The sequence below is a fragment of the Salmo salar genome, chromosome ssa07 (assembly GCF_905237065.1).
Source record: "Salmo salar chromosome ssa07, Ssal_v3.1, whole genome shotgun sequence".
Classification (NCBI taxonomy): domain Eukaryota; kingdom Metazoa; phylum Chordata; class Actinopteri; order Salmoniformes; family Salmonidae; genus Salmo; species Salmo salar.
The window spans coordinates 19,625,504-20,059,473 of record NC_059448.1 but is presented as its reverse complement, the minus strand read 5'-3'; the positions used below and the strand labels follow the sequence as shown (position 1 = coordinate 20,059,473).

Here is a 433,970-nt window from a genome sequence, read left to right as displayed (position 1 = left end):
AACTCATTTGAATATATTTCTTAGGGTTGATGACTAGGTGTGGAAATAAAGTTCAATGATGTGTCAGGTTTGTCATTACAGAATGGTCCTGGTCTTGAATTTTTAGAATCAGGACTGTCACGTTGGCATGAAAGATCGGGAGACAGACGCAGGAATGCGTAATATTTTTTTTTAATTAAGCCCCAAATGACGGTGTACCGTGTAACAGCACGGGGACAAAGACCAAACAAACACGTAACAAAAACACAGGGTTGAATCCCAAACAAAGGAGTACCTCGAATAAATAACACCCGCGCACAATGATTATCACATGGGACGAGACCCGTAATCATCTGCGCAATCCACAAGGGCACGAAAGCCCAAAACACACAGCACAGGTACTCACACACACCAACAAACATTGGAACAATAATCGACCCCCCAATGGAAACCAAAGCGCACATATATACAAATACTAATCAGTCGGAATAGGGGACAGGTGTGCGTGATGATAAGGACCTCCCTGTCCATAATCTGATTCATTAAACTGATCCGGTATCAGCATTCCTACTTTGAGACGTTTAATACATTTGGCCCCTGGACTTCAAAAGTATTCTCTTACAAGACTAGCAGCATACTGAATGACATCCTGTGGTCACCAGTTGACAGATCTTCAATAAATCATGAGAACGTTCAACCTAAAAATATGTCTATTTTATTTATTATTCAAATACTATGTATTAGAAAATGAAGGGAACAGGTGGGAAGCCTAAAGCATATTTTGTAACAGCCAAGTTGTTGATATTGATGATGTTGTTGATTATCAACTTGTGGCTGCATCACAGGAGGGCCGGTTAAGTGCATTCTCTGTTGAGTTTTATGGCAACTATATAATTTGGTAACAACGGAACTAAGGGTTTACTGCGTTCAGCGATATATTATAATACCAGTGGTGCATTGGAGGAACATAATTATGTATATCAGCGGGATGTTTACTGAGCAGCCAGGAAACAAACAGGAATCGCATCATTGCAGCCATATGAGAATGTTTAGTATTCGGTAAGCATGGCCTAAAACTGTGTTGGAGCACAGTATGAAACATATGTATTCCCACCTATACCACCTAGGTGAGGCCTCTGCTGCCCAAAAAATTGCTTCAATCAATTAAGTGTTGGGGCTCAAAGACAATGAGCCAATCCCAAGCCAGTAACCCAGTGCTAGACTTGGCACGAGTCCCAAAAGGCACTCTGTTCCCTTTTTAGTGCACTACTTTTGACCAGGAACCATAGGGCTCTGGTGAAAATTAGCGCACTATAAAGCAAATAGGGTGATATTTGAAAAAAGCCTGGATATTAGTGCAAATGCTAATGAATCTAGTTCACATTGGACCCCGACCAGTTGCACTGTTTATACAGCTGTAGGATCTTAATTTGTTCATATTCACTGCACTTTGACCTTGTAAGTTACCCAGTGAAAATTTTTGCATGTGAATCTTGGTGGGGCAAACAAAAACAAAAAATGTGGATGCATGCCTGCAAAGCCACGCCACAACACCACACTAACAATACATGAATTGCACTATAACGGTGACAAACGGTGCCCACAAACTGTTAGGGCTTACATAAAGTCCCAACAGCAGTCCCAACACCTTACCACTGCTACACCTGGCTATAAGCGTAGCCTTGTCTGGCAGCGAAACAGTTAATTTAGCCTCATTTACTGCCTTTAAAAAAACATAGATGATATGGCTGACTTGCTTAAACAAATGTGGTTTCTACTAACAATTGAGATGTACAAACTATGGCATAAGGGGACGACAATATAAGACGCTATCCGTGATTTTGATTAAGACATTAATGAGCAAGCTAGGATGGATATAGTCAATATAACTATTTGTTCAGCAAATGTACAGCGACATAATTCAGAACATGGGCCACCCTTACAGTGTTCTCCCTGTACCCAAAGTCAGAACCGTAGGATAAATAAAAGGGGCATATAAGCAGACAATGAAAGTTCTTACAATATCATTGATTACATTTCTCTAAAACAGGTTATAGGCTACATGTGCACCACCAAGTCAGAACAGTAAGTGAAATTAAGAGCGGAAAAGGGACCAAATTATTAGGGTGAGGCACATGGGCTACTAGCAGCTTACTACACAACATACACTTAGTATTACTTTCTTACCTACAGTATACAGTTGAAGTTGGAAGTTTACATACACTTAGGTTGGAGTCACTAAAACTCGTTTTTCAACCACTCCACAAATTTCTTGTTAACGAACTATAGTTTTGGGAAGTCGGTTAGGACATCTACTGTGTGCATAATACAAGTCATTTTTCCAACAATTGTTTACAGGCAGATTATTTCACTTATAACTGTAGTGCAATGCGTACTGGCGGCAGAGAAGTCAGGCACAGGAGAGCGAAAACTAATTTACAACGGTGTCGTTTAATATCCATAAACCACCGTCAACAGAACAATACAATAAATGGGTCAAACATAACCCGGTAAATACCAGCATACCATGCATAAGCACTACAAGAAACAATTAACGACAAGGACATGAGGGGGAACAGAGGGTTAAATACACAACATGTAATTGATGTAATTGGAAACAGGTGTGATGGAAGACAAGACAAAACCAATGGAAAATGAAAAGTGGATCAATGATGGCTAGAAAGTCGGTGACTTCGACTGCCGATCGCCGCCCTAACAGGAGAGGGACTGACTTCGGCAGAAGTCGTGACAATAACTCACTGTTTCACAATTCCAGTGGGTCTGAAGTTTAAATACACTAAGTTGACTGTGCCTTTAAATAGCTTGGACAATTCCAGAAAATTATGTGATACTTTAGAAGCTTCTGATAGGCTAATTGACATAATTTGAGTCAATTGGAGGTGTACCTGTGGATGTATTTCAAGGCCTACCTTCAAACTCAGTGCATCTTTGTTTGACATCATGGGAAAACCAAAAGAAATCAGCCAAGACCTCAGAAAAAAAATTGTAGACCTCCACAAGTCTGGTTCATCCTTAGGAGCAATTTGCAAATGCCTGAAGGTACCACATTCATCTGTACAAACAACAGTACGCAAGTATAAACACCAAGGGACCACACAGCCATCATACTGCTCAGGAAGGAGACACGGTCTGTCTCCTAGAGATGAACGTACTTTGGTGCAAAAAGTGCAAATCGATCTCAGAACAACAGCAAAGGACCTTGTGAAGATGCTGGAGGAAACAGGTACAAAAGTATCTATATCCACAGTAAAACGAGTCCTATATTGACATAACCTGAAAGGCCTCTCAGCAAGAAGAAAGCCACTGCTCCAAAACCGCTATAAAAATGCCAGACTACGGTTTGCAACTGCACATGGGGACAAAGTTCGTGCTTTTTGGAGAAATGTCCTCTTGTCTGATGAAACAAAAATAGAACTGTTTGGCCATAATGTCCATTGTTATGTTTGGAGGAAAAAGGGGAAGGCTTGCAAGCCGAAGAACACCATCCCAACCGTGAAGCACGGGGGTGGCAGCATCATGCTGTGGGGGTGCTTTGCTGCAGGAGGGACTGGTGCACTTCACAAAATAGATGGCATCATGAGGGAGGAAAATGATGTGGATATATTGAAGCAACATCTCAAGACATAAGTCTGGAAGTTAAAGCTTGGTCACAAATGGGTCTTCCAAATGAACAATGACCCCAAGCATACTTCCAAAGTTGTGGCAAAATGGCTTAAGGACAACCAAGTCAAGTTATTGGGGTGGCCATCACAAAGCCCTGACCTCAATCCTATAGAAAATGTGTGGGCAGAACTGAAAAAGCGTGTGCGAGCTAGGAGGCCTACAATCCTGACTCAGTTACACCAGTTCTGTCAGGAGGAATGGGCCAAAATTCACCCAACTTTTTGTGGGAAGGTTGTGGAAGGCTTCCCAAAACGTTTGACCCAAGTTAACCTGTTGGGTCTAGGGGGCAGCATTTGCACGTCTGGATAAAAAAAATGTACCCGATTTAATCTGGTTACTAATCCTACCCAGTAACTAGAATATGCATATACTTATTATATATGGATAGAAAACACTCTAAAGTTTCTAAAACTGTTTGAATGGTGTCTGTGAGTATAACAGAACTCATTTGGCAGGCAAAACCCTGAGACATTTTCTGACAGGAAGTGGATACCTGATGTGTTGTATTGACTTTAAACCTATCCCATTGAAAAACACAGGGGCTTAGGAATATTTTGGCACTTCCTATTGCTTCCACTAGATGTCACCAGCCTTTACAAAGTGTTTTGAGTCTTCTGGAGGGAGATCTGACCGAACAAGAGCCATGGAACGATGATGTCCCATTAGACACCTGGCGCGCGAGTTCATGTTGGGTACCCTCGTTCCAATACGTTATAAAAGAGTATGCATTCGTCCACCTTGAATATTATTCATGTTCTGGTTAAAAAAGGCCCTAATGATTTATGCTATACAACGTTTGACATGTTTGAACGAACGGAAATATATTTTTTCCCCTCGTTCATGACGAGAAGTCCGGCTGGCTTACATCATGTGCTAACGAGACGGAGATTTTTGGACATAAATGATGAGCTTTTTTGAACAAAACTACATTCGTTATGGACCTGTGATACCTGGAAGTGACATCTGATGAAGAGAATCAAAGGTAATGGATTATTTACATAGTATTTTCGATTTTAGATCTCCCCAACATGACGTCTAGTCTGTATCGCAACGCGTATTTTTCTGGGCGCAGTGCTCAGATTATTGCAAAGTGTGATTTCCCATTAAGGTTATTTTTAAATCTGGCAAGTTGATTGCGTTCAAGAGATGTAAATCTATAATTCTTTAAATGACAATATAATATTTTACCAATGTTTTCTAATTTTAATTATTTAATTTCTGACGCTGACTTGACTGCCGGTTATTGGAGGGAAACGATTTCCTCAACATCAATGCCATAGTAAAACGCTGTTTTTGGATATAAATATGAACTTGATAGAACTAAAAATGCATGCATTGTCTAACATAATGTCCTAGGAGTGTCATCTGATGGAGATTGTAAAAGGTTAGTGCATCATTTTAGCTGGTTTTATGGTTTTGGTGACCCTGTCTTTGACTTGACAAAACATTACACACAACTCTTGTAAATGTACTGTCCTAACATAATCTAAATTTATGCTTTCGCCGTAAAACCTTTTTGAAATCGTAAAACGTGGTTAGATTAAGGAGATGTTTATCTTTCAAATGGTGTAAAATAGTTGTATTTTTGAAAAATGTGAATTTTGACATTTATTTGGATTCAAATTTGCCGCTCTTGAAATGCACCTGCTGTTGATGGAGTGCACCACGGGTGGCACGCTAGCGTCCCACCTAGCCCCAAGAGGTTAAACAATTTAAAGGCAATGCTAACAAATACTAATTGAGTGTATATGTAAACCTCTGACCCACTGGGAATGTGATGAAAGAAATAAAAGATGAAATAAATCATTCTCTCTACTATTATTCTGACATTTCCCATTCATATTATAAAGTGGTGCTCCTAACTGACCTAAGACAGAGCATTTTTACTAGGATTAAATGTCAGGAATTGTGAAAAACAGAGTTTAAATGTATTTGGCTAAGGTGTATGTAAACTTCTGACTTCAACTGTATCTCCCTGGCATATTAATAATTTATGCAGCAGCATACAATACATTTTTGGACCTTGTTGTGCTGTGCTCACTTGAACAGGAAGGTGGCGCGGTGGGCCTTCGTGGGCAAATTTTGTCATCAAACTTTGTCATCAAAGTCGGGCATTCTCTAGATTTATGGTGCTTTCAAGACATCTGAACAAAACAAGGTCGAATCATGATAACGTCAGTGATCTTCAGGTCGTAGCTCAAGAAAGAGGCCCAAGTTCCCGGCCTACATTTCCGAGTTGGATGACCTTTCAAAACGTATTTCCCAGTCGAAGCTCATTTTTCCTGAGATCCCAGTTGTCTTGAACTCACTGAAGTCAGATTTCCCAGTTCCAAGTTAAGTTGTTTTGAGCACGGCAGAAATCATGCTGGTGTAAGGGCTGTCTGAGGAAGTGGACCAAAATGCAGCGGAGTTAGTGTTCAACATATTTAATTATTGCCGTAACACTATTAAAAAAAAACAAGGAACTGACAGCCAACACAGTCCTGTCAGGTGAAACACACTAAACAGAAACAATTACCCACAACCACAAGGACAAACACACACTACTATATAGGACTCCCAATCAAAGGCAACTCAACACACCTGCCTTCAATTGGGAGTCCAACGACCAACTCACACGTAACAGAAAACTCTGCCACGTCCTAACCAAAACTGATACAATTGCTCCCTCTGCTGGCCAGGACGTGACAGTACCCCCCCCCTAAAGGTGCAGACCCCAGAATGCACCTTAAAAAAAAAGAAAACACAAAAATCCCCAATACCCCAACAAAACCAATAAACAATACCCCCTAAACAATAAGGGAGGGAATGGAGGGTGGCTGCCGTAAACGACGGCACTGTGCTACACCCTCCCTCCCCAACCCACCTATCCTGGAGGTGGCTCAGGTGCGGGACGTGGACCTCGCTCCACCTTCGGCGTCGCCCACTTCGGTGGCGCCGATGGCTGCACCAGGCAGACGGGCCACTCGGGCTGACCCGGGGAGACAGACCACTCTGGCTGGGCCGGAAGACAGGCGGGCCACTCGGCCTGGGCCGGAGGACAAGGGCCACTCGGGCTGGGCCGGAGGACAGGCGGGCCACTCGGGCTGGGCCGGAGGACAGGCGGGCCACTCGGGCTGGGCCGGAGGACAGGCGGGCCACTCGGGCTGGGCCGGAGGACAGGCGGCCATTCGGGCTGGGCCGGAGGACAGGCGGGCCACTCGGGCTGGGCCGGAGGACAGGCGGGCCACTCTGGCAGACCCGGGCAGATGGGCCACTCTGGCAGCTCCGGGCAGTCGGGCCACTCTGGCAGCTCCGGGCAGTCGGGCCACTCTGGCAGCTCCGGGCAGTCGGGCCATTCTGGCAGCTCCGAGCAGACGGGCCACTCTGGCAGACCTGGGCAGATGGGCCACTCTGGCAGCTCCGGGCAGTCGGGCCACTCTGGCGACTCCTGACTGGCGGGCAGCTCTGGCGACTCCTGACTGGCGGGCAGCTCTGGCGACTCCTGACTGGCGGACAGCTCTGGCGACTCTTGACTGGTGGACAGCTCTGGCGACTCTTGACTGGCGGACAGCTCTGGCGACTCTTGACTGGCGGGCAGCTCCTGACTGGCGAGGCTGGGCTGACGCACTAGACGCCTGATGCGTGGGGCTGGTACTGGACGTGCCAGCCTGGAGACATGCACCTCCGTGCTAGTGCGTATAGTGGGAAACACCAGACCGTAGAGGCGCACTGGCGGTCTTGAGCGCAGGGTTGGCATCACCCCTTCAGGCTCGATGCTCACTTTGCCCTGGCACATGCGGGGCGCTGGTACTGTGCCTACCGGCCTGAAAATCCCAGGCCTCACCACAGCCCCAACCCCAAAGCACGGGACTTGTCCAGTCTGTTTCAGCCTAAACAGGGTACGGGGAGCTGGCCTGGGGCTCCATCCTCGCCCCGTCAAACAGCCCTTGTGCCCCCCCCAAAAAAATTATTGGGGCTGCCTCTCGGGTTCCCTTACCCACTGTGTTCCCCAGTCCTCGCCAGAATTCCTCCGCTGCTTGGTCCTGTTGTGGTGGGTAATTCTGTAAGGGGTGTCTGAGGAAGTGGACCAAAATGCAGCGGAGTTAGTGTTCAACATATTTAATTATTGCCGTAACACTATTCAAACAAAACAAGGAACTGACAGCCAACACAGTCCTGTCAGGTGAAACACACTAAACAGAAACAATTACCCACAACCACAAGGACAAACACACACTACTATATAGGACTCCCAATCAAAGGCAACTCAACACACCTGCCTTCAATTGGGAGTCCAACGACCAACTCACACGTAACACAAAACTCTGCCACGTCCTGACCAAAACTGATACAATTGCTCCCTCTGCTGGTCAGGATGTGACAGCTGTATTGACATTGTTGAATGTTTATAATTTTAAGCTTGGAAAAGTAACACTTAAACACAGACTTGGGACCACACAGCCACTCCACTGAATAGCAGACTAGTGATTGCTTGCAATATTTGCAGTTAGCCACTGATTCCTTCCAAACCACTCATTGTTGAATTTGTGTAATGTTTATGTCCAATTGCCGATGAGAACCACTACGTTTTATCTATAATTTCTCTTTATTATTTATCTTCATATGACCAGGATTAAAAAGGATTTGCCAGTAGATTGTCGACTTGATTCATGATGATGACTGCAAGATAAGATTTTGAAAGTATGATGTTGACATCAGTCCAATCAAAGCTACAGTCGATATAATGTGATTTGACTTAATTTTATCTGTGGCCAATGACCTTGAGCCTTCTCGGACAAGCACTTCTAATGTAACTCTATGGCAGCACCCAAGGGACTTGAATTTTCAAGCTCTACCCTTAGATTTGGCGGTGGTGTAGTGTCTCAATGAGTGTCAGAACACTGAGCCAATCACGGCGCAACTAGAGAACATTACCAACCCCTACGCTTCGTATTTTCCGCTGGCTGCCCCACCACCACAGAAAGCACTGAGCTAGGTTGAAACACCTGCATTTTAGAGCTGGCTTACTCAACCATGTTTGTATACGGCTTAATTATTCAATTATTATTACATTTTTTTACATTGTTTGCAAACTGATATGTGATACGTATTAATGCCAACATAACAAACATAGCAAAACAAGCAACCCCCCCCAAAAAAGAGCAGTGCTGGATGAAACTGATGTGGCATCAAGAATTAGCTAAGATGCCTGAGGACTGAGTTGCTTATTAATGAGCAAGAAGCATTCAAAAGTCAAGAAAAAATTCCAAGTGCATAATTTATGACCACTCTCTTTACCCAGTTGATTAGTTCTAACAAATAAATGATTTACTTTCCTCAGGATACTGGTACAGGACAACAGGCACTTGTTCTCTCATCCTTAAGAGACTATGAGAGTGAATAAGAATTGCTTAACACACTAGCAGAGTCCAATAAACCACCTGACTAACAAGGTAATGAAGTCTCCCCTGCCGCGCTACACCAATAGAACACACAATTAACTGGAGATCCAGACAGCAAGTTTGGTTCTCTCTCTACGCCAATCACAGAAAATTATTCTGAATTAGTCAAAAGGTTGAAAATTTGGGACAGAATTGGTAATGTAACATCTAATATTCTTTCTCTTGTTTAACAAAACAGTTTGTTAGAATTCATCCTCACACCTTCCATGCGACTGCCATTACACTAATAACACTACAGTGGTGAAACAGTGCAGTCTAATGCCTAATTTATACCTTCTGCTTCATTCGAGCATCTACTCTCATCTGCACAAGGTTTCCGGTCCCCACTCATGCACCTCCCTTGACACAGAGATGTTGGTGTACGTGCAGACATGTGCGGAGGGGAGCAGACATTCAATATTGCCAAATTTCTTGGGCGGACCTCACAGATGGTGTGGAAGCGGACGGTGTAAATTAAGCTTTATTATAAGAATATATTACAGTGGGGGAAAAAAGTATTTGATCCCCTGTTGATTTTGTACGTTTGCCCACTGACAAAGAAATGATCAGTCTATAATTTTTATGTTAGGTTTATTTGAAAAGTGAGAGACAGAATAACAACAAAAATATCCAGAAAAACGTATGTCAAAAATGTTATAAATTGATTTGCATTTTAATGAGGGAAATAAGTATTTCACCCCCTCTCAATCAGAAAGATATCTGTCTCCCAGGTGTCTTTTATACAGGTAACGAGCTGAGATTAGGAGCACACTCTTAAAGTGAGTGCTCCTAATCACAGCTTGTTACCTGTATAAAAGACACCTATCCACAGAAGCAATCAATCAATCAGATTCCAAACTTTCCACCATGGCCAAGACCTAAAAGCTCTCCAAGGATGTCAGGGACAAGATTGTAGACCTACACAAGGCTGGAATGGGCTACAAGACCATCGCCAAGCAGCTTGGTGAGAAGGTGACAACATTTGGTGCGATTATTCGCAAATGGAAGAAACACAAAAGAACAGTCAATATCCCTCGGCCTGGGGCTCCATGCAAGATCTCACCTCGTGGAGTTGCAATGATCATGAGAACGGTGAGGAATCAGCCCAGAACTACATGGGAGGATCTTTTCAATGATCTCAAGGAAGCTGGGACCATAGTCACCAAGAAAACAATTATTAACCCACTACGCTGTGAAGGACTGAAATCCTGCAGCGCCCGCAAGGTCCCCCTGCTCAAAAATACATATACATGCCCGTCTGAAGTTTGCCAATGAACATCTGAATGATTCAGAGGACAACTGGTGAAAGTGTTGTGGTCAGATGAGACCAAAATGGTGCTCTTTGGCATCAACTCAACTCGCCGTGTTTGGAGGAAGAGGAATGCTGCCTATGACCCCAAGAACACCATCTCCACCGTCTAACATGGAGGTGGAAACATTATGTTTTGGGGGTGTTTTTCTGGTAAGGGGACAGGGCAACTTGACCACATCAAAGGGACTATAGACGGGGCCATGTACCGTCAAATCTTGGGTGAGAACCTCCTTCCCTCAGCCAGGGCATTGAAAATGGGTCGTGGATGGGTGACAATGATCCAAAACACACGGCCAAGGCAACAAAGGAGTGGCTCAAGAAGAAACACATTAAGGTCCTGGAGTGGCCTAGCCAGTCTCCAGACCTTAATCCCTTAGAAAATCTGTGGAGGGAGCTGAAGGTTCGAGTTGCCTAAGGTCTGCCTCGAAACCATAATGACTTGGAGAAGATTTGCAAAGAGGAGTGGGACAAAATCCCTCCTGAGATGTGTGCAAACCTGGTGGCCAACTACAAGAAACGTCTGACCTCTGTGATTGCCAACAAGGGTTTTGCCACCAAGTACTAAGTCATGTTTTGCAGAGGGGTCAAATATTTGTTTCCCTCATTAAAATGCAAATCATTTTATAACATTTTTGACATGTGTTTTTCTGGATTTTTTTGTTGTTATTCTGTCTCTCACTGTTCAAATAAACCTACCATTAAAATGATAGACTGATCATTTCTTTGTAAGTGGGCAAACGTACAAAATCAGCAGGGGATCAAATTCTTTTTCCCCCCACTGTACATTTCTATAGTGATTTTCATTGAATCTCAAAGCGCATCAAGTGCAAAAAAAACTAAGAAGCAATATTTCATGACAGGTCAACCCTGCATTATGGGCTGCCGAGTGGGGCAGCGGTCTAAGGCACTGCATCTCAGTACAAGAGGTGACACTACAGTCCCTGGTTTGAATCCAGGCTGAATCACATCTGGTTGTGATTGGGAGTCCAACGGGTGGTGCACAATTGGCCCAGTGTCATCCGGGTTTGCCCGGGGGAGCCCTTCATTGTAAATACAAATACAAAAATACAAACACCTGTGCAGCATCAGCCTCAGGCAAACAGGCATTAAATGTAACAACGTTGCCTGTCAGTGTCATTAAAACTTCCTTTTTTTCCCCCTCTTTTTTAAAACTTTTCATCTTTGACCATCATTCTATCCCCCGCCCACTAACTTCACTCCCACTTTTCTCCAATTCTGCATTCCAACCCTCAGCTATTCGCACCTATCTCTGCTGGCCACCCTCTTCGGATTTCTGCGCGCCATATATCTTTCAACTATGCTGTGATGTTAACCTGTTGGGGCTAGGGGGCAGTATTTTCACGGCTGGATAAAAAACGTACCCGATTTAATCTGGTTACTAATCCTACCCAGTAACTAGAATATGCATATACTTATTATATATGGATAGAAAACACCCTAAAGTTTCTAAAACTGTTTGAATGGTGTCTGTGAGTATAACAGAACTCATTTGGCAGGCAAAACCCTGAGACATTTTCTGACAGGAAGTGGATACCTGATGTGTTGAATTACCTTTAAGCCTATGCCATTGAAACACACAGGGGTTGATTAATGTTTTGGCACTTCCTATTGCTTCCACTAGATGTCACCAGCCTTTACAAAGTGTTTTGAGTCTTTTACTGTGAGATCTGACCGAACAAGAGCCATGGAACGGTGATGGCCGATTAGACTCTGGCGCGAGTTCATGTTGGGTACCCTCGTTCCAATACGTTATAAAAGAGAATGCATTCGTCCACCTTGAATATTATTCATGTTCTGGTTAAAAAAGGCACTAATGATTTATGCTATACAACGTTTGACATGTTTGAACGAACGTAAATATATTTTTCCCCTCGTTCATGACGAGAAGTCCGGCTGGCTTAGATCATGAGCTAACAACACGGAGCTTTTTGGATATAAATGATGAGCTTTTTTGAACAAAACTACATTCGTTATGGACCTGGGATTCCTGGAAGTGACATCTGATGAAGAGAATCAAAGGTAATGGATTATTTACATAGTATTTTCGATTTTAGATCTCTCCAACATGGCCGTTTGTCTGTATAGCAAAGCATATTTTTCTGGGCGCAGTGCTCAGATTATTGCAAAGTGTGATTTCCCAGTAAGGTTATTTTTAAATCTGGCAAGTTGATTGCGTTCAAGAGATGTAAATCTATAATTCTTTAAATGACAATATAATATTTTACCAATGTTTTCTAATTTTAATTATTTAATTTGTGGTGCTGACTTGACTGCCGGTTATTGGAGGGAAACGATTTCCTCAACATCAATGCCATAGTAAAACGCTGTTTTTGGATATAAATATGAACTTGATAGAACTAAAAATGCATGCATTGTCTAACATAATGTCCTAGGAGTGTCATCTGATGGAGATTGTAAAAGGTTAGTGCATCATTTTAGCTGGTTTTATGGTTTTGGTGACCCTGTCTTTGAATTGACAAAACATTACACACAGCTATTGTCAATGTACTCTCCTAACATAATCTAACTTTATGCTTTCGCCGTAAAACCTTTTTGAAATCGGACAACGTGGTTAGATTAACCTCTTGGGGCTAGGTGGGACGCTAGCGTGCCACCTGTGGTGCACTCCATCAACAGCAGGTGCATTTCAAGAGCGGCAAATTTGAATCCAAATAAATGTCAAAATTCAAATTTTTCAAAAATACAACTATGTTACACCATTTGAAAGATAAACATCTCCTTAATCTAACCACGTTTTACGATTTCAAAAAGGTTTTACGGCGAAAGCATAAATTTAGAGTATGTTAGGACAGTACATTTACAAGAGTTGTGTGTAATGTTTTGTCAAGTCAAAGACAGGGTCACCAAAACCATAAAACCAGCTAAAATGATACACTAACCTTTTACAATCTCCATCAGATGACACTCCTAGGACATTATGTTAGACAATGCATGCATTTTTAGTTCTATCAAGTTCATATTTATATACAAAAACAGCGTTTTACTATGGCATTGATGTTGAGGAAATCGTTTCCCTCCAATAACCGGCAGTCAAGTCAGCGTCACAAATTAAATAATTAAAATGAGAAAACATTGGTAAAATATTATATTGTCATTTAAAGAATTATAGATTTACATCTTTTGAACGCAATCAACTTGCCAGATTTAAAAATAACCTTACTGGGAAATCACACTTTGCAATAATCTGAGCACTGTGCCCAGAAAAATACGCGTTGCGATACAGACTAGACGTCATGTTGGGGAGATCTAAAATCGAAAATACTATGTAAATAATCCATTACCTTTGATTCTCTTCATCAGATGTCACTTCCAGGTATCACAGGTCCATAACGAATGTAGTTTTGTTCAAAAAAGCTCATCATTTATGTCCAAAAATCTCCGTCTCGTTAGCACATGATGTAAGCCAGCCGGACTTCTCGTCATGAACGAGGGGAAAAAATATATTTCCGTTCGTTCAAACATGTCAAACGTTGTATAGCATAAATCATTAGGGCCTTTTTTAACCAGAACATGAATAATATTCAAGGTGGACGAATGCATAGCCTTTTATAACGTATTGGAACGAGGGTACCCAACATGAAGTAGCGCGCCAGGTGTCTAATGGGACATCACCGTTCCATGGCTCTTGTTCGGTCAGATCTCCCTCCAGAAGACTCAAAACACTTTGTAAAGGCTGGTGACATCTAGTGGAAGCAATAGGAAGTGCCAAAATATTCCTAAACCCCTGTGTTTTTCAATGGGATAGGTTTAAAGTCAATACAACACATCAGGTATCCACTTCCTGTCAGAAAATGTCTCAGGGTTTTGCCTGCCAAATGAGTTCTGTTATACTCACAGACACCATTCAAACAGTTTTGGAAACTTTAGAGTGTTTTCTATCCATATATAATAAGTATATGCATATTCTAGTTACTGGGTAGGATTAGTAACCAGATTAAATCGGGTACATTTTTTTTATCCAGACGTGCAAATGCTGCCCCCTAGACCCAACAGGTTAAGGAGATGTTTATCTTTCAAAGGGTGTAAGATAGTTGTATGTTTGAAAAATTTGAATTTTGACATGTATTTGGTTTCAAATTTGCCGCTCTTGAAATGCACCTGCTGTTGATAGGGTGCACCACGGGTGGCACGCTAGCGTCCCACATAGCCCCAAGAAGTTAAACATACAATTTAAATCTATCTAGTCGAATAGAATCCACAGATTGTGAGTTGAAGATAAATACTTTTACCAAGAATATTAGTATATTAGTAATTGACTGACCAGGTCTCTCCTGATCTCCCAACATTGCATTTTGGAGGGTCAATGTTAGATGAATGGTATGCTTTTTCAGCCATTCCTGAACCTGAGACCAGAAACAGGCAATACCAAAACAAATGGTCTATTGATTCTGTCTCCTCACAACAAAATCTTCAGAGCTGTAATGATTGTATGCCCCAAATATTCAACATTTTGTTGGTGGCAAGAATTCTGTACAATAATTCTTTCTGAAAAGCACGAAGTCTTGAATCTTGCTTCGTTTTATATATTAACTCATACATCCTACAACAAAGCTTTGTGTCCAACAAAGCTTAGTGTCCAACAAGCTTTCTCTGCTCTGTCATGACGTTGCCCTCTTTGGGTTTTCTATGTACCATCCCCCTATCTCCCCCTACCCAGGCCCTGTTTGAGCGGTCGTAAATTCCTAAGAAAATGCCATTGGCTGTTGGCTAGGGGTTCCGCAGGCGGAATGTCTGTCCTCAACAGGTTAATAAACACAATGACAAAGTTGGATGACAAATCAGCAGAACTCATTGAAGTCGCTGACCAAATGAATGATGAGAGAACATCAGGTGATGGAGATGGAAATATTGATTTCTAAGCAAGCGGAGGAAATCTCATCACTGAATCTCTCGCTCCGTACTCAAGACCGCTATCTGCAAACCATGACAGATAAGTTTGAGACCGAAAGGAGCAGGTGTGACACTCACGTGTCAGAAATCGGTACTCTAAGCGCTCAAGTGGTCTCTGCAATGCAGCAGAATACCGCCCTTAGGTACTATCTGGAGGAAATCCAGAATGGTCACGCTCTACAGCACGACTACCCATCCAAGCAACCGGAGCCCTGTACTCACAGGAGTAAAGACGATAGGTTTCAGACCTTGCCTCCCTCAGGTGTCCCTCAGTCTTCTCCTCTTGGCCATTTGGCACTGAGTTATATGGCGCCTCTTGGCCAACAACAACAAGACTTGGCTTCTCCTCTTGGCCTTTCGGCCCCAATCTCTCCACAGGATGAAGTCAACCCTCTCCGCCCGCTTGGCGCGGAATACCTTGACAAACTCGTCAAGAATTTCCTCACCTTTGACCCCGTTCCAGGTCAGCCAAATGATACTGAGACATTCCTAGTTGACATAGAGGACGCGTTGGATGGCTACCCGAACGCTACGGGTTCTGACAGGGTTTACCTGTTGAAGCGAACGTCGAATAGACACGTGACAAGGTTCATTAGTCTACAACAGCAACACGTGCTAAATGACTATGCTAAACTTGCCACAGCTTTGAAATTAGAATTCAGTGGTTCTGCGACTCGCAAACACGATAGCTCACCGGCTAACACGGTCAAACAAGCTCGGAACGAACACCCACAAGCTTACTATCATAGGCTTTGTTTAGCTTACTTTGGCCTACTCACTGAAACAGGAATGGAAGAGCTGTTACCATTCAAACAAATGTTTCTGTCGAACATGTATCCCACCTTCATTACCTACTTGGGCCCTGCCGCCCACGTTGGCTTGCCTATCTTACAACTCAGAGAGCTTGCAAGCACAGCTTTTGAGGCATCAAAAGTTCACAACGCTAAGAGCCCTGACCACTCGGTTTTGAAGTTTGACCAGGAGCACTCACTCCAGTTAGAGGCTGCATTATCAGGTATTGGAGCTTGGAGGGATGACGCACAACAACAGTTTCTACCACGAAACCATGATTCCAATAACCTCCGCGGTCGAAATAACTGTAAAGTACGTCGCAATCAACATGACTACCGCTACAATCGACCTGTTCGCTACATTCCTGCACCTAACCCACAAAAAGTGTCAGAGCACAAGGGTAACAAAGGGTTGAAGGACGATCAAAACGTAGACCAATGTTTTCCAGAAGATCCACAACGGGAACAACTAAAGCGAGAACAATTTGAGAAAAGGGTAAAAGATAAGTCACAAGGACTAGACGGGGAATTATCGGACACCAGGTCTGCAGGAATTAACACCCACAGCAAGGACGTTAAAGTTCTCCCACTCTCATTCAAGACCCTATCCAGGGCCTGCTTGATCAAGAAACAAGCCCCCGGGCTTTGTCCATAGACTCGGATACAAAAGATGCGAAGAAAAAGGTCAAACGCTTCGTTAAAGCCAAGCCCACTCAAAATCGGAAAAGTCAATCTGCTTCCACCTTGAACAGAAATTGCACATCAGGTCGTTGCGAACGACCACTCCACTTTGTGGGGAATATGTCCACTAACCACGAATCTAAACGGCCATACCTGGAAACAGTCCTGGAGGACTGCTTAACTTGTCATGCGCTAATTGATTCGGTGCGACAATATCACTCATCTCTCAAACATTGTTCGATGATCTCAAAAGGGCTTTGAAGCCAACTAAACGTTGGTTAAAAGTGGAACGATGCGACACTAAACTTCGAGGGGTCAATCAGACTACCTCGCCTCTCACATTGAGAGTCATGCTGAAACTACACTTCCAGGATGTATCGCTCGTTTACCATGTGTACATTACCAGTCTCGAAACTGTACCCCTGCTACTTGGAGCAGACGTGATGGATCGGTTACTCCCATTGATGGATTGGAAAACCAACCAGGTATGGTCACACGCCACAGTGCCTTCTCCACTGACCACACTGTCTTCCCCTAATGATAGCTGCAACGCAGTCATTCACGAGGGGTATCTGTCGAATGCACCTCTTGGGAAAAAAACGTTTAGAAACCTCTTGGTACAGAATCCGATCCAAGGAGATATTACGATATCTCGACACATTCCATCAGCCAACCTGATTGACCATTCTTTTCATGATTTCGAGCCAGCTGTATCTGTGAATGAGCAACTTCCCTCCTCCTTGCAGTCGTGCAATACGATAGTTGAGATGAACTTCTCTTGCCCTTCGGACACTTCCGCAAGCACTGCGGCCGTCTCAGCAAGAAAAACATCGATGCGCAGAGTATACTCTGCTTTCGATGATACACCTTCCGCTTTGTTGGGGACTGTCACCCCTTACAATGACACTAATGGCGTCAGTCCAGCAACTGACCCGATGACTCCCACTGGTGAAACACTTTGCGATATCACACACCGATATCCTCATCTCAGGTCGCAGGTACTGAAGAGGTTGCCACACGTGGACGCGGTGGTGACTGACATGCCTCGACAGCCACTGAGCGTTTTGAAGCACAAACACCAGGAGATTTGGTTGAAAGGTTACAGCCATTCTGATAACAACGCAGCCGCTGACAACTCGTACATAGGGTCCGACCTTTTTGTTTAGGCCTCGGACACCAACACCACCCGCTGGTGGGGGGGTCCCGAGACACAAAGGGGGGGAATAGTAGCCCAGACCCATGATGAGCCTCATAGAGGCCGGTGGGGGGGTCGAGACTACGGACAACACCGTACGAGGCCGCCTATGAGAACAGTGAGGAGCAGACAGGCCCCTAGACGGGGATTATCTTAGAACACATCTAAGATAGTACTGAGGTGTACCACACTGGTCGTAAAGGAAGTCCAGTGGACTTGTCCACCTCCAAATCAAATGGCAACAATAATCATTCCTTGCCATGTGTAGGTTCAACTACAATACAACTAGTAAAATGCTCCAATCATGTGTTCCAGTAGATAATATTTCAGAATAAATCGGTAGGATAACTGGTCCCCTTGAGTACCAGTACCAATACCAGCAACAGTCAGTCCAGCTACAATCAGTAAGAAGGTTAGAGACCTAACCAATCAAATTATCCTTGACAACAAATTACCCTATCCGAGATGGCGTAGCAGTTCAGACGTCCTTTACCCTCCTCTTGTCGTGTCCCGTGTATATATATATTTACATATTTTTCTTCGCATTATCTTTTTACATTTTTTCTTCTAAAACTCAACCTCAAAGCACTCTCCTGCAACCCGCCTCACCAATTTAAAAAAGAAAGTATTATTTATCTCAAATCCGAAATCCACAACAGAAGCTAGCCAGAGGTTAGCCATTTTCACTGGCTAACGTTGGAGTTCAGCTAGCCACGGTTAGCTGTCCTCAGCTATCCATTAGCTCGAAAAGCTATCGCCAGTTTTTGTACAGCACGACTCAGACCAGAGCACACCGGACCTATTCTCTCTCCTTTCCCCGATTTCTACCGCAGGCTCTGGACATTTACACCTGGATCTTGCAGCTAACTAGCTGCTACCTGAGTGACTATTGGCAACGTCGGTCCCGGAATTAACACACATTATCCCGGAGCTAGCCAGCTGAAGAGTTCCGTCAGCCACTCGTGGGCTTTTCCTGAGCTAGCCAGCTCAAGTGTCCCCTGGGCTACAATCACCTATCCTGACCCGCTTTACTGCCAATGCGGAGCCCCATCGGGCCCTCACGACTGGACCACCGATGTTATCTGCCCGAGGGAGTTATCCAACTGGCCCCTCCGTCGCGACGTAACCTGATCGCCCATCTGCGGCCCACTAATCGTTAATCGTTAGCCGTCTTATCGGCTGCGATCTGAATAGGTCTATCGGACACTTTTCTTGGGCCACTATAACTAACTATTTTGCCAACTTGGACTGGTCCCCCCTTCCACACGGAACCCCACTAACCCACAGACGGAAACGCACGAGGTGGCTAAAAACAGACCTCCCTCCATCTTCCACCAGCTTGCTACCTATGGCCCAGCTAGCTGTCTGAATCTCACTGGACCCTTTGATCACTCGGCTAAGCATGCCTCTCCTCAATGTCAATATGCAATGTCCATTGCTGTTCTGGTTAGTGTTTATTGGCTTATTTCACTCTAGAGCCTCTAGCCCTGCTCATTATACCTTATCCAACCTCTCAGTTCCTCCACCCACACATGCTATGACATCTGGTTTCAATGATGTTTCTAGAGACAATATCTCTCTCATCATCACTAAATGCCTAGGTTTACCTCCTCTGTATTCACATCCCACCATACCTTTGTCTGTACATTATACCTTGAAGCTATTTTATCGCCCCCAGAAACCTGCTCCTTTTTCTCTCTATTCTGGACGTCACAGACGACCAATTCTTATAGCTTTTAGCCGTACCCTTATACTCATTCTTCTCTGCTCCTCTGGGGATGTAGAGGTGAATCCAGGCCCTGCAGTGCCTGGCTCCACTCTACTCCCCAGGCGCTCTCTTTTGATGACTTCTGTAACCGTAATAGCCTTGGTTTCATGCATGTTAACATTAGAAGCCTCCTCCCTAAGTTTGTTTTATTCACTGCTTTAGCACACTCTGCCAACCCGGATGTCCTAGCTGTGTCTGAATCTTGGCTTAGGAAGTCCACCAAAAACTCTGAAATCTTCATCCCTAACTACAACGTTTTCAGACAAGATAGAACGACCAAAGGGGGCGGTGTTGCAATCTACTGCAGAGATAGATCAGATCCTCCTCTCCACCCTCTCCGAGTTGGGCATCTCCGGCGCGGCCCACGCTTGGATTGCGTCCTACCTGACAGGTCGCTCCTACCAGGTGGCGTGGCGAGAATCTGTCTCCGCACCACGCGCTCTCACCACTGGTGTCTCCCAGGGCTCTGTTCTAGGCCCTCTCCTATTCTCGCTATACACCAAGTCACTTGGCTCTGTCATATCCTCACATGGTCTCTCCTATCATTGCTATGCAGACGACACACAATTCATCTTCTCCTTTCCCCCTTCTGATAACCAGGCGGTGAATCGCATCTCTGCATGTCTGTCAGACATATCAGTGTGGATGACGGATCACCACCTCAAGCTGAACCTCGGCAAGACGGAGCTGCTCTTCCTCCCGGGGAAGGACTGCCCGTTCCATGATCTCGCCATCACGGTTGACAACTCCCTTGTGTCCTCCTCCCAGAGTGCTAAGAACCTTGGCGTGATCCTGGACAACACCCTGTCGTTCTCCACTATCATCAAGGCGGTAACCAGATCCTGTAGGTTCATGCTCTACAACATTCGCAGAGTACGACCCTGCCTCACACAGGAAGCGGCGCAGGTCGTAATCCAGGCACTTGTCATCTCCCCTCTGGATTACTGCAACTCGCTGTTGGCTGGGCTCCCTGCATGTGCCATTAAACCCCTACAACTCATCCAGAACGCCGCAGCCTGTCTGGTGTTCAACCTTCCCAAGTTCTCTCACGTCACCCCGCTCCTCTGCTCTCTCCACTGGCTTCCAGTTGAAGCTCGCATCCGCTATAAGACCATGGTGCTTGCCTACGGAGCTGTGAGGGGAACAGCACCTCCATACCTTCAGGCTCTGATCAGGCCCTACACCCAAACAAGGGCACTGCGTTCATCCACCTCTGGCCTGCTGGCCCCCCTACCTCTGAGGAAGCACAGTTCCCGCTCAGCCCAGTCAAAACTGTTTGCTGCTCTGGCACCCCAATGGTGGAACAAGCTCCCTCACGACGCCAGGACAGCGGAGTCAATCACCACCTTCCGGAGACACCTGAAACCCCACCTCTTTAACTTCTTGGGGCTATGTGGGACGCTAGCGTGCCACCCGTGGTGCACCCTATCAACAGCAGGTGCATTTCAAGAGCGGCAAATTTGAAACCAAATAAATGTCAAAATTCAAATTTTTCAAACATACAACTATCTTACACCCTTTGAAAGATAAACATCTCCTTAATCTAACCACGTTGTCCGATTTCAAAAAGGTTTTACGGCGAAAGCATAAAGTTAGATTATGTTAGGAGAGTACATTGACAATAGCTGTGTGTAATGTTTTGTCAATTCAAAGACGGGCGTCACCAAAACCATAAAACCAGCTAAAATGATGCACTAACCTTTTACAATCTCCATCAGATGACACTCCTAGGACATTATGTTAGACAATGCATGCATTTTTAGTTCTATCAAGTTCATATTTATATCCAAAAACAGCGTTTTACTATGGCATTGATGTTGAGGAAATCGTTTCCCTCCAATAACCGGCAGTCAAGTCAGCACCACAAATTAAATAATTAAAATTAGAAAACATTGGTAAAATATTATATTGTCATTTAAAGAATTATAGATTTACATCTCTTGAACGCAATCAACTTGCCAGATTTAAAAATAACCTTAATGGGAAATCACACTTTGCAATAATCTGAGCACTGCGCCCAGAAAAATATGCTTTGCTATACAGACAAACGGCCATGTTGGAGAGATCTAAAATCGAAAATACTATGTAAATAATCCATTACCTTTGATTCTCTTCATCAGATGTCACTTCCAGGAATCCCAGGTCCATAACGAATGTAGTTTTGTTCAAAAAAGCTCATCATTTATATCCAAAAAGCTCCGTGTTGTTAGCACATGATCTAAGCCAGCCGGACTTCTCGTCATGAACGAGGGGAAAAAATATATTTCCGTTCGTTCAAACATGTCAAACGTTGTATAGAATAAATCATTAGTGCCTTTTTTAACCAGAACATGAATAATATTCAAGGTGGACGAATGCATTCTCTTTTATAACGTATTGGAACGAGGGTACCCAACATGAACTCGCGCGCCAGAGTCTAATCGGCCATCACCGTTCCATGGCTCTTGTTCGGTCAGATCTCACAGTAAAGACTCAAAACACTTTGTAAAGGCTGGTGACATCTAGTGGAAGCAATAGGAAGTGCCAAAACATTAATCAACCCCTGTGTGTTTCAATGGCATAGGCTTAAAGGTAATACAACACATCAGGTATCCACTTCCTGTCAGAAAATGTCTCAGGGTTTTGCCTGCCAAATGAGTTCTGTTATACTCACAGACACCATTCAAACAGTTTTAGAAACTTTAGGGTGTTTTCTATCCATATATAATAAGTATATGCATATTCTAGTTACTGGGTAGGATTAGTAACCAGATGAAATCGGGTACGTTTTTTTATCCAGCCGTGAAAATACTGCCCCCTAGCCCCAACAGGTTAACCTGTTGGGTCTAGGGGGCAGCATTTGCACGTCTGGATAAAAAAAATGTACCCGATTTAATCTGGTTACTAATCCTACCCAGTAACTAGAATATGCATATACTTATTATATATGGATAGAAAACACTCTAAAGTTTCTAAAACTGTTTGAATGGTGTCTGTGAGTATAACAGAACTCATTTGGCAGGCAAAACCCTGAGACATTTTCTGACAGGAAGTGGATACCTGATGTGTTGTATTGACTTTAAACCTATCCCATTGAAAAACACAGGGGCTTAGGAATATTTTGGCACTTCCTATTGCTTCCACTAGATGTCACCAGCCTTTACAAAGTGTTTTGAGTCTTCTGGAGGGAGATCTGACCGAACAAGAGCCATGGAACGATGATGTCCCATTAGACACCTGGCGCGCGAGTTCATGTTGGGTACCCTCGTTCCAATACGTTATAAAAGAGTATGCATTCGTCCACCTTGAATATTATTCATGTTCTGGTAAAAAGGCCCTAATGATTTATGCTATACAACGTTTGACATGTTTGAACGAACGGAAATATATTTTTTCCCCTCGTTCATGACGAGAAGTCCGGCTGGCTTACATCATGTGCTAACGAGACGGAGATTTTTGGACATAAATGATGAGCTTTTTTGAACAAAACTACATTCGTTATGGACCTGTGATACCTGGAAGTGACATCTGATGAAGAGAATCAAAGGTAATGGATTATTTACATAGTATTTTCGATTTTAGATCTCCCCAACATGACGTCTAGTCTGTATCGCAACGCCGTATTTTTCTGGGCGCAGTGCTCAGATTATTGCAAAGTGTGATTTCCCAGTAAGGTTATTTTTAAATCTGGCAAGTTGATTGAGTTCAAGAGATGTAAATCTATAATTCTTTAAATGACAATATAATATTTTACCAATGTTTTCTAATTTTAATTATTTAATTTCTGACGCTGACTTGACTGCCGGTTATTGGAGGGAAACGATTTCCTCAACATCAATGCCATAGTAAAACGCTGTTTTTGGATATAAATATGAACTTGATAGAACTAAAAATGCATGCATTGTCTAACATAATGTCCTAGGAGTGTCATCTGATGGAGATTGTAAAAGGTTAGTGCATCATTTTAGCTGGTTTTATGGTTTTGGTGACCCTGTCTTTGACTTGACAAAACATTACACACAACTCTTGTAAATGTACTGTCCTAACATAATCTAAATTTATGCTTTCGCCGTAAAACCTTTTTGAAATCGTAAAACGTGGTTAGATTAAGGAGATGTTTATCTTTCAAATGGTGTAAAATAGTTGTATTTTTGAGAAATGTGAATTTTGACATTTATTTGGATTCAAATTTGCCGCTCTTGAAATGCACCTGCTGTTGATGGAGTGCACCACGGGTGGCACGCTAGCGTCCCACCTAGCCCCAAGAGGTTAAGGAATACCTGGGATAGGATAAAGTAATCCTTCTAACCCCCCCCCTTAAAAGATTTAGATGCATTATTGTAAAGTGGTTGTTCCACTGGATATCATAAGGTGAATGCACCAATTTGTAAGTCGCTCTGGATAAGAGCGTCTGCTAAATGACTTAAATGTAAATGTAAATGTAATAGCCTGCAGAGCTCTGTCCTGCTATCCAGGTCTGTACCCAATCAATTTGAACTTCTACTTTTAAAAATCCACCTCTCCAAAAACAAGTCTCTCACCGTCGCCGCCTGCTATAGACCCGCCTCGGCCCCTAGCTGTGCTCTGGACACCATATGTGAACTGATTGCCCCCCATCTATCTTCAGAGCTCGTGCTACTAGGTGACCTAAACTGGGACATGCTTAACACCCCAGCCATCCTACAATCCAAGCTTGATGCCCTCAATCTCACACAAATTATTAATGAACCCACCAGGTACAACCCCAAAGCCGCAAACACTGGCACCCTCATAGATATCCTCCTAACCAACGTGCCCTCTAAATACACCTCTGCTGTTTTCAACCAAGATCTCAGTGATCACTGCCTCATTGCCTGCACCCGTAATGGTTCAGAGGTCAAACGCCCTCCACTCATCACTGTCAAACGCTCCCTGAAACATTTCAACGAGCAAGCCTTTCTAATCGACCTGGCCCTGGTATCTTGGAAAGATATTGACCTCATCCCGTCAGTAGAGGATGCCTGGTTATTTTTTTTAAATGCCTTCCTCACCATCTTAACCTGTTAGGGCTAGGGGGCAGTATTGACACGGCTGGATAAAAAACGTACCCGATTTAATCTGGTTACTACTCCTGCCCAGTAACTAGAATATGCATATAATTATTGGCTTTGGATAGAAAACACCCTAAAGTTTGTAAAACTGTTTGAATGGTGTCTGTGAGTATAACAGAACTCATATGGCAGGCCAAAACCTGAGAAGATTCTGTACAGGAAGTGGCCTGTCTGACAAGTTGTTGTTCATCTTGGCTCTTTTTTTTGAAGACTGAGGATTTTTGATGTAACGTGACACTTCCTACGGCTCCCATAGGCTCTCAGAGCCCGGGAAAAAGCTGAATGATATCGAGGCAGCCCCAGGCTGAAACACATTTACGCTTTTGGCAAGTGGCCGATCAGAGGACAATGGGCTTAGGCGCGTGCCCGAGTCGACCCCGTGCTTTATTTTCTTTCGTCTGTTTACCTAAATGCAGATTCCCGGTCGGAATATTATCGCTTTTTTTTTAGAAAAATGGCATAAAAGTTGATTTTAAACAGCGGTTGACATGCTTCGAAGTACGGTAATGGAATATTTAGAATTTTTTTGTCACGAAATGTGCCATGCTCGTCACCCTTCTTTACCCTTTCGGATAGTGTCTTGAACGCACGAACAAAACGCCGCTGTTTGGATATAACTATGGATTATTTGGGACCAAACCAACATTTGTTATTGAAGTAGAAGTCCTGGGAGTGCATTCTGACGAAGAACACCAAAGGTAATAACATTTTTCTTATAGTAAATCTGACTTTGGTGAGTGCTAAACTTGCTGGGTGTCTAAATAGCTAGCCCTGTGATGCCGGGCTATCTACTGAGAATATTGCAAAATGTGCTTTCACCGAAAAGCTATTTTAAAATCGGACATATCGAGTGGATAGAGGAGTTCTGTATCTATAATTCTTAAAATAATTGTTATGCTTTTTGTGAACGTTTATTGTGAGTAATTTAGTACATTTTTTGTAAATTCACCGGAGGTTTGCGGGGGGTATGCTAGTTCTGAACGTCACATGCTAATGTAAAAAGCTGTTTTTTGAACAAAACATGCATGTATTGTATAACATAATGTCCTAGGTGTGTCATCTGATGAAGATCATCAGAGGTTAGTGCTGCATTTAGCTGTGGTTTTGTTTTTTGTGACATTATATGCTAGCTTGAAAAATGGGTGTCTGATTATTTCTGGCTGGGTACTCTGCTGACATAATCTAATGTTTTGCTTTCGTTGTAAAGCCTTTTTGAAATCGGACAGTGTGGTTAAATTAACGAGAGTCTTGTCTTTAAAATTGTGTAAAAAAGTCATATGTTTGAGAAATTGAAGTAATAGCATTTCTAACGCGCCACAGGATTCCACTGGCTGTTACGTAGGTGGGACGATTTCGTCCCGCCGGCCCTAGAGAAGTTAACAACCCTCCAGACGAGCTTCAATGCCATACAACTCTCCTTCCGTGGTCTCCAACTGCTCCTAAATACAAGTAAAACTAAATGCATGCTCTTCAACCGATCGCTGCCTGCACCTGCCCGCCTGTCCAGCATCACTTCTCTGGACGGTTCTGACTTAGAATTTGTGGATAACTACAAATACCTAGGTGTCTGGTTAGACTGTAAACTCTCCTTCCAGACTCACATCAATCATCTCCAATCCAAAGTTAAATCTAGAATTGGCTTCCTATTTCGCAACAAAGCATCCTTCACTCATGCTGCCAAACATACCCTCGTAAAACTGACCATCCTACCAATCCTCGACTTCGGCGATGTCATTTACAAAATAGCCTCCAATACCCTACTCAACAAGCTGGATGCAGTCTATCACAGTGCCATCCGTTTTGTCACCAAAGCCCCATATACTACCCACTACTGCGACCTGTACGCTCTCGTTGGCTGGCCTTCGCTTCATAATCGTCGCCAAACACATTGGCTCCAGGTCATCTACAAGACCCTGCTAGGTAAAGTCCCCCCTTATCTCCGCTCACTGGTCACCATAGCAGCACCCACCTGTAGTACGCGCTCCAGCAGGTATATCTCTCTGGTCACCCCTAAAGCCAACTCCTCCTTTGGTCATCTCTCCTTCCAGTTCTCTGCTGCCAATGACTGGAACGAACTACAAAAATCTCTGAAACTGGAAACACTTATCTCCCTCACTAGCTTTAAGCACCAGCTATTAGAGCAGCTCCCAGATCACTGCACCTGTACATAGCCCATCTATAATTTAGCCCAAACTACTACCTCTTCCCCTACTGTATTTATTTATTTTATTTATTATTTTGCTCCTTTGCACCATATTATTTATATTTTAACTTTGAACTTTCTTCAAATTATAATTCTACCATTCCAGTGTTTTACTTGCTATACTTTATTTACTTTGCCACCATGGCCTTTTTTTGCCTTTACCTCCCTTATCTCACATCATTTGCTCACATTGTATATAGTCTTATTTTTGTCTACTGTATCATTGATTGTATGTTGTTTTACTCCATGTGTAACTCTGTGTTTTTGTATGTTGTCGAACTGCTTTGCTTTATCTTGGCCAGGTCGCAATTGTAAATGAGAACTTGTTCTCAACTTGCCTACCTGGTTAAATAAAGGTGAAATAAAAAATAAATAAATAAAATAAAACAGCGACATAGGAGTCACTCAGAGTGCAACACGTGGAGGGGAATCTCCAGTGCACTCTTCCAATGGTTAACACACATGTCACTAATAAATAGGACCCACCATTCAGGAGGAAAATTATTAGAAGTCATGAACCATGATCACACCACGTACGACTGGTCCAATACTTAAAGAGTACTTCCGTCGTGAGGTTAGCTCCTCCGTGGATAACATAGCTATGAAATAGACTTCATACCTATCGCCACTACAATAGTGGAAGACACAGTGACTTGTAGAAAACCTACTACAGACTCCCTTGACACCAATTCTGACTGATCTCCAGGCATTGACCTGAAAATGACCTGACTACGTCAGACTCATTCTGAACAAGTTGTAATCTGCCAGGATACTTGGTTTTCTTCCCTTGACATGTGCGCTTGTGTAAGCATAAACGCACATGCACAACGAAACATCCAATTAGGATTTATGCTAGGACCACTTAAAGGCCCAAGCAAAATACCAGCCTTAGTAAAGTTGAACATTTACTTCTAGGCCTTTGACTCTACAGCACTCCAGTTTTCTTCCCAGAAGTCCATAGGTCATCCCTGTAGACTGCCCAAAACTAGTGCATTACAGCTGTAGACTTATCATACAGTTATCAACTTAGGATAGTGCCTAAGCAACACACCAAGTAGGAAAACCCTAGATATGGCATTAGAGACAATGCCATGATAATCATTTTGCCAGAACATGGGAAGTATATAGAATACAGTCCAATTAGATGATTTTTGTGTGAGAACTATATTTTGTATATCTTTTGTTTAAGCTTTCATTCCTTTTCGGTTCAGTTCCTTTGACACTTAGGAAGTGATAGAGCCATAAACAAAGTCCCCATACAACCATCACTTAGTGCCACAACACCGCTCATTGGGGAATTAATGTAATTATATATATTTCATGAGTGTGTGTACATTGTTAACATCTGCCTAAGTTACTGCCCAGATCTTCCAGTCTGGACGACGGGTCCGGAACGGCGACCCCAAATCCGGACACCCACGGCCTATCCTTGTGGTGGCATGCCCGCTGTCAGAGAGCCTACCAAGGTAAACCATCAGAGGGGGGGACCGCAATGGCAATCACCAACCAGGACATCCCCTGGCCTTTCCTGTGGTACTTTGCAGCTTCCAGGGAACCTACCAAGGTACACCACTAGAGGGGACCGCAACAGCGACCACCAACCGGACATCACTGCCCATCTTTGTGGTGGACTGCTCCGCTTTCAGAGAGCCTACCAAGTTCAACCACCAGAGGGGACTGCAATGATGATCTACAAATGGGACATCACGTGGACATGATTTTATGTTGATTTGTAACTTGCAGGACAAACAAGATCCAAACCACCATGACGTTGCCCTCTTTGGGTTTTCTATGTACCATCCCCCTACCTCCCCCTACCCAGGCCCTGTTTGAGCGGTCGTAAATTCCTAAGAAAATGTCCCGCCTCATGGCCACAGTATAAAGACAGGGTGTTTTCATAGAGAGACAAAGGAATTCTTCCACCTCACAGGACTGGAGAACCGAACAACATTTATGTTCTGGAGAAGGTATAAAAGATCGGTGAAGAATCCAGCTACAAACTGGTCCGTTTGGTACAATTTTGTGAAACTCATGAGAGACAATACGGCCACATTGCCATGGCTCTGTTTATATAATAGCCTCAGTTGTGAGACTTATATCTAATGGTTGTATGAAATGAATGAATAAGGATGGAACTGTTTAATGAAGGAAACTCAAATTCCCTTTAGAGTCTTAACTAAGTCCTTGGCATGCCCCCAGGGACACAGACAGGACCTGGCGTTATGAGACAGCCTTTTCTGTGTTCCGAATATAACCCCCACCCAGGGTTTCTATCACCAGACCAGCTTACCTCGAGAATGAGAGGGCCACGGTTTGACCATGCATTCCTCGTTCTGAACTTTAACCCTACCATGTGGTTAAACTCTTAGACTATTGATACCGACAGAATAATAACAAGTCTTTGATGTTTATTACTAGTCTGCAGCTAGGAATTCGGTATCATTGAACGTGAAGACCGACAACCGCCGAAAACATTTATTCTATAAGAGAGAGAGAGAGAGGGCGCACAGACTCCAACAGAACCAAACTTTTCAACAAAGATCCCGACGACACACTGAGCGTAAATATATATATATTGATTGCAATTGTACCCGAATGAGTGAGCGTTCATGTGCAAAGGATTAGCATTTCAATTGTTAATATTTATCAACTCTGTAGTGTCTTCTCTGCTGATCCCACTTCCCTTTTGTCTAACAAGCCGCCATGCCGGTTTAGCCCACTAGGGCACATTCCTTTATCATTTCTTTGTAACGATACCTACTGTTTGTTATGCCTTTCTGTGAATTACTTAGATTAGTAAATAAATGATTTGAAGACAATTGATGTATGGATGACTCATAGTGAAGACTGGGTTCGTGCAGATAACCAACAATTTACGACGTTTGGAATGAGACTGACGAGGTAACTAGTATGTCATTAATCAGGAGACTAATCGATCAGATATTATAATATCTGAAAGTTATATTAGGAAAATTATAACTTTAATCTGAATATTTTCCTTGGTGCCCCGATCTCCTAGTTAATTACAGTTACACGATTAATCAGTTTAATTGCGTAATAATAATTACAGAGTTATTTGATAAGCATGTCTTCAGTTTAATGATGCCAAAGACACGACAGCTCTTAACCTTGTTCTGAACACTGTCATAACAATGGTCATGTGGTTTGGTAGGAAGAATGCCCCTCACCCCAACGGTGTGATTACTACCTCTGAGGGTTTAGAGCTTGAGGTAGTCACCTCATACAAAAACTTCAGAGTATGGCTAGATGGTACACTGTCCTTCTTTCAGTTGTCGTGACCTTACTTTCATTAATCGGATGCTGGTAATTTATTTAATCCACTAACTATGTTTAATTGTTACCCAATTAAATGAATCATCCAAAAATTAACTCATTAGGATTTGGGGCACCATGAAGAAGTTGTTTAGAGAGTTACCATCTCCCGAATTAAACTCTATAAGGTCTTTACCTATTTCATTGATAAACAGTAATCTTATTAATCATTACCGCTTATCAAATCATCATTCTGACCAGTTGTAACCTTCTTGGATCTGCAAAAAACCCAGCCTAGCTCGTTATTCAGTACTACACAAATTGGTTTAATTATACATTTATTAGCAAACTAAATAATAACACAAAACATACACCCTTTACATGAGACAAGGGTCCATACTGGACTGACAAAATATGATGGCTTATTACACAGAGCTGGAGAGAGAGAAGAAGAGAGAGAAAAAGGGACAAATTCTATAACTATTTTCACCTGAAAAAACTCTTAAGAATCTGACAATTTTTTTCAATTTTCACCTAAAATGACATACCCAAATCTAACTGCCTGTAGCTCAGGACCTGAAACAAGGATATGCATATTCTTGATACCATTTGAAAGGAATACTTTGAAGTTTGTGGAAATGTGAAATTCATGTAGGAGAATATAACACATTAGATCTGGTAAAAGATAATACAAAGTTGTTTTTGTTTGTACCATCATCTTTGAAATGCAAGAAAAAGGCCATAATGTATTATTCCAGCCCAGGCGCAATTTAGATTTTAGTAACTAGATGGCATCAGTGGATATGCAACGTTTTAGACTGATCCAATGAACCATTTCATATCTGTTCAAAATGTTGTATCAAGACTGCCCAAATGTGCCTAATTGGTTTATTAATACATGTTCAAGTTCATAATTGTGCACTCTCCTCAAACAATGGTATTATTTCACTGTAATAGCTACTGTAAATTGGACAGTGCAGTTAGATTAAATCAAATCAAATGTATTTATATAGCCCTTCGTACATCAGCTGATATCTCAAAGTGCTGTACAGAAACCCAGCCTAAAACCCCAAACAGCAAGCAATGCATGTGAAAGAAGCACGGTGGCTAGGAAAAACTCCCTAGGAAAAACTCCCTAGAAAGGCCAAAAACCTAGGAAGAAACCTAGAGAGGAACCAGGCTATGAGGGGTGGCCAGTCCTCTTCTGGCTGTGCCGGGTGGATATTATAACAGAACATGGTCAAGATGTTAAAATGTTCATAAATGACCAGCATGGTCAAATAATCATAGTAGTTGTCGAGGGTGCAACAAGCACGTCCGGTGAACAGGTCAGGGTTCCATAGCCGCAGGCAGAACAGTTGAAACTGGAGCAGCAGCACGGCCAGGTGGACTGGGGACAGCAATGAGTCATCATGCCAGGTAGTCCTGAGGCATGGTCCTAGGGCTCAGGTCCTCCGAGAGAAAGAAAGAAAGAGAGAAAGAAAGAGAGAATTAGAGAGAGCATATTTAAATTCACACAGGACACCGGATAAGACAAGAGAAATACTCCAGATGTAACAGACTGACCCTAGCCCCCCGACACATAAACTACTGCAGCATAAATACTGGAGGCTGAGACAGGAGGGATCAGGAGACACTGTGGCCCCATCCGATGAAACCCCCGGACAGGGCCAAACAGGCAGGATATAACCCCACCCACTTTGCCAAAGCACAGCCCCCACACCACTAGAGGGATGTCTCCAACCACCAACATACCGTCCTAAGACAAGGCCGAGTATAGCCCACAAAGATCTCCGCCACGGCACAACCCAAGGGGGGGGCGCCAACCCAGACAGGAAGACCACGTCAGTGACTCAGCCCACTCAAGTGACGCACCCCTCCCATGGACGGCATGGAAGAACACCAGTACGCCAGTGACTCAGCCCCTGTAAAAGGGTTAGAGGCAGAGAATCCCAGTGGAGAGAGGGGAACCGGCAAGGCAGAGACAGCAAGGGCGGTTCGTTGCTCCAGCCTTTCCGTTCACCTTCACACTCCTGGGCCAGACTATACTTAATCATAGGACCTACTGAAGAGATAAGTCTTCAGTAAAGACTTAAAGGTTAAGACTGAGTCTGCGTCTCTCACATAGGTAGGCAGACCATTCCATAAAAATGGAGCTCTATAGGAGAAAGCCCTACCTCCAGCCGTTTGCTTAGAAATTCTAGGGACAATTAGGAGGCCTGCGTCTTGTGACCGTAGCGTACGTGTAGGTATGTACGGCAGGACCAAATCGGAAAGATAGGTAGGAGCAAGCCCATGTAATGCTTTGTAGGTTAGCAGTAAAACCTTGAAATCAGCCCTTGCCTTAACAGGAAGCCAGTGTAGGGAGGCTAGCACTGGAGTAATATGATCAAATTTTGGGGTTCTAGTCAGGATTCTAGCAGCCGTATTTAGCACTAACTGAAGTTTATTTAGTGCTTTATCCGGGTAGCCGGAAAGTAGAGCATTGCAGTAGTCCAGCCTAGAAGTAACAAAAGCATGGATACATTTTTCTGTGTCATTTTTGGACAGAAAGTTTCTGATTTTTGCAATGTTACGTAGATGGAAAAAAGCTGTCCTTGAAACAGTCTTGATATGTTCTTCAAAAGAGAGATCAGGGTCCAGAGTAACGCCGAGGTCCTTCACAGTTTCATTTGAGACGACTGTACAACCATCCAGATTAATTGTCAGATTCAACAGAAGATCTCTTTGTTTCTTGGGACCTAGAACAAGCATCTCTGTTTTGTCCGAGTTTAAAAGTAGAAAGTTTGCAGCCATCCACTTCTTTATGTCTGAAACACAGGCTTCTAGCGAGGGAAATTTTGGGGCTTCACCATGTTTCATTGAAATGTACAGCTGTGTGTCGTCCGCATAGCAGTGAAATTTAACATTGTTTTCGAATGACATCCCCAAGAGGTAAAATATATAGTGAAAACAATAGTGGTCCTAAAACGGAACCTTGAGGAACACCGAAATTTACAATTGATTTGTCAGAGGACAAACCATTCACAGAGACAAACTGATATCTTTCCGACAGATAAGATCTAAACCAGGCCAGAACTTGCCCATGTAGACCAATTTGGGTTTCCAATCTCTCCAAAAGAATGTGGTGATCGATGGTATCAAAAGCGGCACTAAGATCTAGGAGCACGAGGACAGATGCAGAGCCTCGGTCTGACGTCATTAAAAGGTAATTTACCACCTTCACAAGTGCAGTCTCAGTGCTATGATGGGGTCTAAAACCAGACTGAAGCGTTTCGTATACATTGTTTGTCTTCAGGAAGGCAGTGAGTCGCAGTGCAACAGCTTTTTCTAAAATTTTTGAGAGGAATGGAAGATTCAAGAATATAAGCTTTCTGTCCATATCAGATATCCTCCTCATGTTGGTATTCAGGATTCAGACCACGATGGACATGAGCTGCAGCACTTCGTCTCTCTGGTCTAAACGAAAGTGAGCTTATTTCTTCACCTCGTGTTGAGGTTCAACGTTTCAACCATTTCCAACATGAAGCTACCTCTCCATGCTTTTCTAGTCTAAAGGTGGATTCCTCTTCCAAGCCTTTATGCACTCTTGGTCAAAAGGGGGGTTCCATCATGCTGACAAGCTCTCTGACCCCACACAGGGCGGGGCTATTTAACCTCTAGGGTCGTCGGGACGAAATCGTCCCACCTACTCAACAGCCAGTTGAATCCCGTGGCGCGTTATTCAAATACCTTAGAAATGCTATTACTTCAATTTCTCAAACATATGACTATTTTACAGCATTTTAAAGACAAGACTCTCGTTAATCTAACCACACTGTCCGATTTCAAAAAGGCTTTACAACGAAAGCAAAACATTAGATTATGTCAGACACCCATTTTTCAAGCTAGCATATAATGTCACATAAACCCAAACCACAGCTAAATGCAGCACTAACCTTTGATGATCTTCATCAGATGACAACCCTAGGACATTATGTTATACAATACATGCATGTTATGTTCAATCAAGTTCATATTTATATCAAAAACCAGCTTTTTACATTAGCATGTGACGTTCAGAACTAGCATACCCCCCGCAAACTTCCGGTGAATTTACTAACGTTCACAAAAAACGTAACAATTATTTTAAGAATTATAGATACAGAACTCCTCTATGCACTCGCTATGTCCGATTTTAAAATAGCTTTTCGGTGAAAGCACATTTTGCAATATTCTAAGTAGATAGCCCGGCATCACAGGGCTAGCTATTTAGACACCCACCAAGTTTAGCCCTCACCAAACTCAGATTTACTATAAGAAAAATGTTATTACCTTTGCTGTTCTTCGTTAGAATGCACTCCCAGGACTTCTACTTCAATAACAAATGTTGGTTTGGTCCCAAATAATCCATAGTTATATCCAAACAGCGGCGTTTTGTTCGTGCGTTCAAGACACTATCCGAAAGGGTAAAGAAGGGTGACGAGCATGGCACATTTCGTGACAAAAAAATTCTAAATATTCCATTACCGTACTTCGAAGCATGTCAACCGCTGTTTATAATCATTTTTTATGCAATTTTTCTCGTAAAAAAGCGATAATATTCCGACCGGGAAAGCGTGTTTAGGTTCAAAGAGAGAGAAAATAAAAACATGGGGTCGACTCGTGCACGCGCCTCAGTCCCATTGTCCTCTGATAGAGCACTTACCAAAAGCGCTAATGTTTTTCAGCCAGCGGCTGGAATTACATCATTCAGCTTTTTCCCGCCTTCTGAGAGCCTATGGGAGCCGTAGGAAGTGTCACGTTACAGCAAAGATCCTCAGTTTTCATTAAAGAGAGCCAAGAAGAACAAGAACTTGTCAGACAGGTCTCTTCCTATAAGGAATCTTCTCAGGTTTTTGCCTGCCATATGAGTTCTGTTATACTCACAGACACCATTCAAACAGTTTTAGAAACTTTAGGGTGTTTTCTATCCAAAGCCAATAATTATATGCATATTCTAGTTTCTGGGCAGTAGTAATAACCAGATTAAATCGGGTACGTTTTTTATCCGGCCGTGCAAATACTGCCCCCTACCCCCAACAGGTTAATGTGCAAAGGATATCAACAACTATTATCTCATTAGAAAACAAAATCAAATGCCTATCTTAACATAAATACCTTCATCCCTTTTCATATTGTATTCACAACATGTTGGATAAAAACTTGACAGATAAAGGGGGTATCCTTTCAAAGATACAGTATTTGGTCCGTACAGCTTTTAATAACATCACAATATGACATTAGTTTTCCATAGTTCCCCACTGACCACTTCCCACATTTTTATGTTAGAAATATTGTTCCATTATCACTTGTTGAACTTGGGCGGGCAAAAGTGTCTGTGAACAAAGACATTCCTTTGGTTGATACTAAAGAGCAGGAGAGAGAGTCTCCCACTCTTGTAATTTACGACCAAGTGTGAACGGTCGACCATCCAGCAGCTCCCCCTCTCCCCTCTGTGGGAGAGAGAGAGGCCTGGTTACTGTCACAATCTCGCCAGTCTGACCTGACCCATTCTGATCCTCACAGGACAGTCATTACACAGCAAATATCAAAGCTACAGGCTGAGTTAAATCTAGACTTGGTTTCCTCTATCGTAATCACTCCTCTTTCACCACAGCTGCCAAACTAACCCTGATTCAGATGACCATCCTACCAATGCTAGATTATGGAGACGTAATTTATAGATCGGCAGGTAAGGATGCTCTCAAGCAGCTAGATGTTCTTTACCATTCGGCCATCAGATTTGCCACCAATGCTCCTTATAGGACACATTACTGCACTCTATTCTACTCTGTAAACTGGTCATCTCTGTATACCCATCGCAAGATCCACCGGTTGATGCTTATTTAGGCCTCAGTCCCCCCTACGTGAGATACCTACTGCAGCCATCATCCTCCATATACAACATTCGTTCTGCCAGTCACATTCTGTTAAAGGTCCCCAAAGCACACATAACCCTGGTTCGCTCCTCTTTTCAGTTCGCTGCAGCTAGCGACTGGAACGAGCAGCAAAAAACACTCAAACTGGACCATTTTATCTCCATGTCTTCATTCAAAGACTCAATCATGGACACTCTTACTGACAGTTGTGGCTGCTTTGCATGATGTATTGTTGTCTCTACCCTCTTGCCCTTTGTGCTGTTGTCTGTGCACAATAATGTTTGTACCATGTTTTGTGCTACTACCATGTTGTGCTGCTACCATGTGTTGCTACCATGTTGTTGTCATGTTGTGTTGCTACCATGCTGTGTTGTCATGTGTTGCTATGATGCTATGTTGTTGTCTTAGGTCTCTCTTATGTAGTGTTCTGGTGTCTCTATTATCGTGATGTGTGTTTTGGTTCTATATACACATATATTTTGTGAAGTGCACCAGTCCCTCCTGCAGCAAAGCATCCCCACAACTTCGCGGATGGGATGTTGTTCTTCGGCTTGCAAGCCTCCCCCTTTTTCCTCCAAACATAATGATGGTCATTACGGCCAAACAGGTCTATTTTTGTTTCATCAGACCAGAGGACATTTCTCCAAAAAGTACGATCTTTGTCCCCATGTGCAGTTGCAAACCGTAGTCTGGCTTTTTTATGGCGGTTTTGGAGCAGTGGCTTCTTCCTTGCTGAGCGGCCTTTCAGGTTATGTCGATATAGGACTCATTTTACTGTGGATATAGATACTTTTGTACCTGTTTCCTCCAGCATCTTCACAAGGTCCTTTGCTGTTGTTCTGGGATTGATTTGCACTTTTTGCACCAAAGTACGTTCATCTCTAGGAGACAGAACGCGTCTTCTTCCTGAGCGGTATGACGGCTGCGTGGTCCCATGGTGTTTATACTTGCGTACTGTTGTTTGTACAGATGAATGTGGTACCTTCAGGCATTTGGACATTTCTCCCAAGGATGAACCAGACTTGTGGAGGTCTACAATTTGTTTTCCTGAGGTCTTGGCTGATTTCTTTTGATTTTCCCATAATGTCAAGCAAAGAGGCACTGAGTTTGAAGGTAGGCCTTGAAATACATCCACAGGTACATGCCCAATTGACTCAAATTATGTCAATTAGCTTATTAGAAGCTTCTAAAGCCATGACATCATTTTCTGGAATTTTCCAAGCTGTTTAAAGGCACAGTCAACTTAGTGTATGTAAACTTCTGACCCACTGGAATTGTGATACAGTGAATTATAAGTGAAATAATATGTCTGTAAACAATTGTTGGAAAAATTGCTTGTGTCATGCACACAGTAGATGTCCTAACCGACTTGTCAAAACTATAGTCTGTTAACAAGACATTTGTGGAGTGGTTGAAAAACAAGTTTTAATTTTACATTTACATTTAAGTCATTTAGCAGATGCTCTTATCCAGAGCGACTTACAAATTGGTGCATTCACCTTATGATATCCAGTGGAACAACCACTTTACAATAGTAATGACTCCAACCTAGGTCAATGTAAACTTCCGACTTCAAATGTATATATATATTTTTTTTTCAGGCCCTGTCCCCGCAGGAGGCCTTTTGCCTTCTGTTAGGCCGTCATTGTAAATAACAATTTTATCTTAACTGAGTTGCTTAGTTAAATAAAGGTTAAATAAAAAATGTAATTAAAAAAACCCCGTACCATGGAATCGGTACATCAAAAGTCTCTTCCCAGCATTTTGCAATCTGTATGGCACAGCTGTCAACATCCTGGTCCTCAAATTAAACTGGTATACTTTCCTATTCATACAGTATGTACAAATGTACAGAAGCTCTATGCTTAATCTGCTTCTAGATTAACACCAGGCTGAGTGTCTTTATAATCCACCTGCAAAACCCAATGGTCGGGAGTCCAAGCCTATCGGTGAGGACAGACACTACACACCCAGGTTAGTCAAGGTCATAGCATACTCAACTCATGAAAACACCCCACTCACTAAGGTCACAGTATACAAACAGCAGTTAATTTACTGTTGTTCGACCTCCCTGTTCCATGCTCTTACAGTTGCGTTGTGACAACATCACCTTGGCAGCAACACACTGTCCAACTGGGCCATAATGGTGTCCAGCAGTGTCCACACTATTCGGCCATGCACACTGCATTCCCCCTCACCCTCAAAGGTCAAACTGTCAAGAGTCCACACCCAGCAAAACTCAAGTCCCAATTTGATTTCTACCTTTATTTAACTGGGCAAGTTGGTTAAGAACAAATTCTAGCACTAGGCAGGACCTCCTACAGTATATGTGAGGAGAGAGAGGAGCCTGGAATTAGCTAAAATGCAGGAGTGAAGAGTGAGTATTGTCAAAATGTCAGAAGACATAGCCGCCAATCAGGATATGGAGAGCTAGGATGGAAAGCCTGAAGGACCTGACCTTGAGATTTAAAGCAATGCTGTTGCCCCCCTCCTCTCTCCATATATATATCCATGTTTCCTTCTCTTTCTGTGGTGATTAAGTAAGGTGCTTGCACACAGGTGCTTGTTAGCAGCACTCATCCACGAGAGGAGTGTGGACAGTTGACGGACACTCTGAAGGACATAAATTGGGAGTGCAGTTGGCTTCGGTTTACGCCTTTCAGTTTCTCTTCTGTCTTTCTCTCTGGATGGAAAAAAAAGAAAGACAGGACAGAAGTTGAAGAAAACAAACAAAAGCTTGCCAATAGTTGCAGTGCTATTCTTGACTGCTGAACGGTGATACAACATCATTGGTCTGACTCTGGAAGATGTACTCTGCCACAGCAGTGGTGAACCTGATACTGTGTGGGGGAGAGAGCAGACTTTTTTCTTATTTGATATTGTATTGTATTTCTCTTCAGCACGGCTGTACACTATGGGAGAAAAGGGTATTGTATTCATAACAAAAGGTAAGAAAGGTAAGAAAGCCAGTGAGGCTTTCCGGGGAATAGTCAGGCAGTGGTCTATAAATTATATCAATGTCTGTAGATATTCTACACTCTAAAAAGATAAGGTTCTTGGAGTATCCTTCAGGGGTTCTTCAACTTGAAACTGTGGGGGAACCCCTATAAGTTCTTAGAGGAAGGGTTTCTCAAAGAACCCCTTTTAAGAACCCCTTTTAATGGTTCCTCGAATAACCTTTTGGGGTTGATTTTTGAACTACCCCCCCCCCATTATTATTTAATAATAATACGCATTAACAATAACATAATATTTTTGTAGCAAAGCAGAATAAAAAAATCTAAATATGAGGTAAACTCCCAGCAGAGCCCCCAGTATAATGGGTATATCCTCTGGCGTGTTGATGTTAGTGTTGATGTTCTCCGTATCCACAGCCAGAATGATTTCGCAGTGCATGGTCATTGAACAGGTTTCCTGTTATATTCATCAGAGGGTGAAGTCTGTGAATCCACTTTTTTTTATTATACAGATGATTTACAAAACATGCACACGACAGTATTCATACCTTGGTTTTTGTGGTAAATGTGAATGAAAAAAGCTGTTTCTATAATGGTTTTCATACACATACCTTCTCCATAACGTAGAGCCCTATGGGACATTCTTTGAAGAGGTAAGGGAGGAGGATGCTAAATGTGCTCTGTATAACATAACAATACCAATTGACATACCTTTGTACGCCTCCTCGTCTGTATACCTGCAGACATACACACAAGTGAGCAGTTCAGTCATCTGCATCCAATACAGCTTGCCTTCAACATATTCTTATAGCCTACATATTCTTACGTCTTTGTTGATTGATATCCATTCAATTGTGTCCATTTTCTGTTTCAGAATGATTTGCACAAATATGAAAAGATAGATGGTATCATCATAAAACAATATCAATTTAGATCATACAAGGGACAAATCTTACCTTAAATTGAGGAGATCTTAAAATGTTCCAGTTAAGTGCCTGCACCTGCTGTCCTTTCAAATTAAAATCTAAATGTTTCAGTTGGGCAGTTAGGTTCCTGCAAGAACCCCCAACTAAGGAGGTTCCTCAATGAACCCCACCTCCTATGGGGTTCTTGGAAGAATCTTTTGGGGGCAATTGTTAGTGCCAAGAACCCTACGGTTCTCAGAAGAACCCCTAAATATTAGAGTGTATAGAAAGAACTTATAACAATACCAGAAATGCACACAGTCCCTTCAACAAACCAACAAGTATGAGTATACTCTGAAACACACATACTGTACACACACACACAAGCACACACGCAACTACACACACTTGATGTATTGTCCAGGTGGATAACTGTACACAAGGGAGTGACAGCTGCTGATAGGCTGGTAGTGGGCAGCACCCGGAACATGGAAGCCAAGTGCAGCATTGTCCAGGATACCGACAGGGCCAATGTTAGCATTGCTTCCATCTGTAGTGTGTGGAGCAGCTCCAAGAGCTTGGCTGGATAGAAAATACCCTCTTTGATATGAGAGGGCCCATGTTTGAAAGAGATGGTGTTAACAAGTCTTCTGGGATAGACACATGCTATAGTGTGAGTACATCTGGATGAATTATTGAGAGCAGTATTGGTTTTTCACCATATGTGCCATACAGACCTTATTCCGTGCTATGTCTTTATTCAACCCCCTATTCCGTACTGAGGACCTGAAATGAGTTTAGATAGGTCTATCAATTATTTAATGAGAGTCTATTTTTCTCATATATTTTGTCTTGGTCAATAGCTAAAACAAGGTTGACATAACTACATATTCCAATTTGACAATATTTGATGACAAAAACTGTTTTAAAAACAGTGGAAAGACTTGTTTAAGAAGTCTGTTTAAAATGTCTGTTTGAACAGTGTACAGACTTGACTTCCCACAAAGAAACATGCTTTTTATTCTAAAAGCTTTAACAAGAGCAAAGTGAAATGGGGGGATGCATATACCGTACCAGTCAAAAGTTTGGACACACTCCCGCATTCAAGGCTTTTTCTTTATTTTTACTATTTTCTACATTGTAGAATAATAGTGAAGACATCAACACTATAAAATAACACATATGGAATAATGTACTAACAAAAAAAGTGTTAACCTGTTGGGGCAAGGGGGCAGTATTGAGAATTTTGAAAAAAAGATGTGCCCATTTTTAACTGCCTCCTACACCAACTCAGAAGCTAGAATATGCATATTATTGTTCAGGTTTGGATAGAAAACACTCTGAATTTTCTAAAACTGTTTGAATGGTGTCTGTAAGTATAACAGAACTCATATGGCAGTCAAAACCCTGAGACAAATTCTGACAGGAAGTGGATACCTGATGTGTTGAATTACCTTTAAGCCTATGCCATTGAAACACACAGGGGCTTATTAATCTTTGAGCACTTCCTATGGCTTCCACTAGATGTCACCAGTCTTTACAAAGTGTTTTGAGTCTTATACTGTGAGATCTGACCGAACAAGAGCCTTGGAACGGTGGTGGCCGATTAGACTCTGGCACGCGAGTTCATGTTGGGTACTCTCGTTCCAATACGTTTTAAAAGAGAATGCAATCGTCCGCCTTGAATATTATTCATGTTCTGGTTAAAAAAGGCACTAATGATTTATGCTATACAACGTTTGACATGTTTGAACGAACGTAAATATTTTTTTCCCCCTCGTTTATGAAGACAAGTCCGGCGGGCATAGATCATGTGCTAACAACACGGAGCTTTTTGGACATAAATTATGAGCTTTTTCGAACAAAACTACATTTGTTATGGACCTGGGATTCCTGGAAGTGATATCTGATGAAGAGAATCAAAGGTAATGGATTATTTACATAGTATTTTCGATTTTAGATCTCTCCAACATGGCGGTTAGTCTGTATCGCAAAGCGTATTTTTCAGGACGCAGTGCTCAGATTATTGCAAAGTGTGATTTTCCAGTAAGGTTATTTTTAAATCTGGCAATCCGGTTGCGTTCAAGAGATGTAAATCTATAATTCTTTGAATGACAATATAATATTTTACCAATGTTTTCGAATAGTAATTATTTCATTTGTTGTGCTGATTGACTGGCGGTTATTGGAGGGAAACGATTTCCTCAACATCAACGCCATAGTAAAACGCTGTTTTTGGATATAAATATGAACTTGATAGAACACAAAATGCATGTATTGTCTAACATAATGTCCTAGGAGTGTCATCTGATGGAGATTGTCAAAGGTTAGTGCATAATTTTAGCTGGTTTTCTGCTTTTGGTGACGCCTGTCTTTGAATTGACAAAACATTACACACAGCTATTGTCAATGTACTCTCCTAACATAATCTAACTTTATGCTTTCGCCGTAAAGCCTTTTTGAAATCGGACAACGTGTTTAGATTAAGGAGATGTTTATCTTTCAAATGGTGTAAGATAGTTGTATGTTTGAGAAATTTTAATTATGACATTTAATTGTTTTCAAATTTGGTGCTCTTGATATTTCACCTGTTGTTGATAGGGTGTACCAGGGGTGGGACGCTTGCATCCCACATAGCCCATAGAGGTTAAATCCTTTTTCACACACAGTCTATGCCTGTATTTAGTTTCATGCCGAAAATCCACTCTCCCATAGGTACGTGGTAGCAAAGGGCATCAGTGTCTTAACAGCGTGATTTGCCAAGGCAAGAAACTCTGAGCGCAGACCTATCCAGAAGTCTGGCAGTGGCTTCTGATTAAATTCAATTTTCACAGAACCGCTTGTTGCAATTTTGATGAGGCTCTCTTGTTCAGATATCGGTAAGTGGACTGGAGGCAAGTGTCACGTCTGCTCCTGCCACGCCCTCTAGTGCTCATCCTGTGTCTCCATGACCTGCAGCCACTCCCCCAGTACTCTCTCCCTCTCCCTCTCTCTCTCTCTGTGTGTGTGATTGTGTGGGCGGAGACAGGTGTGCTGGAGTAAGAGCAGATCCCCACCAGCTGCAACCTGTTCCATAATCAAGGCCTCGACAAAAACTCAGTCCTGCCACTTCCACACCGACAGATCGTAATCTCTGCTCAGTCAGTCCATGTTTCTAGCCATTTGTTCCTGTTGTCCCTGTTTTCCCTTGCTTGACACTGTTTTCCTCTCCGCTACAGTTCTGCCCGCTCTGACTCTGGTCGCTGTCTCCAGTCCGACTTCTCGTCAGTCCTGCGACTCCATCCTGGATTCCCCACTCTACGCTCCCTTGGACCTGCTTACCCTCTCACCTCCACTCTGTTCCACTGGACCCCTGAGGCAGAGGCAGCGTTCCGGGAACTCAAGCGTCACTTCACTTCCACTCCGATCCTCACCCAACCAGGCCCAGAACTCCAGTTCGTTGTCGAGGTGGACGGCTCCGACACCGGGGTAAGTACTGTCTCAATGTTCCCCCTCTGATCAGAAGCTCCACCCATGTGCCTTCTTGTCCCGCAAGCTCTCAGCTGCAGAAATACATTTTGACATAGGTAACCGGGAACTTCTGGCTGTGAAGCTGGCTCTTGAGGAGTGGCGTCACTGGTTGGAGGGCTCGGTTCTTCCCTTCATTGTGTGGACGGACCACAAAAACCTGTCCTACATCCAGACCGCCAAACATCTGAACTCCCGGCAGACCAGCTGGGCATTGTTCTTTGGAAGATTCAACTTCACACTCACTTATTGCCCCGGATCTAAGAATATCAAGCCTGACGCCCTCTCCCGTCAGTTCACCGCGACAACACAGGTTCCAAGCCAGAGACCATTATGCAATCCACCTTCATCGTTGCCACTGTCTCCTGGGAGATCGAGTCCCGTGTTTGCCAGGCTCAGCAGAACCAGCCTGATCCAGGTAATGGTCCTAGAAAGGCTCTGTTTGTTCAAGATTCCATTCGCTCTGAAGTTCTTCAGTGGGTCCATTCTTCTCACCTGTCACCCTGGCATGAACCAGGCTGTCGCCTTCCTGTGTCAGCGCTTTTGGTGGCCCACCATGGAGAGAGACGTCCACCAAACCCACTTCCGGTCTGCTTCGCCCTCTTCCCATACCCAGTCGCCCCTGGTCACACATAGTTCTGGACTTCGTCACTGGCCTTCCCCCATCTAACAGTAACTCAGTCATCCTCACCATTATCGTCAGATTTTCCAAAGCAGCTCACTTCATTCCCCTCTCCAAGCTTCCATCCTCCAGGGAGACTGCGGACCTGTTGGTATCCTATGTGTTGCATGGCATTCCCACTGACATCGTTTCTGACAGTTGACCCCAGATTACATCCCAGGTATGGAGATCCTTCTGTTCGGCACTTGGTATTAATGTGTCTTTCATCTGGATATCACCCCCAGACCAACGGCCAGACCGAACGGGCCAACCAGGAAATGGAGACTGCCCAACGCTGTGTGACTTCGGCTAACCCTTCCTCCTGGAGTGTTCAGTTACCCTGGGTGGAATATGCCAACAACACCCTCATCAACGCCTTGTCAGGTATGTCACCCTTTGAGTGTGCTCTGGGCTATCAAGCCCACTTGTTCCCTGCCCAAGAGGTCGAAGTAGCGGTGGCCTCAGTCCATGACCACATGTGCCGTTGTCATCACACCTGGAGGAGGGCCCGAGCTGCCCTTCCCGTGCCTCCGCCAGGACCCAATCCCAAGCTAACCATTGCCGTGCCTCAGTTCCAGTCTACACTCCAGGTCAAAAGGTGTGGCTCTCGTCGAAGGACTTGCTGTTGAAAGTAGATTCCAGGAAACTTTCCCCCAATTCATTGGTCCCTTTGAGATTGATCATGTCATGAACCCCTCTGCTGTGCACCTGAAACTCCCAGAACCTCTTACATCTAGACGTTCCGCTAGCGGAACACCTGCTCCAATATCCAATGATAGGCGTGGCGCGAATTACAAATTCCTCAAAAATACAAAAACTTCAATTTTTGAAACATATGACTATTTCACAGCATTTTAAAGATAAGACTCTCCTTTATCTAACCACACTGTCCGATTTCAAAAAGGCTTTACAGCGAAAGCAAAACATTAGATTATGTCAGCAGAGTACCAAGCCAGAAATAGTCAGACACCCATTTTTCAAGCTAGCATATAATGTCACAAAAACCCAGAAGACAGCTAAATGCAGCACTAACCTTTGATGATCTTCATCAGATGACACACCTAGGACATTATGTTATACAATACATGCATGTTTTGTTCAATCAAGTTCATATTTATATCAAAAAACAGCTTTTTACATTAGCATGTGACGTTCAGAACTAGCATACCCCCGCAAACTTCCGGGGAATTTGCTAACAATTTACTAAATTACTCACGATAAACGTTCACAAAAAGCATAACAATTATTTTAAGAATTATAGATACAGAACTCCTCTATGCACTCGATATGTCCGATTTTAAAATAGCTTTTTGGTGAAAGCACATTTTGCAATATTCTAAGTACATAGCCCAGGCATCACGGGCTAGCTATTTAGACACTCGGCAAGTTTAGCACTCACCAATATCAGATTTACTATTATAAAAGTTTGATTACCTTTTGTTGTCTTCGTCAGAATGCACTCCCAGGACTGCTACTTCAATAACAAATGTTGGTTTGGTCCAAAATAATCCATCGTTATATCCGAATAGCGGCGTTTTGTTCGTGCGTCCCAGACACTATCCGAATGGTAAAGAAGGGTCGTGCGCATGGCGCAATTCGTGACAAAAAAAATCTAAATATTCCATTACCGTACTTCGAAGCATGTCAACCGCTGTTTAAAATCCATTTTTATGCCATTTTTCTCGTAAAAAAGCGATAATATTCCGACCGGGAATGTCCATTTAGCTAAACAGAGGAATGAAAACAAAGCTTTCGGTCGACGCGGACACGAGCCTGAGTCTCACAGTACTGTAACCAGCCACTACCCAAGCGCACTACTTTGTTTCAGCCAGAGCCTGCAAAGCCACGATTCCGCTTTTTGCCGCCTTCTGAGAACCTATGGCAGCCTTAGGAAGTGTCACGGGACAGCTAAGATCCTCACTCTTCAATAAACAGAGACAAGAAGAACGACACCTTGTCAGACAGGCCACTTCCTGCATGAAATGTTCTCAGGTTTTTGCCTGCCATATGAGTTCTGTTATACTCACAGACACCATTCAAACAGTTTTAGAAACTTTAGGGTGTTTTCTATCCAAAGCCAATAATTATATGCATATTCTAGTTACTGGGCAGGAGTAGTAACCAGATTAAATCGGGTATGTTTTTTATCCAGCCGTGAAAATACTGCCCCCTAGCCATAACAGGTTAACCTGTTAGGGCAAGGGAGCAGCATTGACACGGCTGGATAAAAAACATACCCGATTTAATCTGGTTACCACTCCTACCCAGTAACTAGAATATGCATATACTTATTACATATGGATAGAAAACACCCTAAATTTTCTAAAACTGTTTGAATGGTGTCTGTGAGTATTTAATCTGGTTACCACTCCTACCCAGTAACTAGAATATGCATATACTTATTACATATGGATAGAAAACACCCTAAATTTTCTAAAACTGTTTGAATGGTGTCTGTGAGTATAACAGAACTCAAATGGCAGGTCAAAACCTGAGAGATTCCTTTACAGGAAGTGGCCTGTCTGACCATTTGTTGAACTTCTTTTCCATCTCTATCATTTACTAAGGATCTCTGCTCTAACGTGACACTTCCCACGTCGTCCATAGGCTCTCAGAGCCCGGGAAAAAACAGAATGTCGTCATTCCAGCCCCAGGCTGAAACACATTATCGCCTTTCTCAAGTGGCCGATCAAGAGACACTGGCTTATGCGCGTGACCCCGACCGCCCCCGCCTTTGGGATTTTTTCCTCTGTTTGCCGAAAAGGAGATTCCCTGTCGGAATATTATCGCTTTTCTACGAGAAAAGTGTCGTAAAAATTGATTTTAAACAGCGGTTGACATGCTTCGAAGTACGGTAATGGAATACTTAGAATTTTATTGTCACGAATTGCGCCAAGCGCGTGACACTTCTTTACTATTTCGGATAGTGTCTGGAACGCACGAACAAAACGCCGCTATTCGGATATAACGATGGATTATTTTGGACCAAACCAACATTTGTTATTGAAGTAGCAGTCCTGGGTGTGTATTCTGACGAAGACAACAAAAGGTAATGAAACTTTTATAATAGTAAATATGATTATGGTGAGTGCTAAACTTGCCGGGTGTCTAAATAGCGAGCCCGTGATGCCTGGGCTATGTACTTAGAATATTGCAAAATGTGCTTTCACCAAAAAGCTATTTTAAAATCGGACATATCGAGTGCATAGAGGAGGTCTGTATCTATAATTCTTAAAATAATTGTTATGCTTTTTGTGAACGTTTATCGTGAGTAATTTAGTAAAATGTTAGCGAATTCCCCGGAAGTTTGCTAGTTCTGAACGTCACATGCTAATGTAAAAAGCTGGTTTTTGATATAAATATGAACTTGATTGAACAAAACATGCATGTATTGTATAACATAATGTCCTAGGATTGTCATCTGATGAAGATCGTCAAAGGTGAGTGCTGCATTTAGCTGTCTTCTGGGTTTTGGTGACATTATATGCTGGCTTGAAAAATGGGTGTCTGATTATTTCTGGCTTGGTACTCTGCTGACATAATCTAATGTTTTGCTTTCGTTGTAAAGCCTTTTTGAAATCGGACAGTGTGGTTAGATTAACGAGAGTCTTGTCTTTAAATGGCTGTAAAATAGTCATATGTTTGAGAAATTGAAGTAATAGGATTTTTAAGGTTTTGAAAATCGCGCCACAGGATAGCAGTGGCTGTTACGTAGGTGGGACGAATTCGTCCCGCCTAGCCTAGAGAGGTTAAGATCCACCCAACCTTCCATGTGTCCCTGATTAAACCTGTCTGCTCCAGTCCCGTCTCCTCCTGCAGCAGCTCCTCTCTACCCCCTCGGCTCATCAATAACCATCCTGCCTATACCGTCCGGCGGCTTTTGGATGTGCAGCGTCGGGGTCGCGGCTGGCAGTACCTGGTGGACTGGGAGGGATATGGGCCTGAAGAGCGCTGCTGGGTGACCCGCTGTCACATTCTGGACCCCTCCCTCTTACGGGATTGATATCCTTCACACCCAGATTAGGCTGGTCAGGCGCCAGGTGGAGCCCGTAGAGGGGGGTTACTGTCACATCTGCTCCTGCCACGCCCTCTAGTGCTCATCCTGTATCTCCGAGACCTGCCACCGCTCTGTCTCTGTGTGTGTGTACACAGACGTGCTGGAATCAGAGAAGATCCCCACCAGCTACAACTTGTTCCATAATCAAGGCCTCTACAAATACTCCATCTTGCCACTTGCACACTGCCAAATCGTAATCTCTGCTCAGTCAGTTCATGTTTCTAGACGTATAGTTCTGTTGTCCTGTTGTGCCTGTTTTCCCTTGCCTGACGCAGTTCTGCCCGCTCTGACTCTGGTCCCTGTCTCCAGTCTGACTTCTCGTCAGTCCTGCGACTCCATCCTGGATTCCCCACTCTACGCTCCCTTGGATGCTCCCTGCTTACCCTGCCCCAACACGTCTCGCTCCAGCCTCAGCCCCTGCACCTGGTTTCCGGCAACCCGCCCGAGCTTCCCCTGGCCTGCACTCAATCTTCCTCCTGTGTTTCAATAAATACCTTGGTTACCTCATCCCAGTCTCCTCGTCTGAGTCTCCTCTTGGGTTCACCTGTTCCGCTCGCGTGACAGCAGGGAATGAAAGGGATAACGAATCCAGTTGTTTGTGTCGTCTGTTTCGGGAAAGTACATGCGTAATTGTGCACCCAGCTCACTCTGGTGCTTCGCTATATCACATTTGACATTGTCCGTAATCTTGAGTTCATTTGCACACAAAGAATCATACAATGATGGGAATACCTGTGTGTTGTCCTTGTTAATGCAGACAGAAAAAAGCTCCAACTTCTTAATCATTTGTTTCCCGCACATTGAAAATAGTTGCGGAGATTCCCTGTAATCCTAGATTCAGATCATTCAGTTTGAGAAAAACATCATAAGCCAGTTGTGTGAGAAACTCGTCATCATGCAAGCGATCAGACAAGTGAAGAGAGAACTTTAAGCTCGTCTCTCAATAAAAAAAAAAATGTATCAATACTTTGCCACTTGATAACCAGCGCACTTCTGTATGTTGTAAAAGCGCTACATGGTCGCTGCCCATATCATTGCATAATGCAGAAAATACACAAGAGTTCAACAAAGTAAACCATTTTCACTAGTGTCCAAAACGTCTTTCAAGCTGTCAGGCATTCCCTTGGCAGCAAGAGCCTCTCGATGGCTGCTGCAGTGTAACCAAGTGACCATCTTTATTCTCACTCGAAACTCCCATGGCTTATTTTTGAAATGGTCATGTTTCGTTTATAAATGTCTGCGCAAGAGTGAAGGTTTCCCACGAGAGAGTAATGGTTAATGTGATTGGATGTTCACTATTTGACTAGGCTACCTGAATTTGACATTGTGTTATTTCGCTGAACACTAGATGGTTTAGTTTTATTTTTGGCAGTGAAACGAGGCTACTCAGGCGAGAAAAAAACCTCACCCAAATGTACAGTTGAAGTCGGAAGTTTACATACACTTAAGTTGGAGTCATTAAAACTCGTTTTTCAATCACTCCACAAATTTCTTGTTAACAAACTATAGTTTTGGCAAGTCAGTTAGTTTGTGCATGACACAAGTAATTTTTCCAACAATTGTTTACAGACAGATTACTTCACTTACTTCACTGTATCACAATTTCGGTGGGTCAGAAGTTTACATACACTAAGTTGACTGTGCCTTTAAACAGCTTGGAAAATTCCAGAAAATGATGTCATGGCTTTAGAAGCTTCTGATAGGCTAATTGACATCATTTGAGTCAGTTGGAGATGTACCTGTGGATGTATTTCAAGGCCTACCTTCAAACTCAGTGCCTCTTTCCTTGACATCATGGGAAAATCAAAAGAAATCAGTCAAGACCTCAGAATAAAAATTGTAGACCTCCACAAGTCTGGTTCATCTATCAATTTCCAAATACCTGAAGGTACAACGTTCGTCTGTCCAAAAAAATTGTACGCAAGTATAATCACCATGGGTGTCACGATTGTCGTAAGGAGTGGACCAAAACGCAGCGGGAAAATCTATACTCATCTTCTTTTTTATTTGAAGAAGGAAAAACAAAATAAACACGTATACAAAACAAATGACTCCAAACAGTCCCGTATGGTGCAACAAACACTAAACCAGGAAATAACTACCCACAAACCACCATAGAACAAACACCCCTATAAATAGGACCTTCAATCAGAGGCAAAGAGAAGCAGCTGCCTCCAATTGAAGGTCAACCCAATAAACACCACATAGAAATAGACCAACTAAAAATAACATAGAAATACACTAACATAGAACATAACCCAAACAACCCCGAAACACCCTAAACAAACACCACCTGCCACGCCCTGACCAAACTACAATAACAAACAGCCCCTTAACTGGTCAGGACGTGACAATGGGACCACGCCACCGTCATACCGCTCAAGAAGGAGATGCATTCTGTCTCCTAGAGATGAACGTGCATTGGTGTGAAAAGTGCAAATCAATCCCAGATCAACAGCAAATGACCTTGTGATGATGCTGGAGGAAACAGGCACAAAACCATCTATATCCACAGTCAAACGAGTCCTATATCGACATAACCTGAAAGGCCGCTCAGCAAGGAAGAAGCCACTGCTCCAAAACCGCCATAACTCCACATGGGGACAAAGTTCGTACTTTTTGGAGAAATGTCCTCTGGTCTGATGAAACAAAAATAGAACTGTTTGGTCATAATGACCACCGCTATGTTTGGAGGAAAAAGGGGGATGCTTCCAAGCCGAAGAACATCATCCCAACCGTGAAGCACAGGGGTGGCAGCATCATGTTGTGGGGGTGCTTTGCTGCAGGTGGGACTGGTGGACTTCACAAAATAGATGGCATCATGAGGGAGGAAAATGATGGGGATATATTGAAGCAACCTCTCAAGACATCAGTCAGGAAGTTAAAGCTTGGTCGCAAATGGGTCTTCCAAATGGACAATGACCCTAAGCATACATCCAAAGTTGTGGCAAAATGGCTGAAGGACAACAAAGTCAATGTTTTGGAGTGGCCATCACAAAGCCATGACCTCAATCCTATAGAAGATTTGTGGGCAGAATTGATAAGCGTGTGTGAGCAAGGAGGCCTGCAATCCTGACTCAGTTACACCATCTCTGTCAGGAGGAATGGGCCAAAATTCATCCAACTTACCTGAAACGTTTGACCCAAGTTAAACAATTTAAAGGCAATGCTACCAAATACTAATTGGGTGTATGTAAACTTCTGACCCACTGGGAATGTGATGAAAGAAATAAAAGCTGAAATAAATAATTCTCTCTTCTATTGTTCTGACATTTCACATTCTTAAAATAAAGTGGTGATCCTAACTGACCTAAGACAGGGAATTTTTACTAGGATTAAATGCCAAGAATTGTGAAAAACTGAGTTTAAATGTATTTGGCTGAGGTGTATGTAAACTTCCGACTTCAACTGCATAGCCCCGTTGGAAAATAAAAATGTACTGTTTGAAATGTACTGGGTTTTTTTCAAATGTGAAACACATTTTTATTTGGCATACCCCCAAAATAGCTTAAAATGTTTGTATTGATTTGGGGAACACAGTCAATCAACAACCAAAACCACATGGCCTTTTTTTCCTTTATGATCGCAACAATGGTGAAAACCCATCAGAAATCACAGTAACATTTTCATATTTTCAAAGTGGTGTATTAAATGGAAAGTTACATTTAACATTCTAAAAAAGGGATATAAGTGATTACAATGATTATATGCTGTGTCACTTTTAAGGAATGTGACAGGAAACCTGCCCTGTACATACCACTCTAGGTAAAATCCCATAGGAATGCGTCTAACAGGGAGAGAGGTAACCCATTTGAACAAAGTGCATTCATGGTGTTGGTTGGTTGTGTTCCCCCAAACCAATACAAACGTTAAGCTATTTTAGGACAATCAAGAACCAACACAGAGGAAGCAGCTAAATACAATTTCATCATTGTTCTATAGGGGGCGCTAGGGGGACGCTACAGGCCGACCCAAGGTTTTTGTCAGGTTTTGTTCAGCGTGAATAATTACACAACTGTGCCAATTTTCATGTTTCTATACCAAATCAAACAATATGGTATTTTGGGGGAGTTTATTTACTGGACGAAAAACACCAGCTCAATGTAATTTCTTTAAAAGCACTAAAATAAATCACTGTTTCTGGGAGGCGCTGTCCAAGGTTCTGATTTCTCTTGGCTAATCATAGCCAGTCTCTCCCCCTGTGGGATGTCTACACACAGCAGGTGAAATCTAATAGGCCCCTACAAGACAACTAAAAGAAAAGGTGCCAAACATATCTGGGTATGCTTAAAATAGTTTTAAATATTTCATTTAACAACCACCTGCTTGTCATGCAACCTAGCTCACTTGAACTGAGTTGCCTAATTAGTTTCAAGTCTATTGTGTTCCGTCAAGTGATGACCACACTTTGATGGCCACCAATTGGAAAACAAGCAGCAGGGTTGTGATTTTATGTTGAAATTGATTCATTTATCATGTTACAAGTATATAATATGTTTATGTATTAATCACTGAGTGCTTTTGCTGTCAAATTCTCATCCTATTGGAAGCTGTGTGTGTGCGTGCGTGCGTGCGTGCGTGTGTTTATTGTGTGTCGTGCATGTTTATCAGAATAGAATTGTATAGGATTGTAACATGTTTTTGAAAAACAACCAAAATCATTAAAACTATCATTCTGATCTGCAATCAGTTTGTAAAATCATGGATGTAATCCCATGTATTATAAACACATAGGTATTATGAACCTCAAAGGGGGCAAGCTATCAAATGGCTAACATTGGCAACACTGCTTGGCCACAAAACTGCACCTGGGGCAGGGAACAATAATTTGTTACTAATAGCCCTGTATATTTGAGCCTCGCTGAAAGAAAGCCTTGAGTGATAAGCAGACCATGTGTCTCACTCTGATCAACGGGCATATCTCCCAAATAAATCCCATCATGAGGAAACTGGCCAAACACATCGTCATGGGTCACCCAAGGTAAGTTTGCGGAGATGGGTGCTGGCTAAAGGAGCAAAATGTCACCCTCGAAATTGAAAATCCATATCTAGTGTTCACATTAGGAGACGGAATCAGATAATGGAATCTCACTCTTCTGTTGGTGAGGGACACGCCACGAATCCAGTCATTTAGTTTTTTTCTCTTTCAATTCTTTATCTTATTTTCGCCCTTCTATTTTGGTGTGAGTGCCATGGCTCAATATCTAATTATGGTACCTAAACTGATAAAAGAGGGAAGTGAACTTTGCATTGAAGAATTGAAAGAGAGGAACAAGAGGTATGATTGTCATTATTGAAGTTTTGAAACAAAAGCATTGCACTTTCTTTTCCCATATCATATACAATAGTTAAGGAATTGTTGTATTTGAGAAAAATCTCTAGACCCTTTACAAATGATTCAAAATGATTCCGTTTGCAATCGCAGACCTTCTAGAAGGGAACCTTGAAATGGATTGCCCCCCCCAAAAAAAATTCTACATTAAACATGTGGTACATCTAGCAATGTTCCTTGCAAATGCTACTTTGATGTCGTTATATTTGAGTGCATTAGATTAGAAAATCCATCAAGTGGCTTAACTTCATTTTCTGTATGTATTCCCTCGATATACATCTGGCTTTATATTAGAGTAAAGCTTTCAGGTTGAGTTAGTGATTTAATTTGGTGAGTACTGTACTGTGTCCTTTGTTTGTGGTACACATCAAAGGAAATAGCAGTGTGTTAATGAAGGGGCCTGTTCTCAACGTAAGCGCTCGGCGAACTCAGACACAAATGGACGTATATTAATGTCAATTAGAATAATTGTTTAATCAATTGTTTGCCCACGTCTTCACACTTTTCCAAGGTGAGTGGTTTGATGGTGATTAGATGGTGCCTTTGATCAATTAAATTGTTTGACCTTCTAAGTTTTGTTTTATTTAAAGGAGAACTGTTAATGTTTCAGAGAAATATCATGAACAGTGAATTTGACTAGCTATATTCTATATTCATTAAACATTATGATCAGGCAGTATCATTTCTTATGAAGCAAAGTGTTATAATGCGTTATGCACCATGAAGAGAGTATTCATAGTTAGTGTTACTGGCGCAACTCTGCCAGCAGGTGTTTTGAGGCCTAAGAGGGCACACAGAGGCAATGGAGAGGTGAAAACACACGGACATCCTGCCGTTTCATTTTTGGCTGACAGTTGTTTGTTTTTAACAACAAAGGTTAATAGGTGAATAAACAGTTAAAGGTATGCAATGACTAATCCACGTACAGATTGCTCTGCACATGACCGAAAACAACCTTTGCGGCAAACAATAAATCAGCTTGTGGACCGGATTTGGCCCGCATTCCTCCAGTTGAAGACCCCTGACCTTGACTGTCTACACTCAACACACACCCAACCTCTGAATATAGCACTACATTTCAATATAGAAGTATAGTGAGTTTAGACCACTGAGGATTGTCACACTGTCACACTCATGTTACAAGGGGCCCAAAAGAACACTTCTGTATGTGATGGGGTCCTTTAAAAAGAGAAATGTGTGTCAGTTTGATACATGTCTCAGTGACAGCATGGCAATTGGATCTACTGTCAGCTACAATAGTTTTTCTCCTCTTTCAAGGCAACACACATACATGCAGAAATGTGTGTGGGCACACACACACATACACACACAGGGATGCTTACAATTGTTTGCCCACGTCTTCACACTTTTCCAAGGCCAGTGCATAGATGGTGATTAGATGGTGCCTTTGATTAATTAAATCGTTTGACCTTCTCAATTTTGTTTTATTAAAGAAGAACTTTTAATGTTTTAGAGAAATGGTCAAATATCATTAATAAGAGTGAATGTGTCTGAAAAGTTGATGAAAGATCAACGTAGGTGTGTTGCATGTAATGAGTCTTATGAAAGAAATGTGATGAGAATATGTTATTAACTTTCCAACTCCTATTTTTAAGACAAAATAGGAAAGTAAAATAAAATAGTTTATGTTAAAATAAGGATTAATGAAGTAAAGTAGGCTACTCATGTAACAAAATGTTTTACCTATGATACATCTTCAAAACAATAGAAAATAAATCAAACAAAGGCTGAACAAACACTCAGAGAACATGCTACACATTTTGTCCAATCAGTTTTCCTCAGGCAAAATCAAAAGCAAACCTCGACCTGGAATGAAATATATAGGGTGCACTGTAACACTTCCCATGAATACCTCTTATTAATGCATTATAATGTAATATAAGTACATTCTGAAAGCCTAATGAGATATGCATAAGTAAGTGATAATCAACGAGGGGCTATGTATTCTATGGAAAATAATGAACAACGTTGAAGGTGTGTTCCACGACACGCTAGTGGAGTTGATTATCTATTTTATACCATGGCTATAATTTAACACATTTGCAGGTAGCAATTTGTTCAACATCCACGGAAGTAACTAGACATGACTTGCTAGTTTAGCTAATCAAACCATCAGTCCTAGGTTGCCATTATGAAAATCGAATTCAACAATGCCAATAATGTTTTCAATTTGACTTTCGCTTTAAAAAGCAGCTCAAACGCTCTAGAATGCCCCTTCAAGTCAATCAGAAACAAGTATTCAACAATGCCATGTTAAAAAGTAGTCCTGAATGAATCGTGAATAATGATGAGTGAGAACGTTACATACACAGAAATATCATACCCCCAAGACCTGCCCCAACCAAAACAAACAGCAAATGCATCCAACAAGTGTGTAGAGTCACAAGCTTGTTGTAGTCATTACATGCAAGGAATATGGAACCAATTACTTAACTTTTTACCACTTTAATACAGATACAGTATAAGGGAATTTGTCCCTATACTTTTGGTCCCCTAAAATGTGGGGGACTATGTACAAAAAGTGTTGTTTTCTAAACAGTTCACCACATATGGAGGAAAATACCCTCAAATTAAAGCTGGCAGTCTGCCAAAAAACACACACACAAGGATGCTTCCAGAGAAAGGGGGGATATTGCAGTGTATGTAGTATATGTGAGAGTACTACTGCCTCTGCCCAAGGGCCCAGGCTTTTGTGTTGCAAGTAGTACTACTCTCACCTCTGCACTGCAGGAACCATGAATTAAGCCCCCGTTCTCACTCTCTCCACATTGGCCTGTAATGGAAAAGTATTGGACAGAGCTCACTTGCCTCTTCCATATATGAACGATAGCCATATCCGACAGAGCTTCACAGAAATCAGCTATAACAGTGGCGTGGTGTAGAGTTTGTAAATCCCAATGGGGGATTTTATTGAATAATATAATGCTATTGATTCACCAGTAAGGTATAAGGAAGGACCCATAAGAAGCAGATGTACTATACGGCAGTGGAGTAAAATACTTAAGTAGAAATACTTGAAAGTACTATTTATGTCGTTTTCTGGGGTATCTGTACTTTACTATTGATATTTTTGAAAACTTTTACTTTTACTTCACTATATTGCTAAAAAAAAAGAATGTACTTTTTACTCCATACGTTTTCCATACGTTTACTCATTACATTTTGAATGCTTAGCAGAACAGGAAAATGGTGTAATTTACACACTTATCAAGAGAACATCCCTGGTCATTCCTACAGCCTCTGATCTGGCAGACTCACTAAAACACATGGATAGTTTGTAAATGATGTATGCGTGTTGGACTGTGCACCTGGCTATCCGTAAATAAATAAATAAAACAAGGAAATGGTGCCATCTGGTTTGCTTAATATAAGGAATTTGAAATTAGTTATACTTTTACTTTTTATTTTGATACTTAAGTATATTTTAGCAATTATATTTACTTTTGATATTTAAGTATATTTAAAACCAAATATTTTATGACTTTAACTCCAAGTAGGATTTTACTGGGTGACTTTCACTTATACTTGAGTCGTTTTCTATTAAGGTATCTTTACTTCTACTTAAGTATGACATTTGATTACTTTTCCCACCACTGATCGATACCAGACTGACAAGCACTTTGATTTCCACCGGTAGCCTTCCATCAAAGCCCATTCCTTGTTCACTTGACAAGAGAGCTCCAGCATCTACCTGCCTCTCTCAGGTTAATATGGCTGCAGGCTAATATTACATCACTTAGCACCGCAATGTTGAAATAATCAATGCTTTGTTCTACTGTTGCGCACTTACTAAATGTTTTCGTAACACCACACACACGAGTTGCATTTGGATACCTATAAATTCATGCAGGTTTGTAGCAGCAAATTACCATATTTATGTCAAAGAGGTAGTTATCACTAGGAACAAGAAAAGACAACAACCATACGTTTTAAGATTTTTTTACGGTCAGTGTCTTGTACACTTCTTAGACCAACACACAGCTAGAATGACACCTTTCTCCTTCTTAGAACACTCAATAACAAGTGGTGTAAATTACTTAAGTAAAAATACTTTAAAGTACTACTTAAGTTTTTTTTTTTAGTATCTGTACTTTACTATTTATATTTTTGACAACTTTTATTTTTACTTCCCCACATTCCTAATGAAAATAATGAGCTTTTTACTCCATACATTTTCCCTGACACCCAAAAGTACATGTTACATTTTGAATACTTAGCAGGACAGGAAAATTGTCTAATTCAAATCGAATCAAACATTATTTGTCACATGCGCCGAATACAACAAGTGTAGACCTTATCATGAAATGCTTACTTACAAGCCCTTAACCAACAGTGCAGTTCAAGAAGAGTTAAGAAAATATTTACCAAATAGACTGAAGTAAAAAATTATAATAAAAAGTAACACAATAAGAATAACAAGGCTATATACAGGGGGTACTGGTACCGAGTCAATGTGCGGGGGTACAGGTTAGTTGAGGTAATTTGTACATATAGGTAGGGGTGAAGTGACTATGCATAGATAATAAACAGCGAGTAGCAGCAGTGTACAAAAGGGATAGAAGCAGTCTTATGACTTGGGGGTAGAAGCTGTTGAGGAGCCTTTTGGTCCTAGACTGAGTGCTACGGGGTGGTAATCATTTAGGTAGGTTACCTTCGCTTTCTTGGGCACAGGGACTATGGTGGTTTGCTTGAAACATGTAGGTATTACAGACTCGGTCAGGGAGAGGTTGAAAATGTTGGTGAAGTCACTTGACAGTTGGTCCGCGCATGCTTTGAGTACACGTCCTGGAAATCCATCTGGCCCAGAGGCTTTGTGAATGTTGACCTGTTTAAAGGTTTTGTTCACATCAGCTACTGAGAGCGTTATCACACAGTCATCCAGAACAGCTGGTGCTCTCGTGCATGCTTCAGTGTTGCTTGCCCCGAAGTGAGCATAAAAAGCATTTAGCTCAACTGGTAGGCGCGGGTCACTGGGCAGCTCGTGTCTGGGTTTCCCTTTGTAGTCCGTAATAGTTTTCAAGACCTGCCACATCCAAGCGTCAGAGCCGGTGTAGTAGGATTCAATCTTAATCCTGTATTGATTCTTTGCTTGTTTGATGATTCGTCTGAGGGCATAGCAGGATTTCTTATAAGTGTCCGGATTAGTCTCCCGCTCCTTGAAAGCGACAGCTCTAGCTTTTAGCTCGATGCGGATGTTGCCTGTAATCCATGGCTTCTGGTTGGGATATGTACGTATGGTCACGGTGGGGACAATATTGTCGATGCATTTATTGATGAAGCCGATCACTGAGGTGGTATACTACTCAATGCTATTGGATGAATCCCGGAACATATTCCAGTCTGTGCTAGCAAGACAGTCTTTTAGTGTGGCATCCGCGTCATCTGACCACTTCCGTACTGAGCGAGTCACTGGTACTTCCTGCTTTAGTTTTTGCTTGTAATCAGGAATCAGGAGGTTAGAATTATGGTCAGATTTGCCAAATGGAGGGCAGGGGAGAGCTTTGTATGCATCTCTGTGTGTGGAGTAAAGGTGGTCCAGGATTATTTTTCCTCTGGTTGCACATGTGACGACATGCTGGTAAAAAATAGGTAAAACTGATTTAAGTTTGCCTGCATTAAAGTCCCCGGCCACTAGGAACACCGCTTCTGGGTGAGCATTTTCTTCTTTGCTTATGGCCTTATAGAGTTGGTTGAGAGCAGTCTTAGTGTCAGCTTCATTCTGTGGTGGTAAATAGATGGGTATGAATAATATAGATGAGAACTCTCTTGGTAGATAGTGTGGTCTACAGCGTATCATAAGGTACTCTACCTCAGGCGAGCAATACCTCGAGACTTCTTTAATATTAGACATCGCGCACCAGCTGTTATTGACAAATAGAAACACATCCCCCACCCCTCGTCTTACCAGATGTAGCTTCTCTGTTCTGCCGGTGCATGGAAAATCCCGCCAGCTCTATATTATCCGTATCATTGTTTAGCCACATCTCGGTGAAACATAATGTCCCTTTGGTAGGATAATCTTAATCGTAGGTCATCAATTTTATTTTCCAATGATTGCAAGTTAGCAAGAAGAACGGATGGCAGTGGGAGTTTACTCGCTCTGCTACGGATTCTCAGAAGGCAGCCCGATCTGCGGCCCCTTTTCCTCCGTCTTTTCTTCAAGCAAATTACGGGGATCTGGGCCTGTCCAGTGAAAGCAGGATATCCTTCTCGTCAGACTCATTAAAGGAAAAAGTTTATTCCAGCCCGCGGTGAGTAATCGCTGTTCTGATGTCCAGAAGTTTTTTTTCGGTCATAAGAGACGGTAGCAGCAACATTATATACAAAATAAGTTCAAAAATAAGTTACACAAAAAAACTAACAAAATAGCACAATTGGTTGGGAGAATGTAAAACGTCAGCCATGTTCTTCGGCGCCATCTTATCAAGAGAACATCCCTGGTCATCCCTACTGCCTCTGATCTGGCAGGCTCACTAAACACTTGCTTCATTTGTAAGATGTCTGAGTGTTGGGGCGTGCCACTGGCTATCTGTAAATAAAAGAACTAGAAAATGGGGCCGTATGGCTTGATTAATATAAGGAATTTGAAATTATTTATACTTTTACTTCTACTTTTGATACTTAAGTATATTTTAGCAATTACATTTACTTTTTATTTAAAACCAAATGCTTTTGAACTTTTACTCAAGTAGGATTGTACTGGGCAACTTTCACTTTTTTTGTGTAGTTCACACACTTATCAAGAGAACATCCCTGGTCGTCCCTACTTCCTCTGATCTGGCGGACTCACTAAACACACATGCTTCATTTGTATATTATGTCTGAGTGTTGGAGTGTGCCTCTAGCTATCTGTACTTTTTTTTAAAAACAAGAAGATAATGCTTTCTGGTTTGCTTGATATAAGGAATTTGAAATGTTTTATACATTTACTTTGATACTTAAGTATATTTAAACCAAATACTTTAGACTTGTACTCAAGTAATATTTCACTGGGTGACTTTCACTTTTACTTGAGTCATTTACTATTAAGGTATCTTTACTTTTACTCAAGTATGACATTTGGGGACTTTTTCCACCACTGTCAATAGCATAGTCCAACACCCAGAGTCTTGCAGTCCAAATTCAAACCAAATCAGAGTACTTTGAGAGTACGGTGTCCATATTAACACAGCCTCAGTGGCACAAGGGGTTAGTGAGTGACTATGCCAACAGGACAAGGGTAGTCGAACAACTCTGAGTATAAAATCTCTTTGTCTCTCTCCGGGGGGACTTGTTTATCGGCCTGGAGCTGGCTTCAAGTCCTGGTCCCTGTTACTTCCCAAGCGTGACATTGTGGGGACGCTGGACTGGGCTGCTCAAGCTCATTACCATCACCCGGACGACGTCGGAGCCACAAGCCATGGAGATCGTCACCCCGGAGACCATCACTGTCTTTCTTCAGCCACAGAGAAAACAAAAACTCAAAACTGAATGAGATTCAGCACTTTTGTGAGGGACGAAGACATCCGTTTGCATCTATTAAATACACAGATAGTTTTTGTTGTTTAATTTCAAGCTATTTTTTATTTCAATACATACTTGGTTAACTCCCCAGGGCATAAGAAAGTTATACAGCATGTGCTTATTACACAATTATTATTTGTTTATTGATATGTAAATAACCTGCATTAGTATATTGCTAGCATTAGTCAATGTGATTTGTATTCTAAACTAAAGTTTTGGGATAATCTTTTGCTACAATGTCTCAACAATGTCTCAAGTGTTTTACTTTCAGGCCCTTGTCAATGTATTTTGAAAAGTTTACGCTTGCATTCATATATCTCTTTAGAGACGACACAGGCTGATCCAAATTGCTCTAGATTTAAAGTGTGATTGACATTTCAAAAACAGTCTATCGATTTGCCCAGGCTATTTCCTCTGGCATGACACACTGTCGGCCCTGTTTGTCCCAGCAGGTAGTTGACCCGTGCTACAGCATAATTGCTGATAGCCTTGATCAAAGAATAACAAACACACTGCACATCTGAAAGTCTCATAACATTTTGCTAACACCAACAGAACATAGGAGATACAGAGTGAATAGGATGTAAGTATTGACTTGTTGTTCATACTGAAAAGGCCAGTACTTGTATACCTTGTGTCCTGGGATATGCATACATCCATTTACAACGACAACTCACACCATTGTCTCTCCCTCCATGCACGGAACCTTGGCGTCATCCTGGACTCCACCCTCTCATTTTCCACCACATAAGACAAGACTGTCAAATCCTCATTCTTCCACCTCCGCAACATTAGCAAAGTCAGGTCCTCCCTCTCCCATCCTGCCGCTGAAACCCTCAGACATGCAATAGTCTAGACTGGAGGAGATTAATGCAACTCGCTACTCTCTGGCATCAACTTACGCTCCCTCCACAAGCTCCAAATGGTTCAAATCTCTGTAGCCCAACTTCTCACCCACACTGTCCTGGCAGCACATCACCCCTGTCCTCTGTCAACTCCACTGGCTCCCTGACACCCAACGTATTGCTTACAAGATCCTCCTTCTGACCTACAAAGCCCTTCACCACCTTGCCCCCCATACCTCAGACATTCTTCTCCCCCACCAACCCTCACGCCCACTCTGTTCCGCCACAGCGGGCTACCTTGTCATCCTCCAGAGCTTCAGCGACAGGGCCTTCCCCAGTGTTGCTCCTAGGCTCTGGAACTCCCTCCAGCCCCACGTCTTTGACAAGGCCTACCCTTAAGCCCCCCCCCCCCACACACACACACACACACATTCACACCATACTGAGCAGCACTCAACCCTTACCCTACCCTTAACCGAGTTCATATCTAAATCCCAACCCTCCCCTCCCTATACACATCACAGTTATTCCCTTCATTGAGCATACGCCTCTCTTTATTCATGTCTTGTTTGGTCTGATGTTTTGTTTTGACTACTGTTTTGTTGTTTTTGTTTTTAATTTCTATAACTGTAAAGCAACTTTGGGTCCTTGAAAAGTTCCATGCATTATTATTATTATTTGATTATTAACTCTTAAAGGGATAGTTCGGGATTTTGACAATGAAGCCCTTTATCTACTTAACCCAGTCAGATGAACTCATGGATACCATTTTTTTCTATCTGCGTCCAGTATGAAGGAAGTTAGAGGAAGTTTTGTGAGCCAATGCTAACTAGCGTTAGCACAATAATTGCTAGCCGCTCCCGTAGACTTCCAGTCATTGCACTAACACTAGTTAGCAGTTGCGCTTGCACTAGTTAGCAACTTCCTTCAAACAGCAAGTAGAGACATAAAAATGGTATCCACGAGTTAATCTGACTCTGGGGAAGTAGATAAAGGGCTTCATTGTCAAAACCTAAACAATTCCTTTAACACCAAAAGATCAAGGATAAAAAACGTACACTAAAGCTGTATTATATCCGTCATTTAAATAACTGATTAGCATGAATGTCTTACAATACATTTCTGAGTGCCTAGGATTCTCACGTCTACCACCTTCACAATAGTACTACCTGAGCCAAGCTGGCTGTCTGTTGTCTAGTTTTTTTGTCTTATAGGAGGTTAAATAGAATCATTGATTGATAGTGTCTCTGTTTGTTCCGTATTATACACAGGAGGATCCCACAGTGAGTAATGACAGTGCGATATCTTCCCATACCAGAGAATTCCAGCTCTGCTTTAGCCAAAACGGCTGAGTTCTGTAGTCTGAGCAGTCCCGGTACCCTGTCACGATCAAACAGAGAGATGTAGAAAAGGTTAGGTATGCATGAAGCAGCCTCATGAACACAGTGGTGGAATATGCTTTCAGGCCTACTTGGCTTTTGTTAGAATGCGTCGCATCCCTATATCCAGGCTGTATCACAACTGGCTGTGATTGGGAGTCCCATAGGGCGGCGCACAATTGGCCCAGCGTCGTCCGGGTTTGGCCGTCATTGTAAATAAGAATTTGTTCTTAACTGACTTGCCTAGCTAAATAAAGGTTACATTTTAAAAATAAACATCAAAGGTCCTCACAAGCTACAATTGGTCAAGTATTAGGGCGACACCTTGCCAATTGCAAGGTCTTCTGCATACATTTTTTTGGGACATATTTTATATGATACATTTTTGGACATTTAACTCTTCAGGTTTATATTAAATGGAATGTGTTATCAAACAATTGTCACGTCCTGACCAAAGTAAGATGTTATTTTCTATGGTAGAGTAGGTCAGGGCGTGACAGGGGGTGTTTTGTGTTTTTCTATGTTTTGTATATCTATGTTTATGTTCTAGTTTTCTATTTCTATGTTTAGTTTTTTTGGGGATGATCTCCAATTAGAGGCAGCTGGTCCTCGTTGTCTCTAATTGGAGATCATACTTAAGTAGAGTTTTTTCTCCACCTGTGTTTGTGGGTAGTTATCTTCTGTTTAGTTTTCTGTACATGACAGAACTGTGCGCTTTCGTTTTCGCTTTATTTTTTTCTTTAGTGTTCTGAGTAAAAATAAATATTCATCATGAGCAATCAGCACGCTGCGCTTTGGTCCCCTCTCTATGACAGCCGTTACAACAATGCTATACAGGTGAACGTCAGGATGGATTTCCATACACTAGCCCAGGGGTACTCAACTCATACCCTACGAGGTCCAGAGCCTGATGGTTTTCTGTTGTACCTGATAATGAATTGCACACACCTGATGTCCCAGGTCTAAATCAGTCCCTGATTAGGAGGGAACAATGAAAAAAGACAGTGGAGCTGGCTTTGAGGTCCAGAGTTGAGTTTGAGGGCAGTAGCCTAAGCCATTTTAAAATGCTTCAAAATACAGTCCATTGGTGTTTATCTTCTATTGTTCAATGACTTTTTTATTTAACCAGGCAAGTCAGTAAAGAACAAATTCTTATTTTCAATGATGGCCTACCCCGGGCCAAAGCCAGATGCCGCCCTATGGGACTCCCAATCACAGCCAGATGTGATGCAGCCTGGATTCAAACCAGGTACTGCATTGACGCCTCTTGCACTGAGATGCAGTGTCTTAGACCACTGCGCTACTCAAGGTCTCTTAGTTTGTCCTTCACCTCTAAGATGTACCGCTATATTTAATTCCACAAGAGGGAATGACCCCCCCACCCCTCTTCCTCAATTTTACCTGTATTCGGGTTTCAAAATTAGCTGTGTTCAAATCCTGCCTCAAATGAACCCTTTATCCACCTCACTTCACAGTAAAGCCGCTGGCCTGACAAAAAAATGTAGCACTGCCACTCTCCAGATATTGGATATGTCACCCTCCATTGCCTGTGCCATGGACCAATGTCAAACTCATTTTGCCCATGGTTATTTTCAGTACAGCGAGCCACACAATGGCTTTGCAATGGATGATGCTTTTCATGAGAGGAATACTGAGAGGAGTCCATATACGGTGGCCTCAAAGGCCTGTGTTTCAAATGAAGAAAAGTCCATCTGGGCCACCGAGAATGAGAGTCACTATGTTCCTCTTCTCTAAAGCAGGCTAGCATTTTTCATCATGAATCTTGTTCTGGAGGCAGCTCTGCAGAGTGGTCACTACCTGGCACAGCTACAAAGTTATAACATCGAATTTTAAATCTAAACCTAACCATGCTGCTAACCCTAACCTTAAATTTAGACCAAAAAATGTTTTATGTTGACTATCCTACTTCTTGCACATTGTGTCTCATGTCCTTGTTTCATTCTTGTCTCTTTGACTGTTTGTTATATGTCTGAAGCACGTACATAACTTTATTACGATTTCCCAAAGAGGACAATGTTGTTTGAATGTAATTTAATACATTTTTTTTAACTTCTTTTTTTTCTTTATGGCATTTCGAATTTCTTATAACATACAGTTTACCAAACTGACTCTGCAATGTTTATTCATCTTTGGAGACGGGACATAGTAGAGTAGACCAATAGTAAAGTAGAAACAATGCAATTCATTTTTTGTGACTTTCACAGTGCACTATATTTTGAGTGCTTGGGACTATATGGTTCTATCTGCAAAAATAGCTTCAGAATCTTGTATTCTTTTGAATTTAACAACATCACGGGTATTTAGAGTACTTTATACAACGGGTGGGTCTTATCCTGAATGCTGATTGGTTTAAACCACATTCCAGCCGGTATCTATTCCACAAGTTACTATGACGTTAAAATGGCTATTTACTCTGTTCCGCCTGACTGCATAATCCACTCATCAGCCCAGCCAGGCAATTTATAAACTTTATCTCACCTATAAAAACGATCTAGACATTATCTCACATTTCTTTTAGACTAACATTTAGTTTTCAAAAGCGGAGATTTGTATAAACCTTGCTGTCTGTCTCTCTGACATTTGCAACATTGTTTCAATATTCAAATTTGATCCCCAGCTGTCCCATAGTAATGAAAGTGTCTGGAGTCAGGATGAGGCAGACAGCGTTTCTCATCCAGTCTAAATCATGAATCACACTAAGACTTTCCCCTGCAAATTTACAACATTATCCTGGCACCAGAGTTGCCTGATTAATACTGTAAGTTTGCTTTATAGTACTATTTTCCTTACTGTGAAGACATATTACAGCATCCTTTCTGGAGATTTACAGGGATGCTGTAATGTTTTACAGTAAGGAAAATTGTACTGTAAAGCAAAATTACAAGTATTAAGCAGGCAACTCTGGTGCCAGGATAATGCTGTAAATGTACAGTGAAATTCTACCTGAAATCAAAATGTAAGAAAAACAATAAATGTGTACATGAAATACATTTATTCAAATTGGTAACATTAAAAAACGAATTAACAACAGAATTGACAACAGAAGTAACAAGAAGTTAACACATATGTAACCAAATAAGATAATCATTACAACATTAATGCAAAAACTATATTGTATGCCTGTGCGTGTGGGTTGTGGGGGAGAGAGAGACAAAGAGAGAGAGGGATACGGAGTTTAAATTGGGATTGGGTACAATCCTAAATCTTCCGATTCAGAGCTCCAACATGCAAGAAGACTAAGTGAAATAAAACAATGAAAATGGTAATAAGAAAAATAGAAATAGTACTATATACATCATTGTAGCAGTGATGAATAAATAAATATCCATTGGGGTGGACATTGACCATAGGGGGAGCAGCAATCAGACTAAATTACCATTGAGGGGTGTGGAGACAAAGGGAAATAAAACAATACAAATAATAATACAAAAATAAATAATAATGTATACATTATTAACAACTGTAGCAGTGATGAATGTCATTAGGGTGGGGGCAAAGTAAAAGTCCGTTGCGGGGGGGGAGGGGGACTATTCAGCAACCCGATCTATGATCAGGGGCAACTCTGTTTGGGGTAAGGTGGTCCAGAGGAGGTGAAACACACAACAGGCCAGTTTGGGCCGGAGAGCATCCAGGAGAGTGAAGTCAGCGCAGCATCAGGTGTTCCTCATGGGGCTCCGTAACAAACCTCCTCAATTCTGACTTGTCAGCTCTTCTCACTCCTAGGATAAGCATAGAAAGAGAAATAATAGAATGAGAGACAGAGAGGACCAGGGCTGTTACAGGTGACAAGGAATATATCAAATTGGTGTCGTGTGTATGTTTACATACATCACTAGAGGTCAAACTCAGTGAGCTCTTGGAAGAATGGGGCAAAGTTGGGATTGAGAACAAACAGCTGGCTTCCTCTGGGTCACCTTGTCATGCACTTTGTACCATCTTCAGGATTCATCATCTTGGGTTGATTTGAACCTACAGCATATATCCAATATAGTTTATGAAATCAATTGAGGCATTGAACAAATACAAATAAGACAGCTAGATACACCTACTTCAAACCCTAGCAAACAAATACAACATTGCTATGGTCTACACAATATCACAGATTATTTTACCAGACTCACATTTTCCTTTCTAGCTATGCCACCAAATGTTTGCAAACTACAGGTAAAGTGAACAGGTTAAGCTAATACTGTAACATTATGGAACAATGTTTTTAAAATTAAACAAATGGTTAGCGGGAGAGGCTACAGGAAAAGGAGGACCGAGCACTGCCCCATTCTCATCGACGAGGCTGTAGTGGAGCAGGTTGAGAGCTTCAAGTTCCTTGGCGTCCACATCACCAACAAACTAACATGGTCCAAGCACACCAAGACGGTCGTGAAGAGGGCACGACAAAACCTATTCCCCTTCAGGAGACTGAAAATATTTGGCATGGGTCCTCAGATCCTCAAAAGGTTTTACAGCTGCACCATCAAGAGCATCCTGATGGGTTGCATCACTGCCTGGTATGGCAACTGCTCGGCCTCTGACCGCAAGGCACTACAGAGGGTAGTGCGTACGGCCCAGTACATCAGCGGGGCCAAGCTTCCTGCCATCCAGGACCTCTATACCAGGCAGCGTCTGAGGAAGGCCTTACAAATTGTCAAAGACTCCAGCCACCCTATTCAAAGACTGTTCTCTCTGCTACCACACAGCAAGCGGTACCGGAGCGCCAAGTCTAGGTCTAAGAGGCTCCTGAACAGCTAATCAAATGGCTACCCAGACTATTTGCATTGAGTAGAATATATTACGGTGACATCTAGATGGCTAACAATATTAGTTATTTATTGTGTAGGCTGCTATCTGTTGATGATCAGTTACTTGAGAAGGAGACCAAGTCAAGACGCTGGACCAGGTGGATTCAGTTTATAGTAAGGCAGTTTATTATGAGACAAAGATATTTGGCAAAGCGTGCACGGACTCGTTCGTTTAGCTCATAGGGAACTAGCAGAAGAGAGCCCCGAAACATGGTGTGCATTTAATTTATACAATGAAATAACAGTGTGTTGACGTAGGTTGAGTCTAGTGGGTCCGCTCTCCTGACTGGTCGATGAGTGGAGGGACGGTCCATTCTCCGGGTGATGGCGACTTCCCATTGGCCCTTTGGCAATGTCCTTTGTCCTCGGAGTCCAGTACCCCTAAGTGTGTGTGTGTGTGTGTGTGTGTGTGTGTGTGTGTGTTTCTGCTAAGTCGTGTCTGGGTGATTGCGATAGTCATGGGATGATGTTTTCGACACCAGTGGTCAGTGCGTGTGTCTAGGGCGCTTCCCTTTTTGACATGTTGTGTGAGCGCTTAAGTCAACCATCTGTTTCTGGGTGTACTCTTGATTAGTATCAGTTGGTTGCTCAATGTGTCTCTGGAGTTTTGTTGTGTACAGTTGTGAAGCATGTTGTGCAAATGCCCTCCTTAGATATCATTAGGATATCATTAGGTAAAACGTTAGATTATCTTTATTACAAATCCCCCTCTTCACGTCTGCAAGACGTGACAAAGAAAATGGGAACAAGCTGCAGCAAAACGGTAGTGAAAACAAACAAACGGAAGTACACAAATTTGTCAGAGACAAATTTTGTGAGTCCCCCTCTTCACCCTTCATCTCAGCAGATAGCTAGTCAAGTCTCAATAGGGATTAAAATCATATCATTCCCATTACAATCCACCCGTTTTGCTAGATATTTCACATACATTATAACACATCTATTTTTATTGGATTCAGAAATTTCACACAAATTCAAACTAACTCATGGATCCCAATAGATGGCCTCATCTAACATGTGCTCCTCATATTTGAATGAATCCTCCACCTTGCTCGGCGGTAGGTACTTGTCGTCTCATTGATCTGAACTTTGACTCGGTCCGTAGCTCACCATCTGCTCCGTTATCCATCTCTCTAGAGTTCTGGTGATTAAACCTCTTGCACACGGGACCAAACAACAACCACACAACCCAAACACACTCATACAGGTGAAAGCAGCCCATAATACAGTTCTTGCAACACTTTTCCATTTCCCAAACATGAGCTGTGTTATCAGAAATGTACGTACAGCAATGAACCTAATCATTCTACCTACACCATCCTCTTTGCCCGTAACCTATCGAGAGTCAGTCTATTTTACCAGGTCATGAGGGAGGTGGCGGATAATTGGTCAGAGAACCTCTTTACTGCATCCCCTGTTTCATTCATGAATCTCTGTTGATTAAAAGATGTCATTAATTCAATCCACATTATTATTTATTGTCAACTACCAACATAATGTAGTGTTAAAGCCTTCACATATTTGATTCATAACTTTGTATTCATCTGGAACCTCCCTGAGGATGCCAATAGCATCCATCTAGACAAAGCTAATCCCATCCTGATCAAAACTCCTCCTGTACCTTCTTTAACCTCCTACAACTGGTCTCTGATAGTTAATTCGAACTGGTTGGACCAATAACCCCAGGGCGCAAGTTCCTAACCACCCTTTTTGGTAATTTCTGTCGTATGCGTCCTTTGCTGGTACTAGCCCACCCTTCATCAGTTGTAGGTGCTATGAGGTTAAACATTTTCTCCTGTGCTTTCAAACCTAAGTCAGTCATATTAACAATTACCTTTCCAGCCATTAAAATCATCTTAATTCTCGGTGCCATTCTTGTATCTATAACACTGGTGCTCATCAGGAATTTAGGTGAACCAAGGTGGGTTGGCTGAGTACTTCAATCTGGCCAACCCATATTCCTGTACAGTTGTCTGCTTCCCCAGAAAATTGTTTAATGTTTACCTTAAATTCTACATCTTGCTCTTCTTTGATTCCTTATTCTGTAAGTCACTCATCAGTGTATTATATAGTTTATCTTTTACTTCTTCTCAATGACAACGGTAACCTATGTTTAGTACCAGTAGGTGTTGGATCTAAATGTATCAGAAAGATTAGACTATGATGCAGCTCAGAGTCTCTACTCTTCCCAAAAACCGTCAACCCTCTCCTGCCCTTAGTCTCTCTGCTTGGTACCACCCCATACTCACACCTCTAGGAGCACACACAGTGATGAACGGTCGGGATAGGAAATCTTCGTTAAGGAGGTAACCCCCGGACCTTATTGGTTCTCGGTTCTTCTCCTAACTCTGTGTGTGATCATCAGTGCTCATATGTGTACATACCTTTTTGCAGTGGGTAACGTGGACCCAAGTGACTCTCTCAGCTTTCCTAATGGCAAAGGCAATGGTTTAACAGCACCTGGTATGGGCCTTCCTAACGGGAGTGCTTCCAGTTTTCTCTCCTCAGGGACTGGATCCACACCCAGTCTCCTAGTTGGATTGAGTGAATCACCTTCTCCTGTAATTCACCTGTTGGACACAAAATCTTGGACATACGGGTTTGGTTAACAAACAGTCATGTGCTCTGCTAGTATATCTTTAACTTCTATGTCTAACTGTTCTGGTATCTCTAACTCTGGCATTCTGTAGGCTCTACCTGATTAGCTAAACTGTCATCCATCATTTAAAGAGATGGCTCCTAGTAAACCAACATTAGGGATATTATCTTGACCTCATATTCTAGCTACCATAATCATGTCCACCAAGTAAGTTGGGAACACTTCTACCCATTTGCTATACTTATCTGTTATTGTTAAACACCCCTTCTTCCCCTCAATTCGGAATAGTTCAATAAGTCCATTTCCAAATGTTGGAATGGACATTCTACAAAAATGTTTTTGTTCTAGTGGCATCCTATCCTGTTCTATCGCCTGCTCTACCATACTCCCCCTATTTATACATGGCTCAAGCCATGTATCAATTTTGCTGCATTTCTTAACAATGTCTTTTGTAAGGTTAGTAAATTATCCTTATGTCAGCCCTTCTCTTGTAGGATTGCCCCCTTTCATATACCACATGTCCAATTCTCCCTGGGGCATTCATCCTTAGCTACCCTGTGCATTTCTCTATCAAGTGTCCTATCTTCTTTAAGATTGAACAACTTCTTTCAACTAAATTATCATATCTTTTCGTAGCGAATTTTACCAAACATAACTTAAAATCAAAACTATAATACATGCCTATGGAGCCGATAGTCTCTCCATGTATTAATATCCTAACTAAATGAACCTAACTAAATGATCCTGCTATCTTCTATTCTTATGTCTTTTCTGTCTCTCCAGTGTTATTTCTGTCCTCACCTGTTTATAATTTAACTATGCTGGTCTCCACTCACTAACCGTTATCTAATTCTTCTATGTTACTTTTATCTTCTCTTCCTTGTTTATGCTCTCCTCCTTCTACTTCCAATCCATCAATCTCGATACCCTCAATAATCCTGGATTCCCTACAGATGTCATATATTCCTGTCCTGTTGGCTTAGAATATATCCTAATGCTTGACATAAGTCTACCATTTAAAACTTATTTAACAACAAAATATAATATTACTATTATATTAATTCCAGTCTTGTTGTGTTAAATCTCTTCCACTAAATGCAACCACAGCTGACTTCCTAAGGGAAAATAAACTTATCTAGATAATGTAAAAAGTACCCCTACTTATTAAACGATATTCACGTAACATAATCAGATCAAAATGACTAATCTGAACTACTCCCCAAAGAAAAATTATTGTACCCTTTTCGTCATTTTGTCTTCTCATTGGTTCAAATTATCAATTGTGTCTAAGAACTTTAACTCCATCATAATTATCAGTTCTCCAAATTTCCTTAAAGTTAGTATCCCAAATGACCTTAAATTCACCATCCAATGGCTTTTCATTGCGGCTGATCAGACCACAAAAGGAAAAGTCACCAGTGGGGTCAAAAAGTCATAACCCCTTTTCAGAACCGTTTTTTCTTTCTTACTACATTAGACAAATGAAAGCTAATTACCTTATCTACATTTTGTATCTCAAGTTCCCAGAACATTCCCTATCAAAAGAATTTCACGTGTTTAATTAAGAACTCAGAAAATAAAACTTTAAAATGCCATGTGTGTCTATCCCTTTAAGATATCCTGTCCCTAGGAATTTTTCCCCAAAGAGCTAAGCGCTCCACATTCCATAAAATAACCACTTGGTCAGCATTTCCTCATACTACACCGATTCAGAAACCCAAAAGTTAACTACAAACAAAACCTAAAAATGCTTATACTTCCATTGTACTCCCCCCAATCATTAGTGTTAAACTTAATTGAACATGCGCTACCCTTGGATACAATACTGTACTTCAATCTATGAAACCCCATATTTTAACGTACTATTTAACCAATTTGACCCAAGATTGCTTAAAACCCTAAAACCCTTTCAGTTTGTCTGCAAACCGGCCCATTCTGTTTGCTAGGAATACCCTGCCATTATACACAACTGTGTTTAATGTGCACCTTCCCTGTTAATATAAAATTAACTCCACCTGTAATTCACTTTAATGACTTGACATTTATCCACGTAATGGAAACAGTGTATAATGTTTAAATACATAAACTTCCTTTTCTAATTCACTGGTGTTACCTAAACATTCAAACCAAGAATCAATAACCAGCTTCACATTACCAAATGTTTCCTTCCAGCCAAACATAGCTCAGCGCACATAACCAATTTTCTTCTCATCTTTTGTTTTACCCGTAAGCAAAAATATAACCCACTACTCAACCAACATTCTGCCTTACCTCTATAGTAAGATTAAAACCCAACTTCACAACTTCCTCTTCTCTTCACATTTATGAAATATCCAAGACTTTAAAAGTAACATGTAAATCGCCATACTTATAAAAAATAACATCATTCAACTCTTTCTCTGTATGCTATTTCCAGCAACAGACAACGTATTATATCAAAATTCCCTTGCTATTATTTTCTAATTAGTTAGCCTTTCAATTTAAACTAATCAAGCTATCAAAACGTTACATTTATATCTTAAACAAACGCTAGCAACCGTATCTTTCCAGGCAAAACATATCTTCTTACATTTTAGTCCCATGGTGCATGGGCTGGGATCCGAACCCGGGCCTCCCGCGTGGCAGGCGTGAAAACTAAACTATTCGAATGCATACTCGGGTTCAGTGTCTTCCACCTGAAGCAAAGGAAACATTAGGCCCCTATCAGCCTGACCAGGGTCAATAGCGGTGGTGATCAGCCTAGTAGTGTACACTCACAAAAATAACAAACAGGGGAGCTGATATCCCCAGCCTCTCCCAGGGAGGGAGGTACCCCGACCCTGGGCGTGGTGCCTTAGGTCGTGGAAACGGAAGCCATTGTCCCATTTTCCCCAACTAAGGTTTCAGTGGTTGGAATCGAATTTATGTAGGGCGCACAAATCGGCCCTGGTTTCAGTCAAAGTTCTGGAAGGGGTTGGGGCTGGAGTGCAATGTGTAAGGTGGTGCCAAGGTGCTCCTGATTTACCTTTGACCTGGACAGAGTGTGAAGTAACTTCCTTCACTTCGTACGGCCCAGTCCACCTGGGTTCCAGCCACTTTCTCTTGTGGACCTTGACCCTCACCCAGTCCCCAACTTTTACCTTCAGTGGTGGCGAGTCTCCCAACAGCTCCCCCTCTTGGACCTTGCGGATCTGTGTGGAGAGAGCTGCAGAAAGTTCCGTTAGTTTTCTCACATACAGACATTACAATTTGTTGTACATCAAGGGCGGGCATATGACCTCCCTCCCTTGGTGGACCAGGCATGAAGGGTTTGATTGGCGCGTTCCACGAGGCCCTGAGATTGGGGCCTGCACACCTACCCAAATTTGTGTACAATCCCGAATCTCTCCTCCACCTGTTTCAGGTGCTTGTTACTGATTTGCAGCCACTTTATGACTGACTTGGCCTCCTCTCGTGCCGTTGGTATTGCTCTGGTATTACTGTTACCCACCCAACAAACCTGTCTTTCACTCCCACCAGGTACCCCCTTTCCACTCGCCACGTTATCTGGGCCCCTGACGGTGTCTTCCTTTTCTCTGTTTTTGGTCCCTTCCTTCTTAAACATGTGGTTCCTATTTCTGTCCTTCTCACTTTCTATTCCCTTCTCAACTGCTTCCTTCAAACCTTCCTCCATCACTACCAATTGTCCCTTTGTCGGGGCCCCTCCGCTAAAATAACCTGCCTGTGTCCATCTCAACTTTACTTCCTCCCACACTTTCCTTATTGCTTTATAATGTTCCTTTCCCCCCGCTCTATCCTGTATCTTCTGATCTAAATATTCGCTAAATTTAAGTTTGGTTGGTGGAATGGTTGCCATTTTATTACCCACACTAATGTCCCTCTATCTTTGTATACTTAGCCCGTCGTTGGTCAAAACCAGCGATGTATTCACGGTGCTGACACAGACTTATCTCTGGTGCCCCACCCTCGTAGACAAAGTGTCGGAAATTATAATTTAATTTAATGAACTGCCTATAACATAGAAGCAGAATAATAACCACTTCAACCCTTATTAAGACAGTTGTTAATTGTATTGTTGAAATTTCCCAGGACAATACCAACAGCACGGCGGCTGACCACAATTCACTCAATAATTCTTAACAATCACACAAATAAAATTACATTGAATGAAAGGAGACCTGTGAAACGCTCAATCAGTTCTATAATATTTCCAAATTATCCGACTGTATATTGGCGCTCCTAACTGATGACTACTTCAGTTGTCCCAATCTCACGGATATTTCCAGGTTAATTTACATGCACCCGACTGTATATTGGCGCTCCAGACTGAGAGTCACTTCAGTCCGTCCCAATTTCACGGAATGCACTATCCCAATGTATCTGACTGTATATTAATGTCTTCGACTAAACGCCACTTCAGCCGGACAAAAACTCACAGATACATGTTGCCAATCCCAGTTTGCTGACGCTACTTGAGTAGTTATACCGATCCCAATACAATTGACGCTACTCGGTTGCCGATCCCAGTTATACTGACGCGACTCGACTATTTCTACCCAATCCCAGACATACTGACGCTACTTAGTTAGTTATACCGATCCCAATACAATTGACGCTACTCGGTTGCCGATCCCAGTTATACTGACGCGACTCAACTATTTCTAACTAATCCCAGTTTCTCACTGACGCTACTTGGCCCTAACGAGATCAATCCCAGTATTACTGACGCGACTTGATCTGATTATCAATCCCAATGTGATCAATCCCAGTTCTGACGCTACCTAGTCAACCTTTACTTGACAAGTCCCAGGTACACTGACGCGACTTAATCACAATTCAGGCATAAAACACCAAATATCCTTGTACTCAGCCTTGACATTTGATTATACACTTTCATGCAATATTAACAGTAATTCATACTCACGCCCAGTACTACTGATCAAAATTTGGATATAGACTATAATACAATATGCAGATTTTGTTTTAACAGGCTCTGCTTACCTTTTTTTGTCGAGCTCGTTGATCAGTTTCCCGGGGCAAGCAGAATCGCCGATGACTCCTGCGGACAGGTCACCCGTCCTTACGAGATTGTCCCGGACTTGTCTCCTCTCACATCAACCATTAATGGACCGAATTCAGGAGTTTGAAACCATCCTCTGCTACCAAGTTTTGTTGATGATCAGTTACTTGAGAAGGAGACCAAGTCAAGACGCTGGACCAGGTGGATTCAGTTTATAGTAAGGCAGTTTATTATGAGACAAAGATATTTGGCAAAGCGTGCACGGACTCGTTCGTTTAGCTCATAGGGAACTAGCAGAAGAGAGCCCCGAAACATGGTGTGCATTTAATTTATACAATGAAATAACAGTGTGTTGACGTAGGTTGAGTCTAGTCGGTCCGCTCTCCTGACTGGTCGATGAGTGGAGGGACGGTCCATTCTCCGGGTGATGGCGACTTCCCATTGGCCCTTTGGCAATGTCCTTTGTTCTCGGAGTCCAGCACCCCTAAGTGAGTGTGTGTGTGTGTGTGTGTGTGTGTGTGTGTGTGTGTGTGTGTGTGTGTGTGTGTGTGTGTGTGTATGTTTCTGCTAAGTCGTGTCTGGGTGATTGCGATAGTCATGGGATGATGTTTTCGACACCAGTGGTCAGTGCGTGTGTCTAGGGCGCTTCCCTTTTTGACATGTTGTGTGAGCGCTTAAGTCAGCCATCTGTTTCTGGGTGTACTCTTGATTAGTATCAGTTGGTTGCTCAATGTGTCTCTGGAGTTTTGTTGTGTACAGTTGTGAAGCATGTTGTGCAAATGCCCTCCTTAGATATCATTAGGATATCATTAGGTAAAACGTTAGATTATCTTTATTACATATCCTACTTGAAATACGGTATAATCCTGGGAGGGGAAAATTCGCCAAATAGTTTCCACCGCTAGTTTCCACCGCCAACACTGTGTTAGGCTACAGGTGACCAGTGGCACTGCACCTTAGGTCCGCAAGCACCGCGATACAATATGGTGCACTGGTCATTCGCAGTAGCGGCTCGCGAGTACAGCCCACAATGTGATTTATGTGTTAAATGCGGCCCGTCAATCCGAAAAAAATATGCGTCATAACGGTAACGAACGGGCGCTCAGTGTATTCTCTATGGCAGTCAGAGGCTGCGATACAACCTATAATCACAATTGTCTCTCAGTGATGTTTTTCTAGGTCGCACAGCTAGATATCTACGAGCAATTTAGACCAGACCGAAATGGCTTTTGTAAACTTGAGCTAGCTAGCTAGCAAACGTTAGTCAGGTATCTAGCTAGGTTAACTAAGGAAACATGCAGTAATTCAACTTTGGCTAGCAATAAATATACCTATAAACAAGGCAATGTACCTACCCAGGCTTCTGAATTGCAGTTAATAACAGTATTTTTCAGCATTATACCCATAATGCAGTGCAATCTACAGAGTGAATGCTGTGAAACACATGTATGGTATTACACTGGGCATCCTACAGTGTTTAAATGTTGAAATTAAAGAAAGGTCTTACAGTTCAGCTGGCATCATTTTAATGGATATATACACCATAGAAATCTCAATTGAAAAAAGGTACAACGAAACGAAGTGCAGCTAGTTTGCAGTCTTTCCAGCTTACGTTTGAAGTGATTGTGTTAGCTGTATTGTTGGCTAGCTCCTCTGAACAACATTGTCCTGACGAGAGAGCACATTTTTTTATGCCAGGCGAAATCGCGCCTAATTAGCTCATTGTTATGGATGTATCGACTTCATCTCAGGTTTAACAACACCTGTGCCAATATATTCTACAAACACCGGTTTAGAGGGCATTAACATTTAAATACAGGTAGAGAACATTGAACAGAACAAGGCTATGTCAATAACTCAATTTTGACAAAGAAATGCAGATAGAAACTTAGTCCCAGGCACTCGATGTGTTGCCAGTTACTGTATTGTAAGGATCTGACAATATGTGAATATTCTGTGTATCTGGAAACCACTCATTTAAAATAAAACATTTTTTTTACTTCTGAACCCCAGAAAAGTATTTATGCCGATTCTCAGTGTTGGGTTTTTAATCATTCAGATAATTCCAGGAGCACATGACCCTCAGCATTATATTTGAGATATGTCAAACCCTAAATATAACCCTAACCACACTGCTAACCACAATGTCTTACCCTAACCTTAAATTAAGACCAAGACGTCATGTTTTCATAAACTTTTCCAATATAGCCAATTTTGACTTTTCAGCTGGCCTATCTAAGGTGGGAACAGATTTCCTCTAGCCCAGCATTAACACCTGATTCAACTGATAAATAGATATCCAATCCCCTAATGGGTGGAATCGGGTGTTTTTAGTGCTGGGCCAGTAGAAACACGTGCACCCCTTTGGGGTCTCCCGTGAATTCATTGAGAAATACTACCCTATATACAGTGAAAACTAGTGCCGGAAAAGGATCTAGCGCCTCTCAGTTTTGGACTTTTTCGTTCCGGAACCTAGTTGGCCAGATCCGGTACATCTCGTGGCATGAAAAATAATTGTCACTTTTTCCAATGTAAAAATTCGAATCAAACGTGATCAAAGTTCATTCGAGTTGCCTCTTTCTTACCCCCCTCCTTCTCTCTGCACTGATAGACATGAGCCTGCAACTCTCATCTCTCCAGCATTGCACTTCATAATTTATTTCCTTATAGAGCCGCGCGAAGGGTTCTGGAGGAACCGTGGCACGACTGATAAATTGAAATAAATTTGCCAAAGTTATAGAGTTACTGCTGTCTGTTCAGAAAGAACTGCAATAATTCAGAATACCTTACTATTCCACGAGAAAGCCTAAAATGTAGACAAAGAGGATAAATAGCTTATTTTAAAAATAGCCTAGCTTTGGAGTGTAGCCCAATAACAAGGCATAGCATACAGTCGTGAACGCGCTGAAAATCTGTCGGTGAACAAACAGCATGCAGACAAAACCGGCCTTTTGCAGTATTTCAAATAGTCTACAATCACAGGGAAACACAGGATGGAACGCAAATGGCTCCTGCTGAAAAGAGAAGACTAATCTGTCAGCTGTAGGCTACCAAAATATTTCATCAACTTCCAAATGTTGTTCTACAAAGTAAAACAAGAGAGAGAGGCTTTTGCCACGAGCATATGCCATCACCAGCAAGTGAGTTGCGCATCATTGGGTGAGTAAGTGAAACTGGAAAACATTTTTAGGACTATCATTTCCTCCTCATAGTGTAGCATACAATGTGTCTCCACACACCTAGACTATTGATAGATTTAAGACAAGGTCGTTTTCATTGATCTCAGATTCTCAGTTTGTTAGTGTCAAAGTAGCCTGTCATTGTCACAGTTGTCAAAGGAAGGAATGGACCAAAGTGCAGCGTGAATATCGTTCCACATTTTTATTGAACTGTGAAACTATGCAATACATATAAATAAACTGAATAACAAAAAACCGTGACGCAGAGGTGAAACAAACACTAACTCAAAGACAATCTCCCACAAACCCAGGTGGAAAAAACACCTACTTAAGTATGATCTCCAATTAGAGACAACGATGACCAGCTGCCTCTAATTGGAGATCATCCCAAACAAAACCCAACATAGAAATACAAAACTAGAACATGACAACAAGAAAAACTAAACTAAAACACCCCCCGTCACACCCTGACCTACTCTACCATAGAAAATAACAGCTTTCTATGGTCAGGACGTGACAGTCATTTTGATAATTTGTGAGGTATTATGGTGCTTTCAAGACAACTGGGAAGTAAGGAAAAAAAGGAGGTCAAATCATGACGTCAGTGATCTTCAGATAGGAAAATCTGAGCTCTAGAAAGAGGCCAGAGTTCCCCACTTGAAATTCCGAGATGGATGACAGTCCAAAGCTAATTTTCCCAATCGGAGCTAGTTTTTTCCCGATTTCCCAGTTGTCTTGAAAGCACTGAAGTCAAAGATTTCCCAGCTCCAAGTTCCCAGTTGTTTTGAATGCAACATTTAAAAAAATTATGCCAAAATGTAAAATGACGAATAATTGCATGAAATGCATTTATAAAGGCTAAAATAATTATTGGAGGGGCCTCCCGAGTGGCGCAGTGGTCTAAGGCACTGCACCGCAGTGCTAGTTGTGCCACTAGAGATCCTGGTTTGAGTCCAGGCTCTGTTGCAGCCGGCCTCGACCAGGAGACCCATGGGGTGACGTACAATTGGCCCAGCGTCGTCCAGTTTAGGGCAGGGTTTGGCGGCAGGGATGTTCTTGTCCCACCATGCTCTTGTCCCATCACGCTCAACCCCTGTGGCGGGCCGGGCGCAGTGCACATTGACACGGTGTACGGTGTTTCCTCTGACACGTTGGTGCGGCTGGCTTCCGGGTTAAGCGGGCATTATGTCAAGAAGCAGTGTGGCTTGGCTGGGTTGTGTTTTGTAGGACACACGGCTCTCAACCTTCACCTCTCCTGAGTCCATACAGGAGTTGGAGCGATGGGACAAGACTGTAACTACCAATTGGGGAGAAAAAGGGGGTAAAAAAATAAATCATTTTAATTAATAACTATTAAAAAATTTAATTAAATAATTGCACATTTTTTGTTTCCCATGTGTGCAACTTCTGTAAGTGTCTCTAATCTACTGCTCTTTGCCACTACACAAATGTGATTATATGCATGCGATGCTTTATTATGAAGGTGATTTTTTTTTTTTTTTACGCAGAGCTCCCAAGGTCATCTCCCTCTAGCGCTCACTTTTTGTTTTGGCACCTATTGATTTACAAATTAAGCACTGGTGAAAACCCCCTATTGCGATGAACCAATATATTAATACATTTATATGTCTTTAAGGTAGAAGTTCCAATCCGAGGTCCCTGTCATCTAGTATCTAACTATAATTAATTCACTGTTGCTGTGTTCTAGATAATTTGTCGGTAAGTTCGTCAGGGAGTTCTGACGAAAGAGAGGGACTGAAATGCAAGCATCCAGCCATTAAAAGCGAAGCCGTATTGAACCCTAATTTGTCATTTCTCCGCTAATGTGACCATTAGAAGAAATGGATAGCTATTTAATTGTCTGGCCGTGGCTATTCTTCACTGAGCCAGCTGACAGGAGTGTCAGTATCAACTGAAGCCTTGTTGGATTGTCTCCTCTCTAGGTTATTTTGGTTTGACACCAAATGTAATTCCTCAGGTTTTTCAAGCTGTGTCTCACTTTGGATTATATTTAGAAAGCTATGAATCATGTGAGTAGCATAATAGTGTAGCCTGACACCTGTCTCTCTGGCCATCTAAAAGGTACAGTACTTTAACCAGTTTGTTTTTCTTCTCTTTCATGGACATGTTTAAAGGCCCCTATTTCTTTATTAAGGACTCCAACTGCCAGTCAAATATTCAAATGGCGAACGCAGAGAAGAACGTCATGTATAATCATGTATCGATGATGCTACGTCATCGACGGTTTTAACCCGCCCAGGGACCACAGATGTAAATAGCTACCTCGCAATTGTGTTGTGTAAATTGGCATGTTGGATAATGTGCACTTTATCTATCTATTTACATTTTTATTCATGTAAATTGCATGAATAAGAACAGAATGAATGAGTGAATGGCTATCGCATAGAATATCAAGTCTCGTGTGTGATGTTATAAGAACAAAACTATAAGGATAGTGAAGTATCCTAATGTCAGAATTTTGCATCAAACTGCTTGAGACATAATTTTTTGTTGTTATTTCTGTATTCATTTGAAGTTTGTAAAGGTAATGATCTTCAGGCGAGGCCTGTCAAACATGTAATCTATGCATCACTTTGCCTTTGAGCAAATATTGTAATATTCTATCCATTAAACATTGTATTGAATATACAGTAATATCTCATTTATATGCTCTACCATGTAGATATCATGTCTTTGTGGAGCTGTGAATGCAATCATGACAAACCAGCATGCTCTTAATTATTAAAAGGCACATATTCTTTATTAGCCCCAATTATTCTCGCCGCTATACACCCTCACAGGGTGGTTCTCTCCCCAACACATGGAACCAATGAGCAGTTCATCATGCGGCCCAATCTGGACAAGAAAATGGCATTTACTGGCTTGATTAATGGGGTCGATATGGTGCTAACGGGGGGTGCTAAAACATGTCATTTTAATCATGGCAACCGCTTGTGGGAGAGATGGTGGAAATGATTTCATTACCATTCGAACAATCTAGCCAGACTGCGTAAAACCCCTCGAGCCCTACAGCTATGCTACGCAGACAGACCTCCCAATGCATAGATGCCACAGACAAAGGAGAGAACGTGTTGAGGGAGAGCACACTGGGAACGTCTACTTTTGATTTACATTTGGTTGAGTTGTCAGCTAACATTAATTATACGTGAAATCAACAAAAGAATTCACCATGTCATTGGATTTAGGTAAAAAATGGTGTGAAAAAATATATAAAATCCCTTACGTTGATTACTTTTTTCAAATCCAATCAGTTTTCCACATTGATTCAATGTCATCACAAACATTTTTGGGGTTGAAATGACGTGGAAACAATGTTGATTCAACCCATTTTTGCCCAGTGGGAGAGAGAGAGAGAAAGAGGAAGGGAATAAAAAGGAGAGAGAGAGAGACAAAAACCCAGAGAGAAAGAGAGAGAGCTCGAATAACATAATATCCGTCATCACAGAGGTGTGTTCAGGAGAGATTAGAGGAGAAATGGACAGAATGATTTTATGTTATACTGTAGATTCAACACAGAGTTGGGGTCAAGGCCTATGCATGTTTTTGTGTGTGTGTGTGTGTGTGTGCATGTGTTTATTCCATTTGTGTGGTGTGTGTACATCTAGAGTGTTGATCAGGTGAGGTCATGGGTAACACACCCACATTAGAAAAATGTTTTTGTTCATAGGCCATACAAAAGAAATGGCTTCCCGTCCAAGCGCCATTGTATTTGTCACAAGTAATTAATTTTTATACATAAAAAACATTATCCGGCGTGATGGAATAGGTAGGTTCATTAACCCTCTAGCCCAGGCTTTCAGGGCACTTTACAGTGTAATGGTAGATGGCCCCTCAACCGCAGAATATGCACAGGAATGAAATGGTTTCCTTTGAGATGATTGCTTCGCCAGGGGGAATAGTTTAAACCCCCCCCCCCCAAAAAAAAAAAAAATTACAAAAGAAGTGGAATGACTGCTAAAGTCTTGGAATCTCTAAATACTTTAGCTTACCCACCCTGCCTTTGCCTCTGCCCCTGCCCAGGCTGCCCAACGAGCACATCTGCAGACATGTGTGAACACCCTCTTCTTTCTCTCCTCCCCCCATCCCCTCATCCTCTCATACCTATCCCCTCTCCTCTCTTTTATACAACACCTCAATGCAACTATTTCCTATAGCCTGAACCTGTTACTTTATTCACAGTTTATTTCAAATTGACATTTCATAGACTTTAATCTCATAGGGGACAATGGCGCATTCCATCACATGGCTAGGTACTGTATGAAAAGCTCAGCCCTTTTGGATGGAAGTGAGAATTAAATAAATAAATGAATATCTAGGAGTGACAATGAAGACAGTGGATAGGAGCTACAGCAGTGGGCAACTCTACATCTCTCTCTCTCTCTCACACACACACACACACACACACACACACACACACACACACTACGCTCTATTTCTTTCCCACCTATCTCTCTCTCTCTCTCTCTCTCTCTCTCTCTCTCACTCACCACCCCCCCTCTCTCTGTGGGGTAATTGTCAGTCACGGTGCCTCCAGCCCTTTTGCTCTAGACCGCCCCAGCATTCTGGGACATTATTCACAAAGTGGATGGAGCTCTTAAAAGGAAAAGGCCTCTGGATGTCTGGCTCTGATTGACGTGTGTATTGACATGCGTGTGTATGTGTGTCTGTGTAAGTGGGAAACAGCCCGGGTACCATTCCCCTTTCCCCCCACTGTGTGCCGTGTGTGGCTCGCTCAGCTTTGAAGTACATCCACACTCCGGCTCGCTCCGTAAGGGAGACATCAAGGCCCTTTTCTCATGAGCAATTGGTTAAACAAAAGGACTTGAACTCCAGTCCCTTCACCTGTCATGGCGCGGCCCTACTGTAGGCACCTCCAGAGAGTGCTTCGAGCACAACTCCCCGTTTCCTAAATTCTCCTGAAGGCCAGCACTGCCAACCCCTGCAATCTATGGTTGCCTATGACAACTTTTATTGTTATCATCGCCAGATGGAGACCATTAGCACCTCAGTGACTAAGAAGAGATATTCATAAGTTGTTACTTGTCTGGAAGATAACTGGTTGTTGTTAAGTAACACTGTTGTCTTTCAGTTGCCTGAGGCACAGGACGTCTGGCGGTTTGCTTACAGCTAATCAGCAATTATGTATTTTGTTTTGCCGCAAACAGACCTCAAACGGGTATTCTTGATGTTGACAGCACATGATGTGCTCATTCTACTAGAATTCATACAATTTTAATTATCATCTATATCAAATGAGGAGTTGACTTCACTTGGCCTCGGAGCAAAATAGCATATTATCTTTCTGCTCGGAAAACACACAAAAAGACGCAGAAAACCAGTAGAAATAAAATCAGTTCAATGTGATCCCTGAAATGTATTTTTAATCCAAAAAGTGAATTAAAATTAACTAACTCAAATGGATACCAAAAAATGTTTTTAATTGTAAGGCAATGACTCACTAATTTGACTAACTGAGGGTCGCATTTGGATAGTTTCCTGATGAAATGTGTTACTATCATGATACTTAGTTTGTTTTTAACACCCTGATCCCACAGCTTTGCTGAGGGCAAACTATATTTCAGAGGTGGAATCCAAGCAGATGCTACAACAACCTACGATTTGACCACACTGTTGCACTTGCAATGTCATGCAGTCAGTGTTTCAAGTATCAATTTGAATGTACTGCATGTCTTATTCTTTTGTTTCTAGTTGGGAGTTACCCACGTATTACTACACTTAAACTTCAAACCTTTTCCCAGATTCATACCCTGGTTTACAGTACACACTACAGAGTAAAAACGTAGCATTTCCACCTCTGCTTTTACTGCCAGAAGCTTGGCCAATCTTGGTGAAAATATAACAATTTTGCCTGCTACTTTAGATAAAACCTTCAGCCCCAGATAAATCATTGTTGCCGGTATATCCCTCCCCGTTGCTAATGGAGATACCTGTGGGTATAATTGTCATTATACTCTACGAGTGGCATCTCGACCATAAATTGTACACCGTGGTCTCTTGACCTTTCAGAATCCTTCGCTGTTTCACCGCAGTGATTGTCTCTGCCTGACATATGGTCGTCTGTGTTTCTGCACTGTGGGTTGGTGGGCTTTTGAATGAATGAGGGAAATTTGGGGATTTTTCATCCTATGAAAGGCATGGAATCATGGAGGTTTTACCAATTGGCTCTTGAATAAATTCCAAGGAGAATGCATTTTAAGTTCTTCATTGTGATAGGACTGCTCAGGTTTTTCAAGTTTGCCTTTCTTTGACGCTATAATATACAAAGCCATACATGGTTTGAACACTTAACTTGCTAGCTTTCATTTTCAATGCAATGGATCCTTTCCTTATCCTGAAACATGGCTACGCTGAAACATATGAATGCCCACCCTTATGATATAGAATTTGTTGTCAACATTGTTTTCAGCAAGAGGCTATGCAGACATCTTCCATCTTTCAGTGACATCCTCAACTGTCAGTATGTACAGCACTTTGCTAGTGTTGAAGGCAGTTGGACTCCCAACCCATACACACAGCGGGGTCCGAAATTATTGACGCCCTTGATAAAGAGCAATGACTGTATAAAATAAAGACTTCAAACACTGAGCTATATTGTATGCAAAAAAAAGGGAAATTCTGTTATTTTATACTAAAGAGATTTTGTTTAACTAGTAATATATCGTAATTTCCGGACTATAAGCCGCAACTTTTTTCCCACGCTTTGAACCTCGCGGCTTAAACAATGACGTGGCTAATATATGGGTTTTTCCCTCTTTAAAATGTTTTTTTTTTCTCCAAAAAAACACATTCTGTGACGTGCTCAGTTTTTTGCCGGCATGAAGCTTTCATTAGAACAATGAAATTGCCGAACGGGTTAAGGTCAAACAACTTTTTTGTTTACTGTTTAGATTAAATCGAGCGCTCTCAAACTTCCCATCATTCTGATTACGGTAGTCATTTTGTCAACCTCATCATGGCAAAGACACGGAGAAATGCATATGATGCAGCTTTCAAGTTGAAGGCGATTGATCTGGCTGTTGGAAAAGGAAATAGAGCTGCTGCACGGGAGCTTGGTCTTAATGAGTCGATGATAAGACGTTGGAAACAGCAGCGTGAGGAATTGACTCAGTGCAAAAAGACAACTAAAGCTTACTGCTAATTTTTTATTTTTTGTTACAAGCCGTGTTTCGTTAAAGCTTATTTATTTTTGTTACAAGCCGTGTTTCGTTAAAGCCTGTGTAAAATTCATTTGTTTCAATGTACCGGTAGGCACCTGCGGCTTATAGACATGTGCGGCTTATTTATGTTCAAAATAATATATATTTTTTAATTCAGTGGGTGCGGCTTATATTCAGGTGCGCTCAATAGTCCGGAAATTACGGTATATATTTTTTTTTAAGGTAGGGGTCAAAATTATTGACACCCCTCATTTTCTTTTAAATAAAGTAGGCAAAAGTGTAGTATTTGGTCCCATATTCATAGCACGCAATAACTACATCAAGCTTCTGACTCTACAAACTTGTTGGATGCATTTGCAGATTGTTTTGTTTTAGATTATTTTGTGCCCAATAGTAATGAATGGTAAATAATGTATTGTGTCATTTTGGAGTCACTTCTGTTGTAAATAAGAATATAATATGTTTTGAAACAATTCTACATTCATGTGGATGTTACCATGATTACGGATAATCCTGAATGAATCGCGAATAATGATGAGTGAAAAAGTTAGAGGGTCATACCCCCAAGACATGCTAACCTGCCCTGTTATCGGTAATGGTGAAAGGGTATAATTAATTATTTATTTTATACAGTCATTATTGCTCATCTTTATCAAGGGCGTGAAACATTTTGGGACCCCACTGTATTTTACACATGTCCACGTTGGTCATCCACTCAAATCAATGACGACAGGTGAGGCTGGGAAAGTGAGCATGTACAGTAGCTTGCTTCCAGTGAGATGTCAGCCATATCAATACTGTCTGGATGGATCAAGTTCTTTCTATTTTCAATTCTGAAATTTGAGGATTTTTAAGTGAAATGCAGTATGAGGTTACTATCTAAGTGGGGCTGGTGGAAGTTTTAACCCATACTCCTCTTCACATTGCATCTTACTGGTTCTTCATACCATTCATTATTCACTGTGTATTTTATGCTCATGTCACTATTTATTGTCATACCCTGGTCTGTTTCACCTGTCTTTGTGCTCGTCTCCACCCCCCTCCAGGTGTCACCCATCTTCCCCATTATCCCCTGTGTATTTAAACCGGTGTTCTCTGTTTGTTGCTAGATCGTTTTGTTTCGTGAAACCTGCCAGCGTTTGTTGCCCTGCTCCTGTCTGTTTTTGCTCCTACTTTTTGCTCCTACTTTCTAGTCCTTCCCGGTTTTTACCGTTCTGCCTTCCCTGACCCTGAACCTGCCTGCCGTTCTATTCCTTGCCCCACCTGTCACGTCCTGGCCAGTATATAAGGTTAATTGTTTTGTAGTTTGGTCAGGGCGTGGCAGGGGGTATTTGTTTTATGTGGTTCGGGGTGGTGTGTTTGTGTAAAGGGTGTTTGATTTAGTATTTCCGGGTTTTGGTTTATGTTTAGTTAATTCTATGGTTAGTCTAGTGTGTGTGTTTCTATGTTTGGTTGATTGGGGTTGGGACTCTCAGTTGAAGGCAGGTGTTGTCTATCTGCCTTTGATTGAGAGTCCCATATATTAGGGTGTGTTTGTATGTGTGATTTTTGGGTGATTGTTCTGTGTGTAAGCCGTATGCTTTACCAGACTGTTTGTAGTTGTTCGTTCGTTTCGTTTTGTTATTTTGTATGTTCATTTTTGTAGTTAATAAAAATCAAGATGAGCATACACGTACCTGCTGCGTATTGGTCCTCCTTCACCGACGACAACCGTGACACCACCTCACTGGTTTATTGACCCCTTCCTGCCCTGACCCTGAGACTGCCTGCCGTTCTGGACCTATTGCACCCTCTCTGGATTACTGACCTGCCTGCTTTTGACCTGTCGTTTGCCTGCCCCTGTACTAGAAATAAATGTTTGTTTCTTCGCCACTGTCTACATCTGGGTCATACCTGAAACCTGATCATTTATATTTCATTTACAATTTTTTTTTATCTTCATCTTTAACTCTGCATTGTTGAAAAATGACCCATGAGTAAGCATTTTACTGTTAGTCTGCACCTGTTGTTTACGAAGCATGTGAATTATATTTGATTGATTTGATACCACAATGATTACACATGTACAACACAGTAATATGCCCATCACAGATTTCGGCTTCAAGGGTTTGCAATAATACTGAGCCTTCTTGGCATACTAGTGGATGTACATGAGAGGGGTAGGTGCGAGACATATTTGAACATTCAGTATTAGTCTCTGAGCAAGGCAGCTGCAACGGCTGAGACTTGGCTAGACTACCAGCCATTCATCTTCCCTTATCACTCTGAGTCTTCCCAGGGGTTTCAGAAATGGACAGAGAGCAATGTCTCAGGAAGGAAAGCCCAATATGGGACCATGATCTGAATCAGTAGTGGATCACCTCAACAACCTGTCACGGTCAATGTTTGGTTCTGACATTTCATGTAAAGTTGTCCTCCCTTGTGAAATATCGTATTGCGACGGGCACAGTGGCTGTTGTTTTGCCAAATTGGTTGTCAGTGTTTTTTGTTTTGCGCAACAGCGATGCTATTTTAGCTCTATTTCTATTTTGGACACAGTTTTCTAATCTTATTTACTAATTATATAATATATATGTAGAGATTGAAACTATATGTGGTAATGTTAGACAAAATTGTATTATTAGTTCGTTTTTTTTATACTGGGATGTTATTGACATAGATTTGTATTTTCTCTACCCCAAGGACACAGACACACGCACGCACACAAACACACAGACAGAGGTTGGAGCACCTGACCTCGATAGGCTACCTGCCACCTTTAATCGGTGCAGACCTGCACCCTTACTCTGAAGCTGGCTGGACAAACGACTGTACTGTCGGGATGGTAAGGGATCACTTGGATAGATGCTATCTGGCAATTCAGGAAAGGGATTAGATTAATCTGCTTGGAAAATGATCACAACATGTATTGTCACGTTGTATGAAAAACCAACTATTATGTCCATAGTAGTCACGTGTATGGGTATACCATTGCATAATTATGTTGCCAGAAGCTTTAAGGAGAGAAAATCATATCCAAGATTTAAATCATTGCTAATCCCCATCCTATCTCTCACATCATTCCCCATGATGGTTCCGCAATCTTCTCTCAACCAGCATTTCAGAAATAGAATCTCTGTAATGAATCTATGAGTGACTTGAACTGGGTCGTCTTCATTAGGACACAAAACAAAAACAAGTTGTAAAATATTTTGAAACAGAACATGAGAGTTTCTTGTTGGACAAGTCCAGGTAGTCACTCCTTAATTCAATCACTTTTCTTCCATTTGGTGCCTAATGAACATCACTCTGATGTCTGGCTCAGCCCAGTGTCACAGAGAGAGTTTGTAATAGTTCTTGTTACAGCATCTAAACTAGACAGCTGTAAGATGTAAGTATTCCTCCCTAATGTGTTTCCTGTTTCTAATGTGTGTTTCAATGGAGTGTGAAACGGAAATTGATATAAATGAGACCCTGTTAAATTACATAAGTAAGAAAGGATTAGCGTTTTTGCCAACGTCCCAAAAAAAGGGAGAGCAAAAACACATCACATGTGATACTGTCTAAATAACAATGGGTCATGGAGGTGTGGAAAGCTACCTTTGAGCATGATCACCAGCTACTAATGAAGGACAAGTATCCCTGCCTTTAATTCAGTGTTAGCCTATTTGCATAAAACCACTATTAGCATAGATCCATTATGGCAGAACAAGTATGTGGACAATTATATATCAATTTCAAAACATTACAGTTTAAGTATACATATTGCTATCATAGCACTCACTTCAAGCTGCCCACGAGCAAAAAAATATATAAAAAAAGGAATGATTTCCATCTAATGCCCGAAGGAGTCATTATTTTTCGATCACCTCAGCTCTGTATTAACCAGCTTTGATATATATATAGAGTACCAGTCAAAAGTTTGGACACACCTACTCATTATAGGGTTTTTCTTTATTTTTACTATTTTCTACATTGTAGAATAATAGTGAAGACATCAAAACTATGAATTAACATACATGGAATCATGTAGTAACCAAAGAAGTGTTAAACAAATGAAAATAGATTTTAAATTTTAGATTCTTCAAAGTAGCCACCCTTTGCCTTGATGACAGCTTTGCACACGTTTGGCATTCTCTCAACCAGCTTCACCTGGAATGCTTTTCCGACAGTCTTGAAGGAGTTGCCACATATGCTGAGCACTTGTTTGCTGCTTTTCCTTCACTCTGCGGTCAACTCATTCCAAACCATCTCAATTGGGTTGAGGTCGGGTGATTGTGGAGGCTAGGTCATCTGATGCTGCTCTCCATCACTCTCCATCTTGGTCAAATAGCCCTTACACAGGCTGGAGGTGTATTGGGTAATTTTCCTTTTGAAAACAAATGAAAGTCCCACTAAGCGCAAGCCAGATGGGATGGCGTATCACTGCAGCCATGCTGGTTAACAGTGTCACCAGCAAAGCACCACTACACCATCTCACCATCTCCTCCGTGCTTCACGGTGGGAACCACACATGCGGAGATCATCCGATCACCTACTCTGCATCTCACAAAGACACGGCGGTTGAAAGTAAAAAAAACATACATTTGGATTCATCAGACCAAAGAACAGATTTCCACAGGTCTAATGCCCATTGCTCGTGTTTCTTGGCCCAAGCAAGTCTCTTCTTATTGGTGTCCTTTAGTAGTGGTTTCTTTGCAGCAATTCTACCATGAAGGCATGATTCACGTAGTCTCCTCTGAACAACTGATTTTGAGATGTGTCTGTTTCTTGCATGAAATAGCCTTCATTTCTCAGAACAAGAATATACTCAGGTTTCAGAAGAAAGTGCTTTGGTTCTGGCCATTTTGAGTCTGTGATCGAACCCACAAATGGTGATGCTCCAGATACTCAACTAGTCTAAAGAAGGCCAGTTTTCTTGCTTCTTTAATCAGGACAACAGTTTTCAGCTGTGCTAACATAATTGCAAAAAAGTTTTCTAATGATCAATTGGCCTTTTAAAATGATAAACTTGGTTAAGCAAATATAACGTGCCATTGGAACGCAGGAGTTATGGTTGCTGATAAGGAGCCTATGTAGATATTCCATAAAACATCTGACGTTTCCAGCTACAATAGTCATTTACAACATTAACAATGTCTACACTGTACTTCTGATCAATTTGATGTTCTTTTAATCGACCAAAAATGTGCTTTTCTTTAAAAAACAAGAACATTTCTAAGTGACCCCAAACTATTGAACGGTAGTGTGAATCTTTTTTGTGTATTTTTTTTATTTTTATTTACTGTATAGAAAACATTAAGAACACCTGCTCTTTCCATGACACAAACTGTCCAGGTGAATCAAGGTGAAAGCTACACTAAATTCACAAAAGTATGTGTATACCCCTTCAAAGTCGTGGATTCGGCTATTTCAGCCACACCCTTTGCTGACAGGTGTATAAAATCAAGCACACAACCATGCAATCTCCATAGACAAACATTGACAGTAGACTGGCCTTACTGAAGAGCTCAGTGACTTTCAACGTGGCATTCTCATAGGATGCCACCTTTCCAACAAGTCAGTTCGTAAAATTGCTGCCCTGCTAGAGCATCCCTGGTCAACTCTAAGTGCTGTTATTGTAACGTGGAAATGTCTACAATGACTCAGCCGCGAAGTGTTAGGCCACACAAACGCACAGAACAGGACCGCTGAGTGCTGAAGCGCATGCAAGCAAAAATCATCTGTCCTCTGTTGCAACACTCACTACCGAGTTCCAAACTGCCTCTGGAAGAAACGTCAGCACAAGAACTCTTCCTTGGGAGGTTCATGAAATGGGTTTCCATGGCCGAGCAGCCACACACAAGCCTAAGATCACCAAGCGCAATGCCAAGCGTCAGCTGTATTGGTCTAAAGCTTGCCGCCATTAGACTCTGGAGCAGTGGAAATGCGTTCCCTGGAGTGATGGACCATACTCCACCATCTGTCAGTCTGACGGACGAATCTGGGTTTGGCGCATGCCAAGAGAACGCTACCTGTCCCAATGCATAGTGCCAACTGTAAAGTTTGGTGCAGGAGGAATAATCGTCTGGGGCTGTTTTTCATGGTTCGGGCTAGGCCCCTTAGTTCCAGTGAATGTAAATCTTAACACTACAGCATACATTGTAGACTATTCTGTGCTTCCAACTTGTCAAGATCGATGTGGAAGAACTTGACAGGCCTGCACAGAGCTCTGACCTCAACCCCATTGAACATCTTTTGGATGAATTAGAATGCCAACTGCGAGCCAGGCCTTATCGCCCAACAATAGTGTCCGACTTCACTAATATTCTTGTGGCTAAATGGAAGCAAGTCCCCGCAGCAATGTTCCAGCATCTAGTGGAAAGCCTTCCCAAAAGAGTGGAGGCTTTTATAGCAGCAAAGGGGGGACCAACTCCATATTAATGCCTAGGATTTTGGAATGAGATGTTAGACGAGCAGGTGTCCACATACTTTCGGTCATTTAGTTTATTTTGCCGTTATTTGTCTAGTGAAGCGGAAGCAGTGATGCACCAACATTTTTTTCCAATAGGCACTAAAGGCGAAGTATATTATTTTGGATCCCCTAAATGGACAAAATTACTAATTTCAATTTGAAATCATGGTGGTAGTGGGTCTCTGTCCCTGCAAAGCCAATTAAGTGGATTTTCATAATTCTGACCACTAAGTACATATGTTGGATCTTAATTTGAGCCAGTTTGCGACAACAGGAAAATAGTCCTGCAGCAACAGGAAATGTGAATTAGTATATGGAGTTGATACATTTTTCATTAGTGCATGTCAAGTCTGAAATTTCAAAGTGGAAATTCAAAACTTTAGAAACCTTTCTAAAACTCAAGTACACAGCAAGTTTGCATTCCCTGCTATGCAGGACAATTCTCAGCAACAAAAGAGTGACTAAATTAAGATCCTAAATTATCACAATATTGATAACCTCGCTCCACAGCATTTGAAATTCTAAATTAATAAGTAAACAAACCAATATTCTGGAGTTGTACTTTTCTCAGCTTCCTCAGTCTGCATCCAGACTGCACTGATATGCAACAGAGCTGGATGCCAAAGCACAAAACTAGGTTATATTTTTAGTTGGCAGTTTATGAAAGAAATCCCACATTAAAGCATGTCCACAATGATTTAATTACCTTCTAGTTGGCCTATGGGGAGCGCCATTTAATTGAAGATATTAGAGTATGAATACTAAATAAGTAGTGGCATAAATTGCCATTAAAACAAAATTAGACAGATGCTGTAGATGATATGATGGCAGCAGAGGACTCAGTTGATTTAGCACAGTCACAGATCGTCCCTCCTCTGGGGTTTGTACAGTACATGTAGGGTTTATGGAGACTAATTTCTGCCATCAGACAGATTAAAGGCCCTGCATCACAGAATCTGACTGCGGAAGTGGTTCAAAAGGTTGCTTTAGGTCGAAAACATCAGATTCAATTTCCTTCAAAATGGATGGAGGGCATAAGTAATGTTCTTGATGTGAAGATATTTTCTAAATGAGTCTCCTAAACTCAAAGGTCATCGGATTAAGTCTAACGTTTCCTCTGATGTCTGTGCTCTGTCTATGTTTTGCAAGGTTACCTCTCCGAGACACATTGACTTCCCGCCTGTTGGACAATTCGTTGCATTGAATTAGTACCATGACAGGCCATTTTGGTTAAGCCATGTATGAACTCACAGAAGTGGGATGTTGTCAAAGGCTCAAAAACTTGTCTCGGTTAGTATCGTCTAGAAAGAGAAGAGCATGTCCGTCCAGGAAATCAATTATAAATGAATACAAGGCATTTTGAATTGAAGAAATGGCTCCCTGTGAGCTTCTCTGCCATTACTTCAGGTTAGAGAGGAGAAAGACTTTTGACTGGGAACCATACCTCATGTGAACACTTTCAGACAACACTGACGGAAATACGACACCAATAATGTTGAGAAGAGCAAAAGGTATTGCACTCAATGACGGAGGGTCAGTGTGGTTTTGATAGCCTGTGTACTGAGAATTAATACACCATAGATCCCTATAAAATCAAATTCAGAAACACAGTTTCAATGATAAACCAAAACATCTATCTTCCTGCACTGCACAAATGCATGTTTGGATCCACATACTCAACAAGACACGTTTATAGTTTGAAACAAACTTAACAGGTTCACTGAAAACCTCGTAGATAACTTGGTACTAGAAAAATATAACTAAAATGAAAGCAAAAAAGATGTTATCCACCCTTACTCATCAAGTCTGCTTAATTTTAAAGGTCTGAATTGGTTACTCATTTTGTTATCCTTTATTATTATTTATTTCTTTCTTTTTATTAGTACCTTAAAACCTGTTACGGCTAGACGTTCCGCTAGACGTCTGGTGAAATTGCAGAGCGCGGAATTCAAATTAAATTAATAGAAATATTTAACTTTCATAAAATCACAAGTGCAATACACCAAAATAAAGCTTAACTTCTTGTTAATCCAGCCACCGTGTCAGATTTCAAAAAGGCTTTACGGCGAAAGCAAACCATGCGATTATCTGAGGACAGCACCCCATCATACAAAACACATGAAAATCATATTTCAACCAAGCAGGTGCGACACGAAAGTCAAAAATAACGATATAATTCATGCCTTACCTTTGAAGATCTTCTTCTGTTGGCACTCCAATATGTCCCAGAAACATCACAAATGGTCCTTTTGTTCGATAAACTCCTTCTTTATATCCCCAAAATGTCCATTTATTTGGCGCGTTTGATTCAGAAAAACACCGGTTCCAACTCGTCCAACATGACTACAAATGATCTAATAAGTTACCTGTAAACTTGGTCCAAACAATTCAAACAACTTTCCTAATCCAACTTTAGGTATCCTAAAACGTAAATAATCGATACAATTTAAGACGGAATATACTGTGTTCAATAGTGTATAAAATCAAAGTGGAGCAAGCTACAGGCCGCGCGCACCAAACAAAAGAGTCCACTTAGCTTGACACTCATTCTGAATAGCCGTACTTCTTCATTTCTCAAAGGAAAAACATCAACCAATTTCTAAAGACTGTTGACATCTAGTGGAAGCCATAGGAACTGCAACCAAGTGCCTCATAAATCTAGTTTCCCATAGAAAAACAATAAAAAACACAGTGAACTCCAAAAAAACAATTCCTGGATGGTTTGTCCTCGCGGTTTCGCCTGCCAAATAAGCTATGTTATACTCACAGACATTATTTTAACAGTTTTAGAAACGTTAGAGTGGTGGCTATCCAAATCAAATTATATGCATATCCTAGCTTCTGGGCCTGAGTAGCAGGCAGTTTACTTTCGGCACACTTTTCATCAGGACGTGAAAATACTTCCCCAATCCCAAAGAGGTTTGAAGACCAAAAATATGCTGCTTAAGAGATTTCATATGTAAGGCTGCCACTGGCCTTCATGCTACAACCCTGTAATTATAGTGCAGGGTAGGGGGAACCGGGAGGGAGGGCTGGGGGCTAGGGAAGTGGGTGGCTTGAGAAGGGGGGGGGGCAGGGAGAAAGAGGGTCCTCTGGGTGGAGAGCGACCAACGGGTGGGTTTCCCTGTGGGTTCTACTTTTTATTTTTCATCCATGGGCTTACAACATTAAAGATAACAATTACATTTTAGAAAAACAATGGAAACACCAGAAATGCTCTCATGGAATTTGAAAGGCCTTAATATTTCTATCAAGAGTTCCAGCTGTCTTGATGTTCTAGCAAGAAACCATATTGATATAGCAAATTTCCAAGAAACACACCAGCTCCAAAAGGATGCACATAGAATAGAGAATCATTTGTCCAAACTGGTGGCTTTTTCATCAGCCCGAAACAAAACTAAGAAACTCAAAATCACCATCCTTGGTAAAGGCGAAGTCCAGGAAGGCAGAATCACTATCCTTAAAACCTGTTGGGGCTAGGGGGCAGTATTTTCACGGCCGGATGAAAAACATACCCAATTTAAACAGGTTACTACTCTGGCCCAGAAAATAGAATATGCATATTATTAGTAGATTTTGATAGAAAACACTCTGAAGTTTCTAAAACTGTTTCAATGGTGTCTGTGAGTATAACAGAACTCATATGGCAGGGAAAAACCTGAGAAAAATTGAATCAGGAAGTGGGAGAAATTAGAAATGTAGTTTTTCTTTTGAATCCCTTGAAAAACTACAGTGACATGGGATTTACGTTGCACCTGCTAACTCTTCCATTGGCTGTCAACAATCTTTAGGAACTGGTTTCATCCGTCACCTGTTACCGGGCAGAAAATTGTGGCTCAGTCAATCACTGGCCAGTCTGAGGACAGGTGTCTTATGACGCGCGTGCACGTGACTTCGTTGTTTTTTATTTTTCTTCTGGGATGAATACCTATTGCCCGGTTGTAAAATTATCACAATTTTACGTAAAAAAATACCCTAAAGGATTGATTGTAAACATCGTTTGACGTGTTTCTACAAACGGTAATGGAACTTTTGACCATTTCGTCTATGGATTTACGTCCACGCCACATGGCATTGTAAAGTGTTCTGGATGGGTCAACAAAACGGACGTATTTGTACATAAATGATGGACTTTGCAGAACAAATGAACATTTCTTGTGGAAGTGGGTGCCCTTCCGAGTGCATTCTGCCGAAGATCAGCAAAGGTAAGAAAATATTTCGAACATATTTTTAGAGATTTGACGACGCCGTGGTTGTAGGCTAACTGTATAGCTTAGCATTGAAGGCTAAGTTCTGTACTCAGAATATTGAACAATGTGCTTTTTCCGTAAAGTTCTTTTGAAATCTGACAAAGTGGTTGCATAAAGGAGTAGATTATCTCTAATTCTTTAAATAATTGTTATACATTTTGTCAACGTTTATGAGTTCTTCTGTAAATGTATGTGCCTATTCACTGGAGGTTATGGGGAGAAAACATTTTCTGAACGTCACGCACCAAGTTAAAAATTGGGTTTTTGGATATAAATATGAACTTGATCGAACAAAAAATGCATGTATTGTCTAACATGATGTCCTAGGAGTGTCATCTGATGAAGATTGTCAAAGGTTAGTGCTTAATTTTAGCTGTATATCTGGTTTTGTGACGGCTATCCATGCTTGGAAAATAGCTTTTTTTTTGCTAATGTGCTATGCTAAAATAATGTAATGTTTTGCTTTCACCGTAAAGCCTTTTTGAAATCGGACAATGTGATTGGATTAACGAGTAGAGTATCTTTAAAATGCCGTATAATACTTGAATTTAAATTTTTGAGATAATTTTTTTTGAATTTTGCGCCGTGCTATCTCACTGGTTGTTGTCCAACCAATCCCGTTAATGGGATTTTATGTCGAAGGGGTCCTCTAGAGGTTCATGGAAAGAAAATTGCCTTTATAAATGTGTGCTCCGAATTTATATAATCCTTATTTTTTGATTCTCTGAATGGTATATTGTTAGAATTAACTGAATTCTAACTGGTTATTGGGACAGTCATGAATGTCATTCTGGACATGCGATACAAATCTAATAAGACCAACTACAATCCACAAGCTACCAAGGCTCCTCAACATACTTGATGTCTGGTGAGCTCATAACCCTAATGCAAAAGAGTACACTTTCTATTCAAACTATCAGGTGTGAAGGTAAGACCCAGATTCAGACAACGTCGAATTAACAATGGTTAAATAATCCAACAGGGGCAGGCAATAGACAGGTCAAGGTAGGCAGGGGTCAGTGAACCAGAGGAGGGCAACGGTACCGGACGGCAGGCAGGCTCAGGGTAGGCAGAGGTCAATAATCCAGAGGTGGGGCAAAGGTTCAGGTCGGCAGGTTCAGATACGAGCAGGGTGGTCAGGGAGGTGGGCTCAGAGTCAGGACAGGTAAGGGTCAAAACCAAGAAGGTGAGAAATAGAGAGACTGGGGAAAGCAGGAGCTGAGATACAAAAACGCTGGTTGACTTGACAAGCAAGACGAGCTGGCAACAGACAAACAGAGAACACAGGTATAAATACCCCGGGGATAATGGGGAAGACGGGCGACACCTGGAGGGGGGTGGAGACAACCACAAAGACATGTGAAACAGATCAGGGTGTGAAGTCCTACCTGGGCGCATACCTGGTTGACCGGGGTGCTGGCAGTGGAAGTCGGCGATGAGGGTTGGGTCCAGGATGTGTCTAGCGGGGACCCAGCACTTCTCCTCCGGGCCATAACCCTCCCAGTCAACAAGGTACTGGAAAACCCTGTCCCGTGGTCGAACTCTCAGGTGGTGTCTCACCGTGTACGCCGGATGGCCATCGATGACATGGGGAGGAGGGGTGGGCCTAGAATCAGAAGACAAAGGGCTGTGAGACACAGGCTTAATCCTAGACACATGGAAAGTAGGGTGAATACCGAGGGTACGGGGTAACAAAAGACGAACAGCGGTGGGGTAAATGACTCTAGAGATGGGGAATGGGCGGATGAAATGGGGGGATAGTTTACGGGACTCCACCCGGAGGGGCAGGACGCAGGTGGAGAGCCATACCCTTTGCCAAAGCCAATAGCGTGGAGCAGGGGTCTGGTGGCGATCCGCTTGTCGTCTATAACTGGAAGTGGTCTTCAACAGAGCGGCCCGGGCTCTCTTCCAGGTACGGCGACAGCGGCAGATGAACATCTAGGCAGAGGGAGTGCTGACTTCCTCCTCTTGCTCGGGGAAGAGCGGAGACTGATACCCCAAGTAACACTCGGAGGGCGAGAGACCCGTGGCAGAGCAAAGAAGGGTGTTGCGAGCGAACTCAACCCATACCAGTTGCTGACTCCAGGTGGTAGAGTTGGCAGAGACTAGGCAGTGAAGAGTCGTCTCTAAGTCCTGGTTGACTTGCTCCAACTGGCCGTTGGACTGGGGATGGAATCCGGAGGACAGGCTGGTCGACGACCCAATGAGTGGAGCAGACATTGTCATGCACAAACATCAAGTTATCTGGGCACCCCCCAGGGTTCGGCTGGGACCGCTGTGCCTCCCGGACCTGTTTCCCTATACCCCAGCTGACTGCCGTCACCAGACACGAAGTGGAAAGGATAGTCTCGGGCTCCGAGGTGGTAAACGTGGGGTTATAGCGGCAAGACAGGGCATCTGGCTTGACGTTCTTGGACCGCAGCCAGTAGGAGGGAAAAGTTGAAACAGCAGGGCTCATCTCACTTGCCTGGAGTTGAGGCACTTGGCGGTGTGGAGATACTCCAGGTTTTTGTGGTCGGATCCAATGCCATGCTCACCACGAGAAGCTCCCAATTCCACACATTGTAGTTCCTCTCCATGGCATTGAGGCGGTGGAAGAAGAAGGCGCAGGCATGCAGCTTAAGGTCCAGGGCAGAACGTTGTGACAGAACAGCCCCCACTCCGACATCCGAAGCATCGACCTGACGGGAAGAGTCAGGGTGAACCAGGATCGGAGCAGTGGTGAAGCGGTGTTTAAGGTCCCGGGAACGCCCGGTCAGTGGCAGAGGACCACGCGAACGGCACCTTGGTAGAGGTGAGTGCAGACGGGGAGGCCGGAGTGCTGTAACCCCAGATGAAGCGGCGATAAAAGTTGCCGAACCCCAGGAAGCATTGCAGCTGCAACCTGGACTAGGCTGAGGCCAATCCACCACCGCTCTCAATTGACAGGTCAGGGCAGGCAGGGGTCAGTGAAGCAGAGGTGGGGCAAAGGTACAGGTCGGCAGGCAGGCTCAGGGTCAGGGTCAGGGACAGGCGGGGGTGGTCAGGCAGGCGGGCTCAGAGTCAGAACAGGCAAGGGTCAAAAACCAAGAAGACGAGAAATAGAGAGACTGGGAAAAGCAGGAGCTGAGACACAAAAACGCTGGTTGACTTGACAAACAAGATGAACTGGCAACAGACAAAACGAACTAGCAACAAACAAACAGAGAACAAAGGTATAAATACACCTGGGATAATGGGGAAGATGGGCGACACCTGGAGGGAGGTGGAGAAAATCACAAAGACAGGTGAAACAGGTCATGGTGTGACATAAAAAGACACAAAACATTCTCCCGAATTGATTTCATACTATTATCTACTCCTCCATTTAAAAAAATGCCTATCTGATCATAATGTTTATGCCAGACTCACATTTCGGAATTTCTTTAAAGAACCACAAGATGGTGCTTTAATGTTTCCTTACTACAAAACCTTACTTTTTGTAAACAATTTGAAATTTTATTGAATTACTTCTTAATGATAAAGAAAAATTCAGTCGATGATCCTCAGATTTTATGGGTCACCATCAAAGGTTTTATTAAAAACAATGCAACTGCATTTGCATCTCAGCTGAATAAATCACATTTAAAGAAGATATTAGAATTTGAAAAGTTCTCAACAAACTATTTTTTCAAACCAGGTAACGACTACTCTCTTCAAAGTCAAGACAGAACTAAATCTATTGATAAGACAGAGAGCAGAATTTGCCATCCATCGAGTTAGACTCAACCATTAATTCCATGTTAATCAACCCAGTCATCTACTGGCTAACAAGCTTCACAGTAATGATCAAGTAGAGGATATTGAAACTATTGAATCTGAATCAGGTGAATTACTATCAGAACACAAATTAATCAGCCAACGAGTCTCCCGTCTCTATAAAGAATTGTACACCTCTGATTGTAAATCCACACCAAGCCAGATCGAGTCCTTTTTAAAATATATAAGAACTCCTCTTCTCTCAACTGAGGAAGCCGGCATGCTAGGAGCCCAAATCTCTCTCCATGAACTCAAAATGGCATTGGATAACATGAATAAAGGCAAATCACCTGGTTGTGACATTCCTCCTGAGGTGTATTTAAAATGTTGGAACAAAGCAGGTTTGTTAAAAAACAATTTTCCACAGATAACCTCTGTCACCTATTACATATCTTACATGCTTCATCAGAAACCAAAGCTCCTTGGGCAGTTCTGTCTCTCAACTATTTGCCAATCCCTCAGCCATAGTAATAACAGGCAATACCTGCTACGTTCCATTCAGAATAACTAGAAGTAGCAGGCAAGGTGATCCCATCTCATCACTGCTATGTTTATTGTCTATGGGGCCCCTGGACCAGGCAATTTGACAATCGAAAGAAATTACACCATTATCTCTCAATTCTATGGATTACGTAATCTCATTATACGCCGACGATGTCTTGCTTTATCTTGACAATGTATCTCAATACCTCCCAAAAGCTTTGAAGATCATACACAAATTCAGCTCCATCTCAAGTTATAAAATAACACGTAATCTCAATCGTTTCCCACAAAAACTATTTTGTAATAGATATATTTCCTTCCATAGATAAAACCATTGCCAGAAACTTCAATTCAGATCAATTCAATCCGACCTCAGTAGATGGACTAATATCCCAGTTGCTTTAACCGGCAGAAAAACTATTGTCTAAATTAATATTTTTCCACTGCTGAATTTCTGTACTTCAATACTTCCCTTGTCTCCCCCTTCTAGTTATTGGGATAAAATCCATAGTGCGGTTTCAAAATGTATATGGCAAGGTAAGCAAGCCCAGATAAAATTAACAAACTTGCAAAAAGGGAAAGATGTAGGAGGACTATCTGTACCAAACTTTAAATTGTATTTCCAGTCACTAGCATCTCGTCCCATGATTCTTCTACTCCCTAACTGAGTATATAGAAAAATATGGTGTCTCCTATTGCCCTGAAAAAGCTGGTCTTTACTGATATATCTCTTAAACAATGGGAACTATGCTTTGGTCCTATTCTTGCTCACAATTTCTATTAGGCATAAAATTGAAAAACAAAGTAACTGGTAATCAAAATGGCATGCCCACACTCCAATATTTCACAGTAATGCCTTGCGATCTGGAGGGTCCTTTTGCGTTCCCCCGATGGTCCAAATCTGGAAGCCCTACCCTTGACGATATCATGGACAGTAATGGTTCGAGAACATTCCAAGATTTGAAAGACACATACACATTACCAGGCAATGTCACGTCGGTATGAATGATTTGGGAGACAGGCGCAGGAATGCGTAATAGGGTTTTTTATTACCCCAAATTACAGCGTGCCATGTAAAGGCACGGGTATGAAGACCAAACAAACACGTATACAGCACACAGGGTAGAAACCCAAACAAAAGAATGAGGAGTACCTCAAATAAATACACACGCGCACAATGATTAACACACAGGACGAGACCCGTAATCATCTGCGCAAATCCACAAGGGCACGGAAGCCCAAAACACACAGCACAGGTACTCACACAGACCAAAGGACATAGTAACAATAATCGACAAGACCGTGGTGAAGAAAGGGCACATATATACAAATACAATCAGTGGGAATAGGGGCCAGGTGTGCGCAGGGAATGTTCCAGAGGGATCCGTGACAGGCAATTCCGTTTTTCTATATTTACAACTTTTATGGAGTCCCTTGGTAAACCCAACAACCAAACCATCCAATGATGGGATTTGTAAATACATTATATGGGCTCCTGAAAGGCCTGATCTCTATAATATATAAACAACTTCTGGAAAGCTCATATTCTGAGCTAGCAATTGAAAAGTATGGTCCACAGATCTAAGTGAATCTGAACAACCCTTTAACTGGAACAGAATATGGAAAAATCTGACCTTGGCATCCAGTAGTCCGAATCATCAATTTATTAATTTTAAGTTTGTTCACAGACTGTATTTAACCTCTCTGGGCTAGGCGGGACGAATTCGTCCCACCTACGTAACAGCCACTGGCAGCCTGTGGCGCGTTTTTCAAAACGTTAAAAATCCTATTACTTCAATTTCTCAAACATATGACTATTTTACAGCCATTTAAAGACAAGACTCTCGTTAATCTAACCACACTGTCCGATTTCAAAAAGGCTTTACAACGAAAGCAAAACATTAGATTATGTCAGCAGAGTACCAAGCCAGAAATAATCAGACACCCATTTTTCAAGCCAGCATATAATGTCACCAAAACCCAGAAGACAGCTAAATGCATCACTCACCTTTGATGATCTTCATCAGATGACAACCCTAGGACATTATGTTATACAATACATGCATGTTTTGTTCAATCAAGTTCATATTTATATCAAAAAACAGCTTTTTACATTAGCATGTGACGTTCAGAACTAGCATACCCCCCGCAAACTTCCGGGGAATTCGCTAACATTTTACTAAATTACTCACGATAAACGTTCACAAAAAGCATAACAATTATTTTAAGAATTATAGATACAGACCTCCTCTATGCACTCGATATGTCCGATTTTAAAATAGCTTTTTGGTGAAAGCACATTTTGCAATATTCTAAGTACATAGCCCAGGCATCACGGGCTCGCTATTTAGACACCCTGCAAGTTTAGCACTCACCATAATCATATTTACTATTATAAAAGTTTGATTACCTTTTGTTGTCTTCGTCAGAATGCACACCCAGGACTGCTACTTCAATAACAAATGTTGGTTTGGTCCAAAATAATCCATCGTTATATCCGAATAGCGGCGTTTTGTTCGTGCGTTCCAGACACTATCCGAAATAGTAAAGAAGTGTCGCGCGCATGGCGCAATTCGTGACAATAAAATTCTAAATATTCCATTACCGTACTTCGAAGCATGTCAACCGCTGTTTAAAATCAATTTTCACGACATTTTTCTCGTAGAAAAGCGATAATATTCTGACAGGGAATCTCCTTTTCGGCAAACAGAGGAAAAAATCCCAAAGGCGGGGGCGGTCGGGTCACGAGCATAAGCCCAGTGTCCCTTGATCGGCCACTTGAGAAAGGCGATAATGTGTTTCAGCCTGGGGCTGGAATGACGACATTCTGTTTTTTCCCGGGCTCTGAGCGCCTATGGACGACGTGGGAAGTGTCACGTTAGAGCAGAGATCCTTAGTAAATGATAGAGATGGAAAAGAAGTTCAAGAAATGGTCAGACAGGCCACTTCCTGTAAAGGAATCTCTCAGGTTTTGACCTGCCATTTGAGTTCTGTTATACTCACAGACACCATTCAAACAGTTGTAGAAAATTTAGGGTGTTTTCTATCCATATGTAATAAGTATATGCATATTCTAGTTACTGGGTAGGAGTGGTAACCAGATTAAATCGGGTATGTTTTTTATCCAGCCGTGTCAATACTGCCCCCTATCCTAAACAGGTTAACACCAAGGAAAAGTTTTATGAGGAAATTGGCCCCAACTCTCAACTGTTCACTGTGTCCCCTAAATCAGGTTGGCACATTCCTTCATATGATGTGGGAGTGCCCTGCAGTTAAATGCTTCTGAGACAAAGTTACAACATTCTTCTCGAAGTGCGTTAATGTAAATATTCAATGCCTTGCATCTAATATGTTACTTAATGATGATAGCTCCGTAAATCTCTCAATCAATCAGAGACGATTATTGCTGGCAGGCAGTACTGCCACAAAAAAATATGTTGGCTCTTAGATGGCAATCACCCCACTCTCATCCAATTCACCATGGATGCAGTTACTATTAGAAGTTAACATTAAAATTATTGACAGCGAGAAGGAACAGTGCTATTGAAGGAACAATTGAGGCCTGGACAAATATACCTGACTAAATAAAGAATGATCTCAGCTAAAGCCCAACACATGCAAATAATTAATATATAAAGCCCAACACATACAGTGCCTTCACAAAACGTATTCACACCCCTTGATTTAAATGTTGATTTTTTTTGCCACTGGCCTACACACAATAATTAATTTGTAAAAATAAAAAAAAACATAATTCCACTTTGACATTTCAGGGTATAGTGTGTAGGCCAGTTACACACAATCTCAATTTAATCCATTTTAGATAACATTACAAAATGTGGAAAAAGGGGTGTGAATAAGGCACTGTACATCCCCCAAAACAGAGGCTTATACTCTGTGATGATGAGGTATTTTCTTTGGTCAAAACATGAATTATTTGGTGAATAATGTGTCTCACAGTACTGTGCAGTATACTGAGCCATGTGAACGGTACATCCATAGATATAGAACTGCTGTCTATGTATGGGTACACCACTGTTACAATTGATACAGTTTTACTGGTCACTTATACACTATTGAGAATTGTTAATCAGTACAAAACAGGGGTAAACTTGATATTACATTTATATTACTTGTGTAATATACAGTGCATTCAGAAAGTATTCAGACATCTTGATTTTTCCAAATTGTGTTACGTTGCAGCCTTATTCTAAAATGTATTAAATTGTTTTTTCCTCATCAATCTACACACAATACCTCATAATGAGGTTTTTACATATTTTTTTCAAATGTAAAAATAAATAAATAATAATATTACATTTACATAAAGTATTCAGACCCTTTAATCAGTACCTTGTTGAAACACCTTTGGCAACGATTTCAGCCTTAAGTCTTCTTGGGTATGACGCTACAAGCTTGGCACACCTGTATTTGGGGAGTTTCTACCATTGTTCTCTGCTGATCCTGTAGAACTCTGTCAGGTTAGATGGGGAGCGTCGTTGCACAGCTATTTTCAAGTCTTTCCAGAGATGTTCGATCAGGTTCAAGTCCGTGCTCTGACTGGGTCACTCAAGTACATTCAGAGACTTGTCCTGAAGCCACTCCTGCATTTTCTTGGCTGTGTGCTTAGGGTTGTTGTCCTGTTGGAAGGTGAACCTTCGCCCCAGTCTGAGTTCCTGAGCGCTCTGGAGCAGGTTTTCATCAAGGACCTCTCTGTACTCTGCTCTGCTCATCTTTCCCTCGATCCTGACTAGTCTCTCAGTCCCTGCTGCTGAAAAACATCCCCACAGCATGATGCTGCCACCATCATGCTTCACTGTAGGAATGGTGCCAGGTTTCCTCCAGACCTGACACTTGGCATTCAGGCCAAGAGTTCAATCTCGGTTTCCTCAGACCAGATAATCTTGTTTCTCATGGTCTGAGAGTCCTTTAGGGGCATTTTTTATTTGATCAATTTTAGAATAAGTCTGTAACGTAACAAAATGGGGTCCGAATACTTTCCAGGTATAAGTGCACAGGGCGAGACCCAGATGCAGACATGGGAGGCAGATGGTTCTAGTGTCTGATATTTATTATAATCCAAGGGGCAAGCAAGAGAATGGTCGTGGACAGGCAAATTATCATAACAAGGTCAGAGTCCAGGAGGTACAGGGTGGCAGGCAGGCTCGAGGTCAGGACAGGCAGTATGGTCAGGCAGGTGGGTTCAGAGGAGAGGCAGGCAGGGGTCAAAACCGGGAGGACTACCAAAAACAGAGAAAGGGGAAAGACATGCTGGTTGACTTGACTTGACAAGACGAACTGGCAACAGACGAACAGGGAACACAGGAATAAATACCCAGGGACTAATGAGGAAAACAGGTGACACCTGGAGGTGGATGGAGACAAAAACAGAAAAAGGTGAAACAGATCAGGGCGTGACACCGGGGATCTGAATGCACAGTACATCTTCTTCATGCTGTATTGCTGCCAGGTTTAATTTCTGGGGGAACTCGTTGAGGGATTTCCTGTTTGAAATTCATAATAGTGAATCATTAGGCCAATCACTGTTTAGGCCTACGTCAGAGCGTATTGTAGTTTGTCTTTGACAAACCAATGGATATATTGTAATCAATCAGTTCTAAAGCCTGATGTGGAGAGTTGATCACAACAATGATTTAAACCACCAAAGATTAAAGTCACTAAAGGTTATAGTCAACACTCACATATTCCGCACAGTATAATTGCTGTTATGATTGACACGTCGTGAATAAAATCAACTATATTACAAACTGGCCTCCCCTCTTCTCCAGTCATTGGACCATTCAATTTCCTCAACCAATCTGTAATTTGGACCTTTCTCTATATTTAGCATTTAGATCTTGCAGTCACTGGCGGTGCATGGAAGAAAGGGCCATCCTGCTAGATATTAATCTGCAATGTAAATCTCATTTGATCCTTTTACCTCCGCAGACCTGTTACGAGGCACTAGACCAACGCACGTTAGCAGTCTTACTATTGTCTGTATTTTTTTAAAGAGCCCATTGAGCAGCTGGTATTGACTGCATGCCTGGAGAGTAGCACAGGTAAACAAACACAAAGACTGTGTACACTACAAGTATTTCACTGAAGCAGTCAAGGCCGAAGCCTGCTTGCTACACCCCTTTAACAGCAGTATTGTTTTTTAAACTGCTATAACTGGTATTTTGTTGACAGCAGAGAAGACATTGACAATAGGGGAGGACTATTACAGGGTGCTTTTCGGAATTGTTATGTTGTGTTGCTATGATAAAGCTCTTTGTCAGTGTTCAGATGCCTAGCCATCTTGGTCAGTGGTGTGTTCCCAAAAAAAGCCTCTCACAGACATTGTTTGTGGAGTGTTATATAAAAGGTGAAAAATATCGACATCAAAAGGAAAATGGATGCTTAGCAATTGGGAGACTAAATTACCACAATGTTGTGCATTGATCAAATAGTCAGCAATGATCAAGTGATCATAAATGCCAGAGGGCAGTTCATCTTCCTGAATAAACTGTTTTTGTTGCTGTTGAAGTAGAGATTGACTGCTTTCTGAGTCATTCGGCTTGAATGAATGACTCCCAGATGACATTTTGATGCACAAGGAGGAGAACTAGGGCAGTTACAGATAAACATTATCTATCTGGTGTCCTTTTCCATAACAAATGTCTAGCTTCAAGACAATCTGTTGTCTGATGTTTTCTTTTCAAATCTCTCTCTCTGGTGGTTCAACATTCATAATTTTTTTGGGGGGGAGGATAGACACCAATACAGCACTGTGTACATTCAGAGGGTAGCTGGTTTCTGTATTACAGTTCTACCAAGTATTCATACCACTGACATACTTTTATGACTGCAACTAAGCATCTATTTAAAATAATTTAGATTTTGTACAGTCATACCGTGGTCAGTTATACCCATATGCGAATACATAAGGCAGGGGTTGGCCAACTATGGTTAAATTCGGCCCGGGAGAGACTATTATTATTTTTATTATAAATTATAAAAACGTCCAGGCCATACTTGAATGTCTAAAACTAGATAGAACGTATGTAGAAATGATCATGGACTTATATTTTCAAACTGCCCTTTTTCTGGCCCGCAAATATATTTTTACAAACAAATCAGTCCAGAAAAAAACTGTGCTGGTCTCCGCTGATTTTTTTTTATCCTGATGTGGTCCTTGAGCCTAAACGTTTGACCACCCCTGACATAAGTGGTCCATCTCTGCAGGTAATCTGTTTATCAGGCCAAGATCACTGCAACAGGTACCCTTCGGCCCTCTGATGATACTCTATGTATAACGTAATATGTCTGCAGAAAAACATGGATTCAAATATACTTTTTTATATTTGCCCTAGAATGACTACTTTTGGATAATACACACCAATACAGTGTTTTGTGTTGATTCTGAGTATATCTGAGTTTTGTTTTGCAGTTCTATCAAGTATTTCTACCTCTTGTATACCATTGGCAGATTTTTATATGCACAAAAATAAGGTCATTTTGGTTTTGTACACAGTCATACAATACGTGGTGTAGAAAAGCACAATGTTAGGCGAGTACATGGGGAGCTATATCTATGCAGATCTGTCTGTCTGGTCAAAATCACTGATACAGATTCCCTTCCACCCTCTGGTGGTATGGATAACTTGTTATTATGTCTCCGAAGAAACCTGGAGTCAAATAAAGGTCCTATTTATCAAATTACTATAGGCAGAATTAGTTGTTTTTGATTGGGGTCAAAATGCATAGCCTTTTGCATAGCCTTTCATTTTAGACTACCCACAATGCATTACCTCAAGGTGCAATACCACCACACAGAAATGTGTGGCAGTGGCAGCACACAAGCATGAGGAGCATCAGTTCATTTCTCTGTCTGTGTGTTTTAGCTTTAGTTCTACTTTCTCCAGAGTTGAGGAGAGAATAATGGCTTCTTACTTATTGGCGACATGGCCTGCCTCTTTCACACAGAGAGCTCTTGTTATTGAACAGATCCCGGTTGTCAGGGAGGGCCAAAGCCCTCTTCTGTGCACCAGCTCACTGACTCTGTGAGGTGACTACTGATTAGGTGCAGGAAGTGTGTCCCCTTTGTGTCGGGATGTGTGGCGCTTCAACTGGTCGTTGAGTACAAACCCAGAGGCTTTTCAGTCGACAAGAATGCAAAAGAAACCGCTTGCTTTTCCAGCCTATGCCATTATGTTAAATTCCCCTTTTATTTTCAGTATGCAAGGGGCAAGACTGTGTCACAGTAAGCCTAGCTTTTAGATAAATGGAAAAATGCTACAAAGTATGGTTTCCAGACAATCCATGAATGTTGCAGTGTTCCCTTAAGAATTCCTTTGAAGTTCAAACAGGTGGCTGGTGTGTGTGTGTGTGCGCGCATTTGTTAATTAGGCATATGCACGTTGACATGTTGCATAATGCATGCATATAAATCAGAGAATGGACAAGCTGTCTTGTTACACCAGTTCTTGCCTCAGTTTATGGTTAACCTGTAAGGTTAAATATGATGGATTTCACCACATTATCACATCTAGTCACAGATGCCAAGCATAAGCAGTTGCATAATAAAAAAATTATCAAATTAATAAAGAGCTACTGAATGGGAATCCTTTAATAACTGGATATCCCATTAACACTATATACTCTATACACAGCTTTTTATACAGTTTTGACCTCATGAATTTGTTCTGCTCCAAAAAAACACAAAAATACAAACTACCTACATTGTTAACATCTGAATATCTTCAAGGACGCACTCAGATCTTTGACTCCTCCCTGTTGGCTTGAAGGACAGCTCCATATTGAGTTAAATGTGTGATAACTTAATGTATCATGTAAAGTAACAGAGCTTTGTCTTGCTTTGTCACGTTGGCACGCTGCATGATTTTCATTTTGTATTCCAAGATAGGTGAGGCAAGAATTTGATGAAATTAACGAGACAGAAAGAGATTTTTTTGTAATGATGAAGTGTCTTCAATATGTCGTGGGTCCAAATAACACAACCTGCCTAAAACAATTGAAATAGTACGAGGCAGTATAACCTTACAGAAAAGTAATTAACCTAAACCTAACCTACAGTGTAAGGTAGAGAGGATAAGAACGACTAGAAAGAGTAGGCTTTCCCTTGCTTTCTCACTCTCTCGCTTTCTTTCTTTGCAAACCTACTGTCTCATATTTTACACAATCTAATATAATTTACACATTCATTAATTAATAATTCACACTAGTCCAATATAGGTCTGTCTATTCATGGCTACATTTGCAACAGTTTCTACCACACTCCGAAAGGATTTCCAATTGAAATTAACACAATCAAAGTGAAAATTACACGAGGACATGCAACCAATTAATAATTGAACTGCATTGTTCAAACATTGATATTCAGCCTACGTGCAGATGAATCATTCCACAAAGCTCTGATCTGAAAGATATGGTACAATTCATATTCTAACACGCACATCTCATTTGAATGCCCTTCGTTGAACTTTGAATGAATGGCATTGAACCTTTGATCAAAATGCCACATTGTTTGCCAGGCATTGTGGATTCAGAAACAAATCCCCCACTGACTTATTGATGATTAGATGAATATGAAAAATACTAAATGGCAGACAAATCAATATCATACGATCTCATATCATGTTTTCTTTTTTTTTTACTCCATATACAACCTTGTAAATATGAACAGCAGCTTGCAGACACACAGAAGCAATGACATCCCAGACCAGCATGCTCACACCCCCATTCATAGTGCCTGCATTGTTGTTTGCCACTTGGTCTTAAATTGTATCAAATGTAATCGCCCACGCTATTTCAATATTTAAATTAATAATTGGTTTATTCCATTGTGTTAACGATGGCAGATTGATTGTTTTGCGGGGTTTTAGTATATATTTTTTCAAGATGAGTGATGAGAAGACAATCGTCCAGCCTATTGGGTATCTCACTACACCCCCATATGCCATGTCTTGAAATATGCAGACGGATGGATTAAAAGTTAGTTTACATTGTAATACTTCTGCCAGTCAACTTTCTAGCTCTGTCCACAACAGTCTGCCCTGTTTATTAAAGGAAATTATCAAACATTAATGAGGAGGCATTGAGACGTCAAATATTTTGACAGGAGGAAATGAGAGGTTGCGGTCCTGGGTGATATTATGCAACTTCCTCCTCAGATTTCCCAGTGCAACTCTCCGAGAAGAAAATCAAATCCAGATTTAAGCAGGCTGCCGAGTGATCCAATTACAAACATGGCACAGTATGACTTCATCCTCTGCAATAGACTCTGCAGCATGCTAACATTGGCATCCGTACATCTCCAGCCCCTGTCACAAAACCAGATGTACACGCATTAGCGATAGCAATGATGATCCCTTCGCAGTGGTAACCAATCAACAGTGCTCCTTGGAGAGTTCCATGAGATGTACCAATTTTGTTATCGGTCTGTTTGTGTGTGCTGTTTGGGTGCAATATATTTCTTTATAGATTGAGATAGTCTGCTTGGAGTGAATATTCACATTAGTTGAAATGTGTGGTGAAACATGCATGGCATCCATTTTGTTTATGACAGGGGTAATTGTTTGCTGTTGGGGTAGGTGGTAGCTTACTTGGCAAGCTTAGCACAGTTGATTCAAGAATTACTTACCAGATACCTTGATTGGACTGGAAGAGGCAAGAGATCTTGAGGGTTAAAAGCAACTCTATGGCGTGTCAAAGACAAAATGTTGGATTTGTAAGCACGTAAAAAATAGGGACTGTCTCTCTGGTTCTTCCTAGTTCACAACCTGTTGTTTGAGTGGACAGAGAAAGAGATTTTTTGACGGAAGTGGTGTTCAACACAATTCAGCTGGAGTGGAATAAAGTTCAGTTCAACAGTTTTAAAATGCTGGCTACCATGCAATTTGTGGTTAACTCAGTCAGCTAATCCTAACCCTAAACTTTACCTTAATTGACAGGAACACTGATCATAATCAAGCAAGGTCAGCAGATTACTTGATCAGTTAACATTGTCTTTTTTTACAATGTTCTTATTAAACTGTGTGCACTTCCATTGCATAGGCTATTGTTTGTGCTTTCTTAAAGAACACAGAAAGAACACAACCTTTTCCAAATATCTGGCAGATCATCAAGAAAATGTGGCCAATGTCTGCAGGCTGGACATTAGGAAGACTTAGAGGACACAGATGAGAGACTGCTGCTCCAGGTTTCAAGGTTTTAGAGTGCTGGCGGGGTGTCTGGACCCATCGCACCTAGCCCGCTGTGACACTATCTACCGATTCAATCTACAATATGCTGAAGAAAATTGTCTAAATCCTTGGGGGGAGGGGGGGGGGGGTGGCCTTAACAGAAAATAATTCTGCCCTTGAAACACTCAGGGCCGTCTTTTGATTAGATGATGCTATCTTTGTTTAGACTTCAGCATCTAGGGCAGGGCCTTGTGTTCATATATTTAATAAAAATACAATTGCCCGGCCCCAGCCCCAATAAAGGCTAGTTATCTCGTCATCTTTCATTCAAAGATTATCAGTGTTGATTGGCACTTGAAACAGAGGTGGAACCCCCCCCCCCAAAAAAATGGGCCAGTGACAATGTCAAGAATCCATCCACTTGTCAAAGCTCAGGTGTTTCGGGTCAGATTTCTTCCTATTACTTTGACTTAAGGCCAGACACCGGGTGAATACCATTAGGCTTCCAGCTAAAAATGTCTGGCCATATCCCTCTATTCTTCTTTTCATTTAACTGGACTAGACAAAATAACAAATGGGTAAGGTTCCCTTATTGTAAAGTGGTGCTCATTATATACACTCTATTCCAGTCCTCCAGTACCCCCAACCACACACAGTTTTGTTGTAGCCCCGGACAAGCACACCTGATTCAACTTGTCAACTAATCATCAAGTCCTTAATGAGTTGAACCAGGTGAGTTTGTCTGGGGCTACAACAAAAATGTGTGCTGTTGGGGGTAATGGAGGACTGGCATTGGGAAACACTGCTTATTGAAACCATAAAGGTATTGATATTGCCAAAAGATATGACGTCTGCAATGAACACAATCACCACCATTAATATCTTTGATGATTCATTCATGCTATATTTTCTCTGGAAGTTAACCAGTCACTTTCTACCAAATGAGCTAATACACACTGCTACAAACAAGATATTACCAAATAGCACAGATTTTCAAGTGCCTCGAATCAATGTCTGAACTGATTTCGTATACAGGGCAGCGGGTTTGTCATTGCACAAGTGGGATCCTGTTATATGCTGTTCACCCCCATGTTGTAAACTACAGTACATTCTGCAGGTCCCTGAACAGTCATTACCGGGCTGCTGGCCTGCATCTATTGTGGCCTGTACACAGTAAGAATGATCTTCCAAATGAACTGGTTGTGAGCTTCAAGGGAATGTCAGACGACCTGTTTGCCCATGGCATCGGGAGCAAGCCAACTCCCAGATGACGTAGTTCTTCAACACGGCAAACATTTAAGGGTCGCACAGGACTGTGTTCGCCACCCTCAACAGTCATAAACAGGGGTGACGCAATGGTATCCTAAGGCATATTTATGGTTGAAATACGTGATAGAGGTGCCTTGGTGTACAGTTAAAAACATATATTTTTTATTTAACCTTTATTTACCTAGGCAAGATCAGTTAAAGCTACAGGATGATGCATGCCAGGAGTAGAGAGACTTGCGAATGAAATCCACAAGATATATTCTGGATGATTGATGTAAAACTGCATAGTAGGTGTTTGAATGACTTTCATAATTCAAAAACAGTTTAGTGTAACATAACTCATTGCACTGAACGGAAGACATTTCCAAGTAAGCCATCGGCCTCTAAAACAGAAATGAACTTTCAGTTAGAGTACCACTAGACCAACTAGTAGAACACACCAGGTGTAGCCAAATGAAGAGATGTTTCATCGTGAATTTAGAAATGTGTTCTCCTAAATCACCCTCACAACATTGTTTACATGCAGTTGTTTACCCCGACTTTTTAAAAGCTCTCCAAGATAAACTGTAGCCTTGGTCATGTCTCCTTTTACAAGATGGACCAGAGGGTAGCAAACACTGACAAAATCCCCTTAAATCAATGTTATCTCAACAGAAAAGGGTAGGGAGGCAGTTTCTTTTATTTGCAAGGACTGTCAGGTCGTACCAATACACAAAACCAAGAGATGACATTGATTCACCTTTCATTTGGAATTCTGCAGGGCATTCGCCCATTGATTTTACAGGGAGGGTCAGATACGAAAATGTGCCATTTGATATATATGTCATATCTGACCTACTCCTTCACTGGTATTCATACATGACATACAAGTCTTCCCGAACACACACCCACAATGGTTTCCCAAAACAATCTCTTCAACTGAACAGCCCGCAATCCCTGCAAGTTGAACACTTCACCTTATCAACACATCTACGTTGAAGCCGCCCTTCCCAATAGGCCAGGGATCATCAACTAGATTGGCCAAGTTTTTCTTGAATGGATGGTCAGGAAAATAATTATGCGTGGGAATACTTTGAAACAGATTTCCAAAATTAAAATCCCTTGGAACTGATTTGCTGGTGTTTTTACAATTTTGCTCAAATAAAATCACCTGCGGTGTCACGCCCTGGCCATAGAGAGGGTTTTATTCTCTATTTTGGTTAGGCCAGGGTGTGACTAGGGTGGGCATTCTATGTCCTTTTTTCTATGTTTTTGTATTTCTTTGTTTTGGCCGGGTATGGTTCTCAATCAGGGACAGCTGTATATCGTTGTCTCTGATTGGGAGCCATACTTAGGCAGCCTGTTTTCCTTTGGGTTTTGTGGGTGGTTAATTTCTGTTTAGAGTTGATGTTCCTGACAGAACTGTTTGGCTGTCGTTCGTTTTCTTGTTTTGTTTAAAATGTTCCATTAAAATTAAATGATGAGCACTCTCCACGCTGTGCCTTGGTCTACTCCTTTTGACGGCCATTACACGCGGGCTGAACTTGGCCCACGGGCCGCCAGTTATAGTCCTTCTCCTTAAGTACTTAACCAATGTCTTCATATGTGTTTCTCACTATTCACTATAAATAACTTTATATCATATCAGCCATATATTAACGACAAGACCAACCAGAAAGTTCAAATGGTATTTTGCAAAACATAGTTATGTGACCATCATCACCAATGTCTTACTTTACTTAGAAGATAATGCTAATAAAATTAGGTTCCAAACAGTGATACTCTTAAGTGCCTTTTTCTTGATTTGCTGTATATGTTCCCTCAAACCAACAAAGGACAGCGGACATCCTTTCAAGCTGCAAATTGCAATAACATGCACAATAACAAAGAGTGGTCCCACTCCCTATAGAATGTGTCTCAATTACTGACAGATATGTAATTTAGCTGTCAGACCAAGCGTTGATAACTTTCTTTTTTTTTTTTCTACAGACAACCTTGTTGTTCATTTTGTCACGAAATGCTTTGTGAACATTCACAACCAAACATGCAATATGACATTACAAAATTAGAAAATCAAATCTTGTTTGTTTCGATATGGGAGGATTTTAAGTTCTTGTTGTTAAGTTTAAAGGAGAGCAAGGTTATTTTTTCTAATGGCCGACAGGATGGGTGGCATGGACAGGCGATGGAGAGAAAGGAGGGATGAGGGGATAGACAACGTCCTTCCTTGTCAGGACCAAGGATATCTACGGTTACATGGACTGTCTGGGGGATGTGTTGTCTGAAAGGATTTTCAAGGGGGATTTTAAAGTTTGAAATGAATAATTGTGTATGTATGCCCTCTACCAGTGGGGGACAAAAAAAGTTTCATTCAATACATAAGGAGAGTTGTGTTGCCTGTATGAAGTTGTTTTTAGACTAGGAAACCATTTAAAACAAGTGAATGTATAATTTATTGATTGCATAATAAGTGAAGCAGTTCCACGAAATGAGTCCCTTTTGCGTTTCTTTAATATTTTAATTAGAAATTGTGCACCAATATTGAATTTTAAAATCATGTTATATTAAATGAAGTGCCCTTTAATATAGACCACATGGAACATTCAATACATATGATGTTTAATATGAATAAAGACTCACTATTGAAGTGCCAAAATTCAGCATTTTGACACATCCCTCTGTGCACCCTGTAAATTCTAGGAAGATTTTACCCACTTAACCCCAAGTTGTACCATCATTGTAAAGCCCTAGTTATTTTGTTGCTTTGACAAAGTCATTTCTGAAGATGATTATTTATTTCATGTGATTAGTGATTCATTTTAGGGAAGAAAAAAAAAACTGTCCCTCATTTTAAGGTCCACGATGTTACGTGAACTGAACTCTCGTCTAAATATGGTGAGACTACTCGAGTTTAAGTTGTAAAAAAAAAATAAACTGAACATCTAATAATCAGATCATAGTGTGAAAGCAGGTTCTATACTTTTGCGCCATTTTCTGATGTTTTGAGGTGGAAAACCGAGTGGGTTGAGCATAACACGTCAACCCTGTTACCCATAGATAGAGAGGCTAGAAATGGTTTAACAATCTAAATGTTTAGTGAAACTTGCATTCAATTGCCCCCACCCTTCCCAATTGCACACTTGCTTCCATTCCCCGTCACAAAGGGATTTATGGCTGATTTAAGATGTAATTGTCAACACTGTTACAGTCAACCCTGTTACTTTATTTGGCACTTAATAGCATTACTCTAGTCATTTTATTTAAACTCTTGACATGGGAAAACATGTCTTTTATTATGTTGAACTTGCTCTTCATGACAGAATGTAAAAATTCTCCACCAAGTCACACTACCTAAAAGGGACTATTCATTCCAATGCTCTTTCTTGAAATGGATAAAAGGAAAGTTATTTTGTCTTTTCCCCTGGGACCTACAGTATGAATACTGATTCAATTATTTAAGGCCCTTAGTGAGATGCCACACACTGCAGTCTCAAAATATTTAGAGCCTTCCCCCTCACAGAACTAACGCTACAGATGAAGACTAATTTGACATTTTCTCACATTCCCAGTGAACGTGATTGATCTGCCGACCCCAAAAAGTTAATTAAAGCATCCTCCACACGAGCTAACATGCATCAGCATTAGATCATAGCCATCAACACCCAAGCGCGCGCACACACACACACACGGCTCAGCGGTTGAGTAGTTGTGTCGATTCCAGACCTGTTTACTCATGACGGGGTCGTTTTGTGCAGCACGGCAGAGGCGGCGAGGGCCCGGGGCCCACTTATGAGCCAGTGTAATGACTCATTAATAAAGTGAATGGAGGCCAGAGTCCCTTTTTCAGCACGTTTCATTAACTCACCCACTTTGTAAACGCCAGTCAAACTGACACGCGGCGAGGGCCATAGCTCTTCACTGCTACCCGAGAGAGATCTAAGAGGGGATCCAGCCTCATGCATATCCATGGGGAGGAAGGAAGTGTCCCTTTAGTGGCGGCGAGCCGCGAGCGTTTATGAGACGAGCCTCACATCCCCTTGTAATTTTTCTCTAGGACTCGGCCATCAATCACATCTGCGACTTCATGAATACAGGATTGGAGGCGGACATTTTCTTTTTTGTCCTACTACTTTGAATGCATAACATGCGGAAACCAATAAAGCAAAGTAATAAGGAGAGAAGTCCCGAGTTTCAGAAACAATATATTTGATTGGGGGAAATGTTACTGCTTCATATGAATTGTCAAATGCAACAGCCTACACAGCATGGACCATATTTTATGTACAGTACAACACTGGCATGACATTCATTGTCCGATCCAATGGCTCTTCACTATAAGCATCTTGACATACAGTACATGTAGCTACAGCTTGCACAACATTATATGACGCATGTCATGTCATATTGGGTCATTACCACCATCACATAGCTGACCATGGTCCTGCAATCAAGCATTGGAAAAGTTAAAACATCTGGAAAGGGCAAAATGTTCAAGGGACATTTCACCCAAATTTCAAAATGACATTGGTTTCCTTAGCCTATAAGAAGCCTATGGACAAGGTAAGACATCTATGCTGTGGTGTTATTTTGTTTTCTTTTTTTACATGGCCACTATAACTGCAGCAGTCTCCATAGCCACTCAGTTGAGAAAGTCAATCATTTGAAAAAAACATGGTCATGACAGATATCCAAGTAATAATCGAGGCAAATATTAATACAAAGAAATGAATGATTGCTTACCCACCTTACTTCATAGCTCATGTCAGGGTAAATTGATGGATGTTCACTCTCTTGTTCACCCACTTGTTATCCTCCATGTTCAGAGTAAATATTATACCAGCAGTGACACATATCCATGTATTGTGTTCATGAAATAGCTATTTAAACAGAGCTCATACAACACATTTTGGAGTAATAGCAATGTAAAACCCACAGAAAAACACAACCTTTGTGATAACTATGTGGTAAATCTTAATCAGTCATTTATTTGTTGGCAAACAAGTTTCACTGTTACAACAAATATTAGTTATGAGGTCATTCAACTTGGAAACCAATACAAAAATGAATAAATAAAAAGCCATAACCATACTCACAATAAAAATGAATCTGTGCTGCTAAATTCTTTACCTCCATTTTTCACTTTTATTTTGTAGTTTGAACTAATAAATAAATATTATTTTCCCTTGAGGAAGAAAAAAATTACATTTCCAGTTTTTTTTCTCACTAGAAACGTTCACTCTTCAAAAAGTAAAATACGGCCTCTCTTTCTGTTTGCCTAGTGCCTATTGATATTCAATGTGTTCTTTCTCTCTAAGAATGCACCAGTCTCTTATAACTGATGCAGGCCAACTCTTGGCTAACTTTTCAGACACTTGTGATTGTGTTCCTTCTATGGTGTGTGAACCATCATTCTCTTTCTATCTACACAGTGAAGAAATAATCAAACTGTGAAATAAAAATGGCTTGGAAAACATTGGTGGTTACATTGCTAGAGAGAGTAAAATCATGTATGGTAAGTGTTTTGTTTTGTGATTTTTTGGGTGTTATTTCGTTTTGTTGCTTTGTTTGTCGTTTCTTGAAAAAAAATGCTCATACTGATGTCAAGACCAGCACAACAGAAAGGAAATGCTCCTAACCAACTACATTTACAGAGAAAAAGGTTTGGGTGGAACAAAAATCATACTATTATGTGCAACGCTAGTATCTGTACATTTACATAGAAATATCTCATAATTCTGTTATTTGTTTTTTCTCTCCCTCTTTTTCGACAATTGTTATTGTTACAGCAAAAGAAAAAAAACAACAAAACAAAAAATATGCTGTAAAGCACATGGGATTTAAAGAGGTCCTTCATGATATTGTTCAAAATCAGTTTAGTCGAACTTGCAGGAACAATTCAGCAAAAAATGTGCTGCAATATCACTAGAGAGGAAGAAAACCCCTTAAAAAGCCATTATGGATACAGAAGTATAATAAAATAGTCTTTCTTGATTTGTTCTGATTTGAACTCTACACATCTACTAGTAGCAGAACGTTTTTTGTGGCTGTTTGTAGTTCCTTTGGACTGTCAAAACGCATTTCAGAGCACGAGATCCCACCGTCCCGCGTGCTCATCTCCCCTCACACTAAGGGAAAAACATCAATCCACACAGGGTTCGGGCAGCTCAAAAAAAAAAAGAAAAGTGAAATGCACATCAATAGACTTCTCCAACATCCAACCCAGACTAGATGTATTATCCACAAAACATAAAAGTTTCAATATTCTGTCTGCGGTCAGTACTGGGACTGGCATCAGTTTCGATTACAGTCTTCGGGACACAGTAAAAAAAAAAGGCTACCATTGCCGACGATTGATCAGCACAAAGGGAACGCGTAGGGCAAAGTAGGGGGTCAGAAAAGAAGGGGAACCACGGCGAGAAGGGATTGGGGTGGATGGGTCAGGGGAGTTGGTTTTGTAGGCCTATAGGCTGGTGACGAGGTGCGAGGGCTCCTGGGGGGACTCTTCAGGGGACAGATCCTCCTTATTGGGGGGCACGATGAACCCATCACTGCTGCCCCTCCCTAGTTGGTAGTAGGAGTGCAGCTGGTTACGTGAGCCCAGGTTAGGCATGCTCTTGTAGTAGACATCGTCCTGGCTGGCCTCGGGGCTCTTGCCCCCTGCCGGGTGGGCCTCTCCGGCATCTTTATCGGCGAGGATGGTGGTAGTGGTGGTGGTGGTGCCGGTGTCTGTGGTATCCGGTAGGCCTGCCAGCACGGGCATGCTGGTGTAGAGGGAGTCCCTGGGATGGTGCAGGTGGTGGGGGTGGTGGCTAGGGGAAGTGGGCTCCACATCCAGGGTATGCTCGTTGGTGAGCAGGGGGAAGAAGCTCTCGCTGTTCTCCTGCGGGATCCGCCGGCGGGACGCGGACGAGGTGGTGGTGGCCGAGGAGAAGGCTGGGTGGTGGTGGGGGAGCGGAGGCTGATGCGGTGGGCCCTGGTTGTGGAGGTGGTTGTGGTGGAGGTTGTCCACAGGTGGCAGCAAAGGGGGTCTCTGGGGCAGAAGGGGGGCGTTGGACTCTTCCCGAATCAACTCCAGGCCCAGACCTTCATCATGGAGGTGCGGAGGGAAGGAAGAATGCTCATCCAAGTCCAACGCCACGTTCATCCCCCCCATTCCCATCCCCCCCAGGCCAACATCCTTGCCTCCGTTGCTCATGTTGTTCACCAGCTTGTTCATGAGGTTGCGGTTTTGCTCGGCAGAGCGGTCGTGGTTGTTCAGGTAGGAGGGGATGTAGTTAGACGTCAGCTCTTTCAGGATCTTCTTCTCCAGCGTAGTCTCCTTGTGGTTGTAGCCCCGGTCGATGATCTGGACGCAGTCGCTCATGTAGTCGGCGCTGGCGATGCTGTAGCCGTGGTTACCATTCAGTGGTAGAGTATCCATGACACTTGTATCCCGGGCATTGTTCAGGATTCCCTCTGGAGAGAATAGAGGGATAGAGGAGAGAAGCTCATATGAGAGGGATGGAAGTAGCGGTCGCTCATTAGAATGGCTAAATGTCATCCGCTTGGAGGTGTTCACACACACACATTAAGCCCGGCAAAACTCTGCTTTCTTTTAATGTGAGGTGCAACCTTCAGGGTGGCACACGGATTGTGCCATTTAGTTGAACCTTTTCACTTTCATTTTGTGTTGGGTATATAGGGTATGTCTACAAATGGCAGGATTGTCTAAATTCATTTAACATAGTCTAATTCGATTTAATATAGTCAGTCGATTCTAGATATACTTACCTTTTTACACACACACAAAACACAAATTCAGAGTAAAATGATATATTGAAATCGTTCTTGTAATGCAATTACATTTCTGTCATAATTCTATATGTTTGGTTTGTGTTGTAGTTGGGAATAACTTTGTCCAAAGATGAGAACACTTATACATGTGTGACAATCGACAACATGTAAAGCTTTATGCACATACACTCAATGACAAAAAACCACAGCCATGCATACACAACCTACATCTCTGGACCCCAGTCATATAGGCCCCGATTTAAAGGTTCACTCAGCAATATGCCATAATCATCTAGTACGGGGCAACTTCCTGCCTACAGCAAATCAACAAAAACAGCATTTAAATCTGCCACAATGTGGGCAATGGGGATGGTGCAAATTGGGAGGAGCCAATAGTAGCAGTCTTGATAGATTTTAATGTTGTTGTTGATATCTGTAAGCACGATGCCATACTGCTGAGTCTACCTTTCAGAAATGCTTAATCTTAAATTGAGTTGGCTATGGAATAACATAGAAAGAAAGTTCATGGTAAACTTACTGACTTTGCAATGATAAATATACTGTAGACCATAGACTAGGGTTTCCCAAACGTGGTCCTGGGGACCCAAATGGGTGCACATTTGAGCTTTTTGCCCTAGCACTACACAGCAAATAATCAACTCATCACCAAGCTTTGATTATTTAAATCAGCTGTGTAGTGCTAGGGCAAAAACCAAAACATGCACCCATTGGGGTCCCCAGGACAGAATTTGGGAAACGCTGCCATAGAGGGTATGGCGATGAGGGTAAATTTGACAATTATACGTTAGGAAAGGACTTTCTGTTCTCTCATGCAGAGAAAGTATGGATTCCCAATTGTAAAATGTTCACGGAGATGTCAACATTCAGCCTCACACAAGGTCAACAGGCTAGTTAAAATGTGTCTAAAGTTAAGTCTCTTCCCCTACTTTTTTTGCAGTTAAAATATTCATGTACAACATAAAGCTATGCTGGTGATGACCGAGTTCCAAGATTGGCCGACATCTGAGATGAATCCGATATCTGAGGACCATGAGCATGTCGGCTACTTTGGCCAATTTAATCTTAAATTATGGATTACAATTATGTCAACTATAAGTGACAATGACATCTTATGATATCAAATGGATGCACCTTGGGCTGGTCATTTTGAAGAACATATTAAGATCTTTCAAAGCATCTCCTTTGTGAATATAGTTGACGGATATTCTCCAGAAGAGGGTTAATCATTTCGGAGGAACGTCTGACATTTTGAACAGTTCATTGAACATTGTTCAATGAACAATAGTATTCACACATGAATTTAGATTGACTCTCACATTTCTATTTGTCAGAGGAAGACCTGTGTTTTTGAAATTGGATTTCTACTTCCAAATAAGATGACTGTATTCTCATTCCCCTTCGTCAGCATAGAGTGAAAAGAAAGTAAAGCTAAGGTCAATTACATTTGGTAAGCAATGTTTAGTTTGACTCCCATACTTGTCTCTCTGTAGGGCACTTTTAGGGACAGCATGAGGAAAAGGAAAGACAAAGAAAAAACACAAGTAAGCATAACAGTGACAGGTAGAAGAGACGTGCACACAGGGTTGATGATGCTTCCAGAAATGACCTCCCGTGCGTCATGTCACCATGGATACTTGGTAAACCTTTCTAAGAAACTATGATCACAGTATATTCAAAGGGGGGAAATGAGTTAACATATATGACGTATTAATCTTGTTATAACATGTTAGTGATCTCCATTGCCAACAAACACTTGAGCACATGCCCCTAACACTCATAGATTTATTTAGCATAGACGTTTGTTGAAGTTTGTAGTGGCTGTTTAGATCACACCAAACCACGGATTACAGTTTCTGTTCTCGTGGCCCATAGACTACTGCCCGGGTGAGCAACCACCTGACAACAAGTTGTAAAATCCTAAACGTCCCCTTTAACTTTACAGCTCAGGTGTTAAAAATCACACTCACAGCAACCTACATGTATTTCCTATGGTAACATTTGGGCAAAACCGTTATATTCAACTGACATGCACCAAGTCACGATAGACTTGTAGAATGTGTACGATATGAGCAAGATTTTAAATTATGGATTGGTTCACATGCATCACTTTATTGATATTGTCATAATGATCCAGTGAGTACTATGTGAGTACTACCGTATGTAGTACTATTGAGTACTATTTTGGATTGGTTAAACTCATTCATACAGTATAGTCTCTGCTGGAGTTATTGATCTGATTAAATAAAATTGAGTCCCATTTTCAGATGTGACACATTTTGCCTGACACAAGTACTTTTAATATAATGGGCAGCTTTGGTAGAAGAATGTATTGTTTTGTCGTAGCGCCTTGATGTTTTTTGTTGGTTGTACAGACTTCTTTACAGAGTTTGAGGCACATAAGTACCAATGCAATACTGGCCATTTACATCATTGGGAATGTTCAGTCGGTTTAAATGTATAGAGTCAAACATTTCATGTTGTCTTATTGGAAAGGGGCCCAGAGGCAGAATAGTTATGTTGTTTATACTAGTTCATCAGTTGCTCAACTTTGTATTTTTCATATTAGAATCATAGATTGGGAGGACTAACAGAACAAAGATGTTCATTTAACCAACTACCAGCAACACTTAGAAGATAACAGACATAAGAATGTAGACGCACAGGACAACAATGCAGCAAAACCTTAACAAGTGGCTGGTGGTCTGTTCGGCTCCCAATAGGACGCACCAACGTCCCTTCCCAATTGTTTTGTGTTTGTCGCACCATTTCCCCACACTGAATTATGCATGCAGGCACATGAATAAGTTTGGAGTGTGACAAAATGATTCCCAATGGGAAGCCACCATACACCCCCTCCCACCAAAAGCATCCAGCGGGAAAAAAACAAGAAAAGGTGATAAAGCATTTTTTGTTGTTGTAGCAAACAAGTAAGCTCTAGCGACATTCTAGCGACATTTTTGAAGGAATGAAAAGAAGGCTAGCACACCTTGCGTGTTGTACATGCCCACTGATGGGTTGTTATAGACGGCCGAATCCCCGAGCAATGTGTTATAGGGATTGTTAGTGCCATGGGGACGGAGGAGAGCGTTAGTTATAAGATGGTTAGCCATAGCCCCTGGAGCAGCCAGATAGAGACAGAGGGAGGGAGAGAGAGATAAGACATAGAGGGAGAAAGAAAAAGAGAGAGAGACATGTCAGTCAGGCAGATGCAGCCGAGACAATGGCAGCAAAAAACATTCACACGATCATTAGGGCGAGTTGTTAAACAGTTGGGCTACAGATGTAGCAAAGCTTGAAACAGACTGACATGACCATGGATTATCAAGACGGCAGCAGTGAGGTAGGTCAATAATGTTTTGTTTTTTTTCTTAATGGGATAAATGGACATTTAGCATTGTTAGCTTTGGTGTGCTCACATTCAAGACAGGATCAGCTGAGTGTGCAACAGTACAATACGTTTAAAGCATAGACAGATTCAAAGCAAAGACATAACACTTCAGTAACGGACCTGAACACAACATTATCAAATCACCACTGTTGACAGATTAAGACATGTTAATACCAAAGTATACCAGGTTTTTCTGCTTTACTCAAATTTGATTTGAATACGCTATGAAAGCTTTTGGCGGGTACCATTTCAAGTTTACTGTATTACGTTGTGTAAATGTTCTAGATCTCCCATGCGTTTTGTCCAGTGAAATTCTTTGCATTCATCTTTCCCGCAAAGAAACACCCTTATATGAAACATCCTCATGGATGGAAGGCCCAGTTACAGCGCTCATTGTAGTTCCTTCGCACTATACCGGCTCTTAATGCTTGACTGCCTTAGAACATAAGCAGAGGTTTCTGATTCTATTTGTCCAAATGTCACCCCTGGACTATGTGGCAGTGACTGATGTCTTGGTCTGTGTGACTAATCTGCTCCCAGATCAGTTCTAAATAAACTTTTTGACTTTGAGCAATGTGACTAACTGTAGCTAGACAATAAGAATATTTATATGAATGAGCAGGACGTACTGTAGTTTGGATGTGGGTTGGATTCTGCACAGCCGTTAGTTAGGAATAACTGACTGACTTTTTGGGGGGGAAATTGCTTCATTTTGTGAAATATTGAGAGTTACGGTATCCAGTTGTGAACATATCTGCAATAAGCTTCTGTTTATGCTATGTTCGCAAACACCTAAGAGTTTTCTCTCTTCAGATTCAGAGCACATATCAAGATCTAACATGTGCTCTGTGACATGCCTGATTCAACTGTGCAGTGTACCAATACCAGAGTGCGTAAATATCTTCGGAAAACATCTTTCATCTGAGGTGGAAATGCACGCCAATTAGTTCTGCCGACGCAGTATCCTACACTGTTCTCTTGCAGTGCTCTGAATCTGTCAGAGTGAGGAAGAGAGAGAGAGGGAAAGAAAGAAAGCAAGGGAGATAAACCACTTCTCTAACGACATATGACTCTCGTCTTTGACAAACAGTTTCGAGGAATGACTGTCTCAATTACACATCTGAAAACGAACCGCAACCGACTCTGAATGGAGAGGTATACGTAGGACTTAAGGAAATGGCAGGAGTTGGATGATGTATGACTAATTATGATAGCTAACGTTGAGCATGGAGCACAGCTCTGTTACGCATCCTGTACTAAGTGCATCACGCACTGCGCTAATAATGACATGTTGGGAATGGGCTAACACTTACAGTATGTGTTATGTGTTGTATGCTAATTGGCCAGCAAGGGCATGATGGGAATGATACAGAGGCGATATATCGGTGCTATTGTCTTACCACATTTATTAATGACTAGAACTATAATCTACATCAGGTTCCTGCTGGGTTTTCTACTCCTCTGAGCGTACAGGGAACAAAAGGGCCGACATCATAATTGCCTGAAAGACAACCTTAAGCTTAAAACACATCTTTAAGTCCATTTGAATATCAGTTATCCAGTTGAATAACTTCACCAAGATAGTTTCAACAGGCAATCTTTCTATGAATGCATCATTGCCGGAGTATCTTCAACTCCAACACTATCTATCACAGTGGTCATCTCCAAAGCTTTCCTAGTCAATCGCCAAACACTCCTGTAAAAAGCCCAAAGAGAAACCCTTGCTTTCCAATATTTCGGATTAGTTTTGCGCTGTTTCCCATTTTGAATCATTTTGTGCGTCTAAAGGTAGGAGTACGAGTAACAACATGAATTGGTACATGAGTGAGAAATAATGAAGTGCGACTCAAGTTTCGCCATCAGCTGGAAGACGGTGACCCCTTTTTGGTCAGTCTCCGCTGACTGACCAAAAAGGGTCACCGTCTTCCAGCCTCTCTTCTGCTCTCGCTCTCTCTCACTCACTCACACACACTCTCTCTCTCTCTCGCTCTCTCTCTCTCACAAGTAATACAACAAATTACATATTACTAGTGTGATCATATACCTTGTGTTTTGAAATATAATTTTAAGATGGTCTGAGAAGAACATCATTAGCAGGTCAATTCAAGAATCCACAATATGCAGTGATAATGTATTGAAATAATGTATTGCGCCTATAGCCTACTGCACAAACCTCAATGTTACAGAACTGTTTTTAAAGGTCCAATGCAGCCATTTTTATCTCAACATCAAATCATTTATGGGTAAAAATGAAGTACTTTCCAGGGATTTTTTTCAATTGAAATGGTAAAAACGAAACAAACAAAAAACTTCTTAGCAAAGAGCAATTTCTCAAGCAAGAATGTTTCCTGGCCTGTCTGGAAGTGGTCTGAGTAGGGAGGGGAACACTAAAAATGAGCTATTATTGGCAGAGAGGTTTGGAACTGTCTTTCTTATTGATCTTTAACTAATTCACCACCTGGTGCATCCCACCAAATCAGGCTGAAATTTCAGACGGTCTTAAACCAAAAGGGCATGACCATCATTTTCACAATTTCCTTTTTATTCTGAGCGGTAGAGCTTGGCCTGCATTTTGACTCGGAAAGTGGTCTCGGCACAGAAAAGGTTGGTGACCATGTTGATGCATCGAAGCAAAATCATGATTTAACTCAAGCAAATTCCTTTTTTAGACATCATTTACATACGTTGTTTGATGTGTCAATTAACATGGATGTATCCATTAGGTTATTGCTTCTGTTTGATATAATGACTACGTGCTCCTTTCTTGTTGCTGTTGGTTCTCTAATTACGAAGCCTTCCAAAAATACCAGCCTCTTTTGATATGATAAACAGCTCCTCCCCACCCCCGGCTGCTCGCCCACTTGTGTCTGTGTTTGATAAATTGGACCATTTCCAAACCGTACCGATTGTGTAGCAATAATCGTGAATGTGGGGATAAATTAAACATGTGAGGCTATCAAGATGATTGCAAGCTTCCCTCTCGAGAGGAGAGAAGTATGGAGTCAGCTGCAGTTATGTAGAGACTATGAGGCGGGGTACTGAATACCGATTCAAAAAGGACTAGCAGGGAGAGATGTATGCTCATACACATAATTCCATAATAACATTGCTGAGAAGAGCAAGGGGGAGGTGGGATTCTATTCCCATCTGTTTGTGATGCTTTTGACGCTTCAGAACATGATGCGTTATCCTGTGCCAGACGGAAAATGCATCTGGGCAGACTTCGTGTTTATTCGAACACTTCATACATCAGACCCGACGCATTTCAACGACTCGAGCGAAAACGAGTTAATTAATTTACTCCTCTCTTCCTGGTCTCCATGATAGATCTATGGCAGTGTCTTCTGGGTCTGTCCACCGCACCGCGCCCCACCCCTTTCTTTCTCTCGCTCTCTCCCCCTCCCTCCCTCCGCTAAAAGCCAACGTCTTGGGATGGCGCTCGTCGTGGAGTGCCTAATTATTGAGATGGCCACACTTCCTTTCGCCGTCTAACATCAATCCGTCATCATAACTGGGCATTAGTGTCTGAGGGCAAGGGAGCGACGAGCAGATTTAGAGAGTGAGGTAGCGACAGGGACTCAACCCCTTCATCAAGGGGCCCCATGACTGGAGAGGAGTCATCCCTGAGAAATGTCAGGGTGGTGGCATCATCATCTAGTGCAGATAGGATCTAGGAACCTATGATAGATGCTTCTCACACTGAGACCTCAGAGACCGCCATCCAATACACTATGATGTATTTCTTTAATCATTAAAGGAGATAATTTTCACAATATAATGAAATTGGTAGATAAGCCTTTGTTGATGGTGATATATATTTTTAGGTGACAATTATGTAAAATAAAGCAATTACTATTACTTTCCTGGTTTCAAACTAGTTTTGTTGACAGCTGTCATGAAGATGTGTAGAACATTAACAAACATACTCTTGTCTAACTGTTTTTTTGGTTAGGCAAATTAAATTATGCTTTTAGCATTTCATATTGACATTTACTTTGGTTGTTGGTTCCATCAGGTGCAAAATTTACCCTTTTCAAATGAATTAATAATGTTGTGTCTTAATTTAATAAATTAACAAAAACTTTGACTGCATTGTCACATTTAAAAGCTTAGCTATTTTACAAAAGTCAAGGTAATTTAGGAAGGTGTTGAGTGTCTTGAGTCCCTTTGGTAGTTTAAGTAGAAATTGAGCACACATATTGGATTTGAAAAGCCTGTTATATTAAATGAAGTATCCTTTAATATACAGTGGCTTGCGAAAGTATTCACCCCCCTAATTTTGTTGCCTTACAACCTGGAATTAAAATTGATTTTTGGGGGGGGTTGTATCTTTTGATTTACACAACATGACTACCACTTTGAAGATGGAAAATGTGTTTTATTGTGAAACAAACAAGATATAAGACAAAAAAACTGGTGAACCTCCGTTCCAGGCTCAAATCTCTAGAAGACAAACAGGTTTCCCTCAAGAATTTCCCTGTATTTAGCACCATCCATCATCCTTTCAATTCTGACCAGTTTCCCAGTCCCTGCCGATGAAAAACATTCCCACAGCTTGATGCTGCCACCACCATGCTTCACTGTGGGGATAGGGTGCTCGGGGTGATGAGTGGTGTTGGGTTTGCGCCAGACATAGCGTTTTCCTTGATGGCAAAAAAGCTCAATTTTAGTCTCATCTGACCAGAGTACCTTCTTCCATATGTTTGGGGAATCTCCCACATGCCTTTTGGCGAACACCAAACGTGTTTGCTTATTTGTTCTTTAAGCACTGGCTTTTTTTCTGGCCACTCTTCCATAAAGCCCAGCTCTGTGGAATGTACGGCTTAAAGTGGTCATATGGACAGATACTCCAATCTCCACTGTGGAGCTTTGCAGCTCTTTCAGGTTATCTTTGGTCTCTTTGTTGCCTCTCTGATTAATGCCCTCCTTGCCTGGTCCGTGAGTTTTGGTGGGCAGCCCTCTCTTGGCAGGTGACATATTCTTTAAATGTTTTAATAATGGATTTAATGGTGCTCTGTGGGATGTTCAAAATTTCAGATATTTTTTTATGACCCAACCCTGATCTGTACTTCTCCAAACCTTTGTCCCTGACCTGTTTGGAGAGTTCCTTGGTCTTCATTGTGCCGCTTGCTTGGTGGTGCCCTTGCTTAGTGGTGTGGCAGACTCTGGGGCCTTTCAGAACAGGTGTATATATACCGAGATCATGTGACAGATCATGTGACAGATCATGTGACACTTCGATTGCAAACAGGAGGACTTTATTTAACAAATTATTTGACTTCTGAAGGTAATTGGTGGCACCAGATTTTATTTAGGGGCTTCATAGCAAAGGGGGAATACATATACCACTTTCAGTTTTTATAATTTTTTTAAACAAGTTAACTTTTTCATTTCACTTCACCAATTTGGAATATTTTGTGTATGTCCATAACATGAAATCCAAATATAAATACATTTCAATTACAGGATGTAATGAAACAAAATAGAAAAAACGCCAAGGAGGGCGAATACTTTTGCAAGGCACTGTAGACCACATGGACTATTCTATAAATCAGATAAATAAAACATTTTAATGAATGAAAACATACTAAAGTGCCAAAATGCAGCATCCTCTGTGACTTCTAGAAAGATTTTAACCCACTTAACCCCAAAATGTCTCCAAGTTTTCACCATCATTGTAAAGTCATTTCTGAAGGGTATTATTTATTTCATGTTATTATTGATTCATTTTAAGGTAAAAAAACAACAACCTGTCCCTCATTTGAAGGTTACGTGAACTGAACTTATTTTAATATGGTGAGACTATTCTTAAAAAAAAAGTCAAATCATAGTGTAAAACTAGGTGAGTTGGTTTTACTCTTTTCTGACATTTTCTGGTGTTTTGTGGAGGAAAACTGAGCTGGTCGAGCATAACAAGTTAACCCTGTTAACCATAGATAGACAGGCTAGAAATGTTTTAGTAAATATTTTTTGGGGGGTGAAGCTTGCATACAATTGTCCCTACCTGTTGCACACAAGCAGCGTCCATTGCCCATGTCACAAGAGGGTTTATGACTGATGTAAAATCTAATCGTCAACGCGGTCAGTCCTGTTACGGTCAATCCTGTTACGGTCAATCCTGTTACTTTATTTGTAACTTAATAGGCACGTACTATAGTCCTTTTTTTATTTAACTTCTTGAGATGGTGTATTTTATTAAGTTGAACATGTCTATGACATAATGTAAAAATTGTGTGTAGTTACACTACTCAAAAAGGCACCTAATTGGTGGAATGACCCAGTTACTAATTTAATAAAGGGATTCATAATTATTTTAGAAACAACAGGACCCCTTTATATATATATATATATATATATATATATATATATAGTACAGGTCAAAAGTTTGGACACACCAACTGGTTAGTGCTTAGTGGGACTATCCAGGTGACTACCTCATAAAGCTGGTTGAGAGAACACCAAGAGTGCACAAAGCTGTCATCAAGGCAGAGGGTGGCTATTTGAAGAATCTAAAATCTAAAATATATTTTGATTTGTGTAACACTTCCTTGGTTACTACATGCTTCCATATGTTACTTCAAAGTTTTGATGTCTTCAGTATTATTTTACAATGTAGAAAATAGTAAAAATAAAGAAAAACCCTGGAATGAGTAGGTGTGTCCAAACTTTTGACTGGTACTGTATATATAAATATAAGAAGGTGAGTTGGAGACATATACAGTGGGGGTAAAAGTATTTAGTCAGCCACCAATTGTGCAAGTTCTCCCACTTAAAAATATGAGAGAGGCCTGTCATTTGCATCATAGGTACACGTCAACTATGACAGACAAAATGAGAAAGAAAAAAATCCAGAAAATCACATTGTAGGATTTTTAATGAATTTATTTGCAAATTATGGTGGAAAATAAGTATTTGGTCACCTACAAACAAGCAAGATTTCTGGCTCTCACAGACCTGTAACTTCTTCTTTAAGAGGCTCCTCTGTCCTCCACTCGTTACCTGTATTAATGGCACCTGTTTGAACTTGTTATCAATATAAAAGACACCTGTCCACAACCTCAAACAGTCACACTCCAAACTCCACTATGGTCAAGACCAAAGAGCTGTCAAAGGACACCAGAAATAAAATTGTAGACCTGCACCAGGCTGGGAAGACTGAATCTGCAATAGGTAAGCAGCTTGGTTTGAAGAAATCAACTGTGGGAGCAATTATTAGGAAATGGAAGACATACAAGACCACTGATAATCTCCCTCGATCTGGGGCTCCACGCAAGATCTAATCCCGTGGGGTCAAAATGATCACAAGAACGGTGAGCAAAAATCCCAGAACCACACGGGGGGACCTAGTGAATGACCTGCAGAGAGCTGGGACTAAAGTAACAAAGCCTACCATCAGTAACACACTACGCCGCCAGGGACTCAAATCCTGCAGTGCCAGACGTGTCCCCCTGCTTAAGCCAGTACATGTCCAGGCCCGTCTGAAGTTTGCTAGAGAGCATTTGGATGATCCAGAAGAGGATTTGGAGAATGTCATATGGTCAGATGAAACCAAAATATAACTTTTTGGTAAAAACTCAACTCGTCATGTTTGGAGGACAAAGAATGCTGAGTTGCATCCAAAGAACACCATACCTACTGTGAAGCATGGGGGTGGAAACATCATGCTTTGGGGCTGTTTTTCTGCAAAGGGACCAGGACGACTGATCCGTGTAAAGGAAAGAATGAATGGGGCCATGTATCGTGACATTTTGAGTGAAAACCTCCTTCCATCAGCAAGGGCATTGAAGATGAAACGTGGCTGGGTCTTTCAGCATGACAATGATCCCAAACACACCGCCCGGGCAACGAAGGAGTGGCTTCGTAAGAAGCATTTCAAGGTCCTGGAGTGGCCTAGCCAGTCTCCAGATCTCAACCCCATAGAAAATCTTTGGAGGGAGTTGAAAGTCCGTGTTGCCCAGCGACAGCCCTAAAACATCACTGCTCTAGAGGAGATCTGCATGGAGGAATGGGCCAAAATACCAGCAACAGTGTGTGAAAACCTTGTGAAGACTTACAGAAAAGGTTTGACCTGTGTCATTGCCAACAAAGGGTATATAACAAAGTATTGAGATAAACTTTTGTTATTGACCAAATACTTATTTTCCACCATAATTTGCAAATAAATTCATTACAAATCCTACAATGTGATTTTCTGGATTTTTTGTCTTCATTTCGTCTGTCATAGATGACATGTACCTATGATGAAAATTACAGGCCTCTCTCATCTTTTTAAGTGGAAGAACTTGCACTATTGGTGGCTGACTAAATACTTTTTTCCCCCACTGTACTTTTGTTCTGTGCACAAAACACAAAGTGGACCACCTTCATCAAGCAACCATGCCACGATCAAGTGTGAAAACCACCCACACTATGCTGACTTGATGGATAGCATATTTCACTGTCAGGACACTGGATGAGTATTTTGTCCCAGCACTAACACACCTGATTCAAACAATCACGGTCCAGACAGAAGAACATTATTCGTCAATCCAGACAAAAGAAAACGGTGTCTTTGTGCTGTGCCGGAACAAAAGCCTGCATATGCAATTCCTCCCTTCTTCCTTGACATCACACAACCCTGAAAACCTAAAAGTGAGGCTGGTGGGTTGCAGGGCCTTCAAGCATGCGTGGTGTTAACTGACTAATTATTATTACCTCGGTTCAACGACGCTGAGCTGTTGATGTCGCCGGTTATGAAAGATGACTCCGACTGTTTCCTGACTGTGTCGTTCCACATCCGACGGATCCGGCTCTGCAGAGGGAGAACAACACAACTAACACGTCAGTGGAGTTTTGTGACGGTAATGTAAATCAGCGCTCAAAGACTAGATGGCCTCCAGTTAGAAAGTACAGCGCCTTTAGAAAGTCACATTTTGTGTTAAAGTGGGATTAAAATGGATTTCATTGTCATTTTTTGTCAACGATCTACATAACATACTCAAAGTAATGTCAAAGTGGAAGAAAAATTCTCTCTTTTTTTTGAAAGATTCATGAAAAATAAAACACAAATATACCTTGATTAGATAAGTATTAATTTGTATTCTTCATTTCAATGTGTCATTTAGGTCATTACTGTAGAGTCACTACAATGTTGTCCATCCTCAGTTTTCTCCCATCACAGCCATTGAACTCTATAGCTGTTTTAAAATACCCAATGGTCTCATGGTAAAATCCCTAAGCAGTTTCCTTCCTGTCCTGCAGCTCAGTTCAGAAGGATGACTCCATGTTTGATGTGTCTGGGTGCTTTAATACGTCATCCATAGCATAATTATTAACTAGACCATGCTTAAAGATATAGTCAATGTCAGATGTGTTATTGTTACCCATCTACCAATCACTGCCCTTCTTTATGAGGCTTACGAAAAGCTCCCTGGTCTTTGTAGTTGAATCTGTGCTTGAAATTCAATACTTGACTGAGGTACCTTACAGATGTTGTATGTATGGGGGACAGAGGGGGAAAAAAAATATGTCAACCCCTATTATTTCAGTGAGTCCATGTAACCTATTATGTGATTTGCTAAGCCAAATGTTACTTCTGAACTAATGTAGGCTTCCCTAAACCAAGGGAGTGAATACTTATGCAACAACTAAATTGTACTTATTCAATTATTATTAATTTGTACAACAACAACAAAAAATACTGACATTATGGAGTATTTTGTGTAGATCAATGATAAAAAAAGCTACAACGATATCTATTTCAACTTTATAACGCAACAAAATATGAAAGGAGTTCAAGGTGTATACTTTCTGTAGTACTGTATGCGTTTTGGGTGGGCGAAGCATGGTTCACTGGCCATATAAACACACACCTCAACCCTGCGATGATGCATTCATTCAGACCTCTCAACATAGAATTCCCTGCAGTTAAATTCCTGTATTCTTTGTTACGGTGTCTTTCTGTAAGTCTTTGTAAAGGTTTGACTTCAACACCTCACAATAGTGTTATCACAATTAAGTCATTGCTACTGGCATCGCTACCTCTCGCTGCTGTTGTTGCTAACCCGTTGCTCTACACTACTGTAAGAGTCAAGGCCATGTTCAACTGTACGTGGCTGTGATTGCTTGTGGGAGCAGGCCTGTCTGGAGTAACAGCATGGGCAAGGTTTGCACTTTTTGGACTATTCCATTGGTTCCACTGCGCTACACAAGCTCAATCAAGCACAGCTTAAGTCTTTGAGAGAAAAATAATAAATGCAATATCCAACAATTTCCAAGATTTTACGGAGTTACAGTTCATATGGAAATCAGTCAATTTAAATAAATTCATTCGGCTCTAATCTATGGATTTCACATTACTAGGAATACAGATATGCATCAGTTACCAGATACCTTTAAAAAAAAAAAAGAGGTCAGCATCTGGTGTGACCACCATTTGTCTCATGCAGCGCAAATGTTTCCTTTTCATAGAGCTGATCAGGCTGTTGACTGTGGTCTGTGGAATGTTGTCCAACTCCTCCTCAATGGCTCTGCGAAGTTGCTGGACATTGGCGGGAACTGGAACACGTTGTCGTACACGTCGATCCAGAACATCCCAAACATGCTCAATGGATGACATGACTGGTGATTATATAGGCCATGGAAGAACTGGGACATTTTCAGAGTTCAGGAATTGTGTAGACATCCCTGCGACATTGGGCTGTGAATTATCATGCTGAAACATGACGTGATGGCGACGGATGAATGGCACGACAGTGGGCCTCAGGATCTCGTCACGGTATCTCTGTGCATTCAAATTGCAATCGGTAAAATGCAATTGTGTTCGTTGTCCGTAGCTTATGCCTGCCCATACCATAACCCCACTGCCACCATTGGGCACTCTGTTCACAACGTTGACATCAGCAAACAGCTCGCCCACACAACCCAATACACGTGGTCAGCGTTTGTGATGCCGGTTGGACATACTGACAAATTCTCTAAAACAACGTTGGAGGTGGCTTATGGTAGAGAAATTAACATTAAATTCCCTGGCAACAGATCTGACGGACATTACGCAGTCAGCATGCCAATTGCACGCTACCTCAAAACTTGAGACATCTGTGGCATTGCGTTGTGTGACAAATTTGCACATTTTAGAGTGGCCTTTTATTGTCCCCAGCACAAGGTGCACCTATGGAATTATCATGCTGTTTAATCAGCTTCTTGATATGCCACACCTGTCAGGTGGATGGATTATCTTGGCAAAGGAGAAATGCTAACTAACTGGGAAGTAAATAAATGTGTGCACCCCACAAATTCAGCTCATGAAACATTGGACCAACACTTTACATGTTGCGTTTATATTTTTGTTCAGTGTATTTCAACCCAGGTCTGTGTGGGAGTGGGGTTGTTCAGTGTTCATACTTCAAGTTCAAAGGTCTCTTTCTCTGTCCAAATCTCACTTTCACGCCTTCCAACTTTTATTTAGAGAGAGAGAACCCTACCATCGTAACCACCCAAAGCACACCTGTTTACGATGTACTTTTCTAATTACACGTTAATTTAAAAGTCTCAGAGTTGCCGATAAATTACAGCGTGTTTACGAGCGCTTCCATTCACATGCGGTCCATGGGGAAACTATGGGTAGTGGTAGGTTGTCAATGTGCTGCAGTATGTAATTCAAGGGTTATGGATGCTGAAATCAGTTTTCATCGTGACAGGGGCTGATGGTGTACTGTTGACTATTTGTACTGTGTACTGTTAACTATTCATTAACAATGTACTATTTGATCAAGTAAATACAGTAAACGTAATAAAATAAACTCTCTGGTCTACACCAGCAGGTAGAATCAAGAAACAAATAAATATCAGATATGCTTGGAATCAACAGAATACACTGACAGCTGAAAGAGTTGGGAGGAGAGGCGCCGCCTACCTGTGACCCTGTGGAATAGCGCCCTGGTGGGCGGGAGGCTGAGCTCTTCCCAGAGCCAATGGAACTCTCTACACTCTTGCCACTGCAGCAGTGAGTACGCAGACACTTTCCGTACTCCTTACGCACCTGTGAACCACACACACGCACGCACACAAACATTCCCATTCAGACGTAGTTAATAACTACAATACTTTTGATTGTGAGATTGTGAGTTAACAACTTCACTTTTTGATGGTATGGGCAGTGAGATTAGCCTGCTCCCCATCTGAAAGTACTTTAACCAACTCTTCTTAGTAAGAGGAGCTAACTTGTATCAAGCCTGTCAGATTTAGGATTGGTTTTGCCTTTAGATCCCAATTAATACGATTCCCAGATCAGCACTCCTTCTCTGAGATACTTTCTGAATACGGCACTGGACCACAAGGTTAGAGGGAAACACGTACCTTCTTCTGGAGGACACAATGGAAGATGAAGATGAACATGCCCTGCAGGGAGTTAAAGATGGTGAAGAGGTAGGCCATGATGACTGTGCTCTCGTTGATGTACATCAGGCCGAAGGCCCAGGTCAAGCCCAGCAGACAGAGCAAAGCAATGGCCCCAATCACCCACGATCTGGAAACACAACGTCGAGACAATGTCAACATTCTGGACATCCTCAGAACTGATACAGGAGTACCAAATGAACTCAATAACTTTTAAGTTGCGTGCCCTCACTTTTTGTTGGCTGTAATTTCCCAAAGAAATGAATGTGAATTATGCTCATCACCATACATGCAGCTGGTTAAACTATGAATTGACAGTACAGTCTGTAACTATGTAAATATGTCATTGTCCCATGAAGCTAAAAGTGGAAATGCACAAAGTGTAAATGTTTTGTTGAAGCTAAATAATAAAGGTCTTCGTCTGGTTCTACATTTCAAGACCAGATGCAGGAAGTGGTGACTGTTCTTAGACTTCCCACTTAGCATTCTGTCAGTAGTTCACAACTCAGAAGGAACATCGTGACTAGGTGTTCACTGAAGCACAACGCAAAGAAAGATTTCAAAACAAACTTTCAGGTTGAAAAAGTACATATTGCAAGAATTAGTTTTCAGACTCCCCCTATTCTATTTGCAACCTTGGTCTGTGAACATACTGATGAATAATAAAGAGAAACACAGGTGAAAATAAAATGTCCACCAGACAGACAAAAGTTCTGGACGAAGGGAAGGCGGGAGGGAGGAGAGAAATGAAGTGGAAAATCGACAGAGGAGACAAATCGACTTGAGATAAAATAAAAAGGAGTGAAATTGAATTTAATCTTGTTTTTGTCTTTTGTTATCGTCTGCTCCTAGGGGACACCTAGGATTTTTCTCTCTCTCGCCTTCTTTCAAGTGTTGCATCCATTACGTGTTTGAAAAGTAACAGACCAATAGACCATAGAAATAGTCTTTAAAAAAACTTGAAAATGAGAGACACACTATTATTATCATCTCAGGAGTAGTAGCAGTAAAAAACTCTAGTGAAAAGTCAAGGTAACTCTCCAATATTAAATGAGTACTTGGTGTATAATGAATATGTAAATAATAGGCGATACAGCCTGTATGACCTCAGGGCTAGCATATAAGGCATAATCACTGGAAGGCAATTTGCATATGAACACATGTGAACACAGTATTTTGAATGTGGTGCCCGAGGGTTGTGCCAAAGGCCTTGACAGATAATTAAGCTCTGAATACTTATGCTTGTATAATCAGAAACACCTGTGCATTCAAAATCAAGGAATTTATGAAAACATAATTACTTTCTTCAAAGCTTAAATTGCACAGTACATGACTGCATCTCTCGTGACAAACCGGGAGATTTGGTTCTGGGTTCGGAGATGACTTCAAGAGAAGCGCACCTACTGTAGCGAATATTGATGTGTGTTACTATGTCTGTATGCATTCCCTACGACTTGACTGAGAGCTTCACTTAACACTTAGCAAAGGCAGGAGGTGGTATCAACATTACTAATTACTTTGTTATGAGAAAATGAATGGCTAATGAACAGTGTGTCATAAATATGATGGCCCATTTTACTTACTTGATCTCAGGTTCGTAATCCTCATAGCTGACAGGAATAATCAAAATAAATGAAAAGCATAAAATGAATTCAATAATCAAACAAAACACCAAAGCAAATATTAAAAGAAAATGATTTTGAAAGCTACATGCATACATTTACACACGTTGCCAAAAGTATGTGGACACCTTGTTGTCGAACATCTTATTCAAAATTATGGGCATTAATATGGAGTTGTTCCCCCTTTGTAGCTTTAACAGCCTCCACTCTTCTGGGAAGGCTTTCCACTAGATGTTGGAACATTACTGCGGGGACTTGCTTCCACAAGAGCATTAGTGAGGTCAGGCACTGATGTTGGGCGATTAGGCCTGGCTCGCAGTCGGTGTTCCAATTCATCCCAAAGGTGTTAGATGGGGTTGAGGTCAAGGCTCTGCGCAGGCCAGTCAAGTTCTTCCACACCGATCTCAACAAACCAATTCTGTATTGACCTAGCTTTGTGCACGGGGGCATTGTCATCCTGAAACAGGAAAGGGCTATCCCCAAACTGTTGCCACAAAGTTGGAAGCACATAATCGTCTAGAATTTAGTTGTATGCTGTAGCGTTAAGATTTGCCTTCACTGAAACTAAGGGGTCTAGCCCGAACCATGAAAAACAAACCCAGCCCATTATTCCCCCTCCATCAAAATTTACAGTTGGCACTATGCATTCAGGCAGGTAGCGTTCCTCCTGGCATCCGCCAAACCCAGATAGGTCCGTCGGACTGCCAGATAGTGAAGCGTGATTCATCACTCCAGAGAACACATTTCCACTGCTGCAGAGTACAATGGCAGCGAGCTTTACACCACTTCAGCCGACGCTTGGCATTGCGCATGGTGATATTGTGTGCGGCTGCTTGGCCATGGCAACTCATTTCATGAAATTCCCAACGAACACTTATAGCGCTGACGTTGCTTCCAGAGGCAGTTTGGAACTCGGTAGTGAGTGTTGCAACCGAGGACAGTCGATTTTAACGCGCAACGAGCTTCAGCGGTCCCATTCTGTGAGCTTGTGTTGCCTACCACTTTGCGGCTGAGCCGTTGTTGCTCCTAGACATTTCCACTTAACAGCACTTACAATTTATGGGGCAGCTCTAGCACTTGTCTATGGAGAATGCGTGGCTGTGTGCTCAATTTTATACACCTGTCAGCAACAGGTGTGGCTGAAATAGCCAAATCCACTAATTTGAAGGTTTGTCCACATACTTTTGAATATATAGTGTAGTTAAAGGAGAGGGCTCAGGGGGACTACCACAGACACAAACAAAGACAAACAGGAAATATAAAAAAATGGCTGATCAAATAAAACACTATACTGATTACATCCAACATATCTCCAGCCAGAATCCTCTTGCTCTCACTCGTATTTTGTGAGTGAGTTGCAGGTGCTAAACCTAATTATCTCGGGCGTTTCCACTCCTCGATAAATACAGGTGGGTGTCCGCCTCAATCGTAAATAATGGTCCAGGTGCGATGGCAAAAATAAATGTATGAAATTACTGGGGCCAACCATTAAACATAATTTTCCCAGGTCTATCTCAATGACCTGTTGGGGGAGGCACTTCATCAAGCTGGTTTCCCCCCGGACAGTCAGGGAGACGAGGGTGCAATTTTTTAAAATTAAAAACGGGGAAATATTGACCTGGAACTATGGACATTTTGCAAAGGGATGGACGACTCGAACAGTGGAAATTGGATAGAGATGCCAGAGGACATAATAAAAGTAGTAGGGAGGACATGAACTGGATATAAATAGGATATTTATCATATCTTTCCTGGTTTGTATATTTCAACATAATGAGTACTGGATCTGGACGCCGTTGCTTTTCACATCTGCAACTAAGAATTGATGATGATTGTCATTTCCCCGTGAGGGCCATCTTGAAAGAACATGGTTCAAGGTAGTAGATATCCCCAACAACCAGTATGGCCTCCTGCTTTCACTCCGGAAATGTTCAAAATATGTACTTTATATGAAGCATTCCTGCACTGTTATTTAAAAACGCCTTTCAAAAGTGCATCATTTAATTCCTGCATTTTATTATTTATTTATTTTTAAGTTGAGAAACTCTCCTAATTCATCCCGTACCACTTTCAGTCCTACAGACATGGGCCCATTGCCAAAAAAAGCTTAAGTAGCTCCCGCTGAGCCAGTGAATACCCTCGCAATGATGCCACTCGAGTGACACGCTCAATGGTTCCACCGCCGCAAAAAGAGCACTTGTGCGCATTCACCGGAAAACGAGGGAAAAGCGTTCATTGTGTTAATAGTCGGGTATAAATATCAAAAATGAAAAGAATACAACAACCACATTAAATTGGCACCAATTTCCTTTTTTTGAATAGAAACAAAAAGAGCCAATTCTGAGAGGTGATATGCATTTCAAAGCTGATCGCAATTGGTCAATTGAGTCGCCTTTCACCTCCACAAAAAGGAGTCTCATTGGCGAGTTGAAAGGAAAGAAGAAATGCTGTGATCTACTCAGCGGGATGCTAATTGTTTAACTAAAGCTATGCATCTGAGAAATGTTAATTACCTGAAATTGTTTACTTCAGATATACATTTGGAGCGTTTGATGCAGGAACAGGATAATTTTTAAAGCAACGATACCATCTTAATTTGCATATTCTTTCAGGGTCTATTGTAGGGGGATTCCTCAACATGTAACGAACTCCTCAATGTATTTGCCATGAGGCATATACAGTACATCTACTCACTGTTCTTTAAACAGTCATGAAAGAGTCGTGTCATGAAAAAGTGCACATTTCTCAGCATCTTGTGGACTGCAGTCATGAACGCTCAGCCATTTCCCAGACATTGGGTTCGACAAAGTTTAGTAAAAGTTTGAGTAAGAGAGGGGAACCTCATCCAATTTGTGCCAAAGGAACAACAAAGCTAAATCTTACAGTACCAATACCAGTGGGGCGAAAATACAATGGGTTACGCCAACACAGCACACCACAAACAGATGAGGAATTGCTAAACTACTGCCACATGGGAAAGAGTACTATGTTTAAAGGGAAGGGTAATGGGGTCCACACGCAATACACTATATGTGAAGACATAATAGTGCAGTCCTCTATAGAAATATGTTACATCTTACCAGTGCCATTCCACAATAATAATTCCATCATAATAACGATAGCTACCACGAGGAAGAAAATATGAATGAAAAAGAATAAGGGGTTAAAAACAAAACAAAAAATGATTCAATAAGACAGAAAGGGTACCATGCAGTAGTAATCAAAAGAAAATAAGTCAGGAGAGAGAGAGAGAAACAGAGAGAGAGACAGAGAGACTGTCAGAGAGAGAGAGAGGAGAGAGAGGAGAGAGAGAGAGAGAGAGAGAGAGAATAGAACATTCATTACAAAACAAAGCAATGTGATGAAATTAATGAAGTTTGACATCAAAATATAAAAGAAAGATAAAAGATCCTACTTAATTACCAACTAGCAGGAGTCGAGACTTAAAAAAACTAAAATATCTCCATCAATTTTACAACCCAGTAACCCCTCTCACTGTCGGACTTGAAAACAAACCATTATTTGTATAATCAAACGTTGTTAGTAGCAGCCCACATTGTTAGTAGCAGCCCACGTTGTTAGTAGCAGGCCACGTTGTTAGTAGCAGCCCACGTTGTTAGTAGCAGGCCACGTTGTTAGTAGCAGCCCACGTTGTTAGTAGCAGCCCACGTTGTTAGTAGCAGCCCACATTGTTAGTAGCAGCCCACGTTGTTAGTAGCAGCCCACGTTGTTAGTAGCAGCCCACGTTGTTAGTAGCAGCCCACATTGTTAGTAGCAGCCCATATTGTCCACATTGTTAGTAGCAGCCCACATTGTTAGTAGCAGCCCACGTTGTTAGTAGCAGCCCACGTTGTTAGTAGCAGCCCACGTTGTTAGTAGCAGCCCACGTTGTTAGTAGCAGCCCATGTTGTTAGTAGCAACCCACGTTGTTAGTAGCAGCCCACGTTGTTAGTAGCAGCCCACGTTGTTAGTAGCAGCCCACGTTGTTAGTAGCAGCCCACGTTGTTAGTAGCAGCCCACGTTGTTAGTAGCAGCCCACGTTGATAGTAGCAGCCCACGTTGTTAGTAGCAGCCCACGTTGTTAGTAGCAGCCCACATTGTTAGTAGCAGCCCACATTGTTAGTAGCAGCCTAAATCGTATAGAACCTGATGATTTGGAACTGATGTGCTACAGTCCATTCAAAAGTATCCAAGAGTGTGGTTCTCAGAGTAGCAGAATCCTAGGCCTGTTATGTGGTACCATATTTGTAAACCACATTTGTTTTCATAGTCATATTTTGACAAACTGTCAGGGTAGAGGGGAGGCATTGGACACACTGACAATGTCTGCATCCCAAATTGCCTTTATAGTGCACTACTTTTGCCCAGGGCTCAGAAGGCTCTGCACAATAATAGGGTGCTATTTGGGACGTAGTCCTGGTGAATGAGATACATAAATCTAGAGGTAGGTCTATCAGACGTCAGAGCTGGGAGAGAAGGGGTCGTGACATTTATGGTGTGGTCTGAGAGACAGTCCGCAGGTGAGGTTTCTGATTGGCCAAGGTAGACTAGCGTGATAAATCCTATGATGCAGAGAACGAACGCTAGTCAATATTCTCTCCACAGACAAACAAGGCAATGCATCTAAAAGGAACCATCTATAACTCATTCACAGTATTCTTAGACGAAATCGTAACACTTGCTTGATAAACGGCTAGGGGGAGTTCAAAAATACTGTCTTTACCTAACTTTAAGATGTAAACACTGTTTGTGTTACTTAGAACTGATCAAATTATCCCATTATAAAACTGGTAAACATTAAAATAAAAACGGCGTGCTTAAATGTTTCCAGTCGCCTTTAAAAATACTCAGTTGGTGATGATTATCTACTAAATAACCCGTTAGGTTCAAAATCAGGTCACAGTATGAACAGCTGTTGTCAAACGTGTTAGCACTAAGATGGTTGACCTACTGTACAGGTCTACAGTGCATTCGGAAAGTATTCAAACCTCTTCCCTTTTTCCACAATTTGTTACGTTACAGCCTTATTCTATAATTTATTAAATATTTACATTTTTGTATCAATCTACACACAATACGCCTTAATGACAAAGCGAAAACAGGTTTTTTGAATTTTTGCAAATATTTTAATTAATTTTCTTACATAAGTATTCAGACCCTTTGCTATGAGACTGAAAATTGAGCTCCGGTGCATCCTGTTTCCATCGATCATCCTTGAGATGTTTCTACAACTTGATTGGAGTCAACCAGTGGTAAATTTAATTGATTGGACATGATTTGGAAAGACACACACCTGTCTATATAAGTTCCCACAGTTGACAGTGCATGTCAGAGAAAAAAACCAAGCCATGAGGTCGAAGGAATTGTCCGTAGAGCTCTGAGACAGGATTGTGTCGAGTAAAGGGTCTGAATACTTATGCAAATGTAATATTTCAGTTTTTCTAGAAACCTGTTTTTGCTTTGTCATTATGGGGTATTGTGTGTAGATTGATGAGGTAAAAAAACGATGCAATTCATTTTAGAATCAGGCTGTAACTTAGGCTCTCGATAATCCTGCAGCAAGAGGAAATGTGAATTATTATGTGGATTATAATAACGGACATTTTTGTAGGGGTTGATACATTTTTTCGTATGGAAAAATCAGTGGAAGTGGAAATTACAAACTTCCAAAGCCTACAAGTGTAAAAAGGAAAGTTCTCCTGCAACAGGGTGCTCACATTAAGATCCCAGAATGAAACAAAAGCAAGCTAAACTGATGGTCATTCTTGCTGTAATAAGAGTCCACAGTCGCAGAGGCACGACAGTATTCACGGCCCATTATTAGATATAATCATATTTACAAACCGGATTTTAACTGGTTGTTATTGAGTCGCGGATGTATGCACAGCTCTGGGCTTTAAACTCTGTCACACCAACATGTCTCAGACTGCTATCAATGGTATCCAACAGATTACTATTGATTCTGATACAGACGGTCCTGTCCAGTTGAGTGTTTACTCAGCTCTCCCATCAGCTCGGGATTACAATTTAGACAGGGATGTCACTCGGAGTTCACAGAGCAGGCATCCTCTAGAAAACTGGCCTCAACACCCGCTACAATGCGAACTATAATGTGTGTGTGTGTGTGTGTGTGTGCGCGCTCATAGGAATAAAGCGAGAAAGAGTTGTTTGGCGTGGGTGTATGTGCACACTTGCTGAGAGTACAAGGCCAGCTCACTCCACTCTGACAAAAGCAGTGACAAGACGCTCGAGATGGTGCCACTAGTATCACTGCCTTAAAACACACTGATGCCACCAGTGTCTTCAAACAGGACAGGTAAAACCTAGAAAATAACTTTATCCATCAGCAGGATATAATACTGGTAGAGGTAGAGAAATGACTTTAGCCTAGCCACAAAATAAGTCTACCCTGACGCCTGGTTGTAATTACACCCCAAATCAACACCACAAAAATGCTGTGTCATTGTATTGACAAGGCTCCTAGAGGCCCCACTGTGTCATTATGCACTAATGTAATGTTAAAAGACACGACCAACACCACCTTCTTCCAAATGACCTTGAATTACATCACATAATGAACACATAACACCAGCAAAGACGGGCATGAAACACAGATATGATTCAAATGAACTAGGTCTAGGAATGACCAAACCTTCAACATTCTATCCAATTGTTATTGTGGTGATATCACAATAGATGCTTATTTTGTTTCCCAAAGCGCAGTGAGTCACAAGTCATAGGCTGCTCTCTCTGCTACTGCACGGTAAGCGTTAGGCTCCCTAACAGCTTCTACCCCCAAGCCATAAGACTGCTCAACAATTAATCAAATGGCCACCTGGACTATTTACATTGACATCCCCCTTGTTTTTACACTGCTGCTACTCGCTGTTTATTATCTAGACATAGTCACTTTAGCCCTACCTACATGTACAAATTACCTTGATTAACCTGTGACCCCGCACATAGACTCTGTATCGGTACCCACTGTATATAGCCTCGTTATAGTTTATTGTGTTACTTTAGTTAATTTAGTAAATATTTTCTTAACTCTATTTCTTGAACTGCATTGTTGTTTAAGGGCTTGTAAGTAAGCATTTCACTGTACGGTGTACCAGTTATGTTACAAATAACATTTGATTTGATATTAAAACAATTTATTTATACTTATTAATTATCACTCATAAATTGCAACGCCAGTTAATCTTTTACTGCAGTGCGCTCAATCAGGGTCACACAGAGTGTTTCTTGGTATTCTTAAACAAATCTACTTTGAAACAAAAGTATACACCTCACACACATGGTTATGGGCTTTAAAAGGAGACACCTGTATCATGTCAGATATAGAGATGAAATCTATTACATTGAGTTTGCATCCCAATATTACACTTTTTATGCATCACAGACTGAAATATAACAAAACCATTTGACATAGAAACACCACATTTTCAGGGTTTGAAAAAACCCCGATTAATTATGAAAAATATGAAAAACATTCCACCCTTGAGGCCAAGAGAGGGCGATTTGGTCAATTGACTGCAGGGAAGGGCTACCAGTGGGATTTATAATGTCATTCATATTTTCATATCCTGAGTGGCAGGGTGCGAGCATTCACGTGAGCGCACATGTACAGCACGCATGCAGGCGTGCACACAAACAAACACTTCCTTTTATGAATATTCATCTGTGTGTTAACGGATGACGACAGATCAGGTTAATTCCACCAGATTGTCTCTTGGCCTTTTCTGCCGCCGACAAGCGTGCACTTCAGATAATGAAGGACGCCTGCCGGAAGACCTGTCTCATTTTAACCCTTGCCTGCCCTCCATGACACAGCCTTTAGTGAAACTGAGAGTTATGAACCTGGAGGGCGGCGCTTCCTGCATGGCCATTCTCACCCTTCAGATGTGTTTTGAGGGGTTCACAAATAACACAGATGTTTTTCTAACCAGCGACACATCTCATAACTATACAGCTTCCATCTCAATGTATAGACTTATTATGATGTACATGAGATCAATCGTTCCTTATAATATCTTTGTGTTTGGCAACTTATATGCAAAAGTGACTTACAGTTAACATATGTTCAGTATATGTGGCCCAGGTGGGAATTGAACCCACAAGCACCATGCTCTAACCCACTGAGCCATCGGAACCTGGTTTGCCGTATTAGGTTACCACTGGCATGTACAGTCCAAGCGTCATGTCTGGAAGGTCCCAATGCCTGGAAGGACGCGTGACTTACTTGATGTTGTCGAGGCAACCCGAGTCGGGTTTGAGGATGGCGGTGTGGTGGAACATCTTGTACAGCGCGATGCCTAGGAATATCACGTTGAGCTGGGAGAATGGAGTGAAAGAAAGCAGAGAGCATAGCTGAGATGGAGTTTGTGTGTCGTAGATGATGTTTTCATTTATTTTTAAGTCGGGGAGACATCGTTAGAGCTAGCTGAGTATGTAGTGTAGGAACAAGATGCGGTTTCCCACTTTGCCAAATAGAGCACAACATTATATGAACATTGCATACAGTATCACTACCACGTATGCACTGAGTGGTTCACGGAGCTCTTTCCATGAGACACTGACCAGGTAAATCCAGGTGAAATATATGATCCTTTACTGATGTCACTTGTAAAATCCACTTAAATCAGTTTAGATGAAATAGTAATGGACAAGCGGTAGCGCCATCTCAAAATAGTATGGCCCCCTCGAAATGTCAACAATTGAATTGTAACTCATAATACATTGTGCTGGGGAAGTGACTAGCCCTTTTCTACGTCTCTTCTACTTATTCCCCCCCGGCCCCCCAAGTCCAAGAGGGACTACGATTCCAGAAGGAGTCAGCCTTTCTTAGTGGAAGTATTCTGGTTGTTACAGAGAAAAAGCATGAGTCATGAAGTGGAAATAATAGTGTTTTGTGATTTCAGAAAATTGGAGCGTGTAGAAAGAGCATTAGACATGCATTTCGGGTTTTGGAAATATCTAAGTTAGGAATTAACCCGTGTGTGTGTGTGTGTGTGTGTGTGTGTGTGTGTGTGTGTGTGTGTGTGTGTGTGTGTATTTTACCTCAGCCTATGTGGCTTCGGAGTGCCTGCTTGTGTGCCTGTGTCGGATTGTGTGTCCTCTCTCTGTGCCTCAAGGTACAAAGTAATAGTAAACCTAGTGTACGATTCTAGGTGGAAGTTCTGGGTGAAAATCAATCATAAATCGTAGAGAGGCATCACTTGGCGACTGAATTCTAAGTGAAGTTCCTCTCTCCCTCAGCAAAGACATCTCTGTCAGTTGTGCGGCAAAGCGACTAACCGCAATACTTCACAATTCACATCCTCATCCATTTCCCACCATGACACATGACCAGCAGTGGCTTATACCCAACGGTGTTACAGAGGAAAGTGGATGTTAAGTTCTCTCTGGACCATTGAAGCAGTGACCTGGGGGGCTAAATAGGGTTAATGAGATAGTACGGGAGTGGGGAAGTAGGGACGCTTACCATAATTATCAAGGTTGCAGGTCCTATGAAACTCCAAATGAAGTAAGTGTCCAGACGAAGCCAGCACCTGGAGGGGAGAAGAAAGAGAGAGTACATCATTTATGGAATATTATCATCATCATCATCATCATCTCCTTGTCTTGTTTGACCATCTCTGCTACATGAATAGAGAGAATGTGTGAGAGGAGAGTACAGTGAAGAAAGAGAGGGGGAGGGAGGGAGGGAGAAATTGAGAGAGAGAAGGATGTGGGGAAGAGGGAGGGAGGGAGAGCGAGAAGGGGGTGGGGCGGGGTACGGAGAGGGCGAGAGAGAGAGCGGTAAGGTGAGGCCGGCACACAGGACATACATCAACATGGAGGCTGGAATGACAAAGAGAAATGAGCACTTCAAAAACACAGTGCCGCAAGGGGGTAGGAGAGTTATGACCATTGCATGAGGGTTTGGAGGGTGGGATTTTAGAGTTTCAGTGCCATAACTGCTTATAGGGTGTGATGGTCACAACAGAGTTATCAAAGGACAGAGTAACAAAACTGTAAAGTGGCTCGGGGGTGAAGTTTCCCCTAGGTACAGGTCCCCTCCCCAATCCTAAAATTAAAGCTAGAATCCTTAAATGCTACCTCCATTTTTGGCCTAATAAATTAATGATATATCCCCATTGATTCTTACAACATACAAACGCCTCAAACCAAAACATACACTTTTTACTCCCATGTTTGTAAACAGCGTAAATGTAAACAAACACTGTACAGCCTCAAAACCTGGTTAAAACTATACATTTCATATCATGGATGGTCAGTCCTTCACTCCACGTCTCTGATATGATCCTGTCTGCAGCACCTCCAGGCTGGTATGTTAACATGTTTATTAGGCTTGAGGTCCATTCCATATCAGGAGTTGAATAGGAACACAGAAATACAGTTCATGCCCTCAACTGAATTCCATGCCCTCAACTGAATTCCATTCCCTTAATTGAATTCCATTTCCCACTCATTCCCTCATTAAGTAAAATTAAATTGAACTCTCAAAACCATTAGCCATATGCACACTTTTTCCTTTTTCACACTATTGTGCCGACCCAAACCATACTATGCTGGCTTTCGGATGCATTTCCTTTCACATGGTCCTTTCCAGCAACTACGGGGGATGTGTAAGCAGGCCAGTGCAGTATGGCTCAGCTCAACTAGTGTGAAAAGGCCTATAGAGACCTAGAAGAACTGTTCAACCTCATCAAGCTAAGCAGCACTGGAGACATTGAGATGAGCGAGATGCAACACTTCCCCCACAAACAGTCACACACAGTATCCGCGCATGTGCAGGTGTTCGCGTTATGCTGTTCAGAGCAGGGCCAGGGCCCCAAGACAGCAGAGAAGTTGAGCCTCGTGCTTCAACGCTCTTAGTTGTTGAGGATATTTACCCACTATGCGGTTTACTTCTGGATCTACGTCATATCGCGGAGTCGACCTTTAACCAATGAACCCCTCTTACAGTCCATTACCATATCAACACATGCACTTGCTTGACTTCTCCGGCAGGTAGTCTAGGGGTTAAGCGCGTTGGGCCAGTAACCGAAAGGTTGCTGGTTCAAATCCCTGAGCCTGCAAGGTGAAGAAAATCTGACATTCTGCCCTTGAGCAAGACAGTTAAACCACAACAGCAATTTCTCCCTGAAGACTTGGACGTCGATTAAGGCAGCCCCCCCGCACCTCTCTGATTCAGAGGTATTGGGTTAAATGGTGAAGGCACATTTTGGTTGAATGCATTCATTTGTGCAACTGACTATGTATCCCCTTTCCCATCACACCAATACAAGACATGGCAGTTACAGTACGCTACTTGGCTGATTGAACTCGAATGGGCCCAGATATGATCACACAGGGCCGGATGAAGGCAATACTGGGACGACAAAAATGAAGTTGATACATGACCTGCCAGCTAAATTACTAATCGTTTCATCTCCGCCGCTGCTAGGTAGACCTCCATTTTTGGCCATCTGAAATGACAGTTTCTTACTCTGTAGTCACTCAGACTGACAAATAGGCAAAATGGAAGGGGCAACAAATGTTCTGTAAATCAACAGCATTTTAAGGCAGATTGAGAGGATAGCACTTGGCTTCGGACAGTGCGGGCCATACTCGAACACTGGAAGGAAACGCAACAAGGCAACTGGAGATGTAATAATACCGTAACGTGTCACCAGTGTTCCCTCTAAGCTGCTCAATAACTACCAGCCGACACGAGATTGAACTTCACTAAAATGTAAACCATCTTTCCTGGCTTTAAACAGATACATTTGTACATCTACTGTGGAAACTGGGATTGAATCAACATAATAACACTCCCTTTTAATGCAACAAACCAAATCTAACTTCAAGACTAAGTTGGTGGTTTTGATGTAGGCTGAGCCTGCTGAGGAGCACGTTGGCGTACCCTTGATCTATTTCATGGGCATAAGCGGTTTTTCCATCACCCTCTGTCAGAGTAGCTAGCCTAGATGCACATTTGAGATCACAGAGCAGAGCCATGTGTAGCTGCGTGTGCACATTAGTTAGTGAGTTTCTAGCCCGGTTATAGCTCATTTGGGTCAGCAATGAGGGAGTGATTGCTTCCTACAAGAGCACGGAACTTGTAGATATCTAACAGTCTTTAAAAAGCGTGTCAGAGAAAGAGCTTTTTTTTTTGTCTTAAAGTGGCAGTGTCCTGTTTTGAGACAGGCTCGAATATGCAAATAAGCCAATAGGAAAAGAGTATGAATTTAATTTGGTAAAGTGGTTTCTTGCATCATATAACACAATACAATGTAATTTTCAGTCACCTACCTTGCCAATTGTGTTACAGATCATTTCTTAAATGTTATGAGGTGATTTGAGCTTTCAGACAACTAAAACATCAGCCCTAAAATGGTTAATGTCAACCCATGCCTAATGTTTTTAGAAAGTCTCATGGACTGTAGGCCTACATTGAACACCACATATTGGCTATTGTAGGCGATATCATAGACAACAGCTATAGCTATATCCATGTGGAAATGGTTTGTTGATAGGCCACTATGATAGCACTATATTATTCTCAAATAGCCGCAATAGCCTATGGCCGCTGTCTGAAACTGTAACTGTAACACTAGACCCACCTGGCCCTACAGCCTATAAGTACCTTATAGAGAAGGTTGAGAAAGTCCTACTGAAAAAGTCTATAGCCTATTTTCGACACCACTTCCAGACTATGACACATCAACATCAATATATTTGATATATGCTATTGGAACAATAATCATTAGGTCGTGTTTAAGAATGTCTTGTGTAACATTAGAATACTAAAAAACGATTATTTAAAAGAACATAATAGCATTTTCCTTAGTTTAGGTTACTCTAGGCCCCTCAAACTCAACTCTGGACATTGAAGTCAGTCTCACTGTATTTTTTCCCCCTTGTACCCTTCTAATCAAGGATGATTTAAACCTGGGATACCAGGTGGGTGAAACTAATGATCAGGTAGAACACCAGCAGGCTCCGGACTGCTGGTAAGAGCTGAATACGCCTGCTCTAGTCTATAAGTAAAAAACGAAAATCAAATCACAAAGAAATCATTATAATTTTGTTTTGGAAGGTCTAAAGAAACATTGTGGAAATAAGAAAATGTATTTGAAAAATCAGGATAGCATATTATGTTACTAATCTTTTCTTAGTAGCCAGAGCAATACTGTCGCGCAAGTGCTGAATGGTAAGCGCAGATATTCTTCTTTTGAATTCTGAGTTATTTGACCAAGTGTCATAGAATGCAGAATATGCTCTTTCTGATACTATATAGAACATTTTACCTGCATGTGACTCTAAAGGAGGATTTGATCAAGTGATGCTCCTTTCCCTGCATATGTCAATTCCAAGCTGAGGCCATTTCTTCATGTAAAATTTGACAACTTATAATATTTTCACTCATCAGACTATTGTAAAATCGAATTGAGTCTTTAGGCTAACTGTTATTATGTGTGAAATTAGCTTTGGTGTTGTTTAGTTTGTGTTGTTTAGGAGTAGTTTCGATGGGCCTGCTGTGCAGGCTGAGAGGCATCGTTTTCTTCCCCTAGCTCATCAACATGGAGAATCAAAGACATGTTTTGCATTTTTCGTTTCCCTTACAATAAATATGATAAGTAATAGAGTTATAGTAAATAAAACAGTCCCTTAACAGCTTCTATTTACAAAGTAAAACGTAAAAGAAAATATCAACCCACAAGGTGCACGGTCAAAGGATTTGCGATAAATATGGGTGCCAACGCTGATAAATAGGCATAACACACACTCATCATTACACTATTGTTGTTCTAAATTAAAATCAACCTCTTCACTCTCCTTACCATTCAGTAAGGCCTCATTTAATTTCAATTGTGAAGTTAAGTGCACAATTATTTCCTATTCAACTATTTATCATTCATTCAGTGAGGAGATAGAGACGCATTAGCGCCTGGCTGGGTACCAACGTCCTACAGCCCATTGTCTTGGCGGGTTAAGTTGGGAATAGGTGTGAGAAAATAAAACTGGTAAAAACTTTTCTGTTTGTGATTTTACAATTCTGACAAATTAGCAATGTAAAATACAAACATTTAGGAAAAGTCAGGGAAGAGACAGGAAGTTGCTTTTCCTGGGGGGGGTGGGCGATTTTCTTATTTACAAAATCACTATGTCAGTGGCCGTTGGCCAATTGCGGTTCTCATATTAAAGTGGGTACAGCCTCAGCATTCACAGTTAACGCACGCCGGATGTTGCACAGAATGCTTGCAAAATGAATGTTTCCACTCACAAGACCTGAAATTTGCTCAGTGCCGAACATTCTGTGTCACCTCGAACACGGACTACGATAGTGAGTGTTCATAAATACATACTGAGTCCTGAAAAATATATTTATTTTTCTTACATGAAATGGCCCTAGTGCAATATTCGCTCGTGTTTCAACCATATTAGGTGTCAGTAGCGTTATTAGACTACAGTCGCAGCTACAAGCTCAAATGCCTTGGCCGAGTATGTGCAATTACATCACACACCAACACGCTCTAGCACAGTTATGGTGCCAAAAGAGGCTTTGAAAGAAAATAAATACAGATGGGTTTTCTGACGTTGTCACGGAAACGATGCCCACGCTGCAATGGGGCAGAAGTCCATGAGTTGTTTTGATTCTGGATAGCCAGATAGCTAACAACACTATACACGTTTCCATTCACAGTTTTTATGCGAGTAAAGTCATACTGTATATTTGAAGAAAATCATGACTGTTGTGATGGAAACAGGATGTTTTGGTCCAATTTTGCATTTTAGCTAACCCTAACCCTTTCCCTAACATTAACGTAATTCTCCTAACCTGCTACGTTAATTATCCTAACCTGATGCATAGGTTCTCCTAACCTGCTACGAAACGTAAAATCTGACGTTAATTTGACAAAAGCTTGTTCCCTTCTAGCTATGAATGGGTACAGATGATAAGTTATGAACTTCACAGGGTGGTGAAAGTGCACGGTATGAGCTTGATGCTCCTTTCCAAAAGAAATTGAGGGTGTAATTCTGGTGACACGATGATCGATGCTTGACTGACGTTTGACAAATAAAATCAACATACATGTTTTTTTTCTGACCTCAAAACTGGTCTCCTGGTTTAAGCATTGTTGTGGAGTTAAACCATCCAATTGTGTTATTTTTCTATTTAAAACGTGTGATTTTTAAGACTGAACAACAAAAAACCAAACAAACCAAAAATATTGCAGGAAAAAACGTAAACCTCACAGAAATTACAGAATTTGGGGGAAAAAAAGATACTGAATAAGTTAACAACAAAAAAATCCCGATTTTATAGAGCCCTACAAATGCCATCGCTCTATGGGCCATGGTCAAAAGTAGTGCACTATATAGGGGATAGAGTACCATCTGGGAAACAACCAGTGAGTGTTACTTTGGTGTTACTGGGATTTGACAATTCTCCCCGTGGCTCTTATCAAGGGATAAGAGGAGAAGATGTAAACGCATGCGCATATCAAAGGCTTCCTAAGTAGTCATTATAAAATATGCTGAAAGCTGATTTTTTTTTTAAAGGGAAAGGGCTGTCATTCATGGAGAATACTCGAGCCAGCAATCCTCCGACTATCTGCATGTTCTCCTCTCCAGTCATGTCAGGGTTCTGTTTTTCTTTTTGAGCGTATCTATTTTTCCCATGTGCCGGCCTGACACTGCGTTGGCGGCAGCCTCCTCTGATCTTCTTGGTTACGATGAAAAGAGAATAGAAACCCAGGTAGCGTTTTGTCTCCCAACGTCTAGTGTTGCGTACCAGTGTCAGTTACACTGATACACAGCAACTTGACACATTAGTTTAGCTCAGAGGCACTTTGGAGAGAGGGGGAGAGACGTTTCTCTCGAGATGAGAGAATCTAAAGAGACTTAAAGTCACGCGTGAGAACATGAGGGGCTCCACGTATGCCAAGGTGTCTAAACGCAGTTTATCTGTTGCAAAATGGACAGAGATGCTCTCAAAGTTATAACAAACTGTCATTATGTAAATGTCAGTTAAATGATCAAGTAAATTATTTAGGTTGAAATGTGAGCTATGTGGCTTTTTGGTAAGGCATTATTGTCATTTGTAAATATGAACTGAGTTCACCTCATGGTATATAATTTACAGTAGAAAAGTATATACCCCAAACCTAGGGCTTTTTTTTATTAATAAATTCACTGTTCATACAGAGATATTGTCCCCAACAACTAACACAATCTAACAATAGTCTAAGAATACTCTGGCAACGTAGACTAGACTAATGTAGCATTTTCGGTAAACAGTTGAAAATAACAGATTGTTTAATCAATTGGAACATGCTGCTATTCAAGGAACAGAAACACTTATAACACACTTACTGTTTAACTCCTGTGCGAATTATCCCCATAACAGCCTAAATGGAACTATGCGAGGGCATGTAACACAAAACAATGCTTTTCATTATGTTCTCTGTCACTGGACTCACTTAGAGATGTGACTAAGCAAAATCTTAGTGGCCATTTTGAATTTGTAAAGGGTGACACTTTCTCCTCAGTTAACAGGACAACCCATGGTCATGTTTTTATTGCTCAAATGATTCTATTCCGATTCTAGGTGGAATATTGAGCTATGTGATGCCCAAACTCCTCCATCTCTAGCTGAGCATGTCACGCCCTGTCCCATCCCCCCATCTCTCACGGCTGCGTATAATTGTTCCACCGGTGGCTAGAATTTAATTATTCACATGGTGCTGTGGCGGCAGGCAGTGGCAGCTATCATCTCAATCCATCACCAAGAAATGTGGCTCCTGCTACACACAAATGTCGGTGTGTGTGTGTGTGTGTGTGTGTGTGTGTGTGTGTGTGTGTGTGTGTGTGTACACTACCATTTAAAAGTTTGGGGTCACTTACAAATTTCATTGTTTTCTATGAAAACATACATGAAATGAGTTGCAAAATGAATAGGAAATATAGTCAAGACGTTGACAAAGTAATAAATAATGATTCTTAATTGAAATAATAATTGTGTCTGCAAATCCTCCATTTCTAGAAATTACAGCCTTGCAGAACTTTGGCATTCTAGTTGTAAATTTGTTGAGGTAATTTGTTGAGATTTCACCCCATGCTTCCTGAAGCACCTCCCACAAGTTGGATTGGCTTTATTTTTTTTTATTTTACCTTTATTTAACTAGGCAAGTCAGTTAAGAACAAATTCTTCTTTTCAATGATGGCCTAGGAACAGTGGGTTAACTGCCTTGTTCAGGTGCAGAACGACAGATATTTTTACCTTGTCAGCTTAGGGATTCGATCTTGCAACCTTTCGGTTACTAGTCCAATGCTCTAGCATCCCGGAGTCGCCTCTTCACTGTTGACATTGAGACTGGTGTTTTGCGGGTACTATTTAATGAAGCTGCCAGTTGAGGACTTGTAAGGCGTCTGTTTCTCAAACTAGACACACTAATGTACTTGTCCTCTTGCTCAGTTGTTCACCAGGGCCTCCCACTCCTCTTTCTATTCTGGTTAGAGCCAGTTTGCGCTGTTCTGTGAAGGGAGTAGTACACAGCGTTGTACGAGTGATAGAATAATTTGTATGTTTTAGAATAATGGATAAAGTGTTCCACTCTGAAATTGTATGATAGTGTGAAATGTTTGAGAAGCATGAGAAGATAAAACGAGGATGTGTGTAGATCTGTTCGAATTTTAATACTAGGGTATTATATTCTTTAGCAGAGATGTAAGCAGAGTGAAGTTGTAGAGTAGATAATAGAAAATCATTAGAGGTTTTCAAACCAAGAGGGCCCCAACGGGGGAGGGGATGTGAAAGCCTTAAAGGATGGGACAAAATGTATGGTTCTTTGTGGTTAGTGGAAAAGTACTGGTTGTTTGAGCAGGGAGTGGTCTAAAGATAGGAATGTGTGTGTATTATAAAAGGTCTGGGTCCTCATTTTTGACTTTAGAACTCTCATGAATAAAAATCGACTAACCTTTTTTAAAATCTGAGACTTTGCCCAATTATTATTGATCCCAGGGTCTTACAAACCTCAGGAAATTGGTCAAAGATTAAATGATTGTTTAATTATCATTATTGGGATTGAAAATTCTCGTGACAACGAGATTTTCAGTTTCTTAGCAATTTCTCACATGCAATAGCCTTCATTTCTCAGAACAAGAATAGACTGACGAGTTTCAGAAGAAAGTCCTTTGTTTCTGGCCATTTTGAGCCTGTAATCGAAACCCACAAATGCTGATGCTCCAGATACTCAACTAGTCTAAAGGCCACTTTTATTGCTTCTTTAATCAGAACAGTTTTCAGCCTGGCTAACATAATTGCAAAAGGGTTTTCTAATCATCAATTAGCCTTTTAAAATGATAATCTTGCATTAGCTAACACAACGTGCCATTGGAACACAGGAGTGATGGTTGCTGATAATGGGCCTCTGAACACCTATGTAGATATTCCATATTTCCACCTACAATAGTCATTTACAACATTAACAATGTCTACACTGTATTTCTGATCAATTTTAGGTTATTTTAATTGGACCAAAAAAAGTGCTTTTCTTTCAAAAACAAATACATTTCCAAGTGGCCCCAAACTTTTGAATGGTAGTGTATATATTGTTCCTCTAGGGGGTCACAGGATCACATTCCCATGGCGTGACTCTCCATGTTCACCCCCACAGACTATCTTTGCCCAACAGGCCTTCATATATCGCGAGTCATAAGCCTTTCAGGAACTGACTTACAGTATTTCTTCCTGCTCTTAGGAGATAGCTGACCAGTCACACCAGCTCGAAGGAAAAGTTTGAACTCTGACCTCTCAGGAGACACAACCAAGGTCATGTGGTGTGTCTATCAAAAGTTTCCCCATGATGTTGGGCGGGAAAATGCCCAACTCTTCCAGAGGCAAACGATAAAGTATAGACTTTTATCCATAAACTTAAATACATTTGAAATGATGACGTATTACGTGAAGGTATTGTTAAAAAAATCTGTACTTTTGTATATCTACTCTGTAATTGCAGTATTTAGTATCTTCTAAATACACGTTAGTATATATTACATATCTGGTACCATTGTGTTCTAGAATGTAAGACAAACACTTCGAAAACAATTTCATATGTACAATAAGGGCCTAATAGTCTTTTTTGTAATGATGTCTTATTTACAAGTCACTCTGACTCAAAGCGGGATGGGGAACTCCCCATCACCCTTGATGTCTGAGGCCATCGGATAAAGTGTCACACCCACCCTAATAAAAACTGCTCTCTGGCAGTTGGAAATTCAGTTGAAAACTCAGCCAAAAGACAGACGAATGGAGAATTGAATCGATTTGGAGGAGAAAGAGACTTGTCTTGCAGGAGGGAGAGAGGAAAGTAGGCATGACAAAGAATTGTCAGTCTTGGACTGATACAGAACTCTAGGAAACGGCTTCTGAACTCAGAGGCACATCTACCTCAAGAAGAATCGGAGATGGAACACTTACCAGGAATTAAGAACAATGGACAGACTTTGCTGAAGAACGAATGGCCCACAAGAGTGGGTTCTTGGACATCTTCATAGCTTGTGTGCAACACAAAGCTGGCGGCGCCAATAGACGGTACCGACGCAGGTCGATGAGAAAGACAGAGAGAGGAATCTGACCATTGACTCAGTAAATGACATTCTCTGTGTTTCCTTCTTGAATATTCGGCATTGCAAAATTATAATCTTAATAGATCATAGTCTTTGTTTCTTTTCATTGTGTGTTTCTCTGGCGTAACAATAAATCCTATCTTTATTAAATGTGGTTCTCTCTTGCTTTGACAAATGCTGTCTCTAATACAATTAAAGACCTTGTGTCCTTTAAGATTGTTGATATGAGACTTGATGAACGAAGGCTAAACTACTAATCAGAGTTTCAAGTTAATTGTTCTCTTTGAATTAAAACGATTAATGGTGCCCTTATAACAACATTATTAATTTGAAACAGTAGGCAAATGAAGTTACCAATTATCACCAATTATTAGACCACTAAAGTTCTTACAGTGACACGTACGATAAACATCTTGTGGAAACTGCTGATGCTGTTTTTTGGTATTTTTTTCCCCCAGATTGGCTACAAATTTAGTGAGAGAGGAACAGTTTCTCTCTACTTCTGCTCTGTGTCATTGTTAGGAACGCTGGTTTATATTTCAGAGAGAAGTGCGAGAGCAAATCGAATCATTTCTCGAGTATCTTCAGCGGGGAAACATAAGAACGTATGACAATTACTTTCCCGATGTCTCCCTTTCTCGCTCCGGCTCTGTCTAGTGCTTCATCTCTCCATCTATTGCTCTCATGCTCAGTTATACAGGAGTTATGTAAATGCTGAAAACACTAACCACAATGGCTTGACATTCACACAGCTATGGCTTGCATTTGCCACTGTTAGACATTTTGTCACGTCAGCAGAAGTTCTGCGTTAGAATAACCGTTCAGGAGTGATGAGGAGAATTAGTTATTGCAGCAGTTATTGCAATTATAATGACCACCGCAAACTGTTTTTAATCAATGAAATTAGTCAGCTGAATCAGTGCGGTTGTGTGAATTAACCTGACTAAATACATTTGGAAATAAACCAAATTTAGTGTCAAGATAGTTGTTCCTGGTCAAAAGAAAAACTCCTACGAAAAACTCCTACGAAAAACTCCTACTCCTACCAGATGTTTCTCGTTCAGGTCAGGTGTTCAGGAAACCCCTCTATCATGAGGTCATCTGGGCCAGAGTGCTGATCTAGGATCAGTTTTGCTTGGAGAGGGGGGGGGGGCACCTGATCCTAGATCAGAACTCCTAATCTGAGACGCTTATGAATATAGACCCTGATTTAGAACTGCAGAAGAACTTCCACCATGCTCTCAAAAACCAAACAGAACGGCACAGCAGAACGTCACTATGTCTAGACAGCCGGTAAACAAATAAACACTAACAGCAGTGGACCACCCTGCCTACACAACAGCCACAGTGAACATATCACAAACATATTGGAATAGTTCAGATATGGCCGTCAGCCTGGTATTGTGTGCCATCAGAAGGTGCTGGTCGTATGGACGACGACATGTTTGAACGAGCCATTATTTCAATACGTTGACTACAGTAAGTTAACACGTTATTGTTTCCCTAGATACAAATTCTTGAGAAGTGCTTCACAAACTCGTCCTTAGGACCACCCTGACGTTTCACACATTTGTTCAATTGCAACCCCATTTGAATCCGGTGTGCCAGTACTGGAAGAGATCAAATAAAGGAACACGCAGTGCTTGAGGAGAGGTTTCAGCAACATTGCTTTAGAATGTACCCTTTAGCAAGGAATGGGTTATTGGTGGGCATGGTTTAAATAACGGGGTTCTTACGGTCAACGTTCTAATGGTATGGTTCTAAAGCCGTGGTTCCATTTCCGGTAAATACTCACACTCGGTCCGTGCCGTAGCTCCGGTAGTCCACGGCGGCCGACACGGCCACGATGAGCGCTGGCACGCCGTAACCCACCAGGTAAAAGTAGCGTTTGCGCGAGTGCTCGCTCTCAAACACCTCCACCAGCATAATGTAGAGCTGCACGCCCTCCAGGAACATCCAGGTGAAGGCCGCCAGGAAGAAGAAGTGGAGCAGGGCAGCGAACACAGCACAGGCAATCTGAGAGGAAAGATGACACGGTACAGGTCAAAGGTCAAGTTCAAAACTTGAATGAGTTTGGCTCAGACACAGCAGAGCAAAAACAATATGCAGAATGCACACATGCAAACGCGCATGCGCACACATGCACACACACACGGGCACACACACACTACTTGTAACGACTGTAAATGATCAGATTATTGAAGCAATTGGTCATACCTGGGGTACTTTGTTCAGCGGTCATTGAAATTGGTTCAATTAAATGACTGTCAGGACCAGTGGCCATCAATGCAATTCAGGAGAGAGTGATCTTTAAAACTGCCCACTGAATCAAAACCATCACATCTTATGAGTAGAGGGCAAAAGCACAGTCTGAAAACTCTAAGATAATATTATACATGTTGCTTTGTCATCCATACTCTAGGGTTCACATTTATGACAGCAAGTGTGTGTGTGTCTGCCACTGTTCTAATTGTGCAACATTCCTTACCATGGAAACTACAGCTCTCGCACACACACACACACACACACACACACACACACACACACACACACACACACACACACACACACACACACACACACACACACACACACACACACACACACACACACACACACACACACACACACACACACACACACACACATTCATTAACACAAAGTGAGAACCTCAAACAACTTCTCTCACACACACCCCACCCCCCACCCCCTGCGCCCTGTTGATAATGACGGTGTCCTTAGTGCAGAGCTCTAGCAGGTCAGCTCAGCTCTCTAAGTGACAATCCAGCGGCGGCCATTAAAAACAGGGGGGGGGGGGCTGACATATTGATCGCCTAATCCAGATTACCCACAGCATTTAGAGATCAGTCTACTGCTCCACGACGGGAGGGCTATTGCAGTGGGGGGTGGTGAGGGGTGGAAAGGGGAGGCTGGGGTGAGGGTGTGTGTGGTTCTTTGATAGAAACATTGGAGCTTGAGCTGTGTCAGGTGAAGTAACAGGGTGGAACTGGAGAGAACCAGGGGGAGAACCAGGGGAACTGGGGAGAATCGAGAGAACCAGGGGGAGAACTGAGAGAACCAGGGGGAGAACCAGGGGGAGAACTGAGAGAACCAGGGGGAGAACAGGGGGAGAACCAGGGGGACTGAGAGAGGAGGCCTAGAAAGGTCTAGATGAGGGCAAAGGTCAGGGTTGCCTAGCAAAGGTATCCCATGGTGTTGATTATCATTGCTAGTTGAAAAGATATATTAAAGATGTTTATTCGCTGGGCACATTTTATATTTCTCTCCTTTATACACGTGATTGAGCTATACCATCAATACATTCTATACATTACATTCCAATAAATTGATGAACAACATTGTTATGAGTGGCACACACACATAACCATGGATACTTAAAGCTTCAAAGCACTCATGTTCTCATGTTCAGTTGAGGCATTCGAATCAGAACAGACTAAGGGGTAATTATATTTGTTTTAAACTCTAGAGGAAACAGATACATTCAACTATCTGCAACCTTCACTTCTTTAAATTATGATAGCAGACAATTTCCCATGAACCGGGAATCCTTGCTAATGTTGACTAGCACAAATACGATATAGCATCTACAGATCCATTGTACTTGAGCGGTTCCCCCTTCAAATACACAGATGCCCTAGGAAGTGCATCGAGGTACACTCAAACCTTAATGTTCTGCTCAGACTACTGAATTGCTTTCTCGAGTGGAACTGGCCCTCAAGAGATGAGAGAGCCACGGTGAAGCGCACGCTGAATGCTTAAGTATCCGACATGCTTTTGAAATATTTAACTGCAATAGGAAGATGTGAGCGAAACAGTTCATAAGGGTTAAGGTCAAAAGCTGATGGATTTCCTAAATTCCTGTCTCAGCTTATGCTGGTTTTCTACGATCATTTCTAGAGTCTTACCAGGGTTGTTGTGTGAACAGAATAACTTGGAAGCAAAAGTTAAACATAAGGAATGAAACTGGTTATACGGTTAACAATCTAGCCGTTACCAGTGGAGCAACTCTTTTGAAGCCCTGGTTACCGTTGTGGGACTTACTAGTTGTATAATAGGCAATTGCACTAATATACAGAGCACAGAACCATGTCTAATTTAGACCTGAGGAACCAGGTGTGAAACCTCTCTAGCCAATCAGTAACACTAATGAATCAAACGCCAGGTTGAAATGAAAACACGTGGGCACTTTGGCCCTTCAAGCACTAGAGAGCTGACACCCTGGATGCATTTCAATAGTCGAACGTGGCTTCCTCTCCTCGCCTCCTTTCCCTGATCAGATCTGATTCGGGAGACTGGTGACAGATCCCAAATAGACTTTGTTGCCTTCACCTATCCTGCATGTTCAGACTAGAGCATATAAAGACGACAAGACAAGGGAGCAACTTTAGACTGCTGGGATGAAGCCCCCTGACACGCACGCCTCCCTCTGTCAACCACTGGGAATCTTCGGGGGCTTAAATACCAAAACGCATGAGACATGCTTGATGCAGGTGTGTGGTGGAGTGTATCAAAAGTAGAAACCTCCCCGAATGATCAGACAAACAGAGCAACACCACCCTAGACCCTCCACTAACACACTGCTGCCATTGAAAATAGATTGAGTCGGCTGTGTTTTTTGAGCATCACATGGCCGGCTTAGGAGTGTTCTTACCGGTTGGTCAGCTCGGTTGATCCCCACCAGGAAGAGGGACTCGGCAATGAAGAGGCTGATGCAGAGGTTCTTGTGGATGGTGTTGCGGTCGCTCTGGAGGCCCCGGAAGAAGCAGAAGGTGAACAGGCTGATGAGCAGGCAGACCAGGGAGAGCAGAATGCCAACCCATGTGATCACATCCAACAGCAGGTCATGGACCGGGTCAGTATTCTAGGAAAGGGTGTAAAAAAAAAAAAAAAAAAGAAGGAATATAAGTATTTTATTAGACATATTTAAAATACATATAGAGTTGCCTCAACCACTACAACAATAGATGCATTAAAATGGCCAAGGCACAATAAAGTCCACTGACTTATTTCCATTGTGGTACTCGTTATTATCAAGGAAATGCATTAGATGAGATTACTGTAATTTGTTATCATTCTTTAGGGTATTTGTGTTGCAAAATTATAACGACACTATATTGAATCAAGAAATCACTGGCCAAAATGACAGTTCAGATGACAATATGATTCCAATCTTTTTTAGTTAGTACTGGCAGATAACTAAAATCACTCATAACCTGAATATAGCCTCGTTATTGTTATTTTATTGTGTAACTTTTTATTTAATTCTTTACTTTAGTTTATTTAGAAAACATTGTATTAACTATTTCTTGAACTGTATTGTTGGTTAAGGGCTTGTAAGTAAGCATTTCACAGTAAGATATACACTTGTTGTATTCAGTGCATGTGACAAATACATTTTTATTTGATATGTTATATTCACTAATACACTCAAAACTAGATGAAATTGCCATTTGGTAGGGCCACCCCTCAACCTCTTCAGGAAATTACCTAGCTTTCACAGACAGGACCACAGGTGGTGATGTGGAAATGGCATGAAAATGTGTCACCGAGGTTTTTTGGCAAGGTAACAAAATGAGCCACGTCAAAGGGTCACAGGTGGCTGTGAAAGGCACTATGGGTAATTTATTCAACCGCACTACAGTCAATCAATGTCATCACTGCTTTTAGTCAATGCTTTTTTTAAAGGATAAATTCCCCAGCAATAAAAAAAAAGCACCCTTCTGATGGCAGATACCTGTACTAACAGGAAATAAGCAGGCACTATGCCGCAACAGCAACAATCAAAGGGAATTTACAGTAAACCAAAAGTCAGTGCACTAAAGGACTACTTAAATGAACCACAAAAAAAGTAACACATTCTGAAATGGCAATTCTTTCAATGTGTTAGCGTTGGGTAGACATGGAGCAAAGGCGCAACATGTTCCATTTTCCATTTATCATGCTCCCTCAAATACATTAATATTGGTACAGGATCACAACTGTATACCTGCCTAGACCATATGTGATATGACTATGTATATTGTACTAAATATAGTGCATTCGGAAAGTATTCAGACCCCTTGACATTTTCCACATTTTGTTCCGTTACAGATTGCATTGTCTTTCGCATCAATCGACACACAATACCCCAAAATTGCAAAGTGAAAACAGGTTTAGACATTTTTGCAAATATATTACAAATAAAAAAACAGAAATACCTTACTTACATAAGTATTCATACTTTACTATGAGACTTGAAATTGAGCTCAGGTGCATCCTGTTTCCATTGATCATCCTGGAGATGTTTCTACAACTTGACTGGAGTCCACCTATGGTAAAGTCAATTGATTGGACATGATTTGGAAAGGCACACATCTGTCTATATAAGGTCCCGCAGTACATGACAGAGCAAAAACCAAGCCATGAGGTCGAAGGAATTGTCCGTAGAGCTCAGAGACAGGATTGTGTCGAGGCACAGATCTGGGGAAGGGTACCAAAACACTTCTGCAGCATTGAAGGTCCCCAAGAACACAGTGGCCTCCATCATTCTTAAATGGAAGAAGTTTGATACCACAAAAACTCTTCCTAGAGCTGGCCGTCCGGCCAAACTGAGCAATCGGGTGAGAAGGATCTTGGTCAGCGAGGTGACCAAGAACCCGATGGTCACTCTGACAGAGCTCCAGAGTTCCTCTGTGGAGATGGTTGTCCTTCTGGAAGGTTCTCCCATCTCTGCAGCACTCCACCAATCAGGCCTTTATGGTAGAGTGGCCAGACGGAAGCCACTCCTCAGTAAAAGGCACATAACAGCCCACTTGGAGTTTGCTAAAAGGCACCTAAAGGACTCTCAGACCATGAGAAACAACATTCTCTGGTTTGACGAAACCAAGATTGAACTCTTTGGCCTGAATGCCAAGTGTCAGATCTGGAGGAAAACTTGCACCATCCCAACAGTGAAGCATAATGGTGGCAGCATCATGCTGTGGGGATGTTTTTCAGTGGCAGGGACTGGGAGACTAGTCAGGATCGAGGGAAAGATGAACGGAGCAAAGTACAGAGAGATCCTTGATGGAAACTTGCTCCAGAGCACTCAGGACCTCAGCCTGTGGCGAAGGTTCACCTTCCAACAGGACAACAATCCTAAGCACATAGCCAACACAAGGCAGGAGTGGCTTCGGGAAAAGTCTCTGAAGAGCCCAGACTTGAACCCGATCGAACATCTGAAGATAGCTGTGCAGTGATACTCCCCATCCAACCTGACAGAGCTTGAGAGGATCTGCAGAGAAGAATGGGGGAAACTCCCCAAATACAGGTGTGCCAAGCTTGTAGCGTCACTCAAGATGACTCGAGGATGTATTTCCTGCCAAAGGTGCTTCAACAAAGTACTGAGTAAAAGGTCTGAATACCTATGTAAATGTCATATTTCCGTTTTTTTTTTTATATATACATTTGAAAAAAAAATGTAAAACATATTTTTTCTTTGTCATTATGGGGAATTGTGTGTAGATTAGTGAGGGATTTTTTTTATTTTAGACATTTTAGAATAAGGCTGTAACGTAAAACAAAATGGGGAAAAAGTCAAGGGGTCTTAATACCTTCAGAATGCACTGTATTTAGTGATGCTGTGCTATTTGAGATGAGATGCAAGACACATTTCCAGAAAGGGACCAACAACAAAAAAACGTGTGTAGAGATTTGTGCTTACAACCTCATAAGGATAACATCCACACACAGAAGACACACCAATTGATATAAAAACACTGTCCAAAAGCACGCAGTACTTCGAGATTACCATAAAATTCCCTTACGGCACCGTTTTTGCCCTCATCAATCAATTGTGGCCTAATCAATACCACGCAGACCCTTGTTTCATTAAGATGCAATGCCCATGTTCTGCTTAATCAGCACATTTAGATGAGGAAATCGTTCAAATTATATTGGTTATTACCGTTGTTAGTATTTAAGGAATGCTGTGGATAGTTGGCAACTCAAGTACCAACCAAATACATACATGGATCTTGAAAACCACCTGCTCCTAACCATTAGTTGAGGGAAATGCCAAACTCACCCAAGATCAGAATCTAGGGGAAACTTCACCCTACACCATATAGCTCTAACATCATAATTTGTCACTAAAGTCACCATAACTCTCCACGACACACACCTGAAATATATTCAAGATAAAGGTGAAAACGTGACGCGTTCCCAAGAAACTAAGTCTCTTATATCTAGAAAACTAGGCAATTAAGCATCCGAGACATCATGATTTATTAACATAACATATTTACTGCCAACCAAACACTAGTCAGCTTCAGACAGTCCTCATTTCCCCACAGAATTCTCTTCATTCTCCCACCAGTAAGCATTAACTTTAAGGCTTTGTTCAAAAATACTTAAAAGAAAACTGGTATCCGCGGTATCCGCCATCAAACTGACTGCTGTCTCGGCTGGGCTCGACGTTTCCGGACTCGACTACGCATGAGTAGTAATGAGGATCACAGCGGTAACACAATAGGAATAGAAACAGACCGCTTTTCTTCTCCATAGCCTCTAGCTGTGATGAACATGATTGCACATTTTATTTACTTGCAGTGTTTCCTGAGGATGTACGTTTTGCAGAGCAGGTATTCAATCACTAGAAACGTGTGTGTTTGTGTGTGTATGTGCAATTCCAAAGGCTTACACAATATTCCTCAAGGACAATATCAGTGAGTCGCAAATAGAGGATGCGCTCCTCAATGTTTTCTTATAGAAAACACACAGTATATCTTTTCAGACAAACGAGCACTGCCTTTAAATCAAACTTCCACCCGAGTCAGCAGTATGATTTTCCACAGGGGGGCGGGGTGAAAGGCTAGAGCAACCAGGGGGGATTTTTTGCAGCAAGGGGATCTTGGTAGGAAACGACACACAAAAGGCCTGCTTAACGGGTGCGCGGAGCGCGGGCTAATGCTAGCGGGCAGAGAGAAGAGAACAGATGCTGATCATTAAGGGGCTGCTGTACAATAACAGTCGACCCGCTACCCTGAGCCTCTTGATTCTCATGCCTGATGAGCCGTAGTGTATACATCAGGGGGGGTGGAGCTGTGTGTGTGTGTGTGTGTGTGTGTGTGTGTGTGTGTGTGTGTGTGTGTGTGTGTGTGTGTGTGTGTGTGTGTCTCTGTCTGTCTCTGGTCCCCCTTTGCTACAAAGGCATCTCATGCGCTGGGTGGTGGCAGATGCAGATTGTTTGGAAAAGGGGACCTAGGGTGGGTTGAGCTAGCAAGCTGTGCCATGGCTTCAGTCTCTATCCATCACAATCTCTGCTTCGATATAGAGAGGGGGTGCTGGGTCAAAAGGAGAGGGAGGGCTAGGATGCATCCACACCTGTGTGATGGATCTACTGCAGTGACATCTCTTTGTTCTGGGAGGGTGGATGATCGCTAAGCCGCCGCCGGCCACGACTTTATCCCTACGATGAAGGCCCATTTCTGGGGTCTCGCCCGGGATGGCAGCTGGCTGTCGCACACTACCGCCACAGAGCCACGGTGGCTCAACTTCAACGCTCCTCTCCTTTAACAGGCGTCCGCGGCGGGAAGGGGCACGGGGTCCCCAAAGCAGCAGACTAACTCGCTCCAAAATTCACTCTGTGTCGTGGGTGGCCACCGAGTCATACCAGTGGATATGTTACTTACTAGGGCGGTACGCGCCTTGTGCACATTCGATTTCTCTTCCAATCTCTCCCGTCACACTTTTTTATTTCTTGAACACACATATTTTTCATTCCAGACAGATGCCTGGGGAGATTGGGTTTGCCCCTGATCTGTTACCGCGAGGCACAACATATGGCCTGCTGTTACCAGGAAATCAGACAGTGGACAAAACACTAAGAACACCTTCCTTATTATTGAGTTGTACCCCCTTTTTGCCCTCAGACAACCTCAATTCGGCGGGGCGTGGACTCTACAAGGTGTCGAAAGCGTTCCACAGGGATGCTGGCTCATGTTGACTCCAATGCTTCCCACAGTTGTTGTCAAGTTAGCTGGATGTCCTTTGGGTGGTGGACCATTCTTGATACACACGGGATTCTGTTGAGCGTGGAAAAACCCAGCAGCGTTGCAGTTCTTGACACACTCAAACCAGGAATGGCACACATACCCAATCGATGTCGCAATTTCTCAAGGATTAAAAATCCTTCTTTAACCCGTCTCCTCCCCTTCATCTACACTGATTTGAAGTGGATTTAACAAGTGACATCAATAAGGCATCTCAGTCTGTCATGGAATGAGCAGGTGTTCCTAATGTTTTGTTCACTCAGTGTACATGTCAACTGCATTCCCCGTCGCACTATGCCCTGACACCTCCAATCAAGTCCATCCAATCAGATATCACACGATTACAAATGAATCGCCGTTGAGACCCTTCATCCTAACAGGGGTGCCTACACTGGGCTCTGGACGTGTCAAGATCATGTGGGCCAATGGGAGAGGGGAGGTAAGCTTCCTGCCTTGATATTCGTCAAAGAACCGCTCGCAGCATGACGCCAATCCAATTAAAATTCATAAATCTGCCTGGATATGTGTGTGTGTGTGTGTGTGTGTGTGTGTGTGTGTGTGTGTGTGTGTGTGTGTGAGTGGTGAGTGAGTGAGTGAGTGAGTGAGTGAGTGAGTGAGTGAGTGAGTGAGTGAGTGAGTGAGTGAGTGAGTGAGTGAGAGAGAGAGATAGAAAATGCTTCAGTCATAAAATATGGTGGGGCAGGGCAAATGTTGTAGTAAGGGTATCAGTAGCCCTACTGAGGGGTGTCGCGCGGCGCTTTCACGTCTGGGCAAGGATTTACGCTCTGTGTGGGACGAAGAGAGGGGTAGCAAAGAGGGCACATGAATCAGGGATCTCGGACCATTCATCAGGTTTAAAGGGCCAGGAGGAGACCTTGACGTTTCCATTCAGTGCATGTGCCTAACAGAAACGTACAATGTCCTCAGCGACAATAACCGTGATATATAATGCCGGCGGTAGAACATGTATGAGGCCTCCTAAAGTGGAATGCGTCCAGATAGCAGTCGGGACGTGGATCTATCCAACGTCATTTTCTCCTTATCGGATGAGATGGCGTTTGACCCCAAATCTGTCGGTGACCATGTGCCTGTCCACAATACCAACATAGCACAGGTTAGTTGGTATAATTACCTGGGTGTAAATATGGACAATGTGGTGAGCTGGAAGATCGAAGTGGAGCGTGTCTGCTGCAGACTACAACGCCTCCATTTCCTACGTAGACTCAGGGTATTTGGAGATGACCAGAAAAGAACGCTCCCGTTCTACTATGCGGTCATAGATAGTATCCTGAGATATGGCATCATAGTCTGGTTTGGCAATTTATCAGTCCAACTGAAATCCCAATTTGCCCGCCTGATAAAAACTGCCATGAAGGTCATGGGTGTGAGGCAACATCCCTCCCTACAGACTATTTTTTAACAGATCGTTATCAGATTATTATTTCAGACCCCTCCCATGTCCCTCCTCCGACTCAGGCAGACGCTATAGGGTCCCTCCTCCGACTCAGGCAGACGCTCTATAGGGTCCCTCCTCCGACTCAGGCAGACGCTCTATAGGGTCCCTCCTCCGACTCAGGCAGACGCTCTATAGGGTCCCTCCTCCGACTCAGGCAGACGCTCTATAGGGTCCCTCCTCCGACTCAGGCAGACGCTCTATAGGGTCCCTCCTCCGACTCAGGCAGACGCTCTATAGGGTCCCTCCTCCGACTCAGGCAGACGCTCTATAGGGTCCCTCCTCCGACTCAGGCAGACGCTCTATAGGGTCCCTCCTCCGACTCAGGCAGACGCTCTATAGGGTCCCTCCTCCGACTCAGGCAGACGCTCTATAGGGTCCCTCCTCCGACTCAGGCAGACGCTATAGGGTCCCCACATGTAAGCTGAACAGGTATAAGCACTCCTTCACTCCCATGGCCATCAAATACCTGAACAGCAACAAGTAAAGCTGAGCTGTGTTAGTACGCCACTGACAAAATAAGGGTAATTTGAGTGTGTAATGTACAGCCTCAACTTTGTATACAGCAGTATTTAACCTTTAGTTAACTAGGGAAGTCAGTTAAGAACACATTCTTATTTACAATGTAGGCCTACCCCAGCCAAACCCTAAACCGGACGACGCAGGGCCAATTGTGCGCCGCCCTATGGGACTCCCAATCATGGCCGGTTGGGATACAGCCCAGGATCGAACCAGGGTACGTGTCTGAGACAATTTCAGCCTTGGGACATTAAAGTTCATCCTATCCTAAATAAACAGGCAGAAAAGCACATGGATGACCTCTTTTAATGAACACCAAGACACTGAGACCAAAACAGGTTATCATGCCACATCAAGATTTAGATGGATCGAAAGCTACTCTACATAGGTGGATGGATGGAAGTTACAAGTTATAATAGGTTCTAAGTTAACGTTGTGGGAACTGTGCACACATTGACTGTGCCATCTATACTGTCCAAAGCCTAGAACGTATCACGGTATCGTCATCATTTCCAATTCAGACACCCCACCAGGACACTGATGTATGGGTTTACCCCCCCATCATCCTATTGAGAGGCACCATTGATTTATATCCCGGTGGTCCCTAGGGAATGGTGCTACTTACAGGTGGCTCGATATTACCTCCAGCCCAATCCCGGCATACACGCTCACTACCTAAGTAATGGCCTGTATGTGGAGGGACAACAGGTCTATCTTTCTAAGTCTCGGCTGGGGGGTTGTAGCTGCTATTTATACAGTGCCTCCACAGCCCCGGGGCTGTCTTGGAAATAGAAGCTTCAATTCAAAGGAGGGTGGTTCGATGAAGAATAGACTGTTGATGCCTTGAGTAGCTGGCTGGGTGGTGGGTCTGGACTATTAAGGTACTGAACAAGAAAGTCTAAAGCAGGCTTTTCCAAATGTTGGTCCTTTAGTAACACTGGTGTTATGTTTGATCAACCGCTTAAATGGCATTACTGGAATGAATATGACATCACTCTGCAGAAATCAAAGGGGCCTTTGAATCTGGGGTAGGCGCTAAAATAGATCTTGGTTCTATTTGTGACGCTTGATGCGCTGCGAGTCACACCTCTCCCATCTCCTCATTGGTTTTTAGGAGCACATACCCACGTGGGTGATTGAAAGATGAATGAGGTCCACACTTGGTTGCTAACCGCCATGTAGTAGAAGGAAAAAGAAAAAAGGAGGAGGAGACGAAGAAGAAGAAGGAGAAGAGGAGGAAGAAGGAGGAAGAAGAAGAACGCGGAGAGATTACAAGAAACTAATTAGGTTTCCCCTTTTATCTGAGGAGTGTCACAATTTTGTGGGTCAAAATTCTACAAAGATCCAGCATAAAAAAAGGACCTTGTGCACTTCAGGTAAAATAAGAACCCAATGTTTATATCCCAGGACAAATTAGTTAGCAACAGCAAGCTAGTTAGCTAAATGTCCATGAATGTTTCGACCTTTCCCCAAATTAATATAATTGGTTCAGAGTTCGTTTTGCTATTTCAACCTGCGTGTCCGTCTGGTGAGGATAGACAAACTCAACATGTGCACGATGGCGTGAGAGGCCGGTTTGGTCGTTATGTTTGCTGCACACCACTAGTATACAAAAGAGATCATTTTTTATTCTTCCATATAAACACAAAAAACATGGTCAATTGTGGGGGTTTATGTCAGTAAGTAGTTGCTTGAAAAAGTCCAACATTTCAGGATCAAAAACAGGATATCGAAATAACGACATGTGCCGTATCACCTCTTGAGGCCAAAATTGACCCGGTGGCACTTTTACGGTTAAAAGAGATCATGTTGGATATTGACAGGAATGACAACCTGCTGGGACAAGTTGAAGCAATTCCCAACAGCCGTTGGAAACCTTCATTCAAACAACAACCAAATGTTCTCTTTGTGTAACTTCCAGCTGGATAGAGGAGCTTATCAATAGACTTAAACAACCCTTTAAAATATTCGTTATTATTAACATTCAATTTCTATGTTTGATGAGAGAGCAATTGGAGTTCACTGATTAGAGGAGACATCATAGTGTACTTTGACAGACCGCTTAAGCAATCCCTCTCATCCTCACTCGAAACTCCCTCGCAATCACTTCCCTTCCTGGAGACACAAAAGCGACATCATCTCTGACTAACACACAGCTGGTGACGAGCTATTTAGTTTCATTTGTTTACGCGGCCGACGGGTGTACTTCAGTGCGTCGGCAGGAACAGCTCATGTTGGTGCACAAAAGGCCTGAGAGGTGAGACAGACGAAAGTGACAGCACTTAATCCCTTCCCGATTGTTTGGATGGCAGCTACCTCATTCCCTGTCGCTGACAGACACGGTGTGAGTATATGTGCCTTTGTCTATTGGGATATGATAGTGAGTCACACTGTTGATGGCCTTCAGGACTGTGTTGACTTTTTAAAGTTGACAATGCTTCAGTCAGTGCAACACTTCAATAAGTGCAAGTCCACAGATAATCAACAAGTCCATAACCCTTTTCAATAGACAAAGATGGATATTTTTTCCCCTGCTTTGGCAGAGTTCAAAGTTACAGTCGTGGCCAAAAGTTTGGAATGACACAAATATTAATTTACACAAAGTTTGCTGCTTCAGTGTCTTTAGATATTTTTGTCCGATGTTACTATGGAACACTGAAGTAAAATTACAAGCATTTCATAAGTGTCAAAGGCTTTTATTGACAATTACATGAAGTTGATGCAAAGAGTCAATATTTGCAGTGTTGACCCTTCTTTTTCAAAACCTCTGCAATCCACCCTGGCATGCTGTCAATTAACTTCTGGGCCACATCCTGACTGATGGCAGCCCATTCTTGCATAATCAATGCTTGGAGTTTGTGGGTTTTGTTTGTCCACCCGCCTCTTGAGGATTGACCACAAATTCTCAATGGGATTAAGGTCTGGGGAGTTTCCTGGACATGGACCGAAAATATCAATGTTTTGTTCCCCAAGCCACTTAGTTATCACTTTTGCCTTATGGCAAGGTGCTCCATCATGCTGGAAAAGGCATTGTTCGTCACCAAACTGTTCCTGGATGGTTGGGAGAAGTTGCTCTCAGAGGATGTGTTGGTATCATTCTATATTCATGGCTGTGTTCTTAGGCGAAATTGTGAGTGAGCCCACTCCATTGGCTGAGAAGCAACCCCACACATGAATGCTCTCAGGATGCTTTACTGTTGGCATGACACAAGACTGATGGCAGCGCTCACCTTGTCTTCTCCGGACAAGCTTTTTTCCGGATGCCCCAAACAATCGGAAAGGGGATTCATCAGAGAAAATGACTTTACCCCAGTCCTCAGCAGTCCAATCCCTGTACCTCTTGCAGAATATCAGTCTGTCCCTGATGTTTTTCCTGGAGAGAAGTGGCTTCTTTGCTGCCCTTCTTGACACCAGGCCATCCTCCAAAAGTCTTCACCTCACTGTGCGTGCAGATGCACTCACACCTGCCTGCTGCCATTCCTGAGCAAGCTCTGTACTGGTGGTGCCCCGATCCCGCAGCTGAATCAACTTTAGGAGATGGTCCTGGTGCTTGCTGGATTTTCTTGGGCGCTCTCCTTGAAGTTCTTAATGATCCGATAAATGGTTGATTTAGGTGCAATCTTACTGGCAGCAATATCCTTGCCTATGAAGCCCTTTTTGTGCAAAGCAATGATGACGGCACGTGTTTCCTTGCAGGTAACCATGGCTGACAGAGGAAGAACAATGATTCCAAGCACCACCCTCCTTTTGAAGCTTCCAGTCTGTTATTCGAACTCAATCAGCATGACAGAGTGATCTCCAGCCTTGTCCTCGTCACTCACACCTGTGTTAACGAGAGAATCCCTGACATGATGTCAGCTGGTCCTTTTGTGGCAGGGCTGAAATGCAGTGGAAATGTTTTTTGGAGATTCAGTTCATTTGCATGGCAAAGAGGGACTTTGCAATTAATTGCAATTCATCTGATCACTCGTCATAACATTCTGGAATATATGCAAATTGCCATCATGCAAACTGAGGCAGTAGACTTTGTGAAAATGTATATTTGTGTCATTCTCAAAACTTCTGGCCACGACTGTACATAATTAATTCCTCAGAGAGTCAGAGTCCGTGGATTCTGGATACATATACCTACAATACTGAGCTAGCATGATAAATCACCCATATGCTTTAAGTTCAAAGGTAAAGTACAAACATGAAAGTTAGACTGGGCAGCGTGGTGCAATCAAGAAGGAGATGAGGGCAGTTATTGTTGAAAGGCACCACATTAGCTGTTCTATGTCATCTTAATTGAGTTAAGAAAAAGCTCACATCATTAAATAACCAAGTTCATGCTTCTAACACAGGTTATTTACTCGCATTTGGTCAGCTTTCAAAATGTCCAGCAGGTACAGTTCTGGTTGAAAACGGGTTATAGAGACATCACTTCAACCAACTACTACAGCCTTTTAACTATACCTCAACTTAGTAATATCTCTATCTAGGACTAAGTAATATCGACAACGCTTACAGTAATAAGCTGTTTATGAACAACTGAACGTATCGAACAGCGTCTTATCAGAAAAGCCCAAACACGTCCCGAACTTAAAAGTAGAGTAGTATTATTGTCATTTCTAACGGGAACACCATGTCTATCTGCCGGAATACAGTGAAATGAAAGATGAGGCGGGCCTCTGCCCGCTCAAAGTGAAGATGGTAATTGCGGCATGCCAATCTATAATCTCTCACTCAGAGGGTAATGTGTAATAACAATGCCTAGACAGAACAGCGCGAAATGTTTAGTTACCATGGAGACAAAGTATGGTCACTCCAATTTATGGCATTTTTGTGCTCTTTCTTCACCATTCATTAGTGCTTCCGGATTGGAATGCCTTGGCAGTGTGTCAATGGACGCCTGCGTTTCCTCAGAACCAAAATGTCTTTCGAGTAGAAAAATGCAGCAATTTTGGAATTGGGGTGTAACGACTTTCCACTTTCCCCCTGAATGAACACCAGCATCCTGGGGTTTCCAAAAGGTGAGTGAATAATATGACATAGTGCTTCTTTCACTCACATTTTGCCCTATTTTTCAACGTTTTTTTTCTTCTGTTAAGGCCCCTAGATTATTCACAGCTTCCCTCTGCATTCATGGCCCGGTTTGACACCAAGGCTTGAGCACACTGGCTCCCCCAAGCCAAGCGGCTTAGTGACAAACAGTAACTCCTCCTCACTGGGGGTGACCCCCTTTGGACCAGAGGGGCTGGTTGACTGGAGCAGGGTGGGAGCTGGGGTGGAGGGGAGGTCTGTGGTTACATGGCCTTGGGCAAACTGGGAGAGACATTATAGAGTCATCCTTCCCTGCTGACTAAGGTTCACTGCCTTGGGGGAGAGAGAGAAAGAGAAAGTGCAAAGAAGATGGGAGAGAGAGAGTGAGACAGAGGTGAGAGAGCGAGAGGGAGGAAGAGAGAGAGAGAAAGAGGGGGGAGAGAGCGCTAGATAGGGGGAAGGGAGGGAGAGAGCGAGAGAGAGGGGAGGGAGAAAGAGGGAGGAAAAAAAAGAGATCTCTCCTATTATATGTTTCCTCTCTTTATCCCTCTCACCCTCCTCGCTTTTCCTGTGTCTGTCAAACACCTCTGTATTTCTCATCACTTTCTGTTGTTTTCCCAGAAGACTAAAGCGGACAATGAAGCGTCCAACAGTGCAAAGAAAGAACACATAGATCTTTTCTCCCAGGTAAAAGAGCACTAAGGCACAACATATTAATTCATGCTTTTAAAATAAATAAAATGCACCCTTTCGCTAAATCTTTCTTTCATACGAGTCTTTGTTCCCCCTCAGAAACTGCAGGGGTAGAAGTTCAGGAACGAGAAGACCTCTCAGGGAAATGAGACAGCAACAAATAAACGTCAAAGTAAAAAATAATGAGTTGCAATATATTTGCTTCAATGTAACGAAAGAACATCAATTGAAAAGTAATCTTGGATTTAAGCATCACAGTGAGATACTTAAACGCACAACAAACACCAGCAACCCCAAATATTTTAGGAGGCGCATAAATACAATCTTTATCGTTATTGGTCCATTGTACACAGAAAATGTAAATGTGTTAATTTATGCTTTCCCAGTACCCAGCTCCAACACAACAAACAGATGCTGATTCTCCTTCAATTCATCAACCTGCGAATATCGGAATGTTCGAAACATTGAATCATGCGTTCAGGTATTCTAAATGCTTTCAAGCATAGTATGTATCCAGACGACTAAATGGCAGCCTCTTAGCTAGAACTCTTGAAGGTCCAAATGCATTTTCCTTTTACAACGGCCACTCTCTCCAACTACTCACACAAGGCAAGGGGACAATTAATACACACAACACCAAGGATGCTTTCGGCACAAAGAAATGCTCTTAGATTTTGATCTTAACTCTGTGCCATTGTGTAGAATGTGCTATGAAGGTTGCAAAACAGAGCTCTCCATCATCTACTACTTGTGGAATTTGTATTGCTTCTACGGGATCTGAGCTGAAAGCAAACAGAATGAGGAGCCGGTGGAACAGGCCTTACCTTGACCTCCACGTGAGCCATGAGGACTGCAAAGTTAGTCAGGTGGGTACAAGAGCACGTGGTGTGAGTCCTGTTGGTGCCTAGCAACCGGCAATCCTGCGTCGACCAGTACCCCGTCATGGTCCTCTTGGAATAACTCCAGAAAGAACAGTTGGGGTTAAAGCTTTCCTTGGATTGCTGTGGGGGACAAACCACATAACAATTAGCCTATGGGCCCCTGCACAATGGAGCTAATGGGAGGAAAAACACACACATTGATTGCAGGTTGAGTCATGTTTCTTTTCTAAATGGCTCTGGCTGGGTTAAATGGAAACGCATGGGGCTAATTCCAGGTAAGCTCCCATAACCTCGACACGCCACAATGCCATAACACCAGATCCGGACTAAATATTTCAGAAAAAGACCCTTAATTCCCTTTTCCGGTGGCAGTTCAGGTTTAGTTCAATGGTGGCGGCGGCAGCCTTTCATTGTGTTTTTCAACCTCACTTTAACCTTCACTGTGCGACAATAGACTGCCCCGCCGCTCTCTGCAAGGTGGCGGCCTTAACGGCTAGCGTTGCCTGCCATCTCGCTGGCCCGTTTCAAAACAGCCACTTAAGAGCTTAATGCAGATAAAGTGCGAGAGGAAAGGCATGCCGATGCATAGGAATGCCTCAAATAGTTTTCAACAGGTAAAGTTTCCTTGACGTGGGAAACCACCATCTCTTGCAGCTAGGTATTGCCGGGCCACTTCAATTGCACCTTAAATCCTGGGTGCATTTAAGGGAATTGTCCACAGCAGAAGACAATCTGGCTGCTACTGACAATGCAATCAAAACTGTGACTGTGGAACATGGGCAGAGTCCCAAATGGCACCATATACGGCTCTGGTCAAAAGTAGTGCACTGTATAGGGAATAGGATTCCATTTGTGACACATCCATAATCAGCAGATCCTCTCAGAGATAAACGTCCCACCTTATTGAGTTATCCTCCACGCAGCCAACCAATGGCTAGTTGGATACAGTGCAGCACGGTCGTGGAATAACCAGACCAGGTGACCTTCTGTCCCATTCACAACTTTAAGTAGTCCATTAAGTGCTGAGGCAAGGAAGCGAAACAATAACTAGAGGACGACCACAGTCCCCTGGGACCAGTGGTCCAACACCATCTGATCTAAAGGTTTTTCATTGTAGAGCGATGGAACAAAAGACTAGAGTGAAGAGCAGTACAGCCTGATCCTAGATCTGTTTATGGTGTATAGCCAAGTACTATGGTGGTGTATAGCCAAGTACTATGGTTGTGTTTGGTATGACAGTCGGTGGTGTAGTGGAGGGTAAACACAAGAAAACGCAGTTTACCCACCTTTTGCGGAAGAACGCATTGAAAGTATAAGGAGCGTTACTTTATTCACTGCGACCAAGTTTAACCACTTATTTTCTTTACCACTACATCACTGATGACAATTAACATAGTAGTTGCCAAGATGACACAAATAGATCTGAACCCAGGCTATCCTTATCCTAGGATAAGTCCGTTTTTGTCACGATTGGCATGACAATGACCATAGTAGTTGGCAAGACAGCAGAAACAGATCTGGAACCAGGCTATGAGAAGTACGTCCTCCTATCCATTCATACTCTAGTGTACCTGCAGTTATATAACCATCCATATAGATTCAGTTCATCTTTTTGAATACTCTCTTGACGAACCTTAGAATACTCTTTAAATAATCAACTTTTTAGAAGACAGAGCAAACAGCCGTTCAGAAAAAAAGACATGTCCTCACTGACAGAGGTGCAGTGGAGGGAAGCACAAACTTACTGTATATAAGAGCACTGTTTTATTGAGATTAGACCAGTGGGGCAAGAAAAACGTAGGAAAGCGGCGGCGGGCTCCAGTTGGTCCCCAGTAATAACTGCATTGGCCCCAAGTGTTACACCCCCCCCTCCCTGCCTAATAACAGCTTTGGGCGCCGTTGGGAGACAAACCGGGGCTGTTTCAATGGAGTCGTGCGAGGGGAAGATAATGCAGTCGGGGAGGAAGTTAATGCTCCGCCTATGACTAACCAGCCTTCAGGGAAGAACAATAGAACCCTCATATTAGCTCAGCCTTCCAGGTTAGACTGTTCTGTTCTAAAACTAATAGGGAGAAAACGAATGAAAACAAAGTTTTGCATCGTCAATATGTTATGAAAGATCGAGGTAAAACTTTAAGATGGGGGGGCTATGGGGTGACTCCATTAATTTAAAAGTCCAAAATGGATGTACCAGTCCCAAATTGCCCCTTTAAGAAACTCAGTGAATTTTATGATAATCCCAAAGGTGTGTGTGTGTGTGTGTGTGTGTGTGTGTGTGTGTGTGTGTGTGTGTTTGTGTGTGTGCGTACACGTTCTACCTGCAGGTGTTTCAAGGTAAATATGACCGGTTCAGACAGGTAGACTTTGTTGTTCTCTTTGTTGATAGCTGCGGTGATGACGGGAGAGTTGACAATGACAGAGTAATTGGTGGCCATGGCTTCCCTGCCGAGCTTCATGCTGGCATTCTCTGTAGACAGGTAGGCTCCGATGTGTTTGTACAGGACGAAGGCCATTCGGATCTCTCCTAGGAAAAATAACACATCATGGGTCAGTCTCAATTTCTTGAAAATCCATCCTCTGCTCATCTCCTCCCCTTTGTCTGTAGTGACAGGTGAAAACAATATGGCGTAAGCTCATCATTAGGCTGGCTTTCACCAGCTCAGTTCTTTCAGATCAGAGGGATGAAGGAAAGTAGAATTTAAGGCAATTGAGACTTGAGACGGAGCCACCACTGACGAACTGAAAGTGTGTGGTTAAAATGTTTGCCATACAGTATAATGTTATTGTACATGTGACTTAACAGCGCAAATCAATGTTAAAGTAGCAGAGACATTAACGCCAGAAAACCAAACAAAATCCAAAAAACAAAATCCAATTCTGTCCATAAATTAAAAAAGTGTGTAAACCTAGGCTAGATGTGCCAAGGTGTTATATGCCTACGAGAGACCCACACACATTGAAGAGCACAGAGTCAGCCGGAATGCAGCCGGCCTTTGGAACCATTTTGGGGTTAAGTGCCTGCTCCAGGACATAACGGCGTTGGGCCACCACAGTTCATCCTACAGATGTCAAAGGTTACAGTTCCACAAAGTCTTGGAGCACCCAATAACTTAACATATTCAAATTCATAAGACTTCAAAATAAGGATGCATTTTGGGGGTACGGTAAAAACTGCATTCATTCTTTTTCGATTTTTGATTCCACAGGATTATAGAGTTGAAACTATTTTGGACAAAATATAGGGAAAATTGGTCAAACACATTCGCTGCTCCGAGCATGTTATCAAGAGCAACAAAGGTGTCGAGGCTGAAAAAAAGACCTCCGTAGGTATGATAGGTCGATTTAATTAAACTTCAATGAAATGTCATTATTGCTTTATTGCACTGACAAAGGCAACAGATACTCTTCCTAATTTCTTTCCCCGCTCCCATCGCACTACCTTATCCCTCTCCTGGCGTCTTTCTTTAGACGGTGGATATGAAAGCACACCCCTCCCACAGCGACTTGGATCACTCACTCGAGATGAAAATAAAACAATTTGTGTGTTACCTCTCAATGAACGGGAAATAAAAGCAAATGAAGATATAATGAAGCATCAGGCACCACTGGACATTCATCGAGAGCCAAGAGCGGTGAGCACGCGCTAACAGCCTAACTCATTTGCACGAACAAGTAATCAAGTCCAAAAACGGGCCGTGGAGCTCCCGTAGGTAGCCCCGCATTGTGTATAATAGCCTCATTAAAGTTTGAAGCAGCTCTTGAACACAACTAATTCCGCAACCAGGGACCCTCTTTTGTCCATTTGAAGTCGAGTAAAAAAGGCGCTTTGCTTTATCAGAGGTTGTATCAGGGGTGGCCAACCCTCCTCCTGGAGGACTTCCCTTCTGCTAGGCTTTCTCTCCAGCTCTTATTTAGCACACCTCATTCTACTAATTAGCTGCTTTCCATGACCTTGATACTATGCAGAATCAACTGTGTTATAACAAGGTTGCAACAAAACCCAGGTAGATCCAGTATCTCTTTCCGGAAGAGGGTTGGTCACCTCTGCCTGAAACCAAGTGTAAGTCCTCCACCTGCTTCTAACATTTTGGCACACAATTATATTGATGTTATTCCAGGGAAACTATTCAATTACCGTGTAACGGGTCTGTAAGTACAAGTGGTTACACTGGTACTTACCACTTCTACAGGCGCAAAACAGTAGCAACAACGTATCTGTCAACCAATTGAAAATGTAGCTTTTTTATGGAATCATTTGCCGCGTCGAACGTGCGTTTTGGTTTGAAGGCACCCTAACTCCGCACACACAAAAAACATGTTACTGGAAAGCAACCCATGCTTTTAACAGCCTGTTAGAAGCAGGTGGTATGCAAGTATAATTAGCTGCAGGGAAGTTATATTTCTCATTCACACCAGGCCCTGCAAAGGGGCGCGTTTTAAACTCCCAAGCCCCTTTCAAAGCAGCTTACACTTCTGTTCCTATTGAATTGACCTACTTTTTCAATATATTAGCTAACGGTGAGCAAAAACAGGGTGCCAGCTTTGTTGTTGTTTGAGACACGGTTTACCCTTTTAAGATATTTGAGCATATCTCTCCTTTACTGGTTACAAAGAAAAAACATTTCCTATACTCTTATGGCATCAGAAAAAGAAGCAAACTATGCATGGAATTATCAATGGCAGACTTATCTCAGACAGGGATGTTCAGACCAGAAGAGCTACTGGGTATGCAGGCACTAACTGATGGAATGGAACAAAACCCTGCACAACCAATAGCTGTTCAGGACTGGAGTTGGAGAGCCCTGATATATACATTTTTTTATTAAAAGGCAAAGCCATTTACCGTTTCTCCCATGTTGTTTCAAGGTGCTTGATGACAGGGAGATGGAGTTACCATGGCCTCCACTTTGTGGGAATTTCAGGTCGGGCAGATTTCCTTCCGTACTCATCCGGGCCACCTCCAGCTCTGGACAGAAGCAAATGAGAAGAAACCATTTAAAGAACATTATTATGAGGGGTGAAAGTGTAGACAGTGATGCAAGAGAATTCCATCTGGGATAACATTTGCAGTATATGAATGTTAACCCATGCACCCACCAGCGCTCGCTGTCAACCTACCGAAACGTGTTAGCATTGAACAATAGCTTTACATTGTAATATGAAACTCAGTTCTGCTCTGACTGTATGCATCACAGCACTGGAGTTTGTTTCAGATCAGAGACAAAGCAGACAAAGGGGTAACAACAAAGTTTAAGAAACACTTGATCAAAAGATGCTCCCTTCCCCAACATCAGCTATTATGCATTACTTTATGCATTTCACAAACTTCAAATGGATTTTCAAGGGGATACCTTGTCAGATTTTTCTCAGAAGCCTTTTACTCTGATATAATTGATTCCATTCATCAGTGGTTTCAGGGTGTGTTGAATGAAGTACATCATCCTCTGAATTCGGTAGGCTTTGAAGAGTAGCGTCCCACTGAAGCCTTCTGATCAACACTGGGCTATACACGTCTCGCAACACTTTCTTCATCGAGTTAGGAGTAACTGAGGGAGCCTGGTTGCGTACCTCCTTGCTTCGTGTTGAAGTCCACTAACTTTTGCCAACTGAGAAAATTGGCGCTCACTTCAAGGAAGCTATCAATGTTGGGGGTGAGCTGAGAGGAAAGCGATGGGTAGACGAGATAGAGACAAATGGTGAAGACAGCCAGGTTTTGGAGAACCGGCACAACAGCTGTTGTGTCTGAGGGGAGATCATCATTTGTGGTTTAAAGGCTGCTGCATCGTACAGCAGAGGAAAATGAGGAGTCGATAGGAGATTGGCAGAAATAATCAGTTTATAAGAGATACTGTACTTTTCATGTGCTTGAATATAGTTTGAGAATACAGAACAAGACCCATCTTAAAATAGTACATTGTCTTTTAAATTCTTCACTTGGGCTTGTCTGGTGCAATGGAACTAATGGAATAGTCCCCAAAGTGCAAACCCTGCCACCTGTCCCTCCAGGCAGGCCCAATCAAACGTTATAAGTATTTTAAGGAAAACCAATACTATTTGAACACAGGCCTGGACAGTACTATGTTAATTGGGAGAGATGGCATCAAAAATGTCTAACTTCTTTCAACTTCTGGCTTCAAGGCCACCTCTCGAATGCTCGCACAAAACACCCACAGAGGGAAGGCATAACCTTCTTATTGTGGCTGTCCTTGAAAAAAGAAGTTGTTTTCATGCTCTCACTTTAAGAGAACCTTTGTATTAACATTCCGTGGCACCCTCGCAACTGCTACACAATGGTGCAAGGGATTCTTTTGGAGATGGCGAGATGTATTCTTATTCAACTGGAAAGCAACAATGGCCGATATACCGAACAATCCCAGATCAGGGCTAACTGAGTCAGTTGCAATGTTTTTCATCCCGCTGGATGAGCCATGAAAAGAAGGCTTAAGACTGGCTTTAGGCATCGCACACACACACACACACAATAGGTGTTGATGTGTATGCCGGTTGAAATAAGACGGCAGAAATCTGTTCATAAGATCAGCGATGAGAGGGAGTGATACACAGACATGCATGCAAACAAACAAAAGGTGGAGAGAAGATTAACACATACAGTGCATTCGAAAAGTATTTCGACCCCTTCCGCATTTTCCTCATCAATATACACACACAATACCCCATAATGACAAAACGAACTGATTTTCTTTTACATTTTTGCACATTTCTAGAAAACAACAACAATACCATATTTACATAAGTATTCAGACACTTTGCTATGAGACTCGAAATTGAGCTTCGGTGCATCCTGTTTCCATTGATCATCCCTGTGGTGTTTCTACAACTTGATTGGAGTCCACCTGTGGTAAATTCAATTTATTGGGCATGATTTGGAAAGGCACACACCTGTTGAGACACAGATCTGGGGAAGGGATCCAAAAAATGTCTGCAGCATTGAAGGTAACCAAGAACACAGTGGCCTCCATCATTCTTATATGGAAGGAGTTCGGAACCACCAAGACACTTCCTAGAGCTGGCCACATGGCTAAACTGAGCCATCGTGGGAAGGAGGCTTTGGTCAGGGAGGTGACCAAGAAACAGATGGTCACTCTGACAGAGCTCCAGAGTTCCTCTGTGGAGATGGGAGAACCTTCCAGAAGGACAACCATCACTTCAGCACTCCACCAATCAGGCCTTTATGGTGGAGTGGCCAGATGGAAGCCACACCTCAGTAAATGGCACATGACAGCCCGCTTGGAGTTGCCAAAAGGCACTTAAAGGTCTCTCAGACCATGAGAAACAAGATTCTCTGGTCTAATGAAACCAAGATTGAACTCTTTTCAGCGGCAGGGACTGGAAGACTAGTCAGGATCGAGGGAAAGATACAGATTCTTGATGAAAAGCTCTCGGGAGCAGGTTAGGACCTCAGACAGGCGAAGGTTTGGACCTCCAACAGGACAACGACCCTAAGCACATAGCCAAGACAACGCAGGACGGGCTTCGGGATAAGTCTCAATATATTTGAGTGGCCCAGCAAGAGACCGGACTTGAACCCGTTCGAACATCTCTGGAGAGACCTGAAAATACCTGTGCAGCGATGCTCCCCATCCATCCTGACAGAGCTTGAGAGGATCTGCAGAGAAGAACGGGAGATATTCCCCAAATACAGGTGTGCCATACCCAAGAAGACGTGAGGCTGTAATCGCTGCCAAAGGTGCTTCAACAAAGTACTGCATAAAAGGTCTGAATACCTATGTAAATGTCATATTTCAGTCTTTTATTTTTTTACAATTGTATTTTTTTTGCTTTGTCATTATGGGTTATTGTGTGTAGATTGATGAGGAAAAAAATTATTTAATCACTTTTAGAATAAGGCTGTAACGTCATAAAATGTGGAAAAAGTCAAGGGGTCTGAATACTTTCCAAAAGTACTGTATACACACACGCACGCGCATATGCTGGCACTACAACTTGTATATTTTGTGCATTGCAGGAACATTTTCCTGCAACAGAGTGATCAAATTAAGATCCTACATCTGAACCTTATGAAATTATCTTCTTTCAACGCCTCATTTTCCGATGCAGCAGTCTTTGAACCACAAATTATGATCTCCCCTCAGACACAACAGCTGTTGTGCCGGCACTCCAAAATGTGGCTGTGTTTACCATTCATCTTGATCTCGTCTACCCATCGCTTTCCTCTCAGCTCACACCCAAAAATGATCACTTCCTTAAAGCGAGGGCCAATCTCAGAGGGCAAAATTGTTCGTCAGCTTCAACCATTCTTTAACCTGTTGGGGGTAGGGGGCAGTATTTACACGGCCGGATAAAAAACGTACCCGATTTAAACTGGTTACTACTCTTACCCAGAAATGAGAATATGCATATAATTATTGGCTTTGGATAGAAAACCCCCTAAAGTTTCTAAAACTGTTTGAATGGTGTCTGTGAGTATAACAGAACTCATATGGCAGGCAAAAACCTGAGAAGATTCCTTACAGGAAGTGGCCTGTCTGACCATTCCTTGAGCATCTTGCCTCTGTTTATTGAAGACTGAGGATCTTTGCTGTAACGTGACACTTCCTACGGCTCCCATAGGCTCTCAGAAGGCGGGAAAAAGCTGAATGATATCGAGGCAGCCCCAGGCTGAAACACATTTGCGCTTTTGGCAAGTGGCCGATCAGAGGACAATGGGCTTAGGCGCGTGCACAAGTCGACCCCATGCTTTATTTTCTTTCGTCTTTTTACCTAAACGCAGATTCCCGGTCGGAATATTATCACTTTTTTACGAGAAAAATGGCATAAAAATTGATTTTAAACAGCGGTTGACATGCTTCGAAGTACGGTAATGGAATATTTAGAATTTTTTTGTCACGAAATGCGTCGTGCTCGTCACCCTTCTTTACCCTTTCGGATAGTGTCTTGAATGCACGAACAAAACGCTGCTGTTTGGATATAACAATGGATTATTTTGGACCAAACCAACATTTGTTATTGAAGTAGAAGTCCTGGGAGTGCATTCTGATGAAGAACACCAAAGGTAATAACATTCTTCTTATAGTAAATCTGACTTTGGTGAGTGCTAAACTTGCTGGGTGTCTAAATAGCTAGCCCTGTGATGCCATCTACTTAGAATATTGCAAAATGTGCTTTCACCGAAAAGCTATTTTAAAATCGGACATATCGAGTGCATAGAGGAGTTCTGTATCTATAATTCTTAAAATAATTGTTATGCTTTTTGTGAACGTTTATCGTGAGTAATTTAGTAAATTTTTTGTAAATTCACCGGAAGTATGCTAGTTCTGAACGTCACATGCTAATGTAAAAAGCTGGTTTTTGATATAAATATGAACTTGATTGAACAAAACATGCATGTATTGTATAACATAATGTCCTAGGTGTGTCATCTGATGAAGATCATCAAAGGTTAGTGCTGCATTTAGCTGTCTTCTGGGTTTTTGTGACATTATATGCTAGCTTGAAAAATGGGTGTCTGATTATTTCTGGCTGGGTACTCTGCTGACATAATCTAATGTTTTGTTTTCGTTGTAAAGCCTTTTTGAAATCGGACAGTGTGGTTAGATTAACGAGAGTCTCGTCTTTAAAATGGTGTAAAATAGTCATATGTTTGAGAAATTGAAGTAATAGCATTTCTAAGGTATTTGAATAACGCGCCACAGGATTCCACTGGCTGTTACGTAGGTCGGACGATTTCGTCCCGCCGACCCTAGAGAGGTTAACCGCACAAAGCGAGAAAGTGTACAACAAGGCTCCCTCTGTTACACCTGAACTCCTCCTCACTCAATAAAGAAAGTTATCCTGCAACAGGGTGATCAAATGAAGATAATACATCTGTAGGTACACACACACACACACACACACACACACAGACTAACTAACGTTATTAGGATCTTGTTTAGTGAGGAGTACATACACTCAGTCAGTTTATTAGGTACACCACCCCTTTCAAGAAAACGGTTCACTCCTACAGACAGTGAGTCACGTGGCCATGGCTTGCTATATAAAGCATGCAGACAGGCATCAAGACCTTCAGTTACTGTTTGACTGAACGTTAGAATGGACAACATGAGTGACCTAAGCTACTTTAAGCGTGGTATCATCTGTGCTAGGAGCGCCAGTTCCAGTATCTCAGAAACGTCCGGCATCCTGGGATTTCCACGCACGACAGTGTCTAGGGTTTACTGGGAACGGTGCAACAAACACAAAACATTTAGTCAGCGGCAGTCTTGTGGGCAAAAACGGTTCGTTGAGAAAAGGTTGTAGGAGAATGTCAAGAATCGTGAAAGCTAACAGGCAGACCACAAACAGAAAAATAATGGTGCAGTACAACAGAGGTGTGCAGAACGACATCTCGGAATGCACAACTTTTCGGTCCTTGTCTGGATGGGCTACTGCAGCAGACGACGACACCGGGTTCCACTCCTATCAGCTAAAAACAAGAAAAAGAGTCTCCAGTGGGCACATGATCACCACACTGGACAATTGAGGTGCAAAAAAACATTGCCTGGTCCGACGAATCCGAGTTCCTGTTGCATCATGCTGATGGCAGAGTCAGGATTTGGCGTAAGCAGCATGAGTCCATGGTTCCATCCTGCTGGTTGTCAACGGTACAAGCTGGTGGCAGTGGTGTAATGGTGTGGGGAATGTTTTCCTGGCACACGTTAGGGCCCTTGAAACCAATTGAGCAACGTGTCCATGCCCAGAATAATTCAGGCAGTTCTGGAGGGTCTTACCCGGTACCTAATAAACTGGCCATGTATTTCTGGCAACAAGAGCATGAAAACAGGAATAATATATCCTAGGTAAGCTTTTGTATTGCTTGTGAGTACTGCACATAAAAATGTAAATGTTTCACGCACAAACAAAGACTACAGGTACATACATTATTCAGCCATTGCCTAGGAGAGAGCAATCATCGGAACAGTGGACAAGAGAGCACCAGCTGTTCTGGACGACTATATGATCCCGCTCTTTGTAGCCAAATGTAAGTAAGTCCTTTAAACAGGTTAACATTAACAAGGCCGCAGGGACGGACAGATTACCAGGATGCGTACACGGAGCATGTGCTGACCAACTGGCAAGTGTCTTCAATGACATTTTCAACCTCTGCCTGACCCAGTCTGTAATACCTACATGTTTCAAGCAGACCACCATAGTCCCTGTGAACGCCAAGGTAACCTGTCTAAATGACTATCGCCCTGTAGAACTCACATCTGTAGCCAAAAAATGCTTTGAAAGGCTGGTCATGGGTCACATCAACACCATCATCTCAGACACCGTGGACCCACTCCAATTTGCATACCGCCCCAACAGATCCACAGATGATGCAATCTCTATTGCACTCCAGACTGCCCTTTCCTACCTGGACAAAATAAATGTCTACTGTATGTGAGAATGCTGTTCATTGACTACAGCTGGGGGTACAATACCAGAGTGCCCTCAAAGCTCATCACTAAGCTAAGGATCCTGCGACTGAACACCTCCCTCTGCAACTAGATAATGGACTTCCAGACATGGCGACATGGGTAGGCAACAAATCTGCCAAGGTGACCCTCAACATGGGAGCCCCTCAGGGTTGCATGCTTAGTCCCCTCCTTTTCTCCCTGTTCTCCCTTGACTGTGCATGACTCCAACATCATCATTAAGTTTGCTGACGACACAATGGTGGTAGACCTGATCACCAACAACGATGAGAGGGAGGTTGTCAGAAACTTGGCAGCGTAGTTCCAGGACAACAACCTCTCCCTTAACATCAGCAAGACAAAGGAGCTGATTGTGGACTACAGGAAAGGGAGGGCCGAGCACATCCAGAGCTTAAAAGCTCCTCAGATCCTTAGTGATGTGGACACCAGCATGGTCCAAACACACCAAGACAGTCGTGAAAAGGGCACGACAATGCCTCTTCCCCTTCAGGAGGCAGGAAAGATTAGGCATGGGACCTCAGATCCTTAAAAAGTTATACAGGTACACCATTGAGAGCATCTTGACTGGCTGCATCACCGCTTGGTTTGGCAACTGCTTGGCATCTGACCATAAGGCGCTACAGAGGGTAGTGCATATGGCCCAGTACATCACTGGGGCCGAGCTCTCTTCCACCCAGGACGTCTATACGAGGTGGTGTCAGAGGAAGGCCATAAAAACTGTCAAAGACTCCAGACACACAAGTCATAGACTGGCAAGTGGTACAGCACGGCAAAGGCTCCTGAACAGCTAGTACACACAAGCCATAAGACTGCTGAACAGTTAACCAAATGGCTACCTGGACTACATGCATTGACCCTCTTTTTTTTGTTGCACTGGCTCTATGCACACTCACTGGACTCTACCCACACGTACTACAGGGGCGGCAGGTAGCCTAGTGGTTATAGTGTTGGACTTGTAACCGAAAGGTTGCAAGATCGAATCCCCAAGCTGACAAGGTAAAAATCTGTTGTTCTGCCCCTGAACAAGGCAGTTAACCCACTGTTCTTAGGCCGTCATTGAAAATAAGAATTTGTTCTTAACTGACTTGCCTAGTTAAATAAAGGTAAAATAAACACTACAACACAGACACTTTCTTCTGAAACTTGTCAGTATATTCTTGTTCTGAGAAATGAAGGCCATTCCACGCGAGAAATTGCCAAGAAACTGAAGATCTCATACAATGCTGTGTACTACTCCCTTCACAGAACAGCGCAAACTGTCCCTAACCAGAATAGAAAGAGGAGTGGGAGGCACCGGTGCACTACTGAGAAAGAGGACAAGTACATTAGTGTGTCTAGTTTGAGAAACAGATGTCTCACAAGTCCTCAACTGGCAGCTTCATTAAATAGTACCTGCAAAACAACAGTCTCAACGTCAACAGTGAAGAGGGGACTCTGGGATGCTGGCCTTCTAGGCAGAGTTGCAACAAAAAAAGCCATCTCTCAGACTGGCCAATAAAAAGAAAAGATTAAGATGGGTAAAAGAACACAGACACTGGACAGAGGAAGATTGGAAAAAAGTGATATGGACAGACAAATCTAAGTTTGAGGTGTTCGGATCACAAAAGAACATTCCTGAGACACAGAAAATACGAAAAGAAGCTGGAGGAGTGCTTGACGCCATCTGTCAAGCATGATGAAGGCAATGTGATGGTCTGGGGGTGCTTTGCTGATGGTAAAGTGGGAGATTAGTACAGGGTGAAAGAGATTTTTAAGAAAGAAGGCTATCACTCCATTTTGCAACGCTATGCAATACCCTGTGGACGGCACTTAATTGGAGCCAATTTCCTCCTACAACAGGACAATGACCCAAAGCACTGCTCTAAACTATGCAAGAACTATTTAGGGAAGAAGCAGTCAGCTGGTCTTCTGTCTATAATGGAGTGGCCAGCACTCTCACCGGATCTCAATCCTATTGAGCTGTTGTGGGAGCAGCTTGACCGTATGGTATGTAAGAAGTGCCCATCAAGCCAATCCAACTTGTGGGAGGTGCTTCAGGAAGCGTGGGGTGAAATCTCTTCAGATAACATCAACAAATTGACAACTAGAATGCCAAAGGTCTGCAAGGCTGTGATTGCTGCAAATTGAGGATTCTTTGACGAAAGCAAAGTTTGAAGGACACAATTATTATTTCAATTAAAAAGCATTATTTAAAACCTTGTCAACATCTTGACTATATTTCCAATTAATTTTGCAACTCCTTTCATGTATGTTTTCATGGAAAACAAGGACATTTCTAAGTGACCCCAAACTTTTGAACCGTAGTGTGTGTGTGTATACAGTTGAAGTCGGAAGTTTACATACAATTAGGTTGGAGTCATTAAAACTCATTTTTCAACCACTCCACAAATTTCTTGTTAACAAACTATAGTTTTGGCAAGTCGGTTAGGACATCTACTTTGTGCATGACACAAGTAATTTTTTCAACAATTGTTTACAGACAGATTATTTCACTAATAATTCACTGTTTCACAATTCCAGTGGGTCAGAAGTTTACATACACTAAGTTGACTGTGCCTTTAAACAGCTTGGAAAATTCCAGAAAATGATGTCATGGCTTTAGAAGCTTCTGATAGGCTAATTGACATAATTTTAGTCAATTGGAGGTGTACATGTGGATGTATTTCAAGGCCTACCTTCAAACTCAGTGCCTCTTTGCTTGACATCATGGGAAAAATATGCCAAGACCTCAGAAATAAAATTGTAGACCTCCACAAGTCTGGTTCATCCTTGGGAACACTTTTCAAATGCCTGAAGGTACCACGTTCATCTGTACAAACAATAGTACGCAAGTATAAACACCATGGGGCCACACAGCCGTCATACCACTCAGGAAGGAGATGCGTTCTGTCTCCTAGAGATAAACGTACTTTGGTGCGGAAAGTGCAAATCAATCCCAGAACAACAGCAAAGGACCTTGTGAAGATGCTGGAGGAAACAGGTACAAAAGTATCTATATCCACAGTAAAACGAGTCCTATATCGACATAACCTGAAAGGCCGCTCAGCAAGGAAGAAGCCACTTCTCCAGAACCGCCATAAAAAAGCCAGACTACGGTTTGCAACTGCACATGGTGACAAAGACTGTACTTTTTGAAGAAATGTCCTATGGTCTGATGAAACAAAAATATAACTGTTTGGCCATAATGACCATCGTTATGTTTGGAGGAAAAAGGGGAGGCTTGCAAGCCGAAGAACACCATCCCAACCGTGAAGCACGGGGGTGGCAACATCATGTTGTGCGGGTGGTTTGCTGCAGGATGGACTGGTGCACTTCCGAAAATAGATGGCATCATGACGGAGGAAAATTATGTGGATATTTTGAAGCAACATCTCAAGACATCAGTCAGGACGTTAAAGCTTGGTTTCAAATGGCTCTAACAAATGGACAATGACCCCAAGCATACTTCCAAAGTTGTGGCAAAATGGCTTAAGTAAAACAAAGTCAAGGTATTGGAGTGGCCATTACAAAGCCCTGACCAAAATCCCATAGAAAATGTGTGGGCAGAACTGAAAAAGCGTGTGAGAGCAAGGAGACCTACAAACCTGACTCAGTTACACCAGCTCTGTCAGGAGGAATGGGCCAAAATTCACCCAACTTATTGTAGGAAGCTTGTGGAAGGCTCCTCAAAATGTTTGACCCAAGTCAAACAATTTAAAGGCAATGCTACCAAATTCTAATTGAGTGTATCTAAACTTCTGACCCACTGGGAATGTGATGAAAGAAATAAAAGCTGAAATAAATCATTCTCTCTACTATTATTCTGACATTTCACATTCTTAAAATAAAGTGGTGATCCTAACTGACCTAAGACAGGGAATTATTACTAGGATTAAATGTCAGGAATGGTGAAAAACGGAGTTTATATGTATTTGGCTAAGGTGTATGTAAACTTCTGACATCAACTATATATATATACACACATGCATATTGATGCCAGACACACTCACACTGCTACTGCTCTTGTTTTTTATCAAACCCGATTGCCTAGTCACTTTTACACCTACCTACATGTACATATTACCTCAACTACCATGTACCTCTGCACATTGCCTCGGTAACGGTACTCCTTGCATATAGCATCATTATTGTTAATTTATTGTTACTATTTCCTTTTTTTATTTAGCAAATTTAACTATGCATTGTTGAGAAAGGGCTTGTAAGTAAGCATTTTAAATGTAAAGTCTACACCTGCTGTATTCGGCGCATGTAACAAATACAATTTGATTTGACATGGTTATTTTGTGGTGTCTAAATACTTATGTATGTACATGACGGGGTGGGCACTTGGGACCGTGAAGGACAAACAAACCTCATTGGCTGGCAAACTCAACAGAGCAAACCGAAAGTGAAGGCCTAGTAAACATGTCACTGTGCACAATTAACCAGACTACCTCCATGAAGGATATAAAACACCGGTAGTTCGCCATGAGGGGATTGTTTAGTTTCCTTCCAAACAGGGCTAGGATCCCTTAATACCCGGATAAATTGAGTACCATAGACAATAAATTCCCATTTTATTAATTCCCCGAACGTAGGCTGCTTCATTCGACTTGTCAGACCTATATGTTAAGGTTGCCATGGCAGCAGGAGCCTAAAGAAATCCCCTTTATGCTAAGGGTGCTATATAATAACATTATCTTTCCCTAATGCTCGATACACGCTGGTCGTTTCTTCAGCTCACAAACATGTTTTATTCACTCGCCTCCTTCCCCTCGTCTTTCCCTCTTCCTTACAACTGTGTTCAACAACCGTTTGAAATGTAAACTGTTGATTTGTTAAGTCCACAATTCAACAAAAGTTGTTCCAAGCCTCACTGTATCTTCCCGTTTCATCCCCCATGGGCATAGGGCAGAACATTGAGATGTTTTAAGCATTTCATTTCTGTGTACATGGACGTTTTCTGCAAAAACTGACAGCTCAGGGCAATCAGGGGAGAGCGTAAACAAATCCACTATCACCCAACTGCTTTTAATATATATATATATATCAATACATTTCCCCAGAAGACCCTCAGGCCTTGACCATTGATTCATTATGCACAGAACTGGGGCTTAAATCAAGTTACGGTATTCATATGGATATAAAGACAGTGATTTAAGATAATTAAGTCAATTTATAGGTGACCACCGACGGAGAGGTCACCCATTCCTAACCGGGCTGAACTTGACCTCCATGTTTACTGGTTGACCTTTGATCTCATTTGGAATCTTCAAGAGCCGATTGGTGAATATTCGAGCAAACAGGATCAATAGCCAGAAGGTTCTCTATGTAATCTGAACTATGGATGTGTCACAAATGGCATCCTATTCCAAATATAGTGCAATAAAAATGACCAGGGCCCACAGGGTTCTCGTCAAAACATGATGCATCATACCATTTTGGTAATCTAAATAGCTATGCAATAGCTATGTATACTGAACAAAAATATAAATGCAACATGTAAAGTGTTGGTCCCATGTTTCAGGAGCTGAAATAAAATATCATAGAAATGTTCCACACGCACATAAAGCTTATTTCTCTCAAATTTTGTGCACAAATTTGTTTACATCCCTTAGTGAGTATTTCTCCTCTGCCAAGATAATCCATCCACTTTACAGGTGTGGCATATAAATAAGATGATTAAACAGCACGATTATTACACAGGTGCACCTTGTGCTGGGCCACTTAAAAGTGCAGTTTTGTCACAACACAATGCCACAGATGTCTCAAGTTTTGTGGGAGCATGCAGTTGGTATCCTGACTGCAGACATGCCTACCAGAACTGTTGCCAGGAAATGTAATGTTCATTTCTCTACAATAAGCCGCCTCCTTAAGTTTTTTTTGAGAATTTGGCAGAACGTCCAACTGGCCTCACAGCCACAGACCACGTGTAACCAAGCCAGCCCAAGACCTCCACATCCGGCTTCTTTACCTGTGGGATCCTCTGAGACCAGCCACCTGGACAGCTGATGAAACTGAGGATTCTTTCTTTGGAATAAAGCCCTTTTGTGGGGAAAAACTCATTCTGATTGGCTGGACCTGGCTCCCAAGTGAGTGGGCCTATGCCCTCCCAGGCCCAATCATTACTGTGCTCTTGCCCAGTCATGTGGAATCTATAGATTAGGGCCTAATTCATTTATTTCAATTGACTGATTTCCTTATATGAACAGTAACAGTAAAATTGTTGAAATTGCTACATGTTGCGTTTATATTTTTGTTCAGTATAAAATAGCTATACAATACTACATCAAAAACGATCTTGCCTCCATGGAACAATCATTGGATAACTCGTTTTACAATATATCCCAATATCTAAAAGATCACATTCAGGTTCTGAAAAAACTTGAATAGACTAGCTTAGAATTGGCCTAAACTCAAACACCACACACACACCCCAGCCACGAGCTGTTCTCTCCCTTACTGTCGGGCAGACGGTATTAGAGCATGAGGTCTGATACTAACAGGCTCAGAGACAGATTCTATCTACAAGCCATCAGAATGCTGAACACTGGAACTGGACTGACCACCTGCTCTGATTCTCCACACCTTAGCACACATGCACCCAACCACACAGACATACACACACATATATACATTAATGCTACACACACACACACACACACACACACACACACACACACACACACACACACACCACAACTGCTGCTACCAGACTCTTATCATACTGCCCAGTTTAAAACTGCCCCTCATCCCCAATACATTAATAAATACTGGACTATAAATTGTGCCTTCCTGTATTATACTTATGCTAAAATGTTTATTCTATTCTACTGAGCCATTTACTTTATGTTGGTATTCATAATATTTATTATGCAAGTTTCATTTGATGGTGTCCATGCGACTAATAAAATGTGAAACTTGAAACTAAACTCAAACAATGACTAAGACTCTGGGTGCGTCTCAAATGGCACCCTATTCCTTATGTAGTGCCCATAGTCCTCGGGTCAAAAGTAGAGCACTATATCGGTAATAAGGTGCCATTTGGGACGCAGAGGCTGCATGACTGTACAGGAACTTAGTTTGTCCAAATTGATTTCCTTAGACGACCAAAACAAATCACATTAGGATGGCTTAATGCTCATATTACTGGCAAACGCAGTAATCTGTTTAATCAGACGTGATTGGACAACAGCCACTGCTCTTTCAGACTAGACACTTTTCCTGCTTGTTTCGCTAGGTAAAATGTTCTAATCTTTGTATGTACAGTATATCGTAATACAATAATATAACATATCCCATTCAGCAGACACTTTTATCTGAAGCAACTTAGAGTGGTGCGTGCATACATTTTGATATGGGTGGCCCCAGCGGGAATCAAACCCACAATCCTGGCAGTGCAAGGGGTCATGCTCTACTTAACTGAGCCACACAGGACCAAGCTTGTATATTCAAGAAGTACAAATATACAGTACATCAAGAGATGACAGTGTTTGCGATCACACTGTCCTATGACGACTATGAAAAGGTTTGTAAAACATTCAGTCAATCGTGTCTCTTACACATTCCAGAAATCATGTTCTGGCAGGTTGACAGCTCCTCTTGTGTTCACCAGTGTACAAAACAGTGTCTGAAGAGTTATTTTTGCCACATCAATAAGTTCTAACACTGTGTGTGTGTGTGTGTGTGGGTGTGTGTACACGACCACCTGCCTTCATGCATGTGTGTGTGTGTGTGATAAGATCTCATTTAACGTTTGTGCTGTGTGAGTGGGTATTATGCCTCTGTGTGTGTACATGGGTCTCGGTCTGTACTCACGAATGTTGTCAGTGTTCTCCTGCACGATGTCCGTCTTGAGCAGGTTGTCGGCCAGGACGAAGGCTCCTTGCTCCACCGTGTCCAGTAGCATGGTGGCTGCTCTCAGCTGCTCCCCGGTGCTCAGGTCCCTCCACGCCGACTGGGCCTGGGGCTGAAGCAGGTTGTTTACAGTCTCCACCATGGCCTGCACCAGACAACAAGGAGAGTTAGCGACATGACGATAGTGGAGGGGGATAACCAACCAGAGCATCAGTAGGGAGCTAGCAAAGGGAAGATAACAATGGCATCAGTATGGGTTATGGAAGGACTTTAGAATCACCAATTGACTTGAATAATGTGTCATTTAAAAGGGTTCGTTAACAAAGTTATGCCAGGACTTTTCAGAAGGACAAATATCAAGTAAGGGTAGTCAAATGTCTTGCCATCGGCTAGACACAATTTCTCCTTTTGTCTGGAGATTGCTCTCTTTTCTTTCTCCCTGGTTTGTTGGTTTCGGATTGTTCATTTGTGGGATTAGGGGAAACATAATTGACGTTAAACTATATTAACATACAGTGTTCCTCAACGAGTGGTTGTCCTGAGTAGCCGACAACAAAAATTGTGTTCCTCCATTGGCTTCTGAACTAAATAATATTATATTATGATTAATTAATGGTATTCTGTTTCAGTGTGTTAATGTAGCAGCCTGGCCTACACCTGTTCTGTGATGTATATATCGGTACGATTTACCACTGACTGTCTCCACACATTCACCACAGCTCAATGTTGTTATGAATTATGCCAGATTTCTTGAAGGCCTCGCCCACGATCCTGCATACATCTGTGACTACCGTTACCTGATGTTTCTCCCTCTGAAAAGTCCTGGCATAACATTATTAACTACCCCTTTTAAATGACCCATTATTCATGTCAAACAGTCAATGGTAAATCGTACCAAGAGAAACAATGACATTATATACATTGCATTCGGAAAGTATTCAGACCCCTTTACTTTTTCCACATTTTGGTTCATCACAGCCTTATTCTAAAATTGATTAAACAGTTTTTTTCCCCCTCAATCTACAGACAATACCCCATAATGACAAAGCAAAAACAGAAATATCACATTTACATAAGTATTCAGACCCTATACTCAGTAGTTTGTTGAAGCACCTTTGGCAGTGATTGCAGCCTCGAGTTTTCTTGGGTATGACGCTTGAACCTATTTGGGGAGCTTCTCCCATTATTTTCTGCACATCGTCTCAAGCTCAGTCAGGTTGGATGGGGAGAGACGCTGCACAGCTATTTTCAGGTCTCTCCAGAAATGTTCGATAGGTTTAAAGTCTGGGTTCTGGCTGGGCCACTCAAGGACATCAAATCAAATTGTATTGGTCACATACAACATGTGACCAATAGCACATGTGACCAATAGCAGATGTTATTGCGAGTGAAGCAAAATGACATTGAGACTTGACCGAAGCCACTCCTGCGTTGTCTTGGCTGTGTGCTTAGGGTCGTTGTCCTGGTTATCATCAAGGATCTCTGTACTTTGCTACGTTCATCTTTCCCTCGATGCTGACTAGTCTCCCAGTCCCTGCCGCAGAAAAACATCCCCACAGCATGATGCTGCCACCACACTTCACCGTAGGGATTGTGGCAGGTTTCCTCCAGACGTGACACTTGGTATTCAGACCAAAGAGTTCAATCTTGGCTTCAACAGACCAGAGAATCTTATTTCTCATGGTCAGAGTCCCTTAGGTGCCTTTTGGCAAACTCCAAGTAGGCTGTCATATGCATTTTACTGAGGAGTGGCTTCCGCCTGGCCTCTACATAAATGCCTGATTTGTGGACTGCAGCAGAGATGGTTGTCCTTCTGGAAGGTTCTCCCATCTCCACAGAGGAACTCTGGAGCTCTGTCAGAGTGACCATTGGGTTCTTGGTCACCTCCCTGACCAAGGCCCTTCTCCCCTGATTGCTCAGATTGGCCGGGCGGCCAGCTCTAGGAAGAGTCTTGGTGGTTCCAAACTTCTTCCATTTAAGAATGATGGAGTCCACTGTGTTCTTGGGGACCTTCAATGCTGCAGACATTTTTTGGTACCCTTCTCCAGATCTGTGCCTCGACACAATCCTGTCTCGGAGCTCTACGGACAATTCCTTTAGCTCTGACATGCACTGTCAACTGTGGGAACTTATATAGACAGGTGTGTGCCTTTCCAAATCATGTCCAATCAATTGAATTTACCACAGGTGGACACCAATCAAGTAGTAGAAACATCTCAAGGATGATCAATGGTCTCATTGCAAAGGGTCTGAATACTTACGTAAATAAGGGTATTTCTGTTTTATTTTTTATAAATTAGCAAAAAAAAAAAAAAAAAAAAAATTAGCTTTGTCATTATGGGGTATTGTGTGTCGATTGATGAGGAAAAAAATGTTATATATTTTAGAATAAGACTATAACGTAACAAAATGTGGAGAAAGACAAGGGGTCTGAATACTCTCCAAATGCACTGTACATCACAGAACAGGTGTAGGCCAAGCTGATGCATGTAGGCCAGGCGGATGCATGTAAACCAGGCTGATGCACCCCCAAAAATCCCCATCCTCCATGCTACATTAACACATGCATGTAAACACACAAACAGAATACCATTAATTAATCATAATATAATATTATTTAGTACAGAAGCCAATGGTGGTACACCATTTTTGTTGTCGGCTACTCAGGACGACCACTCGTTGAGGAACACTGTCTATTAATATTGTTTAACCTCAATTATATTTTCCCTAATCCCACAATAACTGAACACAATAATCTGAAACCAATAAACCAGGGAAATAGAAAAGGGAGCAATCTCAAGACAAGAGGAGAAGTTGTGAGCAACTGATGACAAGACATTTGAATAGAAAACGAATTGATCAGGCTAAACTATTCCATCCCTCTGGTGCAACAGAAGAAAATGCATTATCAAAACTGAAACTTCTGTCCATGAATAGGTGTTCGCACAGAATTCACAGGTGCTTTTTAGTTTTAAAATCTAATAATCAAACATTGATGAGTACTATTGAACAAAGGGTTTTACAGAATAGACTGAGAAAAATAATAATTCATAATTTGAAAGAAATCATCACAGCCTCTCTGATATCCCACAGCTTCAAAGGCCAATTTACGCCTCTGCGTTTGCAAAGACGGACACCGCGCTTGATCGTAAATGCTCGTTGGCGAGAATCTAAGGGAGAAACATCAAGCTTTTTAAGAGGGGGGAAGAAAGCTCCTCCAACATTGCATACGGCAATACCTTGGTGTTATCCCGGTGGCTACAGTAGGTTCCGTTTTGATCAATGGACTATGAAAGAGAATAGGAGTTTCAGAGTTGATTCCAGATCAGCGGGTTCCAAAACAGCGGGGGTACGAAACCTCAGGCAATGCAATGAGAAAACAGCCCATTGGAGCTGCCCTGCAGAATCAAACTGATTGAGATATATAAAAAAAGCCTGACACTATAAACATTATAAACGACATAACCCATACACACAAGAGTTATCAGCTTCCAATTAATTATGTAGATCCTTAAGACGAGTGTCTTTGTTGTGGACACAGTGGCAGCTAATCTAGACTATATCTGGTACAGAATAGACAAGAGCATGAGGAAGAGAGGTGGTTGTATTCAACTCACTAGTGCGCTGAGATGAAGGGAACATTAAATAGCACCAGCTGGCTATTCCACACTCCCCGGCGCACAAACACTGTCTTTAAGCCAGGCAAGCACCCAACTTTGATGCAATTATTCATTATCTTCAGCCAAACTCAAATCGTACCTTTTGACATTAACAGAGACGCCGAGGTTGATTGGCTCTCAATTAAGGAGCTTTTCTCAGCAGCACTGGAATATTTTCCCCTTCGCCAATTTAAATATGATGAAGTCTGAAACTGCAATCTACTAAGCAATCTGTCCTTCCAGAGTGCACATGCTGGAGCCATCAAAAACGTGATAAACTACATTTTGAGTAAAGTGCCATCTTTGGGTATGGTACCTAATAGGGTCGCATTTGCAAATCAATGCGACACAAAGCCGTATTTTGGATAGGGGTACTCAGAAATTATAGGGCATTGATTAGTGTGCGGATTCAAGTATAAAGCCCCTCATTTTGAATCAGAAAGTCAAATTATGATGGGTTTAGCTGCTTAATATGGGGTTATGATGCTTATCTGTGGACCTAACAGAGAACAAATCAATTATGAATATAAATCTGGATGTATTTTGGCTTCAGAATGCCGGTTTTGAGGATATGGATAATCTCTGTTACATGTGCTTTGACCTAGCTACAAAAGATGGAAATAAAACAGAGCCATTACCGGATGCATTATTGAGTGACATGGACTTACAGCAAATGTATAAAGGGCGTAATGAAGGATATAAACGGACATAAAATGTGTATACAGGAAAGAGCTATTTTGTTCTATGGTTTGTTTAATGTCAATTGCCAGCATAATCAAGCAAATGGGAAAACAATATGAGAAAGAGGAAGCTGTATCAACCCATCTCTTCTGCCATGTATACATTTATTATGCAATGTGTTTCTATGGGGTAACAGCAGTAAGGCCAAATTCAATTAATCATATATATATATATACACACACAGTTGAAGTCAGAAGTTTACATACACCTTAGCCAAATACATTTAAACTCAGTTTTTCACAATTCTTGACATTTAATTCTAGTAAAAATTCAATTAGGATCCCCACTTTATTTTAAGAATGTGAAATATCAGAATAATAGTAGAGAGAATGATTTATTTCAGCTTCTATTTATTTCATCACATTCCCAGTGGGTCAGAGGTTTACATACACTCAATTAGTATTTGGTAGCATTGCCTTTAAATTGTTTAACTTGGGTCAAATGTTTCAGGTAGCCCTCCACAAGCTTCCCACAATAAGTTGGGTGAATTTTGGCCCATTCCTCCTGACAGAGCTGGTGTAACTGAGTCAGGTTTGTAGGCCTCCTTGCTCGCACATGCTTTTTCAGTTCTACCCACAAATGTTCTATGGGATTGAAGTCAAGGCCACTCCAATACCTTGACTTTGTTTTACTTAAGCCATTTTGCCACAACTTTGGAAGTATGCTTGGGGTTATTGTCCATTTGGAAGACCCATTTGAAACCAAGCTTTAACTTCCTGACTGATGTCTTGAGATGTTGCTTCAATATTTCCACATAATTTTCCTCCCTCATGATGCCATCTATATTGTGAAGTGCACCAGTCCCTCCTGCAGCAAAGTACCCCCACAACATGATGCTGCTTCACGGTTGAGATGGTGTTCTTCGGCTTGCAAGCCTCCCCCTTTTTCCTCCAAACATAAAGATGGTCATTATGGCCAAACAGTTCTATTTTTGTTTCATCAGACCAGAGGACATTTCTCCAAAAAGTACGATCTTTGTCCCCATGTACAGTTGCAAACCGTAGTCTGGCTTTTTTATGGCAGTTTTGGAGCAGTGACTTCCTCCTTGCTGAGTGGCCTTTCAGGTTATGTCAATATAGGACACGTTTTACTGTGGATATAGATACTTTTGTACCTGTTTCCTCTAGCATTTTCACAAGGTCCTTTGCTGTTGTTCTGGGATTGATTTGCACTTTTCGCACCAAAGTACGTTCATCTCTAAGAGACAGAACGCGTCTCCTTCCTGAGCGGTATGACAGCTGTGTGGTCCCATGGTGTTTATACTTGCGTACTATTGTTTGTACAGATGAATGTGGTACCTTCAGGAGTTTGGAAATTGCTCCCAATGATGAACCAGACCTGTAGAAGACTATAATTATTTTCTGAGGTCTTGACTGATTTATTTTGATTTCCCCATGATGTCAAGCAAAGAGGCACTGAGTTTGAAGGTAGGCCCTGAAATACATCCACAGGTAAGGCCAGAAGCAAACAAGAAAATGCTCATCCAGAGGCGGCGCTCCTAGTGGCCGGGGACTTTAATGCAGGGAAACGTTAATCTCTTTTACCTCATTTCTACCAGCATGTTACATGTGCAACCAGAGAGAAAATATTTGTTTTTATATAAAACTGTAGACCACCTTTACTCCACACACAGAGATGCGTACAAAGCTCTCCCTCAGCCTCCATTTGGCAAATCTGGCCATAGCTCTGTCCTCCTGATTCCTGCTTCCAATCAAAAACTAAAGCAGGAAGTACCAGTGACTCGCTCAATAAGGAAGTGGTCAGATGACGTAGATGCTAAGCTAAAGGACCGTTTTGCTAGCATAGACTGGAATATGTTCTGGGATTCTTCCGATGGCATTGAAAAGTACATCACATCAGTCACAGGCTTCATCATTAAGTACATTGATGACGTCATCCCCAGAGTGACCGTACGTACATACTCTAATCAGAAGTCATGGATTACAGGCAACATCCACACTGAGATAAAGGGTAGAGCTGCAACTTTCAAGGAGTGGGACTCTAACAGGACACTTATAAGAAATCCCGCTATGCCCTCCGATGAACCATCAAACTGGCAAAGCGTCAATACATCGTACAAAACCGTCTGAGGCTTGTCGGATGTGGCAGGGCTTGCAAACTATTACAGACAACAAAGGGAAGCACAGCTACCAGCTGCCCAGTGACACGAGCCCACCAGATGAGCTAAATAACTTTATGCTCACTTTGAGTCAAACACTGAAGCAGGCCTTGTGAATGTTGACCTTCCAATTTGCATACCACCCCAACAGATCCACAGATGATGCAATCTCTATTGCACTCCACACTGCCCTTTCCCACCTGGACAAAAGGAACACCTATGTGAGGTGCAATCAGCGTTCAACACCATAGTACCATCAACGCTCATCACTAAGCTAACAAACCTGGGACTAAACAACTCCATTTGCAACTGGATCCTGGACTTACTGACGGGCCGCTCCGAGGTGGTAAGGGTAGGTAACACCACACCTGCCAAGCTGATCCTCAACACGGGGGCCCCTCAAGGGTGCGTGCTCAGTCCCCTCCTGTACTCCCTGTTCACCCATGACTGCATGGCCAAGCATGACTCCGACACCATCATTAAGTTTGCCGACGACAACGAAGACTGACCTCCTCCCTGTAGGCTGAGACCTGGCAGTATGGTGCCAGGATGACAACTTCTCCCTCAATGTGATCAAGACATAGGAGATGATTACAGACTACAGGTAAAGGACAATCGAGCACGCCCCCATTCTCATCGACAGGGTTGTAGTGGAGCAGGTTGAGAGCTTTAAGTTCCTTGATGTTCACATCATCAACAAACTATCATGGTCCAAACACACCAAGACAGTCGTGAAGAGGGCACGACAACACCTATTCCCACTCAGGAGACTGAAAAGATTTGGAATGGGTCCTCAGATCCTCAAAATTTCTACAGCTGCACCATTGAGAGCATCCTGACTGGTTGCATCACCGCCTGGTATGGCAACTGCTCGGCCTCCGACTACAAGGCACTACAGAGGGTAGTGCGTACAACCCAGTACATCACTGGGGCCAAGCTTCCTGCCATCCAAGACCTTTAAACCAGGCGGTGACAGAGGAAGGCCCAAAGAATTGCCAAGGACTCTAGTCATCCAAGTCATAGACTGTTCTCTCTGCTACCGCAAGGCAAGCGGTACTGGAGGCTTCTTAACAGCTTCTACCCCCAAGCCATAAGACTCCTGAACAGCTAATCAAATGGCTACCCAGACTATTTGCATTCCCCCCACCCCCATTTTTATGCTACTCTCTGTTTATTAACCATGCATAGTCACTTTACCTCTACCTACATGTACATATTACCTCAATTACCTCGACTAACCGGTGCCCCCACACATTGACTCTATACCGGTACCCCTGCTGTATATAGCTCGCTACTGTTATTTCTTTGTTGCTCCTTAATTAGTTAACCTCCACAAGATCGGTGGGTCCCCGGTGGGACGGTTGAGCTAACGTAGGCTAATGCGATTAGCATGAGGTTTAAGTAACAAGAACATTTCCCAGGAGATAGACATTTCTTATTTTGGCAGAAAGCTTAAATTCTTGTTAATCTAACTGCACTCTCCAATTTACAGTAGCTATTACAGTGAATTAATACCATGCCATATTCTCCTACATTAATTTAACAATTCCACAAACTTCGAAGTGTTTCCTTTCAAATGGTATCAAGAATATGCATATCATTGCTTCAGGTCCGGAGCTACAGGGAGTTAGATTGGGTATGTCATTTTAGGCAAAGATTTTTTAAAAGTGGCAGATCCTTAAGAGGTTTTAAGGGCTTGTAAGTAAGCATTTCACTGTAAGCATGTGACAAATAACATTTTATTTTTTTTGGATCAGATGACCTGGCCTCCACAATCACCCCACCTCAACCCAAATGAGATGGTTTGGGATGAGTTAGACCGCAGAGTGAAGGAAAGCAGCCAAGAAGTGCTCAGCATATGTGCGAACTCCTTCAAGACTGTTGGAAAAGCAATCCAGGTGAAGCTGGTTGAGATAATGCCAAGAGTGTGCAAAGCTGTCATCAAGGCAAAGGGTGGCTACTTTGAAGAATCTGAAATATAAAATATACCTTAACCCTTTTTTGGTTACTACATGATTCCATATGTGTTATTTCATAGTTTTGATGTCTTCACTATTATTCTACAATGTATAAAATAGTAAAAATAAAGAAAAACCCTAGAATGAGTAGGTGTGTCCAAACTTTTGACTGGTACTGTATACCTGCAGGGGTTCTAAACATTCAAAATCAAATGGCTAAATGACCATCTTTAAAAAATGCCATATGTTAGCTTAGTAGACCCAACAGCCCAAAATTGACTTCTTGAATGGTCTCTAACAACAGTGCACTGTATACTACTTTCTGAAGACTGTGGCAAGCAAGTTTAAGGATTCTGGGCAAGAAATATATAAGTCGGAGTAATTAAGCTTAGCACTGAGTCTACAAGTCTAGCAGGCAACCTTCACAGACAAATGAGATCTACGGTTTACCCCTGGGGACAACAAACTCTTTTCACAAGAGCCTCTTATTTCCAAAGGGGGAGAGAGAGAGAGGGAGAGAGGGATAGAGAGAGCCGAGAGGGATGTACTCAAGCAGCACAACACACTCAGTGTAGCGGAGTAGAGGAGTGTGGATGCCTTACTGCAGACAGACTGCTTCTCCATCTGTCAAAAGCAGTGGTTCGGCTCAGAGAGCTCCAAACTTTCAACCACTGTTATGTTTCTGTACCCCCCCCCCACCCCCCCACCCCCCCCCCACCCCCCCACCCCCAGTTTCCTCTGCTCTCTTGAAAGATCCAAGCCACCCAGGGAAACCAACACTTCCTGGTTCTTGGCTGGTCTGGAAATGTTAATCATCAACTAGCTAGCCTACACCCCCGAATGCTATGGTTGTAACAAGCTGATGACTGGGCAAGAAAAATACCCTGTTCTAATATTTGTGAATTGCATCCTTCTGTACTCTCTCCCTTCTTTGAGTACTTACTGATTTGATTTTTACTAGGTTAAAGCACAGGTTCCAATACTTCGCTTTAACCAATCCAGATCGATATCAGATCAGTGATCATTCCAAATAAGGGGTAAAGAAAGGATGCAATCTAGAAGAATTCGAACAGGGCCAACTTATCTTGCTGCAGTCATTTCAAATCAAATCAAGCTTTATTTATACAGCACATTTCAGACATGGAATGCAACACAATGTGATTCACAGGGGGAAAAAACTAATAAAACTATGAAAATAACAACTGAAACATTTATTACACAACAAGAGGATAAAAAACCAAAAGAATAACAATACAAACTGAACGACTAAAAAGCACCCTAAGGAAAAGCAAATCTAAAAAGGTGTGTTTTACGATCTCTTTTAAAAATGTCCACAGTTTCGGTTCCCCTCAGGTTCTCTGGCAGGCTATTCGAGAGGCTGGGGGCACAGTAACTAATGGTTGCCTCTCCATGCCTCTTGGTCCTAGGCTTTAGGATAGTTAAAAGGCCAGTGCCAGAGGACCTGAGGGACCAACTTGGTACATAACTTAAAAGCATGTCTGATATGTATTGGGGTGCACAATCATGGATTGATTTAAAAACCAATAGAATAATCTTAAAATGTATTCTAAAACTCACAGGCAGCCAGTGCAGAGACCTTAAAACCGGCGTAATGTGTGCTCTCCGTCTGGTCTTGGTCAGTACCCGTGCTGCAGCATTCTGAATGTTTTGCAGTTGATCAATGGCTTTCTTGGGTAGATCAGACAGGAGAGCATTACAGTACTCAAGCCTGCTTGTAATAAAAGCATGGATGAGTCTCTCTGTATCAGCCTTAGAGCAAAACGGCTGCACCTTGGCAACGTTCATCAGGTGGTAAAAAGCTATTTTGGTCACAATCCTAATGTGTGATTCGAAATTGAGTTTAGAATCTAAAATAACACCTAGGTTTTTTTACCTTCTGTTTTATCTTTATTGCCTGTAAATTAAAATGTGTGGCCATATTCTCTATCTGTGCTTTGGCTCCAACAATAAGTACCTCTGTCTTTCTTGATTTAGCTGGAGGAAGTTGTGAGCCATCCAAGTATTTAAATCACTAATAAAGTATAATAATTTATCCGTGGCTCTAAAATCCTATGGTGACACAGAAATGTTAAGTTGTGTATCGTCTGTGTCGCAGTGAAAATGAATGCTGTGCTTTCTGATAACGCTGCCAAGGGGTAACATACAGTATATAAACTGAACAGTACCAGGCCCAAAAATCGAACCTTCTGGAACACCACATGAGATATGAGTATTGTTCACAAAGGATGACAAAAACACTCGAGCGGTTAAATAGGTCCTAAACCAAATTGAACTGGACCATAGAGGCCAACCCACATCTCCAGTCTGTCCAGAAGGACATCATGGTCAACAGTGTTGAACGCAGCACTTAAATCCAAGAGTACAAGGACAGAGAGCTGTTTGGCATCTGTGTTGGCTCTAAGATAATTTACCACTTTAACTAAGGCTGGGCACGAAAACCAGATTGTAATTTTTCTAAAATACAGTTGGCATATATTTTCTTTTGTTGCTGTTTGAACACCAATTTCTCCAGAATTTTGTTGAAGAATGGCAGGTTGGAGATTGGCCGAAAATTGACAAGAGTTGAAGAATCTAGATTACTTTTCTTCAGAAGGGGTTTCACCATAGCAGTTTTTAGTGCAGTGGGGAAAGTGTCTGTGAACAGAGAGTGATTAACAATAGCTTGCACTTCTTCAGAAAATAAAAAAATGTTTTGAAGAAGGTGGTGGGCACATGATCGAGAAGGCAGGTAGAAGGCTTAAGTTGTGATATCACTTATCTGAGCATGTGTGTCAACCAGGGAAAATAAATCCATAGTGCCTTTGCGTGGTAGGCTAGGGCAGTGGTTCCCAACGTAGGCTAGGGCAGTGGTTCCCAACGTAGGCTAGGGCAGTGGTTCCCAAAGTAGGCTAGGGCAGTGGTTCCCAACGTAGGCTAGGGCAGTGGTTCCCAACGTAGGCTAGGGCAGTGGTTCCCAACGTAGGCTAGGGCAGTGCTTCCCAACGTAGGCTAGGGCAGTGCTTCCCAACGTAGGCTAGGGCAGTGGTTCCCAACGTAGGCTAGGGCAGTGGTTCCCAACGTAGGCTAGGGCAGTGGTTCCCAACGTAGGCTAGGGCAGTGGTTCCCAACGTAGGCTAGGGCAGTGGTTCCCAACGTAGGCTAGGGCAGTGGTTCCCAACGTAGGCTAGGGCAGTGCTTCCCAACGTAGGCTAGGGCAGTGGTTCCCAACCATTTTCGGTTACTGTACCGCCAAGTACATTTTGCTCTGCCCAGATTACCCTTGAAGTACCCCTTCATATGCATTTTACCAGTAAGCCTATGGTCTCATGAGTCTTCTGAAGTACCCCCTGTGGATAGGCCAAGTGCCCCCATCCTAGCACCCCTAGTTGGGAAACACTGGGCTAGCGTACATACAGAATCAAACTTCTCATCAGGTCTTGCTTGACTGATACCCAGCCTAATGTTTGTTATCTTATCTCTGAAATACGCCATCAACGCATCACTTTTAGATGTGGGGGAAAGTTCACATAGGTTTGCGGAGGTAGGATTTACCACACCATCAATGGTCGAGAAGAGCACTCTCGAATTATTCTGATTATTAGTGATCAAGTTAGGAAAATGTGCCCGTCTGCCATTTCTAATTGCCTTGTTATATATGCCAAGTTGCTTTCTCGGAAAATCATAATGGACCTGCAATTTCCCTTTCATTTATTAGTTTCCTCACTCATCCAAGGGGCTCTCGGTTTGGATGTGGCCTTTTTCAACTTTACTGGAGCTACGGCATCAATGGTTTCCCTTAATTTGCTATTTAAGTTATCAACTAAATCATCACAAGAGGAAGGCAGAATAGGTGATGTAGTATTGTTCATACACTCAATAAAATCTGTAGCAACTTCAGAGGTAAGAAAGCATTTCTTAATAATGCCTTCAGTATTACCCTGTGCTATGGGCAACAAGGTAGTAAAAAATACACAGTGGTGATCAGATAAAGCAACATCAACAATAGAGGATATGTCAATAGAAAGCCCCTTGGTAATAACCAGGTCCAGAGTATGGCCGCAGGTAAGGGTGGGCCCAATAACATGTTGTATAAAGTCCATAGAACTCAAAAGATTAAAATCCCCTGGAGCACTACCAGACCCTGTCTGTCAGTCTCTAAAACAGTTTGCGATGTTGCTGGAAATAATCCTTGAACCCCTGCGGTTAGGGTGAATCCAGTCTCTTTTAAAAAGTGTTGGTTGCTCCCACAGCAAATCAAAATTGTCACAAAAAGAGACATTCCTGTTGTTGCAAAGTTTCTATAGGTACTCATTTAGGGCAAAAAGTCAGCTGAAATGTTCCGAACCCCTTCTGTAGCATGGGAGATAATTCATTATTCTTCCCTGTGCTAGTGAGGGTCTTTAAAAAATATATTTTAGTCCTCCCTCAAATCGCCTAAAACCAAGGTTGTTATAACCTACATGAGTGATGATGGTGTCAATATTGTGGTCACCACAGACTCCTGGGTGACAGTGGACCTTGGTCAGTCCACAGACCGTAGGCAGGCCAAAATCTCTCACCATCGAGCTGCCCACAATGATAGTGATGGAATCCTATGGGAAACGACTTGCAGAACTGTGGTGGCTGTGGGGGAGGGTGCCACTGGGCGGCCGCCAGCTGTTGGTATACACCAAGGATCCGTGCTGACTCCCGGGGATGGTAGGTCCGTCTCATGCGGGGCAAAGCTGTTTGATAGCTGGATCTGATTTTCTTGGATAGATGGGTGGCCAGACTGCCTCATGATCTCCTACTGCCTCATGATCTCCTACGCCGTGCGAGTGCCTAGTCTCCCACAGGTCGCGGAGTTGAGCTTAACATCTCTCCGTTGGATTGGGACAGATCAGACCGCCAGAGTCATCGATAGCATTGCTATAGGAGGCATTTAAAACAGATTTGGTTTGCCTGGGTTACAGCAAGGTCGGTGTACTTAGAAAACAGATTTTCCTTTTCTCGCAGCCGAGCTAACAGCCGGAGGATCTGTTCCCTTAAATGCTTGATGGTGGTGCATTTAGGGCAGACAAACCCTTGTCCATTTTGCAGTTACACCTTATCTTCATCTTGTGATTGTGTGAAAATAATCCCACACCTGAAGCATTTGTGCCCAGCTGTGGATAGAAACACTGGTGGGCTAGCACTGCTAGCGTTAGCTTTCTCCATTTTCATGATGGCTAGCAGCTAACTGCTACTTAACAGGAATCCGGGACAAACTTACAGTCCCAGCCGTAAAGGCTGACCGCATCGCGGAATCCGTAGCAAAACAAACTTTAGCTATGATTAAAAACAATTTAATAAAAACATCAAACAGAGTGTAGACAGTACACGGTTCTGTTGCACGCTCTGATTGCTCTACACCAATGAAGGGGATGGAAGGGGTGGGATATTAGACTGGGGCCTGGAATTGGTCCAAGTCAGCCTGTGTGGTGTGTGTGTGTGTGTGTGTGTGTGTGTGTGTGTGTGTGTGTGTGTGTGTGTGTGTGTGTGTGTGTGTGTGTGTGTGTGTGTGTGCGTGCGTGCGCTGATTGATGAAATGAACTCCAGGTCGGAGAAATTGATTCTGGCTGAGCCTGAACTCCCGTCAACGGCTTAGCGGAACGGAAGAGGGATGGAGCGCCAGTCCGACTCGCACTTCCTCACTTTCCACTTCCCTTTTCCACTCATCCCCTATCTTTTTCTGTAACATGTTCGGTTGGAAAATATCATCTGCTCCTTCACTTCAATTCTGCCTCACACTGCTGGTGTCCATGGGTCTTTTCCCATCTTCCTTTCTATTCCCCCTCTTTTGCTCTCGCTCTCTACAATATACTCTGCAATATAATGTGGTAATGCCACAATATCAGTAGAGTATTCTCAGTGTGCTTGACCCTTCAACCCTGCTCACTCAATGGTCCTCAATACGCGACTGCTAGCATGCATGACCAATCTCAACAAGACACTTCAATGCTTCCTGGTTATCAATAAAGTGGACTGTGACATTAAAAGCTCCATGTATTTCCACAGTTGCGTTACATGATCCAATTGTAAATTGGTGACCAATTCAATCTATGGCTGCGCACTACCAATAAACGCAATTACTACTAATATATCCGCTATCGATAGTTCTGTTGAGGAATGTGTGGGGCATTCAAACACAGTAAGCGCATACAAGACAAAAAGAAGCAGATACACTCAAGAAAGCTAATCCAAAGGCGAGTGTCAATATGAACATTGCTCATTATTTAACAAGGGAGAGTAGAACAAACAGCACCTCATCGTCGCAAAGTCAACTACGACCCCAAATCAAGTCTATTCACCATGCAAATTCCTAGAAATGAACTCAATAGAAAGACACTTCATGAGAAGTTCCATGGTGTCTATTAGTAAATTACTAAGAAATGCACGGTTCTGAGGCGAGGGTACTTTTTCATTGAATGACCTTATTTTACTGCTGTGGAACTCTGACAGTGAACAGACACGGTCCATATAACATAGCGAGGGTGGAGTCTGTAGACAGTAAACCGCAGGACAGAATGGTTGTCGGGGGTAGCTAGACGGGGAAGTCTTTATGAGTATGTGGTCATTTTAACAAACCTCATCTTTAACAAATTGGCCGCCGATAAAATGTTATAATCTCATTACGCTCTCGGACAAGGCGTCCCCCTTCCATTCCGGCCTTTCGGAGGTCGCCTTCTACTGTGACACAATCACTAGTTACCCCATATGCAAGGAAGAAGGGGAGAGGGAGTTGCGTTGAACAAGGGATCAGTACCCAATATCCTCTCTATATCCCGGAATTTATTGGTTTACGACCTTCACTCGCGCCAGGAGATACAATTCCCATTTTTAATACTCGACTCGGAGTTACTGGAGCTAGGAAAGTCATACCATGTGATAAATCCCTTAACTCCACATACACTTTGCTGAAAATCGTATCCCTTTGGAAATATTGTGTGTCGCAGCCATTTTAAATGAGGGCGTTTGACCTTAGTTTGACGCAAAGGGGATGTAATCACTGTAATTGGCCAACCATGGTGTCAAAGCACCTAAACAAGATAGTAGTTAATACACCAAAGAGGATAGAAAGCGGGATGCCATTTGATTATGTTTGTTCGAAATCAAAGACCAGAGGCCTTTTATGTATCTGATAGGGACATAATCCTTTAGGGTGAAAATAGAGAGGCTGGTTTGTACTGAATGTTTGTAGTAAATGAAGGTTGGATATTATTTTCAAAAAGGGAGCAAAGAGAACCTACTGACAATTCCCATGATGCTCTAGGCCATTTACAGTATATATAGTCACTGAATACTTGAATTCCTCACGCATCCACACAGACCTTATGAAGGGTTTATGTAGGCTTCATTAAGCATTCAAAGACATGTTTATGCTTAATGTGGGACCCAATATTCTCAACACTTTCAACTAAGGTTCCTCTAGAACATGACACGTTGAATTGTCTATAAATGTTGGCCTACTACTGACAACCTCAAATCTCTTTCTAAGATGTTATTCCATAATGGTCTCGGGTAGATCCGGTGGCACGCAAATGGCTTTGTCAAGCACCCCACATAAAACAAGATGGATTCCCTAAATCAAGATGGTGAACCGGGCTCCTCTCATCTCCATTAGAGAGCAAACACCTGCTCCATCCTCCTAACCAGCAATTAGGGGGCTAACGAGCGGTTGGGACTGCATACCTGATCACCAATCTTAATAACATCCACGCCCTCTGACGTGCACTGGCAGTCAATCCACCCTAGCCCATCCTCACACTGCTATAATCTGTTTGATTTTTCAAGTTATGTTTGACCCTGAGAAGACTGTGTTTAACATAATGCCTGTACCTCATTGCCAGCAATGATTGTGCATGGTGTGCTCAGCCTGGTACCAAAACAGAGGATGTGTGTGTGTGTCTGCCTATTTGTGTGCATGCATTCAAGTGCGTGCGTCTAGGTCTGTGCAAGCAGGTGCAGCAGAGAGGCATCTGCCTTGGTTTGTTTTGTATGCTTCCACTAATCTCACTTACGTGAACCGCCAGGGGCCTAGTTGGAGAAAACACTGCTCAATTTCCCTAATCGATGAAAGTCCCTCAAAGCCATGACACAGCGCAATCGATGTCTGCGTTTACAGAAGACCAGCAGATGTTGTTCCATTATTCTGGTTCGTCGAATGAGATTCCATCCCCTTTTGTTTGACACTGTCAGGCTCAGGGAAGGTATCGAGTCGACGCCAGTGCACGGTTCAACAGTTGCCCATGGACATTACCAGTCAAAAGTTTGGACACACCTACTCATTCCAGGGTGTTTCTTTATTTTTTTACAATTTTCTACATTATAGAATAATAGTGAAGACATGATTCCATGTGTTATTTCATAGTTTTGATGTATTCACCATTATTGTACAATGTAGAAAATAGTAAAAATAAAGACCCTTGTAGGTGTGTCCAAACTTTTGACTGGTACTGTATAAACACACACACACACACACACACACACACACACACACACACACACACACACACACACACACACACACACACACACACACACACACACACACACACAATCATGTAGACACTTGTGTGCATATAAACATGTGTGCACAGCGTGCATACACACACAAACCCACAGGCATCTATAATTAATGTATTTCTTAGTCAGTGCATATAAAACAATAAATGGCCCATGTGGCTCAATAGGTAGAGCATGGCACTTGCAACGCCAGGGTTGTGGGTTTGATTCCCACGGGGGGACCAGTACAAAAATGTATGCACTCACTACTGTAAGTCGCTCTGGATAAGAGCATCTGCTAAATGACTAAAATGTCAAATTTGCAAAACGCCAACTGATATTCAAATGCTGTGCACACTTATACATACTCCATACTCTGTGTCGTGCACACACACACACCCTTTATCCACTGGAAAATGCTCAATCAAACAACCCATACGCATTGAAGTGAGTTCAGACATGCCGCAAAATATTTGAAACAATCAAATTCATGTCGCCTGACAGATGTGATACTACCACAGACAATGTAGGACAACATCTGTAAGCTATAGGAACCTTCTGCGGTGGGAAGCACGCATGTCAACTCATCCGGTAGCTCTTCTCAAAGTAGAACCGATTTTGATGACATTTTACTGACAAGCCGGGACATCAAATCCACACTGGAGCTCAAGAAATAGCTGTGGAGGCCCTACAAATTAGGACACACATGCTTTATGCATCATGAAGAGTCATAACACCCCCCCCTGTGAGTCTTGCCTGTCAGGGGAGTGCTGGTGGACGGTGGGTTTTGACTTGCTTTGGTTAAAATGAGGTCACTTTTGGCTCTTAACTGTATCTACTTATTACACAAAAAATGTGGAAGTCGGATTTAAATCTCTGGGAGAAAAAAATCTTTGGGGCATTGAAATGAAATGATGGTAGCTTTGAGCGAGTGCATAACCACTGACGGTTATAACAATGTGAAAGCTGTGAGTATATGCTAGAATTACATAATCAGGTTATTGTGAACAAGTATGTTGCCATAGATGACTATAGATGATTATATATGTCTCTCTTTATTTCATCTAAGAAAACAACTTAAATGTATTGAATAGTCGTCTTGTTGGCGTCTCCAGCAGGGAAAACATACGTGACATTTCCTTCAAGCATAAAACCTGATATCTTGTTTGACATTTATATCTAGACCATAACCCATTCAACCATGACCGACCGAGGTTCAAACGATATCCATGAACAACCAATGTTCTTATTATATAGGATGCATTACATACAGTATTTATACAGTTTCTTCTTTGGAGTGTTGTTTTACCATCAAAAACCATCACAACACAAACACAGAGGCATGAAGACAGCATTAACAAGAAAAACATGTTGGGAAACGGTGGCTATGTGAATTTGTTGCAGGGGTGGGGGTTGGCGGGAGAATTAGGACATTGGGATGTGGTTAAGACAAAGTGAGATGAGCAACAACTTGGATAAAGAAATGGCAACTAGCAATAGTTGCATCCACACTGATACATTTTTTTCTTTTTTATTATTTATCCTTTATTTAACTAGGCAAGTCAGTTAAGAACTAATTCTGATTTACAATGACGGCCTAGGAACAGTCGGTTAACTGCGTTGTTCAGGGGCAGAACGACAGATTTTTACCTTGTCAGCTCGGGGATTCCATCTCACAACCTTTCGGTTAAATGGCCCAACGCTCTAACCACTAGGATACCTGCTGCCCCAAGTGGTATGTTTAGATCCAAGTTTTCAGATACAATTTTACAAGGTCAAAGTTTACTTGGCAGGCCCAACATTGAGCAACAAATGCCTTCACAGCCAGGACTATCATTAGCACAAAGCATGACATTATGGTGGGTTAACAAGTCACAAATCATGGTTACACCAAAACACAGCACCATGGTGGATGGGAAGGGTAGGAAGCCGGGTGAAAGATAAGAGTCAAAATACCTGCACGTAAAACCGGCAAGAGCGCTCTCTTTTCTGCAGCTGCAAACCACCGGAAAAAAATAACAGTTAGCAAAGGATTGACACGACATACAAGTTCCATTAGTATGAAATAAAGTGTGAAAAGAGAGAAAATAAATATATAACAAAATGTCACCTCTTGACTTTGGCTAATTAAGACTTTCTCATTTTACATAAACTGTGTGAAAAACGGCATGCACATTAATTATTCCCTCTCATAGAAAACATCACAAAGAATCTTAGTCAATTAGAGCAGAAACAAGCCACACAGCCCAAGTGGGGATTGGGGCTGAGACATTGTTCAGCTTTCAAGTTGGAGTTTCAAGGTTACCGCTTGTACCTGTGGGTAAGTGGAGAAAAAAGGAACTAAAGAACTATTTAACTTGGAAACCTTGTCACAGCATGAGTAAAGCTGAACCTGAAGGAGTTTAGCATACCTGGGACTGATGTTAGCAGGTCAATACAGTATGTAGAGATTTTGAATTAGCACTGGAGTACTGACAGCTAGCTAGACTAGCACGTAGCATTGGGCTGGGAACAGACTAAATAAACAGAAGCCTACTTTGTTAGCCTAACCTAGCTGTAGCGCGTAGCATAGAGGGAATGCTGATGCGCTCCTGATTTTCTGTGATGGGTGGCGTCTTCCTCATAAAGGAAGGCTCTCGCTCCTTCACATCAGTCAGCCCATTTTCCTGGAAATGGTTCCGTTAGCGCCTTTCGCATGACACTTTGATCATAAAAGTGCCACAGATCTTGGTGTTTGCCAACTCAATCGGCTCTTTGTCTGCCGGCGGAGATGCATTGTGCTTACTATCAAAGGGATCTTTAATTCTGTTAACTCTTAGCAGATTGTGTCAAAATGATTGAAGTCAGAGGTAAACACACGTGCAAGAGGGAGAGAGAGGTGGAGCACCAGCGCCAGGGGCTGCGATGCCAGCCGGGATTAAAGGGGAAACGATGGAGGACAGAGCGGAGAGGATAACCTTGAATAGTATAGAGAGAGCGCTAGGGGAGATTTGTCATAAGTCCTTGGTGTACTAGGTAGTTAGTGTATTTATCTAAGAGATAATGATCAAATGGGAAAAATAATATTCTCCCAGTAGGAGCTTTCCTTGCTCTAGACATGATCTTTTTTGGCATCATCATAATAGAAGTAAAAAAATTAAATAAAATTACATTAAAATGTTTCGTCATTTAGCAGACACTCTTATCCAGAGCAATTTACAGAAGCAATTAAGGTTAAGTGCCATGCTCAAAGGCACATCGGCATTTTGATTTTACCTAGTCGGCTCGGGGGATTTAAACCAACAACCTTTCGGTTACCTGCCCAACAATCTTAACCATTAGGCTACCTGCAGCCCCTCTAGTCTAGGCTAATGTTTATTTTTACATACTGTATATTCATAGAACATTGGCTTCAGTTTTATGACAAGATTATAACAATAAAAATCAAGGATCCTCTCCCATAAAACATAGTTTGAATTGTAACTGTTCTTAACTTTTTATTTTCAAGATGGCTACCTCGTAAAAGCCATAGATAAAGAGATCAGAAGTGCAAGCCGTCAGATTTCTCCTCAGCCCGTTGGCTATCACCATCGCCTCGCTCTCCAAGGAGGGAATGACACTTAAATCTCAATGGAGGCATCTGGCTGCATGCGGCAATTAAATAAAGTCTGTGAAAAAAAGCTATTGGGAAACAGGTGTTATTGTTCCACTACAAGTGAAGCCGCTAAAACAAATTAACGGCTGACATTTTGAATTTCACTGATGTTTGCTTTTCCATTGGTTGCGTCACATTGCCTGAGTGCCCCTATGTGTACCCAACTGTGAATTTGGGAATAATTGCATTAGGTTGGGGCTACAAAAAAACTCAGGCACTCTTGGGTTTAGAAAACAGCTATGTTTAATACATTTCCTCTGTCATTAGAAAGAAACGAGCATGGCATGAGAACCGCTCCAGACGTGCCTGGAATATCCGTATGACCCCTTTAAAAAGTCTACCTACTTTGGAATAATCCTACCCACGCGTTTGCTGTTATAATTAGTTATAACCCCAACTGACTTTTGGTAATATAAAGCAGAACAGCCTATGCGGCGAGGCTTTGAGATATCCCCCTGCGTTTGGCTGCTTGTAGATTTTATTTTTTTTGAGGGCCGGGCAGATCGCTAGATGCGAGAAATAATGCAGGAGATAATTTGGTATGACAGTGCTATGGCCGGAGTACAGATCATTAAAACAATGCCCACTGTTCAGGTTTGACTGGCTTGAAATCCTTGTCTGGCCTCCACCGTTGAAAAAGAAAGTTTCAGAGATTGAAGGAAACAAAGGTGAATAAAGTCAGTTCTTTCTTCGGCTATGAATCAATTCTCATATATATCCTCCTTTCTTCATCCTGTGTCCTTGGTGGACCATTGAGCTGAACAATCTGGATAGGCGAAGCGAAAGGTTGGAAACCCTACTGGTTATGTTGCTCTCGCCTGTCACAATCTGTCAAATCAACTAGTCCCGAAGGGAAGGAGACGAGGAAAGGAAATGACACAGCCATTGCTTTTCCCAGACTGGAGGTAGAAACCTACCTTGTTGAGGCTGCGGGCTGCACTATCTTTGCCTCCAGGGGTAAGGTTCCTCAGCTGCACGTCAAGTAGGTCCACAAGCTGACCCATGGCCTTGACTGTGTAGGTGATGTCCCCTGCCTGAAGGTTACTCTTTGTTTGCTCCGACAGCTCCCTGGCAATGACGGCTGCAGTCTCTCCTGCTTTGAGCTGGAAAAACAACATACACATATTTAACCAAGCATGATGGCAGACACATATTCACATTGACACATACACAGTATGCAATTAACCACTGACTATCATGCTATGTAGCTATAGTACCAACAGACTGGCCATAGGGCAGTTCGGGCAAATGCAGATGGGCTGGCCAAACATGAACCCATTTGGCCCGGTCAAAATTGGAGGTTTTGCGCAGAATTATCACTATTTGGCTAATAACGGTGTCCTCGAGGGGAAGAAAATAGGCCGGTGTGTAATATGATTGGTTCAAATCAATAATATGAGGATTCAATATTTCATTCAATGTTGCTGAATGACCAGTGTATAAGTATAAACTATTTTATGCTATTTGATTGGATTTAAAGTGGCTAGAACCAAATCCATTCCAGTCTCAAATTTGTGACAAAGTCAAACTATTACATCATAAATAAATAAAATCCTACAGTCATCCGTCTCCCTGTATCTAAACACATACGCTGCATTGAACTTATTATTTTCAATATACACATTTCAAACATGACAAAATGGCATTATACAAAATGTTTGAAGTTAGAAAATAATGTTTAGCATGTACAGATTTCCTGATTTATATCACTATCGCCTGCAATTGAATAGGTGAGGAACTGTTTCATTGAATGCACACTGGGGCTAATAGACTATCAGGAAACAATTATGAAGTCAACTATCGAGACAAGTCTCCCCTTAAAAGTCTATAGGCAGAGTGAAACTAATAGCTGCTAGCTTTAGGGGGAAGACATGTCACACACGGAGGATGACGCCTGTTTGAAATGAATTTTGTCTGACGCATAGTGAACTTCTGTGATTGTCGTGACTGTGCTTTGGCGAGATCTTTTGGCAAAAAAAAACATTGATCATTCCAGTCTTTCACTTTGGCGGTCTTTTGGTATGAAATAAGGTTTTTTTCTGCTTTCCATCTATCCTCAATAATCCCCCCTCTCAAGCGCCAATTGTCTGGGCCAATCCCAAATCATCCCCTAAACCCTACACCCTTATGCACCTGTGGAGATCTGTGATGATTTGACATTTGTAATCAATCTGATAATAGCTCGACCTTGCCTCACTAGGTGGAAGTTACACCATATTGCTTATACCAAGCAACTTATTCTTCCCCTCCTTTCTCCCCCCCTTCTCTTTCTCTCTCAGTCTATTGTTGTATTGCATGTAGCAGCTCTTTATTTAGACTCCGGAGGAAGAAAAACAAATGTTTTCAAAGCACAACCACGAATCATTCCCTATGTATGCCACTTGGTTGGAGAGAGTACCTATTTAAATTTTCTGAGGGAAACAATTTAATAAAAACATCTCCTCAAGCCATGGATGAGACTGCCTCCGAAGAGTCTCCATTTGCCCACAAACTAGCAACCGCTTTGTAGTCGTTGTGTCTCTTGGTTTTTAAATTACAACACATAAATCTGCCAAGCAGAGAGGCCTAATGATGTCTAGAGGAGTCTCATTTCATAGTGCAATGTGTTTCTGTGCTTTTAATTTATCTTGAATTGGATTACGAAAAAAATAACTTTGTGTTTAGCTTTCTTTTGTTTTTACTACCCAGACATTTAATTGAATAACACCTGTTCCATTCAAATGGGAAATGTTTTCATATGCAGAAGATTTGACTACCGTTCAGAAAGAACATTTCATTTGGTCAAAATTAGAGTGCTAAACACAGCTTTAAGACATTTAAAATCTGGATATACAGTAAATTCAACAGGGACATTGAAGAGGTGAGGGTGGATCTGATTTGGAGCACGGTTCCGAAGGTCTATTCTTCCTAAGGTCCCTCTATTTTTGGAACGCTTATAGCTTCCTTCATTCGATTAGCCTTGGGTTTAGTGAAAGACCAAGAGACAGCATTTGGGCTACATATAATTTGGGCCATGTTTAGGAGTCTAACCAAGTCAGACATCTGTGTTTAGTCGGCTGTGTTCGCGGATGATGCACTTCTTTCCTCTGATATTTCATACATACAGTACAGTGCATTCGGGAAAGTATTCATACCAATTGGCTTTTTTGCCATTTTGTTGTGTTACAGCCTTATTCTAAAATGGATTAAATTTTTAAAAAATCATTGATCTACAAACAATACCCCATAATGACAAAGCAATATTTATTTTTTTTGCAAATGTATACAAAAATGAATAAATAATGAAATACCTTATTTACATAAGTATTCACACACATTGCTATGAGACTAAATTGAGCTCAGGTGCATCCTGTTTCCATTGATCATCCTTGAGCTGTTTCTACAACTTGATTGGAGTCCACCTGTTGTAAACTCAATTGATTGGACATGATTTTGAAAAAGGCACACACCTTTCTATATAACTTCCCACAGTTGACAGTGCATGTCAGAGCAAAAACCAAGCCATGAGGTTGAAGGAATTGTCCGTAGAGTTCCGAGACAGGATTGTGTAGAGGCACGGATCTGGGTAAGGGTACAACAAAAATGTCTGCAGCATTGAAAGTCCACAAGAACACAGTGGCTTCCATCATTCTTAAATGGAAGAAGTTTGGAACCAATAACACTCTTCCTAGAGCTGGCCGCCCGAAAAACTGAGAAATTGGGGGAGAGGGGCCTTGGTCAGGGAGGTGAACAAGAACCCGAGTCACACTTACAGATCTCCAGAGTTCCTCTGTGGAGATGGGAGAACCTTCCAGAAGGACAACCATCTCTGCAACACTCCACCAATCAGGCATTTATGGTAGAGTGGCCAGACGGAAGCCACTCCTCAGTAAAAGGCACATGACAGTCCTTTTGGAGTCTCAGACCATGAGAAACAACAATCTCTGTTCTGATGAAACCAAGATTGAACTCTTTGGCCTGAATGCCAAGTGTCACGTATGGAGGAAACTTAGCACCATCCCTATGGTGAAGCACAGTGGTGGCTGCATCATGCTGTGGGGATGTTTTTCAGCGGCAGGGACTGGGAGACTAGTCAGGATCGAGGGAAATATGAATGTAGCAAAGTACAGAGAGATCCTTGATAAAAACCTGCTCCAGAGCACTCAGGACCTCAGAGTGCGGCGAAGGTTCACCTTCTAACAAGGCAACGGCCCTAAGCACACAGCCAAGACAATGCAGGGGTGGCTTCGGGACAAGTCTCTGAATGTCCTTGAGTGGACCAGCCAGAGCCCGGACTTGAACCCAATCAAACATCTCTGGAGAGACCTGAAAATAACTGTGCAGCGACGCTCCCCATCCAACCTGACAGAGCTTGAGAGGATCTGCAGAGAACAATGGGAGAAACTCCCCAAATACAGATGTGCCAAGCTTATAGAATCATACCCAAGAAGACTCAAGACCGTAATCACTGCCAAAGGTGATTCAACAAAGTACTGAGTAAAGGGTCTGAATATTTATGTAAATGTGATATTTCAGGGGATTTTTTCTATACATTTACTAACATTACTTAAACCTGTTTTTGCTTTCTCATTATGGGGTATTGTGTGTATATTGATGGCAGACAAATACATTTAATCAATTTCAGATTAAGGCTGAGTGTCTGAATACTTTCCAAATGCACTGTAGGAGTCAAAGTCTGGGACTATGTCCCAAATGACACCCTATTCCCTATGTAGTGCACAACTTCTGAACAGATTTCGTATAGCTCTGGTTAAAAGTAGTGTACCATAAAAGGAATGAATAGAAGCATTAGGGGGAGACTGCGGTGTCCACGGCAAAGGGTCTCACATGATTTATTTGGCCATCCCTTGCAATCATTGCCTCTGTTTTTATTAGCAGATCCAATTACACCGGCTTAATTTGCCTTTCTTCGAGAACCCCGAGCCTGTGTGGACAGTGTGTGGAGGGTAGACAGCTCTTCTTCTTCTCTCCCCCTTCTCTTCCTCTCTCCATCTTAATAAGAAGAGCTATGGCCAAAGTAAGAAAAAATGAGGACTGTCACCGCTCTCTCAGCCTCCCCATCTCTCTCCCAATCACTCCTTCTCTCTCAGCCTCTCTCCCTCAATCCCAGTCTCTTTCTCTCCGAGTTCATCTCTCTGCGTCTTTCTGTTAATGAGAAGAACCAGGGACAGTGGTGTGAAAATAAGCGCCAGACGGAATTCTGGGACGCCTGACAGGTTGATCTTCATTTAAATTCCCTGTCGCCACAGCGACAACGAGGGATGACAGGCACATCGCTCATGCCTAATTTGCGTAATAAAGATTAATAACACTTTTGTTAAAAATGTATCCATATTCCGATAGTCACTCCCACCAAGTATGTGTATAGGGGAAAGGTGTATAGGTGTCAAGTTTTGTGCTGCTTTGAGTGTGAGATGCATTCTATAATAGACTAAGAATTTGAGTCAGGAAACAGAGCGACACTATGGTAAAGGATAGAACAGAAGAGTGGAATCATCTCCATATCAACTACAGCACTGAGCTGAAGTTGACACCCAAAACATCAGCCCATTCTCTCTCTACCTCCCTCGCTTTCTCTTTCCCTCCCAATCTCTCTCGCTCTCTCTTTCCCTCCCTTTCTCTCTCGCTCTCTCTTTACCTCCCTCTCTCTCGCTCTCTTTCTTTACCTCCCTCTCTCTCTCTTTACCTCCCTCTCTCTCTTTACCTCCCTCCCTCTCTCTCGCTCACTCACTTTACCTCCTCTCTCAATCACTCTTTACCTCCCTCTCTCTCTCTTTACCTCCCTCTCTTTACCTCCCTCCCTCTCTTTACCTCCCTCCCTCTCTCTCTTTACATCCCTCCCTCTCTCTCTTTACCTCCCTCCCTCTCTCTCTTTACCTACCTCCCTCCCTCTTTACATACCTCCCCCCTCTCTCTTTAACTCCCTCCCTCTCTCTCTTTACCTCCCCCCCTCTCTCCCTCTCACACGTTACCTCTCCCTTTACCATTCCCTCTCTCTTTACCTCCCTCTCTCTTTACCTCCCTACCCTTACCTCCCTCTCTCCCTCTCTCTCTTTACCTCCTCTCCCTCTTTACCTCCCTCCATCTCTTTACCTCCCTCCATCTCTTTACCTATCTCCCTCTCTCTTTCTTTATCTGGATCTCTCTCTTTTTACCTCCCTCCCTCTCTTTTTACCTCCCTCCCTCTCTTTACCTTTCCCTCTCTCTTTACCTCTCCCTCTCTCTTTACCTCCCTCTCTCTCTTTAACTCCCCCTCTCTCTCTAGCTCCCTCTCTCTTTTTACCTCCCTCCCTCTCTTTACCTCCCTCCCTCTCTCTCTCTTTACCTCCCTCCCTCTCTCTCTCTTTACCTCCCTCCCTCTCTCTCTCCCTCCCTCCCTCTCTTTACCTCCCTCCCTCTCTCTCTCTTTACCTCCCTCCCTCTCTCTCTCTACGGTTCTCCCTCTCTCTTTACAGCCCTCCCTCGCTCTCTCTCTCTTTACCTCCTTCACTATCTCTTTACCTCCCTCTCCCTCTCTTTACCTCCCTCTCTCTCTCTTTACCTCCCTCTCTCTCTTTACCTCCCTCCCTCTCTCTCTCCTTACCTCCCTCCCTTTCTCTCTCTTTACCTCCCTCCCTCTCTCTCTCTTGAGCTCCCTCCCCTCTCTCTCTCGTTACCTACCTCTCTCTCCCTCTCTTTACCTCCCTCTCTCTCCCTCCCTCCCTCTCTCTTTACCTCCCTCTCTCTCTTTACCGCCCTCCCTCTCTCTCTTTACCTCCCTCCCTCTCGCTCCCCCCTCTCTCTCTCTCCCTCTCTCTCTCTTTACCTCCCCTCTCTCTCTTTACCTCCCTCTCTCTCTTTACCTCCCTCTCTCTCTTTACCTCCCTCTCTCTCTACCTCCCTCCCTCTCTCTCTACCTCCCTCCCTCTCTCTCTACCTCCCTCTCTCTCTTTACCTCCCTCTCTCTCTTTACCTCCCCTCTCTCTCTTTACCTCCCTCTCTCTCTCTTTACCTCCCTCTCTCTCCCCCTCTCTCTCTTTACCTCCCTCCCTCTCGCTCCCTCCCCCTCTCTCTCTCTTTACCTCCCCCTCTCTCTCTTTACCTCCCCCTCTCTCTCTTTACCTCCCTCTCTCTCTCTTTACCTCCCTCTCTCTCTCTTTACCTCCCTCTCTCTCTCTTTACCTCCCTCTCTCTCTCTTTAGCTCCCTCTCTCTTTACCTCTCCCCCTCTCTTTACCTCCCCCCTCTCTTTACCTCCCCCCTCTCACTCTTTACCCCACTCTTTACCTACCTCTCTCTTTAACTCCCCCTCTCTCTCTACCTCCCTCTCTCTTTTTATCTCCCTCCCTCTCTTTACCTCCCTCCCTCTCTCTCTCTTTACCTCCCTCCCTCCCTCTCTCTCTTTACCTCCCTCCCTCTCTCTCTCTTTACCTCCCTCCCTCTCTCTCTCTCTCTCTCTCTGGCCCTCCCTCTCTTTACAGCCCTCCCTCTCTCTCTCTTTACCTCCTTCTCTCTCTCTTTACCTCCCTCCCTCTCCCTCTCTTTATCTCCCTCCCTCTCTCTCCCTCTCTCTCTCTTTACCTCCCTCACTCTATTTACCTCCCTCTCTCTCTCTCTTTACCTCCCTCTCTCTCTCTTTACCCTCTCTTTACCTCCCTCTCTAACTCTTTACCTCCCTCCCTCTCTCTCTTTACCTCCCTCCCTCTCTACCTCCCTCCCTCTCTCTCTCTTTACCTCCCTCCCTCTCTCTCTCTTTACCTCCCTCCCTCTCTCTCTTTACCTCCCTCTCTCTCTCTTTACCTCCCTCCCTCTCTCTCTTTACCTCCCTCCCTCTCTCTCTTTACCTCCCTCTTTCACTATTTACCTCCCTCCGTCTCTCTCTTTACCTCCCTCTCTTTACCTCCCTCTCTTTACCTCCCTCTCTTTACCTCCCTCTCTCTCTCTCTTTACCTCACTCTCTCTTTACCTCCCTCTCTCTCTCTTTACCTCCCTCTCTCTCTCTTTACCTCCCTCTCTCTCTTTACCGCCCACCCTCTCTCTCTCTTTACCGCCCACCCTCTCTCTCTCTTTTCCTCCCTCTCTCTCTTTACCTCCCTCCCTCTCTTTACCTCCATCCATCCCTCTCTTTCTCTTTACCTCTCTCTCTTAACCTCCCTCTCTCTTTACCTCCCTCTCTCTTTACCTCCCTCTCTCTCTCTTTACTCCCTCTCCCTCTCTCTCTCCCTCTCTCCCTCTCTCTTTACCTCCCTCCCTCTCTCTTTACCTCCCTCCCTCTCTCTTTACCTGCCTCCCTCTCTCTTTACCTCCCTCTCTCTCTTTACCTCCCTCTCTCTCGCTCACTCTCTTTACCTCTCCCTCTCTCTTTACCTCTGCCCCTCTCTCTTTACCTCCCTTCCTCCCTCTCTTTACCTCTCCCTCTCTCTTTACCTCTCCCTCTCTCTTTACCTCTCCTCCTCTCTTTACCTCTCCTCCTCTCTTTACCTCTCCCTCTCTCTTTACCTCTCCCTCTCTCTTTACCTCTCCCCCTCTCTCTCTCTTTACCTCCCTCCCTCTCTTTACCTCCCTCCCTCTCTTTACCTCCCTCCCTCTCTCTCTCTTTACCTCCCTACCTCTCTCTCTTTACCATCCTGCCTCTCTCTACCTCTCTCTCTACCTCCCTCTCTCTCTCTCTCTCTTTACCTCCCTCTCTCTCTCACTTTACCCCCTCTCTTTACCTCCCTCTCTCTTTACCTCCCCCCTCTCACTCTTTACCCCCCTCTTTACCTCCCTCTCGCTCTTTAACTCCCCCTCTCTCTCTACCTCCCTCTCTCTTTTCACCTCCCTCCCTCTCTTTACCTCCCTCCCTCTCTCTCTCTTTACCTCCCTCCTCTCTCTCTTTACCTCCCTCCCTCTCTCTCTTTAACTCCCTCCCTCTCTCTCTTTTCTCCCTCCCTCTCTCTCTCTCTTTACCTCCCTCCCTCCTCTCTTTACCTCCCTCCCTCTCTCTCTTTACCTCCCTCCCTCTCTCTTTACAGCCCTCCCTCTCTCTCTCTTTACCTCCTCTCTCTCTTTACCTCCTCTCTCTCTTTACCCCCTTCTCTCTCTTTACCTCCCTCCCTCTCCCTCTCTTTACCTCCCTCCCTCTCTCTACCTCTCTCTCTCTTTACCTCCCTCACTCTCTTTACCTCCCTCTCTCTCTCTTTATCTCCCTCCCTCTCTCTCTTTACCTCCCTCCCTCTCTCTCTCTTTACCTCCCTCTCTCTCTCTCTCTCTCTTTACCTCCCTCTCTCTCTCTCTCTCTCTTTACCTCCCTCTTTACCTCCCTCTTTACCTCCCTCCCTCTCTTTACCGCCCTCCCTCTCTCTCTCTTTACCTCCCTGCCTCTCGCTCCCTCCCCTCTCTCTCTCTCTTTACCTACCCCTCTTTACCTCCCCCCTCTCTCTCTTTACCTCCCCCTCTCTCTCTTTACCTCCCCTCTCTCTCTCTCTAACTCCCTCTCTCTCTCTCTACCTCCCTCTCTCTTTACCTCCCTCTCTTTACCTCCTCTCTCTCTCTCTCTCTCTCTCTCTCTCTTTACCTCCCTCTCTCTCTCTCTCTTTACCTCCCTCTCTCTCTCTTTACCTCCCTCCCTCCCTCTCCCTCTCTCTCTCTACCTCCCTCCCCCTCTCTACCTCCCTCTCTCTCTCTCTCCCTCCCTCCCTCCCCCTCTCTCTCTTTACCTCCCTCCCTCTCTCTCTCTCTTTACCTCCCTCCCTCTCTCTCTCTCTTTACCCCTCTCTTTACCTCTCTCTCCTTTACCTCTCTCTCTCTCTCTTTACCTCCTCTCTCTCTCTCTTTACCTCCTTCTCCCTCTCTCTATTTACCTCATTCTCTCTCTATTTACCTCCTTCTCTCTCTATTTACCTCCCTCTCTCTCTATTTACCTCCCTCTCTCTCTATTTACCTCCCTCTCTCGCTCACTTTGTTTTGCCACCTGTGAATCCATATCCACAAAGCGCTGTTTGGTTAAGGGGCTGCGATTTGCTGCTCTGGAGTGGATTATAAGTGTTATTGCCCGCATGCCTCGGGCTCCTGCAAATTTTGTGAGATCCGATGCATTTCATAAACAGGGATAGTGATGCTACTACTACTACTAGCGCTACTGCTGTAGCCCCAATAACCACATCTTCTGTGAGCGCCACTCCATTATAGATTTAAACACAGAATGTGTGGAGCTCTTCGAGTAACTCTCATCCGGGGAATGAGATAGACCCCTCTGGGCCTAAAGAAAATGGCAGAATGAGGAGGGGGGGGGCACAATTGGGTAGTGGGTGTATTGGCCAACATTGTGAACTCAATGCAGTAGGGAGGAAAGTGTTCTAAGACAGCTGCTTTCAACTGTTGTCCTTGGGTCTATAGTGAGTGGACATTAATTGACTAAGTTCTTCTCAGCACGGACAAAGAAAACCAGTGGAACACAGTGGCCCTGTCCTAGAGGATGGGCGTAGTATCCCCTTGGTCGAAGAAGTTTCCATTGTTGCCAAGTGAACAAGTGTGAATTGCCAAGCGCGGAGTGTGTGTCCATGCGCGAGTGTGCGTGCATCTGTGAGTTGGGCCTCTTGGGGCCCCATTACCTTCTGGGTGATGACATTGACCCACGGGGACGTACAGTTGCTGAGGTCGGGCCCTTGGGGGTCCCAGTATCCTTCGGGCCCCATACACAGATACATGGCCACGCCTGTGGAAGAAAACAACACTCAGAGTTAGAGACAATAGAGCATATATCAAAGCTATCCCTGGAGATTAACGCTATGCTACCAACGACAATTACCATGTTGGTTTGAAAACAAAGGTTGGTCCCCTGAACATATGTCTGGAGGGGGAGAGTTGAGGGCAGAATTAGGGTTCACTACTCTGAAGACCATGCTTCAGTTACCCAACAATCCCCCAGGGTAAAAAAAACTATTCCACTGCGAGATGCATGCTTCGAAACGACTGTTTTCTCGCAACTGCTTTGTCTTTATTTTCATTGTTCATCCTCATACAATCTGTTGGTGTTTGTCCGTATGAATGTGCATGTCACGACTTTGCCCCCGAAATATCAATTTCCCAATCAAACTACCATGTTCTTAAAACTAATTAAACTTAATGTTAAAATAAATATATTTGGGCATATGAAAAATGAATGTAATTACTGGTTTCATCATCTACACATGTTAAATTAAGTCATTTATTTTTGTGGTAGCACTTCAGGGCCTACAGAGGTATATTGGATAGTGTGTGAATCTAGTAATTAAGAGTCGGCGCACCTCTGCATGTGTTAAACGGGTGCGACAGTTGAACCCCTGGCAAAAATACTGCAAACTGTGTTCCAATTAAGTCAGAAAACCTGGAGTTCGTTACGAAAGGTCAATTAATGCTGCCTGAGGGAGACGACTGGTACTGACGGGGATGTGGAGCGACGTGTGTGTGTGTGGCCTCTGGGTCACACAGGGCTTCTGAAAAAGGGTCAGTTAGAAATGGGACTACGCCCCTATTAGTGCTTTTACTAACTCTGCGTATAAACGGTGATTGCGTCTATTTAAACTCACACTCCCCTGTGGGCCCTAGTCAAAAGTAGTGCACTATGAAGGGAATAGGGTGTCATTTGGCCTGCATCGCATTTTAAAGGGATACAGATAGAGGAAAACAGGACAAGTTCATAATGTGGGCTGTGCCATTGATAGTGTTTATATTCACTCTGTGTATAAACTGCAATTGTGTATTTTTTTTTAAACTATCAACTCCATGACTGGGGAAGAAAAACACTAGTCTCCGATTGGTTCATGTCCATGGGATATAGAGAGGAGGGGGAGACAGACTGCTAACATTAACTGATATCAACTTGACTGACACACAATTTCCTTCCCGTTCCTCCTTGGACTTCCTAACGTTTGATGGGTTTATCAGATAGGCCTCAACCTGCCAGAGTGAGAGATAAAGATGAAGAGAGAACGATAGAGTGAGAGAGACAGAGAAAGATGGACAGAGAATGATAGAGAGAGAGAAAGACAGAGGGAGAGAAAGACAGAAAAGATAGAAAGAGGGAGAGAATGTTGGAGAGAGAGATATGGTAGGGATTCAAGGAACTTTCAAAGACAGCCTGTGAGGAAACTCAAAGCCGTCCTCTACTTCGGTGGTTTTGTGTCCCTCTTGTTGTGCCATACGCCAGAGGCGTTCGAGGGGCCACGTCGCGGGGACTGGTGTCGCCAGGTAATGATGAAAAGAAGGCGAGAGACAAGACCGTCCCCAAACCTGGTTGCAATACTTCTGGGCTTGTGATGAAAACGTATCTTAAAAATAGTAGCGCTGATCTAGGATCAGGACCCACTCCTTTCCATATAATCTTATTCATTATGATCTCAACAGCAAAACTGGCCCTATTTCAGCACTTCAAGTTTGCTACTTTGTGAATAGGGGCCCTGAGCAGCACTGGGACACAACCACTGACACCCTTGCCAACGTGGGCACCATGTTACAACACAAATCTTCTAATGCATTGATACTGATTCTAATGGCAACATTCACATGCATTTCTTCCATCTCTCTTTGATATCACTCTCTCCATGTAGATCTATGCTTACTATTGACTCCAAAACTATTTCCCTTAATATCAGAGGCTCTTGACCTTTTTGGATCTTAATATGTTGGTATCCATTCCTTTTGACCTGATACCAGTTGGCACAGGAGGAGACGAAGAAACCAGTGACGTGGCGCCTTACGATCTACAGTAAGCGCCTGGTCCTCGTTAAAGAGCACACACACACACACAACAACATTTTAGTGTTAATTAATTTGGCTAATTGTTTCCTTGGATTGAAGAAGCATAGGGGAGGATTCCACGTCTTGGTTCCATACGTCCTGTACCGTTGCCATCTTTAGCTTCTCTACTCTCAGCGAGTCAAACATAAGGCATGGGAGGATACATACAAACAGAACATTCCTGTAAATAACTTTCAGGAAAACATTCAGGCGAGCCAAACGTCACACTTCAATATGCTTTCATAATGAGTTGAATATTGGTAGCCGTACAGAGTTGAGAAAATCAACGGCAGAATGTGTTTGACGACAAATTGAAGGGGGGGGGGGTTCACTATTAATTGAGTTAACTGCATGACTACATTTGGAAATTCACCCCCAGTGAGAAAGAGCAGATTTAAGGGGAAAGCTCTGTCTTTTATGATCAGCACCATTCCTGAGGGGCCAATTCAGGAGCTCGCAGAGGATTCTAGTTTGTCTCTGAGGGCCAGACTCATGGCTCATGACCATTGGCATCCTTATGCACAATGTTCAATATTCCATACAGTGGGGTCAGTTGGTAAAAGCATGGCGATAGAAAGGTCGTGGGTTTGAGTCCCGCAGGGATCACTAATCTATTTTGGTGATACTTCAGACATGGCCCTACATTGCCTGTACTACACAGTGCTTTAAGCAGTTGTTTGATGCCATAATTAACATAAACATCAACACATATAACAATTAAACTCACGTTTGTTACACTGTCAGATAATTCAACCCCGGATAGTGAGTTGCTATATTTGACAACTACCAACTGTACATGACCATAGTGTAGGCCTATAGTGGTCTATGTACTTTTACCAGGGCCCAGTGAATATGCCATTTCAGACGCAGGCTAGCAGGTTGACGTTTATTGTCATGAATCTTGTCCTGGAGGCAGAACTGAGCGATTTCCGTTAGATGGGCAAGCTGCAAAGTCAAAACTGGCTATATCATAAAAATTCATGAAAACAAAAAATGACATTTTGGTCTTAACTTAAGGTTGGAGTTAAGCATTAGGGCTAGCAGTCTGGTTAAGGTTAGGTTCAAAATCAGATTTTACAACTTTGTGGGTATGCAAGCTAGTCACCCCTCTGCAGAGACGCCTCCAGGTCAAGATTCATGACAATAAATGCCATCCTGCTGCAGGCTAACCACAGTATTAAGTAGAACAAACCCATTACCTATCGTTCCAGTTGGGCATGGTTGCCTGGTCACCAGTCCCTGTCTGGTCTTGGGCCAGGACACGTCTGACATGATCATGGGGTTACAGTACTCAATGCCGACGTTGGGGAGCTTGGAGGACGGGGACGATCTTGTGTTGCCCTCTGGGACATTGCCCTCTGCTGGCGGCAATGGCGGCGGCAGGGTAGTCGAGGTGGTGCGCGGTCGCTGGGCAACGGAGGTCGTCGCAGAGGCCCTGGTGGTTGTGGTGGAGCTGGTTGTTGGCGTGGTTGTCATGGAAACCGTCGCAGGTCGAGTTGTAGTCCGCGTTGTCGTGGTATCCATAAAAACGATCACAGATGATGACGATTCTGTAGCAGGAGAGATGAAAGAAAGAGAATCAGTAAACCGAGAAAAAAAAAAGAGTTGAGGGAGAAATAACAGCCTTCAAAATGGAGTAGGGATAGAGAAAGAGAAAAAAAGAGATTCTGAGCAATGTATTTTCTTTATTTATTCAGTCACACTACATTTAGGTCTGAGAGGCTAATTTATTTCAGGGTCAGCGCAAAAACACTCAGAGGGGTTCAATCGTTCCTATCTCCAGTGTCAGTTTAGGAGGAGATAGTTCAAACTGGATCAATTGGATCTGGCAGGTGTTGCTTGGTTGTGCAGGCTCAGTTTCTACTGAGGAGCTGGTAGACTCCCACAGCTAGGAACAAGCACACAGGCATCCATTTCCACCTGTGTGTGTGAGTGTATGTGCGCGTTTGTGTGTGACTGCCTCTGATGCAGTTGTTGCAGACCCCTGTGTTGTTGTGGAGGCTTCTGTCACCCATGATGGACCATCTCATCCTAAATCGAGGACTACACTCCTCGGTATCAGACGGATGTAGCTACGGCAGCACTGGACTGGCCTGAGGCTGCAGGGGAAACTTGGTGCTCTGCACTGTGCTGACCATTTTGTCTCCCATTCCATGTACCAGAATGCTGCCATTGGTGAGGACATGCTCACCTTTACTGTTAAGGTGAGGCTGGAAGTTCTACCAACAAAATACAACCTAACAATCTGGTACCCTGCAAACCGTGATCCCTTCTGTATTTTACACCCTGAGTTAAATGTAATGGAGTCTGTTGCACATGTTGTTAATGGTTGCAGTTCATACAAAGACTTAGCGTACGTGGCCTTCAGATTGCAAGCCTGCCTAAGAGTAGTGCATAACAACTGACTAGGTACCCTTATGCGGGAGCCTAGCTGTGTGGAGGAGAAGGTACTGCTGTGTTTCAGCCGTTATGGGGGAGCCTAGCTGTGTGGAGGAGAAGGTACTGCTGTGTTTCAGCCGTTATGGGGGAGCCTAGCTGTGTGGAGGAGAAGGTACTGCTGTGTTTCAGCCGTTATGGGGGAGCCTAGCTGTGTGGAGGAGAAGGTACTGCTGTGTTTCAGCCGTTATGGGGGAGCCTAGCTGTGTGGAGGAGAAGGTACTGCTGTGTTTCAGCCGTTATGGGGGAGCCTAGCTGTGTGGAGGAGAAGGTACTGCTGTGTTTCAGCCGTTATGGGGAGCCTAGCTGTGTGGAGGAGAAGGTACTGCTGTGTTTCAGCCGTTATGGGGAGCCTAGCTGTGTGGAGGAGAAGGTACTGCTGTGTTTCAGCCGTTATGGGGGAGCCTAGCTGTGTGGAGGAGAAGGTACTGCTGTGTTTCAGCCGTTATGGGGAGCCTAGCTGTGTGGAGGAGAAGGTACTGCTGTGTTTCAGCCGTTATGGGGAGCCGAGCTGTGTGGAGGAGAAGGTACTGCTGTGTTTCAGCCGTTATGGGGAGCCTAGCTGTGTGGAGGAGAAGGTACTGCTGTGTTTCTGCCGTTATGGGGGAGCCTAGCTGTGTGGAGGAGAAGGTACTGCTGTGTTTCAGCCGTTATGGGGAGCCTAGCTGTGTGGAGGAGAAGGTACTGCTGTGTTTCAGCCGTTATGGGGAGCCTAGCTGTGTGGAGGAGAAGGTACTGCTGTGTTTCAGCCGTTATGGGGTAGCCTAGCTGTGTGGAGGAGAAGTTACTGCTGTGTTTCAGCCGTTATGGGGTAGCCTAGCTGTGTGGAGGAGAAGTTACTGCTGTGTTTCAGCCGTTATGGGGGAGCCTAGCTGTGTGGAGGAGAAGGTACTAAGGTATTTCAGCCGTTATGGGGGAGCCTAGCTGTGTGGAGGAGAAGGTAGTGCTGTGTTTCAGCCGTTATGGGGGAGCCTAGCTGTGTGGAGGAGAAGGTACTGCTGTGTTTCAGCCGTTATGGGGGAGCCTAGCTGTGTGGAGAAGGTACTGCTGTGTTTCAGCCGTTATGGGGAGCCTAGCTGTGTGGAGGAGAAGGTACTGCTGTGTTTCAGCCGTTATGGGGAGCCTAGCTGTGTGGAGGAGAAGGTACTGCTGTGTTTCAGCCGTTATGGGGGAGCCTAGCTGTGTGGAGGAGAAGGTACTGCTGTGTTTCAGCCGTTATGGGGGAGCCTAGCTGTGTGGAGGAGAAGGTACTGCTGTGTTTCAGCCGTTATGGGGGAGCCTAGCTGTGTGGTGGAGAAGGTACTGCTGTGTTTCAGCCGTTATGGGGGAGCCTAGCTGTGTGGTGGAGAAGGTGCTTTTTGTTTCATTAAGTGTCCTTGCATCAAAAACCTTTAAAAATGTTTGAATCCTTTATGATGTACTGTTATTTATGGATTCAAAAAAGTATTTAAAATGTGTGTTTGTGTACATACCAAGCCTTTCTGCATAACAGTATTGTAGCTGTGTGATTCTAGGGGGGGGGGGAGGAAGACAATGGTGTCGTAAATATGACATTGTTTTTCTTTGTCTCCCCGCGACGCGGATTAGTGATGTGTGGGTTCAACCCGCAGTCCCCGTGGTTATATCTGCGGAGCGGGCGGGTTTAGAGTCATGAAATATTTTGTGGATGAAGGTCGGGTGGGTGCCAGGTGGGTTGAATAAAGAGAAAACAACTCATAAAAAATTCATAAATGTATCGTTCGTGTACAACTTATTTATTTATAGGGTACATTGATGTTTTTTTCATTATTTTTAGGCTATCTGGCATTAGTGTGTAAGCCTATAAGCTTTAGGGCCTAAGTGTACGCGTGCCAAACAGCCTACACGCTAATCGCCAAATGCTTTTGGGAACGGGCAGAAAAAGTACATGTCAATCTACAGAGGCAAAAAGGACAATGTCGTTGTTTAATTCAATAAGAGAAAAGCTGCGAAATGGAGAGTTTAAAATAAAGATAAGGGAGGGCCAGTAATGTTTGCTCCATGAAAGAAGCAGAGATGACAGAAAACTTTACTGATGTCAACTATACTGAACAAAAATATAAAAACAGTTCCTATGACGAAATCTGTCAATAAAAAAAAGCCCTAATCTATGGTTTCAAATGACTGGGAAAGCAGATATACATTTGTTGGTCACAGATACTTTAAAAAGAAAATAAAAATTGGCCTCACGATGGACCTCAGGATCTCCTCACGCTATTTCTGTGCATTCAAATCGCCATCGATAAAATGCAATTGTGTTCGTTGTCCGTAGCTTATGCATGCCGATAGATACCATAACCACACCGCCACCATGGGGCACTCTGTTCACAATGTTGACATCAGCAAACCCCTTGCCAACACGACTCAATACACATGGTTTGCATTTGAGACCGGTTGGTTGTCCTGTCAGATTTTCTAAAACAATGCTGGAGTTGGCTTATGGTAGAAAAATGAACATTCTGGCAACAGCTCTGGTGGACATTCCCGGCAGTCAGCATGCCAATTGTGCACTCCGTCAAAACTTGAGACATCTGTGGCAATATGTTGAGTGACAAAACTGCACATTTTAGAGTGGCCTTTTATTGTCCCCAGCACAAGGTGCACCTGTGTAATTATCATGCTGTTTAATTATCTTCTTGATATGCCTCACCTGTCAGGTGGATGGATTATCTTAGCAAAGAAGAAATGTTCACCAACAGGGATATAAAGAAATTTGTACACAAAATTTGAGAGAAATAATATTTTTGTGGGTATGGAACATTTCTGTGATCTTTTATTTCAGTTCATGAAACATGGGACCAACACTTTACATGTTGCGTTTATATTTTTGTTCTGTGTAGATTGAAGCATTCATTTCATTCTATCGATTTATGAAAGAACAGACAAACCCACACAGCTCTTGCCAGTTTTACTGTTCTTAATTAAGCTTTACGTATTGTCCTCAAGGCCTTTGTCAAAGCTTTTGTCGATTTTGTTGAATATTGTCGATTTATGACATTCTGGTGAGCGAGGGTTTATTTAATCTTCTAAGGCAACATAATCACAGAAGATATGCTGCATGTATTTAATTATAGACAAGTTGACTAACAAATAGCCTACCAAAATGGCGGAAATTATAAGTAGAAAAATTTAGGCAAAAGTAAATCCTGCACCCCAACAACAAATCATTCCGCCCTCTCAGAGCATTTTCTATATTAGCGGTCTAGGGTCAGGTGCGGGCCTCACTTTATCACAGAGTCGGGCAGTTATGGATGGGTTATTAGCAATTGCAGGGGTGGGTGACCAAACAGCTGACCCGTACACCACAAGCGCAGATAGACATTAAAGATTCTCTTATGATCTTGTTTCCCTGTGGTCTTGGGTTAAGGGTTTGATTCCACAAACACAACACCCCCCCCCCCACACGTACACCTCAGCTATCACAAAGGCAAACACACCGTAGGCAGATCTACAAACACACACCCCCAGCTCCACCACACACACACAAACAAACACACACCCCTACCCCCACCACACACACACACACACAAACAAACACACACCCCTACCCCCACCACACACACACAAACAACCCCCCCCCCACCACCCCCCACGTACACCTCAGCAATCACAAAGGCAAACACACCGTAGGCAGATCTACAAACACACACCCCTACCCCCACCACACACACACAAACAAACACACCCCCCTACCCCCACCACATCATTACAATCCCCCATGATATGCTCATCAATCATTTCAGCTAAAGCCCACCTCAACTCTCCTCCCTCCCCTCCCTGATTGTATTCAGAAACAAGCATCTTATGACTGTGTGGTCTAAGCTTAGCTGTAAATGGTTAGGGCCAGGATGGAAAGGTCAGGCCTCATAACACTCCAGCAAACAGTGGGAGAGGGCAGGCAAATCAATGACAACACACACACACACACACACACACACACACACACACACACACACACACACACACACACACACACACACACACACACACACACACACACACACACACACACACACCGAGAGAGGAAGACAATAACACACACCCTTCCTGTTATAAGGGAGCTGTCCCTCTAACTCTCACCTCTGTGGCCATTATCTTGTGTCTTAGTGGGCCCCAGGATATAGGAGGTAGAACCCTAGGGAAACCTAGCTCTCTGGAGAATAGAGGTTAGTTCCCATAGCCACTCTGATGCGGCAATATATTCCAAATGCAATCATGAAGCAGGCGTTTGCTCTTCTACAAATAGTTAAGTGCAGCAAAAGTGACAAGCATGATCGATGATGCTGATACCATCCTACAATAAAGGGGGATAATACAGGACGAAAACAGGGTCCTTTGTGTGGCCTGGCTGGTCTAGCGGTAATGCTGCAGCCTCTGGCACAACCATCTACAGTGACAACCTACTACCCTTTGACACAACCTCTCTCCATCTTTTCCCACTGTCATCCTCTCTCTCTCTCTCTAGCTGTTCCATAAAGGTAGAAAATAGCTTAAAAAGTAAATAAAGTCGTACAGGGGCCTTTGTGTAAGTGTGAAGCATGTTACATTGACAATGTGTAAGCCTATGGTAGGGGTATTTATATTCAGCCTGGAGGTCCAGAGGTCTGGACTACTGCTGCTTTCTGTTCTACCTGATAATTAACTCCCACCTGGTGTCCCAGGTCTAAATAAGTCCTTGATTAAAGGGTAAGAATTACAAATCAGCAGTGAAACACATTCAGTGACATTCAACAACAAACAAAAGTATCCCGCTATTTGATTAAATGTGTATTTTTTTCTTTCTAGTGGTAAAAAACAGTTTCAAGGCTTTATTCTCTCCAACAAACAGTGTGTTGAAGTGTTTTTAAGATCCCTAGGTATCCGTCGACTGCTGTGGGGCTACTCCATCAATAAAGACTATCTTGACAAGCATCCTATTTAATCAAACTAACAGGAGGCACAGAGGCACCGTTTTCCCTAATCGTAATGAACATTTAATGACATCCTATAGCACTTTTGCCTGCTCACAAAACATACGTGCACATCATACTTAAACGTATACAGCCACTGTTAATAACACACATTGTGTACATGTGCACCCACCCACACACCCACCCACCCTAATGTGTCATATAACTCTTCTTCTACCCGCCAATCAAAAGAGAACGAACGCAGAAATAGGTCTAACATGTCTCCCTTCGTCAAAGACTTTAGCATCGCCATCAACAATGACAGTAACGCATTAACGTTAATCTGTGCTACAATGCACAACGGCTCCTTCCGCAGAAATGATCATATGGAGTGATGGAGGGGAACATATCCCAGAGCACAACGTTACATCTACCTCACTTGTTAATGACGCTTTCTATTTATTCAGCCATTTTTAAGGGATAGCGATGCGCATCTCTCGTATCACACGCGAACACTTGGGTGGCTAGGCTGCTTTCAATTTCGCTTGAAACGCATTGTGAAGGACCTCTCTTGGCCTGAGGGCTATGGGTATGTCCCAAATGGCATTCTATTCCTTATATAGTGCACAACTTTTGACCAGAGCCCTATCGGCCTACATTGCCTTCAGAAAGCATCCATACCCCTTGACTTATTCTACATTTTCAAAATGTAATAAAACAATTAAAATCACTCATCTACACACAATAGCCCAATTTGAAAATATTTTAGAAAGTGAAATTCTGAAATCTCATTTACATAAGTATTCACACACCTTTGCTGTGACACTCCAAATTGAGATGTCACTACAACTTGATTGGAGTGCACTTGTGGCCAATTCAATTGTTTAGACATGTCTATACAAGGTCCCACAGTTGACAGTGCATTTCAGAGCAGAAACTATACCATGAAGTCTAAGGAACTGTTCGTGGATCTCAGAGACAGAATTGTGATGAGGCATATATCTGGGGAAAGGTATAAAATAATTGCTAGCGTGTTGAATGTTTCCTTGAGCAAAGTGGTCTCCATCATTGGGATATTTAAAAAAAATATGGAACAAGCCAGACTCCTAGAGCTGACCGTCCGACCAAATTGAGAAACCGGGTAAGAAAGACCTTCCCAGCTCTGCAGATTTTGCTGCGAAGAGACAGAGTCATTAGATCATTTATTTTGGTACTGTCCATATGTAGCTTGTTTTGGTCGCAGGGCCAGGAATGGCTGAAGAATTGCAACATTTATCTGGAGCTAACGCTTCAGATAGCAATACTTGGTGATTTGAAAAGTCATAGTCAAATCGATCAATAATATAATCGTTTTAGCAACAAAAAAATGAATAATTTACAATCTGTAGAAACTATGAGAATAGAAAGGTTCAGAACTTTTATGAAGCATCACAGCACAGTTGAAAAAAATATGGCAAACAGAAATCCAATACAGATGGTGTTAAGAGAGATGGGAGGGGTTGAATGGAACTGAAGGTTGGGACTAATAACAACAAGATAACAAAAGTAAAATATACTGTGTCTGTAAAATGTATATAGGTTCAGAACATTTGTGAAACAGCACAGTTAAAAAATATATGGCAAATAGAACTGGATGGACATCAGAAATAGATGGGAGAGGTTGAGGGAAGGACAGCACTAAAAACACTAAAAAATTGTAAATTATATTGTGTCCGTGAAATGTATATAGTATGTAACAGCTGGAAGTAGAAGCCTAAGTGTTGTTGTTCATTAGTTTAGTCCAATTAGGGGAGGGGTGGAAGGGTTAGTGGAAAATAATAAAGGAAAATATATTTAAAAATATATGTACAGTACCAGTTAAAGGTTTGGACACACCTACTCATTCAAGGGCTTTTCTTTATTTTTACTATTTTCTACATTATAGATTAATAGTGGATTCATTAAAACAATGAAATGACACATATGGAATCATGTAGTAACCAAAAATGTGTTAAAAAACAACAATGTTTTATATTTGAGATTCTTCAAAGCAGCCACGCTTGGCATTCTCTCAACCAGCTTCATGAGGAATGCTTTTCCAACAGTTTTGAAGGAGTTCCCACATATACTGAGCGCCTGTTGGCTGCTTTTCCTTCACTCTGCGGTCCAACTCATCCCACACCATCTCAATTGGGTTGAGATCGGGTGATTGTGGAGGCCAAGTCATCTGATGCAGCACTCCATCACTCTCCTTCTTGATCAAATAGCCCATACACAGCCTGGATGTGTTTGGGTCATTGTCGTGTTGAAAAACAAATGATAGTCCTACTAAGCGCAAACCAGATGGGATGGCGTATCACTGCAGAATGCTGTGGTAGCTTTCTGGTTAAGTGTGCCTTGAATTCTAAATAAATCACAGACAGTGTCACCAGCAAAGCATCCCAACACCATCACACCTCCTCCTCCATGACTCACAGAGGGAATCACACATGCAGAGATCATCCATTCACCTATTCTGCGTCTCACAAAGACACGGCGGTTGGAACCAAAAATCTCGGACTCATCAGACCAAAGGACAGATTTCCATCGTTCTAATGTCCATTGCTCATGTTTCTTGGCCCAAGCAAGTCTCGTCTTCAATTCGACCATGAAGACCTGATTCACACAGTCTCCTCTGAACAGTTGATGTTGAGATGGGTCTGTTAGTTGAACTCTGTGAAGCATTTTTTTGGCGGTCCTTATGAGAGCCAGTTTCATCATAGCGCTTGATGGTTTTTGCGACTTCACTTGAAGAAACGTTCAAAGTTCTTGAAATGTTCTGTATTGACTGACCTTCATGTCTTAAAGAAACAGACTGTAATTTCTTTTTACTTATTTCAGCTGTTCTTGCCATAATATGGACTTGGTCTTTTACCAAATAGGGCTATCTTCTGTATACCAACCCTACCTTGTCACAACACAACTGATTGGCTCAAACGCATTAAGAAGGAAATAAATTCCACAAATGTACTTTTAAGAAGGCACACCAGTGAATTGAAATGCATTCCAGGAACTACCTCATGAAGCTGGTTGAGAGAAGGCCAAGAGTGTGCAAAGCTGTCATCAAGGCAAAGGGTGGCTACTTTGAAGAATGTCAAATATAAAATATATTTTGATTTGTTTAACCCTTTTTTGGTAACTTCATGATTCCATATGTGTCATTTCATAGTTTTGACGTCTTCACTATTATTCTACAATGTAGAAAATAGTAAAAAATAAAGAAGAACCCTTGAATGAGAAGGTGTGTCCAAACGTTGGACTGGTACTGTGTGTGTGTGTATATATAAATAAACTCAGCAAAAAAAGAAATGTCCTCTCACTGTCAACTGCATATATTTTCAGCAAACTTAACATGTGTTAATATTTGTATGACCATAACAAGATTCAACAATTGACATGTGACGAACAGAAATTGAATAATGTGTCCCTGAACAAAGGGGGGGGGTCAAAATCAAAAGTAACCGTCAGTATCTGGTGTGGCCACCAGCTGCATTAAGTACTGCAGTGCATCTCCTCCTCATAGACTGCACAAGATTTGCCAGTTCTTGCTGTGAGATGTTACCCCACTCTTCCACCAAGGCACCTGCAAGTTCCTGGACATTTCTGGGGGGAATGGCCTTAGCCCTCACGCTCTGATCCAACAGGTCCCAGACGTGCTCAATAGGATTTAGGTCCGGGCTCTTCGCTGGCCATGGTAGAACACTAACATTCCTGTCTTGCAGGAAATCACGCACAGAAAGAGCAGCATGGCTGGTGGCATTGCCATGCTGGAGGGTCATGTCAGGATGAGCCTGCAGGAAGGGTACCACATGAGGGAGGAGGATGCAATGACAACAAGCTCAGTCCGATGATGCTGTGACACACCGCCCCAGACCATGACGGACCCTCCACCTCCAAATCTATCCCGCTCCAGAGTACAGGCCTCAGTGTAACGCTCATTCCTTAGACAATAAACATGAATCTGACCATCACCCCTGGTGAGACAAAACCGCGACTGGTCAGCGAAGAGCACTTTTTGCCAGTCCTGTCTGGTCCAGCGACGGGAGGTTTGTGCCCATAGACGACATTGTTGCCAGTGATGTCTGGTGAGGACCTGCCTTACAACAGGCCTACAAGCCCTCAGTCCAGCCTCTCTCAGCCTATTGTGGACAGTCTGAGCACTGATGGAGGGATTGTGCTTTCCTGGTGTAACTCGGGCAGTTGTTGTTGCCATCCTGTACCTGTCCCGCAGGTGTGATGTTCGGATGTACCAATCCTGTGCAGGTGTTACACGTGGTCTGCCACTGCGAGGACGATCAGCTGTCCGTCCTGCCTCCCTGTAGCGCTGTCTTCGGCGTCTCACAGTACGGACTTTGCAATTTATTGCCCTGGCCACATCTGCTGTCCTCATGCCTCCTTGCAGCATGCCAAAGGCACGTTCACACAGATGAGCAGGGACCCTGGGCATCTTTCTTTTGGTGTTTTTCAGAGTCAGTAGAAAGGCCTCTTTAGTGTCCTAAATTTTCATAACTGTGACCTTAATTGCCTACCGTCTGTAAGCTGTTAGTGTCTTAACAACCGTTCCACGGGTGCATGTTCATTAATTGTTTATGGTTCATTGAACAAACATGGGAAACAGTGTTGAAACCCTTTACAATTTAGATCTGTGAAGTTATTTAGATTTTTATGAATTATCTTTGAAAGACAGGGTCCTGAAAAAGGGCTGTTTCTTTTTTTGCTGAGTTTATATATATATATATATATGGGGGATTGGAAATTATGCAGGCAATTATATTGATGGAAGCTACAGTACAATCTATCTGCAATATTAAATCTGATCTACCCCCTAATAAACAAAAGAAATGACATTGGTCAGGGATGTGGCCAAGAACCCAATGACCACTTTGACAGAACTACAGAGTTCCTTGGCTGAGATGGGAGAACCTGCCAGAAGGATAACAGTCTCAGCACTTCACCAGTCTTGGCTTTATGGGGTAGTGGACAGATGGACGCCACTCCTGAGAAAAAAGCACATGACAGCACGCCTGGAGCTTGCAAAAAGGCACGTGAAAGACTCGAGAGCATTTGGCAATAGATTCTGTGGTTTGATGAGACAAAAAAGTAACTCTTTGGCCTGAATGCAAAGCACTATGTCTGGAGAAAAATAGGCAAACTAATCTGTCGATGTGCCTTTGAGCAGGGCACTTATCCAGAGCGACATACAAGAGCAACTAGGGTTAAGAGTGTCTTATAAATGACTAAAATGTAAACATTTAAATGATTGTCAGCATTCAGGATGGCCATTTTAAATTCCCTGGGACCTTGTTAAGTCAGTATTTGTGATACCGTATTACGCTATCACTTTCCCATTTTTTATTTACAGGCCAGATACTTAAAGGGCCAATCTGCAGTGGAAACAAAGTAGACACCCCATCTTGGTTTTGGTAAAAAAGCAGAGGGACGGGCCTGGAGAAATGTATCACCTCAATTTCATAGACAGAGCTATGGATGCAATGACTGACCATCCATGGTATCAAAATGATCATTTTAACCATGTTTAGAGGTTATACAGTGTTTCTTTATATGTACAATGTTTACAAACAATGGAGTAAAACAAGCTTTTCTTCTGGGTTCTGACAGGGTGTCACAGTTAGCTCATGAATCAAGAATCGATGGGTATATCATTCTTTTATAAGTCCAAAAATGGATGTAGCAACTACAGATTGCCCCTTTAATATTGCAGAGATATTTTCAAAGAGGAAGCAGGCAACACATACCAACCATGACCTCAAACCATGACCCCAAACCCAGGTCAATGTTGACCAATGAACAGACCCTCAAATAATAGCTTTTTCAAATTTCTCAATGAGACTATTGCTACCATGACCATACAAAGATGAGTTCACCACATAGCAAACTAACAATGCTCCAATAGCAGATCTACATCTGCATTTCGAATAAGAAGTAGGCCTAATGCTCTTGCAATGTCACGCAATGCTCCAAGTTGCCGATTCTTGTATAAGAGCGTTGAGTTATAAAACCCCTTTACGGGAAAAGGATGAAATTAAGTGGTTGAAAATCTATCAACGATTCACAAAATTCTGAAAGATTTAGTTGTGCTCTTTCCCCTAGTTATAGGGCAATACTGACATCACAGGCGGCAGGTAGCCTAGTAGTTAGAGCGTTGGGCCAGTAACCAAAAGGTTGCTAGATCAAATCCCTGAGCTGACATGGTAAAAATCTGTCGTTCTGCCCCTGAACAAGGCAGTTAACCCACTGTTCCTAGGCCGTCATTGTAAATAAGAATTTGTTCTTAACTGACTTGCCTAGTTAAATAAAGGTAAAAAAATAAATAAAAATCAGTCACTACAGTAGGTTGTCTGAGAGCCAGGAATTATGGTTAGAAAATTATTGGGCGCCTGGAATTATTACACGGCAGGTAGACTAGCGGTGAGAGTGTTGGGCCAGTAACTGAAATGTTGCTGGTTTGAATACCCGAGCCGACAAGGTGAAAAATATGCCGATGTGTCCTTGAGCAAGGCACTTAAGCCTACATTTGCTCAAGGGGCACCGTACTACTATGGCTGAACCCGTAAAACAACACATTTCACTGTGACAATAAAACTTATTTTATATATATATATATATATATATATATATATATATATATATATATATATATATATATATATAGATATAGAATATAGATATATATATATATATAGATATATATATATATATATAATTATTATTTTCTATAAAAACCAGCACATCACCTAGTGAGTCATGAAATAAAATAATGGTTACATGATGTCCAGCAAACTGCTTGGCTATTGGCTAATAAACTGCTTGGCTATTCTAAGTCATGTTGTTAGGGATACGCTTATTCAAAAACCTGTTCCCACAGTCCGCTATAAGAGGCAGAGGAGGGCAGAGAAATAAAGAAAGCTCGACTATGTCCTTGAGCAAAGTTGTGTATTTCGCATGAAGCAATTACAGAAGGACAAACGGGTCAGTAGAGACTCATGTTTTGGGAGAAGTCTCATCTCACCACCTTTACAAGGACATTTTGTTGTGCTCTGTCGGTTCCTCATTTTATCTAGGAGCAAAAAAATTAAGATCAGGGTTCAAGTTCAGCGGCTATGTGAATAGAAATGTTGTCTTCACTTTTTATTCTTAGAGGGAGTCATCCTTAACCATATACATGGTTGCCTTGAATGCCTAAAAGGTTCTGCTCAGAACAAAGAAACCACAAACGGCCTTGGAGATATGAGTGTGGTGCAGGGCTTGAGTGACCTATTTACTTTTGCTATGTCGGTTTAGTGTTCCTATTTCAAGCTTCACTAGGTCAGTAAAACCTCCGAATGTTATGATTCAATTGGCCAAAAGACAAGTACACTTGGAGAGGAGCAAAATATTTGGAGAGATTTTTGTTTCAAAAGTAGTGTAGGATAAAAAGTAGGTTTGATCCTCTCCACGTCACCAAGTGGAAAGGATCTGTGTCTGCACTATATACTCTCACTACTGGTGTCCCCCAGGGCTCAGTTCTAGGCCCTTTCCTCTTCTCTCTATACACCAAGTCACTTAGCGCTGTCATATCCTCACATGGTCTCTCCTATAATTGCTATGAGGACAAAACTCCAATACTTTTCTCCTTCCCCCCATATGACACCCAGGTATTTCTACATGCCAGGCTGATATCTCAACTTGGATGTCGACCCACCACCTCAAGCTCAACAAGACGGAGCCTGCCCACTCAAAGAAATCTCAATCATGGTTGATAACTCCAGTGTTTCCTTCCCAGAGTGCAAAGAACCTTGGCCTGACCCTGGACAACACCCTGTCGTTCTCTGCAAACATGAAAGCAGTGACTCTCTCCTGCAGCTTTAAGCTCTACAACATCCATAGGGTACGACCCTACCTAACACAAGAAGTGGAGAAGGTCCTAATCCAGGCACTTGTCATATCCCGTCTGGACTAATACAACTCGCTGTTGGCTGGGCTCCCCGCTTGTGCCATCAATCCCCTGCAACTTATCTAGAATGCTGCAGCCCGCCTGGTTTTCAACCCTCCCAAGATCTCCCATGTCACCCCACTCCTCTGCACACTCTACTGGCTTCGTCAAAGCTTGCATCCACTACAAGACCATGGACCTATGGAGCAGCAAGAGGCACTGCCCCTGTCTACCTTCAGGTTATGCTCATCCCTACATCCCAACCCGTGCACTCCATTTCGCCACCTCCGGGCTCTTGACCCTCCCACCACTACGGGAGGGCAGCTCCAGCTCAGCCCTCTCCAAGATCTTCTCTGTCCTGGCACTCCAATGGTGGAACCAGCTTCCCCCTAATGCTAGGACAGCAGAGTCCCTGCCCATGTACTGAAACCCTAAATTAAATAGGATACTTCAAATATTATCTGAAATAATCACACTTGTCAAACTTTCATGAATCAACTCTTGCACTTGACTCCCCCTCACCCCCTTCTGAACTCAGCAAAAAAGAAACATCCTCACACTGTCAAATGAGTATATTTTCAGCAAACTTAACATGTGTAAATATTTGTATGAACATAAGATTCAACAACTGAGACATAAACTGAACAAGTTCCACAGACATGTGACTAACAGAAATGGAATAATGTGTTACAGTCAGTATCTGGTGTGGCCACCAGCTGCATTAAGTACTGCAGTGCATCTCCTCCTCATGGACTGCACCAGATTTGCCAGTTCTTGCTGTGAGATGTTACCCCACTCTTCCACCAAGGCATCTTGGAAGTTCACAGACATTTCTGGGGGGAATGGCCCTAGCCCCCACCCTCCTATCCAACAGGTCCCAGACGTGCTGAATGGGATTGAGATCCGGGCTCTTCGCTGGACATGGCAAAACACTGACATTCCTGTCTTGTAGGAAAACACGAACAAAACGAGCAGTATGGCTGGTGGCATTGTCATGCTGGAGGGTCATGTCAGGATGAGCCTGCAGGAAGGGTACCACGAGGGTGGAGGATGTCTTCCCTGTAACGCACAGCGTTGAGATTGCCTGCAATGACAACAAGCTCAGTCCGATGATGCTGTGACACACCGCCCCAGACCATGACGGACCCTCCACCTCCAAATTGATCCCGCTCCAGAGTACAGGCAGCGGTGTAGCGATCATTCCTTCGACGATAAACGCGAATCCGACCATCACCCCTGGTGAGACAAAGCCGCGACTCGTCAGTGAAGAGCACTTTTTGCCAGTCCTGTCTGGTCCAGCGATGGTGGGTTTGTGCCCATAGATGACGTTGCCAGTGATGTCTGGTGAGGACCTGCCTTACAACAGGCCTACAAGCCCTCAGTCCAGCCTCTCTCAGCCTATTGCGGACAGTCTGAGCACTGATGGAGGGATTGTGCTTTTCTGGTGTAACTCGGGCAGTTGTTGTTGCCATCTTGTACCTGTCCCGCAGGTTTGATGTTCGGATGTACCGATCCTGTGCAGGTGTTGTTACACGTGGTCTGCCAATGCAAGGACAATTAGCTGTCCGTCCTGTCTCCCTGTAGCGCTGTCTTAGGCATCTCACAGTACGGACATTGCAATTTATTGCCCTGGCCACATCTGCAGTCCTCATGCCTCCTTGCAGCATGCCTAAGGCACGCTCACGCAGATGAGCAGGGACCCTGGGCATCTTTCTTTGGGTGTTTTCAGAGTCAGTAGAAAGGCCTCTTTAATGTCCTAAGTTTTCATAACTGTGACCTTAATTGCATACCGTCTGCAAGCTGTTAATATCTTAACAACCGTTCCACAGGTGCATGTTCATTAATTGTTTATGGTTGATTGAACAAGCATGGGAAACAGTGTTTATTAAACCATTTACAATGAAGATCTGTGAAGTTACTTGGATTTTTACGAATTATCTTTGAAAGACAGGGTCCTGAAAAAGGGACATTTATTTTTTTGCTGAGTTTAGCTCTCACTTTGCTGATAATCATTTTGAGGAAAAGTCTACGTACTATACCTGTGATATGTGGTTGTCCCATCTTGCCCCTGAGTGGCGCTGCGGTCTAAGGCACTGCATCTCAGTGCTAGAGGCGTCACTACAGACACTGGTTCGATTCCAGGCAGTATCACAACCGGCCGTGATTGGGAGTCCCATAGGGCAGAGCACAATTGGCCCAGCGTCGTCCGTATTGGAGTTTGGCCAGGGTAGGCCGTCATTGTAAATAAGAATTTGTTCTTAACTGACTTGCCTAGTTAAATAAAAAAATAAAAAAGATGAATGTAAGTCGCACTGGATAAGAGCCTCTGCTAAATGACTAAATTGTAAAATATGGTACAAAGAACATCCAGCAAACTTCCAAAGGTGCAGAGTACAAATGATGTCAGAGGAATGAGAAAACACGAAAATAAGAACAATTCCAAATACTTTCTGACATGTTGATGTTTAATGGCAACATTTTTGCCAATATTCTTCAGCAGTAATCAAATAGAGTGCAGCTGTTCTTCCTTTTCTTATTAGAGATGCACCTATGACCATCGTTAAACCACCATCTTTAGTCCAATTTAAGAAATGCAGTTCAAAATTGAAACCCTCTATCCAGACCAAGAAAAAGTGATTGTTTCAAATGTCAGAGGCCAATTGTTAACTTCAGCCAAACACGCTCAAATCTTTTAGACCCTCCAAATTCTTTCATTCATATAAAAACTAACCCCAATACCTTCCTCATCCTGTAGACTTCTTTACATGCTACAGATTTCTTAGAAAACACCACTCCTTTGCAACACGCCATGACGCCTGCATATGTTTCCACCTCAGACAGAGTTATGTGCTTCATTTCAAACCAGTCCTTCCTGGCTAATTAGTCTTTTCCTTTGTTTCTCAGGGCTTTAAGGCAGTTACAATTAGATAAGATAGACACTCGGTTTCAGGAATGGGCCCATTATATTGAAATGAATCCACTTTTTATGACCGATCATTTCCATTTCAATAACGGCGGTCTAGCCGCCTAGAAGACTTCACATATCGGTGAGATCAAAAGAAGAGATGTAGGCTTTGGGGTTGGAAGGAGAGCGAGCATAACAAGATATGGACTTGGTCAGTGAACGGCTAAACTCAATAATCCTTCATTGTTAATATTTGAACTGTGTTCACACCTTTCTGCTTGGCTACGTGTTCTAGAGGTACATCTTGAAGCTCAAACTTCCCCTGGGATTCACTTCAATCAATAGACAAGGTACTGTAAATCAGAATCAAGAAATCCTAAAGATTTTTTTATATAAGTATATACACTATTCATACAAAAGTATGTGGACACACCTTCAAAATAGTGGATTTGGCTATTTCAGCCACACCCATTGCTGACAGGTGTATAAAATCGAGCACACAGTCATGTAATCTCCAAAGACAAACATTGGCAGTAGAATGGCCTTATTGAAGAGCTCAGTGACTTTCAGCATGGCACCTTCATAGGATGCCACCTTTCCATGTCAATTCATCAAATTTCTGCCCTGCCCCGGTCAACTGCAAGTGCTGTTATTGTGAAGTAGAAACGTCTGAGAGGAACAACGGCTCAGCCGCAAAGTGGTAGGCCACACAAGCTCACAAAACAGGACAGCCGAGTGCTGAAGCAAATAGAAATTGTCTGTCCTCAGTTGCAACACTCACTATCGAGTTCCAAACTGCCTCTGGAAGCAACGTCAGCACAAGAACTGTTCATCGGGAGCTTCATGAAATAGGTTTCCATGGCCAAACAGCCACAGACAAGCGTGAGATCACCATGCGCAATACCAAGTGTCGGCTGGAGTGATGTAAAGCTCGCCGCCATTGGACTCTGGAGCAGTGGAAACGTGTCCTCGAGTGATCAAACCAGTCATATCCGCCGAATACAACAGGTGTAGACCTCACAGTGAAATGCATAGTTAGAAGCCCCTAACCAACAATGCAGTTTAAAAAAAATACGGATAAGAAGAGATAAAAGTAACAAGTAATTAAAGAGCAGCAGTGAAATACCAATAGCGAGACTATATACAGGGGGGTACCGATACAGAGTCAATGTGCGGGGGCACAGGTTAGTTGAGGTAGTATGTACATGTAGGTAGAGTTATTAAAGTGACTATGCATAGATGACAAAAGAATCACGCTTCACCATCTGACAATGCAGCGTACAAATCTGGGTTTGGCTGGTGCCAGGAGAACACTACCTGGCATAGTGCCAACTGTAAAGTTTGGTGGAGGAGGAGCTTAGTTCCAGTAAAGAGAAATCTTAATGCTACAGCACACAATGACATTCCAGACAATTATGTGCTTCTAACTTTGTGGCAACAGTGGGGAAAGCCCTTCATGTTCCAGCATGGCAACACCCCTGTGCACAAAGCGAGGTCCATACAAAACTGGTTTGTCGAGATCGGTGTGGAATAACTTGATTGGCCTGCCAACATCTAGTGGAAAGCCTTCCCAGAAGAGTGGAGGCTGTTATAGAAGCAAACAACCAGTCAAGTTTGGACACACCCTCTCATTCAAGGGTTTTTCTTTATATTTACTATTGTCTACAATAATAGTGAAGACATCAAAACTATGAAATAACATATATGGAATCATGTTGCAACTAAAAAAAGTGTTAAACAAATCTAAATATATTTTATATTTGAGATTCTTCAAAGCAGCCACCCAGCTTTGCACACTCTTGGCATTCTCTCAACCAGCTTCATGAGGTAGTCACCTGGAATGCATTTCAATTAACAGGTGTGCCTTGTTAAAAGTTAATTTGTGGAATTTCTTTCCTTCTTAATGCGTTTCAGCCAATCAGTTGTGAGGTAGGGGTGGTATACGGAAAATGGCTCTATTTAGTAAAAGACCAAGTCCATATTATGGCAAGAACAGCTCAAATAAGCAAAGAGAAATGACAGTCCATCATTACTTTAAGGCATGAAGGTCAGTCAATACGGACATTTTCAAGAACTTTGAACATTTCTTCAAGTGCAGTCAGAAAAACCATCAAGCACTATGATGGAACTGGCTCTCATGAGGACCACCACATGAGAGTCCTTCAAGACTGTTGTAATATCATTCCTCATCAAGCTGGTTGAGAGAATGACAGCTTTACACGATCTTGAAATCGAGACAAAGGGTGGCTACTTTGAAGAATCTAAAATATATTTTAATTTGTTTAACAATTTTTTGCTTACTACATGATTCCATATGTCTTATTTCATAGTTTTGATGTCTTCACTATTATTGTACAATGTATAAAATAGTAAAAATTAAGAAAAACACTTGAATGAGTAGGTAGGTTCAAACTTTTGACTGGTACTGTAGGTGTATAAATTGGACCATATTGCTGTCCTGCCTGCGCAATCGAAATAACGAGTACTTTTGGGTATCACGGAAAATGTATGGGAGTAAAAAGTACATTATTTTCTTCAGGAATGTAAAGGAGTAAAAGTAAATGTTGGAAAAAATATAAATAGTAAAGTACAGATGCCCTTTAAAGTACTTTTACACCACTGATGCTACCACTTACATAACAGGGACTTTGAAAGAGAAAGGCTCCACGTGGTGATTCATTGATTGACGTACAGTATGTTGAAGCGTTTATCATTATATGATTCTTTGAATTAGTTCATTAACTGCATATTACATATCGTTATACATGAATATCACAGTACCTAAGTGAACGTTAGATCCTCAAAACATCAGGTCAAAAGCAAAGCCTACGACATACTTATAAGCAAACTAACCCAGTTATATCCATCACAACACCCATTCATACCAATCAAACGGCGCTCAACAGATACACTATTTTTGCTGTCTCAATCCATCCTTTCTCTATAATGACACAATTCATGCAGCGGTAAGCCATACACACCCTCCGATGTGTTTTGGTCACACGATCCCCCCCAGAATGCTGTGCATGTAGTGGAGCGGGAAGGTAAATGATGATGTTGTTTAATGAGCCTTTTGTGGCAGGCCCACAAATCGGTCAGTGGGTCTCCGTGGTATATTTTGCATGGACACATTCGGTAAAACCCTGATATCATCTGACGTGATGAGGTCATAATGGATAGAGGCTGGGTATTGTTGGGTAATTAATTCCTCATCCCGGCTCCCCGAGACTAGAGAGGTCAGTTGTAGAGGTCACATGTCACTGGCAGAAGGCCATATGCACTGGTACGTGGTCGCACACGCTTGCACACACACACACACACACACACACACACACACACACACACACACACACCCCCCGCTCGCCCACTCAGCTTCTTCCATACATACAAATTAAGCTACAAGGATATACTCAAGCACACCTGGGTGCACACACCTAGTGTGCATGTGCAAACGCACACAGTGGTACAACAAACAACAGTTCCCTGTCAAGCCTGAAATGAGGGGCGCCAAGAGCTCACCAACTCCTTCTCAGGGCCAGAGACAGTCAGGCTTCTGTTGCACTGCACTGTCAAAATGACCGTTGAGCGGCTGAAAGGAGAGAGAGAAGGAGGGGAGTGAAGGAGGAAGAAGAGATTCACAAGGAGGACACATTGTCTCGCTCCCGGGCAAAAAGCCTAGGGTTTGGATTTGAACATTGTCAACCGACAGAGCTGGGGCCGATTGGATAATAAAAAGCCTCTCAGCTAGAACTCCAACACTGCTGATAACAGGCTGATTCAGACTCTTCAAAGGAAACCAGTGGCCCTGATCAACTCTACTGATAACTCAGTTTCGGTCGGGACTGTTATAGTTCCGGTGCCAGACGAAGAGTTAGCTTAAGTTGCAAGCACGACATTGGAAGAAAAAAAAGATGCTTAAACAACAAAGGCAGAGCTGAGACGATCGGTCTCCGTTTCTCTTCTAGGCAGAATATTTTATGTTTTTTTGGTGCGTGTATCAGGGGAGATGGATGGGGTGGTGTTAGGCTTAAGTGAAGAATCACCTGTCATTCTCTGGAACCACACAGGTGAGCTGTGTATGATTTCTGGATCATGATACAGACCGATGTAGATGATTAATGGCTCCTCTGGTTGAGAACAGAAAACATACACCACGTGATGCATAAATGCCACCACATGAATTGAATGTCTATATGCCACGTTTTGAACGGCTGATATATCAAGTCAGCCCGCTGGCCGCTGTGAGAACTAAGCAGGTTTGCCCTTCGAATAGATGTAAACATCATGTTTACTAAGCGAGAGGGAAAGCTCAGGCTAAATTTGAAAGTTGTGCAGGACACAAAATGGATACCGAACAACAAGGAACTACCAGATCATCTAAAGTTGGTTGTACACTGTATTTGAATGTGACAAAGACAACAGTGCAGCATGCACAATACACCATTCAAAGCCCAGCAAAGAACTTGAAAACGAGCGATACTGGCATGCGGCAAATCTCAAGCTATATTCCTTACAGGCTTCCATTGTTTCCCCTCCCTTGGTTCAGAGCAAGCCTTTGTCCATAGGAAAAATACATTACTATTGTAATCCTAAACCCTAGACACAGTCTTGTCTGTGCCTCACCATGGAAATGATTGCCCTTTGTAGGGAGTCCATCAGACGTGTAATAGGCATCTGGGCTGTAATAAGCATGTAGGCTGTAATAAGCATGTAGGCTGACATATGCATGTAGGCTGTAATATGCATGTAGGCTGCAATATGCATGTAGGCTGTAATATGCATGTAGGCTGCAATATGCATGTAGGCTGCAATATGCATGTAGGCTGTAATAAGCATGTAGGCTGTAATAAGCAGGTAAGACATTTCGCCAAGCCGCCAACATCAGAGGGGCATTATACAGCATGCAAATGGCCGTTTCCAATAAAATGCTTCTGAAACAGCAGCTGAGCATTGGAAGTAGATAAGGCAATGCATCCATGAATGCATTCCAATAATTCAGGCATAGGGAAAACATTAGCATACTTCATCAGGAGTGCTATAGTCCAGTAACAGCAGCTTCCAAACCCCAGTAACAGCAGCTCTGTCAGTCTGCATCTACCAGTTAGCCATTCTTATTCAATTAAGAAGCTCTCTGTTACTATTGACAAGGCCAAGACTGGCAGGCCTTGCCCAAATCATGCCAGCCTCAGTATGAAGGTCGATGCCCATGTCTTAGGCACCCTCTGGCACGCGCTGCTACTCTGCCCTGGCCAGATGGCAACAGGTGGCAAGATTACAGCAGGCACGCCAGACAGTGGAGGGACAACGCCTCCTGTGCCGCCTCCCGTGCCCGTCCTCCGCAGATGGCCTGAGTTGACAGAAGAATGACTGAGGTTGGCAACCCGGTCATATCCAGAGATCAAATGTTGTTGAAGTGTACCAACAAACCAGTCACATGCGGCTGATTGTCACCGACTATAGAGATGCATATTAATTTAGAGATATAATTCCAGCCAACCATCAACTAAAAGCATCTGCTAAATGACCAAAATGTAAATGTCCTAACTAAACATGTCCTTCTTTTAAAAACACCTTGATAAATGTCTGATCTAAAAATCATTTGAAATGGGCATTTTATAAATTCAGAACTAATGTGTCTTACTGTAGCTAATGTCATTATTTTGTAGAATCCAGTAGGTTAGTGGTCTGTGTTAATGTATACCTGTTATAACCCTATAACATGCTATAGCATAATGTGGATCCCCCTGGGAATACATGCTGGCATATTTTCATCTCTGCACCAATTTCCATCTATGCTGCAAATGGGTCACAGGGATAATAAATGTGATGATGGGCTGTCAAAATCTTCAGGAGGCTCAAGGACAATTATTATGCGTTGTTGCATTACGCTACCCATATCTGCACATGCAGAAAAGGGAAACGAAAGCACACAGCTACAGTGTATTCAGAAAGTATTCATACCCCCTTGACTTATTCCACATTTTGTTGTGTTACAGCCTTTTTTCTCACCCATACACACACACACACACACACACACACACACACACACACACACACACACACACACAATACCCCATAATGACAACGTGAAAACATGTTTTTATAAATGTTTGTAAATTTATTAAAAATTAAATATAGAAATATCTAATTCACATAAGTATTCACAGCCCTTAGTCAATACATGTTATAATCACCTTTGGCAGCTATTACAGCTATGAGTCTTTCTGGGTAAGTCTCTAGGAGCATTGCACACCTGGATTTTACAATATTTGCACATTACATTATTCTTCAAAAAATTCTTCAAGCCCTGTCATGTTGGTTGTTGATCATTGCTAGACAGCCATTTTCAAGCCAATTTAAGTTGAAAAAAAAACAGTTACTAGACCACACATGAACATTCAATGTCATCATGGTAAGCAACTCCAGGGTATATTTGGCCTTGTGTTTTAGGTTATTGTCCTGCTGAAAGGTAAATTAATCTCCCAGTGTCTGGTGGAAAGCAGACAACCATGTTTTCTCTAGGATTTTGCCTGTGCTTAGCTCCATTCTGTTTAGTTTTTTATCCTGAAAAACTCCCTAGTCCTTAATGACTACAAGCATAACCATAACATGATGCAGCCACCACTATGCTTGAAAATATGGAGTGTGGTACTCGGTAATGTGTTGTATTGGGTTTGCCCCAAACATAACACTTTGTATTCAGGACAAAAAGTCAATTGCTTTGCCACATTTTTTGCAGTATTACAGTGGTTACGCCACAAAAAAAAATGGTGATTATGCTGCTGGACTTAGAGGTAATTTGTGGTTTAGTACAGTACCTTGCGTCACTACTTCATTGCTCCAGACCAGCACAAGGGGGAGTTAGAGCACTGATTATGCTTTTGGGTCCAACTGTGTCTCTGATTGACAATGAATGGGCGACATAAACCTAAATAGAAACTGATAATTGTGCACGAATTCAGTATTACTTACTAAAACTGTCGTTACACTAAGGTTTTTATTATTTTATTAGAATTCTTTTGCTCTTACTGTAGTACTGTAGCCCACTCCCAACCGGTCACATAGTACAGTGCCTGAGTGGCGCAACGGTCTGAAACACTGCATAGCAGTGCAAGCTGTGTTGCTACGGATGCTGGTTCAATGACAGCTTCGACTGGGAGACCCATGAGATGACTGTAGGGTTTTGGTTTTTCTCCATCTAAAAACAGAAATAAATAATTCTAAATAACAAACTGGCTTTATTTACAAATTAGTAACAATGTCTCACCCCATGTTCAAGAATGGCCTTTTTCCTTGCTCATTTTACGTCATTTGAAAACAAAATCTCCAAAATATTGTTATTTTTTAAATAAAGCGATGATTATAATTATTATTACTTTTATTATTAATTTAGAATTATATAAAAGCCCCTTGGATATTCTCAGATATATTATTAACCCTGTTATTAGCAGGACAATATATATTCTCCAGCTGAATCCACTGAAAACGCCCTGGGCGCGCGAGGTTCAATGCACGAGGGCAGGGGGCACGGGATGGGCCACAGAGCCGCGCACAGAAGACGGACCTAACCCATGGGGGAGGGAGGAGGAGGAAGGTGGGTGGATCCCCACCCCGCCCCACTGGGTAGCACAGAACAACACTAAGGGGCATTGCACTAATAATGGAGCTGACCAGGAAAAATTTCCCGCTGCTCTTAGTGCCAGTCTGCATGTTCAAACTGAAACAATGTAACTATTAATGGCATGAAAAATGCCCCTTAGATATGAATTCGGAGGGCAGATATTATGAAATATTAAAGCATGAGCCCTCTCACCAAAGGCGTCACTCAAAAGTTGGACTTAAATCTGAACTGGCTTTAACGAAAAATTACATGAAAAGCACACATTTCTAAATCCCAAATTTTAAAAGTAATTGGAAAGGTAGAAACAAATTATTTGTGACATTGTGGTTACAATAAAGAATGTAAACAAGATGCTGTGTTTTTATTTACAGTAGTGATGGACAGCTGGTGGCATTTTGAAAACAGGTTTTCAAACACTTGTAGTCCGATTAGCAGGACAATACACTCTAGAGAACAGGTAGGACCAAAGAGAACAGACAAAATGGACATTGTTTTCATCAAGCCAGCTTCTTTCTATGGTACTACCCATTCCAGGGTTAGGATCGTAACCATGAGAGGACTTGAAAATGAGCCGGAGCTGAGAGGATCACCAAACCTAAAGGTATTTTGGTTTCAGTGCATTTATTTTTATTTATTTTATTTCACCTTTATTTAACCAGGTAGGCTAGTTGACAACAAGTTCTCATTTACAACTGCGACCTGGCCAAGATAAAGCAAAGCAGTGCGACACAAACAACAACACAGAGTTATAGATGGAATAAACAAACATACAGTCAATAACACAATAGAAAAAAGTCTATAAACAGTGTATGCAAATGAGGTAAGATAAGGGAGGTAAAGCAATAAATAGGCCATAGTGGTGAAATAATTACAATTTAGCAATTAAACACTGGAGTGATAGATGTGCAGAAGATGAATGTGCAAGTTGAGATACTGGGGAGCAAAGGAGAAAACAAATAACAGTATGGGGATAAGGTAGTTGGATGGGCTATTTACAGATGGGCTATGTACAGGTGCAATGATCTGTGAGCTGCTCTGACAGCTGGTGTTTAAAGTTAGTGAGGGAGATATGAGTCTCCAGCTTCAGTGATTTTTGCAATTCGTTCCAGTCATTGGCAGCAAAGAACTGGAAGGAAAGGCGGCCAAAGAGGAATTGGCTTTGGGGGTGACCAGTGAAATATACCTGCTGGAGCACGTGCTACGGGTGGGTGCTGCTATGGTGACCAGTGAGCTGAGATAAGGCGGGGCTTTACCTAGCAAGGACTTACAGATGACCTGGAGCCAGTGGGTTTGGTGACGAATATGAAGCGAAGGCCAGCCAACGAGAGCATACAGGTCGCAGTGGTGGGTAGTATATTGGGCGTTGTTGACAAAACGAATGGCACTGTGATAGACTGCATCCAATTTGCTGAATAGAGAGTTGGAGGCTATTTTGTAAATGACATCGCCGAAGTCAAGGATCGGTAGGATAGTCAGTTTTACGAGGGTATTTTTGGCAGCATGAGTGAAGAATGCTTTGTTGCGAAATAGGAAGTCGATTCTAGAATTCATTTTGGATTGGAGATGCTTAATGTGAGTCAGGAAGGAGAGTTTACAGTCTAGCCAGACACCTAGGTATTTGTAGATGTCCACATATTCTAAGTCAGAACCGTCCAGAGTAGTGATGCTGGACGGGCGGGCAGGTGCTGGTAACGATCGGTTGAAGAGCATGCATTTGGTTTTACTTGCATTTAAAAGCAGTTGGAGGCCACAGAAGGAGAGTTGTATGGCATTGAAGCTCGTCTGGAGGTTATTTAACAGTGTCTCAAGAAGGGCCAGAAGTATACAGAATGGTATCGTCTGCGTAGAGGTGGATCAGAGAATCACCAGCAGCAAGAGCGACATCATTGATGTGTACAGAGAAAAGAGTCAGCCCAAGAATTGAACCCTGTGGCACCCCCATAGAGACTGCCAGAGGTCCGGACAACAGGCCCTCCGATTTGACACACCGAACTCTGTCTGAGAAGTCGTTGGTGAACCAGGCGAGGCAGTTATTTGAGAAACCAAGGCTGTTGAGTCTGCCGATAAGAATGTGGTGATTGACAGAGTCGAAAGCCTTGGCCAGGTCTATGAATACAGCTACACAGTATTGTCTCTTATCGATGGAGGTTATGGTATTGTTTAGCACCTTGAGTGTGGCTGAGGTGCACCCATGACCAGCTTGGAAACCAGATTGCATAGCGGAGAAGGTGTGGTGGGATTCGAGATGGTCGGTGATCTGTTTGTTAACTTGGCTTTCGAAGACCTTGAAAAGGCAGGGTAGGATAAATATATGTCTGTAGCAGTTTGGGTCTAGAGTGTCTCCCCCTTTGAAGAGGGGGATGACTGCGGCAGCTTTCTAATCTTTGGGGATCTCAGACGATACAAAGATGTTGAACAGGCTAATAAGAGGGGTTGCAACAATTTCAGCTGATAATTTTATAAAGAGAGGGTCACAATTGTCTAGCCCAGCTGATTTGTAGGGGTCCAGCTTTTGCAGCTCTTTCAGTACATCAGCTATCTGGATTTGGGTGAAGGAGAAATGGGGGAGGCTTCGGAAAGTTGCTGTGGGGGGTGCAGGGCTGTTGACCAGGTGGAAAGGGTCCAAGTGTAGTAAAAGGGTCCTAGCCAATTGGCAAAATAGGTATAGTAGCCCAAGAAATTGGCTGATGGACGTCTTCAGATATCAGTCCGGTATGCTCTAGACAGCTAGCGGGCCGCGGCTAGCAGATGGGCATTCAGGGGACATCGTGACGGAGGAGCCTGTAGAAAAAAAACCTCGGGCGGATTACATCGGCAGTCCAATCATGATGGATCGGCGGGGCTCCGTATCGGCAATAAAAGGGGTCCAGGCCAATTGGCAAAATAGGTATTGTAGCTTAAGGAGTGGCTGATGGACCTCTTCAGCTAGCCGGGAGATGGGCCTAGCATAGGCTAGCTCCAGGCTAATTGGTGCTTGTTTTGGGACAGAGATGTTAGCCAGGAGAAGCCAATCGGATAGCAGCAAGCTAGCTGCGATGATCCAGGTGAAGAGGTTCAGAGCTTGAGGTAGGAATCCGGAGATATGGAGAAAAAGAAGTCCGATAAGCTCTGGGTTGAATCGCGCTGAGCAGACTGGCAGGAGTTGTCCGGGCTAAAGGTTAGCTGATGACCGCTAGCAGTGACTAGCTGACTATTAGCTAGTTGCTTGTTAGCTGGCTAGCCTCTGTTGGGGGTTCCGGTTCTAAAGTAAAGAAAATAGCAGATCCATACCACATTGGGTGAGGCGGGTTGCAGGAGAGTTGGGGTTAAGAAAAATATTTAAAAAATGTGTGAAGAAAAAATATATAAAAAGATATATACACGGGACACGACAAGACAAAGACAAAAGACACCTGACTGCTACGCCATCTTGGATTTTTAGATTTAATTTAAATTAAAGAAAAAATTATATAGCCTATTAATGTGTAGGCATACTGTGTAATAACATCGATAATTAAATAAAGATTAAATAAAAATAAATAAAATAAAAATGATAGTGTACTAAAAAAAGTGTACGTGTTTTTTCAGAGCATAACAATGCCGACAACCATCCGTGGAGATCAGTGGACAAAGGGCTGGACAACGGGCCGCACCTTAAAAACACATGGTTGCCAAGAAAGCGGTTAGTTTTGCTAGATTCTTAAAATGTGTACGCAGCATGTGTGTGTTGGAGTCACTTTTAAGTCTCAATTGATCTACCGTTTCCATCATAGGCCACTGTAATCGATGGGGGCTCAGGGCGGTACCTTTCTGCTCATCTGATGAAGGTGCACATGGATCAGATTCAAACTTTGAAGACCGAGGTTGAGTCATTGAAAGCAGACCAGCAGAAAGAGAAACATTATCGGAGGGCAGCGATACGGGCAACAACTGACGCATTGGTCCAAAGACAGGCGGCATTGGCGGAGAGACAGGCGGAGAATGACGAATTGAATAGGGTGAGGAACGAGATGGAGTCACAATCCATGCCAGGCACACCTGTGAGCTCTGGAACTCCACCTCCGACAGGCAGCGTCAACATACTTGGCGGGTTCATCAGGTTGTCGGTTCACCCCAACATTTCCATTCCTCTTCTGACAACAGAACTTGACCAACTGCTCACCAGGCACAGCAAGGGCCATCCGGACCGTTATGCTGTTCTGCTATAGCCTAATAAACAGATGCAGGTGGCTTATCTCTTCAAAATGCTTTAAATTCTTTATTATCCAAATGTAAAAGCATATACTGTACAGTACTGTATTTCTTCATCAGCCTCTTTATGCTTTCGTTAATAGAATAATGATAAAAATACTCTTTCAAATGCCGATGTTTATTTACTTATGGCTCCATAACGAATTACTATGAGAATAAATATCACTGAATTACAAAAATATTGGAACAAAGTTGTCTAATGAAGGTAAACAAATTGTTGCTTACTAGAAAACACTCTTTCAAAAACACACACGGTCACGTTGTACAGCGCCATTATGGCTATTAGCAGGGCTATATTTTGGCCCAGCGTTTCTCTCCCTCTAAAAACAAAAATGAATGTTTTGGCCGTTACAAATATTATTTTGGCCTATATTCAGATTACAGTCGCTCACTTTCATCGTTATATATTATCAAGTTGATGGCACAGTCATTTAGCCCGGCACCTACAGTTGAAGTCGGAAGTTTACAAACACTTGGGTTGGAGTCATTAAAACTCGTTATTCAACCACTCCACAAATATCTTGTTAACGAACTATAGTTTTGGTAAATTAGTAAGGAAATCTACTTTGCGCATTACACAAGTAATTTTGTGACAGATTATTTCACTTATAATTCACTGTATTACAATTCCAGTGGGTAAGAAGTTTACATACACTAAGTTGACTGTGCCTTTAAACAGATTGGAAAATTCCAGAAAATTATGTCATGGCTTTAGAAGCTTCTGATAGGCTAATTGACATAATTTGAGTCAATTGGAGGTGTACCTGTGGATGTATTTCAAGGCCTACCTTCAAACTCAGTGCCTCTTTGCTTGACATCATGGGAAAATCAAAAGAAATCAGCCGAGACCTCCACAAGTCTGGTTCATCCTTGGGAGCATTTTCCAAACGCCTGAAGGTACCACGGTCATCTGTACAAACAATAGTATGCAAGTATAAACACCATGGGGCCACACAGCCGTCATACCGCTCAGGATGGAGACGCGTTCTGTCTCTTAGAGATGAACGTACCTTGGTGCAAAAAGTGCAAGTCAATCCCAGAACAACAGCAAAGGACCTTGAGAAGATGCTGGAGGAAACAAGTACAAAAGTATCTATATCCACAGTAAAACGAGTCCTATATCGACATAACCTGAAAGGCCACTCAGGAAGAAAGAAGCCACTGCTCCAAATCCACCATAAAAAATCCAGACTACACTTTGCAGCTGCACATGGGGACAAAGACAGTACTTTTGGAGAAATGTCCTCTGGTCTGGAACTGTTCATCCATAATGGCCATCGTTATGTTGAGAGGAAAAAGGGGGATGCTTGCAAGACGAAGAACACCATCCCAACCGTGAAGCACAGGGGTGACAGCATCATGTTGTGGAGGTGCTTTGCTGCAGGAGGAACTGGTGCACTTCACAAAATAGATCACATCATGAGGAAGGAAAATGATGTGGAAATATTGAAGCAACATCTCAAGACATCAGTCAGGAAGCTAAAGCTTGGTCGCAAATGGGTCTTCCAAATGGACAGTGACCCCAAGCACACTTCCAAAGTTGTGGCAAAATGGCTTAAGTAAAACAAAGTCAAGGTATTCGAGTGGCCATCACAAAGCCCTTATCTCAATCCTATAGAAAATTTGAGGGCACAATTGAAAAAGCATCTGCTAGCAAGGAGGCCAACAAACCTGACACCATGTCTGTCAGGAGGAATGGGCCAAAACTTATTGTGGGAAGCTTGTGAAAGGCTACCTGAAACTTTTGACCGAAGTTAAACAATTTAAAGGCAATGCTACCAAATACTAATTGAGTGTATATAAACTTCTGACCCACTGGGAATGTGATGAAAGAAATAAAATATGAAATAAATCATTCTGACATTTCACATTCTTAAAATAAAGTGGTGATCCTAACTGACCTAAGACAGGGAATTTTTACTAGGATTAAATGTCAGGAATTGTGAAAAACTGAGTTTAAATATATTTGGCTAAGGTGTATGTAAACTTCTGACTTCAACTGTACATAAAGCTGAGTGACTCATTCATGGCTTTGAATCAAAATATATAAGTACCAACATTCGTTCTGATAGTCTTTAATAAAGAAATGTTTTGGTTATCCTGACCTGGACACTATGGGCTATTAGCAGGACAATATACTTTTACCAACACCTCTCTGTGTTTTGATACTTTGTGGATGGGGGCTCCGGAGTGGATGGGGGCTCCCGCAGTGCAAAATGCGTTGATACAGATTCAGGTTCGATACCCGTGCCGGCCGCCACAGGGAGACCGAAAAGGCGGTTTTCGGTTTTCACTTAGAATCCTCCAATCCTCTACAGTCGTGGAAAAAAGTTTGGAGAATTACACAAATATTAATGTTCACAAAGTCTGCTACCTCAGTTTGTATGATGGCAATTTGCATATACTCCAGAATGTTATGAAGAGTGATCAGATGAATTGCAATTAATTGCAAAGTCCCTCTTTGCCATGCAAATGAACTGAATCTCCAGAAAACATTTCCACTGCATTTCAGCCCTGCCACAAAAGGACCAGCTGACATCATGTCAGTGATTCTCTCGTTAACACAGGTGTGAGTGTTGACGAGGACAAGGCTGGAGATCACGCTGTCATGCTGATTGAGTTCGAATAACAGACTGGAAGTTTCAAAAGGAGGGTGGTGCTTGGAATCATTGTTCTTCCTCTGTCAAACATGGTTACCTGCAAGGAAACACGTGCTGTCATCATTGCTTTGCACAAAAAGGGCTTCATAGGCAAGGATATTGCTGCCAGTAAGATTGCACCTAAATCAACCATTTATTGGATCATCAAGAACTTCAAGGAGAGCGGTTCAATTGTTGTGAAGAAGGCTTCAGGGCGCCCAAGAACGTCCAGCAAGCGCCAGGACCGTCTCCTAAAGTTGATTCAGCTGCGGGATCGGGGCACCACCAGTACAGAGCTTGCTCAGGAATGGCAGCAGGCAGGTGTGAGTCCATCTGCATGCACAGTTAGGCAAAGACTTTTGGAGGATGGCCTGGTGTCAAGAAGGGCAGCAAAGAAGCCACTTCTCTCCAGGGAAAAACATCAGGTACAGACTGATATTCTGTAAAAGGTACAGGGATTGGACTGCTGAGGACTGGGTTAAAGTCATTTTCTCTGATGAATCCCCTTTCAGATTGTTTGGGGCATCCGGAAAAAAGCTTGTCCGGAGAAGACAAGGTGAGCGTTACCATTTGTCCTGTGTCATGCCAACAGTAAAGCATCATGAGAACATTCATGTGTGGGGTTGCTTCTCAGCCAAGGGAGTGGGCTCACTCACAATTTTGCCTAAGAACACAGCCATGAATATAGAATGATACCAACACATCCTCCGAGAGCAATTTCTCCCAACCATCCAGGAACAGTTTGGTGACGAACAATGCCTTTTCCAGCATGATGGAGCACCTTGCCATAAGGCAAAAGTGATAACTAAGTGGCTCGCGGAACAAAACATCGATATTTTGGGTCCATGGCCAAGAAACTCCCCAGACCTTAATCCCATTGAGAATTTGTGGTCAATCCTCAAGAGGCGGGTGGACAAACAAAAACCCACTCCAAGCATTGATTATGCAAGAATGGGCTGCCATCAGTCAGGATGTGGCCCAGAAGTTAATTGACAGCATGCCAGGGCGGATTGCAGAGGTCTTGAAAAAGAAGGGTCAACACTGCAAATATTGACTCTTTGCATCAACTTCATGTAATTGTCAATAAAAGCCTTTGACACTTATGAAATGCTTGTAATTATACTTCAGTATTCCATAGTAACATCTGACAAAAATATCTAAAGACACTGAGGCGGCAGACTTTGTGAAAATGTATATTTGTGTCATTCTCCAGTAATTGCTGGCGGAGAGTCACGTCATATTTTTCGATATACTGTAGTCCTACCATAGGCGACATGAGTCTCACTAGTGTTGAGTAATGTGCTGATAAAAGTGGTGTAGGTCTTATTTATTTAAAGAGCATATTGAAGTTAGAAGCAATAGGATTTGAAGCAATAGCCTACAACTATTTTAGCACCGTTCCGCGCTGCTCTGAGACAAGCATGGGGACTGGCCTTGATAAATCAATTCAATTTTTATTTTCACTGAATCTCCTTTTGGGTATCGGTTATACTACAATTATACAATTAGGGTGCAGAAATGTTACGCTGTTAGTGTAACCTTTATTTAACTTGGCAAGTCAGTTAAGTCAGTTAAGAACAAATTCGTATTTACAAGGACAACCTACTCCTTCCTCCCCGCTGGGGAATTGAACCGCGGTCTCTTGCGTGCCCGCACGACACGGAGATTCTTTAGCTAAATAGCCCAGTACTGTAGCCAGCCTACTCCCGACCGTCACATTGTACAGTGCCATATTTTCCGTTCCATCTTAACGGAAATCTAGAGGGTTTTTCATTTTTCTTGGAATAGAAACACCACGATATTAATCAAATTAATTAAGCAACCTTTCTTGAAATCAGTCCCATATACTATGAACTTACAAAAAAAGGTTTAACATTTCTCTAGTTCAGCCACTATTGAAGGCTATCAAATGCTTCTCAAAGATGCCCTCTGGTGGTCAAACTAGCACTAACGGTACCAGTGGTTGACACTTAAATGACGTGCCATAGAATTCTGCGGCACCATGCAAGCTGTGCCACAGTAACTGTTTTAAAGTTACCATTGGCCTCATGGTGAAATCCCTGAGCGCTTTCCTTCCTCTCCGGCAACTGAGTTAAGAAGGACAACTGTATCGTTGTAGTGACTGGGTGTATTGATACACCATCCAAAGTGTAATTAATAACTTCACCATGCTTAAAGGGATATTATTCAATGTCTGCTTTTTATATTTACCCATCTACCAATAGGTGCCATTCTTTGCGAGGCATTGAAAAACCTGCCTGGACTGTGGGACCTTACAGATAATAAGCAACTTCTTATGTGACCTGTTAAGCACATTTTTACACATAAACATATTTAGGCTTGCCATTACAAAGGGGTTGAATACTTATTGACTCAAGACATTTCAGCTTTTCATGCTTTATTAACCTCTATGGGCTAGGTGGGACGCTTGCGTCCCACCTACTCAACAGCCAGTGGAATCCCGTGGCGCGATATTCAAATACCTTAGACATGCTATTACTTCAATTTCTCAAACATATGACTATTTTACACCATTTTAAAGACAAGACTCTCGTTAATCTAACCACACTGTCCGATTTCAAAAAGGCTTTACAACGAAAGCAAAACATTAGATTATGTCAGCAGAGTACCCAGCCAGAAATAATCAGACACCCATTTTTCAAGCTAGCATATAATGTCACAAAAACCAAAACCACAGCTAAATGCAGCACTAACCTTTGATGATCTTCATCAGATGACACTCCTAGGACATTATGTTATACAATACATGCATGTTTTGTTCAATCAAGTTAATATTTATTTCAAAAACCAGCTTTTTACATTAGCATGTGACTAGCATGTGACTAGCATTCCCACCGAACACTTCCGGTGAATTTACTAAATTACTCACGATAAACGTTCACAAAAAACATAACAATTATTTTAAGGATTATAGATACAGAACTCCTTTATGCAATCGCGGTGTCCGATTTTAAAATAACTTTTCGGTGAAAGCACATTTTGCAATATTCTGAGTAGATAGCCCGGCCATCACAGGCTAGCTATTTTGACACCCATCACAGGCTAGCTATTTTGACACCCACCAAGTGTGGTACTCACCAAACTCAGATTTACTATAAGAAAAATTGCATTACCTTTGCTGTTCTTCGTCAGAATGCACTCGCAGGACTTCTATCAATAACAAATGTTGGTTTGGTTCCAAATAATCCATAGTTATATCCAAATAGCGGCGTTTTGTTCGTGCGTTCAAGACACTATCCGAAGGGTAAAGAAGGGTGACGCGCCCGGCGCGTTTCGTGACAAGAAAATTCGAAATATTCCATTACCGTACTTCGAAGCATGTCAAACGCTGTTTAAAATCAATTTTTATGCGATTTTTCTCGTAAAAAAGCGATAATATTCCGACCGGGAAACCCTGTTTTCGTTCAAAGACGAAAAAATAAAAACATGGAGTCGTCTCGTGCACGCGCCCCCAGTCTCATTGTTCTCAGATCGACCACTATCCAAATGCGCTACTGTTTTTCAGCCATGGCCTGCAAAGTCATCATTCAACGTTCTGGCGCCTTCTGAGAGCCTATGGGAGCGTTAGAAAATGTCACGTTATGCCAGAGATCCCCTGTTTTGGATAGAGATGATCAAGAAGGCCAAGAAATAGTCAGAGAGAGCGCTTCCTGTTTGGAATCTTCCAAATGAGTTCTGTTATACTCACAGACACCATTCAAACAGTTTTAGAAACTTTAGGGTGTTTTCTATCCAAATCAAACAATTATATGCATATTCTAGTTACTGGGCAGGAGTAGTAACCAGATTAAATCGGGTACGTTTTTTATCCGGCCGTGCAAATACTGCCCCCTATCCCCAACAGGTTAATTACTAAACATTTCTAAAAACATAGACCAGTGACACAAAATCTAAATTTAATCTATTTTAAATTCAGGCTGTAAAACAACAAAATGAGGAAAAGGTCGTGGGGTGTGAGTACTTTCTGAAGGCACTGTATGTGCTCTCGCTCACACACACACACACACACACACACACACACACACACACACACACACACACACACACACACACACACACACACACACACACACACACACACACACACACACACACACACACACACACACACACCTCCCCCTGCCACCCACCCACACACACCCACACACACACACACCAAGCAGGCACCAGTAGCAGGTGTCTGAGCCTAAGGCAGGGTAAATTCTCTCAAGTGACTGCCTGCACTAAGTAGGCTTGTGGACTTTCTCCTCCTCTGCTCACTGTGGCAGATTAGTGTTAGCGAGACAGCCTGAATGTCCAGCTGAATTCATACGGACTCTTGTTTTCCTCTTTCATTATCTTTAGATCGTTCAATCTGTATGTTTACTATTAATGGCAAGTCTGCTATTTCAAACCTACACGTATCCATGAGAAATAGAGTCACATGAACATTTAAGTGTTCCCATATTACAGTATATTGTTCATTCTTGTCTGCTTTCCCCCCCAACTATTCTCCCTCAGATGTGTATTTTGCTTGGTGGAGTGGGCTTATAAAATAAAACTGTCAGAGACATAAAAACAGGCCTCCCTTTCTTCCACTTTTATATTTCCTTATTTATTGGCAATTTTCCCCCCAAAAAATTGCATGCCTCTTTGTAAAGAAGACTGTTTTGATTCATTTTATTTGCGCTCGCTCATTCTCAAATTTTATTGAAAGAATATGCCAGGTGAGGGCAAGGAGATGTGGGCTTTTAATGTTGGGAAGGTTTGTATTTCATTTTTCAATCAAATTCAGTAAAACACATGGTTTGAATGGAGTAGTTTTGGATGTGTCATCTATCCTCGATCTGTTCTCTGGAGAGATTGAGGTATCGGTTCTCCAAGAGCAATTATAAACTGGGTGGTTCGAACCCTGAATGCTGATTGGCTGAAAGCCATGGTATATCAGACCATATACCATGGGTATGACAAAACATTTTTACTGTTCTAATTACGTTGGTAACCAGTTTATAATAGCAATATGGCACCTCAGGGGTTTGTGGTATATGGCCAATATACCACCCCTAAAGGCTGTATCCAGGCACTCCACGTTGCGCATAAGAACAACTCATAGCCGTTGTATATTGGCCGTATACCACACCCCCTCGTGCCTTATTGCTAAATGATGCTCTTATAACTAATTGTTGATAATCGTACCACTGCCTTGCTTACAGACATACAAATGATGTCCCCTAAGCATTTGGATTATTTTCAATTTGTACAGCTTCATTCTCTTTTTTTAACCCCTTTTTCTCCCGTTTTGTGGTATCCAAATGGTAGTTGCAGCGATGGGACAAGTCTGTAACTCCCGTACGGACTCGGAAGAGGCGAAGGTCGAGAGCGGTGTGTCCCCCGAAACACAACCCAACCAAGCCGCACTGCTTCTTGACACAATGCCCACTTAACCCGGAAGCCAGCAGCACCAATGTTTCGGAGGAAACACTGTACACCTGGCGACCACATCAGCGTGCGCGGCCCACCACAGGAGTCGCTAGTGCGCGATGGGGCATGGACATTCCTGCGCCGCACCATGGGTCTCCCGGTCACGGCCAGCTGCGACACAGCCTGGACTCAAACCAGAATCTCTAGTGGCACACTTAGACCACTGCGCCACTCGGGAGGCCCACAGTTTCATTCTTAAGTATGTAACATGGAATACGATGAGATGTATAGCGGCAACATTTCTGCAATATATTTGTACTATTTCCACAACATTTGATGGAATAAACATCAGTCATACAGCATATATACATGTTCTCGTCATCTTTTTTTTTTTTACCTTTATTTAACTAGGCAAGTCAGTTAAGAACAAATTCTTATTTTCAATGACGGCCTAGGAACAGTGGGTTAACTGCCTTGTTCAGGGGCAGAACAACAGATTTTCACCTTGTCAGCTCGGGGATTTGATCTTGCAACCTTTCGGTTACTAGTCCAATGCTCTAACCACTAGGCTACCTGCTGCCCCATTTTATTTAGTTTCATCCACCAACCAATCAGAAACAATGCACACCTACTGTATGCATCACAATTCATCATATAAGACTATGCACCCAACCATCTCTGCAAATCAAACCCACTACAAAAGGGAAAACCAAACAGCATTCCAAAACTGCATTCCCAGAATACCATGCAAAACGCCTGTGCCGCGTGGCATGGCGTGCTGAGCTAAGACCCAGCTGTGGGCATTGACATGACTCCCCTGCTCCATTTCCCATGCTCCATCGCCATAGCAGCTCATGCGTTGCGTGCCTATGGGGGATTGGGACGCGGGGTAGAGGTGGTATTGAGCCTGTGTGGCGGGAACCTTACGCAACATCACCTCGCCTGTGGTGTTAGCTCCCTGTGATTACATCATCAGTGGTCTGGTCAGGGAGAGAGCATATCCTGTGCGTATGTATGTCACCCTCATGCGTATGTATTCGCTGCAGTAAGTTACAGGTGAGGTTGACATGGTTGACTGGTCAATTGTGTTGCGCAATAGCTGTAGCAAGGCATTTCATTGAAAGTCCCAGTCCTGTAGTTTTTACAGCAAATTAACTGAATCCATTTGAGATACCGTACCTGAAGTGTGATAATGGCTAACCCATAATATCAACTCATAACATGAATCCATACTGATCACTTTGATGATGACCACACTCCTTGCACCAAATACATCAAAAATCCCATCCCGGAACCAAATAGTGCACGTCAATTGACATATTGACCCATCTATCGTGCGTCACTCGACTCAATCATTCACTCCAGATCAGTCTGTTTATCTGGCGCTGTTTGTCTCGGACAATTCATCTATCTACTTTATCAGTTAACTGGATTTATCAACTGTGTCCGTCGCTCTCTTTTTCCCCTCTACCTTCCTATCCCCTGTCAGCAGCCTCCTTGCTCGCCCGTTTGGAGGTCAGCCCATTCCGCACCATGGGATACTGAACTGATACTCCCTGGAGACTGAAAGGTCTATTACTCTATGCGAGGGGGGGTTTGTGTGTGTGGAGGAGTGAAAACAAAGTTGGCAGAGCGTCACTAGGTAATGTTCTGCAGCTTGCCTCCCAAATGCATGTAAAAGCATTGCTTGATACACCGTCATTTAATAAGGCAAGCGGCTAACAAGTGTTGTTTTTGCTTAAAGGAAAGGTTCATCCATTTTGAATTGTATTTTATTTTTGTGCAACTCTGAGTGATGTTCTATCGATTCCCTGGGTCATTTTATGTTTTCATGTGTATCGGAGTTATTGAGGTTCAAGCAGGCAGAAATCCGGCCAGTATGACATAGCACAGTGATAAAGTCGCTCTCACTACACTGGAAGTTAATTGAAATACGTCTTTTAGATCGCAAAAACGTTTTATCATACATATCAGATTTCAATACTGGCTGATGTCATAACTCCGGAGGATGTCTTCTCTCGAATGAGCCATTGATCATATTTTTGCAATATTCCTACCTCGAGAAATGTGTAATTTAACGGCGGGTCTAGCACATTTTTCGTATTTGTCTGCCTCTTTAGTCCAGGGTGCATCGCATGGTGCCGTTGCTAGATATATTATAGAAAGGAGATAGCAATCCAATGAATGAAGGAACATATAATGCCCCACCCAGCAGACTGTAGACCAATCGCGTTCACGTTGTCATGCTGCGTCACACGGTTGCTAAGCTAATCGTCACGCAATCCCTTCTCAAAGTCAAATCATTCAAATCAAATTGTATTTGTCACATGCGCCGAATACACCACCTTACCGTGAAATACTTACTTACAAGCCCTTAACCAACAATGCAGTTCAGTGTATATGTTAAGAAACGTGCCCATGTCACGATTCCAAAGCTATACGATATTACAGATAGCAAGTTAATTATCTCACATCTTGGAAAGGTTTTGTAAAAGAAAATATATGTATATTTTTTTGATGAAATTCGTGCTAATGTTGCGTGTTTGAGTTAGCGCTCAATAGACTCCCATTCACTCCTTGAAGGAGAGCGCTCCTTGTTCCAGAATCACCCAGAATGCACAGTGCGGACCATTGATGTAGCATGGGCAACGTTTCCCATTGCCTCAAAAGTATATCTGCCGTTGCAAATGTCAAACTCCACTCTGTGAAGCACATTGATCTGCAGGTTGAACATGGTGAGATTGTAGACTCCTAAATTGATAGCTGTAAAATTGGATATAGGCAATTCCACAGTAACAGAGTGATGCTAAGACAAATATTTTCCCTTTGAAACGTATGCCAAACAAAAACAAAATGTTTGCAAAGTTAAACCATACAACAACGTGGACAAAGACTATTTTTAACAATTTCCACAGAACAAAAAACATTTACTTGAAGAAAATTTGCTAACAGAATGACGGTTTCTGTAGCCCCTATGGGTTGTGGGAAGTAAAACCTCTAGGTTCAGGCATACTGAAGTCACATAACAGAACTCCGCTGCCTTTCCCCGCAGATCATGAAGGAGTTGGACGTCTACGTCGAGATCGATGTCCGACTTGCCGCCCCAGCGGTACGGAGAGGTGTCGTGGTAGTTGGCGATGATGGCCTCGTCCACTCTTGACGCGCGTACGCAGGTCGAACTTGACGATGTTGCGCGCGCGCTCCTTGTTGAAGAACAGTGTGCTATCGTATACTACAACGCGGTGAGGTAGTTAGTACGTGGTCTCGCCACTCTTGACATGCAGGTCAAACTTGACAATGTTGTGCATGCAACAACGTCAATCATTGGTTTTTCTTTGACATACATTTTAAAGTGAAAACTCTGAGTCTCAGCAACAGACTGTGGAATTGCCGATATGCATTTCAGCTGAGATTCTGGGAAAAAAGTAATTTCATTTAAAAACTGCAAGTGACCTACATGTACATATTACCTCAATTACCTCAACTAACCTGTGCCCCCGCACACTGACTCTGTACCGGTACCCCCTGTATATAGCCTCGCTACTGTTATTTTACTGCTGCTCTTTAATTATTATATATATTTTTTTTTATACCTGAAACACTTATTTTTCTTAAAACTGTATTGTTGGTTAAGGGCTTGTAAGTAAGCATTTCACTGTAAGGTCTACACCTGTTGTATTCGACACATGTGGCAAATAAAATGTTATTTGATTTGATTTCCACCGGTGAGGATGGTAAAGACTTCACAGCCAAATAACATGACACACTTCAGACCAGGCTGTTAATGAGCCAGCGCAAAGAGTTACCTTGGCATGTCAAAACAATTTTGGGTAGGCTTGATGACTACTTTTAAAGAAGGAGCATCGGAGGGAAGAATTTTTACTTTCTTAAAAAGAGTTATGGCAAGTTTAATGAGAGCAGTCATCTGTCTTTACAAAGGTGACAGGTACCGTAAGAGAGAGAGACAAACTTTGAGAACAGACTAAAAAGGTAAACAAACAACTCTTGTAGTTCTATTAACCTTCTGTCAGAATTATATAGAAAATAATGTAGTATCTAATAAAGAGCAGAAACTAGGGATAACAACTACCCTGAAATACAATCACCGTGAGAAAAAATAACTAACCAATCACGTGACTGCAAACAAATTATTTATTTGTTGAATGCAAATCCTTTTTTTCTCTGACAGTTAAAATGTCTTGTAAAACAACAATGTGACTGCAGTTATTACATTTCCCCACAGCTGTTGTGTGGTTTGCTTGTTTTTTTTCTCTCGTTCGAGGGGTTTAATTAAATGGCAAAAGGAGGATGACACATTGAGGTGTCATATTCCATAGCTAATTATCACCAACTCATACACTCGCAATAGTGCTAACGTGTAACAATACACATACTTCCTCTACATTTACTCTGTTCTTTACTCTCCAATTAAAAAAGCCCACCAATCATAATGTCAAACAAGCTAGGAACATGACAACTGACACTCATAGGCCATGAGTATGAAAGTGAAACCATTTGTATTCAATTACACTTATCGCAACACTGAAATGTGCTAAAATGTATACATTTTGAAAAGTGTTTCACTGACTTAGAGTAAAGACCTTTGAGGAAATGTTAACAAACAGTATGTCTTCTATCCACACACTGTAGCCTCAACAACCTCCTTTTCTCTTCTCCTGCCATCAAAACGACTGCAAGCACTAATAACGTCTACCAAAGATACCAACATTTCTCTGAATTACCAACAAGTTAGTGAAAGACATGAAACATAAGAGCAAAAAAATAAGAATGTGGGCCTACCTGGTCTACCGTCCAAGGCACCAAAGTCCAGCGAGTACTTGACCACGTGGTAATTGTTCCACACATACAGCAGGTTGTCCCGCGGGTTGTAATCCACGGCGGCGATGTACTGGTACGAGTTGGGGAAGGGGATGTCCAGGAAGCCATCTTTACTCAGCTCCGTGTTGTAGATATAGTCAATCTTGTTCCCCGTTGCCTCGTTGTCATCGTCTTCATATACCGACTTCACCACGTAGAGAATCCCGCAGATCATGAAGGAGTTGGAGGCCGAGCGCTTGTCATAGGCGGTGTCCCAGGTTCCTTCCACGCGGAGGGTGTAGGGGTTGAGCTGGCTGATGACGATGCGCCCGTTGTTTTGCTCCGTGGCGTAGATGACCCACAGGCCGTTCTCGTCTACGGCGAGATCGATGTCCGACTTGCCGCCCCAGCGGTACGGCGAGGTGTCGTGGTAGTTGGCGTTGGCGATGATGGCCTCGCCGCTCTTGATGCGCGTGCGCAGGTCAAACTTGACGATGTTGCGCGTGCGCTCCTTGTTGAAGAACAGTGCGCCGTCGTATACTACAAAGCCTGTGCCGTCGACACGGTGCGGTAGTTTGTACGTGGTCGTGGGTCGCCCAGCGATGAAGTCCTCTTTGGAGGAGTACTCGGTCAGCGTGTCCGTGCGGTATGGCGTCCAGGGCATGTAGTAGATCTTGTCGGAGGCCTGGAGGGGGTCCTTACACCAGGCACCGGATTGGTGGTCCGACTCAAAGAGGTGTTCGCTCTGGTACACCCCTCGCAGCAAGCCGGGGCACAGGAATACTGAGGAGCCAAAATGGAGGAAAGACAATGCAGAGAGTTACTTTGGCATGAATGGGACATCAGTATTGGACTACTGCAACTAGAAGGACAAAGAGAGAAATCATTGCTTTCACCTCGACTTAAATTATCAAGACATTAACGAAGTTTACAATGCGTTGGCTTTAATACCTTGTATTGCTTTATGAATGTTCAATAACAAATAGAACAGGGAAAATACAGTGAGCTCCAAAAGTATTGGGGCAGTGACACATTTGTTGATGGTTTTGGCTATGTACTCCAGCACTTTGGATTTGAAATGATACAATGACTATTAAGTTAAGGTGCGGACTGTCAGCAGCAGGTAGCATAGTGGTTAGGGCTTTGGGCCAGTAATCGAAAGTTTGCTAGATCGAATCCCTGAGCTAACAAGGTAAAAATCTGTCCTTCAGCGCCTAAATAAGGCAGTTACCCCACTGTTCCTAGGCCGTCATTGTAAATAAGAATTTGTTCTTAACTGACTTGCCTAGTTAAATTAAGGTTAAATATATATATTTTTTTAATAAAATAAAATTTGAGGGTATGTTCATCCATATCGGGTGAACCATTACAGCAATTCTTGTACATAGTCCCTTCATTTTAGGGGACCAAAAGTCTTGGGACAAATGTACTTGTTTATTAGTCAAAGGTTTAGTATTTGGTTCCATATTCCTAGTACGCAATAATTACATCAAGCTTGTGACTCTACAAACTTGTTGGATGCATTTGCTGTTTGTTTTGGTTGCGTTTCAGATCATTTTGTGCCCATTAGAAACAAATGCTAAAAAATGTATTGTGTCATTTTGGAGTCACTTGTATTGTAAATAAGACTATGTTTTCTAAACACTACTACATTAATGTGGATACTACCATGGTTAAGGATATGAATGAATCGTGAATGATATTTATGCCACTGATTAAAATTCACGATTCATTCAGGATTATCCTCACTCATGGTAGCATCCACATTAATGTAGACGTGTGTAGAAACATATTCTATTCTTATTTACAATAAAAGTGACAACAAAATGACACTACTTTATTTACCATTCATTTCTACTGGGCACAAAATGATCTGAAACACAACCAAAACAGAAAATGCATCCAACAAGCTTGATGTAGTCGTGTGTGCTATGAATATGGAACCAATTACTTAAGTTTTACAACTTTAATACACAAGTGAATTTTTCCCAATGCCTTCAGTCCCCTAAAATGGGGTGATTATGTAAAAAAAGTGCTGTAAAATCCTCAAGTTAAAGCTGCACTTTAACCTCATAGTCATTTTATAATTTAAAATCAGAGCCAAAGTGCAGAGTCAAAACAACCAAATATTGTCACTATTCCAATACTTGGAGCTCACTGTAGCTGTCAATGTTGATTAAATACATAAAAAACTAAGTTTGAGGCTAATATAATTTCGCAACATACACATGTACATACAGTGAGGGAAAAAAAGTATTTGATCTCCAGCTGATTTTGTACATTTGCCCACTGACAAAGAAATGATCAGTCTATAATTTTAATGGTAGGTTTATTTGAACAGTGAGAGACAGAATAACAACAAAAAAATCCAGAAAAACGCATGTCAAAATGGTATAAATTGATTTGCATTTTAATGAGGGAAAAAAGTATTTGACCCAACCTCAATCAGAAAGATTTCTGGCTCCCAGGTGTCTTTTAGACAGGTAACGAGCTGAGATTAGGAGCACACTCTTAAAGGGAGTGCTCCTAATCTCAGTTTGTTACCTGTATAAAAGACACCTGTCCACAGAAGCAATCAATCAATCAGATTCCAAACTCTCCACCATGGCCAAGACCAAAGAGCTCTCCAAGGATGTCAGGGACAAGATTGTAGACCTACACAAGGCTGGAATGGGCTACAAGACCATCGCCAAGCAGCTTGGTGAGGAGGTGACAACAGTTGGTGCAATTATTCGCAAATGGAAGAAACACAAAAGAACTGTCAATCTCCCTCGGCCTAGGGCTCCATGCAAGATCTCACCTCGTGGAGTTGCAATGATCTTGAGAACGGTGAGGAATCAGCCCAGAACTACATGGGAGGATCTTGTCAATGATCTCAAGGCAGCTGGAACCATAGTCACCAAGAAAACAATTGGTAACACACTACGCCGTGAAGGACTGAAATCCTGCAGCGCCCGCAAGGTCCCCCTGCTCAAGAACGCACACATACATGCCTGTCTGAAGTTTGCCAATGAACATCTTAATGATTCAGAGGACAACTGGGTCAAATTGGTGTGGTCAGATGAGACCAAAATGGAGCTCTTTGGCATCAACTCAACTCGCCTTGTTTGGAGGAGGACGAATGCTGCCTATGACCCCAAGAACACCATCCCCACCGTCAAACATAGAGGTGGAAACATTATGCTTTGGCGGTGTTTTTCTGCTAAGGGGACAGGACAACTTCACCGCATCAAAGGGACGATGGACGGGGCCATGTACCGTCAAATCTTGGGTGAGAACCTCCTTCCCTCAGCCAGGGCATTGAAAATGGGCTGTGGATGGGTATTCCAGCATGACAATGACCCAAAACACACGGCCAAGGCAACAAAGGAGTGGCTCAAGAAGAAGCACATGAATGTCCTGGAGTGGCCTAGCCAGTCTCCAGACCTTAATCCCATAGAAAATCTGTGGAGGGAGCTGAAGGTTCGAGTTGCCAAACGTCAGCCTCGAAACCTTAATGACTGAAGATCTGCAAAGAGGACTGGGACAAGATCCCTCCTGAGATGTGGGCAAACCTGGTGGCCAACTACAAGAAACGTCTGACCTTTGATTGCCAACAAGGGTTTTGCCACCAGGTACTAAGTCATGTTTTGCAGAGGGGTCAAATACTTATTTCCCTCATTAAAATGCAAATCATTTTATAACATTTTTGACATGCGCTTTTTTGTTGTTGTTATTCTGTCTCTCACTGTTCAAATAAACCTACCATTAAAATTATAGACTGATCATTTCTTTGTCAGTGGGAAAACTTACAAAATCAGCAGGGGATCAAATACTTTTTTCCCTCACTGTACACACACACATGATTTCTCATTACACCAGCTATCCACATAATTACAAAAGGCATGTAATCAGTGCCAAAATCAATGTAATACAAAAAGCAATACATTCCATCCACTTATTGCATCCATCCCATCTCCTCCGTGCTATCAGTGGTTAAGGAATAACATTAATATGGATGTCTAATACAGAAAAACAAAACATTAAAAGATTTTGATAAATAGTGCAAGCATAATTATTGGCAGCTGGGGCCCGGGAACACAACAATGACTATCAATATTAATACATGAGAATCTTTTTTTCATTACTTCGGACGCTGGAGATATCTTCGGTCTGTGACATTATGATTTAAAATGCATCTGCGTTCTAAACTAATCAGACCCTAACTGGTTTGTACTCAAATCTTATGAAGCGATGCATCATATGAGTCGATAGTGTGCATCCCTTGCCGAAGGTGATTCTGTTTCAAGATCGAGTACTCCTGGACATCCGACTGAGTAAATTTCAAGTTGGCCGTCTTGATAAAAAAATTACATTTGAATTTAAATCCTACTCATACGAATGTAATACACGGAACACGACATTTATTGGAACTACAACAAAACACAGCTTTATCTAAAGGGGAGCAATGACAGTGCCTCTTGAATTTATATTTTTTCAAGTGTTGTAGATTTACTTATGCTCGCTAAAACACTCTAATACCATTTATATGATAACATATATAATCTTATACCATTTAAAATGCAACAATAACACAGATACTGTTAAAAATAGAGATAAGGTTTGAAATAGGTCTATACTTTTAAAAATAATGATTTGACCATAGCATGTGATACTGATTCTAAGAGCAGCACTGGTGTCAAGCGCTAGATGAAAGCAACAAAGAATTAAGATAACTAACTTGGGTGGAAGTGGTAGGCTAAGATTCAGGGTGCAGTACACGAACAATAACAAAAACGGAACGTATGCGAAAGCTTCTATGATTCTGACGGGCGAGGAAGCGGACACAGTCGGTTCTTCCCGGGGATTTGGGCGGAGGTGAAACCAGTGTGCTCGGAGAAGAAAAACAAGCCTTACTCCTCTGTAACCTCTTAAGATTAAACATGTTATCTACTTGCATGTGAATAATATATGGTGATTCCAGCCGTCGACAGCACACCTCTCTTGGCACGCATCTAGACAAGCACAAAAATGCTAAGAGGGTCTCTACGGTTTAAGAAGGCTTTCGAAATCTAATGTGCCCGGTCGGGATTCCTCTACTGACAGGACAGAAACCGGGCTGGTTGTGTCCCAAATAACACACTGATCCAAATTTAAGCTCTGGTTGAAAGTAATGCACTATATAGGGAGGAGGATGTCATTTGGGACGAACATGGAGCTTTGAAGAGGCCGTTAGAAATGGATCCCAACACCCCAGACAAGGAGGTAAGTGACAGTGAAGGTTATTAGAAAGGAAACAAGGAATTAACAAGTGGCGGTGAGAGAAAACATGTCTTAACAATAATAATTGGTGATAATTACAAGCGTTCATTGGTCAGATATGCTCCTCTTTGCTTCAATTACTTACATTTGCATCATCTAGCTATTTAGAGGGAACTCTACTGTGAACAACTGCAAATGACTGATTCAGTGGTTAAACTAGGGGAGTACATAGCATAGCTGGTAGACAGCAGTTGAAACCACAGAGAGCTTATGAAGCCTATATGATCCTATATGTATACTGAACAAAAATATAAACACAACATGCAACAATTTCAAAGATTTTACTGAGTTACAGTTCATATAAGGAAATCAGTCAATTGAAATTAATTCATTAGGGCCTAGTATATGGATTTCACATGATTGGGCAGGGGTGCAGACATGGGTGGGCTTGGGAGGGCATAGGCCCAACCACTTGAGAGCCAGATGTGGAGGTCCTGGGCTGGCGTGGTTACATGTGGTGTGTGTTTGTGAGTCCGGTTGGACGTACTGCCAAATTCTCTAAAACAATGTTGGAGGCAGCTTATGGTAGAGAAATGAACCTTACATTTTCTGGCAACAGCTCTGGTGGACATTCCTCCAGTCAGCATGCCAATTGCACACTCCCTCAAAACTTGAGACATCTGTGGCGTTGTGTGACAAAACGGCACATTTTAGAGTGGCTGTTTAATTGTCCCCAGCGAAAGGTGCACCTGTGTAATGACCATGCTGTTTAATCAGCTTCTTGGTATGCCACACTTGTTAGGTGGATGGAATATCTTGGCAAAGGAGAAATGCTCACAAACAGGAATGTAAACACATTTGTGAGAAATAAGCTTTTTGTGCATATGGAACACTTCTGGGATATTTTATTTCAGCTCATGAAACATGGCACCAACACTACACAAGTTGTGTTTATATTTATGTTCAGTATAATTCTATGGTTAAAACATAACCTGGTCTCAGAGCATTTCATATTATTCTGTATGGAAATCCGAGGCACTCGATTTAGTATGATATGTTACGTATGGTATGTATTAACTTGTGGATGTCCATCACCCATTTCATATGATATGTTATGAATTACAATTCGTATTAAATGTTTTTGTAAAACGTACAATATGTTACGAATTTGCTAAACGTGTGATATATTACGAAATCTAGCTAGCTCACTAACGTTAGCTAAGCTAGGGGTTAGGGTTACGTTTAGGAGTTCGGTTAAAGGGTTAAGTTTAGGGTTAGGGGAAGAGTTAGTTAAAAGGGTTATGGTTAGGGGAAGGGTTAGCTAACATGCTAAGTTGTTGCAAAACAGATATAAAGTAGTAAGTAGTTGAACGGTTGCTAATTAGCTAAAATGCTAAAGTTGTCCGTGATGAGATTTGAACTCGCAACCACCCTACTTTCATTTTTGACAATAGTTTTTGCCTTAAGTAACCATCGGTCTTATGTAACCATAACAAATATAACATATCATACTAAATTGAGTGTCTCGGATTTACATACTCTACCGGTCAAAAGTTTTAAAATACCTACTCATTCTAATGTTTTTCTTTATTTTTACTATTTTCTACATTGTAGAATAATAGTGAAGACATCAAAACTATGAAATAACACATATGGAATCATGTAGTAACAAGAAAAAGTGTTAAACAAATCAAAATATATTTTACATTTGAGATTCTTCAAAGTAGCCACCCTTTGCCTTGATGACAGCTTTGCACACTTTTGGCATTCTGTCAACCAGCTTCACCTGGAATGCTTTTCCAACAGTCTTGAAGGAGTTTCCACACATGCTGAGCACTTGTTGGCTGCTTTTCCTTCACTCTGCGGTCCGACTCATCCCAAACCATCTCAATTTGGTTGAGGTCGGGGGATTGTGGAGGCCAGGTCATCTGATGCAGCACTCCATCACTCTCCTTCTTGGTAAAATAGCCCTTACACAGTCTGGGGTGTGTTGGGTCATTGTCCTGTTGAAAAACAAAAATGATATGCCACTAAGCCCAAACCAGATGGGATGGTGTATTGCTGCTGAATGCTGTGGTAGCCCGCTGGTTGAGTGTGCCTTGAATTCTAAATCACAGACAGTGTCACCAGCAAAGCACCCCCACACCATAACACCTACTCCTCCATGCTTTTCGGTGGGAAATACACATGCGGAGTTCATCCATTCATGCACACTGCGCCTCACAAATACATAGCGGTTGGAACCAAAAACCACCAATTTGGACTCCAGACCAAAGCACATAACTTCCACCGTTCTAATTTCCATTGATTGTGTTTCTTGGCCAAAGCATGTCTCTTCTTATTGGTGTCCTTTAGTACTGGTTTCTTTGCAGCAATTTGACCATGAAGGACTCCTCTGAACAGTTGGGGTCTTCCATTCCTGTGGCGGTCCTCATGAGAGCCAGTTTCATCATAGTGCTTGATGGTTTTTGCAACTGCACTTGAAGAAACTTTCAAAGTTCATGAAATTTTCTGGATTGACTGACCTTCATGTCTTATAGTAATGATGGACTGTAATTTCTCTTTGCTTATTTCAGCTGTTCTTGCCATAAGATGAACTTGGTCTTTTACCAAATAGGGCTATCTTCTGTATACCCCCCACCTACCTTGTCACAACACAACTGATTGCTCAAACACATTAAAATAAATTCCACAAATTAACTTATTACAAGGCACACCTGTTAATTGAAATGCATTCCAGGTGACTTCCTCAGGAAGCTGGTTGAGAGAATTCCAAGAGTGTGCAAAGCTGTCATCAAGGCAAAGGGTGGCAATTTGAAGAATTTCAAATATAACATTTTGATTTGTTTAAACACTTTTTTGTTTACTACATGATTCCATTTGTGTTATTTCATAGTTTTCAGGTCTTCACTATTATTCTACAATGTAGAAAATAGTAAAAATAAAGAAAAACCCTTGAATGAGTATGTGTTCTAAAACGTTTGTTTTAGTATACATACTAATATGAAATGCTCTGAGACCAGGTTGTGAAAAGGTTATAGCTCAACATAACATTTTAGCCAAAGACATTTTATGTTAGTGTCAAAATGTTGATGTGGATATTTGTTCTATGGGTGCGCCCTGAACTTAAACATGACTTGATTTCTCAAGGGCCAGGGCCAAAACATAAAAACAACAACTACTTCCACAAAACTGGATCTCGGGCTCAGGTGCAGTAGTAGACTATCCTATCATGTAGCATGTCAAATCCATAATATATTAACATATGGGTGTCTTAGTACATTCTGCCATATTGACTGGGAGTCACTGAAGGTTACAACATCATCATGTTAGGCCTATAATCTGAAATTCTGACAGTTTATTGAGCGAGGCTATTGATTGGCTTCCACACATCTGGTTTTTAATATGCTGCTGCTGAGTAACATGAACAGAATAACTTTCAATTACCTCGGAAATAGAATGTTCTGGATATATAAAGATGGTGAATGAAAGATATGGAGTGGGGTGCATGTGAAGTGTATTACGGTAGAAAGAAAGTCATCCATTTTACTATGTTAAGGGACATTTTGACCATGTTAATGCAGTGCTATTGTCAAAACACTATCCGAAAAATTCTAAACATTAAAATGTGACTTTTATCTGTACAATTGAAATAATATTTGCCTTGCATGAACCTCATAGAATTTCATCATAGGTTCTGTATTCTACAAGTTTCCTTACAAGTGTTGGCAGTGTTTTAGTCTAGATTGATTGACACTAGCGCCTTTTACATAAAAAATAAATAAAAATGGAGACCACTTTTACCATTACCAATGATATTACTTGATGTTGGACCCCACCTTTTTTATGAGAAAGAACATTACAGACATGGTTATCACTACCAGTAGACACATTAAATTAGCAGACATGAGAAGGTCATTAAAAAGCAGATGGATGACACAAGAGAAAAGCTGCTATGGCAACCCCCATCACCAAGCAAAGCATGAATCCCAGTGAACTCTAGGTGAAATAAAGGAGTGGGCATTTAGTTACCTTTTTGTTCCACTTCTATTTTAGGCATGAGGAGAGAAAAGAAGAGAGAGAGAGAGATACAGAATAGATTAATGATGCGATAATTGGCAAAAGAGTCAAGTTTACCTCAGCAGGTCAAACACATTGGAACAATAGCACAGTGGATCATGATGTTGGTTAGTAGCAGAGTAGTTGTGACCAAACATTCAATAATAAAGCTCTGGGAAGGAAATGTGTCGCTTGTCACACACAGCCTGTGGGGGAAAAGAGAGATTAAGTAATATCTTTAGACGCGTGAACACGGCTTTGAAGTGATGAGAACTCCAAGTTGGAGGGAGGGAGAGAGAGAAAAAACAAAAAACGCTAAATGACTTGTCCAGAAGTCAACTCCAGAGGCGTTCATTAAAAACTGCAGAACATACGGTTGCATTCCATATAGACTCCTTCAGTCTGGCTGAACGCTCGTTCAGGAGTCACACGAGAGGGAACACGAGAGCATCACGTGCAGATTGGAAGAACAAAAACACATTTTATTTAAATTGATAACTGGTGATTTATCACCAGTGGGTTGATAAGGCTATAACAATTAATAGCATATGGCCACCTCCATTATAGAGCGAGCAGGAGAGAAGGGACGCAAATGTAATCGTTTGTTCATATGGCAAATTCCCTTTGCAGATGCGAAACTGTCGACAACCATCACAAGTAATTGTTGAATCAATCATAACGACAGCAAACAAGCAAACCTGTGCCTATCTATGCTAGGGAAGCCGGACAGACAGACCAACAATGTCTATGTTTTTGTATGATTCACTTGTGTTACGTATGGATTCACGCTGCTATTCAACCTCCTCATTGTATACACTGATTGTATGGTCTTCTGGTGAGGAGTGGCGGGACTTTAACGTACAGTGGCATGTAGCCCTGTTCGCCAGCCATGTGTGTCAAAGACTGTCCAGTGAGACTAAGTGCAATATTACTGTACGGTTTCAATTTGAACTTTATTCAGTAATCATTGTTGTAGATACCTCTAGTCGGTGTATGCTGGTATAGAAGGGCTTGCTTGCTGGTCTAAGACTTGCAAGCAAGTCTAAATGTAATATCAATACTGTATGTAGCAAAATGATTGCAGCAATTGTTGCACTTAAAAACTAGATGATTATCTAGACATGTATTTGCTGTAGGTCTCTGTGGTCTGTGCTTCGAAGTTTCCACTAGGTAAAGATCTTGGATCAGCTTCCCCTCCCCAAATTCTAACCTTAACCATTAGTGAGTGTAATAACCTGTCCAGGTACTGCGGTCGATAATTAGCCGACTGGCTAAAATCGACATTTTCCAAAATGTTGATTAACGTGCACCGTTCCTGTAAAAATAAAAGTAATAAAGTAAAGTTTAGGGGCAACTTCACCCTTAGGCCTCACTCTCCCTTATCTGAGATATCTACTGCAGCCCTCATCCTCCACATACAACACCCGTTCTGCCAGTCACAATCTGCTAAAGGTCCCCAAAGCACACACATCCCTGGGTCGCTCCTCTTTTCAGTTCGCTGCAGCTAGCGACTGGAACGAGCTGCAACAAAACACTCAAACTGGACAGTTTTATCTCAATCTCTTCATTCAAAGACTCAATCATGAATACTATTACTGACAGTTGTGGCTGCTTTGCGTGATGTATTGTTGTCTCTGCCTTCTTGCCCTTTGTGCTGTTGTCTGTGCCCAACAATTTTTGTACCCTGTTTTGTGCTTCTACCATGTTGTGCTGCTGCCATGTTGTGTTGCTACCATGCTGTGTTTTCATGCGTTGCTGCCATGCTATGTTGCTGCCATGCTAAGTCTTTCTTTATGTAGTGTTGTGGTGTCTCTCTTGTCGTGATGTGTGTTTTGTCCTATATTTTTATTTAATTCATTTTTAATCCCAGCCCCCATCCCCGCAGGAGGCCTTTTGCCTTTTGGTAGGCCATCACTGTAAATAAGAATTTGTTCTTAACTGACTAGCCTAGCTAAATAAAGGTTAAATAAATAAACTAAAAGAAATACTCCATAAGGTTCTAGTCTATAAGGGGCTGGTTCCCTGGTGGGGTTAACGGCAGGACAGGCATCTGCCCCCATGGGACTGCTCCCCTCCCCTAATGCTAGATCTAATAAAACCAAATTAACCCCAGTTAGCAGGGCAGTTCCTCCTCAAAACTGAGGGGGAAGAGAGAGGGGGCGGGGCACAGAGAGAGTCAGAAAGACATTTTAAAAAACAGAGAGAGGGTAGGAGAGGAAGAGAGTGAAGCACAGAAAGAGAAAGAAAGTGAGTCAAAACTGGATATTGAGGAAGAGAGAAAGGCACAGAGATACATTGAAGAACAAGAACAAAAGGGGAAGAGAGAGGGGGAGAGATTGAGAGAGAAGATTTAATTATGTTTTCAAAAAGACTCATACTGTGCCTGACCACGCACCGTTGATATGGCAACTCAATATATTCTGATCCCTTGTTGTTCGGGCTTGATCTTCACAAAGCGTTAGGAATGATCAATTCAGCCATATTTCAGCTACAGTGTATCAATGATGACCACAGCTTGAAACTGGGAATGGATGAGCACACAGAACACAAACACAGCGTGTTTGAGGGAATCAGTCGGAGCAAAGGCGAGAACTCATCTTGATTATTGAGGGCTTGTTTCCCAGATGTTCCAGCATGCTCAACGGAGAATCTCCATCGAAAATGAGTAGTTTGGGGTGCAAGGTGATTTCCAAATCAGTGATTCTGTGCAGTCTGACAGCAATGTAGTTGATCTCAAACAAGCATTATTTAACAACACACATTACGAAATGAATCTAGGTAAACAGACAATGTCAACCTCTCACATTAAACTCTAATCTTCCACCAGACCATTAGCTACCACACAATATAAAGGCAGGGTGTTACTGTATTTGTTTGAGTGATCGCTAGCGATTGCGAGGTAGGGTAACGGTCTATAACAAAACCCATTAGCGCTTTAAGAGATGGCGGGATGGCGAAGCGACGGACGACCAAGTAGCAGCGGGACACGCCGGGGATCTTCGTCGCAATACGCAGCCGCGTCCGTGGTTACACGTTACCCATGTTTCCTGTCATCGCTCGTCAGAACGGAATATTCGGTGTACGTCCCCAAGGTCAAACATGAAATCTCTTGGGCTGTTTTAGATTATTTATCTAGCGGTGGCGTGGTTGGGATAGTAGCGACATAGCCGGAATATCTAAGTTCAGTGGCACTAAGATAAAAGAATGGAATGAAGGAGGGAATATGGAGAGACGGGAGAATTGATTCATATGAAAAGGCGCTTACCCCATTGTGACCTTAATACAATTTTGGTCATGGTTGTCATCGAGTCATTAAAATGCACTCTACTCACTCTCTCTTCCTCCCGCTCTCCCTTCCCCTCCCCAAGATAAGTGCAGAGGGAAAGAAACAGAAGACAATGTAAAACAGAGTGTACTAAGTGGACTGGCACAGCCAAGCGATCTTCTCAAAGCAGAATGGTTTATGGATATATCCTCTCCAAATCAGACTGATATGCCATGGATAGCAATGCATTTAGACAGTTTAGAGAGAGTATCATACAGAAATGCCACTTCAACAACTTTTAGCAGTACATTTATCTTGGTCAAGAAGAGGACCCTTATGAACCCTACTAGCGTTGGATCGACAACAGCTTCGACGTAGAACAGGAGCAGAAGTCTTCAGGGATACAACGTATGACCTTCCGGCACAGTGGAGTGAATGTAAAATGGCTTCCAGGCCAAACACAGCCTCTGCTGCACTAGAGTAGATATATTCATTGTCTATTTTCATATTTGGCCAAGGGCACAAACAGCAAGGTCTTTCCTGCTATCTGCTGAAGCAGAGGTCGTATACAATTATCCCAGAAATAGATTCCTAGTTGTTATTCCTGTAAATATACATGGTAGACATAGTGTCATGTGTTGATGGCTGTGATGGAGAAGATGGTGACCAAGGTGACGATACCTTTCGTTTCATTCTAATGTGTAAGATCGTCATCTACCACCGACTACGATGTCTAATATTCAACACAGCTGTAACTGCAGCATTTCAACACCAAGTAATTCACCATGCAAAACGCAGACCCGTCAAAAGGGCATATGGTCTCAAGTGAATCTAATTGGTCAAGCTGCCCTATCAAATCAAATAAGCCGCTTGGACACCCTATGCATTCTTATTAGGAAAATGACGTTGATATCTTAAGAGAATGTCGCTTTTTATGTAGAGGCATTTAGTGATTTCCATCAATATGGACAACCTTAACGCTATATGACACTGCAAATGAACACCGCATATTCATTTAATGTTGAGTCATGCCCCCCTCCGTCCTAAATAATAATACCATTTATTTGTAACACGCTTTTCAAAATCCCCCCAAAAATGTGACGAAAAAATACATGAAAATAATAATAATCAAAGTATTTAATACATGTACGCTACCGGTCAAAAGTTTTAGAGCACCAACTCATTCAAGGGTTTTTCTTTATTTTTACTATTTTCTACATTGTAGAATAATAGTGAAGACAATAAAACTATGAAATAACAAAAAGTGTAAAAAAATAAATAAAATAAAAATATTATATATATATATATATATACTGCTCAAAAAAATAAAGGGAACACTAAAATAACACATCCTAGATCTGAATGAATGAAATAATCTTATTAAATACTTTTTTCTTTACATAGTTGAATGTGCTGACAACGAAATCACACAAAAATAATCAATGGAAATCCAATTTATCAACCCATGGAGGTCTGGATTTGGAGTCACACTCAAAATTAAAGTGGAAAACCACACTACAGGCTGATCCAACTTTGATGTAATGTCCTTAAAACAAGTCAAAATGAGGCTCAGTAGTGTGTGTGGCCTCCACGTGCCTGTATGACCTCCCTACAACGCCTGGGCATGCTCCTGATGAGGTGGCGGATGGTCTCCTGAGGGATCTCCTCCCAGACCTGGACTAAAGCATCCGCCAACTCCTGGACAGTCTGTGGTGCAACGTGGCGTTGGTGGATGGAGCGAGACATGATGTCCCAGATGTGCTCAATTGGATTCAGGTCTGGGGAACGGGTGGGCCAGTCCATAGCATCAATGCCTTCCTCTTGCAGAAACTGCTGACACACTCCAGCCACATGAGGTCTAGCATTGTCTTGCATTAGGAGGAACCCAGGGCCAACCGCACCAGCATATGGTCTCACAAGGGGTCTGAGGATCTCATCTCGGTACCTAATGGCAGTCAGGCTACCTCTGGTGAGCACATGGAGGGCTGTGCGGCCCCCCAAAGAAATGCCACCCCACACCATGACTGACCCACCGCCAAACCGGTCATGCTAGAGAATGTTGCAGGCAGCAGAACGTTCTCCACGGCGTCTCCAGACTCTGTCACATGTGCTCAGTGTGAACCTGCTTCATCTGTGAAGAGCACAGGGCGCCAGTGGCGAATTTGCCAATCTTGGTGTTCTCTGGCAAATGCCAAACGTCCTGCACGGTGTTGTGCAGTAAGCACAACCCCCACCTGTGGACGTCGGGCCCTCATACCACCCTCATGGAGTCTGTTTCTGACCATTTGAGCAGACATATGCACGTTTGTGGCCTGCTGGAGGTCATTTTGCAGGGCTCTGGCAGTGCTCCTCCTGCTCCTCCTTGCACAAAGGCAGAGGTAGCGGTCCTGCTGCTGGGTTGTTGCCCTCCTACGGCCTCCTCCACATCTCCTGATGTACTGGCCTGTCTCCTGGTAGCGCCTCCATGCTCTGGACACTACGCTGACAGACACAGCAAACCTTCTTGCCACAGCTCGCATTGATGTGCCATCCTGGATGAGCTGCACTACCTGAGCCACTTGTGTGGGTTGTAGACTCCGTCTCATGCTACCACTAGAGTGAAAGCACCGCCAGCATTCAAAAGTGACCAAAACATCAGCCAGGAAGCATAAGAACTGAGAAGTGGTCTGTGGTCACCACCTGCCGAACCACTCCTTTATTGGGGGTGTCTTGCTAATTGCCTATAATTTCCACCTGTTGTCTATTCCATTTGCACAACAGCATTTGAAATGTATTGTCAATCAGTGTTGCTTCCTAAGTGGACAGTTTGATTTCACAGAAGTGTGATTGACTTGGAGTTACATTGTGTTGTTTAAGTGTTCCCTTTATTTTTTTGAGCAGTGTATATATATATATATATATATTCTTCAAATAGCCACCCTTTGCCATGATGACAGCTTTGCACACTCTTGGCATTTTCTCAACCAGCTTCACCAAGAATGCTTTTACAACAGTCTTGAAGTAGTTCTCACATATGCTGAGCACTTGTTGGCTGCTTTTCCTTCAATCTGCGGTCCGACTCATCCCAAACCATCTCAATTTGGTTGAGGTCGGGGATTGTGGAGGCCAGGTCATCTGATGCAGCACTCCATCACTCTCCTTCTTGGTAAAATAGCCCTTACACAGCTTGGAGGTGTGTTGGGTCACTGTCCTGTTGAAAAACAAATGATAGTCCCACTAAGCCCAAACCAGATGGGATGGCGTATCACTGCAGAATGCTGTGGTAGCCACGCTGGTTAAGTGTTCTAAATAAATCACAGACAGTGTCACCAGCAAAGCACCCCCACACCATAACACCTCCTCCTCCATGCTTTACGGTGGGAAATACACATGCAGATATCATCCGTTCACCCACACCACGTCTCACAAGGACACGGTTGTTGGAACCAAAGATCTTCAATTTGTACTCCAGACCAAAGGACAGATTTCCACTGGTCTAATGTCCATTGCTCGTGTTTCTTGGCCCAAGCAAGTCTCTTCTTATTATTGCAGTCCATGGTAATGTTTTCTTTGCAGCAATTCTACCATGAATGCCTGATTCACACAGTGTCCTCTGAACAGTTGATGTTGAGATGTGTCGGTTACTTGAACTCTGTGAAGCATTTCTTTGGGCTGCAATTTCTGAGGCTGGTAACTCTAATAAACTTATCCTCTGCAGAAGGCGTAACTCTGGGTCTTCCATTTCTGTGGCGGTCCTCATGAGAGCCAGTTTCATCATTGCGCTTGAAGGTCTTTGCGACCGCACTTGAAGAAACTTTCAAAGTTCTTGAAATGTTCCATATTGACTGACCTTCATGTCTTAAAGTAAAGATGGTCTGTCATCTCTCTTTGCTTATTTGACCTGTTCTTGCCATAATATGGACTTGGTCTTTTACCAAATAGGGCAATCTTCTGTATACCTCCCATTACCTTGTCACAACACAACTGATTGGCTGAAATGCATTCAAATGGAAATAAATTCCTCAAATTAACTTAAGGTGGCACACCTGCTAATTGAAATGCATTCCTGGTGACTTCCTCATGAAGCTGGTTGAGAGAATGCCATGAGTGTGCAAAGCTGTCATCAAGGTAAAGGGTGACTATTTGAAGAATCTCAAATATAAAATATATTTTGATTTGTTTAACCTGTTGGGGCCTAGGGGGCAGTATTTTCACGGCTGGATAAAAAAACGTACCCGATTTAATCTGGTTACTAATCCTACCCAGTAACTAGAATATGCATATACTTATTATATATGGATAGAAAACACCCTAAAGTTTCTAAAACTGTTTGAATGGTGTCTGTGAGTATAACAGAACTTATTTGGCAGGCAAAACCCTGAGACATTTTCTGACAGGAAGTGGATACATGATGTGTTGAATTACCTTTAAGCCTATGCCATTGAAACACACAGGGGTTGATTAATGTTTTGGCACTTCCTATTGCTTCCACTAGATGTCACCAGCCTTTACAAAGTGTTTTGAGTCTTTTACTGTGAGATCTGACCGAACAAGAGCCATGGAATGGTGATGGCCGATTAGACTCTGGCGCGCGAGTTCATGTTGGGTACCCTCGTTCCAATACGTTATAAAAGAGAATGCATTCGTCCACCTTGAATATTATTCATGTTCTGGTTAAAAAAGGCCCTAATGATTTATGCTATACAACGTTTGACATGTTTGAACGAACGTAAATATATTTTTTCCCCTCGTTCATGAAGTGAAGTCCGGCGGGCTTAGATCATGTGCTAACAAGACGGAGATTTTTGGACATAAATGATGAGCTTTTTTGAACAAAACTACATTCGTTATGGACCTGTGATACCTGGAAGTGACATCTGATGAAGAGAATCAAAGGTAATGGATTATTTACATAGTATTTTCGATTTTAGATCTCCCCAACATGACGTCTAGTCTGTATCGCAACGCGTATTTTTCTGGGCGCAGTGCTCAGATTATTGCAAAGTGTGATTTCTCAGTAAGGTTATTTTTAAATCTGGCAAGTTGATTGCGTTCAAGAGATGTAAATCTATAATTCTTTAAATGACAATATAATATTTTACCAATGTTTTCTAATTTTAATTATTTAATTTGTGGTGCTGACTTGACTGCCGGTTATTGGAGGGAAACGATTTCCTCAACATCAATGCCATAGTAAAACGCTGTTTTTGGATATAAATATGAACTTGATAGAACTAAAAATGCATGCATTGTCTAACAATGTCCTAGGAGTGTCATCTGATGGAGATTGTAAAAGGTTAGTGCATCATTTTAGCTGGTTTTATGGTTTTGGTGACCCTGTCTTTGAATTGACAAAACATTACACACAGCTATTGTCAATGTACTCTCCTAACATAATCTAACTTTATGCTTTCGCCGTAAAACCTTTTTGAAATCGGACAACGTGGTTAGATTAAGGAGATGTTTATCTTTCAAAGGGTGTAAGATAGTTGTATGTTTGAAAAATTTGAATTTTGACATTTATTTGGTTTCAAATTTGCCGCTCTTGAAATGCACCTGCTGTTGATGGAGTGCACCACGGGGGGGACGCTAGCGTCCCACCTAGCCCATAGAGGTTAACACTTTTTTGGTTACAACATGATTCCATATGTGTTATTTCATAGTTTTGATGTCTTCACTATTATTCTACAATGTAAAAATAAAGAAAAACCCTTGAATGAGTAGCTGTTATAAAAGTTTTGACCGGTAGTGTACAGTGAGGGGAAAAAGTATTTGATCCCCTACTGATTTTGTACGCTTGCCCACTGACAAAGAAATGATAATTTTTTAACATTTTTGACATGAGCTTTTCTGGATTTTTGTTGTTGTTATTCTGTCTCTCACTGTTCAAATAAACCTACCATTAAAATTATAGACTGATCATTTCTTTGTCAGTGGGCAAACGTACAAAATCAGCAGGGGATCAAATACTTTTTTCCCCTCACTGTATGTTAGAATTTCGGGATCACAAAAATAATAATGGCTTCTGCAGAATGCTAAAGGCCTGAGTGACCTTGTAACCCTCTTAAGCCCTCGCTAGCCCTGCCCACGTGAACGACAGCTGTATGGATCTGCATTTAAATAATTAACATTTCACAATTCCATCATTATAGCGGCGAGGTGGCAGAATGGTATCATTAGGCGCTAATAGAGATTCATGGCTGAGCGGAGGCCATTTTGGTCATATTTCACCCTCTTTCCTCCCCTCCTTTCTTCCTGTTCTCTGAACCTAGGAGGGCACAGTGACTAGACTCCCACTTCTTAATTAATGACACAAATTAGAGGGCTTTGAATAGCATGTGCCTGGGGGGGGGCAGGATACAATTTCTATTATTTTTCCCTGAGGGGCGGGGGGGTGGGTTGGGTCCCGGGTACAATTGCTCGGTCTAAGACTCTGCCTCCTGTGCCTCCCTCTGCCTCCTTCCGCCCCTGTCCCTCTGCCTCACTCCGCCCCTGTCCCTCTGCCTCACTCCGCCCCTGTCCCTCTGCCTCACTCCGCCCCTGTCCCTCTGCCTCACTCCGCCCCTGTCCCTCTGCCTCACTCCGCCCCTGTCCCTCTGCCTCACTCCGCCCCTGTCCCTCTTGTATTCTCCTCTGTCTCGCTTCTCCTCTGTCCCCCATTTCTCCATCTCCCTCCCTCCCTCCTCTCTCTCCCTCTCCTTTTCTCCTCTATTGCTCTCCCTCCCTGGGAGCAGTAGCTGTGCTCTCTCATAACCTTGACAATGCAGGAAGCCGCCGTGTGTGTGTGTGTGTGTGTGTGTGTGTGTGTGTGTGTGAGAGAGAGAGTGTGAGCATTAGTGTGCGTGTGTTTTCAAGTGCGTGTGTGTGTGAACATTAGTGTGCGTGCGTGCGTGCGTGAGAGAGAGAGAGACAGGTGCAAAGACTTGGCGCACAGCCAACCAGTCATACACCAGGGAGAGGCAGCAGACAGACCGATAGAGGGGAAAATAACACAAGCAAAATAAATAAAGATTAAATACATTTTCAGGAACATGGACCGGAATTCGAGCAGAAATAACTTAATTTCACTTCCTGAACATGCCTTGATTCCAGAAACCTTGAAATTACAGAAGGGAAGCAGGAAAGTGAAAGCAGGCAGAGGGGAAATAAGAAAGCTTTTAGCCTGGCGATAAAGAGTGTTTGGTGAGAGAACACAGAAGAAAGAGGGAGCTTCATTACACCAGTCACACTGTAGGAACTCGGATTAGCAGGGAGATATCGCAGAGAGAGACCCCAATGAGGCCAATCTCCAATCAGAGTGATAGCCCTGGCACTAAGCATCCCTTGTGTGCGGGTGTCTCTTTTCTTTGAACTTAGCACCCCTTTCAAAAATGTGTGTGTTCGTGTGTGTGTGTGTGTGTGTGTGTGTGTGTGTGTGTGTGTGTGTGTGTGTGTGTGTGTGTGTGTATACGCGTGTGCCTGTGTTTGTGCGCATGAAGGACCAAAAGATAGAGGCCAGAACGAGGACCTGATAAATGACATGGCTATTAGTGGGGGAAAAGCATTTTTCCACATGCCCAGATTCACCTCTAACACCCCCATTTATCCACATTGGTAATCACACCCTTCCTGGGCAATTACTGACCCACTACTGGAACAATGCAGGAAAATATATGCATTAATGTCTACTAATTTCCCTTGCCTTTTCATGTATCCTCTATGGTAATCAAGTTACACTCTGTATCCTTGTTGAAGTGAGAAGTCTGTGCATTTAACACTGTATTAGTATTTATTCCTCTTAGTAAGTAGCCTTCGCCTGCTCACAGTTGGTTAAAATCACACGATGCACACCAGATGACATCCTCAGTCTCTCCGGATGATGTCATCGGAAAAACGCATCTATCTATTTGACTAGAAAACATAGAAACGCGCCATTTTCACATGGTTCTAGAGATGATCAATTTGATGTTGAACATTTTGGAATGTTCCCTTTAATCAATTAGCAACAATGTGATGAATTCATTACAAAACACAATGACTGTGGATCTGGGAGCCTACCAGTCAAAACCATGGACATCATCAGTTTCAGGTCAGTGTTCAAACCAATGACTGTGACATTCAAGATACAAGTCAGTGATTTTATTTCCCCCCTTATATTTGCATGCACACACACACACACACACACACACACACACACACACACACACACTGTGTAAGAACATAAGCCATCATCATAAGCTTTCCCCAGTTGCAGGGTGGTCAGCTGTCACTAAACGATATGATAGCACTGCAATCCCCCTTTCACACATTAGGAGAGGTAGATGTAGTCATTCAGGTGACAAGACTCCCTGTCAGTCTGTAGGCTAATGCTGGTGCCTGCTGTGTGAATGCCTTATATACAACTGACGACTAGATGACTGACTGAGTTAGTTATATAGTGTTTATCTGATAAAGATGAATACATATGCAATTACACATCATAGGCTAGATATTGATGTCATTACTTGCAGTGTGAATGACAGAAGGTTACACTGACACAGACACTTTGTCTTTACCTCTTAAGCATTTAGCCAAGACTTTACGTTTTCGTGTCATCATTTTCATATCAAATCAGATTTGAAATCAATCTCGCTACAGGCCTCAGGGAGCCCGGCTGACTATGACAAAATGTCTGGTCAGCCAAACAGTCCGTTCACACAGGTGCTGTTTACTCAAGGTGTGACCGTGGCGTAATGGCTCCCGTAATGACACCACATTTTGCGGGGGCGGCATTGTAAACGATACCCACGCGCCGCATTGATTTCACATTTTTATCTGCCGTCTCCGCACCAGGCAGGTGCTGAGTGTTGTGCCAAAAAATAATCAGTTGCTTGATTCGGTTAGGCCGCCGAACCGGTTTCTGCTTATTAACGATTGATTGCTCGTCCATGCGGAAATAATTAGAAGCAAAAAGAAATAAATAAATGTCGGGAAAAAGTATGTGGCTGTGCGCCATGGCGTATAGCCGAGGACTGACTACCTTAGTTCAGCCAACTCAAAAAGGTCTTGATTTCATGATTACACATCTTGGCTTAGCTCGTGCACACAAGCCGTGTTCGGAGCTGGCGGGATCCCGCTGTGCATTGTGCCTTTTTTTTTTTTACAATGTATTTATTAGTGTGCAAGAACAGGAAAGCTCTGGTTCTACCTCGTATCGGGATTTCTCAGCAGAAATCAAGGTCAGTACATTCGCCATCTAATTAGTCATAGAGAGGTAGGGAGTTGGGAAAGGCCGATGCCAGGTTGCAACCCCCTCTTTTTCCTCCAAAGGGAGTTTGGTGTTCGGCCAAACATTCCACAAGGGACACTGTCGCCTTTTCAACAGGGGATGTGTTTTCTTTCATGACCCTGCGGGGAACTAAGGAGCACTCTGAGGTGTTATGACTATATGGATTCATTAAAGTTGTGAAAGAGTGGGGTCAGAGGGCTACAGAGAAACAGTGTTGACCTCTAAAAGATTGGGTTGGGACCTGCTCGTTAATAAAGAACGAAAGATTTGATAAGCGAGGGACGGGACTGACGGCAGCGGCGTCTTTCTGGAGACTTGAGAGAATTCGAATCAAGGGCCCGGTTTGAATACTCTTAAAGTGTATGCTTCCTTCCTCCGTCCTTGAGCAAACCACTGATTTGACACAATGTTTGATTGGTGAAAGCAATGCGGTGACACGCTTGCACTGATCAACCCATTCACGTTGTATAAGTGATTATTTCAAGGAAGGGTTGAAGGAGCGAGGCGTTTTAAGAGTATTCAAACAGGGCCTGAGAGTCAAGGTTATAGGTCATCATCACAACAGGACGACGGGCGCATCACTCATTCCAAAAGTTTAGCCGTAGTAATCCACAAACTGCATGGCAGAGCACGTCTAAACAAGGGAAGCACAGGGGAGGTAAGTGAGTGTTCTCGCGTTGGAGAAACACAAGTTCATGCTGACGCGAACATAAAGATGGCTTATATCATTGGCAATGTGGCAATATCAGAAAGTAGTTGTTTACCGACGAGAAGCGGTATAGAAGTAGAGTTGCTTTCTCCAAATTACTCTATTATCATGACACGCATGGGCTCTGCGCCAGCATGATTGCCTTCGACTCAGCACTGTCTTGTCGTCTTGGACCGACTAGAAAAAGGAAGCGCTTTTATCTCTAATGATTATTCCGACTATTGGTCTGCATCTCCCCAGATCACAGGCAAACACAGGTGTGGCTAGCTCCCAGAATAACCGCCATTACAATTCATGGTGTGAATTGAAATCACCAACTAATAAAAACAATATCATATGGCGTCAGATTGAAGCTCTCTGCAGCGTCTCATTCACTACTATTGCAGGTGTGGGTCTGATGGAGCCCTTCTCCTCTGCTGATGGAAGACGGAGAGAGGAGCTGTAACTTATTCTGACAGCGCCTGCTTTCAGCACCGGAATACTGATGAAAACGTCTTCCACAGGAAGAGAGAGATATAGGCAGAGAGGGCGCGAAAGAACACGAGAGGGAAAGAACGAGAGAGAAAGAACGAGAGAGAGAGAGAGAACAAGAGAGAGAGAACTTGTCAATCAGATATACTGTGGAGATTTTTCATCTGGAGGAAAATTCACACCATGGGTGGCTGGTCCCCTTATTAGTCTCTCAGTCAGTCTGTCTGGTGATAGGCTGGAGATGGGGTTGGGTGAGGGGGTATGGTTCTGGAGAAGGGTTGGGTGTGGGGGGCTGGTTTACCACCCATTCCTCCTTATACCATCTATCTGCCCATAATTGCCTCATCTCAAATCCACTCCTTTTCCCAACATGTTACTCATTTAACTGGCAATATGTAAAATCAGAAACAAGTCAGTGCTTTTGGCCATCCTAAATATTAGCCCTCTATGTCTTCTCAGTGTCTTGAGAAGCACTCACGTCAGTATTGCAGTATTGCAGCTAGTGATAGGAATGTATTGATGGATTCTGAAATGGAGTTGCAATTGTGATGCTGGGGAGGTAGTTGTAATCACTAGTGTTCGATACAAAACAAAACACTGATTCTGAGAAAAGAGAGCGGTGCTTACTGTAGGAGGGGTTGAGTCCAATGCTACCACTGAACAAATGGGTTGTGGCTCAAATATATCCAAGTACTGTATGGTGGATAATCTTACGATAAGAACCACCACCCCATGGAAATTAGAGCTTTTCTTTAAATCCAATATATAGTTTCTGACGGCTGCCTTTTCATTGCATAATCACCTCAGATTTTTGTATCTAGAAAACGTAGATAAAAGCACCGCAAAATGAAATAAATGAAATATCTGATATGTGACATTTGTTTAATTTCAAACACAGCATGATACTATCCATTTTCCAAAGGCACAAAGCCGGATGGCAGCAAATAGAATTCTCTTTAACTGACACATCCAGTTCATTCCAAATTACAATAGCTTCTAAATCCTATGTGGTTAGCTTTTGACACCTTCGGTACCACAGGCTTTCACAGTAAACAATGTTCTCTTTTCGAGGTCAGCGAAACAATGTGGGAGGTCGTATGATAATGGCCGTGCACTTCCAGTGACCACATCCTCTCTCTTCCTGTTCGTCTGTTTAGCCCGGTCTACACGCTGGGTATTCCATTCACACCCCAAACCTTTTTCCATTTCCGGTTCACCCATGGATACCTTTGGGGTGCTTCGGTCATGCTATGATGCCACTGTGGCTGGAAGGCATGCTGTTTTGAAGGTTTTAAAAGGTTCAGGCCTAGGTCTCTCATCCCATATACGAAGTGTGTTTGTGAAAAAAATGGCCTAGCTAGAAGCTAAGCTAAGACAATTGAGTTCTGTTGGAATTGAATTGAACACAGCAGCTAAAAACTTGACTGGATTTCGAATAAAGCTAAACTTCCTTTGATGCTAAAGGACTAACTTGATGGACACAGTTGGTAATAGCTCCGACAGCTCCGTTAGCTCCCTTCTCAATGCTTAGAACCGAGGCTGAATACTCAGAAAAGTATCAGTCGATGACCGATACAATATTTTCTTTTATGTGTGTGAGCAAATCAATTGACCAATTGCAAAACATCTGGGTATGTTTCAACATCAAATAGGGCTATTTATGTGGTTTATCATTAAAAATGACCTCCACTAACAGAGAAGTCTGTCTTGTCAGCTGTCTAAAAACACTGTTAAAGGAAGAACAGGTGGAGTAAGAATGACATTAACATCGAAATGTCAATGTTGATTCATGTATGGATGATAGCCCTTTGAAGTATAATACTACATTCAATCTTAATCTAGCTTGAATCCAATGCCTCACCAGATCCCCATAGCAATCAATACAGTGCACATCAGAAATCTAAAAACATGTATTTCTTATAAGCCCAATATGGCATGTGCTGGAATATCATTGACAATGTGTTATTCATACATGAAGATACAAAATGATGAGTTGGATAAAGGAGAAAAATATCTCAGACATTCACACAGATATTGTCGGAGATAAAATCGACCAGGGTTTGGAATAAAGGTAATCATTTTGACACGCTAAAGTGAATTTGAACTTTCATTTTTCACATTGCATTGAGGGCGCAATCGATAGTCCTGCACAATAGAGGTTACCGGAATCAGATCCTGACATTTCCCAGCACCCATGCTACCGCACTTCAGACCCCTTCTTATTGTCGCATCCTTAAAAAGGGACCACATTCACTTAAATGACATAATCATACATTTTAGGATATGACAGAGTGAAGTGGCTTAGCTGTTACATGGAAATTAAGCGTGATAAAGAAGAAAGTTACAATGCAGTAATCATGTACTATGTCACAGGCTTTGTCCCAAATGGTACACTATGCTCTATATAGTGCACTACTGACCAAAGTCCTATAAGTAGTGCACTATATAGGGAATAGGGTGCAATGTGGGTCATAGCGATGAACTGCTTCGAGAAACACAAGAGAATGAAGAAATACGTACTGTAGGGTACACATTCGTACTGGACTTCTAGGTACTTATAGGTTCCGGGGCAAGGGTCAGGAAATACATCTGGTCCAGCCACTACAGCACACTGGGTCCGATTATTACATCTGAAAGGGGAGAGAAAAATCAGGTTAACGGGGCAAACTAGGATTCAAACAACAAAGCAGACAGCTGAGGGACAGAGCAAGAGAAATGTTAGCACTCAAATTCATAGACAGACCTATGGATGCAAGGACTGACCATCCAGGATGATCCAAATTAAGGTTTTACAGCATGTGTAAAACCTTACAGTGTGTGTTTGTGGATTCAGATATACTGACAATAGAATCATAAAGTCAATATCCAGAGGTGTCTAATCAAACGCTGATGTTGCTACATTGGCAAATATGATAAATATTTAGCATGTGGTTAATGAACTAGAATTAATTCCCATTTCATTTTGCTGCTCAGATTAAGAGGTCGATGCATTTGCGGGTTCTGTCGACATTGATTGCCATGCTGTCAATGGTAGAATCATCCATTTGACGAGAAGAATAAGGCTAAAACAATGTTAACATCCCAAATGACACCCTATGCCCTTTATAGTGCACTACTTTGACCAGAGGCATATGGTCCCTGGTTGAAAGTAGTGCACTATGTAGGAAATAGAGTGCAATTTGGGTCGTAGTCGATTTCTCTGCCGTGATATGAATTTGCACTGTGTGCAGACTGATACTCAGGGTATGACGGATGGGGACAGGAAACAGTCGGCCGAGTGCAAAATCGGCTCAGACGCGAAAGAGCTTTCACCTTGGCTTTCATTATCAACACAATTACTTGGCTGGCAGTGTCTTATGTCTGCCATTTTACTTTTGGCATTCATCAATCAAAGCTCGATCCCACCACATGCACCCGATGATGTCGCCAGGCGTAATGACACCACTTACTGCACAAAATTTCCCATCACATGCTTAACCCCATCAGTCCACAGATCCCAGCAAAAATCGGCTTTTCATTTACAGTATCTGACCATTTATCTGCTTGTAGAATCTACCTTATATTTAGCCTCACATTGAATGGCTTTACCATTTTCTTTTCAGGACAACCAGGGATACAAGCAGAACGCTAAACAATTTGACATAAACAGATCCATCCATTAAGGTCCACCGCTCGTCGAATATCTCATTCCAAAATCTTGGGCATTAATATGGAGTTGGTCACCCCTTTGCTGCTATAACAGCCTCCACTCTTCTGGAAAGGCATTCCACTGATGTTGGAACATTGCTGCGGGGACTTGCTTCCATTGAGCCACAAGAGCATTAGTGAGATTGGGCACTGATGTTGGGCGATTAGGCCTGGCTCGCAGTCGGAGTTCCAATTAATCCCAAAGGTGTTAAATGGGGTTGAGGTCAGGGCTCTGTGCAAGCCAGTCAAGTTGGTCCACACTGATCTTACAAACCATTTCTGTATGGACCTCACTTTGTGCACTGGGGGGATTGTCATGCTGAAACAGGAAAGGCTTTCCCCAAAATGTTGCCACAAAGTTGGAAGCACAGAATCGTATAGAATGTCAATGTATACTGTAGCATTAAGATTTCCCTTCCCTGGAACTAAGGGGCCTAGCCCGAACCTTGAAAAACAGCCCCAGACCATTATTCCTTCTCCACCAAACTTTAGTTGGCACTATGCATTTATGCAGGTAGCGTTCTCCTGGCATCAGCCAAACCCAGATTTGTCCATCGGACTGCCAGATGGTTAAGCGTGATTCATCACTCGAGAGAACGCGTTTCCACTTCTCCAGTGTCCAATGGCGGTAAGCTATACACCACTCCAGCCCACGCTTGGCATTGCGCATTTTGATCTTAGGCTTGCGTGCGGCTACTTGGCCATGGAAATCAATGCCCTGAAGCTCCCGACGAACAGTTCTTGTGCTGACGTTGCTTCCGGAGGCAATTTGTAACTTGGTGAGTGTTGAAACCGAGGCACCTGGCGGTCCCGTTCTGTGAGATTGGGTGGCCTACCACTTCGCGGCTGAGCCGTTGTCGCTGCTAGACATTTCCCACTTCGCAATAACAGCACTTGTAGTTGACCGGGGCAGCTTTACCAGGGCAGAAATTTGATGAACTGACTTGTTGGAAAGGTGGCATCCTATGACGGTGCCACATTGAAAGTCACTAAGACCATTCTACTGCCAATGTTTGTCTATGGAGATTGCATGGCTGTGTGCTCGATTCTATACACCTGTCAGCAAAGGGAGTGGCTGAAATAGCTGAATCCACTAACTTGAAGGAGTGTCCACATCCTTTCGTATATTTAGTGTATAAATGCTGTAAGCACAGAAATTGTTTTCTCACCGGAAAAATGAATATCCAACTAGTCAGTGTGGAGTTTGGTGTTTGTGACAGCGACTATGTGAGCATATTACAGTATTATAGACGCTGTCCTGGGATTTCCTATGATCTTCTATGGATAAGAACACCTTACGTTCTAACGACTCTTGTGTAGCTTGTGAGCATCATAGAGTCTCAGCTTAGTGCTCAAACCATTCAGACTCTATAGACGTTTTCGTAAAAATACCTGTTACCGGGCCCTTTTGGGATCTGCTCTTGTCTCACAAACACTGCTCTAGCTCAGCCCCCGTAGATTACACAGACTAATGGTATCTACGGACAAAATCCAACGAATCCAAATGGTACAACCCTGAAGTCGGTAGCTCAAACAGTGTTTAAAAAAGGGTTAGAAGTCCAAAACGCACCAGCGTTACGGAGGGACTCATTGGATTAAAGTGTATTGATTGATATGAACGAATCATCTGTGCACATCAGTAGACAAAAGGTCAATGCCACCGCTAGAGGAGTTAGAAGTCACATACCCTACGCACGTGAACCTCTGCTTATCATCCCTTGACAAGCTATGCAAAAATCTCTAAAACCATACAATCAAACAAAATCTACTAGCCTTACCTGGCTATATCTGTAACATATTGACTACCAAATCTACTAGCCTTACCTGGCTATATCTAAAACATACTGACTACCAAATCTACACGCCTTACCTGGCTATATCTAAAACATATTGACTACCAAATCTACACGCCTTACCTGGCTATATCTAAAACGTATTGACTACCAAATCTACACGCCTTACCTGGCTATATCTAAAACGTATTGACTACCAAATCTACACGCCTTACCTGGCTATATCTAAAACGTATTGACTACCAAATCTACTAGCCTTACCTGGCTATATCTAAAACATACTGACTACCAAATCTCCACTTCAATCTACTAGGTTCATCTGGCAGTATCTAAAATTCAATAACTTGTCACCGAGAGCCATTCACAATATACTATATGCCCTATGCATGCGAGTCAATCCTCTTCATCATCCTTGACAAGCTATGCATAAATCTAAAACTCATATCAAAATCTTCTGATATCTACTAGGTTCATCTGGCAATATCTAGAATGTATTTACTTCTCAACGAGGAGCCATTAATTCACAATGTAAATCAAAGAAGGTCAAGGCGCAAGCTGACACAATGATTCATGCAGTACAATTAAAAGGTTCCATCACACCTTAATTAACATTGATTGTCCCTGGACTAATCAATCGCTCCAGTAAGGGGAGAGAGTGAAGGCAAGTCTCGTTTACAACCTCGCCCCTTAATGAGATATGGTCCAGAGCTTCAGCACCCATCCGGGCTTTATGGGGTCGTGACCCCCTCCGCCGTCACTCACTCACCCCGGATTACGGGGTGAGAGCCTCCGTTAGAAATGTCTGGAGGGTCGTTTGTTCATAGGAAGAGTTCATTCCAGAGGCTATAAACGCCACTCAAATAAATAAGGTACAGGCCAATGAAAGAAGACAATTATAGAAGCCTTCCTTATCGCCAGGCAGGTTTCTCTCTCGGTTTACTATCAAGGAATAGGGGGGCTCTAGTAATTGTCAAAGGTGATGGGGTGAGTAGATGTTGGGATTGGATGTCAGCTGGAGTTAGAAAGGCAAGGTCAATTGGGACAGGTATTACGGGTAAGCTCTTCAAACACAAAAGCGTACACACACACACATATACTTGTGAACATACATGTATACACACACACACACACACACACACACAGTACATTATCTTAAATACATTTTACTTGAAGAAGCAATCATGTTATTTCTCCTGTTTATCATGATTAATAGATTTAAATATACCCCCTGAATATTTAAAGAGGAGAGCTCTCTTTGCAGAAGGGCTATTATACAAAGCCAATACCATACTCCACATACGAGTTTATTTTTGATTAAAACATGTTGACTGAATGCCATGTCATTTCCAAAACTTTCATCATGGTTTGTAATACATTTCCTCTGGGGTGGATTAAACTATACAATACTCCACGATGTGGGTTGCACATTTAATCCCTGCCTTTACATCTGTCTTGACCAATATTCCAGTTCCCACAAGGCATTGTGGCACATATCATGCAATGCACAGCCTACAACTTAACCTCTATCAAGTTGCAACCGGAATGGCACCCCCCCATTCCCTATTTACAACACTATGTTTGACCATAGCCCTATTAAGTGCACTACTTTAGACCAGGGCCAATAGAGCTCTGATCAAAAGTAGTGCACTATGTAGGGAATAGGATGCCATTTGGAACACATCACTCGGTCTCATGTGAACTGGCTTTCTCAAAGCACATAGTACTCCAGATGAATAACCCCCAAAAAGAAATACAAAATAATTTGTTAAAATTAAACACATTAAGTCCCACTTGGCGCTACGACTTCACAATGACCAATTAGGAGGATAAATCAGGGTTTCATCAGACTCTTGGCTCAGACGCAGACCCTTTGAACTTACAGGGTGAACCAACGGATTCGCATGGTGTTGATTGATTTAAAGATGTAATTGGGGGAGGGGAAGCTGAACCGAGATCTGTACCTTGGGGAAACTTCACCCTGGAAAAATGTGAGTCCTTCTAGGGAAAGGTTAAGAATAACATCACTCGCGGTGTGTTTAGTAAGTGTAAGACTCAAACAGAAATACATATTTGAGTGAACTCTTTTTTTTTCTTCATTAAATTGGTGAGATACTTTCTTTCCCAAAATGACAAATGAAGACAAAATCCTTATTGTAGGGGTATGCTTTGAAAAGTTTGTGGTCATACGCACATCTTTCAAACCGTAGGTGCTGGGTTAATAAAGAACAGCTATGAATTCGGAGGGCAGAAATGATTAAATATTAAAGCATTAGACCTCTCACTAAAGGCATCAGTCATACAAAAGTTATACTTAAATCCAAAATGGTTCTCTAGTAAATGATTAAGAATGTCTCACCCCATGTTCAAGAATGGCCTTTTTTCCCTTTATTCAGATTACAAGTGCTCACTTTTGGTTATTTGAAACGAAATCTCCAAAATATTGTTATTTTTTAAACAAGCCTTAGAAAGTTGGTTGCAATTTCAGTTTAATCCACCTTAAAAGACAACAAATAGTGGTTAAACTCAAATATACTAATTGATAAAAAAAAAAACATTTTTAGATTAAAGAAAAAGATGTAAAAAGGTATATTTTTTGTAAATTACATCATAAATAGGACTGGTGAAATAGGACTGGTAACACAGACATATGGAAATGTCTGCTCTACCCAAAATTACAACCAACTAATTGCTTCATTACCACAAAAATGGAAGAGGCAAGTGGAAGGGGGAAAAAGTCTGTCGGCCCTGCATTAAAGACCAAAAATGGTTAAAGAAAATTGTGATAAATAAGGAGATATACCAATTTCATCTCAGGACCAAAGAATTGACAGCTGTGCCATATAAATTGCAAAATAGTTGGGAAGAGATTTTCGATGTACCGTTTCCATGGCACATGGTTTATGAATTGACACGCAAAACGACACCGGATTCAAAAGTTCAAATTTTTCAATTTAAATTGTTATACAAAATTATTGAAACCAATAGAATGTTATATATATATATGGGTGATACAACCTTCCCAGCATGCAGATTTTGCTGCGAGGAGGAATAGTCATTAGATCATTTATTTTGGTGCTGTCCATAAGTAGCTCTTTTTTGGTAACAGGTCCAGGAATGGCTGAAGAATTGCAAAATGTACCTACAACTAACGCTGCAGATAGCAATACTGGGTGATTTGAAGTCAGTCAATCGATCAATAAAATATTAATTATTTTAGTAAAACTATCTTTAATTTAAAATCTGTAGAAGCTATGAGAACAGAAAGGTTCAGTACTTTTGTGAAGCATCACAGCACAGTTGAGAAATTTATGGCAAATAGAAAACCAAAATGGATGGTGTTAAGAGATAGATGGGAGGGGTTGAATGGAGCTGAAGGGTGGGACTAATAACAACAACCAATGTAAAATATATGGGGTCTGTAAAATGTATATAGGTTCAGAAATGTTGTGAAATAGCACAGTTACAAATAGAAATCAAACTGGATGGACATCAGAAATAGAGGAAGGACTAAAAACAAACAAAACTATTGTAAAAGAGATTGTGTCTGTAAAATGTGTATAATATTTATAAACTGAAGGTAGAAGCCTAAGTGTTATTGTTTATTAGTTTACTCCAATTGGGGGAGGGGTGTTAGGGTTTGCGGGGAATAATAAAGGTATATTCTAAAAAAAGTATGTATGTATATGTATGAATGTTTATGTACAGAATGTGTATATATATATATATATTTACCCCAAAAATATATGGGGGATTGGAAATGATGCAGACAATTACATTGATGGAACCAACGATATATCTGCAGTATTAAAGCTGATCCACACCCCTGAGGAAAAAGAAAACTAAAGAAAAAAATACAATAACAAAAAACAAAAGAGAAAAAGTACACCTGTGAAAAACAGCAAGGCCAGCACACTGTTTGTGCTGCCAATTCACCGCTTTAAGGGGTATTACTTGAACAGTATTCAGACTCCTTGATTTTTCCACATTTTGTTACGTTACAGCCTGATTCTAAAATGTATTAAAAAATGTTTTTTTCCTCAATCTACACACAATACTCCATAATGATAAAACAAAAACAGGTTCAGAAATATTTGCTAAGTTATATAAAAAAAAAAATTAAATATCACATTTACATAAGCATTCAGACCCCTTAATCAGTACTTTGCTCAATAACCTTTGGCAGCGATTACAGCATCGAGTCTTCTTGGGTATGACGCTACAAGCTTGGCACATCTGTATTTAGGGAGTTTCTCCCATTCTTCTCTGCAGATCCACTCAAGCTCTGTCAGGTTGGATGTGGAGCGTTGCTGCACAGCTACTTTCAGGTCTCTCCAGAGATGTTCGATCGGGTCACGTCCGGGCTCTGGCTGGTCCACTCAAGGACATTCAGAGACTTGCCCCGAAGCCACTACTGCATTGTCTAAGCTGTGTGCTTAGGGTCGTTGTCCTGTTAGAAGGTGAACCTTCGCCCCCAGTATGAGGTCCTGAGCGCTCTGTAGCAGGTTTTCATCAAGGATCTCTCTGTACTTTGCTCTGTTGATCTTTCCCTCGATCCGGACTAGTCTCCCAGTCCCTGCCGCTGAAAATCATCCCCACGGCATGATGCTGCCACAACCATGCTTCACCGTAGGGATGCTGCCATGTTTCCTCCAGATGTGACGCTTGGCATTCAGGCCAAATAGTTAAATCTTGGTTTCATCAGACCGGAGATTGTTGTTTCACATGGTCTGAGAGTCTTTAAGTGCCTTTTGGCAAACTTCAAGCGGGCTGTCATGTGCCTTTTACTGAGGAGTGGCTTCCATCTGGCCACTAACAAAGGGCTGATTGGTGGAGTGCTGCAGAGACGGTTGTCCTTCTGCAAGGTTCTCCCATCTCCACAAAGGAACTCTGGACTCTGTCAGAGTGACCATCAGGTTCTTGGTCACCTACCTCACCAAGGCCCTTCTCCCCCGATTGTTCTGTATGGCCGGGCGGCCAGCTCTAGGAAAAGTGTTAGTGGTGCCAAACTTCTTCCATTGTGTGCTTGGGGACCTTCAATGCTGCAGACATTTTTTGGTACCCTTCCCAGATCTGTGCTGAGGCAATCATTTGACCTCATGGCTTGGTTTTTGCTCTGACATGCATTGTCAACTGTGGGACCTTACATAGACCGGTGTGTGTCTTTCCAAATCATGTCCAATCAATTGAATTTACCACAGGTGGACTCCAATCAAGTTGTAGAAACATCTCATGGATGATTAATGGAAACAGGATGCATCTGAGCTCAATGTAGCAAAGGGTCTGAATACCTATGTAAAAAGGTGTTTTTTTATTTTTATAAATTAGCACAAAAAAAAAAACTAGTTTCATTATGGGGTATTGTGTGTAGATTGCTGAGGTAATTGTTTTATTTAATCCATTTTAGAATAAGGCTGTAATGTAACAAAATGTGGAAAGTATCAATATGTACCTTCCAAATGCTTAACATGCAAGGTGTGCTGTGCTGTCTAATGGAATGGAAATTCAAAACGTTCTTTATTTGATTCGAGAAGTCAAATTACTATGGATTATGTGATGTACAGCGTATGCTGTAAACTTGACATATTATTGCAGTAGACCCTAAATTACTGCAGAAAAAGCACCAAAAACTGGCTCCAAAAAAATAAGATATAGTACATTCAGCATCTGAAGTAAGCAGTCCAGCAGAACATTATATAAAGAAATAAACACTTGTCATCGTCTTGTCAACTGTATGACCTTTGGATAAAGACAATTTCACTTTGACAGACTGAGCATACTTACTCGGTCTCAGAACACGGACACAAAGAAAAAAGGTGATCGTATTAAGGAGAGAGAAGAAAAAAAAGACTCATGTTGACATTAACGGCTTGCTTCAGTAAAATGTAAATTGAGTATTCAACATCTCGGGGCTTGTGGGGGGGGGGGTCTCTGCTTCTTCATTTTTCAATTTGGCCACAACCCCTGCTACAGCAGCCCCCGGCCAAGCCTTCCCTCCCTACCCTTTGCCGCCTGCTCCCTCGTCTGCCGTTTATTATAGCGGACAGATTAGGGTTTAGACAGCACAGCTGACGACGGTGGATGTGGCACAAAACGCAGAGCCCCATGTAAGCACAAATCGTAAACGCTATAATCGCTGCTTGATCCCACCGCTGCCACCAAATGACAATGAATGGGTTCAGTCGTCACCCCATCCCCCTCCTATTAAACAGACACTACTGTGGTGTCTGTCCGATACTGGGGCTGTGGCGTCCACTGTTGATGACACAGATTCTTCAGTGTTAGACAACTAAAATACAAGATAGAGTCTGCATCAATCTCCTCCTTCAGCTGTCAATGAAATGAAATACTGTTTGAAATCAAAAGGATACAGATGAGTCCAAAAAGCTGTTTATGACAGAACAATAGTCATGGATTTGAGATAAGTGACCCGTAGGAATAGCTACACTGAATTGCTATATAATCAATGTTTACAATCATATCTTCAAGACATTTCCCAAAACAGCCATAATATGGTGCAATGACTCCAACAGGGGCTGAGTTCTTCCTCAGGTCAGTTGCGTTTGAGGTATAAACGTGTCAAAAAGAAACAAACACTTTGAATTTACTTTCACTTATTCAGAGAAAACGAGTCCCGTTTGTGTCCCCCTTGCATGTCTGTTTGAGTGTACTAGCTGGGGGAAGAGCATCACAGTGCAACACTCAGGCTGACAAAGTATCTGTTATTAGTCTGTCTCCAGTGGCAATAAGGGAAAATTGTGTGTTATGTTCTTCAGAGAGAGGAGCTACAAGTCTCATCTAACCTGGTCTGGAAAGGTCTGAAATGAGAGGTGAGGAAGGGTGAAAGAGACAGTAAGAAAGGAGGAAAGAGTACATAATACAAAATGGAAGCGTTTTTAAATAGTGTGTATATTGAAGTGTGTATGGTTGCACATTTGTACAACAGTGTACAGTGCACCTTCAGAAAGTATTCACACCCATTGAATTTGTCCACATTTTGTTGTGATAAAGCCGGAATTTTAAAAGGATTACATTTAGATTATGTAACACAATACCGCATAATGTGGAAGTGGAATTGTGTTTCAACATTTGTACAAATTAGTTAAAAAACAAAAAAAGCTGAAATGTCTTGAGTCAATAAGTATTGAACCCTTTTGTTATGACAAGCCTAAATAACTTCAGGAGTAAAAATGCGGTCACATAATAAGTTGCATGGACTCACTCTGTGTGCAATAAGTGTTTAACATGATTTCTGAATGACTATCTCATCTCTGTACCCTACACATACATTTATCTGTACGGTCCCTCAGTTCAGCAGTGAATTTCAAACACAGATTCAACCACAAAGACCTGGGAGGTTTTACAATGCCTCGCAGAGGAAGAAGGGCACCTATTGGTAGACATTGAATATCCCTTTGAGCATGATGAAGTTACACTTTGGATGGTGTATCAATACACCCAGTCACTATTAACTCAGTTGCCGAAGAGGAAGGAAAACGCTTTAAAAAAGTTTAATGGCTGTGATAGAAAACTGAGGATGGATCAAAACATGCATTGTGTTTGTAACAAGGCACTAAATTAATACTGCAAACAATTTGGCAAAAAAGCGTTATGTTTGGGGCATATCCAACAAATCATTTCAAATGAATTTTATTTTTAAAAAGGAGAGCCTGCCTGGATGTTTAATTTAAAAGACCCTTGTTCCCGTCGTTCTCAACGTAGACTTTATCTGAAGCCATTTGTCAGGGATTTCTTCGTCGGAGGACGATATAGCGAAATCATCGTCGGAAAAAGATGACCAAAATGCAGCAGGGTTGTGATAGTTCATTTTTGAACATTTAATAAACTCAAAAACGAACATACAAAAATAACAAAACGAACTCACGATTTTACAGACAGTCCTGTTAGGCTTACACACGCTAAACACGAAACAATCTCCCACAAATACACAGACAAACACACCCAACTAATATAGGACTTCCAATCAAAGGCAACACCACACAGCTGCCTTCAATTGGAAGTCCACCCCAATTAACTCAACATAGAAACAGATCAACCAGACTACACATAGAAATACATCAACATAGACCATAACTCAAAACCCGGAAATAATAAATCAAACGCCCTCCTAACTAACACACCAACCTGAACCACATAAAACAAATACCCTCTGCCACATCCTGACCAAACTAAAATGACAATTAACCCTTATACTGGCCAGGACGTGACACCATTCTTGTGATTTTTCTATTAATTTTAAATGTTTGTAGGCCTATGTAGCCTAATTGTATCTATGATCGTATGCTATCCATTTATGTTTTTTATATGTTCTATTTATATCTGTAAATTAACCAACGATATCAAGCCACAGCCGTCCATGATTACAGATACTTGTGTGTCTCCTTTGACACTATATAAACTACTGACACGCAGTGTTTATCATAATCATTATACCCTGATGAAGACAGCTTGTCTGTCGAAACGTTGGTTATTAAATTAGTGTATCTGAGCTCCTAGAGTGCGAGGCTCTCCTTTTCTTTTTCAAGTGTTCTTCTCTGCTAGCCGCACGTCGCCTATACAGGTGTGCATTTCCTTCCCCTCCAATCAATTGAATTTACCACAGGTGAACTCCAATCAAGTTGTAGAAACATCTCAAGGATGATCAATGGAAACAGGATGTACCTGAGCTCAGTTTCGAGTCTCATAACAAAGGGTCTGAATACTCCCGTAAATAAGGTATTTCCGGTTTTTATTTCTACATTTCTAAAAACCTGTTTTTGCTTTGTCATGATGAGGTATTGTGTGTAGATTGATGAGGAAAAACATTAATTTAATCATTTTTAGAATAAGGCTGTAACATAACAAAATGTGGAAAAAGTCAAGGGGTCTGAATACTTTCCGAATGCACTATGTAAATTAAATATTTCTGTATTCTAATTTCAATACATTTGCTAGAATTTCTAAAAACATGTTTTCAGTTTATCATTTTGGGGTATTGTGTGGAGATGGGTGAGAAAATAAAACGAATCCATTTTGAATTCAGGCTGTAACATCAAAATGTGGAATAAGTCAAGGGGTATGACTACTTTCTGAAGGCACTGTAGATAGTGAGAGAGAAGTAGAGATAAATGGGAAGGGAGAGGGAGGGAGTGAGAGAGAGAAAGACGGAATAAAAAAGAGAGAACACCAAGAAAAAAGGAAAGGGAGCGAACAAGAGTGACGGACAGGTCAATATCCTTGTCCCTCTGTAGGGACCCATTACGCTTTAGTGATGGTCCTCCTGTCCACAGTCGACTTCATTCATTGTCTATCCCAGCTGCACGCCACAGCATCAATCTTTTTCATTCAGCCCGTCTCCCAGCCTGGCACGAAAATCCTTTAAAAACTGCATGACCATTTCAAAAAAAGTTATAATAATAATAACAATTCAAGAAGAAGCAAATGAGTCTTCGCTTTCTTTTATCCCCACACTACAGCAAAATGTCTTTAAGCAGTGACAGGAGGTTTTTAAAATGAGAGTCAAGGACGTCGTAGAGAACCATGGTACACGTGTACTGTGTGTTGTGTGTATGTGTCAACTGGGTATGCCCTTTGACCCCTTTCACTGCCATACAAAGGCATGATAACTTGCATCTTTCCGTGGCCTAAAGTCCATTCCTTAATTTGGCATTGAAACGACATTAGTCTTGACAGGGATTTGGTTCAAAGTGCATATTATGAAGATGCCCACACGTATATGGAAAGCATCGGCAAGGTTAAAGAATTCTCGGGCACAATACACCAACCTACACAGACATGCATGCATGAACGCATAGAGTGAGCTAGTGTTTATGTACTGGCTTACTCACCACACACACACACACACACACACACACACACACACACACACACACACGATAAAGGATATATTATGGAAACACCGACTACATTTATCACACAAACCCAGAGTCTTCATCATACCACAGTTGGCGGACAGCACTTCTTTTTTTATCCATTTGTCTTTTTCCGTCCTCCGACACCACAACCCAGGCTGAATGGAGATTAAAACAACGAAGCCGATAGATGGGAAAGGAATGTAAACAGTACATACAAGGGAAGGCGTGTGGGAGGGGGATTAAATGCGCTGAAGGGGACCCCTATTTTAAACCACTCAAGCCCTGCAGTGTATTCAAGGCTCCGTCTACCAATCTCTTCAACAAATGGGCGACCCGCATGGAGCATCACGACAAGCCACCAAGACAATCAGAACGTAAAGGAGACTCAATAAGACACATATTCTGGCTTACGTCAACTCAAACGTTTAGAGAAGTGGATGGTCGGTTAACATTAGTGAAACATCCAAATAGTTTGAGAGGAGGCGAACTGTGTGGCAGTCTTTTGACAAAAGCACTCCGGCGACAAACCTGATGCCCTTTCTATATTGCCACCGGATTAGCTACGTGGAACTAAGCAGACGCACAAAAGTGACTGCTCAATCACTACGACTAACTTGTAATGTATTTATAAGATATTCTCTGGGACCTGAATGAATGGAGTTGTATTACCCATAGGGTTATGAGTTGTGGGGGAATTGTGGAAACATTGAAAGGGTCTTGATTGATTGAATCTGGGTCATTCCTTTTGATTTTAGAACGGAGGGGAGAGCACTTCCTCAAATATGAGCGGCTTGGGACTTTTTTTCCCTGACGAACATAATCCTACTCAGACATTGCTACAGATTAGCGGCTTTTTATATAGTGGGTTTTGACTGCTCACAATTCCCTCTCTCACATGTTGTATTTCTAAGATAAGCCCCTGTTCATCCTGTAGGAACAGCGAGTCAACAACGAATTAGGCACCAAACCACAGAATGGACTTCGACTGTCTCTCTTCTCCCTCCCTATTTAGGGACAATAACCCAGACTGCTGCAGAGCTTGTGGGTTATTGTATTTTAATACCATTTCATACCGAAGGGCCTATGGATGAACGAAACATATGGGTTTGAGTACCATGGCTTTATCCCTCTAGCACCGTGGCAGAAGTCCAAGACACTGTAAGCTCAGTCCGTCATAAACATATGCATTTCCTGGTACACTGATGCGTGTTTTGAAGAATGGCCGCTTTCTCAGGCCGGATGACTGAAACCACATTCCCGGAATGTAAGGGTGGGTCGGACAGTTTACAGGTCCCGATGATTGATGAGACAAATATAGCCAAGCGCTTCAAACATTCCCCCTCCACGATTTATTCAACTTTTCTATACTTACTGACTTTAGTCAGAAAGAAGTGGCTTGGCCTACGTATGATTATTCTTTTGATATGAAATATTCATAAACATTCGCAAGAGGTCTCTCAAATGCTTAACATAAAACAACATTCAGCAAGTTCTTTATCCTTCACTAACCAGGGTTGATGAACCCATTAGGTACACATCGTACTAACCTGAACCACAACAAAAGGGCCTAAAGCTACAGGCTAACCCCGTTGACTCTTACGGAAATGACTCAGGCTACAGATGAGAGATTTTACACAATGCACCACATGAGTAAACTGCATCAGCAGCAGCTAATGGGGATCCATAATAAATACAACAAAAATCTAACCTTGTTTGGCCCAGACACTGTTGGTGCAACACAAGACCTAGGATGAGGAGAGACGAGCCTAAGGTTACGGCCAGACCTCAGGGAATAAACTCGGCTACCATCAGCCTCCATGGAGTCACTACACACAGCATGCCTCATGGAAGTGGAGGAAGGTGGATGGAGGGTATGACGGTAGCGTGAGGGAATATTGCAACGCGAGGGTGTTTTGTAAGAGATATGAGTATAACACACCATACATAGTAAAGACATTAAGAGGATTCTTCGGATATTAAAAATATGGGAATCTAAAATGAAAAAAACGCAGCTGAAGAGGTCTGGGAATGTTGTTAAATAGAAATAGATGTGTGGCATGACTTGCGGCAGGTAGCCTAGTGGTTAGAGCTTTGGTACAGTAATCGAAAGGTTGCTATATCTGCCTTTCTGCCCCTGAACAAGGTAGTTAACCCACTGTTCCTAGGCCGTCATTGTAAATAAACATTTGTTCTAAACTGACTTGCCTAGTTAAATAAAGGTTAATTTAAAAAAAATACTAAAAAGAGGGTAGGTTCGCACACAAAAACAGACTCCAATATATTCCTTTTGCCATTTTTAATGTAATGTTTTTCTTGCAGCAGCAGGGGGAAAAATCTTGGCACGGAATATTTGGTCAAAGCCTTCTTCACTATGTGTATTACATGCCTTAAGCCCGCCATCCTTGCTACTACAAAACCTACTAGCTACTTACTTTGATAATGTTATTGAAGCTACTAGTATCATTCCACAACTATTATAACTAACAAGCCTACTTCAAGTAGTGCTTTAAGAAAGAGCATCATCTTTCATTCTAAAAATAGAACGAACCGCTCAATCCCATGACTATTGCCGACTGTTCAGAGTTCTTATTCTCACAGTTCTTATTCTTTTAGATCTTCCAAAAAATGAACTCTTTCAAAAAAATTTGGGGGAATTAGGTCTTTGATGTAGCCAAAGCTCACTGGAAATGTATATTTGTGCAATTTTTTTGCTTATCAAGCCCCTGTATCTATACTCTAGACGTGATTATTTTACAGCTCAGATTTGAAGTTGCAGCATCCTCCTTTGATCATGACCCTTATCTTTTGAATAACTGCTATGGAGATATGAAATGAGGAAACTTCTTGGGTACCATCCAGCCCTTCATAAATATGCTGTTTTACTTGACTCTTTCTCTGAAAAGCAGAAAAGTAAGAGAGAGAGACCCGGATATGAAAGAATTCAGGATATATTGCTTTTTTAATCTCGAATAAAATCTGCATTATTGCATTGCTAATATTGGTTTAAAGAGTGTTTTGCACAGCATTTCTCAATCAGACCCATCCAGATCATCTGCAGTTGAACATAGCCCAGTAGACAAACTCCAAATCTCATCCATAATGCATGACTCCCAGTTCCCCAGTTTTTATCATTCTAGTTTCATCCTCACACTGAATCGAACCACTATTGTTGACTCAAATCATCGGTACCTTTTAAATTCATATTAAAACCATGATTTCCATATTTCCACAGACGTTTGGATGTTGCTCCATCCATGGACATGATAAAAAAATAACTAAGAACATAGAGTCCTATGCAAATCATGCTGTCATACAGTCAGACACCGGCTAACGTAGTAAGATTATATAATGTACACGGTACGTGCAATAGACTGTATGCTCATTAAAATGACTGGTGCCACCGCACACTAGTCTATACTTTTCCTGCTTCTACTCTTTCCTTCTTTCTCCAAATACGATTGAGAAACTGTCAATCAAAACCAAAGCAACCGGGGACGCCTCCTTGGGGCGCACGTCTAAATATCCCGCCCAATAGTCGCCGAGGGAATTCTCCCAACCCCAACCCCTGCGCTTTCGCTCAACGCACTGCGACAACCGCCGAGATTTATTGTCCAATTTCCCTCGTGCGGCCCGTTTCCCTGAATTCTGATAGGTGATGAATGTGTCAATCTCTTGTTGGGAGGTTGTCCATCTCTTTAGGTCTGTCGGTTAGAGAGCAAACAGACACTTTTGGGCCTGGGTCATTACTCCTAATACATTCAAATGAGGTACGTTGGTGAACTTGGGAAGTGATGACTGACTCATTTTGCATTGCATTCTCATCCCCTAAACCTGGGAGGGAAATGTTGAATACTAAGAGAATTACAAACTGTATTGCAAAATATAGGTAAACAAGGTGAGTAGGATAGAGTGGATTGTTTTCTTCTGTACGTTTCAGGACTTTCTACACTTCCAGTGGAAAATAGAGTAGGAGATCTTGAGCCTCTGCTTCCAAGAATACCTCTCTAATATCTCTGTCAATCTAACAAAACAGAGGCAGTCCTAATCTACAATAGGAATTAGACCACCTCACAAGCATTATACAAAGTCCATTAGAATGGAAGCAATAAGGAGGCACAAAGGGGGCTTTTTGCATGGCATGACGCAGACATACACATACAGGCGTGGAAACACACCTATGTCCCACAGCCAAACAACCCAAATCATCACTTGCGTATACCAAAAAAAGCTTTTTAACATATTTCGCGAAATAATGAGCCGCGGTGTACATATCCCATCCGATTTAATGAGATTTTAATCTCTTTGTGTGTATGTAACTCCTTTCGCCCACAAAAAGGTCTAGGGTGCGCTTTGGAGATGGGAGGATTGAAATACGCAATAACCTCTGAATGGATTTGTTTGGTGGGGGAGGTTATCCACCGGGGTCTGCTTCAACAGATGATTTATGGTTTCCAGGATGAATTTTTCGATTCTTGCCAACAAATGATGCGGCTCCCCTCCTATCTTAGGTGGTGACGCTTGATTTATCTTCCAGGCAAAAGCCTGTAGGATTCATTCTAAGCCAGCAGCCTGAGTTAAAGTAAGCCCCAATCCGAGAGACACGGTAGAAAGTGCAGAAAGTCTTGTGTTTTTATAGAGGTCACGTGGATATTAGCATGTCAGCTTGTTGTGAATAATGATCATTTGGCATGTTAAAATGTAAAGCGTAATTTGGCCGGTTTGTTTTTTTAAAGTGAGTCTCTGTCCTAAAGTGTGGATGTTGAAGTGTGTATGGTTGACTTTTCCACATTTTGTTGTGTTACAGCCTGCATTTAAATTGAGATTGTTTGTCACTGGCCTTCAAAACAATACCCCATAATGTTAAAGTGGAATGATGTTTTTTGAAATGTTTACAAATGTATTAAAAATGAAAAGCTGAAATGTCTCGAGTCAATAAGTATTACACCTCTTTGTTATGGCCTAAATAAGTTCAGTTGTAAATGTATGTACCCCACAGACTAGAGGTCGACCCATTAATTGGCATGGCCGATTAATTAGGGCTGATTTCAACTTTCCATAACAATTGGTAATCGTCATTTTTGGACGCCGATTAGGGCCGATTAAATTGCACTCCACGAGGAGACTGCGTGGCAGGCTGACCAATTGTTACGCGAGTGCAGCAAGGAGCCAAGGTAAGTTGCTAGCTAGCATTAAACTTATCTTATAAAAAACAATCAATCTTAACATAATCACGAGTTAACTACACATGGTTGAACTGTGTGAAGACCATTTCTTACTAACAAAGACCGTAATTAATTTGACAGAATTTGACATTATTATGACATAACATTGAAGGTTGTGCAATGTAACAGCAATATTTAGACTTAGGGATGCCACCAGTTCGGTAAAATACGGAACGGTTGTGTATTTCACTGAAAGAATAAACGTTTTGTTTTTGAAATTATAGTTTCCAGATTTGACCATATTAATGACCTAAGGCTCGTATTTATGTGTGTTTATTATACTATAATTAAGTCTATGATTTGATATTTGATAGAGCAGTATGACTGAGCGGTGGTAGGCAGCAGCAGGCTCGAAAGCATTCATTCAAACAGCACTTTCCTGCATTTGCCAGCAGCTATTCGCTGTACTTCAAGCATTGCGCTGCTTATGACTTCAAGCCCATCAACTCCCGAGATTAGGCTGGCAATACTATAGTGCCTATAAGAACATTCAATAGTCAAAGGTATATGAAATACAAATGGTATAGAGAGAAATAGTCCTATAATTCCTATAATAACTACAACCTAAAACTTCTTAACTGGGAATATTGAAGACTCATGTTAAAAGGAATCACCAGCTTTCATATGTTCTCATGTTCTGAGCAAGGGACTTAAATGTTAGCTTTTTTACATGGCACATATTGCACTTTCACTTTCTTCTCCAACACTGTGTTTTTGCATTATTTAAACCAAATTCAACATGTTTCATTATTTATTTGAGACTAAATTGATTTTATTTATGTATTATATTAAGTTAAAATAAAAGTGTTCATTCAGTATTGTTGTAATTGTCATTATTACAAATATATGTATAAAAATCGCCCGGTTAATCGGCATCGGCTTTTTTGGTCCTCCAATAATCGGTATCAGTATCGGCGTTGAAAAATCATAATCGGTCGACCTCTACCACAGTTACAATTATTTTTAAGGTCCCTGCTCAGTCGAGGAGTGAATTTCAAACACAGATTCAACCACAAAGACCAGGGAGGTTTTCCAATGCCTCAAATAAGGGCACCTATTGGTAGATGGTAATACATAAATAAAAGCAGACATTGAATATCCCTTTGAGCATGGTGAAGTTATTAATTACACTTTGGATGGTTATCAACACTCCCAGTCACTACAAAGATACAGGCGCTCCTGCTAACTCAGTTGCCGGAGAGGAAGGAAACCGCTCAGGGATTTCACCATGAGGCCAATGGTGACTTTAAAACAGTTACAGAGTTTAATGGCTGTGAAAACTGTGGATGGATCAACAACATTGTAGTTACTCCCCATTACTAACCCAAATGACAGAGTGAAAAGAAGGAAGTCTGTACATAATACAAATATTCCAAAACATGCACCTTGTTTGCAAAAAGCCACTAAAGTAATACTGCAAAAAATGTGGCAAAACAATTCACTTTTTGCCTTGAATACCAAGTGTTATGTTTGGGGCAAATACAATAAATCACATTACTGAGTACCCCTCCCCATATTTTCAAGCATAGTGGTGGCTGCATCATGTTATGGGTATGCTTGTAATCGTTAAGGACTGGGGAGGTTTTCAGGATAAAAAATAAATGCAATGGAGCTAAGCAAAGGCTAAATCCTAGAAGAACATTATAATTGGGCAAGTATTGTACAATCCAGGTGTGCAAAGCTCTTAGAGACCGACCCAGAAGGATTCAGAGCTGTAATCGCTGCCAAAGGTGAGTAACATGTATTGACTCAGGGGTGTGAATACATATGTAAATGAGACATCTCTGTATTTCATTTTCAATACATTTGCAAAAAAATACATGTTTTCACCTAGTCATTATGGGATATTGTGTGTAGATGCGTAACATACATATATATACATACATACATACATACATACATACATACATACATACATACATACTATACATTTTGAATTCAGGCTGTAATACAACAAAAGTCAAGGGGTATGAATATTTTCTGAAGGCACAGTATGTCCACACACATACATGCTTTCAGTTTCCGCGCTCACAATCCATCATGGTGGGAACTCATTCTCATACACTCCATTGACTGTCCCTAGGGACGCTGATCTGCTGACCGACGTTAGCCCCTTGAAACAGGCCTGCTAAGATCCTTAACCTCCCCCAAGAGCTTCCAACCAGTCTGCCATCCCTTGCCCAGATACCTAACGGTACCACTGTAGCTTCAGACAGAGACGAGAAGGGACAAGGAGAAGAGGGGGTAGAAAAATGCCATTGGCTTGGCTGGCTCTGCTTTTCAAAGCATCAAGTCCTGTTTGTTACACACAAAGAGCGATGACTGCACCCGTGAGGAGTCAGAAGGAGTGCTTAAAATGCTTATAGCGGCCACATGCACTGCATAGCAACAATACAAAGATAATAATCCTTGTCTCCAGCCGGGCCGTCTTTCAGTGGCCGATCAAGACATGGAAATCATTGAAGGAATCCTGACAGAGGTTCATCTGCATACCAAAGCGCGTGCACACACACACACACACACACACACACACACACACACACACACACACACACACACACACACACACACACACACACCCTTCAAATGCTGGATTTTTTTATTTCCATCTGCCGTTACCATGGTAACCCTTAATGTGTGCTTCTAGCACTTTCTTTTCTTCTCAAAGCCGCCCAGAACGCAACACACCGCATTCCTCAGCTAAAGTCACCCAGAACGCAACACACCGCATTCCTCAGCTAAAGTCACCCAGAACGCAACACACCGCATTCCTCAGCTAAAGTCACCCAGAACGCAACACACTGCATTCCTCAGCTAAAGTCACCCAGAACGCAACACACTGCATTCCTCAGCTAAAGTCACCCAGAACGCAACACACTGCATTCCTCAGCTAAAGTCACCCAGAACGCAACACACTGCATTCCTCAGCTAAAGTCACCCAGACCGCAACACACTGCATTCTTCAGTTACAGTCACCCAGACCGCATCACACTGCATTCCTCAGCTAAAGTCACCCTGACCGCAACACACTGCATTCCTCAGCTACAGCCACCCAGACCGCAACACCCCGCATTCCTCAGCTACAGTCACCCGCCCAGTCACCCAGACCGCAACACCCTGCATTCCTCAGCTACAGTCACCCTGACCGCAACACCCTGCATTCCTCAGCTACAGTCACCCAGACCGCAACACCCTGCATTCCTCAGCTACAGTCACCCAGACCGCAACACCCTGGATTCCTCAGCTACAGTCACCCAGACCGCAACACACTGCATTCCTCAGCAACAGTCACCCAGACCGCAACACCCTGCATTCCTCAGCTACAGTCAACCAGACCGCAACACCCTGTATTCTTCAGCTAGTCACCCAGACCGCAACACCCTGCATTCCTCAGCTATAGTCACCCAGACCGCAACACCCTGCATTCCTCAGCTACAGCTTTGCTTCTAGTGGTCTTTAATTGCTAAAGACAATTTTTTTTGTTCAAGTGCAACACTCTTGATAATACAAAACGTGAATAGGGAAGGTCACGCGGGGGGCCGTCCAATGATCTGTCAATGCAGAAGGGGGCTGTTGTCTTGCCATATCGATTGCTGACCCCTCGATGAAAGTCGTGTTGAAGGCCAGCCTACGAAACAATTAAATATTCTGCATTGGCAGATCGATGAACGCCCCCCCCGTGTGACCTTCCCTATTCACGTCTCAATAATGAAAGACGGGGAGGGGGATATAAGTAACCATCTAATTCAATAGTGGGGTCAGCCATCGATACGGGCCCTCTTCCACTGCTTCGCGCATTGACATGCAAAAAATTAGCGCAGGTCTTAAGGAACTGTCTGGCTGGATTCATGGGTGGGATTAAAAGCTCTGGGCCGGACTGAGCTCTCCTGTCTCCTCCATCCAAGTCAATACACCCAAGGGCCCTCGGCTCAGCACTGCACAACTTTGGCGTGAGGGGAAAGTAATTTACTGACAGTGAAGGTCTTAATTCACCAGGACGACACACTTATTCCTCGGACATTGGGGAGGCCGAGTGTCGGAAATAAAAAAGTGTGGACGTGAAGCGCTCATCTCGACTGAAATCTTTGGTAAAGAAACAATGAAACTGACATTTTGATATAAACTGCCAAATATCGCACTCATTCACCTTTTGAGAAATGTATGGTGTTTAGCCATCAAACGAAATGGAAAGAGCAGGGGTCTCCAACATCCTGTTCTGGAGAGATACTGCTTTTGTTCAACCCCAACAACAACACACCTGTTTCCAATAATCAACTATGGTCTTCAGTCTGCACTTTTATTATTTGAATCAGGTGTGTTTTTGATAGGCTGAAGCAAAAGCCTGGACAGTCAGATGTAAAGGAGTTAGATATCACCTCTCCTCGGGGACCCCCAGACGTTTCACCATTTTGATGTTGCCCTGAACTAGCTTACCTTATTCACCTAGTCAAGGGCTTGATGATTAGTTGACAAGCTGAATCAGGTGTGCTAGCTCTGGAATCGATGAAATATATGGAACGGCTGGGGGTCCCCAAGGAGAGGTTTGAGAACCACTGCTTTAGACAACGTATCATTTCTCTCTCTATGACATTAAGTGACATCACCGGCCACTATTACTCAGTCTCCTCTTACTTTCAAAATATAATCTATATATCTTAGAGGAAAAACTAGACCAATATGATATGTTTTTTTTAGATTACATTTTCTTGACAAACTGTGATTGAGTAGAGGTGAGTGAGGGAGGCAGAGAGGTTTGTGCGTGTGCATGCGAGTGTGTGTGTGTGTGTGCGCGTGCATCTGTCTGTACGCAGGGAGAGGTGACAGAATGTTCCTTGTATCAATTTGTTGAGCGCAGCTGAGACGTTTCACTGTCTTAACTTTCCCCATTCCAACAGGTCTCCTGAGATAAAGCACAATGGCGGGGGGGGGACAAAATCCTCCAAAAAACAACTATGGGGTGTGTGTTAGTCTTTTTGTCTCAGCTAGTTGGATGTGCATGCAGATCGTTGTCAGATGTGCCTAACTACGGGGTAAACCACAAGAGCTGTGCAATAACAGTGTACATTTGCTGCTCGAGTCATAATAACGTCAAATTAATAAGATAGCAGAAGTGTTGGGGAAGCAACTCTGAAAATAGAACTACCAATTACTTCACACTGGAAGAAATTAAGATACACTAATGCTACTCTTAAGAAAAAATATAGTTTACTTAACTAAAGTTACTTTGAAAAAGTAGTTCACTACATTCAAGTTACTTTTTTTTTTTTTTTTAAGTAGCAAATGCAAATCTGAAATGTTATACACTAAATTGCAAGAACATATCACCTTGGTGTTTGATTTTGTATTTTATTTAACAGAATGTGTAATTTAGCCTATTAAACACACAATATCAAGTGATAATTAGACAGGTCTGATGCCAAAAAGAAAGGAAATTGCCTACATCCCCCATATTTTTGCGAAAAAAGTAGTGTGTAGTTCCAGCAGTTAGTTATACCACTACGTGGGAAAAAAGTAATTAACTAATGAAAGCACTACCAAGATTTCAATTTAGTTCAACTACCACCAAGCTACTGCAAAATGTAGTTTAATTACTGTACTCAACGAAAATATGCACAAAAAGCTCTCTCGCTCATATTTTGTGCACAAATGTGTTTAGCTCTGGAAAACTTCACCCCAGAGCAGTTGCTCCAGAAACCAATAAGCTTCAACTATAAGTCTATTGTGTGTGTGTGTGTTGCTTGAGTTACAATACCACTGTTAGGTCTGTTGAATTTGAAATGGACAAAAAAATAAAAGCTACTTGTTAAACTATACTGAACAACTATTGTGTTTGGGAGAGTCTCATCTTTCCATAGAGGGGTCATAATAGTTTGTACCGAAACCGTTCGGCTGCTACAGATGATTTTGTGAGAAGACCGATTTTTCGGGATGTCTCATGATCTGACAAACACCGCTCTAGCTCTGTCACCTTTCACCGCAGATGCTGAAGTGTTACATAGGTGGATGTGGTGGATTGAGACGCATCCAATGTACAGATCTCTTGCTTAAACTGACAGATTTTTTTTTAAATTATGCTAATTTGATTTCAGTGGGAGCACGGACATTGACCTTAGGGGGTTAAACAGCATGATCATTACGCAGGTGCATCTTGTGCTGGGGACAATAAAAGGCCACTAAAATGTGCAGTTTTGTCACACAACACAATAACAGATGTCTCAAGTTGAGGGAGTGTGCAATTGGCATTCTGAATGCAAGAATGTCCACCAGAGCTGTTGCCAGATAAATTAACATTTAATTATCTACCATAAGCTGCCTCCAACGTTGTTTTAGAGAATTTGGCAGTATGTCCAACCAGCCTCAAAACTGCAGATCACGTGTAAGAAAGTTAGCCAAGGACCGCAATATCCGGCTTCTTTACCTGCAGGATCATCTGAGACCAGCCACACGGAAAGCTGATGAAACAGAGTATTTCTGTCTGTAATAAAGCCCTTTTGTGGGAAAAACACACCAAGACAGTTGTGAAGAGGGCACGACAACGCTTATTCCCCCCCAGGAGACTAAAAACATTTGGCATGGGTTCCCAGATCCTCAAAAAGTTCTACAGCTGCACCATCGAGAGCATCTTGACAGGTTGTATCACCGCCTGGTATGGCAACTGCTCGGCATCCGACCGTAAGGCGCTACAGGAGGGTACATCACTGGTGCCAAGCTTACTGCCATCCAGGACCTCTATACTAGGCGGTGTCAGAGGAAGGCATAAAAAAATCAAATTCCAAAACTCCAGTCTCCCAAGTCGTAGACTGTTCTCTCTGCTACCGCACGGCAAGCGGTACCGGAGTGCCAAGTCTAGGTCCAAAAGGCTCCTTAACAGCTTCTTCCCCCAAGCCATAAGACTGCTGAGCAATAAATCAAATTTTCACCCGGACTATTCCCCCCCTTGTTTTTACACTGCTGCTACTCGCTGTTTATAAGTATGCATAGTCACTTCACCCCGACCTAAAAGTACAAATTACCTCAACCTATATTCCCGCACACTGACTCTGTACCGGTACCCTCTGAATATAGCCTCGTTATTATGTGTTATATTATTTATTTTTTTGTTCTTTAGTTTATTTAGTAAATATTTTCTTAACTCTATTTTCTTTATACCTCCCGAGTGGCGCAGCGGTCTAAAGCACTGCATTGCAGTGCTAGAGGCGTCACTACAGACCCTGGTTCGTTCCCAGGCTGTGTCACAACCGGCTGTTATCGGGAGTCCCATAGGGCGGCGAACAATTGGCCCAGCGTCGTCCGGGTTAGGGGAGGGTTTGGCCATCATTGTAAATAAGAATTTGTTCTTAACTGACTTATTAGATAAAGAAACATTTATTAAATTAAAACTGCATTATTGGTTAAGGGCTTGTAAGTAAGCATTTCACTCTAACTTTAAGCATTTTCACAACTGTTGTATTCGGCGCATGTGGCAAATACAATTTGATTTGAAAACTCGTTCTGATTGGCTGGGCCTGGCTCACCCATGGTTGCACCTCTGCCCAGTCATGTGAAATCCACAGATTAGGGCCTAATGAATTCATTCCAATTGACTAATTTCCTTATAACTGTAACTCAGTAAAAATCATTGAAATTGTTGCATGTTGCGTTTATATGTCTTGTTCAGTATAGTTTAACCTCAACACTGAGTAGCAAGAAGCTTTTCTTTTTGGTCCATTTCCTCATTTTAAATGATAGACTATCAGGGAAATTCAACAGACCTAACACTGCTATTGTAACACAGGCAAAAAGCTGTATCACAACCGGCCGTGATTGGGAGTCCCATAGGGCGGCACACAATTGGCCCAGCATCGTCCAGGTTTGGCCGGTGTAGGCTGTCATTGTAAATAAGAATTTGTTCTTAACTGACTTGCCTAGATAAATAAAGGTTAAATAAAAATGCATTTAAATCAACACACAACAGAACTATAGTCAAAGCTTATTGGTTTCTGGAGCGACTGCTCTGGGGTGAAGTTTTCCCTAGGTACAGATCTAAGATCAGCTTTCTCGCCAATCCTAAGATTTACAATTCGAGGAAAATGCTAAACTGACCCAAGATCAGCGTCTCGAGGCAAATTCACCCTACACCCGTTCCATCGCCATGTGGTGTGGAAAACAAGTTCTATAAAGCCGCAACAGTGAGACCCATTCCTGATTATCTGCAGAGAGAGGAAGAAATGAAGCAGGGGTGTCGAGAAGTTTAGATGCCTTTGGAGCATGGAAGCCAACACCCATCGGAGGAGCAGAGGTGCCAGAGTGAACTGCTGGATGTGTGGATGAGCCAAGCATTGCTCACTGCTGGGTTCAATCTCTGCAGAACCACCAGTTATCATCAATGCTAATAGTGCCCATGTTGCCAAAAGAAAAGCCCTTGTAATTGAAACGGACAATATCACAGTTGTATCTATGGATGCCATCACTGAAACAGACTAGAATGTTAGGTGTTATAATATCATGGCAGTGGTCCAAAAATCTGTTGACATCACAAGAGTAGCCCATGCACCGGGGGGGACATACGGTCCGCGGGTGGTTCAAACCGGCCCGCGGGTGGTTTGAGTAAAAATACATTTAAAAAAAGATGGATGGATGACTATTTTTTTGCTAATTTTGACTACGAGGAAATATAATACATATTAAGTGCCCATTATCACCAAGAAGAGCCAGTATCAAACGGGTAACAAAATGGGTGTCAAAATCCCCAAAACAGCTACCAAAATAGCCTGTGCTGCCACTGAAGGTGTGCACACAAAACTGCTACTTGATGTCACTGAGGCTCCTTCACATTTGATTTAATATTTGGGCCTCGTGACTAATTAAAACCCACCAGATGTTGTCCCCGCCGAGAGTCAACAGTAAAACAACATTAGGAAACAGTGGACAGTGTCAATTCCGGCGACATCCCAAGGTGACACGGACAAAAAACTGGATTGAGTGGCGATGCCATCTCTGGGGATGAAGAAGAATAGGGTGCACCGGCAGGTCACAACCTCTTCTCGCTTTCTCTCCTTCTTGGCGATAACTTGTTTCCCTTCCTTTTGTGCTTAATCTTTTTCTCTCATCCCCTATGTTGCTTACACTCCCTCTTTACCTCTGCCCTGCTCCCTCCCTCTCTTCTACTCGTTACCTCTATACCGCCCCCGCTCATTATTTGCCCTCCCCTTCTTTCAGCTGGTTGCTATAGTGACATTAAAAGGCAGCATCCAAATAACACACAACAGCGAGACAAACGCGAGACATTTTTACCATTCTGAGAGGAGGCAATAAGCATATCCCCAACAAGGCTCTCATTTCTCACTGGCCGGTGCCACTGTCTGCTGCTGGGGACATTGACAGAATTAAGTGTAATGAATAACAATGTGACACTGAGGACAGAGCTTCCCCACTGTGCCATATTGACATTCTCACAGTCAGAAAATAACCTGGTATAATTAGCTTTCACAAGCAAGTATGGGCAGCATGAGAGGCCTGTCTCCAGACCAATGTAAACCTTCAGGGAACACGCCACTGAATTTGTGTTCGGGTGAGGAAAAACATCTATCGGCGAGAGATTAAGCTTTTTGATAAACACACGTCAGGGTTGAGCTCAGAAAAAATGAATAACACTGGTATAGGCTTGGGTGGTATACCGTATACCGGGGTATTTGGAAATCATCTTTGAAGTTGTTGTTTTTTTATATACATTTGAATATTTAGTTTATAACACACCCACAGTCAACTTGTGCAATACGTTAGGAAATGAAGATCTCATTCTTCATTTCACCACAATCTTTCATTATGAAGCTTACCGGTAGTCCCCAGTCACATGGTGTTTGTTTACAAGCACACAACGACAAGAGACCGGAGCCTTGTGAGTCACTCACTGTTGTGCAGCACGCGCCAGTTGATCTAGTTACAGTATGGAATTCACAACTAAATGGTGTGGCCAGCTTGATATATTAGAATTATTAACGCTAGAATCGCTAAAGTAGTCATTTTGACTCCTCATGATAGTCATAATTTTTTACACTGCCATTTTTTAAGTCACGCCCCACTTGACTTTTCCTAAATAAGTCTATATAACGCATAGTCGGTGTTAGAATCTTAATATCACAAACAACTGGAGTTTTAGGAGGGAATGGCATTTTTATGGTTTTCCTGTTGCCCCTCCTCCTCCCGACAGGAAGGCCTCTCCAATCCTTCTCTCAACAATGGAATGTGCCTGGCCCAGTAGATAATCACCCTGATAATTGCCTCGAAACTATGCCGAAACTAATTTCACACATATAACAGATGAAATAAATGAAGTAAAGTATGATGGGGAGAAAGGGGGAGAATGGGTGAGTTGATGACTGAGGGAAGTGAAAGATGCATAATTATGTGATCACTAATAGTGAATGAAGAACAGGGCAGGCCATTCTATTGTATTGATCCATTGTAATTATAAATCATCAAATGTTATGTACTCTATATCAGTACCTTATCAGGGTACTCTGGTTTACTTGGAGTATGCTACACAGTGAGAGTGTGGCGTAATTGTACATGCTGAAGGGTTTTCAATATCTGGGAAAATATCCATATTGGACAACAGGTGAGAGAGTGTCAGAATGTGGTGATGAGGCTTGTGAAACCTTACATTGGCAAGGGGAGAAATGTCACCATGGACAATTTCTTGACTTCACTGTCATTGGTTGCTTGCAAAGAAATGGCCGGCACCATGAAAAAAGTGAGCCGGTAGCTCCCTCACCCTGCATAAAATAAGGCACCTGCACAGCCATTGTACTACATAACGGTGCTGAAGAATGACAAGACGACGGGGACACAAAGAGATAACCTTAGACTATTACTCAATACAACCAAACAGTGCCTTAGGAAAGTACTCAGACACCTGGACTTCACATTTTGCTACGTTATAGCCTTTTTCTAAAATGGATTAAATAAAGAAAATTGTAGGGATGCACCGATATGACATTTTTGGCCGATAACGATATACAATATTTTACGTGCCAAAAAAAAACCTGATATCGATAACCAATATTTTCAATTTTAGCAGCCTTTTAAGCATTCTAGTACAGTTAAATAGTTAACACACACACACACGGAGGACGTGGTCTAAGACACTGCACCTCAGTGCAAGGGGCGTCACTACAGTCCCTGATTCTAATCCAGGCTGTATCACATCCGGCCGTGATTGGGAGTCCCATAGTGCGACGCACAAATGGCCCGGCATCGTCCGGGTTTGGCTGGGGTAGGCCGTCATTGTAAATAAGAATTTGTTCTTAACTGACATGCCTAGTTAAAGGTTACACACACACACACACACACACACACACACACACACACACACACACACACACACACACACACACACACACACACACACACACACACACACACACACACACACACCACACCGACCAAAAAGTTATTTTGTTGGCATTTACGCATGTCCCCATTACCAGTAAAATATCATCAAAAACAATTTCTTTCACTTACTTGCTGTGCTGTTTCGTTGTTCATTTGTTCAGTCGTTTCATTCTCAACCAGGATTTCATCATACATGTCAAGCAGTGAAGTTTCAGCTCTGTCTGTCCGTCCGTGGCCTCTCTTCCTCGGTGCGCACTGTCTCTGTGTCCAGCTGTGTATGTAACATTTCACGTAAACCCTGTTTCCTGTCTGCATCAAAGTAGCGGTCCTTCTACCTAGCATCGAGCATGGTGGCGACACAGTAAAGAGGCTCAGAGAGAATACCACCGAATCGCTTGTTCACAGCCAAGTACTTTTGTAAGTTTTAACCCCACGGTCTGTGTCGGGCAGATATTTTGAGCAGGCGTTTCAATGCCATGACAGAGGGTATCAAGTCTGCTGTAGACGCAGTTGATTAGCTTATTTCGAGTCAGTTGTTCGAATGGCGCTGGTCCAAATGTCAGGCGTGACACCCATAGCAAGTAGCATAATGAATTCCATTATCTTGGCGTTAATGATTTCGCCTTTGAGTTGTCTCGCTGAAATGTTCTTACTCTTTCAAATGATAGCTCAACTTGAACTTGTTTAGTTGTTGGAAGTGTGCGCTTAGTATTTTTCTGCGTAGCGGAGTATTTTTCATGGCGTCATTACGTCATCTACTTACGTTATATTTCGTAAGCACGTCAGCTTTGACATCGGTTTTGCACATCGGCGTTAAACTAGACAACGGGCCGATGCTTGCATTTTTTAGCTAATATTGTCTCATTCCGATATGCTCATATATACCATGCATCCCTAACAATCTCCTCAGCAAATATACACACAACGCGAAAATAGGTTTTTAGAACTTTTTGCAAATGTATAAAAAATAAAACAGAAATATCTTATTCACATACAGTAAGACCCTTTGCTATGCTACTCGAAATTGAGCTCAGGTGCATCCTGTTTCCATTGATCATCCTTGCAATGTTTCTACAACTTGATTGGAGACCACCTGCGGTAAATTTAATTGATTGGACATGATTTGGAAAGGCACACACCTGCCTATATAAAGTCCCACAGTTGACAGTGCATTTCAGAGCAAAAACCAAGCCATGAGGTCGAAGGAATTGTCTGTAGAGCTCCGAGACAGGATTGTTTCGAGGCACAGATCTGGGGAAGGGTACCAAAAAATGTCTGCAGCATTGAAGGTCCCCAAGGACACAGTGGCCTCCATCATTCTTAAATGGAAGAAGTTTGGAACCACCAAGAACCACTCTTCCTAGAGCTGGCCGCCCGGCCAAACTGAGCAATCGGGGGAGTAGGGCCTTGGTCAGGGAGGTGACCAAGAACCCAATGGTCACTCTGTCAGAGCTCTAGAGTTCCTCTGTGGAGATGGGAGAACCTTCCAGGTGAACAACAGTCTCTACAGCACTCCACCAATTAGGCCTTTATGGTAGAGTGGCCAGACGGAAGCCACTCCTCAGTAAAAGGCGCATGACAGCCCGCTTGGAGTTTGCCAAATAGCACCTAAAGACTCTCAGACCATGACAAACAAGATTCTCTGATCTGTTGACATGAAGATCGAACTCTTTGGCCTGAATGCCAAGCGTCATGTCTGAAGGAAACTTGGCACCATCCCTACGGTGAAGCATGGGTGGCAGCATCATGCTGTGGGGATGTTTTTCAGAGGTAGGGACAGAAAGACTAGTCAGGATCGGGGGCAAAGATGAACGGAGCAAAGTACAGAAAGATCCTTGATGAAAACCTGCTCCAGAGCGCTCAGGACCTCAGACAAGGGTGAAGGTTCACCTTCCAACAGGACAACAACCCTAAGAACACAGCCAAGACAATGCAAGAGTGGCTTCGGGACAAGTCTCTGAATGTCCTTGAGTGGCCCAGCCAGAGCTCGGACTTGAACCCGATCGAACATCTCTGGAGAGACCTGAAAATAACTGTGCAGCAACACTCCCCATCCAACCTGAAAGAGTTTGAGAGGATCTGCAGAGAAGAATGGTAGAAACTCCCCAAATACAGGTGTGCCAAGCTTGTAGCGTCATACCCAAGAAGACTCTAGGCTTAAATCGCTGCCAAAGGTGCTTCAACAAAGTACTGATTAAAGGGTCTGAATACTTTTGAATTTTTTATAAATTAGCAAACATTTCTAAATAACTGTTTTTGCTTTGTCATTATGTGGTAGTATGTGTAGGTTGATTAGGATAAAAAAACGAATTGAATACATTTTAGAATACGGCTGTAACCTAACAAAATGTGGAAAAAGCTAAGGGGTCTGAATACTTTCCGAAGGCACTGTATGTCAAAGTGTGTCAAGCATCTGAAAGTTCCGAAAACTGTGTCAACTGTGAAGACAAGGGATAACAGCTTAATGAAATTCAACTGATGCACACAAGTACGAGCTGACAATAATTTTGGCTGCTGTCATATGGACACATTCATTATAATGCCATTATTGCTTTTGTGCTGAGTTTCACTATTTAACAAGGCCACTTGTCGCTTTTAATGATGTTTAGGCTATTGATGTCATTTAACCGTGCGTCTTGACCGTGCATTTTGGTGGTTGTGGTATTATAATTTTGTTGTTATAAAAAATATGATTTTGCCATCTTCCAAACATATGCTTTCTGTTCCATAGTGGCAACAAAGGCACTCCATGAATAAAATGTATTAAACACTTGAAAAAAAAATGAAATGTATATATATATATATATATATATATATACACATACATACAGTTGAAGTCGGAAGTTTACATACACTTAAGTTGGAGTCATTAAAACTCATTTTTCAACCACTCCACAAATTTCTTGTTAACAAACTATAGTTTTGGCAAGTCGGTTAGGACATCTACTTTGTGCATGACAAGTAATTTTTCCAACAATTGTTTACAGACAGATTATTTCACTTATAATTCACTCTATCACATTTCCATTGGTTCAGAAGTTTACATAGACTAAATTGATTGTGCCTTTAAACAGCTTGGAAAATTCCAGAAAATGATGCCATGGCTTTAGAAGCTTCTGATAATTTGAGTCAATTGGAGGTGTACCTGTTGATGTATGTGAAGGACTACCTTCAAACTCAGTGCCTATTTGCTTGACATTATGGGAAAATCTAAATAAATCAGCCAAGACCTCAGAAAAACAATTGTAGACCTCCACAAGTCTGGCTCATCCTTGGGAGAAATTTCCAAATGCCTGAAGGTATCACGTTCATCTGTACAAACAATAGTACACAAGTATAAACACCATGGGACCACGCAGCTGTCATACCGCTCAGGAAGGAGACGCGTTCTGTCTCCTACAGATGAACGTACTTTGGTTTGAAGTGCAAATCAATCCTAGAACAACAGCAAAGAACATTGTGAAGATGCTGGAAGAAACAGGTAAAAAAGTATCTATATTCACAGTAAAACGAGTCCTATATCGACATAACTTGAAAGGCCGCTCAGCAAGGAAGAAGCCACTGCTCCAATTCTGCCATAAAAAAGCCTGACTACGGTTTGCAACTGCATTTCGGGACAAAGATCGTACTTTTTGGAGAAATGTCCTCTGGTCTGATGAAACAAAAATAGAACTGTTTGGCCATAACGGCCATCGTTGTTTGGAGGAAAAAGGGAGAAGCTTGCAAGCAGAAGAACACCATCCCAACTGTGAAGCATAGGGGTGGAAGCATCATGTTGTGAGGGTGCTTTGCTGCAGGAGGGTTTCATGAGAAAGGACAATTATGTGGATATTTTGAAGCAACATCTCAAGACATCAGTCAGGAAGTTAAAGCTTGGTCGCAAATGGGTCTTCCAAATGGACAATGAACCCAAGCATACTTCCAAAGTTGTGGCAAAATGGCCTAAGGTCAACAAAGTCAAGGTATTGGAGTGGCCATCACAAAGCCTTGACCTCAATCCTATAGAAGATTTGTGGGCAGAACTGAAAAACTGTGTGCGAGCAAGGAGGCCTTCAAACCTGACTCAGTTACACCAGCTCTGTCAGGAGGAATGGGCCAAAATTCACCCAACTTATTGTGGGAAGCTTGTGGAAGGCTACCTGAAACGTTTGACCCAAGTTAAACAATTACCAAATACAAATTGAGTGTATGTAAACTTCTGACCCACTGGGAATGTGATGAAAGAAATAAAAGCTGAAATAAATCCACTTTTATTCTGACATTTTACATTCTTTAAATAAAGTGGTGATCCTAACGGACCTAAGACAGGGAATTTTTACTAGGATTAAATGTCAGGAATTGTGAAAAACTGAGTTTAAATGTATTTGGCTAAGGTGTATGTAAACTTTCGACTTCAACTGCATACATATACATAAATGTATATATATATATATATATATATATATATATATACACACACACACACACACACACACACAAACGTACGTACGTACGTGTATATACACTGCTCAAAAAAATAAAGGGAACACTTAAACAACACATCCTAGATCTGAATGAAATAAATAATCTTATTAAATATTTTTTTCTTTACATAGTTGAATGTGCTGACAACAAAATCACACAAAAATAATCAATGGAAATCCAATTTATCAACCCATGGAGGTCTGGATTTGGAGTCACACTCAAAATTAAAGTGGAAAACCACACTACAGGCTGATCCAACTTTGATGTAATGTCCTTAAAACAAGTCAAAATGTGGCTCAGTAGTGTGTGTGGCCTCCACGTGCCTGTGTGACCTCCCTACAACGCCTGGGCATGCTCCTGATGAGGTGGCGAATGGTCTCCTGAGGGATCTCCTGCCAGACCTGGACTAAAGCATCCGCCAACTCCTGGACAGTCTGTGGTGCAACGTGGCGTTGGTGGATGGAGCGAGACATGATGTCCCAGATGTGCTCAATTGGATTCAGGTCTGGGGAACGGGCGGGCCAGTCCATAGCATCAATGCCTTCCTCTTGCAGGAACTGCTGACACACTCCAGCCACATGAGGTCTAGCATTGTCTTGCATTAGGAGGAACACAGGGCCAACCGCACCAGCATATGGTCTCACAAGGGGTCTGAGGATCTCATCTCGGTACCTAATGGCAGTCAGGCTATCTCTGGCGAGCACATGGAGGGCTTTGCGGCCCCCCAAAGAAATGCCACCCCACACCATGACTGACCCACCGCCAAACCTGTCATGCTGGAGGATGTTGCAGGCAGCAGAACATTCTCCACGGCGTCTCCAGACTCTGTCACGTCTGTCACGTGCTCAGTGTGAACCTGCTTTCATCTGTGAAGAGCACAGGGCGCCAGTGGCGAACTTGCCAATCTTGGTGTTCTCTGGCAAATGCCAAACGTCCTGCACGGTGTTGGGCTGTAAGCACAACCCCCACCTGTGGACGTCGGGCCCTCATACCACCCTCATGGAGTCTGTTTCTGACCGTTTGAGCAGACATATGCACATTTGTGGCCTGCTGGAGGTTATTTTGCAGGGCTCTGGCAGTGCTCCTCCTGCTCCTCCTTGCACAAAGGCGGAGGTAGCGGTCCTGCTGCTGGGTTGTTGCCCTCCTACGGCCTCCTCCACGTCTCCTGATGTACTGGCCTGTCTCCTGGTAGCGCCTCCATGCTCTGGACACTACGCTGACAGACACAGCAAACCTTCTTGCCACAGCTCGCATTGATGTGCCATCCTGGATGAGCTGCACTACCTGAGCCACTTGTGTGGGTTGTAAACTCCATCTCATGCTACCACTAGAGTGAAAGCACTGCCAGCATTCAAAAGTGACCAAAACATCAGCCAGGAAGCATAGGAACTGAGAAGGGGTCTGTGGTCACCACCTGCAGAACCACTCCTTTATTGGGGGTGTCTTGCTAATTGCCTATAATTTCCACCTGTTGTCTATTCCATTTGCACAACAGCATGTGACATTTATTGTCAATCAGTGTTGCTTCCTAAGTGGACAGTTTGATTTCACAAAAGTGTGATTGACTTGGAGTTACATTGCGTTGTTTAAGTGTTCCCTTTATTTTTTGGAGCAGTATATATATACACACACACACACACGTGTGTATGTATACGTATGTATGTGTATACATATGTACATACGTGTGTGTGTGTATGTATATACATATATATGTATACAGTATATCACGAATATATATCACACACATACACACACACACATGCATATAAACATATATATGCATATGAACACATAATATATACATGTATGTGTGTGTACACACACACACATATACACACACATACATACACACACACACACACACACACACACATACATACATACATACATACATACATACATATACATACATACACACAAACATATACACACACACACACACACACACACACACACACACATACATACATATATACACATACACATATATATATATACACACACATACACATATATATACACACACATACACACACGCGCGCCACACACACACACACACACACACACATATACGCATATACACACACATATACGCATATACACACACATACACACATATACGCATATACACACACATACATACATACATACATACATACATACATACATACATACATACATACATACATACATACATACATACATACATACATTACTTATAGCCTATAGTACCAAACTAATGAAAAAGCTATGGTGTTATTTGAAAGAATATATATATATATATTCTAATGTTACCCAAGGCCTTCATAATAAAGTCTCAAGAAGGCCAGTTTTATTGCTTCTTTAATCAGCACTACAGTTTTCAGCTGTGCTAACATAATCGCAAAAGGGTTTTCTAAAGATAAACTTGGATTCGCTAATACAACGTGCCATTGGAACACAAGAGTGATGGTTGCTGATAATGGGCCTCTGTACGCCTATGAAGATATTCCATTACAAATCAGCTGTTTCCAGCTACAATAGTCATTCCAAAAGCTCCCAGCACTTGAATCACACATGATACAGTATTATCATCAGTCTGAATATATTTTAGAACAGCTTTCTATACGTTTAGGGTTGTGGGGTACGAACTGATAGAATATTCAACGCCACATCTGCGCCCGATCAAAGTGAATTATGCAACTGTGGTATGAAACATTGATCATAAGGATTGTGTCATCAGTTTTCCAGATTAAAGATTAATAGTTGACATCCCATGCATCCCCTTTCAATGAATTCCATATTAAACCTATAGATTGAGGAGCAGAAACCATCAGCGCATAAGTTGTGACAGTTGCCAAAACAACTGAAACATCACCCCATGTAATAATAATCAAACCCATCTGAAACTAGTTAGACAGCCTCTGAGACTTTTAAATGAATCCCATACTGTAAAAGCCACCAGAGGGCCCCTATACAAACTTGTCTTGAAAGCGTTACTTGGGGAAAAACCTTGTTCTTGAAATCCGAGACAATTATGCATGGATGACAGGACGGGCTGCCAAAAAGAAACGGACGGAGCAGGTGAGGTGACTAGAGGTGAGCGAGGGATGCCTGGTAGAAACGGGTCCCCAGGGACTCGCTTTTTGCCTGAGAAAGGAAAACGGAGAGAAGGGGCCTCCGCGCCTCGACTGTGGAAGCAGGTGGCAACGCCGGCGGCAACTATTTTCCTTCCCCTGAGAGTCGTACCCATAGGAGTTGGCCCGCGGCCACCAATTCATGTCCAGTTTCGGCCCAAGTGGGGGGGGATAAAGAAAGAAAGAGAGAAAGAGAGAGAAAAAATCCATAGTATGGAGTGGGAGACTATAATGTCAGAATTGAGCAACGACTAGACGCCATCCCAGACGAACAACTTGAGTCACCGTTTGATGACCAGGGCACCTCGTTGGGGCTCGGCCCCTACAAGATTAGCCCACACTCTCTCCCCATCGTCTGAGTACACAGTGCCGCCTGGGCAAGCCAGCTGACATATTCAAACAACCCACATACTTACTGCGCTCCGTGACAAATGCAGTAAATCCACAGCTGTAAAGACACTGGGAGAAAAGCAGAAAGAGCACCATCGACTCGACAACTAGAAGGGCTAGCAGTGGCACAACAGAGAGAAATCTGACTTCCATTCTGACAAACAAACTCCAAGATGAGCTCCCGTTCTCATGAATGATTCAATATCACTGCACCACTTGTGCTAACAGTGAGAGAGGAGTAGACAAGCTAAATAATCAGAAACTACACCATTTTCAAAGCTCATTTGAGCATAAATATTGACTTCCTCACAGATGAAAATGATGTCTTGTTTATTTGGAACTAATGGACACTCCAGAAACTTGATACTCTGGAGATGTCCTTCTTTTCTTTCTCCGACTACGGCAGTTTTCTTTTCAGGACTAAAGTACGGCTAAGTGCGCTCCGCTACGGGTGAGGTTATTCCAAAGAAAATGAACTAGTTCAGCCACTCTAACCTCCCTCCCCCATGTCTACCTAGTTCTCTATAGATGATGTATGTATAAGGAGTGAAAAATAGGGTACCAAAAAGGAGAGGCTTTCATTACCCAGCTAATTTAGACTGGTTTAAAATCACCCGGTTGAGGTGTAATGAAACGTGGAGCCTGGTCTGACACCTGGAGCCTGATTCATAGGGGCATAGTTTTTCAGGTGAATTATACCATTCTACCGCTCGCTCATCAATTTCAATTAAATAGCCCTCAGCGCAAGTGATTAGTGCAGGAATTTACATCAGGGGAAAGTTATTTTTGGGGGCAGGGTGCAGGCAAGGGAGCAACAGAGAATGTAAAAGGACTGGTAATGATGTAGAGACAAGACATCAATCAGAAAAGCATGATGATGTTTTATCTCCGAGGCGAGGATGGATCAACGTAATGTTACCCAAAGGTCAAGCGAAGTCGGCCGCCCACTCCTACATAAGACGACAGAGAAATTGCCCCCTTCGGCACTTTCGCTTTGAGTTGGAAGCGGCGAGCTGTAGTAGACATCAAATAGGTGTCTACTCCTGCCTGCCAATTAAGAGAAGGACAGAACAAGAGGGAAGATGGAAGGGAAAAACAACAGAGGGATTTCTGAGCGAAGGAGGAAAACATCAGATGGTAGCGGAGTCTGCTTCCAGTGTGCCATTTGACCACCTACCCCAAATCTGAATTAGCTCTTTCTTTACTGTTCTGGGGCATCCAAGTGAAACCCAATCCCACAGCTGACAAATGGACTGAGCCCTCCTCCTCCCGACCAATTACATTCATTCCATTATGACACGTTTAGCCAGTGACATCACCGCGCAAGGCTATTCATCTGACATTCTATCACGTAAGTCCTGAGCTATGTCCTGAGGAGAACAGTTGAAAAGTTAAAACCTCTCCCTTTTATTTTTTTATTTTTTTACTTCAACTTGTGGGGGCATAAGAAAACCCAGAGGGCATTCGGAACAACTGCAAATGGCATCCGACACAGGGATTCTCAAACCGCCCGGCTGCTGGATTCAATCCTCTTTCTTTTTCTCCCTCTATCCTTTGAGAGTTATCAATCTGCTCTGCATAGGAAAACCTCCAAAAAACATTTTCCACTGCCAGCTTAGGCCCTTATTTTCTTAATCACCATTAAGTCTCGTCTATGACCTGGGCTTGCCCGTAGGCTGGAAGGTTAGACTGCCAGGCTGAATTTACTGTACCCAATTGGCCAAATGGAAATGCAGCAGGTTCTTATCAAGCCGGATGGAGAGAATGGAGGCAGGCGGGGATGAAAAACGAGAGGGGATAATGGATGTCGGCTGACTTCATCCATAGGGAAAGAAAAAGGAAAAAGAATATTGTTTTCCTTTTTTCTGTGAGAAGGCACCACATCAAAAAGAGAGTTAGATGAACTGGGAAGGCAAACATGCAGAGATGGAAATTGGGCTTATATACCTTAAGTAATCATCAGACTTTGGAATGAATTTTATTGCTTGCATGTTCTTTGTATTCCGAAGGGGATATGACTTTTTCTGTCAGAGCTGTTCTTGCTTGCGTGACCCTTTTACTTATTACTGGTTGTAGTCACAGAAAACCTCCCTTGGCTCAATTTCATTGTGTCACATTTGTTTTGGTATTCACAACACGCCATCATCTCATGCGGTGGTTGATGGAATCTATAATTGACAGGTGATCAACACAACCATGGTTCCGAGGGGAATAGCTTGATTAATAGTTTGTCGGCACTGCATGCCCTGCAAGACATGTATGAGTAAGGACAGATTTGGCAGAGGCAAACTGCTCTGCCTTATAAACTTAATACAAATATTGCTGTTGGTCTTATACAGACCTCATACAGCACAAAATGTCCTCAATAGAAAACATGGACAAAATACAAACTCTGCAAACTGGAGGCTGGTGATTTCTTTCTGAAAATAACCCTGCATCCAATCCCTTTGGGTGTGTGCGAGAACCACATGTAAGATATTTTTTATTCAGAGATTAAATTCATGCATTAGCACATCTTAGCCGAATAATTGACTCTCAAGTTTTGATTTATATGGGAAGTTCAACACCAAGCCAAACTACATACTGTGTATCAACCAAAATCACATATACTGTTGTATCCATGGGTCATAATCTATTTAAAATGCAAACATACCAATTATCTACTACCAACCAAACAGTGCATTGCAACGCATGAACTGGGACACCTCCCTTTAAAAACATGAGTTAGGGTGCTGCAAAACGCCAAAAGCCTTTTTTTAATAAGGTGACTTTCCCTCAGAGACAGCCAATTGATCTTAGATGAGACAGTATCCCGCTTCAGCTCGGCGAACTCCTGTTACACCATGCTTCCTCATCTATTCCATATCACCAAAACGCAAACGGCCAAACTTTTATGAGAAAAGGATGAGAAGTATCAGAAGTGGTAATACACGGGAGGATGAATACGTAATGGGATACAAGGCAGTTGGATGTAGAATAATTTGTGCCTGGCTGAACTCTCTAGCTTGTTGTTGGGGGCAACTAGGGACTCTAAACACTCTGTGTAAGGACATTCCGCTTGGTTTGTGCTTTAGTGGTGTGTTCTTTCTCTCCTCAAAATATGACTAGCATTTAATGGATTCCACCACTGATGGTAACCACATAGACTATGAATACCCCTCAAACATGTACTAAGAGTAAATTGTACTGTCACATGCCATGTATTCCATTATAAGCATTGGCTGAAACAACGCAAAAATCAGAGATCAAGGAACCAATGCACAATGTGCATCAACATGTGACTTGAAAAACAGGAATGCCAAAACAAATGAATGTCGGATTATTATAAAAAAATATTATATTTACTTGCCACCTGGTTAGATATGTGCAGTGTTTTAATATACACTGAGTGTCTGCCTATCCAGCCGTTGAAATGTACGCATACGACAGTTAAGTCAAGGGATTTGGATGAGGAAGGGCATTGGAACTGAAAGGGACCTTCAGCTAATATTCTCTCTTTTAAATAAATATCTTATAAAATCCTTAAACCCTGAAGCAGGTCAAATACCAAGAATGACGGAAACTCGACCGGATGTTAAGATCAACGGTGAGGGAGTAGGATTTTTACTTCATATTCTCTCTCTCTTCCCCCTTCACGCTCTCTTATCTTTCATAGTTTGCTTTTACATTTGAGGAATTTGAAGTAATAAGTATGTTTTGTTTGTTTCATACATTCTAGCCTGCATATGACAAAGTGAATGAAGGCAAAAAACTATTATGGTGTACATGTAAAAGAAAATGAACTATCGACTGAAGATCTGTAGCTTCAATCCCAAGTGGTATACAATGCAATACCCTTGACATTCAACCTGCTGGTAAATGACTGGGAACTAGTGTAAAATCAAAGCACACACGAGTCACTTTTGCTTCAAAAACATATTTCCCTTCAAATGTCATGTTTTTAGACAGTAATTATTTCAAATGTTCAGTGTTTGCCTCAACCGGGGAGCAGACACAACACTGCACTTAGCTGATGAAAGGCCAGACTCTTGAATGTGTAGAGAGAGAATCAGCAGACCCAATGCCTCGCAGACAGAGAGAGAGAGAGAGAGATGAGGGAGAAAAAAAAGTTCAGAGGAAAAGGGATAGAAATGGGGGGGAAGAGGAGTCTCCTTTTTGACCCTCTTCTCTTCCTATCAGGCGTTCCCTTAAGGTACCCGGAGAGGTCTGCAGAGATGCCGGGTGATATACGACTTTGATATTGCCGGTAATTACTAGCCGTGAAGGCCACGACGCCTCAGGGAAAGAGAGGGGGAACACAAAAGACGACAGGCGCTGGGCCGCTGATGAGAAAACGATGGAGGATGTTGTTCGATATCGTCGTCGCTCGTTTTTGAAGTGCGGCGCGTAGCACGCGCGTTGGCGAGATCAAGCCCGATTGATATGATAGCGCTGTGTTGTTGTAGAGGACGGGCGGAAGCACTTCTGAGGAATAATCTAGCTTCACTGCAGAGTTTATTGAGGAGAGATTTCAAGAGGCTCCAAAACAATAAACCGCATGTTGATAACTCCCAAACACTCAATATACAGAGGTAGTTGCCAGCTAAAATTCATTGGGAAGAGTAGGCTGGCTAAAGTATGGTAATTGCCGCCAATTACGCCCAAATGAGTCCTGGTGGCATATGTTTGAATTACGCTATCATTAGCCACCTTCCAGTTGTAACCCGGTGCCACACACAGGTGACACGTCTTTGACTGGCTGTGAGTTTCCAGACACGTAATGGCCGCCGCATGCGAGAGTATCAGTAATGACTCAGAGCCATTCATCCTGTCGGGGGCATGTTGGGAAGACAGCCTTCATTTTGAGATGCATTACGGCACTCACCGGCACGCTATCACTCAGACAGGAGATATTAGAACTCGCTTAAAAGACTAATGGAACCAAACACCTAGCTGGAGGAGCCTCTGTATGCTGATAAGCAACCCTTTCTTCTTTTTTTTGGGGGGGGGTCATTCTGAATATCAAATGGGGCCCTTTTTTAATATTTAGGGGGATGGGAAGGAAAAGGAAGTTGTGCTGACCAAATGTGTACTGACTGATAGCAGGCTTGGTGACATGGATGGGTATTTTCCTTGTGATGGATGTTAGCCTATAGCTTAGTCTGACAGAGTGATACCCAGACCATGCCAGCAGGAAAGACAGGTGGCTCATGGGCTGGCAAAAAATGTAAGAAAATCCCAAAGGAGGAACATTCCACGAAGGGGGAGGGGTAGTCTCCTACAGGGTAGGATATCAAATATCAGGGAAGTGTGCTTCAGTCCTGGTGCCAATGCCCATTCTGTTTGGAGGACATTCTGTACGAAGCCAATAGCCAACAACATGAAAGTAACCAACATACTTTTCATTCAAACCCCTAAAGATAGACATGAAAACAATCACTGCTGTTTTCTATTTGTCATAACATCTAAGCTTAGTCTAAACACTAAGCTAAATGTACTTACTGTTATGCAATACTTAGATAATCTGATCAAAGGCAGTCAATTGTAATCAGGAAAAAGCTCAAAGAAAAATGACAAATGCTCAGAAGCATGTCAAAGTCGGCATCAGTGTGCTGAACAGTCCATTCTTCTTCTGTGTGTATTTGTCACATTATCCTGTCAGTGACATTAGACAAATCCACTAAACAAATGCCGAGTGAGCGGTTTTGGGGCCCATTTTTCATCTCGTGTCGACCTCTGCACTATCTGTCGTCTTTGAAGCGACAGTTTTCTGATTTGCTGTTTGTTTTGATTGTATTCCTGTTTTTGTCTTCTAATGAGCTTAGTTACCGGGTTCCTAGCAATAGCTGTACCAGCTCTGTTGCAGCCGGGGGCATCGCGAGACCGTCACACTTTCCTACGTGCTAACTAACCCCTAGCGCATCCCTATTCACATGCTAATGTGTTAGCCGTGTTGCAAATGCTACAAATATCTCAGGACTCTTCCCCCTGCTCCCCGAGCCCCCCTTACCACCCACAACCTTCATCCCCATGCCAACTTTGCCCCCAAACACAATAAGAGCTCGCTCTGAATCTCTGAATTGGGTTTCACTCGCTGTTTATCTTTTGTGAGTTGCCCCCGCTAGCTCTGTGATGCTAAAGAGAAAAGTGCAGTTCCCTGGCGCTGTTCTTTTTTTTCCCTGGTTGTCTTTTTTGTTGTTGTTCCGTTTCTTCCTCATCTCCAGTTCGATTCATTCCGGCAGGGATTACTCTTCTGAGTGGGAGGTGCAGGAGGGAGAACGAGGGAAATGCTATGGGCCGGATCAATTATCTGACAGTGGTGTTAAGACCTACCTTTTAATCCATACTTCTCACACTAGTGCGTATCTCACCTTTGTCATGCCATACACAAAGTGGAGGGAGAGGCAGTTAGATAATGTGCAGAACGTCATTAGTATTCTCAAAAGGGTAGCACATGGAACACTGGGTTCGGAAAACGGGGATGTGTCAACACTGAAAAGCAATTTAGATAAACCTTATCTCGTTGGAGTGCTCGTAACTTATTCACGACAACATGAGCGCGACAACAGCTACAAATCCTGGTGCATGTCTGCAGCTTTTAAAGAGGGCTTGAACCAAGTCATGCTGTGTATCTATGGAAAATGGCTTTACAGACAACCATTCCTAGTACTTAGTAACCCAACACTGTGTATAATGATAATCATAGCAAATTCCAAAAAATAACAACGAATGTGCTTACTTTTCTTAAATAGAGCACATTATCTGCATGTATGCTCAAAGCCTATATGATGTGTACATTTACATAATGTAAATTATCAAATTATGTATATATTCTCTCACATCACTGTCAAAGTGCTGTATACTCTCTGTCTGCACTGACAAATCGGCCTCTGTTTCCTGATTTCTCCACAATGTAGCCATAACTCTACACAAAGTGCTTAGGTCTGGCAGGGAAGCTCACCGAGGTCATATTTATTTAGACAAATAAGATTTAATGTATTCAAATTATTTCAAATGAACATTGATTTCCATCACAGGCAAAATGTATAGGTGGTATAAATTTACACCCAAGACAGGGATTTATTGCGATCGATCTGAGAATTTTCTAGACTCGTTGGAATTCTTAACGTATTCTACTGAGAACACAAGGATCGATTCACCGCCGGACAGCAAACCAAGAGTGTTTCATATTGTATTTCTTCAAAGGTGGTCCGTTGCAGAAGACATCCTCGTAATTCCGATCTCTAAACAAAACTTAATACCCAAACACGTCCTACTCATGAAATCCCTTTGCAATAAAACATGTCAAGTGTATCGTATACACCGGATTCAAAAGTGTATATGTCCCAAATATACACTTCCAGGATTATGTATGTAGCACCTTTCATCTCATTTGAGAAAAATGGAAATCGCTAACAGCGAGAGGCACCTGTAATATAAGTGGCAATCACCTCAGAGTCTCATTCAAATCAATATCCAACTAAACGTAATTCAGGAATTAGAAATGGAACACCAATTATCAACATAGCGGAATTGCTTATTATTATCAATGAGGACTTGCTTCCCCGTAACAGACAAAGTTAATTCATGAAATCCCCTCCACTCTGGTCTATGAACTCCAGACAAAGACAAAATAAAAGGTAGCCAAGATTGCAACGGCAGTATTTGGGGACGGTGTCAATGAGCATTACCAAGCATAGACAATCTATTCATAGTAATGTAGAGAGACCATACATAGATGTACAGCTCTAGATTCTTATCAGCAGAAACATAGATGTACAGTTCTAGATTCTAGACATGATCTTGTAGCGGTTGAGATGGTACAGTAGCAGCAATAACTTAGATATGCAGTTCTAGATTCTCACCAGCAGAAACATTGATGTACAGTTCTAGATTCTCACCTCTGGGACATGATCTTGTAGGCATCTGGCAGGTAGCAGCGCGTATTCTCCATCTGTGCCGGGTCTGCGTCGCAGATCTTGTCGTCGGTGCGGCCGTAGTTGGCACTCTCGATCATGATGACGTCAGTGCCCGGACAGCGCAGCTCGATGGGGTAGCTCTCACACGACAGCTCCCTCCTCACCACAGCCATGGGGATGGGCGCTCGACTGAAGGCTGTGGGTACATAAAGAGAAAATAACGTCAGCAAACAGTGCGTAACAGTGGGTATATTTACTGTGTGGGACACGTGTGCCTGGTGGGAATCAAACCTGGGTCTCCCAATAGCCAACCTAATGTCTTAACCATTAGACCGAGACAAAACAGCGAGAAAGACCGAGAGAAAGACAGAGAGAAGGTGACATTAGAGCAAAGGTCACAGGTCAGATATTGGGAGGTAGGAAGCTGAGCTGACAGGGCCCTCGTTGGGGGTGGGAGACAATAACATGGCTATAGGTCGTGTGAGAGACGGAGAGATGCGGCAATCAAGATCGTCAAAGAGTAGGTGAGGAGCATGTTAGTTGTGTTCATGACGACCATCCAACCAGTAAGACGAATACAGAGAGAGGTGAGAGAGATGGAGGGAAAGAGAAGTAGACAGGGAGAGGGAGTAAGAGAGAGAAGAGGCCTGACTAAAACATCCATATGTACCACACAATTACCGCATCATCGTGTTGTTATTCAATTAGAGCTGAGGGAGGTGGCCACGCCCACTTAACAGGGGAAGGTGGCAAGGGGGTGAACGCGTGGCTAGCTGCTTGCCCTCTGGCAGTATTCTAATTGTTTACCCACAGGCAGCCCAATGGTAAGCGACCGGAGCCTGCCGTCTGTCTGTTCGGACGTTTCTGCTTTGCCTCTCGCCAGACGAACAGTGGAGAGACTCCAGGGGTTTGGTGTTTACAGTGGGAATGAAAAATGAGTAGGAAACGTAAACGCTGGGCTGAGTGACCATGGGGGACCGTGACAGTTATGGATTTTCATAAACACCCCTTAACATAAGTGTCTGTGTCGTAGCGCCAACACTGGACAATGTGTACTGCAGGCATTTATCATCGGCTAGAAGGGGGATAGACAGCCAGTATGTGTACTTAATGGAAGTCTCTCTCTCTCCCTCTCAGTGATCTGGATCATATTACACTTCTACTTTCAAATAATTGATGGCTGATGAACCACCGGGCACCATGGAAGAGAAAGGACACACATTTGATTTGCCAGTGAAATTTATTTTACATGTGTTGAAAACAAGGCCGTGAAGAGGTAGTATAGTAAGATGTTTAACGTGATACATGAAAGTTGTTGCATGAATCTACTGTAAGAAAAATCTATGATAAGCCACTGCCAGGTAAGCTTGTTCAATATCATGCGCCTAACTATCTAGAATACTTGAGGCACTATTTTCAAAGTAGCAGAGCAAGCAAAAAAGACCCACGCACAGTGCCTTCAGAAAGTATTCAGACCCCTGGACTTTTTCCACATTTTGTTACGTTACAGCATTCTAAAAATGATTCAATTGTTTTTACCACCCTCAATCAACACACAATACCCCATAATGAGAAAACAAAAAAATTATGTTTTTTTGAAATGTTTGGCTAATTTGCTAAAAAAGTGAAATATTACATTTACGTAAGTATTCAGACCCTTTACTCAGTACTTTGTTGAAGCACCTTTGGCAGGGATTCTTGGGTATGACGCTACAAGCTTCGCACACCTGTATTTGGGGAGTTTCTCCCATTCTTCTCTGCAGATCCTCTCAAGCTCTGTCAGGTTGGATGGGGAGTGTTGCTGCACAGCTATTTTTAGGTCTCTTCAGAGATGTTAGATCGGGTTCAAGTCTGAGCTCTGGCTGGGCCACGCAAGGACATTCAGAGACTTGTCCCGAAGCCACTCCTGTGTTGTCTTGGCTGTGTGCTTAGGGTCGTTGTCCTGTTGGAAGGTGAACCTCCACCCCAGTCTGAGGTCCTGAGGGCTCTGGAGCAGGTTTTCATCAAGGATCTCAGTACTTTGCTCCGTTCATCTTTCCCTCGATCCTGACTAGTCTCTCAGTCCCTGCCGCTGAAAGACATCCCCACAGCAGGATGCTGCCACCACCATGCCTCACCGTAGGGATGGTGCTAGATTTCCTCCAGATGTGACGCTTGGCATTCAGGCCAAAAAGTTCAATCTTCGTTTCATCAGACCAGAGAATTTTGTTTCTCATGGTCAGAGTATTTAGGTGCCATTTGGCAAACTCCAAGCGGGCTGTCATGTTCCTTTTACTGAGGAGTGGCTTCCGTCTGGCCATAAAGGCCTGATTGGTGGAGTGCTGCAGAGATGGTTCTCCTTCCGGAAGGTTCTCCCATCTCCACAGAGGAACTCTAGAGCTCTGTCAGAGTGACCATCAGGTTCTTGGTCACCTCACTGACCAAGGCCCTTCTCCCGCGATTGCTCAGTTTGGCCAGGCAGCAAACTCTAGGACCAGTCTTTGTGGTTCCAAACTCCTTCCATTTAAGAATGATGGAGGCCACTGTGTTCTTGGGGTCCTTCAATGCTGCAAACATTTTTTGACACCGTTCCCCAGATCTGTGCCACGACACAATACTGTCTCGGAGCTCTACAGACAATTCTCTCGACCTCATGGCTTGGTTTTTGCTCTGACATGCACTGTCAACTGTGGGACCTTTATATATACAGGTGTGTCTTTCCAAATCACATCAAATCAATTGAATTTACCACAGGTGGACTCCAATCAAGTTGTAGAAACATCAAGGAGGATCAATGGAAACAGGATGCATCTGAGCAACATTTCGAGTCTCATAGCAAAGGGTCTGAATACTTATGTAAATAAGGCATTTCTGTATTTTACATTTGTAAACATTTCTAAAAACATTGGGTATTCTGTGTAGATTGCTGAGGAATTGTATTTAATTAATTTTAGAGTAAGGCTGTAACGTAACAAAACGTGGTAATAGTCAAGAGGTCTGAATAATTTCAGAATGCACTGTATGTGGAAAGGATGACACCATCATTTTGTAAAATAATAAATAAGCAAATGTGGACCAAAAAACAAGATGGCACAGTATTTTCATAGTTCTATCCAAAGGCACATCCCATTGCATGGATGGTTACCATAGACATGTCTTCTCCTAAACATATGCACTGAGAATGTCAAAATGCTGGTACTATCTTAAGGGGGTGGTATGTACAAAGTACCAAACGGAATTTTAAAAATGCCATTTTGTCCCCGCAATCCTTGAAATCAATAAATAATTTCATTTTTATCGTATTTATTCCACATTCTGTTTCATATTCTCTTGCTGTGGAGTAGATCATGCTCAAAATGCAACACAACATCAATTTATAAGCAGATTGGAGTTCTGTTGAAGTTTCATCCTATGCTTTGCTGAATAGCTTGCCTAAACATGAGTTTGCTCTACCGAGTACCATTGATCTGTTTCAATTCACTGGGTCAAGTAAGTGCAGTAGTTACTCTACAAGGCAAGAAGAACAAATTGATCCATGTGCAATTTTAAGCAACAGAATATGCCATCCTTGGTTGTTTGAAATCAAAGCAATTCATAAGACAGACTTTTTTAATAAGTTTTAACTTGTGCATCACTGGTAACACTCTATATACACAGTGTACACACACCCACAACTATAATCAAATGTCATGACATATGCAGCTTCAAAAGTTGGCCAGAACCAATTACTAACAGGTATGATAGACCAACATTGAGAAAGGGAAGGCTAATAGTGTTTCCATGTTATACTTGAAGATGGGAGTCAAAACTAGCATAGCTTACAGCCTGCTAACTAAACATGAAAGTATACAAAGACACCAGCATACACTTAAAAGTCTTCTCTAATTGTATTTAATAGGTCTGAATAAGAAGTTGAGAATTATTTTGACACAGTTTTTTATAGACCCGATTTTGTACTCCCCTGATTGTCTATTGACAACTGACTGGGCTATTAGACTGACCTCAACATCCCTGTGGATCTTAAAAAGGAACTCTCACTCTGTAACCTAAAGACAAGGTAACAACACAGCATGTCAGCGAAGTGATATCTTCCTCCCACATTAAAACAAACAAGGAAACGAAGCCATACAAATACATTTGGGAGACAGATTCCCTCAGCCGCTAACGTAAGCAATAACCAGAATCCCCGGCTACCAACACCAGCATCCTGCCGGTATCGCTATCTAAGTCCACACATCCATCGAGCTAAAAGCAAGATGGAGTCTCATTGAAAGTCCTTCCTGATATCTAAGCTCTCAGTTCTATCCTGTTCCACTCTCTCTCTCTCTCTAATACTTGAGAGGAATATCCTGCTGTACTCATCCTCCTGAGATTTCCCATCAAGATAAGTCTCTCGACGAGCACTCTGCTGAATACGCAAAATAAAAGTAGAATTGTGGGAGAACTCGCTGGATAAAACGTTAAGGTCAACTAAGATGTCTTTACTTCAACTCATCCAAAAGTGTTAATTCACAGTGAATCTACAGAGAGGAGCGAGTCATTTCTACAGACACATGCTGTAATTCACAAATAAATATTTAAACAAACTCAATTACTCACCAAAAAGGGTATTTGAAAGGTCACTTGAAATAATGTCGCTCTTTCCCGAGCTTTCAAAATCACTCAGAGGTCGCAAATTGAAAACCGAAAGAGGAGTTTGATTGTGGGCATTGAATGCGGATTTCCTTAAGTAATTGGGGGAAATTGCATGATCTCAAGAGGGCTTGCATGTAGAGCGTCACTGAGGGCCTGGGGTCATTGAAAACCAGCCCAGACCTCCTTCCCTCCGACCCTTCTTCCTTTACTCCCTCCGAGCCACAGGGCACTTCAGTTCAGACAGAGCAGACTAGCAATGACATTTAAAAGTCATCATTAATATCAAAACAGGGCCGTTGGGGCACGCATTTCAGTTGATCGCCCAAGAAACAGAAAAATTGTCAGATGGAAGGGGTCAACGACTGCAGACATTAAGATTGGAGAGTTTGTTTGTGTAAATGGCTGTCATAATGGAGATAAACACAACTGGTACCGTTGGAATTGTCCATCGTCTCTCTAAAAAGAAGGGCTGCCTCCCACAATGTACCAATGTTCTGGCTTCACATCTGTACAGATCGGTCACTGCATACATCACTGCCTTATCCGCTTGTTGCTCACATCCCGTCAACACAAAACAGTAGCAAGCAAGGATGGCCATTTTTTTTTGAGCACATTTCGCAAGTGGCTAGTTTGCATCAACTTCCTTCACTAAAACCACTACAAAAGGTTTTTGTGATGTTCTGGAATGTCTGCCTCGTGATTTGTTGAGAGAGTTGTCCGTCTGAAGAGGACCCTCCCCGGATCATTTTCTCTGTCTTTTTGAACTAAACACAAGAGTCCGTCATTAATCCCAGATTCTAGTCACTGTTGCCTAGGGTCTGGCTTTCCAAGACTAAAGAGTCCCTATGCTGGCTTGTGCAATTATTCAACCTTTTCTACTGTCAGCCAGTTTCTGAAAGCACCAGCATGCACACAGTCGATGATTTGTGATAAATATGCAATCTCAAATCAAGCCCGGATTGGAAAATACATCAAATAAATACAAAGTACGAGGAAATATCATGATGAAATACAGTATTTCGTTTCCGGCTGCAAACTACACAAACCAAATCAGAGGGCGGCCAATTCAAATGAGCTCTGATTGAATTGAATTAACGAGAGAGGGAGGGAGAGAAGGGCTGATTCAACACATCGAACGTCTGTCCCTCTTCCCCACGTCGCTGGATCTGCTCGGCCCACAAAGCGGGTGATTAATTAGTGCATGAATCATGTGGTTGTTATTTGATTAGAGCAGAGGGAGGCGGTCACGCCCACTTCCGCTTTACAGCGAAGTAGATTGCGTCACCTGTGGCATCCCAAGACGGTTTATGGAATGGGGGGGTAGGCCTCCTTCTAAAGTGACTGAAAGGTTAAAATGTTCCATTCAGTATAAATAAAAATGTACAATTTAAGTGAGAATTAGCATTATGAGTAAATTAAGTTTCGATATATCCTCGATTCAAATCTAAGGGACCTACTCAATCAGAGGCAATTATAAGACAACACTGAGCAAGTTGTGCTTTTGAACAATTGCAGTTAATAAAAACAAAGCGAAAACAAAAATACATCATGTAGACATTTAATCAAACACGCTTTGCAATGCAGAAAAATGTCATAGTTCATTCCCAATTATGTGTTCCGTTTCCATAGAACCTTTGATGTGTCTAAAATTGCTCACATGAAATGATTGTCGTGGAAGACCAAACACCAAATGAAACATGGCTAGTTCTTCAGTTCCAGGTGTTCTTCAGTGGATCCTAGATTGACTGGCCCTTCAAATCACACTGATTATTTATTGGCTTTTGACCACCTCAAACAGCGCTGTGGCAATTAGGATGAGTTCGTCTAATAGGGGGAAAAAAGCAGGGTCTGGTCAGCCATTCTGCTCGCCAGTGAAAACAGGCCATTTGTTTTGCTCCCACTCCTCTCCATCGACACTTACCTTTCCACATCTGGCAACACACCAAGCTCACCGGTATAGGGGAAGTGAGTAAGGCTTGACAGCGCTAGCGACACACTCAAATATGTGCCTCACCTGTCAATTTAGCAGCCAGCTGTGCCGAGGGAGGCAATAAGCTCTTTCTGCATCAGAGAATTTGTGAATTAGCCCCAAGGTAAATTACAGGGGAACAAAATCAGCAATGTCAATGGCTGGGGCTACATCAACTGCCTGAGTAACAACTAAACTTCACTAGCTCTTGCCCTGAAACTGCAAAAGCTGTGAATTGCGCCTTTGAATGAATGAATTGGATATAGCCCATGCATGCTTGGGGACGGGACTGTTAGCGAGACAAATTGTGACAGTGGCTCACCTTACATATTCACAGTGCAACCACCCAGTGGAGCAACATATGAAAGTGAGTCTCAGCGACACTCCCATTCACTGTTGATTCACACACTTGGAACTTTGAGGTGAAGTGACTTTTCCCATCCAATGAAGGATTCATTTAATTAAACGATACTCCATGCCTTAAGTGCCGAACCGTAGCAGACCTAAAAACAAGATGGAAAAAAAGAGAAGGTGCCTATTCAGGGTCATCAGAGCGTGATACTCCCCTCCTATAAGCAAATTATAGTTAACAACGCGGAGGTCAATTTCTCTTCAGCTCAAGGAATTTCAGGGATAATTAAGAGTGTGGTTCAATTACTTCATTCTCAGAAAAATAATTCACGAGTTGAAGTCCATTTGACAAATTTGTCGTCGATATAGAATCAACGATCACTAATACAGTAAAATATAATAATACTGAGGACTGAATAGGGGGGGAAAGTATGTTTTTCCATTTTTATGCTCTACATGTAAACTCAGTTGAATTATATGTCTTCACATCTGCGAACTGCTGACTTTGTCAGATGGTCCGAGCGCTCTTCCAGAGCAGGAAGACAGCCTAGGGAGTCGGAAGCTACTGCTGTTAGTGGTGATTCACAAGAGAGAGGGAGAGTAAAAGAGAGCAAGAGAGAGAAATCTGGGCTTTGTTCAGCTAGCCGTCACATCGACATTGTTAGTCTATTTCCTCTCCTTTCATCTCCCCCCTCTTTCCCCTGGCTGCAACCCCCGTGTGCCTCAGTGTTGCTCTGGGGAAGTTATCAGCCAAAACTAACACCCCCTCGGTCTCCTCAAACCACCCAGACACACACACACTCATTGACAGAGACACCCACACAAACCTCCAGATTTGGCATTACTATTCTTACCTCGGCCTGGACACAAAGTTTAATTGAGGTAAAAAAATATATATATGTTTTGCCTGTGTGAGGGGAGAAAAGGAACGGCCTTTTCTCACATGGACCACTGACACACAGCAGATGGCATCAACCAGCAACACCTGACTGACTGCACACAGGAAGGAATGTATAAATGTATCCCTGTAAAATGAGACAGTAAGACTCACCTCACAGTGTCAACGTCTTGTCTCCTTTTTTTTTTTGTGGTATTTTAATCTTTATATTTTTCAGACAACAAAGAATGTTGTCTGTATCTATCTACTTTGAATGTTCCGTGACTGGATGACTAAGGGAAGTCACTTAAAATGCCATTCAACCGTACCTCCACAGACATTTATTACGATCTAGGCCAGGGGTGTCAAAGTCATTTCGACCCAGGCATTCGGTCTTCAATGAGATCCAGTGGGCCGCACTGAAAACGTGTTACATTTCCTCGCTGTCAGAATTAGCAAAAAAATTGTCCTCTAGGGGAAAGGGGGATCCCTATTCAGTTGTACAACTGAATGCATTCAACCGAAATGTGTCTTCCGCATTTAACCCAACCCCTCTTAATCAGAGAGGTGCGTGGGTTTGTCTTAAATTGACAACCACGTCATCGGCGCCCGGGGAACAGTGTGTTAACTGCCTTGCTCAGGAGCAGAACGACAGATTTTTGCCTCGTCAGCTCAGGGATTCGATCCAGCATCCTTTCGGGAATTTGATGCTCCCCGACTGTCTAGCTTTCATTTCAGGTGATTATTAGCGAGCTGGACACAGGCAAGAAACTGTATGAATATAGGTCCATTATCATTTCTACAGTTTTCATTTTTAAATATTTTTAATTCAACCCCCCCGCCAACAAAAAAAAAAACGAATAGAAAGTCTGGATTGGACCTTAGGCCTTTCCAGAGGTGATAGTAAACCAACCCAAACCTTTTCCTAACCCTGAAAAGTTAACATTTTGGGAGTATATTATCCTGAGGTTTTCCTATAACAAAGGCCACAGGGTTTACAAAAAAACTCATCTAAATCCACTGTATGTTGTAATGAATTGGGAAAACCTGCAATGTTCCAGCCTGAAAGGCATCCACGCCTCAAGTGAATTGCATCAACTGTGCTATTGTGAGCACAGACAGCGGAGTAAACACAGCATAACTCACGCCAGTGATGTCACCCTCCTGATGACAATCACCACATAAAGGATAATAGTATCTTTAGCCACAATATGATGTGGATTGCCAATAACAGTGTATTGGAGAGAACACCAGCGGGTGAGAATCCCATCTGGTAATGTTTGTCAATGGAAACCCGGACCTCAAACTGACAATGAAAAGCACTTAATCTGTTCTGACCTCAATCAGTCGACACAGAGAATAAACTACCATACGCTCACTCACAGTGGGACCACATCCTAAATGGCGCCCTCTTCATATGTCGTGCCCATAGGGCTCTGGACAGACGTCGTGCACTATATAGGGACTAGGGTGCCATTTAGGACACACCACTTTCCCTCTCCACCACATAGATTGTATATTCAACAGCAGGACTGAGAGGAAGAGTCGTTTTCGGCAGCAAAAATAATAATGGATAATACATTTGACATTAAGCCCATATTGTCTCGGGATGAGAACCTGCGTCGCATTTATGAACTCTGCATGCTTATGAGAAATGTGGCAATATCTTTGTTTTCGAGTGCGAGGGTAAGCCAAGTAAGGACAAGAGGATTCTTAACTTTTGTCTCGTTCTCCTGCTTAGTGTGAGAGGTAGCCTAGGCAACAAAGCTACGTTCACAACTGCTGTACCCTCATAGAAACTTGTTTGACTTAAGATTCCTCCTCTTCACATGACATATACACATACTTTATTGTAGTACAGTAGCTTGAACCTTCATGATAAACTAGGTCATTTATGTATTCAAAATGGCATATTCTTCCTGTCTAACGTCATTTTTTGCTGCAGTTTAATATCTGAGGGGTAAAACGCATGAATTAATACAAATTATGGCTTCTAGCGGTTATGTTTACTTGCGTAATGAAAAACACAAATTATTCAAACGTGTAAATTAAAATGGGATTAAATGCATTTCATATTTATAGAAACATCTATCACATCTAAATGGGCAACAGTATCAGATGCAAGTGGTTTAGCAAACTGTTGACAGATTGATCTGATAAATCGACAAGTACATAAGGAGTTTAAAAAAGGCTGGTCCACTCCTTCGGGCATGCAGACACACTTTTCTGGCACACACTTCCCCCCAACATGCATGCGTGCGTGCACACACACACTTCAAGGGTTAGACAAAATATACAGTAGTCTCTACCACCTCCCCCCTTCCTGCTCTGTTAATTAGCATAGATAGCATTGGGTGTTGTAGTATTGTGGGTAGGGAGGGATACCTATATACCACAGGAAAGATGCTAGCTAACGTAGCACTCATACAGTAGGCTACGTGCAGGTTGGCACCGTTCAAGTCTCTCTTACCCTCCCTCCCTCCCTCCCTTCCATCTCCTCCCTCTGGGTCAATAAATGCCCATGGATGGTTGGGGTCACTCAACACCCCACCCCCACAACGACGTTTTCTAGGACAGTCCCCAAAACATACAAGTATGGTGGCACCATTTAGCCCAGAGGTACATACATGAGGATGTCCCTTTGTCCCTCTATATTTAGGACGACGAAGACAATGTTAAGCTGGTTTCTTGTTTAGTCTACACACCCAGGGGAATGGTGATGGCTAGCGTAGCTACAGCACATGTGTAGCGTAGCACCCATACACGTGCCGGGTGACAAATAGCTCATGTTCTGCCGGCACGCCGAGAACGCACAGTAGCGTGAGCAGCTAATTGAGTCGCGCGGCGGAGCTCTCCCCGAGATTATTATTAAACAAGGACCTGCCAGTCATACCATGACACGCTAAAGGAGAGAAATAAGGGGGAGAACGAGATAAAACTGAAAAGATGAGGATGAAGGTGTGAGAAGAGAAAGAGAAAGAGGAGAGTATAAAAAGATGAGGGTAGGAGATGAGAGAGAGGAGAGAAATGTTGGACGGGGAATAAAGAGGGGGTGGTGGAGGCGACAACTCCTCGATGCCTCGCTCTTCAGGCACCCACAGAGAGCAGGTAATCTCATTGAGCATACACTCGGTGCACAACAACGGTGTGGTGTCGCTTCGATTAGCTTGGGTGGCTACGCTACAGCTGCAGTAACAGCACCCGGTGAACTTCCTTTGATTCCCTTTCGCTCCCCACGTTTCAAATGGAAGTGATCACACGCAAGGCTATTACGTGAAGACAAAGGGCGGAGACTTGGAATATGCATGGCAAGGGATGTTACCCACCGTGTGCGCTAAACGAACCGTGACGTGAGTTGGAACGTGTCGAGAGTTTTGATTTGGGCATCAGTCCGACGTAGCTACGCAGTTCATTTGAGAATGAGGCGTGAACAAGTTTGCGCGCACACGGTGTCGTACACAAGGCTCCGGGAACAAGGCAGTTCCCTTGATCAAGGCTAGAACCTTAATACGTATAGTCCATTGCCAAAGATCTAGTTAATTAGCGTCAACAAGAAAAGCAGTACTAACACACTTAAAATGTCTCCACACTTAATATAAGCCTTTATTCAAACAGCAGACTGAGTACACATACTGTCTCCTTCAGAGGGCCTGTAGAGAGAGATATCTCATGCCACATTGCTTGATGCTGCACTGCAGAGTGACATGCTCCTTTCCCTGGGTCTCCCGTTCCACTGCTCTCTCCTGCCCATTTCACCAGGCAGAAAGGACTGCATTATCACAGTGAAAAAGGATCCCCTTCAAGTCCCTCATGCCACTGAACAAGGGCCAGTGATCAGGGAGTGTATGCGCTGTGTGTGTGTGTGTGTGTGTGGGGGGGGGGCACTACTGGGGAATGTGCACCTGCAATGTTTCTCAGTTGACACAGTCAGTCTTTTGTGAGGTCTCTCCATGTCCTATCCGTTGAAATCTCAGTGGTTTTCAGGGATGAAAATAACTACAGAGCCCCTAAAATGACAGCTGTTAACTGCGGACTCCTCTCATTTTGGACTGTCCTGCCATTTTAGGTCGGAGACAACATACTACAGGGGCTATATGTATCAAGCATCTCAGAGTTGCCTTTCAGATCCTAATGATTCCGATTATTATGGACAGGGATAAAGACGGGCCAATGTTTTCTCATGGATGCAGTGAGAGAGGGAGGTTGTAATAGATCTAATGCCACACACAAAAAGTCCAAAATAACTACAACCAATACCTAGAAATGAATAACTTCTTCAGGAACAGCTCCGAAGTAAATACATACAAATGATGCCTTAGGAAAAACCCCGGACGTCCAAGCGCTTAATTCATTTTCTTTCTTATCTTCCTTGATGTGTACTGTAACCTGTAGTGTCTGCGGGGTGAGAGAGGAGGAGGTTTCATTCCTATCATGTCTCCCCACTCCCACGGGCATGCAGCTAACAGCCTTAAACTGGGCCCTGGGTGGACTTAGGGGAGGACAGTGAGAGGTGACTTCACAGGGTGATCCATCAATGGCTAAATTGACAATCTCTCCAGCGGCACGACAGCTCCCGTATGGGATCGAAGGCACGCTGTGACCTCAAAGACTGCCTGAACTATTTCTAGTGGGGAGGGGGGCTATAGTGGAGTGTGTGTGTGTGTGTGTGTGTGTGTGTGTGTGTGTGTGAGAAATAGGTTAAGGGAGTGTGTGTGTGTGGGGGGGGTTGAAGGGTGAGTGCATGTGTGTCTTTCTCAAGATACCACTCGTCCAATCAAGAAGTACACAGATAACCTGAATCAGCGTGACCCTGACATTGTTACAAACAAAATGTGTAGGAGTAGGGGCCTCCTCCTCTGAGAGAAAGCGGTGTCTCTCTTCTACCCTTTCCTCCCTCCTCTTTTAGTCTTCAAACACAATTAATAAGGAAATGGAATGGGCCGGCCAGATTCCCAAACGAGGCCGCAGCTTTTTCCTACAATAAAGCCCTTCTTTTGTCATTGGGCTGTATTGAATTCCCTCCATGGCTAGTGTGTCACATTGAAGGCCATCCACAGTAGCCATCCCTTTCTGTCTCTCTTATCCTCAAGGTCTAATCAGTCTCACTGTAATGTTTGATCCCAGCCTTCGGTCCCAAATGCAGACTTTACAATACTTCATATATTGATTCGACGGGGCATTCGTGTTGTCTATCACTTCCTGCTAAACTTAGGGTAGAGTAGAGAGCATGTCAAGCTCTTTTTTTTTTTTTCAGCTCAAAACTTTTGTTTCAGGTAAATGTAATTATATCCTTTGTATTCTCGGTTTCAGAAGAAAAGAAAAAGAAAAGCGCTTAAATTCTCCCTCGCTGGTGAAGTGGTAAATTACAATTGCGGGGGGGGGGCAGTTTGGATTGAATGATAAATGATTAATCCCTTCCTCATTCCATTGTGGTGTAAAATAAAAGCTGTACTGGTCTACATTGTCCTCTGAGCTCCATTAGGAACATTATCATGGTACTCTACAGTGGACCAATTGCCCCCGGGTGGGATAGAACAATCAGCTAAGAATACCAGGCTAAAGCCAATTCTCACACATAGGAACAACGGCAAGGCTTCTATTAATAAGATGCTAAATGTGGAATCGTAATGTACTGTGTGCCTTTTGTGGCAATTGTGTTTGCTATGGTTATATTTTGTTGTTAGGTTGACCCTTTGACTGACATAAAATGCCACACACTAAAAAGGAATAGACCAAGAACAAATGATTGTGCCCTTGAGTTGATGTGCCTTCGTTCTCAGCGGACATACTGTAGGGGGAGCCTGTTCAGCAGGCCATCGTAGCAGTTGTAGTCTATTGGCGCTTAAACTGTTTCATGTCCAAACACGAGCCATGTGTCCCATCTCACAAAACAACAACACCAAAACAAACCAATCAATGACAATTGGCTAACGTCTACCTTGGACCCAGGGAGTAAAAACGTACCTCACAACCTACTGTAGCCTATTCTTTGTTTGATCAGCACGGAACAGCACGCTCGTATGAAACCAGATTCATCATGAGATTCAAATGAAAAAGCCCATGCAAAGTACACATATCAATTTGCATGAGAAGTGCCTAAGTGCAGATAGAGCCATAATCCCTGTAATTAGGCAAAGCATACTGTATGACCGTGAGGGGTGGATTTAAAAATCGCTGCTGCCGTGGTGACACATAACCAGGCAAAGAGGATGAAGGACAGCCTTGCCCCCCCCCCACCCCCCACCCCACGTCGTGCCTGTGTGTGAATACAGTATGTGGCGGTGGATGAGCTTACAGGGCCAATCCTATAAAGCACTGGGAGATTTGCATAACTATGAGTAGTATGTATAGCAGGCTTTGATTGGAACACCTACGGTATCCTATCCGAGACTTTCCATGGAATGCAAATAAGCCAGATATGTGAAGGAATGTCAGTTTGTTTTAACGTAATGCTGTTTTCTAATATTAACTTAACCATCTGGTGTACGTGTGCGGTTAATACACAGATCTGTCTGCCGAGATAAATACTTAATTATGCAAATTGGATAAAGTGATTCTCTCTCTCACACACACCATGGCTTCCATTTGTCCCTGCCTACTCACTTTTCTCCCACTTGACCATTTTCATCCCAACCCCTGGTCTTTTGGGCAGGGAACCCTGTAGCGTTTGAAGGGTCACTCTATAATATTTATCTGCCTAGTCCGTCGGGCGCCACATGCACACATTACTCCACCTAATGTAAACCAACATCCTCCGCCACTTGACCCAGCTGTCAATATCAGTCCTCATTAAACGCCATTCAGCCCGCCACAAGCCACTTTAAATGGCATCACCCGATGCTTACCGAATTATGCATTGGGAGCCGCATGGGGGGAGTCCTAATTCATTCATTTGGAAGATATATTTGGGGGGGGGGGGCAGTGCAAACAAACTATAAAACTGGTGGGGGTATTTAACCCCACGAGCCCAAAAGGCCCAGCGCGGCTTAATGTTGCTGTCATGTTTCACTCGGGTTCCGAGCTCTGACAGCACTTTGGCAATGGCAGAGGCAGACGATGGACGCCACGAGAACGCGAAAGCCACTTTCCTCTCAAGTATGAGTAGGAACCGGGTATTGATTTTGTTGCTAGGTATGGAAGATTTAAAAAAATAAAAAAATCTAATAATAAAAGCCAAAATGCCAGGCAAGATATATTGGGGAATTACACCACTTAGATGATTGAATTAGAATACAAAGAAACCTGGATTATGCACATTCAGGTTATCCTAAAACAAATAATTCTATGAAAATGATACACGGGTGAGTTGACAACGGGTGGAACGAACCGGAAATACTGACACAGCAAAGGAACATTATTTTATTCAGTAAACATGGAATAAACAATATGGAATAAACTGGCATCCGATTGACAAATGTTTAATCAACCTGAATAATTTTTTCCTGACTATCTGCGCAATTTCAATATTATTAAATGGGCCTAACAGAGTTATAGTAAGGTGTTGAGAGCAACGCACATCAAGTAATTTGTGCCCATGAATGCCAATGTGCTAAACTGTATTGCTCATATTGGATTCTTTGAGTAAGAAAACATCAGGTGAAAGTCTTACCGAACCCCCAAAGAATCAAAATGTTTCCCTAAAACATGCAGTGTTTCACTCTTGCTCTAAGCACTAATTTCCAAATTTAAATCTCAAATGACCTTCAATTCTCTTTGGCATAAGATGCTAGCGCTGTCTCCTTTTTTTGTTGACATGTGCGTCACGTTCTCTGGGATACAAGGGAGAACTAAAACAACTACTCATACAATTCAGATAGAGCTTGACCTTTTACACCAACAGTACCCCCACCTGCTCAGACGAAGCAGGCCTGTTACGTTCCACGCTTCACAAACGCGCCATAATCCCAACAAAACTGAACATGCCCCAGTAGGCTCTCTTGAAGTTTCCCCACTTGAAATAGGAGCGTGGAAAGTAATTTGTTTAATTAGGCAAATGCAGGGATACCCTGGTGTACAGTAGTGAATTCCTCAGCACAAGGAGTTTCATTAAGGGATGTCAGGTTTGGAAACGTTGAGAAATAAACTATTTTTGGTGGGGTTTGTATGGAGCCAATGGGATTGGATTAGAATTAGCATATTTCTGATGGATACCCGTAGCCGGGGATGCTGGGATACCCTCAGGTGACATTTCACATCGGCTGCGGGAAGCGTTCTGAATTAACACACAATATGCAGATGATGAGCCGTGTAAATGCCTTGCAGATGGGATTGTGAGTGTGCGTGCCTGTGTGTGAATGAGTGTGAGGTATTCCTGTGTATTCCAGTCTGTATGTCTCGCTCTATGTGTGGGTGTATGCCTGGATGGTCAATTACCTGCTAAAGCTCTGAGCTGAACAATATGCACAGGCGCGCACACACACACACACACTCTCACGGCAAATGTCTTCTTCCCTCTCCAGTGTGGCCAAATCCACTTCTATTTAGATGTGTGCGCTGGGCTCTTTTTGTGAGAAATGGGTGTCAGTTTCACGATTCTCTTGTCTCGAGGACTAGTCCATGGGGCATTCTCCCTTTGATTTCCCTAGAATGTAATAAATATGGAATCCTTCCTGGGGTATTGCACAATCACACGCACAAAGACATGCAGGTAACTGCCAAAATAAAGGAAACACAGACATAAAAGTGTCTTAGCAGGGTGTTGTGCCACCACGAGCCAGAACAGCTTCAATGCAACTTGGCATAGATTCTACAAGTGTCTGGAACTCTATTAGAGGGCACACAGAATATGGTTCACATCGTTTTCACACTCATCAAACCATTCAGTGACCACTTTTGCCCTGTGGATGGGTGCATAGCCACAGTGGCCTGAATAATGGCCTGCCCAGCATTTTTATACATGACCCTAAGCATGATGATATGTTAATCGCTTAATTAACTCAGGAACCACACCTGTGGGTAAGCACCTGCTTTCAATATACTTTGTATCCCTCATTTACTCAAGTGTTTCCATTATTTTGTCATGATGAATGTGGCGTTGCAAAGGCGTTTGGCTTCCTCGGCATTACCCAATGACAGGAGAACTGTGTGTGTGTTCGCTTCTCATGTGTTTTGGAGCATAGCTTACCCTTCTCTGTCAGTTTGTTTGTCTGTTCTCCCTCCCTCCCTCCCTCCCATTGCTCCTCAACTTGGAATCCATCATTGAGTTAATCCCAGAAATGTTTAGAGATCCCAGCCACTCCGCACCGACGTTCCCCCAAGGGCATTCCCTCGTTCCCTCTCCTTACTTCAGACGGGTTTAAGTGGGAAGGGGTCGGACAGTTGTGTACATGTTGATGTACAAACATAGGAGGCAGGCAGAGGCAGCTGTGAGCAGAGGAGACCATCACTGCATCCCAAATGGCACCCTATTCCCTATATGGTCCACTACTTTTTGGCCAGAGCCCTGGTGGGCCCTGGTCAAAAGTAGTGCACTATATTGGGAATAGGGTGCCATTTGGGACGCACACCAGTATGTGGGTGTGATTGGAGCATAGTTATGTGCTTGGTCTGAACATATTGGGAGTGGAGGGGGTTGACAAGGGATTTCCATTCCAAAGTAGGACAGTGTCCCCCGGAGGGGAGAGAGACCGGAGAGAAAAGAAACCCCTGCGCGAGCATTACAACCAGAAGCATTCCAAAACATCTGGGACTAATCTGCTGACAGCATCTAGAAATGCGTGATCTTTGCCCCACTTCAAAGAATAAACACTAAGCCACTTTGAGGCTAACAAAATAATAACTAAGACACAAAGAAAATACTGGGTGTTATGTTTTCTGTGCATCTCTTCTTTGTGGAGAAAGAATTATGGCGCCACAGCAGTCGCAGCGTTTTTAATATGCAACCCATTGTCCGACATTTTATCTCCCAAGCTCTTTTGGCGGGTCGGCAGTAAATTTGCAGCTTCATAATGTCTCGGTTCCCTTCGGATCAATAGAGTAATACAAAAGGCAGGTGCGTGACACATCGAAGGCACGTAACACCACTCCCAATAAACATTATGGAAAAACCATTATGCGGAAGAGCTAGCTTTGATTAGCGTGCCGCTAAAGCGCAACGCCACCCAGCCAAAAGATTCGGCACCAAAACAATTCAATTTGCATGGAATCTCTCGTTAATGTTTTTGCCGTATCAAATTAGCATCTTCATGGGCCATTGCGTGATGCCTCCCCCCGTTGCCAAACCCTAGTTTAAGCTGAATTTAAATTACTTAATTTACTTTGCCACTGAAACAAAATGGCAGGGGCCAAGGGGAGACTGGTCAAATCTGAGGTGGTTGCAATTTGTTCAGAAGGTGAAAAAAAAAATGCCTGCGAAGTGATCTCAATATCTTAATGCAGAACCCAGTGTACCGGTCATTTCTTTCTTTACCACACATTTTACTATCTTTCCTACGTGCGTTATGCCAAAACTGTGTTAATAATTATTTGAAAACGGTTTCTATATTCTATTGTCTGAAGAGTGAGAAAAACAGAGAAAGTCAGAGAGAAAGATACTATACATAGACAGACTGATACATAGGGGCCAGGGGGAGGGAGGGGGGGAGAGAGAGAGAGAGATTTGTGGAAAAAGTGAGAGCAGGGGAATTTGGGAAAAACCAGTAATCAGTCACCATGGATGGGGTAAGAGAAAGACATTTTAAAATAGTGACAGACACTGAAACAAACTGACACATGAAATGGGACGGCGGCATCCCGGGCTTACCCAGAGCTGCTGGCGCGAACAGGCTGGCGAAGAGGAGCAGGCGTGCAGTCAACATGGCCCCTCCGCCTGGCTGCCGATCCGCCCAATGGAGGGGTCAGGCCTTCCCTGGTGGGCCTGAAGCAAGTGCTCCGTATGCTACGGTTCCCTGCGCTGCGCCGCAGTCCTGTTACGGTCCTCAAAGCCTATTCTGAAGAGAGAGAAATGTGTTTTAGGTAGAAAAAGTACCAAATGAATCGTTGAATTCGAGTTGTGAACCTTAGGTGGTGTATAAAGACAAATAGTCAAGGAATATTCCAACAAGGCAATGTTTTGTGAAATAAAATTACTTTTTATTTCCTGTGAAGAAAACTAGCTTGATGTATTGTAACTTTAGCAGTCTCTCAGGCTACGAGTCATTCATGTATTCTTTCACCAATTGTCCGTCAATGAGAAACGGCTAGTTTCTCAACATTGGGTCAGTATGACAGTGTATGGGAGCGTTCAACCGTACAACAGTATAACAGCGATTGAGTTTTGTTTGTCCATGTTGTGTCAACCAGCCCCAGTTACTCCCATGTAGAGTAACACACTGCTCCACTACCACCACACACTATTCCAGTCAGTCTCAGAGTATTTTCGGACAGTTGATGATAATTGCTACCGGAAAAGAGAGTGCCTTTTTTCCCTTTCCTGTGGGTGTGAACATTATCTTCAAAGTTTGAGATGTGTCTGCAGTGGAGAACATATAGTACAGTGCGTCACAAGCGGCCAATGTGGTATATCCACCTTTTTCCCCATTATCAGAAGAAAAAAAAATGGTCTCCCACGCAATTGTATTGAGCCGCAGTGACCTATGGTAAGCGCAAGGGAGGGTTGGCAATGGTGAACTTGTAATACTGGTGGGTAAAATCTTGAGGCTATTGCTAGTTACCATAAAACGGGGTCATCATACACATTAAATATGTTGATAAGGAATTTTGTCAAACAAAGGTAGCATGTCAATTTTGAAACATTTGGGAATATGATACACATTGTCTAATATTCACCATTTGATGTTGCGTCGTTTGACATGATTCATAATATCAGGATAAAAATGCAACTGTATCATCAAAATAGAGGTTAAAACAGATTTAGCGAATAGCCCCCAAACTATCTATTATAGTGCATCTACAACATATCATAATACCGAATTATAATCTAGAGCTATTTAATCCAAAAGAGCACAGACAATGTTTATACCCTCTGCAAATGTTATTGAGATGCTGCACTTAATCTCAGAAAATCATATTTTTAAATTCTGTCTTGGCTGACTTTAAAAAGGTCAAAGAGCAAGCACAGTTTGACCAAGCAAACCAAAATGACTGTACCCCCCCCTACTGTACTCAATCTCAATTCCCATGCATATTGGTGATCTCATTTGGTTACGCGTTCTCTTTCTTGATAATCCTCCTTCCTCCGTTGCATGACATTTTCAGATCGCATGTAGCAGGAATTATCTAACGCATAATCCTTCCAAAAATCCAAACTAGATTAAGAATAATAGATTTTGAGGACAGATATTAGAGTTAAAAAACAGAGAGGGGTGTAGCCTATCAAGAGTGGCCCATTCCATACAAAGGGAATTTATAAAGGGAATTAGTATAGGGTTGTAGGTCATTGTACTGTACTCATCAGTTAAGACCTGACTACTTTTAGCAGGTTGACGGTTATTGTCATCAGTCTTGTCCTGAAGGTAGAATTAAGCAATGTCCCCCCTTAGATAGGCCAGCTGCAAAGTAAAAAATGGCTATATTATAAAAATAAAAAATGGCTTTTTGGTCTTAATTTAATGTTAGGGTTAGGCATAGCAGTGTGGTTAGTTAAGGTTAGGGCTAAGGTAAGGGTTAGGTTTACAATCTGATTTTATGACTGTGGCTGTGCCAGCTAGTGACCACTCTGCTGAGCTGCCTCCAGAACAAGATACAAGACGAAAAATGCTAACCTGCATCACTTAATGTCATTCACCATCAGCACACTAAACTCCCTGAACACATTGAACTCCACCTAAAATTATGCTACCATCTTGAATCTGTGCAATAAAAAGTTAGTTTACATTGTTGTGTTGTCTATGTAGCTACACCTCTTACTTTGTAGATGTTGGCAACAATCTGTAAATGTACCCCATCATTCAAGGGCTTTTCTTTATTTTTACTATTTTCTACATTGTAGAATAATAGTGAATACATCAACACTATGAAATAACACATATGGAATCATGTAGTAAGCAAAAAAGTGTTAGACAAATCAAAATATATTTTATATTTGAAATTCTTCAAATAGCCACCCTTTGCCTTGATGACAGCTTTGCACACTCTTGGCATTCTCTTAACCAGCTTCATGAGGTAGTCACCTGGAATGCATTTCAACTAACAGGTGTGCCTTGTTAAAAGTTAACTTGTGGAATTTCTTTCCTTCTTAATGTGTTTGAGCCAATCAGTTGTGTTGTGACAACGTAGGGTTGGTATACAGAAGATGGCCCTATTTGGTAAAAGACCAAGTCCATATTATGGCAAGAACAGGTCAAATAAGCAAAGAGAAACAACAGTCCATCATTACTAAGACATGAAGGTTAATCAATACAGAACATTTCAAGAACTTTGAAAGTTTCTTCAAGTGTACTCGCAAAAAAACATCAAGCGCTGTGACGAAACTGGCTCTCATGAGGACCGCCACAGGAATAGAAGACCCAGAGTTACCTCTGTTGCAGAGTATAAGTTCATTAGAGTTCAAGTAACAGACATCTCAACATCAACTGTTCAGAGGAGACTAGTCTGGAGTCCAAATTTGAGATTTAGGTTCCAACCGCCATGTCTTTGTGAGACGCGGTGTGGGTGAACGGATGATCTCTGCATTTGTATTTCCCACCGTAAAGCATGGAGAAGGAGGTGTTATGGTGTGGGGTTGCTTTACTGGTGACACTGTCTGTGATTTATTTAGAATTCAAGGCACACTTAACAAGCATGGCTACCACAGCATTCTGCAGCGATACACCATCCCATCTGGTTTGGGCTTAATGAGACTATCATTTGTTTTTCAACAGGACAATGACCCAACACACCTCTAGGCTGTGTAAGGTCTATTTGAACAAGAAGGAGAGTGATGTAGTGCTGCGTCAGATGACCTGACCTCCACAATCCCCCGACCTCAACCCAATTGAGTTGGTTTGGGATGAGTTGGACCGCAGAGTGAAGGAAAAACAGCCACCAAGTGCTCAGCATATGTGGGAACTCCTTCAAGACTGTTTGAAAAGCATTCTAGGTGAAGCTGGTTGAGAGAATGCCAAGAGTGTGCAAAGCTGTCATCAAGGCAAAGGTTGGCTATTTGAAGAATATCAAATATAAAATATATTTTGGTCTAGCGAGGAAAACTGGTTTAGACCATAACTCATTAATGTTGTAGGCATAGTGTTTTAGGCCTGCGCATGAGGTAATGTGGAATGGCATGCCATTATTTGATGACACAGATACCCTTGCATATGAGCTAATAATTGAGAATAATCTGTCTAGTGGGGGAGGTAAGAAAAATAAGATCTCCAACAGGATAAGATTGATCATCGCAATACAGGAAATTTGAAGCGTGAAATACAGGTCCCTGATCTGATTGGTGCACGGTGAAGAAAATGTCATGTCAACGTGCTACCAGGCAAGGGGCATGTTAATTATGCACCAAACGAAATAAAATGGACTGAAACAGAAAGGGACAACCTGGACTTGTGCAATAAGAAACAGACCTTTTCATTTACTTTTTCAAAACTTTTTGCTAAGGTGTGCCCCACTGAACACGACCCAGCTAGTTGGAGACATTCTAAAATGGGATCTAAAAAGAAAAAAAGATGGCCTGAAGGATTCATGGGGACACTATCACTGATTCCTCAGAGGTCTTCTTCGGCGATGTGGCCTTTTTTTTTAGGAGCTCTGCACCCAAACTGTCACAAAAATACAGCAGGCTGGTCACCAGAACGACAGGGCTGCTGCTCCTGACAGGGGACAATGAGATCTAGACGGCCAAGCACCATGGACATAAGAGTCGCTTTCAATCTACATCAGTGGTGTGTGTGTGTGTGTGTGTGTGTGTGTCTGTTCCAAACAAAGTATTTCTCAATTTTCACATTTACAGCCTTTCACTAAGGAAACAATATGAAAGCAGCTAATAACAGGATTGTAACTTGAAATTATTGCATTACATTATGCACATTACATGCAGAACTTGCTACCTTTCAGTAATCTTGTCATCACAATCATTAACATGATCTCTCTACAAAAGAAGTGTGAACATAAGTAGGAAAAGTAACCAGCCACTGAGGAACACGTATCTGAAAATGCATATTTATGAGTAAGGGCTTGGACCGGTTTCAATCCAAAAAGTAAGAGAGACTCGGTTGAAAACCCAGACTAGGTTGCCAACTCCTCTTATATTCCAAGGAGCCTTAAGATACATTATAGTGGCTGGCGTTAGAAGGGTACTTGTTCAGTTAAATCCCTTTAGATAAGGCTTCCAAACTCACTGCATGCTAGCAGTAGCGCCAGTTAAAACCACTTCAATTAAACCACTTCATTACGGAGTCTCAGACAGCAAACTTTTTAATCAGTGTTGTTGTTTGCCGTTATTTTAGCATTCCGCCAGTGCCAAATAGCCTAGATAGACCATGAAAAACACAATTAAAATCTATCTGGTGAAAAGGGGAAAGGACAGTGGATGAAGATAGAGGAGGAAGAGTATATATATATATATATATATATATATACTGCTCAAAAAAATAAAGGGAACACTAAAATAACACATCCTAGATCTGAATGAATGAAATAATCTTATTAAATACTTTTTTCTTTACATAGTTGAATGTGCTGACAACAAAATCACACAAAAATAATCAATGGAAATACAATTTATCAACCCATGGAGGTCTGGATTTGGAGTCACACTCAAAATTAAAGTGGAAAACCACACTACAGGCTGATCCAACATTGATGTAATGTCCTTAAAACAAGTCAAAATGAGGCTCAGCAGTGTGTGTGGCCTCCACGTGCGTGTATGACCTCCCTACAATGCCTGGGCATGCTCCTGGACAGTCTGTGGTGCAACGTGGCGTTGGTGGATGGAGCGAGACATGATGTACCAGATGTGCTCAATTTGATTCAGGTCTGGGGAACGGGCGGGCCAGTCCATAGCATCAATGCCTTCCTCTTGCAGGAACTGCTGACACACTCCAGCCACATGAGGTCTAGCATTGCCTTGCATTAGGAGGAACCCAGGGCCAACCGCACCAGCATATGGTCTCACAAGGGGTCTGAGGATCTCATCTCGGTACCTAATGGCAGTCAGGCTACCTCTGGCGAGCACATGGAGGGCTGTGCGGCCCCCCAAAGAAATGCCACCCCACACCATGACTGACCCACCGCCAAACCGGTCATGCTGGAGGATGTTGCAGGCTGCAGAACGTTCTCCACGGCGTCTCCAGACTCTGTCACGTGCTCAGTGTGAACCTGCTTTCATCTGTGAAGAGCACAGGGCGCCAGTGGCGAATTTGCCAATCTTAGTGTTCTCTGGCAAATGCCAAATGTCCTGCACGGTGTTGGGCTGTAAGCACAACCCCCACCTGTGGACGTTGGGCCCTCATACCACCCTCATGGAGTCTGTTTCTGACTGTTTGAGCAGACACATGCACATTTGTGGCCTGCTGGAGGTCATTTTGCAGGGCTCTGGCAGTGCTCCTCCTTGCACAAAGACGGAGGTAGCGGTCCTGCTGCTGGTTTGTTGCCCTCCTACGGCCTCCTCCACGTCTCCTGATGTACTGGCCTGTCTCCTGGTAGCGCCTCCATGCTCTGGACACTACGCTGACAGACACAGCAAACCTTCTTGCCACAGCTCGCATTGATGTGCCATCCTGGATGAGCTGCACTACCTGAGCCACTTGTGTGGGTTGTAGACTCCGTCTCATGCTACCACTAGAGTTAAAGCACCGCCAGCATTCAAAAGTGACCAAAACATCAGCCAGGAAGCATAGGAACTGAGAAGTGGTCTGTGGTCCCCACCTGCAGAACCACTCCTTTATTGGGGGTGTCTTGCTAATTGCCTATAATTTCCACCTGTTGTCTATTCCATTTGCACAACAGCATGTGAAATTTATTGTCAATCAGTGTTGCTTCCTAAGTGGACAGTTTGATTTCACAGAAGTGTGATTGACTTGGAGTTACATTGTGTTGTTTAAGTGTTCCCTTTATTTTTTTGAGCAGTGTATATCCACTGATTGATGAAGTACTGTTATTAAAATTATGAGGCAAAAAATGGGAGACAAAGATACATGGAAGTAACAAAAGAAACAGGCAAATCACTTGGCTGGCCTCGCTTGAGCGAAAGTTTAAAAAAAGGTCCCCGATTCAGTTCAGATCTAGGGAACATGGAGCTACAGTGATAGCTTACCCTTCAGTTGTAATGGATAGTATTGATCCAAGCAAAAGCAATATCTAGTGTTCTCTCTTCACAAAACCTCATCCAGTTTCATCATTTAGTACCTTTTTTCTTTGTTTTAGAAAATGGAAACAAAGGTAAAATGGAGGTAGCTAAGCTAGCATAATAATATAATAATTAGGGGGTGCTTATATAGTCCTGTTTCACTGTATGTACAAGTGGGTAAGCTGTACAAGTGTGAGGTGTTTTTTCATATCCCACTTCCCCTGAGACACCCTCGGAGAGTGGGGACACAGCCAGGGTCAGCCAGTATTGACGGCGACCCTGGAGAAATTAGGGTTAATTGCCTTGCCTCATGGGCAGAACGACAGATTTTGTACTTTGTTGGCGATTCGATCCAGCAACATTTTGGTTAATGGCCCAACGCTCATTCTGCCCCTGAACAAGGCAGTTAACCCACTGTTTCTAGGCCGTCATTGAAAATAAGAATTTGTTCTTAACTGACTTGCCTAGTTAAATAAAAGGTTAAAAAAATAATAATAAAAAAAAAGAAAACGCCAGGCTACCTGCCGCCCCTACAATACCATGCAAATGTTTCCTTGCAACAAAAATGCTAGCTGCAAGCAAGTAGCATAGCTAACAGCTAGCTAGCTGAGTAGCTTATCAGTTCCATTATAATTTCAGTCCCTTAACATTCAACAATACTGTTTCCTTCCTTAAAAATTACCGACAAGCTATACTGAACTAAATTATAAAATCAACATGAAACGATTTAAGATTTTACTGAGTTACAGTTCATATAAGTAAATCCAGGAATTGAGTACATATTCTTGCAACATGGGGTTGTGCATTATCATGAGGTGATGGCTGCGGATCAATGGCACAACAATGGGCTTCAGAATCTCGTCACGGTACCTCTGTGCATTCAAATGTCCATAGATAAAATGCTATTGTGTTCATTGTCCGTAGCTTATGCCTGCCCATACCATAACCCCACCGCCACCATGGGCACTTTGCTCACAACGTTGACATCAGAAAACCGCTCTCCCACACAACGCCATACACTTGGTCTGCAGTTGTCAGGACGGTTGGATGTACTGCCAAATTCTCTAAAACAAGGTTTTATGGTAGAGAAATTAACATTCAATTCTCTGGCAACAGCTCTGGTGGACATTCCTGCAGTCAGCATGCCAATTGCACGCTCCCTCAAAACATGAGACATCTGTGGCATTGTGTTGTGTGACTGCATATTTTAGAGTGGCTTTTTTTTTGTCCCCAGCACAAGGTGCACCTGTGTAATGATCATACTGTTTAATCAGCTTCTTGATATGTCACACCTGTCAGGTGGATGGATTATCTTGGCAAAGGAGAACTGCTCACTAACAGGGATGTAAACAAATTTGTTCACAAAATCTGAGATAAACGTGTCTGGAACATTTCTGGGATCTTTTATTTCAGATCATGAAACCAACGCTACATTTAGCGTTTATATTTTTGTTCAGCGTAGTTGACTAGCTTATTAGTTGCATATGAATTTCAGTCCCTCAACATTTAACTTTACTGTCAAACACCTCCAGCGTACCTAACAATGATAACCTCTTCATGGGTAAATATTGAGATATTAAGAACAGTGGAGTTGACTGTGTTAGACAATTAGGCTTCCAAACACCTGCTCTTTCCTGTCTCAGAACAGCATGAAAACACTAGCTGTTTCTCAAGGGGCTCATGGTAAATCTAAATCAATATCAGTCTAACTCAAAACAATGTTTTCCCCCCACAATGCACAATGGGTGTTTGTGTGTGGTTATCAAAGTGTGCCTGGAGATGTCTTACGTATATCCAGCTTCAAAAGCCCAACAGCAGGGGTCTCCAACCACCTTGCAGAGCTACCTGGCATGCAGGCTTTTGTTCTAGCCCAACAGCATCACACCCCCCAGACGGAATACCAGATTGATTATTTTTTTTAAACAAAAAAACAGGTGTGACAGTGAGGGCTGGAACAAAAGCCTGCATACTCAGGAGCTGTAAAAAGCCTGTCTTACAGGACTCTTGACATGACACATTGTAAGAGTGTTATACCATGCATTTCTATGAACAGGCTAAAGCAGTTGCCAAGTCATATAACTTCAGTAAGCCAAGCTGCGATGGCTCATCGTTCCAGCCTGTGGCCCTGCTTTTGCTGTCTGATGACACCACAATCATACCTCCTCTCACTGCAATCAGTTGGCACTATGAAACTGATATCAACATCCAATCTCAAGCTGCACTGCTCCTCACTTTGAATGTGTTCCAGGACCCATCAGTAATCAGGTACGCCAAACCATTTTACATATTTGGATACAACTGCTCGTTTGCATATCATTGGCTTGTAAAACGTGATTGCCACGAGCTCCATGCTGAAAACACATGATTTGTTCTGACAAAAATGCACTACACGCACAACCGAACAAGTAATGCCTTGCTTTGAACGCCAACACTTCAAAACAGTAACAGGATATTTTCTGAAATTGCTACTTCTCCAAGCTTCTAAGGTTTACAAGTCAACATGGTTTGGGGTATCGCCGATCTACAACACCCGTTTCAAAACTGAGTTGGCCGGGCCTTTATTGGTATGATAACGATCAGAGTTGTCCTAAATGTACATCACCAGCCACAATTAGTTCACCTAGCTCCACAGTTTCTCCCACGCAAGGAAACTAAAGCCGTTTTCATTAGGGCAGAATGAGCTTATGCGTCCACACAAATGCGAGCAGCAACAAAGTGCAACCTGATCCTCAGTGTTATCTGATGGGATCATGCTAAGTATAATGTTACCATGCCACGCCTGCTTGAGTCACTCTCACATACACTACTTAATATGGGGTTAGATACCAACCTGCCAGATTTTGTTCCATGAATACTGTAGTGCTACTTTTTCTTTTACTCGTCTTGCTGATGTCTTATGTAAAAATAACGTATCAAATATATCGTCCTAAATACATGTAGAAATACCACTTCCCAACATGGTCACAGAGGGCAGGTTTTACAACTGAGGGCAGGTTTACTGAGTTTAGATTAGATTCAGACATGCTACTGGGAATGTACTTTGGATTGGTTAGCTAGTATATATCTAAACTGCCTGCTGTCAGTGAGTCCTATGCCACAGCTAGCCACCGATCGACAGCTTGTAGAAGATAATAGCACTAGCTTTAGCCCATTCAGTTACAATGTGCTGGCACTTTCAAGACACCTGTCCATGTGTGAGTGATGGCTGAGGTAGTCGTCGGCAGAGATGTTAGCATAAGCACGCACACACAATCCCAAGGTGGGAAAGACCTTTGATTGTCTTGAAAAGCACTATATTGTCAGTAGGCTAGCGTTATTATTAGTATTACTAAACACATGCACATACTCAATGGCCTGAGTTCTATTGTCCCACCAGGCAAGAGAATAAAGGCATGCAGAAGCTGTAGTGTACAGTTAACTGAATAAATGCAGATATTCTGAGTATAAAGGCAAGGGAAATCTGCTCTATTATAATGCAAAGCTCAGGCACCATCAATTTTTCCATTCTTTTTTTCCTCCCTCTCACGGCACATCCTTCCTAATGTGGCACAAATGGATGCAGGGAGGGAGAGGGAGAGAGAGGGATGGATAGATGGAGGAGTGAGGGATGGATGGAGCAAGGGATGAAGGTGGTGGGTGTATAAGTGTGGCGTTCCAGCTCATGAATTGTCATAAGACGCCCTCGGGAGGCCTGGCTCGAGGTAAGCCATGGCAACAACGGCTGATATCGCCACGGCGCGTCAGGTGAGCGGGTGTTGTCATGACAACCACCTCGCCCTGTTTGCGATTAACTACCCTCCACGGGCGAGCCAAAACCTGAGATGATGTACTTTGCCAAAACGTCATACTGAAATATTGGAACTGGAATAAACACATTATAATCTACCTAGCCTATTTCTTGTTGGGTTTTCTTTTTTAAACCAAAACTTCTAAAATGGCGGCAGCCAATTTTATAAGAGACAGGCAGTTGGATTCTGGCAGAACAATACACGGAATGTAAAACTCAACAAAAACATGACCTGTCCCTGAGTCGATGCAGCCACATATGGATTGTATAGGGTAGGGGGTCAACCTGCAATGCTGTCTGACATAACCCCAGCTGATTGGATGGACTGGGAGACAGGGGAGTGTAATTGGCTATGACCTAGCTGACCGTTCCTGTATTGGGATCCATTCGGTCTCTGGCTGAACCGGAGACAAAAATCGGTCAAATAATGCGGTCAAGAAACAACAGGAAACACTGCAATCACTAAATTGCTCACCAAGACACACACTATGAGGGTCCCACTCTAATGAACCCATAACAAAGACAAACCACCTTACTAATCACTTATGTAATGAGATATGGTGTTTTGGCACGTTGCCTATTGACAAGCCGTCACTCAAAGTTAAACGTCATCAGAGTGAACTCTCCTTTCCTCCGTTTCTTTCTCGGTTTGACTGGCTGAGGTCTCAATTTTGTCGTCTCGGAAATATTTCCTCCGCCTGGGTTTGCATAATTCTCCATTCACACCAGACTGCGGCGTCTGCAACCAAGTCAAATTGACTCCTTAAGTCACAGACCCATTCAAATCCATTCAAAAGGGCTGCCTGTCAGCACAGACACTTCACTCAGAGGCTGTAACGCAGGGAGTAAAACACAAATACAAACAGCAATTTTAGATGACGGGTGAATGGAAAACAGAGATTTTAGACATGAATAACATTGATCCCAATGTTGCATGTATTGCAATGTCATTATCTGATGCTAGCCTAGTGTGTGTGCAGGAAATATGAGGGAATATTGTACAAATGTTATTGAGTGAGGGTGAGCGAGCGAGAGGGTGAGCGAGCGAGATGGGGAGGGAGGGGGAGCGAGAGAGAGGGCTGGCGAGAGAGAGAGAGGGCGGGCGAGGGAGGGAGGGTGGGCAAGAGAGAGGGAGGGAGGGAGAGAGGGAGGGAGGGAGGAGGGGAGAGGGAGGACGGGCGAGAGGGAGGACGGGCGAGAGGGAGGACGGGCGAGAGAGAGAGAGAGAGGGCGGGCGAGAGAGAGAGAGAGAGGCGGGCGAGAGAGAGAGAGGGCGGGCGAGAAAGAGAGAGGGCGGCGAGAGAGAGAGGGAGGGAGGGCGGAGGAAAGAGAGAGGGAGGGAGGGAGGGCGAGAGAGAGAAAGGGAGGGCGAGAGAGAGAAAGGGAGGGCGAGAGAGAGAAAGGGAGGGCGAGAGAGAGAAAGGGAGGACGAGAGAGAGAAAGGGAGGACGAGAGAGAGAAAGGGTGGGCGAGAGAGAGGGCGGGCGGGCGAGAGAGAGGGCGAGCGGGCGCGAGAGAGAGAGAGAGGGCGGGCGAGAGAGAGAGGGAGGGCGGGCGAGAGAAAGGGAGGGCGGGCGAGAGAAAGGGAGGGCGGGCGAGAGAGAGAGGGCGGGCGGGTGAGAGAGAGAGGGCGGGCGGGTGAGAGAGAGAGGGCGGGCGAGAGAGAGGGCGGGCGAGAGAGAGGGCGGCGAGAGAGAGAGGAGGGAGGGCGGAGGAAAGAGAGAGGGAGGGAGGGAGGGCGAGAGAGAGAAAGGGAGGGCGAGAGAGAGAAAGGGAGGGCGAGAGAGAGAAAGGGAGGGCGAGAGAGAGAAAGGGAGGACGAGAGAGAGAAAGGGAGGACGAGAGAGAGAAAGGGTGGGCGAGAGAGAGGGCGGGTGGGCGAGAGAGAGAGGGCGGGCGAGAGAGAGAGAGGGCGGGCGAGAGAGAGAGGGAGGGCGGGCGAGAGAAAGGGAGGGCGGGCGAGAGAAAGGGAGGGCGGGCGAGAGAGAGAGGGCGGGCGGGGAGAGAGAGAGGGCGGGCGGGTGAGAGAGAGAGGGCGGGCGAGAGAGAGGGCGAGAGAGAGAGAGGGCGGGCGAGAGAGAGAGGGCGGGCGAGAGAGAGAGAGGGCGGGCGAGAGAGAGAGAGGGCGAGAGAGAGAGAGGGCGGGCGAGAGAGAGAGAGAGGGCGGGCGAGAGAGAGAGAGCGGGCGAGAGAGAGAGGGAGGGCGGGCGAGAGAGAGAGAGGGAGGGAGGGCGGAGAGAGAGAGGGAGGGAGGGCGAGAGAGAGAGAGAGGGAGGGAGGGCGGAGAGAGAGAGGGAGGGAGGGCGGAGGAAAGAGAGGGAGGGAGGGTGGACAAGAGAAAGGGAGGGCGAGAGAGAGAAAGGGAGGGCGAGAGAGAGAAAGGGAGGGCAAGAGAGAGGGCGGGCGGGCGGGAGAGAGAGAGAGGGCGGGCGGGAGAGAGAGAGAGGGCGGGCGGGCGAGAGAGAGAGGGCGGGCGAGAGAGAGAGGGCGGGCAAGAGAGAGAGAGAGAGACAAATTGAGAGTGGGTTAGTGAATGTATGCGTTTGTGTATGTGTGAATATGCACACATTCTTATACAGTATGCGTGTGTGTGCGTGTGCGTGTGTGTGTGTGTATGAATCATGCATGAATGAGTGTATGGCTGGAGTACAGGCATTCATAGATCCACCTCAGGACCCAATGACTTCAAGTTCCAACTGACTTCCTCCCTGAATGTGTCATTCATTCCTGGTCACTATAAATGTAACCATCAGAGCAGGAAATGGTGAAACAAAAAGAATGCTGCGATCGGCCAAACCCAATTGGATGCCTCTGATTGGCCACTCCATTGGGTTGGGCCAGTTGACCTTAGTCACCTAGCGAGCGTCTGGAGGTCTGAAGATAAGTGCCCTACTGACAAACATGGCTGACACACAGGTCAAAGGTCAAAGTGGTGAATATGGCCTAGTGCTCTGCCTTTGTGTTGTCTAATAGCCCTGGGCTGTGTTGATTGACGTCTGAGGGTCTCACACACTGAATAATACAAACTTTGAGGATTATTCTTGCAACTGAACAACAGGTGACATTGTAGAGAGAAACAGGTACGTTTCTGGTTTGAACGCCACAAAGGCAGCTTCCTCTCAACCTTTCAAAGCGTTGGAGATTCAAAGTTGAGATGGAGGCATCAGGGGATTCAGTAGAAAACTGATTGGAAAAAGTTGCATACAGGTGGGTTTAAATTGTCTTCAGTTTACTACGGATGTGCTTGTTCAAGATTGTCAGGAGCGACTGCACAAATAGAGTAGTCCCAAATGTGCTAACCCGGCCATCTGGCACTCATATACTGCTTGCATATACCAATATGTAACCCTTTCTCAGAGACGGTGGTCAGCAGTCCTTGACCTAAAATACAATTCCATACCCCAAACACTCCCCGATCCCTCCCTCTCTTAGATCCCCGAATCCAACTCATCAGAAAAATTCAGAGATAATCATCTATAATTGGAAAATGTTGTTCTTCGCTGCCAGAGGCGTAGAAGAGTGGTGTCTGCGGAATAGGTTGAGTGAGGCGAGAGCCGGGCTATCGAGCTCCCCACGCCTTCAGGCATTAAAATGTAGTTTGACGGAAGCTCGATTGGGCTGACCGAACATGTTCGCGGAGGTTGTTTTTGTCTCTGGACATCAGGAGAGCAATACTCAGTCAGGGTCTTGTCAGAGAAAATGCACTCAGACCTGACAAATCACAAGAGGCCTACTCGGGCTTGGGCAAGGCACTCTGGGAAATGAAAGCAGATGCTTAACATTTTATACCAGGGGGTGAGTATCATAAAGTGTAAGACTCATTTGAAAATCCACCCACCTTGACTGTCAATTCAGTTATAATTCTGTCCAAATTATCCACTCGTTTTTCATGAGGGTGTTTAAATGGATTACCTGAATTGCAATTTACTTCCTGAATTGAGCTCAAACCCAGCTAGCAACCCCTTTAAATTCAGTTATGTGTACCTCCTCTGCTTATCAAGTGCAGTCACTCGATTACTAAAGACACTGCACAAAATAACAATTTATGGTGCTCTTGTTTAATTTAATCCAATGTCGAATAGGGTCTAAGTCATTAACAGCACAGTCTAAAAACACAAATGGAAGGGGTTTCGAGGAATTTCATTGGCGACCCCTGCCACTGATAATTACATCAGCCTCCATACTCCAACCATTAAGCCATCATCATGGAGATGGTGTGCACTTTGAGGAGTGGCATGAACAGCTATAGACACAGATGAACACACACACACACACACACACACACACACACACACAAACTGTCCGTGGACATAGGGTGTGATAGGGCCACGGCTCTTGGCCTTAAAGAGGAACGTGTTTGCTTTTGGAGATTTCAACATATTAAACTCTGTGAGCAGTGGTAGCCCTTGGGGCAAGCCTACCACAACCGCAGATGGTCCGAGGCAGTGGAGGACGTCCAACTAGGCAAAGAGACTGTAAACCACTGGCTTTAACTGCCTGGTGATTAGCAGCTTACTACACCAGGCATCCCACGCTGATCTTATAGGTCTTTAGGACTTAAAAAGGCACAATGCAGATTCAAATACAGGAGAGGATAGATTGCCAGTGAGGACTATTAACCATAGCTGCACAGGCAGTGAAACTAACCAAGCAAGTGGGAGGGGGGCTCAGACAGTACAACATGACAAACCTAGTACACACACACACACACACACACACACACACACACACACACACACACACACACACACACACACACACACACACACACACACACACATTCCTCCACATTTTCTGGCCTTGTGAACCTGAGCCAGCAATCTCTAATTGACCCACTGTGTAGCAATGTAACTCCGCTTATCACCGCAGCAAACAAACACTGTTTCCCCCCTTCGGTATTTCATCAAACCAGACTAATGAGAGTCAATGATTGCTTTTGGCTTTTTAGACCACAACGGAATTCCACATGTGAAGTTTTGCCCAGACGCCTGACGTGGACAGGATAAGAGCATTGGTTGATAGCATTGGCTGTCCGGATCAATAACACGCCGGCGCGCAGACCCATTGGCGGGGAGTTTCAGAGAGCAACTTGTATTTCATTTCGTAAGAGAGACCAGGGCCTGGAGTGTGTTAGAGGCCAGCAGCCAGGCCAGAACACTTCCTTTCTCCTTGTAACGCAATATGATATCCTACACCCAAACAAGTCACTCAAGAGAACTGCGATAGCTACAATGCTAACGCTAACACAAAGGAAAGGAGTCTCAACTTCTTTCTATTTATATATGCAGTGGTTTGCAATTCACTGGGTGGCTTCAGAGCCTCTCACTTGCCAATACGTAGCATCAGCAATCCAAGGTGTATATACAGAGTGTACAAAACATTATAAGCACCTGCTGTTTCCATGACAGACTGACAGATGAAAGTTATGATCCCTTATTGATGTCACTTGTTAAATCCACTTCAAATCAGTGTAGATGAAGGGGAGGAGACAGGTTAAAGGAGGATTCTTAAGCCTCGAGACAATTGAGACATGGGTTGTGTATGTGTACCATTCAGAGGGTGAATGGGCAACACAAAATAGTTAAGTGCCTTTGAACAAGGTATGGTAGTAGGTGCCAGGAGCACAGGTTTGTGTCAAGAACTGCAACGCTGCTGGGTTTTTCACGCTCAACAGTTTCCCGTGTGGCTCAAGAATGCGCCACCACCCAAAGCGATATCCAGCCAACTTCACAACAGTGGGAAGCATTGGAGTCAACATGGGCCAGCATCCCTGTGGAACGCTAAACACTCAATATAAGGAAGGTGTTCTTAATGTTTTGTACACTTAGTGTATAATTGGCCGTTCTACAGTGAACAAAAATATAAAATGAAACAACAAAGATTTCACTGACATACAGTTCATATAAAGAAATCAGTCAATTGAAATAAATTAATGAGCCCCGAATCTATGGATTTCACATGACTGTGAATACAGATATGCCTGTTGGTCACAGATAACAACAGGCATACTGACTGGTTCTGATCCACGCCCCTACCTAAACAAAAGCCACCATTTGCATCATAACACATCTCATTGCGGCCTGTAGAATGTTGCCTTAAATCGGCGCTCATGGCGCCTTGCAGATTTTTTCACCTTGCTGGGCTGGCTGGCTCTGGGATTCGAACCAACGACCTTTCGGTTACTAGCCCAACGCTTTTAACCACTAGGCTACCTGCCATCCTGAATACAACAGTAGCAGCAAATGCCATACTGCTAAGTCACCTTCCCGTACAGGGTCTTTTCAGTCCCACTGCATCTTACATTTTAGTCATTTAGCAGATGCTCTTATCCAGAATGACATAGTTAGTGCAATAATCTAAAAAAAGGCTAGGGGGGACAACCACATATCACAGTCAATCTCAATCTGAAAAGTTGGAGCTAGTAAGGGGATGGAGTGTTGGACGTACGTCTTGGATGGAATCTCTCAGCACTCAATTGAAAAAGCATTGGGTCAAAACATTTAGTGTCACTACTCCCAGAGAGAGGTCTCAATCTTTGATCCCCCCCCCCAAAAAAAAAAATCCTGAGGCCCCCACCCCAGGAGCAATAATACAGCCCTCTTTTTGGGGAGTCCCATTGGCTTGCTGTGTTCCTGTTAATGCCAGAGACCTCAAAGCTCAGATAAGAGGAGCTTTATTTCTTACCCCTCTCCACTCCCTTTCTCTCTTTTTCCTTTTCTCCTAATTTCTTTCTCGGCTCAATCTGACAAGCTATATTACTTTGCCTTCGGGACAGGGTCATCAGAAGTGGGGTAATCTTTAAAGCAAACTCTGGAAACTCCCCTCACTCCTCTCCAAACCCCCACCCCTCTCCTTCCACATTGAAGAGGGGCCAAGAAGGAAAATTCATTTTAGGAGAGGGATGTGGGTATGGCACAATGAATTTAGGAGGGTAGTAGTCCATTGTCGTGCCAGAGTTCCTCTGTTGACTTCTTGGCAGCAAGCTTTGAGAGGCTTTGGGACCGACTCTGGGAGTCTGGCATGCCTTTTCCTGGACCAGTTGGTTTCAGCGCAGGGGGGAGTTTGGAGGGGAGGATGGGGGTTTCTGACAGCCGCCCAAAGCACACAAATACCTCAGGCTGGCAAGTAAACATCATCTGTGCGAGACATTACTGGAGGATTTAACATTTATTTCCCCAATATGTCCCCGTTATGAGAAAATATTATTGCATGCCCCCCAACCCGAAATAGTCATGTCAACAATGCGGAGAGAAGTCAGGATGCATTTTTGCACTCGGCAGCTATGCCCCAGTGGCAACCTCAGTAGGGATTTGACAGTTAAGACTGTTTAATAACATTTGTGATAAGGTTGATAAATGAGTACAAAACTGTCTGTCCGCTGTGATACCAAAGTAATCATAACACTTAGTGTTAAATCATTTAACGCTGCATTAGCATTCAATTATTACTGGTAATGATCAACAGATGACTCAAAATAAATGGTGAATTAAAATAATTAATATAGATTAGCCATTGCACCATTTACTTTTATTTCAGCCATGTTAAACTACGTCCCCAAAACATGTAGAAATACTGGACTATAAATTGTGACTTCCTGTATTATACTTATGCTAAAATGTTTATTCTACTGAGCCATTTACTTTGTGTTCGTATTCCTATCTTTATTATTGTTGCATTGTCGAGAAGGAACCCGCACATAAGTACTTCATTGAATGGTGCATCCCGAACATATGACGAATACAACTTGAAATGAGGTTAGAGAGGCTGCATTGAATTCCGCACATAGTTTCAGAAATGAGATCCGTCATTGTGGAGATGTAGGCTCACATATTACTCTGCTGATATTTTCCCAGAAAAGCATTGCCCAAGCGGCCTAGAAACTGCCTGGGTACAGCTACATAGATTTTGAGTGCCTTTCGATGTTATGCCCGACAGTTTGTAATACTTCTGAATGTATGCACTGCATAGTCAGCAGAATCACAGTGTCCCAGTTCCTCTGGGGCATTGTCATTAGTCCAAGGCAAATTTGTGTAATTCAGTGCAAACATTCAGACTGGGCATCATTAAAATAATAAATAGCAGCGGTGGAATAAAAGGAGCCACAATGCCAAGCAAGAAGGAGATCAAGAATGAGACAATCAGGAAATGATCATTTCGAAATAAATATTAGCTGAATCCGTAATGGTGCCATCATCTCATTGGGATTCGGGAATCAAGGATGTCATGCTTTGACGCTCCAGAGTTATCGTGTTGCTACGGGTGATTGACGATGGTAACATTCCCTCTTTCTATTCATCTCCTCTATCTTCCATTGGGATGTTTTAAATGAGGATATCAGTTTGAAGAGAGGGGGCCCGAAAACCAATGTTCCTCTTCCCCAGTCTTCAGTGCCAAAACCACCCTGTCTAGCCTATTCACTCCCTGTATGGATGGATGGTGGATCAATTGTTTTAACCTCTGTTGTGCCATGCGGAAGACAAATGGCAAACAAAAAAAATGACATTTTCATGCATTTCTAACCATTGTCTATAATTATCTTAGCGAGACGTCTGTAAAACAAATAAAAACTACAACAAGTCTCCCTTGGAAAAATATGTCGGAAAGGTTAATGCAACTTGGTGACATCGGGATGTTTGGACAAATTGGATATTTGGATGAAGGTGGACTAGATGGAGGACACAGGCTAAATAATTGTTGTTTCCATTTATTGTGGATTTAATTGACTTGTCAATAACTTGCTTATCGCAAGGAAATAATAGGGTTGCATAACCAAGCGCGTCACCACACAAATACACTGAAGTTATGAGAAGAAAAAAAAGCCTATCTCCCACATTGACTAAACTGGACGAATTGAACTCACAAAGAAAGGCCTGCTCTGCTCTATGCTTGTGTGTGAAGTTCTGCACTGTGTTAGTGAATAGGAGGGAGTGCCGGAGTGCCAGAGATGTGTCTGGTAGAATGTGGGGCCCGCCTGTCACATTGTAGTGGGTACTTTGGTGTTTAAATATTTATCTAAGGTACCTCCAGAGTCAGGCCCATCCACACATGAATTATGCATAACATGGATCCCATACAAGTAGGAAAAATGAAGCACTTAACACTAAGCAGTTTGCAGCACTAATACACTGGAAATAAGGTTGGAGCTACATGGAACCACATATGGTCTTTATATCCATTTCCAGCAATGCTCTCACACTCCACATTATCACACACTACCACTCCTTTTAAAAAGTTAGACAAAGGAATCAGTTTACGGCAGTTGCAAGTGTTATGCTAATTAGCAAATGGGCAAGTAAGTCGCTTTGTGCCATGTGGCACTATGAGACAAGGAAATGTGATATTATTTGTTTCCACCACCCGTCCTTATTGTTAAGTTGTTAACTATTTATTTCTCTTTTGAACAAAGGAATAGGCCTTACCCCCAGCTATTGCCTTAAAGTGATAGTTCACTCCCAAATCAAGGTCTGTCAGATTTTTTCAGAACTCAAAATATTCACATTTTAAGATGAGTCCATGAGTTCCATGTTATCTGCTGTGTAGATATGTATTGGCTATATGCCTCAATAGCAAATTAATATTAAAGAAGGAGGAAATTATTTCCCATTCAGGTGGATTTTTTTTATCTCGCACATCCATATGATTTAATATCTACTTATGAGGTCTGAACACATGAACGGTCACACAAAACTTATAATTTCACTTTATTTTGAATTCAAAGTCCCCCGAGAAAGATAGTTGAGTATTCAGGATATTTCACCACTGTCTTAGCTTCTGCTCTAGTATGGATTGTAATAAATACTTAAAGGGATACTTCAGGATTTTGTCAATTAGGCCCTTTATCTACTTCCCCGGAGTCAGATGAACTTGTGGATACCATTTTTATATCTCGGTGTCCAGTATGAAGGAAGTTAGATGTAGTTTTGTGAGCCAATGCTAATTAGCATTAGCGCAATGACTGGAAGTCTACAGAGACATAAAAATGGTATCCACAAGTTAATCTGACTCTGGGGAAGTAGACAAAGGGCCTCATTGCCAAAATCCCAAAGTATCCCTTTAAACTGAAAGCTGACATCACAATGGATGGCATGGAGTCAATGGGAAAACAAATCACACCATCCTAGAAAAAAAACATTATTTCCCATTAATATGTATACATTCAAAGCCCACTAGTTTATTTTTGCTGCATCAGCATATCAATTTTTATGACCGAAAACGTCTGGCAACAGCAGCTGTTAAAGACAAGCTCAAGCAATACTTCCTGTAGAACTACAGTACAAGTCAAAAGTTGGGGGACACCTACTCATTCAAGGGTTTTTCTTTATTTTTACTATTTTCTACATAGTATAATAATAGCGAAGACATCAAAACTATTAAAGAATACATATGGAATCATGTAGTAGCCAAAAAAGTGTTAATATATTTTATATTTGAGATTCTTCAATGTAGCCACCCTTTGCCTTGATTACAGCTTTGCGCACTCTTGGCATTCTCTCAACCAGCTTCATGAGGTAGTCACCTGGAATGCATTTCAATTAACAGGTGTGCCTTGTTAAAAGTATATTTGTGGAATTTATTTCCTTAATGCGTTTGAGCCAATCAGTTGTGTTGTGACAAGTAATGGGAGGTATACAGAAGATAGCCCTATTTGGTAAAAGACCAAGTCCATATTATGGCAAGAACAGCTCAAATAAGCAAAGAGAAACGACAGTCCATCATTACTTTAAGACATGAAGGTCAGTCAATACGGAACAAGTGCAGTCACAAAAACCATCAAGCACTATGATGAAACTGGCTCTCATGAAGACAGCCACAGGAAAGAAAAACCCAGAGTTACATTTGCTGCAGAGGATAAGTTCATTAGAGTTACCAGCCTCAGAAATTGCAGCCCAAATAAATGCTTCACAGAGTTCAGGTAATGAGACACATCTCAACATCAACTGTTCAGAGGAGACTGTGTGAATCAGGCCTTCATGGTCGAATTGCTGAAAAGAAACCACTACTAAAGGATACCAATAATAAGAAGAGACATGCTTGGGCCAAGAAAGACGAGCAATGGACATTAGACTGGTGGAAATCTTTGTTTCGATGAGTCCAAATGTGTCATTTTTGGTTCCAACCGTCTTTGTGAGATGCAGAGTCGGTGAACGGATGATCTCTGCATGTGTAATTCCCACCGTGAAGCACGGAGGTGGTGATGTGATGGTGATTTATTTAGAATTCAAGGCACACTTAACCAGCATGGCTACCACAGCATTCTGCAGCGATACGCCATCCCATCTGGTTTGCGCTTAGTGGGACTATCATTTTTAACAGGAAAATGACCCAACACACCTACAGGCTGTGTAAGGGCTATTTGACCAAGAAGGAGAGTGATGGAGTGCTGCATCAGATGACCTGGCCTCAACAATCACCCGACCTCAATCCAATTGAGACTGTTTGGGATGAGTTGGACTGCAGCGTGAAGGAAAAGCGGCCAACAAGTGCTCAGCATATGTGGGAACTCCTTCAAGACTGTTGGAAAAGCATTCCAGGTGAAGCTGGTTGAGAGAATACCAAGAGTGTACAACGCTGTCATCAAGGCAAAGGGTGGTTACTTTGATGAATCTAAAATATATTGATTTGTTTAACACTTGTTTGGTTACATATGATTCCATATGTGTTATTTCATAGTTTCGATGTCTTCACTATTATTGTACAATGTAGAAAATAGTAAAAGTAAAGAAACCGGTGTCCAAACTTTTGACTGTTACTGTACAGTATGTCTATGTGGGACTGAAATGTTGTTCTGTGGTTATTCAGAAACAGTGAAGAATTGCATCATTTCTGCAGCGTTTCTACAACATTGCCTTCACAATGTTCATTATGCAGAAGAAAAACAGCCATAGGCCATGCCTCTACAATGCCACACCATTTCTATTCAATCAGAGCTCATCCTCAAATTAATTTCAATCTCAAGTTAGGGTCAACAGAACAGTAATCAAGCAATGTCCTACACCCTCTGGGGTAAAATGGCCGCCTTTTTCCGATGTTCCATAGGCCGGCATATTTTTCAGACCAAACAACGGTTACCAAGCAAATAAGTCTCTCTGGGTAGTGTATTGATCTGTTCCGCTATGATGAACAGCTGGCCTAAATGGAAATGCTCGAGCAGCATGGAGAAAGAACAGATCTTAAATCAGATGAGCTCTGTATGAATAGGAATGATTGCAGATGGGAGAGCAAAAGAAGAAACTAGTTTGGAATTAGGACACATGCATAAACAAATTAAGCAAGGCGTTATGATTATGTTGATGTTGCTAGTATCAGCTTTTTACTGTAACTAGGTACCTCTTAGCTAGTTGTAAAGTGTTAACACATTTAAAGTGTAAATATCTGAACAATTTAAAAGTGTAACACTTTATCACTTAAAGTGTTAGCGGAAAAATGTACAAAACGAAAGTAAATAAAGATATATGCAGTAGTTTAATGTTGCTCAGCTGACGAAGCCAGAAAGTCAGCTAATTGCATTCCGAACTGAAATGTTTATCATTGTTCAATGTATAACATCTCTTACAATGTATTATTCAAAGAACATTTCAAAGAATGCTCCATTTCAATATAATGTAATCAAACAAACCTTATTTCCGGAGATTCAAATGGGGGTTAGCAGCGGAATGGAATATCCACGTCTCATTTAATAATGGAAGAAAAGGTATCTTGTTTATTTTACGTTCCTCACAACACCGGAGACAGAGGGACAGAGATAGGAGCCAAAAAGCTCATTAGTGGGACTTGTCGTTTACTAGTATCGTTTACCTCTGGAGTGGGAGGGTAGTTGGGAATGGTTCCCCCGTCCATTAAATCCTCTCTGTTTAGAAATGAAAGAGCACACGGCCAATATTACAGTGTTTCAGTAAACTCTGCGGTGTGGTCGGACAAAGTCCATCAAGACTTGCACTTTCCTGGTTCTGGCAGCCATAAATGCATTGCAATGGTCTGGCAGTTGCACACGGCTGGTGTGCGATATCCATACCGATGGACAATGCAGTGGAAAAACAGGTTTATGACTTGGAATATCACGGGAGTGGAATGCAAAGTGAAAAAGACCACACAGCTCTCGTTGGACATGGCTAGGTAGTAAAGAGAAGCTATTTACACCACTTTTTCTTCATTAAGGTTGGTATAAATAGGCCTGCAACGTCCTGGGATACAGGATAATAACGTCAGCCCCTACCTTCTCTCTCTGAGGACATCTTACTTTGAGCACTGCACTGAAAATACCTTCCAAGTCCCGAGCAAAGGCCCCGAGGTGGTTCTCCAGGGAAGAACGCTCTACCTTAACACACCTACCTCATCTGCATCAACGGCATACCTGGGAATGTATTTAACCCCTTCAAAATGGGGGGGAAGATATGCTTAACGCTGTAAAACCTTCATCCCTGCGTCTCTACGTAGCATTGCATTATTATGTCCATGGCAGGCAATGCAGAAGTATGCACATGAAATACATTTGATTTGATTTTGGCCCCTTATAGAACCTACTAATATATAAAGTGAACACTGGTTCAAAGTTTAGATAAAGATAAAAACAACATCTTTCATTCCTCCGCCTACATTTTATGTCTGCCATAGCTTATCTATTTAGTTCAAAGCACAAGAATGGGGCTGGGGACGTTTAAAAAAAAATGTATGATGGTCTTGCATAAATTATGCAAAGTGTTGTCCTTGTGCCAACCAATGCATCCACTGAATAATAATTATGAGAGGGACTTGGGTACACGAGTATGCAGGATGAGGCGTTTGCCATGTCCCTTTCTTACTGTGGCCAAACACGAGAGAGAGTGAGATACAGAGCGAGAGAGCGAGAGTGTGGGGTGGGATGTGTTTAATCTGTCATTAAACAACAACAAATTGAGGTAGCTTTTTGGAGCCTGTCTTGTCATTATTTGTTTTGTGCAAAGAGCACAGTAAAGAATTTATATAATACTGTATAAGTGTTTATCAGCTCATAGTCCGTCTCGATTTATATACTGAGAGTCAATAAATATTTTCCAAATGTTTGAACCAGATGAGCTACAAATGTTTCTTTATTTCATATTTAAAATAGGATAGGATTGGCACCAACACACATTGCTGTCGGGAAAGTAAATTAACAATCCATTACTCTACTGTCTACATATTTAGTGGCTTGGAAAACCAACAGATATTTACAGGGATTTTATGTAAATGCACTAGCAGAAGATAAGGTAGCTGATTACTATTAATAAAGTCCTTAAATGTGTTCCCACTGAGGACAACTCAATTAACTTGTATAGAGAATATATACAAAAGCAATTTTAAAAAAGTGCTTTGTGAACAAATACATTAACTCATTGAGCATTTACTCAACACATTCACATTAGTTAAAACACATCATAACACAGCCATTTTGCAGGCGGAGGCACCACGAGAGCAGTTAGGGAAACTGATTTAAATGTTATCCTCTATATTATAAGCCGGGTGGTTCGAGCCCTGAATGCAGAGAGCCATGGCATATCAGACCGTATACCACAAGTATGACAACAACAAAAATATTTAATGATGTAATTACGTTGGTAACCAGTTTTTAATAGCAATAAGGCACCTCAGGAGTTTGTGGTATATGGCCAATATACCACGGCTAAGGACTGTATCCAGGCACTCTGCGTTGCGCCTAAGAACAGCCCTTAGCCAAGGTATATTAGCCAAATACACCACCCCCTCGTGCCTTATTGCTTAATTATATAATTGCATCATTATGGAGGTGCCTAATGCAATTGCGGATGAAATGACATTGAGAAAACACCCTTTAATACTCTTGACAATAACAATTAAAAAGAGGGTGCTGAAACTAAATGGAAATCCTGGCATAGCCACAGTCAGGATAGTTCCCGGTCATTTGCCATGCAAATGCAATTTCCTTATTACCTAATCGGGTGCCATCCCTTCAGTAAGACAATTGAGTAAGCTTTCAGGTTGATAATATCACCTTCAGACCTGTAAGTAAAGAGATTGAGGTAATTTGATGAATGTAACCAATGCTATTATCTCTTACATGTGGCCCTTTCAAGTTCAGCACAGTTCGAGCAAGGAGGGTGGAAAACAAGGGAAGCTTGGGTCGTCATTGCTTTTTCTCAGAAATTCAACATTTTCTTCTTCCTACTTTTGGTTGGGCATTACCAAATTATTATTATTATTATTTTTTTTTAAGTGTCAACCCTGCCTAGATTGGACTGGATGACAGACTGATATTTCAGTGTCAGTTTGGAATGTCTGCCCACTGCGGATTTCAAAGCGCATCCTCTAACGTTACGTTACTCATGCGCGTACGCAAACATACTTAAAATATAGAGACATACACATAATTATACAACCATACAGGACAAAAAGACAGACAGACGGACACATCTGCTCGTCTCCGAGCCTGTTGGAAGGTGTCACATGCTTGGCGTGTTTCCTAGTGTGGGCAGATGGTGTGGCACAATTAGGCCCTCTGAATCTCTCAATCATCTCCTGTACGTTGTATAAAGAGCTGGACCTAGTCTGGTTATAGCTGTCAAATACACTCACTCGCACATCTCTCTCACTCTCAGTTTTTTCAGAATCCAACTGTCTGCTACAACTGTATACCGTTACTTTACTCTGGAACCTCTCCAACTCAACCACCCTTTCTCTATAACAGTAATGTTATTTCTGTCTATGTATAATTACTCTGTCAATTTCCCTCCTTTGTCCACATGTTACTCAGCCTCAGAATCATTATCTGACATCTCTCAGGAATCTCTATTCTGAATTCCCCTCTTTTCACCACATACTCCCTCTGTCACTTTTTCCCTCCCATCTCTCTCTCTCTCTCTCTCTACTAGTACGGTCTGAATGTGGTCTGAATGCATTTCAGGATCAGATACCGAGACAATAGGCAAGCGAGTGTCACTTTCACACCCCAATTACCGTAAAAGGGACATTTTGGCCAGTATTTTGCAGAGCCACACAATGAAGGGAACGTCACAGTGGAACGCGATATCCCCTCCTGTTCGCCTTCCATCCCACGGCCTGCAAATACAAGGAGGAGGAAAGCCATCCGGGGTATCCGACACTGGGCGAGGGCCATTAGTAGAGAGCGGTTAAATAAGGATACCGTTAACCGGAGTCGCTGACAGGGACAGGAAACATCTGCTGCGAACACAGAGGCCTCCCGTTGCCCCGGCAATCAGCCTTTCATCAAAGGGGCCTCGCGGACTCTTCCCACACAAACACAGACTTCCACGAACACAAACACAGAGAGCGCCCAGACGTCGCACCCCGCAGACGTACACAAGTGCGAGAAAATAAACAAGACTTAGACGTACGCAAAAGCACACACAGACAAAAACACTGACAAATCTCTGAAAATACATTTGCTTCCTGTATACTCCGGTCTCATGTATTGTCCATACATACAGTATCTTGTCTTTTCTTAACTTCCCCTATGAGTCAATGTTTTCCTCTTCCTTCTCGATCGATTGATCCATGTCTTTCTCCCACCTGTCACATAAAAATTGAATTTCCACCAGATCCAAACACCTTGCTGAGCACTAGGCTATGAGCCATGTTCAGACTGCCAATAGCACAGTTGTATTTCCCCCACCTGTGACGGCGGGGAATGATTCACCGGGGCCTGCCACACTGTATCAAGGGACGTGTGTGTACTAGAGCAGAGAACTACCTCACCTGACTGTCTGCTGCCCTGTGACCTGCAAGAGCAGTTATGAAGTACAAACTGTACGGTATGTTTATGAGCAGACATCTCACATTACACCCTGAGGGAAAACTCCAATAAGCAAAACCCAATTCAACTTATTCCTTTTCAGCTCCTGGTGGAGCAAAGGGCCTCATAATCCAAGCTAGCATACTGTAATATAAATGCAGTATTTACATTTTTTTGCGAGTTTAAAACGCATAAAGATGTACAATGCATACTTTAGCATTCTCTCTCTCTCTCTCTCTCTCATTATTTTACCCATGGAGCACATCCTCAGGGTCGCACGGCATTCTAATTTCTAATTAAGCGTGAGGCAAAAAGTTCACAGTCAGTTGTGACCTTATTCTTGTGAACAGACCCAGTTACGGTTTCAGGGCAGTACTGGTAGCCTACTCTGGCATGCAACCGCGTCTTCTAAAAGTTTTTTCTGCCCAAGCTTCTTTCTACTCAAGAAATCCCCTCACAAAAAGACTTTGAAACTGGGCAGCCGTTAGCGTCAACACTGCCAACACCCATACAGTAAGCTTTGCTTTTAGCCACATTTGGTGCGGTTGGTAACACCTGTCCTTTGTACTAAACTGGAGAATTTGCTTTGGAAATCTGGGGTACTTCCCATACACGCTACACATGTCTATCTGTCAGAAACGGTGAAGGAGAAAAAAAACTACATGTGAGTAATACCTGGACTTCACAGTTAATCTCGTCCAAAGCTGCGTACCTGACAGTGGTGTGTTGTACAACAGTTGACGGATTAGCCGTGTGTACCATAGCCGTATCGGGTATTACCTCCGCTCGGTCGATACCCTCAGAGTACACAAAAGCGACGGCGGGTGACTAAATGTCTGTGTTTGCTTTGGGGAGAGCCGCTGTGTGGCCGCAACGTTGCAACACGGCCCACCTGTGGCCTAGGAAATACGATTCTGGGTATTTTGGGGCATTAGAGGATCATGATGAATGGGAGGACGGCCCAATACTTCTTATCTATACGCTCGGGTTACGCAAAGGACTCGGATAAGCTCAGAGAGGGGAAAAAAATGGGCCTAGGAAGCAAGGAAGTGGACGTGGGTTCAAGATGTCGGGGAGGGTCAGTTGTGACAGATTCCGGATGCTTTGAATTGCCTGATAACAGTTAACCATTGACTAAGGTCAGGTAGCGTAGCATTCTTGGCCATTTAACTCACTGGTCTGTGAAGACAAAGCATGAAATCATTATTGGAGTCTCTACCAGCCCTGAGAAGTGTACGCAACACAAATCAATGAGAATGGAGGGTCTTATGCGCGAACGAGCAAGAGAATCGCATTTTCATATCCATTAGTGAGTCAATGACGTTAGGTGGTCTACATGTGCAATACTCTTGGTGACTTGGTGTGTGCGTGAATGCACTGACATTCTCCATACATTTTCTGATGGAGATTATTTTGTTATTCATTTACTCATTAAATTAGTATAGCAGAGACAATGAGACACAATGGCCTTTCAGCTACTCAGAGACTCCCTCAATCTATCTGATAAGCGCAGTTGTGTTGTTAGCAACACGCCATTGTACGCATGTGATTCACTGGCTGTCACCTCTCGTCCTTACATCTTAATACTTTCCCAAAGACACCATTCCTAGTTTTGCACAACACACGCCAAAAGCGATATGAAATAGATGTGGTATTCACGGTTTTTATAAAATTTCAATGATTAGGGGCAGGGGACAGAGAAATATTTGTAGAGAAATATAAAAAGAAAAGCCGTACATTAAAAAAGAAAAGCTCATTCCGTAAAATGGTAAATCCACTAACTCCCATTCCATGAACAAACAACCTTCAGATCTGACCTTGTAACCACCTCAGGACAACACACTGAAAGCGGAATTGAAACGCTTGAGATTTATGTCCAGAAGCTTTGACATCTTTTTGCTTAGATTGACTTTGTACCCTAAAACATAACATGGCAATAGAATCTGTCATTTATTTGTTTGAGACTGCATGTGAATATGAATCATTTACGTGTGATTCCTGTATCCTGTATGTAAAATGTTAAAGATGCACAATGCAGAAATGGCTCTGCCATTTCCACATTTCCTTAGCTTACAGAGAGGGAAAGATTCATACAATACCCACTTGATCTGTCAGTTCATATTCACTAAAACCAACCTCCAGCTTTCCTACTATTTAAACATATACAACAGTGATAACCAGCACAGTGGGGCTTGCCGTGGTAAAATAATTGTTTGGGTAAATACAGAGTGACAAGGGAGCCTGATTCAATCTGGAGGAAATTACGATCTGTTCGAAAATGTTGGTGGATTGTCGAGAGACGAGGGAGAGAAAGAGCGAGAGAAAGGGACAGAAAGAGAGAATATACTTTCCTTACTCTGCAAACAACATATTTCTCTGAAACACAAAGTGTTAAATTAGGCTACTCCATGAGCTGTCAAGTGTCGTCCGTCATCCGGTCCTGCCACAGTCTATATATTGATTAAGCCGTACATCACATAAACTCTACAAGACATTATTTCTAATTAAAAAGTATGCCATAAATTCTGGGCTTTACTGCGAGGGCCGCGGCGGTAAATAAATCGCAGGAATGGCTGAAACAGATTGCGGCGGAGTTCCGTGTCTGTCCTCAGTTTAGAGCCACCCGTTACAGGGCAGACTCGTTCAATCGGACCTGAGAGGGCCCTCTATACGCCAGGCTGGGGAGAACAGCGCTTTTGTTAGTCTCCAGAAAAACCACAGAAAAGGGACGATATTTGGGCTATTCAAAGTGGTCCTGAATCATTCTGCGAGCAAGGTTTGGTTATGCTATGACTGACAAGATGGTGCCGCTTTGCTTTCTAGATGGGGTCTATTTTTCTTCACTTACATGCGTTTTGCTGCTTCCACATGTCACAGTTAAGAAGTTTTAATGTCCCCATGTTGATACTGGGACTATTTCCACTGTACCCCATGCCCAAATTGGACCAGCGTGGAGACCGGAGAAACCTGCCCCTCAAAACGCAGACCTTCCCATTTGTCAACTTCTGATTACCTCTGCGTGTGCGCTGGTTGTTATGTACCCACTACCCTGAGTTCTCAGTCACTGAGTTGTTTCTTTTTTCAGACGGGCACAAAGGGACACCTAATTTCACAGGTGTGAGCCTGAGGGAAGGGAAGGGAAGCAAATAAAAAAAAAAAAGATGACGATCTCAGCGACAACCTGCCCGACAACATAGGAGGGCGTGTGCCTTGACTCTTTCACTCCTATACAGCCCTTTGCATACCTTTCCAGAGCGAGACTGACTACGACCACACTAAAGCCCCTTGAGCCAAAGTGGCGGTCGGTGAGGAGGCGGCAGAGGAAGTCCCACTTGGTTCAGTCTAACGGTCTGCCATCCAACAGGAAGGAGGGTTTTGCGAGCATTTGGTGAGCATCGCCTCGGGAGAAGAAGGAACTAATGAGTGAGCTAAAAAGGACAAGATTAAGTGATCCCTCTATAAAAAGCCCAACTGTAATCTGCTCCACTCCTCCCTGTAATGTCCTCAAATGATCATCAATCCCAGTAAGCCGGCTTCAAACAGATACTGCTCAGTGACTGCTCTCGCACCTAGTCGAAGCATTAGAAGGAGCAGTGAAAGGCATTTGTGACCACGAAAAGGAGAAACGCAAAATCTCCTAAGAGTCGTCTAAATCTCAGTAGGTGAAATCCATCAATTACACTGGAAAATGAGGTACTTCAGGGGACTCTTTCCAGCTAACCGTATATCTTTGCAACATACTCTGATGTATGAGTTTCAAATACCCCGTAATTAAGAAGTCAGCCCTGTCCGAGCCAGAACGACTCATACTGCCTGCAATTCTTCAATATGCTCATTTTTGTAGCTCCTCAATGGTAGTCGGTATGCACATATATGAAAACAGTATAAACCACAGGGTGGTGATGGTTGAGATTCCTCAGTCATATCATACGATATCCAACAGGCCCTGTGGTATGACTGGCAGTTCCCTTTAATCTGCATCAACACATTCTAGCTGTTAGTTTACATTAGAGTACATGATCTAGGTTCTGCATGAGGGAGAGGCCCCCAGAAATAGGCCTACTGTAAGTCACAATATAAGATTACTTTCGCCATAATAGTAAGTTGCCAGAAAGGGTAGGATCCCCTGTTTCTGTAGATTGATATACAAGTAAACTTGGACAGGAAGTTTGTCTATCGCAAGCCCCCCTGGCCTTAATCCGACTTCACTTTGCCAATTTGTTCCCTCCCCCCCTACTCGTCATGCGTCGGAGCCGACATGGCAGGGGGGTGCGGCTTCCGGGCCGACCAATCAAGCCAAGTGGAACCTTCTGCGCACTGCCCGGTCCTGTGGGATTGAGGATGCAGCGTGTGACAGAGGGGGGTAGTCAACCCTTCTTGAACACTCCCCAGTCATCTCCAGGCTGATGACTCCATTCCAGTTCGTCTCAGAGAAAATCATTTCATGATTCAACCATGAAAGTCCCGTGCATTTTCTTTCAAACAGGTGATATACGCTATATAGAAGTATGTGGAAACCCCTTAAAAAAAGTGGATTTGGCTATTTAAGCCACACCCATTTCTGACAAGTGTATAAAATCGATCACAGTCATGCAATCTCCATAGACAAAAACACTGGCAGTAGAATGGCCTTACTGAAGAGCTCAGTGACTTTCAACGTGGCACCGTCATACGATGCCACCTTTTCAACAGTTTGTAAAATGTCTGCCTTGCTAGAACTTCTCCGGTGAACTGCAAGTGCTGTTATTGTGAAGTGGAAACGTCTAGGAGCAACAACGGCTCAGCAGTGAAGTGGTAGGACACACAAGCTCACAGAATGGGACCGCTGAAGTGCGTAGTGCATCTGCCAACACTCACTACAGAGTTCCAAACTGCCTCTTGAAGCAACGTCAGCACAACGTCGGGAGCTTCATGAAATGGGTTTCCATGGCTGAGCAGCCGCACACAAGCCTAAGATCACCATGTGCAATGCCAAGCATTGACTGGAATGGTGTAAAGCTCACCTCTACTGGACTCTGTAGCAGTGGAAACGCGTTCTCTGGAGTGATGAATCACGCTTCACCATCTGGCAGTCCCACGGACTAATCTGGGTTTGGCGGATGCCAGAACGCCATCTGCCCCAATGCATAGTGCCAACTGTAAAGTTTGGTGGAAAAGGAATAATGGTATGTATGGGGCTGTTTTTCATGGTTGGGGCTAAGCCCCTAAGTTCCAGTGAAGGGAAATCTTAACGCTACAGCATACAATGACATTCTAGACAACTTTGTGGAAGGCCCTTTCCTGTTTCAGTATGACAATGCTCCCGTGCACAAAGCGAGGCCCATACAGAAATGGTTTGTCGAGATTGGTGTGGAAGAACTTGACTGGCCTGCACAGAGCCCTGACCTCAACCCCATCGAACACCTTTGGGATGAATTAGAATGCCGACTGCGAGCCAGGTCTAATCATCCAACATCAGTGCCAAAACTCACTAATGCTCGTGGTTGAATGGAAGCAAGTCCCCGCAGAAATGTTCCAACATCTAGTGGAAAGCCTTCCCAGAAGAGTGGAGGCTGTTACAGCAAAGGAAGGACCAACTCCATATTAATGCCCATGATTTTGGAATGAGATGTTCGACGAGAGGTTTTCCACATACTTCTGGTCGTGTAGTGTACATTGATATTATTGGCTTTGTTTCAATCAATTTGGTCCATACTGTGTAATTAGCCGAGGTCCCACCACATTATGCTCCATCGTTATAATGATAATCCCCCCTGACAACGTGCCACCGATGGGCCACAAACCATCCATACTGTATGAGTTGGTTATGTAAGCTGGTGAGGGGAAGGAGCTGTGATTCCCTTGTCTCAGCAGCAGCAACAGCAGCGAGGCAAACAGCACGGTATGCATATGCAGGCCGGGAGGACATAGGTAGACACTCAGACACAGCCAGGCTAAGAGCTGAGCAAGCATGACCGGGGGGGGGATGTTTCAGAAAGAGACAGAAAAAAAGAGGGAGGAAGAGGGGGGGGGGTGGACAGGAAAAAAAGGAAGATGGTGAACGAGCGAGAGAGAGATGTGGGTGAAGGAGAGAGTACAACTAGATGTGTGGAACAACTAGAGCATAAGAAAGGACAACACAATGAATTCAAGCAAGGACAAGGCATTTACACATTCTCTACATTAAAATATTGGGTGGTTCTGAAATGGAACCCTATTCCATATAGACTGAGTATACAAAAAACACCATGAACACCTGCTCTTTCCTGACAGAGTGACCAGGTGAATACAGGTGAAAGCTATGATCCCTTATTGATGGCATTTATTAAATCCCTTTCGAAATCAGTGTAGATGAAGGGGAGGAGACAGGATAAAGGATTTCTAAGTACACCATGTAGTGAATAGGATGCCATTTGGGATGTAGGCAATGTGATACATACAAAAAGACAAAAAGGGGTAAGGTCTTTCTTAACAAAATTAAATCAAGGAATACACCTTCTATTAGTTGAGTATGTTGAGGAATTCTTCTATTAAATGAACAGTATTTTCATTATTTTTCACAAAAGCCGAATTCTACAAAAAAATATGCCCATGCATATAATTTCAGACAATTCTAATTTGCATCATGGAAATGAAAGGAAGGGGTCATGACATTTTTGCACAGAAACAAGCAATGGGGGGGCGTATCACACCCTGCAAGGACCCGTCCACCTGCTGGGGCAGAGGTGACCGTAAACATGCCTGGGAAAATATATTTCACAGTGTCATGGTGCCACAAATTCACCACTACAGATATCAAAAGTGCATCAAATGATTTGTGGCTTTTCACTCATTTAGGTCAAACACCAACATGTTCCTCATTTGTGGCATTAGGTCATTTTGTTAGCCAAAGCACCAGAAGACCTGTAAAGTAAACCGTCCTCAGGTTGAATTCAAATTTGACTTCGCTCCATTCAAACTACTCTGCGTCATTCAGTGAGACCTAGACAGCATGACTGTCGAGCCAAACTAACAAAACAAATGGCACTGCTTTAAGATAACAAAACCAAAACCTAGGAGTGCATGTGATCAGAACCCATTGTGGTCGAATAGTCCTTATTCGAATAGTCCTGTTGTCACTATGGTAACCTAGATGGGTATGCAAAGCATGCTGGGAAAGGTGTATGGGGTGACTAGTCAGAGGCTCCCCTCCATGTTCCCGCGGCATGGTATCTACCTTACTCTCCTAGACGATCGTGTCTCCTTCCGCCAGATTAGACTTAAATCAAAGTGACCGCACATTAGGCAATATAAGGTGCATCAAATGAAGGTCTTAATTCCACATCGGGAGTTAAGATGTTTTGGAATGAAAGTAGTAATATAAGGATATAAGTTACTTTGACACCTGTCAAAACTAATATAGTAGTTCATTTATGAGATACACTCATACACTCCTTTTTAGTAGGACCAGGCTCCTACCATTACAATAGATCTGAGAAGAGAGCAGGGGAGTTGAAGTTCCAGAGATTTAAATAAAAATATGGGTGCATCTCAGTTGTATTTACTTGTTTCCTCATGCACTCTGTCCTAGCCTCCTCCTCAAAAGGTATTGGAGGAAAATATCTAAGGGGAGGAACGCAAGGAATCAAGGAAATACAATTGAGATTCCCCTGTACAAGGATAACATCCATTACACATGTGCTAGCTTTAAGATACAATCCAAACATAAGCCCTTCCATACAACATACACTGAGTGTACCAAACATTAGGAACACCTGCTCTTTCCATGACAGACTGACCAGGTGAATCCAGGTGAAAGCTATGATCCCTTAAGGTCACTTGTTAAATCAGTGTAGTTGAAGGGGCAGCAGGGTAGCCTAGTGCTTAGAGTGTTGAGCTAGTAACCGAAAGGTTGCAAGTTTGAATCCCCGAGCAGACAAGGTACACATCTGTCGTTCTGCCCCTGAACAAGGCAGTTAACCCACTGTTCCTAGGCCGTCATTGAAAATAAGAATTTGTTCTTAACTGACTTGCCTAGTTAAAAAAAGGGGGGGGAGAGATGGGTTAAAGAAGGATTTTTAAGCCTTGAGAGAATTGAGACATGGGCAAGAGAAAAGATTTAAGTGCTTTTGAACAGGGTATGGTAGTAGGTGCCAGGCGCACAGGTTTGAGTGTGTCAAGAACTGCAACGCCGCTGGGCTTTTCACGCAGAACAGTTTCCTGTGTGTATCAAGAATAGTCCACCACCCAAAGGACATCCAGCCAACTTGACACAACTGTGGGAAGCATTGCCGTCAACATGGGCCAGCGTCCCTGTGGAATGTTTGACACCTTGTAGAGTCCACGCACCGACGAACTGAGGCTGTGGGGTGCAACTCAATATTACACCCCACTGTTCTCCTATGTTACTCAAATGCACCTTAGCCTCATTGACACCTTGCGACTAATATGCCAATTAGATTTGACTCCTGCTCTTGCTTAATTTCATACTGTGCAGAGGAAAGGACTGTCTGGGACATTAATGCAGATTTATTGTACATTAAAACAGGTTATCACTCAGATTACTCTTAGCATAAACGCCTGCACTGTTTTCTGAAAAACCCGGCTGAGGAAGAAATGCCATTCAAATCCTCTCGACTGCCGGGGTGCCATGTACCGTAACTTGCAAAACCTCCTGGTGTGATTCCGTGTGGAGTTATTCAAAAAGGTGACATGCCACCTTTTGCTGAATTTATAAACCGCTGTTGAGAACGTATTCCGCCCGCCATATCCCACGGCTTACGATTAAGTCACTTCATCAACAACGGATGATATGTCAGGTGACCTGGATAATCATTTTTTTCAGATGAGCCGTCGATATCTTCGCCTCAATCGCTTAGAGTGGCAAAGAGAAAAAAACACCCCGGGGGGGCAGAGGAGCGAGAAGCAAACGAAAACAAGGAGGGGGGTGGCGTTTACTGAAAAACGCACAGCCTGCAGTAATGGGTGGGGAGGGGTGATGGGTTGTGTGAGGGGGGGCGAGACAGGCATAAGGTACGGGTGGAGAGGTTTTTTTTGGGGGGCGTGGGGAGGGGGGGTAGAGACTTGAGGCACAGCAAAATGGAAGCCAGCTGCACTTTTGCATGATTACGCCGAAAACATAATTTGCATCAGAGAGCGCAATCCAAACATGCTTGTTGGATGTGCGTGGTTATCAACCAGAAAACTCTCCCGTTGCCAAGGGGGCATCGCTTACCGGGGCTGTCCCGTAGTTTTGCATATGTTAATGAGCACCTATCATAGATCATTTCCATAACCATCAACTCATCAAATCGCACACAAGGACACAAGTGAAATTGGACCCAATGAATGCTCGTCATTAGAATACTGTGTATGAGACTGCATGTGTATTTAATCTTTCCCTGATGCATATTCATGCATTTCAAAGGAAACTTTTTGGAATTTCTGCAAGGTCGGTTGAACCACTTGAAGAGTTTTTTTTTTTAATCAAGCGTTCATGACTATCTGTGTTTGGGGGTGAGTTTGAGTGCAGAGAATTGTCTTATGATAATCGCAACAGTTTGATCTGACGAGGAAGTGGATTGACTTGTCACATACCTGGGAGTGATTCTTCTTGTCAAAGCTCCTTACAAATCCAGTACATCACATCTCAGTCTAGAACCATATATCCCATCCTAGAACAGAGAGAAAGAAACCAGTTAGAATCCAAAATGACTTTGTGATGAGCAAAATAAATAAATAAAAGATATTCACAACGAATCGATTTAATCCATGACGATGATAAGGATATGGATTAGAATCATTTTGAAAATGGCATCATTACAACTTGTTATGACTACACACATGATCATTTGCATGTATATTTTAGCTGCATATGAACTGTTGGTGCATCTTCAGATGCCCATTACAAGTTATTTAGCAGCATCCTCATAAATGTTTCAAGTGTTCTGGGTGCGCTCTGTATTGGCGATGTGTTGATTATATATGTATGAAGCGCTATTCAGGTCACATCAGCGTTTAATGGCTGATTTATTAGGACCCAACAGGGCCCTTCTGATGGCTGCCGGACAAAGAGCCTGATTTAAACTGCATTAAGACTCTGCAGTAAATATCCCCATACGACATCAGCATTTTGATGACCGCTTTTTCTTTCCACCATTTACCATTTTTTGCTGAATATATATAGATAGATATCTCAACATCTCTCACCCCCTTGCTCCATTTTCTCTCTGTCTTTGTATCAATCCGTCTCTCGCATTTGCTTTCCCTCTTCATCCCTTTGTTTTGCTCGTTCCATTTCTCTTCCCCTCTCATTCTCTCTTTCGATCTTTCTTTCCCTCTGCACTCTCTTTCCTTTCACCTTTTGAAAAGGCTTCAGAGGTGAAGAGGCTGAGTTTAATTACAGCTGAATTAATATGATTTACGACAACTCCCCTATAATTAATTCTACAGAAATGTGCGTAATTGAAAAAAGGAAAAAAAAAGACACACTCCCATGATTTCTTTGTGTGTGTGTGTGTGTGTGTGTGTGTGTGTGTGACCAGCACGGGCCAAAACATGCGTTGTCATCCTCTCCCTGGAATGATGTTATTGTTTGTGGCAGCTGTGAAATGCATTCCCTTAAAAATGATCTTGATAAAATGTCATCCACATCGCAAACACTAAATGTATGCAGACGGCAGCGGAAGTCCACACATCTGGATCGGAAGAGTAATTCATACAAAGGGTTAAATCCGAAATCAAATGAGGGGTTGAATAAGCACTAATCAAATGATAAATGCAATTTCACTCCAATTTGCTTGAACAGAAGTGTAGACCGATTGTGTTGTCTTATCTGACCAAATATAGACACGATTGTATCCTAGCCTACATCAACAAAGCAATACTACAACCTCATGGAAGTACTATATCGCAGTAATGCAGTTCTCTCATGCCTTGTTGTTTTATTCTGCATTACCAAACTCGCTCTTTGACCTGTTATATTACTCATGCTATAGCTTTGAGAATGTAGAGAAAATACCTGCTCAGACCAATCAATGTCACATGTCAACAGCTGCCACAGTATGTGTTTTAAAAATGAACCAATCTGAAAGGTTCATAGAAACAACACTCACTAAATCACACTTCCGTTTGATTTGCTTCATTTTATTATCAAAATGTTGTACCGATGACACGGACACCCTGTACTACGAATTACCGTCTAGACCAGGGGTTCCAAAACCTTTTGTCCACAGCCCCATTTTGATATCTGAAAATTCTCAAGACCCCAACCATGTGGGAAAAAAGTATGTAATTAACAGCCAATGTTAACTTTATTTGGGGCTATGGCAGTCAATTGCAAAACATTTTTAACAGTATTCTGATTGTCTTCATTCACGATCACATACTTTTAATGTGGGGCTATGACAGTCAATGAGACGGTCAATTGCAAATTAGTCTGACATAATGTATCTTCTCACCACCACTAATGAGATGGGTGTGCTTGATGCATGTCGCATCGGCGCTTCTCAAAGTCAGGGGGCATGGTCAACAGTGCACATTTCTCTGCGGTCACATCCAACCTGGATCGATAATTGGTTTTACGGTGCTTTCAAGAAAACTGGGAACTCAGAAAAATACAAGAGAGGCCTGAGTTCCAGAGTTGGAATGCAGAGTTGGATGACCTTTCAAAATGATTTTTGAAAGGTCACCCCCCCCCCAGGAGTTCCCAGTTGTCTTGAACACACTGAAATTGGAAGTTGGAGATTTTGGAGTTCCCAGTTCCGAATTCCCAGTGGTTTTGAACGCGGCACTAATGCTGACGAGAACACTGCTGAATCCAGCTTCACACAGATATGCACTGGCGAAGTGTACCATGAGTTTTAATGCTCTGAGGAAGTATTCCCTTTGATTCTGACTCAAGCACAACGGTCAAGTGTAGCCTGTTCCCACAATCGAAGGGCACTCTGGTTTAATTTAGATTTGAATCATTTTCATTTCGATGTTTAAGGCTAACCACGTTACAATGATTTTGAGATAAAGACAAGATATATATAAATAAAATATATATATATAAATAAAATATATATATATATAGATATATATAGATATATATATAGATATATATAGATATATATAGATATATATAGATATATATATATATATTTAAAAAAAAATCTAAATACATTTAAAATCTCCGGTTGCGACCCCCCTGCTGGTCTAGACTGTCGACACATCGTCTGGCCCAGTGTTGTTTCCTAACCAGTAACGCGTGTGCTTCATCGCGTACATTATTCATTACGTCCAATCAAATTGGAGGTTGTTGTTAGATTGGCAGACACCATATGTCAATATCTGGAGAACCAGGCTGGTGGTCAGACAGACATAGCATCTGTCAGTTATTTGAAGGTCCATTGGGGTTTGAAGAACCTTTTGCACCAGCCATATTGCACCAATCCCCCCAAGCAAGAGTTTTTTCACAGTGGAAACTAGCCGAATTACAAAGCATTATGTTCACATTGGAGTGAACATCTCAATTGAAAATGGTTTAACTTGCACGCTTAGTGTCATGGAGAACAACTGTGTACAATCATGAAAATAAACTCCAGCACACAAGTGATATTGACGCTCCAAATGCAGATTTAAATGGATCTTTATACCAATGTTTCTGTTTTGTTCTTCGTAAGAACACTTTACCCTCTCTTTTTCTTATCCTTCTCTGAGCTACACAGAGGTGTTTTCTCAGCCAGATATTGGATTTCTTCCAGTACTTTCATTGGGGCAGAAGTGGTAGTGGCGACCAGGGATAGGAGCTTCTAAAACCTCTTCAAAGGGTTGTGAAACAGAGACAAATGTGCCTTTCATGAGGCACTTACAGGTGTCTGAGACAATGTTGTATTACTGTGGGGAGTCTTCACAGGAGAATACACATTTATATCATTGTCGTGCTGACTAAAGAGTAACCTATCCGGAAAGCAACATGTTAGTTGAGAATACCAAACTAAGGAGAAACTTAAAATATCGCTGCACGAGCCGCTTTTCATCTATGTTCATCAAGGTTCAAATCAACATCAACCAAAGAAACCTCATTAACTGAAACGTCACTTTCTTTCAAAAAGTCTACCATTTGTTGTCGTATCAGTTTCAGTGCAATTGTATCAGCAAATGAACAGGCATCGAGTGTGGCCTCAGGTTTGATTCATACCGTGATTGTATCCAAGGAAACAGCTATTGTACAACCCGAGATAGCGGACCTTAAAGTCTTCACAATGAGACACACATAAAAGGTTAATCTATACTGTACGCTGCGAAACCCAAGTCCATTCACAGGCATTTAGTGCACTATACCGAAACAATTCATATATTCTGCTGTAAGTGCTTTTAGCGCACTATACATAGTTTACAGTCCATTCATACAGCCAACTATAGCTGCTTCAATCTAGGTTTTACAGGACTAGAGACACTGCCTAATCGAAGGGTTATCACATCAACACTCCTAACAGGCCCATATACCTTCTGCTAAAAAGAAAATGAAAACTAGAAAGAGCACACGTTTACCGACTAATGACTGACTAGTGGCTAATGACTAATGGCTAACGAATGACTAACAACCTGTGGTGTAAAGTACATAAGTAGTACTTTGAAGTATTTTTCCCAAAAGTACTCGTTACATTTTGAACACTTAGCAGGACAGGGAAATAGAGAACATCCCTGGTCATCTCTACTGCCTCTGATCTTGTGGACTCACTAAACACAAGCTTTGTTTGTAAATGATGTCTGAGTGTTGGAGCGTAACCCTGGCTATAGTTAAAATAAAAACTAGAAAATGGTGCCATCTGGTTTGCTTAATAAGGAATTTGAAATGATTTATACACCTTTTACTTTTGATACTTAAGAATATTTAAAACCAAATACTTTTAGACTGTTACTCAAGTAGAATTTTACTGTGTGACTTTTACTCGAATCATTTTCTATTCTCTTTACTCAAATATGACAATGGAGTACTTTTTCCACCACTGCTAACAATTGACTAATGGCTGACTAATGCAGGGTGACGGCCTGTGTCATACACAAAAGGCGAGGTAGTCGCGGTCCCCGGAGCTCATCAAAGAGCGGCTTACTTTGTCAGCTGAGTGGAGAATGTGCTGAGAGCGAGAGAGAGGACGGGAAGTCACAGGACAGGGCTCACAAAGCCACTGTCGCCGACCAAAAACACACACACACACACACACACACACACACACACACACACGTTTCTAGTGTGGCGTTACCAGCGACACATTAGCGACAAAATGAGGTAACGGCTGAACCCAGTCTCTCAACTCATGGGCTGTTACAGGCCAGAACACAGCCAGAGGCTATATGGACAAGGTTAATGTAGAGAAAATGCATTGTGATTGAAGTGTCCTGGTTATGAATAGGACCAGCTTGGAGAGAGTGGATACCACACAAAGTGCTCAATTGACATTGTGTATCCATACTATGGGGTCGAGACGCCGTGGTAGTTTTGCCCATCAAATATATTAATACTTGCCATTTATTCATACAAACTTCATGGTTTCCAAAAACGAGTCCGCAAACTGAGTAGCATTTCTCATTGTAGCCTATATAAATGACAGGCATGCAATTCCTGAAAACAAGAGGTGGGCCTAGACCTCCATGAATGTGTGTGTATGTGAACAAACACATTTGATTTAATAACATTATTCAAGTAAATGAGAGCTTTGTTTTAACCTACAGGTAGATAACACATGCCATATTATTCCAGTAATTCTCAGCAGGTCAAACATTATGTGCCGAGTCAGTCTAGGGGTGTTAGCAGAGGCTATCATTAGGAGTGAATGGGGAAGCAGGACAGACACAAACTATGCATAGGCAACATCTGGACCCAAGGGTCAAATTAAATGCAGGCAAACTGATAACAATTGACTGTGGTTGTTGGCAACCCAGACCAGAGGACGTGCAGATAGAATGTATTTTTCTGCCATCCTTCCTGCAACCTTGTTTTCACTTTCTCTGCTCCTCACTCACTCCATCTCGCTCCCTACTTCTGCATAATCTTATCGTTCTCCCTCTCACCAACTCTCTCCATCCCTTCCGTCCTTCTCGCCATCCTCCCTCTGCATCTTCCTATCGTCCTTCCTGTCCAATGTCAACCTCTCAAATCTCCCTCTGCGTCTTCTGCTGAGTCTTCTGTCTCCGTCCTCTCTCTCTCCCTAACTCTCTCCATCTGCATGACATTGAGTGGAGGTGGAGAAGGGCGTACATTCAAATAACACCTCCAACCTTTTAGATACTCTGCTGCAGTCTCCCACATGCTTGCGTCCTTAATGGCCTTATTAGTGAATGGCAGAACCTTGATCTATGCGAGATGTGTGTCACTGACGCGTTGGTCTCTGTGTGTATTGATTGTGCAAGCAGACGCTTGTCCCTGTGTGTCCTATGATATGAATGATGGATAAAGCGTCGAGGAGGGAAGGAGGCTTCCTCATATCCCTGCTTCTTGCTAAAGATATATTTTTGAAAATGTATATGTCAAGGTGCACAAGCGTCATCCCCACAATTTGTGAGTAAGAAAACATTTCCAAAAACGGTCCGCCTTTGTGCGTGTCAAGCAAACTAGAGTCAACCCCACAACGTGTACAACCCCTTGTTGTAGTAGATACTATTCAAAAAGTGGCCACCTTTGTGTGTGTCAAGGCGAATTAGCGTCAACCCCACAATTTACAGTAAACATGCAAAACACCTTGTCGAAAGACACCTTTCAAAGATGGCCGCCTTCGCGGGTGTCAAGGCGAACTAGCGTCAACCCCACAATTTTGCCCTCTTCACCGAAGCTTGAGAGGCAAGGTGTGGGGAAGAGAACGGGTGTTTATCTTTGAGATGGAATATCATTATGGTAATGATGCTATTCTTTCTTTGGAATACATACATACTCTCAATGGGATGACCAACCTTGCGGCGGAACATAAAAGTCAATAGAGGAGAAAATTGTATGGGTGACGTTAGTGGGACTTGACACTGGAGGTCCTTCAAAGGGCTACAGCATCGTGTGCATGTACAATCAGACGTTTCGCTTTTTTCCTCCCTCACATAATAACGGCACTTAGTATCACGTTTGCCGTGCAGGGTGATATTGTCGGGCAAGGAGACGTGATCAAGATTAATGCAGACTATTAGAGTATAATACTGTTGAACGCAAATACCAATAGTCCACTGCAAAGGAAAATGATCTAAAGACCTTACTTGAAGAAATATGTAAAGGCGTATTTCTGAACATTTCGATTGACATTTAGTTGTTTTTAATACTATTTTTTGCTTGTGTGGGGGCGTGGAGGAATAATATGCAGATATGACACTCAACATGTGCACAAAAGCACTGCAACACACATGACATAAAAAACTGTGTTTGGGCATTGGGAACGGGTTACAAAACAAACCTGCATCTGATTGAAACTGGGGATTGAGTTACTGGCAAGGCCTGTCTAGTGTCCTGCTTCCATGTGTAAGGAGTGGGGTCGGGCACACACAATGCTCCCATTCAGGCTTTGTGGAAGACAGCCGAGATATCCCAGGACCCCTGTAACAGGGAGGTTAGAAAGGGTGCCCATTTCTCCACGAGGTGATGAACAACGTCAACGCCTTCTGTACTACTACTACTACTACTACATGCAGGTTGTGTCCCAAAGTGTCCCAAATGGCACCATATTCCCTATATTGTGCACTACTTTTGACCAGAGCCTATGGGCCCTGGTCAAAAGTAGTGCATTATATAGGGAATATGGTGCCATTTGGGATACAAACAGACATGACTGAACCTGTATCAACATCTTAATGGGTAGCCTGACCTTGTATTGATCTACACGTCATAACACAAAAGGGAACCTGTCCCTCTTTCATATCACATTGTGGACAAGTGTATAGGTCCCACTGTGATACTGTTAATTGGCATATCCAGGTGAAAAATTACATTAAGAAGAAAGGGATTAGGAGTTGAATACATTGGTCTACATATTGGAGTTGATTGGAAGTCTCTCCTCCACCTATGATCAGTGCTATTTCGTCTTTCATTAGTTAGTGGCATATGAACGACTTCTGTATACGACACAGTATAACACAACAAGTCACCTAACTTCTACGGATAACCTTCTTGATTTATCACCGACTTCTTTTCGTATCAAAGTTTCACATGTTGTGTTATCGCCTCACTATGTATCAGTTCTGGGAAGGCAGCTAGGGTGTAAAAGTCTCCCCCCCCCCAAAAAAAAACAAAAAAAACAAAGGTATCAGATGTAATTGATCCGACAACTCCCCCATTTCCCTGTTTGGTATTCATTTCCCATTAGCAAAAACACAAGACATGCCCTTTGACCTTTGAGGTAGTTCAATTCTGAGTAGCTCCAAAATGAATAACGGGGAAAACAGGAAAATTATTTCAGTAGAGTATGAGCCTGTGCCTGCCTGCCTGCCCCCCCCTGCCTGCCTGCCTGCCCCCCCCCAACCCCACACACACACGTCGCAAATCATAGCACTGCACAAGCTGATTGTGGGCTTTGACAGAAATGGTCAATGTCTGGAAAAATTACACACGGGCCGCGCAGCAATACATCCTAAACGTACATCTGACAGAGGCTTTTAAAACACAGACAACGCAGGCAGAGCAGCCATCCGTGCGTAAAATTGGACAGCCATCCCTCAGCCCAGGCATACATCTATGGCTGGCTTTACATGGGGAGAAGCACTATAGAATGAACTTCTGATTAAACAAAATAAAAAGTAATTGAATCCGGGATTCAATAGGGCTGGATTACAGTTACAAAATCATGGCCATGTGAATTCCACGCTCAGCAGGGGGTGAACAATGTATTCATTCATGACTGACTGATTGACTAGAACCAACTGTCATGTTGGTTCTACTCACAAACTATTGGGAAAGAAAGTGCGCACTTGTTTTGTTTATAAAATGCTGGAATATTAATTCCTTGCTAATGATAGTTATAAAGGTGTAAGATATTATAGATCCTTTTCTAACAATACAAGTGGACGATCTCCCATAGCAATCAATGAATAAAACAGGACTGCCCAAAGAGACATTCTGAACGGTGCCTGGAAAAAGTAATCGGGTGTGATGCCAGAAACAACTGAGATTGTGAAAGGAGTTAAGCACACGACTTACTGAGAAGGCCTATACCACTTGTAGCCATCCATCTTAAAAAAGGCATGATGACAGTACGTGCAGAAAATGGGTCCTGTAACAGTTTGCTACAACAGCTAACAATTCCGTATGAGACCTCTAAAGTCTTACTAAAAAGGTTATGGGGGGGGGGTCACTGAATGTGTAGCCCCTAAATCCACAGGTTATCAACCCAGTAAATCACATTTGTGTTGCCAAATTTACATTAAACATGTAGGCCAAAAACAATTATAATAACATTTTTAAAAACTAGGGATGGAGTGATAGGCATCTCTGTTTTGGTGAAGCCCTGTTGCATTATTCTCTGCCGGTGGCTGACGCGATAAGAACTGACAGTCGACTGCTGTAAAGTGACATTGTGCCTCGGCAATCGTGTTCAATTCTTGTTAGGGGCAGGGAGAGATAAGGGCTATGTCCTCATCGGGTAGCTAGATGCCCCTTGCTAATGTTTAGCCTGGGAGGAATACCGTTAAAGCTTGCAGGAGAGAGTAAATAGCAGTGTTGGTGGTAAACATTTAGGTTTCAAATGAAAACTCAACAAAACCAAAGAGTGTTTGGCATCTTCGAAATGAGAAGTCCTCAGATATATCGCCTTCTCTGAGCATTGCCGAGGGTGACATTGTGATGAATTGCTCAAGCAGAGTCATGATTCCAGTCGTCAATAGCTTTCCAGATAAACTCGGGCAGTTTATTTTCTATGAACTGGGTTATTCCGTCACAAAAATAAAGAATTCAGTCATTTCAGGCTGAAAAAAAAGGGCCGAAGCAATCATAATGGCAGGCAGTGTGTTGTGGGTAGCGGCTCTATGCTTGACTGAGGAACATGGGGCTGCATACTAATGTCACTGGGATTCTTTGAAGCAGATTGCGAGCACTCGCTATTGGCCACTTTTCAAATTGAGCAGGTTGCAAGCAAAACAACAGACAACAATTGTCTAAGTCTATACATTGCTTACGAGTGCCTGTCTAATTTACTCACGTCAATGTGCACTTTCCTTTTCAAATCCTCCTCACTTCCACTTTGCACAGCCAACAGAATAGCCCCTCAATTTAATGTCAGACCATGGAGAGGTAAGACTGATCTGTTGTTGTTGGTCAAATGAGGTTCAACTTTTTAATTTAGCCAGGCAACTTATTTCAACCCAGCAGTCTTGTGGGGTAACAGTATAGCATAGTTAAGCAGCAGCAGACCTACTCAGAGTTACGGATCTCTCAGTAGAGATTGTTCTGGTTTCTGTTACTCAGGTCAAAGATAGGTCGAGGAATACGATTTTTCAGAACGAGGTGTGAGGGCCATGAGATTGGATGCCGCGTTTTGCATGTCATTAAAATTGTACACGGCGCTAACCAAACAAACTGACGCCGCATGGTAACTGACAGAGGGAGACAGATGGCTGTCGGAGAGGGGTTTCTTATGCATGAGGACTCTCTGCATCTGTTGGTGTGTGACTTCAGATCTCCTGGCCGGGGTGAAGTTCTAGCGGGAAAGTACCGTTCATACGGAAGCAAACGAAAGCCGAGCGCTGTTATCTGTGTTCAAAGAAATCCAACCATTTTATTTGGGGATACCTAACTCCTGCACAATAGAGTTGGAGCCGCAATCCTACTTAGGGGGCCTTGAAAGCAATTAAGGACCCAGTCAATCACCCAGGTGGGGTGACACTGCTAAAATAATGGCTTCAGTTAATCAGATGGGCAGAGAGCCTTGAAGGAAAAACCAGCAGGACACTGCAGCCCCCTCAAGACCAGGGTTGGCCACCTTTGTCATACGAGAGACAACAGTACGGGACATGGGGTTGGCAACCTTTGTCATCTGTCAAAAAAGATCCAAACATCATAAAATGTGTATAAAGTGGTTATATGGCCACAGTCCAGGCTGACTCTCCGTCCATGCTCCTTTCAGAGACATGCTCTAATTGGACATGATGGTTGAGAACCTGAGAGGTGCTCTCTTATTCGGTGTGCTTTTCCCTTTGATTAAAAATTAAAGCGCGATGCGGATGCTCAATTTGAATTCAGCCAGGCAGTGGAGAGAAGGTTACAATTGTCTCTCTCTAGCGCTCTCTCTCTCTCTCTCCCTTTGCCTCTTCAGAGTCCAGAGCAAGATCGATGCACCAAAAGCACTTCATTCCTGTTCAATTTCATCCTTTAGTGTCAGTACAATTAAAACTGCTCTCGACCATCTTTCCAATCCACATTTCCCCCACAACCAAGACAGTCAAAGTCATCAGTCGAACGTGGTGCAAAAAGCCTTCCCCAGGGCAGGAGCATTGGCATCACGTATTCCACACTCCCAATGATTAGATGGAAGGCCAGGTTATTGACCACTTCAGGATGGAGGATTCATTGGACGGAGGGGCTGTATGTTTGTAGCCAATGATGAATTCTATAGGGTCACGAGAAGCCAATCTAAAGCCAACAGTGGGTGGAGAAAGGTGGCTAACTCTGCCGATGGAGGTTTTGGCCTATTAGGGAAGGAGAAAGCGGCTGCCTGTTGTATTGAGGCACGTATTGGTCCGAATACTAGGTTCATGTGTCAAGGGATTCTATATTGAGTGGGGATGACAAGAGCATCAGGTGAGAGGACAACGTTGTTTTAAATATGAGTATCAATTGAAGCCTAGTTTCAGATTGTGCTAGACAGCCATGGAAAGACCGGATGCTTTTGTAATTAGTTAAATGCACCAATCTCGCTGTCAGGTTGATAAATTGGCAGAGAGCTTTTGTAACTAATACAACAGAATTTGCTCGCCATCTCACCATTTAGACCGCTTCAGCATTTCAAATGCCACATTTCAGTTTGAGCGCCAGACTTACATTATTAGTTTATGTACCGTAAGCCAACGTCACATCAGTTTATCTTGATCGCAGCACATCAACTGGCACATGTGCACAGCCATATTCCCTTTTTTTTCTCCATTAAAGTTGGCAGAATATGACGATTTATCATGTGACACATTTGTTCTGAAAGCTGTGCAGATAGAAATCAGTTAGTGACCTGGGTGTAGTGGCTGCATTTAAGCTGCTGCTCCAATTATTTCTGCCCAGTTGCAATTATACGAGGCTACCCAGCTGTGTTTGACACAAAGCTGGCTTTGAGAGGGCTTACCACCACCAAAAACATAAACAAGATTAGAGACCGTAACCTTTCACATTGACTCATCTCTGACAGCGGAGCCAGTAAGTGGACATTTGGTCTCGCCAGCCGCACCGCCACCGCAAACTATACAACAACAAAAAAGATTCACCACAGTGAGGTGCTTAAATGTCTTACTGCAAGGGGCTGAAAGAGAGAATTAGATAGATTGCTTTGTGCCAGGCAAAAGTTATGATTCTCATCTCAATCAATTCTGTTCATTGGGGGAAGTTGTAGCCACAGGAATGGCACAGAAATATCCCGGTTGATATCACATTAAAGTAAAAGATACAGGAAATGGCACAGAAATATCCCGGTTGATGTCACATTAAAGTTAAAGCCACAGGAAATAGCACAGAAATATCCCGGTTGATATCCCATTAAAGTTAAAGCCACAGGAAATAGCACAGAAATATCCCGGTTGATATCCCATTAAAGTTAAAGCCACAGGAAATAGCACAGAAATATCCCGGTTGATATCCCATTAAAGTTAAAGCCACAGGAAATAGCACAGAAATATCCCGGTTGATATCCCATTAAAGTTAAAGCCACAGGAAATAGCACAGAAATATCCCGGTTGATATCACATTAAGGTTAAAGCCACAGGAAATAGCACAGAAATATCCCGGTTGATATCACATTAAAGTTAAAGCCACAGGAAATAGCACAGAAATATCCCGGTTGATATCACATTGAAGTTAAAGCCACAGGAAATGGCACAGAAATATCCCGGTTGATATCACATCGGCGGCAATGCAGCCTAGTTGTTAGAGCGTAAGACTAGTAACCGAAAGGTTGCAAGATCGAATCCCCGAGCTGACAAGGTACAAAATCTGTTGTTCTGCCCCTGAACAAGGCAGTTAACCCACTGTTCCTAGGCTGTCATTGAAAATAAGAATATGTTCTTAACTGACCTGCCTAGTTAAATAAAATTAAAGTTAAAGCCACAGGAAATGGCACTGTGAGTGTCTAGTAATCATTAAGGGTGGGAATTTAACTGTGAGGGATCAAATCTGAGCTCATAGGTTGCTAGACTATGAGCTCAGGTTTGATCCCTCACAGTTAAACTCCCACCTTCAAAGATTAATAGACACTTGCAGTCATGATATTGTTGCAGCGGTCTTTGTCTAAAATGGCACCCTATTCACTATGTAGTACTTTTGACCAGAGGACATAGAAGGGAAACGGAGCCATTTGGATAGAGCACAGTCTCACATTGCTCCAGTATGATAAGCATGCTCATAAAATTCTTTCATCGGTCTAGATATGAGCTGATATTTAGCCATCCATTTGGCATGTACAGCACTGAAAGTTAACAGTTCATCTTGACTGAATTGGTATTTCTTTCCCCTCCATTGTGGTAATTTATGAGACCATGGCCTGTGAATAACTAGGCAGCCCAGATCTAACTGCATGCCTGTGACATCAGTTGCAAGTTAACGAATTACCACAGTGCGAGCAGATGGCTGTTCGCCGGTTGAGGTAAAGCATAGGTATCAGCTCAAGTCTTCAGGTCTCAGCCAAGGTTACTCATCACTTAAGCATGGTTCACCGAACCACCTCCAACACATAGCACCTAAATAAAAGTGATAAAAGCTAAATACAAAATCGAACAATCGTTTTACAAATTTCCCTCCATTTCCCTCCATTGTTACAGCTGGAAAACAATCCTGCTGAGATCTTGCTCTGTACTACGGATGTGATGTGTAGGATGTGATGTGTCTATATGTAGGCTGTGCATAGCCACTAGTTATGGACAAGGCAGATGGAGTGAGCCTTGTTGAACGGATGTGGCTGTCAAACGTCTGGTGAAGAGGAGGGGACGTTCAGAGCGCTCTGTCGTACTGATGATAAATGGATGTAATATGGCACCAGTCACCCAGCAGAACCAGTCAATACTACTGAGCAGAGGAATGCTAGAGGGACAATGGGAGACTGTGGACCTTGTTATGGAATGACAAAAATCGAGGGGAGGGCAGTGGGGGGTGATATCTTATTCAATACACGTTTCAACAGTCAGCCACTGGCGTACCACACACCCCCAAAACTCGGGGGGGCACAGGATTTTTGGGGGGTTGGGATCCCCCCCGGAGGTCAGGCTCCCCAGATGTCTTATGTGTTCATATGCTATGGCAAAAAATATATATATAAATAAAATAGGAAATGATCTTTATAAAACTGCACAATTTTCTCCCAGCCCCATGGCCATCCTTGGACCTTGCGGGTGAGCCCTAGTCAATAGTATAGGGAATACAGTGCCATTCGGGACAAAGCCATCGTCTGGTTTAAGAATGACAGCGGAAAGCTACCACTTGGTACGCAGATTTAATATAGAATTTTTTGGCAAACACTTAAATATTTGGTGAACAAACGGGGTCTGTTACAACTTTGAAAGGCAGATCCTATTTTCAGGTGAAACCGTCATCAGGTTTATCCAATGTAGGGAATACCAGGAAATGTAGGCTTCTACACCACTGTGTCAACCTAAGGTAGGGGTTGTTTATTGTGGTTTAATCCTCCTGATCCATAACACCTCAACATCATTCCTACAGATCTGTAAAGAAATATTTCATTAATCAGAAAACCTGGAGACGTAGACAGACAGACAGAGCAAGCCACACAGACACACGTTCCATGTTAGCCCCAGCCAGAAGAGAGTGTGGCCCTCTGACCATGAGATTTGGAGAAGAGAGGCTGCTGGGGGTCTATGAAAGCCTGCTCCAGCCCTTGACTGAAGGTGATAGCTCTGTGTACAAGGGCGAGTGGAAAAGGCCCCCTTTTCCAGCTCCTCACCCTGCGGGGCCCCTGCCTGCGCGCCATCACAGTTATCGGCTGCTTATTATTTGGCTGAATGAGCCGGAGCGGGGCTCCTGGGGGCGCTGCTGACATAATGACTGATTACAGTCTGCGGCTCCCACGAAATCCCAACGTTGCCACCAACAGGCAGGCGGCAGCTCGGCACCGCGGGAGAGGCCAGGGGGAGCGATGACAGCCTAACTGAGCCACCTCTCTACCTGTCACGGCTGACAGAGAAGCGGCTGGACACCTGGGTCACTCCGTGCCCATCACCGATTGCATCGTCACGAACCCACTACCTCACGTCTTCCCCCAAGTCCAGGTTGACCTATCCGGTGTATGTGGCAACACTTTATTTTATTATGACAGGAGACAGGTGGTATACATGATTTGCATGATCCCTCTCTACCCGCCTTTCAAGTTCCTGCACTCAGGGTTGCAATATCTGCGGTTTTCCAGCGAAATTAGGCTACTTTGAAAACAATGTCGTTGGTGACAATGTATTGGTCGCAGGTTTTTGGGCTACTTCTAAGTTGCTCTGTGGCTGCCATGGCATAAACAAAAAACGTTTCTATTTCACTGTGACCTGCTGCTGCTGACTATCAGGCAATGAGGCAGGCTGTTGCTGAGTGAGTGAGTGAGTGAGTGAGTGAGTGAGTGAGTGAGTGAGTGAGTGAGTGAGTGAGTGAGTGAGTGAGTGAGTGAGTGAGTGAGTGAGTGTTGAGAGAGCAATGCAGCCTAGTCCACTATTGGCTGAGTCACGTGAGTGAGAGGAGACAGAGCAGCACGTTCACGTAGGGATAACGTTTTACCAGTTGTAGTTAGTCTATTTAACTTGTCATTATGCATGAGAGGGAATTTGATATGTAAGTTATTGAAATCCCTCACGTGCTTCTGTTATGAGGAAAAGTGCTCAATGAAACTGACATTAAATGTGGAGAATAACAATTGCATTTATTAACATTTGTTGGCCATCAAGTAGCCTATTCATTTTTATGCCATTGTAGGCTACTGTACAGTTTTATACAAGAAATATGTTGACATTACTATATCACTGGAGTCATTGCAAATCAATGTGCCACTTATGTAGTCTACCTGGAGCTGGCAAACAATAGTAATAAATAGCCTATAACTTCAGTGTATTGCTGTTGTAGTAGCCTTGCGTTATTATGCTATAATTAATGGCCATGTTCAGTTAATTAAATTGGAAGATAAAGCTCTTTCGCAATTGCCGATCAGTTCTCATAACACATTAAATTGATGCAAGTCAGTCAGATTAAGCTACATGTAAAAAAAAATGTTTAAAAACACTGGCTGCTGTTGACAAGCATATTCACTTCACATACATATTAATATTTAATTCAGTGATTGAAAGTACAACCCCATCTTTAGTAGCCTATTCCAGCAGGCTATTGGGAAACACAAGCAATTACCATAGAAAAATCGCCAAGCTATTCATGTTGAATAAATGAGTCTGTTGATTTGAACTAAGCAAGCTGCTAAATCGTTCAGTTGACATCTTACCTAGGCTACTGTAGACTATCTGAAATAAGACGTAGGCCTATAGGCTACCTGCAACCCAAAGTTGAATTACAATCATAAACCCAGATTATAGCTATTGAAATGACAAGTCAATCTCACAGAAATGGACCATTTATAACGGTTTGAAGTCTTAACATCTGGTTTGTGAGATATATATATAGATATATATATATATACACACACACACACACACACACCATGGCTAACGGCTGTATCCAGGCACTGCGCTTTGCGTCATGCATTATTGCTTAATCATAGCAGTCAAACGAGTTAAAATCCACATCAATTGATGTAAAATGATCTGGCGAGTTTAATAAAAGGGCAAATTACCTTTTCAAATATGTTTATTATATCATAGTTCACAAGAAATATTATTTTGATTTAAACCGAATGTGGCTTCTAATGTCGTTACAAGTTACGTTGATATTACTTCTTTATTGGCTCGATAACGTTGGGGGAAAAGGGTTTATTGTATAAATGTGGCAACTCCTGCTCTGAAAAACAACTAAATTGGGCTAGTTTTTTTTGCGAGACCTGGCAACCCTGCCTGCACTCTTATGAATGACACACACACACACACACACACACACACACACGTGGGCACGAGTGTCAAAATATGTATGGAAAGAGCACGACATGGGGGTGCAGGGGGAGGTCTGCATTGTCAATGTCAACAGCTACCCTTTCAAATGACAGAGGAAGAAGAACTACCCTGGTTAAGCGCTTTTCAGACGATGTCAGCTTTTAGGCAGTCAATAAAGTTCAAGGTAAGACAAAAACGGGACTTTTATTTTTATGTTTTGCTCCAGCAGGCTGCTGCATCAATCCAGGCATCTCCACATCGAAAGGTGAGAAAGGTCTGGCAGGCAAGATTATTTTGCCAGTTGGCACCGCAGCACCACAAACTGAAAGGGGAACCTTTCCTTAAATACCAACCTGGGTAATTTTCATTAGACACAAAATGTTAGAAAATTGACTGAAACAGGGAGGGACTACCTGACCCTGTCCAATAATAAAAGCTCATTTTTGATTCTTACAATGTGCCTTAATGACTATTATCCTGGTTCAAGGGATGATTGCAGGCACACAGTGGTTGGGACTCGAATAGCCAACTTCACTACTCCCATGGGCCAATCGCATGCATCAATGTGAGTGACTGCTGCAAGGAGCCTCCTTGCAGTTTATATCCAATCCTATCACTATTGATTAGTGAAATCTATTTGGGCTCAGACAAGTGTAGCGGGAGATTCTGAAATATATTTTAAAAAGATGCACTCGAGATCAGATTCTGATCAAGCGAATGGATTGAGCCCCCTTGAATGTATTGGAAATGTGCATTCTACTAATTAAAAAGGAGCCTTCCGCTCAATATTATACTGTATATGCATAATTCAAAACAGGAATAGTACAACGGCCTATTGGGCTTGATAGAAACGCTTCTATTCATCATTACTTTTCAGATATCGAAGGAAAAAGGAGTGTAAAGGACTTTGTTCATCAACACCGTCATATGCTGAATGCAGTATTGGAAGCCCTCAGATCATATGGCAGATGGGCTTTTGCTCCAATTTAAGTCTTTGTATTGGATTTTCCTGAACAATAACACAGCAGAAGCTTATTTGGTTTTTACTCTGAACATTAGCCTAACTAAGTGGCTCACCTCAATGCATTTTGGCCGAATGGTCTGAAAATAATGGCATGTGGCTTTTGAGGACATTGTAGTCTTGCAAAAAAATACTACGCATTATACAAGTGTTTACTTCTGGTTATGGCACTACATTGTGGATTATCGCCTCAAAAATGGACTGACACTGGCAATTCATACATTGTACTGTTCTCCTGACTCAAAGATCCATTTTGTAATATTTCCACATGCAAATAGTACTTAATACCACTGACATACAGTGCATTCGGAAAGTATTCAGACCCCTTGACTTTTTCCACATTATTACGTTACAGTCTTATTCTAAAATTGATTAAATTGTTTTCCCCCCTCAATCTACACACAATACCCCATAATGACAAAGCAAAAACAGTTGACATTTGTTAAATTTATAAACAAATTTAAAACTGAAATATTACATTCACATAAGTATTCAGACCTTTTACTCAGTACTTTGTTGAAGTACCTTGGGCGGCGATTACAGCCTAGAGTCTTCTTGGGCATGATGCTAAAAGCTTGGCACACCTGTATTTGGGGAGTTTCTCCCATTCTTCTCTGCAGATCCTCTCAAGCTCTGTCAGGTTGGATGGGTAGCATCACTGCACAGCTATTTTCAGGTCTCTCCAGAGATGTTGGATTGGGTTCAAGTCCGGGCTCTGGCGGGCCACTCAAGGACATTCAGAGACTTGCCCCGAAGCCACTTCTGCATTGTCTTGGCTGTGTGCTTAGGTTTGTTGTCCTGAACCTTCACCCCAGTCTGAGGTCCTGAGGGCTCTGGAGCAGGTTTTCATCAAGGATCTCTCTGTACATTGCTCTGTTCCTTTCCTTCGATCCTAGTCTCCCAGTCCCTACTGCTGAAAAACATACCCACAGCATGATGCTGTCACCACCATGCTTCACCGTAGGGATGGGGCCAGGTTTCCTCCAAACGTGACGCTTGACATTCAGGCCAAAGAGATCAATCTTGGCTTCATCAGACCAGATCATCTTGTTTCTCATGGTCAGAGTCCTTTAGCTGCCTTTTGGCAAACTCCAAGTAGGCTGTCATGTGTCTTTTACTGAGGAGCGGCTTCCGTCTGGCCACTGTACCATAAAGGCCTGATTGGTGGAATGGTGGAATGCTGCAGAAATGGTTGTGCTTCTGGAAGGTTCTCCCATCTCCACAGAGGAACTCTCTCAGAGTGACCATTGGGTTCTTGGTCACCTCCCTAACCAAGGCCCTTCTCCTCCGATTCCTCAGTTTAGCCAGGTGGCCAGCTCTAGAAAGAGTCTTGGTGGTTCCAAACTTCTTCCATTTAAGAATGATAGAGACCACTGTATTCTTGGGCACCTTCAATTCCGCATAAATGTTTTGGTACCCTTCCCCCGATCTGTGCCTCGACACAATCCTGTCTCGGAACAATTCCTTTGACCTCATGGCTTGGTTTTTGCTCTGACATTCACGGTCAACTGTGGGACCTTATATAGATAGGTGTGTGCCTTTCCAAATCATGTCCAATCAATTTAATTTACCACAGTTGAACTCCAATCAAGTTATAGAAACCTCTCAAGGATGATCAATGGAAACAGGATGCACCTGAGCTCAAATTCGCGTCTCATAGCAAAAGGTCTGAATTCTTATGTAAATAAGGCATCGGTTTTTAACATTTCATAATTTTGAGGGAACAAAACTTTTCGCTTTATTATTATGGGGTATTATATGTAGATTGATGAGGAGTTTTTTTATTTAATCCATTTTAGAATAAGGTTGTAACGTAACAAAATGTGAAACAAGGGAAGAGGTGTGAATACTTTCCCGAATGCACTGTACAGTGCCTTCAGAATGTATTCACACCCCTTGTCCACATTTTGTTATAGTACAATGTGGGATTAAAATGAATGTCATTTTTTGTCAATGACTTACACAAAATACTCTGTCAAAGAGGGAGAAATGTGAACATTTGTAAAAAATAAAAAAAATAAAAAAGCACTAATACACTGAGTATACCAAATATTTGGAACACCTTCCTAATACTGAGTTCCCTCCAATTTCTGCCCATGCATATGTCCTTTGGGTGGTGGACCATTCTTGATACACACGGGAAACTGTTGAGCATGAAAAACCCAGCACTGTTGTAGCTCTTGACACAAACCGGTGTGCCCGGCACTGTTCAAAGGGCAATTCAATATTTTGTCTGGCCCATTCACCCTCTGAATGGCACACATACACAAACCATAACTGAAATTGTCTCAAGGCTTAAAAATCATTCTTTAACCTGTCTCCTCCCCTTCATCTACACTGATTGAAGTGAATTTAACAAATGACATCAATAAAGGATCATAGATTTCACCTGGATTCAAGTATTAAACCCCTGTAGTAAATATATTAGAAATCACCTTTGGCAGAGATAACAGCTGTGAGTCTAAGAGCTTTGCACACCTGGATTGTAATGTAGTTACAATGGTTCAAATCAGTAAGGATGGTCTGAATGGAGCGTCACTTTGTCATTTAGTAAACTCATAATTCACATAGCTTCCTAGCTCACTCATCAGCATGGCAGGTAGAGTATTTATAGGGTCCCTCTTCCTCTTTTCCTATTATGCTTAACAAAAATATAAAACACAATTTCAATGATTTTACTGAGTTACAGTTCATACAAGGAAATCAGTCAATTGAAATAAATTAATTAGGCCCTAATCTATGGATTTCACATGACTGGGAATACAGATATGCATCTGTTGGTCACAGACAACTTTTAAAAAAAAGGTAAAAAGAAAAAGGTAGGGGCAACGATTAGAAAACCAGTCAGTATCATGTTTGACCACCTTTTGCCTCATGCAGCGTGACATCGCCGTCGCATAGAGTTGATCAGGCTGTTGTGGCCTGTGGAATGTTGTCACACTTCTCTTCAATCGCTGTGCGAAGTTGCTGGATATTGGCAGAAACTACAACACGATGTCGTACATGTCAATCAAGAGTATCCCAAACATGCTCAATGGGTGTCAGATGTCTGGTGAGTATGCAAGCCATGAAAGAACTGGGGCATTTTCAGCTTCCACGAATTGTGTACAGATCATTGCGACATGGGGCTGCACATTACGCTGAAACATGAGGTGATGGCGGCGGATGAATGTCACGATAATGGGCATTGGGATCTCGTCACGGTATCTCTGGGCATTCATAATTGCCATCGTTAAAATGTAATTATCCATAGCTTACACCTGCCCATACCATAACCAAACTACTACCATGGAGCACGCTGTTCACAACGTTGACATCAGCAAACCGCTCACCCACACAATACCATAAACGTGGTCTGTGGTTTAGGCCGGTTGGACGTACTGCCAAATTCCCTAAAACAACGTTGGAGGCGGCATACTGTAGAGAAATGAACATTCAATTCTCTGGCAACAGTGACCATGCCAATTGCACGCTCCCACAAATCTTGAGACATCTGTGGAATTGTGTTGGGTGACAGAACTGCACATTTTAGAGTGTCTTGCTATTGTCCCCAGCACAAGGTGCACCTGTGTAATGATCATGCTGTTTAATCAGCTGCTTGACATGCCACAACTTTCAGGTGGATGGATTATCTTGGCAAAGGAGAAATGTTCACTATCAGGCATGTAAACTAATTTGTGCACTAAATTTGAGAAAAATATGTTACACTTTACATGTCGCGTTAATATTTTTGTTCAGTGTAGCAAGCATGCGGAATATCATTCACCTATTTGAAAATATGAAGCGTGGTACTCAACGTAATGTTGGAATTGCACCAAACATAAGGCTTTGTATTCAGTACATAAAGTTTATTTATTTGACACATTTTTTGCAGTTTTACTTTAGTGCCTTGTTGCAAACAGGATGCATGTTTTGGAATATTTTTTATTCTATACACGCTTCCTTTTCACTATATCAATTAAGTTGGTATTGTGGCGTAACTACAATGTTGTTGATCCATCCTCAGTTATTTCTTATCACAGTCATGTAACTGTTTTCAAGTCACCATTGGTCTCATGGTGAAATCTCTGAGCGGTTTCCTTCCTCTCCGGCAACTGAGTTAAGGATGCCTCTATCTTTGTAGTGACTGGTTATTTGATACACCATCCAAAGTGTAATTAATAACTTCACCATGCTCAAAGGGATATTCAATGTCTGCTTTTCGTCTTACCCCATCTACCAACAGGTGCCCTTCTTTCCAAGGAATTGGAAAACATCCCTGGTCTTTGTGGTTTAATCTGTGTTTGAATATCAATGCTATACTGAATGACCATAAAGATATATGTATGTGTGGGGTACAGAGATGATGTAGTCATTAAAAAAATATATATGGTAACCCCTATTATTGCACACAGTGAATCCATGCAATTTATTATGAGACTTGTTGAGCACGTTCTTACTCCTGAACTTTAGGCTTGTCATAACAGAGGTTGAATACTTGACTCAAGACATTTCGACTTTAAATGTATTCATTTCTAAAGATATATATATATAAAAACTATTAAATCCACTGACATTATGGGCTATTGTGTGTAGACCAGAGACAAAAACATCTACATGTAATACACTTTAAAACTCAGGCTGTAGCAACAAAATGTGAAAAAAGTCAAGGGATGTGAATCATTGGCAGTCAGTGCCATTTAAGACAGTTTTTTTATGAGCATGGCCTTATTTCTATTACAGCATATTGGATGGCTATCATTCATATTCCAGCTAAATGTCACATCTACAGGTTTAGTCTACTACATGATACTCAAATTTTCCATGTACCCATCATGAGGTTGCTACAACCTAGCCTATTAATGAAAGTTTACAAAGTAGGTGCAAAGGTCAAGAGAATTGAGTAATTAAGGTGACAGACACATTCTATACCACCTTTGCACACTCTTGCCTGCATGTATCTGATCTAGGGTGTAATCCTTAATCCAACAGTTGCAAATTAGAGAATCTATTGGCCAAATTCAGGTATGTTTACCCGAAACATTTGACTCAAGTTAAAACAATTTAAAGGCAATGCTACCAAATACTAATTGAGTGTAATGTAAACTTCTATAACTCACTGGGAATGTGATGGAAGAAATAAAAGATGAAATAAGTCATTCTCTACTATTATTCTGACATTTCACATTCTTAAAATAAAGTGGTGATCCTAACTGACCTAAAACAGGGAATGTTTACTAGGATTAAATGTCAGGAATTGTGAAAAACTGAGTTTAAATGTATTTGGCTAAGGTGTATGTAAGCTTCCGACTTCAACTGAGAAAAAAAACCTTACCAAGCCAAACCTTCATATCATGACCGCCTACATCGTTGTCCTGTCATAGTTCTATTAGTTCTAGTTGACTAACGCGTAAGTAAATCCGCTACAATCATGTAGCACAGCGTAGTCAGAAAGCAGTTACACCAGCGGGCCCCGGTGGCAATACATTAATAAAACCAAAAGCTTACCTTGACTTGAGAGTTCCAGTGTTGGATAGCCATAACCAGATCGCTAATATACCATCCCTCTCTGTTTGAGCTGGGTGTTTGAGTAGGCTAAAATATCTAGCTGCATTCACAAGCTAACTGAATGTAAAAAAATAAAAAATAATAATAAATAAAAAATACAACCAAATATGGCACTCACTCTCTGTCAGAGCTACATGATTCTGATATTCTAAGCTCTGTTGAACAGTGGTTGACCTTAGCTAAGCCTCGGGTGTTCTCCCTCTCACTCTCTGAAATGAATTTATTCAAAACTATTATCTTTCTCTCCCTTTGATTCAACTACTCACCACATGTTATGCACTGCACTGCTAGCTAGCTGTAGTTTATGCTTTCAGTACTAGATTAATTCTCTGATCTTTTGATTGGGTGGACACAACATGTCAGTTCATGCTGCAAGAGCTCTGATAGGTTTGAGGACGTCCTCTGGAAGTTGTCATAATTACTGTGGAAGTCTGTGGAAGGGGGTGAGAACCATGAGCCTCCTAGGTTTTGTACTAAGGTCAATATACCGAGGAGAACAGTAGCCAGCTGTCCTCCAGCTACACCATGGTGCAGAACCCTATGGGCCCTAGTCAAAAGGGTGCCATTTTTTTACAGATAAAACATGTATTTCAAAATAAAACAATGTGCAGGTGTGGTTGGAAACCCAAGGTGTAGGGTGCCATTTGGGACGCAATTAAGACATGTATCATTTGAACACCTTTGCGATAACTTGATGGGTGGCATCTGTATTCCTTAGGCATGTGACACATTTGGCATTGTCCACCATTGTACAGTACAGGAACTATACATTGATATTTATGATATGGTGATGCAACTAAAGCCTTTTTGATCGGCAATTAGTGGTCAGATCAGGAGGTCTCCATGGTTTGGGAGGCATAAATACGAACTGTCATCGTCATTCATTTGTATGCGACTGCAGGTGCACTTGCTCATTACGGATTCAGACCCAAACTTGCCTTCCAAACAGGCCATAAATTAACCCAAGTCCCTCCATTTAGCAGAAAAAGCCCTGTTTTGTTTGAGTCCCCACCACATCTAGTTAAGGAAAAAAACTCCAAACCTAGCAAAGCTTCAATATCAATCTTCTCCTTAGAAAACGTGTCACATTGTAAAATACATATAGACAAATGGATCACACTTTACACAGTAGTAAAGAGGTTGATGTACTGGGGCTTCGTTGGACTATGTCAGTTTAATAGCTTCTGGGTGCCTTTTAACACCAGGAGGATCATAAGAGAAGCTAGGATTCCTTCAAATGCTAAATCGACATTTCAGGAATTACAGCCAGCATATAAATTATTTCACATCAATCTTTTTCACACGTCAGGTCAGGTCGCACATACAGAGATATAACTACCAAACTTAAAACTTCTGATTTGATTCATTCCTGTTGTGGGAGGACTAGGTGAATCGAAGTGGACTGATTTTAATAAACCAATGGAATTGGAAAGTTACTTTAATATAGTAACTGAATATAATTGTGTATATCACATAACTCCTTACATATATAACAGTTATACACATTGTTCAATAATACCATACAATAAACATAACCGGTGAGAAAAGAAGTTGCCCATGTACTAGTCCTTCTAGTGGGTTTTACACCTTCGTAACTAACATTTGATTACTCTGAATGACACCATCACTTCAGATGAATTTACTTATTCCAGGATACACTACATGACCAAAAGTATGTGGACATCTGCTCTTCGAACATCTCATTCCAAAATCATGGGCATTGATACGGAGTTGGTCCGCCCTTTGCTTCTATAACAGCCTCCACTCTTCTGGGAAGGCTTTCCACTAATGTTGCTTCCATTCAGCCACAAGAGCATTAGTGAGGTTGATGTTGGGCGATTAGGCCTGGCTCGCAGTCGGCGTTTCAATTCATCCCAAAGGTGTTCAATGGGGTTGATTTCATGGCTCTGAGCAGGCCAGTCAAGTTCTTCCACACCGATCGACAAACCATTTCTGTATGGACCTCGCTTTGTGCACGGGGGCATTGTCATGCTGAAACAGGAAAAGACATTCCACAAACTGTTGCCACAAAGTCGGAAGCACAGAATTGTCTAGAAAGTCATTGTATGCTGTAGCGTTAAGTTCCTACTTAACTGGAACTAAGGGGCCTAGCCCGAAACATGAAAAACAGCCCCAGACCATTATTCCTCCCCACCAAACTTTACAGTTGGCACAATGCATTGGTGCAGGTAGTGTTCTCCTGGCATCCGCCAAACCCAGATTCGTCCGTCAGACTGCCAGATGGTGAAGCGTGATTCATCACTCCAGAGAAGGCATTCCCACTGCTCCAGAGTCCAATGGCAGCGAGCTTTACACCCCTCCAGCTGACGACGCTTGGCATTGCACATGGTGTTCTTAGGCTTGTGTGCGGCTGCTCGTTCATGGAAACCAATTTCATGAAGGTCCTGACGAACAGTTCTTGTGTCGACATTGCTTAAAGAGGCAGTTTGGAACCCGATAGTGAGTGTTGCAACCGAGGACACATTTTTTCTATATTATTATTTATTTATTTTTACACACTACCTGCTTCAGCAACCAGAAATGTTACAAAATGACTTGTTGGAAAGGTTGAATCCTATGACGGTGCCACGTTTAAAGTCACTGAGCTCTTTAGTAAGGCCATTCTACTTCCAATGTTTGTCTACGGAGAATGGATGGCTGTGTGCTCAATTTTATACACCTGTCAGTAACGGCTGTGGCTGAAATAGCCTAATCAACTAATTTGAAGGGGTGTCCACATATATATAAGTATATATAGTTTACATCAATAGAAACCCTAAAAGGTCACCCTATTTAAATCAAAAGGAGGGCTATTCTATGACACTACTGTAGGTAAAAGGTCACACTCAATCAATCTACAACACTCATCACATCAAGCTTCTATCCCTATTCTATAAATCCATCTGCTATTGTGACAGTTACAGTAGGCCTATGAACAACAATTAAATAGAGGACGACAGTTCTGAATTGTATTTCCTTTACATCTGAAGTGATTAAGGACGCATGTCCATTTGTGAACTCGGCGGCACTCAAAACTACAAAGCAAATACATCACATTCAGAGTCGGAGATATCTGGTGTGAGGTTTGAGAGTTGTAAATTGTAACACTGCTCAGCCTAACTGTTTTGACCCCCCCCCAGGGACAAGTTAACTAACTGGCAAATTGAAGGTGGAAGGGAGGTAGCAGATTATTGAAAAACTGCAGGCTCAGGGAAAGTCAACGAGCAAAGAAATTTGACTGGGTGGGGGGAAAAAAATACGTAATTGGTCATGCTGGGGCCAAGCGCACGCCACACGGGTCGAGCTCTGCCCTCACTGACATGCCACCCTCGTAGGCTTTTATTCAAATTGAATGCATAAATTACTTGAATTAATGTGACGTGGCACCGGAACTCGGGAAAGATGGTCAACGGCCTATATTTATGTGTATCGTTTCCCGTCTTTATTGGATGGACCGCAACAGCATAACGGGTTTCATTGTAGGAGTCATCTAATCACCGGGGGCCAAGTTGATTTAGAGTGATTTTATGTTCCATGATGGTCACATTCCCTACTTTTCTCTCTGCCTCTGACTCAACCCATAAGTTTCCAGTGCATTGTCTGATTGACAAGCCAATTGGAAGCAGCTATGACAATTCCATGACTATGACAATTCATAAGCTGCTCTTTTAAAACACTGCAAACTTATGGGCATGAAATCCCACACAACTCCATCCCGCCTAAAAGCGGTCGATCATCGGCCCCTACTAGGGCTGTGATGGTCGCGTAATTTTGGATGACAGTTATTGGCCAGCCAAATGACCGCAGTCACCGTTAATTATCGTTCTAATTTTAAGACGCAAATTCTCTCCTCTCCGCCTGACTGCCATAGAAATAGAATGAATAGAATGGGCGTCCAGATTCAAATCAATGATGGCATAATAGTGGACTGTCGGCCATTGCAAGTGTACCCATTGGAGCAAAGTAGTAAGTAAAAGCATGAAGTGTACACCAATAGGTGCTGTGATTTGTTGATCAAGTCAACTGAAACTACAAAAAAGATATTCCATTGCATGAGCTACATCAATTAACAATTTGAATGAACATTCTACATTACTATGGAAATTATTGCATCGCTATACCAGGCAGCCACTGTGAGTGTACCCATAAGTTTACCAGTCAAATTGACAGGGTTAGATGTTCCAAGCACATTTCCAGTCATTCTAGTTCTATGTGTGCTGCTGCAGGGAGGGGGGCGTTGCTTAGGCAACCGAAAACCTTGCTTGTTTCAGCAAGGAGAAACAAAGTTTCATCACGTTGTTAAGATTCCATGTTACCACAGAAACTGATTTTATTTTCATGACGTCTTCAACCATAACCATCGTTACACAGTAAATTGTGCCAGCCCTAGACCCTACCCTCGTACCCTCTTCCCAACTGCATTTGGGGGCAAACTCAGCAAAGAGAAAGGAGCTGGAATTAATTTGATACTCCCTGTCATAAGGGAGAAGAAAGGGGTTATTCGAGGATAATGGATTGGTTAGCGAATGAGAGGGATGGTGGGATGAATGTGTGTCTTCTATCACACTCACAGCATCATTCTCCTCGGTCTGACAATAGAAAATAAAAAAATTAAAACACTACGTGACTCATAGGGCACCAAATGTGTGTGTCTGTCTGTGTGTGCTTGTGTTTTAAACCACTCAAAAACCCTTAAGAGCTCAAAACCTTTCCAGTTCCATCTTTTGTGCGTAGCCAAACGCTGATGCAGAAGCACTTAACTTGTACCGCAATAACCCCTGTCATCTCACTACTCTAACCCTGCAATCGCCCGCCTTCGATATATAGAGCCGCGGCAACGGGACTCAAATATGCCTTTTGTCACTTCCTGAAAGCAAACCTTGGCCTTAATGGCTCTTATGTTCTGTATCGTGTCCATGGTGTTTCCTCTAGGCCTTTTCTTTTAAAAACACTCAAACACTTCGAGGTCATCCCTTTTTCCGAGCTGCAGCATCACGCATCCAATTGCACGACCCTATCTTTCAAACATGTCAATCGAGGAAGGATCCACCACAATGCTCTGGACACCTCAATACAGCCTCATTTTCTACCGGACTTTCCTTTTGTTGACAGTTTGTGAAAGCTTTTCACCCCAACCTTTCTGTCCGAGCTCTTTGTAGCCCAGGACACTGAAAGTGTTGAGGGAGACGTGCCTCAAAGGACCTTTACTTTCCACGGCCATGGTTCTTTTCTGCCACTCTTTTCTTCTTCTGTCACATTCCTGCCACAGACGAGTCCTGGCAGACCGGCTTGTCTCACCTTAACAGCATGATCACTCCTGTCCTGGAGACCCTAGAGAGCCAAGGCCCTCACACTGGCAGCAGGGGCCTTTTTGGCTTACATGAGTGTGTGTGTGTGCGCGTGCGTGCCTGTAAGAGAGTCAGGGCATGTAGCCTAACTGTTGTTTCCTTGGCATCTGTCATTCTACCTGGTTGTATGCAAGGATTTAGCCCATAAAGGACATGATTGATTGCCTGGCTACCCAAACTCCTTGCTCCAGCCAAACGCCCCGTATGTTAGTTTCTTCTCCGCAACGAGTCTAGATCTGAGTACCTCCGACGATTTCTGTAAACACAAACATTCTAACCGTTCTGATTGGTCCCAGAAACCAATGGGTTGGGCCAGAGCCAGGACACACGTAGGTCAAACAGCATTGCAAAAATGTGTCATTGGTTTTGATACTCTGATTGGTTAGAGATGATCCCATCGCTGATGACTTTGTTTTGTACAACACCCCTCATTTTGACATCACCACAAACAACTTCAACAATGTCAGTCTCAGACTAAAGTATGTAACGAACGATAGAGCAGCAGAAGAACTCATTGAGTTGTCAGGCAATATGATTGATGCTACGCTAGCATTTCTAAAGCCTTTATTCTAGGTAGAATCACAAATGTCTAACAATGCAACCGCCAGCTGCATACGGCAATCTGTAGGGATCCAAGGCCAATTTTGACAAGCCCAAGTCGTCAATCATACATTTACCCCCTCATGCCATCCAGCAACCCAAAAATCTATTCCAACACCAATTTTGGCAATGACCAATTTGTCTGAAAATTCCACTCCACATTTGGTGTGACCTAAGTGTTATTTTGGTTTGTCAGGGAAGCATTGAAAGGGAGGGGGGCAAAAACACAATTACCAGGTGCTGCTGGCTTCGCCTCTCTTCCTGTAATTGTTTTTCTGGCTTCTATAAAGAAACTAATTTCTCTCATTAAACACAATGTACATGGAGACAGAAGGCAGTTGGTGCAGAAGCCACAATGAACAAATGGCTTTTGATTGAAGAACAGATGATCGTACATGCAGGCGCCGAGATGAATATGAATTTCACCCCCGAAACAAGTTTGTGGATGTAGCTGAGCAATAAGATGCATATACTGTTACATGAGCCACGTCCCGCACCCAAACAAGCAAAGGGAAATAGATTGAGGTGATATTCCACCAGTTAGTGATCAAACCACTTCAACATTCAACACTCCCCCTTAATAGCTTCCCTTACTGTACCTCAAGCAGCAATGTTGTCTTAGGGCTGAATGTGATGTACAGGAAGTGTCCATTGATTTTGTTCAAAGACGACTCATATTCAGATAAATCAACCTCTCATCCTAAAGCTATCAACTAATTTGAGCTCTGAAAATAATTAAGGCCTAGTCTGTAGCAAGAGGAAGATTAGAGTGAGACCGTGAAAGAGGGAGCACCGCAATTTACAGACATCTAAATACCCTCCATAGCCTAGTAGCCTCTAGCCTTGTAGGCTATTCAAATCGATACAAGGCCAGCACTTTTTAACTCCAGCAAAAGCCTTAACTTACAACAGAGGCGCTATTAAGTCATATCCTATACAGTTAAATCGATGAAGGGAATTGAAGAGCTCGTGTCTCGATTCATACTGTAATGGCAAATGTGATTCCACCTGCTGCGTATTAATGTTCAAACTGAAAGAACAAATCACATTAATCAAATAGACTTTAGGAAAACGCAAATACACTCACTGAGAACTAAGACAGTGCATTTGGAAAAAGGAAAAAAAATAAGAAAAGAAAACGGAAAAACAGTACCCAAAATGAGATTGCTTCGGAGGACGAAATGCAATGGCAGCCCATATGGAAGTAGTCGGGATTAGTTTTGGTGAAACCTAAGTTCACTGAGGACACCAAATTAACCCATATCATTATAAATTGACGCCATTAGCGGGAATGTGAGGCAGCGAATAGAGGGGAGGGCTTACATCATGAGAGTAATAAAAACACAGAGGCTCTGTCCAGAGAGACAATGCAGAATAAAGACCTCCGAGAGGAGCTGGCAAGAGCCGTTCCAACCTATACACACACATCATCCGGGTTAAGAGAGATAACCAGTTGTTGCGTAGTTGTTAGAGAAACGTCTCAGTAAAACCTTCTTTGTCAAGACCACAAAGGAAAGACAATAAAGACGAGGGAAAACAGCCATCCTGAGGGGTAAACCATTTATAAAAAGGTACTATAACCCTTTATAAGGACCTTTAGAATGCTTCACAAACCATTCATAAGCAAATGTCATACTAAACAGTAAAAGGGTATTTAGCATTTGGCAATGCACCAGATAGATGTAAGTACTGGTTATCTTTACACCTTAATTGTATGACTTTGCTTACAAAGCATATAGGCCTTTGAAGGTTTTATGACGGCTTTGTTAAACCTTTGTTGTTCGAGCAACATCATTGCGGGACCTTGTCAGCTGCATATCCTGTATATAATAACAGCTGTTCAGTAAAACAATAGGCTCTCAGCAGGTAGCTATCTGCCTGGCTTGTAAACATGGGTGGGACCACCTGGCTAGAATTAAACATTGATAACCATCCACCGCACCTTTGATTGAAATAACTGCTTATTAAACCCAATTAAATAATTACTTACAAATTTGATTATTTTAGGCCTAGATTGATCAAATCAATATTTTGGAGCTAACTGCCCAAAAACGCTTCCTTTCCTTCATTTATATGTACCAGTTTGATTGAATTCCAGCCCAGAACGAATAGATAAAGTTTGGTTTAGTGAAAAACCACCTACTAAGCCTAAGAACACCTAAAGCAGTAATGACCAAAGGGTACCACTGATTGTTTTCACACAGGTAAGGGCTCCCGAGTGGCGCAGTGGTCTAAGGCACTGTATCTCTGTGCTAGAAGTGTCACTAGAACCTGGTTTGATCCCAGGCTGTATCACAACCGGCCGTGATTGGGAGTCTCATAGGGCAGTGCACAATTGGCCCAGTGTAGTTTGGCCGGGGTAGCCCGTTATTGTAAAATAAGAATTTGTTCTTAACTGACTTGCCTAGTTAAATAAAGAATCGAAGTACCAGCTCTGGGGTGCTATGAGACTCCATAATTTTCTTTTTTTTGGCAATAAAAGGTAGTTTACAGACAGGGCAACTGTTGCTACTGACAGGATTATCAATTTTCCAGACATGTTGACTTTACTGCATAAGCGGTTGGCTAAAATGAATTAGGCCAGACATCCACAATGCACTGCAATGGGGCGGCGCCACAACAAGAGGTAAATCAAGGTCAGCATCTCTCAATATAGTCAAAAGTAAAATCCGTCAGACATACCACCGTTGGGACACTTTGTCCACAGCTGTGGAGCAAATATTATGAAGAACGACGTGGCATTGGATAAGCAAAGACAAGATACATTGAAAGTAAACTACAGGTTGACATCCAATTAGACAGAAAGCTTCAACTGTCCTCTCGTTATTCCTCTTGGGGGAGAATGTCAAGGTCTTCACCGTCTGAGGTAGATGGCTGTGTTAGTTTTGTTGTGGGCATGTTTACCGTACACCCACCACATTGACGATATTGCTGTAATCACGTGTCACCGCCTTGAGAGCACTTCACAGATGATGAGACAGAGTCAGCGACAAAGAGAGTGCGCGCTAGTAGGCCTAGCCCTGGGTAGAATGTCTGGGAAATAACGCACAAACGATCAGAGGTACTGTTTGTTATCTGATGGAACAGATTCAAAATAAATTAATGTTACCGACTCTGATCCTAATTGGAATGTTTTATGTCGCACACGCACAATAGCCAGTCACTCCGGTTAGGCCATTCCATTTCAAATTCAAAATGGCATTGCGGACAAAATAACAAAATATATTGAAATGAGACAAAAGTCAACTAAGATCACTGCTGTGGAGGGTTAAGAAAAGTTCTGATCAAAATGTTAGCCTAGCTACCGCTGCCAGTTTAGATTTAATATGCATGAATCAAAGCTTATCTACAGTGTTTGTCCAACCCCCACAATTTCCAGACAAGAGCCTATAGAAGCCTGTAAGCTTCATGGTAGTAAGGCAGAGGTAGGCTGAGGTGTTCAGAGTTGTTGTTGATAGGCCTACCTCAGGAATCACAACGTAAAATCCATCACTACATGAGTTGAAATACATTTCTATAACATTATGCAACACAACATATAACCTATGCTCTTTGTGCAAGTGATGTTTGATAAATAAATATATAAATTAGCCCAACATGCATTATTTGGAATGAGATGATCAACATAAATGTAACCCATTCTGGTTTCTCATAAGCCTACAGTTCCTTTCTGGTGAGATGCAGAGGTGTCCCCACTGCTCTGTTACTGCGTCAGTTTTTCCCCTTTAACTTGCATGGTGGCACTAAAAATGGTCAGAATTCCAAATGCGGGAAATTTGCCTATGAACTACATCCATTTTCCCTTGAACATCTTATTGTATACAACCCCTGTTTCAGGCAGACATGACATGTACGGGACTACCTGAACGGTTTTGCAGTGTATCCAACACAAACTTAATTCATTGCAATACATTCATCATCCAACTTCACATTGCGCAAAAGCAATGTTAAAATCGGTGCGCATCCTTTCAACATGCTCTGAAAGAAAGGTAGTGAATGGAGAAACGCACCATGCACGAGCATAGTTCCAACCATTCCCTTCACAATAAACCATGATGCACCAAACTATTTGAAATGTAAGTATCGGTTCTCTAGTTTGGCTAGAGCAGGACGGACGCGCTCAATGAAAAATGCCTATTGTCTTTAATTAAGTGACGCTCGTTAATCACCGAAACTGACACCAGAAAGTATCGATATCTTGACAAAGCAATTCATTGCAAACTGCATAGCCAATAAATAATGCAGACAAGTTTATTTAAAAATCTAAGTCCAGCATCATTTTTTTTGGGGGGGGGGGGAATACAGCCTAGCTTATAACATCACTAGCCTACACATTGCATTGAACACTCAGCAGTTGTCGCAAATATTGGATATAGGAGAAACTGCAGGTAGACTAATTGAAGTGCATATGCGCATCAAAATATAGATGCAGATGAAGCTAAAATCATATAGTCTACATTTTAGTAGAATATTCTTACCGTGTTTTAGAAGATGATACTGGTGAAACGATTATACCCTTCAAGTAGTCATCCCATTGAAAGTGTAAGTGATAAAATTGCTCACAGAATATTGTCTTTCCCCAATGGATAGGCTATCGTACTTGCGCACTGAGAACCATGCAGATTTCAATCTACTCAGATGATCGAGGGAAAAGAACGCGATTCCCAATAATTATTTCGAATAACTCCGTTAAGGCTATATAGCCTATTCTTTCACGAGTCCGGTAAGTTAATAGAAGAGCTGGAAATGTCTGTAGTATGATCCGTGTAGCCTATAGGCTACTGATGATATTGCGGGAGAAAGCCTACACAAGGAACCCGTTCTATCTAGATGTCAATCCCTCAACAGTGACACACGTCCTCTTTTGTGCAGTAGCTTGGCTACATCATGTCCTAAAGAAAAAGCTCAAAGGCGTAACATGTTATACCAACAAACAAAAAAAGAGTATCCAAAATAATGTATTTCGCCTCTTGTTATAAAAGGTCCACGGCAATGAACTCGAGAAATTGTTTCCAAAGCTGAGCTCTCGGCGCATGACAAACCAAATTCGGAGCACTGCCTCAGAGAAATGCGGTCTTGACTCGACTCAAGGTAGAATGCGAGAACGGCGAGAGGCAAAACTCGGATCTGGATTAACGCTCACAACATATACTCGGGCTCCACCTAGCAGTAAAGATGGGATAAAAATGCAACCAACTACCTACGCCGCCTCTACCTGTATTGTACTTAAATTACTCATGTCAAAGTCATATTACATTTTGTCAGGAAAATATTTATGTGTAACAGACGGCTTTACCAGACTAAGTGCGCCCTAAAACTGCTTGGTAAGGATGTGGAAAAGAGGAAACGAGGCAATTGTCAACCGCTAGCAACACCGTAGGCCTCTGCTGATCGGTATAAGCCTGTACAATTCTTAGTTTGCACCTTTTATAAAACTATAGGCTAATACACCGTTTTAAGATTGCTTGAAATTGTGTGACTGTGAATGTTTTCAATCGAGAAAATGTAAAGATTCAGATTATGAATTGTTTCCTATTCAATCACCAATAGCACTCTTTATTTTGCATACAAATGTTTGAATATCAATGATGTGTAGATTTTGATAGTGACGCACATTCATATTAAGTATACTGGTACACCTTGAACTAGTGCAGACAGTGGTACATTTTTCAACGGGGCTTGCATTTGAAAAGATGAATCCTTATCTTTAGCCGGCACTGCTTGCCATGCACCCCAGATGCAAATGGTTTCTGCAGTTAGTGCGCTGACCAAAACTGGATATCATTACTGTACAGATCTTAATTTGATCACTCTTGTGAACAGAAAATGCAAACTTGTAGTTTGTTCAAGGTTTAAAAAGTTTGTAATTTCCACTTTAAAATGTCATTGGATTTGCCCTAAGGAAAAAATGTATCAGCCCTTACAAAAAAATGTACACTAGCCTAATTATAATTCACATAATAATTCACATTTCTTGTTGCCGCAGAATTATTTTCCTGCTGTAGTAGTCTGGCTCAAACTAAGAGCCTACATCTGTACCAGTGTTGAAAACCCTGGTTGCTAGCTTCTGTGTGGCTATACGCTCCCCTAAAGTATTTATTTGGACAGTGAAGCTAAAACTTTTAATTTGGCTCTCTACTCCAGCATTTTTTATTTGAGATCAAATGTTTCATATAAGGTGACAGTACAGAATGTCACCTTTTATTTGAGGGTATTTTCATACATCTGTTTACCCTTTTATAAATGAATGCACTCTATGTATCTAGTCCCCGATTTGAATACGTTTTCTTTTTCTCATAATTATTTGGACAAATTCACTTATAGTGTATTAAAGTAGACAAAAGTGTAGTATTTGGTCCCGTATTCCTAGCACGCAATGACATCAAGCTTGTGGCTCTGCAAACTT

The 433,970-nt window shown here is 42.5% G+C and overlaps 1 protein-coding gene across 17 annotated transcripts; it reads right to left on the bottom strand.

Annotated features, from left to right (window-relative positions):
• Positions 1-118,512: 118,512 nt before the first annotated feature.
• On the bottom strand, positions 118,513-432,659 carry LOC106608716 (adhesion G protein-coupled receptor L3). Of its 17 annotated transcripts, none has more exons than XM_045721685.1 (25): positions 432,043-432,658; positions 398,417-398,493; positions 361,860-362,046; positions 343,290-343,503; positions 298,013-298,122; positions 281,795-281,809; positions 272,504-273,313; positions 230,793-231,143; positions 227,427-227,530; positions 217,774-217,959; positions 215,179-215,217; positions 196,184-196,367; positions 181,792-181,914; positions 179,258-179,472; positions 176,892-177,068; positions 163,022-163,231; positions 160,145-160,365; positions 148,211-148,277; positions 146,969-147,060; positions 137,066-137,234; positions 136,623-136,748; positions 133,424-133,520; positions 124,328-124,456; positions 122,818-122,835; positions 118,513-121,002 (listed from the first exon to the last, which is right to left on the bottom strand). In XM_045721685.1, exons 3-25 carry the CDS (start codon positions 361,912-361,914, stop codon positions 120,008-120,010), a joined length of 4,707 nt encoding a protein of 1,568 aa, XP_045577641.1. In that variant the 5' UTR covers positions 361,915-362,046; positions 398,417-398,493; positions 432,043-432,658; the 3' UTR covers positions 118,513-120,007. The 17 variants fall into 17 exon arrangements, with proteins under 17 accessions (XP_045577641.1, XP_045577644.1, XP_045577645.1 ...); XM_045721688.1 differs by having other exon boundaries at positions 179,267-179,472; XM_045721689.1 differs by having other exon boundaries at positions 272,504-273,304.
• Positions 432,660-433,970: the final 1,311 nt, after the last annotated feature.

What these genes read in the sequence shown, in the direction of transcription:
- LOC106608716 (XM_045721685.1), bottom strand. Translation starts at nt 361,914, where the DNA reads ATGTTGACTGCACGCCTGCTCCTCTTCGCCAGCCTGTTCGCGCCAGCA. An exon ending in TACAAGATCATGTCCCAGAG is followed by an intron (nt 298,123 to 343,289) that starts GTGAGAATCTAG and finishes CTCCCCTTTCAG; the next exon opens with ATGTAATAATCGGACCCAGT. An exon ending in GAAACAACATGGGAGAAACG is followed by an intron (nt 179,473 to 181,791) that starts GTAAATGGCTTT and finishes TATTTTTCCTAG; the next exon opens with GAGAGATCCGAATGGCCTTC.